The 540,994-nt window shown below is 39.2% G+C and overlaps 17 protein-coding genes, 1 long non-coding RNA gene and 1 other non-coding gene across 32 annotated transcripts; 11 read left to right on the plus strand and 8 right to left on the minus strand.

Annotated features, from left to right (window-relative positions):
* Positions 1 to 1,364: 1,364 nt before the first annotated feature.
* Positions 1,365 to 7,896, plus strand: LOC117963558 (fibroblast growth factor 16). The gene is made up of 3 exons (XM_059001404.1): positions 1,365 to 1,827; positions 3,486 to 3,589; positions 6,999 to 7,896. The coding sequence occupies exons 1-3, from the start codon at positions 1,557 to 1,559 to the stop codon at positions 7,242 to 7,244; spliced, it is 621 nt and encodes a 206-aa protein (XP_058857387.1). The 5' UTR covers positions 1,365 to 1,556; the 3' UTR covers positions 7,245 to 7,896.
* Positions 7,897 to 13,375: 5,479 nt separating this feature from the next.
* LOC117963337 (transcriptional regulator ATRX-like) lies at positions 13,376 to 80,278 on the minus strand. The gene is made up of 35 exons (XM_059001388.1): positions 80,046 to 80,278; positions 68,014 to 68,120; positions 67,651 to 67,706; positions 67,213 to 67,265; positions 66,711 to 66,832; positions 65,109 to 65,225; positions 64,480 to 64,589; positions 61,690 to 61,757; positions 58,725 to 61,081; positions 57,855 to 57,924; positions 48,463 to 48,605; positions 47,833 to 48,000; positions 47,028 to 47,142; positions 46,792 to 46,894; positions 45,874 to 46,077; positions 44,220 to 44,361; positions 43,283 to 43,392; positions 42,876 to 43,022; positions 42,177 to 42,354; positions 40,912 to 41,049; positions 40,459 to 40,634; positions 39,563 to 39,680; positions 36,067 to 36,197; positions 35,318 to 35,409; positions 34,996 to 35,150; positions 34,304 to 34,460; positions 34,078 to 34,178; positions 32,728 to 32,836; positions 31,111 to 31,288; positions 30,380 to 30,574; positions 20,359 to 20,508; positions 17,247 to 17,372; positions 16,635 to 16,730; positions 15,302 to 15,430; positions 13,376 to 14,782 (listed from the first exon to the last, which is right to left on the minus strand). Exons 1-35 carry the CDS (start codon positions 80,063 to 80,065, stop codon positions 14,522 to 14,524), a joined length of 6,702 nt encoding a protein of 2,233 aa, XP_058857371.1. The 5' UTR covers positions 80,066 to 80,278; the 3' UTR covers positions 13,376 to 14,521.
* A 1,845-nt stretch (positions 80,279 to 82,123) lies between these two features.
* On the minus strand, positions 82,124 to 93,037 carry LOC117430396 (magnesium transporter protein 1-like). Its single transcript, XM_059001260.1, has 10 exons — positions 92,882 to 93,037; positions 90,462 to 90,631; positions 89,621 to 89,738; positions 88,460 to 88,600; positions 87,898 to 88,038; positions 87,577 to 87,666; positions 84,995 to 85,058; positions 84,308 to 84,382; positions 83,805 to 83,895; positions 82,124 to 82,936 (listed from the first exon to the last, which is right to left on the minus strand). Exons 1-10 carry the CDS (start codon positions 92,966 to 92,968, stop codon positions 82,921 to 82,923), a joined length of 993 nt encoding a protein of 330 aa, XP_058857243.1. The 5' UTR covers positions 92,969 to 93,037; the 3' UTR covers positions 82,124 to 82,920.
* A 1,616-nt stretch (positions 93,038 to 94,653) lies between these two features.
* Positions 94,654 to 99,462, plus strand: LOC131701634 (membrane-associated progesterone receptor component 1-like). The gene is made up of 3 exons (XM_059000610.1): positions 94,654 to 95,008; positions 96,730 to 96,885; positions 98,310 to 99,462. The coding sequence occupies exons 1-3, from the start codon at positions 94,717 to 94,719 to the stop codon at positions 98,411 to 98,413; spliced, it is 552 nt and encodes a 183-aa protein (XP_058856593.1). The 5' UTR covers positions 94,654 to 94,716; the 3' UTR covers positions 98,414 to 99,462.
* Positions 99,463 to 105,492: 6,030 nt separating this feature from the next.
* Positions 105,493 to 119,057, minus strand: LOC117430264 (A-kinase anchor protein 17B-like). 2 transcript variants are annotated; one of them, XM_059000611.1, is made up of 5 exons: positions 118,852 to 119,057; positions 112,927 to 113,670; positions 111,867 to 112,003; positions 110,027 to 110,177; positions 105,493 to 109,693 (listed from the first exon to the last, which is right to left on the minus strand). In XM_059000611.1, the coding sequence occupies exons 2-5, from the start codon at positions 113,653 to 113,655 to the stop codon at positions 107,954 to 107,956; spliced, it is 2,757 nt and encodes a 918-aa protein (XP_058856594.1). In that variant the 5' UTR covers positions 113,656 to 113,670; positions 118,852 to 119,057; the 3' UTR covers positions 105,493 to 107,953. The 2 variants fall into 2 exon arrangements, with proteins under 2 accessions (XP_058856594.1, XP_033906025.3); XM_034050134.3 differs by having other exon boundaries at positions 109,937 to 110,177.
* A 301-nt stretch (positions 119,058 to 119,358) lies between these two features.
* Positions 119,359 to 119,466, minus strand: trnal-caa (transfer RNA leucine (anticodon CAA)). Its single transcript has 2 exons — positions 119,429 to 119,466; positions 119,359 to 119,404 (listed from the first exon to the last, which is right to left on the minus strand). It is a non-coding gene; the product is annotated as a tRNA-Leu (tRNA).
* Positions 119,467 to 119,974: 508 nt separating this feature from the next.
* On the plus strand, positions 119,975 to 123,126 carry LOC117412647 (cytochrome c oxidase subunit 7B, mitochondrial-like). Its single transcript, XM_034903771.2, has 3 exons — positions 119,975 to 120,090; positions 122,307 to 122,431; positions 122,879 to 123,126. Exons 1-3 carry the CDS (start codon positions 120,054 to 120,056, stop codon positions 122,954 to 122,956), a joined length of 240 nt encoding a protein of 79 aa, XP_034759662.2. The 5' UTR covers positions 119,975 to 120,053; the 3' UTR covers positions 122,957 to 123,126.
* A 2,276-nt stretch (positions 123,127 to 125,402) lies between these two features.
* LOC117963265 (copper-transporting ATPase 1-like) lies at positions 125,403 to 157,065 on the plus strand. Of its 2 annotated transcripts, XM_059001133.1 has the most exons (24): positions 125,403 to 125,888; positions 129,842 to 129,978; positions 132,160 to 132,640; positions 133,145 to 133,873; positions 134,610 to 134,867; positions 135,646 to 135,809; positions 136,648 to 136,809; positions 137,537 to 137,613; positions 138,023 to 138,245; positions 138,484 to 138,717; positions 139,278 to 139,369; positions 140,889 to 141,016; positions 142,060 to 142,214; positions 143,127 to 143,261; positions 145,110 to 145,304; positions 146,372 to 146,554; positions 147,366 to 147,576; positions 147,934 to 148,080; positions 148,170 to 148,312; positions 148,720 to 148,923; positions 149,270 to 149,387; positions 151,327 to 151,429; positions 151,984 to 152,238; positions 156,926 to 157,065. In XM_059001133.1, the coding sequence occupies exons 2-24, from the start codon at positions 129,859 to 129,861 to the stop codon at positions 156,936 to 156,938; spliced, it is 4,530 nt and encodes a 1,509-aa protein (XP_058857116.1). In that variant the 5' UTR covers positions 125,403 to 125,888; positions 129,842 to 129,858; the 3' UTR covers positions 156,939 to 157,065. The 2 variants fall into 2 exon arrangements, with proteins under 2 accessions (XP_058857116.1, XP_058857117.1); XM_059001134.1 differs by lacking the exon at positions 156,926 to 157,065 and having other exon boundaries at positions 125,404 to 125,888; positions 151,984 to 154,558.
* Positions 157,066 to 157,104: 39 nt separating this feature from the next.
* On the plus strand, positions 157,105 to 167,002 carry LOC131701690 (phosphoglycerate kinase 1). Its single transcript, XM_059001135.1, has 11 exons — positions 157,105 to 157,267; positions 159,081 to 159,131; positions 159,755 to 159,910; positions 160,412 to 160,556; positions 161,275 to 161,378; positions 161,755 to 161,874; positions 163,750 to 163,864; positions 164,318 to 164,497; positions 165,241 to 165,418; positions 166,050 to 166,148; positions 166,504 to 167,002. Exons 1-11 carry the CDS (start codon positions 157,203 to 157,205, stop codon positions 166,542 to 166,544), a joined length of 1,254 nt encoding a protein of 417 aa, XP_058857118.1. The 5' UTR covers positions 157,105 to 157,202; the 3' UTR covers positions 166,545 to 167,002.
* Positions 167,003 to 168,531: 1,529 nt separating this feature from the next.
* Positions 168,532 to 217,992, plus strand: LOC117430693 (angiomotin-like). Of its 4 annotated transcripts, XM_059001136.1 has the most exons (16): positions 168,532 to 168,608; positions 171,419 to 171,532; positions 172,695 to 172,834; positions 173,497 to 173,547; positions 193,125 to 193,280; positions 195,203 to 196,274; positions 199,850 to 200,258; positions 202,363 to 202,507; positions 203,352 to 203,444; positions 203,610 to 203,755; positions 207,964 to 208,113; positions 210,377 to 210,573; positions 211,546 to 211,668; positions 211,845 to 212,083; positions 212,969 to 213,211; positions 215,948 to 217,992. In XM_059001136.1, exons 3-16 carry the CDS (start codon positions 172,747 to 172,749, stop codon positions 216,043 to 216,045), a joined length of 3,210 nt encoding a protein of 1,069 aa, XP_058857119.1. In that variant the 5' UTR covers positions 168,532 to 168,608; positions 171,419 to 171,532; positions 172,695 to 172,746; the 3' UTR covers positions 216,046 to 217,992. The 4 variants fall into 4 exon arrangements, with proteins under 4 accessions (XP_058857119.1, XP_058857120.1, XP_058857122.1 ...); XM_059001137.1 differs by lacking the exons at positions 168,532 to 168,608; positions 171,419 to 171,532; positions 172,695 to 172,834; positions 173,497 to 173,547 and adding exons at positions 177,508 to 177,990; positions 193,836 to 193,896; XM_059001139.1 differs by lacking the exons at positions 168,532 to 168,608; positions 171,419 to 171,532; positions 172,695 to 172,834; positions 173,497 to 173,547 and adding exons at positions 179,619 to 179,731; positions 193,836 to 193,896.
* A 1,617-nt stretch (positions 217,993 to 219,609) lies between these two features.
* Positions 219,610 to 223,356, plus strand: LOC131701778 (uncharacterized). The gene is made up of 3 exons (XR_009309001.1): positions 219,610 to 219,812; positions 220,531 to 220,630; positions 220,996 to 223,356. It is a non-coding gene; the product is annotated as an uncharacterized LOC131701778 (long non-coding RNA).
* Positions 223,357 to 229,406: 6,050 nt separating this feature from the next.
* Positions 229,407 to 239,214, minus strand: LOC131701720 (transmembrane protein 47-like). Its single transcript, XM_059001389.1, has 3 exons — positions 238,897 to 239,214; positions 232,552 to 232,692; positions 229,407 to 231,215 (listed from the first exon to the last, which is right to left on the minus strand). The coding sequence occupies exons 1-3, from the start codon at positions 239,090 to 239,092 to the stop codon at positions 231,034 to 231,036; spliced, it is 519 nt and encodes a 172-aa protein (XP_058857372.1). The 5' UTR covers positions 239,093 to 239,214; the 3' UTR covers positions 229,407 to 231,033.
* Positions 239,215 to 260,551: 21,337 nt separating this feature from the next.
* Positions 260,552 to 376,442, plus strand: LOC117430682 (diacylglycerol kinase delta-like). 4 transcript variants are annotated; one of them, XM_059000612.1, is made up of 30 exons: positions 260,552 to 261,024; positions 262,096 to 262,342; positions 342,975 to 343,085; positions 344,404 to 344,484; positions 345,769 to 345,873; positions 346,354 to 346,486; positions 347,308 to 347,414; positions 349,503 to 349,628; positions 350,300 to 350,402; positions 351,962 to 352,121; positions 352,974 to 353,082; positions 353,605 to 353,744; positions 354,535 to 354,619; positions 355,417 to 355,508; positions 356,114 to 356,213; positions 357,391 to 357,622; positions 358,317 to 358,430; positions 358,933 to 359,026; positions 359,439 to 359,546; positions 359,836 to 359,932; positions 360,708 to 360,815; positions 361,514 to 361,627; positions 363,582 to 363,716; positions 364,277 to 364,440; positions 364,824 to 364,938; positions 366,229 to 366,318; positions 366,859 to 366,975; positions 368,181 to 368,289; positions 370,801 to 370,931; positions 373,131 to 376,442. In XM_059000612.1, exons 2-30 carry the CDS (start codon positions 262,157 to 262,159, stop codon positions 373,203 to 373,205), a joined length of 3,441 nt encoding a protein of 1,146 aa, XP_058856595.1. In that variant the 5' UTR covers positions 260,552 to 261,024; positions 262,096 to 262,156; the 3' UTR covers positions 373,206 to 376,442. The 4 variants fall into 4 exon arrangements, 3 of the variants coding, with proteins under 3 accessions (XP_058856595.1, XP_058856597.1, XP_058856596.1); XR_009308926.1 differs by having other exon boundaries at positions 260,553 to 261,024; positions 370,806 to 370,931; positions 373,131 to 373,146; XM_059000614.1 differs by lacking the exon at positions 370,801 to 370,931 and having other exon boundaries at positions 260,555 to 261,024.
* A 1,207-nt stretch (positions 376,443 to 377,649) lies between these two features.
* LOC117430807 (G2/mitotic-specific cyclin-B3-like) lies at positions 377,650 to 386,780 on the minus strand. Its single transcript, XM_059000616.1, has 12 exons — positions 386,516 to 386,780; positions 385,851 to 385,987; positions 384,705 to 384,785; positions 383,864 to 383,973; positions 383,174 to 383,291; positions 382,725 to 382,823; positions 382,346 to 382,438; positions 381,739 to 381,876; positions 380,916 to 381,071; positions 379,668 to 379,817; positions 379,038 to 379,165; positions 377,650 to 378,555 (listed from the first exon to the last, which is right to left on the minus strand). Exons 2-12 carry the CDS (start codon positions 385,938 to 385,940, stop codon positions 378,468 to 378,470), a joined length of 1,251 nt encoding a protein of 416 aa, XP_058856599.1. The 5' UTR covers positions 385,941 to 385,987; positions 386,516 to 386,780; the 3' UTR covers positions 377,650 to 378,467.
* Positions 386,781 to 388,886: 2,106 nt separating this feature from the next.
* Positions 388,887 to 399,406, plus strand: LOC117430163 (uncharacterized). Its single transcript, XM_059001731.1, has 5 exons — positions 388,887 to 389,004; positions 392,385 to 392,494; positions 393,455 to 393,550; positions 396,184 to 398,877; positions 399,263 to 399,406. Exons 3-5 carry the CDS (start codon positions 393,455 to 393,457, stop codon positions 399,404 to 399,406), a joined length of 2,934 nt encoding a protein of 977 aa, XP_058857714.1. The 5' UTR covers positions 388,887 to 389,004; positions 392,385 to 392,494.
* Positions 399,407 to 404,864: 5,458 nt separating this feature from the next.
* LOC117430801 (tumor necrosis factor ligand superfamily member 10-like) lies at positions 404,865 to 423,167 on the plus strand. The gene is made up of 5 exons (XM_059001468.1): positions 404,865 to 405,266; positions 411,251 to 411,406; positions 414,019 to 414,055; positions 416,710 to 416,823; positions 417,754 to 423,167. The coding sequence occupies exons 1-5, from the start codon at positions 405,069 to 405,071 to the stop codon at positions 418,218 to 418,220; spliced, it is 972 nt and encodes a 323-aa protein (XP_058857451.1). The 5' UTR covers positions 404,865 to 405,068; the 3' UTR covers positions 418,221 to 423,167.
* A 136-nt stretch (positions 423,168 to 423,303) lies between these two features.
* Positions 423,304 to 460,644, minus strand: LOC117430669 (H(+)/Cl(-) exchange transporter 5). Of its 5 annotated transcripts, XR_009308978.1 has the most exons (14): positions 460,260 to 460,644; positions 456,476 to 456,637; positions 441,729 to 441,880; positions 439,221 to 439,320; positions 436,504 to 436,691; positions 435,838 to 435,960; positions 434,633 to 434,839; positions 434,190 to 434,270; positions 433,449 to 433,982; positions 432,773 to 432,959; positions 431,728 to 432,126; positions 429,328 to 429,544; positions 424,309 to 424,564; positions 423,314 to 423,801 (listed from the first exon to the last, which is right to left on the minus strand). XR_009308978.1 is itself a non-coding variant. In XM_059001464.1 (13 exons), exons 2-13 carry the CDS (start codon positions 456,618 to 456,620, stop codon positions 424,450 to 424,452), a joined length of 2,448 nt encoding a protein of 815 aa, XP_058857447.1. In that variant the 5' UTR covers positions 456,621 to 456,637; positions 460,260 to 460,644; the 3' UTR covers positions 423,305 to 424,449. The 5 variants fall into 5 exon arrangements, 4 of the variants coding, with proteins under 4 accessions (XP_058857449.1, XP_058857450.1, XP_058857447.1 ...); XM_059001464.1 differs by having other exon boundaries at positions 423,305 to 424,564; XM_059001465.1 differs by lacking the exons at positions 423,314 to 423,801; positions 424,309 to 424,564 and adding an exon at positions 424,838 to 428,267 and having other exon boundaries at positions 460,260 to 460,643.
* A 7,339-nt stretch (positions 460,645 to 467,983) lies between these two features.
* Positions 467,984 to 521,495, minus strand: LOC117430800 (protein Shroom4-like). 2 transcript variants are annotated; one of them, XM_059000880.1, is made up of 10 exons: positions 521,179 to 521,495; positions 499,710 to 499,861; positions 481,084 to 481,215; positions 476,730 to 479,739; positions 473,782 to 473,843; positions 472,497 to 473,228; positions 471,401 to 472,051; positions 469,714 to 469,882; positions 468,926 to 469,198; positions 467,984 to 468,312 (listed from the first exon to the last, which is right to left on the minus strand). In XM_059000880.1, exons 1-10 carry the CDS (start codon positions 521,314 to 521,316, stop codon positions 468,043 to 468,045), a joined length of 5,589 nt encoding a protein of 1,862 aa, XP_058856863.1. In that variant the 5' UTR covers positions 521,317 to 521,495; the 3' UTR covers positions 467,984 to 468,042. The 2 variants fall into 2 exon arrangements, with proteins under 2 accessions (XP_058856863.1, XP_058856864.1); XM_059000881.1 differs by lacking the exons at positions 499,710 to 499,861; positions 521,179 to 521,495 and adding an exon at positions 485,085 to 485,505.
* Positions 521,496 to 537,136: 15,641 nt separating this feature from the next.
* LOC117430234 (bone morphogenetic protein 15) lies at positions 537,137 to 540,558 on the plus strand. Its single transcript, XM_034050073.3, has 2 exons — positions 537,137 to 537,603; positions 539,025 to 540,558. The coding sequence occupies exons 1-2, from the start codon at positions 537,282 to 537,284 to the stop codon at positions 539,885 to 539,887; spliced, it is 1,185 nt and encodes a 394-aa protein (XP_033905964.2). The 5' UTR covers positions 537,137 to 537,281; the 3' UTR covers positions 539,888 to 540,558.
* The last annotated feature ends 436 nt before the right edge of the window (positions 540,559 to 540,994 follow it).

The raw sequence follows: 540,994 nt of genomic DNA on the forward strand, positions 1-540,994 counted from the left end.
AAGCAGAGTGCTAACCAATTGTGTATTTTGGGTTCCCTGTCCAGCTTATTGTGTGTGTGTGTGAATTATGGCTGATAGGAAGGATCAAGTGACTAATACAGATGTTTATTTTTTACAGGTTTGTAATATTTAATTTATTATTATACAACATGCTTCACAAGTCGAGTTTATTCACACCCTAGCGCCCCCTAGTGTCACCGCAAGAACTCCCCAGTGAATTCCTAACCCCTGCCTCCTGGTGTATTTGTCCATCATCAAACACAGATCCACCCAGTCAGATCACGAACTTTTGTTTCTATCACATTGGAAAAACAATCCCCAGCGTCTAACAAAACAGGAATAAGAATGATCAAACTAAATAACATCATAATTATCTCTTTGCCAAGCCCTGCTAAAACAATATTAAAAGATGAACTGACACTGCATGTTGTTTGCATTACTCTCCTCCTCACAGGTGGTTCTTGTAAAAGGGATCAACGGCGCCGCCTACTGGCCGCCCACTAAATAACCTCCCTAAACATCAAACATTTCTCCCAGGATCACAACAGTGACAAAAGACAACAGAGTCTTTAAAAACAACGACAAATACATTAATAATACCACTCTCAATTTATATTCAGTGTTTCTGTATTGGCCTTTTTGTAAATTTGCATCAGTATTTTTTTTTTTAACCCAACAGCTGGATTTCAATCTACAGTAACACCACCGAGGGAAAACACCTGTTTCCAACGAGAGGGTGGTTGGGGCAGTTTTTATTAAACTTCGAACTCAACAAGTATCCCGTGGCTCGTAATATGTTGTAACCCTAATAGTGTGAGAGTGACTGGTCGGTTCTGTTGGCATTCATCATGCAACCCAAGCGAGAGCATGCTGGCCTCCAGCCCGGATTAACATGGACGCTTGTGTGGCAATAATTTGTCAGGTAAACAAAACGAAACCAGAAGGCTGTGCATGCAGTACTACTAGACTTCAGTTCCTACGATAACAGAACTCAAGCAAATGCTTGGGAGTTTCAGTATATTTGCTTGCCTTTATATTCCGAACGCGGTTAATCTGTTTGTTTGTTGCAAAAATTATAATTTTTCTTAATATTGCAGTCCCGAGGCAAGCACATGGCAGAATGGTTTAATCAGCAGCGAACAAATCTCTGCCAAAATGCGACATGCTCCATTGCTTGAGGGCAATCTGTAGCTTTGTCCTGCTTTTTAATAATAATAACAATAATACAAGAGGGAGTATACTTACATTTTTCAGCAAGCAATGGATGTGAGAAAAGGATGGATGCCAGCCAGGCGTGGCTTATTTAAATCTCCAATATGTCAATGCAAGGGGAGTATGTATATAAACGGCAGTATCCATCCGAAGAAGGTTAGTGAAAAAGGGATTCTTACAAAGTATTCAATCAAAACGAAGTCTTTTGTTATTACGCTCCAGAAACGACTCGTGAAATTGTGTTTTCTTTCATTTATTTATTACTACTGTGTTTTGTTTGTTTGCACTCCAAAGCAAGCGTGATTCCTCTTCAAGCGAAGTTTTAATTTTACTTCACCTTTGCGATGGCGGAGGTAGGGGGCTTTCTCGGAGCGCACGATTTGGATTTACACGGATTTTCTGCCTTTGGGAATATTCCTCTGTCCGACTCTCCCGGTGTTTTGAATGAGAGGCTGGGACAGATTGAGGGGAAGTTGCAGAGGGGGTCTCCCACGGATTTCACCCACCTGAAAGGCATTTTGAGGCGAAGGCAGCTCTACTGTAGAACGGGTTTTCACCTTGAGGTTTTTCCCAATGCTACCGTGCACGGAACCCGACAGGACCACAGCAGATTTGGTAAGAACTTGAAGTTGACAGAGAGCACCAACGTTTAAATCGGGATGATAAACTTTAAATAGCTCCCGAGCTGGAGGATACTTCTCACAGCTGCACACGCACTCTAATGCAGGGGTCTCCAGCCCTGGTCCTGGGGAGCTACTGTGGCTGCCGGTTTTTGTTTAAACGAATCTCTCAGTAACTTAATTGAACCAGTTATTCGCTTAATTAGTCAAGATTAACAGGTGTTCCAGATCTTTAGCCACTGATGATGTAAAGACACCTATAAAACCTGCTGGATAGGGGCTCTCCAGGACCAGGGCTGGAGACCCTTGATCTAATGGGTTTCTAAAATCATGCATTACTGTGTTGGATACACAGGCTGCACATGCTCTCTCTTTCTGTGCATAAACCAAGTATATAAAACATTACATACTTTTAAAGTTATTGGTGTGCTTCTGCATACTTCAAATTAAAGAATTTGGATATGCATCTGTTTGTTTCAAACTTGCAAGATCCCTCCCAAAAAACCCCCAAAAAAACTCTTTCATTTGAGTTATATTTCAGTGCTATATAAAAATAGTTAAAGCATCTGGTTCATTTTGTTTCCATATTAACAGTAATGTATTTTCTGATTTCCTTCTATGAGCCTCTTTTTTCTTATTCATATGCCTAGGCTGTAACAGGTGTCTTTTCTCTGTTGCAAACACGCGACCAAAGAGCTGTCTCATTTTTTTTATGTTGTTCAGCAGGGCCGACACGACCACATACCCTGTTAACTATTATAAACCATCCCGCCAGCAGTTATAATTAGAATTATAAACAAATGTGTTCATGCCACAAAAATGTGTGCATTCTCATTTTCAAAGACTGCTCTGGTAAATTATTCTGCAGGTGCAAAAAAAGGGGAAAACCTTGACCGCTAAAAAGAAAGATCAGGAATAATATATATATATATATATATATATATATATATATATATATATATATATATATATATATATATCTATATATATCTTAATTCTCAACTCGCTGCTAATGGGTCGGGTAAGGTCAATGTGACATTCTGTATGTCGGTAGTTCATACGGGATGGTACCGCCGTTGTGCTGCATCAAGTAATGCACAGCTGACATATATGATCAATAGTAGCCACCAAATAGTTATTTTGTTATAGTGTAGTTCTCAAAGGAAATGACAATTTTGTTTCAACCTAAACATATCCAGATACTACATTGTATGAATTGTATTACAATCAATATAGTTTTAAATGGAGTAATAATCAATAAAAACACATCATTATACTGACCTGACAACTTGTGGCGCTTTTTACTGTGAAATCAGTTCATACTAGCACTTAAACGTGTATATTTACACTTTAAATTTAATTTGTGTTTTTTTTATATTCATTAACATTTCGTTTTGTACATAACTTACCTTTATTGTGCTATATTGCAAAAGTAATATCCTGTAACAACCAAGGGGCAATGAAAGACACAACAGGCATATTTAATTAATACAGTGTTTTAAATTGAGGAGTTCCTTCACGTTTCTGCAATTAGATTTTTTTTTTTTTTTTTTTTTTAAACTGGCCTATTGATGTTACACATTTGAACAGCAGTTCATGATTTGTGCAATACGGGCCACCCCAAGCTGATTGTAAATATATTGTATTTTCAAGGAATTCTGGAGTTTATTAGCCTGGCTGTCGGTCTGGTCAGTATCCGAGGGGTTGATGCAGGACTTTACCTGGGGATGAATGAGAGGGGAGAGCTCTATGGGTCGGTAAGTTTGAAACTTATTACCTGAACCGTATTCGAAACGCTTCACAGCACAGGTTGTGTACACAGGTGCAGACAGTTAGTTTTATGACACAATCTGTATTTCCCCTAAGGAATTTGCATAAATTGCTTAATTAACAAAAGAATAGTGGGTGCTAAACCTGGAGTTGTGACTAAACAAATCCTGAGTGTGGACTCTAATTGGTTTTTCTAGAGTGTGAAATTAGTGTTTGCATGTCAGGCACTTTGGCAGACAGTCATGGTCCTTGCAGCCACATTTTGGTATTGTAATTATTTGGCTAAAGGATATGAGGGAGCCGAGTGCAGCAAGATCATGTAAAACAAAAAAGGAGGTCAAACAGAATTTATTCATACGGTTTATTTGAAATGATCAGAACAGAAGCAGAGAGTAGTGCAAACCATTTAAAAAAAACTGCAAATACATTTTCTTGCCTCTTGTTAGCATGACATCATCACTGGTCCCTCTTTTTTATCTTAAGATCTTTTTTATACTTCACTTAAATATTTGGTTCTTCCTGGTACTTAATCACTTCCTGTGTGCTAGGTCACCTTTTAAACAAGGAAGCAGCAGCATCTTTTCAACTACCCAAGTTGTCTTTGACATCTGCATATTACAAATTGAATACAAATTACAAACAATGATTGTTTTGCCAGTGCTAATGAGAGGTTAGAAAATTTGGTTTTAAAACATTGGTCCACGCTCCTTTGATAAAGACAGCTCTATAATAATCTTCCCTGAAACTTCTAAATAACAGGATTATAAATGTTTAGGGTGTCAGTATTAAGACCCACAGCTGTTTCAGTTATTAAAATAGACCCTTAAAGTTTCCATTGAGTTTTTAACCTTCCCATGGTATCGCTGTGTGCTAATGGAGCACCTGCCATCACCACAATGTTAGCCTGTAAGATCTGCTGTATTGGCCATAGTGACTGAAACAGGCTTGCAACAGGGTGATGCAGCTTTGCTAATAACAGAATACACATGAGGGATGCAGAGCACATGAGTCAGACATGTGCTGCAATATGAGAAAGGGGTGTAAAGATCAATATTTGAAACTCTTGCCAGCTTTGGGTTTTGCACCTGGAATTGCCTGAACCTTGGAGACAGAAAACCCTGAGATCCCTTGTGGCAGGTTACACAGAGCCAGGAACATCCATTATCTTTATCACTGTTGCTTTATTATTTTGTACTTTCTAAAAATATAGCGGAACCATAATTAGGGCTCAATTTAGAATGCAGTAAAATAAAGTGTTTTAATTTTCCATATTAACTCTACCCCTGCTATTTGTATTGTTTTCCATTTTAACCCTACCTCTGCTGTTCTTATTGTTTTCCATATTAACCCTACCTCTGCTGTTCTTTTTGTTTTCTTTAAACAACAGTACATATTTGATGGTAATATGCCCAAGATTAGTTGACAGACCCCCAACAACTGATACAAAATGAAGAGACTGAGCTTTGTGCCCTATATTTGTAAATGCCAGTTTTGACTGCCACTAAAAACGTCTTCTGAAATGAAAAAAGGAGACATTATCTTCACACTGCCTAAAACAATAATCACCTTGTGTTGAAAACATGATTCCGTTTTTCTACGTAATATTAACACGCTGCAATACTACTGCAGACTCATGTTGTTAGATATCCCCTTGGCTCCGCACATGGTCTACAGACTACTATGAGCATCTTTAATATGGGTAGCGTAAAAATAAAAAAAATGTAATTCCCATAAACCAAGAAGACACCAAAGTTTTTGTGTGCCTTTTCCCTTGTGCTCCAGTGATTATGTTTCCTAACCAGATTATTCCTCTTTGGGCTTAGTGTTCCCTGTCGCATAAACCACAATGCAGGGATTTTTTCCCATGCTGCTTGTGTTACACAGTGCCTGAACTGCGATTCAACATCACACCTGCTGAACCAGCCAGGGATTGCACAAATTGCAGAGAGAGAGAGAGAGAGAGAGAGAGAAGGGTACAACAAAGCATTGAGAGTCCTCAGGGTTTCTTTTTATAAGTGGTGGTGATGGGAGGCTGTTGTGAAGTGTACCCAGTACAGACTAGCTGTGTCATGGCACAAATAGGAAAGAAAGATGGAAAGGTTAACATGGTGATTGATTTCATTTGAATTGAAAGCAGCCCATAATTACCTTGTGATGAATTTTGTTCCAGGTGCTGCATTGGCAGTGCTGGAGACGTTCAATGGGTGCAGGCAGTAGCAATGTGAACCACCTTTTCTCTTAGGGGTTTAGGAAGTGCCTCAAACCTGCCTGGACTGGAGGGACCACCCTTTGAGGGTGAGGGAGCAGTTCAGTCTCCATGCCGCAGCTCTGTCCTGTACCGGAGAGACCACCCTTCGAGGGTGAGGGAGCAGTTCAATCTCCATGCCTCAGGTCTGTCCTGTACTGGAGGGACCACCCTTTGAGGATGAGGGAGCAGTTCAGTCTCTATGCCTCAGGTCTGTCCTGTACCGGAGGGACCACCCTTCGAGGGTGAGGGTGCAGTTAAAGTCTCCATGCCTCAGGTCTGTCCTGTACTGGAGGGACCACCCTTTCTCTTTATGCATCATGTTTATCTTGTGTAAGGTCCACCTAAATTGTGTCCTGAGAAGTTAGAATTAAGTGATTATTTGTTTCCCCAAACCTAAGTATCAAAGAAAGCATATACTGAGCAAAAAGGAAGGTATTTTATTAAGATGTAAAGCTAGTCTCAGCACCAACACATTGTTAAAATTACAGTCATAATACAGTAGAAAATACAACACACTAGAAGGATATTTACCTCATAACATCTCCCTCTTTGTAGCATCAGCTAAACCTATATAGTAATGTGAACATGGTCTCAGTAGCGCTACAGTTTATGAATGTTCTGCATCTATGAGGCAGCAAAATGCACACTGGCTACAAAGAGACTGCAACACAGGTGTTTCCCAGTACAGTAATATTTCACATTCTGTGCACATACTCTGAACAAGTGAACTATATGTTAACATGTCTTGTTTGCCCGTAACTCAGAATCAATAGCAGTGCAGCGTATACTATTCCAGAATTGATCTGCTCATAAATAAAATGCACATGAAAAGGTCATTTGGTAATAGCAATAGTATTTCAGCTTGTGAGTGACACTGAGTGAACACCCTTGAGTCTTTTGATTCCCATTTTGATATTGCACTAAAACTAAAAGCTGTCTCTTACCAAATACTGTGCTGGTCTTTTCAACATGAGCTACAAAAAGATGTGACATGCGATCTGCCTGAGTGATTGCTTGACCACCTGGTCTTTATGTTGGAGCTGCAGGGGCTGCCTAACTGTTCCTCCCAGGCTAGCACACAAGCTCTTTCATTAACTGCACCACAACGCTTAAGCCACTAATAACTCTGACCCCGTTTTGTCTTGCAGAAGAAGCTAACGGCTGAATGCGTGTTCCGGGAGCAGTTTGAAGAGAACTGGTACAACACCTACGCTTCCACTCTGTTTAAGCATTCTGACACGGGGAAATATTACTATGTGGCCTTGAATAAAGACGGATCACCGAGAGAAGGATACCGGACTAAAAAACATCAAAAATTTACCCATTTTTTACCAAGGCCTGTGGACCCTGATAAAATCCCAGTGGCATATCGAGACCTGTTCCACTACAGGTGACATGTGACATGCCCAGCGATGCATATAGGGGGGTTTTCAGAATTCCAGAATTCCCAGTACTAGATGTTAGAAGACAAGCACTTAAATTCACCACTACCGTTTCATATTTAATAGTTGATGTAGATCTGTGTTGGAGCTCCTCTCAGATTCTTATAAAGGAAAAGTCTAAACTGTTACCCACACTGAGAACCTCCAGTAATGATATCACAATGTGGACAAAATGCTGCTGCAAATAAGCTTAAAGCTATAATATATTTAAAGAAAAAAAAATGTTTTAATAAATTGGATAATGAACTGAGGAAGACGCGTGATGTTCCAGCTCTAGGGAACATTATTAAAAAGATGGTGTACATATGGATGGAACTATTTATAAAATGTACATTATATTTATTTTATATGTATTATATATAAAAGTATATTTATTTATTGCAAAGAATTTATTTTGTAATAAACTATAGATTCTAATGAAATAAGATCTTAAAGAAAAACAAACAGATGAATAATAAGACAATAAAATGGTCCTGTAATATCAGGTGCTCGGGTGTTTTTAATTGGTGTTTTAATGTTTGTGTTGAACAACAGGGTTTGCATTCACACTCAAATGAGGTTTAAAGATTTGCCTCTCATAGCAAAATCTCACAAGTCAAATTAATAAGGCCGCATCAGTTCAAGCTGAACAAAAAAATGTGTGTGTGTGTGTATGTATATATATATATATATATATATATATATATATATATTATACACACATATATAAAACACATTAGCAAAGCAATCACCTGCCACACAACTGTCAATCGGGTGACAGGTCATTCAACATGAAAGTGAGTCTGAAAGATGTTTAAATTGTTCTGATTCATTGATTAATGATTACTGCCTCCAATTCCTGTACAGAAGTTGGAGGAGTCAGCTTTTTTTCAGAGTGTAATTCAGGGAGCATTTATATGGTATACAAAAGCATATCTCACATACCAAGTGATAACAGACCTACAATTGTGTTGGAAATTGTCAATAGCACATATATATGCACACACACACAAGTCATCCAATTTCTTCCTGATCTGAGGACCTGGGTAACCCATTTCAAGTCAGTTTCCAATTCCGTTGCTTGGTAACCATTTACAGAGAGGTCTGATTACCTCAAGCCATATACCATTCTGGATACACAGTAACTATGATGTTTACAATTTGCAGTTAACCTAATAATAAAAAAATAATAATAATTCAGTAAAATATGTCCTTGAAGTGTGCACTGCGTATGGGTGTGGTAATGGAGAGATACTGTAGATGCAGAAATGGGTTTGCTCAGTTCCCTAGTGGCAAATGCAAGATGTCCTATAACACTTTTGACCTGCTAAGTCATAACAGACGTGATTACTGGTCTGCTGTTTATCCTACGACTATCAAGGAGGCCTGTGCAGGGTTCCCAGTGTTCACAAACACAGAAAACACTCAACTGTTTTTTTTTTTTTTTTTTTTTATTTCTTAGCAGACGCCCTTATCCAGGGCGACTTACAATTGTTACAAGATATCACATTATACATTATTTCACATTATACAGATATCACATTATTTTACATACAATTACCCATTTATACAGTTGGGTTTTTACTGGAGCAATCTAGGTAAAGTACCTTGCTCAAGGGTACAACAGCAGTGTCCCCCACTGGGGATTGAACCCACAACCCTCCGGTCAAGAGTCCAGAGCCCTAACCACTACTCCACACTGCTTCAAGATGGTCCGTTTGAAAAGATAAAACTCCCAACGCAATGATCATTACAATACAGCTACCACCAAAAGATTTGCATCACCTAGAACTGTAGGTTTGAGACGTAATACAAATGGAAAAAAAACTACATGAACATCACAAAACCAAAGAAACTACAGAATGATATCGCAAAAAAACATGCCTGAAGATTATTAATAGGGCATTGGATCACCATGGGCAACCAGGAAGGCAAGATGTTTCAGTTGTTCTGAGGGGGTATGTGGCCATTTCTCAATGATAATCACTTGATCAGGGATGTTGCCAGAAAGTATCAGCAGCAAAGTCCAGAGTGGCCCTTTGTCTCACTGCTTTCAAGACTGCTCCTTTTGGAATGTATATCTGCACCTGGATACAGAATGTCCTGCCAGCCCTACTGTCCTGCCTCTGTCAGATCTGCAGTCTTGACCCTGCTCCGATATATGGAATGCAAGATGGAACTTAATAAATGACAAATGTTTCTACTAGAAGTCTTTTTCAATGTCTTCAAAAAGATTGAAAAAGACTTTGTCATTGAATTTATTAACATTCTTTTAGTGTTTGTAAATTGAGCATTATTAAGTGTTTAATAGTTATGGACGAGAACCCTTCTCCAGATGTAGCGATCCTGCCTGTATGTTTACATTCTTCAGAGACTGGGCCCACACTGTTTTAAAGCTGAAATGCAGAACTCTCTCGACTGGCTGAGCCGCTCTCCACCAGCATCGAGGTGCCAAACTGAGCTCCAACATCTAAATAGTTTATTAATAAGTATAGGCTCCTAGCTGTTGTACTGTATTACCCTTTAAATAAAAACAACAAAACAGAGTGCAGATAGCCTTGGCTCTGGCAGGAACTCGCTCTGTGCACTCTGTGAACCTGGCTGGGATTGTAATACTGCGGGACTCGCGGGGTTTGATCTACAGCCTGGCTGGGATTGTGATGCTGCGGGACTCGTGGGGTTTGATCTACAGCCTGGCTGGGATTGTGATGCTGCGGGACTCGTGGGGTTTGATCTACAGGCAGGCTGGGATTGTGATGCTGCGGGACTCGCAGGGTTTGATCTACAGCCTGGCTGGGATTGTGATGCTGCGGGACTCGTGGGGTTTGATCTACAGCCTGGCTGGGATTGAGATGCTGCGGGACTCGTGGGGTTTGATCTACAGCTTGGCTGGGATTGAGATGCTGTGGGACTCGTGGGGTTTGATCTACAGCCTGGCTGGGATTGTGATGCTGCGGGACTCGCGGGGTTTGATCTACAGCCTGGCTGGGATTGTGATGCTGCGGGACTCGCGGGGTTTGATCTACAGCCTGGCTGGGATTGAGATGCTGCGGGTTTCATGGGGTTTGATCTACAGCCTGGCTGGGATTGAGATGCTGCGGGACTCGCGGGGTTTGATCTACAGCCTGGCTGGGATTGTGATGCTGCGGGACTCGTGGGGTTTGATCTACAGGCAGGCTGGGATTGTGATGCTGCGGGACTCGCAGGGTTTGATCTACAGCCTGGCTGGGATTGTGATGCTGCGGGACTCGTGGGGTTTGATCTACAGCCTGGCTGGGATTGAGATGCTGCGGGACTCGTGGGGTTTGATCTACAGTCTGGCTGGGATTGAGATGCTGTGGGACTCGAGGGGTTTGATCTACAGTCTGGCTGGGATTGAGATGCTGCGGGACTCGTGGGGTTAGATCTACACAGCCTGGCTGGGATTGTGATGCTGCGGGACTCGTGGGGTTTGATCTACAGCTTGGCTGGGATTGAGATGCTGTGGGACTCGAGGGGTTTGATCTACAGTCTGGCTGGGATTGAGATGCTGCGGGACTCGTGGGGTTTGATCTACAGGCAGGCTGGGATTGTGATGCTGCGGGACTCGTGGGGTTTGATCTACAGCCTGGCTGGGATTGTGATGCTGCGGGACTCGTGGGGTTTGATCTACAGCCTGGCTGGGATTGTGATGCTGCGGGACTCGTGGGGTTTGATCTACAGCCTGGCTGGGATTGTGATGCTGCGGGACTCGTGGGGTTTGATCTACAGCCTGGCTGGGATTGTGATGCTGCGGGACTCGTGGGGTTTGATCTACAGCTTGGCTGGGATTGAGATGCTGTGGGACTCGAGGGGTTTGATCTACAGTCTGGCTGGGATTGAGATGCTGCGGGACTCGTGGGGTTTGATCTACAGCCTGGCTGGGATTGTGATGCTGCGGGACTCGTGGGGTTTGATCTACAGCCTGGCTGGGATTGTGGTGCAATTCAATGTTAGCATAACATTATTCAGCATCTTTCATTCGACTATGAAGCAAAATGAGTTCATTCTATAGGGTGATGCAAAACCTTTGGCCGTAGCTGTACAGTATAGCTCTGAAGTTGAAAACCCAGATTTATGCTAGAAAGCTTGCTTAAAAGTGAGCAGAAAAATACTGAAAAATGTAGTTGCCAATAATGGATCAGATTTACACAGCTGCTGCACCAAAGAAAAGTTATAAACAAAATAAAGAAAATAACACAAGATACGACAAAATGCAATAAGCCAAATATGCTGAAGTTGGTAGAGCGATGATAAACTCTTCATTGTTAAGGGATGGGATCAAACTCGCAACATCTGCCGAAGTTAGTTTTGCTTCTTTGCTGGCAGATTTCTGGAGCTGTGAACGATAGTTCCCTGGGGAGTGAAATGGAAAGAAAAAAAAAGAACGAAAAACTGGCAGAAGAAATAAAAACAGCTCAGAAAAGAAAAATGTGAAAATGCAAATGACCAACGCAAAAGAAAAAATAAAAAAGCATTTTACTTTTAAAATGTTTTAAAATACAAGGAATGAAGTCCACACAAAAATACATAATGGGGATGGAATTTTATTGAGGCAATCTGGTGGCAATACAATGGTTTATTCATGTCACAAGGGCCCAGAAATACAATTCAAGCTTTAAATGTACAGTAGGGTGGAACTGCTTTTGCTTTTGTAACCATTTGAAAGATTTTTTTTTGTCATTGTTTCAGTATTTTCTTGTTGAATATCATTGTAATCCTCTTCAGGGGTCAGCATTTAAATTATGGAGGTTATTTTGATTTGTATATGTTGCTAGTGAAGAGATTTGTGTTTATTTACTACAGGAGGTATGTGCAGTCCATTATTATTTTGCTGTTGTCACAACAAAGATGTTGAATGTGCGTTATTTTTCTGCAGTGTAGGCCATTATATGATGCGTAGAACTCTTCTAATGCAACGTTCATGGCAATGCTGAATAAATGCATACAAGCATGAAAAACTCAGGTATGGAAGCTTGAACACCAGAACCTAGACTTCTAATATTACAAAAACTAAAGCAGGGCAAACTTCACAATACACCTTAACAGACAAGTCCCCACAGCAGATCAGGAGAATTGAAGGTCAGTGGGCATCCTCTGATCCAATTGCCTCTTTACACCACGGAGCTCGTCAGCAGATATTGTCAAGATACCGGCCCCCACAGGGGTGCCGAGTCCAAAATCAACACTTTATGATGGGTATTAGGCCCAGCCAGGACGTGAACCTGTGCTCCCTTGACTATATGACTCACCTTGCACATCAGTCATGCTTTTACCACCATGCTTGCTTTATAACTATAAGTAAAAAATATAGAATGTGTTCCCAAACCTGTATCGTAAGGTAAAAGAAAGGAAAACTACACTGCTTACCTACAGTATGCCACAGTATGTGTGATCTGCAATATCACATTTGGACAAGGGAAAGGAAGTTTAAAAGCTGCATCTGTAACCTATGCCTGTATGCCAGCCAGATTATTATTTTTTTTTTAACTATACATTAGCAATAGGCAACACCATATAAATAAACATATTTGATTACTGTTGGACTGACTGGGATCATAAAATAAAGCTGATCGCAAAATGTAATACAATAAAAATACAATGATAACAGCATGGGTCTGAAGGAAAAAAATGAAGTATGTAAAAATGTTACGTTTGTTGGAAGCAGAGTGCACCTGTTGATTGAAATGGGATGTCAGTCGGGCTTGGATATGATCGTACCTGCAGTGTAATTTTCTTTAAATAAAGTGATCAGATAAAAATACTTTCAAAGGGACTTTTCATTTTGCACAGTGCAATGTGTAGACCTACTGTAAACTAAATGTTGAAACAATTTATTTTCTCTACTTTGAGCTTTCAGATTTTTATTTTATGTTTGTCTTAATGATTTGTGCAGAATCTCACATTATTACATCAAATGTGCCTGTTTTTAACAGGGCTTTAACATCAAGATTTGAGATATTTTATTTCATAGTATTACGTACTTTCTGGAGGGTTACTTTTATTCTATCGCCTGAAAATGACGACCAGTGAAAATATAAACTTGAAACCAATTTAAACCAAAAGAAGTGAAGAAATAATCCCAGTATAAATACAAGAGAAACACCCTTTTGGTCACTTTTATTAAATGTGATATTAAATACGTAACTAGTAAATAGCAGGTTACCGGTAATAGCAAAACAAATAGGTGAATCTCTAGCATGAAACAACATTCTTGCAAAAAGAATACAATTCAGAACAGCTGTGCCTGTACATTTCTCAAAATACACTTTGGGCAATCAAAAGGAGTTTATCTCCAGAATGAACGCTATTGACCTTATTTATATATTTTTTCTTTTCAAGAAATTAAGTCATCACAGCTGTGCAACTTCAGCATTGGAAGTGAACTGATGTACTGAAACATTACTACACAACTGGGACAAAAAATAACATATACAGGAACACAATATTAAGCAAATAACACTTTACAACCAGAAGTCAGGTTACAAAAAGTCAGAGAATTTAGCAAGCAATTTTGTAACAATACAGGCAATCTTTTTTTGTTTCTTCTTTTTTTTTTTTTTTTTTTTTTACAACTACTACTAAGATAATCACTTCAAAGCATTATACAAAAAATACTTCCTATACTGAACACGACTTTCATTTCTGTAATATTTTTGTATCTCTTCATGTTACAACATATAAGGCCATAACATAACATTTGTCTCAAGTGGTCCGTTTTTTTTTGTTTTTTTCTCCAGCATTAGACCTTTTAACTGTGTCCTCGTGCAATATCATTTTTATTTCCTGCCATCCATAAAAAAAAAAAAAAGGTTAGCGGGCAGGTGCTACAGTAAGCATCAGGATGTTTTCATCAATACCTATGTCAATTAGCAAGGCGGTGGTCCCAGTTTAATGTCCTCTATTGTTATAAAATGAATTTGGATGGGTTTTGGAAATTAGAAAACTGAAAAAAACTAAATGGACCACGAGACAGAAATGCAAAAAAAAAAATTAAGCAAAAGCACTGTTTAGAGTATTAAAAACAGTTAAAACAGGGCTTACAGTAATTAAACTTGAATAAAATTAAGGCTATGTACACAGTTTTTCAATTAAAATAGCAGATCCCTTGTGTGTATTACATTGCCCTTATCTACAAAATAAGCATTTTGTTTTTACTTGAAGGGCGGGCGGGCTTGCATGTTCCTGTTTCAGTGTACAGCAGGGCCTGCTGGCTGGCTGGCCATGCAGCGCTAGTTTCCTTGGGAAGGCCCTGGGTTTTTGCTCTTCATCTGGTTTGCAGGAGATGGTACTCGCTGCAGAGGCGGGGGCTGCATTCCACCGGTCATCTGCTGATACAGTCCCATCAGGTCCAGCTGGCTGAACCCTCCCTGCCCGCCGCCCATGGCTCCTTTGGGCATTGCCATGCGGTTCAACAGCGTAGCTCTCTGCATTGCCATTTGCTGCTCGTGTATTTTTCTGTCTGTTAACACCTTCTGGATATACATGATTAGCTGTGAAGTAAGAAGTTGTTTTAATTTGCTGAAAGAGAGTCCAACGCATTTGCTTTAACCTGGAATTGTCTCTTTTCTTGCATTCAGCTCTTGTTTTGAACTTTCTAATGAATTAATTTTATAAATACAATATGAAAGCATGATTGCTTGTGTTTGGCAAGGGCTTGGCATTTTTCAAAATTTTGTGGCAATACCCCCTAAAAAAACATTGCATAATACAGTGTGCCAATTCATTTGTTGCAGGAAACATGTATTCTTTGACAGAAAGACGGCAACTTGCCATCAAATATTATCTACAATGCTGTTGGCAATAACAGGAATATAAAAAAACAACTGGTTGTGAAAATGATATACACATTGTAAAAATTAGTGAGTAGATCTTAGTCTTCTATTAAGGCTTAAGGAATAATATAAATCTTTAAATTGTCTTTTGAAATGCAATGCCAATTCTGGAACACGCAAAGGGTTTTGGTTAGTAGATAAAAAAAACCAAAAAAAACCCATGCAGTTAATATTTACCGTTTGCTGCTTTGTGAGTACATCTCTGTACACTGCCTCCCTGCGTTTGAGTTCTAGCTCCACGCTAGCCTGCCTTCCCAGTGCCATGGACTGAACCTGAGCCTCATTCAGGTTGGGATTTTCTTTCCACTACAAGAGAAAGAAACCATAAACAGTGCATCAGAGGTTTAGCCAACATTATACAGAGATGACAACTTCTTAAAGGAGAAAATAGTAGCATGAGCTGAGTGTAGCGAGGCAGATTTTTTTTTTTAGGCCAGTGGCTGCTAATGCCTACAAATTAAAAGGTTCTTAGGCTTTGGCAAGCCAATGACCTCATTTTTGCTGTTCAACCTAGAATTTTGGTAATTGTAAACACATAGCATTTAGAAAAAAAAAAACAAAAAAAAACAAAAAAAAAACAACACTTTAAAAATATTTTTTTTCCTTTTTTTAAATTTTGAATTCTATTTATTCTGGATTTAAATATTAGTAATGAAAAGCGTTTTAGGATCTCGTAAGTGCTGTCAAACCTGGACTGAAATATTTTTTTTTAATTTAAATTTGTACTACTCTGCAACTATCAAAAAACACAAAATGCTGTGAAGCATTCAAAAATTAATTACATTATTTAAAGTGAGTTAAACCTCAGACATACAATAATGGGGGGAGATTGTGCGTATTGCTGGTGTTTCTTCGTACCTATGTGAGTGATACATTCGTGACGCTCATCATGTTTCACAGAGAAGTCTGTCCCACAGTATTCGCAGTAGACGTGAGATTCAAACACTCTAGCCTTACTGATAAGCAACCAAGTAAACATGCGATTGATAACGATAGCAAAGCGATATTTGCGCAGCAGTTTCTGAAGGACCCCTAAACTGGTTACTAAGCAACCCTGCTCAGAGCTTTTAGTAAGTTAGTTAAAATGCCATAATAAAAACTGTCAGTGAAATACAGTATTTAGAACAATTAACTAATAAAAAAAATTTAAACAGGAAAGCACACACATGGTATCGAAATAATATTTCATAAATGTTTGGGGAGTATCCATCATTTATTTATTTATAAAAATCGTAGTATTATACTCCTTTGACACAGTGCCGGAGCAGAACCTCAAACAGTAACTGCTACGGCTAAATCGTAGCCGTTGGCATCTCTGCATTATAACAAAAACGCAGAACGTGAAGATGGAAATGCCCTGCACATGTCCACCTGAATCTGCAGAGACTTTATTGGGAGATAAACAAAGATTAATGTAAAAGTCTCATATGCAAGATGATTCGTACGAGGCATGTAACACTTAGCTTTCTGTATAATAAACCTCCAGAATAAATCTACTGCAGCCACTCACCACATTTCCAATGATATCTTCGAGGGGTTCTCGAGTTACTGATGTTATCTGAGTGCTGGCCTCCACAACTTTCTCTCTCCCTTGGTTAATAAGATCCTGAAAGAAAACACCTGGGAAGTCAGATTCGCAGACGCAGAGATAGACATACACTTATAACAGAACAATCCAAGACCATCATACAAGGGATTAAACCGTTCATGCACAACATGACCATTTACATGACTCTGCTTGGGCACATGGGTTGCAGTTAGTGTTAAACACAACCTGATCCGGATATGTAGGTGATCAGTAAGCCTGAGAGCGGGTTTCAAAACAGGAAGGTAAAACGTCATTAGAATTTGTTAACGGATAAAAACAAAATTACATTACACTTTTGAGCAAGACGGTATGCAAACCTGACAGTCAAGCCACAGCTCTCTCAGTTTAGTAAGCCAGTAAGCAAGTCTGAATGAACTGGCTCACGATTCAGCACTTCTCTTGGTTCAAGTTATGTTTGACTAGCTATACATATTTGACTATTAAAAGTATACGATATCAATCAATTACTCACATAGTTACATGTCACAATTAGCTCCCAAAGAAAGTTCCATCCATTTGGCTCTCATTACTTACCTCCAACTGCTGGTTCGACATTGTGCCGAGTGCGGCTACATTGAAGGGGAAATATGTATTGGGAGCTGCCATGTTAAAAGCAGAATAATTGAGGTCATGTTGCACGTTCCCACGGATGGACAGACCCTGCGAAAGAAAAAATAACACAGTATAAAAAGAAAGAATCTCATTATAAAATGGCTAGAACAGAGGGAGCAATCTGATTGGCTAACAAGTGTTCCAACCTGTGCAAATATGTCACCATACCAGTACAGCTCGGAACTTGATAACCAATTCACTTTGGTAGGGGTGCTATTTTAAAAGCGCAAAAACAAACTGTATTTTAATAGTGAATACTTTTATGGTGGATATTAAATCCATCCCCTTTTTAATCTTTAAAGTAGTTAATCTTATTTCTTGAATCAGTCCAGTTCACTGTAATTGCATCTATAAAAGACAACTGTCATTTACATTGCCTTTTTATTTCTTTGCATTTTATTTATTTTATTTTTTTAACCGTCTATGAAAAGTCCAGCTGAAGAGTGGCAGTCTTAGAAGTTGGTTGACCATTACTCGGTGGCTCCCCGTGTCAAGTTTCATTGTTTAGCAGTGAATGTTTTTTCCAGAACTCCAGCCCAAATGACTGTATAAAATCACCATGTATTTGCATTTCCAAGAACACAAAACCACCCCCTCACAACAACACAAATTCAATCAGTCAGCATAAAGATATGGCGCCAAATCATTTGCTATCTGAATAGTTTCCAACAAGTATTGGGACAGATGAATAAATGCAGAACTGGGGCCGATTAGCACTAATCGTGGACAGCTCAAGTAAGGTAAGGTAGTCCATAGTCACTGCGACATTACACACAAGTCAAACATCACCTGTATGTTTATTTTTTTCCGTACAATTTCTAATTCTTAATTATTTCCTCCAATATTTCCCTGACAGGATAATATATTCATATGCTTCATGTTCAGCCAACAGTCGCAGATTTAAAACACGTCTCGCATCCAGTGCGTCAGGGTGAGTAAGAGAGATAGAATTCTGCCAGCCCGCGACGAACTGGGGCTAAAAGAGTTCCACTTGAAATCGATTTGATCTTGATTGCTAATGGAAATAAACAACGCCGGATTTCAAATCACTAAGCTGGTGCCAATAGCAGATGGAAACATGCTGTGGTCTCCCAAATACTATTCATTAATTAGCAATGCTGATTAATCAGGGGGATATTTGTCTGTCATGGCCTTCAGAAATGATTACTGTGAAGAACAGTACTTACTGAAGGGTAGGGTTCTTTCTATTAGTTGGTTTATTTTTTCTGTACTGTAGTAAATAACTGTCCATTGCAAGTTAGTGTTTAAAATGCAGTACAAGACAACCTGAGAGGTTCTACAAGGCTAAAAGCTGAAATAAATGAGCATGTCAGCGATATCAGAGCCATTTTAAAAACACACTGAACAGGGTCTCGTGAATGTTAAGAAAAGAGGACCCATGCTGAAAAGAGTAATTCCTTTTTAAATAAACTCAATTAACTGGCTGATGAAAACTTTGACAGGGTTGCCCAATTCATCAAGGTGATGATACAACTCAACCAGAATGGATACACACTACCTTTTCTAAATCTCAGAAAATCGAGTCTCTCTCAAAACATTTACATAGTATACGGTGACAGAAATATCACACTTTTATAAGTAATATTTAATATTCCTGTGGGAAGTGATTTCATGAGCTGGAAAGCTAAGTATTTACTTTACTTCCCACAAAGTGGCGTTTCTTAAGTAGTCTTTGACAAACAGTTGGCTCAGGTTCTCGCTAAATGTTTAGAGCTGAACATATGTAAAACTAACCCTATAACAAGGGGCTTGTGACCGCACTGTGGCTTGATGGGGAAGGAGCAGTCAATTATTTCCAAGTGCCTAAGTTGTACTCAGGACTGCAATTCAAGTTTTTTTTAAACAAGCTGATGTTGGCTAGCCATAGTAAAAAGGTCAAGAAAAGGTATTGTAATTTTATTTTATTTTTTTAAACTTTGATGGTGTTATAAAAAGATGCTATATTGTCTTCTCACATAAGGATTTAATTAAAAAATAAAATAAAAAGTTCTATTTAAAACATGCTGGGTGTCAGTCATCAGTTTACAAACCTTGCTAAATAAACTTTACATTAAAACAACTGAAGGGGCTTAATGTTTTACTAGATAATGTGTATAAAGTTAAATCTTAAGAAAACCCAAACTGTTCATTAAAACCTAATGTACTGTGAAGTAGTTTACATTTCAGCACACATCATACAACACCTGTTTCCCACGCGGTATGGATTGTTTTGAGGTTGCAGTGTTATGTGGAATGTAATAAATGACAACCAAAACGGCATGTTTTTTCCCCTTCACTTTACTACGCCATTTCCATGTTTGTTTTATTTGAAGTATTTAAAGTTAAGTTTCAGTTTTCGTTTGCTTGTTCAGCTACAAAAAGGCAAACATAAACTTCATGTTATTACTTTACGAAAACGCGTCTATGGCCAATGTTTACTGTGAAGAAACGGCAATGGCAAGGAATGAAAAAAATAAATGCGTTGTCAACTTTATGTACTATTTATTTTGGGAATGAACAAAACAACGTTTAACTTGAGCAGCTATTTGGCATCCTTTGTTTTGTAGTTAGTTCACTGGGGTAAAATAAGTCCTACACAATTTATTCTTTATCCTGGGATATTGTTTTATTTTAATGTGTTGCATACTATAAGGTCTTGCTGTAAATAAAAAGCACACATACAGGGGTCACGGCCATGCCCTCTGACCCTGCTGCTATGCTGTCTCTGCCTGCGTTCAGAGCAATATAACGGCTTTTATTATTTTTTGAAAAATGAACGAATATCCGAACATGAAAATCCTGTGTTCGTCCCAGCACTAGAAAATAAACAAGAAGTTACTTTAGAACAAATTCCTTTACAGAGTCCCTCCCCATTTGCGAAACATTATTCTCATGCACCACTATGGGTAGCAGAAATGTTAACGACTGTGTCAAGATCAAAATCCGCTATATAAAATAACACAAACGAATGCACCGTCACTTGAAAGTGTTGACTGTAAAGTAGCCAGTGATGTGCAGCAGGCCGAGCGCTCACCTTCTTCTCTGCCTCGTACTCTGCCCAAGCTGCTTTGCGGTCCTCCTCACTGAGAGCTTCCTCCTCTTTGTGGTCCAGCAGGGAGTCGTGCTCATGGTAACCCACGATGTGCTCTTTCTGGTTGTGCAGCAATTCTGCCAAAAACAGGTCCTGTGCAGCAAGACAAATAAGCAGAATTTTTAAACAGCCCTGCATCCCTGCACCCCCATGTGCGGTCACTTTTAATAGCACTTTCTTTAGGAGAGGCAGAGTCCCTGAAAAAATGAATGCCGTTTTTAAGATTTGTCAGATCCTTTCTCAAAACAAATGGTGCCGCTAATAGGGAGGTAATCCGACACCACTTCAAACTTCACCTTCTAAATTGCTCGGAGCCCATTTTTATGTTTTTGGTGTGATATCAACTTCCTTCTTCACAAACAAAATAGATATACGCATGGTGTTTTACATGGTCCTGGGAAAATTGTAAATCGGTAGAGTAGGCAACTAGCCTCCTTCCCAACTGCACTTTTCAGATGCTCTATACATTGCACCACATATTTCAGTGATTTCAGATGTCTGTCTGTTATAGTATTTCTGGAGTGATCTAAAGAAAAACAGCAGATGGAAATATGGAAATATTGCCATCAGGGTTTTGGATATATTTTTCCTATAACTGGTTGCATGCTGCCATTTATTCACCCCACTTTCCATAGCCTTAATTACTCCTTATCCAATAGCTCCTGTGTTAACATCTTCATTATTCTTCAAGTGTAACCTTTATTTGCTTGTATGGACAAATAAATAATTTCTCCTTACACCAATCATCATAAATAACCCTTATGTTTTGGTGAAACATGACACTACTCAAACATGTAAATACTGTACTCCAGCTGTGTTCATCTAAAAATGTCCAGTTACCAAATTAAAGTGAGATTATGTCAATGCAATTGGTAATTAATGCACACAGTGAAGCTTGAAACTGTAAATATAAATCAGCGTGCTGGGGGGGGGGGGGGGGGGGGGTCATAAACCTACATGTGACTTCAGTTTCTATGACAACACTATTATTGAAAACAACACTGGAATATAATACTGGCTTCCTCGGCCAACACTGTCACCAAAATGTGGTTTAAATTACACCCAACTGTGTGTGTTTGCTTTTCTTTGTCTAAACTTTACTTTGCATTAAATAGACCTACAATGTGGAAATGGTATCAACAAAGTACAACTTCCAACTTTTGACATTTTATATATTGTGAGCTAGAAGACAAACACAACCCAACAAGATTAAGAATTGATCCAATGTTGCATTACTTTAATTTGTATACAGAACTTTGAAAGACTCACACATATGGTAAAAAAACAAACAAAAAAAAAACTAAAACCTGTAATGGGCAAACCTCTAAAGACAACGTTGTTTCCAATGACTTCCCCTTTTATTTAAAATTTGACTTCATTGTAATTTTACCTATTACAGGCATGCCACTTGGAATATGTTGAGTCTTAAAATAATCTTAAATGCCTTCAGCTATCAAAACAAGATGGCCACATCACCTGCTGCAGTGCAGAGCAGTCACACTATAGAAGAAGCATAAGGGCTCAATTGTTTGCTGCAGTATTAGGGACAGGGGGGTTCAAACTTCTGGGCTACAGACAGATTACAGAAAATCAAAAGGGAGAGGGCAAAAAGTAATTTTGCTGCTATTTGCCTTTGTGTCCATTGAACAGCGTTGTGCAAATTTAAAATCGAAACCCAAAGCTATGCAACATTTTAGGAAAAGCATGCATAAACGCGGTTCTATGACAGATCACCCACAATCACGTCAATCCAACGTGTGTTTTTATACCCAGAAATTCAACCATTAAAAAATAATAATTCTCTGTATCGCATGATACACAACAAAACAAAAAGCAGCTACTTCCAATTTGAAATGAACTGCTAGGCTGTGTGAAACTCCCTGAATAAACACACCCATTCAACAAAATAACATTTACAGTTAGGCAGCATAACACTGTTTATGACAGAGCCATTGTAGCTTCATCTCCACTGTCTGAATATGTTTTTACTGTACTGGCTTTGCTTTCAGCTCCCTCGTTGAGATCGCCCCACAATGAAGTGCTCAACAATCTCACTGTTGCCAAGGAATCATAGCTACTCTGTACTTATCAGCAGCTTCCGTAAAGAAAGACAGACCGTGAGGCTAATCTAATAAAACAAGCACTTTCTATTACAATATTAAATTCATGAAAAAACAAATGAAGCATGAGGCAAGGAAAAATAACTGAACATTTACAAAAAGATCTACACAGGAGGTAAATGTTTAGTTAATTTGCCACTAGAGCTAAAACATGTAGTGGACAAGAAGTGAATGCATCATAGTCAGCACCAAGGTGGTCTCCAGTCTGTCATCGAACCCATTGGAATTTCAGAGTTTGAGGGAGGTAAAATCTGAGGTAGACTCTCAGTAACAGGATAATTTGCTCTTTTGTAGAAGCCCACCAATATCCCCTTACCCACAGACTACAGAGCAAACAATCAAAAGGTACAAAATACCATTGGTCTTTTCATGCAAGAGCGCTCCCCCCCCACAATTCAGGACCAATAGCCTTCACATAAAATAAGATTTACAAGATTTATGTAATCTGCATGTTGATAAAATAATCAGGTAATATACAACCTGTGTCAGGATGCATACTTGCTTCAGGTTCTTTAACAAAAAAAATAAATAAAAAGAACAGCAACTCTAAATTTAATTGTTGAACAATTGTTTATTTGTAGAGCTATGGGGAATGCAGGAATCTGAATCTCTTTTCTACATCTCTCTTCTGTTGTGTTGAGCCCTGATTTGGTTTTAAAACTGTTGTACAAACAATTCAGACAATAATGAAACTCTCAATTACTTGGTTGTTTTAGTTTTACCTGGATTATTATGCTTCAGAGGAGCTTTTTTTTTATAGTAAGCAACTTGGATAACTGTTGGAAATCTTTAACATTAAGTACTGTCCATACCTAGCTTGAAAACCGTAGCAGATTTTAAAATCGAAGCACTCTCAATCATAAACCAAGCAAAATCTCTCTCTCCAGTAACACTACGTTATCCAAGTGCTGAGGTCAAATGAAAGAACTGTGAGTATAGTTATACACAATGCTAACACCTCTTAAACTTGTGACTGCTGCAGGCACACTGTAGGTGGTCTCATCAAACTCCATATTGTGGAGAACTGACTCAAACATTTAACTTGAGATGTACTGTCCATGTAACCCAAATCCTATTCTCATGGCATAAGAAATGTAACCCTTATTAACTCACCAAGAAATGCTACATTCAATTCCTTTGCTGTTAAACTAATGAGGGCTGATTTTTTAAACGAGGGAAAACTTCAGTACCAGTAAATTATTGTTGCCCTGTCTGCACTGATTAAATACATTAGCTCAAAAATCCCAAAGGATTAGAGACATACTCCTTCAAGAAATTAAACAATTATTTGGGGTACATGACACTGACAAAAATGTAATACTACTGGGCATCTTATTGTATGGGGTGTATGGATTAAGTTTGTTTTGCAGTAAATGTCAGCACAATAGATTGAGCCATTTAAAACTCTCCCTGGACTTCTCACATGAAAACAAAGTAAAGACTAATCAAGAAATGAAGGACCTCCAGCTAGCTTCATGAAACCAAGATGTGACAAGCTTGCATTACAGGGGAAGAGCTCCCGACTGGCAGAATGTTCCTTCAGTTTGCATACATCACATCATGCTTTCTTGTTAAAACATCCAAGCAGCAAACACACAAGAGTATTACTTACATTAGTCCTTGAAAGACATCTACACTGGTCATGCCAACACATAGAGGTCAATACATCGTGTGTGGGCTGTCATTGTTATAAGATATGCTATCTTGTGCAGTTTGGGTTCTGGTTGCTCAAACAGAGTGAAATTATTTCTGATTTAATAAGAGACACCCACACAATGTATTAACTTCTTACAAAATCACAAAAATGAAGACTGTACTCAGGAATCACCATTAAACATAAAAGAAGTGCCAACCTTCCCAACTCATAGAAGGCGACCTTAAAGACGGCACCCAACTGTTACTAGTACCAGGTGAGCGGCTAAATTGATTAGCAGTTGATTTTGCTATTTGATTGGTTTCCACACAGTTTAGTTGGTTCTTTTGCCAAGCAGGTGTAACATTTAATCAAGCAGCTTATTTTAGCGCCAGCAAGAAGCGCCAGCAAACAGAAGAGCCTCAACAAAAGAGCCGGGAGTCTAGCTGTGGGAGTCCAGCGAGGGGAGGCCTGCGCCGAGACGCTGTTCGAATAGATCCGAACCTAACAGCGCTCTGGAAGAAGCCATCTACTAGGCAGTCCAACTAACCTCTCCCTGTCAACTCCTGCTCATTGTTCTGTACCGCCCCCCTGGGCCTCTCATTCACTTTCTGGATGAACTCGACTATCTACTCTCCTCCCTCCCCTCTCTGTCTACCCCGACTGTCCTGTTGGGTGACTTCAACATCCATCTCTCCAACCCCAGCCACTCTGCTGGATTCCTCCCTCTCCTTCACTCCTTCGACTTCTGTCTCTCTCCGTCCCCTCCTACCCACAAAGCTGGCCGTCAACTGGACCTCACCTTCTCCAGGGCCTGCTGCCCCTCCACCCTCTCTGTCACCCCCCTGGACCTCTCTGATCACTATTTCATCTCTTTTTCTCTGTCTCTCCCCCCTCTCCCTGCTCCTCCTACCCCCACTGTCACCTCTCGCCGTAACCTCCGCTCTCTCTCCCCCTCTGTCCTTGCCTCCACTGCTCTCTCTCACCTCCCTCCTATCGACTCCTTTTCACAACTCTCCGTAGACTCTGCTACCTCCACCCTCTTCTCCTCCCTCACCTCCTCCCTCGATTCCCTCTGTCCCCTCACCTCCCGACCTGCTCGCCCCTCCCCTCCCCATCCCTGGCTCTCCTCTGTGCTCCGCTCGGCAAGAATCACACTGCGATCTGCTGAAAAGAAATGGAAGAGAACCAAACTCCCTGCTGCCCTAGACCTTTACCGCACTCTCCTCTCCTCCTTCTCCTCTACTCTCTCCTCTGCTAAATGTGCTTATTTCCAATCTGTAATCGAAGCCTCCACTAACAACCCACGTAAACTATTCTCTACCTTCTCCTCCCTCCTAAACCCTCCCCCCCTCCTCCTCCCTCCTATCTCCCCTATCTCCCCTGACGACTTTGCCTCCTTCTTCTCTTCTAAAATCTCAGATATCCGCAAACTCTTTAACACCTCTCCCTCCCCCGCACCCCCTCCTGCTCCAACCCCTACACCCACTACATCCCCTACTAACTCGCCCTCCTTCTCCACCTTCTTGCCCCTCTCAGACTCTGACCTCTCCTCCCTGCTCCAGGGTCACAAACCCACCACGTGTGCCTTGGACCCCCTCCCCACTCACCTCTTTCAAGCTGCTGCTCCTGCTCTACTCCCCTTCATCTCCTCCCTCCTCAACACCTCTCTACTTTCTGGCATCTTTCCCTCTGCCTTCAAAAAAGCCTCCATCACTCCCCTCCTCAAAAAACCTACCCTTGACCCCACCTCCCTCCAGAGCTACCGTCCTGTCTCCCTCCTACCCTTCCTCTCCAAAACCCTCGAGCGGACTGTACACCGCCAGCTCTCTGCTTTCCTGTCCAACCACTCTCTGCTTGACCCTCTCCAATCTGGCTTCCGCTCTGCTCACTCCACTGAAACGGCCCTCCTGTCTGTCACCAACTCACTTAAGTGTGCCCGAGCTGCCTCCCTCTCCTCTGTCCTAATTCTCCTCGACCTCTCTGCTGCCTTTGACACTGTTGATCACTCTATTCTACTATCATCTCTTGCTGACCTGGGGATCTCTGGCACTGCTCTGGCCTGGTTCTCCTCCTACCTCTCCAACCGCACTTACCAGGTAACCTGGCGTGGAGCAACCTCCACACCTCACCCACTCTTAACTGGAGTCCCCCAAGGGTCAGTCTTGGGTCCTCTCCTGTTCTCTCTCTACACCCGCTCCCTGGGCCCCCTCATCGCATCCTATGGTTTCTCATACCATTTCTATGCTGATGATGCTCAGATTTTCCTCTCCTTCCCCACCTCTGACTCCACCATCTCCTCCCGTATCTCTACCTGTCTGTCTGCTATTTCCTCCTGGATGCACTCGCATCACCTCAAACTCAACCTCTCTAAATCTGACCTCCTTTTCTTTCCCTCCTCCTCCCCCTCCTCTGATCTCTCTATCTCTGTTCCTCTGGAATCTACCACACTCTCTCCCTCTTCCTCTGCTAAGAACCTTGGAGTCACCCTGGACCCCTGCCTCTCTTATTCCCAGCACATCTCCACTCTGGCACGCACTTGCCGATTCTTCCTGAGCAACATCCGAAGAATCCGACCCTTCCTCACCAACTATGCTACCCAGCTCCTGGTCCAGGCCCTGGTACTCTCCCGCCTAGACTACTGCAACTCCCTCCTGGCTGGCCTCCCTGCGTCCGCCACCCGTCCGCTCCAGCTCATCCAGAACTCTGCTGCCCGCCTGGTGTTCTCTCTGCATCGCTTCGCCCACGCTACTCCACTACTCCGCTCACTCCACTGGCTCCCGATCACCGCTCGCATCCAGTTCAAGACTCTTGTACTAGCCTACAGATGCCTTGACCAGACTGCACCCAGCTACCTCCAGACCCTCATCTCTCCCTACACCCCCACTCGACCTCTCAGCTCCGCCTGCACTAGAAGACTGGCTCTACCTCCGCTACGCTCCCCTGCCTCCCGAGCACGCTCCTCTCCACCCTTGCTCCGCAGTGGTGGAACGACCTTCCTACAGATGTCAGGACTGCCCAGTCCCTGACCACATTCCGGCGCCTCCTTAAGACTCACCTCTTCAAACAGCACCTGTAGAACTCCTCTGTTTGTATCCTGGGACACTATCACCCTTCATTCAAATGTGCTTTATTTTGCTCTCATCTGCCCCCTATTTTACTGCATTTAATCCTGTACTTCAGAATACTGTAATCTGCCAAGTGTTTAACCTGTAGTACTTTGTATTTAATCATATCCTGATGTAACTATCACTATTATCTGCTGTATTATTGAATTGTGGTTTGTCACACTTGAACAAAAATTATTGTATTTCTTGCTCTTATTGTATTACTTGTATTGTAACACTTGAATGTATTTGTATTTGCTTGCGATTGTAAGTCGCCCTGGATAAGGGCGTCTGCTAAGAAATAAATAATAATAATAATAATAATAACTGTTCTTTTCTGTGATGCGAATATACAGCTATGGCCAAAAGTTTTGCAACACCTGGAATTTTAGGATTGAGACAGATAGATGTAGATATATAAAAACAATATGAACATAATTTAGATATTTTATTTATCATGTAAATTAAAGGAACTACAAAATGATATCACAAAATTCTACTGCAAGCCATAATAGTAGTACAGTATTTCAATTTGTCAGTTTGTTATCAGATATACGGAAAACTACCAAACTCTATGCAATTAAATATGTTAACGTAACATTATTCAGCAAGTTTCATTTGACTTTATGAAGCAAAATGTGTTAATTATATAGGTGATGCTAAACTTTTGGCCATAGCTGTACATTAAAAAAACGTATGAACGAGGTGGCCATTCGGCCCTTCAATGCTCCAGTTGCAAGTAGATGACTGATCACAAAACTCTGTCGAGGTCTTAAAAGGATCCCAATGATCCCTTTCCTTTATGCTGGTCTGCAGGTAGTTGAGGTCCCCCTTTTACACAAGGACGACTGCATACTACCTGGTAGGCAAGGATATAGAGAGCTTGACTTGAATCCTGCCCTGGTGTCACATCAGAATATTTTGTTGTTGCTGGGTCTCTGGGAGATAAAACCGCAAGGTTCAGAGATAAAAGGCAAATGCGTTCATCCACTGTACCACCTTGCCACAAACTTTACTGATGTCTAACAAAAATCACTCATTTAAGGAACATCTGGTGAGCTTGTTAAGAGTCGATCCCTGTATCTAATTATCAATTCTTTTCCTTTTCAAAACGAGACACAGCAGGCGGCAAACGGAAGCACTGGCAAATTATCACATTCCAACCAATTGCCTGCTGGGCTGAGAAATGTGCTCAACCCTCTCCCAAAACACATCTATGTGGAGAGTACTAAAACAGCCCTGATTTTCAGTTCCCCTTCCACCCCCTCAGGGCAGCATATTCTGAAATTAGACTTCATTTCAAGTACATAAAGCTGGAGAGACACCGTGCTGTGAAGCTCCCATGCTTACAGTTTCATCTTTTTTTTTTGTCATTAAAACCTTTAAAGTGTATTATTCCCAGATTCTCAATTCAGCTTGAAGCATTTTCTTTTTTTTTTTTTTTAAACTACAAAAGATATCTATGCATATTTTCTTTCAAATAAAAAATTCTCCCACCAAGATGCAAAAATTGCAGATAATTATAATCTATGTAGATACTTATTTGGTTTAAAAAGCAACTGTCTGAAAATTCTCATTTTCAGGTCACCTCAGTAAACTTTTTCCATCAGTACTCCGCAGAAACACCAGAACATGCTCAAACTCACTTTGTGATGCATCCTAATGCAGCAAACCTGCAGAGATCACATGGGTTGCCAGCACAAACAGCAGAGCTCCTCCACCTGTAATTTATTTTTTATTTTATAATTGTGGTGCTTGTGATTTAAGGGGCAACGAGAGATGAGAGCAATAACATAACCTATAGGTCAGGCACTTCAACCGTGACCTGAAAATGCCATTCCATCCTGGGTCGCCAATGGTTATGAATTGTGTGTTTTTAAATTAACATTACTTTCCACTGGGGGTAAAATGAAGCCACCAAATGTATTCAAACCCAGAACTCCCAAAGTGAAAGCCATGAAAGGCAAGTGAATTGGCCTAGTCATCCACGAACCCTTGGTCCCTTGCCTATGTCAACCCAAAGAGACACAGGGTAGTCCTGAGGAGGCTCTCAATCAAAAACATGTTAGAGTTCTACAGGAATTTTCATTTTACTTTACCTTTAAAAAAAGTGTCCCGTAATTACAACACTGGGCAGCAGTGTGGAGTAGTGGTTAGGGCTCTGGACTCTTGACCGGAGGGTCGTGGGTTCAATCCCCGGTGGGGGACACTGCTGCTGTACCCTTGAGCAAGGTACTTTACCTAGATTGCTCCAGTAAAAAAATCCCAGCTGTATAAATGGGTAATTGTATGTAAAAGTAATGTGATATCTTGTAATAATTGTAAGTTGCCCTGGATAAGGGCATCTGCTAAGAAGTGTAATAATAATAATAATAAAAATACTTGCGAATTTCCTTGCAATAATTATTATTTTCTTTGGAAAAGTTAAGTGACACTTTGCAAGAATTTAACACAGTATGTCTGGAGCTGTTCACGGTTTGACATTTTGAAATTAAAAACAATATCTGCAAAATGTATCTATATTCATTTTATTTTTTAAAAGATGTTTACGAATGGTCTTTCAAATCAAATAAATGTATTTGTGACCTTAAATGTGATATCTTGTAACAATTGTAAGTCGCCCTGGATAAGGGCGTCAGCTAAGAAATAAATAAATAAATAATAAAAATAAAATAATAAAATAAAAGGTTAATATTCAAGTAACCGCCACCTCCTTTTTATTTATTTATTTAAGTCTTGGATTAAGCTTGACATTGGAAACAACTATCATTTTTATAATACAATGGGCTTGTGATGTATTAAGCTAGAGTTGTATTAAATATGGAATAGGGTACCACATTGGGTAATTTACAGTTATAATGTTTTATGCATTTAATTAAATCACTAACATATTAATGCGTTTGCCAGCCTCCCAGTAAAGCTTATTGGAAACTAATAACTAATTTAGTTTACATACCTGCCTCAAACTACAGGATATAACAAGATATTAGAAACTGTAATTGACATGGGAATTCTGAAAACTACAGTTTGTGGAATGCAGAGGCTGTCCATTGAAATGATCACTTGCATGACTGAACTCTGTGAAGCTCTATGAATAGACTGACCTTGGGCAGCATGGGGGTGGCTCTCTTGCTCTTCTTCTCCGAGTTGGGATCATCCAGCTGGTCGGGTTCGAAGGTGTAGAGCTCAGTGAGCTCGTTCATGGTGAAGTGCCGCTCGATCTGCTGCTGATCCACCACTCGGAAAGAGAGGGACTGCTTCGCCACCTGCCGGTCATAGATCTTCTCCTCCATGGTGCCCTGAGACACATCAAGCAATTCAGACTTTAAAACTCGCTGTTTTCCAACTGCTTTTTTTTTATATATGTATATTTTTGCCACAAAACAAAATTGCAGAGCACAATGAAATAAAACCAAATCTTTCTTATAGCCTGGCAAACAGATCCTGCGATTGCCTGACACTGAGGGAAATGCCTGTAGTGATGCCTGCAGCTTACATAATAGTTCCCATTTTTGAATAAAGAAATAAGCCACATTCTTCTTGTGTTTTATATTTTTTCTTTAATTGAAGGCTAAAAATAAAATCTTGTAATAGACATTTCTCTCAAAGGTTACATAAAGGTTAAATAATAATAATAATAATAATAATAATAATAATAATAATAATAATAATTAGCACAGTTAAACTCATTTTATGCAGAAACAAACATACCTTTAATGATAATGTAATTATTTTAACACTCTCTATCTTCTTGTATTAAAATTGAAATTGCCCAACTACAAATATTTAATTCCCTTTAAAAGGTGTATTTAGTTACAGAGATTATTCTTATTACCTGACCCAAAAACCTGTAGACAAAAACAGTTTTCGTCTGCCCAAATCGATACACTCTGAAGATACTCTGAACATCGTAAGACGGGTTCCAAGAAGCGTCAAAAATGATAACTCGGTTGGAAGCTACCAAATTAATCCCAAGAGACCCAGCTCTTGTAGAGATGAGGAACAAGCGACCCCTGCAAGAGGAAAATGCACGGTGGAGGTAAGCACCAGGGATACACAGAAGAAGAAAGAAAAAAACAGCACAACTAATTTTTTCAACAGCAGCAAAAAAGTAGCCAAGTTAAATTAAGTTTTCAAAACCAACCATTACACACTAGAAACATTTATGATTTTTATTACTGATAAAATGTTGGCTTGGTCAGTTTAATAAACCCCAGTGTGACACCGATTATAGCATATTCCCTTTTCTTTACTAATACACCGTACTATATGCCAAGAGTCTGATGCTAAATAACTTTTGACTAAATAACATTTTAGCATAACTGGCTAAGCTAGATGCGTGTAAAACTGTATGAAGCAGGGTCGCCACTTCACTAGATCCCTGTCTCTGGGGGTAAGCATCCTGAGAGGGGGGTGATAAAAGGGAGAGAGTTCTGTTCTGGTTTATAGTCCTTTACCAAACTGCACAAATCTGACTTGAGGCACTCAGAATAACCCAATCGCCAGCACATGTGCAGAAGCTGGTGCAAATGCCACATCAAAGGCAGGGGCATCTAACACAGCCTACCCTTTAATCAAGCAGCTCAATAGGAAACTGCACAAAGACAGAAGGAGCTCTATGAAAAGCACTCAGGTTTCACAGAAACCCACCTTCGCTCGTTAAGAGAACACACAGAGTTAGAGCTGAAATCCAAAACACTGCCCTTTTGTCCTCTGTTTAAACTTTGACGAATGGATTTGGATTAAAAGGAGACAACATAACACTGTTGTTTTCTCTCTTAAATGAGGTTCAATTCGGTTTTTGTTTTTAAAGTATCACCGACTACAAAAAAGTATTTTTATTTATTACTTTGTACATTAGACTGAACATACTTTTCTAAAAAAACAGTTCTGTGCTGGGAAATGAGCTCACTGTTGCCTGTGAAATGTTACATTAAAAAACAAAAACAAATAAATAAAGAGAAAGAATGTTTCCTTTATATAGCCTATGCGTTACTAAACAACGTAACTTTTCTGTTTAAAAAAACAAACAAACATAAATGAATGCTAATGTGTAATGAAACCTTATTCTGTTCAGGCAGAAACAGAAGTAAAGACCATTTGATTTCATCAAAACAATGTAATTACTTTAAATTTAAACATTTAAGATGTACAGTTAAACAGTGTTTTACAGTTACATACATTTGTAAATGTAAGTTCCCTTGTATTCAGAGTGGAAAAGCTCACCACGAACATTTTTATCAAAATATTGCCTTCGCTAGGATCATCAGATATTTGAATATGAAGGGACTTCACTTGCCCAAATCAACCAGAAACCACTGACCCAAACTTTAATACCCAGAAAATGTGTATTAAGGAACGCCCATATCAAGAGTCAAATCCTGTGAGCGATTCAAGATAAAAATGATGTTGCAAAGATTCAAGGTGCAGATGTTTAAACCAAACTATTTACCTGACGTTGCTAATATCATTAAATTCTTCAGCCCATTTCTTTCTTGCGACTGCATTGGTGGAGCCATCAAGACGGTAGTAATCAATATTTCTAAACCACTTCCCCTCTCCTGCAATTTAGAACAAACACATCCGTTACATGAGAAATAATTGACTACATGTTTTCCAGATAATGGCTCAATTTAACTATTTACCATGAAGAAAAAACAAACACTCAACAACAACGCAGGCCAACAATGTGTTTAATATACCAAGATCAAGCAAGTATACAGGCTTCATCATAATTATAAGGTCATATCTGGACTGTAGACATTGTTTCTGGTTCAGCCAGTTTTATTAGGTCATACCTAAACCCGGTGTTTCAAGATTATCAGAACAAATCTGAATTTACACTTTCTTGAACTGCAAACGTGACATGGGAGAAGTACAGTATTTGGTACACAAAATCATGTTATCAACTCCATCCTTAAAAGGGAATAGCATCATAAAAAGCTACTATGTTTAACCCTCATGCCCACTAACCCTAGTTTTTGTTGTTCTTTTGTATTTCGGCATGTTTCCAATTACTGGGCTGCAATCTATCCATTACAAATTGCAAACCTTAAGTAAACGTTTTTAGGCGAATTAGAAAAAAAAAAAAAAAAGTTAAAAAACAAAATTCAAGGTCTAATCATTTTGGAAATGAAAGTCTGGAGCAGCTGGTGTAGTTTAATTAGGTTGTGAGGCAGCACTACCTCATGCCAGATGTTGGAGAAAAAAATATAAGCTTTTGCTAAAGTATAACCCTTAATTTTCTTGGGGGTCAAAGTTTATTTATACAGTACAAGCCCTGTGGTGCATCATTTTCAGTCGTGGAGCAGTGCACGGAAGCAGTGGTGAATTATCACTGGAGTAAAAACCAGCAGGAAACAAGGGGGGGGGGCTGCCAGTGGCTCAGACAACAAGCCTAACTGGGAAAAACTAACAAGAAAAATCAGCAAGTGCTTAAAAGGTATACAAGTAGGAAAAAATTTGATCACAGCTGCAGTTTTAATAGCAGATGTAAAAGGACACGACCCTTTAGCTTAAACAACTTCTATTTATAAGCTGTAAAAATGCAGAAATGTTGCGGTTTTTTTGGAAGCATTTTTAAAAGTGAAAAATGTATTTTTTATTAGAATTTAAGGTTATCCAACTTCTGACTGCATTTCAGGCTCTATTGGTAAGAGATTGTCAGCAAAGAGGGAATTGCTGACAGAATCGATCACAAAGTCATAACTAGTGAATCGCATGGGAATGTCCATATCTAATGTGATGCTATTTATGTTCATTCTACAGAGGAAAATAAATTCTAATAAAACTAATTACAAACCTTTATAAATCTCTGGTTTTCCCTCTTCTTTCGCCCTGCCTGCAAGCTCAAGGAAATCTTCTATTAAGTCCAATGATATCAATGACTGGCTGAACACAAGACTGGAAAAAAGTTTTAGGAAAAAAAAAAAAATCCATTATAATATACACAACTTAAAAAAAAAAAAAAAAAAAAAAGTTACAAATATGGTTCCATTTTAATTTTTTATGACCAATGAAAACCTTACACTTTGTCTCCTACTTCCTCAGCCATCCTGAGGATTTCAAAGAGCAGGACCATCTTCCCAGAGTGCTGCAGGATTTCTGCGTCTGCTTCAGTAACAAACTCCTTGTGCCAGTCTGGGGAGGGGCTGCCAGGGCCTGAACTGGAGGTAGGTTTAGATACTATAGAAAAAATACAAAATAAATAATAAAGCATATTCTACTTCAATAAGACTCTTACGTGATTACTGACAAAGATTTATCAAATCAAACCATCAACGGTATGTCTAGTCAAATCATTTCTACTATATCACTCACACAACTTAAATTACAACTTGCACATTTTTTTTTTATAATAGCAGCTTAATAAAGGTGGTAGGTGTTGTGTTACAAAACTCATTCATGTATTCCTGTTTATTATATTTAAAAACATAAAACACACACACACACACGGGTGCAATTTAATAATATTAGTTTTTTTTGCTGCCTGGGGGAGAGAGGGTCACAGCAGACTCAAGTAACTCGTAAACATTTGAGAACATTAACTACAGCAAAACCAATAGACTTTTTATGGTGTTAATCATTTCCTGTAACCCCCCTTTATTTGCTGTTAAAATGGCTTTAATCACATTGCTGCTAACTCCACTTATACATGAATGAAAAGAGAACCACCATGATATGAACACGGCTGCAGGTTAAAAGGTGAAAGAAGTCTTACCTTCTTCTTGGGCAGGTTCTATTTCCGGTCTCTCTCGCACCCCCTCGCCCCCGCGGGACCGCGAGTTCCACACTTTAATCACCTCCATATCATTGTCACTGCCGCTTTCATTGGAGCTGCTGCCCATCTTCCCTTTGCCTTTCCTTTTCTTCTTACTAAAAAAACACACAAACACCAGTTTACACACTTTCTTTCTTTACTTTTTTCTAAGTCATAAAACAAACACTTGTCTTTATTTCAGTACTGTGCCCCTTCAGTAGTAAGACCATCTCCCTGTTAAGGCCACACTGTGTGGGTTTCTTGACTGTATAGAAATGCATACCTTTTTTTTTCATCTTCAGAAGTTAAACTCATTGAGGACTCATCTGTTTCTGATGCAATGAATTCCTCCATACTGTCCTCATCAAAGTATCCCTGGAAAAGAGAAGCGATACTTTATTATAAAAAAAAAAATCACTACAGCTCTAAAACAAGGAGGTAATTGTCATAAAAAAAAAAAAAAAACTTTCACCAATTAGTCTCAATTGATTAATGTAAACACTATATAAGGTCACAAATACATTTATTTGATTTGAAAAGACCATTCTTAAACATCTTTTAAAAAATAAAATGAATATAGATACATTTTGCAGATATTGTTTTTAATTTCAAAATGTCAAACCGTGAACAGCTCCATACATACTGTGTTAAATTCTTGCAAAGTGTCACTTAACTTTTCCAAAGAAAATAATTATTATTGCAAGGAAATTCCCAAGTATTTTTATTATTATTATTATTACATTTCTTAGCAGACGCCCTTATCCAGGGCAACTTACAATTATTACAAGCTATCACATTATTTTTACATACAATTACCCATTTATACAGCTGGGTTTTTACTGGAGCAATCTAGGTAAAGTACCTTGCTCAAGGGTACAGCAGCAGTGTGCCCCCCCCCCCCCCGGGATTGAACCCACGACCCTCCGGTCAGGAGTCCAGAGCCCTAACCACTACTCCACACTGCTGCCCGTGGCTGGCTTTATTAAGCAGTGGTTTTAAACCCAACCGACGGTGGTTTTAACTCTATTTTACCTTGTTTTCTTTGCTAATATAGTCCAGCTGCAAACACCAGGGATGGGTCCAGATTCTGCTTAACATTTGGAAATCCTGGAATAGTCTGGTCCCTGTTTTGCCTCTCCCACCTTCCACACTGGTGCCCACACCTAATAAGAGATACATTTAATACTTAGGAGGAGCACTTCAAAGCAGTTTCAAACTAACATTATTGTTTAAAGGTCACTACCAATGCTATACAGCTAAAAATATCTGAGATTTTGGGCTACAAAAAATACCAAGGATAGATGGGTTACTGTAGAGGGATGGAGAAAGCTGAGAAACAAGTTTGAGGCGAAAATTAAATATTACATCAAACCCAAATGAATGAATATGAATACATACTATTATTTATTTCTTAGCAGACGCCCTTATCCAGGGCGACTTACAATTGTTATAAGATATCACATTTTTTTTACATACATATTCATCTTTCATACATATGAAATATGAAACATGAATATGAATACATATGAAATTCATATATTAAAAAAATGATTCCGTTGAAGATTACAAAGGCTACATTTAAATGCAACATAAAATACCTTCCCATTGTTTTGTAAAAAAAAACATAATTAAAAAAACCACCTAGTCAGAAGTTCCTGTCCCAATCAATTACAGCAAGGAGGTGCCATATTAAAACAAAAGCAAGAGCCAATAAGACCATTCTTATTAGAGGCATTACAGATGATTACTGCAGGACTTCTCTACGCAAAACTTCTCTTCATAATACGTGAGGATTAACAATGCTGCTGGGAATTGTGTTTTCACCCTGTAATACATCTTCAGAAGACAGCAGTCCCAGCAGCAGATTATCAAGGATGGATATAAATATTATCAGCTTTGAGGTGTAGTACTGTAGGAAGTGGTACACGTAACAGAATTGAAACAAATAAATATTCTAGCTCAAAACATCTTTAGCTTACTTGATCTAAATAACCGAGTTTCAAGAGCCATTATCAGCTTGAGGCATGTTCAGGACCGTATTTGGCTTTTCCTTATGTACCAGTATTTTTAACTTCTATAAGAATCAATGAAATAATATCTCACAGAATCTTACCCATGTGAAACTAATTTGTTTACAAATCATAACTGTGCCTCTGAAAAGTTCAGTTCCTGGACACAAGATGGTATAGGCAGTCACTTGAGCAGAGAACGCACACAATGCACTTGCTTTCATCCAAGCCAAGCATTCAAGACATTGAATATTTTAGAGGAAACAAGTACGTCATGAAATGCATCTCGCTAAACAGCTAAGCATCTTATTTTGAGAGACGCGAGAATGGTCTCAAACACCCTAAAGCACATTGCCAACTTCCACTCACTCTTACATTTTAAAGCTGTTTTCTCAATTACAAAACTAGCATATGTCACAAGCATCACAATAAAACCCTTAAACCAGCTTGCACACTTGACACTTTGCCCTACTTGTACATGTTTTACCATTAGCCCATATTGCAGGTCTCTACAAAATCGCACGTACAAGAAACAAAAATGAATAAAATAAAAGCAGAAAGTTAATAATTTGCAGTCAATCCAAATTCTAAACTGACACCAGGGCAATATGTACTATTTCAAAAGCAGCAATTTAAGAGATCTGTACAAATACAGTGAAGTGAACCAAAAATCAACCCAAATTAGTAAACAGTGCCTCTTTTCATACCCCATTTTCACATCTGCTGCACATTTGCCTTAATTTTGAAGCACAGGCTTCACAAGATCATTCTTTACACAACAGCAACTTGTGGGGTCAATCTGAACAGGCCCCCTCCCCGAGAACATCACAGTTCTGACGTTACCACCATGCTAAACGCAGCTCTGAATGATAAAGTTCATTTGGCTACAGTTTCAAAGGGACAAGTGACCAATTATAATCACGTAGGTAGCTGATGAATCAAATGAAAGAAAGCACAGATCGATTGGCCCTGGGCTATTCGTGCCCAATTAGCTTTAAACTTGCAATTCAGATTGTAATCTAACTTTTTTTTTCTTTCCTCCTAAAACTACTATGCTATATCACTACCATTAATAAGCTAGAAACCAGCAGAATGAATGGTTAGAACTGATTCATGTTAAAGTGAGTCAGTGCTTTAGGAAAACATCCTTCATCTTAGGGATCAAAGAAAAAGCAGTAAAGTGCTTCACCAATATAGGATTACACAGGAAATCTGGAGCTGGTGTTACAACATCCTACAGAAAACAATTTTGGTAATATGCACTAATTACATGACCTTTAATGATGCTTCCAAACACAGAATGAATGGGAATGCATTCATTTAGCACTGTACGAGTATGGAGAGTGTCTATCTGGTCTCACAAACAGTGCATACATCGCCTTTTCTACAAGTATGTTAATAACATACATCTCCTGTCACTGCTGTAAATACAAAACATCACGATCAGAAGTAGCCCACCATGACCTGCAAAACAAACGTTAAACAGACGGCAGGCTTTTCTATATACAGTGAAGTCTGTACAATATGGATTCACTTGGGATCGGAAAATTGTGCCGGATTAGAGTGTGTGCTGGATTATAGTTACTGTAAAGAATCTAATACTGTAACAAAAAAAAAAGGTAACATGACAAAACTATTTGAACACAAAAAAAAAAACAACCTTTAACTCTTCATACACGTGCAACAACACAATAATGCCTCAACAAAATCTACACCCGTTATTAGCACAAGCCTGTTTAAACCATTCCCATTGAAAGACTGGTACCTGTATGCCCGATTTAGGCACTTTCGGCTGGCATTCAGAATGTCAAACGGGTTGCCTTGCTATTTTCAGTTTTGGCTGGTTTTGGTAACGTTCAGGTTTTTGATAAGTTCAAATGTTCTTTCAAGGAGATCGCTCGTTCAACATTTTATTTGCTGTTCAACAGCTACATAAATCAGAATGGCACCGGCAGGTCATGAGTATATATGCCAAGTTGCTTAGAAAAGAAAAATCAAGTGACCCAGTGCCCAACTGCAGAGTCAGATTTACATTGATTTTAAGCAGTAGAGACTTAATCATGCCGGATTCCAGAATAGACAGGTTTCCGATTGCATCACATCATCCATTTCAATAGGGATTTGGTCAGAACACTAAAATCCTGCCAATGTATATAGAATGGATTAGAATACTAGTGTATTCACATTAACCATCAACTAAATAACAATAGTCTTGGCTTTATATATCACCTTTCAGAGACAAAGCTCTTTACAAAAAGAACTAAATGCAGAAAAGGCAATTTGCCAGAAGGCCATTTAAAAAAACCCAACCTGTTTTGTACCCACTGAGCCACCAACAACTTCAAAGTTATTAAAAATACAGTGGTCCCTGCCTTGTGTTTAAGACCCAAACACAGAAGCAACGAGAAATCTATTTCTCGTTGAGACCAAACAAATGATTATAAGCAGACAATGTCTGTCCTTCGATATGTAGTTACTAAGCATATTGGTAGAGCTAAATGAAACCTTTCCAAGCTTACCGGTGAAATGTTCCAAGTAGTAGCGATATAGTGTGCATTGGATTGGAGTCATCCTCACTGCAAGGACATACTCATGTTTTGGAGGCAAGAATTTTGTCAAGGCTGTGTAATCTTTTCTCTGAAAAACAGTTATTTAGGAGTTTTAGAAATCTAATAGAAAGGTGTTTTTGTGAATAAAAACAAAGTATCTTTTGGTATCACAATCTAAGGTGAATTATCATTTCAGATTGAATGGTTTGTAAAAAACAAAATTGAAAAAAAGATCTGAATTCATATGTCCAAGTGGTTTAAACAAATGTGGCAATGAAAAGGTTAATTTCTACCTGACAGAGCTTTATTGAGAGAATTAGATTCATCTCCAGCATTATTATGACTCGATAACTTCCTCCAGCTAGAACATGGTTAAAAAATAATAATTTAAGTCTGAAACATATTAAAATAATGTAATGCATATTTCTTTAAAAATATCTATCTATATATAGAAAAAGCATGGACAAATTGTGCAAGATCACATAGAGCACACCTAATTTGTACTTTCAGACATTTCAGTCTACTTCTGATGTCCAAGTACTGATAAAATCAGCAGCAAATAAAATGGTATGCTTTATATACATTTTTATGACATTAGATCCAGCTGATTTCATAAAAATAACTGGCTCCCTGTACCACAGCTTTGTTGCAAAGCTACAACAGAGTGAGGCAAGACTTGTGCAGGGAGAGAGATTACATTTTACTTTCAGTCATATTGCAGTACAGTCAAATATGTTTGAGAATAAAATAAAAGCAAGAGAGATACCGTGGGGGCTGTACACATCTGATTAGTTCACTGCAATAGTTGAACAGGACTCCACAGACATCCCCACACATGCAATCCCAGTTCCTTCCTGTTTACTTGCCTGCACACATCCCGCGAGCATCTCGTACAGGATGTGGGCTCGCTTCTTCATCACTCGCACGTCCTGCATCGTGGAGTCTGCACACTGGCCGTTCTGAATGGGGTTGATGAATCGGTTCCGGAACTCTTTGACCGAACCCAGAAGGTTTTCTTTGATAAAGTTCACCATGCAATGGTCTAAAAAGGATAGAACGCAGCACATTAACACAGCTTGTCTTTAATTGACAAAATACAATTGGCTTTAAAGTGTAAAGTGTACTGTTGTAGCTGCAGAGCAAAGTTTAGCCACATAATTTCAGAATACTTTTTCATCGTACTTCGACTGTGTATCAGTGAGCTTTCAACTAGAAGTCCCCGGAAATTTGACATAAGATAATTGAAGCACAAGGAGACGAAATGAAAAATGCAAACAATAAAATAAAAACTATTTAGCAGGCGACTGCTGTATACACACATTCAATAAGATTGTTCTGCAATGGGGTTCCTGTGAGGACCACTCTGCGTCTTGTTTTTATAGAGTTCATGGCCTTGGATATAGCAGAGGCTTCGTTCTTCAGAATGTGTCCTTCATCACATATGACAAAGTCTGGACCTGCGGAGACAGACAGAATCTCATCAGTTACAAAAATCAATGTGTGCTGTTCTTAAAGGGAGGGAAAAAAAGGAAATACACTGTAAATGGAAGAGCAAAACCAGGGCCTCTCTTCCAGCTTTGACTTCAGATAGTGTGTGCTGCCACCTACTGAGGCAAATGTTAAATTAGAAACAAATCATTGTAATCTTTTACCATGTACATTTAAAGAAGGGCTGTCAGTTAAGCCTCAAAATAGCAATCGATTAACTGGGCACACAAAATATAATCGTTCTAATAAATATCGATGATTGTTCTGCCCACATACATTTTTGCTCCTTTCCTTCTCCCAGACGTGATTATTTTAATATCATTGCTGTGAAGTAAAAGCTTGTGCACAACAGATGAATGCGAGGTGTAATTATGCCTTGGTAGGGTCAGGAGAGAGGAAAAAAAACAAAAAACAAAAAACAAAACAAAAAAACCCCACAACATTCGCAATAAGCCTAAAGCAAGTTTAACATACTACAGGAATGTTACTAAAATATTAATTCCAAACAGATTACAGTACTTTGGAATGTAATCTATATAAACTAGACACAAGTTTATAAAAACAATGTGAACCTGATGATGACACAGTAGTTTGTTTGTTTTTATAATCATGTTTTTAAATTAATAAAGAGATTTTTTGGAAGAAAATAAAACGGCAGGAGTTAAATAATGAATCCCTTTGAAGCAAGATGACAAGAGTGCGACCATGAATGTCTCTACGGAAATTCTTTTGGTAAGCCATCTAAACTGAAAGTTTGGCTATATATATTTTTTTTATATATATTTTTTTTACTTACTGTTTAAAATGTGATATATAATGGTCAACAAACTCTTCATCGGTCAGGATTCTTTTCCAACCAAATACAAATTTCAGGAACTGAATGATGTGATTGTGTACGACATCATTTGTTTTCCATCATTTCAAGCTGTCAAGGAGGATTGCTTATATGTTGTTCAAAAGGCCAGCAGGTGTAAAAGCCAGTCACTGTACGTGCATCCCTCCAGTAAGCAAGAATCTTCAAATTAAAAACACCCTAGCCCAGGACATCCTGAACGATTAATAAAATAAGTAGTCTGTTTAATTATACGAGTCTTACCCGGGTTAACCAAAGTCTTTTGGAAAGTTTCTTTCAGCTTCTTGCTTTTAACGTTCTTGCCTTGTGTGAGATTGCGATACATTTCATAGCCGATGATAATGACCCCACCATCTTCCTGCCAGCGCTGCAGCATATATGCCCGTTCCTGGGGCCGCTTCACAGTGGCAAGTTCGTTCACCTGGAAAAGAATCGATACTTCAACTACCGCAAAATGCTCTGTATAAACGTAGTATGTATAATGTTTTCCATGTTGTTCTTCCAGTAATGTTATCAATAGCATGACATTATATTTAGGGGGTGTGATTTTCAGGTTTTATTTTTAATACATGTTCAGTATAGATATAGACATAAGCAGCTTTTATGAGGACTGCCTGGTTTGCATCACTCCTCCTCACCCAATGCAAGACTTCAGGGCTCTGACATAGTGAGATTTGTGGTTATACAAAGAGAAGTAGAAATTAAAATAACTTGAGATTAAAACCGGATGTTGTACACTTATTACTCAAGACCATTCATTTAATAATGAAATTAAAAATCCCATTTGCACAACACATTGATCACATTTAATATATAAACAATCTTAAATGTCTTCGAGGATATGCACTTCATTCCACCCAGGAAGGCGACTGGTTCCTTCACTCTTATCAGCTAACCTTGCCTAAAATGGAAATGAGATTATAAACGACTGCCCTACATTACCTCTAAACTCTCTTCATCGGTCATGCCTTCTTGCCACTTCTCAAATTCATTCAGCCAGTTGAGAACAGTGTTGAGTGGACAGACCACCAGGGCGGTTTTGAACTCCATCTTTTCACACAACAGCAAGGTGTGCAGTAACGTCACCACCTGGAACAATGAGATTCACAACTCTACATAAAACATTCCTTTAAAAACAGACTGTATTTAAAAGTAGATAGAGCTCTGAAAATATTTCTATATTTAAAATCACTTTTCAGATCTAAAATCTTGAAACTCTGTGCAAATTCGAAACCGAAAAACAAAAAATGAAAGCGATGCGTGCAATTGCCATCTAAAAAGATACAATATTTGCACCTATTCTGAAGTTGATACACTGTTACTCACATGTTCAATGCATTTTAACTTACTTGTAACGTCTTTCCAAGACCCATACAATGTGCAAGAATACAACCAGATCCAGCTGACTTTTTAGTTTTCTTCAACGACTCACAGCAACAATCCCACATAAACTGCACACCTGTAAAACACACATTGTTTCACCCTCTGGAAAACCAACCAATGTAGGGTTTAGATCTTTGTTAAATCACCTTTAAATTCTACGACAAGATGATATATCAAGTGAACACCCAGGCTTTCACTGCTTTTACATGTAATATACTTTATTATTTAATTTAAACAGAATTGTCTCATGTAAAACATATGCTTTTAAACACATACAGCTATGGCCACCCTATAGAAATAACAAATTTTGCTTCATAAAGTCGAATGAAACCTGCTGAATAATGTTACATTAACATATAGAATTACATAACGCTTTGCAATTTTCTATATACTTAAAAGGAAAACTAACAAAAGTGTAAAAATGTGATCATTCAAAATTTATCATGAAATACTGTACTACTATTATGGCTTCCGGTAGACTTATGATATTATTTTGTAATGTTAAATAAAAAGACCTGAATTATGTTCATTATACATTTTATAATATATATATATATATATATATATTATATATATATATATATATATATATATATATATATATTATAGATAGATAGATAGATAATTTTTTTTTTTTTTTAAATAATGTCTCAATCTTATAATTTAAGGTGACGTAGAACTTTTGGCCATAGCTGTACTCTAGTACGACTGTTTTTTCTAAGGAAAGAAGCAACATCTCCTTTGCAAGCAATTAGGGCTTTTAGCCAAATATCAGTTTTGCCAAAACATGGCAAGAGATGAATCTGAACCCAGAACCCTTCCCTGAGTTTGTCTCTATCTACATCCACAGCCTTGTACAGCCGAAAGGGGACTTTAACTATTGTTGAGAACTGCAATCCATACCATCGACCTGATGAGGTTTCAGTTTGGTGACCAAGCTCCGGTGCACCTGCACGAGGGGTTCCTTGGTCTCTTCATCTTCATCCAATACCAGCTTGGTTGTTATGGGAACCGGGATTTGAGAAGACTCTTCAACGACGACGACCTGCAAAACATTAAATCATCACAGTTTAAAAAAAACGAAAAAAAACACGAAACGTCAATAACTAGAATCTGTAGATTTCCTGTAAAATCAGCGTCAGCGAGTGCCAGCTAAATGGTTAAGCTAAGGAGACTGTACTAAAAGGACTATGCTGTGCAAAACGGAGCACAGCATTAACAATATGTAAGGTACGTGCACAACGATTTCTGTTCAGTTTTCAAGTTGCACATTGGCAAGGGGCTCTTTGCGTTGCTGTCAATCCCATCTGTCGGTGTGGAAGGTTCTTCTCATTACTCATTCTCATAAGACTCATAGGCGGCTGTGTGGTCCAGTGGTTGAAGAAATGGGCTTGTAACCAGGAGGTCCCCGCTTCAAATCCCACCTCAACCACTGACTCATTGTGTGACCCTGATCAAGTCACTTAACCTCCTTGTGCTCCGTCTTTCGGGGGAGACGTAGTTGTAAGTGACTCTGCAGCTGATGCATAGTTCACACACCCTAGTCTCTAAGTCACCTTGGATAAAGTTGTCTGCTAAATAAACAAAATAAAAATAACAATAACAATATAATAACATCCATAACATTTGCTATAGATTTGGCCGAACAGGGCGTGATCAGGTTATCCCCTATGAGGACAGTGCGTGTGAATTGTGAATGCAGCAGTTTTGAAATCTATGTAAGATTATACCAATACTGTGCTGATCCATAAAACAATAACAGCGAGGCTGGAAAAACTTAAAGAAAATCGCGCTGCAGCTGTTCATACAAAACTTTCAAAAGGGAGCAAAAGTTTCAATTGCCACAGACTCGTGGACCCCATTCCCCAATCTTCCCATAGGTGGAAGGCTTTTTTCACTTGAAATTGTTCTGTAAGCTTTTGGACCGAACAGCCATTTATGTTTAGTACAGTTTTTATTTGTATGTTGGAACTACTGCACTAAAGTAAAGGACCCCTGAGACACAGTTCAAACAGGTAGACCAGGCATCTATTTTTACAATTTAATGTAAAGTTGTGTGGATACGTGAATTTGAATACTTTACGTTAATCGTAGCAGCCCTAGTCTATGCGAAGACTTAGAAATGACTTCTCAGATAAAAATAATACGCAAATATTTCTTGGACTTTCTGCAGTGTTGAGTTAAATATATTAAAAAAATGCTGCGGAAAATAGCTAAATGTAAATTACAGAAGTGAAAATATAAACAATAGGGATCCACCTCTATTTTTTTCTCACACTGCACATTTGAAAACCTCTGAGAAATGTCAACTATTCCATGACCTTCAAACCACTTAATCCAAATCCTTCTCAGGGTACAGAAGTCCCACAAAATAGAGCCAGGAAAAGCCATATTGCAAGGTGATTCTGGAGTACATTTCTTGTGAGTTGTACTAAATTCTTAGTAGCCAAGAGAATGACAGCTGCCTGCTGATTTGACTGCCACGAGTTGGGGTTTGAAACCATTTGTGAGTATGAATAGGGTACTTAATTGTTATGTAAGCTCTCGGACTGTGTACCTCTCTTAGCTTTTCCCTTAATTGTTCTCGTTCTGCGATGCGCTTCCTTCTCTCCTCCTCCTCCTTCAAGGCGTTCTGGGTCTCGGATCTCAATTTATCTACTTTGAGAATCTTTCTAATCTTCTTTCGACCCTTTCCGGGAGACACTGAGTCGTCGTCATCGTCTTCATCGTCATCGCTGTCTTCATCGTCCTCCTCATTACTCTGTGTGTGCACAAACATATTAACAACTCGTCAGCCTTCAGGTGGCAAGTCTATGAAAGGTGTGGATATTACAAAAAAACACACACACACACACACACACACACACACACACACACACACACACACACACATTCACAAAAGTACGTCAGTAACATACCATTCCCCACCACGAGACATCAGTACAAATGACCATGCCATACTGTACATCAACAGTATGTACAGAATATCCCATAACCTAATACTCAATAATGTTGATACCAAGCGGTTCTCCAGAGGTACTGTATAAAAAAATGTGATGTACGTAAGGAAGGACGGACAACTGCCTCCGCTACGTACATACCCTTCAGAAGAGGATAAAGGTTGAAATGGGATACAAATTCTGGATCTAGGTAGCCCATTGTGAAAAATGTCCAAGTACCCTGGTACCCGCCGGGTAATTTCAAGCACACGTTAATCACAGAAAGATGACATACTTTTATTGTACAGCGGGACCTGGAGATTAAACAGACACAGTAAGAGTACTAAAACTGCAGCCTATAAATTGTAAACTATGCGCAAACATCTCTCATATCTATGGAATTATATAGCAGAGTAGAAATGGGGTACCGAAGCCAAACATAAATGTAACAACTCCAGGCAGCTTATATATTAGATGCACTATTTTGATGAAAGTGAATAAAGACTGTCAAAGCCTTATATCCGATCAGTTATTACCTTGTCGTTACTAGATGAATCCTCCTGTACTTTTATACGGCGTCTCTTCTTCTTCTGTTCGTAGCTGCGCAGATTTTCTTCAGCCCCAGCTTTCTTGGACGATCTGGAAAGGAAAAGAAACAAGATACTTAATTATTTATTCCAAATAAAAGTAACTTATTGCAGAAAAAGACCACCATACTCCCTTCTAGCCCACTCCAGGACACAAAGCTGAAAACAATAAAACAAAAACAAACCTTGTTCTGGGGCGCTTCTTTTTCTCTTCCTCATCCTCATCATCCTCCTCCTCGCTCATCTCCTCGCTCACACCAGACTCTTCAAAATCAGAATCCGCAGAATCATCACTGCTCACTTTAAACACAATGAAACAAGAAAATTCAACATTGAGTCCCTGATTGTTTTGCAGATTTTGGGTGATTCAGGTGAAGCAGATTTACCATCCCATAGCACTGAAGTCAAAGAAACATCAAATCGTAAAATGTGTGCAAGAATGTGACACATATACAGCCCTATACTGATAATACTGTGTAATGCAAGTGGATGAAAATCTGGTGAAACGATACTTATAAAAATAAATGTTTTTAAATTATTTTTTTTACATGTTTGTTAGTAATTTTAGAGTATGGACTACTTTGGTCTGTCTTTGTATCTGTGCTTGCACTAATGAGATGTACCTATGCTAGCCTTGTTCAATAAACTAAAAAACACAATTCTGTACAAAGTTTTCTAATTTAGTAGATAGCAAGGTTCTAAACAGTGGATTAGGCAGGGTTTTCTTTGTGTTACAGGAAACCCCTTAAGCCCGACCCTCGCATTCTTAATTACCCATAGGAATCTGAGGGGCCAGAAGAGGTTCTATTTAAAAAAAAAAAAAAAGTCACACAGGAACGGAGAAAGTTCTTCCATCAGACTTGATAAACAGTCAGACAATCAGGAATGTGTGAGGATGATAAGAGAAGTTCTAAAGACTTGGCTTTTACTCCTTTCAAATACATGAGTGTGTCCCGGTGCAAAACACATCCTCCCCCTCGTGAGGCACACCTTTCCTCTTGGATCTTCTCTTGCGTTCCCTTTTCTTATTGGACTGGCTCTCCTCCCCCGACTCGCCGTTGCTCATGGACAGCTTGTGTCGTAGAAGGCGGTGTCGATAGCGAGACTTCTTAGTCATCTCAAAATCCGAATCCGAACCAGTTTCAGAACCCTCTTCCTCTACAGGGGGAGAAATCAAAATACATTAAGAGTACGTATAATTTAACTTGAAGAGAAGCACCCTAATAAAATGTCTTATTTTAAAATAGATACATATTAAAATATAGCTTATATAACAGCCCTGAAGCTGCAATATATATTGATTTTCACAGCACACACACATTGTAAGAAATGAGAATATTAAACTTTCAAAAGTGGTATATTTCAGATGTCTGGATAGGACACCAAATATACACCACTTAAGTTAAAACTGCTTGCAGCAGATGTATGGCTTGTGCCATAAACCATATTCACTGCAAAAAAAATATGTTAAAATAACTGTCATTCAGGTTTTCTTTTTGTTATTTTATTTGCTTAAAACAGCAATTATTCAAAGATAACTTACCTAAAACAATATGATTCAATATTTTAAAATATACAGATCTTTATTTCTAGAAAAATCCAGTGAACACTGTCGCTCACCCTCCTCCTCCTCATCCTCCTCCCCAGCTGCTTTCTCAGATTTTTTTTTCTTGTCCTTCTCCGATTCTTCATCATCCGATGAGCCATCCTCCCCAGAGGACATGTTTGCCTTGATTTGAGCCAAGATCATCTTCTTTGCGATTCTGTGAGGGGTGGTAAAAACACAAACGAATGGTCTCTAAAGTTGATCTCCTAAATTGCTTAGAGTTGCAGTAAGCAGCTTCAACACAACTTAAATGTCTGGTGCTGGGACTACATTGTCCCACAAACATTTTTCTTTCGCTACGATTCCCATTTACAATATTCTGCCACAGTCCACTGTTCTGTGCACTCAGATATTGTTGGCTTTCCATTCTGTTTAACAAGTTTGATTTGCAGACACAAGCTGAAGCCTTCTTGCTACTACCTGCAACAGTGGTTAGGAACGTGTATCTGCAAGCTCTACTCCCATTTCATTTGTTTATCATAAAATACATTTGTTAAAAAAATAAAAAATAAAATACAAGACTGAAACTGCTGAACTGGGGCCTAGCAGGCAATTTTTTCTCACAAAGTAGTTGGAAGACAGAGCTGGTGTTTCTGGATGGCAACGTTAATTGCATATTCACGATTAATTTTTTCTTCTTGCGACTCACGGAATTCTAGTACAAAACTGCACCCTTGTCATAATGCTACTTACTGATCATGCAATCAAACGTGGCATTGTTGACTACAAAAATTAAAGAGCACCAGTTGGTAATTATCAAATAAATAAGCATTAAGATGATAATCAATATACATATCAATATAACCCTTTTGAGATGTAGGATTTTGGAATAGGGTTTTTAGAGAATGTATTCTTGAGCTGTGCAACCTCATGAAAGATTTGTCATCTTAAAACATCCAGATCTTCAAATTCAGCCGCTTTCCATCGGTACACAGATATTTGCAGCGTCATTCACTCTAAACAACAACAACATGAGATTTCCTAGTAAGTGTTTCAAGTAAACAAGGTTTGCTAGCATTTGCAAATATGTCGAGTCTGATAAAAGGACAAAATATCCTGAACCCTGGTGAGTGGAAATGATTTTCCCAGACTGTACAAGCAGTTAAGAGGTCTGCAGTGTTGAGAGATAAGCAGCAAAACAAAAAGATAGGGCAGTAAATTAGAAAAGGGTCCTTTCACAGTAAAGTATGTGCATGTACAGTACAATTTTAATGCCAACATTTCTATACCGTGAATAAGGGAATTCATGAGTTATTACTTTGTGTTAAATGTGCCAAGAAACTGGTTAGAGCATGTTTAGCAACATTAGGTGAACCGCAGGTACTTATGTTTTCCTTGACCTGCATATTTGAATATAACTTGAAGTAATTTGAGCACTCCCGGAATCAGCGCCCAATCAGTGGGTAAACAAACTGAGTTCTTAAAAAATGTCTTGGATTTGTCATTTATATTCATGTTTATTACTAATCACTGTGTGTCTGTGTGTGGGGGGGGGGGTAGTCAGGTGATCGGAGATCAATGTCATCTGGTTGCACTGAACACCCAAAATTCAAAACAGCTACACATACAACTTTGTCTTTATAAAATTTCCTGGGAATTTATCAGTGGTAAATAACTAAATAATATTGGGGTACTGACCAAAAAGCAGCTGGCATGCTTCTATTTGTTGTTAATGATGTGTGACTGTGTAAAGCTGAAGGAGTTAACCTGCATCAGTACGAAGGTGAGAAAAACAGGCTATGCATATTGTGCTAAAACACATTCATTATTTACATAAACGTTCAAAGTCATAGATTTTTTTAAACCAAACAAAAAAACACGAAACCAGCCTAGGAATTTTTTGTTCATTATTAAACTGAATATGAAGCGCATTGTTAACTAGATTTTGAACCAGTGCAAGGTCTGTACCATGGCAACTTTTTCTGCTTTAGACTAATGTAGGTGCCTATAAGTGACTACCTTTGTGCTGGGAAGTTTGTCTTGCATATATTTAACATTAACTACAGTTTTGCTATTGATAAAACAGTACGTTCTTATTGATAACGTAAGTGGTCTTTACGAGGACTGTAGCACTTGTCTGGTTGCAGATTCATTGAGAGTTTTGCAGATTTTAAACAAACGTAAAAAAAAAAAAAAAATGTATCACTCTGAATCCACACTAAAATTTTTAAAAATCAATTAAATACATTTTAAATAACTGCATTCACTATCGGTCAGGCAGAACATTTCTATGCTGCGTTTTAGAACGTACTGTGTATTACATTTCTTCATAAGTTTGTATTCGGCGGTCAAGTTAGAAAGGGAATGGCACTTGGTTCACAATAATCAATCCTTCCTGATCAATTAGCATTGCTTTGCAGTAGTACTACAAATCATGCTATTTCTGACCCTCTACACCTGCTGTGGTGGGACAGATAATAACCGGTATTTGATTTACTTGCTGTTATTTGTTAAAATAGGAAGTTCCGTGCAGAGTCTACAGCAAGTTTCATTGCACTTAGCAATTGCTGTGCATCCAAGTTTTATTTATTGTCTTAGTACAACATCTCAGTTTTGCTCTGATATTTTTTTATTGGTCCTGTATGATGTGGATGATGCTTAACAAGGATGAAAGTGAATGGTAAAACTTCCATTCCCTCTAGCATCCTGAGTATTTGGCCCACAGTGCTAGTTAGTTTCTCAAAGGCACCGACACGCATTTACACCGAGTATTTTAAAACATTGCATAAAAGCATTAAGACAAATCCAAGGGGAATTATTAACTTGAGAATTATACTCCTTAATGGTTAACACACTCTGTACTGAGAAAATTCTTCATTATCTTGAACAATAAGTATGAATGTAATACAAGTGCAATGCTTTAATAAGAAACCATTTTATTTTTTAGGTGACCATGTACACAAAAATCATATACATTTCTACTTCTAGAAAAGCTAAACATGAAACAAATTTAGCGAACTGACTTACATCTCTGGCAGAATGTTAAATGCAGAAACTATTTGTGTGTGCACTGTGATTTCCAACTGCACAGACTGCTTTAAACTATGTATCATTATACTAGAATATGAATTGAGTCAGTATAATCATGCACACTGATGTTTCTCTGCACCATTTTATTGGCTACATCCTGTTGTGGTTAAACCACAGGGGTGATATTAGCTAATCCCTCCCCATATCAAGAAATAGGATGCCTAAGCCACACACAACTGGTCCTGGGTCTGTGCTCATGGGCCCTTGACAAGTGCAGACAGGGGCCTATGCTACTTTCTAAAGCCAAACAGCTACTGCCTCTCTCAGGGATGAGCATAATTATTACATTTTCTGAGCTTCAGATAGGATGTCATTTAAAATATTTAAATCAGAAGAATAAAAGGCAAAAGAGTAATCACTTGGATATTGACACTTTCTTCATCTATACACGACCTATTAGGGGCAATTATTGTCTCCCAGGGATTCAAATTACTGTAGACAAATTGTACCAGGATTTAGCGACAGTATTCAGTATTTATCGAAAAACTGAAGACTGAAGTTCACCTAATCATGCTAAGGTCTTAATAAATACATCATTTTATTTTAAGATTTTATAAATCAGACCGGTCAACTCTCCCTTATTTGCCGGGACTCTGCCGTTTTTTGGACTCTTCTCCCAAACAATTTGCTGGGACAGATTTTCTCCTGTATTTTGATCAAAACGCTACTGTTAAACCCCTTCAGATCAGCAAGCCTTTAATTTCTGCAAAAGTCAATTTCTCGCTAACATTTCATGTACTAAAATCATGCATACTGTATTACTGCAATCCCGCCTCATAAGCAGGGTTTAGGACCCTGGGGAGACCCGTGGCAGACATGCATTCAGTGCGTGAGGCAAGCTCACATACTTGACCATCTACGATGGCTGGGCGTGCAATACGCCCCCCTCATTAAGGTGCAGTACCAAACTCAGACTTTAGATTTGTTGTGTGACGAAAGTAACAACGCCAACTGTGTATGCTTTGCTGTCGAGCAAAATCAACTACAGTGGACCTGTTTACAGCAGGGATCTCCCCAGGAATTCTGTACAGCCGGGCGGCAGAACATTATAGCCGGGAGCACTTTTAACAGAAAAATAAACTTACCTTAAATAATACAACAAAGAATTTGAATAATGTGTTGTCTTTCGTTGACTGTATCTGGTTTTTATGTTCTACATTTTCTTTTTCATTACTGTTTTTTATTATGGTAAATTACCGTGCTTATTTAGGCACTCTATGATTTGACTGGGGAAAGATAATGCAGGATTATTGGAGTTAACAAAAAAAAAAAGTAACCTTTTCACTTCCTTTTTTTCTTAATTATTGAGCTTATTTGCTTCATTTAAATGGTTTTCTTTATGTTAAGTTTTCATGGCATTTTGTTAATGCACATCTATGTTTTGCTGTTCTACATTTTTTTAATGCAACTGTTCAGTTTAACCTTTTTTTTTTTTTTTTAGCACAACAGTACTCACACGTATGGTCACCATCATAACTGTTGCATGAAACCAGAGTGTAATAATCCAGCACTTCTGCACTTAAGCATTTGTATGTCAGCTGACAAGTGTTCAGCCGATATCCCATCACGCCTTTCTTCTTAAAGGCGTACAGCCTCTATATATGAACCCCCAATATCTCGCAAGCACCTGGGTACATATTGTTACAATATCACAACAAAAGGAATATGCTTTTTTTTTTTTGGTGCATATGTATAGCTATTACGTACTATATATCACCTTACAGTACAATAATCCAAAAAAAAGGACTGAATAATAATACCTGAAAATAATATTCTTAATAAAGTAGCCGGCGCAAATATAGTATTAGGAGGTGGATTCCGCCGATCGTCGGCTTATTTTGACCCCCTGCATTCACTGTCACTATTTTTGCTTTGAAAATTAGTTATTTTTTTAGCAGTCATTTTTAACGTTTTAGCCTCTCGAAGTACTAAACACAGAAAACCTGCCCCTTCAACTCTCTGATTGGTCAAATGTTGTGTCAAGACACAGCTGTCATGTGGTTCCAAGATTTTTTTTTCACCCAGCAAAGCGCAACTGATCTAGTCTACTAGAAGCGCAATCCATCCTTATTGTTAAAGGCACAGTAGCATCTGCAAGACGGGCGGATCGGGTTTTTTCAGCTGAGCCACTTTGCTGAAAAAGGCCTGGGGAGAACCCTGTACAAAGTATTGGCTGCTGCCAAATCAGCCACCAACAACTACAAGTACAATAAGAACGCCAAGACAGAATTTCAGAATATTTTTCCTTTTTTAAAAGCAATTAGGAGCAGCGTATCACTATCATTCTACCAAGTAAAAAGGTGTAATTGTTACATGCTTTTGGTCTTATGTATGTATTCACTTCAATTCAGGCCACTAAGAGTTCAGTTTACCAAAGCTCCCTTATTTTGAAAACTCATTGTTGACAGGTATGACATATTGTAATGACAATCACCACAACAATGCAACTGAATAAAGAACATATTTTTAGTTTTATTGGAATTATAACTTTCATGCAGAACTGGCTATATAAACTGTGCATGAAAAACAAATCAAACAAAGTTCTGATGTTTTAATCACTTCAGAAGCAAAAGATGCATTTTCTGCACAACAAACACTGTTTCAACTTCCTTTGTACATCATGAAAATAAACCATGAAAATGATATTTTAGTGATCGGGAGATCCTCATTAAATAGAACCAATTAACACTAATTCTCAAGATAGGTACAAAAACATGCACTGGGGACATTTTCAATCATAAAAAAAATGTAAGTGAAATAATTATTTTAAAAAAAAAGAAATCTACCATTGGTTCTTGACGGAGGCTTCATTAACCCTTAACATGCCCAGGTTATTAATCAGCTTTAAAGCCCAGTACAGACCTGCAGAATTTCATGAAACAGTTACACAAAACTAGTTTCTCCTTTTATCCGTTTCACAAAATGGTTTCACGTCTGTATCTTGCTTCTCACAAGGCTTAAGATAACTTCCACAAAACTAGAAAATATTAAGCTTATAGATAGACAGATAGATGGATTCATATGAAAGCATTATTATATAACTGTATCCTTTTCTTCCAAACACTTATAAAATTATAGGAAGATAAAGGGACTTGACTTGGGGGTGGGGGGGATAAATCAAACCTGGATCTTTTTTTAAAGAGCATTTCACACTACCAGAGAATCCACCTGGATTGCATCAACCACATAATATTCCAGGTAGTCCCTGGACAACCACATATAGATGGATGATGCAATCCATGGCGATCCCTTATTGTTGGAAAATCCATGTGGGTCACAGGTTTCATATCAAACCAGTTTTACCCAAGATCATTTGCATCTAGCAGCAATATAAAAGGTGTAAACCAAATCCACCATGGGATTTGCTGGAAAAATGTAGAACCAGCAAACATAACAGGGGTTACATTTCCGTCAAGTCTGCATACTTGAACAAACCTGCACCTTTCCCATGAGTACATTCTTCCAATCACTGTACATATGTACAAAGTATATGCAACAAAATACAATTTTAGTAAAATATATTACATTTACTCATTAAATTTCAAAGACACACATTAAATAAAATGTAGTCGCAAGCAGGGCTCTGCTGGATATCATAAAGATCTTTTTTTTTCTCAGTTACATAAATGTAAACCAACATGTGTTTACATTTTCAAACTCATTGTATATTCTCAGTGATCCCAATGGCACGATATGAGTTAAGGAAAAAAACAAACAAACAAACAAACAGACAGTAAAATGTACCTCCCCATCCAAATGAACCAAGCTGCTACTTTCCCCAGGATGACATCACAACAGTTCAAACAGGTGTATTGAAGATTACTTTTTTTTTTTGGTAAGTCACAGCCATTGACCCCTAATTTTCAGGAAATAAAGCATGGAAGTACTACTGCAAATCTCAACCTGAGTTTGATGTATTGGTACATAACTCAAATGTATGTTACATTGCCAAACTGAATTTTGTGAAAAAAAAAACCAAAACTAATATAGTATCACAATTTTCTCCCAGCTTTTTGAACTAACATTTATTAGTGCTATTGCTTTTTTGGAGGAATGGCCAGAGATTTGCTAAATGATACTACCAATTACATTTACATTCATGGGCAAACTGTTCATAAAGGTTAGAGTCTACTTAACACAACTGAATGGTCAGTTATACAAAAGTGCATTTGAGTTTCAATACTTATTACAACACGTTTATGCATGGCTGAAATTGAAGAAAAAGAAAGGTCAGTCAGCCTGCCTTTGAATCTGAATACTGTTCTGAATATTGACACAGCACAACTCATGTGTCACCTTTGGAGGTGTGTTTTATTTCTGAATCCTGAAAGATTTTACCTTTAATCCACAACTTTTCATGAATTAATCTTACATAAAGACAACTAAATGTAACAGCCGTACTAGGGTTGGGCGATATAACGGTATTTTTTAAATATTGTCACAAATTAAATGTATCGTGCTAGATAGAGACAATATAAAGATATACCCATAACTAGATTCGAGTTTTCCCTTCGGTTCGTAACCCTCCATTTCCTGTTCTCTCCAACTATCTACACGTGACGTTTGTGACGACTCGTGTGTTAGTTACTTTGGATTCTAACCCTATAATGCCAAAACAGAAAAAAAAAATAAAATTCTGCACAATTAAATTGTAAAAAAAATCAATCAGCGATCAGCTCGTTAGTAGATTAAATCACTCCGATTAATCTGTTCAATACTATACATATATTTTTTATTTTTATGCAACTGTTGTGCATAACGCAAACATTAAGCTTTAGACTGATCCATTTCAATTTCTAGGGAGGTCTCAGGTAGTATAAACTTGGGGGTTCAGGTCGTAGTCGGGTATATTCTCTTCAGGATGGCTGCGAGTAACCACAGACTAGGCAAACTTGCACAGAAGTATTTGTGCACACCAGCAACAAGTCAGTACATGGGGTAACACTGTTACATGCAGCGCTCCAGATAAATATGAATGACGTTGTACGATATTTAAATGTACGCGTAAGCAATACACATAGCAATTTTGCTGCACAGCTTGAGTTCGCATGTTATCAAGCTTCTTATACTTTGTTGGTTCCCGGTGTCTTAATGGTTAATTGTGAATATAATGCATGTGGGAGCTAGAGAATGGATCATAGAAATGCCTTTACCTAACCTACCAATTTATTTATCTGTCAGCTAAAATTTTGAAAGGTAAATCTATAAAATAAATACAATATTCTATGTTTGGAGAGAGTGGGGATGCTTGCTGTAGCAAGGCAATCAATAAAGAACGCAATATTATCGTTTCTTTATTTGCACGAGTGCAGCATCGATACAATATAAAATTATTTATTTTAAATTTTTTTGTTTTTACATTTTTAGAGAGCGTATCAGTCGACTAGGAAAGGGAGACACAAGAAACTGAGAAAGTAACATTTACAGAAAACTATAAACACTGTAACAGCCTTGTACTAGTGGACGGAGACTCGGTGAACGCAGTACTAGCGAACTACAAAACAGACAAGACTAAAACTTGATACTCTTGATACTCTCGTGTATTTTGGCAAAATACGCGTTAAAAAAAAAACTTTGATCAGAATGTTAAATATATTGTGATATATATCGTATATTGTCTTGAACATCTAAAATATGATTATTTTTTTTTTTAGGTATATCGCCCACCCCTAAGCCATACTACACAAACGATTTTTGGAAAAGCATTGCATGAGAAAAGGGATTTAATATTGCATCCCTTTTACTAATGAAAAAAAAAAATCTGTACGGACACGGACTGAGTATGGAAATAAATACTGTGAAAGGTACCTGCAAGAATTGGAAGCCATCCTTAAAGCACAAAGCTGATAGTTTCTTTACATTTAAAATACATCCAGAATGCATTGTTATCAAGAAATACAAAATAAAAAAATTGGGTGGACATGTGCCCAAAGCAAATTTTCAGACAGGTCAAGTCAGTAGCTTTTCCTACCTTCTCAAACATTTTGGTTTAAGGATGGCCCATTGTACACATACAAAAAACACACTACAAAGGCTACAGCACTGTCCACTACGTCACAGCTCAGTTTTGGTTAAGTATTGTGCATGAACACATATTCCACCAACACTGGCAGACTTAAATTGGACAGCACTGCAATATATTTATAACACACCCTAAGCAAGGGGTGTTGAAATGTTTCTCTCATACTTTGTCTTTGCTGGGATTGAGGTCTGTTTGGAGGCTGCTTGATCAATGCCACGGGCAGCTTGTGAGCGAGTCTTTACATGGCACGCAGTTCCAGTTTTTGCACCCCGCTTGGAGTTCCGTTGCTTTGCCTTGCTCCCACGCCTAGGGTGTGTTATAATCTTTTTTAAGTCCATTTTCTTGGAACCATACCTATTCTCAGGATCGTCATCGTCATCAGCAACACCTACAGCAAGACCAGATTTAACGTCTGCTTCATCCCCTGAAACAAAGAAGACCCAAAAGTGTCAGGTCATCCCTATACCCTCATCCGCCCTTCACACCAAACCAAACTGCATCCGCACTTCACTAAGAACTTTTATAATTACAAGCAAAACACTGACTGTCACAACAAAACAGATGTGCTCTCTATGAATGATGCATTAACCAATATTGCCTGCTGTAAATCTGGCCTGCAATAGCTCAGCCAAGCAGTTCTGAAGGTATTGCCTCATTCGCCAAACCAATATAGACCTAGATTCTGAAAACATGATTTGTGTGTCAGTTGTCCCTTTCAAAACAGACATCTTCCAATGTCAGTTAAAACAAATGCTGTTTTTCCCCCAAAAATGATGTTAAATCCAGGTTGCCCAACAACGCTTCAGGTTACAATGCTGCAGTAATCACTAAGGGTCAAAAGCCTTTTTATTTTATTTATGTGACCCGTCTCTAGCTCTCTGCTATGGTGTCATTATTTCAGTGTTAATATTTTCAGTGTTGTTATCTAATCCGAAGGCGCTCTTTCTTAAATTAGTGTCATTATGGCTGTGGGAATTTAACAAAGAGGTCCTCAAACATACTTTAGATAGACCTGAATGCAAAGTACACTGGTCAAAAAAGAGTAAGAGGGATTAGATTTCTCATAAAGTTCAGTTTCAATATTTATTTCTAACTTGACATTAGTTCATGCATTGCAGCTGGAGGATTTTAGGGTTGGTGATAACCCAGTCCTAAATGACAATGTATATTTATTGATGAGTATGTTCAATTGTATATTTTAGTATAACGAAAGGGAGACATTACCCGATGACTGGCAAAAACTTTTGCCAATGGGACCAGCGAGAGTTTCTGTGATTGACTGAATCTTCTGCTCATCGCTGCTTCCTGCAGAGTCCTGCTCGCCAGTCTGTTCTGCTGTTTCTGCATCACTTGAAGACAAGTCAGAATTTACAACCTTCTTGGCTTTCGGTCGCTTCTCTTTGGTTTTTAACTTTTTCTTCTCTTGAGGAGTCTCATTGTCATCAGATGAAGAACCCTTCATCTCTTCCTCCTTCGGTTCTTTCTTACTCTTTCGACTGCCCTTCTTGGCAGATTCTAATTTACTAAGACTCTTCATTTCCTTCTCCAAGTCAGAGTCGTAATTAGAAGAGTCAGAGCGATTCTGTTTTTTCTTTTTAACCGTCAACTTCTTCACATCAGGGTCAGATTCAGAGGTGGTTTTAATCTGTTTTCGCTTAGCAGCTTTCTTATCCTGGGACTGTGCAGTGCTTTTCCTGAGGCTAAACAAGCATTTCCTTTGCACGCTTATTGGCGAGTCCTCATTGCTGTCTGCCTCGAGGGAACCGGGACTCTCATCTTCCACTTGTTTTAAGATGTCAGGAATGTCAGAATCAGAGGAATCTACAGCTTTGCTGCTGGAAGCCGCCTGCCTCCCTATGGATTCTTTCTTTGCATTTGCAGAAGATTCATCGGTAGATTTGGGTTTTGCTTTTTGGGAATGTTTGGGTTTGTCATTGTTCATATCACTATCGTCTTCTGGGTGGGAAGACAGTTTTGTGTCAGTATGTCTCCTCAGGGGTGTAGTCTTTACACGTGGAGACCGCCTGCATTGCAGACCCTCCTTTAAGACTTCTGGATCTTCAGACTCCTCTTCACCTGAAATTACCTTCTTCAATTTTTCATCATTGCTTTCTTCGGCCTCTGAAACACTGGTAGAATCTGTTATTGAAACAGGAGTCAACTTCACAACAAGTTCTTTTGTTACTTTGACTGTAGATTTGACTTTGGAGTTGCTGCTATGCTTAGAAGATGTTTTCCGTGAAGTACTGCTCTTTGTCAAGCTATTTTTTGCTGTTTTCCTGTTTTTTACAGGACTATCCTCAGTTACTTCTGCAATGCCAGAAGCATCCACTGAGGAGTCTGCTGCCTCAAAAAGCTCATCAGGAACAGATGATGGAACAGAGACAATTTCTTTATCTAGGGCACACTCGTTGGCCTGTTCAGATTCATCTTCTTGACAATCCGTGCTTCTTCCAGACTCTGCTTTCTTTTCATTCTGCTCACTCTTTGAGTCATCATTTTCCCTGAGCTCCTCAACTTCTCCAGGAGAAACGGCAGGTGTTTCCTTCATTTCAACATCACTCTCCTGGTCAGCGTCTTCCTTCATATCAGAATCTGGGTCAGCGTGTTTGTCAGAATCAGCATTTTCCTCAACTGCATCATCAAAAGCATCAACTTTGTTCTGAATAACATTGTCAGCAGCCTCATCAGCAGCACACCACATTGTCTCCTCTCCACTGTTCTCATCAGGGTTAGCATGGCTCTCATCTCCACTGTTCTCAGCTGGGGTAACACGGCTCCAATCTCCACTGTTCTCAGCTGCGTTAACACGGCTCTCAACTGCACAGTGGGCTTTCTCAACACTATCTTCTAAATTATCTTCAGCCCCATTGTCATCATCACTGTTAGACATGTCAACATTGTCCTCAACTTCACTGACTTCCTTTTCCTGTTGCGATTTTAATCCTCCATTATTTACCTCACAGGTACTTTCTTCACCAATCAAAAGTGCCAATTCCTTGAACTCCTCATCCAAATCTTCCTCCAGTGCAGCATGAGCATTCTTTAGGTCTCCAAGTACAGATTTGAAGGCTTTCAAATGTCTTAATCTAATTAAATTTGTAGGTAGCTTTTCAGTATCCTGCTGGAGAAATTTCACAAAAGTAGCATTCAAGCCAGTTGTTGTTTCTACTAGTTTTTTTGTCTTTTTAATCAATTCTTTTGGCACCTTCAGTGATTTGTAGGAAACTGTTATGGTGCCTGAAGACAAGTTGTCCAAGCTGTTTTCTTTTCCATTACAGGTAGCTTTGACTTTCTGTGAATGTTTGTGCACGTTGCCATCCTGGTTTGTCTTCTCACTTTCAGATTTGGGTTTCTTTCGGTGTTGTTGCCATAACTGCTCCAGGTTCTCCAGCACGCTGTCACAAGCAGTGACCAGGTCCAGCAAAGGTTCAGAGTTACACACATAGCAGTACCACTTGCTGCTTTCATCCATAATACTTGACAGTTCTTTTCTACCCAGGTTGCGTAAAATACATTTTTTGCAGAAGGCGTTGTTACAAAAGTCACAACAAATAAGGTTTCCTCCTTCAGCACACCACCTGAAAGAAAAAAAAAAAAAAAAGGTGTTTTATCACAGCTGGTACAACCAAATTATTAACCCCTATTCCCCACTGATACCACGTCCCGTTGTAGTGCGGAATAGGTTATAAATCGGTAGGGTCGTGGCTCCCATTTGCACCATAATGCCATTACAGTAGCCCTTTTATACTCGTATAAGGCGGAACACAAATAGCACGATCTTGTAACTATGGCTCCCAACTATAACGTTATAAAGGGTGATCACTGTATATAAATTTTAGAAAGTCATTCGTGCACAAAAAGTTTAACGTGACAAGGTGCTTACCACAAAATAATAATTGTCTCTGATACAGCTGGTTGTAGTATCCACTTGTTTCCAGCAACAGAAACTGGTGTGGCAGCACACTCCTGTAGATCTTTTAAATTACCAACAGTTCAATGAGGTGAAGTACTTGGTATCCCATTAAAACATCACTGAACTGTTCGTAATCTAAAAGGCTCTACACGAGTGTGCTGCCACACCGGGTTCTGTTACTGGGGACAAATTACATCCAATATATATATACGCGCAACAGTACATTTTAAGCACTAAGGGGGTTATGTTTTGTAGTGAAATTTGATAGGATACCTGCACTGTTCATCCATCCCATCTGCATCCTTACTTATATCATCACTCATATAATATTTATAACAACTCTGAAAAAAAGACAAAGAATAAGGGTTATTTTCACAGGGGATGATTGTCGCCATGTTACAGACATCAAGAATCTCCCACTGTATAATGACCTTTATGTATTATAGTTTCTTTAGAATAATAATCATTCCTTTGCTTTACATTCTGAAACTCCAAAGAAGCGGCAACTATATACAGTCAGTTTTCTTCAACGTGCACAACCTATTTACAGGCTGTTTGCCAGGAATACAAGCTTGTCGGCCTTCTCTGGATCCAAGGCGGCGCGCTTTTTGTTTTCATCGAATACACAGAGGGCCCGTACTTACAAAGCATTTTCAAAACTGATTCGCTGGTAGTTAGGATGGAACCCGCAAATCAGATGCTAGTTAACACTTAAGCAGGAAAAAGAAGAACACACCCACTGCATGTCTTACATAATTAACTATGCGAGTACCACAAATTAATTATTGAATCGATTATCCAGTATTTCTCTCGATGTATACAGTGAGGAATTTACAAAGCTACAACCTCAATTACACTGTTGTACCGTACAATACTGACTAACCACGGAGGATGTTTATTGTGCTGCGCACTGTATAATACTTATGATGGCGTCTCTCTCGTACACACCCCCCTCACTCAATTACAGCATCACTCATCCTGGCAACAGCAAGTACAACACAACACTCCACGGCATCAGGCAACACGTAACCCAGCACCCACAACAGCACTGAACATTGCTTGGCATGTCAAAAAATATGGGGGTCTGATCAGCATTTCCGATCTGTCCAAGCTGGTGCTGTTTGTTAGAAATGCTGAAACTGTAAACGTTTCTCTTGGAATTCCTCAGGAAGCTTGGTTTGTTTTTTCTCAGCAGTACGTCACGTTGCTGCTTGTTTATTTGGGCAGACGCCTTTGTTCTTTTCTCAGCAGTCAGTCACGTTGCTGTTTGTGTATTCTGGTAGTCACATCTTTTGTTGGCGACTTTAATACACGCATCACTATACTGTACTGTAATTTAAGATGCAGGATATTTTTGAGAAGCAAATAATGGTTAAAAAAGCGCATCTTAAATTCAAAGGAATACAGTAATTAAATAATTAGGCCTACAATTTGTATTATGCAACATGTTGACATTTCCATTGCAGTTGTTTACTGTTGTATCACATGCATATTATTATGCTATAATAACTATGTCAGTTTCAATAATGAATGTTAAATTGCGAGAAAAAAAAAAATCCCTTTAGTTTACACCAGGGTACCTAAGGTAACATTTTTGTTTAACCTTTGTATATTTTATGATTTTACAAAAAAAAAAAAAAGTATTTTTTTCGTTAGGATAAAACTGTAGTAGTGTGTTCTGGCAAAGGTCTGGAAATAAATATAGTTTTCACTGCCTCAAATAAGTTTATAACACTTTAAAAAGACAGTGTGGTAAAAATGGTCATAAAATGCTTGGCTGTGGGGTGACTATATTAAAAACCAAAAACGAAGAACCCTAAAAAGGCAAGAAGCAATGTCAAGATACAGTCAAATCCGCTTAATGTTACTTCTGTTATGTCACACTCTGCTTAACATCATCAAATTGAGAGGTCCTGGCCCGAATATAATGCGATCTCTGGATCTCAGTATAGTGTTCAGTCCTTTAGTACGCTCCAATCCAAGATGTTCCCGAATCCAAAACACCAGACCATGCTGTTTACTCTTTGATTTTTCAAGTTCAGACTTTTAAATGTAAAATGAGGAATACTGCATCAGCTTTGCTTCGTTGCTCTCCATATGTACTGGACTATGCAAAGTCAATGGAAACAAACGCCCGATTAGATCACTTCTGTTATTGTCACATTCTGGTTAATGTCAATCAAAGTTAACAGACACACAATTAATTTCACTCCTACTTTTAATATCACTTTCAACTGCCAATCTATGACCAACCAATTTTGGCACATTTGGTCTACCTTAAGTCTCGAAAGCCTTGTGGTCACGTGATCAATGCGGCTGCATTCTGTAACTGTTACTGTAACAGTTCAGGCCTCAGTACTAATCTCAAATGAAAACTGAGTTTTCGCCAGCAGAACCAGTTTGTTTCTGTAACTTCAAGGACACATACTGTTAAGTGTGCTTTTTTGTTTGTTTCATTTAAATACTGTACAGCGATATCAAGGTTGGCGTGTTTTGGATTGTGCATGCTGTTTGTAAGTAGGCCTACTAATGTTTTTTTTGTTTGTTTTTTAAATGTATTAAATGTATTGAACAGTGCAGTGATAAAATAACTACAACTTTTACGCATGCTTTCCTGTTTAAACATGTTATCGTTTATACTGATATGCCGACGCATTAATATATTAACAGCATTTTCATGGGTTTGGTTTAATAAAGCATATTGGGACTAAATTTTTTTTTTTAAAAAGTGTACAGTATATTAATGCCAAAAAGCGCATGTGGTAGTTTCTGGAGTTTTTCACACGGTAAACTGAAAGAAAGTATTAAAGCTGTTTGGGGTTTTCTTCTATTTACAGAAGCATAATGCATTTATTTTTACTAAGTTATTAGCTAACTTCTGATAATGTCAACTCCGCTTATTGTCTGTTTTTGCTCAGTTCCTTCAATGTGACATTAAGTGGTTTCAACCACATAACTTAATTGGGATGCAACAATACCATGTGTACAATTACATTTATTTAATATATATATATATATATATATATTTTTTTTTTTTTAAATCAAAAGCATCAACTTACATACCTTACAGACGAGAACTTTAAGTGCTGGATGTTGATAAAATGAATCCTTTTGGAAATGGTTCACTTGTTGCCCACAGGAAGTACAGCTGACAATGCCATGCATGCTTTCTTCTGCAAAAATATAAATATATATATATATATATATATATATATAAGGGCATTTCAGAAAAAAAAGCCCTTCAGCTATGTAGAAACAAAGGGTAACACAGTACAGTAAACTTGTTTTTCAAGAATTTTGTGGATGGAAAATTTTACAGCAAAACCCATCTATATCACCTATTTTCAAGACTCCCCCATTGATATATACACACAACTCTATAAAGAAATAGTATACTGCATAATGCATCTGCATATACACACACATCTATAAAAATAAAAATGGGTCATCTATAAGAATTTTTTATTGTAAAAAATTACTCCTACATTCAGGAGATGGCAACTTCTGAAAAACAAAAACACAATAATTTTTTTAACAGTTGGAGAACCGACAGACTGCATCCCACGTGCACTGCATTTAAGGGCAACATTTATTTTAAGATCATAACCCACAGGGTTTAACAGTATCCATTATGGCAGTGCAAAACACAGCACTGGCCATTACGCTCCCCTCACTGGAAAACAATTTCTTACCTCCTCGCTTTTTTGAACTTTCTGCTTTAGGTTTGGCAGTTTTACTTCTGAATTCTGGCCCTCTGAAATCATCTTTTGCTTCATTTGACACTGGCTCGGGCTCAACCACCACTGTTCCTAGAAAAAATATTGTTTCATGATTAACACCATCATCCTCCAAGAAACATTACCTGACAAACAAAAACTGATACATTCAAAACTGTGACATCAGACAGGGCAAACAAGTGGAAAAATGAGGGTGCAATTAGTGTTGGGACGAACACAGGATTTTCATGTTCGGATATTCGCTCAATTTAAATATTCGTTCGTTTTCAAAAAGTAATAAAAGCCATATATTGCTCAGAATGTGGGCTGGGGGCGTGGCCCATGTGTGTGCCTTATTTTACAGCAAGGCGTTACAATATGTAGAAAAATATCCCTGGAGTAAAAAATACGTTGTGTTGGCCTTACTTTACCGGTGAATTAACTACAATACAAAGGATGCAAAATAGCAGTTCAAATTCAACGTTGTTTTGTTCATTCCCGAAATAAATATTACATAAAGTTGAAACCGCATTTTATTTCTTATTTACTTTTTTTATTTTATTTCTTGCCATTTCTTCACAGTAAACAGTGGCCATCGACGCATTTTTATAAAGTAGTACTATGAGGTTTACTTGTGCCATTTTGTAGCTGAACAAGCAAACGGAAACTGAAATTTAACGTTAAACACTTCAAATAAAACAAACGTGGAAATGGCGTTGTAAAACGAAGGGGAAGAAAAACTCACTGTTTTAGTGCTTGTTTATTACATTCCACACAACACAAAGTCGCAACAAAAATATACAGAATACATTAAATCAATATAAAAACCACTACACTATTTCCAGCAAGTTGGGCACTGTTTAAGCGAGGCATTTCAGAATGACGTGCTTGCCTTTTTTTTCTCTCATGAGAGTCTGACTCACTCTAAAGCAGCACAATGCGTTTTTGACCCAGATGGCTTTCCACAGAGATCACTATGCGTGCGCGTGCATGACCTGGTTTGTTTACTTTTAAATAGAGGCTCAGAGCTGCGGGGTTGAGCCTGTCTGTTTTTTTTGTTTTGGTTTTATATTCTCATTTACTACACGGCACTCTTTTTCATTTGCCATTTGTCGCGCAACTTCTGGTGAACTTCTAAATAAGTGCAAAGTATTTCTGTCATTTCTAGCGAATACAAACATCAGATTTTTATATCAAAACATGTAAAAAAAGATTCATTTGAATATTAGGATATTTGTCACAGCACTAGGTGTAACATGTCCTTTTTTTGAGACTACTCTATTTACATGGGCTATAATTCTGTTTTAAAATGCAGAAATCTCTCTTCGTTGACTGTGTTAAGGACACAACCACAATTAACCAATGAAAAGTGGCGACAGGTGCCCCTCAGTTCTCTATGCTGGTGGAAGTACCAACACTATAAATCAGTAACACTACATGTAAAAGCCAGTCCAAAAAGTAGATCACATTCCAAGGGTGTGAATCGTTCAAGCCTTAATTCAGCATTGTTCTTTAAATCTTGGAAGGTCAATTTACCATTTAATAAAAGACCTACTTCAAATACTGTATAATAATTACCCTTTGGCAATCTTTTCACATCCAGTTTATTCTTTGATGTTCTGAACGTCTCCTCATTGCCACTTTCCTGTGAGTGATCCGAATCATCTGAGCCAGTGTACTTGGTTACTACTGAAGGTTTCCTGTAAAAAGGTAAAGAAAATGCTCCATTACTTTATGGTTAAAACTCTAGCAAAATAACATTTGTTGAAAACCCATACAGCAAACAGTAAAACCTATATAAAAACCACCACCTGTCTAGTGACCGCTCTCAGGATTTCTATTGCCCATGTTATCGAAAAAATAAATAAAAACATAGCAATTTTAGTTTGTCCTGGAACCTGATCAGAATCGTCTCAATTTCCTTACGCCCCCAGAAGCTATCCTCCCCATCAAAGAAAATGACAGTTAAGATGGAATGCGAGTTTAAAAGCCTGAGTTGTTCTGCGATATGCTCATCCTACCCGTGCAAGTGAGCTCAATCAAATGGTTAGCGAAACCTTCAATTGAAACCAAAACTAACCTTTTTGAACGGGAAGATGATGGAGACTTCAAACTCTCAGATGAGCTGCCAGGCTGGAAAATAAGATGAAGAGGAGTCAGTAACTGCCATACAGAAACAAGAACTGCCAAAGTAAAACTGGAGTAACATAAAATCAAGAAATAGTAGCCTCATAAAAAATAAAAAAAGGACATGCACCAATTTAGAATGATTTTTGGACAGTGCTTGATTTGTCCAGGTTATTTTATAAAGTGATTTAGCAAAGTAGACAACTAATTTACTTTTAACCCAGATAAAAACACCCTGCCCCAAAGTAATTTTACAACTGGAGGAGTAAGCTTTACCCAGTGTAAGAACACAAACCACTGGCTGATCTGACGTTCAAGTCTAGACTCTAACTCTCTTCCTCCTCAAGACCACAAAACTATGCTGAGAGAAACAGTGTATGACAAAACTCACCTCCTCCATGTTTTGCTCCTTGTTGTGCAATCTACTATCACTCCTGTTATTTTTACCTGGGGGTGAAAGCATTCAGTTTTAAATTTAACAATACATTTAATACTGATGCAAAAATAATAAATGTGTACACAAAACAGGATGGGCATAATAGTCAGTTACAAAAAAGGTAAAGATCTCACTTAAACAATTACACTGGTTTAAAAGTTTTAGAAACTTTAAAAAAAATAACATCTGCTATGGAAAGGTTTGTTAATGTATTCACAAACAAGCACATACGCAAGCAATTCAGTAGGATGAACTTTAGATCACAGCAACAGGCTTTAATGGCAAATACAGGAAATGACACATTTCTTAGGGACTTACCTAATGATCTGTCTGAAGCCGGGGGTGAATTTGTTTCCTCAGATTCTTCTGATGAATGAGCCAAATATTCATGAAGTTTCTCCACCAATGTATTCAACTTGCTCGTACTACAAAGAAAAAGCAAAAAAAAAAAAAGAATATTTTATTTTGTTGTACATATTTTCCTGTAACTACACAATGTGGATTTTGGAGGAAAGCACATTTTCCGTGCCCCAATATTACCAAAAATAGAGTATGTATTTTCCATTTTATACACAATATTTTTTCTAAAGTAAGAAAATCAAAGAATATAGCTGCGTACTAAACATGAAGACATTAGCTAAGATTGCATCGTCTCTATGCAGCTACAGCTTCACAAGGCCACAACCTCAATATGGCAGCCATATTAGGTCAATGTCATGGTCTCCAACACATTAGGCGTGTAGGGTTTACATAATCCTGAAAACACAAAGTCACCATCTCAGATTGTTTAGAGACAGAGGCTTTGAAACTGTGGCGGGGCAGCTTTGCAGAAGAATCACAGAGTATGTAAATTTGTCAGGTATGAAGTCAATATTTCGAAGCGTTGGGTTTTAATCATCCGGAAACCAAAAAAAAGAAAAATCGCGTTATTCTATTATGGGCGGCCATCGTGGGTCACAGGCCAAAGTGAAAGGTGCAGTTAGCTTGTTGTTCCCGGAGTTTCAGCACACGCTCTCTAGTGCTTTCCCAATCAGCATCTCAAAACTGAACAAACACACTTGCTGAATGGCCACCTCTCTCTTAAATTGTCTAATGTACTTATACTCTAAACGTACGGCTCAATTTTTTTGGACTGTTGGTAAATTGTATTGTCATTGTATAATTAGGGCTTCTGATTTTCAGTTTTAAACGAGTTAAAAAAAAATAAATAGATAACACCCCCCTCCAGATACAAAAAAAATTAAAATCGATGGATAGCCAATGAACACCGGAAAAACACTGGAAATGGTTACTCAAGTCATGTTGACTTCACCCCTTTACCCCATTAAAAATAAATAAAAGCCTACTTGGGCAATGCCCCTCCTTACTGACTTGTATCGAGCACTGATTCGTTCTGAATACTTTAAACCCCACCCCAACTAGTGGAGTGGCAGCAAATTCTACATTTCTATTGGAGACTCTGCTTGTGAGATTTAAAACGAGATTACGGTTACAGCAGAAGGCTTGTTCGCGGGATTTAAAGCTCTATTACAGTTAGATAGTGAGAATTTAAAACAAATGCCTAGACACACAAAAACCCCAGAAGAATGTGCCCGTGGTCACAAGGGTTTCGTTGTGGAAGACAAAGGAAAGAAGGTACAACTAAGCGTGCAAGAGCTGGCGAGTTACTACTACTGTGACAGAACGAAAAAAAACAAGCATTTTGGAAAGTAACCAAAAACAAAAAGTAAACAATAAAAAAGGCAGAAACGATGACGAATGGTTTCATAATTAACACATCGTTGATATGCCCAGCGGTTAAAACATAACATTCATCTTTTAATGACTGACAAACAGGATTATGGACAATCAATTACATTGACAATATATTTAAAAATAATAAATCAAGACAAAGCAAACGATCAATAATGTAACAATACTCGTATTGTTACAGACCTAGGTCATAGTCCCCTATCAACCTGTCGAAAATGGGTACAACCTGTATGCTTTGCCACTGTTTGAAAATTAAATCAGTTTGTTTTAAATTTGGTGATTTTGTTTATTTTCAGTAACAAATGCCAGATGTATTAAGATTAGCTTTGCCTTGTGTTTAGACTAAGGGAATGTGAAACAGGAGCATGGGTCTGTACCATGTACCAATGACACGGCAAAATCAATGGTATAGAACACAGCTAACAACTAGCCTATAATCTGCACTGAAGCTTGCTTACTTCAAGACAATAAATGGCCTACAAAATCACATTTACGCCACGGTTGTTTTAAATCAGAGGTTCCATTGAATACAATACATTTATCGTGCTACACACAAACACAGTCATTTGTCTCTCACATTTAAATAAGTTTGTTTGTTTGTTCCAGCACCACTAAGACTGGAACAAATGTAGTCTTAAATCAAGACTCACCCAAAGATCCTTCCACTTCTGTGCTTTTATTTAAAATCACCACAATTTATCTTAAAGACTGCTGTACAAACACTTGTGAATTACGGGGTTACAAAAGAAAGCAAATAGCTTTTATCTTAAAGATTCTTTCAACAATATATAATATCGAAAGAACACCACATCATGAAAACTGACTAAGCAGTGAGTAGTGAATATGAAAGACTTCAGCTCTGACAAAGAAAATAAGACATGAAAGGGTTACAGTCTGCATATCGACCATTTTAGAGAGCTGCTGCATTCACTCCTGTGCTAAAGGTGGCACTGTAGCATCAGTGAACAAAATGGAGGGTGGGTATTTCCTTTTAGTGACAAATTCGTTGTCCTCGAGAATAAAAAACACAAAAACAAAACACATCCTTATCTTGAATCCTATTAGTAAGGATATGGATATTTTTAAAAGATATGACAAATTGCAAATAGGTTCACTGAACATATTCTGCACAATAATGTTATTCAACAAGACTGATACAATTTACTGAATCATAATTAGGTTTTCTGTTCCCTTTGCTCTAAATGTAGATAGTTCACCAACCTACATTTTCTCTCAGAACCTTTAGAAACACAAAAACAGTAATCTCTCACCGAATTACACCATGGAATTCAAATGAAATGCTGTCCGTGTGCCTTGCTAGAAAAGGCAACACGGTATTTTTGAACTACTGTTATGATTCCCTTAAGAGGAGCTGAAGCACCCCCCCCCCCCCCCCACCTTAAGTACAAATGTACACAGCCTAACCCATACGGCAGTACTACCACTATACAGACGTGCTCAAATTTGTTGGTACCCTTACTCATTGAAATAATGCTTCATTCCTCTTGAAAAGTGATGAAATTAAAAGCTATTTTATCATGTATACTTGCATGCCTTTGGTATGTCATAGAATAAAACAAAGAAGCTGTGAAAAGAGATGAATTATTGCTTATTCTACAAAGCTATTCTTAAATGGCCTGGACACATTTGTTGGTACCCCTTAGAAAAGATAATAAATAATTGGATTACAGTGATATTTCAAATTAATTAGTTTCTTTAATTAGTATCACACATGTCTCCAATCTTGTAATCAGTCATTCAGCCTATTTAAATGGAGAAAAGTAGTCACTGTGCTGTTTGGTATCATTGTGTTCACCACACTGAACATGGACCAAAGAAAGCAAAGGAGAGAGTTGTCTGAGGAGATCAGAAAGAAAATAATAGACAAGCATGGTAAAGTTAAAGGCTACAAGACCATCTCCAAGCAGCTTGATGTTCCTGTGACAACAGTTGCAAATATTATTAAGAAGTTTAAGGTCCACGGAACTGTAGCCAACCTCCCTGGGCATGGCCGCAAGAGGAAAATTGACCCCAGATTGAACAGAAGGATAGTGCGAATGGTAGAAAAAGAACCAAGGATAACTGCCAAAGAGATACAAGCTGAACTCCAAGGTGAAGGTACGTCAGTTTCTGATCGCACCATCCGTCGCTTTTTGAGCGAAAGTGGGCTCCATGGAAGAAGACCCAGGAGGACTCCACTTTTGAAAGAAAAACATAAAAAAGCCAGACTGGAATTTGCTAAAATGCATATTGACAAGCCACAATCCTTCTGGGAGAATGTCCTTTGGACAGATGAGTCAAAACTGGAGCTCTATGTTCACAGACGAAAAAATGAAGCTTTCAAAGAAAAGAACACCATACCTACAGTGAAACATGGAGGAGGCTCGGTTATGTTTTGGGGCTGCTTTGCTGCGCCTGGCACAGGGTGCCTTGAATCTGTGCAGGGCACAATTAAATCTCAAGACTATCAAGGCATTCTGGAGCGAAACGTACTGCCCAGTGTCAGAAAGCTCTGTCTCAGTCGCAGGTCATGGGTCCTCCAACAGGATAATGACCCAAAACACACAGCTAAAAGCACCCAAGAATGGATAAGAACAAAACATTGGACTATTCTGAAGTGGCCTTCTATGAGTCCTGATCTGAATCCTATCGAACATCTATGGAAAGAGCTGAAACTTGCAGTCTGGAGAAGGCACCCATCAAGCTGGAGCAGTTTGCTCAGGAAGAGTGGGCCAAACTACCTGTTAACAGGTGCAGAAGTCTCACTGAGAGCTACAGAAAACGTTTGATTGCAGTGATTGCCTCTAAAGGTTGTGCAACAAAATATTAGGTTAGCGGTCCCATCATTTTTGTCCATGCCATTTTCATTTGTTTTATTATTTACAATATTATGTTGAATAAAAAATCAAAAGCAAAGTCTGATTTCTATTAAATATGGAATAAACAATGGTGGATGCCAATTACTTTTGTCAGTTTCAAGTTATTTCAGAGAAAATTATGCATTCTTCGTTTTTTGTGGAGGGGTACCAACAAATTTGAGCACGTCTGTACATGCTATAGTTTATCATCCAAGCTTACTATAATGCATGTATAGTGCCAGTACTGCAGTATTACGTGTGTACTGAAGCCATGGTGTCGAATGTAGAGGACATTCCTTTTCTTCAGATTTACAGTCTCTACACACTTGATGTGATGCAATTTGTCCAGCGATAAAATGGTATTTTCGCTGCGACAATACCTTTTCACACCAGTTGGTGTGTCTGTATGAGACAAAATTAGTTCAAATGTATTCAAATTAGGTTTGTGTTTTTAATATAAAATAACAAATAACCGAGTTACATGTATATGTAAACATGCACACAAGCATATCTAAGGGTTAATTGAGAGAGAGAGAGAGAGAGAGAGAGAGAGAAGTACTGAGACAAATATCCTAACATTCAAACGAATATTTTGACACATATTCGGATACAAAAATCAGAGGTTCGTATTCGCTACAAATGACAAAAATACCTTGCACTTCCTACTGCCTCACCAGAAGTTGCGCCACAGTTTCAAAAATGGCAAATGAAAAAGCACTCCATGTGATGTGAAAAAAAACAAAACAAAAAACAGGATCAAAACAGCAGCTCGAGCCTCTATTTAGAAGTTTTAGACAGTAGAAAGTAAACGAACCAGGTTATGCGCGTGCACACATAGTGATCACTATGGAAAGCCATCTGGGTCAAAAAAGCATTGCGCTGCTTTAGAGCGAGTCAGAATCTCATGAAACAGAAATAAGGCAACCACGTCGTTCTGACATGCCTCGCTTAAACAGTGCTCAACTTCTTGAAAATGTTGTGTAGTGATTTTTATATTGATTGTATATATTATATATTTTTGTTGCAACTTTGTTATGTGGAATGTAATAAATGAGAACCAAAATGGGGAGTTTTTCTCCCCCTTCGTTATATAACACCATTTCCGCGTTTGTTTTATTTGAAGTGTTTAAAGATGAATTTCAGTTGTTTGAAAACTAACGAATATCTGAACGAATATTTAAATTACGAGCGAATATGAAAATCCTGCATACATGGTTACTTTTGAGGAACAGTTTATAATTAAATCAATTACCCAAACAATTCCATAAAAACAAAGTGTATGGTTTTATTTATTTTTTTTACTGCTGGTCATTTGAACGTTTGTGGCACGACTGTAAGCCTGCTGAATACTATCCCCCATTGAACGATGCCATCTATTTATTTCACAAAGCAATTTAAGCACAACAGCATTGTTTATTAAGCAGTTTTAAACAAAAAGTAAAAAAAAAACACTATTCTGCTGTTTACAAAACTGATGCTTTAGTTTAAATCAGCCTTCATCTGTGCAAAACTTGCACGTAAACAACCTCTTGCCATAGTTTTTTTTTTTTTATAAACAATTTACTGTGGTTTATAAAAGTTACTTATTTTTGACTGCGTCAAGCCTTTTTCAGGTTAAACAAATTGATCCGTTCCATCTAGGTAAGCCATTTGTTTTTATCCATTACAATGTCTCCAATTGTCCTTCGATTAACAGTATGCCTCATTTAGGCGAGAAAACATTTGCGATGTCTTGCTTTCTTATTTTCAGATGCATACATGCAGATTTTTTTCTTTTGCTCAGGTGTTAAATATAGGGTCGACTCGTCATTTTGTACTTTCTGTTTTGCTTTGGGATCGGGAGTGTTGATGACATTGGTATGAACGTTCAGTTACTGTAACAACAAATTAGGAGAACGAGTCAAAGGTTAACTGCATAACTTTGTTGTTTTAATTGGCCATGATTATTTCGCTGGCGCTACAATGAGGGAAACTACAGTGCTTATATTTACGTCTGCTTGGTTTGGGAAGTTGGTGGATGACGGACAGTGGGGTGGCGATATAACGGGTAAAAATAGCACTGTTTTTATATTGGTGACATTTGTTTGGAGAGAATAGCTGGCGGTATGCGAGGGTGGCATTATAAAGGGGGGCGGTATAATGCGGGACAACTTTATATTATTTATATATATATATATATTAGTAATTAAACCATATTTTAATATTTTATGTTTTATTTGTTTTACTGTAAAAGTTATGTATTTAATCACACGCAGATCAATGTAATGTAAAGCATTCAGAGATGATAAACAACAAAAGCAAGAAAAGAACATTACAATTAAATACTAATAAAAACACACAAATACATTTTAGTTTTTACTGTTTGATACGATGCGATAGGTGACTCTCCTCCGATTGTATCATCAGCTGGGAAAAAAAATCACAGGTATGTCAGTCAGCGAATAAAAACGTAGAATGCATAATAGCTTTTCAGAATACTTATTTCAGAAAGGTAAACAAATCCTACACACCAGCTATATCCACTTCCCTGGAAATGGACTGCCAGATGTTCTCCCTCATTATTGTGTCTATCATTTTTGTCCTTTATTGTACAGCTCCAGGTTTTGGTACTACAAGAATTATTTTTTTCTTCTGTTTACTGAAGGCTTTATTGGTCAGTTCCCTAGCTGCAGCGCGACAAATCGCACACTTAGAACCCAATCCTATTTGTTCGCATTGCTTCTGTCGCTCGTTGCACGTTTTATTTTTTTTGTTGTTGTGCGCTGACGTAGGACACATTTGCTTGTCGCACCGCGTCATGTGCGTGGAGACCTTTAGTGGAATGGCAGTAGTTATGGCGATATCCTAGTTTTCCATCCTGTATAGTGTTATGGTTGTTGCTCCGCCTATTCTAACTGTGCAAGAATAACTAAGCAAATCAGTTATGATCTTTTTTTTTTTTTTAAAACAACTCTTTCAGCTGTTTGTGACATCCAGTTTTCGGTAAATCCGAACTGAAAGTTTAAAACTTCATTTGTACCATTATTACACACATGCGTGGCAAATAAGCTCAGTAGCTCATCACTCATACAGCAATATACAGTATATCATACAAATATAGACAATACAGAAAGAATAAAATACCTTGAGACGTTTAATTTTATTAATTTTACTGGCACCCCCACCGTCACATGCAAATCACGCATGAATAGAACTGCAGCTCCTGGTTATCGAATTTGCAGTGATATAAATCAACATGGCTTCAAAAGAGACCGAGATGTGTGGCAGCATTTTAGATAGAATGCAGCAACAAAGTAACCAGACAAACGAAACTAACAGCAATACTTGCACAGTAAATGAAACTACTTTGCTCAATGAAAATAAACATACCTCCTCACTGAAGCATCTAATTCCTTATAGTTCTATTAAGATTTTGTGAATGAAAGTTATGGATAAGGTCCATATAATGCAATAATTTTTGCTTAATTATGCATAGCTGGTATAATTTAACCTCTCTAAATCTGACCTCCTTTTCTTTCCCTCCTCCTCCCCCTCCTCTGATCTCTCTATCTCTGTTCCTCTGGAATCTACCACACTCTCTCCCTCTTCCTCAGCTAAAAACCTTGGAGTCACCCTGGACCCCTGCCTCTCTTATTCCCAGCACATCTCCACTCTGGCACGCACTTGCAGATTCTTCCTGAGCAACATCCGAAGAATCCGACCCTTCCTCACCAACTATGCTACCCAGCTCCTGGTCCAGGCCCTGGTACTCTCCCGCCTAGACTACTGCAACTCCCTCCTGGCTGGCCTCCCTGCGTCCGCCACCCGTCCGCTCCAGCTCATCCAGAACTCTGCTGCTCGCCTGGTGTTCTCTCTACCTCGCTTCGCCCACGCTACTCCACTACTCCGCTCGCTCCACTGGCTCCCGATCACCGCTCGCATCCAGTTCAAGACTCTTGTACTAGCCTACAGATGCCTTGATCAGACTGCACCCAGCTACCTCCAGACCCTCATCTCTCCCTACACCCCCACTCGACCTCTCCGCTCCGCCTGCACTAGAAGACTGGCTCTACCTCCGCTACGCTCCCCTGCCTCCCGAGCCCGCTCCTTCTCCACCCTTGCTCCGCAGTGGTGGAACGACCTTCCTACAGATGTCAGGACTGCCCAGTCCCTGACCACATTCCGGCGCCTCCTTAAGACTCACCTCTTCAAACAGCACCTGTAGAACTCCTCTGTTGTATCCTGGGACACTATCACCCTTCATTTAAATATGCTTTATTTTGCTCTTATCTGCCCCCTATTTTACTGCATTTAATCCTGTACCTCAGAATATTGTAATCTCCCAAGTGTTTAATCTGTAGTATTTTGTACTTAATCATATCCTGATGTAACTATCACTACTTAATCATATCCTGATGTAACTTTCACTATTATCTGCTGTATTATTGAATTGTGGTTTGTCACACTTGAGAATTATTGTATTTCTTGTTCTTATTGTATGACTTATATTGTAACACTTGAATGTATTTGTATTTGCTTGCGATTGTAAGTCGCCCTGGATAAGGGCGTCTGCTAAGAAATAAATAATAATAATAATTTGCGACAAATCAATTCACGTTAAATAGGTCAATATAACTTGATTTGTACTGAATTTGAGCATGTTCGGTTTGGAATAAGTTCATAAATATTAATTTATTGCATATGTTCTTAGTTTTCCACGAAAAATGCAAATTGGCTAATCAAATATGCACAATTTTAATGTGTACCTGACAATTTAAATTCTACAGCAAAAAATACATTAGGGACAACATTAGAGATGCTAGCGTTAGTTGGCAGTAGATATTTCTCTGTCCAAGTTAGAGAGTCACTGTAAAGACATTTCAGACCTATGAACATTCTTGGTTCCCGATAATCTGCTTAGAAAACTTTGGGAATCTACTGGAATAATACTCAGTTTTTGCTGCACATCTGCACATAGCACAACCTCAAGCAAATGATTGGGATCTGATTGAATCTCTATAACAGGGGTGTGTGGGGCCAAGGTGCTATAAAACCAGTGCATGCACACACAGAGTTGGTTGGGTTGTCTTTTGGCCCTAATAGCTATAACCAGCTTCCAGGGCAGTTAATTTATTGATAAAGCATCCAAAGCTTGAATGCTAATTTGTGCAGTGCGTTTACACTTCAATGTAGGTTAACACAGCTTTCAAAAGGTCACTCTCTTTGAATTTAGTAATGTGTCAACCAAGCTGTATTACTCCAGTCCCACTGTTCATACTAAAAACCTGGGACTTGAGCCATCAAGTCAAAAAAACCAAAAAATGTTATCAATACTAATCAAGGAAATTAAAAATAGCAGATGTTAGAACAGAAGTCCAAAAAAAAAAAAAAACTGCATGACAGCAATTAATGTATGCTCAACTTGTATTTTATTGTATTACTTTTACCTATATTTTAAATAATATTTTGGTACGGGATACTCTTTGAGTCACACTTAAAAATAAAAAATAAATAAATCCATTTACATGCATTGAAGGCCACATTATGTGGCCTTCAATGCATGTAAATGGATTTATTTATTTATTTTTAAGTGTGACTCAAAGAGTATCCCTTACCAAAATATTATTTACAGTCTTGACTTCTTAAATAAAATGACCTTGAACATAAATGGGATATAGTACTGGAGACATAGACGGGCTTAATTGCACTGGGATATTTTTTGCACACACTACAGTTCGGGTCTATGCACAAGAATACATGGCCAAAACCAGCCTAGGTCTGTGCTCAAGTGTAAACGTGTGGCTCAGACAATAAGAATCTTAACTTGATTGACCCTAAGCCAGCTCAAGTCCGATTTGCAAGTGTAAATGCACCCACTGTACCCCTGACCAGTAGGAGTCACTACAGCACAATGTGATAAAACAATCCCCAGTCAAATTTCCTCGTTAAACTGCTGGAAGGCCAAATCAACCCACCCTGCGATGACTAGCAACACAACAAAAATAGGATTTGAGCCTTGCAAGACTTAGCCCGCACTCCACACAGCAGTGCTTTTACTAGGTCAGTCACTGTGCACCATTGATCGCACATACTTTGCCCTACTCCTTTTCAAGGATTTGTCACTTAAATGAGCCACCATGCTGTATATTAATATTTCCACTGTGCATAACACACTGTGTGCACATGTTAATATTCAAATAGATAAATACTGCTTCCCAACAGTAGAATCAAACAGACAACTTTGTTCAGCTGTACATCTGGTGCAGCACAAAAGTAGAGCATGTTTTTTGTAGCAGGGAGGTGGTAAAACATCGTGTTGGACAGTCTTTCAATATCTTACAATGTTAATTCCAAGGAACAACTTAAATAAGGGCTATGCTTCTAGGTGAGTGAAAACCCCTGCTTGTCAGAAGAATGCTTCACTATATTCCCCAGACCAGCACGCTGTGGCTGCAGCAAAATAATACTTGCAACAAATGCATCTGCTGTTCAATAGCAGGCCATGTTTTAACACAGTGCTGAATTCATTGTAACAAGAGTTTTTTCCCCTGCATTTTTCCACCCAGTTACAGGACGGTATATGTAGAGAGAGTTAAAAACTTTTAACTTTGCAACTGTTCACTGCACCACTGGGGGACTTGCACACACATCCATAAGAAACATCTGTATTTGATACTATATTTGTTTTTACCTTTCAACGGAGCAATATTATCTTGCGACACCACTTATATTTGTACGTGGTACTGTTTTATTATAGTTTAGTATAATAGACAGTTACAGTTTGTCTGCCTGCACCACACAGCAGATAAAACAGTTAAATTCGGAGAAATGTAGCAAACCGATTCTCCATACACAATGAGAATGCATGCAGAACAAATTTAGAACTTCTGTTCAGCCGGCTCAGAAATTGACAGCACATGACATGCACCTATTTTTCTAAATGAAGTTAAGACTCCACACTTTATCAGGACCTTAGCTGCGAAGTTCAACATCTGTCAAGAACAGATCCTGAATTATGATGGTCACCTGTCTAAGAAGAGAACAAGATTTGTTTTTTCACAACGAATAGAACTTTGCTGTCCACAAAATATCATTTCCTTCCTTTTGCAATACTGAATAACACCTACTATAAATCTGCAACTGTGAATTCCACTTGCACTGCAGACAGACCGGTACATCCGATATGTCTATTAAGCGACTCTCCTGTTACAAAAGAACAATGCCCCTAACTTATATAAACACTCATAATATAGAAAGGTGCTAAAAGAGGTACGTTACAATATTGCAAAGTTCTTTAACAAAAATGACCATAGTAATTGAAATATATTAACAAAAGCATCCTCATATGTTCTTCCACATGACCTGCGTCAAGGAACGCGAGTGGACAGCGCTTTTTACTTTCAAATCATGTGTTGGGTGAGAATCAAATATACAGTGATACAATATCGCCAAAATAAACATATTCGTGTGTGGGAGAAACAAAATGGCCTGCTTTTCTGCTGAACCATTAGTACTGTCCAGCCTCCTCTCGAAAGGAGGATGGTTCATATATATTTTCCCCAACCATTGTCTGTTTTGTTTCTTTCACAGTCGACATGCAATGCCATTTTCAAAACCATAAATGCTTGTACCAGAACCGGGTCATGATGCAAAATGCCGGACACGAAATCTCTGGCTTCATCGCTCAGAAAAAAAGGCCCGGTACACAAAATTAAAAAAAAAAAAAAAAGAAAAAACTCGAAGTGTTTTGTTTACTTTTACCTCTTGTGCTCTTCAGTCATCTCTTGTTGATCGAAAACACGAGGTGCGCGCTTTGCCTCTCATTAGTGTTGATATCTCAGTGAAACCAAAACCTGTTTCTCTACAGAATTGCAATTTAACCAGACCCGGTTAGACAAAGCGAGGCAGCCATCTTGCCGGATGGATTGAGACTCGCAGAATTGGCGCGTCCTCCCTCCAACCTCGTCTGTCTTCTGACTGGTTAGCAAACCGAGAACTCTTTTTTTCTCATTGGCCAGTCATAGGCTTGTCGTGCATTGGTTACCAAGATTCTGTATGCGATATACCTGCTTAACAATGATTGGTAGATACTACATCATTCTATTTTATGATTGGTCAGTTCTATTTTACTAACGTTGCGTTTGTTGTTTTGATTAAGGTTTTCTCATGTTTTAAGGGAATTTACAGTATGGTCTGCGTAGTTTAAGCGTTTTTATTAAACAGCTTTTACTTCTACCGTAAATGTGGCACTTTTTATTTTTACTTTTCGCGTATAAAGTTTGTTAAGCATTACAATAGTGCAGTATCTAGGGAAGTTACCGTTATGGTATATAAATAAACTACGTACCGATATTAATTGGAAATGTGTATTGTTGAACAGCGTAATTTCAAATATATGCTGTTTTAGTTAAATATTGATGTATTTAATTTCTTAATGACTCAGATTGTGCAATAAGATTTTAACGTATGAATATTATCTTAGTGACTTGCCGATAGTTAGTTGGTTTAAATTTTGAAGAGAAATGCATAACCCTGATTTTTTGCCAGACCACTGAATCTACAAAATGATACGGATTTTGGAAAACAAAATCTTACAAATTGCAGTAATGTTGCTGTTCAACCTCTATAAATGGGTGATGTTAATGTTAAAATATGGACATTTTGAGGTTCAAGGCAGGGTTACCAGATGTCTTGGGAAAAATTGGATTGTTCCAGTTTTCAGCCTTAATTTTTTGTCCCGGTCAGAAGACAGTAAAATTGTTAAATAGTCCCAGTTTTGCTATTGTATTCACATTTTTATTTTAAAAGTACAAACCTGTAGCAGTGTGGTCAGCATGTAATTTTTTTATGATTGAAATCATACTTTTTTTTCTTTTAATAACTTCCCAATTGTAATGAAATCCTGCAACCATGTAGACTTTCCAGCTCCTGCTTGCGCCACATGATGCGACTTCTTTGGAATCCTGAAGGACTCTAAAAGAGCTGCCAAGACTTCTAAAAAAAGCTTAAAGGAAATGTGAATGAATGAATGAATGAATGAATGAATGAATGAATGAATAAATAAATAAATAAATAAATAAATAAAGAACATTTGGTGCTTTTCACCTTTTAAGAAGTAAATCTATCCAATATCAACCAGTGAGGACATCTGATCAATTGCAAATACAAACATTGCTTCTTTTTCTATACTTGTAATCATGTACTGTAGTTAGAAAAATGAACAGGATTTAACATAACTGCCAATTAATCGGTAACGTTCTGAAAAATGTCAGGAGCTCATTAGTCAAAGCAACTTAGAAATATTTTGCTCCTTCTCATATTATGTAATTGTAATAGCTGTAGAGTACACTGTCACATTTTACTAACAAATAAAAACAGACACCTACCAAATAAGACAGTAAAAAAAGCAATAACCATGCCTTAAAATACATTTTCTTACCTCTTATTGGTGTGAGCAACATTGCCACTAGCCCCTCTTTTTGTGCAGCTTGGTTTTTAGCTTTATTTGAATGCAGACATGCTTACATTTAAACAGACAATTCAAAGATTAACAAAAAAATGCTGGTACATTACTCAGTACAGTGCTCTAGTCTAGATCACGTGACCCACAGCAGGGAAAGTGAATTGGTACCAGGAAACAGAAGTTTAATCTATAGTGTACTATTTGAAACACCTGTGCATTCTAAAAAGAGTTGATGTTGATAATTCTATTAAGTAGAAAACTCGATTAAAAAGACAGTTCTAACTACTTTTATCAGGTAACAAAGGAACACTTCTATAACTGACCTTTACTTGTGTTGTTGCAGTTGTCACGAAAAACCACCCAGCGTATGAAAACGGAGCATTTCAAGTTTTTATTGCAAAATGCGAACACATTGAATGACATCAAGTTGTTGTCACTTTCTGGGCACTGCTGTCTTGAATACAGTATTTTAAAATAGAAGTGTCTAGAAATAAGCCCTTTGAAATGAAAAGCTAAAACTACATTATTAAGGCACTTAACTCCAAAAAATGAAATTAACCACAAGGAGCATTGCATATGTCATTATTTTCAATCATTAAAAATGCAGTTATACAGAGTTTACTCTTTGCCAAAACATTTTTTAATTTAATTTACTTAGTTCAGAACACATAACTTAAAACTGACAATTTAACAAGACCACACAGGGTAGGGAATCCTGCTGCATAGAGCTTAGAGTCATTCCGGGCTTTACAACTAACTGGACATGTCGTCAATTGGTTCAACTAGTAAAACCTGAAATGGCTTGCCACACAATGACTTATGTGCTTTCGTTTTATAATTGAGGACATATTTTATTATTAACCAAAACAGAAATATATAGTCTCCCCCCCATATTAAAACCAAAGAATCTAGAATGCCTCAAAAAAAAAAAAAAAAAAAAAGGGGGGGGGGGTAAAATTGCAGCACTACAAACGATTAAGTAAAAAAAAAAATGCCAGCTAACATATTAAGGCACTGTTCGGTCTTTGGTTTCAGTGTTCCACGGGTCGTATCTCGCATATAATGTTAGAGGTAGCACTGACCACTTCAAATATCCTCCTATCATCACAGCCAAATGCAGGGAATCTCAGCTTTTTCAGTGGGAAGTTAAATGGGCTTGCCACTGGGCTCCATTTAGCTCATAAGAAAACTGAAATAGAAAGTAAAACAATGACTTAGACAACACCACATAAACATTAGAAATAGAAAGAATATAACATTGCATGTTTCAGGTTGTGTCCATATCATGAAAAAAAACAGGTTACTTCATCTGCACCAGTGTATCTAAATTCCACTCAATCAAGTTTGGATATAGCCTTCATTAGGCCAGTGAATCAGAGGGCAGAAAGGCAATTCAAGATAGAACTAAAGGTGTCATGAGTTAAGTATGTAAAGGCTGCCACACACCAAATGTCATGTGACTTCTTGTGGGACAACAAAACTTTCGCTGTGAAATGATCGTGCAGTTGAAGGCGACACTGATGAAATGTCATTTCTAACTGTTTTTGATAAACGGTTATGTACAGCCATTGGCATATTTCATTTGTATTAAAATCACTGTATATACTGCAAGATTACAATAACTTTTTTGTGGAACATGACAGATTTCTATATAACTAATATTCACGCACTAAATAAATTAGATCTATAGAAAAAAATACAAGCAAATCAGCCGAATCTTTTTTTTTTCATAGTAAGTATTTTTTATGACCTTTGTCATATAGCTTGGAGTAGTTTGAAATAAATAAATTAAATAAACCATTTTTTCTTTACTACACTTCAGATTCTATTAATTCATCCGATTTACTCGGCATCACTCTAACATCGCCCCAGCATTGCAGGTCGTGACACCTGGGGTGTGAAATGTTCTTATCAAAAGTATAGGTGCTATTATTTTTGTTGCATCTCAGCACACACTTGCTTGTCACATTGCGTTGGGTCTGTGGCAGACTTGAAGGTGCCCCCACTACACGCCCTTCAGAAGGGATATTCCTCCAGTTTGAGTCAAAGAAACTCACCTGTAAGGATATCCATGATATTTGGCTCTGAAGATTGATAACAACCAGCTGAAGAAGAGCACAACCAATGCAATGCCACCAACACACATAACTGCAGGGAAACAGATCAGTATTAGAGAAGAGATATATAAGATATATACCTATATAGAATTAGATGAAAAATAAAAGTACTGTACGATGTATTAACATTGGACTGACTGAGGCCAGTGCCACTGTACCTCACATTTCACAAATACAGGAATCAATGCAAACACAAATGGTAAAATACAAATCATTCTTTCACTGTTACCTAACAGTAAAAGTATTATTTGTAAAGAACAAAGTTATTCTTCTTTTATAATAGGTCTCAAATACAGCCTAACACTGTAAACAGTTATACACAACTCCCATGTTAAGTGTCTGCTGCACAAAAGCTGACCTTTCTTACAGGAGTCTATCATTTGTTTAGAAATATAGAACGCATGAATCTACACCATTCAAACATAGCATGGCTTGCTACTTACTCTTCCTTTTTCCTATGTCCATGTCAGAAGTTGCAGCTTCATGCAACAGTACCATACCCAACGTAACAGCAGAATCTAAAAAAAAAACTAATTAAGGAATAATTTCCTGCAATACTTTTTTTGGCACAGTCAACTAAAAGATACAACTTAACTACATGATATTATACCATAAATGCATCATTTTAGTATTGCACTGCAATTACCTGATACACCAGAGGAGCTTCACATTCCATTTCATTGCTTTTATTTACTGTCCCTTGCTGTTTTATGATGTTTAGTTTTTTTTACTGTCCCTTTGTCTACTTTTGATCTTTGAAATAATTTTAAGTGGTTTACTGCATTTATTCCTTTGACCTTAGTTTATAAGTTGCTCATCTGTTCTAGTTGGTTGTCGTGGGCATGTGTGGCCCAAGCTAAATCAGCTAGTGTCTTTAAGAAGTAGGAGGCACACCTGCTCACAAGACAGCGCTGGCTCTTAGTCCTATAAAAAAGACACTTCAGCTTTATGATTTTAATCTGCATAAAAAGGGAAGGATCAAAAGATAATAATAATCTGCAGCTATTTACTCTTTACGATTACCTTCATGATGTTTCATTTCCCTTCTGACGGGGAGAGGTGATTTCCACAGGGTAGAGGATGCCCTGTAATTAAATGAGCTCTGTGTGTGTGTTTTATTAAAAGGATACTGAACAAAAGCACAATGTGAGTTTCAGCCACAAATTGGGCCTGACTGCTTCCATGGATATAACTCTGTGGGAGGAGAAAAAGAGAAACACATTTTACATTTTTAGATTAATAAAATAAAAAAAAATCTAACTCTTCCCTATGACTAGTTATAGATTGTATAACAAATGTTAAATATGAAAGTACTGTAACAGTTAAAACCAGTGGAACTATACATATGTATAAAAAGATGGTTAAAGTATGAATATCAGATTAAAAATTAATATTTTTTAAACAAAAGAAAAAATAAATCATGTGCTCCTATATAAATCAACCTCCTAGTACCTCCCCGTCCATCGGACGAGACGTAAAACCGAGATCTCTGTAAGTCGCTTCGGATAAGTGTCTGCTAAATGGAGGAGGAGGAGGAGGAGGAGGAGGAGGAGGAAAAGGAGAAGACGACTACATTATGCACCACTTACACCGTCCAGGGTTATTGTGGGCAGCCGTTTGTATCGGGCAAATGGTGTTTGCCATTTGCCATTCCCATTGATTTCAATATACTGTGTTATGCATGTCGTTTATTTCTGGCAAATTCAATTGTTTGGATCTCGTTATGTGCCATTCACACAGATTTAAATAACAAACGCATTGCTTATAAAGTAGTAATCGCTCTTACTAATCAACCAATCAGCTGTTTGCACCTCGTTACTGAGAAATTACCCCTGTACTGTACCTTGACTATTTAATCCCTGTACGCAGTGTCGAGATTACAGTTTGAAAAAGTTTGACTGCAACAGCAAGCATGGCTGGAAAGAGAAAAGCAATGAGCATCAGCACAAAAATTCAGTGTAACTAAAATGTCTCTGTTAGATGCTGTGCACTTGCTAAAGCATGCTTGGAACTCTGTCAGTCAGCAAACTGCAACGTTGCTTAAAAAAAAGCTGGGTTTTCTGAAGTTGAGGAGAAGAGTGCCAACGAAAATACAACCAAAACTCTGACAACACCAGAGGGGTTGTCAGGGTAAGAATTCTCAGCTGTGTCACCTTGGCGACCAGGACGCTCTGCCTGAAACAGACAACGATGACGTAAGCATGCGTGCTGCACTTTTAACACTGTGGTGTGCTATGGAGCAGCATCCAGACATACAGCCGATTTGGGATTTTTTAGAAAACGCTGACAAAGTCTGCCATCCATACTTGCAAAAAAAAGACCAGATGCGTATCAGAGTTCTTCGCTGGAAACAATTTGCAATAATGTAGCCTACCTGTACTGCACATTTCTACACTTGCATTACTTTTTTGCACTTACTTTTTATTACATTCGTAGGTTTTAATACATTTTTTGTATTCGTGCAATGCGTGTCTTAATAAAGATTTGTAATCTGATTTTTAATGGTGATTGGGGGGCATTTTGAATGTCAGGTTATTGTGTGGGAGTTTATACCGTCCATCACTTACTGCGGGCGAATCATGTTACACAAACACGCCCGTTCTAAACGGTGGTGACTGTATATCTTGTAATGTGTTTTGGTCCCCAAACATCAGCTGACCCAGGTTCTGGCTACCCGGGTCACAATCCCACGTAGTGTGAAACCACGTACCTGGGTCGTACCCATGTTGACCCGGGTCCCGGCGACCCACCTCAGGATGTGGGTCGACACGCTATGACCCGGGTTGAGCGGGACAAAATGCATGACGGCCATTCGTAAGCCGACGAAATAACAAACAGCCACACCTGTGTAGTACCATAAGAGTATTTAAAGGGTTAAACTTTGCTGTAATGATCTAGCGCGAGAAAGAAAGCGAGACATCTGTAACAGTGTAGCTTAGAAAGAACTAGGCCCCTGGTCACCAGAGTAACCTCTGATAAGTATTGGGGGAAGACAGCCCCTTCTGAATTCCTGAGCCTGGAATAGACCTCTGAATAAGTAAGAGACAGCAAGCATGGATGCACCTGGTTCTCAAGGTCAGTTGTTGGAAAAAGGAATAACTCTAAATAAAGGGAAAAGCTGGTCTTTGTTCAAGTGAATTTTACAGTCAGTCTAAGAAAAGGGAGCGTGCCACATCTAGCAAGCAAAGTCAGAGAAAGGAAAGAGCAGCGACAACAGCCTAACCGATTAGCTCTTCCCAATATTCAAAAGGAACACACCAGAATTTGGTTAAAATTGTGAGAAACTTAAATAATGACGCTAGTGGACGCCCACAGAAGACTTAATCATACCCAGCAAGACAAACTGAGTATTCCCAGTTCAACTGAAAGAGATTTAACAGAATCTATATGTGGGAATGCAATACATAAAGAGAGAGTTATAAAGTATAACAGGGTGTGGTTATGAGTCACTGTACGGGTGTTAAGTTTTGGTGCCGAATTAAGGTATATATATATATATATATATATATATATAATTAAACAGATTGGTAACGATTGATTGCGATTTTGTGATATCCTGTTAATTAGAATTTACTGAGTTTGCATCTTGAGCATTTTCCTGACTCATACACATACTAAACAAGAATACTAAACAAGAATACCCCAGGTAACGCTGCTATTCCAGATACTGCACACCCATGCCCAGCTGCTCTCTGTAAGGCAGTTGTCTTACCACTTGTCCTGTGTTAGGATTCTTATGGGCATAGGGAGGCCCTCGTATGTGATTCCACATCTGACCTGAAGTCATGATCAGCACGAAGCACTACAGAGGGGACAGAGAAAAAAGAGACTTCATCAGCTATTCAAGCCTACTGTGAACAGGTCACACATGATCTGAAAGCGAAGATTGCCAATTAACATTCTAACACTGACCTCTGATGGATTAAAGAGAATATTCTCCAGACTTGCAGATGTGGCATAGTAATTTTAAGGTGGTAAAATACAAATCTAGAAACAGGAACCTCCGAGCAGTGTATAATATAAAAACACTTACCAAACCAGCAAATGCCCAGACATTTGTATTATAAAGAAATTCAAGGTTATTCCTTCTCAGGTACACCAGCCCTCCAATTACAGTCAGCAAGAATCCCAGCATCAAAGGTCCAGCATAGTTTGGTGGCCTTATTACTCGAATCTGTAAGAAACAATACATTGAACATTTATCTTATAGTTAAGCTTCATTATTTTGTGCAAAAAGTACCTATTCTCAGATTTTTCTATTACATTATATGCTGAGGGAAAGCCTTTAAAAGCATAGACGTCTTATTTTTTTATTTTTAAATCCACAATTATACATCAGCCTAGAAATAAGACCGGAGGGGCGGTGCATTGAGGTGTTAAATCAGAAGGATAATGCATCATACTGAGACTCAAATACAGAAACAGGGAGAAAATTAGCAGTACACTGGTAGAGCAGAAGCATTATTTCAGACGCTTGTTTAGCGAAAATGGTATTCACTCTTGGGTTAAATCTCAATGTTAAATCCTTGTTTATTCAGTTTCTTAGCCAGTTCTTTCGCAGGGGTGCTGCGCTAAGAGAATAATCTGACACTTACATTGACGTCAGTTCTGTCAGCAATCCATCGAGCTATCTGCTCTGCAGCAAAGCCGCGGACCTGAAGTTCGTACGTGTCAGCTTTTTTAGGCTTCCCTTTGGATGGGAAAATCATGAAGGTTGGAGCAGAATTCATATTCATCTGCACAGATTAAAAAAAAAAGATTAATATCAAGAAATGGCAAGACAATATCTGTATTGTACCTTTGTGTATAAGTTACCGAAACTATTATACCAGATATCCTTGGGTAGGTTTTTTGTAAAATTACTTAAAGTTTAACATTAATTGTTAATCAGCTAATGAATTAAGCATAGACCATCTTTATATTCTGGGAAATGGTTTGACTTGGTCTTTTAAGTAGTTAATAACAGGATCCTTTTTTAATATTTTAGTGCATTTGATGAACCAATTTCTAAATACATTTAAGAGAGAACTACAGGATGTACGGAGTGTATGTGGAGTGGATAAAGACAAAGTCAAGGTTTCTATACTAGTGACACTTGATGTGTCTTCTTGTTATAGCTACAAGACAAGTGTTTCAGTCTGTATTTTAGTATTATTATTTATTATTTATTTCTTAGCAGATGCCCTTATCCAGGGCGACTTACAATTGTTACAAGATATCATTATTTTTACATACACTTACATTATTTACACATTATTTTTACATACAATTACCCATTTATACAGTTGGGTTTTTACTGGAGCAATCTAGGTAAAGTACCTTGCTCAAGGGTACAGCAGCAGTGTCCCCCACTGGGGATTGAACCCACAACCCACGACCATCCAGTCAAGAGTCCAGAGCCCTAACCACTACTCTACACTGCTGTATTTCTATAAGGTAAAAAAGGCAGTTATGTGCTGCTTGGGCTACAATACAAGTCCCATTTTAATTTACTGGATTTTACAGCCTCAATTTTTTTTTTTAATTTATAAGAACATGAAAAAAACAATGACCGTCTCTGCAATATGTGACCTATGTGTTTATCACTTTCAAACCCTTTATTTCCAAATACAAGCTACTGGATCCATTTGTAAAAATCGTAGGCAGTGCTTTGTATGATTTCTGCCCTAGTATGGGATGAGAATTTCTGCTTCCATCGGAATGTAACTCAGATATCACACCCAGATAGCATGAGCAAACAAAACCGGAAAGCTTACCATGTGGAATACATCTGAACCTTCATCAAAGTCAACAGTAGCAAAGAAGACCCTATTGGTGAAGGCATTGGAGTAGCGCCATGAGTTTGCCAGGATTTGGTATTCTTCATCTGCCTGCCTGAAAGACAGAAAAGAATGCTTCATGAAGACGGTTGTGTAAATACAGGCAGAACTGATCAACACCATGAATACCTTAGTGCTTCACTTTCACAAAGCATATGTAGGTACCACAACACACACGTTACAGAATGGAAGTGCACTTACAGTTCTAGCAAATCAGATGCAAGAGATAACAGATCTGCTCAGGTTAAATTAAGTTACAAAACTAGGAACAATGCAGGCACACTATGGAGTCCTTAAATTGAGTTGCTTGTTAATATGTTGTGGTTTTCCTAATTAAACTTGTATAAAACCTGGAGTGGCTCAAACAGCTACACGATGGGAGTCTCATAGCCACCACTGAATACCCTGATCATTTTGGTCCAATGTATCTGGTATTTTTATCATTCGATGAAGCTACTTACTATAACATGAATAATACCAATACTAAAAAAAACTAAAATCCAACGACAAATATTTCGACTAAGTCTTTTTCGGTGTCTTTCAATGTTTGTCAATGAATTTTAGTTTATTTTAGTACTTCTAAATTCTGGACTACTGAGTGGTTAATAGTTATGGATGAAAAATACTAAGAAGCAAAGAACTACTGCATTAATCGCTTTCCAAAATCTTTCAAAGCTGTGTAATTAGTTGCAGTTCATGGTTAATTTAAAATGTTTGTTTTATCGTCTTGTAATATCAGATGGTGCTGTGACTCGATGGCAGTCTGTCACTTCCTTACTTGCACACAGCGCATTGCCTCTGTGGCTGCAGTGCTGTAAACATCACCACAACGGAGTAGTTTCTTGGTGGGGCTTTCACAAACCGCCGAAACTTGTCTCCATTCATACGGATTACTGCCCTTTTATTAGCCCAGTCCATCATCTGTCCAACCTTCTCCGACAAGAGAGTCTGAAAAATAAACACAGACCTATAAGTAGCATGGTATATAACAGGCAACACAATTTACAAAAGCAATACTAGTGCTACAATAGCATGCTTTAGAACACACTAATGTTACTTTCACCAGGGTCATTTTATGAAAATGGTAAAGTTGAGAAGTCATTGATATACGACCTTAGAGGACTGATCCTGTGTAACAAACTTCACATTGAATTGGAGCGGTCACCTTATTGTGCCCTACAGGGAACGCACACACACCCTGCAACTGAGATAGAGTGGAGGTGCTTGTAAAGTATGCAATCCTCGAGAACTGCTTATCCAATTGTGAAACTAGTATTTCAGAATCCGCGGAACGTAGAGGCTCCTGTCCTTCCTTACAATACAGGTCATGGTGATCTCCTTTTTCAAGATAATCACTGCTACAATTTAATATTAACAGCCATGGCAGGGGATGCAGTTTTTAGCTTGTATGTTACCAACACGTATCTATCAATAAGGAGTTACACTGACACTTGCATTACCGAATTGTGAAGTGGAAGTATGAAAACCAAATAGCACATTACTTGCATGGAGCATGACTGCAGTGGATGACAGTTGGTCATCAGGCTGTTTTTTTTTTTTTTTCCACAATCTGCTTTAGAATCAGTGTTGGAACAATTGTTATTTTGTTAGATGTACCCAATCATCTATTGTTATTATTATTTTTTTTGTGGTTCCTAAATATCAGTAAAGTGTTAAAATAAACCTAATAAAAAGCCAGTCAAGAATGTATTTCTTAGCCAACGCCCTTATCCAGGGCGACTTACAATTGTTACAAGATATCACATTATTTTTTACATACAATTACCCATTTATACAGTTGGGTTTTTACTGGAGCAATCTAGGTAAAGTTCCTTGCTCAAGGGTACAGCAACAGTGTCCCCCACCTGGGATTAAACCCACGACCCTCCGGTCAAGAGTCCAGAGCCCTAACCACTACTCCACACTGCTGCTCTACAATACTATTGTAAACTGTACAATACAATAAACTGTACAGTATTGTAAACTGTACAATACAATACAAGGACAATGACCGTTTAAAAAAAAAAAAAAAAAAAACATTTAAAGGTCTGCACCCAGAAATGAAAAACTGTTATATTTAAACTACTTTGAAAAAATAAAATTATCAGGGATATAAATACAACTCCCACTGAATAGCAGTTTGGCCCATTTCTCATTTTACTACAAGTCTAACAAGACACACCCTGAGCGTGTTATCCATCATTGTGGTTAACCGAGCTTGCATTAAAACCTGGAACTGCTATGCAATAGGAGTCTTATCCCTGATATATACCATGTAACTTGTATAGGTCTGCAGTGTTGAAAGAGTATTCTAAGCAATGGTACCAATAATACAGTAATAACTTAAAATCAAGTCTGCCTATAGTCATGTTTGTTTCACGCAAAAACTTTACTCTTCGTCAAAAAATAAGATTTTTATTTCACAGTTTATGTCACAGTTTACCAGCTGTTTGTTGAATTTATATTAGCTTGCATTTGCTTTATCCTTGGGAAAACTATCTTGCTGAGCAATGGGAAATTTTGCTTACACTCACCCCATCATTTGAAATATTACTGTTTGTAATCATATGTCGTTAATATTAGCGTAAACACGGTCGTGTTAAACATGAAATAATTCGTTAGGCCCCTACTTGTCTGATATTGATGGAAGTAAACATTTCTCCAACGTATTATTGTCAATACCTAGAAACACACCTACATTATTTACTGTACTGCAAGCACTTTTTTTTTTATAAAACTGAAGAGATAACATTCCGTTTCAGTGAATATATTTTAAATCTGCTGGAAGTCAAATTAAAGATAGGGTATGTATATAAAATTTGTGTAACAATGTTAACAGTTTCATAATTGTATTATCGACTTTATATTTTCGTAAATTGCATGTCGGTATATATATTAGTTTGATCAAAGTGCACCCAGACAGTAAGTGACATAATTCGCCTAAAAATATATTTTAGCAGCAAAGGTCGATGTTAAATTCCCATATTCATAAGAGCTGAAAAGAATATTAAAATATGTAAGTGTACGTAACGTCAATTATAAATCCACCCTCAAAGGATGGGCCTCGTTCTCCTTTCAATGGAACTTAGCCGTACCGATCACTTCCTCATTAATTTACAACTAATCCTAACAGCACAAGTTTGCCAGTTCGGCCATTGAATTTCTCTTTAAATGCACATCACAGTTATAGTGACCCACCTCTTTCTTCTTTTGTCCATCTGACGGTATTCCATGAAGTATCACAAATATTAAAATAATAGAGAGGACTTTATTACACACAGACATTTCTGCAACATCTACAAAGCCCAAGCAGTTGCTAAACCCTTTGACGTCACATACAACGTGGTTTCAAGAATATTTTCCTATTGGCCAGGCGCCGTTACCAGCGAGCCAATAAGAGATAGTTGTTAGTTTAGATGACGCGAAAGGCCATATACTTATTTTGTGATAGGTTAGATGTTGCGAGCCCTACAACCTACCAGAAAGAGGCAAGCTGTTGCATTTTCATTTGTCAGCACAAGTTCTAAGGTGGAACTATAATATGCCGCAAAGGACCGCAAGCTTTTTTAAGACGGGCACCGTAGTGTTTAAATAATGCGCGTTCGTCTAGGTATATAAAAACTTAGAACAAACATGTGAAATTCTAGTGTGGGTTTTTTTTTGGTTTCCACACATCACGCATTAGAGACCATATGAGATGCATATTTCCGACATGTACAGTGTTTGCATGCCGTACTGTGGATGTATTTTTTATCGTCACAAGCATGACTAATGTCAAGCTTGAACGGGTCAAAAGAAATCATTCTGGAATTATCAACACTTCACAAATTACAGCAGTATCACATTCAGTTGGATCAGAGTACGCCTTGGATCATATAGTGGATTTTGGAGCTAAGAGAAGAATGGAGGATGTGTTATTGTGTTTGTATTATTATTATTTATTTCTTAGCAGACGCCCTTATCCAGGGCGACTTACAATTGTTATAAGATATCACATTATACATTGTTTTACATTATACAGATATCACATTATTTTACATACAATTACCCATTTAAACAGTTGGGTTTTTACTGGAGCAATCTAGGTAAAGTACCTTGCTCAACGGTACAACAGCAGTGTCCCCCACTGGGGATTGAACCCACAACCCTCCGGTCAAGAGTCTAGAGCCCTAACCACTACTCCACACTGCTGCCCGGTATTATTTGTATTCTGCAGAGCTGTGTGCAGGACTGGGTTGCACGACCCAGCTGCTGTTTGCAGTCTCATTCCCCACTCTGCGACTATACATAGCTCTGCACCAGTGCGGGAAAGGCGCCTGGGCATCGCTGGACACAGCTGGGGTGGTGGGCTGGGCTGGCATCCTTTTGATTGGCCGGGCAGTGAAAGAGCTGCTGCTTTGGAAGATGCCTGCTTCATCGCTTCTTTTTTCTTCACTGAGTTATTACATCACTATGTTTGAAACGAGCTGACTCCACTGATTTAAGCTTAAACATTGTCTGAAATAAATTAAGTTTGTTTATTGATGCAACCTTATTACTGGTCCCAGTTTTATTTTGACACATTTTTTCAACAGCAACACCACATATCAAAATAATGGCACGATTGCTTCCTGGTATCTAATGACTTTGCTTAGATCGGCAGGTAAGATGCACCGGGACTTTCGAATTTAAATTGACATACACAGCACAGGAGATGGTAAGGTTACCAAGCAACGGCCACCTTTTATCTAATGCCATTTCCATATCCTATATCCCAAATGAATGGCAAATTAAATGCAAAAACGATCATCAACAAATACATTGTGTGGTTCGATTTAGTTTTATAACGAATGCAAACGTCCTGTCGTCCTTTAATATGGAATAATGTGCATGCTGTCACAGAAATGATGCAAAGTCTAATCTAGTACTTCAGTCGTGTCTATGATATGGGTTCTATCTAGTGGTTCACTGGATATCTGTGTCCATGTGGTAAGGGAACCGCCCCTTTCGTGCCTTCATGCTATTTTTCATTGTTTTTGCAATAGCACGGAACGATGTCTGAGGAGGAAGTCGTGCAAACTTCTGTGGGTATTTTTCAAGAGATTTACACGTCTCCGCTCAACCTGAGCCTGCTATGTTTGTGTCTCTTCTTGTTGTATAAGATCATTCGCGGGGATAAACCCCCGGACATGGGGAAAGAGGAAGAACAGCTTCCCAAATTAAAGAAGAAAGATTTCACCCTGGCCGAGCTGAAGGAATACGATGGAGAGAAAAACCCGAGGATCCTCATAGCTATCAACGGCAAAGTGTTCGACGTGACCAGGGGAAAGAAATTCTACGGGCCAGGTAAAATAATAAGGCTGGGCATACGCAATAAAACATACATATTATGTTGAATGAGAGCGGTTTATCAGTTGCAGGTAGCTTTTTTTTTTAAATCAAATTAATTTATATGAAGCGGATACTTCGTTCTGGAATCAAAACTCTCCACTGCGGATATGATTCGGAACGTTTTAGAATGGTGTGTCAAAACGGCTTGTTGATTCAGACAGTCTAACTGTATGCAATTTAGAGGAATAGTTTGATACATCGCTCCTGTAGACTTACTTGTACGTTTTTGCAACTTTTATTTGCCAAGACAATTAGCCAAGAGAAAAATGACATAGGGGTTGATTTTAGTTACATTTTTACAAGTTGTCAAAGTGTGCAAGCACAGTAAAGTTCAATCATTAATCAGTGAAATTGCGATTGGCACAAACACATTAACGTTAGTATCTGTGTACTTCATGACCAAATGCTGGAGTTGACAAGTCAATTTTATGTGGTGTGACTGGGGCAAGGTTTAACCATAGAGTTTTACAATCGCTGAATGGCCTGTTAACGTTGACATAATTTGCTCAAATTGAGAGGGCCCTTTTCATTCACAAGGCATTAACCCATGAGTTATTTAAAAATGTTTGTATGAACTAAACCCTTTAATATTAAACACTATTGGTGGGACCATTGTCTCATACATATCAAAGCTACTTAAAGGTACAAACAGGGATATCTTGTCACGCAAAAAAAATAAATTAGTGATGCAACCACTTTGTTTTGACATCCTGGGTAAATGGGTGGAAGACCTCCTTATGAACAGGCTTTGAATATTTGAAACCGTTTTGATCCAGCCATATTTCTCACATTGCCACCACAAAAGAACACTGTTCTGATCTATGTCCACAGCCACTGTGAGATTGCTTATGTTACGAAACAAGTCTGTCTCTTGACTTTTGTATTCACAAAATAAAGCTGTCAGTGAGATATATGTAAAAGGCACAGACCCTTGCTATGCAACGCTGGCAAGATTTCACAACACTTACCTTTTACCCAGTATCTGGTGCACAAGTGTGTAGAGTAATCTTAAAGGCATTTATTCTTAAAGGAGTGGAAACTAAACCTCTCTGATCTGTGCTAGAGGTAGTTTCACTCTTGCTAGTGTTGATTATTCAAGCACCGTACTGTTACAAAATAAAGTGCACTGGTATTAATCACTGTGTCCAAGGGGTCAATTTCTATGGTCTGGCCAAAGGGCATTACTTTGATTAACCAGGCAGCCTGTGCAAACAGGCACATTGAAATCAAATTACATTTTCACAATTGCAGTCTGGGTATTATAAGGAGTATGGCATAAACTTGCGTCAAATGTTTTTAACCTCTTAAACTTCTCAACAGCAATAATACCCCAAGTCTCTATTGTTTTGTTGTTTTTATAACTAAAGTTAATCGTATTGTCTTGTCACAATGATACATGTGTACAGCATACACTAATATATTCCACCTACCGTTCCCCAAATTTAGCATACTGGAGCAACTATTCGCAAAGCTTTTTACTGCGGTCTGTAATTTTACACCTTTTAAAACGCCAATTCTAACTAGAACACTGCTGAGTAGTAATTTATGCTTCTTCTGATTTTATAATCATTCATTTTCCTTCTGTCAGAAACTAGAAGTAAATTACAGACCCCTATGGCTTTACAGACAAGCTTGTGAAAGCGCACAGTGATAGTCCCGCCTTTGTTTCCCCGCAGAGGGCCCGTACGGTGTGTTTGCTGGCAGGGATGCTTCCAGAGGCCTCGCTACCTTCTGTCTGGAGAAGGAAGCTCTGAAGGACGAGCATGATGATCTGTCTGACCTCAACGCTATGCAGCAGGAGAGCCTGGGCGAGTGGGAGATGCAGTTCACTGGTAAGTCAAGGCCAGGCTGTTTAATGCTGTGTCACAATCTGACCGCTGTTTGATCCTTAAACCTGTCAAGCCTCATTTTACTGTACTTCTCCCTGGAGAAAAAAAATAATAAAATCTGTATACATGCGTTTGCATGTTTTTTATATACTACAACTGTGGGCAAATGTTTTGCATCACCCAAAAGAATTAACTCATTTTGCTTCATAAAGTTGAAAGAAACCTGCTGAATAATGTTGGTTAACATATTGAATTGCATACCGCTTTGTAGTTTTCCATATACTTCACGAAAAACAGATAAATTGAAAAATGTGAAATTGAACTCTACTGTACTACCATTGTGGCTTCCGGTAGACTTTTGCAATATCATTTTGTAGTTTCTTTGATTACATAATGTTAAATAAAATATCTAAATTGTGTTTTGATTTAATGTGTAGGAAAAAATCTACCAGTAAGTTTCACAGACCCTGATTAGTAAGAATCTTGAACTACCTAATGTGACCTTAGGTAAGGTAGTCCAAGATTAGTGTTAATTGGAGTCTGTGAAACCTACTGTTAATGATAAACTATTATCATTGCTGTACTAAATGCCAGTGTATGAGAGATAACAGGCAAACTTTAGAGAGTGGTATATCTCAGTGAAATGGGCTATTTGCCCAAGTGGTAACATACAATTGCTAATAATAGGTGTGTAGAGACTGTATACATTATACTAGCCTTAATAAAACCTGAACATTTGAATGTCTTCTGCAATCTAGTTTTAGTCACAAATTAACATTGCTACATACAATAAAAATACAGTTGAATGAGTTAAGCAAAATTCTATATGTTGGGAACCGTTGAAAAAACAGTGCATGTGCATTTGTTATGGGATGCTGTTGTGCATGAAGAGGATATAGCGACGCCTGCATTCTGCATTTCACAAATAGTTCAAGGTGGAAATGAAACGCTGAAATAACAAGGGAGCCTGTTGGTGCTTTTCATAGTGGTGAGTCCGCTGTTTGACCTGAAACTGAGCTCCGCTAATGTCAGCACCGGTAGGCTTGGTTTCCAGTTCCTGCTCCGGTATAGGCTACTAATTAGTAACAGCAAAACAAAGCATGGTCCCAATGGCTTTCAAAGGTGTTTTCTTGTCAGTGATGTAATTCTAATGTTAACCCAGTATTGAAGAAGTTAATCACGTTGCACTAAAGGGCCAGTATTTCCAGGGTAGTACTACTCTTTGTTCAAGAATAATTGGTCCAGATTTCACGAGATATAACACTTCCTTCAAAACAAACCATAGCGAATGGAAATCTTGTAGTCTGTGTTTGTTCCTCTGTTTATATTCCTAAAACTGGCAGATGGGGGAGGCTGGTATTATTCAGGAACATGTTGGCTGTTGTGCAGTATCTTGTGTTTCATGGCCCCTGTGTTGTTTTTCACAGTTAAGTACGACTACGTGGGAAAGCTGTTGAAACCTGGCGAGGAGCCGACAGAATACACAGACGACGAGGATTCAAAGGATGCCAAGGAGAAAAAGACGGAATAAAAGTCTGCAGCTTTTTAATACACATTTAGAACAGAACTCGAAGTCTTCATTACCACCCATTGTTAATTTGATTGTTAATGAGGTGTGTTTTTGGGTGCTGTCTATATTTTGTATTTCAAGGTGTTTTTCTTGGAGGGGTGGGAGTAGGGAGTATATTTTGTTGTAGAATTGAAACTATAAGGGGCATGTCTATGGTGGTGATTGCAACTCGGATCACATTATGTGTGAATGATGACCATATAGAAGTAATGCATATAACACTAAACAGATGGGTGTAGTTCATTCTATTATTCTAGGCCATGAATAAGACCAGCAAACTTTTAATATTGTGAATGTTGGTTTTTCTACTGGGTTTTACACTGTTGGAGCTGCATTGCTATAGACCTATTCATCCGAAATAACTTAATATCGAGCTAGTACAGATCATTTGCCTTTTTGTTTTGTGAGTACAAGTTAAAAATCAAAAGAAAATGAAAGTTTGGTTAGACTGGCAGAAAACTGCTTTTATGGTGGGTTTGCTAACCAGGTGTGTGTGTGTGTTGCTGAAATAAAATGTAATCTTCAGGTGCAACTAATAAGCATTAGACCACTGATTCCCAGCCTGTTCCAGAATAGGGACCACACTGGTGTTCACAGGTTTGTCCTGTGAATCAATACCAGCATGGGACTAAAAGCCTTTATGCTACAAACTAACCACTTGCCAGAATTGCATTGTAATTGCATGCGGTTCCTCGTTACATTTTAGCTAGACAAACGTTTCGTGGTGTTTGGAATAGGTGGGTAAATGGCAACTAGAATGTGTTTAGGTGGCCAGAGCTTGTTTGTTGAGGGTGTGTGTTAGGTACAGTATTGCAGAGTGATGGATTGGGAGCGCAGGATGGGGTACATGCTTAGTCTGATTGGGGAAATCGTTCAGGAAGCACCTGGGATTTACTGACGGACCACATCTAAACCTGTGCTTCAGATTGATCTAATTCAAAAGCTCTTGCTTGTTATTTCTTAATTCGATTTGTCCACCAATTTAAATAAAATATCCTGCTTTTGCTTTATTCCCCTCTGATTTGTTTTTATTGGCGGTGTGCGAATTGTTCACATTTGCTGCTTCTCCTTCATAATATGTTTTCTGTAACGGCACATCCACAAATACATCAAATGTGTCTAATAAGGTCTCTACTGTCCAGCTGGCTTATAACAACCACTCTGTAAAAAGTGGTGTTTATGGGTCCCTGAGTGGCTCATCTGGTAAAAGCACAGCTGTGTGGTGTGCAGGGTGAGTCATACAGAGCAGGTTCGGTCATGGGATCGGAGGACGCCCACTGAGCCTTCAGCTCCCCTGAGCTGTGTATTGCTGCGGTGAGAGGGGAAAATAATTGAAAACAGACAGATGCTCCACTTCCCTTTACAGACTGCTAACATATTAAAGAAAAGTAAAGTAGAAACTACTGGTCCATCTACCTTTTAAGCTATAAATTATGCAATCTGGTAAACATACTCTGTAATAAAGTTGATTTTGATAAGAGGACCATTTTGGAAGTCTTGTTTTTTCAGTATTAAACATTTATGAGTAAATCAGAGTCTGAAGTTTGTTCAATTCCTTAAAAGAGAACTGTGGTTGTTTTATATATCAAAATCAGTGTTGGGGAGTATTGCATTACTGTAATTTGATTACATTTTTTAGTAACCTGTAACTGTGATGGTCCTTTTTTCAGACAATAACAAAATGAGGCAACGCATTACATTTTGTGTGATAAAAAAAATCCTAGTTACTTTTAGGTACATTAAAAAAAGGACTATTGCTAATGCATAACATGGAAACCAGAAAGCACTTCAACAGGGCAAGTCAAACCATACATGTCACATGAACGCGCTTTTCATGTCATCAGAGGAGGGAACGAGTGGGTTGCTGGATCATCAGATAATATTTTGGGCTGCTGGATTCTGGTGCGTGAACGGGTTGAAGAGTTGGATTTGAGCCGAAAGTGGAGTGTTTACACAGACAGGACAAAAATACAGGGATTTTTCAAATAAGAAAGAAAAAAAGGAGCTGTTGCAATTCTCCACACCAGAGTGGGGCCATTTTATTGCTGCTTGTTTATTAGAAAGATATAGGGAAGTGGTCCTGGAATATATGCTGATGTGGTAGAACGGAAGACATTACAATATACTGTAAAAACCTTTGTATAAGTCTTATTTCTTAGGTATTTTTAGGGGGTCCTAAAAAGGGGGGGAGCGATTTATACACCGGCATGACCTATAGGCTTTTTCCTGAAATTGTTGTCTGAAAAAGGGGGCGAATTATACACTAGTTTTTACGGTAGTACTCTGTGCTCCCAACTTGTACTTTATACTTTGGTATAAGTAGTTCTACTGTTGCTATGACCCTTGATGAGAAATACCCAGTGGGAAGCATTGCACTGCTACAGGGTATCATATAACAGTGACTTTGAAACTTTATGTTTTAAGGCCACATTCTGCCCTGTGTGAAGGTAGAGAGATAGCGAAGACTTGAAAACAAAACTAAACAATCTTTCTCTCCTAGTTCTCTCTGAAATGCAGCGAAAGAAGGTTCTCTTGACCCTGAAATCAAAAGCCTTGAAAACACAACCTAACAGATGGTCCCGTCTGAAATCAAACACAGATGTTATGCAATTCAGCCATCCACAGGGTCAGATTTTCAAACAGGAACCTTGCTGCTTTAATAATTCCATTTGAACTATTTTTTTTTTTTTTTGTATTTGCTTACTGTATTTTGTGTACATGTTTACAATTTTACAACATGGTACACATTACATAAATTATCATTACAAATACCTTGATACAAATGGAGAATAAAATAAATGCTTTCTCCTCAGTCATGATATTAGATCTGAGAGAGCAGGTCCTATATGTAACAGAAAAGGATCCCAAATCCTATGGAATTGTCCTAATTTTTTTATCCTCAATATAACTTCACCTTTCCAGTGGGAGTACACTGTAAATAGACTTGCATAATTGTAGGTGGTTTGTCCAAAATCCAATTTGTTAGGATAAACTTTCTAGCTATTGCTAGAAGACCTCTTATGAGTTTTTCCATTTCATAGTGTATTTATATAGCGCTTTTTATACAAAAGTATGGCAAAGCTCTGTACAGTGCATAGCAGATTTGTATAACATGTCACACATACAACTGCCACAATCTATCCATTTAAAAAACATTTAAATAACAGTATACACATAATACAAAAGCAGCAATTTTAAAGTTAAAACATTGAGTCATTTTATAAAAGTACATCTTGACTTGAAAAGTGTAACGGTCCCAGCTTCCCTGACAAACGAAGGCAGAGCATTCCATAATTTAGGAGCTCTACAAGAAAAAGCCCTTCCTCCCGTGTTGCTTTTGTTAACCCTAGGAATAACCAGCAGCCCCGCATCCTGTGATCTCAGAGTGCGGTTTGGAAGATACGGGGTCAGTAACTCCTGCAAATAACTGGGTGCTAATCCATTCAGGGCCTTGTAAGTTAACAGCAAAATCTTAAAATCAATTGCACAGGGAGCCAGTGTATTCTGAACAAGCTGCAAGCGGGATACCACACATTTTGGGACACAAGAAAAAAATGCATTACAATAATCAATTCTAGATGAAACAAAGGCATTAGTCTCTCGGCATCAGATACAGAAATAATTGTACACTGTACATTCATAGGAGCACCTAAAATAAACACGGGGGTCAATTTCAAATGGGTTTTCTAATACAGAAGTTAACAGTTGACCTAATCCCCCTGTGTCATGGTACCTTTTAATTTCCTGCCACACCCTGAGTGTATTACCCAGAAAAACACTTCCCCCAATCAGTCCTCTCCATTGTTTTTCTTTCATTGTCAGTAAGCACACCAGGTTAGTAGGTTCCACTGCATCAGATTCTATGTCCAGCCAAGCACAGTCCACATTACGGAAGCTATCCCTGGTTTCAAATGCACAGCCCAGTTATACGGTCTAAAATTAGAAATTGCCAATCCACTCATTTTTATAGGCAGTTGTAGTCTTCTCAACTGATATCTGGGTTTTTTCCATGCCCATAGAAATGCTCTTGTTACCTGATTAATAGCTTTAAGATCCTTACTTAAGAGTGAAACTGATATCATTTGTAGTGCATATAGCATTCTGGGCAACACATTCATTTTAATTATCCCTGCCTTTCCCAAAAAAGAAAGGTCCACCTTTTGATTATAGGGGAAATGTTATCCTTAAACAAGTGCCCCAAGCACGGGGCTACCCGTATTCCCAACTATGTTAGTCCTCGGGGACCACCGAAAAGACGCTGCAGGTAAAGGGTTAACCTGGGAGGGGTTTGTCGGCATAATCACTGATTTGCTCAAATGTATCTTATATCCTGAGAAGGCTCAAGAAGATTTAATCACATCCATTAGCCTCTGCACCGATATATGTGGTTTAGTAAAAAATAACATGATATCATCAGCATATAGTGACAAATGGAGTTGTCTTGTACCAGTCTGAGCACTGGTATGACTATTGGGGTCACGTCTAATAGCCTCTGTCGGCAGCTCAATTACCATAGCAAATGATAGAAGTGACAGTGGACACCCCATTTGTGATCACAGAGGCCCTTGGATCTTGATACAATACTTTAACCCATTTAATATGCTTCTCTCCCAAGCCCATGTGTTGTAATACTTCAAACTGCATATAACCACTCCACTCTATCAAACGACTTCTCAGCGTCCAGACTCACTATGACTGTCTTTGTTCTTGTATTCTGTGAATGCTGTATTATATTCAGTAGCATCTCATATTATCTTACTGTCTTTAGTATAAATCCCGTCTGGTCTAAGTTAATCACATTAGGTAGAAAGGTTTCAAGTCGTCGGCATGCACCTTTGCAAGGAACTTCTAGTAAAGATATAGTCCTCTATGATGCAGTGTCTTCTGGGTTCTTTTCCTTTTTCAGTAATAGTATTATATTGGCTGATCTCAGTGAAGGGGGAAGAGTGCCTTTCTGGAATGCATCATTGAACATAGTAAGTAGGGGCTGCCCAAGGAGAGGAGAGAAGGTATTATAAAACTCTGCTCCAAACCCATCAGGGCCTGGTGTTTTATTACTATTTCGAGATTGTATTGCCTTTGAGATTTCAGTTATGGATAAGGGCTCCTCAAGGCTACATCTCTTATTGTTGGATATGTGTATCATACTAATTCTATCTAGAAAAGCAATCATGTCAGGGGTAGGATTTCTACATGCAGGTGTATATTAATGCTCATGATATTCTCTAAAAATATTAATATCCTTTTGTCGCACCTTCCTATTTTTATGCTTATCTTTAATAGCAGATATATAGTTACTCTCTCTACGCCCCTGGAGAAACTTAGCCAGATATTTCCCTGGTCTGTTACCATATTTATAAAAACACTGTCTTGCATGGAGTAATGCCAAGCCTGCTTCCTGTGTAAACAGGGCATCTAATGATGCTGGAGCAGCAGATAATTCCCTGGCAACATTTTTACTGGGAGATGCTATTATTTTCCTTTCCAGTTCAGTTATTATTTTTTCTAGAGTTGTCTGTTGTACTTTCCATTGTTTTTTTTAGTGGCAGAATATGACATCATTATTCCCCTGGCGTAAGCCTTCAATATTTCCCATAGCAACAAGGGATCCGTACCAGACACATCATTAGTCTCTTGAAATAATTTGAGTTTGTCTTCCATATAGGAAACAAAGGGTCCTTAACTAAATAAGACTTAAAGCGCCAGGAGAACACTTTGCACTCATAATTAGAGTGCTCATATAGTATATAAATGGGTGCATGATTGGATATGATTAGGTTTCCTATAGATGCCCCAGTAATTTTATCTAAAGACTTCTTTGCTGATAAAAAATAGTCTGTTCTTGAGTTAGTCTTATGAACTGTTGAGGAGTATGTAAAACCTCTGTCTCTTGGATTAAGGATTCTCCATACATCTAATAAACCAAATTCTATACAAATCTCTTAGCGTCCCATATACAGTTCATATCTCCACCAAGTATAATATTCGTGCAGGAAAACTCTCTCACTCTAGAAAATACTTCCATGAAAAAAGCTAACATCAACATTATTTGGCGCATATATATTGCCCAGGACAACTGACTCACCATAAAGAGTTTTGAAGAATCTTGGTTTTCCTTCCTGAAAGATTCGGAGGTTGCAGGACACAGGAGAGCGAAGCGTATGTTGTCATCTCGTAGTTGCTTCCGTACTGAATCATGCTGCGCTGTTTCTGAACTGCAAATGAGAAGTCCTTGAAGAACATTCTTGTCTTCCCATTGACTTTCAGGTCGCCCTTCTTCCTTGCAGCTTCAAGTACAGTTTGCCTATCCCTGTAGTTGTGGAATCTCACTATGATGGGTCATGGTCTTCCCCAGGCTTGGGAGCGAGCAATTGATGGGCCCTCTCTATTTTGAGAGTTCCATTCTTGACTGCAATATCCAGCTGTTGTGGTATCCATCTTTCAAAAATGCGTATTGGTAATTTTTCTTTGTTGATTTTGTATTATTCTCAGTAGAATTGGCCCAGTAATCATCTAAAGACATTGTTCTTAATATTGTTGTGCTTTTTATATCAAGATTGAACAGAAGGACAGATGTTGGCAGGTTGAGATCAAAATATCAGGAGTGTGTTTCTCTCACATCCACTCTGCTACGTCATCACATGACCCCCTCCATTTGAACTATTTTTAAAGTTCTTCAAAATAAAAGTGCTGCTCTAATGGGAACATTATGTCTTTTGAATAGAAAGTTATGTCTGTGGTAGATGTTGTGTGGTGCATAATGAAATAATCAATCCCCAGTACAACTGGTACCGTACGCTGTTTTTTCAGTGCTATGGTGTATGAATTTCCCAAAATGGCTGAAGCAACAAGGACATGCATCCCTATGAGTCTATGGAGCCCAATACCTCAACCTTGAAATATTTACTGTCAGTTCTGTTGGGTCTTCATGTCTTTTACGGTATCTAGGAGTCCTGGTTCTGTCTTCAAGTGTTTGGTATGACTCACACAAACTGAAACCCCCTGACCGATGTTAAAGCTTTCATATTACAACACACACAGATAAAACACAGTATGTAATTTATTTCTGAAATACAGACTTAAAAAAATACAGTAAATTCATGTTTTTTACACTGACAGAACACAATTATCTTATCTCTAAATGTATTAAATCATTAAGGGCTCCATCCAGGAAAAATGTTACATTCTGTGAAGAAGCAAGCCGCAGCTCGAGTGCACAATTCAGAAACGTGTCCTTCGGAGTGAAGGAGCCTCTACCCCTGCTTGCTCATTTGAATGCTGCTGTTTCTCTCTTTTTTTAACCCCCCATTTTCTCCCCTATTTAGAATGTCCAATTAGGATCCCTCGTCACTGCAATTCCCCATACAGCTCAGGAGAACATTGGGCGTCCTCCAATCCCATGATCAAGCCAATTTCCTCTTCTACACCCAGGAACTCGAGAGCAGATGTTAGCAAACTACCGGACTCTGGAAGACAAAGGCCAGCCCGTTTGAGCTTACCAGGCACCGTCCAGGAAGGGTTTGCTGTAGCTCGATGAGCAGAAACAGTCCCTGCCCGTTCTGCCTCTAACCCATGGGAGCGCCAGAGCCAATCCGATGCCCCCTCTGCAATCCCCAGTGAAGACAGGCAACTAACTTGCACACCACGCTGCCGTGCTTTTACTTGACCAACCCGTGCTGCCTTTTCTTTACATATGATTTCAATGATTTTTCATTCTTAGTTTGTTAACAACACCCAGCTTTATTCTGTCTGTCTCAAGAGATGCTGAAGTATATTTTATTAATTGCATGCCCAATATAAAAAGTTAACAAAATGTAACTAATTTCATGGTATAATGCACATATATAGCATCTTATGTAGGTGTAGGGAAACATCAGGATGAAATATTCAACTCCTCTGGGAGAATACAGACTCGAGGTTGCATGTAGTGTGGAATTCCCAAAACCCTTCCACAAACTGACCTCAGCCTTCCAGACAGCGGCAATGCAAGACACTTGTACCAGTTGTATTAAATGTTATTTACACAAAAAGGGGTCATACACACCAAACCACAGCACAACATTGCTTTCCTGGACAGTACCCAGACAACTGAAATCACAGTAGAAATAGAACATTGCCATAGACACGAAGGACACTTCAACGTTCACTTTTTTTTTTTTTTCATGTTTTCTAAATTTTAATAAGGTCTATGTTGTCCCTACAATGTTTCTTTACATTCTCACCATGTAGAAAAATAAACTGACAGACACTTCTCTACCAGCGTCTTCAGCTGGTATTGTGTTTGTAGGGCTTCTTAGGGGTTTGGCTCCACCCCCAGGTGATGTGGTGTAAACATCTCTCCTGACGCAGTAATCTGCTTCTCTTCTTATCTCACCTTTCACTCACTCTCACCAAGTATTATTTATCTCTTTTAATCTGTGAGAAGACTATTTCATTTTGAGTTGTGAAGCTGATCATGAAACAGGAATTGTAATTCATTCATTCAATTAAAGTTTTGCTATAAACAACCGATCACAGTACTTTTCATACATATGTGTAACATAAGAGACACGAGATAAGAGGAGCGATAAAATTCTCACTCTGTGGTACCAATAAGGAAATTGTACATAACCTGAGAGCCCATACTTTGTTCATTCCAGATGTCCTCCATTCTCTCTACTGTAATTTAACCAAGCAGAAAACTGCATTCCGGTCCCATCTATAGGTAATACTGCTTGCAATAACTGTTTTGTTGCACTAATTCAACAAACTTAGTTTTGTTATTTCGTATCATCAAAAGTTGTAAATGCTTCCCCATTGTAACTGCCAAGCAGGTACCTCTATGAGTATGAATACCTCCTATTAGCATCAAAATAATTCCATAAATCACTTCCATTAGCTACATAGGTCTCAATAGTGGCGTTTTTAAAGAGAGTGGCAGTAAACATGCATTTTCATTTTAAAACATGATATCTGGTACTACACGAAGATCTCCGTTTGCTTGCCAGGAAGCCTGTTAGTGTTTCACGACGTTATTCATTTCCCCCCCCAGAAGTGTCTTCTGGGTAAGCATGTTACTGGCTAAAAGGATGTATGTCAGTCAATAGGGGAAGCAGCTGATTGGTTATTGACAGGAAAGAAGCCAGTGAAGGGGTGGAAACAATTTCTCACTCCAGGTGAGATGGCCCAGAAGGTGCAAGACAGTCTAAAAGCATGGCTTGCAAACATAGATGTCTTTAACCGAGTGTAGTACCAGTTACCATGTTATAAAATGAAAATACATGTTTGCTAAAACATGCGTTTCTTTCAAAAGAAGGCCTATATAATGAATGGATATACATGGTGGAGAAAATGTATGGAACTATTTTGTTAGCTACAATTTCTTTAAATGGACAAATAATTAAAACAAACAGGTGGAAAAAAAAAAAAAAAAAAACAAAGTTAAGTTTGAACATTGTGAGTTTAAGGCAGACAGGCCCTGTACCTTCATGTATAAACTGAGACTCAGGAAGAGATGTTCAATCAGGAAGTCTCAATCTTTAGCTTGGTTTTTTCTGGATATCCATCCTTTATCCCAGTGCCAGTCTCCTGGTAAAGTTGGTCAAACTGGTTATGAGCATACCGGTCACATTTCTGTGCTGCAGTTTTATCAACGTATTCCTCCAAGCCGTTGTGGCGCTGCCATCCTTTCTTACTGTAATAGTTACAGCCATCAAACTCCTCACTGCAGTCATAAGCATCCCCAAAGCCATTCCCCCAATAGTCAGGCTTGTGGTACTGGTATGCCCATTTCTCTGACTTGCACTGCTCCCTGGACCGTTTGCATTTTTCAGTCTTGTCCCTGGAAGAAAACTCACTTTTGATTTTCTGGTGTCTGTGCTGAAGCTTGTCCTGCTTCACACTCTTGTGTTTTTTTCTGCGTTCTTCGTTTTCGCTGTTGGATCTGCTTGCTGAGCCTTCACACTCTTTCTTTTTGTCCTTCCTCTTCTTTTTTCTTTTCTTACTCACACCTGCCTCACTGCCTCTTCCTTCCCCTTTGGATTTCTTTCGCTTCTTTTTCACCTTCTTTGGATCGCATGCTGTCAATGATTTACTGCTCAAGAAAGAGCCGTCGTCAAGTTGCAAAACGTCATGCTCAGCCATCTCCCCTTGACATTCAGATCCCCCCTCAATCCTGCTTCCATATCCAAAGGTAGCGGCTTTGCCAATTATTTTCTTTGCTTTGGGCCCACTGCTTTGTTCTTTAAAATCCCTGCTTTTCACACGGCCATACTTATTTTCCCATTGGTATTCCTCACCAGTGAACTCAGAAGCACTGTTTATCTCTTCAAAGTCGTCCTTCAGATCAGTAGAAGTTCTTGCTGGATGCAGAGGTTCAGCAGGGAACGAGGCACATTTGAGGTCCTTTGCACTCTCTCTGCGACGTTCGTTCTTGTTTAACCTGGAACCTTTCACTGCAGACTTTTTATACAAGCCCTTATTACAGTTGGATTGCTCCAAGTCTTCCTCCACTGGATGCAGGCTGGACTCGTTCCACTGTACCTGAAATTCCCTGCTGTAACCCTTTAACCTGCTGCCTTTAGTTCCCAAGCCCCTCTGTGGCGGCTCAGTCGCTTTGATGGTAATTTTCCATTTGTAACGATCCTCCCTGTTGCTCCCTGCCAGCCCTTCGTTTTGACTGATACAGACTTCAGTACAATATTTGCCGTCTGTGTTCCTCAGGCTTATTTGGAAGCTGTTTCCATTATTAGATACCATTCTGTCCCACCCTGAGGCCTGATCTGAAGCAGGATGAGGGCTGGGGTAAAATCGGGCATAGCTTGGGTAGGAATAATGGTTTAATAAATAATTCAAAAACTCTTCCGACTCATAAATCTTTTCTTTTCTGCGCCGTTTGGATGGCTTTTCTATGCAAGAGTAGTCCCGGTCAAACAAACAGCCACCCATCCCATCACTGGAAGAGGAAGGTGGCTTGGAGGTTGGGGCAGCATCCCTGGCTTGGTTAATGGTTATTTTTATGGGTCCATAATCAAAACCTTCATCAGTGTGTTCATCAAAAGCAGTGGAATGGTCCCCGTCTAGGACCTCTGAAAGGTGGCCAGACATCACTGTGGCTGGTTGACCCACATGGGATTTGTTTGCTTTTCCATGTTCCCATTTCTCACTGGTGGTTTTTTCTTCTAAGTGTTCCTCTGGGAAACTCTGTGGTAGATCTTCTTCTGGTTCGGTTACTTTGCTTTTGATCTTCAGTTTTTCAAGATGCTGTATAAAGAAAAAGTGTTGACTTTATGAGAATGGAATTTCTCAATGTTCTACCCTCCCCTTGGTTTAAAATTGAACTCCTCCTTAAAAGAGCAAGCGATTAAAAAAACATTTCCTTATAAAAAAAGTTACATTCTTCTTGTAAAATTATATTAAATTGGCAGCCCAGAATTCACGATTACTTCCTCTTTACAGAGCTATATTAATGGTATGTGGCCCCAATGGAAACAGAGGTCTACGTACTTGAGCTTTTTCAAGCAGTGCAGCAAGAAGCCTGATGGACTGTAGCCGCCTCAGTGCCAACACCAGCTTCCTCTCCTCCCAAATATCTACCTCCATCCTCTCTTCCTCCTCCTGGTCTTCTTCAGCTTTGAAAGGCATGCCACTCCTCAGGAGACCTCTCTCCTCCGAGTCTCTCTGTCTCTGCGCTCGCTTTCTCAGCTTCTCCTGCCTTCTCTTTTCACGCTGGGCTTCCTTCCTTCTTCTAGAAAATGTAAATACATGAAAACAAAGGAAGAGCAAGTAAAGATAACTCTGTGTGACACATCATGTAAATGTGTTTGCTGGAGCTTATTGAGCCTGCACCCCAGTCCTGCAGCGTGAGTTCTTCTGCCGTTATCCAACACTCAAATCAGCAATCCAAAATTAGATTATATTAGTGCACAGTGGAAAATGTTAAATTTGGAGAGATTTTATTTTAGAAAAGCAAAACAAGCACATTACAAAAGGGAAGTGTTCAAGGCTTTAAATACATTTGAATCACGTCTCATTAGTATATCATTCTCACAAATGCAGCTGATGTTGCTTTTCCAGGCCTGTGGCGGGTTGCCCCGCCCCTGTGCGTATTTTTGTGTTTTATGTTACATGTGGCGTGTTATTGTTGGTGTATGTATTGGTGCACGGGTGATTTAAAATGTATATTTGTATTTAGGCACGGGGATTGCACATCACTTCACGTGCAGAGTAAAGTGTGTATTTGTATGTGGGCACAGGGATTTCACAAATGAGTTCACGTTCTGGGATTCAAGCAAATAATTAATTAGTAATTGAATCCCAGCACAGCTGTGTATATAGATGCACAAATCACTCACTCGGGGTTGGGTGTTCGTGAGTGGAGAACAGGAGAGAGAAAGAATTAAAAATCTACAGAAACAATTGCTACTGGTGCTAAACCACCTCAGTACAGTACTTGTTTGTTCTGCTTGTTTGTTTTGGCCAACGTGCCCTTTTGTTTTGTGTCAGTGTTTTGTTTTGTTTAAATCACGCCGGTTTTGTTTGTAATAAACCGGCGCATCAGCACATTCATTCAATTCACTTGCAGTATTGACTGTTCTTCCAGGTCACCACCAGTCACCCTGTTCACAAGGCCTTGTTTTCACTTTGATTGGTACATTTTACCTGTAGCATAACTATAACACGCACGACTATAGTGCTGCAACGATTACTCAAGGTATAAAAATTAAAAATTACCATTTTATTGAGGGAATAATTGCTCACAAGTTCTGCTACACGAGGATAAATATGAAATCGATTAAAACCTGAAATGTGTTTTACAAAAGCATGCTCTACAAGCCATGCACGGTGTTACTAGAACACCAAGTTACAAATAAAGCACACCCATGTGTTTACCTGCAGTGTGCTGGTTCATTCCGGATTCAGTAATTCTAGATTATGCCATGTTGACAATACATACAGTAAACCATACTTTACTGGTAGAGACCTCCACTAGTTCACTGATTTCAGTTATGATGGAACACTGATTTGGGAGAAGCCTGATTAAGATCTGGAGAACTAAAAGATCAGAAAAGCAATAAGGGACCTGTGGGTATTGTAACAGGGTTACAGAAGGATGGTATGTTAGCCACCGAATGAATGCTTTATTCCCATTGTCACACTGAAAAGGTGTAATGCTATTGATGTTCACTGGAAGCCGCTAGTATACGGCTATACAGCTCAGAACAGTCACACCAGAGAGACCAGTATGTTAAAGTACATTATGTTAACGAGGCCACAGTGAGTATGTTATGTTAATGAGAGGTGAGACAACCCCTCAAGGAAGTAGCATATTGAAATATGTGTCGCTCCAGCAGTATCCAGTGTATCTCTCTACCTCCTCTTCCCTTAGGGAAGAAGTATATTTAAATACATGTCACACCAGCAGTATCCAGTGTACCTGTCTGCCTCCTCTTGCTCCTTCTCTCTGAGCTTCTCCTGCTGCCTCTGTTCCTCCAGCTTCCTGAGCTGCTGTCTCTCGTACCCGCGCCTCTCCAGCGCTGCCTCGCTCAGGTGGCTTGTCGTGTCAAAGGTCACCTGCACCAACACAGAGCAAACTCTGAGCAGATCTGCACAGCTCTAGCATGGGATTCCTGAACATCAGCAAATCAGCTGCAAGACCTGCATAGAACATGCTTTGCAAACACACACAGTTTACATACTTGGAAAGTGGCACCCAGGCTTTATAAATATCTCCACACTGATGATTCGTGGCTGGTTTCACAGACTACCTTACCCAAGTTAACATTGGGTAGTTCGAGACAAGTACTAAAATCAGGTGCTGTGAAACCAGCCCTTCGTGTTTAAGTTGCCAAGTGTCTGCAACGTACTCTAACAAGGATGTGTTTAATGTGTTGATAGTATGCATTAGTGAAACAAGTATGATATCATTATTAGTATTTAAATAAATGATAATAAAAAAGAGCTGGCCAGCTACAGTTTCCCTTCATAAATCAGGGTGCAAGTTAATTTAACTCATGAATTAAGTAATCCCAACCCTAGAACTAATTCCAATACCAAAGTATTAAAAGGAGAAATACAAAATATATAAAATAAAATAAAATAAAATAAAATAAAATAAAATAAAGCAAAAAGCAGTGAGTTTGTAGGCAGATAGAGCAGTAAAAACTACCAAAAGCAGTATCTGCATTGCACACGTTTGATCATGACTTCACTATAAAACGTTCAGTTTCGGTGTTTATGGTTGCTTTTCAAGTGAATATTACTGAACATTTTTGTGTTCTGTTTTCTCGTACTGGCACATTTTTCCCTCTATATCTGCATCTAGAATATGTTGGATAGTCACCCAGCAAGCATGAGAAATATCTGAAATCTAACTAATATTTTTATAGAATCTGTCCCACCCCACAGCAGATAGCACACAACTCTAGACCCCATGAAGGTTTGAGGGCCCAGTTAGTTCAATCCCGTGTGGACCACAAACAGCATTCTGCTCTTACCTTCATGCTGCATGCCAGTGCCTTTCCATCTTCCCCTTTAAACATCAGCTTCATTCCTCTCAACGCCTCCATGGCTTTGACGAAATCCTCATGTTCTTGAAACTGGATATACATGTCAAAGGTGTGTAGCCCTCCCAAACCGAAAGAGCTGAAGTTCCTACCACTCATCTCCTGTCTGTACATATCAAGCATGGGGATGTCCATGTTGCGGATAGGTCCAAATCGTCCAAAAACCTCCCTGACGGTTTCTTCACTGGGTCTCTCGCCTCTGGCCTCTTTAGGGGTAAACCACTTGCAGGGCAGCCCCTCTAGGTGAATGGTGTCTGGCTTCTCTTCTCCAAAGAAAGACTCCCATTCTTCTTGAGTGGGAAAATCCACTTGGGATTCCACAGCCAGGACCCTCAAGCCATTAGAGAAGCCCTGGATTGCTACTGTCTTCTTGTGTAGCTTGGCCTGCAGTGTGTGGACTAGGTTCTTGGTCTCCAACTCTCCCTCAAACCGAAGAAACTCCATGGTGCTCCTGGACAGCCGGATGGAGTTGAATTGGTGGGGTTGAGCCATCTGCTTGAGCCTGGCTATCACCTCCCAATTAGAGACTGTCTTGCTGGCCTCCCTCGATTCTGGAAGCATCACTGTGATTGCCAGCTTGGCAATGGGCTTCAGATACAGGCACCGGTCCGAGCAGAGATCCACTGCCTCTGAAGAATCATAGACGATTGTGGCTGCCATTTTAATATCACCGTCCTGGTTAATAAAATAACAACAACAATTAGGGACTTGTAGGCAAACCATTCATAAAACTAGAAGAAAGACCCCTTATAAGAGTTTATAGTAAAAGCATAGGAAAGTGTAATAGAGCAAGCGAAAGCATAGATAAACACTGTAAAGCCCAGAGGGGTATGGTAAAGCAAAATAAAAATATAATAATATGGCAAACCATGGTAAATGCAAAGTACAATATAACTAACTGCAAAAATACCACACACATTTACATTGGACACTGTATGGAGATTTTAACATACTGTAAGATTGTAAAAGGGGTGTAGTACAAATCTGCATATCCGCCAAAGAAGTAGAGCCTGATCACAACGAGGGTTTTAGTTAAATGGAATCATATGGTCAATCTGGACTGTAGCAGACCCTGTGGTATCCCACCAATACTGAGGCTGTTGGAGGGAGGTTTATTTACTACAAATGATATACCGAGCATCAAAAAAAAACTTATCACTATTTATTTTCGAAAAAGATAAGGTATATAAATGATTTTCAATCACTGGATCGTTCATTCTTGACCATGACATGCTTCAGTGACTATGACGGAAGCACAAGCACTTAATCACCTAATAGGGAGACACTGGATATGGAGTGATTTCAGCTGTTGAATTGCAAGCTAGAATAAAAGCAATAAAGAAAAATCACAGAAAAAACAACAATATGCCACGTCTGTCAAGAGAGCAGCGCCTTCGTGCAATCGGCACGTTGGAGGCTGGACCAGGGCAGCGTACAGTGGCTCGCCGTCTTGGGTGCTCACAGCCAGCAATTTCAAACCTGGCGAGACGGTATAACCAGACACACTCTGTCAATGACAGGCCACGAACTGGGAGACCAAGAGTCACAACACCTGCTCAAGATCGACAGATCATTTTGCAGCATCTTCGTGTCAATTGCTAATCAGCACAATAAAAAGTCACTGCACCTGCTATGAAACTGAGTTTGTCTCAAAGTTAACTTTGAGAGGACTTATTGGGCAATGGGTTTTTTGGCTTTAATGACTTAGGAGTTCCATAATATTAGCTTATAACATGCCACAACAATGCCCTTAATTATAACTTACAATTGTATTTTATTTTATTTTGTTTGGAAGAAAATTGTTTTAAAAAAAAAAATCATATAGGTTGGATGGTTTCAGTTTATATTTTATGGTTGCAACAGCTTTGTCATGCATGAACACTGGTTACAGATGAGGATGACACCTGAGCTAGGGAGATCAAATACAATCTGCATTTTCCACCTCTCATGCTTATGTAACAGGGCTTATATGAATAGAATGCAATGTGCATTGCTCAGCTACCACAAGATTATAATGACCTCATCACTCACTGCAATCAGACACAGACTTAAAACTTCTACAACAGGAGGTCCCGCTTACACTCTCTTCCTATACAGTCGAGCGGGATTCAAAATCCAGAAACGAATCCTTTCCTGGACAAGAACTAAACAAACTCTGACCCTGGTAAGACGCGGTGATACAGAGTTAAAAATAGAACTGAACAAACTTTGACCCCCCGGTTAGGCAATTTCCTTTTATAGTGAGACACTGTTTCTGCAAGGAGCGACCAATACATTTTCTTAACTGATAGCTTCCAATAAATGATAAATTCACCTTTAGCAAGTGCATTTTCACATAGGAAAATGTGTGATCTACAAAATGATGGCAGTACATATTAGGTAAGATTTACTAGAAGGATTTTGTTCTATACAGTATGTGTACTTTCAGAGCACCGCACCTGGGTAACACACTGCACATCTGCAAAGCAATGAAGCACTGAAAGGATTCCTGAAAGCATGCCACTCCAAACCTGGATATCGCTTGCTATAGTCTGCTACAATCTGGAGTGTCTGCATCTGAAAGTACCTGGGAAAGATTCACCATCCCGTGTCTTATACAGTAGAGTGCCCAGAAGAATTGAACTACAAAGCATGTAGTAATTGGTCCCTGAAGAACTGTACTTAAAATGCTTCAATGCTTAAAAAAAAGTAAATAATTGGTGTCTGGAGTCAAGTGTTAGATTCTATTTTTTGTTCTGTTTTTTAAGTCAAATATTCCAGAATAATCTACGGTGCTGGAAATGTGTGTAAGCAGGATAAGCGTTTTTAATGAATTACAGTACTACAATGTTGTGGTACATAGACCTACATATGTAGGTCTATGTATACACAGAACAGATTCTGAATATAGTTTGAATATTAAAAATGATTAGACTTGCTGTACAGTGTATTACTGTATGAACCATCTGATCTGACCAGCTTTTAGTCACCCCTGGGTTTTACTATAGAGCGCATCCCTTTTTTAGAGCTACACCTCACTACAACTAGGTGGTTGATCCGATCTAGGGCGGGATATTTTATCTTCACAAGAGAGTCGGCTAGCACAGGGGTTCCCAAACTGTGGTCCACGGCCCAAAGGTGGGCCGCAACACAGTCCCGGGTGGGCAGCGGAAGCAATACCATGCTATGTATTTTTTTCTATTAATAGTGAAAAGCAGGCACTGGGGGCAGCTGTAACTGTAGAAAAATAAAGTGTAGCAAGGTAAAGTGAGAGCTCTAACAATAGGGCAGTGTTAAGGTCATGTGATCGCTCTGCTGGCAGATGTAAAAAGTGTGTTCAGTATTTTAATAAAATTACAATATGTTGAATAAGCTACCAAAGAATATGTTTTGCAAAGTATAAAGAACAAAAAAGGCACAAAAGAACATTTTTGCCAGCTATTAACATTAAAAATATTGCGTACTTTGATGTATGTTTCAATATTAACTAAATCAAGTTATTAATCAAACTGATCAATCTTGTTATATACCGGTAATTGATTTATTAAGATGTTTGGGCTTGAAAGTTGTACTTGGTTGTACATAGTAGTTGCGAAAAAAGGAACTTATGAAAAGCTCTTGTTTCCTTCTGTATTGCGTGCATGACCGTTCAGCATGAGAGGTAACGGCTGGGTTACCTCTCATGCTGATTTAAGAGATATGTTTTTGTTATTATTATTATTTATTTCTTAGCTGACGCCCTTACCCAGGGCGACTTACAGTTGTATACAAAAAATACATATCAAGCATTACAGTACAATTAAGAGCAAGATACAAAATACAATGACTTCAGTCCTAAGAGCAAGTTTTACTCAAACGTGATTCCTGTTCAGGTATTTATGAATGGGAATAATAAGAGACATGCACTTCCTTGTTTGATGACCAAGAAAAATAACTAACTGCATTTCTAAAATGTTCAATTATACAAAGGTACCTAATTTAAAGGTTTGATAAAAATGCCTGTTTAGTTTTTGCAATTTATTTACTAAAATTAAAGTGTTTCCCTCAGTACAAAGGCTATTCTATGTGATTTCCATCTTTCACAATATTTATAGAAATGAATAAAAGACAGTTTAGATTAGGTTTTATTTATAATGTTACAGGTTTAAACATATAAAATGTTTTTCATTTTACATTTTCCCAAGGAGTGCTAATACTGGGCCGCAGTGTGCCTAATGCAGCTGAACAGGTGGGCCTCAGGTAAGTTTGGGAACCCCTGGGCTAGCAGTTGGAACACATTAGAATCGTGTATAGAACGGTTATTAAAAACGTCCCAAAAAAGAATATCAGATTTTTTTGTAAATTCTTCAGCGGCACCACATGCTACAATCAGCTCGTCACAAATGCAGATAACTGGGGGTGCTGCTTTGTGGAGCAATACTGGAAACACACGTCCAGTGACATTCTGGACACTGAATGCCCATTCCCTCATGAAAAAAGTATGACACCAGAGCACAAGTCAATCTTTGGAGCCTGTTGACTGTCCTTGTCGACTACTGGATATGAAATACAACTGTAAACATTTCTCAATCGCAGTATTTAAGCGGATCAGAACAGCGTAACTACTTTTCGATTTGATTGCTCTTAACGTCTGCCCAGGGGTTACAGTTTTATTCAATGGCTTTCAGCACCCCCACTATACAGACTGTTCTAGTGCCACAGAGTACAAATAGTCTTTTAAATAGTATCAGAATCCTCTGCGGCACACGAGTCCTATTCTTCCACAAGCACAAGCATGCTTTTCCATCTTGTTGTTAGGAAGGACAACATTTCACAGGAGTCAGAACAGTCAGGAGAAACTACAGGAGCGCTCGTATAATCTGCCCATGCAGTATGTATTCCCTATTGGCTGAAGCTAAGCTGGAAAATGAAGTCAGGCAGTTTCCTGGGAAGGAAGTTTTCTCATGTGACATGCAGTGCAGCAGGGGCTATTAGTGCAGCTACAGTATGTAATACAAAAACAAAACCCAGAGGAAATCTTCTGTTTTGTTTACCAACCTTTGTAATCAATTGGGTGCTGTCAGTGTTCGAGAGCAAGTGATTACTGAATAGAAGAAACTGTATTCTTAAGCGATTACTGCTTGGGATTACTTTTGTTTGAATATAAAAACATGATCATAAGAAAGCAGAGGTGTACTCACATAACCCATGAGAAATGGAGCCTGTGGTGCAACATTTTTTATCTTAATCAAGATCCTCTCTTTATGTAGTCCTTCAACGATCTGCCTCTATAAAGGCAATCTGAAATGGAGCTCTTTTTATTGTATTTTTGTTTTATTTCGACAAGATGCATATTACCAATCTACATGACCATAGTTAACAGTTAAAGGGAGACGCTATCCACCGCGGTTTAAATTATATACTAAACAGACCAGATGGTGTGGTACACCATACAGTACTACTAGTCATTACTACGGAGTTAAACCGTTTTTCAAATCTCACTTTCGCTCTATGTGAACCAAGTTCCACCAAAATAATAACCATGCAGACTGACAAAAGTAGTTGTTTTTTTTTAAAAAAAAATGAGCAAAATCTAACAAAAACAAGTCCACGTGACGGATTTGAAAAAGGAAAATGTAAAAGGAAAGTAAATTAAACCAAGCTGTCTGCTCGGTAAATGTTTTCAACGAATTGGACGACACCTACAAATTGAATACATCAACAGTTTTTTATTTTTTTATTTATTTATTTACGTACGTTCCAAGGCTTCAGGGTTAAAGTTGATCTATCCAGCCTAGTTTATGGCAAGTTTTAAAACAGTGAGCAATACGAAACTAAAGACACAGGCGTTCAAATGGGCGAGCAGAAACTGTCACCCAGTAATTTATAAGCACCTACCTCCTTTTGACGGCTTTTCTTTATTAACCGTGTTTTCTGTACCGATTATTGTTCATTCGCTTGTTCTTTAGCTGTACTGTAATCTACCTTTGGTAAACCGTCGCAGACAAACACTAAACAGCCTCTCGCTGACATTACCCGGTTTGCAGTACAGAGCAAGCGCAACGAGAACACGCTTCCTCCTTCCTGTTGAGAAACTGCTGCTGTAGATCTCACAGGTGAATTTTATTTTATATTTCAACGTCCAAACTTTTATTTCATTCGATTTGTCGTTTGTTTTGTCAATAAACCAGTTCTATCAATATATTTTACATGTCTCTATTGTTGTGATTATCACGTACAAATATGATTTAAAATATGTATTTTATTAGTTAATTATAGCTTACACTCCCTATCCTCATATTTAAATTAAATTAGTTTGACTTGTACTAAATATTTATAATAAATAAATATATATATATATATATAAAAACATGTTATATGTTAAAAATGAATTTAAAAAAGATATGTCAGAAGTGGGATTTGAACCCACGCCTCCATACGGAGACCAGAAACCCCAACGGGAAGGATTTGAGTCCTTGAGTCTGGCGCCTTAGACCACTCGGCCATCCTGACACTGATGTAAATAGGAGTGAATTTATTGATATAATGGTTGAAAAGGCTGACTTACGCATACACTGCAGATGCATGCATACATACATACATACATACATACATACATACATACATACATACATACATACATACATACATACATACATACATAAGTGTGTGTGTGTGTGTGTGTGTGTGTGTGTGTGTGTATTGTATAGGCCTTTAAAAAAAACATTTCATCCACTCAGTGCATCTTGGAATTAATAATAAAACTAAATATCAAATTAATACATTTGCAATTGATTTTTTTTTTTTTCATAAAAGTAAACGCACAGTAAAATTAAAACGACATTTCCCAGAAAGCATTGTTCATGGTTCCCGTCATCGTTATATTTATTTTTGTAAATAACACATTTATAAAAATAAAAAAAATCGGTGATTGTCATTTAAGTATATTTAAGTATTGCCAGATGTATAATTGTAAATAAACATAAGGAGGTATTTTTAATTCTCTTATAATACACTTCCGGTGAAAACGGCCATTTTGTTTTTCACTGTTCAAGGGTATTTCGTGTAGTCCGAGAGCAGCTCCAGGAAGATTAAGAGCGATGTTTCCTTTGGCAAAAACAGCGATGAACTTCACTGGTGAGATTGAATCAAAATTTAATATCCCCATTTCTAACATCCCTGTACCTTAACCATTTCATAATTACTTAAAAAGCCGAATGACCTGTTGTCAAGTTCGCCGGAAAATTACAGTGTGCTGATGTATTTGTATTATTAAATTAGTATATAACGAAAAAAAAAAACATACATGTATCTAATTGCAGCTTTGGATCCAAATTATAATTGCCCTTAAAACATGTTTTTAACTAACACAGTGCATCCTGGCTATAGTGAACATCTTCTGAAACAATCCATTTAGCGTTTTGTTTAAGTAAAGGCTCTGGCAATATGAGTACATTTTGTGAGATGTTACCAATACAAAAAAAAAAAATACCACCTGACCTGGCAAACGCCTTTAAATCAGTCTTTAGTTAATTGTGTGGAGAGCTTATTTAACCGACGTTCAGGTGGGTTGGTGATTGTTAGAATTCTGTTGAACTCAACCTTTCTGGCCATAATAAAATAGGTGCGAAAGTGTATACAAATGGCGTCTTTGGGAAGTTTAAAAAAAAAAAACTGCCCTATGCGATTGGCATTAAATCTATGCCTGTCTATATGTATACAGAGGTCACCAAGTAAGTAAGTAGGCACGACTACTGCTCCCAGTATTGTGGCACAGCAGTTAAGCCAGCGCCTCAGTAAACCACTGGGCTTTGTATGTAACTTTGCATTTAAATGGACTTTACGACGAGTTTACAAATCAACTTCAATTTCAGTCGTCATGTCTATGTTGCACTTTTTCCAGATTAAAAAAACAAACAAACAAAAGAAAACCCTATTTAGCCTAACATGTGAGTCTCAACCCATATAGAAAAGTTGGATTTTGACATTATTTTTGTTTTGTTTGTGCAATCTGGGATTAGACCTAGTTTGGTTGTTTTAAATCATATTATATTCCACATACAAATCTATTTGAAAAACAAACACTGCAACATGCAATTTAAATGTAAAAAGAAATATGTATGTTTTACTTTGATACTATATAATCTCTGTATACTGCCATACACGGTTTGTTTGCTTGAAAACGTTTCATTTTTGTGGTCCACAGAATCCTTTATGGAATTATACTCTGTAAGGAGCACACAATCTTGTGGATTTATCAGTTGAATAGCTGGAAGCCAACTTATCTGGACAGCAGCTTGTTTTAGTCATGACCTTGGTCATCTGATTGCTCCACTAAGCAGTAACAGCGGGTCCAGAGCCCATACTTCCAGAGGAAGTTATCAGTTGGCCTGTTCTGGGTACTTTATTCCTAAACCAACACAAAGTGCTGCTTCTGTTGTCAAATTCCTCATTGTCTATCAATAGTTAGTTAAACTAGATACTTGATTACATTTGTGTAAATTCCAAATCCCAATTTTTGCACCCATACAATATGCATGAGGGGGTCATGTTGGGACAAAAACACATCTTGAATTGTGTGGCAAGCCTGTAACTAAATATTTTGCAGGAGTTCTGGAACGCCGTAGTGCAGAGACACGTCGTTATCTCTGTTTGGGTTTCTGACGTGCATGTTTTCATGTCGGTTTAACACATTTTCCCAGTCGGTTCCCACATTGTATACTCCGGACCTGTAGGTCTCTGTCTGTTGCACTCTGGGAGTTTTCCAGTCTGTGAAAATGTACTGTTGTCCAAAAGGAAACTGGCATCCCAACATTCTGTAATATATAAAAGCAGCATCTCCCTTTTGCAGGTCAGGTTGTCAAAATGGGCAAGAAGCAGGTTTGCCAGATTTCAATAATAAACAGTTTTCAGGTTCTTTATTAGTGATTCATGAAGGTAATGACTGGCTGAGCTATTCTGCAGAACCGAGTTCACTGCCCAACTGTCCTGAATGAAATGGAGAAGTGAGGATATATCACCAAAACTAACAGCAGTAAAACATTTAGAGCTGCTGATAATATACCAAATAGCTACTCAATTATTGAAAACTACTACATCAATTAGATCAGTATGCATAACATGGCTTGTTTACAGTCTGTCCAGCTTTGCTGAAAACCTGATCGCTGGGGACTGACGTTGCTGGCATGCTTAAGATGTTTCTGGCCAAGCAGGCTACTTTTGACCATCGATGGTGATCAAATGATACAGTGAATCAATGCATCACTCCAGCCTTGTGGGCAAGGAGGATTACATTAATATATCAAATATTTAAATATAGTGTATACTAATTGTGTTTGTTTTGTTTTTTTCAGCACGTGGCATCCGCCAAGCTGCAGTGAGACAATGCCACCACGAAGCCGGACCAAATTTTCATCAAAAGTACGGCAACATGCTTCTAGTCTCTGGAATACTCTTCTGTGGGAGTGTCTGGACATACGTAAGTGTATACATATATTTACCTGTCATTACACCAGTAAACTGTAACTAAATGTGTTAAGATCAGTGCCATGAAATTGGGTTTAACCTGGAGCAACTGTAGATTTGTCATGTCATTGATTTATTGTTGGATAATTAGGCAGCCAGCTTTCTGTGCACTTTCCCAGCAAGCTTTAATGTGATCTTGCTCTATATTGCATCTCCAGAATGCTACTGCACAGAAAGAAATAGGCTTCATACAGGGTGGCGAGGACATGTCATAGCAGCAGATGTATTGCTTCTATGAATGTATTACCTGCAGATACATGAAGCCACATCTATTGAAACACTACAATATCTTGTAACATTATCCTTTTTATAATCTTTACAAACAGTATCCTTTATAAACTCCCACATGTTCCTCATTGGTCTCTGAAAGTATATTTACTGCTTGTTTAATATCTTGCAGGTTGCAACACAGACTGGCATTACCTGGAACCTTTCACCGGTCGGCAAGATCACCCCCAAGGAATGGAAAGAGCAGTAAAGAAGCCACAGCTTTGAACTACTGAAGCAAAACCTAAAAACATATTTTGAACTGTTCTGCTGAAATGTATATTGGATGTATAAATACCATCTGCACACTCGCTGGTGATCTAACTAGTTTTGTCATTTGACATAATTGGTGTAATAATAAATGAAGTTAAAATCTCTTAACTGACTCCTTGGTGTATTCCTGCGTCATCTGTAATTGCTCTGAAGAAGACCTATGGCTCGTAACGTGGTAGCTTTGTTTGCTGTGAAGTTTTAAACATATGAAATAAAGAATATTGCTTTTATAGATAACTAACTCTGTGTGGATATGGACTGGATTTTAACTAGTTACTGTCTTTTTGTTCCCCTTTGCTGTGGTTTTCCACAGGAGGAGATTTTTGTATGCAGTTGTCCCAAGACGAAGCACCCCGTGCTTGAAGTTCTTTTTTCAAACGCTTTTGTAGCGCTGGCATTCACACTGTTATGAAAAGTTTATCAGATATCTTAAACTGCAACCACCTGCTTAACATATAAAATCAGAGTTGATGAGTAACTGCTTCAAAGTAGTACATGTAGCTGGGGAATCTGTCCAGAACACATTTGAGAGTTCTCTGGTCTAGGTTTCTTTTTATTTCCCTTAGAAATGTAATTTGTGCTTCATTTAGCTTTTAATACTACCATAAACATCACCCTTTTAAAATAAATATGTATTTCTATGCTAAACTTGTCCAACAAAACAAGCTGTCATAGGATATATACTGAAGAGTGAGACATTTAGAGGACAGTATGTTTGCTACATATTGTCTATACACTGCACCATGTATTCCAATTATGGTTACCCAGACTTTAAAATATATTTTTGTAACTTTTATTGGAACTAGCACCATCTTCAGTGTAACCCACAGTACAAGAATGATTAGATAACAATGGATCATAAAACTGTTTGAAAAATCTTCAGCACAACAGAGGCAGTCATGTTATTTTACGAGGCTGGTAAGAATAGAAAGGATTTCAGATTTTTGACTTTTAATTCTTGTGTCTTTCTGGTGGAGCTTAAAGACCCCTCCACCACTGAGCTTTTATGACAGCAAAAAAAAATAGGTGTCCTTTTTGAATCACATATACAGTATGCTCTGTCAGCAGTCTGTTTTGTCATAAAATAAATGCTGGTCTATGTTTATCAACTGATGCTTTGAATCGGATTGATGTTTTGGTATCCTCAAGAACTGATTACTAACTTGTTTGGAAGCACTCCCAGGTTCCATGACTAAAAGGCTTCAGTTCAATTTAAAATGCTGTTGCATGTGTTCTGAGCAACCTTTTCTCTGCAGAAGTATGAGTCCTGTTTGAAAAGTTGCTGTATTTAATATCTATTGTGTGGCAAAACCATTTATTGTAATAGTAAAATCTATGTCAAGCCTTTATGGACTGAATAATCATAACCCGAAAAGGATGGGTTTAATGTTACAAATGGTGACATTTCAGTTTTGGAAAAATTGGTAGGTAACATCAAACTTTTGCTCTATGGCAAACCGCAATTATTGGCATGAAATGGATGCGATATATTCATTTAGCTTTTTGCCAGATTGAGCCATTTTGACTTTTAAACAAAAACAAGTACTGTCCACTTTTAAGTCTTTGACATTACTGCCAGTGTAGTAGTTGTCCGCAAATCATTGCCACTAGATGGCAGCATTGCTTGGTCTTTAACCACAAGGTTGCTAGATGCAAATGAATCGATCAAGTGAGGTATAGCCCACAAAAAAAAAAAATGTAGAGGGTGTGTGGCATTTAACACATTTCACAAACCGAACCATATCAAAGAGACGCACCCCAACATACCAATATAAGTCCATTTTGAAAATATTATTTCTATTTTTCTTCCTTCGTTTTCACAGAGCTCCCCATGTCAACAAAATATACTTATAATAAACCAGTACAGGGCCCAGGCAGGTAATTAACATTCCTTAAAAGGTGTATTTATTGACTATAACTTAACAAAAACAATTCTTTCCCAAGGTTAAACTGCATTTCCCATAGTTTACCATGATTTGTCATGTTTTTAAATATACTTAACCATACCTCTGGGCTTTACCATGCTTTCCCTATGCTTTATTATACTATGGTAAACCTGTACAATGGAATGATAGCACAGGATTTACCAGGTGCTTTCTGAAATCAGTTACCCGTTTAAATTGCTGCACAACTGGGATCCAATAATCGTGTGTAAACGTGTGTCCTCAACTTATTACTGCAATGTTTTTTTTTTTTTCCAAAAGTGTGTGTAATTATGTATCCCTGTTAGCCTTGCTGCATTTCAATTAGACTTCCTGACTCGACGACTAGACACACAGTTTGGATCATACGAGTTTTAAAGCTGTGTGTAGAAGTTTGTGTTAAATTAATTTGCCATGACAACATGCTTGCTTCTCTTGATTGTCCCGCCTACTTTTTGCTGTCGCATCCTGTTAGATATCGGAAGTGGCGTTTATTTTTTTGTATTTTGCGAGGACTTCTGGTAATCTAGATAAGTGTTAGTAGAGTAGGTCGTGGTAGTTTCTGGCTTTAATTCACAAACAAACAAACAAACAAATAAATAAATACAATTCTAACGTGATTCCACAATCTTTCCTATTACATACGGGATATCCACGTTTCAGAGTTGATTCCCTGGATTATTCATTTGCATTGATAGCTACGTGACAGTAGTACCCGAGTCAATGCACAATACAATTGGAGTAGCCAGCAGCAGCAACCCTTGCTGTGTTAAAATGGTCATTTTGTTAATATCGTTAGAATAATAAGAAGCTGTCTTTACAAATGTGTCAGCCAAAGCAGGAATGTAACATGGAATAACATAACGTGATTTAGAATGGGATACAAAAATGGATATACAAAAAATCACCTTGGAAGTGCCACGTTGAGAGCAAGATAACATTTTTCCGGTAAGTTTTATTTTGTTTGGCAGATTGTGCGTCATTATGATAAATAAATGTTTACATACAGTAAGTACCAGTCTCAATTTTTGATTGTGTGTAGCATATGGAAATACACTACTGTATTTTTATATATATATATATATATATATATATATATATATATATATATCTGTAAATTGGGAAAGATATACTACTGGGGTGTATTTTTTAAATGAATTATACCAGAAAGGGCATACTTCATTTTAGATGTAAGCACAGATTGTTTGAACTTTAAGAACAGATGAAACTGTAAACGCGATTATCGCTTATACTAGAACCGCTTAATCTTGTTGAAATTAACACAAATTAAATTCATTGGCCTGTGTTTGAAAAAGTTTTCCGGGAAACAAGTGTCATTTACTTTTTCAAGAACCTGGCTCGACCCTCCGGTTTCTTTGGTTATATTCTCAAAAATGTTGCTTTAGCTGTTGGGATACAAGCTTCTGTTCAAATTAAAATACAACCTGTGTAAAAAAAAGACCTGCTGTTTTTAAATTGAAGCAGTCAGATGTAACGCCATCCTTGGAATTCAGGTGGTAAAACTGAAACGAAATTTTACAAGCATGTTAAAAATGTACCCAACCCTTTGTGGATTCGGGACCCTACAATGCTGAATCACGAAGTGCTGTATAAACCAGTCACTGGCAGAACAGCGCATACTTTAAATGTGACAGGATATTAATATGAAATACTGTAAGCACACGAATTAAAATGTAATCTGCTGAGTTTTTAACTGCTGCCAATTGAAATTTCCCACAGCTAGAAGTGAAATGAACACAATGAAAGCACTTTTAAACTCGGTGAACCTGCACTGTGAAATCAAAGACATGTTCCTTTTATAGACCGTGATTACACCAGGAAAGTTGCCAGGATTGTGATTGTGTACCGGCAATTCATTTGTGGCTGTGACTTTCCTGGAAAAAATGCATTAGCTACAAAGAACAGTGCATTGTTCCAGGGTCGTAGTTTCACTTCTGCAAGGAGCGTTTCAGTTTATTCTGTTTAGCCACATTTTTGTTGCTTGAGACACAGCATGAGTCAGATTGTAGCAGGGATGTAGAAACATTTGCTCTAATCAAACATGTTATTTTCAAAACTCCACATTTGAGACCTAGTAAATGGACAGACAGGTGAGATTTAGAGAATAATTTTTATGGCATTGCGATAAGACCCAGTGAACTTCACTCTGTGTTTCTGTACAGTGGTCCATTGTTTGTCTGGTAATCCAATAATTGTGACATTGCATTCTCTGACAAACTTTGTTTACTTAATAGCCAATAAAAATAAATTGAATTCAGTACACTGTAAAGTATCAGTTAAACTGTGTAATTTAATAACAATTGACACACATTTTTTTACATACAGAAACAGCTTTTCATCCAGCCTTTTGCATCATGTGTGAAAGTTTTACAGTGGATATTTGTTGATGTGTGAAAAAAAGCATTTGCTGCCTTTTACTGTTACTTTTTGAAGCAGAAATGTGTTGAATTTTTACAAGGTCATCTGCTTTTCCAGGCATGAAACCCTCAGTATCCAGAAACATTTTATCAGCGAAGAACACGCTACAGTATAATGGAAACTTCCTGCCTTTCTTGAAGGGCAAGGAAACTTATGTGCAGAGAATCCAGCAATACAAACATCAATAAGCATGTCTTGCTTAAAGTCACATTAGGAATGGATCCTAAATAAGTTAAACACCTGAAAGTGTATTTTAAAAAAATTGTGCATAAGATATTCCCGATCGTAGATCAATCAAACTGTTTCTTCTTGATTTCTAATCACCTCCTGTATGGTGGCTCACATTGCTTGATTGCCTAGTGCCTAGTGGTAATATTGTTAGTAGATTCAATCTGTCACAGGTGAATTCAAGATTACAGCCATCAGTACCATGTCTTGTCAGACCGGGTGCTTCCGCATACCCCCTGGTACTCTTAAATTGCGCTCAAGGTCGCAAGCGACAAGCGATTCTATAGATACACAGCATGTAAAAATAGATTGACAAGCAGCCTCCATATATCCTCACATTATGAAACAGTACTTGTGCTTAAGAGGTTCTTGTCAAGACAGCCGAAATATAATATTTCATCATTAATTGATAACAGACTACAGTATATGTTTTAAATGAAGGACAAGCTTTGGTTAAATTGCAGTTCATTAGTGCATACCCTTTATCATACACAGCTGAGTAGAAAAGGCCCATTCTTGCAGATTTGGAAGGACACAATGTGAGCTTCCCATACTGACTCCCATGCTTTAACCCTGAAGTGAAACAGTCAAAAACTCCCTGAAAACTCCTGATCTGGAAGTATACAGTGGAGGCTATTCAAGCTTGCAGGCAGCAAATTCAATCTTCTGATTTCACAGCAGGTCATTCCAAAAGTGAAGTGCTGTCATACTGTAGAAATCATATGACTTCCTTAAAATAAAGTGTTAGAGAGAACCTGGATTTTCTACAGAGCCAATGTGTGTCATCGCTTTATTACAGTGAAACAACAATTTTTTCTTGTGCATTGTAATGAACCATTAAAAAAAGATTATTTTTGTCAAGCAGAGATATCTTTACAGTGACATGGCTTTTGAAAACAAACTTGCAGGTTTAACCAGGCATTCATTACTGTCCTGTTATGATTCCCGGGAGAAACACAGCCTGTACTTTATTGTTTTACGTACAGTAAGTGATACATAATATGCAAGTATAAAATACTGTAGCATTTCAGTGAGTGCTGTGGAAGCACTTGTAGGTATGTCTGTACAACAGTAGCTATATCTTCTCTCTGTGGAACCTTGTACACTTCCTCAACTTATTTCTACACAGCTACAGTTTAACCCAGCAACAGCATACAGTATAAGACATCAGTTTCTGTTTATGGTGTAATAAAATAAATCCTACAGCACACAAAGGGTTATCTCATGCCTTATTTACATCAGACCCACACAAACACTCCTGTGAATGTCTTTCGAATCAGTGCATTCACTGTTGTTAGAGTTTGTATTTTAAATTAGCACCTGAGTGACATATTTCACACTATTTTAAGTAATCAAAGTGATCATTTTAATAATACTGCAATTTGATTGATGTGGCACAAAGATGTACTATGATATACTTGTACAGTATGTTGCAATCTGCATGAGAATCATATACTTAATAATATTTACTTATAGACCGACATACAATATAGTAGTATAACAAATACAAATTGATTTATGGTTGTCAAATGCTTTAGAGGTAAAAGTACATATATTTGCATTTAAAAAAAAAAAATTGTATGAACTTATATCATGAATTAAAATGAACCATACTCCCCTTCCCATGAGGGCACTGGAGACTAGAGAAAGTAAGCATAGATAGTTTACTGGTAAGAACTAGATTGAAGGTTGATTGATCAATACATAGATTAAGATGAATAACCAGCACAAGAATGTGATCAGTGTTAACTGTTCTTATTTACTGTAGACGTGCATTTCCAGAATATAAACTGTATTTGGCGCACAATGACTCATGAACGAGTGAATGGGATGTAATTCACTTTCGGAAGTAGACAGATGGTTTTGACTCTTATTGAATTAGGAGGGAGCTAGCCCCAGGACAGGTTCATTTAGTTATCCAGTCTATATAACAGGTACAGAGCGCACAGTGTGTTGCTGCAGCAAGCACTGACCCATCGCTGTTCTCAATCCCACCAGGCAAAGATCTGTTTCCACTGCTGGAGCTACGGACAAGGCATGAGATGAAAACTGCTTTTTAACTACCTACAGATATTTATACTTGGAGTAAAAAGCGGTAGAGAGTTGTTATTTTAATTGCACCGCAGTGTTTGTGGAGATTAAAATGAGTTTTCTTAATATTCTTTGTTCTGTATTTGTTCTTGTCTGCGGACGTGCGTACTGTAACAGGATCCACTCTCTGTTGTGGTTCTTAGGGTTGGGTGCAAGCACTATGGCGCTGAAGTGTGAGGTGCATTCCATCACGGTCTGCGTGGAGGGGATGACCTGTAACTCCTGCGTCCAAACCATTGAACAACAGGTGGGGAATCTGCAAGGCGTGCATGACATACAGGTGAGTGCTTTGTGTAGCCTTGCCGAGCCAGTGCAAGCTCTCTCTGTAGCTTTTCACTTCCATGTGTTATGCAAATTACTGGTACAGATACAGTAGTGTTTAGTTTTGTGTGCAGTTAAAGCTGCAGGCTTCCTATGCTTGCAGAAGACCTCCTGGACCATGGAACCCTTTTCTCCATTGCATGTGGTTTTCTATCATCAGCCTGCAAATGGGGGAAGCACCGCCCCAAGATTATGCTTTTATTTTGAAGCCAGACATCAGCTGTATGCTAATCTTCCATATCAATGTAATTAATTGAATGTTGACATCTCTTCGTAAATAATTTACCTACTGTATAATGGCTGTTGATCTTTGTAAAAATGAGGGTGAGATTGGGTTTTAGAAATCAGAATTCTTTCTTTTGGTGGGTTATTATTAATTGTATATACCGCATGGTCCTGTTAACATTTATATCCATATGAAGGTAATGTTTAGTCTTAATGAGGGTTAATTTTCATAAATGAACGCTTAAAAGTGCAGGTGTCCCACCTGTTATGTTTACCCGGAGGTCAGAAAGCTCCCCTGGATTGGAAGCTGTTTGACAGTGACGTTGCTAAACACTGTTCAAATGGAACACAGTGTGCTGTTGTTAACATAGTGAATGTTTGAAAGCTCTTTAGTTACAGTGATTTGGGTTTGCCCTGTGTAACAACAGCATTACTCCGTGTTCAAAGGTTTGCAGCAGAAACTGCCTGCACTGTAACCTAATTTGCTTGAGCTGTTCCCTGTTGATTCTTTCAAAAGGAAATTAGCCATAGACCAGCAGTTTGAAATCCTTTATTCAATAAACACCACCCTTTCCTGCTAGTTCATACGCCTAAGGACAGGTACAGATTGGGAGATAATATAACAGTGTTTAGGTTAGGTGACACGAGGCTGCCCTTTACACTATTAAAACAATCTGAGTAATTGCTGGCTATTAGCCCCATACTCTGCCCTAGGGATACCCTGACGTGGGGCACATCAATCTGCTGCACAATATGTTATTATTAATGATAAAATTAGGACCAGCACAAAACAGCATTTAGAGCAAACATAATGTATTTAACAGCCAATAAAACTGTTTGGTTCTTGTTAAGGTCATTGATATAAATCCTTCCAGCTGTATTTTAAAGTGTTATCCTGCAGTTTCCAACAATTGTACAGTGGATGTCCTGTGCACAAGAACTAGATTCTCAAAGCTCTTTACTCCTTATTGTCATCAGCACATTGTTACAAGAAAGATGAACCCAATAAGATACCCAACCAGAATCAACAAACATTTCATTGAAGTATGAAGAGTCTTGAGTTGTTTCTTATTCATTTTAGAATTGTAATTGGCGTATTTTCCCTTCAGAATAAAATTGTGCTAATGACTATTTGGATTAAACATCTTTGAGAATGTAGTCCGTACTGTTTTTATATGTATGTTTGCATGTGTATTTCTATGAGAGCTTCTGCTCAGACTTCTGAAAGCCTGGTCTAATAAATTGTATTCGGTTTCATTATTGTGAGGGAACAAACCTGATACAGTTACCGGTTTTAATACCAAACAGTTCCCCCAAAACGCCCTTAAAACACTGCATAGTAACTTGCCAGCGCCATTCACCCAGAGATTGTTTACAGATCCCATTGACGCTTATCTAGCAGCAGATTTCCAGTGAGGGCATCAGGTGACTCAAACACTGCGAGGGACGTGACTAACCACACAGCACTGTGCTCAGTTACTGCCAGATTTAAGAGCACTGTTCCATGCTTACACTGCACTCGCAGGGAAGGTGCTTCCCCATATACTTCCCTGTAAATAATTGACAGAAACAGTAAACCACAGTGGGAACAGGAGCATTCTGGTTTGTTTTTTTTAAAAGAAAAAAATGTTGAGAGTGGGTAAACCCAAAAATAATAAACGAGTGAAGGAAGACACAAGCACAGTGTTGTCAATGCCTTTGCTCAAGAATGCTTTCAGCGGTCAGACGGATTCAGAATGACATTGAATGTGTTGCAAACAGGGCTTCATTGGATCATACACAGAATGGAAGTATTCATAGTGAGTAAAATATGCCCAGGTAACCATCTTGAAAGTATGTCTAAACCTATTATTAAACAGCTGAATTCAGAGAATGACTTCCCTTATTAATATTATTTTTACTTCTCCTTTTCTAGGTGTCTCTAGTAAATAAGGATGCAGTCGTTGTATTTGATCCCAGCCTCCAAACCCCGGAGTCTCTGAGAGAGGCTATCGAAGACATGGGGTTTGAGGCAAGTCTTTCTGATTCAGCCAAGCCAATACCCACTGAAACAGGCCTGTTCAGCATCCCCGGCCTGGTGCCTCAGCCCCAGAGTCAGGTCCACAGCACACTCTCCCAAATGAAGGGAGTTCTGGATGTTCAGATCGCCCCTGAGCCTCAGCATGTCAACGTGACTTTCATCCCCTCGCTTGTCAGCACCAGCCAGATTGGCGGGGTGGTTCAGAGTGTAGACACTTCTCCAGTGGAAAGGAAGTGTGACCCCCCTGAGGAGCCTGGGCGGAGCCAGGCGAGTGAAGCACTGGTAAAAATGAAGATTGAAGGGATGGTGTGCCTCTCTTGTACAACCACCATCCAAGGAAAGATCGGAAAACTCAATGGGGTCCAGAAGATGCAAGGTTAGTAACTGCTCCAAATCTCTGTGCATACACTGCTGTGCAGAGTAGAGTGTAGTACAGTGAAAGAGAGAAAGGCATTAACTGGATATTTAACTTGTTTGCATCTCGCTGTCTGTCACAACAAGGCTTGTGATGGGCTCTTGTGATTGTGTCACAAGTCACTGTGTTATCCTAAGAAAGCACAGTAAGCACTTTGTTGTGACACACCGTTTGCTGTTTTAACAAATACAAGGAGTAAGTGTCTCTATGGCAACCTAATCCTCACAGGTTCAGTAAGGTGTGATAAAACTTGGTATTAATATTATTTAGCATACGTTACTGAGTATTAGATTCTTATGGGGATTCTTATGGTGGTGTCTTTCTCTGTGTGTGTTTGTATCAGTATGTCACACTTTCAATATTGCATATATCAAATTACAGCTGATGCAATTTTCATTATTCATTGCCATTTCTTGTCCAAACTATCCTGTATATACTGTTTTTTTTCTTTTCTTTGTCATTTAGTCTCGTTGGCCAATCAGGAAGCCGCTGTCGTATACCAGCCACACCTCATCACTGCAGAAGAGATTGTGAACCAGATTGGCTTAGTAGGCTTCAAAGCGTCCCTCAAGAACAAACCCAGGCCTTTCAATCTGGGCTCCATCGATGTAGAGCGCCTGACAAACACTCCAGTCCAGAACTCTGCAACAGCACAGCAGAGCCCTGAGACAGACTGCGACCTCACTACCGTCGCCCTGCACGTAGACGGCATGCATTGCAACTCCTGTGTTCTCAATATCCAAAGTAATATATCGGAACTTACTGGCGTGCATGGAGTCGTTGTTTCTTTGGAAAAGAAGACTGCTACTATAAGATGTAACCTGAAACTCATTACAATCAATAACCTCAAGAAAGCCATTCAGGCTCTTCCACCAGGAAACTTTAAGGCAACCGAATGCGAGTCTGTGTTTTGTACGACTCCCCCCATTTCCCCAGTGTCTGTGCCTCTTCTGACTCCAGTGAACTGTACTAGCCAGCCCCCAACAGCGTCGTCTGTGATTACCATTGAGGGAATGACATGCAACTCCTGTGTGCAGAGCATCGAAGGAGTTCTGTCCCAAAGAAAAGGAGTGAAATCCGCGCAAGTGTCTCTAGCTCACCATAGTGGAACTTTTGAGTATGATCCACTGCTCACTAACCCAGAGGAATTAAGGGAAGCTATAGAGGATATGGGATTTGATGCCTTTCTACCTGGTAAATATTCTATTTTGTTGTTTTGTGTTTTTGTAGTTACAGTTCTGTATGTGCCTTTAAAGTACATAGATGTTATTGGTTCACTGGTGTGAGTCTTATTATGTCGATTAACCGAGAATGATTTGCTCAATACAACAATTAGTCAGTTTAATGGGAATGCTTTATTAAACATCAAAATCAGCATGCCAAATGTTTTGCATCACCTAGAATTTTAGGATTGAGACATAATAATTAAACAATATATATAATTTTGATATCTTATGTGACGTCATGTAATCAAAGAAACTACAAAATTATATTGAAAAAGTCTAGCGGAAGTCTTAATAGCAGTACAGTGTTTCAAAATGTTACATTTTTCAATTTTTTTCGTTAAGTATATGGAAAATTACAAAGTGATATGCAATTCAATATGTTAACGTAACATTATTCAGCAGGTTTTATTTGACTTTATGAAGCAGAATTTGTTAATTCTATAGGGTGATGCAAAACTTTTGACCAGAGCTGTACATTAACATTTTCTGATTTTCAAAAACTCTGTAGTAATTTGAAATTCAAGCCTCTTTAAATGAACATTGTTTTAGTATAATGTGGAGCTACAATAAAAAATAATACAATGTTATGCTTGTACTGATCTGCATTTCTTGTTTGATTGTCTTTGGGGTGGGGGTTGAGGGCATTAATAGCGAATTGGCCTTAACTGGTAACAAACACAGCGATTTCTCACTTTCAACTTCAGGTACAAATTCATTAGCAGAAGGCTTTGAATCCTCATTAGCACTGAAGGCACTATTGCCAAAGGGGTCTCCCAGTAACAAACAGAAGAGCCGCAGCCCCTCAGACCGGTGGAAGGACGAGGAGGAGGAGGAGGGCGAGACAGACCCAGCGGCTGCACTGACCGCTCCACACACCCCTATGAAGTGCTTCATCCAGGTGACCGGGATGACCTGTGCCTCCTGTGTGGCCAGCATCGAGAGGAACCTCAAGAGAGAGGACGGTGAGATCGGACTCCAGGGAGTCTGTGGGAGAGTCTTGTCTGTTTTCTGCCTGACCTTCTTTACAGAGATTGACCAATCATTGCATACTGTGTACAGTAGAAACCTGCTAACGCATTTTCACCACACGGTGTTTTTATTTTTATTTTATATTTGCTTTATCATATCTGTAAGCTTTACAGTACTTATGCATGCTTTACCCTGCTTAATTACACTTTGTTATGCTGGTAAACTTGTATAAGGGAATGTCTCATTTCACATTTTTCCACTTCTGAAACTTCTGTGTTTGTCTGTTTCCTAATAAGTTATATCGTTTTTATATAATAATATGTTATGCATCAAGATTTTCTTTTCCTTACACATTATTTTGACTGGCATATTTTGGCCTGTTCTGAGATGTAGATCAACTTCAATGTTTGGTTCATTCACAAGAATTGTTTTAACAGAAAATATTGCTGCAATGTTGACATTACATGAAGTATAGTGGGTGAGCTTGCCATAGGATCTGTACCTCATGCTCAACATGTGAAACTAAATACAAACAATGCTGTGGGGTTGAGTTAATCATACTATACCACATGGGCATAAGTCTCTGCTGTTTTCTTTTAACCGCATTTTGTCGCTGTGGGCAATCACCCTGGATTACGTCAACCACTTCCGCTTGATTATCCCAGGATTGCCCCTGAAATATGTTGTTGCTGCAGTCCAGTCGTATTCCCAGTTGTGACTTCTCCCAGCAGGGTACAGGTGGATTGAATCGGCCTCTCTTGTGGTTTTTAGGTATTTTCTCTGTCCTGGTTGCCCTCATGGCTGGCAAAGCAGAGGTGCGCTACAACCCGGCTATCATAGAACCTGCGGGAGTGGCAGAACTAATCAAAGAGCTGGGGTTTGGAGCCTCAGTCCTCGAGAACTACGACGGGTCTGATGGGAATCTAGAACTCGTTGTAAGTATGGAATGTATATCAAGTGTTACGATGTAATATGTGATATAATAGTATACAGTATCACTCACTGTATATGGTAAATGTGGAGTTTTTTCATCCTGTCTCGCCACCCTGCCATATCTTTGTAATTGAGCACGTAGCTACCTGTTTTCTAAGGTCTTTGTCATTGTGCTTGGTATGCAAGGTAAGTCACACCTATATGTCATGATACTGCATACAAGTCAACATCCCTCAGTATTATGTAAAAGTAGGTCACCATGTGCTAAATGGTAATGTCTGTGCAGTTTTATGAAACCAGGAAATTTGATCCATTGCCTGGCAAATGAACCCTTGTATTGTGACACTCTTTATCATGAGAAGTTAGAATGAGGTCATCTTTAGCTTACATGTGTTAACATACAAAGCTGGTATGGCAAAATACAAAAAAGGTTTTTTAAGATGTGGAAAGGGCTGGCTAAGCAACATAAACTTATTGCACTGGAAAAAAAAAACAAAAAAAAAAAAACACAGGCATTTTTCAGTCAGCTGAGATGACTTGACCTATGAGTCACTTTCTTAGGAAGCTGTAAGGAAGCTGTAAGTTATGCAGCCTAAAATATACTATATAATCATTTATAACTTATAAGAAATACATAAAAAAACACACAGTAGACAATATACAGTGTCTTTACAGATGTGGCCCACTTGCAGTGTTTTAGCCCTCAGCTAGATTTGAGATATTTTGCATTGTATGAGCAAGGACATGCTCTGACATTTTGAGAACTGCAAGCTTTATATTGTAACAGTTTAAACCATGCTAATCAGACACTGCTGTTCTTATCTTCTGCACCCTAAACAGATTAGAGGAATGACCTGTGCCTCCTGTGTTCACAACATAGAATCCAATTTAATGAAGACCAAAGGTATCGTTTACACATCCGTTGCACTTGCAACCAACAAAGCTCATATCAAATATGACCCGGAAGTCATCGGACCTCGTGATGTCATGAAACTAATTGATGTAAGTGCCGGTGTTTTACTTTCTTACAGCAGTATGAATGGCCTGTTACTTCTCTCTTATCATTTTTTAAAAGTAAAAACATGTTTGGAGGACAGATACACTGCCTGGCCATTTTATTTGTACATGTACTGTACTTAATATTGGGTTGGTCCACCATTTGCCGGGATCAGCCTTGATGTTAATCCATTATTTGGTGCAGAGGATTGTGATGAATGTGGTGTTCAAGTTCATTCCAAACATGCTCATTTGGATTGAGATCCAGGGATTGCAGTGGCCATAGAAGATGCCTGAAGTCTCTGTTATGCTTTTCAAACCATCCCCAATTCTGGTGCACTAGAGTGTATTGAGAACACACCCCACACATGTCCTACTGTAGTAAAGTGGCCAGGCAGTTTATATTTGTAAGTTTCTCATGGCCGGTTTGGTGCAAACACCCCATCGGCATGTTCACTTTTCTATTGCCTCCATGCATGCAGTCTTTTTTACACAAGGTAGTATTGTGATGTGTTAACATCTGAAAGACATTCTCCAGGCTCTCTTTAAGCAACCACATGACATCTTTAAGAAATCAGTACATGCACTAGCTAGCATTTAAACAAAACTACAGCGATAAAACATGTGCATTTATTAAAATGAATACCCGATGTTCTTTAAAACTTTAATAATTCATATCTGCAGTGCTTTGTTCACAGTATTTGTTTGTTAATATATTTTTCTCTTCTTGCAGAATCTTGGTTTTGAGGCTTCTTTAGTGAAGAAAGACAGATCTGCAAGTCACTTAGACCACCGAAGAGAAATCAGGCAGTGAGTGTACCAAATGGAGCATATATATTTTAAAATTCATTTTTGAAAAGCATTGCATATAGTTTAGTAATAATACTGCAAGACCCTATTCCCTGTCAGCTAATCCCCAATAACTGGGATGATCATCACATCTGCCTGGAACACACATGGCCTGCCACGATGACACTCTCTGACATCATTAAGTTCTGTTCTATCTTGTATTTTTTTTTTTCTGCCAGTTGTGTTATACTGGTGCCATTTTATAGAAAATAACATAAATTTAATTTTCAATACGGACTTGTAAAAGTAACAACTTTATGAACTGTAGAAGTATTTTTAACCATATAGAATATTTCTTTTGTTTAAAAATACATTGGTGCTGCTGTGTGAAGGACTTCATGTGAGGTTTGAATTCATTTTCTTTTCCTAGATGGAGGCGGTCGTTCTTTGTGAGCCTGTTCTGTTGCGTCCCGGTCATGGGACTGATGATCCACATGATGATAATGGACAGTCACTTCTCCGGGCAGCACCACCACAATGTCAGTGGGGTGGATCTGGACCAGTATCACTCCACCATGTTCCTGGAGCAGCAGGTTCTCCCCGGGCTCTCCATCATGAATTTAATATCCTTCCTGTTTTGCATTACTGTGCAGGTACGAGAGTTTGGAAAACTAGTTTATGGTTAAAACTTTTAAAGTCCACTATTCTTAAAAATGCATCAGACTAGCACAGATTTGAAACTAATATTTTCTCAATTGTTACAATAAATAACATGGTTTTTATATACATATTCAATTGTATTCTCCGAGGTTATTTTTTACTTTAAGTGAAGTTGTTTTTTTTAACCTTTCACCTTTTACATTCTCATGATCCTTCTTGTTCTCTTTCTAGTTTATAGGAGGCTGGTACTTTTACATCCATGCATACAAAGCACTGAAGCACAGAACTGCAAACATGGATGTGCTGATTGTCCTGGCCACCTCCATTGCCTTTGTGTACTCCTGTGTTATCCTGCTGGTCGCAATGATTGAGAAGGCCAAAGTGAATCCCATAACCTTTTTTGACACCCCTCCTATGCTTTTTGTCTTCATCTCATTGGGAAGATGGCTGGAGCACTTAGCAAAGGTAATCGTATTTGTGTATGAATTGATTAAAAAACAGTAACCAGTTGGCCACATAAGTGCTGTAGAGAGCTGTTGGTAGAAGCTATTGCAACGGCACGCTGTGGCTCTCTTTCTTAGTCAGCTGCTGCTTTTCCTATGACTTGCATGTTGACAATATCTTTGTGCATGACCTCAGAAGTGCAGCATTGAATTATAGGAGAGGAGTGATTGATGCATTTCTATTCACAGACAGTTTAAAAAACACCTTTATCATAATGTGTGTTACTTTCATATATGAAACTATTTAAATACAAAAAGATTTATTAAATGTAATGACAAATGTTTCGACAGTGAAGACATTGAAAGACTTGTAGTCATAACATTTGTCACTGACTGTATTAAGCTTCTTTTAGTATTTCTAAATGCAGCACTAGTAAAGGTTTAATAGTTATGGAGGATATATCAAACTATGTGATGGCAATACATATTAGCTAAGATTTACTGGAATTCTTGTGTTAGCTGTATTTCCTTTAAATCTGGAATGCAGAGTCTTCTAAATGTATTTCATTTTTGTTCTTTCAGAGTAAAACTTCAGAAGCCTTGGCCAAGCTGATGTCCCTGCAGGCTACAGAAGCCACTGTTGTAACTCTGCGGCCTGACAAGTCAGTGCAGAGGTATGAAAATAGCATGCTTTGTACTCATCTTGTGTTTGTCAACCTTATTGATACCATGGTGTGACAGGATAGCGTCACGGCTCAAGCTGTTACCGGCAGGAAGAGAGACTCAGAGACAGAAGATGCAGTGAAGCGCTTTGTAGAGACAGAAGCTGCAGTGAAGCGCTGTGTTGAGACTCATAGACAGAAGCTGCAGTGAAGCTCTATATAGAGACTCGGAGACAGAAGCTGCAGTGAAGCGCTGTGTAGAGACAGAAGCTGCAGTGAAGCGCTGTGTAGAGACAGAAGCTGCAGTGAAGCGCTGTGTAGAGACAGAAGCTGCAGTGAAGCACTGTGTAGAGACAGAAGCTGCAGTGAAGTGCTGTGTAGAGACAGAAGCTGCAGTGAAGCGCTGTGTAGAGACAGAAGCTGCAGTGAAGCGCTGTGTAGAGACTCAGACAGAAGCTGCAGTGAAGCTCTATATAGAGACTCGGAGACAGAAGCTGCAGTGAAGCGCTGTATAGAGACTCGGAGACAGAAGCTGCAGTGAAGCTCTATATAGAGACTCGGAGACAGACGCTGCAGTGAAGCACTGTATAGAGACTCGGAGACAGACGCTGCACTGAAGTGCTGTGTAGAGACAGAAGCTGCAGTGAAGCGCTGTATAGAGACAGAAGCTGCAGTGAAGTGCTGTATAGAGACTCGGAGACAGAAGCTGCAGTAAAGCGCTGTATAGAGACAGAAGCTGCAGTGAAGCGCTGTGTAGAGACTCGGAGACAGAAGCTGCAGTGAAGCGCTGTATAGAGACAGAAGCTGCAGTGAAGCGCTCTATAGAGACAGAAGCTGCAGTGAAGCGCTGTATAGAGACTCGGAGACAGAAGCTGCACTGAAGCGCTGTGTAGAGACAGAAGCTGCAGTGAAGCACTGTATAGAGACTCAGAGACATTAGCTCCAGTGAAGCGCTGTATAGAGACTCGGAGGCAGAAGCTGCAGTGAAGCGCTGTATAGTGACTCAGAGACATTAGCTGCAGTGAAGCGCTGTATAGTGACTCAGAGACAGAAGCTGCAGTGAGCGCTGTATAGAGACTCGGAGACAGAAGCTACAGTTAAGCGCTGTTGCACACATTTATTAAACCCAAAAAAGGAACAAAACACAGAGACAAATAAACAGGCACAAGTACTGAAGTTTTAGGGGTTAGTTTTAGTTTAATTTCAAATGCTTCCTTCCAGGTCTGATTTAATTATCTTTATTAAATACCAAATAAAACAAATAAGTGTGCTGTACAGAGGCACGCATATACAGACAGAGAGAAACACCATATAGTCCCAGTTAGTTTGAGGGAGGCAATATCCAAGTCTGTTTAGGTAAATTCAGTGTTCTCCAGTGTCTGTTTTGCAGTGGCTGTGCCAAATGTTTTTATCTGTTAATATACAAGACCCATTTCAGCCAACTTTTATATATATTTTAAGATGCCTTGTGTAACAGAAATGATGCGTAAACCCCAGGAGTGACCCTCTTGTTTCCTGTTTGTCTCTCCAGTGAAGAGCAGGTGGAGGTTGAGCTGGTGCAGCGTGGAGATATCGTTAAAGTGGTCCCTGGAGGGAAATTCCCTGTGGACGGCAGAGTGATTGAAGGGCACTCCATGGCAGACGAATCTCTAATAACAGGTAAGAAGTTACCATGTAGATTGCAAGTGGGGCCTATTTCCTGTAACACAGGAAGTGAATGGGGAGGGAAAAGTGTTGTGGTAGGATATGTTTGGTTTACCTAAATCGCATGGAAAATTAAGTCTGAAAAACCAGTTCAACAGCAAAACAATGTTAATATGATAATGACAGGTTAGAGCATGTTTTTTAAATCCTATGTTACTGCACCTTGTAATGCATGTTTACGATATACAGTCGTTCTTATTGAATGCCCGTGAATTAGGTCGTCTTTAGAAAATGAGATTGTTTCAAACAATAGTGCCCACACAGACAGTTCGCAGTGTAGATATCGACTACTTGAGTAGACATCCCACACTGGTAATTTATTAAAAAACAAAACTTGCATTAGAACAGAACCTAAGAAAATTAACAAATGAGAGGAGGCAATTCGGCCCATGTAAGCTTGTCTGTGATCTCAGTGGGGTTACCATAGCAACATGTCGGTAAGCTGTTAACATTGTTCTGGAAGGAAACTCCTCTCTTTTTGTCTTTGTTTGGTGATGAGAGGTGTTTCTATTTTGTTGTCCCCCTTTATAGATGTTTCGGCTAATGCCTTAATCATTGTTACGAGTTTAACTGTTTCAGTGGTGCCCCCCCAGTGATATTTAGGGGCCAATGCAATCCGTTATGACAATAGTATTGTTTATAACAGTTAGTAATACTTGTAACGGACTGTTAAAGGGGATCACACTGACCTGTATCTACCATATGTACATGGTCCACTATTGGCCCGATTTTCCACTCCGGGTAAATAGTCCATGTATTAAATTTACTATGAAGGGGGAAATGTGCCTGTGATTTGCCCATCGGGGACATATAGACCTATATATCAACAGATACTTTAAATAATTTGCACCAAAGAATGTCCTAAGAAAATGTAATCACAACTGTATAAGCAGTATAAGTAAAAGTATGTATGTGTGTGTATGTTCATAAAGAGAGGCAGCTCCTCACTCCCCACGCCCAGGTCCAGGCCTGACCTCGTTCCATTCCTCTCATTCCAGGGGAGGCCATGCCCGTCACCAAGAAGCCGGGGAGCTCTGTGATTGCGGGCTCCATCAACCAGCACGGCTCGCTGCTCGTCACCGCCACACACGTGGGAGCCGACACCACCCTGTCTCAGATCGTCAAACTCGTGGAGGAGGCGCAGACCTCAAAGGTCACTTTTGGTTTTATTTTTTTTTTAATTTTGTATTGTGTAAATTCAGCTGTTGACGTAGGCAACAGCACATTCTATCATGTTTCCAGAGCCAGTAGCAGTTACAGGAATCAGGTAACAAATATGACAAGAATTATAAGAACAAATAACATTATTCATGGGTGTGTGCATATGCTGGATCTACCTATTGCCTAAATAGTGCTAACATTTTACTGATAATACAAATACTGATAATACAGAGCTTACATTTTCAGCAAAGGCTTGTATAGTTTGAACAAACATGTTTTATCAGATAATAGTAACGTTATAAAGCAAAAATGGTCAAACTAAAGTAACTAGGGCTGTGTTCAAAGGTTCATTCTTTTCACTTGACAAGCGTAAGTTTACAGGAGGCTGTGTGGTCCAGTGGTTTAGGAAACGGGCTTGTAACCAGGAGGTCCCTGGTTCAAATCCAGGCTCAGCCATTGTTGTAGTAAGTGACTCTGCAGCTGATGCATAGTTCACGCACCTTAGTCTCTGTAAGTCGCCTTGGATAAAGGCGTCTGCTAAATCAACTAATAATAATAATAATATTATTATTAATATTTTTTGTAGTAGTAGTAGTAAAATGTGAGTGATAACCTGCTTGGAACAGTGTTAAATAAAGCTTTGTCATCTTCAGGGTTTACAAAATTATCCCTCATGCCATTACCAAGTCTGCTTCTTAAAGGCTCACAGTTTGAAATTTGGTTTACCTTAAGTACACATAGATCATTTTTCATTGTATATGACTGTGGCTCTACAGGAATCAGCTCTCTTTTAATTGAATGCCCCCTCCCCTGGGATTGGTAAATGGTAGAATGTTAATCTTGTGATTTATACAGTGCTGTATGTCTATAATTATATAACCCTCTTAATCTTCATCTCCCCCAGGCTCCAATCCAACAGTTTGCAGACAAGCTCAGTGGATATTTTGTCCCTTTCATTGTTGGGGTTTCAGCCATTACACTTATTGCTTGGATCGTGATTGGATTTGTGGACTTTGAACTAGTGGAGAAATATTTCCAAGTAAGTTATGCTGCTCTCCCATTCTCTCCTAATGGAAATGCTATTCCCCACTCTAGAATTACAACCCTGTTTCTGTCTCACAAGAGCCATACAGCATGCCCTGTGGTGGGACACTATATTAGTCAAATAATATCATGGTGTTTTTGTTACTGATCAAAACTGTTCGAATCCTAGAATAGACCCCCATGTAGGACAGCACTGATTCGAAGTGACGAGTCTGCCAAGTGTAAATTGTTCTGGAGAGATACGTGACCATTCCACAATTATTACTGCCTCACCTGTCTCAGAGGAGGTCTAACTTATTTAAGAAAATAGATTAAGTTTTCAGTGCGGCACTAAATTAAATCTAGTAATCCAGAAGAATGACCTAAAACTGCTTCATTTTAGACAGTTGTTATAGAGGTGAGTACGAGAGTGATAAAATCATTATTTCAGTACTATACTATACCATAGGGCTGTCAATTAATTGCAGTTAACTTCTGTGATCCTCTGTCTTGACCCTGTTAGCATACCGTAACTCATTCCATGCATCACCATTTTAATATACTCAAGCACATGCAATGCAAGTTAATCACAGAACTGCATTATGGAGTACTAAAATTGAAGGACTTCTGAATGGGAAGTTTATTTAAAAAAAAAAAAAAAACTCTGTCGTATCTACTGTCAAATTGATTTTCAGTATCACAAACAAAGACTACATTTAATCTGAAGCAGCACCTGCGTGCTAAACACGCTTTCACTTCTCAAAATACACTTTCTAGCAACAACACAAAAAAAAAGTGAAACCCGTCAGTTTCACTTTTAGAAATTCGGATCGCTGCAAGACAATTTTAAGTTATTAATAAAAGAGAATCCTTTTTTTATTTGAAACGACAATGAAAAACATCAATAAAGGATACCCTTTTAAAGGAAACTGATAAGAATATATACAGTATCATTTAAAATGCATTAAGGTGAGTAATAAACTGACTCCATTGTGATTTAGCAGTTGGTTCAAACAATTTAACAACAATGCTGGAATGTTTGTGTATAATTCTGTGTAAATAAATATAAAACTATATGTTTTTTGGAAGATGATGATGATGATAATAATAATAATACCATACAAATTTAATTTCATATAGCGCTCTTCATGCTAGCATTCCAGGGCGCTTTACAAAAGAAATATAAAATAGCCTGTGTCTAATATATAATCCAGCTGCAAATAAACAGACCCAAACAAATACGTTTTCAAACAGGATTTAAAAGATTCAATTGTGCTAGCATTCCTTATATGAATCGGGCGCAAGTTCCAAAGACGAGAGGCATTATAACTGAATGCCCGGGCTCCTAGAGAGTTCAAACGAACTTTAGGGACTGTCAGAAGATTAACATTTTCCGATCTCAGGGAACGACCAGGAACATATGGGGTCAGCAGATCTTGAAGATAAGAAGGTCCAAGACCATATAAGGCCTTATAGGTAATAAGAAGAAGAACTTTAAAGTAATAATAATAATAATAATAATAATAATAATAATAATAATAATAATAATAAATAATAATAATAGCATCAGTAAGAAAACAAACTTGAATGAGATGGGTGCAGTAATTGTATCAATTAAATATGCGATTTAATACTATTTATTCAATTACTTTCTAAAGCAGTTGGCAGCTGTGCTGTTTGCATTAAGGTGGATGTATTTCTGTAGTCCTGCACAAATCATGATAGCAGTAATCTTGGACTACCTAATGTTACTTTAGGATATGGTATTCCAAGAGTAGTGTTAATCGGGGTCTGTGAAGCCAGCTCATTATATAGCATGATTAAGGTGACGCTGTGAGATTTGACCTGCTTGTATTTTCCTCAGGGATATAACAAGAGCATCTCCCGCACAGAGGTGGTGATTCGCTTTGCCTTCCAAGCCTCCATCACAGTGCTGTGCATCGCCTGCCCCTGCTCCCTGGGGCTGGCTACCCCCACTGCTGTGATGGTAGGCACGGGGGTGGGAGCTCAGAACGGCATCCTCATTAAGGGAGGGGAGCCACTGGAGATGGCACACAAGGTAAGCACCCAAGGGAACTCGCTGAACCAACCTGTTACCACCTCCAGGAGGACTGGATGGGATTGCCCTGACCTGATGGAGGGTTTGTGCTGTTACAGGGCAAGGAACTAACTTATAATGTAATGCTGTTAGCGGTGTGTGGTCTTCAAATGAAACTGGTGACAGTGAAAGAGTTTACTGTATCTTGAGAAGTCATTTCCCCTGTAAGATAACAGTAGGGATGACTTTCAAAGCTTTTTATTCCAAAGTGTAAGTTAGTAAAAATTTTTTAAATGAGAAAAGCCCCCTGTTAAAGTTACAAAACTAGAAAAAAATAATCTTTTTTTATTATTATTATTTTATTTTAATGTATTTTAAGCACAGTTTGGCTGTTTAATGAAAGGGGTTCTTACTTCGGATTAAAAATATTTGAAAGTTCTTGTATATTATCAGAAAATGAAAGTGCAAGCAACATACGTTTAGGGAAACATGCTTTGGATTATAAAGTTAGAACCTTTTTGTGGGCATTGGAATATAATTCTCTATTTTCATTCTGATGGTAAACAGCATCCTCTGCTGGAGAAATCATGAAAAAAGTTTTCCTCTGTTATGGTTATGGTTTATATCCTGTTGATTTTTTATTGTTGATCATATTTTTGGAATTAAAAAATCTATAGCTTTTTCATGATCAGTTGTTTATGCACAAGCTGTTTTATCAACTTCCAATTTTTATTGTTTTAATTTAATAATCCAGATGTTCCCACATCTTGTTTGGTGAAAAGTGCAGGCAATTAGCCAGAGTGTAGTAACAGTTGATTTTATTTGAGATAGGACATGTGATTCCCCTTCGCTAGCGCCACTCAAAAGGTGAGGTTGGTGTCATATCTGGGGTACAAAAGCTGATACAAAGATATAAACCTATTACAACTGGAGGTATAAAAGGTGAAAACTCACAGGAAAACATATATGCTAAAAGGGACAAGCATGTTGTATTCCTGTACCTATAGCATTGCAATGCTGTCGCTGTTAATAAACTGTTCATTCATTCACGGCATCATTCTGTTCTTTGATTGGAAACGATCCTGCAGATAAACACGGTGGTGTTTGATAAAACAGGAACAGTGACCCATGGCACACCGAAAGTGGTCCAAGCCAAGCTCCTGGTGGAGAGGAACCGAATGCCACGCGACAAACTGCTGGTGATCGTGGGGACAGCGGAGAACAACAGCGAGCATCCTCTGGGAGCAGCAGTCACCAAGTACTGCAAACAGGTGAGCTGCATGTTCCAAACAGATACAGCAGGGATGGAAACATCGCTCCCATTGCAGAGCAGTTTGAAAAGTTCCTAGATCAGGCTCATATTAAAACCTGGAATGAGGGATACTGCCATGCAGTAGGAGTCTTATTACCGTCTCTGATACAGTCAACCCAGTATTGGCCCATGAGCAGGAATAACACACATGGAAATGTCGACCTCAGCCTCTTAACTTACTGGTGTTATAAATCACCCAAATAAAAGATTGTACTCTTGACTACTACTCTTGGTAACACAGGTTGTGTATACTGTGTGTTCTGTGCACAGGGTGACGTCTGTACCAGTATTGTATGTACTGTTGTGAATACACACACTGCAGCAAGGAGTTTGTCTGCCATCATACACATTTCAGTGTGAAATGAAAATAAACAACAAGGCATTTCCCTATGGTGCCTGACTGGGACATTTACTGTAAACCCAGTGAATCGAAAAGTACATTATACCTAATTTGTGGACACAGCAGAGCAATTCACAAGCATTCTCTTTTCTTCCTTTTTTTGCCTGTGGTCATTGCAGTAAATTGTGTCATTCAAACATTAGCGGTATAATTAATGGGTGACTCTTTGGTTTGGTATCCGTTATGAGTGATTATAAACAGTAGCAAAAGAATCAATGGGAAAGTTGTATAATAACTATTGCAAAAGCAAAGCAGCCCCATGCCGCTAGTGAGACAGACAGACTATCTGTTATAACTGAATGTTCTAATCACATTCTAGAATGGTTAATAGTATCATTAATATAATGTATCATTGTGCTTGTCTCTCAAGGAGCTGGGCACTGAGTCGCTGGGATCCTGCACAGAGTTTCAGACAGTGTCTGGCTGTGGAGTCAGCTGCAAGGTCAGCCACACAGAGTCCCTGCTGTGCAACAGAGAAAACGAGTCTGAGGAGAGGGACTCCAGGAATGCTGTGTTAGTCCAGATTGAGGACAGGACAGCCGACCACACGCATCCTTTGATTATTGAGCCGGAGCCTTCAAGTAAGTAAACGGGAAGACTGTTTACAGTACCATCGCATACTGTTAATATCTTTTTAAGTGTAATATAATGTTCTATTGATCCTATTCACAAAGATGAACTTTGTTTGGTGTCCTCATTATGTGCTGATCTGCTCGTCTCACTACATGGTAAACGCAATAACTGCCATCCATTCCTAGCCTCCTGTAGATGTCAGTAGGCTACCTAGTCATCTTGTTGAGGCAGAAACACTTGGATCCTTTAAGACCCAACTTGACAAAGTTCTGAGATCAATCAGCTGCTAGGAACTAGATGAGCTTAGATGGGCTGAATGTCCTCTTGTTCGTAAAGATTGTTATGCTATGCTTTCTCTTGCCTAGCCTCTGTGATATCCCAGACCTACACAGTGCTGATAGGAAACCGCGAGTGGATGAAAAGAAATGGCCTTGAAATTAAAAGTGACGTTGATGATGCCATGATCGAGCACGAGCGCAAAGGACGCACTGCTATCCTCGTAGCCATTGATGGTAAGGGCACACTCAGTCTCAAGAAACGAGGTCGCCGGAGGGTACTTAGGAGCCAACTTCAATTCAGCAGATAACTTTGTGTTTTGTAGGCCTCCTGTGTGCAATGATCGCGATTGCAGACACAGTAAAACCTGAAGCGGCGCTTGCTGTCTACACTTTGAAATCCATGGGGCTGGAGGTGATTTTGATGACCGGTGACAACAGTAAAACTGCTAGAGCCATAGCCGCACAGGTAGGTTTTGATTCCTGGGCTGGGTTTTACTAACTACCTAACAGAAACTCTGTTGAGCTTCTATAACTGGAATCAATCTCCACCCCTGTAGCATATTGTGTTTACAATCCAGCCTCAAAAGCCAACATCTTCATATGCTATATACAGTGCTTCTCTTTTATAACACTGTAGTCCAGAGTTATAAGACCATGCTATTTGTGTTCCGCCTTATGAGAATGAAAATGCCGTTGAATTGCATTGTGGGGCAAACAGGAGCCATGCCTTGTTATAGCTGGTTTTGTGGTATAAAGGGCCGCCTTTTAAAGGGATTGTAAACTGTTGTGTTGTCTGTCATTTTGTGTTTGATACAAAAAACATAAAGTAGTGTCTTTTCTCGGTCATCTCTTACTGTTTGACTTGTTTTGCAGGTTGGCATCACCAAAGTGTTTGCAGAGGTCCTCCCCTCCCACAAGGTGGCGAAGGTGGAGCAGCTCCAGAAGGAGGGGAAGCACGTGGCGATGGTTGGGGACGGGGTCAACGACTCGCCAGCTCTCGCCATGGCAGATGTGGGAATCGCCATCGGCACAGGGACCGACGTGGCCATTGAAGCAGCAGGCGTTGTGTTAATCAGGGTACGTGCTATAGTACTGTAACACCAGCCATCGCGTGTTGAAAGAAGACGTTTGTGCGTATCCCAACAGTGGGGATGTGGCGGAGAACCGCTTCTCCAGTTGTGTTGAAACCTTGATATTAATATTCTTTACCACAAGAATCTGTGAATTTAAAGAGACACTTGTCCATATGTGCCACACTTGCATTTTCCACTTCCATACCGGGGATGTAGTTCATGGGGATCTGTTATCTCTTGATACTCATGTTGTATTCACAGCAGTGGCAGGTATATGCTTGTTACTGACTCATGTATGAGTTGGTATTAAATATAAACTGCAATTCAAGTGGTGATATTTTTTCTTCCAGAATGATCTGTTGGATGTGGTGGGGAGTATTGACTTATCTAAGAAGACTGTGCGAAGGATTCGGATTAATTTTGTTTTTGCTTTAATTTATAACATTGTCGGAATTCCAATAGCAGCTGGTAAGCAGTGCTCAGTATGCTTTTCTCTCTGTTGTTTTAACACTAAATTGAATATATAAAAAATCTAACATTAAAATACTATACTACTATTATGGCTTCTGGTAGACTTTTGCAATATCATTTTGTAGTTTCTTTGATTACGTGATGCTAAATAAAAGATCTAATTATGTTCATAAATATATACAGTACTGTGCAAAAGTTTTAGGCAGGTGTGAAAAAATGCTGTAAAGTAAGAATGCTTTCAAAAATAGACATGTTAATAGTTTATATTTATCAATTAACAAAATGCAAAGTGAGTGAACAGAAGAAAAATCTACATCAAATCCATATTTGGTGTGACCACCCTTTGCCTTCAAAACAGCATCAATTCTTCTAGGTACACTTGCACAAAGTCAGGGATTTTGTAGGCATATAGTCAGGTGTATGATTAAACAATTATACCAAACAGGTGCTAATGATCATCAATTCAATATGTAGGTTGAAACACAATCATTAACTGAAACAGAAACAGCTGTGTAGGAGGAATAAAACTGGTTGAGGAACAGCCAAACTCAGCTAACAAGGTGAGGTTGCTGAAGACAGTTTACTGTCAAAAGTCATACACCATGGCAAGACTGAGCACAGCAACAAGACACAAGGCAGTTACACTGCATCAGCAAGGTCTCTCCCAGGCAGAAATTTCAAGGCAGACAGGGGTTTCCAGATGTGCTGTCCAAGCTCTTTTGAAGAAGCACAAAGAAACGGGCAACGTTGAGGACCGTAGACGCAGTGGTCGGCCAAGGAAACTTACTGCAGCAGATGAAAGACACATCATGCTTACTTCCCTTCGCAATCGGAATATGTCCAGCAGTGCCATCAGCTCAGAATTGGCAGAAAACAGTGGGACCCTGGTACACCCATCTACTGTCCGGAGAAGTCTGGTGAGAAGTGGCCTTCATGGAAGACTTGCGGCCAAAAAGCCATACCTCCGACGTGGAAACAAGGCCAAGCGACTCAACTATGCACGAAAACACAGGAACTGGGGTGCAGAAAAATGGCAGCAGGTGCTCTGGACTGATGAGTCAAAATTTGAAATATTTGGCTGTAGCAGAAGGCAGTTTGTTCGCCGAAGGGCTGGAGAGCGGTACACAAATGAGTGTCTGCAGGCAACAGTGAAGCATGGTGGAGGTTCCTTGCAAGTTTGGGGCTGCATTTCTGCAAATGGAGTTGGGGATTTGGTCAGAATTAATGGTCTCCTCAATGCTGAGAAGTACAGGCAGATACTTATCCATCATGCAATACCATCAGGGAGGCATCTGATTGGCCCCAAATTTATTCTGCAGCATGACAACAACCCCAAACATACAGCGAAAGTCATTAAGAACTATCTTCAGCGTAAAGAAGAACAAGGAGTCCTGGAAGTGATGGTATGGCCCCCACAGAGCCCTGATCTCAACATCATCGAGTCTGTCTGGGATTACATGAAGAGAGAGAAGCAACTGAGGCTGCCTAAATCCACAGAAGAACTGTGGTTAGTTCTCCAAGATGTTTGGGCCAACCTACCTGCCGAGTTCCTTCAAAAACTGTGTGCAAGTGTACCTAGAAGAATTGATGCTGTTTTGAAGGCAAAGGGTGGTCACACCAAATATTGATTTGATGTAGATTTTTCTTCTGTTCACTCACTTTGCATTTTGTTAATTGATAAATATAAACTATTAACATGTCTATTTTTGAAAGCATTCTTACTTTACAGCATTTTTTCACACCTGCCTAAAACTTTTGCACAGTACTGTATATTTTTTAATTATGTCTTAATCCTACAATTCTCGGTGATGCAAAACTTTTGACCATAGCTGTAGGCAGTGCCATTGTCCCTCTTCTTCCATAAGCACTACGTCTGTGTTTAAAACAAGCAGCAGACAAGTCTACAGCATGTGACTGATGTGTGCTGTTCTCCTAGGGGTGTTTCTCCCCATCGGCCTGGTGTTGCAGCCCTGGATGGCATCTGCTGCAATGGCTGCATCCTCTGTTTCAGTGGTGCTGTCTTCATTATTACTCAGACTGTAAGTACTGTGAATAAGGGTTCTGTTAAAGGTTAATGCAATTCTATCATTAGAAAATGAGCAGAACATGTCATACAGCGCCAGACAGGAGACACATAGCATTGCCATTGCTGTACCCTGTGCTGTTCACATCACAGCAATATATAACATAATCCTGGTTTTAATGATCAGGGATCACAGATCAACTGGGCAATGCATTTGGTGCAGGAAGGAGCTTAATGTTGATACACTGCGAGAATGATTCTCCTGTTTCTCACCCATGATATGTGTGTGTGTGTGAAATAAACTGTTTTATATAATTAGTAAGAAACGACTCAAACCGATAATTTAACTAAGATAATCAGCATATTTAGTTGTTTCTTGCTTTTTATAATATCAGTGTTGTTTCTTCAAAGTCAAACTCAGTGAATCAGGAGCCTCTGTTGTAATCCAGAGAAGTACTTGATGTGGAGTATTTAACTCACTTTAGCAAAAAACAAATCTCCATGGTGTGGCTGATTTGAAAAGGGTGTCCAGACTGAGCTTTTTGAACCCCTTTTTTCTTTCTCATTTAGTTACACTAAACCAAGTGCTGAGAAGCTGGAGGCACGAGCCCGAGGCCGGATCAGACAGAAGAGCCTTTCTGACATCAGCGTCCACATTGGAATCGACAACACCAGGCACCAGTCTCCAAAACTCAGCTTGCTGGACAGGATCTTCAACTACAGCAGAGCCTCCATTAACTCCCTGAGGTCAGACAAGCGATCCCTGAACAGCATGGCTCTGACAGAGCCAGACAAGCACTCTCTCCTGGTGGGAGAGGAGATTGTGTGAGTCCTGAATACCTTTCTGCATTCACACACGCTCCTACCGCTCCCAGAGTCACCTCGTCAGCTGTGAAACTGATATAGAAACATGCTGCTAAATTACATGGGATTCTCGATCAGTTTCAAACCCTGATACAGGAACAATACGATATTTCAGCGATTCTTTTAATAAGGCGTGGTTTTTTTTACAAATGTTAACCCCTTCCTTCCCAGTCTGTGCAATCACAGTTGAACTCTTGTTGCATCCAGTTTGATTAGATCATTGCAAATTCCAGTCCTGGTCATGGAAACATTGCATCATTGTTACAGCTGGTGTTTGGAGAATTCCAGCAGGGATGTGGAACAGTGGAATTTAGTTTGCAGGGTACCTGAGGACACATGAAAAACACGAATGGACTAATTGTACAATACAATACAGTGATCATTGCAGAGGGTTTGGGCCTAGCGCACTGAACCCAGAAGATCTTCAGTTGGCACAAAGCTAAAGCTGTAATGGGGCATTTCATATTGGTGCTTTCTAATTTGAAGAGTTTAGCTGTTAAGTGATTTTAATATGATTGAGTGTATTTAGAAGTAGAAAAAAAGATGTTTTAAGTTATGGGTTTTAGTTCAGTATTAAAAATGCTGGTGATCAGTGTAGATTTTATTGTTAAAATCCATTTTGTTTACGGATATATTTTTCAATTTAACGCCTTGCTTTCGCAGCTCGAGCAAAAGCTTTCATGTTTTTTTATGAAATGGCCATGCAGTGTACTTATGATGCTGTTAGAAGTGAATGGAAGTGAGTAATTACGAAGTGGTAATAGTAATTTTTTCTGAGTTTAAGAAGTGCCCAATCAATAAATATTGTTAATTAGTTATTGAAAAATATAATTAAACATCAATAGGAATTGCATCAGTCCGTGGAGCAGCCCGGTAGTTATATTGAGCTCTAAAGTGTTCCTTATAATATATCAGAATCCTCCTGATATCCAGAATCCTCCTCCTTTATTCATGCAGGTCCTGATCATCAAAGCACTATCATACCATTCACTGCACTTAAAACATACAAAGAAAGCATTCATCCATTACAATATATATATATAATATATTTTAGAGACCATTCTGTTTGTATGTGTTGTTCCAATATTCTGTAGATAATGCAGTGCCAAGATACTGATAGGAAAATTATAATTAAGATTGCAGACATCTGGGCTTATGTAATGTCAAAATGCCCTTTAAAATGCTCAGTGGAAAATACAAAACTCTAGAATATTTCTTGAATGACATATATGAAGAACAGGACTTTCACAAAGCATAACCCTACATGTGGGGCTGCACATTCAAGCAAGTGCTTGCTTGCTGGGGTTATTGTATTTGTTCTTGTTACTGAGAGGAGCAACACAGATTATTAGATATATGCAGCCTCAAGCCAATATTTACTGTAAAGTTAAAATTATTTTGCATGACTAGACGTCCGTTTCAGATACTACAAACGCTCCTTGTTATATAGAGCAATGTTGTTCTATAACTGGGCTCTTTCACTGTATTTTATTGTGTTTAGTGAAGATAATAAGTAGGTCAATAAATGGATCACTCGCGGGTGTAAATACCAGCAGGATTACTATAAAGAGTTAAAGAGCGGTCACGTTGAAGGTCCCCGAGTGGCTCACCTGGTGAAAGGGCAGCAGTGTGAGTCATGCAGTCAGGGGAGCACAGGTTCACGTCCTGGCTGTGCAAAGTCGCCGGTCTTTGATTCCACAGGATTGCCTCTGGCGCTCCTGTGGGTTAGGGAGGCAAAACTGGCAGGGGCTGTTCTCATCGTGATGCAGCGAACCCTGCTGGCCAGGCCCCTGGTGAGCTCAAGCGGACACCTGCAGTGCTGGCCTTTGTCCTCCAGAGGTCAGTCACTAGCTGGGTTGTCGTGGTATCAGAGGTTGCCCGCTATACTTCACTTCTCCTGAGCTGCTCTGGGGACTTTCCACTTTCTCACCAATGACACCACTTTTATTTGACTTTTTTTTTCTCCCAAATCTTTAAAACTACTTGGGGTTCAAAATGATATACAATAAACATATTTTTTTTATATAATCTCAAGGAATAAAGTTTAATTAAAAACCTGTTTCTCAATATGTTTGTAGGTTGTTTAAAAACAGAGCGATTGTGTTTTCTCACTTGTGCTTTTTATATGAAAAACAAGACAAAAGTGATGGCATGCTTTACAGTAAACGAATGTACTGTTCTGCAAATACATTGATTTGCATCTCTGCTCGTGTCAGTCCATATATAGTTCAAATATACTGTATTGCACTTAAATAAAGTAAATGATGTGCCTTCTTCCAAATGCCTTGTTTAATACTCTTTTAATATCTCACTGAGGAATCTCTTGTTCAAAATGTCACCTTCAAGTGTTTGATGTAAAAGTATTGTATTAGAGACACCAAAAATGATCACTTTGATTTACATTTTAGTTTTGTTTCCCTGAGCTATGGCGTAACCTGCAGATTACACCAATAGCCACCTTCTGCTGCAGGTCGTTTCAGAGTGACACAGTGGCTATGGGACATCAAGGAGGGAGCAAGCCTGTGCACCTGCAGCTGAAATACACGGTATAATGTAGACAGCACAGTCACATGTCAAATGGAGCACCATGCAAACGGGCTGAAAGTTTGTGAATGTTGCTGAGCTGGGATTGGAACCCTAAGCTCCTGATTCACTAGGTTAATTTGCTCATGCATTTGGGATGTGCCGAGTCACACGCGCAGGTAAAAGATTACTGAGACCCAAATGAATGCAGGAAGCTTGTCTAAGGATCTGCCATTGCTGATGACACAGCATCAGGAATGGAAAATGTGCATTAACTCTATGCCAGCCTGCAGTACACAGTGACGAATTGGCATGCATTCTGTGAGTGTCGCAGATTCATTCATATTATTATCATACTTCACATGCAATCAAAAGAGCCTCCTGGTTCTTTAGCTGTTCTGTTCCAGTGATCAGCTGGACCTGTATCAATGAGAACAGTGTATTATCTGTTTGCGATGACATCATCGTTTATAATGTACTGTATACAGAACATAGTTCTATTTTAAGCTTACTATCCCATATATATTTATGGAATGTATTGCAAATGTGTTTGATTTTAAATCTTTATTGCAGATATAGTTACAATATATTTTTGGTCTGTATGAAAAGAGATTCTAGAATATGCAGTATTTTTTTTAATATATATATATATATTTTAATTTATTTAAAATGGATTTTAATGATTTTTTATTACATGCAATTGATATAGATTTTTGTCTGAATATATTAGTTTTTATGTCTTGATATCTTAAAGACATGCTTTTAATGTTTATTATTATTTTATTATAGCTATATGGGTAATGCATTTGCAATACACTGTATGTATTTTTTAAAACCATTACCTGACAGCCAGTAGTTCAGTCATGTTCCCACTAGAGGGTACTGTGTGTGACTCATGCTGCTGTCAGCATCCCCACCTCTGCCAAGAATCATGAGGAACGTGCAGAGCTGCCTGTGCTCAGAGACTCAACCACGCCACGTTGTTCTGTATCGTGATTGTCAACAGCCTTGACCAATGAAAGCTAGCATTATCGGTGGGTGGGTGTTTAAACAGCTAACTGTTTTCCTGCTAAAGTTGCATTTCGCTGCAATATTACATCCGGTTTATATGCACTTTAAACATGCTGTAGCAGTGGTTAAGCGTGTAATCACCAATCGAGATTCTCTAATTTCTTTGAACGAGGTTACTTTAAGGTCAAATAAGGGAAAACAACTTCTCAACTCTGTTAGAAAGTGTTTAAGACTGTAGTATGGTGGTTATAGTGCCACACACCTGAGTGACATTCATGTTAAACCCTACTTAATTTGTATTCCGACTGGAGCACTTTATACTGGATTCTTATAAATCAGACCTATTGTTTTCTCACACAGCCTGCTGTTCATTTGAGGTCATTTCAACTTCATTCGTTAATGGCGAATACTGTATACTCTGCAATACAACAGTAAAACTGCATCTCAGGCAGGGGGTAGGGAACTAAGATCCTGAAGGGCCTTGCCAGTGAAGGTGTTACTGGTATAATGAATAGGTGTACTTTAATTTGGTTTAATGTATTAATCAAGGACATGGCTGGAGCAAAGACAGGGACAGGAGGGCCAAGGCTGTCTGCCTAGGATATTAGAGCCATCATGGGCAGCTCAGGCTGATTTGGTGTGACAGGTCTGGAGGGACTTCGCAACTGCTCAATGATTCCTGCCTCAAAACGCCTGCAATTGGTAAACTGGGTTGTAAATCTGCACAGAAGCCTACAGAATGGCCAACAGTCATCACTTTTGGCAAGGCCCCTAACGTTGTGCAAACTTGAAAAAGGAAGCGCCAGCTAATTGAAAACCTACTGCCATTCCTGTGCTGAGTGAATACCAAAAATAACAGTGTGCTGACGGGTAACAATGATGCAGTGAGAAATTATTGAAAATACATTTAATTGTTTTTGGTACTGTACATTGCTTTTCTTGTTTTAAAGTTGTTCTTAAAAAACTAAGGGTCTTGCATAAGAGTAGAAATGTAAAAAACAGACACAAGGATTTCGTTTTTTATTGTAAATAATGAGAAACTGCAAAACTCTTTCTACATAACTATCGGTATTTATACATGCTATACAATAACATTATTTCACTTTTGACGCAGGTCTCCGTGCTGAACGTGAACTGACAAGCTCTAACGTCACGTACTGTAGGCGGACACCTTTTACACTGACAGACAGCTTTGCTGACCAACAACAAACCCAAAACGCTGTCTCCCGACGACAATGCGACCAATAAGCTGATAGCGAGGCGTGGCCAGTCGAGAGCCTCTGGCCGTCTTTTTCGCAGTTAAGGTGACCCGCACTCAAGCCCAGCAGCCGCAGGAACAACTATCCGGAGGAAGCGCAGTAAAGCAAGTCCTCTCAAACGCAACTGCCAAAATGTCTCTGTCTAACAAGTTAACGCTGGATAAAGTGGATGTTAAGGGGAAAAGGGTAATAATGAGGTAAAGCGTTATATTATTATTATTATTATTATGTGTAGTGCTAATTCTGTACGGGGCTGGATCCTTCCATGTTCTGTTACTTATACCACTCTGGCATCTGTTGTATTAATCTGATATACAAGATGTGCTAGCATAGATTCGAATAGATCCGTTTTAGTCATGACAGCGTTACAATAATTGTACGAATGTTTTTGTTTTTTTTACCATCAGACTTCAGACTGTCCGACTCGGTTAAATTGCAAACAGGAAGTGTTAATTACTCATGTCACGTACATCGTTAAATCAATAAAGACGCTAATTAAATTATTCGTTTTATTTATTTTGAATGTATATTAGGGAATAACCCGAGCATGTCCGAACAGTTCAGTTAAATATTATTTGTAATAACTACCTGGACACTGAGAACTGCACATAGCATTTCAGTGATATATGAGAAATGTCATAGTTTGGTGGGTGGGTGGATTAAGCAGATGAAATGGGTTTGAAATCTCATGCGCAGTAATGTAATGGGAGTTGTGTTCGCTTGCACTAGTGCGCGTGCCGGTTCGCGCCCAGCCTCAGCTCTGTTACGTTGGTGCCCTGAGAGAATCGGATCTCCTTGATTGGCTGCAGCGGATGGCCAAGGTTAAAGGGAGTGGAACTATTTTATGTATTGCTAATTGTCAGAAAGAGTGACTGAAATGAATTGATGAAACCAAAAGAGACTTGCAATAGGAAGGTCTGTGGGAATGATTTGTAGCTGCTTATCACCTGTGGTGGACAGAGGTGGAAGGATTCCTGCTGGAGTCTTCATGGCACACCATGACCTAGTTCCTAGGCAAGCAGGTTAATCAATAGCAGTGTGCAGAGATGAAGGGAGGTTCTTCTGCAGGAAGGATTCTATTGGCTTGTGCCAGCAAAATGAAGACTGTGTTTACTACATATGGATTGAACTGTGCTCCCCTTTATTTCAGTGTCTCTTTTAAATGAATCCTGCAACTCTCTGTGTTGATTAGTTAAGTCACTGGAAATGAATACAGGCATTTTTGACCAAATCATGGGGAAGAGAGTGGGTAGAAATGGCTGTTACATAATTTCCTTTTCATTGAAGTTGTGAAAGCATGACTAATGCAACAATGGACATTTTCTGGCACAGAAATAGCTTGGAACTTAATATATGTGTAAGTTAAATAAATTAGTAGTGTCTTGCATACTGGAGACTAGGAAGCAGTTACCAATGAAGTAACTTGCTGCATCACTTGAATGTGGAGGTGGCCCATCATTTAGTTTAGTAGCCTACCATTTGGATGGTGCTTTGCCTACACTGGCATATAACATTGTCTGTTTAAAAACTGCCTTGAGTTTCCTGCATATGAACATGTAATTATGTTTTAAACAGCAGCTCATAATCATAAAACCTTAACTGTTTCTAGTATAGCAGTATGTTCTTTTTTCTTTTCAATAAGGCAGACCCTTCTATGCTGGTTTCAGACACTGTTTCGTAGGCCTACTCTAGTCTAGCACAGCTAATCTGGGGTGTCCTGAGTTTCAGCATCACAGTGGCAACATGTCTATGGGCTTGGTCACAAGTGGAATACATTTGGTAGTCTTAGCTTGGCAGTACTCATATTAATGTACTGTACAGGCTAACTGTTAAAGCGATTAATTCAATTGAATGGCCTTGATGTCCAGTCTTCAGGTTCATGACACTGAATTATGAACAGTTAACACAAGCTATATGGGTCTGTGGAAACATTTAAAATTGTCATTTACTAATGGATTTGGTTAATTTCATACAACGGTAGCTTCTTAACAATGTCGTTTTCTTTTGCAGGGTTGATTTCAATGTCCCTATGAAGAACAATGAAATTACTAACAACCAGAGGTAAGAAACTGCAGATATTTTTTACTGCATGATAGATTCAGTAGATTCTTCCCTCATTGAAACCAGGTTCATGTGCAGATACAGAACTGCTCCTTTGCAAAGCTGCAGTAATAGTCACACAGGAGCCTCCGACATACCTTGTTTCCTGGGAGATTGTTTCAAAAACTCAAAGCTGCATGCCTGGTCTTGAACAGTGTTGTGTTTGTTTTCAGTGCAATACTGGTTTAATAATACTTGTAGGATAGTGCATGCTTACTTTTAGATGTGGTACCTAAATATTTAGCATATTATCCAATACAGGTTTAGCAGTTTGCCATGTACCGTGTACTGTATTAAATACATTTTTAGGGATAATACCAAGATTTCCACACAGTTTGATTCCCAGTGCTGTTAAAAACTGTCCAGCTGTGGCTCATCTTGGCAGGGTATAGATTGCTCAAATCAAATGCTTTTTTTAGTTTCTTATCTTTTGTTTCTGTTTCTGTTGATACCAATTTCAATACCAGTAGTTGGCACAATGTAATACATTTGATGAAGTATTAGATGTCAACTTCATTATAAAAACAAATCTGAAATTTAACTAGTGACTTGACCCTTTACCTGTTATTTATTTGTTCCTTTAGGATTAAGGCTGCTGTCCCAACTATCAAGCACTGTTTAGACCATGGTGCCAAGTCTGTGGTTCTCATGAGCCACTTGGGACGACCTGACGGGAGCCCCATGCCTGACAAGTACTCCCTAAAACCAGTGGCTGCCGAGCTGAAAAGCCTTCTGGGCAGGTAGGAGCTCCAGGGGCTTCAGTGTGCAAGAGCACTAGACAAGAGAGATGAGGGCTTGTTATAGACCTCCCTCCTCAACCCCTCCAACAGCTTGGCTGACATTTTGTAATATAATAGATATACACAGGTATTCCCTTGTTTGTTATTGGGAAAGTTTTGTTTACAAAGGGGTGGTGGGGGTGTTCTGAAAAGGTTATCCTTCGAATATAACTGAGAGGTCAGTATATGTCCCATTTGACATGTATCTAGAGAATTGCAAACTACGGATGACACTTTAAGGACAATCTTTAGCACATGTAATGAGTATCATAAATTGGGGATAATGTGGAGCAGCTCTCTGTCTGTCCCTATGTCATAGTTACATTCTTACATATATCTAGAGACCCACATATCCAATTGAGATGAAACTTGGTTTGAACATCCTTCAGCATGTGTTAGTGAGTATTCGAATTGTGTCTGTGGGGTGTGTTTCTGACCGGCTTGTCTTTGTTTGCTGCACAGGGAGGTTGTGTTCCTGACGGACTGTGTGGGTGCAGAGGTTGAGAAGGCATGTGCTGACCCTGCTGCCGGGACGGTCTTCCTTCTGGAGAACCTGCGCTTCCACGTGGAGGAGGAGGGCAAGGGCAAGGATGCAGCCGGGAACAAGGTCAGGGAGCTGGGCAGGGCAGGGCAGATGGGCACATAGTAAACCTTGTACTTTGCTATTATGTTGACAGCGGAGATCAGGACAGGGTTTGAAATCAGGGCTAATATGTATTATAATAAACAAGTACATTACGAAGAATAAAAAATCAAATAGTTATTTTTTTTTTTTAAATTTATTTCAAAGCCTACTAATGTGTTAATGCTGTACTGTATGTTCTGAACCAGTTAAAGAAGTCGCAGCAGTGATACCTTGACATTTGCATGAAGGTCAGTGGGTCACAGTATCTAGATGGAGTTGCTTTTCTTGTCCTCTGAGCCCTGTTTGGTATGCAGTGCTTGAAAGTGAAGTGATACAGTAAGGGCAGCTGCTGCACATTTACAGTAGTGTGACCTTTTCCAGACAGAGGGCAAGAGCCCTGCATTGGGTTCTCGTAGTGTTTGGGGAAGCCAGCCAACATTGCCTGAGACAAAACTGATTTAAGTTTCTTTTTTATTTGACTGTTCAAAACCCTCAATCCTAGGGGTAACTGGTAAAGGCATGGCCATGTGGTGTACAGGTGAGTCATACTGTCTGGGGAGTGCAGGCGTACATCCTGGTGGCTATGCGAAGTCGTCTTTCTTTGGTGCACACAGGATTAAATATGAGTGCTCAATACAGTGTAATCCAATGAGCGTATGGTGTAATGTTTGCAGATGTCTTGAAACCTTTTCTATTTTAGACCAAAGCCACCCCCGAGCAGGTGGAGGCGTTCCGAGCCTCTCTGTCCAAACTGGGAGACGTTTACATCAACGATGCTTTCGGGACCGCACACCGAGCCCACAGGTACTTCCTGGACAGACTGGAACACTTTCCTCATATAGAACATGTACAACTGCTTTGATTTCTTAAACGGGGGGAGGGGGGAGTTGTTATCTTCTCTGTAATCTCATCCAGCCCCATAATTTGCTTTGATAATGTATTAGATAAGGTAAGGGTATTTTTTTATACATTGAATGTAGCTTGTACAGTTATCACCGCACACTATTGACACTCTTGTTTTCGTTATCGGTTAAATAGCACAAATAGAATTTAATCATGTTATAAATAAGTTTAACTAATGGACACTCCTTCACAACACTGCACTACAGCTGAGGTTTTGTTTTCAAGTTTATTATCCAATTATCCTCCTGACCACTATTATGTATTGTCCCCTCCCCAGCTCTATGGTTGGAGTGCAGCTGCCCCAGAGAGCAGCTGGATTCCTCATGAAGAAGGAGCTGGATTACTTTGCCAAGGCCCTGGAGAGCCCAGAGAGACCCTTCCTGGCCATCCTGGGAGGGTAAGAACTCAAACCAAGCAGCAGGGAATGAACAATGGCTCTCTTCTTTTTGTCCTGCCTGGGGGAAGCTGGGGTTTTCTGCTTGCAGTATTTCTGACTGAGAAATACTGGGTATGGCTGTACACTGCAAGTGTAGCACTCCGCTTCCCTGTCAAGTAGACTATAAAAACCTAGAAGTAGATTTAATATATGTTAAGGTCCATTTAATTTGATCTAAACTGAAGCGGATCTAAATATTGAAACCCAACCCCTCTACTATGTGACTTGTATGTTGTATTGTCTTTAAAAGGCAGTGAAATGCCAGGGTTGTTCTACTTGAATAATTAAACGGTGCGGCTAATTAAATCTGCCACTGTTTAGAATTTAGACCCTCTGGTATCTTAACTGTTAGTGAAGTGAATTTTTTTTTTAATCTATGTGATTTCTGAAAAAAAACTATCTAGCTACGAAATTGAAGCCATCAGTAAATCTGAAACACTACATTTGTTTTTGGAAATAACAGGTTTGTGTTCTGATTTACATACCAACAATATGGCTGGTATACTTGTTTGATCATTTTACTTCAGTTGTATGCTAACTGTTTAAAAGACTTTTAGAAGTTGAGATGACCCATGCATGGCTTCAATTTATTTGAACAAGGACTCCAGTCAAGTCCAGCTACTGTGTAGAAGCCTGGATATATAGCTTACGTTCATTTCCAGCATTTTCATTATTAAACACCATTCTGATACATTCCTGCATTCAGTTTGCTCCACTGCAATGAACTGTTTATCCTAGCATAATTAATCCCAGTCAGTCGGTACCCTTTTCACTATTGTTTATGGCATTATCAAAGTGCCAACTCTGCAGTCTTGTAAACTGAAACTGTCTGCATATTATGCAATATTCATTTTATAGCTTGTCTGCATTGGAGTGTCTAGTATTAAACATTAATGCACAAACACAAGGAAAACATGATACTTACTGGGTTTTTTTCCAGTCATAAAGTTCAAGTTTCTTCTAACTATTAACATACTGTGGAAGAGATGGGGGCTAGGTGGTACAGCAAATTAGCTTCACATGCCTTTTGTTTTCTGGAGTCATTAAGTCTTATGCTTGATGAGACACTGGTGTAATTCACTTCACAGAACCACCACATAAGTGTGAGGGGACCCAGGATTCAGTGGTAGACAGTGGGGTGTTCAAGTCAGGAACGAGGTGCACTTGTGGGGGGAAGATCTGCCTGTAGCCAGTACTAACATTTACAACAATGTATTGTTTACAACAGCTTTATGCAACCAAAGTATTTTGATGTCACTGCACTATACTTTACTTTTTTAGGTTTTGGAAGTGCACATTCCAATTATGGAATGCAAGGAGGGGGTAGGCCAGTGCCAATTTAGTATGATTGGCATCATTCCATGGCTCATAATGCGAACAATTCAACAGACAAATTAAAAAACGATTGTTAGAGACAGACATATCCTTATATATTGTTGCTGGTCTCATATTAAGTAATGCTTAACACACAACTTCCAAAGAAATAACGAAATGGCCAATAAAGAATGGCCTCGTCAAGAAAAAAAAAAAAAAGTATGCCATGCAGGGGAAGGGCACAGAGTTACATCATTGCTTCCCCGCGATTGTCAAAAGTACATTTTGAGGAATTTCACAACGTTCTTCTCTGAATGTTCTCAAAAGAGGTTAATCTGTTTTATACTGTACATTTTTTAAAATACATTTGTGTTGTAAACATAGCTATTGGTAGAAAAAGTCCCTATATAGGTAGAAAAATATGTAGAAGCCATGGATGGTTCTTCCTTCAAAAAAAAAATAAATAAATAAATGGTTCTCAGGATGTTGATCCCTACTTCTGTTTTTGATTTGTGTTGCCAGTGCTAAAGTCCAGGATAAGATCCAGCTGATCAACAACATGTTGGATAAGGTCAACGAGATGATCATTGGAGGGGGCATGGCCTTCACGTTCCTTAAAATGATCAACAACATGGAGGTACAACCACACTAGGGACTAAACCAGGGCCAAAGTCAGCAAATGCAAATGGGGCCGATTTAGGTCCTGCTGCACAGAAAATAATCTTCTGCCAAAAAGGGCTTTAGAGAGTTATTCTAATTCGATAATGATAATGGGTGAAGGAATGCATTGTTGTATTATGCTTGTCCTACTCGGGATTGGTTTGTAATTCTAGTCTAGTGAACTAAAACATTAATTAAACCAACTTTTGATAGTCTATTTTAAACAAGTGGACTTGTTCCAACTGCTATGTCATTTTTTTCCTCTAAAAATGTGCACGTGGTGATGGAAATGATTAGTCAATATAAGGATTGCACTCCCTCTAGTGGGAAATACATGAACAGCAGAACACAGTAAATCATGTGAGTAGTGCAGGCTGCAATGATTGAAATTCCCTTGGTTCAAGCCATGTTGATTTAATCCCTCGTTCAGATTGGCACTTCCCTGTTTGACGAGGAGGGTTCCAAGATTGTGAAGGACTTAATGGCCAAGGCGGAGAAGAATGGCGTGAAGATCACTTTGCCTGTCGATTTCATCACCGCAGATAAATTTGATGAGAATGCAAAAACTGGAACAGCTACTGTAGCATCTGGAATCCCTGCTGGCTGGATGGTGGGTTACAGTAATTACTTTTTTTTTTTTTTTTTTTGCTTGTCTTTTCAGTGGTTGTTTTTGAAGTTTTTATTCCATCATTGAAAACTACTCCACACTTTAAAGATAAATATCAAACGTTGCTTGTCCAAGACATTCACCCAAGGACAGCGGGCAGTTAATGTCTGGTGGTAATATTTGAAAATGACTGCTTGCAATACTCTGTCCAGCTTCTAATCTGCAGCCAGACGTGGTCCTTACCAGACAGTAAAGCCATCTTCTGTTTCTATTTCTTAATCTTTTCTTTAGCTCTTGAATTGAATATTCACTGCAGGTTACTTGCGTTGTTTGACTGCACAAAGTTCATGTTGCATTGCCCAAAGATACCTTTTAGCTGCAGGGACTCGAGCTTTCTTCCCTTTTTAATACTTGCATGGCACTTTGTCACTATCCAGCTACACTGCCCTCCAACAATAGGCCCCGGGATGGCTGGAAGATTGGGTTTAGACACGCTCCTGCTACCACCAGAAGCAGTTTCTAAATGACTTGTTCAAACTATTGTTGCTCAAAATGCCATGACGTGAACAAATGGTGTCTTTTTCACTAAGAATGTACTGAAAAGCTGAAGTTTTTTAAGGCAAAAATGTATGTGGGACACTACAGCTTTTAAAGAGTGAAAGTTATTAGCAGTTGAATATAATCTCTATGTGATGCCAACCTGAAAGTTTGTTGATCGTGGTGCTGACTGTGAACTCTTGCCCCAGGGTCTGGACTGCGGCCCGGAGAGCACCAAGATGTTTGCTGAGGCTGTAGGCCGGGCCAAGCAGATTGTGTGGAACGGACCAGTGGGTGTGTTTGAGTGGGACAAGTATGCCAATGGAACCAAGAACATGATGGATAGGGTGGTGGAGGCCACACAGAAGGGCTGCATCACCATTATCGGTAAGCTACAGCTGGAGCCAGACATGCTTTTCAGTTCATCTTGATACCAGCACCATTCGTCTTGATTCATCAGACCGCACAGGGTGTTAATGACTTTTTCTATAGTCTGCAGCTTAATGCATCACATTACATTTTTACTGATAAGGAGAGGGAGCTTGCAGACTGACACTGCTTTGTGGTATTGAATCTGCCTACCTAATTTATATAATGTAAAAAACACGTTACAAAGATATTCAACATTATTACAGTATAAAACCTCTAGTTATAAAAATTGATGAATGCTGCATTTTATTGTTCACTGTACATTTGTCCAGATGCTGCCTTCAATATGTTTGTTTTTTTATATATGTTTTTATAAAACCAATACTTGAAAATAGCAGTCCAGACCGCTATCATACCAATAAATTGAAAATGCAAAAAATGCATTGTTCAATACACTGTTGATATTATATACAGTAGGTTTGCTTGTGAGGCGGTCCTTTCACAGTTGTGGTTTCCAGAACCCCTGGACTATGGAATGACTATTTACTTTTGTTGGATGTCTTCCATCATTCAATTATCTAGGCAATATCTGCATAGAAGCATCACATATCCTGTATAGCATGTTTAAATGGCTGTGGTCCTGTTCCAGGTGGTGGAGACACGGCCACTTGCTGTGCCAAGTGGGACACCGAGGACAAGGTCAGCCATGTCAGCACTGGAGGCGGAGCCAGCCTGGAGCTACTAGAAGGTACATTTAATCAACTATTGGGAGTTGTATCATTAGGGGTTTTAAAGGTTGTGTCTGTTCTAAGTATATACCTGTTCATTATAATGGAAAAACAATGTATACAAATTTAAAGTTGCTTTAACTTATTAGCTAAAACATAAAACACCAAGTCGCTTACCATGAGAATTCTTTTAATTTTCTGTTTTACACTAAACAAAACAGCAGTGGATGTAAACTTTGATTTGTGTGACTGGGATGCCTTCGCAATTCCCTGAAACTTTCTTTTCCCAATGAGTTGTTTAAAGATGGCACCAAAACTTTTACACAATGATATATAAAACCAATTGGCTAGAATTATTTTTGTTCATTTTAACAGGCAAAGTTCTTCCTGGTGTGGATGCCTTGAGCAATAACTAAACCCTTGGAGATCCTGAAGACGTTAGCAAGGGGTTTCAATGCAGAGCCCCTGAGAACCACGCCACACCGCTTGTCTAGCTCCTCAGTAGCACAGATGATGAATTCCTCTCTTTGCACTATACCTTTGCTGCGGCTCCCGAGGAAAGGTCTTTTCTGAGTTCAAATAAGATACTTTACAGTTTGGAATTGGTCGTTTGTGGTAGCGTGTGTGTGTCGCTTGTTTTTGTTCATGTGTTTGAGAGAAAGAGTTTGTTTGTTCTGTGTTGACTATAGAGTATATATTTTGCCTTTACCAATGGTTAAATCTGTATTTAAACACCTACGGCCCCTATTTTACAAGCTGGTGTTTTTTAGCAGCTTGTACTGTTGTTGGTAAAGTAGGTTTACCAGGTGTATTATGTCTGAACAACTTACGCCAAACTGCTAATGGAATAAAAACAAACATTGGTGTAAAAACAGATTGACTTTGTGGTGATTTATGGTACAACAAAGAGAAATGCCTGTGAAAGTGCTTGGACATACTTGGTATACCATTGCTTCCTATTACATGAACAATTAGTACCCAGCCATGGCTGTAAATTCAGTGTTAAAACTATCTGTATGATAAAGTTGATGACCATGACATAAATCATTTGTATATACAGAGTAGTATAGAGTAAGGATTCACAGTTAAATGTTTATTTACAATTTGATAAGAGATTCTCCGGATGTATGTTTGACATCAGATGGATCGATTTACAGACAGATTAACACCTCCCTATATCCCCATTATCTCATATTTTCAATAATTTATGCTAAATAATGTTAATTCCAAGTTTTATGAGTATTTGCTAAACGGTTCTCCAGGTGTATTCTAAAATGTGCGAAGCGGGACATACCGCCTCAACAGATTTGTGAAATACTACCATTTTCATGCACAGGATGCTTTATGAAAGTAGTAACTTCAAAACTAAATTCCTTTGAAACTATCACAAGCAAAACTGTTGCCTTGAGGTATAAAGGTATAAACATGCTTGAGCAAGAGCCTCATTTTAAAAAAAAAAAACTTTTCAATGGAACCATATAAATATCAACTGCCTCTGCACTCCTGATCATACTGGTGAGAGAGTGCCTGAGCTACAGCCCATACCAGCTGAAATGGAAATATAGGAACTACCAATAGATCTGCATCTGCCAATCGAATACCAGGACACAGGGTAAGAAGCTAGCTGAAATAAACAGGTTCAAGGCTGTGAATTGACTATTTAAAAAAAAAATAAATAAAAAAAAAATAACTTGAATCTTGACTGGCAGCCAATGCATGGACCCAAGAACTGGAGTGATGTGGTGAGTTTTAGTATTTACTGTTTCAGCTGTGATGTACTGGACTGAGGCTAGTCCAGCAAACAATTACTAAAATCTACTAATGAGGTTGCATTACCATTGGAGAAATGGGCTGCTAGTTTCACTATATGGCAACTTTTAAATAATAGTAATGCACAAGGGAAATGTAATGAATCTGTGGGCTCTTGACGATGGTCAGCTAGGAAGGTATTATTTAATTATTTGAATGCCTGCAATGGTTTTTTGTGTGGTGTTTGTATTTCCTTGTTGATTTTTCTTCTCTTCAGTTAAGCATCTTTCAGTTGGTTTTCTTTTTCCGTCATTTTGTTTGCAGTTTATATGTTTTTTTAAAAAAAGGTTGTGTTATAGGTTATAATGTTATAATGTTCACAAATCTCAAATGTGACCTCACTTCCATCTGATACAAGAGCCAAACTATCAGATATAAAGAAATTCAGGGTGTGTACATTAGAAAAAAAACTGAACTTCTGAAAAAGTGATAGAAATGTGTAGATTTTAACAATGTAGCAAGTTAAAAAAAAACAGAATTACAGTTTGGGAAACTGCAAAATTTACCTTAGTCATTATTTCCATGGCTATAATTGGCTACATCAAAGCTGTTTGTAGGAAACAGTCTTAAAACTACAGTTCCCACAATGCACCAGAACCACTCCTTTACCTGCAAGCTCACATGTTGTTGGAGACACACCTGGACGGTTGATAGAGAAGTTTTGGAAGCAGGTAAATGTTTTCCTCTGTATTATTTGAAAAATACAGAATTATTGTACAATATTTTATAAACCATATTGTTGATCCAGCCTAACCCAGTGGTTTTCAAGGAGAGGCTGCCTACAGGCAAACCAGCTGGTAAGACGGATGTGTGCTTCTGTACAGTCTGTGGTTACAGGCCTGTTCAGTTCGAATTTCAAATAAACTATTGTCCTGTTCAGTTATTGCTGGTTCCAAGTTCAAAGTGCTTGCCAGATTTTGATTGTTGTTTTAAAGGGCTGTGTCATTCACAGTCTACTTTGAATTTAAGCTTCTTAGGTAAATGGAGAACAACAAAAGGCAAGGTGTTGGTACGTACAGTACTTTGTGTAATGTGAGACAAATCCTGTGCTGTGGCTCTGTGTATTATATAGAGTTAATATAAAAGTGTTTTTCTATTTGTTTTACAGTATTCAATTCCGCAGTCAGTTTTCATATCATTTAAAAAGCACTGTTTTGAAGCAAATTCAAAAGCATAAAGATATATACAATTGCAGTAAAAACATTGCAAGACACAGTAACAATTTCAATGCAATTCACTTACATCCTGATAGTTTAAGTTTAATCTCCTTACATTTGTTGTATTCTTCCTCCTTTTGCACTTCTGTTTAGACATACTGTAGACTGTCATTGTTTGTAGGATGTGATTGAAACAAATAAAGGAAGATGAAAGACATTCCAGCTACATTTCAAGAGAGAGAAATCTTTAATGCTTTCATGTTGACATTTTTACATGTGCCTGCATGGGCAGACATTCCTGAAAATTCCCCTTTTGATTTTGCGTTTTATACATTGGCTTCAGATTACAGAACATTAATCCTCTATACAAAAGCCTCCATGAGAGCTGGAGTAAAAAAGCATGTGTTCCACAACATGAATTCATGAAACGTTGTCGGCACTCTGTGTTATAATCACACAACGACATTAGCTGGCTCTCTGCATCTTGCCAAGACAAACTGATTGATGGAACTTCAAAAGCATTGTACTGTTTAGATTCGGTTCACTGTACTTTGTCAGAAATAAGACAACAGCCAGACACTGCTCTCCCATTCTGCTATTCCACGACAGCAAATAAAGCACAGCTTACTGATAAAGCGCTTCACATGGACGCTTGAACCTTACTCTTAAACTCTCTGTGAGCTCTGGCCTTGAGCTTTAGCGAATAGTTTCATTATTACCTCGTTACATGCTACAGCAATGCCATTATCCCTGAAGTACACCATGCTGACTGTCCATTTTGTTTTCATTATAGGAGCCAGCTTTCTTTCTATGTTACAAGTCTTTAATAAATCCATACAGGGAACTTCAATTTTAAGTCTAATTCTCAATTTAGATAAAGGATTTGTTTTGAAAAAATGTAATCTTGGCCCATGATGTGTCACGCATCTACTAATTAGAGTGCCTGAAGATATGAAGAATTTGAAATCTGTGATTTAGAAAATGGAAAACTCAATTCATTCGCTGGCCTTTGTCTCCTGCTTGAATAAGTTAAATGCTACCCAGACATACAATAGCAAGACAGGAATACTAGTCAGTTTCAACAAGACATTCCTTCCAGCAGCATTTCTGTCACCCTTGGCTTGCCCATATGTTGATTTCGATGTCAAGCAGGGCCACCTCTTGTGCTTATAACAAAGGATTAAACACTGTTTTATTCCAAGTGTTTAAAAAATGTTTCCACTTACATGTTATGACGTTTTATCCTCGCTAAAAGAAACACTGAAAAAAAACTATTCTATACATTGCAGTCCTAAACTTCTGTTTCTAAGTGTGAGTGAGGCACACTTTGTGTCGATTGTGTATAATGCTTTAGTTTTAAGCTTTGCAATAATCAGAAAGAAGCCCTAGAAATCCACAGTAGCAGGGTTTGCTAACTAAAAGACCATTGATTTCAATACTTTCAATTTAAAATGTTGTAAGGGGCATAGACAATAATAATAATAATAATAATAATAATAATAATAATTACACACATTAAAAAATGTAAATTCAGGTAGCCAGTAACCTTTTACAAAGGACTGTACTTTGTTAAACAAAGGACAATTTAAAAATGTGAATTAAAATGGCCTACCTTTCTTGCCAGCTTTTGAAATTGGAATCAGGTTACAAGGAAACATTTTCAAGGATGTACTGAAAACAATAAAGACATTGATAAAGACTTCTCATAGAACCAATTGACTCCTTTTTATTATTCAAGACGTCAACCAATTCTCAATTAGGACAGGGTTTTCTAGTTTCAGTGCTATAATGATATAACCAAGTTCATTACAAATTACAAATGAGCATTGGGTTAAAGGAATGTAGATTTGTCTTATTATCACAGTCTACATTAACCTATTGGATACATAGTTTACAGCATGTGTACAATCAACAGATATGCAGTTACACTGAAAAGCAACCAGAAAGCCCTCGTTAAGATGAGAATGGCCCTTCATTTAAGTTTATTATCCCAGTAAAAAGAACATTATGCAAATAAAAAATATCTAAGAGCGTAAAAGGACAACATGAAACAGGTGTCATTAAAGAAAGTGGGACTATAGCATTGCTTCTGATCTTTTCATTACAGCACAATGGTAAATAGGGTCTATGATAAAAGTTTGGATTAGATTGAAGGCAGGTATTGTGTTCACCATGTTGAATGTAACTGACAGATGGTCTATTGCATGTCGGACACCTGACTGTGCCTTCCCTGCTGGTGCCAGAAAGTCAAGTCCACAACATCCCTTCTTATAACAGCACCTCTGCTCTTCAGACTCACCTTGTAACTGTCTGTTTCTATTCAGAATCTGAGTCAGCTTGATTCCTGCGTGCTCCTGAACCGAATGTGCTGCTTCGTTTGAAATGCAAAGCTGATCAAGAATGCGTCTTACTACCAGCACCTCAGCGCTCACGAGCAGGTAGGGTATTGTCTCAGCTGATGCAATAGCAAGACTGATTCCCCTTGGGAGAAATAGAGCCCTGTCTGGTGCTAAGATCTCATTCAGGCAGCTTTGTGATGTGCACTCAGGTGTGCTTCAACTCACAGCGCAAGAAAGACCTTTTCTAAATGGGAAATATTGAGTCAATAATACCCTGCACAGAGGGGGGGGGGGGGGGGATGTTAAATAATGCCATTTTAAATATTTAAGTGTTTTAATGACCACTTTTATTATTAATTAACCGTAAATGGTAAATTTAAGGGTTTAAAAAATGTGTTATTGTTTTACTCTGGCGTCATTCATGTTATTTGATTTCAAATCCTTTTCTTGTTTCTGTTTCATCAAATAGTCAAAGTTTAAGCATAACCAGTTGATGAAGACCTTTACTAGCCCTAGTTCAGCATCCCACAATGGATGCGAGTGTCACAAATGTGAGACTGCAGGCTAGAGATTAAGACTAATTTGATTATCAGTCTCACCTTCAACACCAGTGTGAATATCCCTGATGACAGCTGTGTTGGTAATGAGAGACATTGAGTCTGGTGTTCTTTTAAATGTTGTTTTTATTTCAATATTTAATGACTAAAGGCACATTAATATGAACCAACAGTTCAGTAATTGCCTTTCTAGGGTCAAATGCAAAACATGGGGATCCTTATGCACTGATCATGTCTGTCCATCGGTCTGTCTTTTAGTCGCACTCTGCACAGTGAAAACGATACTGCCATGAGTTTGCACCAGTCTTCAATCTTTTCTCATACACTCTGAGCAAATAGACGATTCAGATTGCATTTGGCAATATTTACAATACTGAGAACCCTCTGTATCAGCGTGCACTGCTTGTCCCTTTCTTCTCCTTGTTTTGTGTATTAATCAATTAACCAATCAACTGGATACTGAAGCAGCTGCCAACAGCCTATCCACACACTATCAGTCTGTCAGACCTGCCGTCTTGCTCATTGTGGTTGAAACTGACATGTTACAGGGAGATGCAGCTTTTATATATTACAGAATCTATGGCATTGAATCCATTTGCATGATAAATTCATCAGTCATGTGAAGGCGGCCCATTACTCTAAAGTGTATTTGAATGCTGTTGTCCAGGCTGTGCAGGTGAATGTGTATTCCTTCACTGTCCCAGGAGGACTGGAGTATGAACTGGGATTGCAGGAGGCAGATCACAGGCAGCAGCGATGGCCGCAGTGGAGGACTGGAGCCCAGAGGACGTGGCAAACTGGCTCAGTCACATTGGCTTCCGGGACCATGCCATTACCTTCTGGGGTATAAGGATTTTTTTACAGCCTCCTGTCTTTGTATGACCTTCTACCTGATGATTGATAAGTCACACTTGATAAATACCTCCAAGTTAACTTTATTACAGTTGGGTCTGAGCCACCACTTTTATTCCACTTGCCAGGAATGAGCCTAATAAACCATATGCACACACGTTTTCAAAGGGTGGGGTATCATTTAGGAGTGCACAGGGTATTAGAAATGTGTAAATGTTTCACTTCTTTGTTTTCTTATATCTAATTAGCACTTGCAACATTATCACTGGCTCATGTTCTTGTGCTTAGGATCACTTGTGTGTGTCTGTCTGTTTTTCACCTAAACTTGTATTTCATTTTATCTTGATTTTCGTTGTCTAATATGTCAGCAGAGGGCACTCTATGGACAAGAAAAAATATGCTTGCACTGTCAACTGTTTTGAAATACAACTTTATTGATTGCAGTACTGTAACAAGCTGCTGTTTTAATAAAGAACTGGATTGCCATGAATTACAACTCTGGAAAGCAGCATCTATTAGAAGTTTAAATGTCCTTGTAGTTAATGGAGAAATTAGGAAACTGGGAGATCTATTTGGTGTAAACCGCTCGTGAAGCATCGCTGTCAAGCCAGTAAAGAAAGGGGGCTTCTGATTTTAAATATTTCTATTTTTCAGAAAATTATGTCCGTGGTCAAGATCTTCTGGAAATCACTGATTCATCTTTAGGTAAGATACATATTTCAGTACATGTATGTGCATGTAAGTGATAAATTGCACATATACATTATATTTGTCCCCTTTCTATATAAGGTACAGCAGTGTGCAAATGTATTAGAACAAGTCAAGATGTGTTATTTATATCCATTTATACCTACCTGCATGATAACCTCTGGGTGTGAGAATTTCAATTTCCACTCAGTAATCAGTGATATAAAAACAATAGGCACTCGTGCATGAAAATGTTATTTGATTAGGCAACAACTTCTAAAAAGTCTCATGCATTTGACCATTTGTGGCTGTGTTCCTTTTCTCTTACTATTTTAAATGAACTCCATGTGTGGCCTATTAAAGCCATGAATTAGACTATTTTCCAGGATTTAGTTACAGTGCTTTGATTTCATATGCACAACAAATCAAAACAACAGAAGCAATGGGATGGGGTGTTCTAATACATGTGCACACTGCTGTATAAGTGATGTTTTACATGAAACATTTACAACATGTCTAAGTGTACTTTGTTAGCTGATCTCTTTGCACTGCTTTCATTTACTTTGCAGTGTACTTGAATTTAGTGGTTGCAGCCCTGGATTTGGGTTTTAAAACAGAACATAACTTTTTTCAAATGAGAGGAGGACTTTCAGCCCTTCTATACTCATCTGGTTCCTCTTGATCTGAAGCTACCCCAATTATTTGCATCAACTTGGCTAGGTAACAACCCATACTCTCACAATACACGGTTAATGATGCTACCCATGGCTTTAAAAAATGTGTCAGTAACACATAAGATGTTCTGGAATCTGACATTCTGATCGGCTGAGAGTGGCTTCATGATTTATTATATCTCAATGGTCCATGAAGAGATTTCACACCAGACAGCACCTGTGGTATCAGAATGTGATCTAAAACTAATTTCAACATTGAAGACATTGAGAAAGATGCCGTGTGTTTGTACATGTTTGTCATATCTGTGTATTGTAAGGAAATGAATGAATACATTTAGAAGCTCTGTTACGAAGGACAATAGCACAGAGGGCAGCAGTGTGGAAACAGCTGATAAATGTAAGAATGTGACTGTTTTGAAGAACACAATGGTTGACTAAGTGGCGTAATGGCCTTTCACCTCCGGAGGCCTGGGTACAGAACCAGCTTAGGATAAGAGACAGGCATTCAGTGGTCTGAGTCCCCACTGGGGAGTATCCCACATAACCACGACAACCACTCCGGAAATGGAATTCAGCACAGGAAAAACTTTTGAATTCAATTACCTCTTGGGAATGCAGTGAGACCTTTTTGTGTGTCTGTCAGTATTAATTTATTATCTACACAGGTCTTTCTAAAGAACCTGGGAGGCATATTAAATATCAGCATCGTCTTAACTAATGAATTCTTCTCATTGTTTACTTTCACTTAGCACATCATTTTCTGTTTCCGTCGTCACATCCTGGTGACTTCTTAAAACTCAGAAATTAAGAGCACCGCTGTGGCCTCTATAGAGCTCTGAGAAACATGTCTCATTTCTATTAGGTACACCAGAGTGTAACCATACCCATAGTAGATATTAGAAATACTACAGTTGTTCAAAGTGGCATTAGTTGCTGGCATTCTTACATCCACTAGGGGCAGAGTGTTGCAAGGCGGCAGATTAATTACTCACTGGTGTATTTGCATATTATACTGAGAACTTTACTGCGGCCATTTTAAACTTCTGAGTTATAAAGAAGCTACCAGGACGTGATGACTAAACATGATATACAAAGTGAATCTAAACAAAAGATTCCATTAGATTACTCTGCTGTCTCATATCCATACCAAGTTGGTCTTTCAGACACCCGATTCAAACACAGATCATAATCTCCACTTTCTCAGCCCCACCATCCGAGTACAATACTGACCAGGTGCGACTGTGCTTAGATTCTCTGATCTGAAGAGTTCACAACCCACAGTGGTACAGTGTTATGTACAAGACATCTCCGCAGGCTTGGAATTCTCTCATTGTTCTGCACATCTAAGAAGCTCCAAGCCACAGTGTTGTGCTTCTCATTGTATGTGGAGCTGGGTGTTATCTGAGCTCCCCCTGCTTTGATGTGATCAACATTCCTCAGAGAGAGCGGTCGTGTGAGGAGAACTGATCAGTCACTACAATGCCTGCAATTAAATGAACATTTTAGCAGGCATATCAATTCATGCTACTTTATGAATGCACTATATTCATCGGACCAAAACATTTTACGAAAAAAAAAAAAAAAAGTTGGCTGAAGCTGTGATATCTTTATCATGGACATTTTTATATTGTGTCTTTATTTAGCTACATTTTTATTTACTTGATCAGACTGCTTAGATCTGTTTGCCATAAATACTTCTCTTGAGTCACAGCAGTTCTGTCTCCATCTGTTCTTACTTGGCTGGAGTTTCGGATAGGATGAACAGCAGTGTTCAACATGGGCTAATCTGGAAACAAAAACATTTTAATGACTAACCAAATGCATACATTTCTCCTGTGTCAAGCTGGGAGAGTTGCAAGCTGGACTAATGAATTCTTCAATGGTCTTGCGGCACAACCAGTAAGATCCTTTAAGACTCAACCTGACAAAGTTCTGAGATCAATCAGCTACCAGCAGCCAAACGGACTCCACTTGTTTTTCTCTGATAAAAGAGCGATGTTGAGATCCGATCCTGGATCTGTAGCACGACCCTGCTTCACCGTTCTCCCCTATGAAGAGTTCAGAAGCAATGCAGGGATCGGAATCTGCATGCCCGTATCGGTTAGATTGTGTTTGAAGTGCTCTTTATCAGTGCGCCTTCCATTCTCTGGATTCCCAGTCGCTTTCTCTTGTGTGCAGCCCCAGCCCTTTGCTTCTTATCTGCATTCTTGGAATCTCTGTTACAAAGGGAGAATCAAGAGGCGGCAGTGTTTCCCAGCCCTGAGTTATGAACATCTCGTTTCAGGCATTTGAATCATGCTTAGTGCACAACACTGGCCTCGAGATCTATCCCAGTGCAGATCTTTATTCCAAGTGAGTCCTCAACTAGTTATTTGAACCTGCTTGGGGTCAGCTAACTAAATTAAGACTTAACTGGAACAAAAACACACCACTGGCATGATGCATAAAGGGACCTAACTATCTGTCTACTGCATGAAAGCTTGGACAGAACATGGGAAACACTACATACTTTAATGTGCATGGTTGTGTCTACATTTCAGATTCATCTGTAATGCGAGTGATTCCCTGATGTGTGTTCTGTATATATAAAAGCTGCATCTCCCTGTTGCACGTTCGTTTCAGTCACAATGGGCAAGATGGCAGACTTTGACAAAGGGCAGATACCAGCAGGATAGCAGACGCTTGAAATAAACGTGTTCGTTTGAATTAGAAATCCTTGTTGACCATTAAATAATGAATTACACCTGAAACGGCTGCAACCCCCCCCCCCCCCAAAAAAAAAAAAAACCAGCAACAAAAAAAAACTTTATATGTTTTAAAGTTGCTTTGCGTGTCAAGAATGTGGCCAAGCTATTCAGTATAGACTACCATATATATATGTGTGTGTGTGTGTGTATTGGTCTTTGTTGTTTACCAGATACCCAAGGGGCATACAGAAGCGTCTCAGCCCATGAGTTATTGATTTAAAGATGTGTAACTTTTAAGTTTTGTTTTTGGAATTTAAAAAGTAAAAGTGCGTCGTGAATTCGCCCAACAGTTGGATGCTTTTGGTGCTGGTTCTCTTTTGGGATAGATTACTACTCTTGCAAGGAATTCTTTAGTACTCGGGGAGATTAAAGCTGGTAGAGAACTAGCAGCAATTAAACGTTAGAGAGAGGCGCTGTTTCTTTAAAGAAAATTGTCAAAGTTCAGTACAAAAGCCTTTTGTCATATTGTGGAATGCCAGACTGACATTTCACAAAGCCAACCCAAACCCCAGTTTCTCTGGCTCAGCTCCAATCGCACTTTCAGAAGGAGGGATTTCCCATCCTCAACTTTTGGATTTCTTCAGCATTGCATAGAAAACCAAAAGGGGAGTTTATATATATATATTTTTTTTTCCCAACTCCTGAGAAGTGGTTTGATTAAGTTGTTGGAACACAGTTAGGGGATTTTGCTGTTTTTAAAGGAAGAGGGAGTCTTTCTTGCATTATTTTCATAGCGCTACAAAAAGGAGATTATTGAATTGTATGGCATCAGCGGATAGGATATTTTTAGGGGAAAGAAAAAACGTGAAGCAGCATTCTGATTCCTAATTTAGCGATTCTTGGTAACTTTTTTTTATCTGAGGATCAGCCATATTTTCAAGCCTTCCAGTACCAATAACCCGTGGGATTACCAGAAAAAAAACTGAAGATGTCTGTTAATGAGTTTTATGAATGCACTGTAAATGTATGATTTGATTACGCTGTGCTTCAAAGTTCTGTTTTACATTCCACGCGTTGAATCTGGAGCTAGAAACTACAAGGTAAACTAAAATGAATATATTGATCATTTAATTTACAGTAGATTATGCTGTTATCTTTACCACCATTTAGGTATATTTTGTTTTTTTGTTGTTGTAAAAGTTTAAAACCATACTGATGCGCTTCATATTAAGTCTAAACCTATATCATTTGTATCATGTTAATGTACTTTTATTGGTGTATTTTATGTTTTAAATCACGCATTTATGTTTAAAGAAATATTATTCTCATTGGCAGAAGAGAATAATTAGATGCTCGTGCACGTTCAGCCGACTTTGGCAATCGCTGCCAATACGTGGCTATATTAGTTCTGTTCTTGGGATATTAGCGTGAACATTTTAGGGGGTGTAAAATCCTTGTTGCAAGAGGATTCGCAGTATTGTTCTGATCGTTTTCTGATACGTCATATGTTATGTATAAGATGTTAGCATCTATACTGCAGTCCAAAAACGCCAGTTTGCGGTTTGAGCAGGAGAGAGCGCCTTTTCTACAGAATGCGCACGAACATTGAGTTGTATTGTTACCAAGGAGATTCCAAAGCTTGGACCACAATTGTCCCAACCAGTCAGTCTATATTGTTAAAGCTGAACATATGATGTAGTGTGTGTGTGTGTGTACCTGTATATATTAAATGATCAAAATTCAATCAGACCATAATTAAATGCAATGCAATTGTATGCCCGTTTAGTACAGTACAGTGTGTGTATCTATCTATCTATCTATCTATCTATCTATCTATCTATCTATCTATCTATCTATCTATCTATCTATCTATTAACTTCTGTCTATGGATGATGTAATAATTATGTTGTATTACATGGAATACATTCCTTATTAGATTTAAATACTCAAGTCCTTGTTTACAGAGGTAGCTAGAGGTCAACTAACAGTACAAGCTAACCTGAATTAAACATAATGTCCCCGTGAGAAAAAACATTATGGGTTGGACAAACACTTAGAACTGCTGTTGCCCATTCCAATCTGAATGTTAAGCCTTATTCATGGAACCTGTGAACCATAGATATATCACCTCCCAGAGAACTGTCACAATCATAGTTTTTAACTACCTTGGACTTGAAATTATATATTCCTTGGTAGACAGCTGCACCCATTCTAGGGGTTTTTCCTCAGGCAGTACTCGAGGCATTTTTCAGACAAGACAGAACTTGGTTTAATCGTTGCCATGTTCTCTGTTGAATTGAGTGCACACCGGTCCCAAGGAAGCATCTCCTCACAGCTCTGTGAGGGCCTCTTTAGTCCTGTTCTCAACACCCTCTGCCATTCAGTCCTGACTTGACAGTCCCCTTTGTTTCCACTGGCAGCAGATCAAGATCAAACCTGTTTCAATTGGGGCTCTGTCAGCCTCAGTTAGGATTGCAGGCGGGTAGAAGTCGATCTCTCTAGCTCACGCTGACGGGGGAGGTTACCGAGTGAGCTTCCAATGCAGAGGACAGGAGACTTGTAGGAAGAATGGAGGGCTGTGAATCAATTCTATTATCAGGGCAATATTGGAGGTAGAAGAATTCATTTCTAAATGGCATTTACACAAAACCTGCTTCATATAGTGTAGGCGATCTACAGTACATGTCCAGTTGCATATTGGATTTCAGACAGCAGATTGGAACGATGTGAGATTCAGATAAAAGGTTGAGAGAGAGACCCTAGATGAAAAGCTAGTACACTAACCATAATCTTTTGTCTTCCAAGCTCACATATGGATCTGTTAACTTACCTGAATCAGAGGTGAGTAGCTGATTCCTAATTGCTTAATTTCAGGTCTTTTTCAGCAAAAAACTTGAATGCATAACTTGAACGCAATTGGAACAGGCTGTTCTTCCATAAGAGCCCTCATGTGAATAACACTTAAGCAAAAAATTCACTTTTCAGCAAAAAATTCTAGTATGATATTAATACTGTTCTGCAAAATGGGTGGTTTTGTTGCAATTAGTTCACTGTCCTAGATAGCTGGAAAGTATGTGTTTTTGTTGGAATGGCAGTTTTTCTGGAAAGGATGGCTGTGGGATTTTGAATTGTAGTAATTGAAGCGTTTTGTACTTCCTATGTGGCCCATGACTCTGAAAACAGAGATTGTTGGCAGGTTAGCTGTACCGTACAGCTAAATGTATTTTGTTGGCGAGAGCCATGTTTTAAACTGGACTTTAGTGGATACATTCAGTATATGATATATCATGTATTGTTTGTATTGTGACACAAGAACAAAAGCATAACGTAGTTCATTCCAGTCACCAGAAGATTCTCAAATGAAGAAGTATTATCAGGGGTTACCGTTGCCCTGTGCCTCTCAATCCCCACCTAAAACTAATTTCACTTGTGAATTGAGCTGGGTTCAAACCAAGGGCTCTAGAGGTGGAGGCATGAGAGGCTAGTGAATTAGCCTGCTGCTCCACCTCACCCTTTGTGTGGCTCATTTGTTGCTCTCCAGTCCTTGTTCCTAGGGACAACTGGGTAGAAGCCTGGAAGGAGCTGGATGGTGACTCAACTGATCAAGTTGATCAAATCAACTCATGAATGCTGAAAGAGTTGCAGTAATATACTGTAACTAAAAAATAAAAACTTACTATTGCCCTGACAGTGGTTAGACATGCCAGCTGCCCAGACACATACTGCTGGGGAGAGCCCCCAAAATATCTATTTTAGAGTATTCCTAATTGAGAACCCAGCATTTCAGTGTCCCTGATGTGAACTTGGCTTACTTTGTAGGGCTTTGGGTCGGCTGTACTAATCCTGTATCACACACATGTCTGTGTGGATTAGTAAAGAGATTTGATCAAACTATTAGCTTGTTTGGCCCGGAAACTCAATTAATGGCTGTAAACAGTTGCTACCCGGTTCAGTTGGGAAATAACAGCTAATTGTCTTTGAGCATGGCTCTGGGGTGATCAAGGGGGGCATTCTGTTATATATATATATATATATATATATATATATATATATATATATATATATATATATATATATATATAATGTAATATACACACACACAACTGTAGGGAGAGGAAATGAAAGGGGAGGGGTGTTAGTTTTAAGTTGGCATCCTTAGCAGCCTTCCAGTTTGAGTTGATCTTTCAGATTTCTTGGAATGAATTGTGTTTGGAGTGAGTACAGATTTTCCATTTCAAACCTGGTTTTGCTTGTTTAGCTGTGGGTTTCAAGACCTAATACATGTTTAACAGAAATATTTACATCTGTGATGTGAAATTCATTCTAATCGAAGTTTTGGCCAAAGATTACAAGTGAGGTGGGTTTTTACTGTAGTTGTGTTCCCATCTTATTTTCGAAATACGTGGAAAAGCCAGGCCTGTGTAAACAATGAGAATCCAGTTTTAGTTTGTGGGAGGGAAGTTCTTGACAGGATGTGACTTTGTGATAAAGTTGTGGCTTGTTTTGCTTGGCACTTCATCTTGCTGATCATTTGTGAATGGCTGGTGTTTGAGTGAGACAAGCTCCCCTTAACACACAAAAGTAATGAGCATCTCACTGGAAAGAGTAAGTAATGAACTCTTACTACTTACTATATGACAACAAAATTATCCATACAGTATCTATGAACTTGGAGGAGTTCCAGTTTTACCGTCGCAACACTGAAGACAGTTCTATGGAGTACGCATTATGGTTTCTTATAAGAAGGACTGTAAATGGCTTATTTCACAGTCTAAAAATAGGTATTACAAGATATTTCACAATTTAAAAATATTTATTAAAGCAGAAAAAATAGTGTTGCCACATTCAAAAAGTATCAATGTCGCTATAGAAATATTCTACAATAAATGTGCCTAAATATTTATTTGCTTACCTGAAAAACAGTAAATGCTAAATTGTAGAATATTTCATTTTTGTTTGTTCACTTTCTAAAGACATTCTGTTTTCACCATCAGTGAATTATCAAACAAAATAAAAACATAAATACATGTAAAAATAACAACAGACATGTGAAATGTCCCCTTCTTGTACTGGACAGAGCGATCTTTAGCAGAAATATTTCTGATCTTTGATGCAGCTGGTGTCTTTCGTTGAAGACATTAAAAAAAAAAAAAAATCAGGCAGCTTAGTTGGAGCTACAACAAATTATATTGATAACTAAAGATTTATTTTATCAACATGTACCCTCCTGGGATAAGCAACTGGCAGACTTTTTAGAGCATTTTACAGCACCAGCAAATCCACCTGTATTGCATCAGATGGTTTATTTTAGGTGTAATCCTTGAATAGTCACAGATAGATGTGTTGCAATCCAGGTGATTCACCGGCTGTAAAATGCTCTAAAACACTAGCTTTGGCTTATCCCAGTGGCGTATAGAATGATTAACTCAACGCCCAAGTAGGGGAAGGCAATGTGTAAAACTTATTTTAAAAACTATACCTCTAGGCACCAGGGTTGACGTTTCCCTAATTTGAAAGGGTTGGATTGGCCAGTCAGATGTCCAGTTGTCCGTTTTCTGTTGTAGTCATGCCATTGAGTGGAAACATGTCTTTGTTGGTTGGATCTCCGTGTTGTGTCCTTCGCCCTGCTCCTGAAAAATGTTTCCCTGTGCACCTGGAAAGGAAGAGCAATACGCGCCATGTCTGTGGAATACTGCCTTTACCAGGAATGAGAATTTTACTTAAAATGTATTAACACCAGACTCAGGAATCCAAAATTTAGGTAACCTTTTTACACCTTCTGTAGGCAACTGCTGCTTCTAACAGATATGAACGTGGCAAATCCTTCTGGCTTTGTAGGGCTGCTTGTTCAGTGTCCTGAAGGGCTATATTATGCATAATAAGATCAAATGATGATTTAATGACTGCAAATATTGTTCCATAACTCCAAATTGATTAGTTATGGAGAGTATGTATTCATACCACCGATAAAACACATATTCTTCTTTCCATGACCGCTGGGTGAGCTGTGTTGTGCTTTTGGTGTTGTTTATCTGTCTTTGTCAGACTTGCAGTGGATAAGGGTTAAGTGTTTACAGTGACTGTGGCTCTTATATGAGCCATGCTGAATGTCACAGATATGCTTGCGTTGTTTTTCGTGGATGTTAAATTTAAGGCTGTATGTTGACTAGTAGATTTACATTTAAAACTTATGTAAATTGTCATTTACGGTTTAAATTATCATACTTTTTTTTTAAAAATATGGAATCTGCAATTTTCGGCAGGGGAATAGCCTGGACCCGAACCTGCGATCTCCATGCTATAGGGCGCATCCTGCACTCCACGTGGAGTGCCTTTACTGGATGCGTCACCCAAGAGCCCCCTAAAAACAAAAAAAAAAACACTTTTAGCATTAATTTTAAAAGTTTAGCAAAATTAGAGATCCTCAATAATGTCTGTACCAAGTTTCATCATAATCCGAGAAGCTGTTATCAGGCTATAACTAATACAAATGTAAAGTACAATGTATGGGCTAACATACAGTGACCTGCATTTCAAGCATTTACCTAGTGACATCTAGGTCTTCAATTCCCTATTCGATTTCCATTAAGCTAATCCTTGCCGATTCTTATTCTATACTATTGTGGTGTATTCTGGATGCACTGTATGCCATGAATTTCATCATACAGACAGCCATGGGGGCAGATGTATGTTACTGACCTACTTATTACTACATATTTAAAATCTAAGTGTTACAAATGTACTACACATGTGGCTATACACACAATACAAGGGCCTCCTGTATAAATCTCCACAGGGGAAAATAACTATTCTGTAGAATACAGAGTGAAACTGGAGATGTTAAAATATCCGAATCCATGTCTACTCTAGCTTAATCACACACATTTATTCTGTAAAGTATGCTGTGCTTTAGTGTGTGTGATATATGTTTCAATTCCCTGCGCAGTCAGTGCTGCGGGAGGGGGGGTGTAGTCCCTGGAATCGGAGAGAAAGTTTGTGAGCAAGCTGCCAAAGCATCCTGCTGTATAAAATCCAGCTGAGGCCTCTATGAAAGTGTGTGTATCATATCCCTTTTCAAGATAAGCAGCTGCGCCCATTTCAAGTCTTGTAATAAGTTAATTACACAATAAATTCGTAAGTGGGAAAAGCTGAAAAAATTAATAAATAAAAATTGCAATTGGAGGGAAAAAGTATTTTAGTGCCAGAGATTGAAGTTGTGTTTCATTTTAGCAGCACATGCTTTTCATTAGAGTGGGGGAGTTTGGACGTCATTGAGCGGGGAAACCACATAATACAGAGCCCTGAAGATGGAAAATGCTTAAAATGCCTGTGGAGGGCTTCAGAATGCTGACAGCAGGCAAACACGCCAGCTAGTTTAGTTACCAGGCGCCACCTTGCTTGAAACCCCTCTAAAACACCAGGACTGTGCTTAAACACAAGGGGCAGGGGCAGCTGAAGCGCTCTTTCCTGGAAATCTTTTGTTCCATGACTAACAATAACTATAGTGCGGTAAAATCGTGGGAAATCACACCATACATGGGTTTCTCAGAAGAAATGTACTTTTACAGGGGAAAAGTTTGCTCCAATTGTTTTTCTGGTTTTTCTCATGTTTATTTGAATATTTTTCATGTCCGTGCCTTGTAGGCTGCGATTACTGAAATAGTTTTACTGGAAAATTTAAAAATAATACATTGTAAAAACAAAATGTTATTTATTCAACAGATACTGGGCACATGAAGTGTGCAAGCAGATAGCATTCTTACAGTTTGATAAAATCCGAGATGGAGTCAAGGCTATTACACTAGCCAGGGAGATGGTTGGCTCCAAGCACCCACAACGTGTTATAGCTATTATATCTGGGTATAGCTATTTTGTTTAACGTCCTGGATTTTAATGAAACAAAAGTGAGATGTGCTGTCACCCAGCGGCAGGCTTTTCATTGTGATTTGGCATTCCAGTGAAAGTGAATTACAGTGACATTCCATTTATTGTCCTATGATACTGGATCATTCTATGGACACATTGAGCACCTTTTAGACCAGCGAAGATGGTGCCCTCACTGAAGTAGACATCTACAATCCTTTTCCATGTTCTCTTGATGCTGCCTGCTAAGGTTCATTGCTCTACACTGCATACTTTTACCTTGACATATTGATGGGCAAGTCATGTCAAGAGACTACTTCATTACCTATAATAATAATGTCACATCTCCATTGGAATCTATTAGCAGCAACTACAGTACACTATATTGAGAGTTCAGAGCTCACACTCAGAATGACGTTTAATCCACAACAGGATCTATATAAACAGATTAAGTGCATTAATATCAGGGTTTTTGTTATTGAGATTTAATAACTTGTAATGTGTTTGTAAGTGTAATCAAGCTGAGAGTTTTCTTTTGAACTCTTTGTACTTGCTGTATTACAGATCCGACTTGCTTCGCTCATGGGCCTGACAAGCAAAGAGTGTGTGAGAATGAAATACACACTCAACTTGATTAGAGGCAGCCACCGAACACTTAGAAACATACATAAGAAAATGGAGGCAGCTGTGCCGCCTTCTGTATTTCCAAGCTGTATTACACGCCTGAATTTGTACGTGTGAAGATTTTGATCATGGGGCACTGGTGAAGGCAGTAGCATACAAGTTTGCTTTGCTTTCTCCTTGTTTTAATTTAGAATTAGTGTTTTAAGTTCTGGATGATTGTCACTTTTTCCTGGAGCAGGAATGTTGTATTTCCTGTTGCTCAGTTCTCACATGCATCTCTCTCTCTCTCTCTCTCTCTCTCTCTCTCTCTCTCTCTCTCTCTCTCTCTCTCTCTCTCTCTCTCTCTCTAACCGCATATGCAACAGCTTGAGTTCTTGAACATTGGTGGTCAAAACTTGGGGACCAAACGGTTGTATCCAGACTTTCATAATGTCAAACAAGCGAGCAGAAGACCGTCCCACTACCCTTATAGATTTAGATTCCTATCCACTGCTTTTGTTTGTGTTCATGAAATTTAAACTATACTTAGCAGAAACATGACTTTAAAACATTGTGAACATGTGTGTAAGTCGTCAACATACAGTAGTTTCTTCGAAAAACTGCAGCGGTACCCAAACGGTAAATGATTGGGGTAGGACATTGTTTACCCTTTAACCACACTTAGACCCATTGTTTACTCAATATCTTGGCATCCATGAATAGATACTCGTTCACTCAAAATTGTAAAAATGATTAATAAATGGGATGTGTATGCTACCAGTGCAGAACGGCTGTGTGAGTCCCCACGGGGTTTCAAGACTGATATAGTGTGCAATGTCAGATCTGTCTTGTCAATCACCATTGCAGTTCAACCAGCTTTTGAAGTAACATGAAGAATAAATACCCCAACCTATAAGAGCCACAATGCATTTGTGGGTCTCTGGATCATTTGCCTATTAAGGGCAAACAATGATCTATACAGGGATTACAAGGTACTGAGTGTAGTTAAAGGGGAATTCACCACATGCTGTAGATGAATCCTGGTTGTGTTACTGCATTGCTAGGAGGGTTCCTTCATCGAGAGTGAATGAATTAAAGCAGCATTTTCACAGGGACACACAGCTTCTCTCGTTTTATTCTGTTTTGAATTCAATCATCTACAGCAACACAAAGAGATCAGGTGACTTCCTCACCACGATGTACCTTGACGTCTGCAATGTGTGGCACTGTTTGGAATGTGCTCAGTTGTGTGGTGTGGCACTAAGGTGGCGGTTGTTGCTTGGGGCCCAAGTGCAGTGTAGAGTTGAAGCAGGTGTGACAAACAACTAGCGAAACTACCAGCAAAGTGAAAATAAAATAGTGTGGGGAGGGAATCAAGAAACTCAGACTAGTTTTGTACTGTTTTGTGTTTTAAAATGTAACATGATCATAAAATGCCACCAATATTTCTTCTTCTGTATTTCTCTTCTACAAGTAAATCCAATTTATATCAGATAAAAAAACATTTGATCATACACAAAGAACAGTAGTTTCTAGTTACACTAAATACAAATATTGTGGAAGATGACTACAGGGTATTGGAAAGCATGTGAAGAATGATGTGGGCTTACTGTAAACATTTCATAACATGGTTTATATAACTGTGTAATTGTGTCAGGTTTTTTTAACTTTAAAAACATGCAGTGCTGACACTATAACAGAGTTATAGGCACAGTATTATAGTATTGTACAGCAAGCGTTGAGATATCTACTGTCAAATGACGTTTTTTCATATTCGGTGGTCCCGAGTGAGTATTTTTCTTCCCGGATCTCATTTTCGGGTGAATCGCACTTTTCCAAATTACAGCTACAGCTTGATCTAAGGAATGTAATTATCTGAATGGTTAACTATAGATTTGATCATACTTTCTTTCCAAACATGATACTTGTTATAAAAACAGAACACTCCAGAACATTCTTTTCCTCGAGGATAAACAACTCACTCGACTGTTTTGGGTGTTACACAGCTCATTCGTGGAGTAACTAAAGACTTTCTTTATCGTTTTTTAATCATCATGAAGCCTTCAATAAAAGAAACATATTTTATTAATTGGGTCATTCCAGTTTAGCTGGATGTCTCCCTGTATGTCAATGAGTCATGTACATTCATTATTTTTAACAAGCTTTAAAATTATATTAACATTATTACATTCCCCAAGTGGAGAAACATTTGATCAAAGATCATCAAAATGTGTATTTTTACAAATTTCAGACCTATTGGCCCTGAATATCAAAAGTGTCTTCCGACTGTCTGAAACTCGCTGTCTCCGTCTGTTTTGAACGTTGTGTCCGTCATAAAATGAAACACTTTACTGCTGTTTTCCGACAGGTGAAATGGGTGCAATTTACATAAATGTGGCGGGATAATTATTCAGTATTTAAATGAGAAACCTATGTTAATGACGCAAATGACAGTTTTTACATCATTTCAGGGTTTCAATCAATGGACAGGTGGGGTTGAAAGGTAGTAAAGGCGGAGAAAAACAAAACAGACGTGTGTTTCAGGAGATATGGAGAAACAAGAGCAGATACATTTAATAGAACATAATAATAAAGCAAGTATGTCAGGACAGAGAGAAAAAAAGAGAAGTTAGAGAGCTCATTTTTAATGTAGCCTCATTTTGTAAATGTATGTTCTGTGTTAATTAAATTATAGTTTCATGTACCTGGTTGTGGCGGATATTTTATGCCAAAATGAAAAATAAATGAACAAATAAATGAATACATAAATAAATACAGACATTTATTTATTTATTTATTCTTGTATTTAAGTATTTATTTTTCATTTTGGCATAAAATATCTTCCATACCCGGTTGCACTTTATGAAAATGAATAACACGTAAGTGTATAATAGGATATCATACAAACAACCGGTGACAAAGAATGACAGGGCTGTGAGTGATACTGGAAATGCATGACCCCTCAGGGTGCTTAACTCCACAATATCGTAGCTTTATCCATTCGATATCTGTAGCACTTGCTGTTCTGTAAGAACCAAACAGGTGGCCCTGTGACGATACACCGGTGGGGTACACTTTCGTCTGCGATTCCATATTGAGGGGGCAGCTTCATTATCCCTTTCATCCTCTAAAATCGCAGTAATCCCTAGCAGCACACTGGGCACCATTACCACTATTATAGTCAAAAAGTCACTCCACCTACAGAAGACCCTTTTTATTTAAGCAGAGAGCCTGTTTGAAATAGGTTCCCTCTCCATTAGGACTCTTTGAAACAGGTGAACCACTTGAGACGGATGATACTCAATCCGACCACATCAACCCTTTTGATTTTTGCACGCGGGTATGTTAATCAGGTACCCACTTCATTTCCATAACATTCCTCATACTGTCAGAATTGGCGTTTTGTGACTGTTCTTATCCTTCCTGGCCATTTTTTTTTTTTTGCTCGGAACAAGAAAAACAGTCAAAGTTAAAACACGGCCACAAAAGCCCTCCCCAGCGGTCAGAAAAGCTTTGATATTCAGGACCATGGTGAGATGAGAGTTCCACAGATCTTCCATTAAACACACACCTACAACCCTTCCCATCATCAGCCGCAAATGAAAGAAACACTTTGCAGGACTTGGTTCACTTGAGTCGGGACCCAATAATAACAACCAACACATTTTATTTTAAAGAAAAAACTAAACATACATTTCATACATTGTTCCAGTTTCCTGCTGAGTCCCTTTCTCTCAGGTTTAAAAAACTAGAATACAATATTAAGTCCACCTCCACGATGTATACTGTTTAGGTCAGTAAGTATTTCCTGTAACATGTTATCGGTATAACAGAACGCTATTTGGAACAAAGATCTTTCTATTTTGTTTCCTGAACTATATATTGCTGTGAGGAGATGCAAGAGTCTTGCTGTCTGGCTCAGGGGAACGCAGGGAAAAGCATGTTTCTAGAGGACAGGAAGCCTGTGTGTCGCTTCTGCTAAAATACCTTTCGGTTCTGTAAACACACTGAAGTCTAATCAATGGGATTTTGGGAAACTGAAGACTTAGAGGTGTAAGAACCTAGAGTAAAGTAAAGTGGAAATTAGTTGGGTTTAAATTAGTTTTTTTTTGTGTACAGTGAAAGTAGGGAATGCCACAAACTGTGTACAGTCCATGAATCACATTTTAGCAGGTGACAGCAGTGGAAAGAAACCATTTTTGTGGAAAGAAACCATGTTTATGGTGATTTGTGCTGCACAAGCAGCTTTCTGAATTCTTGTTTAACTAGTGATGTATTTTAATAAACAGGGAAGCTGCGCCCTTGGCACTGTTAACAGTCACTTCATTGCTTTGGTATGAGGGTGTGAAGACAAGCTGGCAGGCTTCCCACCCACCTGTCCACAAACCACACCTGAAGGAATTTCTAAACCTGGCTAGTTAACCCACAACAGCTTCTTAGGAACAGGCTCTTCATGCAGACACCTGCTCTATAGCGGGGGAAAAGATATGTAAGTAAGGATCTCTACACTCTGCTATAGATTTGAGCGCAGGATTGAGAAGTTTCATAGTAAAGGAGCATTTACAAGAAACAAAATATTCAGAACAGGCGAGTGCTGTCGTATTATAGTATTGCATTACTATTACTTTTCAATGGGAACATGCTGGACATGGTAAAATTGAACTAAAAAAACGTGGATATAATTGGTAAAAGATTTAGACTGAGATTTTATAATCCTCCATTGTAAACTGGATATGCTTTTGAAGACTTATGGACACATGTTTTCTGGTCGCGCTTGTGATTTATTTGAACCTGGTAACAATGAACAGGAATTACTGCTATTCTCTGTTTTCCAGTAGCATCTGGTAATATTGATTAGGTAAAGACAAGCGTAATAAAATGAAATACAGAGTTGTGTTCCATTGTAATTACTTTTAATCAATCAACCAGATACCTTTACAAGAATGGATTGTTTTCATTTTTCTATTTCACATTTTCAAATGAATGCAGAAATGTACAGTATCACATTCTGAAAAAGTACCTAGATACATTTAGAAATAAATATCATTTTTTGTAGTCTCCCTTATAAAAGTTTCCCACTGTAAATGTTGCAGTTTTCCAATGGCTTTACTGTGCATTTCCCCCACCCAGTCTACTTACTTGTTATCTCAGTACCATGAATAGATAACACCGTGTAACAAATTTTTTTATTTTTTTGGTTCCTGGGTAGTAAGTGTTATTTCCTAATTACTTATGCCTCAAAAGTATAGAAAATGGCTATTATTCCCCACAAACTTTGCTTTTGTGACCAGGACAGTGATATTTTGAAATTTACCTATTTTCCAGAACATTCCAGATAGATTCAGTGCTGAGTAAACTTGGAGTAACTTCTAGGACTTTCTAGAACTTTCCAGTAATATAAATAGTAGTATAAATACAGGGGCCTTAAGCCCACCAGTTCAGTTTAGTTCCAGCTGCCTAAGTGGATACATATCTGCATTTTTCTGAGATGGCATCAAGGTCATAGGAGACTTCAAAATGGTGGCATTCCTGATGGGTCTCCAAGGCGGTTTTACCAAGCTTCCCTGCTATCTTTGCCTTTGGGACAGCAGGGACACCAAGGCGCACTACCACAGGCGGGACTGGCCACAGCGGACCGAGTTCTCTGTGGGGAGGAACAACGTCAAGTGGGAGCCACTGGTGGACCCCCGGAAGGTGCTGATGCCACCACTGCACATCAAATTGGGCCTTATGAAACAATTTGTCAGAGCTCTAGATAAGGAGTCGGCAGCCTTCAAGTACCTTCAAGACTTCTTCCCTAAGCTGTCTGAGGCAAAGGTCAAAGCTGGTGTCTTCGTCGGACCACAGATAAAGAAGATCCTGGAGTGCAATGAATTCCCCAAGAAGCTCACTAGTAAAGAGAAAGCGGCTTGGAACAGCTTTGTCGCAGTGGTTCAGGGCTTCCTGGGCAATCACAAGGCCGAAAACTATGTGGAGCTGGTTGAGACTCTGGTGAAGAACTACGGCACAATGGGCTGTAGGATGTCCCTCAAAGTCCATATCCTTGATGCTCATCTTGATAAATTCAAAGGAGAACATGGGAGCGTACTCGGAGGAGCAAGGCGAGCGCTTCCACCAGGATATACTGGACTTTGAACGCCGCTACCAAGGACAGTATAACAAGAACATGATGGGAGACTACATTTGGGGGCTGATTCGTGAAGGTGATTTACAGTATAATCGTAAATCTCGAAAAACTACTCACTTCTAAATCTTTTGTAGTCATTTTTGTATTACTTTAGTATAAATGTATGTTAATTTGGATTCATATGTTGTTTTTTTCTGACTTTATTTGAACGAAAAGACACAAATTCGCCCGTTTTCTCATTGGAAATAGGTAAATTTCAAAATATCACTGTCCTGGTCACAAAAGCAAAGTTTGTGGGGAATAATAGCCATTTTCTATACATTTGAGGCATAAGCAATTAGGAAATAACACTTACTACCCAGGAACAACAAAAAAAAAAAATTGTTACATGGTGTAATCATCCCCTCTTCAAAAATAGGCAAAACATTTTTAGTAAAATGTATCTATATGCTACCAGTGCAGAATGGCTGTGTGAGTCCCCATGGGGTTTCAAGACTGGTACAGTGTGCAGTGTCAGATCTGTCTTGGGGTATTTTGTTGCTCATACCCACAACTGTTTAACATGTATTTTTTAAACTCAGTTATAATATCATAGGTGCAACACAGATTCAGCTTAAAAAAAAAAAAAAAAAAGCACAGAGCCTGTCATGTAAGAAATCCCATTTGAAAGAGTATTGTAAAGCCATGTATATCATTTTCTTGCAGTTTTTTCACTGTGGTATTGTGTTGTACATAGTACAGAGTAGCATCTAAGTTAGATATTAAAGAGGCATATTGAAACTAGCTAAAATCTAAAACAAGCTGAAAACTGAATTTGTCAAAGAGAACACAGCCACCGAATCCATAGCAGTGGATTGCTTGATCTCCTATTTCAAAGTGGATTCAGTTTTTCATACTAACATAGTTTAATTGCTAAAAGAGGTGGACAATCAATGACATTTAGGATAAACACCTTACAGTGGGCTGAATGTGTGTTCAAATGATCTAATGTGGATTATTTTCACAGACACTTATAACTGTTTCCTTTCTGAATAAAACAATACACGAGTTGACAGCGTTCTTCCCCAGAGCGGATCCAGTTTTCATTTTGGCAGGTAGTTGCGTGAACTATTTTTTTTGTTCTGTTTCGTTGCTATTTGGATTTTTGTCAAATGTCACGTTTTAAAGTTTCCCACACTCTGGTTACAAAGTTACCATACGCTGTTGTTAGCTTGAGGCGGTCCATACCTGCTGCTCTTTATCTGATAATGTTCCTGAGCAGCTTTCCTTCCAACCCCTTCATTTACGATACCGTTGCGTGACCTCACTGTATTTAATGCTGCAAATACTAAATGATCACTCTTTGCAATTCATTGTGAATAGTGTAGCTCTTACTCTGTTTTCCTGTCAGATGCCATTCCAGGAACACAGCTGCAAAATGAAAATTCTTTGGGAGGAACGGGAAGAAACTTACTGGTATTTCCCTCATTATCTTTTTACTCCCGGCGTCTGAAGTTGTACTGTGGCGACATTACCTCTTCCTAACCAAGCTTTTAGTTCAGCCCATCCTTGTGTTAACCCCAGCACTGAGGGCTGGCACGACACCCCACCCCCTAGGAAAACTCCATTGTTCTAGCCTGTATGTGTGGCTTCCTGTTGCAGAGTCCCTGGGTGTGAAGGATATCGCAGAGCGGCTGTGCATTGTGGAGCGGGTCGAGGAGGCTCTGAGGCAGCAGGACTGTGAGGAGTCTGGGTATCTCCGGCATGAGCTCTCCATTATAACCGAGGAAGAGGCTGAGCGCACCTGGGCAGAGGCAGGTAGGTGACAGGTGGGAGGCAGTGAGGCACAGGCAAGCAGGAAGCAAGGTTTAAAGGCAGGTAAACACGGGAAAGGGTTGGAAGAAAAGTCTACTGTAATGCTATGTGATACAGTGTTTTTAAATAACAATATAACATAAGAATTTTGAAAAGTAAATTCTCATGAAAAATATTATTATTTTTATTTATTTTTTTGGCACTGAACTGAACACTCACAGAATTATTATTATTTTGTTTGCCTGACTTAATCTCGCCAGCCTGGTTTTGGAAGGTAGTTGCTGTAACATCACAATTGTCCAAGATTTTCAGTTCCTGTGGTTCATATGCACAACACATCAGAACTACAGAAGCAATGGGGTGTTCTAATACATTTGCACATGACATTATATAGATGTATATTCTACGGTCCAGTGTTATTGTTTTTTGTGAGGGGAGTGAGATGTAAACAGGAAAGGGTCAGTTGAGGTTGATAGGAGACAGACATAGGCAATGAAATATAAGCTGCTGTAATGAAACCAGCACATGATTTGTGACATTAATATTTATTCACCACAGATGTTTCGGACAAGCACTTCCTCCTCCTTCAGAATGAGAAGAATTACAGAACACAATAGATGTAATATTTCCCATTCATTATTTGTTGATACAGCATTTGCCGTAAGGCTGCTCGCCATGTACATATATGTTCACCCTAGAGTGCTGTATAATGTGTGTGTGCATACAGTACTATTGCTGATCCAAAAGCATATTTTAAATTGTTTTACATTAAAAGGATTTTGCAGTTACTTTACAGGAGGCACAGGTAAATGTATATGGAAAATGGCAGCAGTCTTAAACTTAATGTAGCATTGTTTTAAAATGACTTTCTTTTGACTTCTCTTTAGGAATACACACCAGTCTGTTCCTGCAGGCCAGTATTATGAAGTGTGTATTTTATATCCTGCCAAGCTATGCTTGGGTCTATCTAAGGCCCCAACATGTGTATTTAAATTAGTGTTGAAACACTTACTTTACTGGACTTTATCCCCCAGGCCTGTTAAGAGGCGGAGGCGGGGGTTTTCCTGAGCTCCATGGTGTCTCCAGACGCTACTTGAGTTCAGAAGTGGTCTGGGTTAGCCATGACTCATAAGCTGTTCAGGGGTTTACAATACATTCCAACACCATCAGGAGAACACACAGACACACACACACACCGCGCAGACGTGCAGATTAGTGTCTCCAAAGTGAAACGGCTCCCCATTTTCTAGCACCATGCTGGGACAGTTAATGAGCTGTTGAATATTACTTACAGTATCATTTGCCCTGGCAAATGCATATTTAGAGATATAGTTAGAATAAATATCCACTCAGTTGTACTGTACGTGGCATCAAAACAAAGCAAATTCCCTTTATATAATTCCCTGTGGATCTCGGAGAATAATTGCTGGAAACGGCTAGTGTGAGCACCCAGACTGAGCTCTAAAACTCATTTGTAAATCCTATTCAGCCATTGGAAAAAAGCCTGTTTTTTTTTTTTGTTTTTTTTAACATGACGAACAAGTCAAGATTATTGTAAAGAACATCTAACTTTTCTAAGTCATTTTGAAACGATACAGCAAACATTACTATTGAAATTGAAGCACTTCCTGCAAAAACATGTTTTCAATGTATCCTGGTCTTGCTGTATCAAGGGTGCCCTGTATTCTTTGATACCAGAAGCTATTTATCCAAAAAACCATTTACCTTGCACGAGCATTGTCAAAATGCTAAGCTTCACCTTCAACTAATACAGCAAAGGACTTCCCACGTCAAAAAAACCACTTGGTATGATTCTGCATGAAATGCTTCAGTTGTGACACAGCTAGCTGAAAGATCAGCACCCAGTTTGGGTTCTTGTGCCTGAACACTTTGGAGTAACATGTTTCCAAACTGTTCCCCTTTAGGGCACGTGGAACGCGGCAGAAGCTCTTCCTTCCATGAAGTCCACGGTTTCCGGGAGTTTGACATGAGGACCGCGGAGGAAGCTTCCGGCAACAATAACAATACTGTCTTACAGCGCCTCCTGCAGGAGCAGCTCCGCTATGGCAATCCCAGCGAGAATAGAAACTTCCTGGCTCTCCACCACCACCACCAGCAGCAGCAGCAGCAGCAGGGCCCGGTGAGCGGGATCGGATACGCGGGAGTGGGCCCCCCAGGAGAGGACCACCAGATGGTCCCCCACTTGGCCCGTCAGGAGCCCCAGGGCCAGGAGCTACAGGTGGACAACAACGTGATGGAGAAACAGTTGACCTTGCGGGGCGGCCAGGGTCCCAACTCCGAGGATCTGCCCACCTACGAGGAGGCCAAGGTGCAGTCTCAGTACTTCAGGGGCCAGCAACAGATGCCGCCAACCGTAGGTGCCGCCTTTTATGTGACCGGGGTGACCAACCAGAAGCTGAGGACGGAAGGGCGACCAGCTGTGCAGAGGGTGAGCCCTGGGAAGGTGCACCAGGACGACGGGCTGAAGGACCTGAAGCAGGGCCATGTCCGCTCTCTCAGTGAGAGACTCATGCAGCTCTCTCTGGCCACCAGCGGGGTGAAAGCCCACTCACCAGTCACCAGTGCCCCTCTTTCCCCTCAAGCCCAGACCTCCTCGGACCTGTACCAAAACACGCCACCAGGAGCTGACTTCTATAAGCAAGGGGGCCAGGGCGGGCAGCACCCCCAGCAGCCCCAGCACTCTCAACACTCTCAGCACTCTCAGCAATCTCAACACTCTGTACACTCTCAGCAATCTCAACACTCTGTACACTCTCAGCACTCTCAACACTCTCAGCAATCTCAACACTCTCTGAAAGGGATGGAGCACAGGGGCCCGCCCCCGGATTACCCCTTCAAGAACATGTCCACCTTGCCCATGGCGTCCAAGCCTCAGGAACACGGGCATTACTACACCGAGCACCGCGTGAGCCAGCAAGCCAGGGCTGACATGCCAGTCATGAGGTACCAGCCTCCACCAGAGTACGGGGCCCCCAGGTAAGTCTGCATTTTAATAAGAACGTCGTCTTGATTCAGTGCCTTTTTTTTATACCATGTAGGATATGTGACACGATATTGCTAGACTGAACCAACGATTCTTTTGTATGAATGGCCCAGGTAGACGGGCATAAAAAATACACCCCCTCTCGCCCTTGTATAGCTACCATTATACAGCCCAATAACCCTTCACCGAGCCTTTATAGTAATCTAGTTCTGTGTGTAGGTTCAACTGTTGCTTCCATTCGCTGCTCCAAGAGTCACAGCCTTTTGCTTTAATTCTTCCTTACCCAGAGTTTTTATGCCACTTGAATCTGAAATTCTTTACAATTGGTTTGCCAGTCGATCAATCAAATGGGAACTTCTATAGATTCTGTTTTCTTGCCTTTGGGCCAGCATTAAAGAGCCAATCAAAACAAAATGAAAGCAAATACAAATGTCAGGGAAGTCCCCGGGGATTGTCATTGTTCTCCAGTTTGTTTGATAAGACCGATCAGCAGGAGATAAAAAGGCAGTTATTTAAATGAACGTTCCGGTTGTGGGTTTCTCACCACACACTATTGTTTGAGCTTTTGTGAGGTTGACCAAATACAGAAGTATGGAAACGTAGGACACCTGAAAGACACCTGTAAAAGGGCGTTGGCAATAGAAAATATGAAGATGCATACTCTCCCCAAGCCCAGGACGAACAATTCAAGGGACGCGTCCTGGAAAAACAAGTAATGAGTCATCAGGTATGACATTCCTGTGGTGGTGGTTTGAAATGAGACACAGCAAACACACCTGTACAACCTACAGGTACCTCAAGGGTCAGCAACATTCTAGCATTTGAATAACAATAGTAACCAGAGCTAGACTGGAGCTGAATAACTGATCTGTGTCAGGACCACACTTCACATACCGTCAAGTAATCGCATGTCTCCAATACGCACCCGCTCTGCTGGCAAATATTGTAAATAAACGCCAGATCTCTGTCATTGCCATTGAAGCTGAGCAAGATGAGAAGGAGCTTGAGTGTAATGAACTGCTAATAAGTGACAGCGATGAAAGTGACTCTCATAAATAATAACAATAGAAAACGTAATTTAAGGTAGGCCTACATGTAATGCATAGTTGTTTAATGCAGTTATTACGTTATTAAAAGTTTTGATAATTTTAAGCGTGCTGAAAGTAGGCTTGATACAGATCTCTTGGTGTAGTTTAACATGTTTTGTTGTATTAACAATGTACAAGTTTGAGATTTAAACAATACATTATTTTTGATAATGATACTTACTGCTATTATAGTCCATTTCAAAAAAACATTTTAGAAGTTGCACATAAAAAGACTGTAATACTTTCGCTTTATACTTGATGGTGTACCTACAATACAATGTGATATTGTTATAAAACAAAACTGTTACTTGGTTCCCTTGACACACAACCTTTTAACAAAGTTGCTGGAATGTTTAAATTGAGTTAAGATGTTGCTACAAGGTTGTGTGTTTCTTCTCAATGACGGCATGAAGCACATGAAGCTAGTGATCTAATATAAACGCCTCCAATACGCGACGGGTCTGCTGGCAAATATTGTAAATAAACATCTGAGGCATTTTAATTGAAGTTTTACGGTATACCAGGTAGTAACTTTTTGTTTTGAGATTAAAAAAATATTAAGAGTTTTTATTTAGTTTCACTGTGTTTTACTCGGCATGTCTCAAAATCTCAGAAGGAGTTGACATGGCTAACCTGAAAAAATACTTTAGCACAGCACAGAAACCAGGACCTGAGGACAGTGCTTGACATTAAGTGAAGATAGACTTAGGACAGAGGCAAGGAGACACTTCTTCACACAGAGTAGTGAGCGTATGGATGGGTTACTTGAGGCTACTTGAGGCTGAATCACTTGGATCCTTTAAGACCCAACTTGACAAAGTTCTGAGATCAACCATACTAGGAACCAGGCAAGCATACATGGGACGAAATGGCCTCCTCTCGTTTGTACATTTTCTTATGTTCTTATGTAGTATTTAAACTAACTAAAATATAAAATATTTCAATAAATCCAATTGGATAAAACTTTATTATTCCACATAGTGTGAATGTAGCTTAAAATTCTATATATTGCGTCATAATAGAGGTGTGTACCGCTTGTATTGTGATACAAGATCAAAAGCACAACACATTTCGTTGTAGTTCAACAAATGCTTCTTGACTGTGAAATCTCGCTAGTATGAATACATACTCTTCCCACATCATTGCATTTGTGATAATCCATCATTATTCATTTGATCTTAAAGCACATTGCACAAAGAAGACCACCAGGGCCGTCGCATGTATCGTCATACAGGCATGTATCGCACCACGATCGGGATACATATTATATAGTAACATTAGGGTATCCTGTTGTTAATTGTTGTCACATCATTTACAGTGACTTTTTCACAATAATGACACCTAATTGATCTCAGCGACCACTAGTCTGGCTCTCATAAAGCTGTGCCTAGACATGTGTGATAATTATATGATTCTACATTTTGTGAATGAAGTTCATAGTTGCCTGGAGGATACTGTAATTGCCCAGCGAGCTGGCTTACCACTTTCTGGAAATGTATACTGTCCTACTGCAGCCCTTAGCTTATATCTGTCTCCCACATTACAGATGAGAGACCCGGAATGCAGGGCTAGGTGCACACAGCTGGGGATTCATATATAGTCATCACTGCACAAAACTGCCTCCAGCCATTCTCGGGACGAACCTCAAAACTAGCACATTACACATTGCAGAAGAATGCTGCACTCGTTTGATTTTCATCATACCAAGCATGTTAATACTTGCAAGTGTTGCAACTAAGCAAGAAGATGACTCTGATTAAATTAATTCACTGTTTGGAATGTATTGAGTCTTTCCAAAGTGTGTTTTGTTGCCAGGTAACAACAGGAACTGACAATAATAATGAATCTGAACCAAATTATGTATCATATCCTAATGCATTCTTTAGTTCTTTGCCATTTCTGGATGGATATTTTGGATTCAAAGTAGATTTGCATATATTATATACTTGTTTACATTTTTTTTTAGCAGCCTGAAGGTGATGAATCCCTTCAAACATTCATTCAAACAAATCTGCACATTTTGATTCTCTGGAATGCATTTGGAATCTCTTGGAATAGTAATTGTTTATTGTGATATTAGCAATAATATGTTTAATCTTTGTTATTTATTTACATGTAAATGTATTATTGGCTAAAAGTGTGTTTCTGACAGTCATCTAAAACTAAACAGGATCAGTGGCACTGCTACTGAGATAGTCCTGTCTCTTCCTGTCCAACAGGAGATGCTGAGGGATTGGGATAGGGATGGGGGTTTAAAGGGCCATGTAATTGGACAGTTACTTCACAGTCTCCCCAGTGGGAGGCAACAGTGGTGTGTCTTTATTTCAAAAAGCCAGCACGGGAAGAGCAGACAGGAAAAAAAGAAAGTGTGTGTGAGAGAGAAAGAACTACTAACAAGGACGATTCTCCCATTTAATAAGAGTTCAAACTCGTGGCTCGTTTCCCCTACACTCACCCTCGCTGCTGCTTTCTCTCTGCAGGCAAAACCAGGAGAGCTCGGGGCACCAGCAGCGGCTGGGCCACCATCACAGCCCCACGTCCTCCATGACCTCCCTGAGCTCCCTCTCACTGGGACAGTCCCCAATCACGAGTGCCCATCCCCAGAACCAGCACCCAGGGGACCCCTACTCGCCAGGCCCTCGCCAGCAGCACCAGGGAGACCCCTACGGCCTGGCCTCCCCTCCTCCCCGGGGCCAGCAGTTTCAGGGGGACCCCTACCCGGGGCCCCCCAGAGCCCAGCAGAATTTCCCCCCCAGCCACTGCTTCCAGGGCGACCCGTATGCCATCGTGGCCAGGGCTCAGCAGATGGTGGAGATTCTCTCAGACGAGAACCGAGTTCTCAAGCAGGACCTGGACGTGTACAGCGACAAAGTGGTCAAACTGCAGAAGGTAAGCGCTGTTGTGATTGGGATGGATTGATAAATGTAGAACGATCGAGTGATCGGGTGCAATGGAGACTGGCAAGACTGGTACATATATCAATGTGGATCCATTTCAGAAATCCGTATCTTTGGGTTGGGATGATGACTTGTTAAATGTAAAGTAAAACCTTGATTATCCAAGCTTGGATTATTCAAACACCTTTGTTATCCAAAGAGCCCTTGGTTGTATCCTGTTGTGTGCTGTGCTCTTTGCTCTTTTGTCTTAGAAAGTTTGCTAACCAGCTCCCTGTCCCTAGTATTTACAGTACAGTGTACCATTGTATTTTATATTTTTAAAAGGGGTTGTATTATAACTTTTTTTTTAGAAGATTTCTTGATTATGAAAGTCACATTAACAATGTTACTGTTTTTTAATTTGATTAGCCAAACCATTCAATTTTCCAAACACCCCCTGATCCCAATTAGTTTGGAGGTTTTAATATTCTGTATTTAAGATCGTGTGATTATTCAGCAAAGATGTTTAGTAAGAAAGGATGGATATGACTGGTATATTTAAGAAAACGTACTTTGTTTTATTTTACTTTTATTTTCTTGCAAGGTTTACCTACATTATATCCACACACTCTTGTTTTACACATTGTGCACTCACCTTGCAAATACAGTTTAAGACAAGCATGCTGCAGGGTGTGGCCACATTATTAGAAAATATTAGAAAAGTCCTTGCATCACAAAACTGACTCTCTCTCTTTGATATGTGTAGCCACAGCCAGCCCCCTCCCAAGAAATCAGCCTGTCCTGTTTCTTTGTATGTTGTCCATCTGTGTCTTCCGGCATTTTCAACTTCCAATGAACCTCATGTTAATATTATGCTCATCCATCCTGGATTCCAAACAAACATCTCGGAACGGAAGAAATAAACCTTGTGTCCTGTTGCAAGCTTTCTTTGTTCTTTTAATAACCAGATACATGATGAATGATAAGCAACTTAAAAACATAACCCTCTCGGCTCCACTGCGCTCAAGAGGGGGTTGAGAAAGCCTTGCTGAATATCACAGTTACAGCTAACTCACATATTCCTCTTGTTGTTTAGAATGACTTTATATGTCATTTTCCGTTTCATTCATCACATCCTGGTGACTTTTTAAAACTCAGAAGTTCAAAGCACCCTTTCAGCCTCTATACAGCTCTCAAACATGTCTGGTACACCAGAGTGTAACCATTAACTTGTCCCCCTGAAACACTGCCCCAGCTGGATGTATGAAATAAGAACATAAGAAAATGTACAAAATAAAGGAAGTCATTAGGCCCATCAGTGCTCGTTCTCCAGTCCTGGTTTCTGTCCTGCACTTGACGTATTGGTAATGGCTAATTTTGTCAGCTTCTTTTAAGATTTTAAAGACTTCATTGTTCTAGGATACATAAATTCAGTTCTCCTAACCTATCTTCATAGCTCATTTCTTTAGGCCCTGGGATTAGTCTGGTTGTTCTTTGTTGGACTATCTAAGCCACAATGTCCTTTTGGCAATTTAGTGATCAGGAATCAGTAATCTAAGTGTGGTCTCACCAGTACGTTCTACAGTCTCATAATAACCTCCCTGGATTTGTACTCTGCGCTTTTGACTGTATACCCAAGCATTCTGTTTGCATTTCTAATTGCTTCCCCATACTTTCTGCTTCCTAAATAAATCCATTCACTGTTAGATACAATTCAAACATGCCGTGCTACTGCTGGACATTAAAAGTGCATTTATTCTTTGCCTGAAAGAACTAGAATATTTAATTGTATGCTGCATTGTGTCAACCTATTTGTTCTGTGTGCTATTTCTTTCTGATGTATTTCTTACATCAACTAGGTGTTGCAGGGGCTAAGTGGTTATTAGAAAATATACTGTCTTAATATGTTGTCTCATTACTTACACCAGACTGGTATACATGCACTCATACCAACCTAAAAACACATTTCATTTCATTTCATTTCATAGTCCCCCAAATCACATTTAGTTTCAGTACAGTTGTTCTTAGTCTATGCGGAAGTTAAATGTACTGCAGGAGTCTTTGTGTAATAACCCCCCCCCCCCCCCCCCTCTCCTGCTCCCGTTTTGTCTTCCTAGCTGGAGATGGAGATCCAGCACGTGTCAGAGGATTATGAGAACCTGGCCAAATCGTCAACCAAGCGGGAGGCTCTGGAGAAAGCCATGAGGAACAAGCTGGAGGGGGAGATCCGGAGGCTGCACGACTTCAACAGGGACCTCCGAGGTGAGGCAAGGGGAGAGCTCTGTCTCTTTAACCTCTCCGCTGTCAGGGTTGGAGCAGACTGTCATGGACAGAGTGACTGAAATCTTGAGAGATTCTGTACTACTAGACAGCAACAAGTCTAAAGACAGATTTCAGTTGCGCAAATAAGATTCTGGAGTTTTGAAAAAACCTTAGAGGACATTTTTTTAAAATTATTATTTAGTTAATCTGTCAGGAGGCCAAGTAGATTTCAGTATTTGATGCATACCAGGAAAAGGGTAAGCTATGGCGTACTTGAAAAGAAGCCTGCTGCAAAAAGGAGTATTATTTTGACATACTCTGACATTTTGGACAAAAGCTTCATAGTGTTAATTGCACTTGCCAGAATCGTTGGCGTGTATCAGAATAATACCTCTTTTGTGCAGCGAGTTTGATTTTCTGTAACTCTCTTTTCCAACACTGCCCACTTGGAGACACTTTCTTGAAGGTGGAGAATAAGGATGTAGCACCAAGTATATATTCGTTACAACCGCGGCTTATTTGTTTAAGGTATTAAACTGATGTAATACAATCTAGGGGGCTGGATCATTTTAAGTGAAGACGAAATCCAATAAACACTTGTTGAATCATACTGAAACACTTCTCTCAAACAGCTGGGGCTTGGTGGCACAACAAGTTCATTCACTAGCCTCTCGTGCCTTTCACCGCCAGAGGCCTGGGTTCGAATCCAGCCTAAATCACAAGTGAAATGAGTTTGATGGTGTAAACCCACATCACAAAACTCTTAACTGTACACCAGATTGTGTTGCACAACCTTGTTATATGTAGTTCTATTATAATCAATGCATTTTCCTCTGAACTGTAGAGCGAATGGAGACGGCTAACAAACAGCTGGCAGCTAAAGAATATGAAGGCTCTGAGGATAACCGCAAGACCATCTCTCAGCTCATTGCACAGAGTGAGTGTCTACCACCGGTCAAGCATACAGAACCCTGAATGCTATAAAACCTGCTTTGGACATTCTGTTGAACAAGCTATTGAGAGTATCCGAAACCGTGGATATAATGAATGAGAATCCGCTCCATACGTACATTTGTATGTCATTTTCTGTTTGTTCTCGTAGACAAAGAAAATCTGAGAGAAAAGGAGAAACTGGAGATTGAGCTGAAATCCCTCCGTTCTGCCAATGAGGACCAGCGGAGACACATTGAAATCCGGGACCAGGCTTTGAACAACGCACAGGCCAAAGTGGTCAAGCTGGAGGAGGAGGTAGGAAAAATGTTGCGGTCAGTGTGCTGGGAATGGCTGGACTTTGTTTCTCTCCTAGGAGAGAGCAAGGAATGCGGAAATATTATTTTAATGATTTATTTACCAACGTTTTGGGATTTTTTTCAGTCAGTCTAGAGTTTTTTGTTTATTTTTTGTTGTTGTTTGATTTCTCAGTGCTACCATTTCCACATACAATATGAATGCTTTTTCATGCATTTGCATCATTAGAACTGCTCATTGGAACCTGGGGCTGTACTGCTGTACCTATATTGTCCAGTAATAAAAACACATTTTAATGCCAAAACAAAACATGTATTGTCACTGGGGCCTTGTTCTTATATGAGAACTGTGTATCATCAACTGCTTAAGGGGATGAAGTATTTTTAATGTGAAACAAACCATAAAAAAGTGAATCTGCAACAAAGAGCCAGGGCCTCTTTTGGAGCCAGCATTTCTGCTCAGTAGAACCCGCTTCACCTCCCCCACCACAGCACACAGACTGGGCCTCTGTGGAATGGAGCATGGCAGCTTGAAGGGAGACCCTTGCAAAGTCTCTTCATTTATTTATTTCAAATTGTTGACACAGGAGCGTTTTACTGCGATCTCAATCACAGGAACCCTTGGTCTGTACATACAAGTTGCATGTTGAAAACATTAAAATACAATTACAGTAAACATAGAAATTAAATAATGTTGCATTATTTAATCAAAATGTATTAAATCAAGCCAGGGAGGTTTCCTAGTGAATACAGATACTGTATAGGACCATAATCATTCAAGTTTCTCTCATTAGCAGTGTGCTAGATTGCTGTTTTTATGGACTTCCTTACCTAAAGTAACATCAGGCTGGCCAAGATTAGTACTAATCAGAGTCTTTTGAAACCAGCCATGAAGATGAAATGTTGTAAAAAGTGTAGTTTGCATCAATATTTTCTGGAGAAAATATTGAAATACAAAACTAGAAATAACTTTGGATTGGCTTTCAAAGAACAACTTGGTACTGATCTGAAATAACAGGTACCTTAATGTGTCCTTTTTGTTCCATAACAGTGATATTTTAGAGCTATAGCAAGTGTATAAAGCTTGAAGATCACACATAACTGAAACAATCAGATATTAAATTCAATTCAAACATGAAGGCTGTGGCTGGATCTCGATTAGATTGAAGACACGCTGGTCTGCAGTATATATTTCTGTATTTTTCTGGACACAGTAAAAGCTGGAAATCCCCCACGCAGCACTGTTTCTTCGTCGCTGCCGCAGTGCTGTCTTGCGTTCCCAGGACTTGCAGAGGTCCACCCTTCCTGTGGAGAGGGAGACAGGCCGGCACAGGGCTAGGTGGGATCACCACCGGTCTCGCATTCCATTCTCTGGAATTCCCGGCAAAGGACTTCCCGAACTCACAGTCCACACCTGCCGCTGGTTTATATTTCACTCTGTGCATGCAGAGCCACCCCTCACTAAACTGTGACATATTCAATCACCTTGAGCAACCAAGTGGTGTTTATTAATACAGTTTTATAATTGAAGACTGTATGCAAGAATATATAATATTCTGATAGGCCAAAATACTGTGACCCCAGGTTTGAATGCTCAAACAGAGCTGTTGGTTATTACATGTGTTATGTGTAACCAACGCCCTGTGAGTAACTGTACTAAGCCCTGTGCTGTAATTAAGGGATAAAACACCCAGAGCTTCAGTTTGGTAGCTGATCATTTTCCCATGGGTTCACAGAGATCCTATGAGTGTTTAATAGGGCTATACGCCTTGTCAAGGAATGTGTTTTACAGCAGTGATGAAAACTGCAAGCATGTCAGTGACAGTCATCGTCTGCCTCTGCAGATCACTGGGCTGGCCTATATCCACTGTGTGCAAGTGTTAAAATGGAAATTTGGTATACAGACAACACAGACAGACACCCCAACCCTAATATCTTGTACCAGGTTTAACCACAATTGAATGCGCTTCTCCAGATGTATGTAATACTTAATGACGTATTGGGAGACAAACAGGGCTTCCATATAGCCCCAGTATTGCTACTCGTAATACCTTGTGTTAAAGAATTGTCTATCATAACTGGAAAAACACTTCTCTAGATATCATTGTAAAGATAGACAGAAAGACAACCTATTTCACTGCAATGTTCTGACAGACAGACAGACAGACAGCCAGCCTCCATGCCATCCAGGATTATGGTACACAGTTAGTGCTTAAAAATGCCATTATAGGACAAGAAGGGATATGCACCCCTGGAGGAGAGGATAATACTGTCAATCTTATTATATAGTAATTCTATCATATTTGACTTAAACCCTCAGTAAAACTTGAAATCTCTGTAAAACTGCAAAGTGAAGCATGAAGCCGGTACAGTACAGTTGTCACATTTGTGCCAGGTAATGACAGGCTTGAGTCACAGATGTGCAGAATATGAATTTACAGGATTGTGGCTAATTTCACATTCCCTTTAAGGCTTTCCTGTACAATTCCAATGAGTTGTTTTGCTTGAATGGTTGCCAGGTATTACATAACTTTGGATAATTAGATTGAAAGGATCCTTTTTCAGTCAGTGACTGTGACCTCAGTTGCTTTCATTGAAGCTGATGTTGTTTAGATGTGATGGTCTCCAGTGATGGAGGCCGATGATACACTGTGCAGCGCTGACCCTGCTTAATCCAGGCCAAGAATGCATAACCCGACTTCCAGCCAAAAGCCATTAGTTCTGCTGGAGGTAACCCAAGATTGGATTGCAGCCAGACCAGTTCAGTTTAGGAGTCACATAAAATTATTATTTTGAAAGACCCATTCCTCCTGAATATGCACGTACTGCACAGATACAAATGTGTAGAATTTACAAAAGTGGTATGCGTTGTGCCAATATAACCATTTGATATCTATTTTGTGGACCCTCCTCTTGCTACTTGGATAAAAACTATCTTATTTATTTCTATTTTTTTGTCTTTCAAAATATCAATACGATAATGGCTTTTTTTGAGTTTTTAATATCTGAAAAAGGAATTGGTGCTTAATCCCAGCCTCACATTTACACAACTCTCATCTTTTGCAACAATTTAGGATAATTTATTTACATTTTTAACTCACTGACGTTGTCTAAAATTACGTTTTATAAAGCAGACATTTTAGACAAATCCCGGTTTGCTTTGCACTAGGTCTGCTTACTCCCTCTAGTGGTAATATTTGATTACAGCAACTGAAATTCTCCTTACAAAACAATCTTACCATTATTATTATTATTATTATTATTATTATTTATTTCTTAGCAGACGCCCTTATCCAGGGCGACTTACAATTGTTACAAGATATCACATTATACATTATTTCACATTATACAGATATCACATTATTTTACATACAATTACCCATTTATACAGTTGGGTTTTTACTGGAGCAATCTAGGTAAAGTACCTTGCTCAAGGGTACAACAGCAGTGTCCCCCACTGGGGATTGAACCCACAACCCTCCGGTCAAGAGTCCAGAGCCCTAACCACTACTCCACACTGCTGCCCTAGACATAAGGGTTTGATCCTTGCATGATGTATTAGAAATGTACCTTCATGGCTTGTTTTGTAGTGTCTTACAAGCACATATTTTAAGCCATCAGTGCCTTCTGTAAGTTTGTGTGTCACACTTCAGAAAATTACAAATATGTAGAGAACCACATATCCAATTGCGATGAAGCTTGCAAAGGACATTCTTTTGCACATATTGCAATATCACATTGACAGTATGTACACTCTCCATGTGAAAACGCCGTAAGCACCCTGTCAGGGGGGATTTCTGATAATTCACATTTAACTAACCGTGCAAGTACATGTTATCTTCTATTGTAAGTGGCTAAATCGTAGGCAAAAAGTAGATTTTATGCATGTTCCACCACACTCCAAACAAGTGGACTGAACTGCACTGTTGTTCCAAGTCACACTGCACGCTCAGCATGATCTATTTCTCAGTTATTTAAACAGAATACGCGTTCATGGAGTGCTGTGGTCGTTTCACTCATAATGGTGGCTGATACAGTAATAATCCCTTCAGGGGCTCCACGGTTATCTGTCCTTCGCCACTCCTGGAATATCTACAGTGCTCCATGAAAGTTCATGGGATATCCTCTACATCCCACTTTGGAGGTGCTTCTTACACGTGAATGCAATAACACAACCCCTTCCCTGTGCTGTGCTGTGTGTGTCTGCAGCTGAAGAAGAAGCAGGTGTACGTGGAGAAGGTGGAGCGGATGCAGCAGGCCCTGGTGCAGCTGCAGGCAGCCTGTGAGAAGCGAGAGCAGCTGGAGCACAGGCTGCGGACCCGGCTGGAGAGGGAGCTCGAGGCCCTCCGCATGCAGCAGGTAGGAGGAGTGAGAGGGAGGGGCTGGAGTCTGTGCAATCAGCTCTGTTCACCTCATAGTTTGTGAGGATGCTCCCATGTGATCGGCAGGGGTGGCTGCATGTTTGTTGTTGCTAAACGATTGTGTGTTTTGTAAAGCTCTTCCCGTATAGATGAAAGAAATATGGCAGCAGATTTCGAAAGAACCATTCCAGTCAGTAATTTATTCCTCTTGAAGAAAGGCCCAAGCCAAAACGTTTGTCGACTTGTGTAAAGCAATGAGTCTGTGCTTGGTTACCTCATTCACAGGGTGCTGTCTGCTTTGGGTTTTTGACTGTTTTCTGAAGAGTTTTGCACAAAAATGACAGCCAGAGGACAGCTGAAGTCCAGATCAAAGGTCACCTGGCAACCTTAATGTTTCCCCACAGTGATTTCCATGTTATCTGTGCTGTCTGTTCAGACACGGATCAGTATGAAAAGGTTTAGGCCTTGCCAAAGCTTCCGTTGATCAAAAAACAATGTTTTTTTTTTTTTTTGTGCGACTGTGCAACTTTCCTCAAACGGGAATATTGCTGAAAGGTAAGAGGGCAGTCGAATGCGTTTCAGCGCTTGAAGTATGAGAGGAAGTGGTTGTCAGGATCTGAGTCACTTGGCCCGGGTCAGCTGTGTAATAGCAGATGGTGTGTTCTGGGAGTTCACCGGCCTGTCACATCAGACCGAATAACTATCATCATCCTCTCACATACATTCAGCACTGTACTCGCGAAGAAAGAAAAATAATTCACAGACAACGGTACACAGTAGCGATAACTAAAAGGATCTCAAATAAAGCAATAAGCTATGGGCTGGAATTTTAGTGGAGAGCTTGATGGTTTAGTAAGCAAAGGATAAACTGGGAAAGACCAAAGTCAAGTCAAGAGGCTGCATAAAGTGGATCCGTCCATTGTCATAAGGCAGAAGAGATTATGCGGAGAGTGACCATTTCAACATGTATATGTCTAAACTAAGCAGTAGTATCCTCTTGACAGTAAAAGGAAGCTAAGAGTGCTGGCTAATACATGGTTAACGTACTTCATTTATTAAACTATTAAAGCTTTCCAAATTAATATGATATGCAATAATGTCTGAAAAGAGTCAACACTGAAAGGTCCCCTCAGATGTATCTGCTAGGAAAAGGTTGAATTATAAGGCTTTTAAAAATATGCTGTGAATTTTTCATTTGACCCAGGTCAAAGATAATCATGCACATTTTTAAATACAATGGATTAAGATTGACAGCAAGGAGATGTTCTATTCTTAGTTAAGGATGGAAGGTCGCTACTCATAAACAGCTGTGTCCTGTTTATATTTCACATTCCATGGTTCAAAGTTTATAGATGCTGTCGTAATTTGGGTGCTGAAAAACCTATTGTTCCTTGGTGCATTCCAAACCTGACAGCTGAATGTGAAAGTGTCAGGTTTTTTTTTCAGTTTCTACAGTATTTGTTTAAATACAGTTTAAGGATGAAATTGGCATTTTTGGACAGAAGATAATTCCTTCCACACCACAGATGCTCTTGCATTGTTTGTTGGCAGTAAAGAATCAAACAGAAATACAAACTGTAAATCAAGGGTTGTGGTGTAACATACAGGAAGCACACATCCTACTTCTCCACCTGCACTCCATTGCCTGCATTCTTTAGCAGGTGCATCAATTGAAATGACTGTTGATTGACCAACCAATCAGGGTGCTGGTTACCTCTGTTCCAGACACAATTTTAACCCTATCCCTGCCAACCCACTACCTAATCACAGAATGTACGCTAATGACAAGAGCCACCTTGCCCTGCCCCACACTCATTTCATGATCTGTATTCATCGTTTCACTGCCAAGCTTTAAGTTATTGATCTAATCAAAGAGAAAACACTTTAACATAGACTTAAGGTGGGAAATCTAAAACCTATGGCAGAGGTTAATGACTGTGTGTATTGTTAGTTTCATATAGAGTGCTGTGAAATACCAGTAGCTGACAAACGTATATGTTATTGTAAGAAATACATATGGATGTTTTCTGAACTAGGGTGCTTTTTAACATAATGAAAACAGGAGATGACCAAAAAGAGGTCTATATTAAAGCTATACATTTTTTTACAACCTATTTTTATAAAAAGACCTGTTGTGACTCAGGAGGGACAGTACAATGACATAGCTATTTTCAAAGACACTTGAGAGGTGACGGGAAAGTTTCGTCACAGCTGCGGTGCTGTCAGGTGTAACCCCGCCCCCTCTCCCCTGTCCCTCACAGCGCCAGGGCGGGGCTCAGAGCAGCAGCGGCGCCCCCCCCGAGTTCAACGCCACGGTTCTGATGGAGCACCTGCGTGAGAAGGAGGAGCGCATCCTGGCTCTGGAGGCCGACATGACAAAGTGGGAGCAAAAGTACCTGGAGGAGAGTGTCATGAGGCAGTTCACTCTGGACGCGGCCGCCGACGCCACCACTCAGAGGTAGGAGGGCTGAGCCAGAGGGGCGCCTCCCTCTCAGCACATACTCTCCACTTGTTTGTACCTCTTTGTTTCTGTCAACACTTGCTGTATTAAAAACCACCCTAGGATTACTAATTAAAATGTTTTAGGGCATTGTTCACAAACTGGACTGTAGCCCTTTCCTGCATGGCGACCTCATATGGGGAAGGATAAAAAAAAATATATATATATATATACTGTATGTATGTATGTGTGTATATATATATATATATATATATATACACTGTATGTATGTGTGTGTATGTATATATATATATATATATATATATATATATATATATATATATATATATACACTGTATGTATGTGTGTATGTATGTGTGTGTGTATATATATATATATATATATATATATATATATATATATATATATATATATATATATATATATATATATATAAAATATATAATATATATTCTAGTCTTTATATGGGGGACATATTTAAGACACAAATGCATGATGACCTTGTATGAGCAATATAAAGCAATGGCACTTTTTTATTTTTATTTCAATAAAAAATATGTTTATTGTGGCCAAAACTACTACAGGACTGTTTTTTAAAGCCAGTTTCGATACATTAAAAGTTTACAGTGACAAAATCTCCCATTTCATACTATTAACCTAAGAGAATGTTTTATAAGCACTTTTTAAATTAACCTTCCTTAAAACATTTTTTACATTTGTGTAAAGGGCCCTTGGTGTCCTGTACTGACAAAAATAAATACAAACGGACATGGATATACACATTAGATCAGGTTACTGGTCTCTTGAGTAGAGTTATCTTTCCTGTACTACTAAAGCAGTCTGCAGCTTTGAGTGTAGTGATCTTTCTTAGACCTGTATGCAGGCCTGGAGTGTTTTAAGAAGGAAACACATATAGAATTCAAAACTGCTGCCTCCCTCCCCTGCTGACAGTGGTTTTGTTGAAACTAGGGACACCCCCAGGATCAGCCACTCCCCCAGCAGCAGCTACGACACATCGGTGGAGGCGAGAATTCAGAGGGAGGAGGAGGAGATCCTGATGACCAACCGCAGGTGCCTAGACATGGAGAGCAGGTGAGAGACCGGGTTATACAGCAGGAAGAGCAAGACAGTGCAGCAAAACATCTGGGCAGGTCTTAGAGGCCTCATCTGGTCAAGCCATGGCAGTGTGGTGTGCAGGGGGGAGTCATGGAGTCACTTAGTCTTGTGAAAGCTGCTCACAAGTCAGTCCCTTTGTCCATCTCTCCCAGGATAAAGAACCTGCACGCCCAGATCATTGAGAAAGATGCCATGATCAAGGTGCTCCAAGTACGGTCTCGAAAGGAGCCCAACAAGACGGATCAGTCCTCCCCCATGAGGCCCTCCAAGTCCTTGATGTCCATCGCAAACCCCAGCCCCGTCTCCGGCCTGCTGTCACACTCCCTGGGCCTGAGCAGCAGCCCCATCGCAGAGGAGAGGAAGGAGGAGCGGAGCTGGAAAGGGAGTCTGGGTAAGAGTCCACTACTGAACCCCTGCCGTTCTGTATTGTGAGCAAGTCGCTTCAAAGGTCAAAGGTCAGCTACATGCTGAACTAGAATTGTGGTATAGTTTTGAAACACAAGCACAATACAGTAATCATTTAAACTGATAATATTAGGTGGAATTGATTAATCAATTAAAAAAACAGTGACAGTATTTGATTAACATAAATGAACTGTTTGTTCTTGGTAAATACCTTTTCACTGACCCCTTGACTTCTTATGATGTTTGCAAGGTGTGTGTGTGTATATATATATATATAATTTTTTTTTTTTTGCTGCTGCTCTTCATTTGTAGTTGCCTGCCATATACACATGTAGCTTAGGAAACATCAGTCAAGGTGTCTTTATAGACATCAGCCAGCGCCATCTAGTGATGCCACTTCGACTCTTGTTTTGCTGGCAGTACACAGCAGTGCAGTAGATGGGGCCGGCACTCCCTCCTCTGAAGACACTGGTTGGATCTCATCTAGCCTATGTAACACATGTATAGGGCAGGCAACTGAAACTGAAGAGCAGCTCCCAGACTTATCAAAAAAAAGAAGGATCACAGTAATTGAGTTTCAATAAGAACCACTCGGAATTGACTTCCTTAGTAAAAACCTTCAGTAAAAAATACTGATTGAGATATCAGATCACCAAAATGTGAGCTTCTTTTTATGAAAATGTGAAACATACAAAAGGAAAGTAATACATATCGGGTAAGATTTACTGGAATTACTTTGTTAAGTCAATGAACTTTAATTGAAAATAATGTATCAACTGTTTTTAACATTTGTATTTTCAAAGCTGTATGGCACAGGCCTACTTTTTCGCTGGTGTTTTCCTAAACCAAGCCTGTATTGAAACTCTTGCAGGTGTTCTGCTGGGAACGGACTTTCGCACAGAGTCCCTGCGCACTGAATCTATCTCCTCCTCCCCCTCCCCGGTCCTCCCGTCCACCCCCATGATGTCAGCCCATTCCAAGACTGGCAGCCGAGACAGCTGCACCCAGACAGACAAGGGCAGTGAACAGAGCAAGCCTACGTCCAGCCTTGCACTGCTGCCGGTTCAGTCTCGACTGGCCAGCCCCAGCCCAGTCTACATCCCAGACAGGATAGGTAATAATGAGCACCACTCTATTCTCGTTGCCCGCAGTGAGGCCAGGCTGAATATAGAGGTGCTGTTTCTAAACTATCAAATTATTAATGCTAGATTTTTAGTATTTTCCTGTATGGTTTCTTTCAGCCTGTTTGATAGACTTGTCTGTGTTTCTTGTTTCCAGTGAAATCATGGAGTGTTCTAAACTCCATACTATAGAGCAGGGTTTTCAAGCTTTTTTTGAAACTGTACCCCTTCTGTCGAGAGGTTTCAGCTAAAGTACCCTTTACAATTTTCGCTCAATGAATGGTACCACAGTTGCAATAAAAGGCAGAATAATCTGGTTAACGTATTTCTTTTTTCTCCTGTTTATTTAATATATAATTTTACACAGCAGTCTGGGACTGACAAATTGTTGAGCCAGAAAACCAAACAGTAGGCTTCATTCTTAAAACTTAATTACATGTCTTTGGATGCAAATAATTAAAAGGTAATATTTAGGAATCTTTGGAAAGACTTGTATTCGCTTTCTATTGGGAAAAGTCATTATAAATAACACAAAATAGTCTGCACTGTAATTGTTTATCACGTTACTATTTACTTCCCACCTCAGCATAATTGTGTGCTGTTTAAAATGTTTACAGCATCAAAAACATTAACCTCAAGATAAAACTATAATTACTAACTTCAAATGATCCAAAGGGACTCTGTATAACTTTGTCACTTTGCACTTTCTGACTTTTGTGTTTTCTTCGTTTTTCTATTGCAAGTAAGAAATGTATCAAACACCGAACACATACTCAACCAGCCGCTATTACTGTTAATAAAATGCAGCCACGGTAACAAACAAAAAACATCCAAGTATAAGTATTGTGATGACTATTTATGTTTACCGGTGCATTTATACTTAAAAAAAAAAACAACAACGCTGAAACACTGTGCTTCACTGATACAACAAGTGTGCTCTCCAGGCACAATCGCCAGAAGCTTGCTTCACCTATATATCAGAGTGGAAATCCATGCAATCGAAATCACACGTGCATACAGGTGGAAAATGTGGACGTGATAGATTCTGTTTTTTTTTTTTTTTCATTAGCCGTTAACTTGGAGCTGCTAAACAAAGATTAGAGAATATATAATACCGTTAAAATGATTCAAGATCATTATTTTCTTTCACTTTCATTTTTGTTTGTGCATTTCTGAGTCGTCGTGCCCTATGACCCTTAGAAGTACCCCCAGGGGTACGTGTACCCCCAGTTGAAAACCCCTGCTATAGAGCATGAGGGGCCGCTGGAGTTCAAAGGTCACAGATTTGCATGATTTCTGAGGACAAGAACATTGTGCAAATTTCACTGTGGTGTAAAAACACAGCCCTTAGTGTCGAACACTGTTTTAAGAAAAGTGCAGAGTATCGCTTATACAAGCTTACTGTAGTAAGTGCACTGCATAACAAAGTGGAATAAAGCATAGTGGAAGCACGGCAAAGCAAAGGTAAGCATTGTTAAGCCTGGAGACGTTTGGTAAACAAGTTAAAAAAACATGACAAACCACAGTAAACTGTGGTCAATATTAATGATAATAGTCCTGAATGCGTGTGTACATTGTGTGACAAGTAGTTGCAAGAAAAAGGTATCTGGAAGAATGACTGAAATTAAACAAAATGGATTCAAGCTGAGGAGACTGTGTTGTGTATGGATTTCAGTTTCCTCATATACTTTACAGCACTTCAGAGAAAGTCATGAGGATATGGGAAAAAGAAAAGAGATTCAGGCAGTAGTGCTTTTCAGTTTTTCTCTTCATGTATTCTCAAAGATGATTTCATTCATTCAAAGTAGCTTTCCACACTCAGAAATAACCCCCTTTTTTGTTTAAGGATGAATGCATAGTTTAAAACAATCTGTGTTTCTCAGTAAATGTAGAGACAGTGTTGCTAGGTGTCCTATGATTGCTTGCTAGCTGGTAAAGGATCAGAGTGAATAAGGCATTTTTTGCCTTGCGTCTAGCTTTAAATGATCTCAGTTGAATGCAAATATGGACTGGAGATGAGGCCTGTAGTGGAAAACTATTGTTACTGCCAGGGGATTATATTGCCCAAAACCAGTATTGTTCCCTGGACAACATCAAAGCCTGACATATCCAGTCCCTGAATGTTTTATTAAACCTTGAGAGACAAAGTGCATCTGCAAATGTATATGTACTGCTGCTTTGAATAGTTGCTATGTATATGTACCTGTGGCAGGATGGCTTGGTGGTCATGTCAAACCAGGAAGAGACAGACTCAAGTACTGAGAGCGTATTTATTAAATTATAAATCAAATATTTAAACACAAAACAAAAACACTGATCCAGAAAACAAACGTCACGATGGCCAAAATAAACAGCTGCAATAGGGCAAACAAAACAAGTACCGTGCTGGTTGAAATCCAGCACGAGTAGCAGTTGCATTTTATATTTTCGGTTCTCACTTTTCAGCTCCACCTCCTGAACAACCCTCAACCCCGGTCAGCAAAAGCTGCTGGTTTTTATGTCGTGGTAGAGGGGTTAACTGGCTATCAATAACCTAGTTTATCCCTCAACCACATATTTGAAAATACGCCCTTCATGGAAAATAGTGTTTTCCAGAGATGCCATTTTTCAAATCAGCCGTGAGCCAAAAAATGCCTAATTGAGCCAAAAAGGGCCTAATTACCACTCTTCCTTTGTGACCCCGGCAGTATTTGTACTTCCTGGTACTAACATGAACCTTCTCTTTCCAGATGGGCCATCGTTCCACAGCGGGACCTTGGATAGGAGAGCCCCAGTCTCACCACTGGGACATGACATCGACAACGAGATGGTGGAGATTCTCATTTAAACCAGGAGATGTGTGAGGCCTAGTGACCTCAGGAAGATGAAAAAGACTTCTCTTTTAAAATATACATTTTCAGTAGGATTATTCAGTATAAGAACTAGCTGCTGAAGGCTGGGTTGACATGAGGGTATGCTTAAATGCACTCATTTTAAGCACCATTTTCATGAAATCCTTATAAGAATGTAGAGCTAGTGAGTTTCTGAATTCTCCTATGTGGAACCATCTCTGTTGTACAGTATTTTGTCGGTGTTCTCTGTACCAACTGGACCAAATGTGTTTGCTACCCCTTGGTTTCACTTATTGCACTACCATACTCTCATTTCTTTCTCATTGTTAAATTTCGGAAGTAATTAAACAGCAAGGATAATATATATATATATATATATTTACATTTCCCTTTCTAGTTTACAGTGTTTGCAATTATTCCGAGTGGCTGTGGGTTCTGTGGATCCAATATTGAGTTATTATTTCTCTAAATCTTTACATTTCTATAGACACAGTTAAAAAGGTCACAATGTCACATGATTTGAATGGAATGAGCAAATCTGTTTAGTTCAGGCACAGGATTCTCCAGAAAAGCCAGGTAAAATTATATTTGAAATCAGTATTGGAACAACAAAACCTAGAGCCACTCAGCATGATAGCAAATAGTAAGAGATATAAAAACTACAATAAAGTGACATCTGAAGGTACTTGCTCCTTTAAAACAATTGATGCAAATTGCATTTAGCACTTGGATAGCAACTTATGATTTTTCCAATTGTATATAAAATGTTTGCTGTTAAACTTGTAAATATCTATATAACGAAGGACAGGTCTCATGTTATTGTGTTGTATTTGTATGTTTTATTTTATACCGTAATGCTTGTTTCCTTTGTGTGTGTGTGTGTGTTGTCATGTTTGGGGCTGTTGCTACCTAGCAGTGAATGGACATGAGATTCCTGGAGGCTGGCGCTGCTCTCTGTGCTGTCAGGAATGTGATTGGTCAGTGCCTGCCCTGCATTCTAGTCTCAGAGATCCACCCAGTAAAGGAAATGACTTCCGCTGTCATTTATGTGTTTTTATGATGTTCGATTCCTCCCAATAATATTTCAATCCCTGCAGTCTCTAGCTGCCTACACTTTGTTTACTCTCTGCACTAAAACAAACCCTAGTTATTTTGTATTTTTTTTTCTCATGTAGTGTATAGCACTAGCATTGTATACCAGTAAGTAACTCCTGTTTTTTTCTTTGGTCAGCCTGTTTTTTTTGTTTTTGTAATTCTCTACAGAAGAAGGTGTGTTTCTGATCTGAACCTGTTCCGATACCTTTTAAAAGACAGGGCTGTGCCTCTGCAGCAGGTATGATAGGTGACTGAACTGCTCACAAATTCTGTGAGTTTTCAAGGGCGATTTTTATGTATTTAAGTGACCCTTACAAAACTGATTTGCCCAAGGAACACTGCCAGATGCATGGGCACACACTTCAGTTCAGCTGCATTGTTAACTTTTTCATTGCCAGTGTAAAAAGAGTGCAAGTGTGCCACAATAAAAATGGCAATTTCCATTTGTCTTGGGTATGATCCTTGTGTTTTAAATTTTGTAAACATTTTTTTTGTTGTTGTTTTGGTGTGTGATGTGTGGCCTTGGTTCCTTATTCAACACTATCGGCTGGTTTCACAGACTTGATTAGATCTTGTATTATTGTACCTTACCTAAGTTAACATAAGGTAGTCTGTGAAACCAGCCATATGTATGTTTTGTTGTAAACCACACTTTGTAAAATAAAGGCAGCTGACAAACATTGAAACAGCAAGCTACAAAATACTGCAATTCAAATTCCTTAAAGTGCTGTACAGAACTTCATGTATTTTTTACGAGTTGACTGTATTTCACACACAGTTCATACGGATTGTAATTGCACTCTTCTCCTGTTGTGCTTTATAACTGGAATATAAATTCTTGTTTTAAAAGAAAAGGTTTGTTTGTGATTTATTATGTACAGCATGCTGGCATGTGCAGGCACAGCTCCCAATAACTACTGCTAAATAATGCAACTGCTTTATCAAAATGTTTCATCAAAATTAGTAATTCGCCCTTCTCCAGATGTACAAACATGTAAGTGCGACATACAGGTGGAAAAATGTACAGTAATACAGACACATTAACTAAATCAAGTTAATACCACGTTTCATTTTGGAGAAGTGGTTCTCCAGATATTTGGAAAAATATAAAGTCTGGCATATTTAAAATGACCTGCAACTAGCAGAGTGTGTTGTAACCTAGGCTGTCCCAAAGATAGTGATGTTCATGGGGCAGGGTTGCCAACCTTGCAGTGGCCTTTCTGCAATACTTGTGCGGCAAAGCCAACACATTAATGACAAACTTAGCAAGTGTAGGAAATCGTGGCGCTCAGCTAGGTGTAGACAAGAATGCAATTTTCTGACAGTAGTCATCAGCCATCAGATCCCGTCTAAGATCCGTACTCCTTCACTTGGTAGTGCATAAATTCAATTTCTAGTCTAACCTACACATTTCCAAGAACAATCTGTGGGAAAAGCATTGCAAGCTGGACGATGTCTCCCGAGCTCACTGTCCTCTGGCTACTTGGTTGAAGAATACGCACTAATTTCAGCAAAGTATTGTTAAGTGGCATTCTTGTTCCTTTGGTACTTTTTACTGTCATCACATAAGGTAGAGGTGCCTGTCATTCATTTGGAAACGAGAAAAATCCATTCTGCCCATCAAGGCTCGTCCCTTGGTATCTCCCGTACTGGGTGGGGGGGAAACTAATTTAAAAGAACAGAATCTAGTCATTCTTAAAAATGTTTTCAGTGTTTTAGATCCTATTACTTAAATTCACTTATAACTATAAAAAAAAGTGTTTCCTACCTGTTCTAAACTTACTTTTACGCAGCTTCCATTTATGATCGCTCGTTCTCTCTGTGCTAATTTCAAGTAGTGTCTTGGGTTTACTTTATCTAGAGCATTTCTGATTTTAATATCCAGTTGCACTTTTGTCTTCTGTTGCTACTACGTGGTTTTGACGCATTTTGTTTATAGCCAAAAATAATGTAAATACAGTTAATCCATAACTACTCTTTCATTGCTGATTCTTATTCTACACTACTCTAATACTGTTGATATGTCACCGTAATCAGATTTTTCATCATGATGACTGCTGATAGCTCTATTTTTTTATATTTTACAGTTGTGGCAGTGTGGCTGTATGTTACTAACCTAGTAAGTTACAAAAAAATGCTATAAAACCACACTTTCTGTAAATAGCCTACTCCTGTTTAATTTCATAATCCATGCCCCATTGAATTGGCCTATATCAATTAAATGAGGTTTGGGAAAATCCAGAACATTGTGTAAATCCTGTCTGAATTCTGTATTATTATTATTATTATTATTATTATTATTATTATTATTATTATTATTATTATTATTATTATTATTATTATTTATAAAACTCATTTTCTTGCGTGGAGCTGTGGCGCTAGTGATTAATCTGCGAGCAGCCGGCTGGGTATAAATCCGTGTACGGTCTCGTTGTTCTGCAGAGAGCCTGCTGTGGTGTCTGAGACACGCTTGCCTGATTTGACGCGTCACTCGCCCTGTCTGCTGTGCCATGCAGTCCTTGGTTTCACCTGTCACCAAAGCCATCTTCATCGCCTTATTTCTGTTCACTATTCTCCTCATTCTCTATGTAATCCTGTGGTACATTTGCAGAGATGCTGATAACGATTACATTTAACATTGGAGAATGGCGATACAAGAGGTGACAAGGTAAGTACAAATAAATACGTTTGGGACATGTTTTAAACACATTAGTTAGACTGATATGAGAAAAAAAAATAGTGTCATATTATTACAGTAATTCATTAGCTGACTTGGCACTCCTAGCGGGAATCTATTTTGTCGATATAAATTGCTTGCAGTTTTAACCTGTTGAACAGTGTAGTTGGTTTGAATGTATTCCTACTGAGTTTAAACTGTTATAATTTTTGTGTTTATTTGTGTGTTTGCTGTCCATGACAATTTATCAATGCAGTAGAACCTACAACTTGCGACAACAGACATTCAGGTATTCAGGTAGTTGTGAAAGGCGCTGTAAACTATCTATGTTATTAAGTAAACACCCCATTACATATTTTTTGTTTGTTTCTTATTGTGTAGTTCGATGTGGGCTATGTTAAAGTAAACAAATAAAGTGCAAAAAATAAATAAATATATTCACTTACACACGGCACAAATACAACATTCATTTTGTCTAAACAGTCATTTACAATAAATAGATATTAAAAGTTATGATACTGCCATATAACTGCATTGAACCTCATTAATTATGCCTATTTATTTATTTAATGTAAGGGTTGAACTGAATATGGAACAGAGATTTCGACACAGAGTGCACGAAAGCATCCAGCCCCCTGCGCGCTTTTTTAAACAGCGGGCGAGGTGTTTTCCTTCCTTATTCACTCAATATGAACATTGTATTGATCAGGTGCCATTTCTGATGTGCACGCTTGGATGGAAGGTGATGTTTGGCTCTGATAAGAAGTGGGCAGAAATCAAGGGAGACTTGAAATAAACAGTTTAGACAGGTAAGGTTCATGCTGTATTTCCACTTGACTCTTTCTATTAACCTTTCAAAGCCCACAGTGTGCAGAGTCGCTCCCAACACATTGCTTTAGTAGAAATACGTGTGTCTTGTTGACGCCTTGTAGTTCAGTAATTCCAATAAGAAGCATTCAGAATAATTGAAAACATCATAGAAAGGTGAGGCGGCAGTAAAAAAAACTATGACCGTGTAATCTAAAGCTACAGACTCTGGTGGTAAATGCTATGAACACTAATATTATGTTAATATACATTCATTCAACGATTCCTTCACTGTGTCATGCTTTGCTATAATGAAGAACCCTCAACTCATTTACGACTGTCAGTAATCCTTCTTTGTCAATTCTAGATGAAGATCCAACTGAACTTCCCACAGCTCACCAGATATCTGGAAGAGGATTTGCTTTTTTGAAAATATTTGGGGCCTAAATGATTTGGCATTTCAGCAGTTGGGACTCTTGCTCGGTGACATTTTGTTCAAGAAGTTTGAAATATATCCCTGGCTGGTGCGGTAATCATTTCATTTCGATGGAATTAAAAATGGCACTGTCTGTTCAAAATGTCTTTCACAAGGACAGCCTTTTGATCCTCCGCGCGTTGTGTGCCACTGTGAAATGTGTTTAATGAGATTGTCATTGGTCTGTTTTTGTGTATTTGAACTGCTTTCAAATGCAGTGTGGCTTTCTAGATCCATTGTATCCATGATATAATGATCCTGTATGCTTAATTGTTAAGAGTCATTGAGGTATTCAGGTTTTCCTTTTATTGAATAGTAAAGAAGGATTTGCACTGTGAAGTAGCATTTGCACTATATACTGTATATTTCTATTCTATTCTATATATTATTAGAATTAGGAAGAGTGTATTCTAGGTTTAGCACTAATCTTGTTTATGTTATTCAAATTCTAGGTCCTGGTTTTGTCCTGTCCATACAGTTTAATTGGAAGTGTGGTCAATGTGAATTTAGTGTGTATTAATGTTGAGAGACAATGGCACTGTCTACAGTCAGGTGTGCTGCTTTCTTCTCTCCAAGCCAAGTATATCGAGCAAAGACTCTAAGGACACTTTGCCTTATTGACAAAAAGCAGCACCATACAGTTGTTTGGTGTTATTCATTTTAAAACCATGTAAAATTCCATATTTGCTTCCTGTCTGCTTGTGTTGTTTACAGTGACGTAAGCAGTGATCTGACTGGCTATGGGTGAGTGCATGCTGCATAATGTATGCACCTGGCAGCTCCCTGCTTTGTGATTGGCTGTGCTCCCAGTCTCAATGTTGAGCCATGGGTGTGTAAAGTAAGTGTCCTCACAGCTCTGAGGTGATCCTGACCTGAGAACCCCCTGCCTGGGCCTCTCTTAAGCAGAGGCTGCTGAGTCGTGTGGTGGTTTCATATGTGGAGCGGAGACCGTCAAATGCATTATATATAAGTGGCCTGAGCTAGTTCAAAACAGCCTGCTGCAGCATCTACCCCCTTTTTTAATGGAAAATGATTTGCTCCTAAAATAAAAGCCGCATACAAATCAGAGCATGACCTGATATTGTTGCATAGAATTGTGTTTTATATTGTAAAAAAGAAAGAGGGCTGTGACACCCCTCCACCCCATGCATTCATTTCTGATTTCAATTCCAATCTACAGCACAGGGAGGGTTCAGTCAGTTCTTGTAATGAGAGAGGTAAATCGGGCTGAGTCAAGCCTGTTTCGTGGGCTCTCTCATGGATTTAGAATTTGCCAGTGCGGTTGGTTCGTACTAACCAGTTAGTGTCTGTTTTAATGGGGCTGATGGCTTGAAAAAGAATAATGCAGTCATCTGTCAAAGTTTCTCACTGAAATAAACGATTATGTATTATAATTTAGTGAATAAAGAACCAAACAAGCAAGATGGGCCGAATGGCCTCCTCTCGTTTGCAAACTTTCTTATGTTTTTATAATTTAATACAAAATGTAGAAATAGTAATTCTAATAAATCGAAACTATCCCCCAAAATAAAAGGGGTTCTTTTATCTAAAGAATAATTTAAATAAATCTTACATGTCATGAACTTCAGTTTACTATGCAGATCTCAGTTTTGAAGACATTGAAAAAGACTTGTAGTCAAAACACTTGTCATTGAATTTAAGGTTCTTTTAGTATTTCTAAACTGAAAGACACGCACCAGCAAACATGTGTTTTAATTTCAAACTGTATAACCGGTAGCTTCTTAATTACCCTATTGAGAACAGGAAAGATGATTGACAGAGCTTAATTATCCTAACATTGTCAGCTCTGTCAATCTACATGCCTGCTCTCAACAAACAAGGCGGTGAAGCCAAGGATCCTGCCCACAATGCACCTGCACTGTGGGCACCAGGACACCTCCTAGGAACCCCATGGTCCTAAAGCTCTATAGGTACTGCAGCTCATTTACATGCCATCACAAAGGCATACTAGTGGCAGACTATAACATGTTTCTTTCAAAACTGCACATTTGAGGTCTACATAGTAAATGGAAGTGCATGCTTTTCCCATTGTTATACTATAGTTTACCATGGTTTAACATGTTTTTAACATGCTCTACCATACCTCTTTGGGCTTTACAATGTTATTTATTGATGCTGTGTGTACATTGTTGTATGTTTCTTTTGTACTGTGCCGTGCTGTAAGCTGAAGACAAATTTCCATTTTATGCTCTATTTATTGGACAATAAAGCTTTTTTGAATTTGAATTTGAATTACCTACTGTATGGTTTACCATGTTTTCAATGTGGTTTATTACATTTTTCTATGGGAAACATTGCTGGCAGATCTAAATACTGTTTAAATTATTAAAAGAGGGGTACTTTGTGAAAAGCAGCATCTCTAACAGTGTGAGTCTCTTTAGAGTATTTTTGTCTTTCAAAGCAAGTAATATGCCAGGTTTATTGTTTTAATATTTAAAAAACTGGTGGTGTTGAATAGACCCTTCATTTGTAAAACATTGATGTGTGTGTGTGTGGAAAAGTATTTGAATAAATAAATAATGCTATCGTGGTTCTGTTATAAATATATTTTATCACTGAATTTATTGACACAAGGCACACATTAAATACCATCTGGTAACAGTTGAGGAAAAGTTCAATGGCACGGCTAGCAGCTAGAGCCTTAACTTGATGTTGAAAGTGGCTGTAATGTTAAATCAAAGGTTCTGAAGATAACTGTCACACTTTAATCCGCTTAGATTGAGAGTCCATTCTGGTTGGCTCTTTCTCTGCTCTAAATAATTCCTTCTTCTATATATGTCTCCTGTTTCCACTTCCGCTCTCTCTAGCGTTTGTTTGTTTTCGTACCCAACCTCCTTCCCTCCTCCTTTCCGATTCAGCAGCCCTGCACCGGTCCCCTCTGGGTGGTTAGTGAAGCTCACTTTCCCCGGCCTCCCTAAGCTACGCCCTTCGAGCTGGAGGTTCTGCGTGGGGCCAGAGGGGACCCCCGGCCACACTCTCTATCCTGTCGCAGCTCGTGCGCTTTCCCTATTCTAATTTCTAGAGACTCCCTCCTTCTCAGCTGTCAATGCGAAGTCTGTCTCGCAGTCCTTTGATCTCTTACTAATCTCTCTACTTCTTTCTTTCTAGCTCCAGGACTCCTGTAAGCTCTGTTCCACGATCCCAAGTCCCTCTAATGTTTTCCTTTTAAGGCTCTCCTTCTGAGGTCCGTTCAGTCCCAGTGGGTAGCTCCGGTAGTTGCTCAGCTGCAGCGGTTCTCCGAGAGTCGGGTCCTCTGCCCCCTCAGTCCCTTATGGGTAGCTCCGTTCCCAAGCTGCCATGTAAGCGGCTCTCCGCAGAGTGGGGGATTCTCTCTGTGTTTTTGGGTCTTGGGTCGTCGGACCAGCCTTTGGCTATAAGGTTCTCATCACTGATAGCAAGACTCCTGTTCTATCCCTTTATTTCCCTTCAAGTATCCTGGCGCTCTCTGAGCTGTCATGAAGCACTACACTTGCTACTCACCATCGCCCCGTGAAACACTTGTAAATTATTAAAAATAGCTTTTCCAAATCCACAGCACACAGCACTGTTGGAACAAGAAAGTGTTCTCCCTGCAGCAGATAGCAAGGAATTTACATTTCCAATGCTGATGTGAAAAGGAGAAGGTATCAATGTTTGAGATTCCAGGGGACAGTCACCATTAAAACAAGGAGGCATGGCTCCATCTATCATCCAGGCTAGTCACTGGCATGTACTCCAACAGTTTGATCTACTGCTATTGGCCACCAGAGACATTAATCAGTATTACAGCCAGTCATTAGCCTGCCACACACAGCCCAGGTACTGGGCATTTTCTGTACTTTCATCCAAAGCTATTAGTTCTCTTTAGAGACTGCTATTAATAAACAGGAAGGGAACCAGACACATCCTATCTGGTGCTACACTTGGTTAAAACAATCTCTCTTTGCAAGCCATGCTTTCAGTTGGTGTTGCACTGTTGTCATTTCACCTGGTGGGTGAAACAGTCTCCACCCCTTCAGTGGCTTCTTCCCTGTTTTTAACCAACCAGCTGCTTCCCCAGAAGACACTGCTGAGCAGAATGACAACATTCATGGAACAGATACCCTTACAATAAGGCATAGAAACGGTTCACTTTCTTTAACTAAAAATAACACCGGATATGTCTTAAAATGAAAACAGCTGTTTATAATAAAAAGTGCTTTTTTCAGAACTGCACATTTGAGACAGTGTAGCAAATGGAAGTGCAAATCCGGTAATATTTCTGGAATTATTTTGTAAACTGTAATTACTTGAATGTGTACAGCACATTACAACACGCTGGCTAGTCTAGCAGGTTAGACAGCTGGGATCGCTGTTAATCTATACATTACAGTTATGAATAACCAAATGTATTTCTTTTTTTAAGGTTAGGATTAGAAAAAGGTTTGTGGAATCGTTTTTTTGCAAATAAACAAGTGTCTGAAACCCTGAAATCTATTTTAGAAGTGTTTTAAGTTGAATAAAATTGATTTTTCAAACTGATTTGACAGAAACTCACTACGAAGGCCTCAGCCTCGTAATGGAGAATTCATTTCTGAATGGTAGTTGGAAGATCAATATTTTTATACAGCAGCCCACTGGCATGTGATTAATATTTGGAACGCTGTGTGCTGGCGTGATGTCAACAATATGTTTTTTCCCCCCACGCCTGCTAATGAATTGGCATCACAGCCCATTGAATTCAATATAAAGACAGGGGCTGGATACAAACAGCAAACGTCACTATTCAAAGATAAACGTCTTACCATTCAAATAAAGAGCCACTCTGAGGTCAGGAGGTGTCTGAATTACTAACTCATCAGCTTCTAGGAGGGGGTCCATTACAGAGTTTCAGAAAACCGGAGCAAGCTTTACACTATGGCCTCTGATATATTGTCTATTCACATATTTCTAGTCATTTGTTATATAATGCAAAAACACAGTGGGAAAAAAAGTATTTAGGTCGCAGGTGGTCTGTTCTCACTGCTCGGAAAGCAATCACTCTTACCTCTCAGTAAAACCTGATGAACCAGCAGGGGCAAGGCTGCACAATGGATAGTGTTCACAGGTGCTGGCAGCACTGCCATGATACACAAGTGAGGTAGACATTGTATTTTCACAGAGGCTACATTTCGAAAACTGAAAGGGTTGCTGTCATACCTCACTGTAACCACTGACCTCACTGGAGAACTGAACTGAAAACCACTCAAATGTGTAAAGAAAAACAGAGGGTTGTTAATAACGTTTTTTATTTTTGTGTGGGGGAGGGGGGGGGGGGGTGGTTGTTGATCATGCCCAGAACTGCACACTATGTGCAAGTTAATTTTTAACACCATCAAGGTGCCTCTGTCTAGGTTGACCTTGCCTGGTCCAGATTCTTACTCTCCAACGGAAAGCTGACTGTTCATTCCACAAAGAGGCAAGAGGAGTACAGACAGAGACGAAACTGCAGAGCAGACCTCCACATTAACTCTCCACACTGGTGATGTATTGGGATTTCTAAATAAGATTTTAGTTTCTGGGTTCGAGAAGACCGAATATGGGGTGTTTGTTTCACTTTCCCTTTCCATTATGCTGGTTTGAAAACACCTGTTCCTTTGAAATAAATATTCCAATATAATAGAGTAAAAGGCACAGTTCAGATGGTCTAACAATGGTGTTTAAGGTAATGGCTGTAGGTACCAAACCACACAATTCCAGCTGCAGATAGCTGTTTTTTTAACTGGTATAGTTTGATTGCTGCTGTCTTCTAAGACATGGCTAGGAATAAGATGGTTTCTGATGCTGCTTAAATAAGAAAGAATTGAATTGAATGGAATTGAAAAGGTCAAAACCAGGCATTCTATAGTATTGAGGAGTAAATATACAGCCAGTGTCTATAGCAGTGCCTGGTGTCAATGGGATGCCTATCGGGGTGGAGTGAACCTCCAAAATGACAAGTATCTATTTGGGCTTGAAACTTTTTCCATGTCTCATTATCTGTCATTGAAACTACAGCCGCCTCTAATTCCACTGAAATCTTCAATACATCCAATTGATATTTCTTATGTTGGAATCGACTGAACACTGGGAGTCTGTTGGCTGCTGTCAGTAACTGGAATCTGTCCCTGTGGGGTTACAGAATCCAGGGACGATCCCATTACTGTGCACTGGTAATGGAATGAACATCGGACACCCACTCCAAACAACAAGCACGTGGGGTATATATCTAAGTAAGATTTAGACGGGAATTGTGCGTCAAGATTCTCAGATGCTTGAAATGATTTTGGGGTTAATTCATAACTTTAGATTCTCAGTCATAAAGTATGTAAAACAGGGCTTCCCAACCCTAGTCCTGGGTCTAGTTCAGTAACTGAGAGCTCAGTTGAAATGAAACCCTGAAGACACATGGGGTCCCCAGGACCAGGGTTGGGAAGCCCTGATGTAGACGAAAAGGAAACTAGACACATGTTTAATGGAGATGCCTTGACCAATGTCTTTCCATTTATCCCATGTATTTGTATTTGTCCTTTATTGTTTTCCAGGACCCGCTTGTAAACGAGGCCTTGGTCTCAATGGTAAATCCCTGGGTTAAATATACAAACAAATACCAATAAAAGTATCTAAATGTATTGCTAAATGTAAGCCTGTTTAAGACCAGGCAACCTTCTGTCAACTTTTCAACAGCAATTTTCACTCAGATCAAGAAACACATTTCAAATAGTGACAATTGCTTAAAAATATCACCTATAACAAGTTGCAACGATTTTAGATTTTTCCTCTGTTGTTTCTTGACAATACCACTAGGTGGCAGAAGAGAGTTACAATTCTCAGAAGAGAGTTACAATTATTGTACTTTTCGGTAACATTCAATATATCTATACTTCTACATTTTGATTAATATACTCCATTGTTTAATTTGTAGCACCATCACAGGGCAGAATATGGTTTCTAGCAGCTTGTATTTAGCAGTGTATTGTATCATTTTTATAACTTTTCAGAACTTTGTCAAGTTGGGTCTTAAAGTATGAAAGTGATTCTCTTACACAACATGGGCATGTAGCCTGTTCCATACCCTCACCACTCCCTGTGTGTAGAAAAGTCTCTTTCACTCTGTCTTAAGTCTATCTTCACTTGATTTCCAACTGTGTCCCCTGGTCCTGGTTTCTGTACTGCAAGCAGTGGTTAACTATGTAAACTATGTAAACTTTTTTTCCATGCTTAACATAAATTCACTAGAGAACACTTAGCATTTATTTGAATCTCAGCAATGCCCATACAAGGCCAATAATGTAAAATAGACATGTGCTGGAGTGGCTCAGGCTGCAACAAGAGCCCTCTGCATTTCACACACAATACATGGACCCTAGTACACTGGATACAGTTTGAAGAGAGATATAAAAAAAAAAACCCTGGACAAGAACACATAGGATTTTACTAAAAACACCACTAGACATTTTTAATAAGAATATTGAATTGATCCTCTAACTGTTTTACCCACAGTTAAACTTTGTTTTAAAGTCAATACAAAGCACATCTCTCAGCTTTAAGGGCACTATTTTATAGTCCCATTTGCTGCTTTTGACCTCATTGAGTATTAAGCCCAAAATGTATAAACCCTTTGTTAAACACCCCTCCCCTCTCCTCACCCCCCGCTCCTGCTGTAAACTACCAAACGTGAAAACTATACCACACAATCCTTAGGAGGGTTAAACTGTTCAAAAGTGTTAACCAACACACGTTGGCTAACTTAAGGACTTTCTAGATCACAATCCTAGGGTATTCTCTGGACCTTCAGAAGGGCCTTTGGTAATGACACAATTTGAGTCCTTGACTGGCCTTAAATCAAGAGGTTTCACTGGATGTGAAATTGAATGCACAAAGTGAAAATTAGTTCCAACATTTTGTTTAGTTTTCCACTCACTCCCTCCACTCTGAGTTATAAAGCTTGAAAAATACACATTGCAGTACAGCTTTGTTTCAATGCAGAAGATCTTGAAGTTGATGTGTGTGTGTGTGTATCTTTAAGAGAAAGGTAGAGATGGAGATTGTGCAGCCACCCCCACCCACACAGTGTTCCATTGATTATGCAGCACACACAATAACAGCAAGTGAATGACATCACAAGGGGCCCCCGGGCCATTTACTGTGTTAGTCTAACACAGTGGAAACATTATGCTATGGGTTAAATCAACCGGTCATTTCAAAACAAGCACCTTTGAAACAGACTTGTCTCCTTAACATCTTAGTGTGATTCCCAAACATCAATAATAATAAATATATATTTGGTGCAATTGCTTCTACAATATAAATTGGCCAAAAAAGGACCATGTTTATCTAATACCTCAAGCTTAAAATTCTGTTATAAATACAAAAAAACTGCCTTAAACAGATAGGAAAATATTTTCTTTCTTCTTCCAACATAATACTTTGTCACAAAGGAATGCCATTGAAACAAAGGAACTGTTAGCCATTTCAAAATAGGAAAATACAAATCCGAAACAAACAAAACAAAAAAAACTAGTTAATCTGTATTCATTTGCTGTCAGAAAACCAATATTTTACTTTTTGAGCCCTTTGTTTCTGAAGAAACATGGCTGATATTAAGTATATGCTGCTCAGGATCTTTCAGCCAATCGGATCGCATGTTTCACCTTCTGTATTCCACGAGACATCACGGATTCTCCATATCAGCGCGGTTGAGGTCACCTGCTTTAAAAGTAAAATCATACCCGAGGCACCTCTTGGAATTCCATTCAACAGCAAAGACCATTCAAAACGGTGACATCACAATCGGCCGCGTACCTCAGCCACTTAACAGTGTTCTCTTCATCAACCTTTTCAATGAAACAGAAAACATGAAATGGACTAAATAAAGGATGGTAAGGATTAGAAAACACAGAGCTGGATTCCTAACTTGTGTATTAATAATAAAGCAGCATATGAAAGTTATAGGACAGTGAATGTCTGTGTATGGGTTACACAGACACTCAAAGTTCTTCAACAGACTTCGGCTTTCAGCCTCTCTACCAGTGCAGATATTCCTTCATACATAGACGTTCTGTGTCCTATAACTACATAATATCGTAGGTGTTCATATAAACACACACAGCTGCTCTGAAAGACCTGGTGTTCTGTACAGGGGTGCATCTGTTGACCAATTGAGCCAGTTCCAAGCCAGCACTGCTCTGCGCACACATCAGCAATGCAAACCCTCTGGACTGGATTTCATTTCCTCTGTATGCCAACTTGTTCACGTCACACAAGGTAAAGCTGAATTCAGTGTACATGTAACTGGACTTTTCTGCTAAAACCAAACCAAAGTTGAGCTTTCAACCAAGTAAAATCTTTTATCCTGTCATAATATTTTTATTAAAAAAAAAAAAACAACACACACACACTTGGTTATGAATTCAGAGGTAAAACTGATCAAAGCATTAAAAGGAAATGTCTACTTGACCAAGTTTCAAATCGTTTCACCCCTACCTGACAACCCTGGCTAAAATAGACAAGCAGTTTATTGCAGCTTTAAAAGACATGCACATTTTATACACAGTGTGAATAGAAGGGGGTGGGGGAAGGCACTGAACCTGTGGAATAGTGAGGAAAACAGGGATGAGATTAGGTTACATGATTTAATAAAACACATTTCATGTTATCTCCTGCTATAGCAAAGAAAACAAATATATATATATGTATTTTTTTAACACATGGAAATCCGCATGGAGTCAGCAGCTGAAGTTGTTACATGGGGATTGATTGCATCTGTCCTTGAGTTCCACCTCTAACAGCTCTCACCCTCATCTCTGCATGGCCTGAGAATACAAGCCTCTTCATACAGCAGTTACCAAGTCTATCTTTCCAACAAGCCCAGTCTAATAATAGTCCCACTTACTGGTCTAATAATAACAAGAAGAAGAATCTTGTCTTGGCCTAGTAATAGGGGTCCTCGTACAAGTCCGTCCGGAGGCAGAAAAGGATCCCCCCTCCCAGCATGAAGATGGTAGCCCCCCAGCCCAGTCCATAGCCCCAGTTGAACTCGTGGTACGTCTGCAGCACTGCCCCGTCGATGAACTTGATTGGGTAGAGGACCAGTGCGCAGGCCTGCAGAACCACTGCAAGGGAAAAGGAAGGCACAACAGCCTGTCAAGTATGGGAAGTGGCTGACTGGAATGTCTAATTAGAGATAGAGAACACAGGGCAGGATTTTCCATGTTGCCTTATTAGGTTGTGATACAAACTGCACTTGACATGGGTCATATATCCAAGTATCCCAACAAAGGAAATATGAAACAGGGTTAAATACAGAAAGTGTTAGAACTGCATTATTGTTAGAACTCAGTTTCTTGTGAACACCCAGCATAATGACTGCCCATTTCTCATACCATATTCCTTCGAATTTAAAACGCGCTTTAACCATTTTTTGCTTCTCAAATAGCCTGTGTCTTAAATTAGAGTACAGTATAGTGATGCGTGTATTAAAATCGGTGACAAAAGACGTGACTACCCGAGTACACAAACAGCAACGTGACCGCTTGTTGAGAAAAGACAAAGGCGTCTGCCCAAATGCACAAACAGCAACATGACAACTGCTGACAAAAAACAAACCAAGGTTCCTGAGGAATTCCAAGAGAAACGTTTACAATTTCAGTACAAGCGTGGACAGATCGGAAATGCTGATCAGACCCCCATATGTTTCGACATGCCAAGCAATGTTCAATGCTGTTGTGGTTGCTGGGTTACATGTTGCCTGATGCCATGGCATGTTGTGTCATGCTTGCTGTTGCCAGGATGTGTGATGCTGTAAGTGAGTGGTGGTGTGTGTACGACAGAGACACCATCATAAGTATTATACAGCACAATAAAACAAACTCCATGGTTAATCTACAACAACACTGTTTTGTGTCAGTTTTGTACAATACAACAGCTTAATTGAGGTTGTATCTTTGTAAATGCATATTTTTTTAAAGTTTTATTTTTTTCCTCAAATTGAAGGTGGTAAGATTGGGCTGCGTCTTAAATTCGAAGGAATACGGTAATTTATACAGTATATACTGTATGCAAGTTCAGATAACAGTGGTGGCAATACCCTGGGTATCAGGTGCAGTTCAGTATAGTCACAGTAGTTTTTTACTACTCCATAAAAATGTAATTCTGTGCTGAACAGCCACATTTTGTTAGTAAAACTAATTTAGAGCAATAATAATAGGATGCAATGTTTGAATTGACAAAACAAAGGCACCTCAACTTTATTTGTTGACCCGGTTTAATGTTTCTTTACATTTCACTCGGTTACTAATTCTACTGTACTTATCTTCTTTCTTTCTCCTTTTCACACCTGCTGCACTTGATCACCCACCATTCAAGTACCTATCAACTCATTACACTGATAGAGGCATTAGCCAAGGCTTTGAGAGTTTGAGAGGCTGGTGAGAGATGAGAAAGACATACCTGCGGTGAAGAGGAAGATGGCCACAGTGCGGTAGTGTTTCTTCTGAGTGCCCCAGCACAGCGAGATGAGGCTGATCATGAACGCCACCAGAGTGACCGCTGCTCCAGCCAGCAGCAACACCAGTGTGGCCACCTGCCAGTCTGACAGAGCAAAGAGAGATGCAGCCAGAGTCACAACACTGCACCTGTTGCAATGGCTGTGCAATGGCATGGACATATACACTATCTGCTATACTTGCAGGCCATTAGGAACAAATAAAAAACATTTTGGTAACATAACACCAAAAAATAGTTTTAAAAAATGCTGTTTTACACTCATTTTATAGAGAAGCTCATAGGGAACGTTGTTACAATGGAGGACTATATTGTGCAGAACGTCCATTTTAGAGTGCTTATGAGGAAGGATACAAGAATGAAACTAAACAAATACAATTAATACATTCAAATGATAATTAATTGTGCTGTAACATTGAAATATACTTTCTCGGGCCACATTGCTCAAACGTTGCCTTTGCCTGATAATGCCCTCTGTGTCAGCTTATTGCTTACTTATAAACTGTATATAAAACATCTTACAAACACACACAAAAGAATTAATACAGCTTTCAGCACACTGACAACCATACTGTAACTTGTTAAATGAATTAATACACGGTACCACATACATGCATTGCAACCATTTGAGATATTCCTGTCTATACAGTGCTTGAAGCAAAGTTCCGTTACATTTCTCAAATGAAACCTTCTGCAGGTTAGCATCAGTTATCCCCAAACTGCAGGAGATTACACATGGACTGCTCAACGATTCAAACAGCTTCAGTGTCTTACACAGAAAGGATATAGGGGCATACCCATGAACAGGGGCGTTTGACTGCTCTGTGATGTTGGGATATGTTTCCTAGACTGCACTAGAAGTCTGGCGGTTTGAGTGGAGTTATTTTTCCCTTTCCTGCAGTATTGAAAATGTAATTCTCACATCAAATACTGCTCCCGTATTAGTACAGGGTTGGAATACAATTCCGGTGCAATTCTAAATCGAATCTGTTTTCTTAACAGTCACTGACTAATAACAATAACCAATTTGTGGTAACCTCTGGCTAGACCTCAAAAACCACTTGATATTTATTCTTTGTGTTTATTAAATTACACGCATACCTCAGGCAAATCAGGGCAGTGGTCTTAACCTTCTGACCCAGTTTAAAGATATTTCAATTGTGCAGGGACAAGGCTGAGAACCCTGAAAACATTCAGGTCCACATTTAAGGACCTTGCAAAGCCAAGGCAATCTCCTTTTTGCTTTTCCATCAAATGGTGGCATTTGTGAATACAATTGGTCAACTCAGGTGAAGCCTTTATCCTGCCACAGCAGAACCCTACCTCAGCCTGTGTGTTATACAGTTACAGTAACATGGGCTTACTTTGATAAAGACAATAGAAGCATACAAACAGGTGGCCTAATGCTGCATTGTATATAGTGAAGGTAAAACCCCCTGTGTCAGAATAACTTTTGAATCAGTAAACCACCAACTCTGTTACCTCAACACAGCGATATTAAAATACACTGTCATCCTGTAAATAAAAAAAAAAGACACCCAACTAAATTTGCATTGTATCTACCCCTGCAGCCCCATTCCAACCCAAACAACGGAATCCTAAATTATATATACCATCTGCCATCCTGGTAACCAGGACCCTGCATAATGGAGGACCCCCACCCCCCTGCTTGGCTTCATCGCCCCCAGCCCTGCAAGAATGCTCACCCATTGTTCCCAGCCCTGCCCCTTCCTTTGGTTCCAGCCCAATTCCTTCACTGCCTGATTTGCTGTTAAAAAAGGCTGGACTTCCCTCAGAGTTAATTAACCTCAGTACCCACTGCCTAAGCCCAGCAGCCCTACTGTCCACCACACTGCCTTCACAGCGTTAACCCTTCACTCCCTCATAATAAGACCTGACCGGGCTACCGTTAAACTGCAGAGGGGACAGGTTTGTTACATCCCAATGTCAGGAAGTTCCGGCCAATGAAACAGCAAAGATCCAAATAGCTCCAGAGAAAAATGTAGTCAATTATCATTAATTTTAAACCTGAAACAGGGGACCTTAAATTACACGTGTGTGTGTGTAGGTAGGCCCACTCATGCAAGACAAAGACAAGGCTTTTCCTAGCTTCAGCTAAAAGACCTGCCCATACTCTTAATTTAACCACAAATTAGCCCAATTCACAGCAATTATAGTGCAGGTGTCAGCACTTTATGCTATCAGAACCTGTGAAAGACTTGACCATTTGGGCATCCATTGGAACCCTGTTGGTTTGAAAGCAAAACTGTTGTAAATGTCTTGCTTCAGCAAAAGCTTAGTTGAGCAAATCTTTCAAATATAGTTTAAACTGAATTCTGCAATAGTCAGATCAAGGAGTCATTGCTACAGGAAATAGTATTTTTTTATGCCTACTAATATTTATGCCTAATTCAGAGGGTTCGAATTAACTGCCCGTATTTAGTGAAGGACCCCTTTGTTGTGAGGTTGGAAGTTTGTTTCCTGATCGGGAGAGATAGATCTTGATAAATCAGAGGCAGATTGACCACAAGGTAGATAACGCTTTGTAGTAAGGAAATAAATTGCAATGCATTGACCTGCTACTGTAAAGAATAACCAGCTGTATAGCTGTGTAAGGCCAGTTCAATCTCAAGGGCCTAGACCATAACTTCTAGATGTAGCCCTGGAGACTTGTGTTTAAATTCAACTTGAGTCACTGTGGCAGCGTGGGGGTCTCAATTTCCCCCAGTCGACATGCCACAGGTGCAGCAATCTATAATTAGATTTTGTATTATTTTCTCCAGTAAGCAATAATTTGTCTGGTTTGAAGACATGTTCCTGCCCAGGCTGGTTCCACCTCAGAGTGTTAGTCTAAACATCCCCATCATCCTGTGGATTCACGCTGCCTCTGCAGTAGATGTGGAGGGACTTCCAGACAACACACAGCTCAGCTAATGATCCACTGCTGTTTAAGGAGTGCTTTAGAAAACAAATGTCACCCAGCAGGGCCAGGAAGATGCGTTCAACATAACTTTCACTAACTGGCAAGCAGGGTGTTCATATTAGCCACGTGTCACATTTTTACCATTTTGCTTAAACATTTAAATGTGTTAGTCAAAGATAAACGCAAGCCTTTGTGTTTCTACAGTACCATGCGTACAGAGAAATAGTTAATATCTTTTTCTGTTTGATTGATTACAAAGATTAAAAATAGGTTTACCTTACTGCCAGGCTTTAAAAGGTATTGAACTGAACTTTTGAAATATTTTTTTTTGTCTGGATAAATGAATGAGTATCTAAGAACATATGAAAATTGAAGAATAAGAGGAGACCATTTGGCCCATCAATGCTTGCCCAGGTCTTCAATACAGAAAATGTCAGCAAATAAACAGCATCTCAACACATTTTAGAACTGCAAATACTGTACAAAAGAAACTAACCAAGTGTTGCTTTTAAGACTCATAGAGAGATATTTTCAAAGTGTTTTCTCCATTCTTTAATTCACTTCTGTGATATGGAAGTAAAAGTAAAATTATATTAAATGTTACAAAATTTAAAACAAAAGTGTTTATGTGAACTTGGAGATATATATAACTTGGCCGTTTGCTTCTAGTTTTGTAAAATTAACAGGCGTTTCACCTCTTTAAAAACAGGAGTTCAAGACATAAACACTTTGCAAACATATGTCATACTGCCTTCTTTACAGTGTAACATGCCTAAAACTTCAATATAAAGAGCCCTGTCAGCCATTCCTCACTCGCTAGGTCTCATGAGGAAACATGAACCTATAAAACATCTATCTACCTTCTTCTCAGTTCATCTTGTACTGCAAGATAAAAGTTTTTGTTTTTGTGAATTTATGGCTCCAGTCAGGCTCAGGTTCATGAGTGCTTCCCCTCACAGTTGCTTGTGATTGCACCACAGTCCTGACCCCTGAACCCTCAGTCCTCTCTGAAGCAGCTGCTGTCAGCTGTGCAGGGCAAGACCAGCTTGAAGCAATGTGAAAGCAGAAAGACTTGCTCCTGCTTCCCACTGGCGGACCTTTGGCTCTCTCTCCTTGTCTTGTTTTGACTGAACCCTCTTGGTGGTTCTTTAAACATTACTTACAGGGATGGAAATAAGACTCCCATTGCATAGCGGTTTGATCCGTTCCTGGTTTTAAAATGAGTTTAAGACGACACACTGAGCTTGTTACCTATACACTGCGGCTAATCAAGCTTGCACCTAAACCTGGAATGGGTGACACTGCTATGCAATCGGAGTCTTACTTCCATCCCTGATTTAACACATTGTGTGTGGATATTTCCTTTGAAATCATTGCAGTAAGTGATGCTGAGATCACCACAAGACCCTGCAGTGTTTACTAAATACACTTTGCCTTCCCTTATAAAAGTTTACCATAGCATATACCGCTCTGCTTCACCATACCTCTACGCTCTACCATGCTTCGGCTATACTTTAAAAATTGTACACTTTTATAAGGGTTATTGTACACATTATGATTACAGCAATATATTTCTAACTTAGTGTTGCAGCAGAAATAATTAGGTCTGGAAAACAAATGGCTCAATGAAAAAATAAAGGATTTGTTAGAAATGAATAGTTACTCTAAATAAGAGTATTTGCCTAAGACTTGGTTATTACACCTTGAATGGTCTCTACCTGTCTGTACAAATGTTTTTCTAATTCATCTGACAAGTGTATCCTATTGCATTCACACTGATTTAAGACATCACTTTGACATCACATTAGAGAAGTGTGCATGCAGCTGCATTGTCCTCAGAAGTGATGGCACAAGGCTTGTGCACTCAGACTAAATCCCTCTGTTAATGAGATGCTATGCTAGCAATGTGAAAAAGCTAAATCACATTGCTGCTGGATTGAAGCTCTGAGTGCCTGGCTAATTTTATCCCAGTTTTTCACTGAAATACCTCCCACACGTTCTGGAGCTTACTGAGGCTTCCCATTACTGGCTTGGGAGGCAACCTGCTTTACAAGGACAGGAACAGAAACCTGTACAACTCCTGAGAATACTTTAGCTAAAGAAAAAGAGGGCAATTCATTTTACATAGTGATGCGTTTCTGTTGAGAATGAGAAGCTTACTTTTAAACTTGCCTTAAGTGTAATACCAAAAACACCTTTGAAAAAGAGTATGTATTTGAATATATTTAGCTATAGATATACATGACAGAACACTCTCAGCATGATATATGCAAGCATTGTTTTTACAAAACTATCACAAACTAAGTCAAGTAGACAAACGTTTTGGTTAGTTCTTCAGTGCACTTCAAAAATACATCAAAACAGCCTAGGAGATAGATAGATAGATAGATAGATAGATAGATAGATAGATAGATAGATAGATAGATAATTCCTGAGAAGTATTTGTATACAGGAGATATTTATCTGATGGATGCCAAGGGGAGTGCTTGTCATGCTAGACGGATCACACAATAGGGCTCCCTAATAATGAGATTCTTCTATTCACATTGAGGGCAGTGTTCCAACACACTTCCATGCTCTGAATCAAACAAACCCCATTCACAGGACAAGGGGGCACTTCAATAGAGTACCCAGCTGGGACATTTCACGTTATTAATCACATCACCCCCTAACAGCGGGAGATCTTCTTTCACACGAAACAGCAAATGGCAGCTTCGTCCTTACAGCAGAACAATAACAAAACACACCTCTTTGTCAAACTGGCTGGCTAGTTTTCAAAATGGGTCAGCAACGATGTACAAAGATGTTTAGTAACTTTATCTACAGCCTTGCTTAGTTAGAGCATCAGGTGTCTTTGCTTCCCTATCGGTCCGTCTATAAACATGCAATACCTAAATCGAAACGGTACCATGTAAAATGAAAGAAAACATACATTTAAAAAGGTAATTGATCTACAACAGCCAACACCAATAAGAGCAAGGGTTTAACCCGTTGTTCTCCTGCAGAACCGTGTCGGATCTTTTTCAGACAGCCTGAAATGTGCGCAATCCATTTTACTGGACAAACCTACGGCATTAAAAGATAACGCGTTGACTAGGCAGGTGGTTGAACTTTTCTGATTTTTTTTTTTTGCAAACTCAGTAACAGTGTGTTACCGAGATGGTACGCTAGCAATAGGGAGAGCGAGATTACATTCCTAGAATTCTCGGTAACAATATACCGATATAGATTACAAATAAAAGATTATTGATATCATACATCTACAATACAGTTTAGGTACACATTCTGAAAACATCAGTACGGTTCAATCAAACAGACAAACATGACTGTTAACTAAAACAAACTTTGGTTCACAAACTGGTTCTTACCTGTTCTAAACGTAGGGGTGCACTGCCAAAAGTCCCCGTTTTTGTTACAGGACTCCCAAAGCGAAAGAGAGTATTGTTCAGCGGTGACCCAAGCCGGACTGAGCAGTGCTACCACGTCTAGACAAAGTGCCAGAAACACGCAGAACAGAGCGATCAGTTTAAAGGGACGGAACACGTACGTTTCATTGATCGACATCTTCTCTTCAGAAACTATACGAATCCCTAATTCAGAAGTTTCAAGTATGAGAGACGAAAAAACTCGCGTGGCCGCAACAGAGAAACTACTGGAGACGCACGTCAGCTGCGGTTCAAATGAATGAGGCGGCTCGTAGCGGGTCCTAAACTCCACCTGGTATCTGCAACGTGGAAAGCACTTTATTCAAAATACAGCTTTCAGATTCCAAAATAACTATCATAGACATTTCTGTAAACTAACACGCCTTAACACTGGAGGTACGTCACTATCAGCCAAAACGCCTGACAAGCGCTTTCAATAACCCACAATGAAGTGTATACATCAATATCAACAATTCAGAATGGATGTTAATTAGTATGCATTTTTTATATAAAAAATTCATACAGGATGTTCATTAGTATGCATTTTTTTAATATAAAAAATAGAACTGTTGAGATCAACAATTGTAATTTTGATATCAACAATTGTATTTTCGACATCATCAATTGTATTTTCGATATCATCAATTAAATTTCTGATATCAACATTCTATGTCTGATATCAACAATTCTATTCTAAAATGCATACTAATGAACAGGCCGGTCGGAATTTTTGATATAAAAATGCATAGATTACCACTTCCGGTCTGTACTTCCCTTGTGTAAACTTCTTTGGGTGTAATTTGAAAGCGCTTGGCAGACGTTTTGGCTGATAGTGCACCTCCAGTGTTAACGTTAAGGCGTGTTTTTTGTTGTCTGTGGAAAAGCCAAGGGCTAGAATAACAGAAGCTTCAGAATTACTGATATTAACACGCAGGGATCTCGGATGTTCATTTCGAGTCTAGTTTTGTTAACAACAGATCTGGATTCCTTGCAATTAAAACGAGGAACACTTCAAATTATATATTTTCTACTACAATAAAGAGCAATAAACACCACACTGTATTACAAAATACGATTACAAATAGGCATGTGATAAAAATATTGATATGGTATCTTTACATACGGTATTGCATGTAGGTGGTGACTTTACACTTATGAGTATCTATCTGCTTAGCACTCTTGCAACAGTGATGGATTAATAATACTAATTTATTCAACAGAGCTGTCTCCTGCAGAACACTGACTGTGCTTTGGCACTATAAAGAACCATATGCAGCGTTCTACAGGTGCTTGCAAACAGACCCATCAGGCCTATAGGCTACCGTCGGTTACATTTAGAAGTGCTTGGTTTTTTATTTGTCTAGTTGGTCTAACAGCCTTAATCCCTGCCTGTCACACTGCATGCTTGTTACTGTGAGGCACACAGACACGCTCCCGGTGCCATTGTTTAGCAGCAGCAGTAATACCTTGTACTGGCCATCTTAAACCTGTTATACAACTCAGGAAGCCAAACAGAAACAAAGACATATTTCCAAACGTTTTGCAAGCAACTGTGGAGCTGATATGGGAGATACAAAGAAACACATTGATATCTCTGTAATTTCTTTTAATGATCTAATATTCACTTTATTATAATACGTGTTTTAGATGCTACTCTTAATAATATAGCGCTAGAGTATCATCCTGGTGACTATGATGCATAATGATATTATTCTTGATATTTTATAAGGATCTACCAAGTCTCATTTATCTGAAGTAAAGTCAATTTAGAGAGGTTTTCGTCAGTCACACAGATACAAAATAAAAGCGCAATGCATTTCAATGGCGTATTTGCAGTATAATCTCATGTACAATAAAACACTCAAGGGTGATATGTGTAGTAAAACTAAAATAAATTATATGACAAACAAATCTAATGCTCTGGCCTTTGCATATATGGGTACCAAGTCTGTACAGACCATACTGTGTGTATCATTTTGTACATTACATTTTATATAAAGTAATGTTTGCAATAGCAGTTTCCAGACAGGTGTAGAAGAGGAATGGCATTTTGTTTGTATCTTAAAGATGAATTTATTTTCAAATAAAACATTATTCCTTAAAATATCTTTATAAACGTTTTGTTTCTCCATTATGGGTCCATTATGTTACTTATATTATGTTTATACATTGTCAAAAAAGAAATAATTCACAATATACAAATTACAAAGTAGCAGTAAACATGAAGAATCCACCACCATATTCTAAAACTAAAACACTAGAAACTTTAAGTCCTATTGGCCTATTTATCAACATTACCTTAGGTTAAACAGTGCTTTGAAAAATGAGAATGAACCTGTTAAGAAATCACAAAGAGTCTTTATAGCAGTAAGATCCATCGCTGTCTGGTGCTCAGCTATTTTATTGCTGGCATTCCCAGTATTGGTCTGCTAGTCCCAGTATTGGTCTGCTATTCCCAGTATTGGTCTGCTGGTGGAATTTGGATAGAAGGATGATGACCTCCTGAAGAAGAGAGGTAGTTGGCATTTCCTCTGAAACCCAAGAATCTGTGGAACTCAAGCTTGTGTTAAAAACAACCAAACTGAGGGCAGTCACTCAGCCTGAACTGCACGGAGCCTGAAATAAACAAACAGCACGCCTTCTTCAGATAGCTGAACAACCTAAAAAGGACAGAGCTGTTTCAATCCAGGGCAGACAGTACTCCTACTGCCTGTGTCGAGAAACTAAAGTCAGACATAGGATTAAACAAACATAACCACATACAATAAAAATAGCACAGCATTACAAACACAGCCCTGGAAGAATACAGTGTATGTTATGAATCAACCTCAGATAGAATCCATAGCAGACCATAACATTGCCTGCAAGAGTAACATAGTGGATTTGAGTATTGCACAGTGGTGCTGGTATTGAACTTCAATGAATTGTCTGTGTGCATGGGTTCATATCATTATGGTAATATCATGGGCTCAGCATTGTGATCTTTAACATGGTCAGTCTAGATCTGATCACTGGTTACCTTTGCTTGGTCCACAGTCTATGAGTAGGGAATTTTGGCTATATGCAATACACAAAAATGAAATATTTATAATGGAAGCTGGTTTCACTACCATATACTTGCAGAAAAATAACTTGTCTATTGCCACACTCCATGGTCCCAAATGTATATTGAATCCTATGTAGGCTCACTTGTGCATTTGTGTTAATTTTAATGCCATATTTCTTTGAAACCAAAATAATCTTTTAATATTCATCAAATCCTTTTTATTGTCAGACCCTGGATTTTCAGAAAACGATCATCCCCCACAAGCAGTCACTGTTATCCCATGGGTCAACAATGTTGGTCAACAATGGTACCTTGGTTCAGCCAATGGCTTATTCTACTTTGTAAAAAAGCACGTGTTGCCATTGTCTGATAGAAGATCATTTGTAAGAGACGGTCCAATGGATTAGCTCATGCACTTCTCTTCAGAAAACCTGTTTCCATTCACCAAAGCAGTTTTAGCTTCAGGGGGCATGAGCTTTCTTCCCCCCCCTTGAATATCTTCAGGCCCTCAATATTTCCTGTGAGAGGGTTAGCCCAATTCCTGTGGACTGAGACATGGTAGGTATTTTGCATGGGTAGCAGAGGCAGATGATCCTTTGATCCCAACTCTCTGACAGTCCAATCAGTGCTGGGAAGGGAACAGAGGCATTTCAGTATTCTGGTGAGTGGAGACAGGTGGGTAGAGGCCTCTTCATGCAACAACCTTGACCCCCAATGCATCATAGCTCAACACACAGCCATCTTCGGGAGATTTACAATGCCTGAGGGTAATCATCCCTATTTAAAACATTGTGTCACTAATTCAAATGTTAGTATGTATGAAGTAACACATCATTCCCTAATGAGTTGATGTGAACGAGTCCCGTACTCACGACACATTACACAGACACTCATAATAAACAATGAAACAATAACAGACGCCGGCCAGAATGACAACCTGATATTTTGTAAGCTGAGTAAAAGTAATCCCATTTGTGACAGCACAATTTATTCATGTGAATCACAACAGTGACTCTTTCACTTGGTATTGCATTATCATAGAGCACAACAAGGCCAGTGCATACCAGCTTTAAAATTCCTCATCAAATGATGGCACGAAACTTTACACTGATCAGCCCCTTCGGCCTGTTCTGTCTTCCTGGAAATGTGCTTGATAATCAGGCTTCAGCGCAAGGCCCAGATCACATTACAAGCTGGGGACTGGAGGAATGTGCTGAGGATTTGCTCTCCCATTCTCGCCCACTTGCTAACCTAGAGTGTTAGGGTCAGATTCCAGTGTCTCTGCAGCCTGACACAATCACAGCACCTGCTGCCGTGGTCTGAGGCCAGCAGAGGAGAGTATGCAAGGCAGGAAGTTAAATACCAGCCATTCTCAAGGCTGGCTTCAGTCACTGCTCTGGAAAACCAAGCCAGGTCTATTTTTACATTATTATTATTATTATTATTATTATTATTATTATTATTATTATTAAATGAGTACTGACCAAGGTTTTACCATTTCCTTATCAGCACTGTTTGGAATAGGTTCATATTTCAAAGACTATGCTGTGGACTGAATGATGCTGCTGCTTCCTGGTACCTAATCACTTCCTGTGTTGCAGTTGAAATTCACTCCAATAGGCTGGCTGCAATCAGACCATGTGACCTACAGCGCAGGTTCCAGGATGCTGCAGTTTATCTATAGCGTTGTTAAGTATTTGAACTATTTCCTGAATTAACCTAAAGATTCTCAGTTACATTTAATGCAGAAAGGGTTAAAACGGGCAGCAAATGCAACCTCCAGTTTTAATGTACAGTGGAAAGTATCTAACAATCTAGTGCAAGTATTCATCTTTAGCGTTTAATGAGCCTGCAAGGACACTGAGAAGAAAAAGCCAATAATACTGGCTATATTAAACAAGGAAAGAGACTGGAATTATCAGTGACAATGTACAGTATATTATAACAGATGGAATCTCTCTGGGTCCCTGATACAAAACATAGCTGAAGCTGCATGTTTCATATTAACAAATCCCCTGCACACGCCAAGGTCATTAGCCGACACGATTCAGCCTTCCTGCTGCACGCTGTACGGATCAGGCAGACTGTGTTATTAACTACATCTTATACTTACTGAAACATTGCATAGTCTCAGCTTCTTTCAAAAACAATATACTCTAATACAGTGACATTTTTATAGCACAGTTCACAAGAAAACATTTCAAAGGGATTTACAATCAGTCCGACCAATCACAACCCAGGTCAATCCAGACATATTTAATAGAATTGAGTCATGCTTTCTTGAGTAACGTTTAATTCACTTTTAAAAACTAGCTTACTTAAAACTTAACAAATATTTCAAGTTTTTTTTTTGTTCATGACTTGTTATCATGTAGTAAACTAGTTTTAAAAAGATCAGATAAAACTGTACAGCAAACATGAGATCCATGCTTGGAAATAACTCCAAGTTGATCATTGAAATGGAGTTCAATTTGTTTAAAAGCAATTTACTATAATAATGTTTAGCAAATGAGATCATCTTCCTAGTTTACAAATAAGTTAATACAATCAACTATTAAAATGTACACGTTTGTAAGTCAGTTGTTACTAGTTAATAAACTAAATTGACACTTAAAGTGCGACCTACACTTTATTACACTTTATTTCTTGTCATAGCCCACTTTAAACAAAACCCAGTTAATGGTGTAGACAAGAGTACATCTAGTAAGGCTTTCCATTGAAAGACGAATGTAAACAAAAGAGAGGAGCTCACTGAAATGAACTATAAGCAATGTCATGGCTTTGGCTGTGACCAAAATGTGAACAAGGGGCCTGGTGGAAAGCAGCCAGCTCTACCTTCTGTTCTGAACTTTTACTCAGCTTTCATGTGTTGTTTGTCCTGCTCTCTGAGTGTGACTCAGCATGTCTACCATATACCAATATGGTAGACATGCTGAAAGGTATGATTTTCGTAGTTGCATTGAAAAAACAAGTCAGCACACTGCTTATAAATATGCTGTTCACACCCAAAAATATGCTGATGTTTTGAGCGCATGTGTTTTATTTATAAACCACAGTATTATTCGGTATGTACTGAGGTAATGGTGGGGCTCCAGCTGGCGTGCTTTAGGAATGGGTGGAGCTCATTCACAGCATCACAAAAGACTGCCCGGGTTTTTTTAGAATTGTCTTGTGACACTTTAAGTGTCTCAAAATCAGCATGAAAACAGAGGTGGGACAATAAACAGAATGGCACCCCCTCCCCCTTCTCTGTGGGAAGCATGTTCACTGGAGGCTGCCAGGGGCGACATGTTTGTCTTTTGAGTGTCCTGCCCATTGATCAGGAGGCTTTTGTTCAGTGCAAATGGTTTGTTTTTTCTCAAGCCATTGGTACAAGTGTGCCCACCTAATCACACCACACCTTCCTCAGAGGACCTATCCCCCCTCCCCCTCACACTTCAGGACTGGAAGACCTACAACACTGTGGTGTTTTGTGTTTATTAAGCAGGAATAATGAATTCAAACACTACTTTTTGATTCTCACCTGGTTTAAGTAACACTACAGGATAGGGTCTCATATCAGCTGCTAATCTTTGTTTTTACATTTAAAAAAAAAATCTTGTTACAGTTTTTGTGGTATGTGAGAATTGCACATTTTTGTAAATGAAGGACAGATATCTCAAGCATCCATTCTGCATTGGTGGTACACGGATAACATTTTTTACTTTTGAAAATATTTTAGTATTTAATTGAATTTGTTCTTATATTGCATACACTGCTTAGAAATATGCTGTTCATGCAAAAAAAATATGGTGAGGTTTTGTGTGTGTGTGTTTTATTTATAAACCAAATGAGTGTTCGCACTCAGAAATTGCAGCAGCATTGTGAAAGCACTCGAGAGTTCTTTCTGAATGTGCTTGATTATCTGGGAATGGTATTGTAGCGTTTCCCCGCAGTGCGCAGGATAGAAAACACAACACGCCGTTTTCAAGTTCAAAGCTTTATTCATGAACCTCTTTCAGAGCCCACTGCTCTAGCCACTTGCTCTACACCAGGGTTGCACAATTCCAGTCCTCGAGGGCCGGTGTCCCTCCTGGCTTTTGTTCCAACCTTGCCCTAAATTACTTAATTGGACCAATTATTACCAATTATTGGTCTAATTAAGTAATTTAGAACACAGTTGGAACAAAAGCCAGGAGGGATCCGGCCCTCCAGGACCGGAATTGTGCACCCCTGCTCTACACCGACCCCCAATGAGCGTGCAACGCCCCGTTTTATAGCTAAGCCCCGCCCCTTTATGTTAATCGGGTGCCAGAGCGAACAGCTATCCCATTGGTCCCCAGCCGCAAACCAGGACCAATGGGCACACACAACAAACAGCCTGACAGGGACAGCTCACACAGCCAGAGACAGAGCAAGCCCGCAGCTACAGGTAATACAGACAGGGGGGAGAGGAACACAATACAGCGGCATTAACAGACAGTAGAAACAAGAGGGAATACAGTACACAAACACAATACACGGATCGTTACACTATTATACTTTAAAAGGCCTATAGAGGTCCAAAAAGGAAGCCACATTTATAATCATGTTCTGTATTGCAAACACGCAATACAAATGCATTCAAATATATTTCTTACATAACTCTTAATCTAATATATAACTAAACAAACACATTTCTGTTTTTCTCCCTACTGTTTAATACACCTATTCTGTCGTCAATGATGCCAGCGTCGTCTGCTGAATAATAAAAATGCATTTTTGTTAAACAGTTATCAGCTATCTTTCTACAGACTGACAGCACTTCCAAAAAAGAATAAAAGTCTTTGTGATCACTTTGACACGTGTGTCCCGTTATTTAGCGTGACCAAGCCGGATCTCATGCACTGGCTGCTGCTGGTCGTTGAGGTTCAGCGAGACGAGTGTCACGGGAGCTGTTGTGTGATGCCCTGCTGTTACAGATTCTGCCCCCTGTCGGTGAGATGAGGTTATACGCTCTATAGAGGACAGCTCTTTTGCATTGTGGTTAAGATGTTGGCTTGCAGAGTGTGAGGTCGCCAGTTCTTGTCCAGCCCTGTTACTATATGTTTATATTTATACTGGACAACCCTTCTGGTCTGTAACCTCAAATATTAAAGAAGACCAAGTATTATCTGAGAGAGAGAGAGAACATGCAACAGTAGTTTTCAAGAGGACCCACCCTGGCTGCCCATCATCACTGCCCCCACATGAACAGCGGTCCAGCTACCAGTCCCTGAGGCTATTCATTATAAAAAGTGGAGCTCCATTTAGAGTGAACTCGTGGAACGGTGACACAGTGTAAAGATTCTATTGAACAAAGGCCAGGCCTGTGTTCTGGAATTGTGTTTTTTTTATTTATCAGAGAAGCCTGGTAAACAACACATTTTTTGACCCACAATCCCATGCAGCAGTATTGACTGGCTGACAATAGAATCAGTGAGGGTCTGTCAGTCTGGCTACGATTTCCTGAATGTAAACAAGCTGCAATTTTGTGAAATGGGTTTGTTTAATTGCTGACAAACAATTCACACTTTCAGATCTTTCTGTTTTAAATAAGCAGTACAGACTGTATTCTCAAACAAATTATGTCCCTTATAATATTTTAGCATAGTAATTTTGCATGGTATTTGCTGACAGTGGAAAGGCTGACTGTAAGGAAGCCATGGGCAGGGGGGCAGGATAGCTTCAATTTATAGTTGTTGCATGAAAAACGCTTGGAAAATAAAAACACTGTCTGGACAAACTGTGCAAGAAACTGCAAGAAAAGGAGAAGATAGACAATTTAAAGATGTATACTGCCCTCTGGTGAGGGAATATGGAACTACAGTACAAAAGCATTACCCTACTTGCAGAGGTAATTAGAAGTTAGATTAATGTTCTTCAAACATGTTTTACAAAGATATTTATGAATTGTTATAACTTTTTGGATTTGATTTTGGTTACGTAAATATACCAGGTAGCTTATTGCGGTATTTCTAAATTGAATATGTTTTTGCAATTTTTATTTGAACCAGTTGCCGTGCCTGTGAATGTGTTACTGCTGATACATCATCATTGGACAGCATCATGACCGCCCCCCCGCGATCATATAACACTTTCCAGGTGCAGACAACAGAGGGAGACATACATAAAGAAAGATATAAACGATTTTACTAAATGTCCACAAGGGGGTGCTGCCAATTAGCCAAAGCATAACCATGGGTATTGCACACTCACACACACACACACACACACACACACACACGCATAGACAGCATGAAATCTCCTAAACTGTGGTTAAAGTGAGTAATGATATATTACAGATCCTTGTGTCAGTCCTGCACCCTGCATGATCTTGGGTCTGCTGAAATCCAAGGTCATTCTTCTTGTTAACATCAGCCAGGATTTACAAGATTTGATTAGTTATTGCTGAGAAAACAGTGCTTAAATAATATGGCATGTGAAGTCATACAATCCACAAGCAGAACACATTAGTGTGTAGCACCAACACGATCACTGGAGATGCTGTCGCTTCTATTTATATCTTCTAAATTATTTAATTCTAACATTTTAGTCTAAGAGAAATCGTGTGACACTGCGGCATTGCAACCTTTTTTCAAACTTCTCTGTGGTGCAGTATAATATAGAAGCAGATCAGGTAAACGGAGTTGAAAGGTTAACGTGACACATGATATCTTAAGCCAGGAGTCGTAGACAGCTGACCAGACAACACAGCCTGCAGCTTCTAAAGAGCTTTAGAATGAAGGGTGACACAATTTGAAACTGGTCTTTTTTTCCATGTAAAGCAGAAACACCATCTTTATTAGCAATATTCACGAGGACATTTTTTATTTCATCCAGAGTTTACTTGTAGCAATACACTGTTCCTTCAACAGATGTTAAGAATGCCTTCGTCCTGGTCTGAGGTACAGGGAATCAGACAATGAGTATTTCCAGCCAATTTATCATGAAAAATCTGTAGTCAGTCCTTTTGTATCTGGGCTTTTATTTTTTTACAGTACAAAAAGTTGCCCAAAAGCACTCTTCTGTAGTTTGGAAGTGTTGAGGCATCCTGAGAATTGCTTTAACAAGAGTGCAGATGGGAATGCCGGTGTGAGCTGCACCCCCAGTACTGGAAAAAGCCAGGTCTGTGTGACACGTATCATTTCAATTTCGAAGCACACAGACCAAACCACAGCAAACTGCACGAGTGTACAGTAAGTGAACACAAAAAAAAAGTTTCCGGTCCACTTTTTGTGTTTATTGCGTGTTTATTTGTGTTTATTTATTTTATTTTTGTTTGCGTTTAAAACCTAACCCCTAAACCTTACTCTTGAGTTTTGTGAACAGGATGAAATCGCATTGTTATTTCAATAGCCGTCTGATTTTCTGCCTTTTTTGAATGATTGCTTTTGCCACCCTTGTACAGCCCTGAGAACCTCATCAGACTCATAAGGCGCTATATAAAATAAATATTGATTGATTGATTTGTGTGGAGACACTTGGTACAGACACTGAAATCTGAAAAGCCTAGAGTGGGTATGGATGTGTCTTTGAATGCTCTCGTACAGCATGTCTGTAGGTGCTCCATGTGACCACAATGACACTCAATAGAGATCTGACCTTAGTGCCCTGGTCAGAGAAGGTCCATCTCCTGCACCCACACAGGCAGGCATGCGCAGCAGTCAGAGATCTCACAGTAAACCAGAGCTGCACACTCTGACCCTATCTTGATTAAGCTCCATGTCATATTGTCACTGTTTACTTAAAAGCTGCCTTAGCACCTTGGCTTCCTTCTGTATCAAATCCCACTGAAACCTCTTCCTCACATCTGCTTCTTCATTAGCCGAGGGGAGTTTTTTGAATAGAGAAGCTGAGCCTGAGGCTGTGTGTGCCTGAGGCATGAGGAGATGCACTGTGCTGTCACTGGGGGTTTGTAGGAACAGCGTTGGCTTTCTCGGAAACAGTCACAAAGGATTACTGTATAAATCATTAAGTCCCAGCCTGCCTGTAAAAATGCCAGAATTCAGCATTGGAACTTGCTGGTTGGTTAATGACAGCAAAGAAGGCATTGACGGGGTTGGGGACAATTTCACCTTCCACCGTCCAAGCAAGTGTAGCACTAACTAAAAGCATGGCATACAAACTGTGGTTTCTTTAACCAAGTGTAGTACCATATATAATGATTTCAAATAAAAATACAAGTTTACTATGATGTGTGTTTTTTCAAAACTGACGTGGGATTTATCCTTTCATTTATAATGAATGGAAGAGCACAGCCCCTTAGTCTTATGAAATAGTTTTATTGGCTACAATTCCTTTAATTAAAGCTTAGGGGACATATTACACCGTCTTGCCAAATTTCAGACACCCCTGCACACATTAAAAATACATGGTGTAACATGTATTCAAATTTAAAGAAATTTCTTTCAGGGAAAATAAATTCTCAAAAGACACCAGGCTATTCACCAGAACATTATTGGAAGTGTTGCCAAATTCCTGGGGCCTGGTTTTTCAGGATAAATACAGGATTTCCACCGTTAAAATAAGCACCAGTGTATAACAAGCGATGTTGTAATAAAGATTATTCTTAAATGGGTTTAACACATTTAAAACGGTTGTTCTACCTCTCATCAATGTCTTCTGAAGCAGGCCCCTGAAAAACTCTCAGAGATTCATAACTGAAACCAATCTCATCACCTCTTTAAACCTTAGAACTGGATAACACGTTGCCAAGGAGAGGAAAACACGTCTGTGCTTTTGGAATGCACCTCTGGCCTTTAAAAAAAAATGTATATGTTGTTCTATTGAGGAAAACTATTTCAAAACTGAAATAGGTCGAACACTTTTTAAAATGTATTTATTTTGTATTTCCTCCTCCTCAATCTGTTCCGGATATTGCACATTCTTGTGACACGGCTCTTAGGAAAGTGTAACAGTTTGTTCATACTTCTGTGGTACATGACCCTCACAGAAAGAAAACTCAATCTCCAGTACACCCTATCCGTGTGGTTTGGAACTCTGTGTGGTGAAGGCGTCAATACTGGGCAAATAAGATAATTCATGATAAAAAGAGGAAGTAGTTTCACTTACCGAACCCTTTTTATAATGTTTGCAACCATTCTGAGTGCTTCCTTTGTTAATATTATCCCTGCTGGGGATGAAAACCCCTGTGAAGGGGGGATAGTGGAGACCGTCGTAGGTACTGTATCCACATTATTTAGCGGAAGTTATTGATAATATTGGAGTCTGGGCATAAAGGGGGGTGTCTGTCTGTCCGTACATCCGTCCATCATATATCACACTTATAATTGTACATATATACATAAAATCACTTATCCAGTTGTTATAAGACTTGGTATTAACATGATTTAGTTAAAGTTATTGTGAGTATTGGATTCTGGGGTTATAGGGGGGTGTCTGTCTGTCCGTTCATCCAGTTGGCTGTATGCCGCACTTACATTTTTGCATATCTGGATAATCGCTTATTAAATTGTCATGAAACTTTGTAATTCCTAGTCCATACTATTCAGTACATAATGTTTATATAAGTCATGATCTTACTGATGCAGCACCTCTCATTTTAACATCGTGGTGGGGTCTGTATGTTACTGACATACTTGTTCATATATGTCTGGACTGAAGGATGTCAGGACTGACACAGAAAATGATACAAAGTGCATCTCAACAACAAAAAGAATATATTAAATAACACACCCCTACCAAGTTAAGTAATCTCAAACAACACACCTTACCACTTCAAGAGTTAAAAATGTACATTAAATCACCACCAGTGATAATGATGGAAAACACTCAGCCGTGCAAGCTGGTCTCAAGTTTTTATGAATGAACAAATTGCATTTACCTGTACTTCTAAGACAGACCAGCCCCATTACAAAATGTTCTGAAGGCGCAGGATATCGATGCACTCTCAGAAAAGAGAGATCATTCCCATCCTCCAGCCCACGTTAGAATATCACAGCGCTCACACAACAACACTTGAGGAGGAATAATGTGGAATTCATTACAAACTACTGTCTGGACTGAGTCATGTTTTCAGCATGCAGAGTAGCTGTGCATCGATTTGCATTTATTAAGTTGAGTATTTATTCCCTTTTAAGATAAGTGTTTCATAATTTAACTCTTTCCCTCCTGCGCACTTCAAAGAGCTTTGTGCTGTTCTTTGGGTAGTTATAAGGATATTAAGCATGCATTAACAAACTACAAACTATTGAACAGCTTGTTATTGTCTTGTCATTAGAGCGTTAGATTTCAAGCTTTTTATTTGTTTTACTCATGCTAAAACTTTGTAGAAAATGTGTTGTACTTTACTGTAACATATACACAGTGGAATCCTTTTAACAAATAAAACAGTGCCAGAGGTTGACATTATAACTGTATTTCCATCTACTGTAGTGTAAAAACATTGTTTACAAATAAAAATCATTGTACAGTACAATAATAGCTTCAAAATATTATTGAAGTATCATTTTGGGTAATAACATTTTGACTGCCTTTTCGGTTATAATCAAGTTAAACCCAAATTTAAAAAATTCCGTTTGCTGGGTAGGCATTTAATCAGTGTCAGGTAAAAAAAAAAACAAAACTCAAATCTGACTCCCTACAGTTCTGTGTTTCCTGTTCCTTAGGCATATGATTTATAAAAAGGTTATAGCTAACTAAATACTTCCATAAATCATATCTGCCATGCACTCCCTTTGCTATATAAGACTCTGAGGTGCAGTTTTGAAAGCAACACATGCATTTTTTATTTTGATAGGCTGGGTTAAGTAAAATCCTGTTTGTATTCATTACTTACAGGTAGTCGTGCACTTCCTTGACCATTTCATCACCTGGAGAGTGAAACTGTCCTCACCCCTTTTGCCCTTTTATTAATCTACCAGCTGCTTCTCCTAACAACAGACATGCTTTGACCTTGAAGACACTGCTGAGGTGAAATGACACAGGAAGTAAAACAGTACCACGCTACCTGAAAGTAAACAGGGACTTTCTTTGACCTACTATGTGTTATTTTTCAAATGTGAGACCCAGTAAGATTTATAAAGCTACTGTATATTACTTTGAATACCGGTAATGCATGCTGTTATCCACATTGCATTGTAACAGGGTTTCCTTATATAAATGTATCTAATACACCATGATAAAAGCATGCCAATGCTTGAATCCATTGGAAAAGCAAAAGTAAGTATGGAAAAGCCTTCTAAAAAGTAAATTTGGTAGAACTGGGTACATTTATAGGATAAGCGTAAAAGGCATGGAATGCTGACTCATTGACCCTTTATAAGGGTTCCATCTAAAATAGGTTGGCACTTTCACTGGAGTTTAAATACAGCTGGTTTTCATATGAGAAAGACTAAGACGTGACTGAATATTCTTTCCCTTTGGGCTTTAAGAAAACAAACTTTACAGAATTTCCTGTTCTGCAAAAAATGAGGAAGACAGTAATAAAAAGGAACTTCCCCATAAGGACATTGTGCCACATACACCGAGTATGATGAACTACAGTACAGGAAGCTTGGAGGTATTGCTAAACTTACAGTATCATACCAAAGACAACAGAGCTGTGTATCTAAATGGTACTTATGATTTAAAGTGAAATGAAATCCTGTAACATTACAAATAATGGTGTCTTTCATGAATTGACCATCCAATACAGATGTGTGCTGGGCGTAAAAGAATGGTTCAAAATAAACTTAAATAATCAATACAATTCATATAGTTACAGTAAAGTGCCTAGAAAATTCATTTTGATTCTAAAAGGATTCCAGAAGACTGCAAAAGGAATGCATTAGAAATGCAAAACAGGCTGCAGTTTGCTTGTGGAAGTCACTGTATATGTTGTTTATTTCTGTCACCTGGAATTTATGAATTGTCCAGCAGGTGGAGTGCATGTATGTACTTATAGTTACTTTTGGGGCTAAGCAAAAAGGGAGAGGGTTTAACCAAGAGAAAATGATTAAGAATCAGGAGGTTACTTGGGTTTCAGCAGATTGCAAATGATCCAAATTCCAACAAAAAACAATGATCCCAAATCAAGATTTGCTTTTGAACAGTCAGCTAGAATTGAATCGGGGTGTAATGATATGCTACTATCATGATAAAATGTGTATCACGATATGCAGGTCACAATATGAGATGTATCACGATACATGTGATGGTCCTGATCGCATAATAGGATCATTTAATGATGGACTATTTTGTTCAAAGACAAAAATGACTTGAGATAGGGAGAGTATATATCCCAGCTATAAAACACACCTATTCTTCATTCAAAAAGCATTTGGTGAACTACAATGAGCTATGTGGTGCTTTTGGTCCTACATCACAAAACCAGCGATGCCTGCCTCTATCATGATACGATATATCATGTAAAGAAAGTTTCACGATTCATTGGTACACGCATCATTACTCCCCTAGAACTGAACGCATGGTCTTTCTTTCTTGGATTTATCACGTGTAAACTGACTTTCTGTACAGCAGAGATATAGGAAACTTAAAATGTACAATTATTCTTGCAGTGGCCAAAGAGGTTATAAAAAGCTCAATTTAAAAGAAAGCTAAAGTTAAACATTGATGGAAGTATACAGTTTCGTCACCCCATTTACTTCTATGAGTGTTAACTATGGTCAGAAGGCCAAATATAGACCCTAACCTTGGTGTTTACAAGTGTACCGAGTAAGACAGCTTATTTCATATTTAAAATGTCTTCTGGTCCACATACAATGAAATGCTGTACACAAATGCATTACGCAGTAATATATACAATATTGATGGAGGGCTGCTTAAGATTGATGGCTAACATTCCCAATATATCAACGTTGAAATGCTTAGCAAATGAAAAGGTCACTAACACCCCTATCTACTTCCTCTCTGCGTTGCAGGTAATCAGTCGTCATCTTACCCACGCACTTTCCTTTTGGCAGTATAAAACGTGAAGGTTTCAGTGTTGCTGGAAAATAAATAAACAGGTCAGTAGCAGTACAATGAGGGACCAAAATGTTGCTATTCTTAAATTGCATTAGTTCAGGACAAACCCCAAGACACAATGATTAGATAAACAAAACAATTTGGCATAACACCTACTTGGATCGAAGATCCCCTCCCTGGCCATTGGACGAGGCAGTAGCCTCTCGCTCCCCCCCAAATAGAGCTAATTTAAAGTAGGAGACGGGGGCGGGTGTAGGTTGCGAAAGAACGAATGTGAAAGGAAGGGCGAGTAACAGTTTATTGATGCTAGCGGCAATTATTCAGTTTGGATTCATTACATTATATGATTCAATTAGATGACCTGATAAAGGGGGGGGTAGGGGGTTTGTCCATCCTCCAGAAACCAAGTTGTAAACTTAATGTTACGAAACTATCAGCTGTTTTTGTCAGCCTCCTCCTTCTCTATCTCGCTTTTTTTGGAAGTGCAACCATGCGCAGTAAATGCATGCTTTATTTTGATGTTAAATGTCATGGATGGATTGCCCTTTATGTGTGTTTTTAACCTGGTGTCTGTAATCCGGCTGTGTCCTCCTGGACGACACTGTAAATGAGATGCTCCTACTCTGCAGTCCACCTTGGTTAGCACACGTAATAACCATGCTGTAATTAATGGCAGAAGCAGGGCAACATGCTACATTGATTTATGGAGCAAAGGGGAAAGGGCAGGGCAAGAGCGTGGCAGCAGGAAGTGATTCCCACTGTGCAAGGTCAGAGATCACTTTTATTTCTGTGACAATATTTGTGGTTTAAGAAAACCGGACGCACAATGTATTTTTTTCTATTTGTTTTATTTGTTCTGAGATTAATACACAACATTGTTATTTTTTTCCTTTTTTTGATAGTGAAATATGATTAAGTACTGTATTTTCTTATCAACATAAGTAGGTTAATCATATACGTGAATATACTGTATGTTTATGATTTGAATTATTGAAAATATTTTTGTTCTGTAGTTCCTACAGAACTTAATCTCCATCAATTTTTTGAATAGGCGGGACAATGAGAAAACATGCTGGTGCTGATCTCAAAGCATGACTTGGAATAGCCCGAAAGCAGCCTGGGTTTTTGTTTCATTGGCTGGTCATTAAGATGTTCTGTATAAACACAGATGGGTATGCAGAAAGCTTGGACTTGTCTTTCTCTTTCATGTTAGCTGAAATTACATTTGACCAGTAGGGGGCACTGTGTGCTAAATTAATATTCCATTCAAATTGGCAGTTACAGCAAGTCTATAGAGGGCACTGTGTGCTGTACAAAAATCCCATTTCAATGTGTAAAAACACCCCCCAGCTGATGTCTGGCTTGATTGTCAAACATTCTGTAATAACCCGATAGAGTTTCCTTCAGTAAATAAAACAATGTGATTGGAAAGAGCCCGGAAATACCTTTGAAACGAGTTACTGCTTTAACCAGTTGAAAAGGTAAAGTAAAAACCGAGTTTCATTTCAGCTAGAAGATTAAATTAGATTAAACACTCAATAATGATGAATTTAGAAACTTAATGAATTCAATGACAACCATTTCATCAACATGAAGACATTGACATCTAGTTGAAAACATTTGTCGTTGAAATGATTACGTTTCTTTTAGTATTTCTAGTTCAGCACTATTGTGTGTTCAATAGTTCTAGCTAACATTAAACTACCTTTTCTCCTGATTAAGCTCGACAATAAATAAGCTAAATTGTATTTTCTGTGGTATCCATCCGCATTGTATTGAGGTGATGTAATAAAAGTTATTTAGAAGGACTCAAAAGAAAACGAGTCACCCTGAATAAATGCCTTTCTCCTGTGGTGTGATCTGTATCTTCAAAAGGGCACCGTAACAAAAATCAGTTGAATAAAATTCAGACAAACAGTCAAAGCTACTGCCTTCAAGTTAACCAAAACCATTACTTTAATCGCAGTACAGAAACCAGGACCGAGGACACAGCTGGAAATTAAGTGGAGATAGGCACAGGACAGAGGAAAGGAGACACTCATCACACAGAAAGTGGTGAGGGTATGGAATGGGCTACCTAGGCATGTTGTTGAGGCAGAATCAATTGGAGCCTTTAAGACCCAACTTGACGAAGTTTTGAGATGAATCAGCTACTAAGACCTTGACGCTCATGGGTGGGTCAAATGGCCTCCTCGTTTGTAAATGTTCTTATGTTCTTATTTTATTATTACTTATTACTTTCTGTCCATTTAGAGATATCTAGAAATGAACACAAAGGAACAGAAAGTTATTTCAAGATATCCTAAAATATTTAGAGATATGTATAAATTAATTTGAGATTTGACTTCATGTAAATTATGACTTGTACAGCATATTTGGCATTATACTTTTCTGTCATTTTTCAACAGCACCAAAACGGATCAATAAGAAACAACAGAGCGACCTTCCGAGAAATAGAATTGCGTTTGAAGACCACATCCTGAATAACATGGTGGCTACTGAGAACAAATGCATTAAAATGTGTAAAAAACACCTACAAATAGGTTGTGCCAAATTACGTAATCAAATCATACCATGTGACCCCTTACACAAATTTCCCATAGTAAAAGCAAAGCAAAATGTAATAAAGCACAGTGAAAGCACTATAAAGCATAGGAAAGCCTTGAAAAGCCCAAAGACGTACGGTAAAGCATATTGAAAAACAAACCATTGTAAAGAAAAAATGTGATAAGCACAAAGAATAACCATGAGAAAAGTGAAAAATGACTGCGGTAACTTTTATAAGGGACATCCTTTTATTAGACTGTGTGCCTTTCTTCGGCTGCTTATACTTGTTTTACTATTAACCACACTTCTTCACCACATGTTAATTCCTGTCTGTTTCAGCCTCTGCTGTACTACTTATTGTTGCAAATGTCATTTTAAACATAATATTGTTATACAGAGTTATATAGCTACATAGTGTACAATGCAAATAATTTCCACATAGTCCTGGATCATAAATCTGTAGAAAACTTCTACCAATGTTATTAACCCGCCCCACCACTTAAAAAGACTGCTGTGTTTACACTTGGGTTGTATGAGAATATTGGTAAATTTAAACTAGCTTGCCTAGTTATGGCACCACTGCGTGGTGTGCATGGTGAGTCATGCAGTCAGGGGAGTGCATCTTTGCATCCTGGCTGCATGAAGTTGCGTTTCTTTACATGACATTCCATAAGAAGTGTTGCATTGGCTACTGACCAGGTGTCCATTGAGCTGAAGTGCATACCTGCAGGAATTGCCTGTTCTTTCAGGGGTTGGTAGCTCACCGGCATATGGTCTGGAGTTCCAGGGTGTAAAGGATGATCGGATGACACCCACTGTCCTTCACTTCTCCTGAGTTGTTATGAAGAGTTGTTGTGGTGAGGGAACATAATTGGGGAGTAAAAAGGGTAAAAAAAATCAAATAAACAGTATTTACAGAAGCAGGGTGTCTTATTTAAATATGCCACAACACAACATTTCATTACCTGGGTACAGATGATAAGACCTGAGTAGAGAAGACAGGTCACCATGAATTAGATTCTGAGGGCATGAGCCACGCAGGGCCCCATGATCTACAACACAGTATGGATGTACTTATAAGCACCCAAAGAGAGACCAACTACAGAGGACATGTGTTTTGGTTGTCCAGTGCTTCAGACCATAGCCTAGTTCCACAGCTCCATTCTATAATATCCAGGTACTTTAATAAAGCCTTATCACTAGAGATTGAATTAAATGGATTTTCTGCTTGCCAATTAGATTACATTGATCTTATTACTACACACCCCCGTAGAATCTCATTATAGACAGATCTGGGACAAGAAGGTTTAACAGAGGAAGAGAGCGACAAAACACTAGCAACATGTGCTTATTCTTTTTAGATTTTGATGGCTGTAATGTAATGTTATTAAATTACCTAGGAACTGAAAGATATTGATAATACTGATTACATTTCCAACTCTACAATGTATAAAATCAGACGATTTTTAAAACATGTATTTACTATACCTTGGCAAGCTGAAATTTCCTGGGGCTTCATTTTGAAGTAACTCACAATACAAGTACTGCAGGATATTTATTCTGTAAAAAAAGACTGGCCACAAATTCCTATCCATTTCAATGCATTTTGGTAGTATCACGTAGCCGTTTGAGAGCTGCAATACAAATTGCTACAGTCTACATTTTCCCATAATTCTCTATCATAATAATTTTACTTGCTACTAGATAAACACAGCACTTTGCAGTACAAAAAAAAAAAAAAACTGGAGCAAACTTTTCAATTAATTTCACCAACATTAATGCAAAAATGATACACAATTTGTGGATATTATAAATCTTATGTAGTTTTCAATTGAAACACATGTTTCACAAACATTTTCATTTTAAAACATGATGTCTGTCACCACGTTACAGAAACCTCAGTTTGGAACACCTTCTTTTCTGTCATAAACCAATCAGCTGCTTCCCCTGCAGACTGACATGCTTTAAACCATTAACATGCTTTGACCCAGAAGACACTGCTGAGGTTAATCACCCAGGGAGTACAAAACAGATAACCCAAGAATAAGGAACAGGAACTGAGAGCTTCCTTTAATCTAAAGCAGGGGGTTCCAATCCTGGTCCTGAAGGGCCGCTGTCCTGGTTTTTGTTCTAACTGTACACTAAATTGATTAAATGGACCAATTACACATCTAATAAGCACTTAATTGGTCCAATTAAGTAATTTAGGGTACAGTTGGAACAAAAACCTTGGGCTGGTGGGGTATCTGTCTGTCTGTACATGTGTGTCCAATTGCATATACTGTAAGTGGAAAGCTGCTTATTATATTGTGGTGAAACATTATTTAACATGATTTAAGTCATGGGGAGAATCAGATTGTGGGCATATATGGAGGTGTCCCTGTCTGTACATCTGTCTGTCTGTATGTCACACTCACATTTTCACATGCATCATTAAATTAAGAAGTTAGTCCACCTACTGTAAATCAGTCATTGTAATATACTGTATTGTGATACAAACACCACATTTGCTTAAATATCCCGTTTCCAATGTTCTTTACACTGTTCATTGTTCTAATTCTGTACATTCGTTCAGTTGATATACGTCATGGGCACTGGGCAGCACTGAACGTGAGACTTGTGTGATCAAATGACCTGTTACACAGGAATTGCAATAACAGCTGATTCAGAGTGAAAAGAAATCCTGTTATTCCAACAACAAACCAATTAGGTATTTGTGATTAAAATAAATAAATAAATAAAAAAACTGTAATTGACCTTTTACAAGCTTTATTGGTAAATGTTTTCAGTATAACAAAAGCAAAATGTAAAAAGAGCTTGTCTGTTTGTCATGTGAAGCAAATTAAAAATCGTCATTAATAAATTATGTTTTTATTACATTGCTAACATTTCACAGAAGCTATCCAAGTCTTATAATAATTTCAAGATTCAGTCGAATAAAGTAATAACGGTCTGTATGTGACAATATATCCTTGCATATCTCTGAGAGATCTACAGGTTACGTGTTCCTCGGTGCTAAACAGACCTGCACTCGACTGCGACAGATCATGTGCGTGCATCATAAATGCTGTGATAATGCTACCACATCGGCATCTATCCATGCATTGTGACCATATAATATTTTTTATATAACTTTCCTTTCCGGTCCTTTCGTTTTCTATTCTACCGCCCTGTGGACTCAAGGACATGCATGCGTCTGTCTCTATGTATATATATATTTATTTGTCCAGCCTTTTCCCCACATCCTACCGTGTGCTTGTGAGGTGAATAATCCAAAACCGACTGTGACAGTTCAATGCAACACAGAGAGAGGAGCAGCACTGCAGAGGTAAACAGAACAGCATGTGCAGGTTTTAACGAGGAGGTTCAAACGGGACAGAAACCAGAAGGACGTGCAATTCTAGAGTAAAAGTGTTGGAATTCTGAATGGATGTGTGAAATCTATTATCAAGAGATGAAAAAGCACATTCCCACCTCAGACTATTCTATCTGGTACGTGTCAACGAAGCTTCCAGCCTTCAGCGCATAACCCTCTCGCCTGTTGCCTCAAGGTACGTTTGATAAAGTAAACGGTGTTATCTTGTAGCTTAGGGGAACATTCTACAATGCTTGCATTTTAAACCAATTAAGACATCACGTTGATTTGTATTATAACAATTATCTATAGTACATTTAAAAAAAACAAAACAAAAAAAAAACAAAAAAACGTTGTAACAGAAATGGGTTGACCAGGAAACTGAATCAGGAACGAAGGGGGTCGTTGAATAAACCGGGCATCATAGATGACATTATCAACACTACGGTGTAGGGTACAATAGTAGTTGCCCTATCATAACAGGTTGCTGCCCAAGGTGCCTCTTGAAGAAAAAAAAAAAAAAAAATCAGTGTAACTGGACGTTTCCGACGAATGCAGTAAATGCTTAAATAGGTAGGACAAATCTGTATTTTGAAACCTTTGAAATCTTCGGCTGAATAAGAAAACGAACCTTTTCGTTGGTAACTGGACAGGAATATTGATGGAGTCATCATGCTGCTATAAGCTTGTATAGCTCAATAAAACGAAACAGAAAAAAAAAAACCGGTAGTAAAAAAAAAAACCCAAACCCCCCCAAAAACAGTTACTTACTAATAGCATGTAAACCAACCGTTTTGTTTCATTAGTTCTCGGAAACGCTTTTTCTGTCAGTGTAAAACCTGTGCTGTAATTAGTGGCATGGTGTCTATATTTAAAACACAGACACAGTACTTCAAAGGGGAATGTACAGTTCAGAAACCGGGAGATACACAGAAGCAAAAAGCTATTTTGAAACAGATCAAATGCTTTCCCTTGTAGTTGTTTAGGCAGTCGCGGGGCTGATTACAAGAAAAGGGAGTCGCAATTAAACTCGTACAGAGATAGCAAGGAATCAATCGCTTAACCGTTACTTCATGTTACATAAAATCTAAAGACACAGTTGTGCTTCCTGTTTGAGTTGTTTAAAAATAAAACTAGAAAAACAAAACGTTTATAAGAACCTAACAATGACAACAAGAAAACCGTAGTCGCTGAAGGAAACGGGAAGTTAATATTGTTGGCTAAATAACCAGATTTTAACTCTTTCTGTACATAACTAAACCCACAGGGCATTGGAACCTGTCAGTCAGACGTGCGGACCTGTTGTTTCCTTTGCCATACACCCGAAGATGGCAGAGAAGCTGAACCCCAATGTGCTCTATGTGAGGGAGCCGCGCGAGTCGGTCTCTTCACTGGATTCTGACCGCCTGACCCAGCCCGACGCCGGTGAAGAATCCTCGGACAGTGACGGGGAGCAGGAGATCTCGCACAAACTCATTCGGAAAGTCTCGACATCAGGACAGATCAGGGCTAAGGTAGGAACCACCTTATTGTTTGTTTTATTGAATATCTTGGTGCATATTGCATACAATTGAAGGTGATTGTGCATACCGGTTTTGCTTACACAATTTAAACGTGTATCTGACCAACACACTTAATATGCTTTTTAGTTTGCTGTATACTGTGCTATTGGGGTAATGATAGGATGCTAAAAGACGCATGGTCATTAAAATGTACAAATGTAATAAAGTACTGGTGCGGATACGTTTTTGTACCGTTAGGGATTCGTATAGTTGCTACTGCACTCTTTCCACACCCAATTTCCATGTCGTAATCTGTGATTACCAGCAATGTTGCCATATAATAAACCACTGCAGGTCCCTATAATGTCAGTGTAGTTCTGTAACCAGCTGAACTGCCGCTACAGTGAAAAGGCCACGCTGCATTACACCCCATGGTTGCCAATCAATATCATGTGTGAGTTTTATATAATTATCACGGAATATTTGGCTCTCAGTAAAACGATGAACCTTGTAGTAGTTCTAATAGAAAATCATATAGGAAACATACTTTATTTATTTTGTATTTTGCTGTTATAACTGCCATAGTATTCATACCTTTAAATAGAGAGTCCCATGATAAATGCTACACAGTTATGCAGAAGAGAATACTGTAGATAATGCCTATCTTAAAGGATCATTTTGTAAGTGTGACATTTATTTAATGTCTTAAGCAGTCTAAGTACAATTTTTTATATTCAACATATGGACCCTTTTAATAAACACAATCTAAGACATCCTGTTAAAGAGCCAGCACATGACGATACAGTTTCTCATTTTTTTTGGTTGTATTTCACCGTTAACACTAAGATTATCACTAAGATTATGATTTAAAAGATACATTGGTCTTGTCAATGAGTTAATGGGTTGAGTTAATGGGTTGAGTTAATGGGTTGTTCTCAATTCCTGGGATTACAGAAGAGTTCATTAAACAGCCGTGAGCCCTGAATTTAGTGGTAGCAGGCCCTTCAAATAGGTGCTTAGCTTAAGACATCACATTTTGTTGTAAGGCGTTTCCTTTGCTTTAATATTTACTGTACATGGAATTAGCTTTGTAGGAATCGTATACACCAAGGTGTGCAGTCCATCCCTTTAGCTCCACCATCTTTAAGACAGCTGTCTGTCCTGAACAAAGCAACAATGAACAGGTTAATGAAGATTTATAGTGCAAGATCCCATTGTTCCTGATACTGGGGAGATGTGTGTTTATCATGTTTAATGAAAACTATTCAGAGGCAATTGAGAGCCCCCCCCCCCCCCCCCCCCCCCCCCCACCTGTTTACCTCTCTGATTTCTGTGTGATTTTCACTGGGCTATCACTGCATGCATTCCTCTTGCAGATATAGTAAAGGCAGCATTGGTTATACGTACAATCATAATAACCTATTCATGTAAAATGATATGTAAATTAAATAAGGGCCATGTTTACGCCGTTGTTCGTTTGTATTTCCCCACTGTTGTCGTCTCTTAGATTTGTGTTGACCTTTTGCAAGTTGCCACATGAATACCACATTCGATCTTTTAAACTCACATGCCACGTATTCTGTTCAATACCTTTTGAAAAAAGGGCAAAAAAAGCCATTTTGACCCTTTCTGATAATGTTTATTTCACCAAGAAATTGGAAATCAAATAGTCAGCTAATTATCAAATGTATCTATGTTTATATGGTATTTCTAGAGGCTTTGATGTCATGTTGACTGCTGACAGCATTCTTGTGAATCATCAGAGCTCCTTTTGGCTTTCCTTTGTTTGCATTCCCCAGAGGCAATGTTAACAGGAGACACACAAGCTTCCCCTTGGTTTTTGAAGACATATACTATGGCAAGCCAAATCTCAAATTGCATTTAAAGATCTTGAAATAATTAGATCTCTATAAAGCATTTGCAGATATCTTTAAATGAATATGAGATACTTTAAATAAACCCTTTTGAAGATATCTTAATTTCATTTTGAGATGTCTAAAAATGAAATAAAGATATCTCGAATTGATTTACAGGTATCTTTAAATAATGTTTTGTTAGCATGGTACGCCAAACTGTCATTTAGAGATATCTTGAAATAACTTCACATTCATTTAAAGATAGCTCTAAATTATTTAAAGATATCTTGAAATAACTTCCCGTTCATTTAGAGATATCTCTAAATCATTTAAAGATATCTTGAAATAACTTCCTGTTCATTTAGAGATATCTCAATCATTTAAAGATATCTCGAAATAACTTCCTGTTCATTTAGAGATATCTCGAAATTAACAGGAAGTCATTTTAAGATATCTCTAAATGATTTCCTTTGAAAATGCTCTATTTTTTATGTGGACTTCCTGTCCATTTAGATATACAGCTCTGGAAATAATTAAGAGACCACTGCAAAATTATCAGTTTCTCTGGTTTTACTATTTATAGGTATGTGTTTGGGTAAAATGAACATTTTTGTTTTATTCTATAAACTACTGACAACATTTCTCCCAAATTCCAAATAGAAATATTGTCATTTGGAGCATTTATTTGCAGAAAATGACAACTGGTCAAAATAACAAAAAAGATGCAGTGTTGTCAGACCTCGAATAATGCAAAGAAAATAAGTTCATATTCATTTTAAACAATACAATACTAATGTTTTAACTTAGGAAGAGTTCAGAAATCAATATTTGGTGGAATAACCCTGATTTTCAAGCACAGCTTTCATGCGTCTTGGCATACTCTCCACCAGTCTTTCACATTGATGTTGGGTGACTTTATGCCACTCCTGGCGCATAAATTCAAGCAGCTCGGCTTTGTTTGATGGCTTGTGACCATCCATCTTCCTCTCGATCACATTACAGAGGTTTTCAATGGGGTTCAGGTCTGGAGATTGGGCTGGCCATGACAGGGTCTTGATCTGGTGGTCCTTTATCCACACCTTGATTGACCCGGCTGTGTGGCATGGAGCATTGTCCTGCTGGAAAAAACAATCCTCAGAGTTGGGGAACATTGTCAGAGCAGAAGGAAGCAAGTTTTCTTCCAGGACAACCTTGTACTTGGCTTGATTCATGCGTCCTTCACAAAGACAAATCTGCCCGATTCCAGCTTTGCTGAAGCACCCCCAGATGAGTCCAATTTTCAGCTTTGCCCAACACCTGGCCGTCTAATGGTTAGACGGAGACCTGGAGAGGCCTACAAGCCACAGTGTCTCGCACCCACTGTGAAATGTGGTGGAGGATCGGTGATGATCTGGGGGTGCTTCAGCAAGGCTGGAATCGGGTAGCTTTGGCATGAATCAAGCCAAGTACAAGGTTGTCCTGGAAGAAAACTTGCTTCCTTCTGCTCTGACAATGTTCCCCAACTCTGAGGATTGGTTTTTCCAGCAGGACAATGCTCCATGCCACACAGCCAGGTCAATCAAGGTGTGGATGGAGGACCACCAGATCAAGACCCTGTTAAACTATGGTGGATGCATATTATAACCATAGGGAAACTGAAGAACTACCATGCAGATTTACAGTGGCAAATTTGTAAAAGGGCAAACCCTTCAGATAGCTCTGCTGATGCTTTTGCAAGCAAAATAAACATGAAAAGAAAGAAAGTGAACTATTTGTTTTTTAATAATTGGTGTTTCTGTTAAACACTTTACAGGAAGCACAGCAGAGATGATTTTTCCTGTACTGTACTCTTGTATTGGCCGGGGGAACCACACCATGAATGTTTTGACACGTATCACCCAACAAGATCTCTCAAATAAGGCAGTAGGACATGTTGCTATAGAAACACATCATGTTAGCTCAAGAAGTTGTGAAAATGATAATCTAGGAGCATATGAAGGCAACGGCCCATCTATGTTTGTGAATGTCAAACTTTCATTTCTAAGCATCCCTGTGAAGGGAACTTGTATGAATTTGCAAATCATAAACCATTCAAGCTGGCAAATTCAAACGCCTTTAATGACACCCTTCACTTTGACCTGTGACCTACGATGGCTGCCATATTGGGGTCATATGGCATTTTGCTTTCTGGATGATAAAGGCCTAACACTTTGAGATATTAGTTTCATACTTGGTAAAGAATCGTATTCTATGATGCTGCCTGTCAAGTTCAATAGTGGGTATCATGCAAGAAAAATTAACCCTTTCATAACAGTTATGTTATATTGTTGCTGCCGCAACAGTGTTAGAGCCTCTTATCTCAGAAACCATTTCAGGCAGTGACTTCATTTACAGGGTTACATATTCACTCCACACTAAAGGGCCGATGTAAGGATACGTGCAAAGTGATTTGCGGCTGCCAAAACCCATGTTTAGCTGGGTTAAAGTGGGACTTTAGCGGTCACTAAAAATGCGGCATATTTAGAGGTGCAAACCATTGTAGAAGCGAGTAATGAAGAGCTGTATAAAACCACACACCTTCAGAGACCTGTCATGGGCCTCAGCATGGCTGCTGTGGTACACTTCCTGATGTGGCGACGCTTGGCTGTTGTTGAGGACAGGCAGGAAAACCTTCGGAGGAGAAGGACAAGACGGAGAAGACCCTGCATATTCAAACCCAGGGTCACTTTGTTTGTGGTGTGAATGGCGGCCCACTTCCTGTTCCTGCTGCATGCCTGTGCTGTATTGCGAGTTTCACTTTTGTTCACCGTCGCAGGTCCTGCCACCTTTTCATTACCTGGTTGACTGTCCTCCAGGTAACACTGACAGCATTGACTTTCTCCACTATAGAGAACCATATGGGCTCTTTGGTAGCATAACTGATGTTGGCTGAGGCTTTTCCAAATAACACAATTTCATGCTGAATGACCTCAGCCTTAAGGACTCTCAGCTCCTCCTCAGAAAACCTTGCTTTTCCATGCACTGAATACTTTGCTGCCCTTCCTCTGACATATTTTTTTGTTTGGTTTGATTTTCGTGCTCCACAAATCACATACAGTACCTACTGCTCTCTGTACTCCTAACTCACCTCACCTCTAGGCTGTAAGTGCGGCCGCTAAATAGCCCGATGCACAGGCGACACTTATTGAGACCCTCATTATCATGATTGCAGCTCATTGTTTGTGCATGTTGAGTAATTTGCATTGCTCTTAAGCTTACACGGGCCGCAGTGCAAAATAATTGCCTGGCCGCAATGCAATTTGGATTTTGCAGCCGCAATTGTTTGCACTGCGCCTATCCTTACATCAGAACCTAAATGTATTGGTGACCATGCCATTGACCCAATTTGCTGTATGGCAGCTTTGATTCTATATTTTAGAGATGGGACTTTATCCTGTTCTATACTGAAGTTTCAATTAAATGACGCCTAAAACTCTGTCAGCAATAATTTGCTGCAGATTATTACATCAAATTAATGATGATATTGGCATTGATTCAGATAGTAAGTATATCTGGACTTTTGATCATGGACATGTAACTAAAGAGGTGAAGATATATATATATATATATACAGTACTGTGCAAAAGTTTTAGGCAGGTGTGAAAAAATGCTGTAAAGTAAGAATGCTTTCAAAAATAGACATGTTAATAGTTTATATTTATCAATTAACAAAATGCAAAGTGAGTGAACAGAAGAAAAATCTACATCAAATCAATATTTGGTGTGACCACCCTTTTCCTTCAAAACAGCATCAATTCTTCTAGGTACACTTGCACACAGTTTTTGAAGGAACTCGGCAGGTAGGTTGGCCCAAACATCTTGGAGAACTAACCACAGTTCTTCTGTGGATTTAGGCAGCCTCAGTTGCTTCTCTCTCTTCATGTAATCCCAGACAGACTCGATGATGTTGAGATCAGGGCTCTGTGGGGGCCATACCATCACTTCCAGGACTCCTTGTTCTTCTTTACGCTGAAGATAGTTCTTAATGACTTGCACTGTATGTTTGGGGTCGTTGTCATGCTGCAGAATAAATTTGGGGCCAATCAGATGCCTCCCTGATGGTATTGCATGATGGATAAGTATCTGCCTGTACTTCTCAGGATTGAGGAGACCATTAATTCTGACCAAATCCCCGACTCCATTTGCAGAAATGCAGCCCCAAACTTGCAAAGAACCTCCACCATGCTTCACTGTTGCCTGCAGACACTCATTCGTGTACTGCTCTCCAGCCCTTCGGCAAACAAATTGCCTTCTGCTACAGCCAAATATTTCAAAATGGAGCACCTGCTGCCATTTTTCTGCACCCCAGTTCCTGTGTTTTCGTGCATAGTTGAGTCGCTTGGCCTTGTTTCCACGTCGGAGGTATGGCTTTTTGGCCGCAAGTCTTCCATGAAGGCCACTTCTGACCAGACTTCTCCGGACAGTAGATGGGTGTACCAGGGTCCCACTGTTTTCTGCCAATTCTGAGCTGATGGCACTGCTGGACATCTTCCGATTGCGAAGGGAAGTAAGCATGATGTGTCTTTCATCTGCTGCAGTAAGTTTTCTTGGCCGACCACTGCGTCTACGGTCCTCAACGTTGCCCGTTTCTTTGTGCTTCTTCAAAAGAGCTTGGACATCACATCTGGAAACCCCTGTCTGCCTTGAAATTTCTGCCTGGGAGAGACCTTGCTGATGCAGTATAACTACCTTGTGTCTTGTTGCTGTGCTCAGTCTTGCCATGGTGTATGACTTTTGACAGTAAACTGTCTTCAGCAACCTCACCTTGTTAGCTGAGTTTGGCTGTTCCTCACCCAGTTTTATTCCTCCTACACAGCTGTTTCTGTTTCAGTTAATGATTGTGTTTCAACCTACATATTGAATTGATGATCATTAGCACCTGTTTGGTATAATTGTTTAATCATACACCTGACTATATGCCTACAAAATCCCTGACTTTGTGCAAGTGTACCTAGAAGAACTGATGCTGTTTTGAAGGCAAAGGGTGGTCACACCAAATATGGATTTGATTTAGCTTTTTCTTCTGTTCACTCACTTTGCATTTAGTTAATTGATAAATATAATCTATTAACATGTCTATTTTTGAAAGCATTCTTACTTTACAGCATTTTTCCACACCTGCCTAAAACTTTTGCACAGTACTGTATATATATATATATATTAATTACTATCAACACATTCAGTAAAGTTTAACCAAGATTTTGAATTTAATTTTACATAAGATCAATACAGTCAGCACTCGGATATCTGTTACCCAGATACACGTCAGGTAAGAATAAAATCAATCCCCATTGTATACAGTATATATGTAGCACATTAATGCACTTCCCCGTCACACGCGATTTCCGACTCCACTTTTGTGATACAAAGCCCGTCTCTTCAACGTTACAATGTACTTGTTTTACCGTCACAGTCCGTGCTTTATTTATTTATTTTCTGGCATGGCAAATCAGTCTCTTTATTATTGTGCAGTTACACAGCGCTTCCTCCAAAAACAAAGAGAACAAGACAAGGCACGTGTGACAGGATGACAGAGGTTTGAGACTCAGAGACAGTATAAAGTTCAAAATAAAGCTTTTTAATAAACAAAAAATAATCAAATAAACAGGCACAAGGGCCAAACAAAAAGATTTCAATCACTAAATAAACACAAAACAAAACTTACAAAATAAAGGTTTCCAGGCTGGGAGATGCCTTAACTGGATGAGAAAATCCATAAAAACCAAAAACCAGCAAACACAACCACCAACTTGCTTCCTCAGCTCCCTCCCCCTCATGGGAAGCTGAGGCCTTTTATGTCAGGTGGCTGGGTGCTGATTGATCGTTAATTACTCTAATTAACTAATCAACCCCAGCCACCTGAACACAATAAACCCAGGCAGGTAGGGGAATTTAACCCCATAACTGCCAATTCCTAAAGGGCAGAGCTCTGCTCTGCCACAGCACGGTAATGTAGACCTTAATCATTAAACAGTTTTAGATACTGTGATAGATTTTTTTTTAAATCTGTGATATTTAGTTATTTTGTGCATTTTCATTTGCAAGTGAACTGTGACATTAGAGCATTATCAAGCTCTATATTCTGCAATTTGGAATACTGACTTTGAATACTGTTTTAATTTTGGAAACTCATATCAATCTGAATTAAAATACTACTTCTGTTGAAAATATAATACTGTACCAACAAAACCAACTACAGTACATCTAAATGGAAGCCTACTTATTTTAAAACACAGTCCTTTCAGGTATGTATGTTCTGACATTGTATCTTTTTTGTATTCCCTGAAAAAACTGACACGTGTTTGTCTTTTACTGCTGTGTTATTTCCCCAACTCGTGCGCTACAAATTTCAATGAAAGAATCAATGAAAGAACCCTCTGGATGAAAAACGAAACTATCAGGAGGACCGTCTTCAGATAGTTAAACATTCAAGACAGATTGCTGTAAATATCCTGCCTTGACACTGCTGAATCAAATCTTCCATGAACGATCTACCATCATCATGATCCATCTCTTGTGATTTGTCAGATATAAGAAAAAAATAAGAAATAAAACGACAACAGTGCCAAAGAAAAGAAAAATATGAGCGACAATATACGTTTCCCCGTACAGTTCCTCAAACCCAAGTCATATTTTTTCTTTCCATATGAAATGTGCGTGTGTGTGTGTGTGCACACGTGTGTGTACGTGTGTGTGTGTGTGTATGTGTGTGTGTGTGTGTGTGTGTGTGCAGGGCAGGGGGTTGTTTGGGTGGTAGGGGGTAGTCTACAACGTGCTCACCTACATACATGTCAAAGCAGATGAAATAATCAGATATGCGTCACACTCGTTTAACCGTCACTGAAGTCAAAATGTTATAGGGTTGGATATGTGAGTGCTGACTGTATTTTCAAGTCCCCCCCCACTTCTGCACTTATATTTTATACTTCAGTTTGGAATGTGTAGATATTTCAAAGACAACACTATAAAAGTAAACTTTTCTGCTCTTTCTGGTAGGAGATCACTTCCACTGTGGTAGCTCCGTTTACAGGGCAAATTTGTAGCAGATATATCTATCCTACAGTACTTCAGTGTCAGTATCATTTTCAATTGCAATTAAACCATTGAAGTGAACACTCAGCACAGTTGCTGTACATGCTGTATAGTGACTGTGCCTCCTACCAGGGCTGGGAGAAAATACTCTTCAGTTGATCGATGGGGTGAGTGGGTGAGACAGGTAGATGAGTAACTTACACTAACTACCTGTAAAGGTGAAAAGTGGGGTCTTCTTATATCTGTGTTTAACAATGCATTTGGTAATTTGTATTTTGCATTCGAAAATAGATTTTAAAACCTTGGTTAGCTTTCCTTTAAAATTATATTTTCATTTTTTCTTTGTTTCTTAATATAAGTTTGACATGTCTGTGCGTAACGTACTTGAGTTCACTCTGTTCTAGTTGCTAGTCAGTGACAAACTGTACTGAATATTAAATACAGTTGGCTAGATTGTGTCTTTATGTTAGGAAACGCCTAGTAAACATCAACTGTTGTCTTTTGTATTGCTGGCAATACAGAATTGGTGTTCACTAGATAGCGCATACTAACATAAAAAACTTTTGGCTAATCTAGTTTATAAAAACAGATTTATCAAAAAATGACAAAAGTCATTACAATAATAATCAATCAGATGATTTCAAACATTATAAAAGGGAATAATGAAAAAAGATATATGAAAATGTAATTTGAAGCTACTAGTAAGTATCTGTGTTGGGGAGGAAGGCATTATATGTAATGCGTTAGTGTAATCTGATTTCATTTTTAACTTGTAACTGTAATGCTGACTTTTTCAGACAGGTACTGAAATGAGGTAATGCATTACATTTTATGTGAAAAAATACTTTTAGTTAATACTTTTAAAAAAACTTCTAACTCTAACAGATTGCTTTTTAAAAGTAACACTGGTAAGAATAGAATGGAAAACAGTCAATTCTGCAACAATAACACATACATACCAGCGAACATGTCACCCCGCATTCCTTGATTCATACATACAGTCATGTGTACAAGTGACGTAAAACACAGCAATCACATGCTAATCATTCTCTCAAAGCAAATGACGGACTTGACCAGGCTATAACCTTGCTGGCAAATTCTAATTTTCTATAGGCTAGTTATGTGCTTGATGAAATGTTACGGCTTTGAGTACATTTCTGTGATGTACCTCAGAATATTTCTGTTATGTCTTCTTGAAACCAGAAAACTAAGATTTCCAAAAGCTATGAAAACCATTCAGTGGATTACATGCGCTGAATGACTGTAACTCACTGGCTTACAGCTAAATTATGACTTAATGTAATTAAGTTAAATCTTAGTTAATCACATGACGTACAGATGCCTATAACCCCAATGATTCATGCTCTTACTAGGTAACTGCTATGCAATTACATGGTAATGGCCTTGTGAACAACATTCTGTTAGCCCTGCTCAGGGATATACATCCCCATAATCTGCTGTATTTACTAGGAGCAGAGTAATTCATTGTGTATCAGTGAATCGTGATACTTTACATGATATATTGTATCGTAATAGAAGACCAAAAGCACAACATAGCTCTGTGTTGTTCACCAAGTGGTTCTTAAATGAAAACTACATGTGTTTTATATTTGGTATAATCATCTCCCTAACTCTTTTTTTTTTGTCTTTTAACAAAACAGTCATTAAATGGCATTTGATCTTATTGTGCATCACACAAGTAGCTCACCCTGACCATCACATGTATGGTGATACATATTGTATTGCAACCTGCGGTGTGAGATGAGTAACCAGGCTGTTTGAGTCTCAGAGGACTTTTGGGCAATACTGGAAAGATCTTTTTGGTGGTATTAAAAAAAAAAAAAAAAAAAAAGAACCATTTTTGGCCAGATACAAAGAAAAAGCCTTTGCTCGGAATAAACACAGGAAAAGGAAACCAGAGAACAGGTCCTTAATGTAGTTTAATACGCTCCAGGGATGCAGTGTGTTGTAATATTTCACATACCTCAAGCAAGTGCTTGGTGTTTGATATTTATAGAACTAGTTATCTGGGAGATACCTATTCATGTGGGCAGCAATCAGATATTGTTTTTTTAAAACCAGACACATAGCTCAGATTAGCCCTTGAAATGGCTGGATAAATCGATTGCCAGTAGATTGCATCTCACTTTCATAGAAAAGGTTCACCCTAAAAGGAATTTGGTACTGAAATGTATCAACTATTGTTTAAATATTAAAGGAGTGGACATATCATAGCTACACAGTCATGCAACTGACAGGTTTGGAAAAGCTTGGAAAAAGATGTACTTGTTTTTTTTTTTCAAATCTAAATCCACTCACCATTTACAATATTTTACAATAAATCTACACTCTCAAGCGAGATTAGAAGTGTAGTTGCTGCTAATAGGTTCCAATAATAATATATTTATTTTTTTAAGCCAGCATTTAAGTGGTGTCCTAATGTTTCAGAACTCCTGTTCTACTTGGTTTTGTCCTGTGTAAATTGTATACCTTTCATCTCTTGATTAACACCTACTTTCTCATCTCCATTTTGACTCCCCAACGCAGAGTTCTCCAACATCTATGACCGTGTGAGCCACTCCTGCATTACTGAGAGCCACTAATAAAACATTATTAAGCAAATGGTTCGTTTGCTGATTTTTAGGCAACCGAAGAGATTGCTCTCCTTCAGTTATTGAAGGAGCTGCTTTTTTCATTATATAACTAATGCGCTGCTTTATTTTAGTCTATTTTCCCCACTTAGAAATGCTGTAACAGAAACACTTATATATATCAATATGCAGTAAACCCCCCTTTGTGACCAGCTGCATCTATTAGCTAGCTTACCATTATACCACGCTCTGTCTCTCTCTATTGTAATGAATTCTCTGTGGTGCAGTAGTAATATAAAGTTGTGTCAGTCAGCTCTGGAAATAGGGGCTTGTGTAACACCAGAGTTTGATACATGCACATTATAATGTTTTCAGTATAAGTGTATATATATATATATATATATATATATATATATAGACACGCTGAGTATCCAGACCACTGTTTATTATGCAGTTTTCACATGTAGTTTCAACAACTCGTCAGTGCAAACAAAATGAGATTCCAGAACATAAAATGAGATTCCAGAACACAAAATGAGATTCCAGAACACAAAATACAGTGCACCATAGCAATCCAGGAAACACAAGTCCAGGCTGTTCACATTACTATATAACAAGATCGCCCCATGCAGCTTAATTAGACCTTTTTACTTGTTTTCAGCTCTTAAGCAGTTGCAGATTTCAAGTTATTTATAACATTTTATAATTAACTTGAACTCTGCAACTGTTTAAGAGCTGAATACAAGTAAAAAGGTCTAATTAAGCAAATTAGCAGTTCAATTAAAGGTCTAGTTAAGTAATTGAGAGCTCAGTTGGAATGGAAACCAGCAGACACAGGTGGTCCCCAGGACCAGGGTTGGGAACCACTGTAATAGTGCATAGTGAAAGCACGGTAAAGCATAGGTAAGCATTGTAAAGAATTGCAAGGTATGGTGAAGCATATTAATAAACATCGCAAAACACAGTAAATGATGGTAAATGCAAAGTATAACCATGGGTACAGCATGATAAAACTGCAAACACACTGTGGTAAACTTTTATACAGCAGAGACTACATTTATTTTACTTGTGACCTGAGCCAGATTTAAACCTATAGTATGCCTCCGAAGTGGAGGCTAGCCCACCTCAAACATTATTTTAAGAGCTTTTAAGAGAAAATGGTGAAGACGTTACATGTGAAATTGGTGGTAGGTTCATATAGATAAGGCTTCGCAAATGTATGGCACATCATTTGCATAACTAATAGATATCCCTCAGCTTTGTTTTGTCCGCAGAGTGTGCTTTTAATTCATAAATCCTTAAACTGCATTATTGATGATAAGAAATGTCTCTGACCAGGAATCAATATGGGGTTAGTTTAGCATTGGTAAAGTCAACCTGGGTCATTTAAAGACCAATCCGTACTTAGAAGTCTTTTCAAATAAATCTCTTATTATGGTCTGAAATATAATGAAACGTTGATAGCAACAGTACATACAGTCAATTTGCACTAATACATATTTCAAGGGACCAGCAAAAAAAAGTGTTTTATCAATAATTCTTACTATCAGAAGTCTAAGCCAAATGCATACTGTCAGTTTTTATTGAAGTTACAGTAACACTGAAATCAAATTTGAATTACAGTACAACGAAAAATGTTTCAAATTTAAAAGTACTTTGCATTTTATTGAAAATACAGTTGTATTAAAAGTATATATTACAATTGAACTGCACTTGAAATATGCAATGTTTCCTCAAGTATTGAGCAAATCAGAAAAGCAGATGAATTGCATCCACAGTTTGCTTCATAGGCCTGTATTATTGTATCCCGTTTTTTTCTAAATGGTTGACAAAGTGTTTGTGGGAATGTTGAAATCTGCAGCAATAGCTTTCTTTTTCTTGTACTGTAGTGCATTATTCATCGTTTTCAGCCTCCTCTTTCGTCTGCAAGGATAATGCACATTTTTTAAACTGCTTCATGGAAATGTCATTGATGCATGAGCACTATGGCAACTCAAACTGTGTCTATGGCAACTCGAAATGCATCATAGGATGAGTAGTCCCAAAACAGCACTACAGTACAGAACAGAGGTGCTAATGTGGATGCAAGCTAATACATTTCCAAATATCCTTTACACGCAGTTGTTCGAATGAGGGTGATTTGTTTCATTCTAATTTTACAATTAGCGACTGCTAAATGTGTGCGGGACCATGTATAAAATCAGGAAATGAGTTTAAGCTGAGTTTGTATCATTGAGAATTGACTGTAGCTAAATATCAAGGTTCATAGCTACAAACGTTGCGCTGAAGATTATTTCTGATGTAAAAGGCCCTGAATTCTATTTGAAATGGTCTTCAGCAGAAAGGCTTGTGGCTACAAACCTTTTTAAAAATAAGATTCCATAATACATGGAAAAACAAAAAGAAGACAAGTCCTGGAAACCAAATAATGTGAATGACATGTTGGGAAGAAAATAATCAGTTTTTTAAAGCTCTTTTCATTCTACATTTATGGTCATTGGCACATTAAAGGAGTCTTTAAAACTTGCTGATATGAAGTCTTTATCTCAACTGGTTTTTAAGAGTGGCATCTTCACTAAAACAAAAGTTGGTGCTTTCAATACACACGTTACTATGGGAGGATATACAAGATTTTGGGAGTGAGTACAAGAATTGTTCAGGGATGTCTTCTTTCTCAATGCCAGAAGCAGGAGAAGGGCTTCAGCTAATGCGGCACATGCGTGACGTCCATGCAAACGTCATTATGACGTGTATGTTCATGCTGATCAAAGATACCGCTAAAACTACAAGCCTCAATCCATTATAAACACATCATTGTTTTGGCTGTGGTACAAGAGTCCAGATAGCCAGAATAAATTTAGTCAGCTGAGTTTATATTATCAAGTTAAGTCAGTGAAAGCCTTTAAGAAAAATGACATAAGGTTGCCAAATGTGTAAATATTTTGTTATTTAAAAAGTAAATGCATGTTGGCTTGCCAGGGTATGGTGTAATTGCAACACAGTTAGTATTGTTCTGATACATACACCCGTGTTACAGATTGGTCCATTTGTTTGTGCAGCACTTGACATAATACATGTTTGAGTGGTTTTGCTTTCATTAACCTTGTCATTGCCCAAATTGAATTGATGTTGAAACCAAGGCAACGGGAAATTCCCATTGACATCGTACCACAGATCAAAGTATGCGTGTGCCCTATCAGGAATAACAGAAAAAGGCATGCAATTGTTACAAAGGGATATAGCAACTTGGAATGTTAACGATACAACAGATAAAGTTCTAGTTACCATGCAAAGTAAAGTCGTGATATAATACACTTTCACCCCTTCATTGTATTTAACAATATATATGTCTCTATCTATCTCTCTCTCTCTCTCTCTCTCTCTCTCTCTCTCTCTATATATATATATATATATATATATATATATATATATACAGTACTGTGCAAAAGTTTTAGGCAGGTGTAAAAAAATGCTGTAAAGTAAGAATGCTTTCAAAAATAGACATGTTAATAGTTTATATTTATCAATTAACAAAATGCAAAGTGAGTGAACAGAAGAAAAATCTACATCAAATCAATATTTGGTGTGACCACCCTTTGCCTTCAAAACAGCATCAATTCTTCTAGGTACACTTGCACACAGTTTTTGAAGGAACTCGGCAGGTAGGTTGGCCCAAACATCTTGGAGAACTAACCACAGTTCTTCTGTGGATTTAGGCAGCCTCAGTTGCTTCTCTCTCTTCATGTAATCCCAGACAGACTCGATGATGTTGAGATCAGGGCTCTGTGGGGGCCATACCATCACTTCCAGGACTCCTTGTTCTTCTTTACGCTGAAGATAGTTCTTAATGACTTTCGCTGTATGTTTGGGGTCGTTGTCATGCTGCAGAATAAATTTGGGGCCAATCAGATGCCTCCCTGATGGTATTGCATGATGGATAAGTATCTGCCTGTACTTCTCAGCATTGACCATTAATTCTGACCAAATCCCCAACTCCATTTGCAGAAATGCAGCCCCAAACTTGCAAGGAACCTCCACCATGCTTCACTGTTGCCTGCAGACACTCATTCATGTACCGCTCTCCAGCCCTTTGGCGAACAAACTGCCTTCTGCTACAGCCAAATATTTCAAATTTTGACTCATCAGTCCAGAGCACCTGCTGCCATTTTTCTGCACCCCAGTTCCTGTGTTTTCGTGCATAGTTGAGTCGCTTGGCCTTGTTTCCACGTCGGAGGTATGGCTTTTTGGCCGCAAGTCTTCCATGAAGGCCACTTCTGACCAGACTTCTCCGGACAGTAGATGGGTGTACCAGGGTCCCACTGTTTTCTGCCAATTCTGAGCTGATGGCACTGCTGGACATCTTCCGATTGCGAAGGGAAGTAAGCATGATGTGTCTTTCATCTGCTGCAGTAAGTTTCCTTGGCCGACCACTGCGTCTACGGTCCTCAACGTTGCCCGTTTCTTTGTGCTTCTTCAAAAGAGCTTGGACAGCACATCTGGAAACCCCTGTCTGCCTTGAAATTTCTGCTTGGGAGAGACCTTGCTGATGCAGTATAATTACCTTCTGTCTTGTTGCTGTGCTCAGTCTTGCCATGGTGTATGACTTTTGACAGTAAACTGTCTTCAGCAACCTCACCTTGTTAGCTGTTCCTCACCCAGTTTTATTCCTCCTACACAGCTGTTTCTGTTTCAGTTAATGATTGTGTTTCAACCTACATATTGAATTGATGATCATTAGCACCTGTTTGGTATAATTGTTTAATCATACACCTGACTATATGCCTACAAAATCCCTGACTTTGTGCAAGTGTACCTAGAAGAATTGATGCTGTTTTGAAGGCAAAGGGTGGTCACACCAAATATGGATTTGATTTAGATTTTTCTTCTGTTCACTCACTTTGCATTTAGTTAATTGATAAATATAATCTATTAACATGTCTATTTTTGAAAGCATTCTTACTTTACAGCATTTTTTCACACCTGCCTAAAACTTTTGCACAGTACTATATATATATATATATATATATATATATATATATATATATATATATATATATATATATATATATATATATATATATATTGCTCAGGAACATTAGCAAGGCCAGATGTGTTATCTGTCAAGCAAGTGAATTTAGAGATTAGTTTGCTGATAAATACAATTTGTTGTGGAATAGGTCATGACGTTTATAACATCTGCAATCGTTGGCAGAATCGGGACTACAAAAGGGCCAGCTTTCATCAAGACGTTAATCAGTCCCTCATTGAACTGGCTCAACAAAACATATGAGAACAGCAACCCAGGAGGTTTGCTAAAAGAATGACCGCATATTGCATTGCACTAGAGCTGGCTGCACTGAAGCATACTTGTTCAATCCGTAAGCATCATCTTACTGAGAAGTTACCCTAGGGTTACCATTACATTATTGGCCCGAAGGATCATTTGGAGAACACAAGCAGCAGTGGTAAGACAAGAGATTTGGAATAACTTGTATCGAAGATAAGCCACAGCATGTATGGATATACTCCATTGTGACCTATGCCAGCCCTGTGTTAATGTACATGTATTTTTGTGTAGACAAGTACTGTAATTGCAGTTTCTTTTTATACCACTGTGTTACATCTAGTGGACAATAGTGGCGAGGATGTTGAGTATTATTAAATATTACTTTTAGTTTTTAAACCCCAAGGTCTTTTTGCTGGGATCATGGTCCTCTTAGGTTTGGACAGATTCATATACCATTAATAGAAACAATGCAAAAACATTGCAGTCGTGTACGTTGGCTAGTTTCCTATACATCTTCTTTAAAGCAATACCATCTTCTAAAATAGCGATTTTGTAATTATCATTAATGGCAGAGTAAACCACTTCTAAACCTTTCAGCCTTCTTCACCCCTCCGTGTGCAAAACACAGTGGAAATAGAAACCTCAAGTGCCAGTGCTGTACTCACGTTAGGGAGCATGTGTGCTTTGAGACTCTGTTGGGAGTGGTTTGAAATAGCCAGAGACATCTGGGTCTATTCAGTTGATCTAATTAGTGGTGTATCAAAATACCAACACTTGTTTAAAAAATACAAACCATCCCACTTAAGGACTCTACCTACACTACAGAGAGTACAGACCAGGTCTTTGTTGCATAGCAATTAGGACTTGAGTGTTCGGTGGGGGCATTGTCAAGAACAAAACAAGAATGACGGCAGCAGATTTTAAAGTGGTCATTACACAGAGTACTATATCTGATATTTTATACACAGTACAGTGTTTGTATCAACACTTCTTTTGTGTTTTATTTTACTATTTTACAGCCAGAAATGATTATTTAGCCTGTTTTTTTCTCAGCAATTTTAAAAGGGTTTATTAATCACAATTAATGTGATTAATCTGAGTCCCTCTGGGGTCGTCTGCCCAATCCGGATGGAAGCGTCTTGCTACTCAGACGGGGGGCTCGGAGTGTGTGTTGAGTGGTAAGCCGCTGAGACCCACCCTGCACGAAAAATATTATTAAGCCCATAGGCTACTGCATCATGGAGGTCAACGTCTGCTTTTGTGAAGGCAGCAATGGGCTGTTAACTGCTGAGAAAGCTCTCATTCCTTTGCAGGGCCAGGGATTCTAGTAATGTGCTGCAATACATGAGATTAATGGTATTAGTGGTAGTCTGCTCTCGTAGGTCTGAGATATTGATAAAAAAAAACAAAAGGTTGAGAGGTGTCAGTGCATTGCAATTGAGCCCCCCCCCCCCCCCCCCCGTGAACTGAACAAAACTCAGCCATACCCATCACTCCAGAAATAAGACCTCACAAAAAAAAGTCATTGCTTGCACAATTCCATAGCCCATAAAACTGCAAAATTTTACAACAGCACTACGATAGTTCCTGTTTGCTCATAATAAGGGATGTGCAAACAAATAAAATATTGCTTTTTTAAATGATAGGTTAATCCTCCTTGTAATTACAATTTTAATCAACGCTAAGGATCTGTTACCTACCAAATCAATTTCTGACGGTCTGTTTCCCCTGTCACATTATGAATGTGACAGAGGAAATGAATTGCATGTTTTGTTTTGGCTCTCCCGTGCAAGAATGTGACTGAAATGGAGGAAACTGGGATCCTGATTGGTTTGTCACAGCTTCAAATACATTACCATTAAAAAATCAATTACACCATAATCTGTGCGTTTTTTTCATATGCAGGTAGACCTACGAAACTTTGTCAATGTGCTGTCTATTAGATAAGATTGAAATGCTTTTGTTAGCACCATGTACTTTAAGCCCAACAGGTGTGGTTAATGAAGTATTCTTTGTTTAATATTGGTTATTCTTATACATTAAACAATGGTGTCCTTTTAATGAATATATAGAAGATGTAGCATACCGTTACCAAGGCCTATGTGTCTAGTGCAAACGGGTTTAGGTGTGTGCAGTCCATTCTTCATGCTGTCTGTGAGCCATAGATTGGGGAGGAGATGAGAGCTAAGCACGTGGTGGCTCGGATGATCCGGTTCAATATCTAGATGGTCAAAGGAACAAGAGAGATGCTCTCTTGAACAGGAAGGCTCTCATAGGAAACATGAGGCATCCACCTCAGTCACAGCACACAAGCTGGCCCCAACCTGACAGCCATTACCCAGGCTGCTTCTGTTATATGCCTCCTCCACCTGCTGTATTAGAAAGATTCAACTGCAGCAAACAGTCATTGCAAAGCAACAGGAGAAGCTTTGCAGGTCCCTCTGTGAATAATGAAGCTGCTTTCCAGCCTTCCTTCAAACGCTTATTGAGACTGCTATATAGCATGTCTGTCCCCTGATTTTCTCTCTCTCTCTCTCTCTCTCTCTCTCTCTCGTTCTCACACTTACTCTCTGGCTCTGACTCTTTGTCTCTCTCTCTCACAATTTCACTTTCTCACTACCTCACACTCTTTCATTCCCCCTTTCTTACTGTTTTATTATCTCTCACTCACTCTGTCACTCTCTCACTGTCTCTCGCTCTCGTTCTCACACTTACTCTCTTGCTCTCACTCTGTCTCTCTCACCATTTCACTTTCTCACTACCTCTCACACTCTTTCACTCTTCCTCTCTCTTACTGTTTCATTATCTCTCACTCACTCTGTCACTCTCTCTCTCTCACTCTCACTCTCTTGCTCTTGCTCTCCCCCAGGAATGTGCTGTCCTTGGTTATTGCAAGTGTAATGCTGTAAGAAGAAGAAAATCTATCTACATAGAGTATCTAATTATGTATCTATCAGTCCATCTGTCTGTCCATCTAGATATCTTTCTATCTTGGCTGAGAGTATATGTTTTCTGTAATAAATGAATACAATATACAGGTTCGTTCTCATTCTTTGTGCACTACAGCTGTAATGTATGACTGTCACTGCTGGTCCCTGCAGCTCTGTTGGGCAGAGGAGATTCAGAGCACAGTCCCTGCAGAGCTCCTGCTGCTGCTCATCTCCTCCACAGCCCTGGGGTGACAAACTGTGCCCAAGCAAGGAGGAAGCATGCTGTGATCCTGCCAGAGAATGCTTCACTGCAGGAAGCTGTTTTTATATGGACTGCAAGGTCACGCTGCCTAAAACTAGTGCTATTAAGTCTGCATTACTGTTCAGCCTCAATCCATCCTTGATTACAGATTACATTGCTGGTCTATTTTGGGATGGTTACCATTATTATTATTGCAATTTTTCTATTCTGCACTTGGCAACTTTTATAGTGGCAATGAAACAGAAATAAATACTAGTACTGGGAGACAGAGGATCCATATGATAAATACGTTTTTATACCTATAATGACTTATTAATGACTTACGCTATATAAACTATTAGATATAAACCTTTTAATAAAGTACAGCTTCCCTACCCAATTATTCAACAGAAAGAGTGGATTTCACATCTCCCTACTCTCTAATTAAATAAGATTAAGCCATGGGTGGCACTGGAACGTAACCCCTTTCAGTGATAGAAGCTCTACAGCGACCCCTGCAGGCAAGCCTCTTTTGCACAGTGGTTAAGTCGCTTGTGGTGTGCATGGTTGCTGGTTCGCACCCAGCCTCCGCCCTGTTACATTAGCAACGCATTCCATTCCAGCTGAGGTATCTCAACAGTGTAATCTCTGAAATGCCCTTTCTGTTTTTCCTGCTTTATTGTGCTGTTAACATTCTTTGCTACTTTATTGGATTCGGATCAAAGAAAACAACACAGAACGCAACTCACAGCGTCTTTCATCATATACGAAGGAATTCAGACACACTGACTAGTTCATTAGCATTGAGGAGATGTCACATAAATAAACGTGGAACTGAACTACAAGCATTCAGTTGCACAGTGTTGTCAAAATGTAAGCATGGGGACTCTCAAGAGCTTTTAAGGAAACGTTTAAAGAAAACATTTTGCGTTAGATATTTAACACTGTGAAAACTATTCTGAGAAATGTACTTTGTTTGTGCATACCTCAGGAGAAAAACATTTATATTCCACAGCGACAGGGATATACATTGGAGGTGACAATGTATATACAGAACTGTTCATCCAGTTGTGATGAAACTTAGTAATGACATTCTTTAGCATCCTTGAGAGTGATCAACATCTGGGGGTATGTTGAAGACCCTTCTGTCTGTTCTGTGTGTTCTGTCTGTACATGTCAGTCTGTCTGTCTGCTGTCTGTGTGTCGGGTCATGGTGATTTCCTTTTTCATTATACTGTTGGCTCTAATTTAGTACAGCCCTGGTGGTGTATGTAAAGTATTGGTTAGGGTTAACTATGTCAGTTGATTTTAAGATTTTAAAGACTTCAATCAAATCCCCCCTAATTCTTTCTAGATTCAGTTCTTTCAGCTGGCTGTATCTTCAGTGCATTCCTTTAAAGACCTGGGATTAATCTGTTTGCTGTTTGTTGGACTCTCTTCTTGGCCACACTGTCCCTTCAGTACTGTTGTGACCAGAGTGCAGACTCACCAGAGCATTATCCAACCAAGCACCTACAATCAGCCGTCTAATAAAAGCCTGTCAGATTGCCTGTTCTAAATGATACTGACTTGCAACTGGCATACAGCCCCATTTTACATAAAAGTGTGTGCTACCCCTTATAAAGGTTTACCATAGTGAAAGCATAGCAAAGTGCATTCAATTCCAATAAGCATTGTAAAACCCAGAGGTGGGTGGTGAAGCATGTTAAAAAAACATGGAAACGATGGTAAAATATGGTAAATGTATAGTATAGCCAATAACTGTGCAAATGTACCATGGTCAACTTTTATAACAGACACATTGTATGTTTTACAGTCTGTTCACACCTTGCATGCACTGGAGGCTAACATCCATATGTCACATTTTGACATGTAGGGCCTGCTTTTTCACGATACAGCTTTGCATTTATATTTTGGGCTATGGCAGGGAGCTGGCAGGGCTGTGTTCGTTTTAAAGAGTAAAAGTTCATGTTGGAGAACAAAGGAGAACGAGGGAGGCAGTGCATTTTCAGTGAAGCATTCAATGGAAATGAAATCAGAAATCTGGCCTGCATGTAATATGCAGTAGGACGGCAGAGGTTAGCTGCTGTGCAGCATTGTGCTCACAATTCAGAGTGCCTTCCAGCAGGGTAATGAAGTGAAACTCTCTGAAACAACTTCATGGGGAAGAAAGGAAAGAGAGAGAAATCAATTGAGAAGTGCTTTGCCCTGCTTTTGAGTAGCTGGGCAGTAATGCAGTAGTGCTGGCCAACTGTCATAACAGTCTTGGCAGTCATCATGCTGAAAACATTGTAGGGAGAAACAGATCAAAAGACCCAGCCCCAGACACTCTGCAGACCCAGATTGTGTGTTTCTTAATCTAACTCTTAGAGAGTAGCGTCCAGTCTTAAAGTGTTACAGAGCACCCTATATTTCGAAACATTGCCAGCTCTTTAAAAAAATTTTTAATCATGGTTCAATCAACTGGGTAATACATTTCTCAACATTTACTCAGGAGTGCTCACCCAGATCGCAGTGTATCCAGATCACGCTCCCTCCTGCAATAATGCTAGTTTTCTGTTCCCCCACTACGCCACACATTTTAATCACCAGCATTGCTGCAGGAGGGGGCACCAACTGGATACACTGCAACAGTTCAGAAGAAAAAGGATCCTTCTCCACGTGTCCATAAAAGTTTATGTCTGCTTTTGCGTCCAGGCTGTGTGAAGTCGCCTGTCTTCTGCTGGGCATTGCATTGGCTTAGGTGCTTCTCTGGGTTAGGGAGGCAAAACTGGCAGGGACTGTTTCTCCTCATAATGCTACAGTGGACCCTACTAGCCAGGCGCCTGGTGAGCTCAAGCGGACACCAGCAGAGCTGATCAGATGCCAGTAACTCATTGATATCCACTCGCAAGATCCTGAGTGTAAAGAGGCAGTTGACTTGGTCATGGGATCGGAGAATGCCCACTAAACGTTCAGTTCTTCTGAAATCGCTGCAGTGAGGAAATGTCATTGAACATTCTAAATTTTGGAGAAAATTAAGCTAGAATGATTAGACGCTAAATAAAAAAAAAAAAAAAAAAACAACATAGTAAACTGTGGTAAATTGTGTGCTAAATGTATTGTATAACCATGGGAAAAGCATGAGAAAAGCAAATAAAAATAAAATATTAGAAGGTGTACATGTAAGTTGTTTTAATTTTCTAACTGTTCCAATCTATAAAGTTTGAAAGCACAACATAGCATACAGAACAGTGCAGTGTGTGTTTACTGTATCTTAAATAGAATTTGTATTAATGAACATCACTGTAATCAATGCAATGCCTGCAGCACTGTATTTCAAGTTTCACAGCCATCAAGGCGTTAAAGATCTGTTACCATTTTTGCTCAGTCCCTTTGAAATGCTGTTAAAAGTGTTTTACTGTACAACTATGGAGGACTGCCACATAGAGAGAGGACAGTTGAGTGGGGTGTCACAGTACTGTATTACACTGGAACATTCTGTGATATTAATGCAGTATATATCTCTCACTCAAGACCATTAACCGCAGTGCTAGCCCTGAAGTGTATGCAGGACTCTTTTTAGATCTGCAGCATATATAGCTAAATTAACTAAATTTCCCACTTCACACTTTTCTGAATGTATCTGGAGAGCCTCTTGTCCAATTGTCATTAATCCATCTGCAAGTATGTTTTTGCATATGTATCTAGAGAACTGCTTATTAAACTGTGATTAAATATCGCATTACTAATTCTCTTTCCATGCTATTCAGTACATACTGTTGATAGATGTCAGTAACTTTTTCATCATACTCACAGCTTTTGAATTTACAGCCGTAGCTGAGTTACTGACATACAAGTTTTAGATGACTGTCAGAAATGATCAATAATCATTTAGAAGAAGAATAAATAAATAAAACAATTGATAGAATCTTGCTTATCAATTCTCGTTTCAACCCTATTTTTCATCCTCACATAGTCAGTTTACAGGGAGCTCTTGAAATGCATGAGAAATTGATAAGCAGAACATACATTGGGAAGGCTGCTTTCAAACCACCCAAGAGGAGCTACATTGGTGGAGGCTAAATGGATTGACAAGCGGGTCAATGCGTCTGGCATCATACCTCTAGATGGATTGTGGATAGAGGGAGCAGACCTGCCTCTCTCGCTATAGAGGGGTTTCACACGGAGCAGGAGAAGAAGAAGCAGAGAGAAGCAGCCCTTTCTCCTCTGCAGCATGCTGACTAGAGATGGGATGCACAGCAGGAGAAAAACCATAAAAACCATAAATCTGCCACCTCGGGCCACAGAGAAAGATAAAACACACTGCTGAAACCTGAACTCTGCAGCAGCAGGTGTGTCCGAACTCACTTTGACAACTCTATTTATTTAGTATCAGTTGTTCTGCTGCATACAATAGCTATGCCTACATGTATTTATTATGCTTTATTAAGTAGGTAAGCCAACCAGTTCTTGTTGTGAAATACATACTTTGAACAACACTTTTTAGTTAATTATTAACAAAGGCATACGGAAATAAAATACACAGGACTACATTATCTTTTTAGAAGTACCTGGGGGTCTATATGACAAATACTGCACAATAGTTACCAGAAATGTTGTGCACTATTAAATGTTGAAGCAGAATAACATGCTATTAATAGCTGTGCTATTTCATACAGTAGAGCCCTCAAACCCCTTAAGATACACAAGGAACTGAGCGGTTGTTCAAACGGTTTCTTCTTAAAATACATTTGAGAGTGACTGAGCAGATACAACCTGTCAGTACATTGTAAACCCTGTTTCGTGCACCGCATTGCAAAAATAAGAAAGCCAGCATAATGTTTGTTTGTGGGACACATGTGTTCCTTGTACCTTAAAGGGTTAATCATAACACAGTACCTGAGAGGTTAAAAATATGTTTTTCGGATTGAGGCCAAATACAATCTCTATAGGAGGCTAGGAGTGTGTGATCAAAGTTTAGTGTAGACTGGTGCAAAGTCACCTGCAGTGTGACAGACAGGCAGATGGACAGACGGACACAATCAACATCAGGGTCCCCGTTTTTTTTTAATGAGGACCCTAAAAACACTGCTGTTTTATAATATTGCCTGAAAATTTAATTTTCCACACAATACCCGAATTATTACAAACACAGATTATTAATATGTTGTGCTACATAACAATTAGTCTTGTGAACATATCACATTAAATTATCTTCAAGTGTTGAAATAGCACCCATTTCTATACACTACCACTACCATGTCTTTTTCAAATATAATCCAGCTATCAAGATTTAATATGTTTTTGGCCAATTTTGGACTGTTGAAACATGTTCTAGTGTAAGGGGAAAACCAGTTCAGTGAATATAGGCAATCTTTTCTAAGCATTCACTCAAGTCTTTTGAAAGAGGTAAAACACCTGTTAATTTTACAAAACTGGAGCCAAACAGCTAAGTAATATATTTCAAGTCAAATTCAGCACTTGGAGGTCTTTTGCTTTTCATTAACATTACCTTTTTTTAAAAAAAAAACAATATGAGTGAAGAATGGAGAAAACTCTGAAAATAGAGACATATCTTACTGCAGCATTGCAGGCTTCTGAAATGTGAACCCTTATGCACTGAATTTCCATGAATCTTTTCCACACTTTTAATATAGACTCCTAGCCTCCAGTAAACATTTCAGATTGCATGTGGGTATAATTGAACAAACTGTTGGTTTTATACAAATTCTTAATCTATAGATAAATGTAGTCTGTGATTATCACTCCCTATGTGTATTCACTTGAGAACATATTTTGTTGCAATATGATTTGTTAACAGCTGGCAGGAAAAGTACTTCAAAGTGAGGCAATTTACAAAGTGCAGTTATTTCATAAGACCTTACAAGGATGAGTTGCGTTTCCAGTTTACTGCTTTTACAAAAGACAGAAGTCAATAGCTATTTTGACATTATCTTTCTGTTTGCTTACATCCAAAAACAAAATACAGAATCATTTATAAGACGGCTACCCAAATAGGATGCTTGTGAAAATATGTCTACATACACGACAGTGTTAATAATATTCTATTACCAAACTTATACCAAAAAGTGTTTGTAGTTCTCTGAGAAAAGACTTTGTTTTATAGTCATGGTCAAACACTGAAAAAAAAAAAAAAAACCCTTAACTAAAAGTGGTCGAGCTCTGCTTTCACTGTAAGAAAGGTTCAGCTCCAGTAAACCTCTGCACTGACACACCTCTCACTTACTGGTGTGGGAAAAATACTAAACCTGGGTCGTCCAATCACGGTCCTGAAGAGCCATTCCACTACCTCAGGGTCTGGATTGAGGTTCAGTTAAACAATTTAGAACAGGGTCAGAATGAAGACCAGGAGTATAACTAAATCTATACTTGAAGGTTTCAGTTATCCTGGTCTACACACAGTCATAATGCAAACCAAAAGTTTCCTTTCACATTTTGCACACCTTCGCTAAACACACTGCCATGTGTGTTTTCAAACAGGTGATTTCAGGTGGTCATCAAGCCAAAAAACACTGATTTGGTTTGTTTTTAGTCATTTAAGATTCAATAACATTTAATATAGACATTTTTTATGCTGTGCTTTCTGTTATTTTGTGCTGTGCCAATATTGCCACCTAGACTTTCTCATGAGAAATCAGAACAAGGTGCTTTCTCCTAACATGAAAAATGTATACTGAAGAATATGACCAAGAAGGAGTTTTGTTGAAGATTAGCACTGGGAAACATACAATACCAAAACACTGTAAAAATCTAAATAAAATAGTCCCAGTGGAAGATACTTGGAAGGTGTATGCGTGGTGTATTGCACTGGCAGTGAGGCTACTGAATCCTGCGTGTAAGACCATGTTCTGCTATACTGGGGCCACAGGCATTGCCAAGTCAATTTTGAAGCAATTTCCTATTGGTTTAGCAGAACCCAGGTCCTTACAGTATATCCCCTGGCTGGTTGTTGCAGCCGATCCTCAGGCAATCCCATGGGCAGTGCTGCTCAAGAGCAGTCTAGTCCCAGTGAGGAAGCGTGACCTTTCTTTTAATGAAGAGCACTGGCACAGAATCTTTATACCCATTAATACACAGACCGGCTGGCTCCCTGGGACTCAGAGAGTGCATAGGGAGCTCAAAGCTAACCCCACACAGGGATAGTCTTCACAAACAGAGTTTATTGAGACAGTTCCCATAAATCCAGCCTCTTAATTGTACAGTTTGGAGACTGACTCCCTGTCACATACTATTTTTACTTTAACGGTAGCTCTTAATGTGTCTTATTTTTATTTACCTTATCTCATATTGTATACGCTTTTTTGGCAGGGCATCAAGTGGCATCTTACCTTTACTTCAGTGTTGTGTAGGGAAAAAGTGGCTTTGCTTGAGTCAAAGTGAAAATAAAGATTTACAGCAAAACAAACTTTCTTGTAAAAATGTTGCTCTGTCTATGAGAGCTATTACAAGTGGCTTTGGTAAGATTTCAGTAAGAATATATTTTGATTAGATTTTTATAATAGTATTCTGTAGCTGCCTCGTTTGAAGATGCTGTACAGATGAGCTGGATGTAGAGAAGTGCAGTCTTCAGACCCAGTGTTTAGTCAAGTTCTGTACAAATATACCAAGTCTGAATTTAGACCAAAGTTTACTGCAATTTGAGAATATCAAAGTTTTGTAATAGCGTTTGTTTTAAATGATGCACAGCATGCTTAGCAATAGTATGTAAGTGTTAAGTCCCAACGGAAAATAAATAGATCCGGCCACTTTTCAGGAAAATAATTCAAGGAAATTTAGCCACATGAGTGGTATACATTTTTTAAAGCCTTGGCTATTTTGATAAGCCTCTGCAAATTCCACTGCTGTTTCCCAATCAAATAATTTTAACTTCAGGACATAAAACAATGTTTTGTCTAAGCTCTCAGATGTCTCTCCATTGAGGGCAGCTGATAAACGGATGACTCAGTGTTTATTTTTATATGCTTGTGATGTGGGAATTGAAAACTAATTTAATAAAGGCATTTATCATTGTACTGTGTCATCTTTCTTCATGTACTGCCTTTACAGGCATTCAGATTGCACTGTTTCATTTTCCCAAGCCTACTGGCAGACTTATGCCTAATTTTGGGGTTGTTTTGTGTAGATTGATTTAATTAGTGTCCTTAACTGGATTTGACTCCTGAGATATAACATCAAATGAATTAGCCTGCTGTGCCAGCTACCCTCTTGAGAGGGTCCTTTTTACCTCAGTTACTGTACAATGTAATTCATCTTCCAAATACAATTCACACTCTTCCACATTCTGGGAGAGTATCTGTGTGTTGTAGTTGGGTTATAGCACAGTGTTTGATTGGGCTTTGTGTTATACAAGATATTTAAGCCAGTCTTGTGCATTGTGCTCAGGGTTAGGGGTAGAAGTCAGAGACCAAACTCACCTAGGTGGGGCTGAGGCAAAGGCTGGGATCACAAGGCCAAACAGGCAGAGATGTCAAGACCTTTCATAAATCTGACATGCATTTCTTTGTATTAGGGGAAGCTGAAAATGTAAACGTTTTCTATTAGAGTAGAATATGTATTTTTTTTTTTCAGAAACAAGAAAATGAACAAACATAACTACAATATACCATGTGGTGTCCTAGCAGTATGTTTTCAAAGATCTGCTGTGGAGAACCAACACTTCAACCCTAAACTAAGATCGAAGCGGCCTGTCCTTGAGGTCTTTGGACTGGGGACAGCCAAGAACAGACACCCAAGGCCAAGGCTGAGACCAGAGAAACCATCCTTGAGCACTCCAGACTGGGGCTATAGTCCAAAAAGGATAGTATGATGTCAGGTTGTAGTTACAATGCAGTTACCGTACAGATTAGCTAATCTGCAGTCTTAATACAACACAAACAATAATAGATAATACAATTCCACTAAGGGGTTCCTTGATATTATAAAACACGAGAGGGAAGCAACCCATAGAATACATTTTATAATACACTTAAAATATGTAAATTAAATAAGAAAAAACAGTTGTTTTGGTTATAATCCATAACTTTTAAACACTGAATAGGGGTGAATTTAGTATTGCTAAAAGAAACTTAATAAAGTCAATGACAATTTCTTAAAAATGTGTTGTGGTTATTAACGATACATTCATTTTATAAATTAGTTTAAACCGTAAGTATTATATTAAACAAACATGCTGTTGAGGGTATGGGCTACTACTATGACGTTTTACCTTAAGCAAGAGTGCAGTTATAGTCACTCTCTGTGTAATATAAAACAATTACCATGCATTCTCTGTTCCCATCAGTTACACTGGCTGGATTAGCTGAGTGGGTCTCCATTCGTTGTCATGGTTTGTGCTTTCAAGTTTGCTGCTCAGAATAAAGTTTGCCTTTAAATAAATGTCACTTCCCCATTTCACTGACCACAGCTTACCTTTCCTGTACTCATCCCTCTATGAAAGGACTTCACTGAATACGACTGTAGCTTCCTCATCCATTCTCTGTTTAAACAGACGAGCTTGATATTGTGTGCCACTGCATGATTACTAAAAAGCATATTGTTTAAATATAATAGTATCTGAACAGGGTCTTGTGATTTCTAAAATACAGTTAAATACATATTTTCCTCCTACAGTAGTTCATCATAGATTCTAGTGCAGTTGTGGTTGATCGATTTCCTAGTTTGTTTTTGGATATAATCTATGCAAATCACTTTGAGTGATTAAACTCCTATTAAAAAAAGTCCCTTGAACAATGTACACCTTTAAAGTACACACCGCTGGACTTGTGACCTGCTGGTATTACAAAGCACAGGCCTGTCTGTTGTTTTTTCGTCTGAGAGCTTCACTATCTTTGTTGAGGTTAGATGTGTAATCTGCTCGTTCTATTTCTGGGTTTACTGGAAGTCGTACTGCATTGTGTTCACATGTTTATGTATCAGGATGTCGAGTGGTATAGAAATAACTGTTACAAACAGCACTGAATTAGAACTAAAGGAAGTGGTTTGTGCTCAGCGCATTCAGTACATGTGGCTCTTGTCAGGTTTAGGACAAATGATATATTTTTAGCACTAGTATATTTCGAAGTTTGATGTGTGCTTGCATAAAATGGCTGTTATTTAGAGCAAAGCTGGTAATGTGAAAATGTGGTTTGTATATCATTGTAGTGTCTCCCTGCAGGGGTACATACTGTATCCCTGGTACAAGGATAGAGCGGGAGCATGTGTGCGGCTGTCCACATGTCACACTTACTTTGTTTAGATTTATAAGGGGAAACGATAATCAAATTGCAAGTAAAGGTATTGAGAGCATTCGAATTTAGGACAGCATTCTAACTTGGTATGGGTTGGGCTACTAGTCTATCTTGTAAGAACCAGTCACCTACATTTTAGGAAACTCAGTATCGTTAAAGAAACATGAATACAACATACAGCACTTTGAATGTAGCTTGTGGCACAACTGTCCTATCTGGATGTCATACTGTACAGTACTTACATAGTTATGTTACTTATAAATGAATCATTGAACTCTATTTTCACAGTAACTCGATCATGATCACGCTATACTGAGGCTATATCTGGGGAACCTTAAATGATTATGATCCAACTGCATAGATTTGCATTGCCATAAGACACTGAACTTGATCTCAAAGCACTTCAGATAGCATTGTAGGTTTCAGATGGGTTATATATTGGCTATGCAAGTTATTACTGTATATCCTTTTTGGGACACCTGTGGTATTTAAAGTATAAGCAGTAAATATCCATTACTGATGTATGCTACACTCCTTTACCCTGAGAATGTGCAACATATCAATGAAAATGCTGGCTAACTTAGGTTGGTATTGTTTATATTGCTTTCTCGTGGAATTTTAGCAGTAGCATGTTTACCATTATAATAAGGATGAAGGCAGCATGCCGATTTGGCTCAAACAAGCAAAAAAAACCATAGTGAGCTAACCAGTGGGCTAACCTATGATAGAATGCAGTAAACAAATGCCAACAAATGATATTTTATTGACAAATTGAGCGATAATCTAGCTAGAATGAAGTCCCATTGACTGTAGTTGCTTTTTATGTTGGGTAACACTAGAAATCTTGCAAAAAACACACTTCCATCAGAGTACATGAAAATATTTTCTTATGTTGAGCTTTTACGATCTTAACTAACACAATCCATTAATCTGTACATTTGCTGGGCTTGAAAGAGAGGCCGGCTGCAATCTGAAGCCAAGGAGAGGTGGCCTCTCATTGATGTCTATATTGAGTTATTGCTGTAGCTGAGAGATGGGTTCTACAAAGCAGGAAGCAAATTTGCCTCTTTGTGCAGTATGTACACAGTAGGGCTCGCCCATTATGAAAAATGAAATTTGAGCAATCAATACTGCTTCAAGAGAGATTCATTCTAAAAAGCAAAGAGAAGTGCAGAAAGAGATGCCTGAGTGATGTGTGATGTAGAGAGGAGGTTGAAATGTGTAAATAAGTACATTTTATTGTACACTTGCGAACTTGAAAAGATAAATTGGTTCAACAGCTTTTTGAAAAAAATCAGACAAGTCAAGTCAGGAACAGTGTCTTCCCTAATTTATGAAGCAGTATGCAACAGTAATTATTTCTGTTGTTTCTGCCATTTACACCCTTGCTTGTACTAGTTCAGGAACAGTTTATGAAACTGGGATTTAAAAAAAAGCATGATGCTAATATCAAATGGGTGGGACAGAAATAAAATAGACCTTCCACGAGAAAGACCTGACATTGTAGGAGCCTGTCGGCCAGGCAGTTTGGGGACACTGTTAATAGGAAAACAGAATGCTTGGTTACATAGTCAAAAGTGTAGAGTACTGTGGCAATGTGCCCCGCCCCTGTGTGCATTTGTGTGTTATATGTTGTATGCTGCGTGTGTAAATGTTGGTGTATAGTCATTGGTACACGGGATATAAACGGGTCTGTGTTTCACGTGTATTTAAAAATGTAGATTTGTATTTAGGCACGAGGATGGCACAAATCACTTCACGTGCATTTAAAGTATGTAATATGTGAGCACGGGGTTGCACGTAATTAATTCACGTGCTGGGATTCAAGTGAATAATTAATTAGTAATTGAATCCCAGCACAACAGTATATATAGATGCACGTTTGACTCACTCGGGGTTGGGTGTTCGTGAGTGGAGAACGGGAGAGAGAGAGAGAGGAGAAAAAAAGTAAGAAAGAAAGAAAGAAAGAAAGAAAGAAAGAAAAAAACGTTTGTTTTGCTTCACTCACCGTTTGTCTGTCTGTTTACTGTTTTAGTCCGTTTTTGTTCGTCTATTTATTTTGGCCTCAAGTGCCGTGTCCTGTTTTTGTGTTCTGTTTAAACCTTTTATTTTGTTAATAAACGCTGAGTACTACCATTTGCACTCAGCTTCTCATCACCACCGTATGTCTGTGTATTCTTTTCTGGTCTGACGCCACCCACTCCAGTCGTCTTTGTGACAAGTACACATAAAGACAGGGTATGATGTGGCTGAATAATGCCCTGGTGAGACATCTCCAGCTCTGCATTCAATTCAGAGCCCCATATTACAAAAAGGACATTGAGGCTCTGGAGAGAGTCCAGCGAGTAATGGTGATTGCTCTTAAGAATTTGTGACACCTGCCAGTTTCTGCTGTAGCTGTTTGTTCTGCATTCACATGAAGCAGTGCAGAAAATGATGGGAGGTGAGCTCAGATCCTGCTCGGCAGCTTCCGTCCTTATCTCTCATTGTTTGGCTGTCAGAAGCAGCTGCTGCAGGTTATTGCAGGTTAATCAGCTACGCCGAGACCCACAAAGCCATTCATTGAACATCTTTCCTCAGGATAATTCACTCAGCGCAATCAATCAGCTGGAGCTGCCAAGTGAGGTTTAGGTTTGGTGCTGACAGTGTCTTTGAATTCTCTCACCAGTATAGTCTTGATCATGTTTAGATGATTATGAATTGGTAGATGAACAGGAGACGTCCATAAGCTGTCAGAAGTTCTTTAGGCGCACTACCTAAAGGTCTAAGTGTTTTCTTATTAGCACAAGACCCTCTAACCTTCCCACAAAGAACATACAAATGTTTACGAACCAGAAGCGGCCATTTGGCCCATCAATACTCGTCTGGTTCCTAGTAGCTGATTGATCTCAAAAGTTTGTTAAGTCGGGTCTTAAAGGATCCCAGTCATTCAGCATCAACAACATTAACCCATTCCATAATCTCAGCACTCTGTGTAAAGAAGTGTCTCCTACCCTCTGACCTAATTCTATCTCTGCTTCATCTCCAGCTGTGTCCTCTGGTCATGCTTTCTGCGCTTAAAGTGTTGGGTTGGGGTTAACTTTGTCAAATCTTTGCAAGCCTTCTTTGTTCAAGGCTAAATAAATTCAGTTCCCTCCACCTGAATTCAGAGCTCATTCCTTTAAGCCCTGGGATGAGTCGTTGAAGTCTCTCCAGAGCCACAACATCCTCTTGGTAATTTGGTGACCAGAACTGAACACAATATTCTGAGTGGATTCTTCCCAGTACTGTACTCCTTTGGATGCAGATTGAGCATATCACCAGAATCAGGGATAAATTTGAAATTACTTTCGTAAAATCCGGTCCTGGAATGCCCTGAAACATTTATCAGGTCTCTTTCACACACATTTTTGTGTGTGAAAATTCGTTAATGCTTTTGACAAATACAGCATGCATTCCAAAATATTCACCAACCAACTCTGAAGCGTGGCCTCAAAGATTAGCATGATATTTTGCTTCAATGCAACTATAATTAGCTAATTACAATGTTATTTAGTGTTATTATCTTGTAAATTGCCAATGTTTTAGAAAATAAGTGTAACACAATCTTGAGAGTAACAAAATCTGGAGATTGAGAATCCTAGATCTCTAAGCAAAACATTCCTTAAAATATATTAATATTTATTACAGCATTCCTTAAAACAGTCACTCTTACATGCTTGGCTGCCAAGTAGACAAATGTCTGGGCTAGTGCCTTCATCAGACTACTGATAACGTTGTAATATATTATGGTATTACAATATTATGATATGTCAGTAAGGAAGGGTGAGACTCTCCCTGAATAAAGAGCACTTATGCTCATTATGATTAGGGCATTACTACATGCTGTGGATACAGATCATACTGAACCACTCTTGAATGATACTCGAAGATTTGAATAACATGTTTACAGTAGAGGTGTGGGGATGTATGCAAGACCATTAAATAACGCACGCACGCACACGCACACACACACACACACACACACACACGTGCACACACACACACACACACACACACACACACACACACACACACACAAATGACTGCAGGACTTCTTGGTTGAAGAAGATAATCCATAATTTTCATTAAGCAAAAAATGATTTGACTTAAGTACAGCACACACCTTAATATCCTCTCTCAGTTGACATTAAGAGGGTATGACTATGTAAAACGACATGGGTTTCTACACTTGTAAATATGTAAAATATTTACGAAACTTTTCCCAAAAATTGGCCGGAATTTGCATTTAAAAAGAGTGACGTGACATAGTAGTGAAACATTTTTTCTTTGTTAAAAATGAATTTAATGATGTGTTCTTCTGTAGGCATGAGGTAAGTGTGCTTTTTATAAGAGTGTCAGTCTGCCCAGATTTTGACATTATTGCACCTGAGTGATTTTTGGTTTGAATGTAGGAGGCTGTAGATATGTGGTGAAAGGGAAAGCCCCTCCTACAGTAATACAGCAGTTCTGTTTTCTACCTGGGGATCCCCAGCCAACCTCTCTGTGACATGGTGAAACTGCAGAGGCTGAAGGTTCTCCATGGACTGAGCTACAAAGGTCTTTGTACTTCTGGTGCAGTTTTTAACAGATCTCTAGTACAAACTACAGCCCTCATAATGTGCAAAAATAGTGTATATACTGGATGTACAGCTATGGCCAAAAGTTCTGCATCACCTAGAATTTTAGGACTCAGACATATTTAAAAAATAAACAAAAATCTATTACTAATAGTACGGTATTTCATGTTAGATTTCGAAATATCACATTTTTCAGTCAGTTTTTCGTGAAGCATCTGGAAAACTACAAAACAGCATGTAATTCAATAAGTCAGTGTAACATTATTCAGCAGGTTTCATTTTGTAGCAAAATTAGTTAATTCTACAGGGTGAATTTTGGTCATAGCTGTAAACCAGGGGGAGATCAGCAAGGGACGCTTTCTGATTTAGTTGAGTGCTAATCTTTAAAAACAGAAATGAAACATAATGTGGGGTTTTCATGAAATGGAAATTGACAAATATTGAAATGGAAAAATCACTTGTTTACTCCAGTATCATTAGCACCATTTTTTTTAAAAGGAAAAAAAAAACCCCAAGCTGCAAAACTTGAAATAAGCAACTATAGAAATTGAATTAATTCTTAAATGGTTTAAATCTAGTTTTGTAAAACCAAGCGTTCTTTCTCTTTTCAGTAAAGGAATGTTGACAGTATAGTTAATTTCCACTGTGTATTCTGAAAGTCTTTTAATAGTGGCTGCTTTATTATATAAAAAAAACAATGAAAACATGATTTTTATTTTAGTGATATAGAAGTATAGATCTAAAAATAGATCTAAAAATAATGTGTTGAGTAGATTTGGCTCCATTTTCTCTTGCAAAGGAAACCCAGCCATGTGTCTCTGAGGTTGTCTTCTGTCGAGAGGGAAGAATGGCGTGACACATTGCCGAGCTCTGATGCGTGTCTTTGGGGAATGTTGCCAGTGTTAAAGAACCCCGCTCTGCACCTTGTGTAAACCACAGGCACTCGCATCAGCCACTCTCTGCTGGGGTTTGGTAAGAAGATTACAGGAGGACGTGTGTTTGTGAAACTCCTTTGTAGAGAGCGATGGGTGAACACGGTAAAAAGTTGACTTGCCGAGAACAAAAGAACAAAGTAAAGCAGGGAGGAAACCCAGAGATGGTGTTGATAAGATTGTAGCAGTTTGTTGTTTTAGAGAGAAAGGCATGGTTTTGCATTGTCAAATGAACATGAAGCGGCCCATGCTGCCGTACATTTTAGCCCCCTTTCAAGAAGAATTTTCATACGAACTAATTTTATATTTTCAGATAAAAGTGCAATAAAAGGATATAACATTTTGAAATTACACAACACATTATTACAAGTTTTTGCAAAACTGCCTATATCTTCTGCTGGGGAGTGGGGACAGGGATAGAGTGGGGATGTAGGCCTACTGTGTGTATGTGTCACAAAGACGGCCGGAGTGGGTGGCGTCAGACCAGAGCCAGGAAATAAACAACGGAGACTTGGGGTTTTGGTGAGGCTGAGCGCGTGATCGCGCTCAGCATTTAATAAACAGAACATAAAATAAAAGGTTTGAAACACAAAAACACTGGACACGGCACTACACGCCAAAATAAAGAGACAAACAAAACGGACTACACAGACAAAACACAGTGAGTGAAAACACTTAACTATTATTCTTCTTCTTCTTCTTATTATTATTATTACCTCCGTCTCCAATCCCGTTCTCCACTCACTGAACACCTAACCCCGACTGAATGAAATGTGCGTCTATATATACTATTGTGCTGGGATTCAATTACCAATTAATTATTCACTTGAATCCCAGCACGTGAATTAATTCTGTGCAACCCCGTGCTCACATATTACATTTAACCAGCACGTGAAGTGATTTGTGCCCTCCTCGTGCCTAAATACAAATCTACCTTTTTAAATCACACGTGAAACACAGACCCGTTTATATCCCGTGTACCAATCTATTCAGAATTTTCTAATACAGAAGAGATCCTCGCTAAGGATTCAGTTGCCTCATGTTCTCAAATGAAAGGTCAAAAAAGGGAATTTCATATCCTGAACTGGTTTCACAGCTTTTTTTTTTATTCAAATCCCTCTGAATTCCTTTTCATATTTCGGAGTTTAGGAGACACAGGGCTAGGGAATAATACATCCACCCCAGTTACATCTTTTAGTATAAAACTGATTGCTGGATATTAATAGATGTGTAAATTGAATGTTCTGTAATCATTATTCTTTTCAACAAAAAATAAAGTGTTTGATATATTAGATTTGCAAATTCAATAAGTACTATTACAACATGTTCATTCATTTGCATGCACAGCACTCACCATTGTGTCCATATTATTACACTGTAATATAAAGAACTTCCTGTCTTAAGAGACAATATTGAAGAACGCTACACTTCTGTGCTAATTGAATAAACATGATCATGATTCTCATACCGTAGTTGAAATTACTGAAGTGTTTTTTAATGTCAGTTTGCTATTTGAATAGACGACGAGAACGAATCACACAGCAGCACCCACTTCTCTGATCGGTTTTCATGTATTATTCTTTTATTGGGTGTGATGAGTCCACACACATTCAATCTGTCCCAGTCTCTATATAGCTTCAGTACTGATCTTTCCACTTTGACTATCACCCAGTGTCCTCACCCCACAAGAAGCCTTTTTCATTCACTGATTCCAGTATAATGGTGTTTATCGTTTACAGTGTTGGATGTACAGTGGACAAAAAAATGGAAACAGCAATGTAAAGTCACTTAATAAGGCGTTGGGCCACTATGGTATCCTGCTCTGTGGAGTTCTCGGCAGACTGTTTTTGATGAAACTGGCTGCTCGCGCCCCAGGTTGAAATTTGCAGTCACTTGATCTGCAGTTGCTCGCCTGTTTTGCCTTGCACTTCGAATTAATGCACGGATATCACGATCCTGGAGTATGCGCTTCCGCCCACTGTTGCCCTTTGCTGATGATGTCTTTCCCTTGGAGTTCCATGCCGACATCACCTTAGACACCGTTGCTCGTGAAATATGCTTTACCATACTTTCATACATGCTGCTATTCTTTTACAATGGGAAACTTTTAGAAGGGATCTCTTAAACACACAATGTTTTTTAAAACAGTAACATTTTCTGTATGTTAAAATATAGTTTTTATCTTTAAATTACAGACAGTAGGCTTGTAACCTAAGAGGCGTTGTGTTTGTGACTGCATGTGTTCTTAAAGCAGCAGCATAAAGCATCTAGAAAACCACAAGCATCCTTTTGTTTACGCATAATCTGGAGACACAAAGCTGTTTCGAGCAATCTGCTTTATCAGACCTATACTATGCTTTAAGAAGTGCATCCTACATATACTGCTCATTAAACACAAAACCACATTTCACCAGAAAATCGATACGGGGTGATTTCGGAGAGAAGTAAAAAAAGGTCAAATAAATCTCTTCAAAAATGTAACATAGTGGCGCAGACACTTTTCACCCCATGGGTTAGTTACAGAGTAATAAACACTTAAAAAAAACAAAAAAACCTTAAAAAACAGTCATTGTGAATAGGGCTCTGTGTATGAATTCTATAAGATATCATGTGTATTAGTCTGCATTTTAATGATCAACAGCATGTCTAAATGTACCCGCTTTCAATCCAGCAGTGTTTCATGGAACTCCTTATTCATTAACTAAATACCAGTACAATAAAACCTACAGTGGAAAATTGTCAATGTTAGAGCGGATTACTAGTGGCACATTTTCTTAAAGGAAATGTGTGGCGGAGTGTCCCGCCCCTATTTATTATTATTTGTATTTTTGTTTGCGGCGCGGGTAAAAGCGCCGCGTCTTTTATTATTATTTAAAAACCCCGTGAGGATGCATGGCTGATCAGCTACTGATTACTTAAATAGCTGACAGTCATGCATCCTTACCAAACGCGTGCAGACTCTGGCCGGGGGATAATAAGATAATTACCAACTAGTTAAATCCCTCGGCCAGAGTATATAAACCTGCAGCTCTCTGCATTTGGGGTTGAGAGTGTAGAGGAGAGTACGGGAGAGCGGAGAGAGGAGAGAAAGCCACATTTGGAAAACAATTGCTAAAACGTGCTGGATTACCCAGCACGTCACTTACTTGTTTGTTTGTTCATTCGTTTGGCCCTCGTGCCCTTTTGTTTTGTGTTTTGTTGGTTTGTTTAATATTTTGTTTGTTAATAAATACGCTGAGTGCTACTGCACTCAGCTTCACCCGCCCATCCACTGTTTGTGATTCAGTTACTTCCTGGTCCGTGACGTCATCACCCTCACCACTGCGAGCCAGACTGCCACATATGGTGTCCAGCGTGGGACAAACAACGCCTCCAACAGCCGGACCAGGACAGAAAAGTGCGTTTTTTTTGTTTGTTCGTTTTTTTTTTTTTTCCCAAACTAAATAATGGGAAGAAGGAGGAAACAGCAGCAGCAGGTGCAACAGCGCGGGGCTGGTCGCAAGTCCCGCCGGGTCTCTGCTGTGCTGGACGTCTGCCTCACCTGTCTGAGGGGTGAGGAATGGTGCTTTGCCATTGGTGAGGTTGGGCATGTAGCACCCGACCAACCCCCTCCATGGCAGGTGAGGGAGGAGTCTGAATCCTGCGCACATCCTGCGCACATATGGGAGGAGGATGGCCCAGAGCAGGAACCGGAGGATGAGGGGTCGGTCCGTCCACAGCCCAAGAGGGGGGAGGCCGAGTGTCCACAGCCAATGGCTCCACTAGCAGGGGAAGAATACCTGCTGGTTTCACCTCCACCACCACCGTCCGAGGGAAAGGAGCAGGAGCTGCCTCTGCATCCTCTGAGGCGGACTGGTCCACTCTCCTCAGAGGGGATCTGGGACTGGCTGGCGGAGCCTGAGAGGGATATCGTGGACGCCCTCCCTGCTGTGATCAACCTCCTGTGGGCAAGAGATGGGGAGCGCTGGGAGGCCTGGGAACAGCAACACCACCCAGCTTCCCTCCCAGACATCGCAGCCATGGTGTTCAACTACCTGGCTGCGGATATGGGAGAGACCCTGCTGCTGCCATCTCCAGCACAAAAGGGAGAGGAGCCATCGCTACCGTCTCCACCAGCAGAGGGAGAGGAGCCATCGCTGCCGTCTCCAGCGCCAGAGGGAGAGGAGCCATCGCTGCCGTCTCCAGCGCCAGAGGGAGAGGAGCCATCGCTGCCGTCTCCAGCGCCAGAGGGAGAGGAGCCATCGCTGCCGTCTCCAGCGCCAGAGGGAGAGGAGCCATCGCTGCCGTCTCCAGCATCAGAGGGAGAGGAGCCATCGCTACCGTCTCCAGCATCAGAGGGAGAGGAGCCATCGCTACCGTCTCCAGCATCAGAGGGAGAGGAGCCATCGCTGCCATCTCCAGCATCAGAGGGAGAGGAGCCATCGCTACCGTCTCCAGCATCAGAGGGAGAGGAGCCATCGCTACCGTCTCCACCAGCAGAGGGAGAATGCCTGCTGGTTTCGCCTCCACAGCCTGGGGAGGAGCCCGAACGTCCTACGCCCGAGTGGGAGGAGCCCGAACGTCCTACGCCCGAGTGGGAGGAGCCCGAACGTCCTACGCCCGAGTGGGAGGAGCCAGAACGTCCTACGCCCGAGTGGGAGGAGTCGGTGCGTCCACAGCCCAAGAGGGAGGAGTCGGTGCGTCCACAGCCCAAGAGGGAGGAGTCGGTGCGTCCACAGCCCAAAGAGGGGGGAGTCGGTGTGTCCATAGCCCAAGAGGTGGAAGTCTGCGCTTCCACAGCCTTAGGACCCAAGCTGCAGTCCCAAGAGCCAGAAGGGGAGGAGTTACAGGCTCAACCCCCTGAATTTTTCTGGGGGGGAGAAGGGCAGGATGCTGATGTTCCCCAGCAGCCTCTATTTATGCTGCTGAAGGGAGCACGGCACACACCAGCCCAGCCGCCACAGCAGAGGGAGCCAGAACCGCCACAGCCTCCCTCTGAGTGGCCAGCATCCGCCCCATCGCCTCTGCCTCCACCACCACCAGGAGCAGAGCAGCAGGAGCTGCCTCTGTCTCCACCACCACCAGGAGCAGAGCAGCAGGAGCTGCTTCTGTCTCCACCATCACCAGGAGCAGAGCAGCAAGAGCTGCCTCTGCCTCCGCCACCTCCACCAGCAGAGGGTGAATGCCTGCTGGTTCCACATCCACCGTCGTGGGAGGACTGCTTGCCCCTCCCACCTCCACCAGCAGAGGGTGAATGCCTGCTGGTTCCGCCTCCACCGTCGTGGGAGGACTGCTTGCCCCTCCCACCTCCACCAGCAGAGGGTGAATGCCTGCTGGTTCTGCCTCAACCGTCGTGGGAGGACTGCTTGCCCCTCCCACCTCCACCAGCAGAGGGTGAATACCTGCTGGTTCCGCCTCAGCCGCCGTGGGAGGACTGCTTGCCACTCCCAGCTCCACCAGCAGAGGGTAAATACCTGCTGGTTCCGTCTCAGCCGCTGTGGGAGGACTGCTTTCCCCTCCCACCATTGCCATTGCCTGGGGATGGCTGTTCTGCATCGCCTGGGGCTGCCTTTTGTTCTCTACAGGACACAGGGTACGAGGGAGAAGTGGAGCTCCCGCTGCCGCCTCCATGGCCAGGGGCTCCCCTCCCGAGTTCGCCTTCCGAGGGTCCGCTGCCGTCGCCTTCCGAGGGTCCGCTGCTGCTGCCGTCGCCTTCCGAGGGTCCGCTGCTGCTGCCGTCGCCTCCCGAGGGTCCGCTGCTGCTGCCGTCGCCTCCCGAGGGTCCGCTGCTGCTGCCGTCGCCTTCCGAGGGTCCGCTGCCGTCGCCTTCCGAGGGTCCGCTGCTGCTGCCGTCGCCTTCCGAGGGTCCGCCGCTGCTGCCGTCGCCTTCCGAGGGTCCGCCGCTGCTGCCGTCGCCTTCCGAGGGTCCGCCGCTGCTGCCGTCGCCTTCCGAGGGTCCGCTGCTGCTGCCGTCGCCTGGGGTCGCCAGGGATCCTGCTTCGCCTGGGGTCGTCGAGGGTCCGGCTTCGCCTAGGGTCGCCGGGGATCCTGCTTTGCCTGGGGTCGCCAGGGATCCTGCTTCGCCTGGGGTCGTCGAGGGTCCGGCTTCACCTGGGGTCGCCAGGGATCCTGCTTCGCCTGGGGTCGCTACACGATGGCCGGAGCTCCATGAAAGGGAGCTGCCAGAAATGAAGAAAGGGGGGGAGGTCAGGAGACCAGCTCCCCCAGCCGCACTTTCGCGGCTGGAGATCATGTGGTCGGAGCCCCACGGAGGGGAACTGCCGGCCATGAAGAAGGGGGGAGAGGTCAGGAGACCAGCTCCCCCAGCCGCACTTTCGCGGCAGGATAGAGTGTGGCGGGAGCCCCGGAAGAGGGAGCTGCCGGCCACGAAGAATGGGGGGGTGCCAGAGATTCCACCATGGCCACCCCCCAGAAGTAACTTGCTTCCCCCTCTTCCGGGACTTTAAGACTGAGGGGGGAGGTGGCCGTTGGGGCCATGTGTGCTGCGCACAAGGGGGGGCATGTGTGGCGGAGTGTCCCGCCCCTATTTATTATTATTTGTATTTTTGTTTGCGGCGCGGGTAAAAGCGCCGCGTCTTTTATTATTATTTAAAAACCCCGTGAGGATGCATGGCTGATCAGCTACTGATTACTTAAATAGCTGACAGTCATGCATCCTTACCAAACGCGTGCAGACTCTGGCCGGGGGATAATAAGATAATTACCAACTAGTTAAATCCCTCGGCCAGAGTATATAAACCTGCAGCTCTCTGCATTTGGGGTTGAGAGTGTAGAGGAGAGTACGGGAGAGCGGAGAGAGGAGAGAAGGCCACATTTGGAAAACAATTGCTAAAACGTGCTGGATTACCCAGCACGTCACTTACTTGTTTGTTTGTTCATTCGTTTGGCCCTCGTGCCCTTTTGTTTTGTGTTTTGTTGGTTTGTTTAATATTTTGTTTGTTAATAAATACGCTGAGTGCTACTGCACTCAGCTTCACCCGCCCATCCACTGTTTGTGATTCAGTTACTTCCTGGTCCGTGACGTCATCACCCTCACCACTGCGAGCCAGACTGCCACAAAATGAAACCATTTTAATAATGTATAATACAAGCCACGCAGCTTTGTTGCAGGTAGGTGCAGTTCTGAATAGTTGTTTTCTTGCTTCAAGAAAATGTGCCTTTTCACTGGGCAGTATCAATCCGTTCCATCTGCAATCTACAATCCAGCCTGCTGTCAAAGGTTAAACAAAGGTCAAAGATTGCCCATGCATGTAGAAATAAATATGCCTTCTTTCCGACCCAGTCATCATTAAGACTGTGCATAATTTTCATATGGGTAGCTTCCTTCTTCAGAGCTATTTACAGAAATGTATTTCTGACAGCCCCTAAACCTCGCTGGGGCTGACAATCTAAACTACTCTGATTGATGAAAACAGACATTTTAAGTTCAACCCCAGTGGCGTATAGCAACGGCCAAATATGGCCATTTTGTAAGCTATTGCAGATCATTCCTAAGCATGCGAGAAAACCACAGCTCTTTCCCCATGCAGCCCTTCCTTTCAGGGACTCCTGCTGGTTATGATACTGCTTAGCAGCCTGGCCAGACCGCTGGCCTGTACTGAGCTGACTGTACTGTGAGGGCAGGTCGGGACGAGCCCAATGCGCACAGTGAGGTAGAATCTGGCAAGACAGGCCGTTGCAACTTCAGAGACGTCAATCTGGTGGTTTCTTGTTATTCTCCACTGACTTCCTCCTGCAGGGCAGAGGGGTCGAATGCTAGAGAGAGCTTGTTAACCTTTACAGTATTGCGCTTGGCAATATAGTAATCTAGCTGAGGCACCCATACGTACGTGCAGTATGTAAGACTGTGCGTGTGTGAGGTTCTTTAGTAACAAACCCTATTTTTTGTTGTGGTCACCCTGAGCAGGGGTGCGCGACCTGTAGATCCCCAAAGGTCAATGTACGGCCCGAAGATATACAAGATGTAATGTTTATTTCAAGGGGCATCCTCTATTAAGTATGTCAGTTCAGTCATTTTTTTTCATCCTGAACCTGAGCAACATAGATTAAATGCAAAATGAATGGGGGTTGGGCATGTGTTGCCTGTTGTGGCCGTTAACCTCCTTCTTCAATATAGATAAAATAATCTAATGACGAAACTGACACACAAGCACACTGGCGAAATTGAGAAAGTCTCATCCAGACTACAGGCTGTGTGCAATAAACTGTTTATTGGCAAGTTTGCTGCTGTAAGGTGTAGTTTTCACCAAATGAATTAAATTAGAAGGCTGCTACACAGATGAAACAGGGAACAGGGGAAACTTGAATTAATAATGTTTTATATTCACTTAAAATAATAATAATAATAATAATAATAATAATAATAATAATAATAATAATAATAATACATTTTTTAAATTCCTGCCATTTGTAATACTGGATTTAAGCTGTTTGGAGCTTGTTGTGCAGTAGGTACTAATATAAAAATAAAATGAAATGTACTGTTGCTGTAAACCTGCTATGGTTATTTTTTGTCATAAACCAGGTGGGCAAACAGCAAGAAATCTGTAAATAGGTGTTTGAATTCACAAGTCTTTTGCCAGCAGAGTAGCAGCTGGTGAAATTTCCATCTGTGTTAATTGGGTGTGGAGTAGAAACAGTCCCTCCTTTTCCCACCCCAGTGTGTTTTTGTCCTGCACAACAGAGCCGTTTCTCAACACTGAGTCCTGCCTGATCTGCATAACCAATGGGAGAAAAGCAGCGAAAGCCAGCAGTGTGCTGGTCCTTTTATTTGTGCTGTTTATGGAAGAGCATTGAAATGCAAATGATGTTTTGACTGCAAGGTGAAGGTGTGAGGGGCTGCTGTCTCCATCGCCTTTGTTTCATAACTTCAAATACAGAAAGGAAACCGAGTAACATCGGCACACAACTTCAACCTGGTTAAATTGTACATCATGCATGTGGGTGGAGGGTTGATGCTAATTACAGCACATGTTATTCATTATCAATATTATGGAGCACCGCAGTACATTTTGCCAGTAGGTGGTTCTTATTTGTATTTTTTTTTTAAAACAGCTTTAAAAATAGTCTCTTATACATTATTCCTGTAATTGTATGTAAAAATAATGTGTAAAAAATAATGTAATTGTATGTAAAATAATGTGATATCTTGTAACAACTGTAAGTTATCCAGGGCGTCTGCTAAGAAATAAATAATAATAATAGAAGTTAAAAGCATGTGTAATACACAGTAAAAGCATATCAGAGCATATTAAAACACACAGCGGTAAACTATGGTAAATGCATGGGAAAATTTAATTAAATAGGATTTAGTAATACAAAGTCTATTTAAGGCTTTAGTAATACAACATAGGTAGTTCCACCTAGTAAGATGACTTCAATTTAAATACCGGTAAGTAAGTAACACTTCATCTTACACTCAAAAGTCAAATCAAGTTAAACACTTTAGAAGTCAGCTGATAATAACTGTTAAATCGTACTGCAAGCAAGAAAAGTCCCACAGCCAGATGTACTACAATAAAAATAATCAGATTGACGCAACCCAAAGCACAGCCACATTTGAGTGAGAGAAAATGCTGCAGAATAGAAAAAAAAATAATAATTCAGCCCTTGATTGTGACTTGTGGTTTCTGAGAGGTTTCTATTGAAAAACAGAACCTTTCTCCTGGTGGATTTCCTATAAAAAGAAAATGAAAAAAAGAAAAACCCAGGGCCTTTCACTCAAACTGGGCCCTTCTTTAAAAAGAGCCACTTCACTATGCTGGAGCCGGACAGGCCTGTCTGCTTCTCCCATGGGGCAGCGTTTAAAATATTTTCAACGTCACTTTAGCAGGCAGGGTCATTTCTTTGGTGCCTCTGTGTAGACAGTCAGATTCTTTGCTTGTGGAATAGGAGAAACAGTTGTTCTTCCAGTAGTGACCCTTATAAAAGCTGACCATAGTAAAAGCATGGCAAAGTGTTATAAAGCATGCTAAAGCACAGGTAGTCATTGTAATGCCCGGAGAGGTACGGTAAGGTATAGAAATAAAATGACAAATGAGAAAAATACAGTGCAAATTTACAGTGGTAAACTTTTAAAGGGAAAAGGCAAGTTTAAACCTTCTGTTACAGTGTTGGGCATTTGAACAGATATCATCGTGGTCTATGTGTTCATAAATGTCTATTTTAAGCTTCTTCATACTGTGTCAGTTTTGCTGCTGTTGTCTGATAACCCTCCCTCTGACCAGGCGGATATCGCTGTGGTTTTTATCTGGATCTGCAGTCAAAAGTTTCCATTATGTAAGCAAGACCCCTTTTTATTAAAAATAAAAGAAAAAGAAACTCATTGAAGGGTTGAAGGGTTTATTTTCTTGCTGAATTTTTTTCATATTTCATTTTTTTTTGTTTGTTTTTGTATTTTTTTTTTTCAATTTCACGTACGACCGCTTGGTAAAGATTTTTGTACAAATATTTTTTTTTTTAACCTTTTGCTGAACAATGATGCATGATATCTGATGAGGCCTGCCATAATAACGATAAGCATTAGCTTGGCTTTATACACTTCAGCTGGATTGCATAAGAGAATAACCAGCCCTAGATCACTAACAGTTTGCCAAACCTAATTTAGGGTAGCTGACAGCGTGATATTGTGAAAGTTATCTCTTTTCGAAACGTCTACGGTACACACAGGGCAATATGTTCACAGTATTTACACTAGTCTTTAATTAACTCCTGTTTTTTGTACACTATTTTTCAAAAATAGTGCACAAAAATGTGAAACAAACAACTGGAGAGTGCTTATGAAGCCTTAAGTTGCATGATGTTTGATACTAGTTTTGTAAAGTTAAAAGGGGATTTTCTCCTTTCAAAAAATAGGAGTTAATAGAAGGCTGCAGGAAACGTTTTGAAAATATGTCCTACTGTAAGTTAGTAATTACACACTTGGACAGTCTGGCCCTTACATTATTTACAGTCTCTGTAACACTTCCTAAAGTCCATAACAGCAAATGCTTCTGTCCACATCATGGGGTGTATTCAGCTATTTTAAACAGTAGTCGAAATACTGCAGCCCTTTAAATAACTAAATAGCACCCTCTGGATTGTTCATATCTTTACAGAAACACACACACTGTAAGATGCTGAATGTTCAGAGCCATGGTTCTCAGATGTTAATGATCTCAGTGGCAGTGTTTAGATCCTGAATGTAAATATCCACCACAATCCTTTCTGAGAATTAAAAAAGTCCCAAGTCTGGTGTGTTTTGTGCACAAAGTATGGCAGCTCAGGTTAAGCGGGGAGATTTTATTGGTAACAGTTTTGCAAGTTCAGAAGCACATGTGTAAATAAACCATGTTCTAGTTTGGAGCTCCTCCAAATTGCAATATATTGCAATGTATTAACCAGGAATGTATTGGAGGGATGCAGGCCTGTGGATGGATACCTTGAATACTTTGGGAGATATGGACTATAAAAGCTTGGTACCCTCTGCTCACAATGTGAAAATGTGAACGCTAGGCCAGCTTTGACCATCATGGTGTGTTTCTACTAAAGCACCTGAAAGGTTGGCTGATACAGCTTGCTTACAGCCTCCATTCAGTGCTTGGGTTATTGTGTGTATCGATTTCAGACACAGTCCTCTGCAGCCATTGTCTTCGAGTCACGTCAGTCAATAGTTATCTTTTGAGCGTTAAAGATGAATGACACTGCAGTATCTTTTATAGCAGTGGTGGCTAGTGGCCAGAAAAACTGGGGAGGCAGAAAAAAGGCCCCAGCAACAGTAGAATCTTATTATTGTATTTGGACTGACAACACTCTTCTTCTTCTTCTTCTTCTTCTTCTTCTTCTTCTTCTTCTTATTTATTTGGCATACGCCTTAATCCAAGACGACTTACAGTTGTGCTATTATTAAAGATGACGGGAGTCAGAGTATAAACTGAACAAAACCTTGTTTTATTAAGGCGCCTCTTTTACCGTTCCCCCTTTCATCCCTTAGATGGCGGTGTTGTAACCTAACACAGTAATCCTATGTTAACTCAAAACATCCTAACACTACAACCCCCTTTCTTGGATTTGTTTTAAAAGTTTCCAGTTCAATCTATATTTTCTTTCTTCTTTCTTTTTCATATGTTCAGTCTCTTTGGTGGGACTGAAAGTCTACCACTTCTGGTTCTCACAGCAGACTCCACACTTGACGAACTGGTATCCTCAGATGTAGGAGGTGCCGCTTGTTCTGGTGAGAATTCTGTGAAGTTATCAGCAGCTTGCTCCTGTCTCATTGGGCAAGCCGGTGTGACCACCAGCTGGCGTCGATTTCTCTGGACCACTCCCTTGTTTGTTTCAACCACATAGGAACGTGGGGTGTCTGCTTGTTCCATGACAGTCCCCTTTGATAGAGGTTGCTTTATCCAGACATGGTCTCCAATATATAATTCTGGTAACTCTTTTACTCCATGCCGACGATTAAAGTCACTTACCTGTCGATTCTTGATTTTTTCATCTTTGTCTCTGAATTCTTTAAGGTTTGGCCACTGTGGTTCCAACTGGGCTGAAGACATTGGTAGTGTAGATCTTATTTTTCTGCCCATAAGAAGCTCTGCTGGGCTATATCCCTGTCCAAGGGGTGTTGACCTATATGCTAACAGTGCTAAATAGGGGTCTTTCGTCTTTTTAAGCATGTTTTTGATTGTTCTGACTGTACGCTCAGCTTCCCCATTGCTTTGAGGGTATCTTGGGCTGCTTGTATTGTGCCTAAAGCCATACTCCCTAGCAAACAAGGAGAAAGTTTCGGCTGAGTACTGGGGTCCATTATCCGACATAACTTCCTCTGGAATTCCATGTCTCGCGAAAATGGATTTGAAATGTTGTATCACTTCTGGAGAAGTTGCATTGGTCAGTTTTGCTATTTCCACATATCGTGAATAGTAGTCCACTACTAAGAGATAGGTGTGGTTCTTCCATTCAAACAGGTCTGTGGCAACTTTTTGCCATGGCCTTTTGGGAAGTTTTGAGGCAATCATTGGCTCTGGACGGTTATCTCTCTCTCTACAACAAATGTCACATCCCTTCACTAAGTCTTGTAGCTGTCGACTAACCCCCGGCCACCAAACAGACTGTTTTGCACGCTCTCTGCACTTGGAAATCCCCTGGTGTCCTTCGTGGATCTTATCCAGTATCTCCTGTCTAAGAGAGGGTGGAATTACGATTCCGCCCCTCTTCATAAGCAGCTCTTCACTTACCGACAGTTCGCCTCTCTCTGCCCAATAGGGTTTTAAGAAAGCAGGTGTTTTATGTTTTTCAGGCCATCCTTTTATGCAGTAATCAGTAACCTGTTAGCAAACTACATCTTTGGCTTGTTGAGTTTTGATTTGCTCCAAGCGGTCTGTGCTGGCCGGAAGGGCTCCTATTAACATATCAACATAGATATCGATTTCCTCCTCCTGTGTATTCTATTCAGGGGACAGTGGCTGTCTCAGGGGTGCCCGTGACAAAGTATCTGCGGTGATTAAGTCTTTTCCAGGAACGTGCGCAATCGTATACATGAATTTGAACATTCTCATTTGGAATCTCTGGATCCGGGGTGGGAGCTCGTCCAGATTCTTTGAACCAAGCAACGCAATTAAAGGCTTATGGTCTGTTTGTATGTGAAATTCCATCCCCACTATATATTCGCTTAGTCTCTCACATGCCCAGGTCACTGCCAGGGCTTCCTTTTCTACTTGAGCATACCGCTGCTCTGTGTTTGTGAGAGCTCTGGATACATAGGCAATGCGTCTCCAATATCCATCTGGCTGTTTTTGTGTTAAAACAGCTCCAAGCCCATATGACGACGCGTCAGCTGCCACTGTTGTTTCTCTGTTGGGGTCATATTGTGCAAAGACAGCAGGTGAGCTCAGGTCTTTTTTGATCTCCTCGAATGCTTGCTGTTATAAATGGTTCCAAGTCCAGGTATTCTTTTTGCTTAGCAAATCTCTAAGTGGTTTTGTCTTTCCGGCCAGGTGAGGCAGAAATTTTCCAAGATAGTTGGCCATTCCAAGGAAACGTCGTAAGTCTCCTGTATTGTTGGGTTGTGGCATCTCTTGGATAGCACGCACTTTCTCTCTGTCCGGTTCAATTCCTTTTGAACTTATTCTGTGGCCCACAAATAGAAGAGTCTCTTTGGCAAACTCACATTTTTCATTGAGAGTGAGACCTGCCTCCTGCAGTCTCTGAAGTGCGTTGTTCAAATGTACATCATGTTCTTCTCGACTCCTCCCATGAATTAGGATGTCATCCGCATGGCAGAGTACTCCCTCCAGGCCCTCTAATATTTGAGAAATACGTTTCTGGAAGTGCTCAGGAGCTGAAGATATACCGAAGGGAAGTTTCTTAAAACAAAATCTCCCCGATGGAGTAATGAAAGTTGTCAGTAATGCTGATTCTTTAGCGAATTTAATCTGCCAAAACCCAGAATTAGCATCCAACTTTGAAAATATTTTTGCTCCTGACAGCTGAGCGATGGTCTGGTCCACTGACGGAAGAATGTGTCTTTCTCTACGAACATTCTCGTTCAGGCGTGTGAGGTCCACGCAGATGCGGATCTTCCCATTAGGTTTGGGAACTACCACCATTCCTGCGCACCAGTTTGTAGGTTCATCAACGCGGGCTATAACTCCCATCGCCTCCATTCTTGACAGCTCTTCTTTCACTTTATGTCTCAACGGCAAAGGAACTCTTCTTGGTGTTGTAAGTGCAAATGGTTCCGCATCAGGTTTGAGTTCTATTTTGTATTCCCCTTGCAGCATTCCCAATCCAGTGAATATTTGTGGGAATTTCTTCTTGTAGTATTCCTTGGGGTCTTCTATTGCTTCCATTCTTTTTATTAGGCCTAGTGCTTCTATATCTGGCAGTCCTAATAGAGGTCTAAGCCCTTTTACAACAAATATCTTTTGCTGCACTGAAGTTTCTCCCTTGGTCAATGTGCCAGTGAATTGACACATACTTTAAGCTGGTTATTGCCAGGGCCATATAGCTTCCTATCAGTTCTTTTTAGAAGCCCACCTCGCTGCTGGTTATACTCTATCTCAGGTATTGCAGTTACATCCGTGCCAGTGTCAATCTTAAGCTCTAATTCTGTGCCATTTAAGAGAAGTTCAGCTGTCCAGGTTGTGCTCTGAGTTTTGTCATTTATCAGTCCAAGGAATGTAATATCCTCCTCTTCCGATGGCATTTCCTCTTGGATTATACTGATATTTTTGGTTGATTTGCAAACTGTTGCATAGTGTCCAATTCTTAAGAATTTTCGACATTCTGCCTCCCTGGCAGGACATTGTTGTCTGCTATGTACAGGAAATCTGCCACATCTACCGCACGTTTGCTGTTGTTTTTCTTTTATTGTCGTTGTAAACTTATAGTTTTGTTTTGGCTTGCTGTTGAAAGTCTGCATTTTTCTACGTGCAGTGACAGCGTCTACATTAGGATTAGCTTCTTCCCCTTGAAAATTACATCTGAGTGCAACTTGTTGTTTTTTTACTATTTCGTTTTGTCTCGCTTGGTTAACTGCTTTTGCCAGGGTGAGATCGGGGTCCAGCTGCAATCTTTCAGATAGTTTACCATCAAACAGACCCACTACTAGCCTATCTCGTATTAACTCCTCGTAAAGATTCCCGTATTCACAGTGTTCAGCTAAACCATGTAGAGCAGTAATGAAGTTATCAACAGTTTCCCCTTGCTCCTGCCGTCTCTGGTTAAACTTGGCTCTTTCAAAAATTGTGTTGCGCCTTACAACAAAGTGTGTTTCTAGCGCACTTTTAACCTTGTCGTAGTCTTTCTTATTGTCTTCTGATAAATGCAGTGAGCCCAAGATATCGTCTGCTTCATCTCCCATGGCGTAAATTAATGTGTTTACTTGAATCTGTGAATCTTTTTCACGTAAACCCGAAGCTTCTCTAAATCGCTCAAATCGGCAAATCCATTTCGGCCATTCTTCACTTTTATTGAAAGGAAACTTTTCCGGTGGCACTATCTGAAAAAGCGCCGCCATTTTAGCTGTGCGTCTACTGCAAGCCTGTGTGTTTACTTAATATGAAAGTCTCTTTTCAGGACTCACCCAGCAGTTTCTTCTCTCTCTCTCTCTCTCAGTTTATTTTTTTCAAGCTGGAATCGCTTTTCTGTTCTTTTCCGCCCACTTCTGTCACCATGTGCTATTATTAAAGACGACGGGAGTCAGAGTATAAACTGAACAAAACCTTGTTTTACTAAGGCGCCTCTTTTACCGTTCCCCCTTCCATCCCCTAGATGGCGGTGTTGTAACCTAACACAGTAATCCTATGTTAACTCAAAACATCCTAACACTACAACAGTGTTACAGAGCAGTACAGGGTTACAATACAAGATTCATATTTAAATACAGTATAGTTTACAGTATTTAAATACAGTATAGTTTACAGTAAGTGCAAATAATGCTACTAAAATACAATATGAACTAGGATGCAACAAGTTAGTATTACAGCAAGTTTTATCTACAATGACATAATAGTAGTGCAATAGTGCATTAGCTGAGGGTCCAGTAACGTGGTGCTGAGGTCTGGGAAGTCCAGTGCATAGTGAGGTTGATCAAGAGATCTACAAGTGCAGTCTAAACAGGTTTTACCCCAATTTGGCTGTTAAACACATTTTCTCCAATAGCCAACAGAGAAAAGAAAACAGTAGTCCATCATAGTTTATTATAATATACTTAACTGTTACACACTGCCAGCGCGTGCTTAAAAATGCACTGTATACAACATGAATATAGCATTTTGATTTCAAAACCACTGCCTCCCTTGCCTCCTCTGAGGAGCCTCCACAGCTTTATAGTATTTGCTGGTTGCAGCTGTAATCTGAACTCCCTTAATTTCTGATAAATCTTTGCTTCTACTGACTAAATAACAAACTGCTGTAGGCCGTATACTGTATAATGCACAATTGATCACTTGGCAATGGCATATCATCTGGTTCTTAACATTGCTTGAAGTTCTTCCTACCAATAAAAGTGGCCAAACAATTATAGTGAGTCATTATATTGTTATATTACCTTACAGCATTGCTTTATTTGTAGGTGGTGTAAAACAATGATCTGCTTGATGTCATCTTGAGATCGGATATTGATTCTAATCTTGCAGAGAACTGATTTGGGGGGGTGGGGGGGGGGGAATCCACACTCTGGAGTCTAAAATGACTGGACCCACAGTAACAGCAGGGGCTGTATGACTGGTATTGTGTTCAATTCATTCTGCTACATGGGGGCAGGATTCTGATCGGAAACAAGCAATCTTTCTGATGTTTTTACAGTGCAGGGTTGTTGTTTTTTTGTGAATTTAGTGCTTATAAAAGATAAGGGACAGTGGCACTGGATATAGTCTGACATGGTTCAGAAGACTCTATCAGAGCATGCCTTTGGTTTTCATTGCTGTCAGCAAACGAGCACTGTGGGCAAGCACTTAAAAAGGCAAATAGAATGCTTGACGATATAGTTAGAAGCGTTCAGAACAAAAGGTCGTGATGAGGTTACTGAGAACCCTGTGTTCAACTCGGGTCCCCACAAAACAAAAAGAACTCTGCAGCTTTGGAGAGAATCCATCGACCAAACAGACTAATCCCAATCCATAGAGAACAGAATTTCCTGATTTAAATCTTTAAAAGCTTAAAAGGAGTCAACCCTATGAAATACTTTATGCTTTGTACAGACACCAGGACCACAGTTTGAAATTAAGTGGAGGCATACTTAGAGGGTAAGAGACAGCTCTTCACACAGAGAGCTCTGAGGGTATGGAATTGGTTACCTAGCCATGGTGTGGTTGCTGAAATGGGATCCTTTAAGACTTGACTTGACGTTTTGAGATCAACCAGCTACTTGGAACCGGACGAACACTGAAAGGCCGAATGACTGCCTCTTGTACGTATATTTTCTGATGTTCTTATATTCTGTCCAGGGTCCTTCCCAAGCAGATACTGACAACTGTGAAACTCCACTAGGGACTACTGTAAGTAGGCCTCTCAGCCTGCCCCTCAAATGAAAGAATCTTGAATCTATTGAAGAGAGGCCTCTTTTAACCTCCAGGATAGCTGGGATTTCCCAGCAAGCTATTTTCATTAAAGCTGTTTGTTTGAGGGAAAAAACATTTCACTGGGGGATAGAAACGTGACCTTTTCATCAATACAGAGTACTTGAGCTCTGTACACTGTGCTCTGGAAGAATGTGCAGGCATCTGGCATGGTGTCTCGAGTACAGTACCGCACAATATGTGCAAGCTATTCCCTTTCTTAAGGCAGTGTTACTACAGTGCATGTTCATGTAATTTGGTCTGGCAGCTTCTGCTTGAAAGTCACACTGAGAAGGCCTGTAACAAATTCAATTTAAATGGAAACAAGCTTTCAAACACCGGTGTAGATTTAGCTAGGGACGGTAGGGACATGTCCCAACCAATGTCAAGGGACCGTTGAATTGTCCCTACCAATAATTTTGATAAATCTGAAACGTCTTTTGTCAAGTCATTTTATCCGCTCCACAAAGGGTTAACTCTCTCAAGATCCCCTCGTTGCTCCTCCCTCCTCCAAAAAAAAAAAAACAATGCTAATTTGATTGGCTTAGGCCCTAGGTTCTCAACCAGGGGGGCCGTGAAACTTTCCAGTGGGGGCGGTGAACGTTTGAATAATAACGTACTAGTAATAATAACAGTGACGTGCCAAACGATACTACCGATTTCGCCCTTTGAGTGCAGCGAGTTATTAAAGAGAGAAAAAGAGATACAGATATAAAAAGTAATTCCAGTGGGGCGTGAGTAAAACAAGGTTGGGAATCGCTAGCTTAGGCTGGAATGACGCTCATCTGAAGTTGCCGCTTGCCGGTCAGTCTGATATGAGTGTGAGCCACTGACTGAATGAAAGCCAGGTGCCGGTTTGTCAGGTCGTGAGCAACATAGTTTGAGAGAATAAACCTACCTACCTACCTAATGGGTAGGTAAGTAGGTTTATTACGTTAGCGACCCATTGCTAGCTGCTAACCCCACGTCCTTGGTGGCTAGCTAGCTTGTTTTACAGCTAAATCATTGTGTGTATGTGTGTGTGAGAGAGAGAGAGAGAGAGAGAGAGAGAGAGAGAGAGAGAGAGAGAGAGAGAGAGAGAGAGAATGAGCATGTTTTGATATCGTCAACCAACTAAGGTTATCTAATCACTTCAATTTGGCTTTAGGTGACTAAAGCATAATGGCAGCCAAAAAAAGAAAGATGGACGTAAGGAAGTTTTTTTTTTTTTTTTTTTTACAAAAAGTCAAAGTGTAAGTAGGAAGATGTCGTTAAAGTAATAAACACAGTTGATAATGATTCTCATAGCAAAGTAAAAATAATTTACTAATGAAGTTAGCAGAGTCATACTTTCTCTCTAAACAGCATGCATCAATTTATCATTTTATCAGGCAAATGAAGCAGTGCAGCCTGGTAAAAGCAGTACAGAGGCAGGTGGAGCAACAGGGTCGCAGGTGAGGTCTGTAATGGCTTAGTGATATAACAGTGAAAGTGTTAGACTCAGTTTTGAGACATGTTATTGTTTGAGGCACATTGTGATATGATAGTAGGCTAATGCTGTATAGTAATACTCAGCAAATAAAGTTAGCATAGCCATATATTTTCTCTCTATATGGCATGCATTAATTTATTATTTTATCAGGTGAATGAAGCAATGCACCCAGGTACGAGCAGCAGCACAGACATAGGAGAGGCAGGCAGAGCACGTGAGCGTGCATGTGCTCATGCTTGTAGTGGCAGGGGTATTGGTAGCTTACAGTAAGGCTGGGATAGGTTATAATTCAGGTTATTAGTAATTCTATAGCAGGGATGTCAAACCAGCTTCCAGGACGGACACTTTATCATAGTGTTTTAAGTGTATACCAGCCAACTTCATGTCAATCAGATTGTCCTCCATTTATGTCCAGCATTCATTTCAAGTGACCATTTAACAGCTGTCTCCTAAAAAAAATTTTCCCGGGTGAGCATGCCCCCGAACCCCACTAGCAACCGTGGCTCCGCCCCCCTAAATAATTGTGTCCCCACCAATGTTCAAACCAAACCTACGCCCTTGCTTTCAAAGCACTCACATCTCAAATGACCTGTTTCCTCAGTTGTGGGTATTAACCAGTTTCATTGAGTAACCTCTGAAAAAGAAATTCATGAATACATTTTTTGAAAGAGTTTACAGTCTAAAAAAAAACATGCGGCCATTGTCTTCACTGTGACTGATATATAGTCGTCATTTTGGGCGCTAGACATTTCTTAAAGGCAATTGACTGTAATGTGCCAACTAAGCCAAATAACAAACTGCTCTAGGTCGTATATACTGAATAGTTATACACTGCATAGTTTGAAATATTGAGATTATTTTTCTGAATGCTTTGTTATATATGTATTAGCTCAAAGAGATATATATTTTTTTTTTCTGAAGAAGAAAAAAAAAACTAAACATGTATTTCCTTTTCAAGAATCTCAGAATCTTCAGATTGCCTTACCAGAAATCAGTTGCTTCTTTTCTGACTGACTCTGTTTGTGGCGTTCGCTGTGTGCCACCTCTTGAAGTACAAGGCTGGAATCTGTGAGTGTAGCATAGAAATATCCAAAAGGAGCAATTAATCAATTTTCATCACTAATAACAATTGCCATTTAGTATTTGCCCTGGGTGACCTTCTCAATTGCCACAACCTCTCAAAATGTATGTCTATTCACAGCCATTATGGACGCAGTGTCCAAACAGTAACATGACGATGTGATTTGTGTGGTTAAGTAGCATCAAACAACAATGAACACGACCCTTTCAAGCACATGGATTTCTACCATGTGTAGTAATGCCATCTCAGAAAAGAGCCCAGAAAGAAAAGTAGAAAGCCTTGCACAATCTGTTAAAAAAAACAATTGCAAAACTTGATCATTTTTTCAGGTCAGTAGTTTAGAAATGTTTATGATACTTACAAGTGGTTTTCTTTGAGGTTTAAAAATAATATTTTCTGGAACTAGTGTAATGTTGGGGTTTGGGTGTGGTGAAGAAATAACTAGTATCAATGATTCAGCTGGATGCAGGCAGATTCCACTCTCTCAGTGTTTTTACTGCAGCTCACACATTGTACACACTGTTTCAACCGCTCAGCTCAACTCACTTCATGGTTTTCAAATAAAGCTTATTGAATACAAGACCATTCAATAACTTTATACAAACAATTGGAAGGCAAACACAAATACATGACTGTGAAGCAAGCTTAATGCTAACAGGAGTTTAACCAATTGACTTATTAGTCTTTTAGCAGTAAGGATTTTTCATGTATTATTATTATTATTATTATTATTATTATTATTATTATTATTATTATTATTATTATTATTATTAATAATACTGATGTTGTTTTATTCATTTTTAATATTTTACATGAATTATTAGTTTTGTAAATATTGGTGTTAACCGAACTTTGAAATGCTTACTGGTCCTGAATTGTCCTAAACAATAACAAAAGTAATCTTACACTAACTTGAATATGTTTCAATTGTCATTATCCCCTTATTCTAATTTCCTTATTTTTACCACAACAAATCCAAAATGGTAGGAAATACTATTCTACTTGTTTATTATAATTATTTGTACATCTTAAGATGAAGATAAGTTTTGTTTTTTCAGTTCATCCATAAATGCGACTCTTGTACGTTACACGCGGGAACGAGATTTCAGAGTTTAGTTTATTTTAAACTCAGTAGAATATAGGCAATTAAAAACAATCCCATGGGTTAGTGATGAAAGCCAATGCCTGGCTTCAGCACAGGGAGCTGTGTCCTCGCAGGCTCCAATCGCTAGGCTGTTGGTTGACAAAAAAAAACAAACAAACATAATTTTCTGAATAAATAAATAGTTATTATTAAGTTGTTTCTTTCTGTGGCCAATAATTAGCTTTACATATAAATCTGAAGCAAAATTACACATCGTACACTTTGGCCTTGACTTAAGTTTAGTGACCTTGGTGCTCTCTACAAATTTATTGAAGGCCATTTTGGCCTTGCCCTTTTTGTTGCCAATTTAGAGCCCTGTAATAACTAGAACAAAATACATATATTTGATTACAATCAAATACACGTTTAAAATCATTGGTCTTTTACATAGTAAAATGTAAGACCTACGAATTTATGGTAATACATATTAGCATAGATTTATTGGACTTATTTTGGTAGCTCTATGTCAAGTCTTTTTGGAAGTATTTTAGCTTTTTGCATCTCATTGATATTAACCGATGCATAGTCTCAGTTCCTGGAAGAGACAGAAAATGAGTTATTTGTATCTGTTTGCGGAAGTCCTCTACATTCCACATAGGAAGAGGATTACAGTCTCTTCTGAAGTGTAAATGATTCACTATTGCAAAAATCAAAGCAGATTTCTAACTGGATGAGTTCAGTTCTAGTGACGTTTTCATGCACCAATCTGGGAGCTGCCTCTTTGGCAACCTGGGTCTTGCATTCCCATGTTGTTTGCACACAAAGCACACACACACACGCTTACAAAACATCATCTGGCTATTTTAGCACAGAACCCCCCCCCCCCCCCCCGCCCTTGGTGGCTTCCTCCTCATTGGACCTTCCTGAGCGATTGCCGTGGAGACCGTGTCCCAATCAGCATGCAGGGCACGGATTTGTGAATGAAGGACTCTCCAGCTCAGCATGCCTCTATCCACCACTGAGTAGTTCACAGATATGGGCAAAGCGGATTATTTTGCAATCAGTTTTCTGATTTTCTGATCTCTCGGAATCACACAAGATTGTGTTTAAATAGCTAGCAAAGTCAGTGAAGAGTGTAGCAGGTACAAACAGTGGAACACATGTGTGATTGAAGAAAACAAGACCATGTATTGGGAACATGCATGTGCAGTCTGTTGGAATGTATAGAAACATGAAAAGGTTGTGTTGATAAAGGGCACATTCCAGCCTCCAGTGACATTTTAAAGTAGAGCTAAACAAAATAAAATCGTACCTGATATATTATTGCCATCGCTTCCTCAATCTCACATTTTCCAATACGGAAAGATGCACACGATAGAGTATATATGTATTTGATTGATTTTTTTTTTTTTTTTTCATTCAAATTAGTGGACAAAAAATAGCCAACCTCCTTTGCACATACAGTATATGAGGGCTGCATTTCCAGTCATGAAGACAGTGAGTCATGGGGTAAGCAATGACTAAGCACTGACGGAGCACAGAGAAGTTGTTTATGGGAGTCCTTGTAAAGGGCAATTTAATTGAGAATGTATATTTCTCAAGTAAAATCTCCAGTTTCTCACATGTATTTACAGTAGCATTGAAATACAGCCAACTGTCACCCTGCTCTTCTAATGTCAATCCACCATTTTAAGGTCCAGTCTCCACCATGCACATACATTCATGATACTGCATAGGTCTAAAATGTGCAGTTTTGAAAGAAACACATGTTTTAGCAATGATATCTGGTACTACACAAGGATTAATAAATCTCTTTGCAAGCCATGCTTTTAGACTGTCTTGCACTTCCTGGGTCATTTCACCTGGAAGTAAGTAAAAGTAAAACGGTAACAGACTTCCTAGAAAGCAAACTGAAGACTTTCTTTAACTTGATGTAGTAAAATGAAAGTACATGTTTGCTAAGCCATGTGTTTCTTTCAAAGCTGCACATTTGACATATACTGTATGCAGCTGATGGAAGTGCAAATTGGGTAAGATTGATGGAATTATTTTGTTTGCTACAATTTCTTTAAATGTATCCACAAATGTCTTTTTTAAAAGCTTTCCCTGATATTCAGTCTTGTTTAAGAAAAATTCAGTGAAGAGCAGATATTCACAGGTAAACTGTGACTTCACTGTGATACCACTGCTCTGCTCTGTACATCTCTGGATCACCAAGGGTTAAACGTACAGAACAATTTTGCACAAGGCTGCAGAATCGTGGCACAGGCACAATGCACCTTGTCATGACCACTCATGGCCGAAGCAGCAAGCCTGAGCACTGTAAGAAAAGGACTGATTATGAATAGGTTTGATTCTGTCTTTCATATAAACACTGTAAAAGAAATGAATGCAGCGAGCAATTCTGAACATTATTAACAGGCAACTAATGACATATTATCGGCTATACTAGGGCCTTTATAAGATCAGTTATTCCACAGATTTCCAGAGAAAAGGCATATTTGAGTAGCTAAATCAGGTTGTTTGTTACAATTGCTTTAAGTGAAAGCAATCAGCATATTGAGCATACAGTACTCAGCATGCCCAATACAGGTATTATATTGTTTCTATATGCAGCCTGTGCTTTATTAATAGAATATATATATATATATATATATATATATATATATATATATATATATATATATATATATATGTATATTCTATTAATAAAACACACAGCTTTCAGAAGGGATGTGGTTTTCCGATTAACTCTACCTACGCATTTCAGAGCATCTTTTTTTTTTTTTTTTTTGATCTGCTTGTCCTCAAAGCCCAAGTTGTTTATCAACAGCTCTTATCGTCAGAAGGTGCTAGAGCATTGACTGTAATGTCATAAAGACCATACTGCTTTGTTCATGCATTTGTTTCTGTGAAACTCCAACACACCCTCAGCAACCCATTTTGAATGGTAAAGCATTGGCACTGTGATGGCAATGCAAGGTGCTGTAGTGTGCTGCAATGGTACCTGCTACTGGGGTACAATAAGGAACTGTGGTAACATTCTCATAGCTGCATTTATATACTGCATTATGAACCAATGCACTGGTAATCAATGGCAGTTAATACCATACCAGTGCAACTGAATCACAGAGCAATAGTTGACATCCGTTGGGGTGCAATTTGTGGTAATGCTGTGGTCTTTAATCTGGTACCTGTCTAATTATTTTAGCCCCAATTTTCCCCCAAATTTAGAGTTTACAATTACGTTTCCAACCACAGCAATTCCCCACAACAGCTCAGGAGAACTGAAGGTCAGTGGTCATCCTCCCATGACCAAGCCAACTGCCTCTTTACACCCAGGAGGACAATAGTCTGTATCCGTATTCTGTATCTGTGTTCGCAGCTGTGCAAGATCTTCACTGGGGTTTCCACAGGGACTGAATAATTTCACCTTACTACAGTGACCCCTACTGGCCAGGCACCTGCAGTGCTGTTCTACAGTTTGAGAGCTTGCTGACAGAGGAGCTCCTGGGTGTAAAAAGGCCATAGGCTTGGCAGTGACGCCTGCTGACTGTCAGTTCTCCTGAGCTGTTGTGAGAACATAACTGGACACTACATTGTGGAGAGAAACAGGAGTTATTTGGGGGTGAAATAGTATAAAAATGAACAAAAACAACTTGAGGACAGACATGTGTGGCTGCTCATGCTAACTCTGCATATGATTTACTGTGTTATGGCAGGTGTTTTTATACAGCCTCTGTAAATCACCACAATATTCACCTTTCTTCAACCGATGCTTAACTGAATACCTTAATGCCAGCTTGCTCCCTATAGGGATGTTGTAACGTTCAATGTTGCCATAGCAACCCATAATGACGTTTGACAAACCACACATCAGACAGCCGGTAGAACTAGGAAAATCCCTTCAGACAGCCATCAAGGATGTCTCTGGATTGCCGTTAGCTCCAGTGCAGTAAACAGCTGTTATTTTGGAGGTTTTTATTTTGGTGAAGCGCTAAAGGTAGCGGAGGTTTCGACCATCTCCTTTCAAGACAGAGACATCTGCAATCTAAGCAGTTTACTCTAGTCTCCTTTAAAAAGATGATCAATTAATGCAAATACAATTGAATTAATACAGTCAGCTCTCATTAATACAGATCTCATGTCTTACTTTGGTGTCCATTACAGCAGGCAATATACCACGGTATAGTGAAAACATAGCAAACAGACAAGCAATGTGAAGCTCAGTTATAGCTGTGGAATGACAGGGGAGAGCTGAGGAATCACCATGCAAAGTGGCATGGTTAAGTAGCTACTGATTGAGGCAGAGACTTATCCCCAGGGTTACAGTTTAATTGCAGTTTTCAATTAAGAAATTATATGATATACAACCAGACATTGGGGCAAACATGTCACCTTTTTTACATTGAAAAAAATACCTGTTTTAAAAATAGCATCCACTTCCTAATTCATGTAGGCAGACACTTGTCTAGATTACAAAGCCTCTAACAATAGTCCTACAACTACTACTACTACTACTAATAATAATAATTCATCATTATTACAAATACAAATGCTATGGTACTTTGATAACCCCTTCGTTTAGGATTTTCTAATTTAATATTTAGACTTTTTAAAACAGTTTGTGTGAACAAGTTGCACTGCCGTAACTTTGAAAAACAGTTCTGGCATTTGAAAATAGATACATAGATAGAAAACTGAACATGGTACAATTGTGCTGAAGGGAAACGGGAATGTCAGTGGCTGATGAAAAGAAGGGATAGACAATTTTTGTTAACGAACAGGAATATAACGTATATATGAAAATAAGAAAATGATAGTCATAATAATATTCATAAAACATTAGCATCTCAGATAGTTTAAAAGCCCTGCATAGCCCCTTATAAAAGGCTACCACAGTAAAAGCACAACCAAGTGCAGTAAAGTGTTGTGAAAAAAAGTATAACCATGGTAAAAGCGTGGGAAAACTGCAAAAATACAGTTGTAAAATGTTATAAGGAGCTGCAGATCTATACCCACGGCGCAGTGAATTGGTTTCTCAAGCCATTAAACTGAATGGAAAGGCAAGGGCTGGGCAGAACCGCAAGCTCTCTAGTCGAGAGGCTTTATGAAGTGTATACCAAAGCTCTGAATCAATTCAGTCCTCAGCATTTGAGTTTTAGTTGAAGCAAGTGATGCGAGGGTGGACCTGGCACATATCCTTCCAGTCACGTCTTCAGCAATGTATGAGTGGTGTGTATCAGAGCTCTGTGACCCTGTATGTGTCTGGATATTCAGATCAGCGCAGGCAGGGCCTGTGCCACCTGTGTGAAAATAGTTTCCATTCTCCTATCTTTAGCCTGCATGCGCTAGCACCCCCGGAAATAGCAGGCACTGGTCTGAATTCCCACTTTTGTATATCAGCTGTGCAGTTTTATCATTGTGGTGAGTGTTGCACCTTAAATAACATCATTGTCTGAAGTAGGGTTACAATGCATTACCTCTGATTGCACAATGAACTTACTGTGGTTCACCATGCTTATGCTTCTGTCCTTTCATCCATAACTATGAAACAGTCAATAGGGTTACATTTGTTAAGTTTATTTTGTGCTTCTATCTTAGTACTATATACCACACGACAGATGGACCCTCAACCAATAACTAACTAGTGTGCTTTTCATTCTCTTATAGAAAATGACCATAGTAAAAGCATAGAAAGTGTTGTAAAATATAGCATGCTAATGCATTTGTAAGCGTTATAAAGCCCAGAGAGGTATGATAAAGCATATTAAAAACCGTGTTTAATGCATCATAAACTGAAAGCTCTGAAGAGCCATGTACATTTACTGCTGTAAGGGTTATAATGGAAAGGCACCCTTTTTATTTGATGTTGAGATGTTTACATGCTGCACCAATGATATATGTAAAATACTTCAAAGAATAAAACATTTTCCAATGAGAATCTTGTTTGTTTGTTGGCTTCTCTGAGTTGGTTTAATGCAGACCGACATGGTAAAAGAGTTTCAGTAAGTGAAATGTACAGTGGATTGCAGCAGTGTGGAGTAGTGGTTACGGCTCTGGACTCTTGACCGGAGGGTTGTGGGTTCAATCCCTGGTTGGGGACACTGCTGTTGTACCCTTGAGCAAGGTACTTTACCTAGATTGCTCCAGTAAAAACCCAACTGTATAAATGGGTAATTGTATGTAAAAATAACGTAACAATTGTAAGTCGCCCTGGATAAGGGCGTCTGCTAAGAAATAAATAATATTAATAATAATAATTGCCAGCAGGGGGGGCAGAGTTTGTCCGGGGGAGGGGGGGTGGTGGTTAGATTCTTCTTGGCATGTGGTATGTTTTTTAAAGAGCTACAAAAAAACAGCTCTCCGCTAAGACAATTCATTTGACATATTACACAGTATGTTTTTTGATATATTTTTATATACTGCATATACAGAATATGTATACAAAACCAGTTTTACTCGCTAATATTGATTCAGTCTGAATGTGGTGCTTATATTTAAGAATTGCCATTTTTATTATCCTGTTGAAAGGCTTGCTGAAGATATGTTGCACAATTTGTGAAATATGAATAGACAATTTTGTAATTATAGCACAACACATTGTGTAAAGTATATTTATGCAATGAGCCATTTTGGTTCCAAATAAAAAGTTCATCTGTGTCTTTCTCCAGATAGACTTTTATGTTTCACTGTGTCTCAAAGGACCAGACAGCATGGGGCAGTAAAGGATTCTGGCAGGAGGGCTGGATAATACAAATGACTGCACCACTGGCAGTGTCATCTCAGTGCTGCTGTCGCCCCCTTGTGGACTCACAGAGTACTACTACCTCTAACCTGTTTTAATTTATATAGAAAATCAGTGACACCTCAAATAATGGCAGTAAAGTGCTATGAATTCCAATGCTTTAGCTGCTATTTCTATGGTGTCCGACTTGAATTGTTTATGAATTTGTGGCCATTATTTCTTAAATTCTCTACAGGACTAGACAAATCATAACAAAATAATAACAGAATTTGAGACATTAATCTATGCACAATTGTTCATGGACTCACCAGTTTTAATAAACTCATATTATTTCTTACGTGCCACCTGTGCAATTCAAAGCAGATCCTAGTGCATTTACATAACAAAGAGTTTTGACAACCAAATGTATACGTTTCTGGGATTCCCTGTCGAAGCCTGATTTCAGCCACTGTGATCTGAAATACCGGGATACACAATCCCTTTATATAGCCTGCAGTTAATAAGCTGATGCCAGTTTATACTGGCAACACTTGCCAGCTTTTATTCTGACAATTATTTGCCTGCAACCTTTCTATTGTACAGCTTTTGAAAGCAATATTGCTGGCAGTATTGCCAGCAGTTAAATGTAAATTGTACCGGGAGAGAGAAAGAGGATCCAAACCAGGTGTGTTCAGACCCAGAGATTGCTATTAACCTTCAAGATCATTAGAATGTCATTCCGGAATGATGCAGAGGATTACATCACTGCTGCTTCAGGCTGGATACGAGATGTTCCATTGTTCCGCGTGAGAATGCAAGACTGCCTCTGCAAACGATTATATATGAATGGAGTGGCATTTCCGTAAAGACGTTGCCAGCTGTTTTATTTGAGCTCATTTAAATAACAGCTCCTCCTTTGCCCTTGATTTGCATGGTGATGTAACAGAAATGGGCCTTTCTGGGAAATTTTAAGGCATGGCAACGCAGAAAGGTGCTGTATGGGGTAAATCGTTCTTTGTGCCAAAAACTGGATACACCTTTTGGGAGTTTCTTGCATTACTTAAGCCTGCAATGCAGTTTATGTAGGGTGATAATGATAGAGGACGGAGGTAGGTGGAATAATAGTAGCCAATGTGTATTTGTGGTAATAGTAAGGTTACCTAGGCAACCCCAGTCAGTATATGATGCTGTATAACCTACTGCTTTTTTGTTTCCCAGAGTCAGTTCAAAAGGACTGCTGGAGTATTCCTGGCAACACAGTAGCCAGAGATTTGATATGCAGCACACACTGTTGTGTAAATGGACCCGGCTAAAAGAATCCTATAATCCTAGATCAGTTCCACTCGTGATAGGCAAGGCAGCAGATCTCGTAGACTTTACTAGAGGGCTGATAGTAGTTTGATATTGGAATGAGATGAGATTGAGTGTCGACGTGGCTCTGGAATTAAAATCCAGTTTCCCGCCTCTTCATTAATACAACACATGCCCAGGTGTTAAACAGCCATATTTGAACACCCTGGAGTGTGTGACTGCGTTTATAAAATGGCACCACCACTCTACCCCACTCTTCATTAAACTACTGCTTGCCATTTCTCATTCTGTACTTTTCAACATGCTGTTGATACACTTCATGGACCTCCGTTTTTTTCTTCATACTGAAATGCTCTAATTTTGCGTTTATAGCCGTGACAGGAGATATGTGTTGGTTTTTTTATTGTCTCGTGCATACTAATATATTCATGACAAGAGATTTGCTGTGTTGCCACGCCTCACCCTGTTTGCATCAATTCCAGGTATACCCTCCAGCACTTTCCAGATTCCCTTAATAATGTAGTCTTTAAAACGGGCACTAACTTCCCTGTTACAGGTTCCACAGGCTTTAGAATAGCAGAATCAGTGAACATTCACCTTTCTATATTTTTAGAACTCCACAAAAAACCCTAGTGATTTAACAGCTGCCACCTGATTGTGTCTGGCAGCCTCCGAGGATCTTGAGTTTTGATTGATATTGATAGCATGCCACACTAAATCATAGCCAGCTTCTGTTTTATTACTTGGTCTCTACCAAGTCACCTGGAACATTGGGTGTCTTCAGGACTCTTAATGTTAATGAGATATGAAACCAGAGATAGGCTGCAGATGTAATAGATTAATAGTTTCGGATTATTAGCTCAGGGTACAGTTCTTACCTCTAAGCCTCATTGAAAATACACTATTGATCTCTCTCCTTGGCACTGACAACTTTGAGTTCTGCAGAACGGTATCTATTGAGTGTCACAGGGCTTATCCTGCAGGGAGTGAGAAGGGTTAATGCACAGAGCAGCTAACTTTATTCAGCATTGTTTACAAGAAGGATTCTTCTTTGAGTCAACCTAGGTCTAGACAGTTCACTGGTCCCATGGTTCAGGACCGGAAACATTATCATAGCTGAGTATACAAACTTTGTCATTAATATCCCCCGCTGGAGATGAAACGCTCTGCGAAGTGGATATAGTGGAGACACTGGTACACCCGTATGTCACACATGGTGGTCGTATGTACAGCACTTACATTTGATCATATATCTGGATAATCACATAACAAATTGTCATGACACTTAGTAATTCTTATTGTATTAGGTACATGTTGATAAATGGCATGGTCATGAACCAGTGATAAGGACTTACGAATCCACTACGTCTGCAATGATGAGGGCTGTTCAGAGCTGGTATCTGTGCTGGTTTTTAGACATTTTTATTCAGCAATGAACTGATTTATGGATCATAAATCAAATAAAATGATATGGCTACAAAATAATTTCATAGGCATTTTATGGCATGTGTTTTCCTCCAGCAAGCAAAAAACTATCTTGAACAACTTTACAGTTCTTACAACACTTCAAAACCTTGGTCAGAGACCCAAAGTGCTCAAAGCCCAGTGATAGAGTGCTCTTTCGCTATTGCATTTTCAACGTGTTCATAGCACTGCTTTCTTTGACCTTGTTTTCCAAGTAGGCCAAGTCTCTTGATGGCAATACAATCAGCTGCTGACAGTGGATATGTAATCATCCTGCATTGTGCATGTGTCCCTGCAAATCACAATCGCAGAGCTATCTTCCAATAATAGACACTTTTACAGTAGTGGAGTAGTGCACCAGTCCCACCTAAACACTTAGAAGCATTCCTCTGGACCCCTCAGACCAGATCTAACCCAACCAGTTCTGTAGTCAGTTTTTTAGAAATTGTACTATTATAGACAAAAACAATGCAGTGTTTGGTTAGAGGATGTTTTGGACAGCATAGGCTGAATCATCATTCTGTAATGCTGCAGCATAGCCTGAATCATCATTCTGTAATGCTGATTAGTAATGTATAAAAGCATCTTTTAAGTGTTAATGTTGTCTGACCCTGTAAAAGTTGGTCACTTCGACCACAAGCTTGAAAATCCTGGAACAAACCCTGGTTCAAGTTGGATAGCAGTTCAAAGTTTTGATTGGTTGTTCGTGGCCGTCATCTTTGCCAGGATTCTGCTCTGGTTATCATACTTTTTATGCCATAAAATACACAACTTTCCAATGGATATATGGTTGTAATACAGTATATATTTGATCATTCAAGTTTCATATCACATATTTTAGCACAGGTTATTGAGTAAATTCACACTTTAGGAATTGACTTCTGTTTTCGTTTGATTGATTCCACAGAGTCTGAATTCTGTAATTCCTTTTAATCTAGGCTTAATACCTACTTTTTTGACATCACTCTGTGTTGCCTACAGAAGAACTATAGAACGTTTGTATTGTATTATTCTAGGAATCAATTCTCCGGCTGTAGCATTTCTTACATTCAAGTTTGTGTTAATAACACTGTAACAAAGATGTTGTCTTGGGAACAGGTATCCTGCATTTGATCACCCTTTGCATTGACATTGGCAGTTTGTTATTTAAATCATTTGGGATATGCTTTGAGTCATATTCAGAGTATAAAAGATGGTTTAGACTCCAGTGTATGCATTGTGAAAAAATGGAATTGTCCTATTTAAGCATATCTTCTTCTTGCACTCTTCTAAAAATAGCCCAGTACCTATTTTTATCAAGTCCCTAAAGGTATGCAAAGTGTCCCATTACTTCAGCCTTCTGCCTCTCCTTGCAATTGCTTTTGTGCTTCCTCTGGTTTTCTGGCTCAGCGGGTTACCCAAGTCCACCCCCTGTTCTATTTATAACTGCAGCCCCGCCCTCAGAGCTTATCTGGCTCATTTCCTTGACCTGTATCTTTTGAAAGAATGGAAGAGGAGGGAGTTTATTTGCATTGGTAGTTCTATTGGCAGACTAGCTATCACGGTATCTATTGCACACCTGTGGGCTTAGTGTGAGATATTACGCGAAAGCCTCGCATCAGTAATGTAGTGTCATGCCTTTAAACTACACACCAAACAACTACAGAGTTTCTCAATTAAACATTTCACAAGGATCTCGAGACGGAGCCGGGATGAGGCTAAGAAGACACGACAGTTTGGAGTTTCTGGAGGCCTACACCAGTGTGCCTGAGAAAGAGGTTTGGAAATGAGTTTTGTTTCTTTAGCTGGGGTAAGGACTGCTGATGTTTCTTTGATAACAAAAGATGGGCTGGGATGGACAGGGTTCTTTCAGCTTGCTCCATGCTGTCATGTAGTAAAATATTTTCTTTTGTCGAATATGTTTTACAGTAAGGCAGTTGATATGACCCAAAGTTGAAATAAGGCTTTTGATAGTTTTGCTTTTGATTTGGTTTGTTTTAGAACCTACTCTAAATGATATAGCATTTGTGTATAATGTATTGTTCTTTAATTCTGTCCATATAATACAATTTATTACCTAACTATGAAAATACTGTAAGGTTTAGGGATAGGGTTACGGTACGGGTCAGAGTTAGGGTTAGGGTCAAGGTCAGGTTTGATGAAGGGGTTTCTTATGGAAATGTGTAGTCCCACAAGAGTGGCTACGGCTACTTAACATTTGATGGGTTTAGGTTTTTTCTGCATTGAAAGGTAACTAACACAGTATAGGCCTGTATGTTTTCATTTGAGTTTTTAAGCCTTTTTTATTATTATTATTTGGTACTTGCACATTCTGTGTCAATGAAATGTGTGGATCAATGGAACTGGCTACAAGCATCCCATGAGCTTCCCCTCACAGCTCTGCAAGCTCAGCCCAATCCTGACCTGTCTGTGCTGGCATCACCTGATGCCCACTTGGCCACCAGGTTGAACCCAGGCCACCAGGAGTGAGAAACATGAGAAACACAGGCTTGCCCCACATTGTCTAGCTTTAGCATGGGCATTTACACTGTGCTATAATAAAAGAAATACCTGACCAAATAGTCATACAAATGCACCATTCCAGCACTCTATCAACATATCAACACACAGAATGAAAAACGCTTGAAAATACGTCAGTTGTTTCCCAGTTGATTTACGAGACCTGGGCAAGCTAAATGAGGCATGGAAGAGTATAGGCGGGTCTGGACTTGAATGCAGCGATACGCTCATCATTGTCAATTGCACTGTGAACAATGTGGGCTAGAATTCAGAAATAAGACACATTCATGTCTGCTTTTTCTGTGTCTCTGTGCAAATGCATCTTTAAGTATGCTTACTCTGTAACCTAGCCAGCATTGAAACAGAAATATCCTGCTTCTGAGGTAAAAAAACCCCAAAAAACTAAGGTTTGCTAACATGCCTCAGTATAAGTCCCTCCTGTGGGAGCCGCTTTGCAGTCTTCTGTTCCAGTTGAAATGGTCACTTAAAACAACACTGAGAACAGCTTTCACTTATATAGTACAGCAATTGTGTTGAAGCATCCTAGAGCGTGTACAATTAAAACAAGCTCAGGGCTGGGTAAAGCAAACTAAACAAGAGCAGCTTCAAACAAGTACAGTGGGGCTGAAATATTGACTGTGGTGGAATTCCTCACAATGGTTCCCCAGCATGTGTTGTTTTGTACTTATTTATAGTGCGTTACAAGTCTGACCTGAGCCGCCTTGCAGTCAATTGGATTTAAAGATTCGTATCAGTTGGGCCACCTGTTTACACTTGCGATGGGATCTAAGCCGCCTTAGGACCTGTATGCATAATCCCGAACTAAAGTGTGTGACCTCAGACATCATATCTCCATGGCTACCTCACTACAAACAGGAAGAACAGTAAATAGATTGTGCACTGCAGGCTTACAAATGATTAAAACAGCCCTTGTTCGTTTTATGGGATACCCTTTTGAATAGTTTGGGATTGTCAAAAGGGTATAGTTTTAGTATAAAATTGAAAAGGAGAGTGTGAAACCTGCCGATATCTGCTGAGCAAAAGGACCGTTTGTTTTTATTTAACAGTCTGGGCTATGCAAACACATTATATTCAATTGAGGGGTGCCCCTGTAATGAACAAAACCCTTTTCTAGCTGGTTGACACGTAGCTGTTGATTGTTTGCCTGTCTAGAATGCTAAAGACCAATTCAATCAACGTTTAGCTGGAAAAAACATGTCTTGGAAATACAGTTTCTGCCAAAATTTTTTGCATCACCCTATAGAATGAACTAATTTAGCTTCATTCATAAAGTCAAATGAAACCTGCTGAATAATGTCATGTTAACATATTGAATTACATACTGCTTCGTAGTTTCCATATACTTAACATAAATTGAAAAATGTGACATTTCGAAATCTAACATGAAACACTGTACTACTATTATGGCTTCCGGTAGACTTTTGCAATATCATTTGGTAGTTGATTTGATTACATGATGTTAAACAAAAGATCTAAATTATGTTCATATATTTTGTTTTTTTTATTCTGTCTCAATCCTAAAATTATAGGTGATGCAAAACCTTTGGCTGTAGTTGTATAATTGAGACTTAATGACACAGTGGCCATTACCCACCAGAAAACTGACCCCAGCAACATTTAGGTGTCCATAGCTGAAGATAAGTTATCTACAGGTAGAGAACACCGTGGACAGTATTAATGCTATTATAAACATAATACATATGTTTGTGGTATGTTTTGAGCCAGATCTCTAATGTGGATCAGTTTCGATTATGATTTGTTATGACAGTATTTGAGAGTTGCATTTCAGAACATTTGCCTCTGAGCTTGCCTCCAATAGGCCCCTATGTGAAACTGAGCAGTCAATGTGTTCATTTAGTTGAGTTACCATCCAGGTTGTCTTTTGTTTGTTAGTTTGTTAAATGCTTCTGTTGCCACCTGGGCGTGACTGAACAGTTTAAAATCCCAGAGATCCTTTCTGGGTAATCATTTGAACCTGTCGCTTATACAAACAGCTGAAACCTGGTGGCACTGTTTGGTCTCTTGTAAAAGTTTACTGTGGTTAACGTGGTAAAAGTGCAGTAATGTGAATTAGAAGTGCAGTAATGTGAATTAAAACACAGCATTTACTTTAAAGTGAGTTTAGGACAGAAGGTAGGAAGCACTTGTTTACACAGAGAGTTATAAATGCATGGAATAGCCTACCATGTGAAGTAGTAGGATCTAGAACACTGGGAACATTTAAAAAAAAAGACTAGATTTTAAACTCGTTTGCTCCAGTAGGGGAGAATGGTGTGCTGACAAGGGATGAGCCTTGATGGGCTGAATGGCCTTTTCATGTTCTTGAAACTTTCTTATGTTCTTCTTATCACCGGAAGGTTACAAAATGTACTGTAATAGTGCTTTGACTTACAGGCTTTAGTTTTTCTTTTTATATGAAACATTTTTAAAAAATGTCAGTGATATTCATCCCCTGCCACGGTTGTAAATTAAAAATTCGAGCTCCTGTACCAGCAACAAGAGAACAAGTTTTTTTGTTTCTAGACCTAATGTACTGACCTTAATTTACAGTAGTTTCCATATATGCTTCATGTTTTTATCTCATTGGTGTATCAGGGTTTCGTGCCTTACTGTTGGTGTCAGTAGCTGCATGCTGACCTTTGCCTAGCCATGTTTTAACATAATCTCCAGGTTTGAACAATACCAATGGTGGGCCAACTAATCTAATGAACAGGAGCAATGACAGTGTTGTTGTTAAGAGTGCTAATGTTTTGGCGCTTCACTGTTTCATTTGTACATTTTCTTACTCATAGATGTCGCATCCTAAAACATATTGTTAAAGTACACTTTTGTCATTCAATTCACAGAACAGGAAAGCATTTTTAGTGCACATGTATATAAAGTTAATTTGCAAACTATATGGGGTCCGCTGCGATCCGACACAAATTAACCCCTGTCCATAAATTTATAAATGTAAAAAATTGAGTTTGACATACTGACAGATGCTTTCATATGCCTCTCAATAGCTTGTGCTGAAGAATATTTGCAAGTTACAACTTAATTGGACAAGCAGTTCCCTAAATATGTGGTACAATGTAGATGTGACAGACTGACAGTTCATTAGACATACAAACTATGCCCCCTGGTGGGAATATGCGTTAACCAGACAATCAAAAAGTCAAAGAGAATGCTTGGGTACATAGCCAAATCAGAGGAGGCTCTGACGAGCTTGTAAAATGCACGGGTGAGATCACACTTACAGGTACACTACTGTGTTCAATTCCAGTCACTACATGACCAAAAGGACATGTGCCCCTGGAGACAGCAACCAGTCTAATCCGAGGACCTAAAGTAATAAGCTATGAACTGAATCTTTAGCCTAGAAAGATAATGTTTGTCTGCAAGTCAGCCATCTTGCAAGAGGTCAAAAGATAAAACGCCTTCTAAATAAAAACTCACCCTGTTTTGTTTACTGCCCCTTAGCTGTCATGGCATGGAAGTGTACCACTACACACCCTCCTTATTGTACTGTGATATTAAGGTGTTTTTTTATAGCAAGGCTGTTGTTTAAGACAATGTTTGAGGAATCCAGGTAAACCTGACTGAGATTCAGATCTTTTACTGAAAATGATAACTCCTTCCTTGTGAGATAGAAATCAGTGTCTGTGTTAACATATCTAATGCATTCCTTGCAGATGGTCAATCCAGGAACATGTGGCTTTAAGGAGTATTTTCATAATGATGAACTACTATATACGTTTCGTATTTTCAGATACAATTACATAACGTGTTGTTCCAGTTTTTATTGCTCAAAGATTTGCCAAGACAATTAACGTTGTATTGTGGAGCGCTCGTGTTTATCTGCAGGAATTAGTTAATGCTCGTGTTTATCTACAGGAATTAGTTAATGCAAGGAAGAAAAGGCTGTTTAGTTCTTTGTAATGACGCTTTCAGTAGGATATCATCTCAAATAATTTATTAGTGTTCTGCATTAAATGCAGAGATGTGAATAAGGAGCAGAATGTATTCGGGATTATCACTGTAAACACTCAACGATGAGATATACGCAAAATCGAATCGTATCTTTACTGAACTCAGCCCAGGCCTTCTTCTGGGCCCTCCAGTTAGTATCAGATACAGTTTGTTTAATACATGCTATCACCTTAGTGACCAGCAATAATGTATTATAATAGCCACAACTGTATTCCTCCAAGCCTATTTAATGTAAGCGAAACATACATTAGCAATGCATATAAGAAGAACATAATTGCATGTTAGGTTACATTGCCAAAAGTGTAGAATACAGAAGTCATGCCAAGAGCTGAGGGCAAAAGAAAGGAGGAAACACACTTTTAGTGTTAGATGTGTGGAATAAACCAGGGGAAGTAGTAACAGTTAATATTATAGGAACAATAACTAAATAATGGTTTTATCCTAGCTGCAGAGCAAAAGCAGCTAGGCCTGCAACAGTAACAAAGGACAGCCTGGGTCTCAAAGTGTTTTTCAAATGAGGAAAAAATATGTAAATGAAGTCTTGATACCCTGATCCACTTCCCAGCACTTCAAGCTAACAACATAGTTTAAGGTTTTAGTTTTATCTTAAATACACGGGATAAACCGATCGCTTTTTATTTCCGTTGCCAGCACTTTGTGTCCTTTCTGCCGTGTTGTTTCCATCGTAGTGCTCAGTGATACGATTGGGTAGGAATTGGACCCATCTGGTGGATGCTGCCTCACAGCTGAACCACAGAGCTGGCTGGGGGCTCTCCGGTTCTGAAGTATTGGGTGTCAGTAAAGGTATTCAACCTTGGGCACACAATGGTGCACTGGCAAGGCACGAGCTTGTTCCAAATCTCCACTATATAAAAATTGTTTCACATGAACGTGAATTCATCAGTACAGACAAGATGATGTTTGAAATAAGTATTTTATTCAGCAAATGCAGGACATTTGGAGACTCCTTGCATTGTTGATATAAGAAGTCACACAGTGTCTTCTGGCTGCTGGCCCTACTGACGTGTAATTAACCTAATAGCTTTTCACTCAATGAGACGATTATGCGTTAGCGTTCTTAAGATAGTAAAAAGCAGCAATAAATGCCTCCACATTGCTCTGCTTCCAAAGGGCAAAGCTGTATAGTTTTATTACTATTCGCACTGCCTGTACTTTACTGCACAGAGACACAGGAAAGGTGTGACACAAAACTGCAAGTAATCAGTGTTGTTCTGACGCTAATGGATAAGAAATTGTTTTAGAAAAGCTTGCAGTATAACAAAAGGAGCCGAGTATATTTGTTAAAAGTTTTTAATCTTTTTAAGTATTTTTTCACAGTATTTGAAAAAAAAAAATCGTCTTTTTAAAATATGTCTTTTTAAAATATAAAACCAATGCTGCAAAATTGTACTTTTTCTAAAATTGTAATATTTTGGAAGTTTTTAGATATCAGCATGGAACACACTTTTTGTTTCCAACATATGCATTATTTATGAAACTGAATATTGTATGTGATCTATGTTTATGCTTCATTTGTATGCAGATAAAGTGATCATTAAATGAATGTAGTGACATTTGCAAACAAATGAGATTTGCAATTGGAGAATAAAAAGTGCAATCCTTTGTTTCTGTTGCTGCTTGTCAACTTATCAAATATAAAGCCTGTCATGACAAAGGTTCATGCATTGCACATATACAAATGTTGTATCTTTAACCTCGGGGCATCATGAAAACCTGTTGTATACTAACAAACGCAACAATGTCATTTAGTCACAAATTCAATTCAAATTCCAAATGGGAGGTACTTATAATTAAAATACTGTGTTCAGTTCTGGTTCCTTCACTACAGCATTGCTTGGGAGAGAGTCTAGCGAACAGCAACTACACTAACCCCAGAGATACAGTACAAGGTACGAGTTATGAAGTCACAGAGAGTGCTGAGGGTTTGGAATAGGTTATCAAGCCATGTTGCTGCTGCTACTGAATCACTGGGATGAGTGCAAACCAGACAAGTAGGAACCGGACACGCACTGATGGGTTAAATGGCCTCCTCTCTTTTGTATCTGTTCTTGTGTTATAAGGGAAATACTATATTGAGAATGCTGTCTAACTGAATTTATCATGACTGCAAATTGCACTTCATTAGAATAATAGTAGGCTTTTTTTTAAATGCATTACAATGTAAGGTAGGGCTGATCGGGGGGCGGTTTGGGGGGTAATCATTTTGGACTAGATTATTGTATACATTATTCATAGTACAAATAGTAACCAATTGTGTAGTATTTAAAGTCTTATTTATTTATTACATCATGTATGTAATGGTAAATAAATCTGCCATTTTAGAAACATAGCACATAAGCTATGTTCATGTTAAGGTAAGCTTTGTAATAGATTTCAAATGCATAGTTGTTCTATATAGGCAGGAATTAAATAAATGACAATGTGCAACATGTCCTGTGTGGAGATGGTGTTGCTCTGCTGAGCTGAAATAACATGGCCAGCAATAATAACGATTCCCCAAGTGTGGCTCTGCTTGATGGCCTGAATGACAAACTGCTGCGCTATCCAAACACTCCAGCACAGTTTGATGCGGCTTTACTGAAATGGTAAGTGAAGCTTAGCAGAAGCAGTAGATAGATTCTCAGCAGGGATTTATAAATCTGCTTGCAAAATGTAGGCAAGCTGTCTTCAGGCACATCTCCATTAACCTCCAGAGGAAGCACTGCAGCACAGAAAGAGAGAGGGCAAGATTCTTTAGCACTGAGGTACTTCAGTCGCATTGCAAATTAGAACTCACATTTACTGGTTCTTACTGGTTAACATATTGGAATGTAAAATACCAGGACGCCTGTTTCCTTACCTTTCTATCAGAGCACCCTTAACCAGAAACCACACTTTATTGACCGTCCAATTTGTTTACATTCTCTAAATGTAGTTTTGTCTGCAGATTGACAAGTTTCAACTGAGCTACAGTAAAGCACTGCACCTTTAAGTGTAGAACACAATAACTATACTGCAGGGCTCCAAGTTAACGCCGGAATGCCCCTCAAAATGTATGTCTATTCACGGCTATTATGGCCGCAGTGTCCTTTCAGCTACAGCAGCTAGAGACGCCTGTATTAGGAAGTGTTTGCATCCAAACAGTAACATGATGATGTGATTTGCGTGGTTAAGTAGCATCAGCGGGGAAAAAAACAACAACAAACAACGAACGAACATGACCGTAATAATGCTATCTCAGAAAAGAGTCCAGTAAAAAAGAGAAAAAAAGCTTTGCACAATTTCAGGTCAGTAGTTTAGAAATGTTTACGATACTTGCAAGTGGTTTTCTTTTCAGGTTTTAAAAAAACATTATTATCATTATTTGTGCATCTTATGATAACTGTACGTTTTTGTTTCAGTTCATCCATAAATGCAACACAGCGACTATGCCTTCGAAGCGAGGCTTTCTGCTATGTAAACATGCAAATGTACCAAAATAACTCATTGAAAGAACTGAGGACCTAGGCTGTGTTTGGTTTGGCTGGTTCTCTGGTGCTTATGACGCTAGCTCACAGGTAGCTTATTCAGTGAGCTGAACATTCAGTTGGAAATAGAGAATGCATTATATTGTATTGGAAGGTTGTTTCCTTGATAGACAACTAGCTTGGTGGCACACAGCAAGCCCTCATTGGAGGAATCCCTCCAGCCTGCCTTCTGATGCGGAAGGCCACTGGAAACCAGTCAGGGTTTGGTATGCAGTCTGCTTTTTGTTCTGGATACAGTATTTAATGACAATAATAAAAATGCCACACTCAAGCAACAGTGTTCTTAGAATGAGTTGGCTTGGTGAGGTGATCTGTCTTAACTACATGTATGATGTAAATTCTTGGATTTAAGTCAAGACTTAGCTATTATGTGGTTTAGTGTAACATGACGCCTCTTCAGAAGCTGCCACTAAAAGATATATTTAACCTTTAGCGTTATTTTGACGTCACCTGATGATATTACCTCATATGAGTGACTGCAGACCGAAGTCCTCAGTTTATCTACAGGCGAGTTGTGTGCTGTGCCATGAACAACAGTACAAGCTTCCCTACACTCCAAACATACAGTGTTGCTTCATAACCACTCCCTGTTTTCTGACACTAATCAAGCCAATGTAGGTCATGCAATATCAAATAAACAGGGTGCACAGCATGAAACAGCTCTCTCACCTACGTATAATACATGTTATTTGGTTTTCAATTCTTATTTTGTTTGCATTTTTCTTTACGTTTGTATTTTTAAGTAGTCTAGGTTCAGCACAGTCAATAAAAGGTGTGTTTTTAGTCTGTTCTCTAGAAGAGCTTTAGACTAAATGTAAGAGAGTGAGACTATATAGTGTATTTATTGAGCTGTAGAACAAGGACAGAGATTTAAAGATACGTGATCTGTTGATAAAGTGATGAGAAGTGGTTATTATCTTCTTTTTTTCCAGTTTTTCTATTTATATCACCAGTGATGTAACAGCATTTTAGTCACATTTGAATTGCTTTAATTACATGCTGTACAGTAGCTGTCATTTAAAAGAAATCCTTTGCAGCTGTAATTACAGTAATCTATGCTTTACAGTGAGCTTGAATAAATGTGTTTCCCTTTAAATGATATATTTATTTTAAACATTTCACACGAATAGGTAATGACACTGAGGGATATACTGGTGGTGCCTGTATGTCTGTACATTTGTCCAATAGGGATTTGGTCGAAAGCTAAAATCAATGACAAATGATACAGGTGTGTAGAAGGGCTGGCCCTTGTAAAAGTTGGCCATGGTACTTCTGCATGTTATTTTTGCAGTTTTGCCATTCCATTCCCATGGTTATAGTATGCATTTACCATAGATGTTTATTAACATGCTTTACTATACCTCACTATTCTTTACAATGTTTACCTATTCTTTACCATGCATTCACTGTGCTTTACACTTTGCTATGCTTTTGCTATGGCACATTTAATGCTGATTAGACATATTGTACTCCACTCACTGTTTAAATGTGTATAACAGCAGTTTCCATAAAGCTGTCTCTATAAACTCGGATTGTTTAAGTTATGCCTGCATTGGTGTGTCTCACTCACTGTGAACCAGAGAACCAGAAACTCACCCCCTCCAGCATACTGATGCAACGTGAAATCCGTGTACCTGCATTGCTCCCGCTAGCCAGGCACATTTCCACTGGCTTTGGTGTGAAGTGTCTCAACAGGCTTCACCTTGCAGGGTATATGTGCGTTCACAAGTGCTTCCACTCAGGATAAAAAGACTAAAAAAAGCAAACAACAAGCATTGTTATTATATTATTAGATGTACAACCACCTTTCTTCCAGCTCCAACATGGAAGTACCCTGTGTCTTTGTACAGACATCTCTGTAAGTCAGCACACCTGACACATCCACATGACATGCTGTAGCCGACAGTAAGTGAGGTCTTTAGTCTACATTAGATTCCACAATACAAATTTACATTTACATACGGTTATTCCATCCATCTGGGTTTCCATTGCTTGCCCCTATTCTGTTTTAACCCACTGCCACCCCCCCACCCAACCCTAACACATGAGATATGATATGAGTGTGCACAGATAAACCATTTTATATTACACTTGTATCATCCCAGCCCACTATTTAAAATAGAGAATGTTTATGTCTAGTAAGTAAATGTATCCAGTCTTTTTCTATCAGTGACAGTTTGATACTATTAAAACATTGATTTAATATTCAGGATGGCCAGTGGGAAGAATATTTTCCGAGATACATTTCCTTATGCAAACTCCCCCCCCCCCCCCACCCTCCAACCCCCCCCCCGAGTTCTGTTTCTAAACTCTTGTGTTTGTATGTTCCTGTCAGCTCCTCTGCCATAGTGTTTGAAGTGTATAGTTATAAAGCAAGCTCAGTTCCTATCTCATAGCAACCCACCGCACACTCATCAGCGGTGTGCACAGTGTTATCAGTTCTGAACAGTAATGACAGCCCCCGCTGGGGAGATGGAAATTGAAAGACGGTTCTATAATTAGTAACCTGCTACTCTATATTTAACCAAAACAGGAAGTTATCACTAGCAGTGTGTAGATCTACTATAAATATTATGAAGGACATGCACTCCATTTCACTTTTTTATTCAATAGTACAGCAGTCAAGCCTGTTTGTTTTGGTCACAGTATTTTGTTCCTATTTATTTTACCATACAGTAAAATATAATTGTAATAATTGCTCAAATGAGATATCATCTGTTAGTTAATAGCTGAGACTGCAGAGTCATAGTTTAATTATATGCAGGGGGGAATAAGAGAAACACCTGCAATATGTTGCACACACTTTAAAGTAATTCCTGGTCATTTCCCATGGAGGATGAAATTGTCCCCAGCCCACCCCAGATAACCAATCACCTGCTTCCCCTGTTAGTGTAGTACCAGATTTCTGTTGTAAAATGAAAAAGTGCGCATTTCAAACCTATGTAACTAATGGAAGTGCAAAATTGAGAAGTCATCAAAGTTGTTCTTATCTCAAAATTCCACGTATATAAATAGAAAATGGTGGGTTTGCAACCAAAAAAGCTAAATATGTAGGCCAATCACAGGTTAACATTGAGGGATATTTCAGACCTGTATGAGGCAGTCTTTATTTTGAAGGCTGTTTGTATTCGCTGTAAACTACTTATTTGTGAATATTCTTTTTTACATATGATAGTAACACAGTAAGACTTTGACGATATTAACTTACGACCGAAACCAGAGAAAAAAAGAACTGTGGGGAAAGGTTTCTTCAGTGTAATACAGGGATATTGTAATGGTTTCGGTTGATCTTTGTTGTGAGGGTAGCTGTTTACCTAGAGGTTCTGTAAGCTATCATTGTTGAGCGCGATTCTCATGGTATAACATACACTCCAATACAGGCTCTATTAAGGACTAGCCCTGCCCACCCTCTGTGTACCAGGATTCAGTACATGTTTGTAGTCATTGCATCCCTTTCTTTGGATATAACAGTGTCCCAGCTCTCCGGTTACAGCTGCCACTGTTCTATATATCCCTTCATTTACCACAGTATTTTTTCACTGTATTTTTGTAGTTTTCCCACGTTTTTCCCATAGTTATACTATGCATTTACCATAGTTTAGCCTGGTTTGCCATGTTATGCTTTAGCATATCTTGCTGTGTTAACAGTATTGTCATTGCAGACTGGACTTTGTTCCAAACCCCGATCGATGTAAGAATTGTGTTTCTAATAGTCCCTCTTTTTTTACCTTTCAGAAAAGTGTGAAGGAAGGCCTGCTCCTGAAGCAAACCAGCTCGTTTCAGCGATGGAAGAGAAGGTACTTCAAACTGCGAGGGAGGACTCTCTATTATGCCAAGGATTCCAAGGTAACGACTTGCATCAGAACACCAAAGAAATGTGTTAGAAAGGAAAAAGTTTTAACCCTAACCTTAACCCTAAAATTCCCAACATGGTAAAGCATGTAATCCTAAAGTTTAAACATAAGAAACAATAACATTTACGAACGAGAGAAGACCATTCCTCCTATCCATGTTCATCCGGTTCTTCGTAGCTGATTGATCTCAGAACTTCGTCAAGTTGGGCTGTAGCAGGGTGGAAGCCCTGCAGGGGTAAATAAGTGTAAGGTTGGCAGGGATGGGGTTGAGTCTGTCCCTGCCAGCAATCACAGGTGTGACCATTCCCCAATTAGGTAATTGAGTGCTAACTGGGGATGGCCACTTGTATATAAGAGAGACAGAATCCTTTGTTAGGTGAAGGGTACCTGTGAAAAGATTGTGAGCGATTGTGAGAGATTGTGAGAGATTGTACTAGTATTGTAGCTTTGTAGTGAAGGCTAATGCCCTGCCTACAAGTGTTTTGTCATTTTATTTTGAACCTTCATTTTGGCCCTCGTACTTTGTTTTTGTTAATTTTCTTTAAATAAATACGCACTTCAGTGCTTTAAATGCAGCTTTCTGTGTTTGAGTCTCTCCTGCCGGTAACCAGCCATGCCAGTGACGTTACCCTTTCACATTTTTCACATAACATGACTAGGTAGCCCATTCCATACCCTTCTGTGTAAAGTATTGGTTTAGGAAATTAAATGGAATCTGTCATGAGCACATTTTTTTCTGAAAGGGAAAAAATCACCAAGCACAATCCTAAAGCAAATAAGAAGCAACTGCAGACTATATACGAGCTCTTAAATTAAATTCCCAAACTTTATTTTTATTACTGATTTGGTGCGTTTTACCTATCTGGAAAAAAATATATTTATCCAACGATAATTTACAATAAATAGCCTAGTGTCTTTTGTATTATATTACAAAAAACAAACATGAAAAGTATTAAAAAATACAAAAAAAAAAAAAAACATGAAGTCTATTTATAGGTGTGACACACAAAATAAAGCCTATGCACAGTGTTTGTTTCCAGCGATTCCTTTATCTCAGATTCAAGCTAATCAAACACAAGCAGGATATAAACTGTGTGTGTCTTGAAAGCGAAACAGAATAGCATGAAGAAGAGTCGTTTGTACCGGTGACTCCAGCATAACAAAGTCCATTTTAGAGAACCGCACTGCACAGACAAACCAAGCAGGACTATGAAAAAAGAAGTGCTTGGATCTAGAACTGATACAGTTTAACACCAAGTGTACGGACAGGAATAATTTTAATGATTTTGTCTTCCTATTACTGTTTTCAGTCTTTGATATTCGATGAAGTGGATCTGTCAGATGCCAGTGTTGCAGAGACAAGCACAAAGAACATTAACAACAGTTTCACAGTAAGTAACAACTTGAATACATTGAGAAAGAACCCTGTGTGTGTATGTATATATATATATATATATATATATATATATATATATATATATATATATATATATATATATATAATGATCTGAGATCATTATATCTTTTAAAATTAATTTATATGTGTTTACTCTACGGTTTACTTTCATGTTTTATACAGCAGTGTGCACATTTATCAGAAAACCTCAAGATGTGCCATTTATGTCCTGTATATACCTATCTGCATGAAAACCTCAGGGTGTGATTTTCGGTCAGTAATCAGTGATATAGAAGTAATAGGTGTGAAAATATTATACCACTTTGTGCTTAAATTAGACATCTTAAACAACTTCTAAAAAGTCTCATGCATTTTACCATTGTGGCTATGTGTTCTCTTTCTCTTACTGTTTTAAATGAATGTGTGGCCGATTAAAGTCATTAATTGAATTAGACAATCACTAATTTGCCCATTCTGACAATCTTCCAAGATTTCCAGTTCCAGTGGTTTGATTTCATATGCACAGCAAAAGCAAAACTACAGAAGCAATGGGGTGTTTTAATACATGTGCACACGACTGTATATATTTGGATACAGTCAGTGTGAAGGTATTTTAATAAAGGTATATGATTTGTAATACAGTAACACATTGTTAAATGTATGTTGTCTGCATGGAATTCCATATGTGCAATCCCAGTATAGTGTGCTCAGTGTATGTAATAAATATCTCGAAATGGGAACTGCAATGTAACTGCACGTGGTTAATGTGCCTGTATTTTGAAGTGGATTCATAGGCTTAATAAAATATTCACCTGTTGGCCAGTGTCTTTTGTGACAGTGCTACTTTTAATATGTCCTATATTTTACCTGAGAAAGTGTATTCTTTCAAGCTCACAAAGTAGAAACCTCAAACTCACCTCAGATTAAAAACCAGGAACAATCCAATTAAGTTCTTCTTTTTTATTTGTAGACTTGCCTGCTTCACACTAAAAAGAAGCCTTTGGTATAAACCCTAGAGCTGTTCTTTTTCAGTTTAGCAAGATAGTTATGTAAGCAGGCTCTTTTGGAGAAGGGTCGATAAGAAGGGCTGCGTGTCTGAAACAGATTCCCTCCTTGTAACTCTCTCTCTCTCTCTCTCTCTCTCTCTCTCTCTCTCTCTCTCTATCTCTCTCTCTTTCTCTCTCTCTCTGTCTTCCCCCCTTTCTCTCTTTCTCTCTCTCTCTCTCTCTCTCTCTCTCTCTCTCTGTCTGCCCCCCCCCCCCCCCCCCCTCTCTCTCAGGTGATTACTCCATTTCGGAAGTTGATCCTCTGTGCAGAAAACAGAAAAGAAATGGAAGACTGGATCAGCACACTGAAATCTGTCCAGAAATGGGAGATTTATGAGGTAGGCACATTTAGACTGTATTCGTAATGAAACAAAGTGGATAATAAAATGTGGGATGGAATAGAGAGTGTTTACCTGTTTAAAGAAAGCTGTGGGTCCACCACTGTTAAGATCCTTATTATAAATGATGGATGACAAATCAATACTTGCTAAGGATCTTTCCAAGACAGCTTATCCTTTGCATAGATGTCATCCTTTACATAGAACATACAGCAAAAGTTTAAAAGTGTAAAAAACAACAACTAGTTCATATTCTTTGTTTTTGTGATTTAAAATAAGTTACTACATCATGTGTAGGGTGCCTCTTATTATACCAGAAATCACTTCAAACAGTTTGAGCTGCTCTGCCCTCTTAACTGCACACGTTTATTTTCAAGACATCTTTCTTAACAGAGACACCCTACACATGATGTATTGAAAATGAGACCATGCGCGTGTCTGTTCTCTAGTGCTAAAGCAGAGACATGTTTTCTCTTGCAGGCCAGCCAGTTTAACATGGAGCATTTCTCTGGGATGCATAACTGGTACGCCTGCTCTCACGCGCGCCCCACCTTCTGCAATGTCTGCCGGGAGGTTCTTTCTGGGGTCACCTCGCACGGACTCTCCTGTGAAGGTGCAGTATAGCAGCGTTCATTTTACTGTTTGTTTTTTTAACTAGCCTATCAGAGCAATATACACAGACTGCTAGCTTACTCCACTATTGCGTTTCGTTCATTCCCATCCCTCCGCCTCCCCCAGCTCCAGCCTTGTAGCTACCCCTTGGTCTGTTATGGGGCTTCGACCAGCAGGCCAGGTGGTGAACCCTCAAACCAAGCAGGTTTCAATTGTCCATTTCTCGATGTCATATAATCATCAATATATTCACGTTTGGTACACAGCTGTATTCTATAACTCTCTATAACTTTGTCTTATCTCAGAAACCATTTGAAATTTAAACTTCATATAAAAACATAAGAAAATGTACGAACAAGAAGAGACCATTTGGCCCATCTATGTTCATCTGGCTCTTAGTAGCTGATTGATCTTAGAACTTTGCCAAGTTGGAGCTTAAAGGATCCAAGTGATTCTGCATCAACAACATGACTAGGTAGCCCCTTCCCTACCCTCACCACTCTCTGTGTGAAGAAGTCTCCTTCCCTCTGTTCTAAGTCTAACTCCACTTAATTTCCACTTGTGTCCTCTGGTCCTGGTTTCTGTGCTGCGATTGAAGTATTGGTTAGAGTTAACTAGGTCTATTCCTTTTAAGAAATCATATCACTGACCTTGAAGTGTGGCAGTGATCTTAAACTTGTGTGGTTGCTATATCTATATCTATATATATATAGATATAGATATAGTTATGTCACATTTTTCCATTTATAGATGAGAAACACCACTTACATATTGTCCCCTCAATAAAATTACTAATATCTCTTTTAACGGATGTGTTTATAGTGTGCAAGTTTAAAGCCCACAAACGCTGTGCTGTGCGATCCACCAACAACTGCAAATGGACTACGCTGGCTTCCATAGGAAATGACATAATTGAAGATGAGGATGGAGTAAGTACAAGCCAGGTCATTTATGTTTTTCATGGATGACAAAATGATGAAACTACTCATCAAGTGAAATTAAAAGGCCCTCAATGCTCACCCAATGATCAATGGTGGTTGACGTCCAACTACAGTATCATCTTCTTGGAACCAGCAACAGTGAAAACTTTTTAAACAGGCCAGTCATTTATTTGAGTTTTCTTCTGTCCAAACTGCTCTGATTTACTCTGATTTAGTTCTTAATACTTATTGTTTTAAATCTAAATCAGATGTGCAAATGAGTGGAATCCAAACTTTCAGAGGGTTTAATAATTTACAGCACGTTGGTGGTTTAACAGTGGTTTGAGACGTTATTTAATATTGAAGATGGCCTTATATTGACATCAATAAGAGAATATCAGGATTGTAATAAAAGCCTCTATTTATGAGGTGGACAGGTTCAAAACCAGGTTTTACTGTTTTTGTTTTGAATGTAAATTGTTTCTCCAGTGCACATAAGAAAGCACACTGAATTCACAGTTTTGTTTTAATTATGGCTTCTGTTTTAAGTTTTTTATAATTTCATTTTTCAGTGCTTATTCTTAGCTATTTTCGAGATCCCCGAAATCTTTTTTTTTTTTTTTTCCAGGCTATTGCTTTTTATATACTGTATGAAATTATTGTTTTCGGTTACTTTCCAAAATGCTTGGTCAGTTTTTTCTGTCACCATATGTATTGTAACTCGACAGTACTTGCACACTTAAGTTGTACCTTCTTTCCTTTGCTGTCTTCCTCAACAAAATCCTTATGGTCACAGACACATTCTTCTGGGGGGTTTTGGATGTCTAGGCATTTTTTTTACATTTCGCCACAATTTTTCAATTTTGTTTTAATTGTAATATAGCTTTAAATCCCGCAACCAAGTTCCTAATTGTAATCTCGTTTTAAATCTCGCAAGCGGAGTCTCCAATAGAAATGTAGGAATTTGCTGCTACTCAGTTATGAATCCACACACCACCAAGAGTGAATCGTGCAGGTCACTTGGGGCCTTAAAATTAAATCTTGAACTACTAAAATACCTTACTAAAATACCCTCAGAGGAGTAATGAATCCCTTTTCAATGAGGAGACATCTTTCTTCATCCTAGATAATACCTCAATAAAAGACTTCTTCAAGCCTCTTTTTGACCAGCGCATCCAGCCAGATTTAGAAACGTCTCTGAAGAAGGATGTCAGTCGAGTTTGCTATGCAGCATTCCAACAGAGAGATGCAATCTGCTGGTCTAGAAGGAGTTGTTTCAGCTCATTATTTCTTGTTTTCATTTAATGCATTTAATAGCATTTTGGGCGAGGCACCAAAAACAGAAGACAAGTGATTCACCAGAAATATGTACTCTCTCTTGTCTACTAAACAGTGTCTGTTGTGGTTCAGATGAAAGCATAAGAACAGCTGGGTCAAGCATAATGTAACGGCATTGCGTAACTTTATTATTTCACCACGGTGCTTCAGTTATCAAACAAAATGCCCTGAACTTGTTTGCAATTCATGTCGGCACTCGCAGGCTAGTTGTTTCATCAATAAAGTGTTTTTTCACAACTGAGGATTTGGTAATAGCCAAACCCATTTCGCTTGTGGCATAAGCTAGAATCTCACTGTTAAAACACTGCACAACGTAGAGAGCCCTTAAAGAAACATTTTACTAGAAAATAGAACGAAAGATCAAGAAACACACATTTAAAAATGGAATGACTAATTACTATTAAAAGGGGTGAAAACAGTAAGAAATTACAATGATCCAACCCTGTGTGTTTCATGGATACTCAAAGCAGCACCACAGGATCACCTCATGCCATTTGATGCAGTGTACAGGGATCCTGTGAGACTCACTGTGGAAACATAAGAAAGCTTTAAAAGGGGGCAACCTCACCTATCCCCCGAATGGTTTATTGATTTATTGATTTATTTCTTTCTAATTCAGCCATTCAAACATTCAAGACATAAAGAGGTTAAAATATCAGAAACTAAAGCTGACAACCGCTCCAGCGAATGTCTTCAGTCGTGTTGTTTTGCTGGATGAGCTGCCCTTGCTGATTGGGGTTTGTGGTCATTTCTGTGCAGGTGGCCATGCCTCACCAGTGGCTTGAAGGGAATCTGCCGGTCAGTGCCAAGTGTGCCGTGTGTGACAAGACGTGTGGGAGCGTGAGGAGGCTGCAGGACTGCCGCTGTCTGTGGTGCAAAGCCATTGTGAGTACCCTAGAACAACCTTCAAATACACAAGGACATGGACAGAACGGTTGGGGGAGGGCTACATGTAGCCCATTCTACCATACTCAGAACCTCTGCTCATTACATGTTGTTGATATCCCTACATAGAAATGTACAAATACATGTGATCGATTTGTAATCCTGCCCACAGTGGTACCCCCAAATATTATCAATTTTCTACCAATGCTGATGTATAGGGATGTTAGGATTGAGACATCTTTTTTTCTTTTTAAACCGACATGAACATAACGTAGATCTTTTTATTTAACATCCTGTAATCAAAGAAACTACAAAAGGATATCGCAAAAGTCTACCGGAAGCCATAATAGTAGTACAGTATTTTATGTTAGATTTCGAAATGTCAAATTTTTCAATTTTTGTAAGTTTTTCGTTAAGTATATGCAAAACTACAAAGCGGTAGGTAATTCAATATGTTAACATAACATTATTCAGCAGGTTTCATTCGACTTTATGAAGCAAACTTTTGGCCATAGCTGTACATGTTATTGCTTGTCGTGACAGTTGAGGATGTGACAAAACAATCCAATCCAAAATAACATTTCACAACATCTACAACCATTTAGCTTCACCCCTTTAGCACTCATGGTGAATATTTTGATAACTAAAGTGTTGCTGGCATGTTGCTGCAGGTACACAGTGCCTGCAAGGAGCAGTTTGGAAAAAAGTGTCCCCTGGGCCCCTTCCGTGTGTCGATCATTCCTCCCACCGCCCTCAACAGCATCGACTCCGACGGTGAGTTATCGACATCGCAGCCTGCCTTTTTCAATCACACAGAGTGGGGAGGAAAAGCTTTCGCCTGTAATTAATCTCTGGTCTTTTTTTATTACAGAGATGGCCTTTTGCTAGCTCAGCTCCGGAAAGTCATTTCTCATCCCTTACATACTTTATGTTCTGAAAAGCTCAGTGGCATAGCAAGTACGAGAGAGAGAGAGAGAGAGAGAGAGAGAGAGAGAGAGAGAGAGAGAGAGAGAGAGAGAGAGAGAGAGAGAGAGAGAGCGAGAGAGAGAGAGAGAGAGAGGGAGAGGGATTGGATTGTAGAAAATAATTATCGCTGAGGAATCCTGATGGATGACCCCACATGTCAAAGCTGAGCTGGTTTCTAGCATTGGGAAGCAGCTTTAACAAGGCACTTCTATGTCCCTTTACATACATCTAAAGCCGCATACTGACAAAACTTTAGGTCAGGACATTCTTTAACTCAAATTATTGAGAGTTACAATCAGGGGACATAAGGAGATGCTAGTGTTTATATGTCACACATTGTTACATGTAGAGAGAACTGCTTAGCAAATCATGATAGAACTTGGTTATGGCATTCTTTAGCACAAACTACTGAGGAATCAGAATCTGGGGAGGAGCCAGCCTTACCTACATGATTCTACTTGAACATTCATTGGATTGAGGTCATGGTGATCATCTTTTTCATATTGCTGGCACTAATTGTGTTATTTACAGTGGTGGCAGAGTATGTCATGGCTTGAGTAATAATACTTCAGTCTGATTTAAAGCCATTTCCTAATGTCAGAAAGCTATCTGATGCATTCAATTTCTACTAAGTCTGCAAGACTAATGAATGGTACACAATCGCTGGCATTTCATTTAAAATTGAGTGACATCACTCTGGCAAGCTTAGAGGCTGCCTACTCAAATGGACAGAGGCATCTGCTGCACATTGCTTGTGTCGAATCCGAGGCATGAGGCAGCTGTCTGAATAACGAAACTGGACCTTTCTGCTAACGCAAGCGGATGCTTTCAAACGTGGCTGTGGCTACTGACATTAACACAAGTTGATAATCAAATTCCATCAGTATCGTACTGTTAATTCTCATGAGCAGATAGGGAAATATAATTGCCGTTCTAAGTTTGGGAATATGGCAAAGCCCTGCTGGTGTAAATGGCGTGTGTGTGGAAATGTAAGGTTGGCAGGGATGGGGTTAAATCTGTCTCTGCCAGCAATCACAGGTGTGTCCATTCCCCAATTAGGTAATTGGTGCTAATTGGGGAGTGGGCACATGTATAAGAAGGAAGCAGAATCTTTTGTTTAAGGGAGGAGTTTGGGGTGAGGGTGAGGGTGAGGGTGAGGGTGAGGGTGAGGGTGAGGGTGAGGGTGAGGGTGAGGGTGAGGGTGAGGGTGAGGGTGAGGGACATTTGTGCTTCATTTTACCCTTTAAAATGAGTTTCAGCAAACTGCCAAGACCGCAGATGAAATTAAGGACACAACTGATGTCGCCAACAGATGTCCCCAACATGTCTTTGTCTTTTCTGCTTTATAAGTCGTGTTTTCTTGTCAGGTTTCTGGAAGGCCACTTCCCCCTCTTGTTCCAGCCCCCTGCTCGTGTTAGTCAACTCTAAGAGTGGGGACAACCAGGGAGTGAAGTTTCTACGCAAGTTCAAGCAGCTTCTGAACCCGGCCCAGGTCTTTGACTTGATGAATGGAGGACCCCATCTCGGGTGAGCTGGGAATACCACGGCTTCTCCTTGTGAAATGTGTTGAAGCTTTAAAGAGGGGTCATCCACCATGGCTAGAAGGAATGGGTCAACCTGGAAAGGAAACCATAGACACACACAGGGCCTAGCCAGACAAACAGATGTTTGGTATTTATTTAGACAGCATGCAGTGTGTCTCGCATCTAATTACAGATTACAGAGTTTGCATTTAAACAGTGTTTAACTTCCTGGGTATACTGTTTAAAGATTCAAACGGTTGTTTGTTTTTTGGTTGTCACATGAACATTGCCCCTGTGTACAGGCTCTGCCAAGCTGTTCTAAATTCGGTAGAAAATGGGTGCATAAGACTGCAGAGGTTTAAATGTTTAAACGGTAAATAATTATACAAATCTTAAACAGCACAGTGTTTTAATAATCGTTTAACCGAAAATGTCCTGTTTTATCAGTATTTTCAGTATGTTGATCCATTCTTAACAATTGTATTTGAGTACAGTATGTAAAAATGGCAAATTTGAAATAGATACATAAAGATGGCAAAAAATACTAAATCAGATAGTTTAACCCTGTAATGTCCAAGCATTTTTTTAAAAAGAAAAGCTGTTTTATTTATGTAACTAGATTCCGTTTCTTGTACAAAACACACGTCCGACAACACATAATGTACTGCATATGAAAAACTCTGGCTTGTGAGGCTGGATTTAAAAAATGATAATATAAAAGGGTGGCTAAGCATTGAGATAAGAAATGGGCATTACAGGGTTTTAATGTGAACAATCGTTTACACAGAAGGTTTAAACAATATATCTGTTAAATGTAGATTTACAGCCTTATAGCTAGGGTTTCCCTGTTTTACAGTTTAAGGCTGTTCCAGAAATTTGCTACCTTCCGAATCTTGGTCTGCGGAGGGGATGGAAGTGTGGGCTGGGTGCTGTCTGAACTTGACAAACTAGGACTGCATAAGCAGGTAAGGCAGGGAACAAACCAGAACCTTACTTAACCGGTACTTAAACTGTCTTGAAAATAATTGTTAGATCACACTATGTATTACGAACACCTTAGAATGTGATGATTATAACAGTTCAACCATAGTCATCTGATTCACAAACATTCAGTTACATCTTATTCTGAAGTGTCGTCTCCTGCATGGAAACTGACCAAATATGTGGGTCATGTATGACAAAAATGATTATATAAATTATTGAATGTATATTTTCTGCTTTTCTTTATGTAGCTTACACTGTGTCTTATGGTATAAATGATGGTATAAAGTATCATTCAAATCATTGCTTTGGTATTTCATTTCAGCTTTGTCCAGACAAGTCGTGTGGTTAAAGTAATTCCACACAAAATATTAAACAACTTTTAGTTTTAGAATTTTATGAAGAATGATTAACTCAATAAAAGCGACCAAGCTTTGAAAATCACCCCCAAAACATGGACGTGCCCTCAGTGTGACTCTTGTAACGCCCTTGTGTCTCCACCGCAGTGCCAGCTGGGAGTGTTGCCACTTGGCACAGGAAATGACCTCGCCCGGGTGCTGGGCTGGGGGGGCCTGTGTGATGACGATACCCAGCTGCTACAGATCCTGGAGAAACTGGAACGCGCCACCACAAAAATGCTGGACAGGTAACTGTCTGTCACTGCACAACACAAGCCTGCACACACTTACCACTGTGTTTATATACAATGACTAGCCACCACAAGTACTGGGGCAAATTAATTTAGTTGTTATTTGTTACTTGTTTTTCACCACTCAGATCCTTTGCTTGTTAAATATCTTGGTATCCCTGAAAGATAATCTTGTTCTCTTTAAACATATGCATAACATTTTAGTGAGTAAGCTGTAAAGAAACATAAAGTCTTATTCATAACTTTATTTTGTAGGGACAAGAATGAAACCAAAACAGATATTGTTACATGAAAACACCTAAGTAACTTTATACATAGCAGGAAAAAAAGATATGAAACCCTGTATATAACTGCTGACAGAAAACATCAGGTTTACACACAGGTCTGGAAATAGTATAACAAGAACAGTGAAACACGTTGCAAAAGGTCTGTTTAAAATTTATGTTATGAACTATACCAGAGCTTAGAGGTTTGATGCAATTGGAAATGTCACACAAACAAAAATATATATAAAAAAAAAACAATAATATTGGTGGTATACTCATTCCTGCAGTTCAATGCAAGGGGATGAAATAGAAGACCGTTTATACAGCAGATAATGCTGTTTGGAGGATATCATTGCTTTAATGAAATCAGAGGTTTAAGATGGCTTTTTTGGATCATATTATGTGCTTTAAACCAATTTGCCATCACAATGTGAGCTTAGTGGACTGGTGGGATGATGAGCGGTGAAGCCTTCTTGGCTGACATTAGAATGTGTTTTCCTTCTTTTATCCCTGCGATACAGGTGGAGTATCCTGACATACGAGCTGCCATCAAAGCAGCCCCCTCCAGCCATTAAACAGGAGGAGAATGGAGACTCTGTTCTACAGGTACCTAGAGTACACAAGTAGAGAATCCAATTCAATGAGTGAACATGTCTTCTCAAAACAAAGAGCTTGGGACAATACCCAAGGGGTTGCTGGGGTTTGTGGTCAGGGGGTACCAGAAAGGAAAGCGCTGCTGACCTAATGAGTGATAGCAAGGCTTTGGCCAAAGAGAACAAGGGGTGGGTTAGTGTTTATGACAGATGGCAATGCAGTGAGCTTCATTATTATCAATGGGAATTTGGGGTTTGCTTATAGAGGAACTGTGTTGTTTGTAGCTCAGGGAGGACTGTGGGAGTTTGGGAAAGGACAAGTCTGCCCACTGGGGTGAGGGTGGGTTTGATATTTGTTTCTGTTGATAACTGCAAGTTCATGGTTCTAACATAGTGGAGATCCCTGGATGTATTGAGCAAGTTCTAAGACCTACCATGTACATCCAGTGATCCTTTTATAAAGTATATTATAGTTCTGAAGTATATTATAGTTATTTTGTTATAACTCATTATACAGTTCTCCCCCTTTATACTGCTGTAGTCTCAAACCATAGTTATAAGCTTGTTCATTTTGTGTTCTGCCTTATAATGAGAAAGTGCTAGTGTGGCATTATGGGGCAAATGTGAGCCATGACTATACAGCCTTACAACCTGTTTAGCTGTATAAAGGGCTGGCTTATAATGAGGGAGCACAGTGTAGTTTAAGAAATGATTTCAGCAGTGAACGCAGACCTTCAGTATAATGTTTTTTCAGGAATGCAGTTCTGTTCTGTACCAGCTCTACCAGTCCTCTTATTGGTCTCTCTTCAGGTTCAGATGACCCAGTACTCTGATTCCGTTGCTTTCCACCTGGCTAAGATTCTGGATTCGGACAAACACGCGGATGTCATTTCATCAGCCAAGTAAGACTTCTGTCATTCACTGCCTTTACAGTCAAGCAGATACTGGATGGTACTAGGCAGACTACAATGTTGATTTGAATGCTGTTTTGTCATTCTCATATGGATTTCCATGTAATATCCCTGTAATCAATGCAGTGCAGATGTAGAGCCGAATGGATACCATGTATTTCTAAATTTGCTTTAGTAGCAAATGCACAGTTAAGAAGAAATGTACATAATATGTACTGTTATATTTGCACTTCCAAACCAATATGTACTTACATAGGGGGGCTATTTTAATGATCTAACAATGGCAGATCTTAATACCCCCGCACATTTTACTCTTTATTAAACCTAAGCTGTTTTTGGCTGGGCTTATTGATCCATTTATTACCATCACTAAAAAACTATAAAAATACAACAAAATGAGGTCTTTGAAGAACCAGATTTAGAAATGTTAGGGGGACGGTATTTAGATTCACTACTGCTTAGATTATTAAAATATACCCCAGTATGTGGCTGAGATTCTTTTCAAAGATGCTGTTAGTAATAACCCTGAAGGGTTTGCCTTGTCGGTTATGTATACTCCTGTTAATTCCTGGTTTGTTTATGCTCCTGCCCCCCAGGTTCCTGTGCGGCACAGTCAATGAATTTGTGGCTGAGGTGGGGAAGGCTTATGAACGGGCCACAGAGAACAAGGAAGAGGCTGATACAATGGCCAAAAAGGCATGTACCACCAGGTCCATCCGAGCACCTGTAGACTGTAGTGGCTTATGTAATGACTCAACATACAGTACACTCACTTGTTAAGAATGTTGATAAGGGGTCTAATGTGGTTTAATTGTTTAAATATGTCATAAGAACATTTACAAACGAGAGGAGGCCATTCGGCCCACCTAAGTCAATTTCCAAGTTGCTGACTGATCTCAAGTTCGGTCTGAAAGGATCCAAGTGATTCTTCCTCAACAATGAGGTAACCCAATCCATACCCTCTTCACCCTGTGTGTAAAGAAGTGTCTCCTCCCTCTGTCCAAAGTCTATCTCCACTTAAAGTTCAACTGTGTCCTCTGGTCCTGGTTTCTAGATTTCCTGAATATGAATTCAACAGGGCATGTAATTACTTCATTGTGCCAGGGTGAATTGCATCAGAATTAACTAGCCACTCTGGGGGTTCCTGCCTAAACGGTTGAGACATGTCAAAGCTTTGCATTACTTTACTGGTGCTGTACCTGCTCTGTTGATAACAGAAAACTCCTCAGTTGACCCCAAACCTGAACGGCAGGAGGAGTGCCGGTCAGGATGTGAGGGGAATTTGCTCACAGTGGCTCATCAGGAAGGGTCCTGAGCGCAGCCTGTGTGCTGTCTCTCGCACTAAATATTCATTTATTTATTGAAGAAAGAAGTTCAAACTGCAGTCGCTAGTGCTGTAAGGGGAAGTGAGGTTAATGTATAGTGAAGCAATGTATTTCCTTAAGACACAATTGAGTATCACTGATTTAGCACATTGCTAACCCACACTATTGTTATAGCAGCTGTTGCAAACAGCAACTGGGATAAAGAGAAGGTTTTATGGCATTTGATACAGTTTTAGCATTCCATAATTTCACAATGATCATGTTATGTGGTGTTTTCTAAAAGCATAAAGGTAGCAGCACCATAATGTAAATACAAGTAAGAGGTGGACTCAATCCAAAAATGCAGCATCACTGTTCTACACCGATATTCAAACAGGCATGTCTTCTTAGACAAAAGCTTTCTGACTGTGTGCCACGTCTGGATCTCCTGAGTCTGGGAGCTGAACAGAGCCATTTACAAGGGCAGCTGTGTGTTTGGGTTGAATCCCTTCTATGAAGGGCCCCAGAGAAGCCATCCTGTAACCGTGCTGGTGTGTGTCCCTGTGCAGTGCGCATTGCTGAACGAGAAGCTGGACTCCCTAGTGAAAACCCTGAGTGAGGAGGCAGACGCAGTGCTGGTGCCCGCTGGCTCTCCGGTGACGCCCCCCACAGAGACCAGCCAGGGGGGCAATAAGGAGGAAGACACCCTGCCCAGGGTCTTCAAATCCAAGGACCAGCTCATGCTGAGAGCCAACAGCCTGAAGAAAGCCCTGAGGCAAATCATTGAACAAGCAGAGAAGGGTGAGTCTTATATCTTGTATGAGAAGGTTTAAGCATTGAAGCACTAAACAAATATCAAAATCTTAAATGATTTTGCTAAAGGGTTCAACCAAAAACTGTTTTATGGGGATTTTCACATTTATTAAACATTTCATCATTGTTAACTACTGTAATTGAATACTGTACAGTATGTGAAGGATTGTGCTTTTAGAGCTGTTAATAGCCAGGGGTGGGTTTTTGGGGTGTTTGGCGCATCAGGTATTAATCTGTAATTGTGCCGTTTCATTCCTCCACCATTATGAACTCCTACATACAATCTCAGATCAATCCAACAAGCCGTTCACAAGGATCACAAGCTCTCATACAGTAGAAACATCCAACGATCAAGAAAACGTATGAAATGAGACCGGGTAATGCCCAACAGTTCTCACACATCGGTAAAATGATGACTATGAACACTAATCAAGTCTACTTTTCAAAATGTGTGATTGTTTAAAAAGTGACTACTTTTACACAGAAGGTTTAACCATTTAATCTATGAAACAGAGGTACAGTACATCCTTATACAGGCATATAGCTGCAGTCCACTCAACATTACCTGGGAATCAAAACTGAAGTAACCAGATCCATCAGTTATTTGAAGAACGTCTTGCTGCCGTCCCACAAACAGTTGACCAGCAGCCTCTTCATGCTCTGACCTTGTGTTCTCTCTCAGTGGTTGATGAACAGAACAAACACACTCAGGTCTACCGGATGTCTTCCTCTTCCTCGATGTCGTTGAAGAAAGACAACAGCGAGGAGTTCAAAGAAAAGGAAGCCGATACTCTGCGTGAGTGCTGTATCCCTATTTTCTGCCTAAAAGAAATGTCTGACAGAAGTCTGTTAGTCTTGCCTAGCTTGCAACACAGAGGTTTTTATTTTTATTTTATTTCAAGTTTACCTGGCAGTTATTTTTCTTGAACTGATTTTTAGGAAGGATTGCGGCAAAAGACAGCATCCTAAAACAAAGTTCAGAAAACACGCAATTTACAAATCCCCTTTAGTCCAGTGATTGCATTTTAAAAGTGCCGTTTAAAAGTCAAACAAGCTATCACCATAAATCAGATGCAGCTTTTACATATTCCAGAACGCCTGACAGGGGTACCATTTGAACAAACAAATGAATTAGTTATGTCAGACTGTCCATTTAGTCAAAAGTATAGCTTCTCTTTTATTTCTCAATCGTCATTAACAATGAACATGATTTTAAACAGTCTGAAAGCAAAGGAGAAAGTATCAATGTGCTAATATTGTCTTAATCGAGCCAGCTTGGTCTTGTCTCGTCTCCACAGGTCGAGGGACAGTGAGCTCAACCACATCCTCAATCTTCTTGGAGAAGTCAGACAGCTTCAGCTCTGTTCACTTCACTGAGGATCCCAACTCCATGTAAGTCTCAATCTGAGGGAACACAAAGTAACTGTTTCAGGAACAGCAAAGGTCCAAACCGTAAAGTGGCTTCATGTTCTCTCAGCTTTAGAACGTGCATTTCTAAAGAGATGCAATAGCTGTGTTATATACTGATGTATTGCACAGGAAATGTTAGGTCACCAGGAAGCAGTTTTTTTTCTCTAACTGTACAGAAAGATTCCTTAGGATAACTAATGAAAATTCTTATTCCAAAAAACAGAAATAAATACAAACGGGCATTAGTAGATTTATCATAAGTTGTTTTTCCTAGGCTTGTATGCAGGTCCTCTGTATTGAAAGAAATTCAAGAAACACAAGTAGATGCACATCTCTTCAGTGATAATGCTTGTAACATACAGAATGACTAAATGATTTCTGAATCTGTTCCCAGACAATACACTGAGAAGTGTGTCATGAACAACTACTTTGGGATTGGACTGGATGCCAAAATCTCTTTGGAATTCAACAACAAGCGGGATGAGCACCCAAAGAAATGCAGGTATGGATTGACCCCGTGTTCCAGTTGTTCAGTTTTCCTGGTGTGGGATTCCCTGCTAAATATGGTGCCTCGCCGTTGCTAATGGTTTCTTCCTACCCTCTGTTTACTAATCGCTGATATTGACAAACAAACACATAAGTAAACTTTGATCTAAATTTTACAAAACACAGGTCTAAAGACTGCACTTCTCTACATTATCACTGAGCCCCAAGACAAATACCATATGCCATGGGTTTGTATCACCTATCCTGGGTTTAATATTATCGTGTCCCTGTTTTTGTCACCACAGCAGTCGTACGAAGAACATGATGTGGTACGGAGTGCTGGGGACCAAGGAGCTGCTTCAGAAAACATACAAGAACCTAGAGCAGCGTGTGCAGCTGGAGGTACATCATTCTCACCAGAGGGGGAGGGGTGGTGTGGGGATGCAGAAGCGAGCCATTGCATCTGAAATGAAAGGGTTGATTTGATCGACCTATAACCAAAGCCAAAGCTGCAGCCACCTGCATTGCATCAGCCACTTTCATTTATAGGTGATTCTGGGATAACCACATGTAGTTGGTTGATGCAATCCAAGGTGACCCCCAGTACAGGGTATAGGTTAATCAAATCAGTCCCTTACCCCTTACTCAATGCCTTCATCAGTGACGGTTTTTTACTCGACTTTATTTCTTATAGGTTTTATCTATGTCCTTAATTAAAAAAACCTGAGCTGCACTATCACCATCTGCATCTTATTTCCACCCAGTGTACAAGCTAATGCTGTAGCCACAGCACAGGTTGCAAGAATAAGGGCTTCAGTTTAAACCATATAGGAGAGTGCAGTTGTTGTATTGCTCAGAATAATGTAGTTTTTTAATGATGAGTGTCAAAGTTTATAGGTTTGACCAGCAAATGAATGATGCCTCCAGAGGTTAAAAACCTGCTGTGGTAACTGTTTTCAGACTACAGTGATTAGCAACAAATATTAAAAACAACCACAAGAGGAACACGCACTTCCGTGACATGTCTAAGTATAACCCTGAGGTTTGGGTAATGTTTATTTTTAGTAACTTGGCTAGCTGTTTTTCACGAAAGCTGTGAAGATGTTTGTCTGTTGTGTGTTGCTGTGCCAGCCCTCTCTGCTGTGGGGCTTATGCTTTGTGTGTGCTTGTGTTGCAGTGTGACGGTGTGCCCATGTCCTTGCCCAGTCTACAGGGACTGGCAGTACTCAACATTCCCAGCTATGCCGGGGGAATCAACTTCTGGGGAGGGACCAAAGAGGACAACGTGAGTTATTGTGCATTAGCTTTCAGAATGGTCTGATCCACTGTGAGGTTCAGCTGTGACTTAGGTACAGTGGCCTTATACTAGATCTTTAGAAATGAAAGGTACAACAACTACTTATTTGCCAGAGTCGACTAGTCGACCACAACTGCACTTCCCTCCCCATCTGAAACCCCACACGTCACAATTCATTTCCGTTTCAGTTCAAACAATGCAGTTCAAATATTGACATTGCTACATCGCTACTAGTACACACATTAAACACACAAACACATTGCTGTGTTGCTGCTGCTGCTTTGAAACTACAGTGAGTGATTAGACAGCTACTAGTTTCTGAGGTCCACTGTCACTTTTCTAGTTGACTATTCAGTGCTACTCCTGTTATAAAGGTCTCTCTTACATACCCTAGCAAAAACATAAACAACCTAAAGATAGTAGACATTGCAGAGTATAGTCAAGCTTGGTAATAATGTAATCAAGTGCATTGCTCTGCATTATGGTTACTAACCCTAGTTAAGAGACAAGGTAATGGCTGATGAGCTTGTTTAAAAACAAAGAGGTACAGTTCACCATGAGCGCTCAAGGTTTATGGCTATCCTCATAAAAGAGATTGGGTTAAAAAAAACAATATTTACTCTGTAGCTTTGAGTACAAAAAGTTTTTAAATGCCCTGTTCAATAAAGACTCTTCCCCCCCTCTAGTTTTTTGGCGCACCCTCGTTTGATGATAAGAAGCTGGAAGTGGTGGCGGTGTTTGGGAGTATGCAGATGGCAATGTCCAGGGTTATAAACCTGCAGCATCACAGAATAGCTCAGGTAAGAACGTGTGAAAGAAAGCGGAACTCAAGAAATAGAACGTATCCATGGTTGTAATTTATAACACAATATGTTGGGCTAGATTATCAAAGATATATAGATACTTCAAATCATCATTAGCACCATGTTATGAAGCAAAAAACAGCAATAAATAACTCACACATTTAATTTAGTGTCTTGTAAGACTTTTTTTTTATTAGTTTATGAATTAGGAATTAGAAATAAAGTGGGACTAATGACAATTGGGAGTAAATGCTTTTGAGAATCTAGACCGTCGTCTTGTAATGTTCACAAAAGGTAATTTGAACGAATGAGCTGGCAGTTCAATCTGTATTTCAAAACCTTAGTATCCCTTCAGCACTGAAATGGCTGTACAAAATCCTCCTGTTCTGGTGCTTGAATATGTGCCTTTGTAACCTTAGTTTGTGTGAAGACTGTGGGTGGAAGGCAGAGCCCTGAATAAGGGAGTTCTCTAAGACTATCCTGAATTTGAGCCTGTACAGCACATCTTGTTTAGATACAGCTTTTGAACTGTTTTATACATTAGCTTGTTCTGTATTGCTGGGATGGCTCTTGAGCAATATATGTAAAATAAAGTGTATATTTTTGATGTAGAAACATCACAGTTTATGGTTTTGACTACAGGGGTAATCGGTAGTCTTTTTAGCAACGGTCAAAATGTGACAAAATTGATATTATGTTAAACAAGCAATCTGTTTAATGAGTGCAAAATATACTGAAGCAGTGTCATATTCAGAAGTAACTTAAGGTGGCACTTAAACGAGCACTGACACCGAAGGGCTGTTTTGTTCCTGAATAAGCCTATAAGAGTTTGGTTAAACCTTATCTTTAATTATTAAGATAGCGAGTTATCGGTTTATCAATTATGTTTCTTCTTCATGAAGTATTTCCAGTGATTGATGCCTGTTGGATCCTGATTCTCCTTGGATATAGAGCTGTTTGATTTTGAATTCTCTGTTCTCTTTATAAACCATACAACTGTCTGAAATAATTTAAAGAAATAAAAAAAGGTTATTAATCTTAATGTTTTTCCTACGCTTGCACTTTTATGAAAGAGACTTTTAGCCATGACTCCTTGTTTACCTTTGACTGTCATTCATCTCATTCAGTTGGGGTGTAATCCTATTTGGGCTGCTAGTACAAGGCTATTACCTTTTCAGTTTAGTCAGGTAACTATATGGCTGAGCATATGCAACCTAATACTGTATTTACATAGCTGACCTGAATCTGTGCCATCACTGGTTGAACAGCTGTTTGTGCTGTGAATGGCTGAAATGACCTTGAGTACTGTCTGAACTATGTTATTTGTAATGAATATTGGCTTGGTATTCAGTCCATCTCTCCTGCACAAGCTTGTGAATTCATATGCAAACCTGGGTGTATTACTGCAAGTTGAATTGTAAGTTCATTCAAATAACATTTTCTTTGTTTATTTACTGGCCCCTTTACCTTTCTGAGTGATTCTTATTGGAGTTACTCAAACACTGTTTTTTGTCAAGTCTGTGTAATATAAAGACACGCTGGCTGATCTAGCCTACATTACATATGTCTATGGCAGATAACTAGAACAGAAGAGACACTCCGGAACTCTGTTAAAAGCACCAAACACAGATACCAGCGCACGCACATGTACTCTATGCTACAGTACATTAAAGGGTTGTATAAAATGAACAGGATAATATGCCAAATGCAGTCCAAAAGGTCTAGGTGGCTGTGAGTCTAGGATAGCTAAAGTGTTCACCAGGTAGACAGAGCCATGTGCAGAAGGGTCTACATTTGAATCCTAATGATCCATTCACTGCACTCATACACACACAGCAGTAAATTAGCATGGTCACCTCAAGTGACTCAAGCCTTACCATGGAGTAGAGGAGGCAAAGGCAGATCTGAAGGGGTGTTTTGCTCAGCGGTCGTGTGTGTGCTTGGTTTGCAGTGCCGGTCAGTAAAGATCACCATCCTGGGAGACGAGGGGGTGCCCGTGCAGGTGGATGGAGAAGCCTGGGTCCAGCCCCCCGGAATCCTCAAGATCGTGCACAAGAACCGAGCCCAGATGTTAACCAGGGACCGGGTAGGACTAAGGAGCTCTGATCCATTGTAATCCACTGCTGTCTGCTGTGCTGCAGTCTGGATATAGCTGAAGAAATCTACCATTTGCTACCAATACTGACCTAATGAGAAATATACAAATGTACTGTAATAGGCTTACGTTTATTGAATTTCTAGTTATCAACATGTAAATAGTACAGCACAAACTGGGGTACTGCACTGTGACAGATACTGTTATTTGCTGATATAAAACAAATCTAAAGTAATACTGTAAGCAAATAGGTTATTCTATTTAAATTGTTTACCAACATAATGCATAGCACCACCTGGAGGGCAAATGTTGCAACTGTAGTTGGTTTAAATCGGATATCCTGCAACGAAAACATGGCACTTTTTTTTTATTATAGTTTTTAAAGTTTCAAACTGAAATAAAAAAATCGTAACTGGTTGCACATCCCTGTTTGTAAATTGAATTCGGTAGCTTACAAACGGTTCACATTTCTATATATCTTAATGTTTCCGATTTGTTTTTTCAAGACCTATAATGAATCTAACACTAATTGTTTTCTTCCCTGTTTCCAGGCGTTTGAGAGCACTCTGAAATCATGGGAGGACAAGCGCAAGTGTGATAACTACCGGGGCTCACGGCCACGCCTCAACTCCCAGCAATCCATGGAGTACCTGACTGAGGAGGAGTATTCACAACTGCAGCAGTTCGGACAGGCCGGGGACACGCTCATCAACAAGTGAGCATAACACCCAGCCTGCACACCACAGTACAAGGAGGAAGTCATACACAAATAGCAATGTACAGTACAGTCGCTCCTGTCACACTCCTCCCTGATACTGCGTCACATGCATTCCTTTTCCAGCAGAGTGCGCCAGAGAGCTTTCACATATCTGCTGTACTTCTGTCCGGCTTAGCTTGGAAAGGAACGACAAATATTTTAACAGTCGAATAGTTTGCAGTAGTTGAGGTAACCGATCTAAAACCGTTTAGTTTCGTGACTACTTTGCAAATCATGTGACACGATAATTTATTTCAGTGATATAACATTTTGTATTTTGTAATATAGGCTGTCACAAACTTTAAATTGCCCAGTAATTAAAAACATTTAATTTTCCCTAGAATCCGCGAAGCAGCAAAGACCCAAAAGGCGATTGAGCAGGAACTGGCCCACCCAGTCAATGCCAGCGCTCTCATACTGAATGAATCCTTCTCAAACAAGGCCAGCACTCCAGAGGTAAGGGGGCACCAAACTCCTTTTACTTGTATACCAAAACCCGCCCTCCAGAGGTGAAGGGTTTGGAAAGTCTCATTTACCCAGGAAGTAAAGTCGTTTTATAAAGAGAGCCAACCTCAGCAATGTTAGGGCCTCCACACAGAAAGTGCAATGCAGGTCATTAACAAACTGAAATTCGATGAACTGTGAAATGAAAACAGTGGTTTGTAAAACCCTACACTACACATACTGTGAGTAAGCGGATTGTGGGGGTTGACTTTATTTAAGATTACGACGTGACTCAGCGCTCCAGACCAGACCAGATCGAAATTCTAATCTCATCTGGTTAATTAATGCTGTAAAGGCGGAGTGACTGATTGCAGCATGTACATTATAAGATGCGGCAGTGTATGATTCATATCCTCATTTCTTTTTAGTCATTCTTAACAGGTTTTACCATCAAAGTATGCTTGATCTTTTCCAAGTACTGTAGTATGTGTTCTCTTGAGTTATCTGATTAAGTCAGAGGGTTGATGGGATCGTAGCTAACAAAATAATCCTGTCACTTTTACAGCTTGTGTACGTACCTCTGATGTAAGTCTCGAATGTCTAGTTTTAAAAAAACGCATATTATAGTTAACTTGTCATTTATATTTTAAAACATGATATGTGGTACTACTTTAGGTTAAAGAAATCTCTGTTTGCAAGCCATGCTTTCAGTTTGTGTTGCACTTGCTTGGTCACCTGGAGGGCGAAATTGTCTGCAGCCCTTCAATGGGTTCTTTCCTGCCATTAACCAATCAGCTGCTTCCCCAATTGACTGACCTGCTTTCATCCAGTAACATGCTTTGACCCAGACGCCACTGCTGAGGTGAAGTGACCTGGAAGTGCAAGTGAAACAGATAACGCAAGAATAAGGCATAGTAACTGAGAGCTTCCTTTAACTTAAAGCAGTACCAGATATCATGTTTGAAAATGAAAATATATGTATGCTATGTGTGTTTCTTTCAAAACTGCACATTGGAGACCTATGTAGATCATGGATGTGCAAAACAGCTATGATTCAGGAAATTATTCTGTTAGCTAACATGCATAGAACTGTCAGAAACATGCTGTAGGTTACATGGTCAGATTACAGCTAGACAGTGAGTTTGAAGCAGCACAAATGAAGTTATTAGGTTCCAGAAAATAGGCAGTGATAAAACAGCTTGCAGTTGCCAGCTTGCCTTACCATTTGTGAACACAGTTGTAAAACATGCAGTGTTTCCCGGCCGCAGTGTGAGGTGCTAAAGCACATTGATTTACTTGCAGTATCTCAGTCGGAATGCAGCAGTGGATATTGTGAACTCTGTCAAGGTTCTACAGCTGGAAACAAAGATGCTGCTGGAAGGGAAGCTACTGGTGAGTGCAACACAGGACAACACATGCATGTAGCACAGCTGGGGAATCCACTGTATTATATGGACATGAGTGCTTGCTGGGAGCCTGCCTTTATAAGAGTTCACTAGAGTACATTTTGCATGGTCCTTTTGCAGTTAGTCTATTCATTCCCATGGCTGTATTCAGCATTTACCACAGTTAACCATGCTTTACCATACCTCTCTGTGCTTTACAGTGCTCACCTATGCTTTCGCTATGCTTTATCACTGTGCTGCGGTTTTTCTACAGTACATTTTTATAAGGGAGAATAGAACTTACACTAATTTGTACTATAAATCTAGGTGTTCTGCAAACAAACTTACAGATTGTGAAAAAGATGTATGTTTGGCCCCTGGACTATCATTGAAAAGAAGTCACATGGCTATCCCAGTAAGCAAAATTCCAAACAAACATTTGGGGTATTGGATTGGGTCTCCTGGTTTGAGAGTAGAAGCTGGCCATTATAAGATCAGTTCTTTTCTCTGTATATGTCATCACTGGTCTATGTTTCTTGTATTGCAGCAGCTGGAATCTCCCCAGGAAGAGGGGCTGCACTCTGCACTGAATAACCTCAGCAATGAGCTGCAGAAAGTAGCAGAGATCCACTGGATTGCTCATATCATCAACTGCACTGAAGAGGTTAGTCGGGAACACTCCTTATTAAGATACTTCTTTCAATCTTCCATTGAAGAGGTGACTTCCATGACCAGAACAAGTATCCTTCTCGTTTATTTAAAATTGAATATTTTTGCCGAAGTACGGCATACATTAAATGCCATAGACAAACATATATATTTTTCGATTTTGCTAGTCATATTTGGTCAGTTTGCCTGAAAGAATCACAATGCATTGTCTGGTTTTGACAATCACCTCTTAAAAAATATGTGTTTAAGAGGGGAAAATCATGTTCTGTTTTATTTGAAAAAAAAAATTATATATATATATGTGTCCAATTTGAATTATACTTCCATTTCTAAAGCATAGCCAAGTGTGGTAAAGCATTGTGAAAGCACAGATCTATGCTTTAGTTTAGTTTATGCTCTGTTAATGATCTACTGTGTTTCAAAACCTTTGGAAACAGTGTCACCTAGTGGTGAGAAACTATAATTTTAAATTGGAATGTTTGCAAAAATACATTTAAGAAATACATTGAGGCTTTAACACTAAGAGTTCCTCCTGTGTCTAGTAAAATATATACTAGACAGTGTCTTATTTAAGCAGATAACATTAGACTATTAGAATGATGAATGGTGTTTACTGTATCTGAAAAAACAATTTCTTAAGGGTAGATATTGAATTATTCCAGTTTTAACTGTGGTATGTAAGGTAGTGGTGTTATTTTGAGCAGATACTGTGACCAAATAATTAGACAAAAGAGAGCCCCATCAAGTTTACATTGACGTGATAGGGTTTAAAACTACGAAGTGAGCATTCACCATCCAAGGAAGTTTCCATTGATATAAATGAAAAAGCAAGTTACACATAAAGTAATTGCAGTATCTAAAATTATAACACTAATGGGGAAGAAACAGAATGCTACTCCTAGAAGCACAGAAGATTCCCAAAACCAAAAAGGTTGAGAGAAGAGTCCTTTACTCTCAACTAGATATGGACAATAGTTGTTCATGGTTAGGATTTTGAACTAAACCTTATGGTCTTCTAAGAAGGTCAAAAAATAGTATGTGTCAGTTTCTTAAAAGCATCTCCATATTCACTGACGCTTGTGGATTTTTGGCCCTATACTGATTTGATTTAGAAAGAGCCCATAAGGGTGAATGAGCGAGCTTACTTCTGTTGTCTCACAGCAGGAGTTCAGTTTTTGTTCCTTCTTTCCCATCACTCAGGAGGGCCCCAAGAGCAGTAGCAAGAGCAGCATGAAGCTGAAGATCATGCCTAAAGCCAAGAGGGAAAGAGAGAAGCTGCAGAAACAGAGATCCAACAGCTCCCTGCCCGGTAAGGGAACTGGAACTAGGGGGCACTTTCACTGTCATAGCACAGCAAAACGTTAGCAACACTTTAATGTGTCATAACTTAAACATCTCTCAGAAATTATGATTTTTAACAAACTTGTGAACATAACGACAGTTACATTCGGTCAAAGTTAAAATCAAGTAAAACCACCTGTATCTGATAAAGTGGTGGAGGCAATAGATTCAGGGTTTGTATATACAATTTCATTCAAAAGGAATACAAAGACACATTATTATCTTCACTCGTTTGCTGCTGCTTCTTCCTGTTGCAACATTTTTTATTTTTCTTTTAAACACAGCTCTGATTGTTTTGATATCTGTATCCATGTCAAAGTCATGGCCAAAGTCATTTTACTCCCCACGGATCGTATCAGACAACAGCTCTATTTAGTGGCATTCTCATGAACATTGTGTTGTATTGTATGCGCAAACAAAAGTCCCATTTTGCTAAGCAGAAGAAATGTGTTTGAGTGAGTTGCAGGTCCTCAGCAACAGGGATATAGTGAAGAAGGACGTCCTTTACAAACATACAGGGGAGACCTTAAGAAAGACTTCGAGTAAACATTTATACAGGGACATAGTGAAAAAGGACATCCTTTACAAACATACAGGGGAGACGTTAAGAAAGAATATCAGAGGCATGATAACTCATATTTAAAGAATGGCAAACCATGGTAAACTATTGTAAATATATAGTGTAATCATGGGAAAAAATGCAAAATGCTAAGGACATTTTTTATATTCTGGGTATATACCGAGGCGTCTGTATTTCAGATCTACGTGTGCATACGGTAGACATAGGTCATGGCGAGCTGCTTTTTATGTTTCAGATTTCTCAAATTTTGCATTTTCAGTGAGGATGTATGTCACTGGCATACACGTTTATACAGAAGCACTGTTAAATATGATGCTAAGGATATATACAGAAGCACTGTTAAATATGATGCTAAGTAGACACGTACGAGTGGCGGGGAGTGAAATGGTGGCGCTGCCCAGCTGACTTGTGGATATAAATATCTAAATCATCACTCCTGTGATTAAAAAGAATATTGCAACAATACGCAGTACACTGGAGGGAGCAGCAGGGTGTTTTGTATTGCTTTAAGACATCCCATTTCAGATGTACTGAGCATGTGCTGTAATATAGCAAGACTGAAAATGCATGAGTTGCTGCAGTGCAGTTCAATAATAGCATCACATCATTAATAGCTACGAAATCGGGACCAAGAAGGTTGATCCTCATTTTAATAATCATGCATCATTTATAGCACTGTAGGATTCCCCAGCTGTAACATGCTCTTAAAAACTCCAGTTGTGGGCTTATCCCAGCATGGTATTCGTTAATCAAATGAACTAGTTCACTATAGTACAAGACCTTCCAGTTTGTATGGGGACTTATACAGTACCAAAAACTGTCATCATGCTGTAGCCTCTTAATGAAGGGATTGTGAATGAACAAGGGAACAAAGTGTACAGTTTTTGTGTTGATCAACAGATAGATCACCATTTTAATTATAACTCTATTCATTATATGGGAAGGCAGAAGTTTAGATGTGAAAAAACAGAAAGCCCTCTAAACTCAGACTGGACTGTGATGCCCCATTGCAACAATGTAACTCCTTCCCAGAGGTCTGATCTAAACCAGCAAACACAACACAGGATGAGCCCCACACGAGGGGATGAGAATAAACGAGATACAAAACTGTTCTGTAAGTGATTTTGTGAATGACACATCCCTACTTTGTGACATTGTGATCTTTTTAAATACCCTCCGCAGACAGCAGGCTCATCCAGGGGGGGCACATTAATTTAATAATGGAATAACCCCCAGTTTAGGAGGTCCCATCCTCTCTCCTTTTAATTAACAAGACAGGACAGTCTAACTGTGCCTTCATTCCTTCCAGGGTACTGATAAACTGATTTTCATTTGTTTGGGTTTCATGTTATAGTAACCGGGAAACCAATTGTTTTAGTGTGTTTTTTAATTATTGTGCAGGTCACCGGTTGTTCAAACTATAGTTAAAGGAGACTGAAAGGAAATGAGGAGATTAAATTGCTTATGAGAGGATTACCTGTAATAAAACTCCCATTTTTCCATAGTTAAAAAAATATATAAACTTTCTACAAATCCGTATTTATCCTGGGCAGGCATACAGTAGTTTCCACACATACTGTGGCTTAGTTAGTCAAGGTAGATAATTTCGGTATTATAAAAAATACCAAACGCCCAGATAGGGCACCGTGAAGCCCATATTACATGGGCTTCAATGGTGCCCACAAGAAAGATGTTGTGAGTGCTTTTAATTCTAGTAGCTTCAGACCTCTGAGGGAGCTTGTACTGTTGCAAGCCCCGTCATAGAAAGCTGTGCCCTGTGTCATCTGCTCCACTCCGCTTTGTGTCTCTGTTAGTCTGTGTCTTTGCCTGTCGATTCTTGGTTTGTATGTGTGCCTTGTGTTTTTTTTGTTTTTCCGTTTTCTGCCTTTCCTTTGCAAGTGAAGAAATGGGGCACTGAGGAAGTGGCAGCTTGGTTGGATTCTGTGGGTTTAGGGGAATACAAAGACATATTTATTCGACATGACATCCAGGGGTCCGAGTTGGTTCTTTTGGAAAGACGGGACCTCAAGGTAATAAGGGGCAATTTTTATTTTAAATTTTGAATTGATGTATTAGTATTTTTCATTTTGAATACATTGTCTGTTGGCTGTTCTTTCATTGCATCATGCTGTCTTGGATATCACTGCTTTGTTTGTATGGTTTGGAAATAATAATCCATTTGTTTCATTTCTTTGTTAAAGGAATGCTTTTTATGTAATTTACATAATCTTTATTGTTTATTAACTCATATGTTTTGTTAATCATAATGCATTTCTGTCTCAGAAAGGATATTTGGAATGTTAAATAATAAATACATAGTTGATCTCTAAGCAAGCCTGATCATGGTGGAATTTATTTAATAAAGCCATAAAAATGACCTGGTAATCCGTTGCCCCGAAACCCTTGAGCTTGCAAATCACTACAGAAATACCACCATGTTCAGGCTTGCTCAGAGACAACCCAAAAGGTAAAATATGCCAGTGATTATAAAAAGTGCCAAATATCCATGCATGCAGAAACAGCAATAAAAAGATATAGAACACATATGATGGGATAATTAACAGATACAAAATTCTATATTATGCAAATTCAGAAGGTATAAAGTACAGTCACATTGGCACCCTGCACTTAATATAAGGTCATTCAAGAAAACATGTTAAATACAAGCATGTAGTTAGCATTAGCCACTGATTCATTTATGTATTTTACCTTTTTTGTGCTTCATGAAAGAACGTCTCCATTCTAGTATACGCCATCTGGATGTTGTCTGTCATTGTAGACTAAGTCTGCTTTCATGCTGCCCTGCGTTCAATCTATCTATTTTAAATTTAGTAAAGAAACAGTTACCACAACAATAGCAACTAGTCTCTGGTTTCAATGACAAATTAGAAATCAAACAACTGGATGCTTTCTACAACTTTATTTCTTTTTCAGCACATCATAACAACAACACAGTCACAGTGCTCTTTTCTCTTACCGCATTACTCATGGAATATTGAGAAAAACATTTGTATTCATCAGCAACAAACTAGTGCTGCATAAAATCACAGAAAAACATCCTCATAAGAGGGCTTTACCCTTCTTGTTATGTTAAATGCCCCTCACTTTGGGCATTTAACGGCACGATGCAGGGCTTACCAGATGGTAAAGCCCTTTTTGGGTTCTATTGAGTAAATAAACGTAGGGTACCAATACTTTTGTCTGTGACTGTATTTATTGAGTATGTGCTGTCATTAGAGTTTGTTTCTGAGGTTCTGGTAAACTGGAAATATTCGGTGTGCTATTTCTGACAGTCTAAGTGCTTTGATCCAACTGGATCCAGAATTTAAACTGGAATCATCTGGATTTAGAACATGAATGCATCTGTTCTGTTCTGTTTAACAATCTTCAGCCTATCCACATGTTATCCGTTGCATCTGTGCCCTGTGAAATCTACATTTTAGACATTCAAGAGACAGATGGGGAAACCCACGTTCAGCTAAGTAGAAGAACATTTTGGCAAGTGCCTTCACAGTTTGGATGTTTTACTTAAAGATCATCACCTCTAAGTGGATTTATTCAGTGAAAAGAAGCCAAATGCAAACTGGTCATAATTTTAGTGACAGAAAAGTGAACCTGGGTTCTGCTATTCTTGCGTACAGCATTGGGACCCAGGTATTATACTTCATCTTATCATATTTCTGCATGTGCTAGATACCGTGTGGATGGGGTGAAATCTTAGTAAGAAACTGAATTGAATTAAGAAAATGTAAATCACCTTAATGTTTTGAGGATCAGATAAGACAGACTTGGAGGCCCCATGTCAAGTACAGCTAATATCAAAACCAGCAGGTTCTGTTTTACCTCAACGCATTACAGCAGACCCTACTGGAACATAATCGGGATTGGGTGAAATAATTGGGCACTCTAAATTTGTGTGCCAAGTTTTTCTCGTTGAGAGATTACTCTTACATGAACATTAACACTCTTGTGCTGTTTCTGAATATGGCTCTATTCTGTTTTTCATATTGTTTTTAACAAGCCTTTTTCCATTTATGCATTATGTACATTTGAGAAAATGTACATCACAATATTGAAGCACTTGCTTTAATGAGTTGGTTGAACCATCCCTCAGGTTTAAACGTTTTAAGCTAAACCCAACACCCCTAACACCAATTTGTAGGAGATCATTAAAGCGGGTGGTTCTTAATAATATACGAAGATTTACATATTTTGTTTCTTATTTTTAGGATCTTGGGATTAAAAAAGTGGGTCATATGAAGCGGATTCTCCAGGGCATTAAAGAAATGAGCAGCCACATCTGACAAGAGACAGCGGTGCCGCAGAGCCTTCCTGGAAGGGGCCACGTTTGCTTCAAGACCCCTCTGCTAGGCCCGTCTTCTGGGAGGGCTGCTGTTGCGTGCACAAGCCTATCCATTTCTTTGTCTTGGGAGGAAGATGGCAAAACAAGGGCATGGTCACACATTTTTCTTTGCAAGCATGTAGTCTCATAACCATACAAAGAAGTTTGGGTGGAACTAGGCCAAAGGGCTTCCAGCTCCTCCGATTCCTGTCCTGTCCTGCAGCGAGGACTCCTTGAAACCCTTCGTTAGGGTCAAACAACGTGACGGCAGCCACAAACCTGACACAGTCTGTCACTGGCCGTAAGAAAACAAACTGGTACTGCTGCTGAAGATCTGAGCGACTTTCAGGAATCCCGAGGTGAAAATATCTGGACTTTTGTTTCTCCTCCGTGGAGGGATACTATATAAGCATCTTGAAGAATGTATGTGTCGCTGCTGCTGTTTTTGACTGTCTGCTTTGGAACTTGTGTGGAGTTTCAGTAATGCTAGTGCTGCTGCTGCCCCAGTGTGTCTTGTGTCTCCTGCATGGCTTCTCCTAGTGATCGGAATGATAAATGGTGCAATCTTCTAGTGACCTCCCAGATTTTTTCTCGGTGTACATTGTGACCCTATGGTAATGTTGTTTTAAAGCTTAGGCTGAATTCAGGATCTTGATAGTAAACCTGAGCCTCATTGACAATGGTACTCCAAAGTCTAGGGCAACTTACCCTGTTAAACATGTCTTTTGTTTGCACTTTAAAACCAAACAGAGAAGTGGTGTCACATGTATGGGTAAAACATAATAGCTAGTGATGGGCACCAATGTTGATATTTTGATATGATATCGATATTGTTCACTATCGATAATAATATCCATATCGCAATATCTAAAAAATAATTCACGTACGCTCACAGAGGCATACTTTTTATTGCTAATACTGCTAGACATACAAACACAGTATAATCAAGTTTATGTTATATTAAGATACAACAAACCCTATACATACCAATCACAACTCCTCTGACGCAGTCCTGTGTTCCTGTATGTAAAATATCCAGTAGATGGTGCTTTACTCCTTTTTAGGTATAAGGTTAAGACAGAACACCCACACACTAAAGTATTATTTAACCATTTTATTCCATTGATTGGCGTTTAGGTACCAAACGCTATTTGCATGCTGGATTAAGCACTATTGGTCATCTGATTGCAATTATTTTGAGATATGCGCATGCGTCAGCGGTTCATTGCATTTTTTCCGTGTGATTTACTTACTTACTTACGCTATTGTTAATTTATTTTGAAAATATGAGCTTTCGGTATTATAAGTGAGATGTACTTTTAAAACATAAAAATAATGCAAAATCTGGCATGACACTGTACTTAATACTTTTAGAGGTTTGGTGAGTCCGCATTTATATGCAGAGCAGCTGAAGATTCAATTACTTCTGGATTGGCTATGCGCAGTGAAGTATAAAAATATTTCGGTTTTGAGCTGGCTGATGACGGAATAGTAAAACAATATAACAAGACCTTGTTTTTCTCCATGGATAGTGTGAAGCAAAGCACCACTAAGTTAAAATAAGTCATTGCTTTTCATATGTAAATATCTGTTAATGTCTATATATGTATATATGTTTGATATTGCAATTGTGTTATTATATTTGAGTTTTGGAAGACTTTGATTTTATCAATATCAATGTACAATTTCCAGATGGTTGCTCACCACTAATAATAGCGTTATTGTTTGGGGCGTAACCCTTGGAAAAGCAGTTGACCTGGGTTCACAGTATATCATTGTCTTTGGTATAGATTTAATTGTTCACCTCCGATCATTGATCTCCAGTAGACTACATCCCTCATCTCCAAACAAATAAGAAGACCATACCTGCAATCCTCAACTGAATGTTACTGTAGTCCTTCCATTGAGTAATCAACCTTATATTACACAAATCTTGATACAAAATTAATTAAACTATTGCAAAAAATATAAAACTAATAAGATATTTACCTCAATATTACAAGATACAATACTGTGTTTACAAGCAAGCCTTAATTGTCAGCATCTTCATATGCAATATATCAGGTGTTTGGCACAAGGAAACAGGGTCTAGTTTGATGTGGTAGTTTATCTTGGGAATGACAGGGCTTATTTTCAGTTTGTTTACCCTGGAACACTTTGCAGTCCCAATAAAAGAATCTGGAAAAACCGAATACATGTATTTATCCACCACCAATGAAGATTGGTTGTAACATGTAGTACTGGCCTTCATAGCTGATTAATCCAGTGAAAACGCTGGATTTCAATCAGCTAAACGCTTCCAGCTATAGCCAGAACATGCACTTTTTTTCCTCAGCAGCACCTGGTGTTAAGATGTCTATTATTCCTCACAGTCATTTGCAAAGAGAATGAGTTTTCTTGAGTTTTGCAAGTTGGTGGGTTTGCTGAAGCTGCAAACCAGTACAGTAGTAAAATAAAATAAAGTAAACATCAAATTGTAATAAGAATATTTAAACTGCAAAGGAATGTATTAGAGCATATTTAATATAGAATATATTATAGACCAACACGATCCATGGGGTTTATAATACAGCTAGGTAACACAGGATATAAAAACAAGCTGCTACAAAAAAAACATGGCTCGTTTTCTCCACCAACAAACCCATTTGTCTCAGAAAAAAACAAGCTGTTTGGAAGTGTTGCAGGAAAACAAATAACATTTACTTAATACATTATATCAAAAATGTGACTGATGACCAATAAAATGATAGCAGAATCATACCCGAACTGTAAAATGTGTCTGTGTGATACCTTAAACAGATGTATTTTTCTTTTGTTGCAGTTTTTAAACCATGTTTCTGTGTGTGTATTGGGTGGGTTATATTAGGTAATGTATTTAAAAATAGGCTGAGCTACTGTAGCTTCATTTGGCTTAATTGTAATTGTGTTTATTGCCAATGAGATATAACTTCTCTGAGCCAAAAGCAATGAAATATGTACAGTGCACTGATGACATATTTAAATGATCTGCTGTTGCTGTTTCTATATTAATGATCTTCTTATTTATTTTTTTTAAATGGTCTTATTGAATTCCATTGTGTATATACCTCCAAGATGGCACATTTACTGTACTTGATCGTTTACATGTCTACCAACATTTTTGCTGAAGAGTTGATGGATTGAGGAAAAACAAGTATTAAAGTTGTACTGGTACTGGAAACAGTTTCTATTGTGTTTAATTGATGGAGCCAGCGTTTTATGTGCAAGTGTATGGTTAGGGGTTCCCCGGTGTCTCGCCCGATAAAAGCAAGGCCACTTGGTGGGCGAGTCGCACAGTCAGGAGAATGCAGGTCAGGGTCACCCACCTTGCAATTTAGTTTTTACTGACATATAGTGGCTTTGTTTTATCAACACTTTTTTTTTTACTGACAAAAAAAAAAATGAAATATGTTATAAAATAGGGTATTTGTATGTACTTACATTTCTTTAGGTCGTATTTACTTCGTATGGTCATACATGGACACATTTGCAGACTGGCTCATTTGCGTCGTTGTTCTGAAGTCGATAGTCAAAATTTCATCCAGAATGGCTGTAAACAGTTTCTTTACGTCTGTTTTTACAAGGTTCATCTGAGAAAAAACATGGTCTAATTTTTGCTGTACTATGTGGCAAAGCCAACATATTAATGGCAAACTTAGCAAGTGTAGGAAAGCATGGCTGTCCACTAGGTGTAGACAAGAGCACAATTTTGTGCCAGTCTTCAGCAGCCACCAGATCGTGTCTAAGATCTGTCGAGTCAGTCACTTGGTATTGCATAAATACCATTTCCAGGCTATCCAGCATATTTCCAAGAACAATCTGGTAAAAAGCATTAAAGCTGGTCTCCCGATCTCGCTGTGCTTTGGCTACTTGGTTGAATGCGCCCGCAGGTTAGAGGCACAACCAGCAGGGACTGTTACTCCCCACCACACTACAGCACATCCTACTCAGCTTAATTGGACACCTGCGGGGCTGGCCTTTGTCATCCACTGTAGTTTTTGTAGATTTCACATCTTTATATGGCTGGTCCCTTTATTTTAACATGGCTGTTTTTGGACATCTTCCCAAAAACAATGAACTGCACCTGACCACTTGGAATTGCACAGCAACACAAGGGGAGGAAACAATAAACAATTAACTGCACCTGACCACTTGGAATTGCACAGCAACACAAGGGGAGGACACAATAAACAATGAACTGCACCTGACCACTTGGAATTGCACAGCAACACAAGGGGAGGAAACAATAAACAATTAACTGCACCTGACCACTTGGAATTGCACAGCAACACAAGGGGAGGACACAATAAACAATGAACTGCACCTGACCACTTGGAATTGCACAGCCAACACAAGGGGAGGAAACAATAAACAGCAGCAGCACAAACTCAGATACAACTTATTTAATATGGAAGCTTGTTTATATATTTTTTTCACAAAATGTCATCTTTATAAAACAAACATACATTTGATTATAAAACAAACCCACTAAATATTTTTGCTAATAGCTGACAGTGTCTCTGGCTGAGGACAAGACATTATAACTACTTGTCATTATAATTGGTGAACTAATTTGGAAAATCAACAGTATAATGCTGCTGCCCATTTACTAGATACGGTCAGAGAGAAGGAAACATTTAGTGCACACATATATACACAAACTCCACTCACTTACACAAAACGTTCGCAAACATACTCCACTGACCCAGAATAGCACACCATTAATAGTCACAGTTTTACATAAAATGAATTGACTTTTACTATAGCAACCAGGGAACTAAAAAATAATAAAATTACTGTGGCAAGACCAATATTATCAGAATAAAATGCAAGCCTGTGGCCTGTCCTGTTGAAAAACAGGCTTCCGCCTGTTAACAGCTTGGCTATTTAGAATCATTGACAGCTTCATTATTTCTTAAGCATTGAAGAAGCATTCTTCATAACAAACCCTAGTAAGAATGCACCTGGTATTAAACCAGTACCAACCTGAAGTTCTTACTAGAACATGCATTAGTGCTGCACAGTAAGCATGATCCTAGCAACAAGAGTTTGAGTCACAACAGCCAGATACTGTATTTTCACATCAACAAAAAGCATTACATTTTTTTTAAAAACATCAATAACAGTACATACCATATAAATAGTTACAAATTATATACATTTACATTCCTTGCATAATATACATATGTTTTCTTTTTTTTTGTTGCTATGGCAACTTCTCCACGTATTCACTTATTATTTGTTGTAGTTTCAGCATGTCGAGGGGCTTCAGTTTTGCCACTTCAAAAAACACCCTGCAGGAAACAAACACCAAATACACAGCATCAACACAGGTTTCTCCACAGGGGGGGGTGGCACAGTCTGCATTAAAACAGGATTTCTTGGGTACCAATGGGGATACATTGTGTCCACACACTGAAAATAAACGTGTCAATTCTAAAAGACATCACATCCCATTGTTCTTGCTGAATAGTTGCACACATCTCTCACGCAATTTTTTGGCCAGTCAGTATGTGTGTGTATCTATCTATCTATATCCATCTATCTTAAATGCAGCAGGCTAGTTAGTATTGTGCTTCAACAACTGACTGGTGGGTGGGTTGCATTACACCAAAAAGCTGCAAGATTTCATATGGAATAGCCCTGTGACTTGAATCCTAACATCATGGTTTAGTTGTGTTGCACTTCTAGTCATAAAAAAAATCAACTGCAGAGCTTGGGAGCCAGCATTAGGTTTATATAAACAAACATAAAAAATAAGCGATCAGTAGCTTACTTGTGAGAGTATTTGTTTCTGACAGCCTTCAACTTGTCATCTGGGTAGGTGATGAGGAAGTTTAACCTCTTGACCAGGCCCACCAGCTCTTCAGCAGTGTATCCTGTGTAATACTCCAGTGTGGGGGTCTGAAACAGGGGCAAGAAGCACACTCAGTCAGCCACTTCACTGAAGTATGCATTTCTCGACCCAGGGAAGCCCAATTGTGTTATGCTAAATAAATTCTTAATTAAAAAAAACAAAAAATAACAAAAACACACACAATTGTGTGCTTTCTAAACAGTCATGTTAAACAAAGGGTTCCTTTCTCAGAAATTGTTTCAGGTCAAAATGATAGTCCTCTCTTTATATTCATGTAATAAATATATACAAATAAATAGTAAAATCATACGACCTAGTTTTGTACACAGTAATGTTACAGTGCCTCAAAACAGCTGCAGCACTATAGCGGGTTTCTACTACAAAAATCCCCAGTATGTTAAAGTTTAAAGGCATTTAACCCTGAAGTTTAAACATTCAGGGTATTAAACTGAATCTAACACCCCTAGTATGGAGGGGTTCACATCACTCAAATACCATACGTTTTAACGCTAGGCTTTTTTTAGGCCCAGACAGCAGCAGCAGACTCACCCAGCCTCCAAGCCCCTTCATGGACACCGCGAGGAGCAGGCAGGCAGCAGCAAGATGGGAAGCTCTCTCAGGAACGAAGTCCAGCTCTTGCAGGGTCAACTCACAGATATAACGGGCCAGGGTCAGCGTCTCCATGGAGACCCGAGCACACTGGAGAGACAACAAAACCCAGAGCGGAAATAATTAACCAAGAAAAGAAGGATTTACAAAACCTGGGAACACCGGTTCTTAACATGGTTACAGACAGACCTGAATTGCTTCAGGTGCAACAGTTTCAAGGGAATAAAAATATATTTATTCAAAACCAAATGCACATCCCGCTACACAAAGAGCATACAACTCAGAGTAAGCCACAAATGAGGCACCCTATGAACAGACTGACACAATAATTCAATGTAGTGAGCTAAAGTGAGGCCAAGAACAAGCTTTTAGCTGTATCTGCAAAATGTCTTCCCATTCACACCTATTAATACCAGTTACAAAAGGGGAAGCATGCAAACCAGAATGCTTGCAGCAATAATACATTCTCCAAGGATATTACAGACTAGCTCAGTACAGTCCACACTGGTTTGTCCGACCCCTCCTGCCACAGGTTTCACTGGTGGATAAATGAGGTTCGTTTTACTGAAAACGCCCGCTAGACCAAGACACTGAACCAAATTTTTTTTTTAATAATCTAATGCCATTATACCAGAAATAAATCACAAAGTACGCAAGTTCTGTATAAAAACGTAATTTCCAAACATTACATTTACAATACAGTTTATACTACAATTTAAGCTACAGTACTGGAAAACAACATTCACAGTACAGTTCTGTCCAGTGCTGTATTTAAATGGTATTTCAAACAGTGAAACACCACATTAAATCAAAAACCTACAGGATTAAAAAATATAATGTGTGAATGCACTTATGAAACAATGGATGGCACTTGCTTTTACTGCAATATCAAAAACACTACTGTAACTTAACTTTGTTCCAGTACGAATGGCTTTTAACAGCTAAAACCAGCATAATAAAGCAACAAACAGAAATACAAGTAGGCTACACAGTTCAGTATTACTGACCTGTGCATTCATTCCTGCAGCTTCTTGTTTTTAACCCAGGTGTATCTTGGGGAGGATATACGAGAGTTAATAACAAGCAAACGCAGAAAACGCGTGAGACAGTTATATGTTGTATGTTGCTGACGAAGCTAAAGCATTGGAAGGGCTTAACTGACCAACCAAGGGTCCAGTGCTTTCCTACCTTGGCATATCTCCTCAGGAAGCGGTAGGCTATGGGAATGCTGATATCAAAGTTAAGGGTTTTCAGAATGTTCATTTCCATGGCGATTAGCTCCTCCCTTTTGTACGCATCGTCACAGATGTACATGAAGTCATCCACGCAGGGCGGGCAGCGCTCCTGCAAGACAAACAGCACAGCAATGAATTTACTGATAACTACAATTTACTACATTGAGCAACTGCTGGGAGCGGTCTGAACCTGCACTGCAATGTTTGTTTGTTTCAAATGTTTTTGTCCATAATTACTGTTTGTTTTCAGGAAAGCAGATTCTCGCTTCACCAGAATTCAGACTTCACCAGTCTTATCACAATAAGCACAAGTGAAATGAAGCCAGTGGAGCAAAGGGGGGAACCTAATAAGGAGGCGAAGATATTGGCAAGTCAAGTTTAGCGTTTAACCATTCCTCAGCAGCAATGGCGCGCACACAGAAGGCGGTGAGGGATATAAAAAGCACCCTACATACATACATGCAGTTAACTTATAATACAAAGCAAAAGAACACAAAACTGGTTTGTATTATTTAAACTGTTCCTGTTTTGAATAAGCGTGGTTTTGAAGCGCTAAGCATTTATATACAGTATTTTAATTATTTAAAACAAAAAATAATGATAAAAATCTAAACCGTGCCATCAATAGTAAATGCCTTTAAAATGCCACATACAAATAGAAAACCAATAAATATGATGCTGTATTTGGAAAAAAAAGTACACAAAGAGAACGTGCATACATAAAAGAAAAGAAAAACGCTGCTGAAGGGTTAACCAGACAGCCGGAAGTCTCTTACCTCGAATTTGGAGGAAATGAGCATCGCGGAGGAGCCAATCAGTTGTAGGGTTTCTCTCATGCACACTGTTTCTGTCAGAAAGTGATCCACCAGCTTCACAGCAAGGTACAGGGTCTCGTGATTCAATTCAAAATTCTCCTGGAAAAAATAATAATTCACAGGGGACAAAGACAGACAGGTCAGGAAAGGAATCACGAATAAACATATGTTATAAAACAGTGTGAATTTCATGCCCTGGGCCTCACTATACACCCGAGGCGTGGTTTGTATCAGTGTGTAATTGCAACGCCTCTATAGATGTATGCGAAAGTAAACTATATACTTTATTTTTGTATTTTGGTCACGCTTAAAAGTAAAGAATTTTTTTTTTTTTATTTAAATGTAACAAGCCTATTTTATACCTAACAACTTATGTTAGAATTACAGGTGAAAAACAGTGCTTGCCTGAGCCTTGCTCACACAACGCTATGAAAACCATCTGCACCCAAATGTTTAACAGTCACCTGCACTGAAGTTCCCTATGACAGCATTAACACATTCACTTGTGAACCAGATGCACAGTCCTTGAAGTAACCATGAAGAAAAACACAGAAGAAAGGAAGATCACCTGAACTTCGATCATCCAATCCACTAAGATGGCTCTCATCTCCCTGTTCAGGTCAGACTGCTTGTCCATGTAATTTGGGATGACAAATTTCTCCTGTTGAAAACACACACAGACCAGTAATTACAACACAGAACACCTTCAACCCAACATTTCTAGAGCTATGCTTTGAAGGACAAGTACAGTCAACAAAAATAGTATTCACACTTTCTAGAAGGACCAGTCCAGTCAAACAGGAGCAAAATGTGGCCTAACTGAAGGTACATAGAATTTCTAATTACCACCATAGGATTGCTTTAATATGGATTACAGGGGTAGCCTTAATAATAAAGATGACTATATGTTGTCATCAATATGACCAAATCATGAAAAAGTAGTTCACCTCTCTTTTCTTGAGATAATCAAATATATCTTTGGCATATTCTGCACTCAAACACGGATCATCAAGGTTTTCTTTATCAACGTCATCAATTGCAGGAATCTGCAGGGAGAAAGTCAGACTGATAAAGACATCTTCGTAAAACCTGTGTCAAGTAAAATTGCTAGTTTAACACGTCTACATAAATTTAGGATTACACTACACCAAAATAATTTTACACAGCCATCTACAAAATGTCTAAACATGCAGTACGTCGCAATGAAAATAAATCTGGTCACTAACTTTTTATAATATAACAAAAGAACTCCTGGACATTTTGCCACTTGAGTGATGTAAAAGTTACACTAATCACAGCATGAATACAAGCACTTTTAGTGACACCAGCAGGTTAAGTGATTTTCAGGTGCACACATGTATGAGAATTTGGTCTAGGTGAAAAATCAATTTTATACCTCAACTGGTTTCTCTTCAGACAGCAAGTTGGTCTGTTTTTCTTCTGATTTCTGGAACACCTCCTTCTGCTCCAGCTCAGCAGGGGGGCTCTCTTTAGTTGGGATTTTATCCACTGACCTGAAAGACCAACAGGTTACTGAACAGGCAGCAGCCAGCGAGATAGGATTGCCAGTAACCTACAGGATTACCAGCTGTAGTTTGACAGATCAAGAGTACATCAAAAGATTCTGGCACAAGAAATGTTTTAATGAAACTGGGAAATGTGAAATCAGATAAGATTACCTGGATCATTAAGCTGATTAAATAAGTACAATAGACTAATTAGAACCAGGTGGGACTGATCCTGTTCAGAATAGTGCTTAGATGTAGTACTGATCCCAATCAGAATCATACTTCAAATGTCTCGTCTTTGCTCTTAGATATGATACTTTTTTTGCACATTTTAGAATTATTGCAAATGAGCTGCACTGTGATATATATGTGGAAGTCAATATGCCAGTAACATTCCAATTTATTACTGTGTTCAGCATGCATTTCAATATAATGGCATGGATTATTTCAGACTTGGTTCGGTAATGTATGTCAGTTATATACACAAGACTAGAGCACTGTAAATTGAATAAATGAACCACTGTGAATAAAATATATGTGTGATTTATGTATGTAGAGGGGTGGAGTCAGTAACTTACTTCTTTAGATTGGTTTGATTGTTTGTGGTGACATCAGTACTTTTTTGTGTCTTCTTCAAAGTTTTGCCAGCTTCCTTCTGCTTTGGCTGCACTGTTTGTATTTTGCTGGCCTATTTAAAGAAAAGACACGGAAACTGCATACAGAACTCCATCTCCCATGATTGTATTCAGCTCTAGGACACAACTCAGTTTCCTCCACCCACATTCAAGTTTTATATAGTAGAGCAGGGTTAGAAACTCACACTACCCTCAACGAAGTCTATTATTATGATCAAGTTTGAAATGATCTGGAGCCAGGAGTTTGCGCAGGGTTAAAAACTCATGCTAGCCCTGCACCCAGTCCTGGGTTTCAGAACTACCATCACTTATGTAAGTATATTATTTAAAAGATTCAGTAGCCAGGAGTTTGAGCAACCCTTGTTAAACATATTGTTCCTTCCCTTATAGCTGCATGAGTCAACCTACAGACGCAGACGAGGCTTACTGAAGTGTGATCACTTCAGAGCAGATTTAGCAGGGGCCTGATTGTTTAAACCCCTGACACCTATTCATTTCAATACCTAAATGAGGAGATTGTGAAACCCAGGACTGAGTGCAGGACTAGTGGAATGTCTAACTCTGGTAGAGGAGGTTAAGAAATTGATGTTGGGCTCAGAGTCTGCATCATGTAGAACACATTGAAGCTGGAGCCAATGCGAAAAACAAATATCAGCCACTTCACACAAGTTTTGTCTTACAGCAGGGAATTCTTGTTAAAGTAGCTGTCTACTCCCAGAATACCTGGTCTTGATCTGTTTTTTTAAACACACACACTGTATGTGAAACACATAGCAGTACTTACATTAGTAATGTCTCCAAATGCAGATCTCTTCTTTGGGGCTCCTTGAGGAGAGGATGGAGATCGCTTTGTCTGGCTGCTCTCCTACAAAGGTGAAAGCACATCACTCCAATTAAAAACCTAGGGTATTAGCATCATTCAAAGATCAAAGCTCAGCATTGTAAGATGTAAAGTGTAGTGTGGGATCATTGACTGTTTGCCCAGGATCTCGCTTCCTGGACCGATAGGAGCTACCCTCGCTTGAGGTGCGACCTCCGATGTCAGTCAAAGGTCACCAAGGCCAGGTGATGGAGGACCACCGACCCCCAGATACAGAAGCAGTTGCAAAGGAGGCGGTGGGGAGGTGGAAGAGAAAGGTTTGCAGAACAAGTATTGGAACCAATATTATTAATATTTATTATTATTTATTAGCTGACGCACTTATCCAGGGCGACTTACAATTGTTACAAGATATCACATTATTTTTACATACAATTACCCATTTATACAGTTGGGTTTTTACTGGAGCAATCTAGGTAAAGTACCTTGCTCAAGGGTACAGCAGCAGTGTCCCCACCGGGATTTGAACCCACGACCCTCCGGTCAAGAGTCCAGAGCCCTAACCACTACTCCACACTGCTGCCCAATAGGATTAGCGTAGCGAGCTGAGCCCCTAGAAATACGGCAAGCCTCTATTTACAGGATTGTATGAAATCTTTCGAAAATACCCAGCTACTTGCTTACAAACACAGGTGAAGCTAATGACATTTAGAAATGTTTTTATTGATCAACAAATCTAGCTGCCAGCTTTAAACTGACTTTTTGGCCCACTGTTTGTTTGAAAAATTAAATACCCACAAAATTCTAACTGTCAATTGACAGTTGACAATATGCCCATCTACAACACTGAACTTGAAATGTGGCTCAGAAACCTAGTTTAACATTAGTTCTTATGGGAAAAACATCAAAGAACAATATATTTGTAGAGGACATGATCCCATATAGAACACATTTTAAAGCCAGGTTGTCTAGCTTACAGAAAAGCAGAGAATACATTTAAACAGGAAGGGCATGGTTTTACAATAGGTTTTTGTTATGCATATTTCTACACACATTTAAGTCAGAAATGCGTGCAGAATTGAGGACTACTAGAGATATTAAATGGTCTACCTTTTCAGACCGGACATTCTCCGTGCTTCCAGGCTTATTGCTCAGCTTGGGGATTTTGCTGGTCTGTTTTGTACCCCGCGAGACAGGCATTTTTGATTGCGTCCTTCCCCAACTTAAGAATAAAGGATGTCAAAACGCTGTGGGGATAAATAGGAACCATGTTATTTTGAAAGATGTTGTAGGAAAAGCTACAGCAATGGGATAAATTGCATTGATAACATATAAAATACTAAAAACAATGGTGTCAAACCACGGTCCTGGGGAGACATTACTTTATTACTAGTTTACTGCGCGTGATGCGTGGTCTGACCAAAGCATCGCTGCCATGTTGTGACAATCAACACCCTGGATGTATAACAAAATACAGTGCTTTGTGAAACTGGCCCCTGGCTGACAAAGCTACAAATATGTTTATTCTTCATGTAACAAAGCGTCTACTGTATTGTACAGAAAACATTATCACTACTAAAAATGTAACAAAATCGCAAATTAGCAGCACGTTGAATACAGCAATACATTAATAACAGCATCATTTGTTCCAGACAGATTTCGGAAGAAAAAAAAAAATATCCCCCGACTTTCGAATTCAGTGAACAACAGATAGCTCAAAACCAAACGCGGGTGTGTATCTATATTTTATAGAAACAATTCATACAAAATCTCACCTTATTCGTTTTGGAATTGTTGATAAGATGGGAGTACTCCTTCAATGCATTCAATAATATTCAGCTTAATCAAACTAAAACCTTGTTTTTAAGAATATCAGAGGCTGCTGCGCACTGTTGATAATCTCTGTGCTGCTGTAGATTTTTTGAAAAGTGCAACAAGAAAACGCAATTCCTTTTGCCGTCCTCTGATTGGCCGACGGTCGTTTCTCACCATCCTATGAGCGTATCGCTAGGATGCCGTTGTTAAGGGGCGATGCTCTTAGAATTTTCAAACTCGGGGACAGCCTATGGAAGAGACGCAATGCATTAACGTCACAGAACACTTTTTAAAGGTCCAGCTCCCAATGGTGGTATTGAGCCGTTAGCTCCAGCCTTTAATTCTGAAAGGAGAAAAAAACACCTTGAGATGCAGTAAACAATTTGTAAATATGGCGCATTTAGTTTATAGTGTGTTTTTTTTTTACTAGGTGGCATTTATATGATAAAATAAGAATGTATTTTTGTTCTTCTATTGCTCTTGCTCGCTCTCTCTCTCTCCCTACAGACACACACACACACACATATATATCAATGAAAAGGTGTTTTTTTGGATGAACACGAAAGGTTTAAATGATAAAGACGTCTCAATCAAATGCCCTTCTTCAGCTGTGTAGAATAATTTTTAGTAATATAATTAACAATTAAAAACGTTTTTATTATCATTTTATTATAACATCCAACTACCTTGGGATGAGCTACTTTTTATGACAAATAAACAGAAAAAAACCCATATTGTAACAAAGGGCTGGCGCTGGTACCTTGTGTCATTGTGTGTGTGTGTGTCTGCTTGAACTGTGTTTGTATTGAACTGTGCCGCTTTGCAGAGCTAAGCTGCACGGCTTTTCAACCGTGCTTCCTGCACGCTGGAGTGCGTACCCTGCTGCAGATACTGTTCCCTTATACTGGACTATTGGTGCAACCTCCTTGCATCAGCACCGATAGCTGATAGCAGCCACTGATTGGTCGGAGTTAACCTACAATGTGACAATAGTGTAAGGGCTGTGGGGTATAAGCGTGCTAGCGGGTGTGGAGAGTTGGAGAAGTAACCAGTGTAACCTGTCGTGTTGAGAAGTATTGCTGACCTGATTCTCCTGTGCTTTTATGCAAAATAACAGTGATTGCTGCTTTTGAAGAACTCCTGTTTCACTCTTCCGTTCTTACCAAGTCACTATAATAAGTAGAAATGCATTTATAAACTGCATGACAAAAACACTTACACCTTCACAACCTACGCGTTCACAGCCTCCTATAGAGAGACTAGACTGGCTGTGTGTCTCACCACTGCATCTCTCACTGGCCATTGGGCTAGAAGTATCTGATAGCTTCTGTGGATTTCAGAAGGACTGTTTCTTTGGTGTGAATTGCTTTAGCATTTACCTACTGTAGTTTACCCTTAATCTTACCTTGAGCTAATCTTGCGAACTTACTTTCTATCCCATGATCATGAATCCCCAGAACATCCCTGCCTCGCACTCCGAAAGCAGAAAACAAACACTATTGTGAAGAGGTGACACCAGGGGCGCTGGAACTAGGGGTGCTGGTGGTGTGGCAGCACCCCCTGGCTTTGCATGGCTTCCATCATATGCAGGGGTTACACTTTTGTTCAATGGCTTTCAGCACCCACGCTTTAAAAACTGTTCCAGCGCCACTGGGTGACACCCTATCAATGTTGGAGAGAAATAATAACTATATTACTATAATCTGATTACATTGTTCAGTAATTTGTAACTGTAATGTGATAATGGATTACATTTTATGTGACATATTTAGGGATTTGTGTCAGAGGAGGGAACAAGTGGGTTTGATAGCTGGATCTTCAAAGCATGTTTCTGTAACTAGCTGTTTAAGTCATTTGTAACTTTTTAAAAATGCAAACTTTTTTGATTATTAGGTGCATAGAAAAACACAAAAATACAGACAAATAAAATAAAAATCAGAACACAAAAACAGAAATATATGACAATAATATACACATTAGTTTACACACAGTAAAAGGGGAAATACAGTTGTCAGTCAACAATGCTCTCATAACTGAGAAGATTCTTCAATGAGAAAGCTTGATCAGTCTCTACAATGGAATGCATGCACCGACAGTAACTTTTAACTGTAGAGGATTACACAAAGCAAACAAGGAATAATATTTCTACTGAATTATCATTGATTAGAATCAAATCAGTATTGCTTCCCATTCAATCTGTTTGCAGTTAGAAAGTTCACTGAACTGGGTGAAGGGAGTCACAGTCGAGGACCAGAACAAGGTCCCTCTTATCAACAACAGCAGCCTCATCAGCTTGCATGTGCTGCAGATTCTGAGGGTGCTGAAGAGGAAGTCACCGCCAACACAAAACCACTAGAGCACCGGCGCTCAGTTCCTTCTCAGTCAGCTAGACCCTGCGACCATTTGTTCAGAAGCTTTTCTTTACAAATCAACCTCTCCGTTTTCAGAGGTAAGTGCAAATTTGAATTTCACATTGTAGATTTGTTGTGCTGGCCTCGCCTGTATTGTGTGTGAAATTGTGGATTAACAATTGGGTGTTTCAATTTGTCAGATTACAAAGTTAAAATATGTTCTCATTTTAATACAACAAATAATCTGAGAACAAAACAAATGGTTATTAAAATAATATGCATTATTAATAATAACCAGTGCCGTACTGCATAGAGCAATTGGGCACAGACAAGTGACAGACAATACTTGAGAATAAATAACAAATGTTATTTAAATATCTGGCAAAATCACAAGTAGTGCAACTTTTAACCAGCCTTTGAAAACTCCCTAGTGAATTCCAAACATGCCAGTACTGTAAATGATACACTTTATTGTAGTTTTAAGAATGTCAGTAACAGACCCCACCACGGCTGTGAGAGCTAGCAATGTAACTAAAAAGCCATCTCACAAGTAGAACGGTCCCCTGAAATGTTCTCTTTTTTCTAGGAAAGCAGTACAACTGGGGGTGGGGGAGTATGTTGCCTGATAACCTTGCTTGGGCTACTTGCTCTCTAAATATCTCGGTATCCCTGAATAGAGAATTGTTTCTTCTTTAGAAATATGCTTAATATTTGTATGAGTGGTCTGTCCCACAAGTGCCTCAAATATGCTCCTCTTTCTACCAATGCGGATTGACTGGGTAGTTATTCCTCTTACCCTCAAAAATAGTTTTTTTTGCCAGTGACTCCATGTAATAGTATACCAGTCTTGGCAGTAGTCATTTAGGAAACTCATTGGGTAAAACATATGTCTTTCAGCATTTGTCGTAAATTAATTTTATTTAGAATTCCACTGTACGGAGAAGTTGCTCATTAAAATTCTTAACACATTTTTAAAGAGGAGACCATTATTTATGCGGGGACACCAAAAAATGTAGCAAGCAAGCAGTTGAGATGAAGTTATCAGGCAACAAATGCAAATTTGCAGACCCAGAGAAACCTTTACAAGGGTAAATAATCATTTTTAAAAAATACAATAAAAAATACAGCACCTCTTACTGTCCCACTTTATCTCGCTCTCTTATGGCACTATTCAATCAACCCTCAGAACACTGCATTCGGCAAAAGTCAGGATTTGAGAAAACATTTCAAAAGCCCTTACATTAAAGTGAAAATACATTTTCTTCATTTCTTACTGTCCCTTACATTTTGATGATAGTTGCAAGCCAGTTGTTCTTATTCAATTCAATTGATTCCTATGATAATACGCTATAAAAAGGTTGAATCAATACTGCGGCTGGGTCTGTACGATCAAAGGTGAATCACAAATGCTTGAACAAAGGGTGCTCCAGCCTCTCACTGGCCAGATCACTTAATTAGAAACAGGCTGAGCAAAACAAAGCTACAAAGCAGTCCTATTAAATATGAAATATATACGATCAAGTGGGGAAAACCAGAAAACAGCTACCAGGCCTTACTGAGGAAAGTTGTGTGGGGAGACCAGAGCATGCTGTTGATGTTATCTGGGTAGAGGGGGGTGGAACCAAACCTGCTGACAGACAACATGAGGTGGATAACCATGCCTCAGCCTCAGTTCTAGCTGCCTGTCACAGTAATATGTACAACAGGCCAAATCAGCCAGTATCTTAATAGAAGAGCCAGTGGCATCTAATGATCTGCCAAGTTTCCTTTTGTTTTGCTGGCATGCAATACACTGCTGTGTACGAGAAGGGTCTGCTGCTTACTAATATAAAGACTTAGGCTGACCTAGCCTAAGTATGTCTATAGCATTGAAGAGCTGCTTGTGAACTCAGTCACAGAGTTAGCAAAAAACTAAGGATTTCACATTCAGAGCTACTTGGTCTTTAATTAATTCTGTAAAACACAAAAGAAAAAGCTTTTGGATGTTAGTCAAGTTGTTTTATTTTCTGTAACACTGTAATCACCCTTCTAAAAGTTCCCCATAGTAAAAGCATAGCAAAGTGTAATAAAAGCACAGTGAAAGCACTGCATCATAAGCACTGCAAAGCACAGAGAGCTATGGTAAAGTATATTAAAAAAATAAAAAAGGAAAATCATGGTAAATGCATAGCATAACCATGGGAAAAGCACAGGAGAACTGCAAAATAACTGTGCAGATTTACTGTGTTAAACCTTTATAAGGGCACATAGCTGAGTGTGTAATTATCCCAGTAGTCTAGCTAATCAAGATGTAAATGTTTTACTTACTTCTCGTAGAATTCTGATATTGAGGTCTGGTTTCTAGCAGCCTGCATTTGATTATCTAGATCAAATTGGATTACCAGGGTTCGGATTAGCGACAGTCTACTGTATGAAGTTACTATGTACCCACCAAATATGCCTTTGTTAAGAGTGATATTTAAGTAGTGCAATGTTGCAACATAACCTCAGCATTAAATGTGAACTATGATGCTGCTTTCCTTAAAAACATATCTGTGTAATAAAGCATAGTGAAAGCATTATTAAACATAGGTAAGCATTGTAAAGCCCAGAGAGGTATGGTAAAGCACATTAAAAAGCATGTTACAATACAATAGTGTGCATGGTATTGCAAATTTACTGTGGTAAACTTGTATCCCCTTAAAAAGTAAAAAAACAAACAAAAAAAAAACACAGTTGTGAACTCATTTTTGTCGCTTTATGTAGTGTCAGCATGGCATTACTGCATGCAGTTAACATTGTTGTAGTTATTTTGGTACCATACAGCAATTAAGATTTGAGACCAAGGTTAGAGTTATTCATTCATTTGGCAATACAAAAAAAATAATGTAAATTAACCACTAATATAGTACAAAAGTTAAGTGTAGCTTTAGCGAACTCCATCTTAAAAACTGTGTTCAAGACGTAAGCCAATTTGCACACTGTCCACTCAAACACTTTCAAAAGCAATGCCTGCCGTGTCTAAACAATCTATTCTCTGCAACGTCTTCTCAAAAACTAGCCGTCCTTCCTTCCTGTCTGCCACGTGACTATGTTCCTGTAACCCCCCCTTAGGGTGCAGAAACGTGCTTTCAATTAGAGTTTACTCAAAATGGTTCATGGCTGAGGTTGAAAGGCTTAATTCTTTGAAAAGAAAGCACTCTCTGGTTTTCGATTCTGCCCAGGGAAAACTCTTAATGATTAAGTGTCTATATACTCTAACAGCCAGTGCTGGTAAACAAGAGAAAGGGGAGCTCATACAGTTATTAACAGTCTTCCTTAGCTCTGAGCTGCTCAGGCAGAGGAAATACGACTCTTGAAGATGCTTGCCAACCTTGGTTGTTGACAATGAAAAGCTGTCAAACCTAGATATGGCACAACTTCCTTAGTTCTCACAGTCAGACAGACAAACAGATAATGGTAGCTAGTTAAGAATGTGACTTACTGTGTTGTTTGACAGATATAGAAGAAGGATATCTGGAGCAGGAGCGACAGAGAGAAACAGAAATACTGTACAGACACAGATACCAACTAAAACTACCTACGTGAACAAACTGAACTGCCAACAAGGTGTGCATTTTAAATCACTAGAAATATTTCACCTGTAAAAAGTATGACATTCCATAGAGGTGTTATTCGACGATTTTTAAAAAAATAGTTGTACCTTTTTACCCAATCAGTATTGAATTACACAGTGATGTTAATGGATTATGAATTATGCAAATATGGCAAACATTTAATTTGCAAGGGTGTCTATGATGTGAAGTGCATCTACATATATATTTGAATTGCATATATATTTTAAGTCCATATATCTCATTTTTAAAAGTACAAATATAAAGTTCTATGTTGGGTGTAGGGTGTATAAGACTTACAGCCCCCTCTTCTCACAGGGCTTCATTACAAGAGATATATAATAATGCCTCAAATGAAACCCAACTGAACTGTGAGAGATGGTTCCTCAAAAGTCTCCAAAATAAGCACACATGTTCAGAATCTTTCTGAGAAAGGGAGCCAAGTCAGCAAACAATTAACCAGGGACCTGAACATGAAGAGTCACAGTACACTGTTTTCAATAGACTTTGCAAATGTTGTAATAAAAGCTGTAAACAACAAAGAGGTTTAATTAAAGTAAATGTCAAAAATGTATTGTTTCTTAATACGAGTTGCACGGATACAAATGCAAAGAAAATATGTCACAAAAGGGATTCTTTTAAACAGGATTTTATCATTTTAAAATACTCAAATTCCATGACTAACATCTGAGAAAGACTTCTAGTCAAAACATGTATAATTTCATTTTAGTTTATTTTAGTATTTATAAATTCGCCACTATTGAGCAGTTATGGAAGATAAATCCGATTTTTTATTTTCACTTTAAAAGTAAGTTAATTTATCTCAGTTAAGTGATTCTGTTTAAATATACACAAAATAACAACATTTAAAAAAAAATTTAAAAATGTTTTTTTAAATACATTAATTTACATATTTATTTTTAAGAAGTAACAGCGTCCTTTTAATACCTGGCAGATGTCTCTTGAAAGTGAGTGGCTGAGCAGTAGACTGAAGCTGTGTCTTCTAACCAGCTCCTCAGATGAAGATCAGAGGGCTCCAGGAGATCGACAGGTGAGAATGCAACGTTCATTACCTGGAGAATTGTGCTGCATTAATACAGGATCACCACAAGGGGGAGACAGGGTTCCAGGCCTATTTTCACAATCAATATACAGTAAATATTGCTGGTTTGCCATTTGCATTTCTAGTCATTGTACACTAGTCATTGTCTTTTTTTTTTCTTCCCCTAACACATTTATACTTATTCTTATTTATATTAGGGCACTAATATAAAATAAGATGCCTTTAAAACAACTTTTTTCTTCATTCTCAATTCTTAGCAACTGTGATCTTTCTAAGCCTTTTAGTCTGTGAAAGATATGTATTTATTATCCCCCTCTGGGAGAGGATATAAGGACTGAAGAACATTATTAATTAGCAAGCTACTGAGAATATCAGATTCTGTAGATATTTGGGGGTGTACAGATGTCCCTCTGTAACCCACACTTACTTTTTCATAAATCTGGAGAACCGCTTATCCAATCATCATGAAACTTGGTCTGGAAAACCATAAAATAATGAAATCCTAATTGCTCTGCTGTATTTTGTCCAATACACACAGTAGTAATATATTTCAAGTTCAAACAATCGTTCCAAAAGTCCTGCATCCTGGAAAAAGGTCACAATAGAATAACAGTGTTATTCGTGTACTCTGCTAAACTTAAGAAAACTTAATTAAAACAAGATCAGACTTGTCCAGGCATCACTCCTGCCAGAAAATGAATCTGTAGCAGGAATTTCCTCAAAACAGTAAAAGTAAATATGAAATGGATATTGTCTGTATCACAGGGCTTAGAAAAGTCATACAGACAAGCAAACTGACTGTTACCATCTTTACAAAAAACTTGAAATAAATGGTTTCAAATGTATCTAGAACAATTCTAATTAGATTGGTGGTATACAGTATTTATACACACATGTTTACCTACGTCAGCTGAATGTCTCTGCTCAGTGTTTACGTCTGGAGGAAGTGACCTGACCCTGCACTTTCAGAACCACCCCACAGTCACGCAAAGGACTGGACTGCTCTGGCAAGCAAGCACATTCAGATAAGAGCAGGGCAGTCAATTACACTAGCCACTGCAATATCCCAGCATTCACAGACACTTCATTACATGATAGTGTACCTGCAAGATATGGCCCTGAAACGGAGGCTGGATTTGATTCACCCTGATGCCTGGGGACTAATTTTTATTAAACAAATACAACAATTAGAGCTGAAAAACAGACAGACCCCTTTATTGCAGCCTGTATACTGGGTTATAGAATATTAATGTGGTTGTGCAAACACCATTCACCACAGAGCGGAGAACCTGGCCAGTGAACTCTAGGCCACAGCATGCTAGGACCCTCCTAAAGGTTTACCACAGTAAAGGTAGTGGTTGCCATGCTTTTCCCCTGGGTATACTAAACATTTACCATGGTGGAGGAATACAGTACTTTGCTGGTCTTTACAATGCTTACCTATGCTTTATTACACTTTGCTAGGCTGTCACTATGGGGAACTTTACTAAGGAGACTATTGGTATGGGTCACAGAGGGCCCTGCAGCTGACACTTATAAGCTATATTGTTTAAGCGATTATCGTAGGCTGCATTTGTCAAGAGAATGCAGCATTTACACATCTTTCCGATCACTTTCCCCCCACAACACTAATGTATCCTACTGAGTTTATAAGCACCTTGGAATAATAATATTAGTAGTAGTAGTAGTAGTAGTAGTAGTAGTAGTAGTTGTAGTAGTAAATGTAGAGTATATAGTATATTAGTATAGTATTGATTAGGTACATCACACTCGTGAATAATAAGATTTAAGATGCTGCCTGTAATGCTGCAATCGTTCATTTGTCTGTCAAAATAAATGGCACCTAATCAATCCTAACAGTGCTTAAGGAGTTGGCAAGGGTACAATATTGCAGTTTCTGTCACTTTTTGTTTCATTGTTTACATTGTGAGAAGAACACTTTCATGTTTTAGATGCGTTGAGGCTTATTAAAGGGCTGTGCAACAGGCCTTTGTCCTGTATGATCTTTAGTCTGAGGACAGGCCTTCCACTAAGTTCTGTGCAAGCAGCTTAAAGACCCCCTGGGGCCACATTCTTTAAACACAGACCTTTTTCCAAAAAGCAAATGCAAATTTGAAACAATGATCTTGCAGCGGATATCCAGGGGGAACTAGAATGTGTTGTTTCCTGCAACTCACAGTGTCACTTTCAATTGGAAAAAATAATTTAATTCAAAGTTTACATAAAAAAGTTTAAGTTTAAAACCCACAGCCCTAAATATCAAAGTGAATGCTGCAACAGAGTCCAAAAAATCTGACCACAATGTCTCTGTGTATCTTCCAAGCTACTGGAAGGAATGACCTTGTACAAAAAACAAAACAAAAACACAGGCTTGTTCCAAAGACCTTTGTAAAGATTTAGTAACTTTTTTTTTACCTTTTGAAAAAATAATTGGCATATTACTTAGGCTTCTAGTTCAGTAAAATACCAGAGTTTTTTCTCTTTCAACAAAGTAGTAATTAATCAAAGATTGGACTTTAAAAATATACTCCAACGTCAAACAGAAAAATAGAAAGTTTGTGCTAATAGCAGGTGACTATTTAGTTCCAGGGCTGTAATTGTATTTCCTTTTCCCTTTTCAGAATTCAGGAGCTGTGTATCTTACCACACAGCCAGGTGTGACTCCCACCTACAACAGAACATCTGTTCTCAACGCACTCAATGCATATACCCAAGGATTGAGCCAGGCCCTAGGCATGGCTTCTGAGGAGCAGGGAGTGGAGACTGATAACATTCCCCAGCAGTCCGCAGAACCTGGGCACAGTTTGATTTCCAGCTATGCAGACTACATGACGAGTGATATTATGAGTGTCATTAAAAGGCAATTGGAACCAACTGCGAGCAGGAATGCTGCATTCGACTTGAGCCAACCCCTACCTGACTGCCAGTCTGCATCCATTGGTGGAACAGGTGTCATGCACAAAGAAGGTGATTTGCATGTGTCTCCAATGGAATTAGATGCAGGCACTACTCCCAGCACTGATGATAATGGCTTCCTGGGTTTGGCTACTAAACTTTCCTCTATTATTATTCAGGAAGCACATGAAGAGATTAATAAGGGGCTAACTGTGAGCCAAGGCTCTTCCTCCCAGTGCACCATTAGCACCTTATCAGAAGGGAGGAAGATTAGCGGCATTCAATCTGTTGCAGAGGAATTTGCATCAAAACTGATACAGGAACTGGACTCTATATGCATGGAGGAATTAAGAGACACAATAATGACATTGACCTCGAGGGGTCTTTTGGAAATGGATGGAAGTACAATGAATCATGAATCATTTACCAGTGGGAGGTTCTCTGAAGAAGCTGGATATATAAACTCAGTCAGATCACCAGACACACCAATGCCTTGCTGCACCAAGAACTGTTGCGGGAGAGATCAGCATTATCAGTTTCCCAGCCCAGTGGTCTGCGATCCCTCTTTAAGTGAGGTGGAAAATCAGTACAGGTTTTTCAATTCATTTTTAAGAGAGTACGGGACAGGGGGCTCCATCACAACAAGACAACACCAAGAGCCATCCTGTTTTTCAGCTCCAGCAAAATCTGTATTCTCCAGCAAGAGTTCGCTGGACTATCCTGATGCTCCTCCGCCCACCCCCCTCGTGCCAGAGAAAGGTAAGAGCCGGAGCAGCTTCTCCAGGAAACTGAAAGGTGGCCTCGCCAAGGAGTTCCTCCCATCTCCCCCTCCGCCAACCCCCAAGGAAGACTCTACTAGTTCTCCTAGGAAAGAGCAAGACACTGGGGATAAGGCAGAGTTCATGGCCAAACTCATGAGATCACTGTCTCTGGAGTATTCAGAAAGAGAAAGGGAAGCAGAGCAAAGTATTGGCCAGGCCAAGGAGGATGGAAGGTCTCGGAGGCATTCAAGTGAGAATCAAGGATTTCAACAGATTTCAGTCTATGCTAACCAGTTAGCTTTATCTATAATGGGCTGGAGCGCAAATGAAAAACTTTTAAAAGACCCGAATGTGGAGACTGGGGACAGCTGTGTGGACAGCACTTCAACAAAAGGTAATCTAGAAAACATCCAGGAGCAGTCTCAGATGCAGAGTGTGGCTCCCATAAGAATGACTCACAGCCCACTCAGCCCTGTGTCTGTCTACGCAGAGAGGATAAGTCAAGAAATAAGAGGGGAGGTTTTGGCAATTCAAAGAGAAATGTTGCTGGAAACCAAAGTCCCCCGAAAAGTCAAGGCAGCAGCAACAACAACTAATGGGATCCAGCCACATTGTGAAGCGAATCTCAGCCACATGGCAGAAAGGCTTGCTGAAGAACTCATTCAGGCCTCGTTTCAGATGCTTGTGATGCCCACAAAGGCTGGTCGGTGTCGGGTATCAGGACAGGCAGAGGCAGGGGAACAGCTGTCCAGAACTGTCCCTCATCCAGACCGACATGTGATGTTCAGCCAACAGTCGGTTGTTGTTGACGGGGGAGATAAAGAAATGCCAGACTCATCAGTGGAGAATGTATCAACTAACCCACCTGCATCAGGCAAATGCTGTGTGCCATACACTTGGGAGACCAATATTAACTTTGGTGCTTTCCAAAATGCAGACCTGACCCAATTTGCAGGGTTATTGATTAAAGATGTCCTGCAGGAAGCTGTCAAACAACTCAAGGAAACCCCTTTTGACAATGTAAAAGATCAGTGCCCATTCAGACCAACCATGGTAGAGGAAATAACAGAGAAGCTGAGTAGGAAGATCTTGGCCTGTACCATTCCTTCAGTGGTGGAACAAGAACACCACCAACTCCATAGGAACCTCTATGAAAGAGAGGGCACATCTGCAGTTACCATTTCTCAGCACACTGGAAGGACAGTCAATGGAGGTTGTACACAGTCACAACAGCCAGAAGTGATTGACTTCGAAATGATGAATTGGCATGGGTCATATGCCGAGGATTTAGCTAAAGCTGTGCTGAAAGCTTCATTGGATGAAGCTGGCAAATACTGTAGTGATTTTTTTAATAGCCCTATTTTAAAGCCTGCCACTGGCACAAAAAAACCCACAACCTTCAGGTTCACACATGTGAACTCAGGAGAAGAAAGTGGATTCCCAAATGGAAGGGCCTTAAAGGCAAACCAGCACACTGACCCTGAAGGAGCCTTCTCTGCATCCGGGAAGCCAGGCCTCAGGCCAGTGGTGGCACAGCTGGATGCTCACTGTGACATTACCACACAGCAGCTGCAGGGAGTGCTCCAATGGGCAGTAGCCTCTCAGTTAAACATACCTGTGTTCCAGTGTAGGACCCCAGCAGAGGATCTAAGAACACAGGTACGTAGTCACATGCTGTACATACTCTTAGTAGCAACATTATCACGGGCAACCTTATCGTTGTGGTGTGCAGATTTCCTTCAGGTACAACACTGTTAGTCTGAGAATGTTTCATGCATACCACACATAAGAGTAATACAATACCGTAGATACTTAGTACAGTATGCTCAGCAGATACATAGTATAAATGGCTCTTTAACCTAAGCAGAAGGGCCCTTTTAGTAAACAAACTCTTTTTTAGACATACAAGTTTAACTGTGCACATAAATATTATTATTAATATTTATGTGCACAGTTAAGAGTCAAGGGTCAGAGTCCAGAGCCCTAACCACTACTCCACACTGCTGCTGTTTAGTTAATCTATTATTATTTTGTTTCCTGTCAGTTTTCTGGCCTGGCGAGGAGGGCGGTGGAGGGGGGCTGGACGGTGGGGGATCTGGTGACGGCTCTGCTTCGCTACTGTGACCTGACAGAGCAGGCCGCAGCCAGGGGGCACAGTACACAGAGCTCTCTCCTGGACTGGCTGTGACTGCATGGATCTCCTTCACAGACACTTCCCTTAGCAACAGTTCTCCACCCTGAACCAGTCCCAGTTTTCTTTCAATCCGTTCCTATAAAAGTGATTTTAAAGGATGTCATCTGTCAGGAGGTGTTTTGTGCCACTGTGAAAATGCAGCATTGGAGGTTTAATGATGATCTCAAAGTTTAATCCAAAATGTCACAAGCATGATTTTTACATGTACTAATAAACGCACCCAATAAAGTTACCAAATCTGAAATAAGCAGCTCAGACGTTTAATTTAGAGCACTGTGAGCGGTCTGAAGATTCCTATTGGTTTTAGATACAGTGCCAGTTCAGTTCATGGCAAGCCCTCTCAAAACACTTCACAATCAAATAAAATAAAAAGACCTATCAAACATGACCAAACAATAAAATAATACAAGTAAAATGAAAAAAAAAAAAAACAACAAATGTAATCACACTCCAAAGGCTTGAGAGAACAAATAGGCCTAACACTTTGCCAGGGAATCAGCATTTCTGATGGTCCTTGTCAAAGTAAATAGCTTTGTCAGTCTAGCCCATATTAAGCACTGCAATGATATTTAGCCTCAAGGCATCTTATCATCATAAGAAAGTTTTAAATTTTTTTTATAAAGGAATCTATTTACTAACGATTTAAAATCTCATAGGCGGTCTGTGAATCTTAATGTACTGGGAATACATTTTCAGACAGAATTCCCTTCAACAAAAATCCTGGATTAGGGTTGAGAAGAACAACCTTATATAATTTGGAGCTGCAACTTGGAATAGCTAATTTTATAAACTGAAGAACTAATACTGACCTAGGTTTCCATGGAAAAAGAACAATGACTAAATGTAAACTTGTGTGTTTTTAAAAAACTTGAGTGTTTTTCAATTTTTTCTTTAATTAATTGTTTTGTTTTTCTTACATCTTTGTTTATTGATTGATGGCATGTCTATTTAATTTTGTTGTACCATTTCTCTTTCTCTCCTTTCATGGTTGTTCTTGTATTTCTTGCAGTGCAGGAAATTGTGTTTTAAAGATTATTGCAGGGAAATTGACCTTGTATTGCGTCTGCTAAATAAACAAATAATAAACAAATAATAATAATTACGTGCATTCCTAACATACTTGTGTGTTGTCAGACAATCCTAATAAACAGTACATACAAAAGTGACTGGATGTATGGCCTAGAAAGGTTTTGTACTGGCTGCAGCTGTAACATCTTAGAGCCTGGTCTTGTGAAATCTCAGAAGCTATGCGTTCTAGAATGTACTTGTGAACCTGGGTTACGAAGGGTACTACAGCCCTGGATGAAACCTGCATCGCAATTCAATTAGATGCAATTCATGTGTCGTGGTTCAGTTCAAACACATCCTGGTTTCATTACTTGAGTTCCATTTCCAACCACGATGCCACTTCCTTCAACCTGAGTAGGCAACTGTACCTGCGCTGGACTGAACCGATACTGAGCTCACAATATTGAAGGTAGAAGGAACTGTAATCGTAAATATCCAAAGCTTATACATACATGAAATCATCATATTATATCTATTCAACACATCCTTTTGCAAAACATATGTTTAACTATACAACAAAGAGACTTTGTTTTCAAAGGGATGAAAGCTCTTTAAAATGTTTTTTTTGTGCCTGTTACACACCTATTGCTGTTGAACCAGTTTATTTAAAGGTTATAAACCTCCATGTTATGCTGTCCCATTCCATCCTAAAATAGCTTCTGCATACAGCTGTTGCATCATTATTCTGCAAAGACCATTACAACAGCACCAAAACCAAACGTTCTGTAAACTTGTGTAGGCCTCTGTTATTTATTATTTGTATAGCTTTGGATTTTATGCTCCAGAAAGGGGCTGATAGACACACAAAACTTCATGCAGACACATTAACTCTGACCTGAAGAACCTGTCTGCTTTTCAGCATGGGTCAGAAAGCCTATGGTGGAGTCGACTACAGCTGTGGACAAAGGTTTTGCATCACCAAGAATTTTAGGATTGAGGCATAAAAAAAATTATAACATAATTTAGATATTTAATTTAACATAATATTATTCAGCAGGTTTCATTCAAAGCTAAATGAGTTAATTCCATAGGGTGAAGCAAAACTTTTGACCACAGCTGTACATGCTTATCATGCTATTGTTGCTTTTCATCCTATAGTTTAGTTAATTCTTTATCCCAAAAGATCTTGAAGTAAATCCTTTGGCAATGCATTCTTTTTGCATGCTGTTGTACGCTGGGGCAGATGTTATTGTTTCAGCTGATCTCCCTGACAAGTAGAAGTCCTGCCTCCTCCCTCTGGGTCAGCTGCGTTGTGGAGGTGGGATGTCTGTGTTACTTCCAAGTCTCAAACACAGCATGTCTGTTGAACAACAGCATTCGGTATGCATACATCTGCCATGCCTTGGTTTCAATTTTTTCACTCGGGGCTAATCAAGCCCACTCACATTAATATAAGAGCTCCACTGTTCAGATCTCAGTGAAAAATGTCGCTGTTCCAGAGTGAAATATTAAGTTGTCTCAATTTGTAGCAATGTGTTACATATGCTCGAACCATATGGTGCACCAAGCTGGTGTCTAACTGAACCTTTTATAGTAATCAAGGAAAGTTACTAGTATGGATTATCACGCTATTTTGTAATACTAAAAGACCATAGAGCTAATCTGTCTCACAGGAAGGTATTGGGAAGCTACAGTTGCTAAATTTAGAAATACTAAAAGAAACTTAACAAATGCAATGACTAACGTTTCAGCTAGATGTCTTTTCCAATGTCTTTAATGCTAAAGTGAATTTGGATTAACATACAGCAGTTACATTACTGGATGGTGAGGGGGTGAGAGATGTATGTGAATCTAAATTATTTTGAGCATGGAAGATAATGCGAAAGACTTCTAATCAAAGTGTTTGTCATTGAATTATGATTTAGTATTTCTAAAATCAGTACTGAGTGTTTAATGGTTACAGATGAAGTACCACACTATACATTTATTATTTCTTTATTTAGCAGATGCCTTTATCCAAGGCAACTTACAGAGACTAGGGTGTTTGAACTATGCATCAGCTGCAGAGTCACTTACAATTACGGAGCACAAGGAGGTAAAGTGACTTGCTCAGGGTCACACAATGAGTCAGTGGCTGAGATGGGATTTGAACCGAGGACCTCCAGGTTACAAGCCCTTTTCTTTAACCACTGGACCACACAGCCTTCCTAATATCTTATCACTTCCTTTGCTGCAGGTTAGCTCTATGGTCTAGCCTCACTTCCTTGAGTATCACTGTAATAAATGGGGCAGTCATACAAGCACCAAAGGCCTGCAGGAATAAGCTTTTGGGGAAGTAATAATGGGAGTGTCAATCCTATTGGCACCACTGTAATTTTACAGCTGCACTCATCGTCGAGATGAGATTAAAAGCTTTATAAATGTCTCCTTTGTGCAGTGGTCAAGACGCTGCAGTATGTGTGGTCACTGGTTCCTAAATAACAATCAAACACTCAATAGCTAGAAATACTACACTTTTAAATTCAATCACTAGAAGTCTCTCTCAGGGTCTTCAATGCTTAATGTGTTTGTGCTAATGATTCACAAACAGTACATTAACCTTGCAAGTAGTGGACAATTAAGAAGGAAAAATAAGCCTATGAATGGAGAGAAGGGATCCATTTGTGAAGTATCCCATCATCATTTCCCTTTCAGTCTTAGCTTGGTTATAATTCAAACTATAGTTATCCAATTCATGTGCTACTGTATGTACAGTAATGCTGTATTAATCTCTCCCTCACAAAGACGGATGTCTGTACCACATGCAAGATTGAATCATTTTGTAAGGGAAAAACTTTGTCAGTATACTAACTCTGAAATCTCTTCTTTTAAAAGTTCTCTGTAGAAATAGAATGGGCTTCAGCAGCTCACTGCATGATGGATTTTGCTAATGCCATGAAAAGATCAGTGGGTTTTCTGACTGGTGCAAACAAAGACATCACAGAAATGCAAAGCTAAGGTCTAGATTTCACTCTCTAGTTGACTTCATTTGTGCCAGTTGGTTTTCCAGGAATACAACTTATGTTTATTTTAAATTACTTCACACCTTTCATCAGCTCAGTAGCATGCTTCTACTGTTTTACCACTAAGATGCTGTATTCTTGTAACCCAAAACTAAACCTTACACACGTTTGTAAAAGGAAAGCTCAATGATTGGATAACATTCACTTTCATTTACTCCAGAGCAGAGACGAGATCCTGAACACTCTCTTCAATAAACATACCTTACCGAAGTGGGGGATTAAAGCGATACACTACTAGACCCTTGCTAATCTGAACCCTGATAATCGGAATTATAATCTGAACCACGGCTTCATAATGAAATACAAACTGTCTTGCTGATAACAGCTGTAGAAAAAGGAATTTCCATTAAATTGCACATTAGTATGGCATAGTTTCCGGTCACTACATCCTTCAATAGTTTAACCTTTCGTTCAAGGTACTGTCTGTGTTTTAAAGAAAGGATACATTTCTGACTGTGGGAATCTACTGTACAAAATGGCCCAAAAATGAAGCAAAGTCAGACTCATGTAATTATATTAAAATGTTCAAATCTCAAAATATGTTTTGTTAGTTGTTCATGTTCTTCCTCTCAGCCAGCAAACACCTTAACAGTAAAAGGTAACATACATCCCCCTGCCATGTCTGTAAATTATAAATTAGAGCGATCAGATTGATGAAAAGGTACCATGATGTATATCAACAAAATGTACAAAAAAGTATTGAATACGGAATAGCATTGTTTAATAAGTTTTAAAACTTTACAATAAATCACATATGTGTATATCTTTAGTGTTCCCTTGTGAGAGAGCATACACACAGCTTGACAATGCTGCCATCAGCTTCATTGTGTGGGTGCTGCGCTGGGTGTTCCCAGTGCCGGTAAATCATTTTCTTAATAAGGCCAAATGGGAATAAGAAGCCAGGAGGGAACGAGTTAACCCTTTACTGTCTGAGGTATGTTCTGAACCTGTTAACCTAATCATGGGCTTTACTATGCTGTTATTTATTTTTTAGTGTCTTACAGTATAAACATTCACTTAGATTAAAACACTTAGATTAACAGTCTTTGAAAACATTCACTTAAACCTCTTTTGCGACAGGGCCCTATATTTAAATTTCATATGAATTTGCTTTTTTACTGAAAAAAAACAAACAAACAATAAAACAATTGAGTTCAGGTGTTGTCTGTGTAGGGATAGAGGCTGGTATACCTCATTTTATATTTCTATAGAATTCTACAATGAACATTACTCTATATATTTCTATTGTGGACATATAGATGTATACCTATATAGACAGATCATTATTTATATGTATTTTTAAAATATTTATTTCTTTATTTTAATAGTTGTGTATAAATACCTGAAGACTTTTCGAAGCACAATGTGTGAACCTAGCCTTGGTGCTGTAAAGGGTTAACTTTATCTCACGAATTTGAAACCTGCTCGCTTGCCAGCAGTAGTGCTGTGTGAGCTTGTCTGGGGTACAAAACGGCTGAGTCGTCCCTCGAAAAGCACTCGGGCAAAACTTTTTTGAAGGCAACTGCTTCCTTCAGTGGGTAAACCAGGGTCAAACGGGACTGGATGTTTGTAGTACCAGGAATGCCATGGCTAACCAGAACAACGAGGATTACTTTAGATTCAACAGCAACGACTCAAAAACGTATATGGTGATCCCGGCGGCCAAGCGAGGGGATGGTACATCTTCAAAGCTATGGGTCGCCATGGTGGTCACTGTAGTAATTGTGCTACAGATTGCGTCTACCACGGGGCTGTTCGTTTATTTCAACATGTCGATTTCACAGGTAAGCTATTGACATCTTTACTTAATATGCAAGTGCAACAGCACACAGCTCTGCTCTGGAAACAATGTAATAGGCAGACAGACTGCGGATTCTTTCCAAAACACCGCTGACTGGGAAAGACTGCAGGAATTCGCACAGGTTCATCACCGTCGTGTTTTTCCAAACTGTGATTTATTTTTTTAGCCGTTCCTTACAACAACAAAACAAAGTCAAGTAGGCTAATGCGGTAGGACGCAGACTACTGCAAAAACAACTGCGTTAAAAAAGTGCACTATACTGTACAGTATTATAAATGAATTACTGGAGTTTACCTTGATTGAAATCGTATTGGTAATTAACATCTAATTTAATGGTATTTTGAAAAGCATAATAATAATAATAATAATAATAATAATAATAATACTTAGTTATTATTGGCAAACAAAACGGGGGCGCTTGTTCTAGGAATGCACTAACTGCGTTGATGTCAGTTTCTATGTTTTCAGTATATTCTGAAAATAATAATTGATTACAGGGCAGTAAACAGAAAGGGTTGAGATTGACAGCTAGTAGAACTAAAGTGATGCCAGGAATACAGTGTCCTTGTAAACCAGGGTAAATAGGAATAAACTACACAATTCTGTAAAGCCCAAATAGCATGTTTAAAAGGTAAGAGAGGGCACTATTACTTTCCAAAGACACACTGTCAATTTACATCTTGGTGTACCTCCAGTCCCTCGTGTCTCCCTACACGCCCTCTTTGCGCCGACTGTTTTTCTTTTTTTTTGTAATTAAGTTTTTATTGAAAAATTATATACAAAGTGAACAGAAAGACATTGGAAAAATTTATTAGGTACTATTTTTATTTTAAAATATTTTATTTAGAAATCACACACCAAATACCAAAACATTCCTAAACTAAAAAACAAAGCTATAATGAAACACAAATGTCTATACATTATCTATGTTGTCATACCTCAAGAGAAGGCATTTAGACTGGGTGCAGGACAGGAGTTTTCCCCACCCAGCTGTGACAGGCCTTTCTCAGAAGAGTAAGAGACACAGTAACTTCACCACAACAATTTATTTTCAATGTATTTATATAACACCTGAATCATAAGTATCAGCTCAAGACTTTGAACTGTGAGTCCTGCACAGCAGCAGTAACTTTGTTTGGTGTGCAGTCTGGTTCAGAGTTCATTCACCGGTGCAGTTTAAACAGTCAAATAACTGTGAGAACAAGTTATAATTTGAGCTATATCAGAGAACTGATTATTCATATGTGTTGAAACATGGTATGTAGGCATTAAGTATCAGGGTCATGGGGCTCTCTTCACACATCTTTGAGGACTGTTTTTACAAATTGATTACATCACATTTCGAGCAACATTTTCAGCTATGGTGGCTTACATTTTTATTCTTGTATTCAAAACACAGATTAACCGAAATGTGTATACACTTCAAAAAACATAGGTAATATGAGGACCTACTTTATTCATACGTTCTGGCTTGTGATTGGGCTACTGAAGGGTATATCTTAGGAACTGATCCTGTGAATGTCTGTAGTTTACAATTGTTTTCTATATCCACTCATGCAATTATGATGGATGCAACGTGGTATACGGTACCACATAAGAATCTAGCTGTGATCACTGTATTTAAGCATGGTAGAGCTAATAAAGGGTATCATTTGGGTTCAAACTTTAAATTCATTTTTGTTTTTGTTCTTTACAATAAGTTCTTCTGCAGAAGTTCAAACGTGTAGATCAACCGTCCAGTTCTGTGAGCGCCTTGATGTGTTTAGCTTGGGTCCAAGTGAATCATTTTAGATGTTATTATAAAATGCAGAACTGCAATTAAAACAGCCAGTAGGGCATTCTTGTATAATGACATCTTTTTATTGGTCTCAGATGTAATTGAAAGGCTGGCCAAAGCATTCGAAAGCTAGTTTATCCCTGAGGTGAAATCAGATGCTTTTCAGTTTTGTTAACAATTGTATGTATTTCTAACCTTTGCACACAGTAAGTGACTCAAACTGACTGCAGTAAAGTTTGTCTAAACCTGCCAGTTAGAAATATTGCTTTGCACTATTCATTCGAGTCAACAGCAGTGTTATATCTATATTATAAAGAAAGAGAAGCACTGACTGCAGTTACACTGAGCTCAGGCACCATGGGAGCGCACCTCAGTCCTGGGCCTCTCGCAAGCAGACTGCCAACATTGTGTCAAACTCTGCGGGTGTGCAGCAGATTAACAACCCATTTCACATCATGGATTTAACCCAAGAGTGAGCCTGCTGCAAAACCCAACCTCCTCCACCCCTACACACAGCAAGGAGAGCCTGAGTGAATCCAGTTCAGGTTACAAGTTAAATGAGCTTGGTGGTCTTTATGTAATCCTCAGTGAATAGTGCAGTCGACTCCACCATCTGCTTTCTGACCTAGAGGCCCATGCTGAAAAGCAGGACAGGACCTTCAGGTCAGAGATGAGGTGCGTTTCATGAAGTTTTGTGTGTCTGTTAGTTCTTTCTGGAGCATAAAATCCAAAGCTATACAAATAATAATAAGAGGCCTTCCATAGTAAGTTAATATCATTTTTTGGTGCTGCTGTAATGGTCTTTGCAGAATAATGATGCAGCTGGGTTAAAATGAATAGTAAGTGTCTGTGATGATTCCAGGGTTTTAGATTTTCCACTGCAGGTGCTGTGAAGTCATTTTCACAATAGTGTGGAATGTTTCATTAAGTCCAGCACCCCCTGTATCCACTGAGACAGTCTAGGAGGGAAGGAAGGCTCGGGACAAAAGATATCTAAATGTTATTGGGTTTGCTTCCAGTAAGCATTGTTTTACTTATTAATATTCATATACAGGTTCCTAAAACATTATTAAAATAACTGTTAAGCAACTATTGAATACTTCTTGCAACTCTGAGATGAAAAAATAAACATTCTGTATATATCTATTCTCCTGGACATAGTAACATGCTACGATAGTAAATACATCACTTTCCACACTATTGTTTTGCTATGCCCCTTTGTTGTGTACTTTGGCTTTGTGTGTCACCTTTAGATAACTTTCATTTTATAAGAAACAGAACAGCAGGTAACAAAATGAAAGCTATAACTTTTTATTTCTCCTGTCTTATCTTGCTCTTTTGCCCCTAGTAGATATCTTGGAAAGACGTGATAAACTAAATCCCTGCTCAAAGCATTAACTCCTACAGGAAGTAAAACACTTTGTCTGTAGAACATTGTAGGGCTGATTTTCACACAAACGTCCATTTCAATCCTGGCTGTGATATGATTTTAATTATACAAACCTATACTTGTTACCTCTGAGGTGTATCCAGTTTGGTTCGGATGTGACTCTGCTCAGATTGAAACCTGGATCAGCCCAAATAGCTGATACCATGCACTACCACCTACTGACTACATTTTTCAATGCCGCCCTATATGATAATGATTTGAGTAAGTCTGTGACCCTCACTTATAAAAGTTACCATAGTTAAAGCGTATCAAAGTGGAATAAATCACAGTGAGCATGTGGTAAAGAATAGGAAAGCATTGTAAAGCCCAGACAGGTATGGAACAGTATGTTAAAAACATGTCAAACCATGGTAAACTATGGTAAATGTAACTAAATAGTATATAACCACAGGAAAACTATAAAATGACATTGCAAATGAACTGTTATAAGGGCTGCCCCTGCAGCTATCACACCCAAAGTGATCGAAGTCCAGTCATGTTCATGAGTCACCTACTAAGACTAAGAAGGACTAGACAATAACAGTACTTAGCAACTGCTGACTGCTATTTGAATGAGACCTATTGAACTATTAGCCTTGTGTTCATAATATTGGAAGAATAAAAACTTTGACAATCGGTATCAAAAATATTGCTTAATATTAACAACAACATTGTTTTATTAATGAAATAGCAGTATTGATTATCTAAATATGATGTCTGAAGCATGACAGTACATTCATTCCATTTCAGTACAATTCAAACATTAAAAGAGAAATTCTATTACAGCCAAAATTACTCTGCTAAAAAAGGGACGCAGTTCAGCTCCACTGTACAGAAACTGCTGTGCATTGTGGGTTATAGGACGATGAACATCTGTGTATGAGTAGAAGTGTTTTCTAATTATTCCCATCCTTTATTTAGTCCATTGTCAATTTCATTGAAAAGAGGGAAAAGGTTGATGAAGACAATACAGTTAAGTGGCTGAGCTACGTGTCCGATTGTGATGTCACCGTTTTGAATGGCCTTTGCAGTTGAATGGAAATCCGAGAGGTGCCTCGGGTATGACTTTTTAAAGCAGGTGTATTCGCCATATCAACACGGTAAAAACTGAGAGTGGCACAGTTGATGTAATGAATTCAGTTTTTCTGTGATATGTTGTGGAATACAGAAGGCGAAATGTGCGTCCTGATTGATTGAAAGATCCTGAGCAATCTATAATCTGAGGTAACAACGCCTTTTTGTAAAAGATATAAATTACATAACCATTTAAAAATTGTTTTCAGACTGGAATGGGTTTCTGTTACATTTTTTCATTGACTTAAACATGCTGTTAATTCCACTTGTGCATGTCTTATTTACTCACCTACAGTATGTAGCCTATGTGGTAGTCTCCATATTTCATGGCCTGTTACCAATGTATTACAGACTTACATTTTTTTTAACAATTTGAACATCAGTAAAATAGTAAATAAAACAACAGTTAATGTTTTACTTAAAACAAAAATAATAATAATAAAAAAAAATCATATTTTCATACTTTGGACAACTACAAATCTGAAAACACTTGAGAGATCATGAATTCGGAAGATCAGCTTACATACTGGCAGCCTAAAACAAGACAAATGTTTTTGATTTAGATTTTTTTATACATAACACGAAGCAAAGCAATCTTACAACAAATAAGATTTCCAGAAGCCATCTTGCTTAGTTTTACGATTGTGACCAAAACTGTAAGACAAACAAACCCTCAGTAAAACAGCAAACACATTTATTTTTTAACAAAGTCATAGCTTAAGTGCAGCACCGCCTTCCACAAATGTCTTCTCTTTCAGTTTCCAGTTGCTGCGTGCGTTTCCACTAAACTGCAGAACGCTGCCAACCTTTAAGAGCTGTTTTGGCACCGTGGATGACTGTTGCCGTCGTTTGTGCTTGTCTTGACTAAAGTTATAATCACATTCATGAACATGCATGTAAATACATTGGGTCGCCCACTTATCCTTTCTCTGAATCCACAGAAAGTTAATATTCAGCCTACGTCTGCTAAGAAATAAATAATACAAGGAGTCTGCACTGAAAGGAATTTAAACTCAAAGTCTTGCACACACTAGGCATTTTGTTTCATACATTTTAAAGGAATTTAATAAAGAAATAGATCATATTTTTTCATTTACTTATTTTTTTAATAGCGTGCCCAGTTATTTTCCCCCCACTTTTTCTCCCCAATTTAGCATGTCCAATTATGTTCCCTCAACCCACAACAGCTCAGGAGAACTGGAGGTCAGTGGGGTCCTCGGATCCCATGACCAGGTTCATGATCTCTTTACACTCAGGAGCTGGCCGGGAGCCTGGTCAGTATGGTCTGCTGTAAGGAGAAACAGTGCCTGACTATGACTCGCCCTGCACACATCATAGCGATCTTGTTGCCTTTTTTTACTTTGCAACGTGGCAGGCTTCTTTTAAATTACTGATGTTTCCTCTCTGGCAAAAGCTTTCCTTTTACTGTCACCGATAGATTACACACTGGAATAGACTCTTGTGATGCTGTAGGTAGTTCATGCATATCTATAAATAGTTTTCTCATCAAAAGTTTGTCTACATTTATAAAAAGTTTTTTTATTCCTGCTATGGGATCTAAAAAGTCCTAAATAACAAAAACTGTATATATTTTTTAAATATAAAAAGTTCATCTTTAAGTAGGAATGAAACTGCACTTTTATAGTTCAAAATAAGAGACTTAAACAAATACATGTTTTCTTTGCAGACAAAAAACCAAGGTGTGACTGAGGAGCTTAAATGCCTGAAACTCCTGAACAAGCTAGAAGATACAATCGCTGGAGGACAGATCCCAGAGGAAGTGAGGGTGTTCATGGAGCCCTGCATGAAAGTGGCAGACAGCATCAAGTCCTACATATCCAAGGTTAGTAAAAGGGATTTTCTATATTTTATAGACTTTATGGTGAAGCTGCTTTTTCAAGTTTCACTTCCTTTAGGTCGTACACTCATGTTCTATGCTCCATAAAGGAAATGTTGCAGTGGGGTCCTATTACCTGTAACACAGACTGGGGAGAGGTACTGCCATTAGAGGTGAAATAAAAAAAAAAAAAAAAGACCAGCAAGACAAAAAGAGGAGTAATGAGAGAAGAACATGTTATAAAACTTTGGTTTTTATACCAGGTGCTTTGCCCCCAAGACCCATAGACATCAGGTTTGTTTGCTCGCTTCATTGTTGTGAAGCGTATGTTACAGTGGTTAGCCTGGTGTGGTAGTTCCTGCCTTTGATCCCTGGCCAGTATTGGTTTAGGGCGGATGCAGGTTATAACAGAACTGGAGGGCTAGTCGCTTTCCTGTACAGAGGGTAGTTGCATTCACTTGATTGGAGCCAGGGGTATGAGAGAGAGGTCTGCTTGGTTCCATCAGCCCTAGTGGAGAGGATACAGACATCCCAGCAGGCTGTGACTCAACATACGAGAGTAGCTGAATGGAACATCAGTCTTTTTATTAGATTGTTTTATAAAAGTCAGATTTGTACAAACTAGTGTCTGTAAAATTCTCAAATCTTCTGCAATCGGTTGATTGGCGCGTTGGTGATTTTTTTTCTTGGTGTTTCAGTATTATTATTATTTTTCAATGTTCAATGTTGGGGTGTAACACATGACATGTAACACTTCACTATAATCTGATTCCATGTCTCAGTAACTGTAATGGTTCTTTTTTCAGACAGGTAGCGAACCGTGGTAACGAGTGACATTTTATGTGGTTACAGTTAGTTTCATTAAAAGAAATGCATACCGTGGAAATCTGAAAGTGATTCAACAGTGCAAGTGAAACCTTACATGTCACACAAACACATTGTTCACATCATCATGCTCAGTGGAGAGAACGAGTGTGTTTAATAAGTGGCTCTTCAAAGAATATTTCAAGCAGCAGCCTGACCAAACTGAAAAAAAAAAATCTACATAAACTGTGCCTGAGAAGTAGCTATTTGTAACTGTAACTAACTAGTTACATTTTTCATAGTAATAAGTCATTGTAAATAGTTACAAGTTTAAGTAACTTGTAACTGTAATAGCTTTTTAAAAGTACTGGTTTGACGTGAGGAGTCAGCAAGGGGTTTTAACTGTTAAGAATTTGATTTTGCCTTTTCTTCAATCATTGGAAATCTTCTCTCCAGACTGAGTCAGCAAGTAGGGGTGCTGTTTTCATAACAAATTAATGTAAGGGTGAGCTGAGTTACATAAACGTGTGCATATTGTAGAGACATATTTCACATGTGTCTATTGTTTGTTCTTTTCTTATAAATGATAATTAGCATTTTCTCAGTCAGTCTAAGGATAATGGTCTGAATTGTGTGGGGCAGGTTTGGAGGGGGTGTGTGTTCCTGTAGGCCCTGCTATGTGAATAAACAGAGACTCTAGCCCTTGTTATCTGGAACAAAAATATTTATATCTTTGTAGGTCAACATAGCTTGCTGTCCTGTATTCTTGCATTTCGAATTGATTGTTTCAACAATCCATTCTTTGTTTGGGATTGATCGCATTAAAAACCTCTGAGATTTCTTGGACACAATTTTAGTTTTCCATTATGTAGTCCAATCAGCCTCAAGAACTAATACAAATATTTATAGGAGGTCAAAGACACATTTTTCATGCTAACTTCCTTGTATCCTGCACGTATGATTGGAATTTAAACTCCTGTAAAAGGAAGATCACCTGTGTTTTATATATATTTAGATGAAAAAAGTATGCATAGAACCATATAGATAACACTACTGTAGGTATCATTATGCTACATTTGGGGTGGTGCAATTACATTGTAATTGAGAAATACATACATTGGAGAGCTTGTACTCCCTTATAAAAGTTTACTGTATTCTACTGTGGTAAAGTCCTAGGAAAGTAGTAAAGCAAAGTGAAATGATGGCACAGGTAAGCATTTCTCTCAGGTAAATGTGGTAAAAACACAGAGTGCAGAATTACTTTGACATTGGCTCGTTCAAGGAATACTTCATACTCTCTGAATATGATTCATATTGTTTTTTGATCTGTTGTCTCATTTATTACAGTTCTGCACTCCTTGATGTTTGGTATGTTTAATAAAATCACCAGCATAGTTCAATGCTGCGTCTGTCTGAACATGCCTGGGTAGCAGAACAAAAGAATACAAACGACACGATGAGTTTGTCTGAGATTTCCCATTGCAAATCTTTATTAAACTTACTGTTTCTGGAGGGCAGTAAATTACTGGTGCACACCCCTAGTGGTCACTTTATACTGGCCTCATTACAGAAATCCTACCTCGTTCACTATAAACGCCAAATATCCAACAGTAATAAATTATGTTTAAATATTATGAGATAATAGATTAAAAAATGTTTTGCAAATTCCAAGGGTATAAGGTACTCATTTAAGAGCACTCGTTTCCTTGAATGTGTTTTTTCTTATTTCTGATAAGGTATCTCCCGTAATACTCACAGTTATATAGCTTGTGTGTAAAGATAACGTGTAAGTAAAGGTTACTGTTGTCTTTCAGGTTACTGAAAATGCCATCAGGAGACATGTACTTCAAGGTAAGCACTCTTTAGCATGCGGGTCATTCTGACCTCTAGTAAGCTCTATTGGATGTAGGTGTAGGGGTTGTGCCTAGGTGCTACACTATTCTGAAACAGTCACTTTATTGTGAGGGACAATGGCACTCGCTACATTCAGGAAAGGTGCCGACAGGCATCATGGGAGTTTCACAGCTCTGTGTGCGCACCTCCGTACTGTCCTGAACACCCCCTGACATTCAGTCCTGGGCATCCCATGAGCAGACAGTTGTACTGAATTTTGCCGGATAGTGGCCACTGGGGGCAAGGTTAAAGAGCAACTTGGATTGGAATCTTTTGGATTCACCTTGTATATCATTGTCTGTTTCAGTCGTCACATCCCAGTGACATTTTGGTACACTGGAGTGTAACTGTTAACCTGCCCCCCCTGCAAAACTATGCCCCAATTGGATGTAAGAAATACTACATATAATTGATGTGGTACCAATATCCACTAGAGGCAGAGTGTCGCAGGGGACAGGTTAATGGTTACACTTCAGTGTACCAGCTTTACTTATAGAGACGTTATTGCAGGACACAGGGCTGTTTTTAACTTTGAGTTTTAAAAAGTCCCCAGGATGTGAAGACTGAAACAAATTGATTCTAAACAGTAAGGAGAATACATTAGTAAAGATAACTCTGATATTTCAGACTTGGATCAACTTGCTCTTCAGGACTACCAATCTCATTAGTGTTGTGACCTTAGCCAGATTTGAACCCAGGCCTCCTGAAATTACAGGCATAACATAGCCCACGGCACCACCTAGCATCTAACTTCTATAAAACATTTGATAAGGGGGATTGATAGGGAACCTGAGGCAAATGAAAAAGGCTCTGCTGTAAATGTTTTATCTACCCTCCGAAGAATACAATAGCCTGTAATCAATCGGTGGAAAACTGTCAAATATAAGTATGTCAACAAACTTGTAAAATGAAACTAGGAATCCAGCTTTGGTTGGAAAATAAGTGTCACTGCTCAGTTTTGGCTCGTGTTGTGCGCTTGGCATGAACACAGTTCGGTTTTATAATGCTTTGACAAACTGTACAAACCATCCCTAGAAGAGGAAAGCCAGAACTGGAGATAACATTCTCAATGCTTGAGATAATGTTTCAGAACTAGTTCAACATGTAGCTTGATATGTTCATTCCAGGGCTCCTCTGTGTACACATCATTTGATTGAAAATAATGAAAAAAGCATGCTTTTGTGTTTTGCAATTAGGCCGTTAACAGGGTTTCTTTCTCTTTGAATTAATACCTTAATTAAACATGTCAAAGGGAATTACTTGGAGACTCAGAGTATTTGCACAGCCCTATCATTAATAATTAAACTGCTCCTACTAGGGGTGCTAGATTCTGTTTAATTTAATAAACGTTAAAACTTATATGTTAAAATTAAAAACATTTTGTAAAGTGCTGCGTAAAGGGGGGTAGTATGCATCCCCCTCTGTGCGGTCTCGACAGTAGGAGAAAACCGGAAGTCGGCCATCTTGGGGGAAGCACGTAGCTGCAAGGGCTCTGAGCATTTTAAAATAAATAGCTTTCTATAAATCACTGCATAAAGATTTTAGCACTGTTTAGCAAACAGTGCTAAAATCCAAATCGCTAATTTATCCTACTTACTGTATATAAGAGACAAGAACTAGTTATGTTCACACCAAACTGACTTTATTCCAAGTACAGTATCACGTTAATTCAAAGAATCAATATTCTGATTAATAATAATAATAATAATAATAATAATAATAATAATAATAATAATAATAATAATTTACTAATAGCAATAGTTTGTACTTATCTGACTGGCAGACGGTATAACCAGACACACACTGTCAATGACCGGCCACGAACTGGGTGACCAAGAGTCACAACACTTGCCCAAGATCGACAGATCATTTTGCAGCATCTTCGTGATGTCAGTTGTTAATCAGCACAATAAAAAGTCACTGCACCTGCTCTAAAACAGAGTTTGTCATTTTTCGATCACATCTAGTGAATTTTATCCAATTTTAAGTGATAATTTTCTTTTGATGCTCAAAGATAAGTGATATGTTTCTTTTGATGCTCAAATATAAGTGATAGGTTTCTTTTGATGCTCAGTATATTATGTACATGCAGTAAAAAGACCAGTGATGAAGGCGTAGACCACCGAAATCAATTTTGAATAGGGACCCGAACTGAAAACTGAGGAAAAGGCAAGTTGCACAAAACAGTTTGAGGGGGACACTAAAGTACTGTACTGTTATACAGTAGTTATTAAGTAGCCTGCTTGATATTTAACACATTACAGCTCTACTCTTGCTCTCGTTATGATTGGCTTTAAAATTGGGGCCAATTGGAGGGGAGCTTCAGTGGTTACCCTATAAAAGTTTACCAAGTTTACAAAGTGTAATTATGCATAGTGACAGCATAGTAAAACATAGGCAGGTATTGTAAAGCCCAAAAAGGTATGGTAAAGCATACCTGTTTGGGCTTTGGGGGGGAATCCCCCAGTTGCTAATGCAGCCTTGAGATTCCAAGAGGGTTTAGTAATGAGGCAGGGCTGTTTGAGAAGTCCCACCTTAAGGAAGTGAAAAATTCTGATGGTGTTTCTATGGAGGTATTTCCTTATTGGAGTTTTGTCTGTCCTGTTTTCTAGAAGCAAGAAATATTCCAAGGAGTTTCAACACATCGGATGTTCAGTTTGTGAGCGAAGTCACCCAAAGACCTTCCGCACACCTTTCTCTGAGGGATGCCAGCCATCAACCACACGGTGAGACCATCTGAAACTGCAGAACGCACAACAGAGGGTCCAATTTCACTAAGCTTTAGCTAGGAAAAACATTTAGGAAAATGAGTTGAAATTCTGATAACCTGTGATTTATGATTTAATGCGAAGAAGATTCTAAAGTCTTATCTCTTATTTAACTGTTGATCTGTAAGTCAAATCCAAATAAATATTGTCCCAGTCAGTTCCCCTTCTTTTCCTGATGAAAAAGTTAACTGAAATGGCTTCACAGTCAACACAAACCAGAAAGCCACTATTAGTTTGCACCCTATCTGTATTAAAACTCAAAATAACACACTTTTTCTGACTTAATGCCTTCATCGTCAAAGGACGTTTGGATGAGGTTGAACGTACTGGTAAGACCATTCTGGTCACCACGTTGGCCTTGGAGAGGAGTCCAACAGAAACCAGACTAATACAAGGGATAAAACAAATGAGCACAGAATAAAGAAGGATTAGGGGAAACTTGGGAGTTGACAAAGTTTATCCTAGCAGACCCAAAACCAGGACCAGAGAACACAGTTGGAAATTAAGTGGAAATAGACTTAGAACAGAGGGAAGGAGACACTTCATCACACAGAGGGTGGTGAGGTATGGAATGGGTTACTTTGTCATGCTGTTGATGCTGAATCATCAGGGATCCTTAAGACCCAACACGTTTTGAGATCAGTCATCGATGTTCTTATTCTAACACTAATGAAGGAATTGGCAAAAGATTTGGCTGCTTGACTTTATTTCTTATAGTTTTACCTCCTACTTTAATAATTTTCTCCTCAATACCCTCCCTTCTCCCTTTGTTCCTCTCCTGAGCACTATTGAGAAATACTAAAAGAAACATATTAAATTCAATAACAAATGTCTTCTCTTACTCGTGCCCCCAACTCGGCTTACCTTTCCTCCTCTCATTTTACCCAGATGAATCCCAGAGCAACGACTTGCACCAGTCTTGCCGTCACCCCATCAGAAACTGGGACACCGGCAGCTTCGGGTCGCACATCCACAACATGAGCCTGAGCGAGGGGTGGCTGAAAGTGCCCCGGGACGGCCGCTACTACCTGTACTCTCAGGTCTACTTCCGCTACCCCTCGGACTCCTCCCTGGACCCCCACAACGCAGCCCCGGAGAGCCACAGTAGCAGCAGCCACCAGCTCGTCCAGTGTGTCTACAAGAAGACGTCCTACCTGAAGCCCATTCTGCTGCTGAAAGGTGTGGGCACCAAGTGCTGGGCGGAAGACGCAGAGTACGCCCTTCACTCTGTCTACCAGGGAGGGCTGTTTGAGCTGAGATCAGGCGACGAGGTCTTTGTGTCGGTGTCGTCCATGCCCATGGTCTACGCCGACGAAACCTCCAGCTATTTCGGGGCCTTCCGACTTGATCTGTGAGCGTGACGGATCGTAAAATTAATATTGCAGATGCATGGATCCTGTGCAGGTTGTTAATGTGAAGGGAAGAGGGGGAGAACCATTCTTATGAATTTGTCTTTATTTTTCTGAATCTTGCATGTATTCAGAAGAAACTTTAAATCTTGTCCTGTTTACTCTTTGGACATTAAACATGCCACTGCCATCTTTTGAAGAAAAGCAAATCTTGTTGATAACTCTGGCCTGGATAAGAAAACAAGTCAATAATTCTTACCATTCCCTGAGGTCACCACTATAAATGAGAACCTCTTTGCCCAACCTGATTCAAACAGTACACATTTGGTGGAACATGCCCCACAGTTACTGCTGCTTCTTATATCCAAATACGTTTTGACTGTTCCATTTTAAAATGGTAAATGGGATCTAATGATTCCTGGTCGCCTGAGCTTGAATGTAGCTTTCTTCACATAGTCAAGCGATTTGAAAAATCTTCAATGGATTATCAGGCAAGGTAAAAATGCACTACACAGTTTGGCACGGTAGTTACAAAGCAAAGGACAAACTATCAGAAGATACTAGTTTGGAAGCTCTTGCATCACAACTGACCCACTCACTGAACCAGATTCTGATTGGCTCCCACCCCAACCATCAAGTGGAGCAGAAACAGGATCTTGACTGGGACCGAGACAGGACCATCCTTTCAATTCTGTATGTTGGCACAGCAGTTTATCCGAAACCTCTTTCGTGATGGCAGACACCTGGAATGTGGACCCTTCACCTTTCCATAAATCCTAGAATAATCCGAGTACTGACAAGAAAAAAGGGTTGGTTCAGCAGGTTGGTTGGGAATGTGGGAGAATACTATGCCTTCACCCTTTTGATTTTACTATGGCCTAAGGCCTCACTGTATAAAATACATACATTGAAAATGTATTGATTTATATTTCAGATATAGTTTATTTGGCCTGACATTAAATATATAGTAATTATATTCTGGAATATTTTCATATCCATAGTTTGTTTTGAAAAATGAATTTTAGTGATCAGCAAATGTGTTTTAGATATATTTCATAGGTTTGATATTTTTTTTTTTTTTCAAAGAAGCTTAAGACCATATTTTAAAGAAATGAGTGACGATAAATCCATTACAGCCCTATGCATTTATCAGGGAGCTAATGCTTGTTATTACGACCTGCAACTAAAGTTTGAAAACTTGATATCAAAAGACATTAAGACCTTGCTGCAGGGCTATAGAATAGTTGTGCACACGCACACAATGTGTACCAACGGATTTGGTCGGGACTTGAAGATTTTCTTCCAGCTATAATTTTCTGTGAGCAGACAGGAACATTCTCATGTCAGCATCAGCAGCCGTCAGAAACCCCCTTCTGAGTTATTTTTTGCACGGCGAAATTAATCTCTTCTCAGATTCGAAGTGAAATATAAATATTAAGCCTAACCTAAAACTTTTGTCTTTTGTTAATTTTATAAATGTATAATGATTTGGTTCTAGATGGTTTGGAGTTTCTGGCAGGGTTAGGCTGTACCTTGCCTTGCTGGTGCTACTATTGACATTTAAAATCCTCTGTTATATTTGTGACAGTACTTCACTGCAGTTATAGTCATTCTACAGTTACAGTTACAGTGATAGGGGACAATGCATCACTCCTGTGGAAAATCTGATTACTGTAACAAAATTAGTTTAGTAAATCAGATTTAATGTTCCAGTTGCACCCAGAAAAGAAACAAAGTAAAAGTGATATAAATTGGATGAAGTCTTGTGCGTATCCCCAAAAACACACCGCTTATGATGTTTGTTAAAATCGATTTGCTTTATTAAGTTTTAGAGAAGAAAAATGTTGTTGTTTTTTTCCTTAAAAGAAGAGAACACAAATACATTTTCAGTTGTACTTTTGTATATAAACTTAGGACTGCTGTCCCGTAAGGTAACTCCAGTTGATTTTTTTGGATGCTGAAAATCTTACACCGTACATATTTTTTTTCCCGATTTATATATTATACTTTTTTGTTTTGCACATCAATGGCATTTTTGCCATCTCATATACTTCTGTGCATACTATATCACAGGAAATAGTGTTTTTTTTAAATAGGTTAACAAGTGTAATCTATCCCAGAGAAAGAATATAAAGTTTAGAATAGAACGCGTGAAAGTGTGCTGGATGCAAAGGCCATTGAAGGCCCCGCTGGTGAAGCTGTTTCAATGCTTTTGTTTCTACAGCATTTGAATCCTGAAACTGTAAAAGGATAGAAACAGGGGCTGGATTGATACGACGACGAACCGCAAATGGCATTGGTATACATGTTTTGTCTAACAGACAGATTGTGATAATACTATGCAAACACATTTTACTAGTGAAAAACAGTAGGTTGTTTTAGTTGAAATTCGGTCCAAGATCATCAGCCCTTCTTGTAGCGACTCATGTTGTAAACTGCACACTGCTTGGTAAGAAGACTAAAGTATTTTAATATCTGTATCATTTCTAAAAAATGTATTGTTTAAAAATGCTGTTTAGAACTGCTAAGATGAATATTTGTGAAATCACAGCATTTTAGGATGAACTCTGTTACAGATGCATGGTTATACTTGTTGATGTTTTAAAATATATGGAACAGGATCCCTCCTGCATTTAGCTTGGAAAATTGTGTGCAATATCAACAGGTATATTTTATTTGAAAACTTAAAAAAAAAGTTAATCTCTCAATTTTAGAAATACTAAAAAGAAGCATAATACATTCAAATGACAAACGTTTCGACCAGAAGCCCTTTTTATTGTCTTTAAAATGGAAATGTTTGTCACTGTATTAATTACATTTTAGTTTGTATTTCTAAATCCAGCACTGTTGAGTATTTTATAGTTCTGGATGAGTTCATCTTCAAAACCACTGGTGCACAGTGTGGCTGTCATTATTTTGAATAGGTGTGAGTGGGAATCATTGTTTTGGGGTTGGGTTGTCATTAGTACCAGTGCTTACCGGGTAGCTCTGTTACTGAAATACTGTGGTAAAGTGTATTATATTCTTGTTTTAACTGTAAATAGTATGACGCTCCTTATACTTTCATACAGTTGTATCGATGTGGAAACCTTTGCACGCCTTAAGGGTCTCTCACAAATGTGAACTGAACCAGTTTTTAAAAAATGCATTGTTGCCATGTAGCTGCGGATGGTTTTATAAATTTGTATGAAAAGATGAAAGCAAGCACCTTCAAAGCCTATTGAACAAAGCAAGCAGAAGTCTGTAGATAATACGTGTTTAGAAAAACCCAAATAACATTGTAACATGCAACTGCCATCTCTGAAATGCAGACTGCTCAACTTCCAGGGTGTACTGTACCTGTAAGAAGTGTCGGCTGTCAGAAGAGGCTCTTTGGCCCTTTCTAGCACACCATTTGCCCCGGTGCATTACATCGAATGAGCCCCAATGTTTTAGCTTTAGCTAAAATGTATGCAATAACACTCACAGTATGAATTACTGCAGAGAAAAAAAAAACAGATTCAAATAAGTAGGCATACCAGTTCCTGATGTAAACAAGTTGCTCATTGGGAAGTTGCGAATTCGAGTCAGACTGGTAGGACAGCATAAGGTGACACGCAGAGACAGCTTGAATGTAATGGGGACTTATTTTTTTAAAGAATACTACAAATGTGGAAATGTGACCCCATTTGCTGGGGGTTCACAGTAGATAATTAAAAAGGCCTAACCCTTATGCAAAAAGATGTTATTTCAGCTTGAGATGTGAACATAATGTATGCATTTTTTCAGTGTAGCATCCACACCACTATGTCAATGGATTTGCACTGTGACAATATGAAGGAGAAGCATCGCGTTAGTATTAACAATTGAACCACTAAGTTGTTGGGATCACAGGCTGTCACTATCTGTCCTCATCAGCTTTCTTATTGGTCTTCTGTACAGCTTGATTAAGCACTTGTATTATTATGTGTATATTTAGCAGACGCCTTTATCCAAGGCGACTTACAGAGACTAGGGTGTGTGAACTATGCATCAGCTGCAGAGTCACTTACATCTACGTCTCACCTGATAGATGGAGCACAAGGAGGTTAAGTGACTTGCTCAAGGTCACACAATGAGTCAGTGGCTGAGATGGGATTTGAACCGGGGACCTCCTGGTTACAAGCCCTTTTCTTTAACCACTGGACCACACAGCCTCCTATATACTTGTAAAAATAACACTCCTTTATTGATGACTAACCCTGGATTAAAAGACATGATTGAGGAATTTATTTTATTTTATTATTGTTCTATAACTTGTAAGATAGCAATTCTGTGTTTTTGTCTGGTGTTGGGGGAGTTTTACAGTTTTCTGTTATAGTGAAACCTGAATTAACAGGTTGCCAAAATTACTGAACATGTGTGGTTGTTTATTCAAGGTGCCTCTATCATTAACAAAATGTTTTCTTGGCTTTACCAACTAGTGAGAACAGATCAGATTAGTTCAGAGTTTTTACATATATATAATTTTTTTTTTTTTTAATTAAAATGAGTAATTTCTTTAAAAAAGCTAGTTTTTGAACCCATTGTAATATTACAAATCAGTGATTAAAATTAAACATGATATTGTGTCAGTCTAAAATGGTATACATGCGGTGTACACATCTTAACAACTTGCCGGAGGAAATGCTAGGCATTTAGTGAAACGAGCCTCTACTGAATCATTTCATAGCCTGACTTTCAGGATATGCAACTGTAGCACTTACTTTTTCATAAATGTGAGGACCAAATGAAGTTCTCAGCAGTCTTATATTAATCTCAATTATAATTTACACGGGGTGCTTTTAATGTTTCATTGGTCTTTTACTGTGTTTTTATGTAGAAATGTACAATGTTTAGGGACCACTTACTGATTGTAAATGTATGTGTCTGTGATATGGCACTTTTTCACTTGTATTTTTTCTGTAAAATAAAACCATGATTCCTTTGATGAAATGTCTTGTTTATTTAGAACATCTTCAAAGCTCTTCATTATGTAGCAAGCATCCAGTGACGCTGTTATTAAGACCTGATCTTGAATCTCTATATTTTTTTTTCTTTTAAACAAACTGAACCAACTTGTTTAACACCAAAACACTAGGGACAAAAAAAGGTCAAGTGTGGGTTACTGTTTATTACCTGTAATTATGGGAACAATGAAGAAACGCATGCAGTCTCTGTGTGGATTTTGAATGATCTGATACAATAGTTCAAGTTTCATCAAAATGTGACTAGCGTTGTTAAGGTATGTAGTAAACCTTCAATATGTCTTTTTTTTGTTGTTTTAATGGGAATCATTACTTGTTGGGGAAATCAAATGTAATTGGTATAGAACAGCAGTCTTTAAACTAAGAAAGAGTTTCATTTTCCTAGAAAGTGCACACGTTGGCAGGACACCATCATTTCCTGCTCAGTTATGTTAATGTGGCTTGTTCTGCCTCAGAGACTCCTATGCACCTCTTGATGAAGTTCAACTCCCTGTCTCAGAGGAAGAGCTGGAAGCTGGGTGTATCCAGCCACTTTGCTGTTGGTGATTGTTAGCTTTTCCTGAATGCATAAACACTTATTTTTCCCACTGAACTTAACGAACCTTAAAAAAAAAAAACACACAACAATGACAAGTATTTCTTCCCACAGTGGCTTGAAGACTGCATGCAGAGAATTACATGCAATGTCCATTTCCAAACCAGTTTACTTTATTACTGGGTTAAAGAGTGAGGGATATTTTGTGTTTATGAATATTCTTACTGAAACAAAGTTCATCACAATCGATTAAGTAGTTCTCTTGAAAAGTAAACGTGTGGCATACCTACAGACATGTGCCTCCATATATATCCCAGATTCTCAAATAATTTAAGCTAAATAATGTCCTTTCCCAGTTTCGTCACAGTTGCAAGTGTCCACAAGTATTGACACCCTCAAATAATTTCAATGTGATTCCCCGGAGGAGCATGCAATATTCACTGCGGTTAAATATTATAAAACTTGGGTGAAAACATCAAAGTTCTTGTTCAATAGCCCAGACTGTCTCCAGTTACCCAATCAACAATAATTGGGTGTAATCATCAAGACTTTACTTGGTCCCCAAGTGGCTCACCTGGTAAAAGCCTGGTCACATGGTGTGCAGGGCAAGTCATAGTCAAGGGAGAGCAGGTTTGCATCCTGGCTATGCAAAAGGTCACGGTCTGTGCTGGGGATTCCATAAGGAGTGTTGCAATTGTTCTGTTGCTCCTGTGGATTAAGGATGCAAAACTGGCATCGTGCTACAGCGGACCATAAAAGGCCAGGCGCCTGGTGAGCTTGCCTTTTGTCCTTGAGGTGCCAGTAGATTGCTGAAATCTGCTGTCGAGCTCCTGGGTGTAAAGAGACAATTGGCTTGGTCAAGGGATCGGAGGACGGCCACTAACGTTCAGTTCTCCTGAGCTGTTGAATTGACTTTATTTAACATATCAATCTAAATTTAAAATTGGTATGAACAGTAATAAAAGATATGTAACGTCAAAGGTATGTCACTGAAACACAGTTATTTAGTTCATTTTATTAATACTGCAACTTTCTATTTCTGTAGTGTTTCAGATTTTAACTACCTGTAATAGAAAATAAGAAAGCAAAGCAAGTCTGAAATAGTTACTGCAAGTTTTTTTTTTTTACTACATTAAAAAGGTGATTAGGTTATGGTCTTTAATTATGCCTTCTTATTCACATTCATGCACAGAGGATGCAATACTGTATATTACAATGGAATGTTACAACACACATTTGCATTGGATTTTTAACATACACAAAAAAATCAATCTCTCAACACAAATTAGGTTTAGAAGTGTTACATTATACTTGGACATAGATAATAAACAGAAACATAAAATTAGAGAGTACTTCCAGAATGCCACTTTCTGTCCCTCGACAGACATGATTAAATATAGGATGAACTGGCCTCAAACCTGAACTCAGCGGTCTTGCTGGCACATCCGAGTTAAATAAGAAGAACATAAGAAAATGTACAAATGACAGGAATCAGTTACTGATTCATCTCAGAACTTTGTCAAGTTGGATGTTAAAGGATCTAAAGCCAATTCACCCTCAAATATGGTGGAACTTGGCACTTTAACAAAGATGAACATGGAATTAAGAAAGATTTTTTTCTTTTACATATCTGTCAAAAGGAATCGAAATGTTACTATTTAATAGCTTGTTTTGGTAACACTTAGATGTTCCAACAGATACTTTGTATTATCAAAGTTTTATGGGTCCTGTAGACTTATAACTTACCGTTGCTGTAAAAAAAAAAAAAAAAGGGCAAAAAGAACAAAATCTTTCAAATAGCATTTCATTGTTTTGTTGGTTTTATCTTTTTCATGAGGTTTTCTATTGCTTCGGAGTTTATTAGGTTTTTCCTTTAGGGATACACAAATGTAAACAACAAAGGCTCTGAGTGGATTGTCCAACTCCCAGATGTACATAATCCCTTAAAAATGGATAACATTTAAGGACTGGACTGTTCTTGTGAGAAGACCTTTCATTAAAATCATTTACATTCATTTGAACAGCTGAAGGTTTTCGATTTTGTTGAATGGTGTTCAGAATATGCCTTCCCAACCAACCAGTCAGAGACCAAAACTCATGAAAAAATATGAAAATATGTCACTCTGCTCTATACACTCATGAACTCATGTTAGAATCACAAGTTTTATAACATGATAAGTGGTTCTCAAAATAGAGCTTCAGTGTGATACGTACTGGAGCACTATATTCCCATCACCAATGCTTATCACAATCATAGAGGGATAATACAACTCTTCATTGGAGCACCAAAAACACCACTCAGAACCATTAGAACAGGGTCAAGAAAGGACAAAATAAAATACAGCATCTTCTCAGTTAGCACAGGTATTCATTTAATTTTTAAGGATTCATCCAGGCCATTCAGTCTTGACTAATGGAATGATTCAGCATAAAGATTGTGATATAGCCCTAATATTTTAAAATATGTTTATGCGCCATCCTGGGGGAAAAAAAACTAACTGCAGAGTGGTAATTGAACCTGGTTACCTACAGGTTCATGGCAAGACTTGCTCAACTGTACAAGAAAAACACACATTGCACCTGTAGTTAAGACAAATGTAAAGTGATACAAATATATTGGTCTGACATAACGTTGAGTTGTGCACCATAAACAATGTCCCTGAATGAATGAAAATGACTCCGGCAGTAGCATTGATTTCCTATGGTGTATAACTCACTTTAATGCAAACCCTTTTTTTTATGGCTAAAAAAAAACTAAAATCACTGCACATACAAAAACCAAGGACCACATCTCTTTCTCCCTCTGTGTCGTTATGGACTTCCTTATTGGTTTTGAAGGAAAGTGTTTAAAGTCCTCATTGTCACTACACATTACCAAACATACTCTGCCAGGAAGTTGGAGGTTTGAACTTACTATAACATCTCAATATACACCTGAAAAGTGCAATACATATGTAGGGGATAATGCAATCCTGGGAATGATCTGCACATTTAGATTATCTCTGATATTCCTCTGACTGTATCCTTGCTGACTATGACTTAATAAATTGAAGTCAACATCCCTGCAAATAATAATGTGTACGGATACTCCTGCTGAGAGTGTTGTTGTGATTGTGTATATTCTCACCAGATGGAGAGCTCCTTAACAAGGGAATTAACAGAAGATAAAAAGGTTCTACGGAGAGTTAGGAAAGAGCTTTTTACAGTGTAGTGACATGCAACAGATCCATGCAGCTGGCTCTGACTGCAGTTATAAACTCACGCAGGCTCTGCCTTTGTTCTGGCAGTGGGGGCGTTCTGGATCACATCTCTCACTTTCATTTGTTTAGATTGTGCCTTTGCCAGAAATCCCCCAGCGTGAAGTGAAAATATGCTTCATTATAATAACAATACAGTAGAACCCTTTTAAGACAATGCCCCCAGTCCCAAGCGCAGCTTGGTTTTTAGACAGGTATTTACTGTTACCACTAATAACACATCTTTGCCCCTGGATCTGGGCTCAAGTTTAAAGCCTTTAAAAGACATTTCTCATTAATATGTCATCATTCTCTCAAGCCCCTTATAATCTTACATTTTGTAGACTTTGACTCTGGTGATAATTAATTGTGCCACCAGCACAGTACCTGCTTGTGCAACTGTTATTAGGACAGCAGCGCTACACTCACAGTCTCGGAGAGAATCAGACTATTTCACCAGTGCATGTGCAGTGATTTTGGACTAATACATTAGTTTATTCTGCTTCTCAAAACCATTGTATAATTAGTTTTCCTTCTTCACTGTCAAATAATATTACTGATGGAGGGATCACAGTTTAGTTTCTTGATTTATGAAACTGCTCTGCACTGTGCAGCTTGTGCAAGACTAATGGTGAATGCTGATGCACTCTCAGAAATTGCAGAGTATTCAGACAAAACCAACCTGTGCCAGTGCATGCCTCCAACAAACCAGGTCTAACAGATGAAACACAAACACTTTCACACCCGGGAATTTACCAGCACGGTCCTGGGAAGTTTAACCAGAGATGCCTTTCCTTGTCAGTATCGAGTCCCAGAATCATCCTGCCGCTGTCAATGCCACGTTAGATACCGGATTTGTATTGTCCCTTCATTGTTTACATACATTAGAGTAAATCAGCAGTGCCCAACCCTGATTTACTGTACAGCTCCGACCTCTTCAAGTTGATATGTTAAGGACAGGACAGAGATCACGCAGCAATGAATATCATGTCCAGTCATGTTTCTATTCAGGATCGGCTGCACCACAGTGGCTAGTGTGGGTCCCCTGTACAGGTGATGCTGCGTTCGATTCGACACAAAGGAACCCAGGTGAAAAGACACTCCCACAGATAAAGTAGTGCAATTAATCTGACCAGTCTGTGTGAAAAGAAGCTAGCGGGAGTATCCCGTCATCCTGGGTGCAGTCACAGTGAAGGGGAGGCTACTTCAGTTGAAAAGAATGGAGTCTGGGTCCTGATTTACTACCTGGGCCATGTGTTTTAATATGTCCTTTTTTGTGATAATTCCCAGAAGGCGGCTGAAAGGAAGCAGACATTTTTTTAAATTAAAAACAAGGTCTATATACATACGTTCTTGCAAAATTGAAGCGCATGAAGGTCACCATGGCCTTAATCTACAGTATGTACAATAACAGCTCATGACAAATGGACAAGCAGTTTACTAAAGAATACAACAAGCTGATCCCAAGAGAACTTCACTAGAGTAGCTAATGAGCCCTGAAACTTTCACAGTACAGCATGTGGCATGATTACTAAAGACCATGCAAAGTTTAATCAAATTCAGAATCGATATTAGCCCCTCTTCCTGGTATTCAAGTGTTAATTCCCTTAATCTGTCCCAGTCACTACAAACTGTATACTGTGCTATTAAGTGTACCTATGTATGAAGAGGTTCTTAAGATGCGAGTAGCAATGTCAAATTTGAAAATTAAAGATAATTAGTCCAGCAGATAAACCGTTTGTCAGCATTGAAAGATTTGTCTAAACGTATGTCTACTGGTCTATTTCATACTCCATAAAAAAACAAGCATAAATAAATCAGTGTTAAATTGGTGAAAATAATCCACTGCAGATTACTTTAGACACAGATTCACCACTTGAGTTATTTATCCCAAAATATTTGCAATTCAACTGATATTCATTCAAAACGTGATTGTCGAATATCACTGAAAACATAAAAAATGTACGTCACAGATCTCAGGAATTAATTACAAAATAAGTGTTGACAGCTACCAGTCACGCAAATGAACTCGAAACACTGACATTTCGATGACATAAAATACTGATTTTCAAAGTGATTGACTTTCAGAGAGGAAAACAAGCAATTGACTAACAAATCCACAGTTAAGACAAATTCACATTTCTTTGTGTGCTCAACTTTATTTGCTCGCTTACCCCAAAGACTTAGAGTAGAAGAGGTTGTGAAACAGACAACATTGTGGATCTCAACATTGTACAGTAAACTACAGAGCAATCAGAGCCCATGTAGGAATGCAGTTTCATAGACGTCTCTACCTTGTAAAGCTTGATGATCACCCCACCCCACCCCACTCACTGAGCCCCTGGGCTGCCTCTTACCCATTGTGAGTGACCAGACACTGGCGCAGGCCCAGCTTGCGGAAGATGTCCACCACAATCTCCATGGCCGTGTGGTCGGTGACAGTGAAGGGACTCAGGTCCATGACTTTGCGCAGTTTGAGCGTCGCTGGGCTGCTGGGAGGCTGTGGTGGAATGTGCTCTGTGAAGTAAATATCTGAAGAGCTAACAATACCATCCTGCCTCTTTCGTGCATTTTCTGTAAAGAGAAAGATAGAGGAAAAGCTCACTTTATATACAGTACTGTAAACAAAACCGCATTGTGATGGCACTTGCTGAGATCAATGGACTGGCTCTGTACAATTTTCTGTAAAACATCTTTTAGTCTCTCGTGCCTGAAACAAATTTCCTGCTTGCTTGAGACTTTTACTAACAAGATCAATTTAAACTTGACTGGAATTCTGGAGAAATGTTAGCGTTGTGCTATAAAATGTGGCTATGTTAGTAAGGTTCTGTAGCAATAGCCGGATTGAAACACTTAGTTCCCTTTGGCTCTCTTTTAGCTGTCTGCGGACTACCCAGTGGAAGTTATGCAGAAACCAACAAGTTCACATTTCGCACTTGCAAATGTATAAAGATCCATCAACATATTTTTTATTTTAAACTACAAAGATAAAACAAAGAAAATAATAGTAATAATTATTTTATAAAACAAACACAAATGCCCTGAAAGCTAAAGTTGTACTCACAATCATTGCAAAAGCCATTAACTAATTTTGTTAATTTTAAACATGATAAATGTGAATCTCTCTTACTCCACTCATTTTATAAAAGGAACAATCAATACTGAGTCTGTGTACAGCTATGCTAACAGAGGTATAAGAGCCTGCCTCAGCCTACTTGCTCAGCTCACAGCTCAGAGACAGTACTTGACCCAAATCAGAGATTTATTAAATAATTTAAAAATTAAAACTAGAAATGGGAGTTTTTGAACTGGGGTCACAATGAAAGGGGACTGGCATATCATATTGAATGGATACGTGAAAAATCGATATGTAATGGTTAAAACAATGTGAAATTAGCAACGAGTTTAGCTTCACTGGTGCATAACTACATAGTTTCAGTCTTTTTTTCAGCAGGGACAATGTTGTTTCTGCAACCCACCTACTCAGGCCCCACAGGCCAGTTTTCAAATCATTATTTGTCAAACATCAATACGCTTAAGAGGCTAACTTGCATGCTAGATGTTTCATTTTTAAAACTAAGCAAATAGCCCTTTTTATTGTAAACAGTGGCTTTACTACGTATGTGGTAAGGCATCTTTAAAATACCGGTATATATACACTGCTAATGGACTGCAGATCATTTATATTTAACATACCGATGAACAAAATGCAGATCATCTGGTTTCAAAGCCTTATGGCAATAAAGGTTTTAATGTTTTCTGGCAGCAGCAAACAAAAAGGTTTAAGACACCACCTCAGTCATGTGAACAACAAGCAGGAATGTGTGGAAGACAGGGCACAGGAAGGGGGTGAATACCAAGCTGGTGGTGCATGGCGTGGAAAGGGCCAGTTCTGTGCAGCTCTTATCTAAATAACTGTGATGGGGCCAGACTGAGCTTCAATGGATAAGAAGATTGAACTGGAACACGGTGTATAGAACCACACCTTTTTGTTTAGGCAGAAGCCTTACTTGATCTTCAAAAAAAGCCTTTTACCAGACAAAGCTAATGTATCGCCTTTATGCACATATTGCCCTCAGGCTTTCTCTTTTTAAATTTAGATGAGTCATAATAAACTGGATTTAGACTGTATAAAAAGAACACAGAAACACTGCAGTGTTTAAAAAAAAAAAAAAAGACTATGACTTTACCTTTACCCGTGTTGTCCATATCGCAGCAATATATTTAATTGTTTTGATATTTGTAGTCATCATAGATAAATAAACTAGGGAATTAGTTTTTTTTCACTTTTCCACTGTTTTGTAAACTTAACCAAGTGGTATTTAAAAAATAAATTACATGTATTACAGTTTTTAGATGTAACTTATGCGAGCCATCTTGCTAGTGTCAAATTAGAAATAATACACAGTTTTGTTTTCCTCCCAATCACCAAATGTCTCCCCAAAACATTCACAGATACACTGTAGAAAGTTGTATTTCCCTCAGTTATGTCTGAGGACAATTTCACTTCCCACTGTACAGTATACAAGTAAAGGGAAGCAGGGACATACAGAACTGGGAAATAAGCAGAACAAGGGTAGCCCACATCCTAAGACCACCCCTCTGTATACAGAAAGGTTTTGGATGACAGTCAGGATTTTTACTGGATTTTGTGTTTAATCTGTCAGGTGGAACATCCATATATACAGCTCTTCTTTGCACATGCTCCCTACCTTGGAACTCTATGATGCAGCACACCTGAAGAATTAGACTCTTACCTATTGATATAACAAGATCTCTTTTCAGAACGAAGCCAACCAGCCTCTGGGACTCTCTCGACACTACCACGGGGAAGCCACTGTACGTGGTCTCACTGATGAGAGTCTCCACGTCCTCCACCTTCAGGCCGTCCTGTGTGAGCACGGTCAGCGGCGGGTCATTCCTGCGCGGCCGCATCACATCCATGGCCAGGGTCTTGTGTGTAAACTCCTCCTTGGCCTCCAGGAAGGGGTATCCATTCAGACGTATGTGGGCGTCATAGATCCCCTCTCTGCCAATCGCGTCTGCCACCCACTTGCTGGTCATGGCCGCAGCCATCAGAGGCACAATGTATTCCAGCCCGCCGGTCAGCTCGAACATGATGACCACCAGGGACACGGTCATCCTGGTCACCCCACCTGGGAAACAAGATACCGTCAACTACAGTCTTAAATGAACTATATCAACATTGATAGAGGGGAAAAAAGGATAGTATACAGTCTGACCGATTTTTGCAGATCCCCCACTTCCCATTTCTTCCAATTGTCTCACTCACAGCCCACTTCTGTTCATTTCTGAACTGAGCTTCCTCTAAACCGGCAGCTCTACCATAGTAAAAACACTAAATGCAAGAGAAAGTTGTGTAAGGCTGATCTGATTAAATAATGGCTTTAGACAGCAAAAGGTCAAACCATCAGTGGATATTCTGAATTTAAGCATTACTGTATATACAGTAAAAGTCAAATCTACTAGACCTTTGTCTTAAATCTGACATAATAACTTTGTTTAGTAAATGCACGATGTGGAAAGTTACACAAACGCAACTTCCTTCAAAAGTATTTAAGTGGTAAAAGGGCTACAGGAACAGAATATAAGGAAATACAAACCCCTTCAGCAGTAATACAACTTCAACAGCTGGCACTCCATTCCTTTTTGGAGGGGAATAGCAGAGTTAGCAGAGTGAACTGTAATTTAAAGATCATTCCCAAGAGCTGGATCTGTTAATGAAGATATTAGCACCTGGGGCCAGGGAGGGAGAAGACACTGAATAGACTGGGTACTTACCAAGGCATGCTGCTGCTCCCACCATGGCATAGAGCCCTGGTGTGATGCAGTCTGCCCCCGGGCTGCACCAGCCTTTGAAGATGACCCAGTCGTGGTGGTAATAGGCCAGCTGTTCCATTCCAATTCCCAGCAGCCTGCCCGCTATTGCACCCACAGCCAGGCTCGGGATGAAAAGTCCTGATGGGACCTAAATGCACAAAACAGAAGAGACATATTTAAACCAGATCTATGACAACTGCAAACCCACCCTTTCTATGTAAATATATACAGGGGTTAGACAGGGGTTGGGTAAATAAACATGTACCCCCTGTAGGTCACTACTAAAGCATTTAAACTAAACAGGTGTGGCCCTGCTACTACATGCAACAGCAGGATGTTATAAACAAAAACTGCAGGCTGCATTCCAGATATTGCTTGTATATTAACAATATAAGAACATTTACAAACAATGAGACCATTCCACCCATCTATGCTTGTCCAGTTCCTGGTCTTAAAGTATCCAAGTGATTCTGCATCTACAACAGCCCATTCAATACCCTGACCCTCTGTCTGAAGAAGTGTTAATTTCCCTCTATCTATCTGTCTATCTGCACTTAATTTCCCACCGTGTCCTCTGGTCCTGGTTTCTGCGCTTTCCTTCCAGTACTGGTCAGCGTTAACTTTGTCAAGTGCTCACCTTCATGCCAAAGGTGATGATTGTGATGAAGATCTTGAAGATGAGCGCCAGTGCGAGCTGCCACATGGCAGTGTAGACGTTGGGGCCGGCGGCGCGGTCGTCGGTGGTCTTGGTGGTGTTGTCGTTGATGTAGTCGCAGAGCTTGGAAGAGTCCAGCAGGCCGCAGTCATTGAAGAGCTCTGATATGAGCTCACTGGTGCTGATGCGCGTGTAGTCGTTGGGGAAGGCGATGATGGCTGTGATGGCTGTCACCACCAGCACCTCCAGCACGGGGTAGCGGCCCAGCTTGGTGGTCTTGCGGCGGCGACACCAGGCTATGTTGGTGCGGATGAAGAAAGCCCCCCACAGGCCCCCGAAGATACCTAGCATGATGAAGGGGATGAGCTCCAGTAGGTGCCAGGGGGCGTGGAACTCGACATAGAACAGCACCAGCCGGCTGTTCCCAAACGGGTTGATGGAGCGCAGGGTAAAAGCTGCCACCAGGGCGGCGAAGAAGGACCTCCACAGGGTCTTCAGGGGGAAATAGTAGCTGACCTGGAAACAGGGAAAAGAAATCAGCTGCACATAATGGGCTCAATTTTAATGATCTAAACACTTGCAAATCTAAAAATACATCCCCCTTTGAACTCTATGAACCCTGCTGATGTGTTGTTGTTCCCCTCCCCCACCGTGACATTTTCTTTCCCATTTTTTAACCCAGTATAATGCCACATTAAGTTGAAAACATTACAAACACCCTACCTCCTCCAGGCTGAACAGGACTCCTCCGATAGGGGCACCGAAAGCCACTGAGACTCCAGCCGCTGCTGCTGCAGACAATACCTGAAATAAAGCAATTGAATACATTTTACACATTTTGCAGAAGCCGGGATTTGTAAATAGACATAATAATTTGAGCCATCCCTTCATTATTGCAGCAAAAAGATGTGTATCTGTATAAAAGTAGGAATAATAATATATCAGCTACCAAACTCCTGATCATTTTGAAGCCTGACCTACAATTCCATAGCTTTTTAAAGCATATTGATTATTATTGTTGATTATAATTTGGTTTATTGCAATGCTTCTCATAGAACAGGAAAATAAAGTACATCATACAGAGGTGCTGAACTTTTGCATTGAATCTACACCTAAATAACTAAAGAAGTCAGTCCAAGCCTCCCAGAGTGCCCCCCTGCCCTCACCTCTCTCCGCTTGGCCTCATTCTTACTATACTTGGTGAAGAGGTGGCAGAGAATGTTGCCACAGCAGCAGGCCACGTGCACCAGCGGTCCCTCCTTGCCCAGACTGAGCCCCGACGACACAGCCAAAACCAGGGTGATGGTCTTGATCACCAGAGTCCACTTCCCAAGATACCCCCGGATGATGAAGCCACTCAGAATGGTCTTAATCTGAAGAGCAAGGTGAGCAACAAGGCTCTGTAACAAACATTCTGCTAACTCTCAAACCGTTTGCACGTTAGATACCATCATGCACGGATGGCTTGAAATGACATTATTAAATTCAAACTGTACAACACAATACTATATATTATCTAATGCTGGGACGACCACAGATTTCTCATGTTTGAATGCTTAAATTGCTACAGTAAAGAAATACAGTATAGCAGGAGTAAAATGAACCCTGTCTATTTCTTTACCAGCGATGGAGAGAAATACTTTTCTGTACAGTAGATAGTAGAACTTATTTATTTCAGACATCAGGTAATACATTATGAATAAATCTGACTACTCGGATGGAAGGTTTTCAGTACACTAATGTCAACAAATTATGTCTGATCGATTATATGTTGCAGCAATAGTACTAGATATAAAACAGGACAGCAATACAACATCATTGTAACATCAGCAGGTTATTCCCCCCACCCCACTCCTGCACCGAGAAAGACCTCAATGGAAATACAGGGCCCACTTGATAGTTTTACAAGTAATACATCGAGCAAGAAACCTAACTAAAATCTGGTCTGTTCAGAGCAGATGACTGTTTTTATAAATCTCTACAGGTCTGTGTTTTGAACTGACATTGTAAACACATTAGAACAGCGCCACCTACTGGCAGTTGTAGGTGCATTCTGTTAACATCTCAGTCCAACATTTTACTGTAAGTTCACTAAATAAAGAACTGCATATTTAGCCCTTGGCTCTCTACCCTGTGTTACAGGTGAAAAGACCCCACGTGGTCTTACTTGTTTTCTATGGGCAGCCTAGGGCTCAGGTGGGGTTCTATTACATGCAACACAGGAAGTGAACTATTGTGTGCTGACACAAATTGGCTTCACCAGAATCATAGTCCGGAAAATGTATGCAACATGACAGCAGATTTGTGACCATGACGTATTGCTTTGGTTATTCCACCTTTGCAGTAACAGTGCGCAGGTACCAGGTCTTACCTCTGGGATTCCAGACCCACATGCATAAGGAGCAAAAGACCTGACGAGGGACACAGCCAGGAATGAGAACAGCAGGGCCCAGATGACGTACATCAGGTAGTTGACTATGTAGGCAAACGCTCCCTGTAAGACGGAAAGAAAATATTTAAGCTTCTGAGATTTTGTCACAAAAAACAAAGCAGCCAGGAGCACAATCAAAGGTAAATGTTGTGCAAGTTTGAACAGTTTGTAAATTTATTTGCAATAATGTGGAATGTTTTAAGTCCTGTTTATAAACATTCCCAATAAAATTGATTAAAAAAAAAAAAATTTGAGATATTTTCATTTACCTGGCTGTTTAGTGGAAACAAATGCTATATTAGAAAAGAAAAACTAGAGCCTGACACCAAATGAAAGATGTCCACAATTACTTTGTGTACATGAAAATGTAAACAACAATATGCTATATTAAAATAAAATGTACAAATGGCTGAACTTTGGAAGAATGTACTAAATAGGTAAAAAAAAACAAACAAAAAAAAAACACAAAAACAGCAGATGGCGCTATATGTAAATAAAATAAGTTTGGAAGTTGAAAGCACCTTGGCTGCACATTGGGGAATCCCAGCCAGCCTATGACACTGTATGATTCTCTTATGATATGCTTGTATTCTGAAAGGCACTCACGTCCGGCTGTCCGACAATGAGCTCGGCCCAGCTCCTCCACTGAGGGCACTTGTCTCTCTCGATGAACGTGGTCTCATTGGAGGTCCAGCAGCAGTGCTCGTGATTGAACCAGAACCCAGAGAGACACACCCCCTCTTTCAGATCCGTCATCCAGTGAGCAGAGATATCGATCAGACCAGCAAGGGAACCTTGAAAAGCACCACGCAGTAACATGAAAAATAGACACTCCTGCATTAGCTTGATGAATACATTTGAATGTGCATCACGCATTTCATTGGGATGGAATTATTTTTACTGTTTTATACCCATTTAAAATAAACTGTGGTCAATCACAATAATATCTATATTATGAGAGGGAGAGAAACAGATTTTTATTCCTGTTGATATTTCTCATAGTTTTTGTAAATCAGATTTTGTAATACCGTGAATTAATTACTTATACTGTAAATAAAGTTTAGGCGTCCCTGACAATTCCTACCTGTTATAAGGTGGACATATTTCAAGTCATAATACAATAATTATATTTTTTATTATTTAGTGTGCCCAATTATTTGACCCCCTGATTTTCTACCCAATTTAAAATGTCCAATCATTTTTCCCCTCACTGTAGCAATTCCCCACACAGCTCAGGAGAACTGAAGGTTCAGTGGGCGTCCTCCGATCCCACGACTGAGACAGTTTCTTCTTTTACACCCAGGAACTCGAGAGCGGATGTCAGCGAGCTACAGGCCCCTGGAGAACAAAGACCAGCCCTGCAGGTGTCTGCTTTTGAGCTCACAGGGCGCTTGGCCAGCAGGGTTCGGCTGTAGCATGATGAGGAGAAACAGTCCCTGCTGGTTTTGAGTGCGAGAGCCAATGCGACGCTCCCTTCAGAAGCCCCAGTGAAGACTTGCGACTTCGCACAGCCAGAACGTGAACTTGCGCTGTACAACTCTTCCAGATTTATTATTTACCGGATTCTGCCGAGTCAACGCCCCGGTTTGAACAATTGCACTCCCCCTTTCCCCAAACTGTTAGCTGATTTTCACCATTAATTTCACGTCTTTAATAACCATGCGCATATAATGCCCGAGGGGAAATATCACGGCTCACGTGAAAAACTGCCCAGAAGTAGTTGCTCTGAGCATTAATGATTCAGACAACTACTTGTATAATCAATGATGAAGGTTCAGATGACAGACGTGGAGTTTGGTGGTTTCGGATCAGATGATACAGACTCGGCAGTCTGATTGATTACACTTTCCTGTTACGCTACAATGCATATTTTAGATTATTACATATTTTTTTAGTTTAGACACTCCAAGAGCTTGTAACAGGCATTTTTTTGTAGTGAACATTTCAATGCTATAGTGCTACTTTGGATGTTAATTTATCACGTTGTGTTGTTTTTTCACACTGGACACTGCAATTTCTTAATTATAGAGATTATGTAAATCCCTTTATTTTAGTGGACTGGAAATTTCACGTGTTTATATATATTTTTAAATGTAGCGTATTTTATTCTATCGTTTTTCACCTACGTATGTGGCTTTTCATTATGTGCTTTTGCATTGCACACTGTAGCTTTAAAGTTTAATGTTTGCTTTGTGAAAATATTTGAATGACAAACCATGGACATAGTGCAGTCTCTTTGAATTGTATTACACCAGTCAATAAATATGTTGGTACTGTTTTGTACTGCGCAGCTAATACTACTGTAGCTTTAACTGGAAGACTTTACGTACTGCGATGTGGCTCCTGAACTGTTTTGAGTTTGGTTGTGTCTTGGAACTAGGGAGAGAGATCGTTACCTTGAGGTATGTTGAGCAAGTGTCTTTGAGCTCTGTATTCTAATGCTGTAACCAATAGCAATAAACCTGTGCCAAGGAAATAAAGAATATTGAACAGAGAAATCTTGTTTATATACTTCATGACCATGGCAGGCTCCTCTGAAGAGAGCACATAAAATTTAGCGGCCTACACCTGTAATTCAGCCCTTGTCTGAGTCAACGCCCCCCCATCCCCACATTATTAACCTGGCATTTGGGCTCTGTAGTGGGGAGGGGGGGGGGTCTAGAATGGCTCCTGTGCGATTCCTTTTAGTCATATTGACATTGGGGTTTCTTTAGCCTGTAGAATAATGTCACCCTTTGGGTGCGGAAGGCTCAAGCCAGTATTTATTGAATATGGAACAGGAACTGGAAGCAAATAAAAGACTAAGACAGATAATGAACACGGTGATTCGTAAACCCCCGGCGGCACTCTCCAGCAGGTACTCTGAGACGCAGTCAATAGCAATAGACACATGAGACACGAGCTGCGGCCCTGCTTGGAATTTAATCTGCATGGTCCCGCCCCCACTCAACATGAGCTGCCACTCCACATTCGTGCTACTCACACTCCCCAGATAACCCCCACAATCACACTCGGGCTCTCGACACCCAGCCATTCAGCATTCACTCCCCCCCCCCCCCACCCGATCATAACTAACATCTACCCCCCTCTTTCACCCTAAAAATCAACAATACCCTCAACACACACCACATTTGAATGTAATCTTTGGAAACTAAGAATTTCCACAGGAATATAAAGCTGTGTATTTCATCTGAAAAAAAAAAAAATCACACAATAAGGCAGTTAAATAGGATGCCAGGCAAAAAGGAAACAACTCTGATGTTTTCTTGTTCTACAGGGTGAAACTTTGAATACAGGAAACAGAAATGACATGGTGTTTGTACCTGCCATAAGACCAATTAGGAGCATCAGCAGCCAGCCAGAGAAAGCATCGCTCACACTCTGTAGAAGTGCCCATGTTGACTCTTTGCTTTTATTTGCAATCTGAAAAAATAAGCAAATAAGGCAGATGAACTCAATTATTTAGGTACAGTACTCACTGCACATTACCTCTACTGAACAAACACTATCGTGCTTCACAATGCTGGCGATGCTGTGCAGGTACAGTGACCATTCCTGACCTGCTCTCTGAATCAACAATAACAGCTTTTATTATGTTATTGAAAAGTGACACTTTCAGCACTGCAAATACTGAGCAAAGTGTAGCCATAGAGAACATACAGTTCTAAGAAACCCAGAGCTACCCATACTCTCAGTAACTGTACTAAAGAATGTCCTAAGAAAGTTTCATCACTTTTGGAAAAGCAATTATATTTGTAAAACCCTAAAGTGCAAGTCTTATGTATGCATGTACCTATGAATGGGTGCCTCAGTGGGGGTTTAAAACTCATATGTACTAACTATAGAATCTCCATATTTTAAACTACGAAGCTATGTGGGTGCTTAAAGAATCCACTAATCTATACCGTAATTTAAGCTCCTGGTTACACATTGAGAACATTTAATGTTTAACAAGAGAATATAAAAGTTCAGTGCCATGATTAAGATGGACCTTTGGGTTCTGATAAGGATTACATTGCACTGAAAAGACTACTTTATTGTTTTACATTAGATGCAAGAAAAATGGAATGATTAGGAGAAAGGGTGAGAATATATTTGTACAGCAGTAAACGAGTAAGTTAATAACATACATTCACCCCCACGGCTGCTTCAAAATTAGAGCTGAATGAATAAGCTGATGACCATGATATACAGGTGATTAGAAAGCAAGTTTACCACATCAATAATACTCAAAAACTTAAGCTAAATATTATTATTTTTTTTATTTTTTTTTTTATTTATTTATTTTTTTAAATTTAGTCGTCGCCAATTATTTTTACCTAATAATTGAGTTTTTCACCCTAATTTAGCATGCCCAATTATTATCTGTATCCCCGGCTCACCGCTCGCAACCCCCCCGCCGACTCAGGAAACGGAGGCTGGAACACGCGTCCTCCGAAACGTGCTCCTTCCAAGCCGTCATTTTTCGCACTGCAGATCCACAGCAATGCTACCAGACCTATAGTGCCGGAGGACAACACAGATCTGGCAGCTCCGCTGCAGAGCCACAAGCGCCCTATCGGCCACAGGGGTCGCTGATGCGCGGTGAGCCGTGGATTCCCCTGCTGACCTAAGCCCTCCCTACCCCGGGCAGCGCTCAGCCAATTGTGCGCCGCCCCCTAGGAACTCTTGGTCACGGTCAGCTGTGACATAGCCTGGATTCGAACCAGCGATCTCCAGGCTATAGGGCACATCCTGCGAGGAGCGCCTTTACTGGATGCGCCAATCGGGAGCCCCTAAGCTAAATATTATTAATACCAAGTTCAATGATAATTGGATAAGCGGTTTTCCAGACACATGGCGAATGTGAATGTGTAAGACCCGTAAGTACACACAATCTGTCACCTCCACTATATCCCCTCATCCACAGAGCAGATAACAACATCAGAGTATATTGAAATACGTGTTTATTAGGAGGACTTCTTTCTGCATGCTTCCATTAAAAACTAAAACATTTTTCACTTCAATTGGTCTAAAGGGAAAGCGTCAAAATGGTACAAGTATTTCAGTAAGACACTTTTCTCGCCACGACTATTAATGTAACATTAAAACCATTGGTTGATCACCATGACCTACTGAATATCCATCGTATGCACATGTCAAAATGTACGTGTGCCACCGTGACCACACCATACACCCCCAGATTCTGATCCTCACAATAACCTGTTGTAACAACGTGTTTTCATAGTTGGAAAAGCAGTGTAAATGTAGGTGTGACATTCAACCCTATTGTATTGTATCCATAAGCATCTCCATAATCTCCAGATTCATACTCTTACTGAAAGTACGACCTGCTGATGTGCCGATGACATGGTTAATACAGTAAAAGTAAGAGTTCTTTGTTGGACCTAACAATCAGGTTTAATTGAGATTGATTATTAATTTGATGTGTACTGATTATCAATTGTGATTGATTTCAAGTCAGCATATCATTAGATTTATGATTAATAAATCACCTCACCAGTGTTGTTTTAAAGAATAACAATGTCATCAACTGAATCTTTTGGTCGATACCCCTGGGTTACTGGGAGTGCAGGTAAGAGATAGTGGAAGATGCTAAAGACCTCATAAAGACTGCAGTGGGTGAAAGGACAAAATCTTTACATTGACATTGGTGGTATTTTGAACAGGGCTAATAAGTGTTGAAGCTACCAGGTAGCATAACTTAAAGCTATTTACCCTCCACCTCCCAAGCCATTGAATTGTTTGCTTCCCTATATTTCTTTGCAAGTCATCCTTGTGCCCCCATTGCAGCAGGCAGGTATATGTTGTGGCCAATGTCTATTACTCACCTCTCTGTGCCTGTCTCTGTCCTTCGACTTCTCCCTCACCCAGTCGATAGTATTGAAATCTTCATACGTCCCCACCCCTGGGATAGGCTCCTCTAGGAAATCCATCATCTTACTGGCACCATTCAAGCCTTCTCCATTAAAAGTGGAGTGTCCTGCAAGAGAGAGAGAGAGAGAGAGAGACAGAGAGAGGAGAGAGAGAGAGATGAGTCTAGATCCCTGCTACTCAATACTGTAGATGTGGCCTACAATGACTTATGAGTGGCTGTGGCAGGGCACAAGCCTCGGATTACATTGAAGAACCTCCATTATGTTAAAAACCATTCAGTACTACAGTAAAAAAAAAAAATCGAATCCAGCCCCTCTACAAGCTGGCATTCTGAATAATTTGTCATTGTTTTGGGGTCTCGACCAAATCCCTATTGAAATTAATAGTGTGACTCTACATAATCTGGAGCCTGTCTATTCTGGAATTCGACATTATTTGTAAATCTTGTCAGCCTAAAATCACTGTACAGTCCAGCACCAAGTCATGTGATTTTTCTTTTCTAAATTTATAATTCAGTATATTTTTAAAGTGTTAAAATAGTAACTTGTACCTCCCTAATCCGGCACAGGTTTCCAGCCCCAAGTGATACTGGAATAACAGGTTTTACTGTATTAATAGCATAACCTTTCTCATAGAAAATAAACACATCCAGAAATGAGAACAAATTCTAGTTGAAATGCCTGTAATTGAATTGAAGTTTATTTTAGCATTTCTGCATAAAAATAATAAATCAACACACACATTTAACATTATAAAGAACTAAATAAAAGGATCATGAAAACTACCTAAATGGTCAAATGTAAAACTTTAAACTAAATTAACTTGAAGTTGGATTGTAAAAAGTTGTTATAAAAACAAGTTAATGATCCCCATAATCATTGCATGACTAAAATAATGCTTGTAAGGTTGTATCTGTTTAAGGATATGCTACAGTATTACCTCCGATACAATATGTTTTATTGTTTTATATGGATTGCACAATGTTTTCAGCATGCACAAATTTGTTTTGTTTTTTTAAAGGTACATGATTTGTATGGCCGGGTAGGTTTTACTATGCACACACTATAAAATGTATTTTTCAGTCCTGCAGTATATTTCACAAGCTCATATCCCCATGCAGTGTGTTTGTCCCGGAGGTTCAGATCATTTACATTGCAGCATATTGCAGTGATGCAAGGCAATCAATACAGATTGGAGGGCAATATTATTGAGGGAAGGATGCACTGTTATTATTAATGTAAGCCGTGAAGCAGGCACATTTGAGATAACAGATGGTAAGCATGTGTGCAAGCTATGTGCTGGCTAAACTGTAGTATTGCCAGAATGTTGCCTCTACTGTTCCCTGCAAAAACAACCTGATAGAAAGCACACTTTATATTCCTCAGCTCAGTGGGCATCCTCGTAGCCCCTGAGTGCCAGCCCAGCAGCTGTCCGCTCAAGAGCATTGGGTGCAGTCATGCTTTTAGCAGGTGAGCCATTCAGGAAACACACATGAACTCCTGGAATTGACTGTGAAATGCTTCTCCTGCACACTACTATATTGGAGAGTAAAGTAATATTGCGGTGATGCTCTTTGTACATGCTTTAATGCGTCCCAGTTGTTATATCAAGCCTAGTATACTGTATATGGGCGGGCGGTGTTTGAAGCTACAGTGTACAGTTCCTAGAAGCTGTATTGAGACAACTTTAAAGCTCCAAGGCTTGAATTTCATTTTTGTGGGCTTGGGGGGGGGGATTCCCCCCCTAAGCTGCAGCCAATGGGGGGAGATTCCAAAATTTTAGAGACAAAATGGTGTTGCTTTAAAAAAAGCTGCTTTCAGGAGACTTCACAGCTGTTCATCACTGTGAGACAGAGCACTCTCCACTGCTTTTGCCATTGCCTGACATGAAGTTTTTGCATGCAGCAGAAGAAAAAGGTGCTTTTCTTTTAAACCAGAGCTCCATTTCCTTTTTTTTACTCTTTACACTCAGCCCTATGTCCACCTGTTTTTCACGGTTTAACTACTGGATAGTTTGTACTGCATGCATGTAACATATCAAACAAAAGGCCACAAAATCTGATTTCATATTATGTATGTTGCAACATGATCAGGCATAGTATATGTGGTAGAGTTAAGAATATATGTTTTAAAAAAAAAACGCTTTTCCAAAAAAAGAATCATGTTTGGTAAATGCTATATATATTGTAATCATAGATGGCTAAAAAAAAAACAAAAAAAAACATTGCACCATTGAACCTCAATATGAAATGAACATGGGGGGATGCTGAGTTTCTAAACTTTCCAGCGATACTGCCCCTTTCAGCCTAGCTGCTACAATGACGGAGCAGTAGACTCAAAATGAAACCTCAGCTGTGAACTCTGTCACACGATGAGATGCTTAACTTCAGGCAGTCGTAGTTCCGGCTAGGAGTACCGCATACACACACTGAATACGTCTTTGGAAAGCCCCGAGTCTGTACTTTTAAACAAGTTAGGTGGCTAAACAAACCAAACCAGTTACGTGGCTTTTGGGTGCCTGAGTAATATGTGCGTAACCTTTGGTGTGCTGGCACCCCAAAATGAGTTTTTTTTTTTTCAAAACTGCTTACTTATACTGCAGTGTACAGTGTTTCTATAATGCTTAAAGGCAGCGGCCGAGAATCCATACAAGAGAATAAAGTCTTGCGGCACTTAAAATATCCAGCACTACTTTTATTTATTTATTTATTTATTTATTTTTAACCAGAACTACTCTGAAAGTGGCCCATAGTGCTTTCGTCACTGACACCCACTACTTTAGAGATTGTTGTAGCGTTTCAGGCATTCTAAATTGGGTGAAAAATACAGTAGCTTGGTGTCTTAAACTATCTCTGCGGGATTTTCCTGCACTGAAAGTTGCAGATATGCGGAAGCAACTTGGAAAATGCGCGATCCCGCGCTGAAATTCAAGCCCTGAGCCCTTTTCTGAAAAGCACAGCATAAAAACATAGTCCAAACTGTGATAAAGATCTAGCCAAATATATTTCACATTCACAAAACGAGCCAAGACATAAAATAAAAAGGGACCACATGTATAAGATGTGACACAAGAGCTAAAGTAGGTTTTTAAACTGAAGTACTAAAGTTTTTCATGAAGTAATTATCATTACAAACAGTGCTTTTGTTACAGTAAGATACTGTACAGGAATGTTATTGCTTTTAGTGTACATTTAGCTTTTGAACTTTGGTATACAGAAAAAAAACAGGAGGAAAATTAATCAATTTGTTAATGAGTCTCTAAGATCTGTTTCAACAAATGGTATGCGCCGGTAAATTCAGTCACAGAGGCATCAAGGAATAAAATACATCCCAGTCTTGTATCATCAGCAGAAGAGATAGCAACGGCATTAACATTAATGGCATTGTGTCAGGCTCGCCAGTTCCTTTTAAGATGTCAATATGGTACCATTTGGCTAAAGTGGTTAATAAATAAACAATGACATGGCTTCAACATTGCTTCTTAATGCTGCTTCACATCTGCCATCCAGCATTCATCCTTACTGCTTGAGGTCTTCCTGGCCAGCATCAGTGATGGGCAGTGAAAGGAAAGATTAGAAGTCATTAGCATAGAAGAGCTGGCACTGCCGTTTCTTTTCTGAAGTCATCGAAAAATTAAGTCAGGGCTCAACGCTTTTTTAGTTGCTATTAAATCATTACAAATCCACCTCTTCAGGTAGACTGCAAAAAAATAAAATAAAGCACACCTTGATTTAAGGGCACTGTTCTCCATGGACTTATTTACAGGTAAAGATTTTGCTACTGAAGGTCTGGAAGGGGATTACTTTATCTATATAGCATAAAACAGAAAAAGGCAATTTCTTTCTTTTTTAATAACTAAATGATTTACCCAGCTTCTAGGGAACATCTTGCTTCCTCATGTACTAATTAAAGCCAGCAATGCAAGTGCTCAAGAATACACCTTTATGACAATGAGAAAACACAAGTTGTGATTGTAAAGCACTGCACAGACTCAACATTCGAATCCTCACTTACAGGCAAGGCTGTAAATCTATGTTGTGTACTGAAATGTTTCAAGCTTTCATTTACTCCCTAAATTCTTACTATAGACATATTTATATTTAAACCTTCATATTTATTTCAAATTAATTTAATTTCCAGATACAGTATTTAATTAGAGTGGTTTACAATGCATCAATGTTATAAATTGATATGTGTATAAAAAAAAAAAAAAAATCCATGCAAGATCATGCCAAAACAGGCCATTTCTCAATTAAATGTTTCGTTAAATACTATACCATTTAGGATTTGTATTGTTGAAAACCTTTATAGCCTTTAAAAGGTACTATGCTGTCCATTGTTTTTTGCCCTGTTTATTGGAGTGAGCCACTTAAGCACTCCTGGCTATCCCAAGAACCTAATTAAAGTGCTGCAGTGCAGCTCTCATGTGCCATTCCTCTGTAATTCAATACAATGTTCTATCTGGAGCACAGCAAATATGTTTAAGTACAGAAAACACAAGCATTAGCTTAGATAGCAGTCTAGACATTTGTTGATTTGTTACCTTATAAAGCTCAAAGGGATGCTTGTTCATGAAATCGGTATTGTATGATATAATACAATATGTTAATAGGAGTATCTGGTCTGGTAACAAAAAGATCCGAGTAGAGCTTTTTACTAAAGTGAACCTGATTTTAATACTGGGGAGGGATCTATCGTGGAGCTCAGCCAATACAAAGGTTACACACAGTGGAATTCAATCCGAAATCTTGTCACATGCACTACACCACATTTCCTGTTTCTTTTAAGTGGTTCTTAAAGGAATCCTGAAACCCAATACAATAGTTTTAACCAATTAATGCCCACTTACTGTGCCCAGTAAATTCACATTAGGAGGTGTCTGTGACTCCTGCACATGGGACAGGTGCCTTTATTTAAAGGATTAAAACTCTGGCTAAGTCAATGGGGATCTGAAGAATTTGCCAGGGCTGATATGAACAGGGTACAATATTGGCTGAGGTGCAACACACTACATAGAAACGTAGGTTACTTGGGCTATAGAATACAATGTAAGCTTTCATTCTAAACAAGCTGTTTTTGCTTTAACAACGCCTAACATACCATACTGTATTGTTGTCTCCTTCCTGCGCTTTCATTTAAAAGCATTAGTCTCTATGTATTGTTAGAAAATACTTTGGCACTCAAAGGACTTACCCCACATCATGGTAGTGTCTTATTCATAGATAACTGTTACACCATGGTTAAAACCATTAACTATTAACATGGTTAGTCCTGAGTTATTCCCAGACCATGCTTACTATACGGCACCACAGACAAATCATGTTCAACAGCAGCAATAAAACTAATGTAAGCATTTGCAGCAATGGAGCAAGCAATATTTGCTAATTTTGCAAAACAACAACTTTTGCAGAAGATGCATCTACCAGGTTATATTCAAGATTGCCGATACTGCAACAAATAATTTGATTTAGCTTTTAGGGCTGTGTACTCCAGTGTGGGCAGCACTGTCTGTGTCCTATTTGAAAGTCACAGTCAAAATAAATCTAGAACGATAACAGACATTTCTAGCTGTCTGAGTGCACCTCATTCTTCAGCACCCTCTGCCCTTCAGTACTCTCAAAAGCAGAGACTGGCAATTTGACGAAATGGGTCAAACTATGCTGTTTCAGCAGTGCTTGCACTTGAAATAGTTAATGGCTTTATATCGTACACAATGGTTTGCACTGTTTTGTACAGCAGTGTCCAACGACGTGGTTCAACTGAACACAAATATAAAATCAATGTAACCACATTATCACACTGTTTAATAATCAACACACTGTTACAAAACCAATATTGTTGACTGCTTTGCAAAATTGTTACTACTTACAATAGAAGGTTAAAGAACATTTTAAGCACTGGCAGTGTTTTTTGAAATTACACAAAAATCCTAATTGCGTCCGACCTCGTCTCTCTAAACTTTCAGCAAAACAAACAAAAAAATACTCTTTTTCATCTATCCACACTGACAATGGAAACAATCACACACACACACACATCTGGCTTCAGTGTTTCTCAGTCCCCTTGCTGACTAAAGCACAATTCACAGGAAACCTAAAATGTTCAACGTCACTGAAACGGTGCTTTTTTTTTTCAAGTTACATCAGTTAAATGACCAAGTTAAAAACAAGGAAGCCATCTGATTGGCTGGCCTGTAATAATCTTCTGTCTATGAGCTGTCAGCATATAAATAGATTTAAGACAACAGTTGATCAGACCACAAGGCAATGAGTGAATGCATGTGGTGATTTTGCTCTGCCTGTTACTACCGTGTATTTTTCTGGTCTTGTTAAATTTTAGGTGATTATTTTACGTATCAAATGGTTTAACCCTCAAATGATTATCAATAATCACTTTAAATCAGTGTTGGTAGTGTCAGGTGACATGTACAGCTAAAAAGGATAAAGCCACACTACTCAGACCCTTTGTTCTGCTCTTCCTGTATGTACCCTACCATGCACCCTAATTTGTCCATATCGTGATGATGGGAACAAGGGGAAATTACATTAACTATCCCCCTTTATTGTGACAGAGAGCAGTGGTATGGCCATATTTAAAAGCCACAAGTGAAAAGCTGGCAGGGTAAAAATAAAAATTATTTTAAGAGCGTTGACAAAAAGGAGAAAGTTAAATTAAATGAAAAGTGAAGCACTGAGTCCATAGCATTAGAATTTCCTCGAGCAGATAAAACTATAGTCAGTCCGTGCAACACCAAGTTAAACTATGTTCAAAGGTAACAAGCAAAAATCTTTAAGAACAACCCTGTTGGCACCAGACTTTGAAAGTAACTTTGAACTGACATTTACCAGGGACTGAACAGTGTTTCTTTGACATGAAGAACAATTTCGTCATACATAATCCAGCATTCACATTCGCAAGCACACTAGCTCTTACTGATTAGTGCAAAGCACACACACACACACACACACACACACACACACACACCCCTCCCCCGTTTCTTACCTTGTTATTTCTCCCCTTTCCATCACATATTTTCTCCTACGTTTAAGGACACAGTCCCTAAGTTAAAGCATTCTGTTGAAATGCATGGCTGAGGAAAGCTGCACGGTGCCGTGTATTCCAGTGTGGACAGCCTTGTCTGTGGCCTATTTGAAATCGACAGCCTTGAGATCCCTCTCCCTTCAACACTAAACGCTCTCTCTGACCCTCCCTCCATGCACAGCATTCCAATTCACCTGCACTCTGCTCATGATGTCATCGGCTGCAGGCATGGCCCTTGCTACATAGAGGGAGCAGAGAATATAGCTGCATCATGGTTCATTTCCTGGGGGGCTGGATTTGTTGCCGTCTCCCAGGTTTTTTTTTCTAATTTGATTTTTATTGGGTACTTGATTAAATGGGTCACATTGCCCCTAATATTATTTTTATAGGGAAATAAACCACTAATAAGACAGAAGTGTGTGTGTGTGTGTGTGTGTGTGTGTGTGTGTGTATATATATATAAACATACATATACATATACATATATATATATATATATATATATATATATATATATATATACACACACACACATACACACACATGCGTGTCTGCAGATAGGTGCTAGGAATCTGAATTTCAAAGAACAATAGTTGTACAGTGTTTATAAGGAAAACGAAGAGACTGATCTATAGGTCTGTGTTGCATTTTTTAAAAAACCTTTATTCAGTTAAGTTTTTTTTTTTTAAATAAACAAATAAAAACAGACTATCTCTAATTTTCTCCAGAAGACATCATCCCTCTCTTGTGTCGAGACGAGCTACACACACGCACGCACGCGGGCTTCTGGCTTTCGGTGTTTTATTTCGACTTTTCACCTCTCCTTTACGAATTAATTTCACAATTAACAGTTTCTCTGTTTTAAGTCAGAAACGAAAACACATTAAACAGTGCTCAGGGAGTTGCAGTTAAACACGACAAAAACACAGATGCTGGAGAGTAAATGACTCCTGAGATTAATATTGTGTTAAATTAAGGTAGGGCTAAGGAAAGGTCACGTGTGTGTGACAAAACGTTATCATTTTGGTAATTTGCATTTTGCGTCGGGCTTTGTATCATTTATGGCAGTTCTGACAGCGCGTGTGAAGAATATGCCAGCGCCCAGACTGAAAGGAAAGTTTGCTTTCAAATGTTTTTAAACATTAGAAAAACGTCCTCGATCACACATGTACCAGCAGAGGAAGTCGAATTGATCACAACGCGCGATCATATCCTGTATATGCCAAAAAAGACACGCTGAAGTCCTGCTACGATGTCAACACGAAATGTGCTGCATGTAAGTGTGAAAAGTGGTCAAAAATGATGGTCTGAACGGGCTAACACTGCTTCTAAAACACAGAGTTACTATGAGGCACTCACATGAGACCATTTCTGAATTCCTAAAAACTGATTTATTGTAGGAAATCCATATACTGACTGACCCTTACTCACCAGTGCTTTTTACTGCCAGAAGACATGCATTTTTTTGTTTTGTTTCAAAGAATAGATGTAAAGAAATGTTTTAAAGCTATAACAGTGAAAGGTCACCATATTACTTTTTTGTTCTGTATGCCATAGAAGGCTAAGGAAAGCAGACAAATTTATATATTTAAAAACATTTTTCTAAGATTTTTTATGCAAAAATCAATGAGGTATGTCTTTGCTAAAGTTCACAAAACAAAATGCAATGTACAGTTATCTTTTTCAGACAAAAAAAATTGGTTAAGAACAAATATGTAAATAGATATTGGTCTTGTTAAAATTCATTACATTGAAATTTGACCTTTGACATTTTTTTTTTCTCAGAATGCATATAAAATGACCCAATCTTAATTGTTAGTAATTTGCACATCTTAAATAATAAATCGTGAAAAAACAAAAAAAAATCTATCTGCGTTATTTTTAAACCTTAACTGTCTCAGTTAGTGGTACGCAGTGATACAGAGTCATCTATTCGGGTGATGATATTGAAAGCTATAGGAAAGCACACTAAGCTGATCTAAAGGATAACAAGCTAACTGTCCAGAGATTCTTGGGCAGGACCTTTCTTGTTTTATTTTTTTTTGCTGGTGGGAAATAACTTGTGCGTTCAGTGTGCAGACTACAGTTAGAGAAAGGCAGCACAATGTTAAAGAACTCACACATTCAGACAACCAAGTGCGCAAAGAAACCTGGACCAGTAAGGTACCTTATTACTAATTAGATTAAATAACGTTAGTCTGTATTTCTTGACGTTCGTTAGTCTGAATTTGATCATCAGAGTCAATATGGAGGCTAGAGTTACCTCTGTTCATTGACGTTTGGGTATGAGCTACTCTCTCAAAGCTTCACTGTGCATTTTTTTTTTTGTAATTTACTCCTTCGCAGGATATGATTTCTGACTCATCACAAGCCATTGATCAAAATTGCATGGTGTAAGCCTTTAAAAGGCACACATTGTTGATTTAGTATGATCGGTAAAACGTCTTTGGTTCTGTTCCAGAGAATTGTCTTTTAGTACATGCCAACTTTCCTTTATACAAAAGTGTGCACTAGAGAAAAACTGGTTCTGAATGTTAACGATGTCAAGGTCTTTATTCAAACAGCCAAAGCTCCTTCAGTTCCAAGACAGATTAAAAAAAAAATGTATGTAACTTGTGGGGAGAAGGAGATGGCAAGTTTTTTTTAAAAAAAGATGAATTCACTGCAATCCCCAATCTGCTTGCCTCCAGACAATCTCGACAACATATTTGCCTCTTCGCATTCTCGTAAAGCGTCATTCAAGCTTGAAAACAGTTCAACAAAAAACGAACAGATCCCACAGCGACACTTGTGCCGATTTGATACGAAAAGCTGTAACATACGTCAGGGTGTCCAAATATCTGAACCAGCACCAGGCAAAGGCATACGTTAAACAGCCTAGGTCTGATGTTCTGGGCCATATTTGAATACCCTGGATTGTGTTCCTGCACTTATAAAATGGCACCCCCACTCTACCGCACCACTCCAATGGTGAATTGGTTGTCAAGGGAACACTTGTTACCATCAGCTGCTAAAATCCAACCTGTTCAATCATTAACATTTCATTGCTTTCTGACTCCTCTCCCAAAGTTCAGCATTTTGTCTCATGTTTCCTACCTGCTTGCTCTGGCACAGGTTTATGAATATGCATGACAAGCCCTGTATAATCACAACACCTGTTTTACAGACCCCCACCCGGTTTGAGTGAATATGCAAGATGTACAGGGCGTGTACCTCCAGCCATATGAATATTTGTGTTTCTACTCGAAAGACCTGAAGCATAACTAATGTGAAACAAAACTAGTAATAAAACCCGATTTATGACCAGCAATACGTTCATAAAAATATTAAAACAATCGCAATTATGCTGAAAAAGATATTGCAAAAATATGTACAAAGCAGCAGAAATTGAGGGAAAGTAATGCATTGGGTTTTAACCGTACAGCCTGTTCAGTAACACTTTAATGTATGCATTTGAATTGTGTGTTTTGTACTGTACACTACAATATTTTTTATCCTAAATGTTTTAAGTTTTTTCTTAAGCCTTTACATTTTTGAAAAGGTCAATCCACGGTTCATCGTTCATCGCGCACCAGCGACCCCTGTGGCTGATAGGGCACCTGCGGGTCTGCAGCGGAGCCATTCAGATCTGTGTTGTCCTCCGGCACTATAGGTCTGATGGCTTCTCTGTGGATCCGCAGTGCGAAAAATTACGGATTGGCAGGGACGTGTTTCGAAGGCTGTTTTCGCCAGGGGGTTGCAATGGTGAACCGGGATTAATAATAACACAATTGGCAATTCCAAATTGGGGAGAAAAATGGGGTAAAATCATGGGCAACGGCTAAATAAAAAAAAAAAAAAATAAAAAAAAAAATTGATTCGGTTTGATCTCGTGTTTATTTTGGATCAACTCTGTCTCCTGGACATTTGCCTTCTCACACGCTATGCACATTTACATAATACGGTCTGTGATAAACTGAACTGTACAATAAGCCAGTCAAGCATCAGAAAGAAGAACCACTGCACAGATGAAGCATTGTCCTTTCTAACAGAAGGTACAGCAATCTACTTTAAAAACAACAATGGCTAGATATGAAATGTATTCAGTTCCCTGACATTAAGAAGATGATGCAAGATCATTTTAGATTAGTACTCATACTGTATCTAAGGTCTGATTCAAACATTCAAAATCCTAAAAGGTATAGACAATATCAACCCAGGGGACTTCTTTGACCTGAAAAAAGAAACAAGGACCAGAGGTCACAAATGGAGATTAGTTAAAGGGGCATTCAGAACAGAAAATAGGAGGCACTTTTTTACACAGAGAATTGTCTGGAACCAACTCCCCAGTAATGTTGTTGAAGCTGACACCCTGGGATCCTTCAAGAAGCTGCTTGATAAGATTCTGGGATCAATAAGCTACTAACAACCAAACGAGCAAGATGGGCTGAATGGCCTCCTCTCGTTTGTAAACTTTCTTATGTTCTTATGTTCTTAAGGAAAATCTATTCAAGTAGAAATGTTAGCTTCATTCACAACGGCTGCTAATTTGATGAAGTCGAGCGCCTGAACTAGAAAAAGTCAACTATGTTGACTAGTTATACCACTTAAAACTTCAGAGCATCTGACCAAATGGATTTCTTCCTCGTAATGAAATCTGGCAGGTTAAAAGAAGCTAAAGTTAATAGATATTAATTTACTGAGCATATACTCAGCTGCAGAGAAAACATAACATGTATGGTTTGTGGAGTACCGGTTTTGGGGGCTGACTATCAATGTTACTGTCAATGAGTCTGTGCTATAGATTTATATAGCTGAACACTGCAGATTATAAATGCAACCCAATAGCAGGATCCTGCTTGTGAGAACTAGAATACCCTAAAATCAGCAGCAACCAATACTGTGACCATGGTAACAGCTCATTAGTGTGATGTGATGGTTACTCAGTGTTTATATGTAAAGGTTAAAATGAACACCTTTCAACAGAAATAGGAACGTTTATCACAACTGTGGTTAGGTTAGGGGTCCTGGCAGAGTGTACATCTGCTGTAGTAGCAGAACACTGTTAAATGATGTCTGTATTTGAAAAAAGACTTTCATCCTGTCTCAAGAGCACCTAAAATAAAAGATTAACAGAATTGTACTTTGCTTAGTTGAGACCGGCTGGTGACAGCAGTCTTAACAGCCAGATAGTCCTTAATCTCTGCTGCAGTGGCTGCCAGCGCTATGAGCTGTTCTAACTAGAGCGCAGAGCTCTGCTTGATTGAAGTATAGGAAATGACAAAAGAGCAGTGAAAAGGGAACCGGGACAATGATTCCCACAGCGCTTTGAGGGACAGCCCCTTCTCTCCCACCTTGTTAATGTTGGCTCTCCTAAACTATTTAAGCCACAGTTGATCAATTAGCTCAAATCAAAGCTACCAAAGAGTAGAATTCATACATTTATACCAGGTGTGTGCAATTTAAAAAAACACGAAATAACTTCTTGTCCAAGTAACAAAATGCTAGAAAAATCTACTTGCCCCTCCCAGTCACACAAAAAAGTAGTTTTGGTTTTTACTTAACACAATCAATCAATCAATCAATTAGTGATTAACAGGGGCGGATCTAGCCTTGTTGCTTGACTGGTTCACTAAGTTCTTCAAGATACACAAAAGGTTCCCTGTGACCCCACCTCACCTCACCTCAACAAATGTATAACATGCTTTTAGGAAATGTTCCTTTCAGTGCAGTTTGGAACAAATTTAAGTAACATACCAAGATAAAAATAGCTTCTGCCTGTTTTTTCCCCCACTCTCTATATAAGCTGAATTTAACTCCTGATGTACAGGTGTTTTAGTTTGTTGCATCACAGAAATGAAATCATTGCCAACTGTTACTGCTGCTTTGTGGAATTCTGATTTTTCTTGACGTTCTTTCAGTTTTGTAACTGCTGAACCCCAGATTTTTAAAGGACGTGTGTAACCTGTCAAGTTTCTCTGCATTTTTTTTTACTGTTTTTCTACCAAAATGCACACAACATTTACAGTAGGCTCCATTAAAATTCTGCAAAGACAATACATTTTTTCTTGTTTATTTCTATTATATACTTTTTTTTTGTACAACTAACACTGCTGCAGCAGGGTAATCCTGGTGGCTTTTTTTTTTTTGGGGGGGGGGGGGGGGGGGCAACATTCTTTCCCTGCACTACTCACTGAAAAATAAAAATATTAATGAATTAATACATAAACACACTGCCATGAGATTTACATTACAGATATTTTATTTTAAAATAATAATACAATATTGTACAGATAATCTCATATATAAGCATTTCATTTCTACCATTATAAACATATTTGTCAATCTTCATGTTTTAATAGTTTCACAAATCGATGGATTGTAAAGAACTAATATTGCTTCTGTTCAAAATATATAGTAGTAACAAAAAAAAAAAAGTGTGTACTTGTTGGGATGTTTTTTTTTTTTTTTTTTTAAAGTACCGTTTACTGTTTAGAAGCATTTCAAGATAAACTTTCCCTGGCAAAAAATGCAATTTTTTTCTGTAGATTTTAGTGTTGCTAACCTAGGTTGCTATTTACCATATTTACATCTTTTTTTAGATTTAAATGCTATATTTAAAAAAAATAAATAAATGTTTTACTAGATTTGAACAGAAGCTGTTTGAAACTATTAAAAACATGAAGATTGGCAAATATGTTTATAATGATAGAACTGAAATGCTTATATATGGGATTCTGTACATTAGTTTATTATTTTTAAAAAATAACACACTGTAAATCTCATGGCAATGTGTTTGTGTATTAATTCATTCATGTATTTATTTTTCAGTGAGAGAAGTGCAGGGAATGAATGTTGCCGTCCCAAAATACAGAACAAAAAATAAAAGCCATCAGGGTATGAAACCAGGATCACCCTGCAGAATTTGATGGAGCCTACTGTAAGTATTGTGTGCATTTTGATAGAAAAACAGTAAACAATGCAGAGAAAGTTGACAGGTTACACACGTCCTTTAAAAATCTGGGGTTCAGCAGTTACAAAACTGAAAGAACTTCAAGAAAAATCAGAATTCCACAAAGCAGCAGCAATAGTTGACAATGATTTCGTATCTGTGATGCAACAAACTAAAACACCTGTACATCAGGAGTTGAATTCATTTCTGCACTTCCAAACTGCACTGAAAGAAACATTTCCAAAGTATGTTATAAATTTGTTGAGGAGAGGTAGGGTCAGAGGGAACCTTTTGTGTATCTTGAAGAATTTAGTGAACCCGTCAAGCTACAAGGCTAGATCAGTCCCTGTTAATCACTAATTGATTAATTGTGTTCACTGTTAACTAAAACCAAAATCCTACCAGTTATATTCTGCTTTTTGTTTGTGTGTGTTTTGTGCGATGAGGAGGGAGCAAGTAGATTTTTCTAGCATTTTGTCCCTTGGACAACAAGTTTTTTTCCCCAAAATGTCACACCCCCGCTTGTAAATAATGATCACTTTGCATGAATCCTAATTCAGCAGGTAGGCAGAGAACAGTTTTGCATTAATTAATTCAAACAACATTTTTTGGCTGTTACACAAATCAGCAGGTGAGATTTGTTTGCTGTCTGCTTAAACATCATGAACCCAAACATGAGAGATGCACGACTCTAATGTTTAGTATGGGAAGGTAATGATTGAAAACATACCCCTGGAAACATCCCTGTCCAATGGCAGCACATCGTCTGTCACTGAGGAATCCAATGTGGCTCCAGCTATCTCAACCATGTCCTCATCACTGGTGCCGCTCTGCATGCTGTTAAAGCTTCCTCTGCGGTACCCAGGGTTGTCCATGTCTTACCAGCAAAGACCTGAAAGAAACCACATCACTTTTATTGTTACATGGTATTACATCTTATTAAAAGTGCTCCTCTGTTTGCCTTACAAAATGCCTCAGGTTTCCCATGCTGTTTCCATGCCTTACCATTGTGTTCCATGCTTTACATGCTTAAATCTGGGTTTTCAATTACTGTAGTTTTGGGCTCCAGAGTGGCGCATTGGGGAAAGGCAATCTGCCCGGAGTGCAGGATGCTCCCTTTAGCTTGGAGATCGCCGGTTCGAATCCAGGCTATGCCACTGCCGACCATGACAGTTCTTTTTACTGCAGTCAAATAAGCTGCAGTACATTTCATTTTCACTTCCCTAAATATTTTGTTTCTTTTCTCAGCAGTACACTTCCTAATTACAGTCACAAGTATTTCTATGGTGACCCTGACCCTGCTCAGGTACAAAACTTAAATTACCACGCTGGCTTCTTTGGCTGAAGAGATATTATCAGCTCATCATCTAACTAGGGAATGTCCTGTGCAATTGAATCGTCCTTAAACTCCTGATGGTAAAAATGTTGAGGCTGTTAAAGAAGATGCAAGAGACATAAAAAATCTGTTTGTGGGACTCAAAACTTTCTTTAGGCACTCTGTGATTTGACTGGCGAAAGATAATGTTGGTTGATTGGAGTTCACAAAAAAGCTTGGTCCAATAACCTTTTCACTTCCTTTTTCGTTTAATTATGGTGCTGCAATACAGTCCTTCAATAAAATGATTTGTGTTAATGGCAAGTGTGCAACACACAAACCTTAAGTGTATTTCTATTTTAGTTTTTTGCTGTTCTAAATTTCTTGAATGCAACTGTTCATTTTAACTAATTTTTTTATTTTTTACACACAGTACTTACACACGTTTGGTCACCATCACAACTGTTACAGGAAACTGGGGTTACCGTATACTGCAGCACCTCTCTGCACTGAAGCATTTGTATATCAGCCAAGGGCTCAGCTGATATCCCATTATGCCTTTTTTCTTAAAGGTGTACAGTCAAAGAACCCCCAATATCTCTGACAAGCACCAGGGTACACATTTTTATGACATATCACAACAAAAGCTATTTTTGCTATTTCAAGATTTTCTCAAGGGTCAGACAACTGACCCAAGAAGCTGGGTTACACAGGTTTTTTTTCTTCCTCTGTGTTTATAGCACACTGCTCTCTCACCTCGTCCCCATCCAGAACACCACTTTCAGCCTGTTTAATCTAGGTTAGGACTAACTGATCTGACAAGAGTTGGATCCAACAGCTCGAGTACAGGTGCTTCAGGCAGACTTCCGTCCCTGTTCTTCCCTTCTCTACTGCATTGTACGCCAACACCTTTTGTTCTTTGTTCCTCTGTACTTAACCACCTCTGGCTGGGTAGTTTAATTTGTCCTTGCTTTCTAACACTTTACCAACTATCCTTTGGAAACCCGGCCAATTTCTGCCAAGTACGACTGAAAAAATCAGCCGTGGTGCCACATCTACATGCATTTAAAACAAGTTTTACCATTTTTGACCTCCACCATAGGAGTGGGATAAGATTTAATATCCCCCAATGTACAGTTAATCCCTAGCTTATTGTGGAAATGCAATTCCTCAGTAGTTGATCCAGCACCTCGACTGCACCCTGAATCTAGTAATTTGGTGCCATTTAACCACAACTCTTATATATTTTTCCTAGTCTTTGGATAGCGGAACAAAGTTGGGAATAAGAACAGTTAATTCTAAGCCAATTCCTGCTGATATGCGAATATTGGAAAGTTTTCATAAGGATCTCCACTCCATCCTGAGGCCCCAGTTTTGCCAGGATGCCTGGATGTGATGTGGCTGGCACTGTCATGGGATTCAACACCCTTTCTGTCGGACGTGTTGCAACTCCCGGAGTGCTGCTACAGTAATTCTACAGCCTTCTGCTGGAGCTCTGCTACTTGCATTTATTGCTGCTGCAATGCCACAAGTGGGTCAAGATTTACTCCATTGTTTTTTTGTTCCTGTAGCAGGCAGTGCCAACCCCTCTCTGGTACCAAATAGAGAAGGGTCCTGGTGTGACGCACACAAATATACTTCAAATTCTTTTAAGGACATTCTATTTACACAAATAAACACAATAAAAGATTTCCTCAAGGATCAGGCAAATGTCCCAAGAAGCTAGCTTACATAGATATGTTCTTTCTCTGTGCTTATAGCACACAGCTTTCTCACACTCTGTCTCCATGCAGGACAGCACTTTCAGCCTGTTGAATCTAGTTTAAATAGAGCCCCATAGAGACTCAAAGAACTCCTCACATGAAGATAAAGTGGTGTGGTAACCGCACTAGTAGTATTTACACGGTACTGTTAAAATGTTAGCAGAATTTAGCAGAATCCTATACCCTGCTATGGGATGATATACAAAATCCAGGAAAAGGAAAAGAAAAAGATTGTAGTTTTAAACACTGTAGAAAACCTATTAAATCAAAGTACACTGTAATAAAGGTTCCAGAAGGATTACCATTTATTATACTGTCTATTACAGAAATGTGTTTGAGTTCATCCAGTCAGGTGGGAAAACTAATGCACAACTAACTAGCATTGTGTCTCTGTATTTTCTTGGAGGTGGATGCCTTGGAAGTTTCATAAGTTTAATGCAGTGTTTTGCATATTGAAATCCCAGATCTGGAAAGGTAGCTAGTTCAGTCCCTTTGGTGACAGGTCATTCAGGTTTAACCAGCCTACATACCACGAACAAGTCTCAGATTAAGCAGGTGCACTTTTTGTGAATAGCCCATTGAAACCCATTGTGTATCGATGGGCTGTATTCATAAAGCAATATCAGGCTTGAAGGTGAAGTTTTCTAGATATTCATTGAATTAAAAAATGTGCAAATTAACAGTTTAATACTTAATGGCAAAACTAGCATTTACAATACATGTCATCTCACATGATGCCTGCAGAGCTGTTTAATCACAAGCCTTCATTAACTAATGTAATATCGTCAGTGGAAATATGGGCCTGCAGTACATATAGGTGCTGTACTGAAGCAAGCATATTGCACTCTAAACATTGTTATGTACAGTACCATCCATTTCTGACAGGTTAACTAGAAGAATGCAAACCGTATCATTGTCTGTTGTGATTCTCATAAAGAACAATGTACGTAAACACATCATTATCCACACAGTAAAAAAGAAAAAAAAAAAAAAAAACTCCCAGTACTGAAAATCACCATTCTGAGATTCGAAATCACCGATTCCCGATTCTAATCTCCATGCAATGAACTATGTGAACTACATATGACCCTGCCGAACCAAAAATATACACATATTCATTAAAACCGAATGCTTACTTAAAATGCACGACCCTCAAAGCACCAGTGAATATGTAAACTAACTGACGGGGTAAACAAAACGCATAAACATGAATCAGTAATAACATTTTAAAAAAGTACAATTACACTTTATTTATAAATTTAAAAAGTACAATTACATTTGAATATAGACGTCTTATTCATGGTGTCCAGTACAGTATTATCTCAATTTCAGCGTTGCATTTTCATCCACATTCTCAGCGCATTACCGTTCGTTCAGTAGCCTTTAGTGTATATTTTTCGTAACCTATGTCTATATGGAATAAAATGATTACCTACCTTTTTGGCCAGTGTGGTTTCTTGAGAAACTACTCGGTCTGATTCCCGTGTCTTGTGACACAGCTTTTAAAATGCAAGTCTACCGTCCACAAGTAAAGTCTTTGAAGCTTGCCTGTCCAAACGCTGCTCTACGTGTTCATGTTCCTTTGAGAAAGACATTTCCCGTGTTCCTCATAATAGTCTTGGCGATAATAGTTATAAGCACGTTGACATGTTTTCCTAATAATATGCGCGTAATATTTAGAAGTTATATTGAAAACCCAATCACTATGACAGCTACAGCGACTCTCAATCCCAGTTCATGCCAGTTTCCTGTTTGGGCATTAAATCGATCTCAGAGATGACGATGGAAACGTTCAGTGGAATCGGTGATCAACTATACAGGCTGCTGTCATGCCCAGCAGGATTAAGGTTAACTATGAGAGTGTATAGGGCAGACAATGTGTAAAAATCAGTCAACTACATAACATGTAAACTGCATAATATATATTTTTTAGTTATTGCACGACTTCTCTATAACTGATTTTTCTTCCTTGTATGTTTTATACATATTGTATTTATTTAATGTTTTGTCTCTGTGTGTATCATAGCATCTGTATTGGTATAGAAATAGCAACAAGACTCACGAATTTGCTCGCGGGTGTTTGCAGATAAACATGACGTGCGTGCGGTGCAACGTTATATAGGTGTGACTGGTAGAGTCATCATTCCTCCTGGTTTCTCAGAATCCCTAAAGTAAAGTGACGTTTTTCACAGAGCTGCACACTTGATTAGTCATTTCCCACTGCAGTCTGAACCAGAACAGAATACCATCCAGGTGACCCGCAAATTGACGTTAAAACCCGGCCCACAGACCAGACTGTACACAACCCGCTAAATAAAACGTAGGTCACTGTTTGGGTGATGCAAAAAAACGGAACTTTGTCATTATCAACATATGATTGTATGTAGACCCCATTCATAGAAGTGTTCTTAATTCCCACTCTTCCGCAGCAAAGTCTGGACCAGCATTTCTGTTGAGGAAACTTGGGACCTATGCAGAATTATTATACTCCCAAAACATCATTTACGGAGTTCAGATGCTGTCTACCATTTTAATCATTTTCTTATAAAAGCGACATCTTGTATCACATGCTTACTAGCCCATAGAAGCAGATTTGCATGATTTCGTTTGAACAGGCTATGGTCTCGACAAATTATATATAAGGTGTGTGCTGGGCCACAATAGTTACAGCTATGGCAAAGCAAACAGTTGAAATGATGAGCAAAGTAGATTTACTTACACACATGTTGGATTTGGATATCCAGATAAACATCGACTACACTGACAGCAATACAACATACAGCAAAAACATTATGCTCCATATAATACTTTACAGTACTTTTGCTTCTGTGGTACAATGTGGACATATGTTAAACAATGGGAACTGACAGCAAAATGCAGGTGCAGACTGAAATAATTCAGGGGGTTTCCAGCGTGTTTCAAAAAGGGAACTTGGGAAAAGCTACCAAACTGTTGCCATCTGTTGGATGTAGGCAGTAGACTGTTACCATGAAACTAAGTTAGTTTGCTGTACTATATCATATATCCAGTGTTACCCTGGCCTCCAGTGACAGGGATGTAGTTCACGTGCTCATACATTTTTATTGATCATATCTTGAGATGCATGTATTAGGAGTTGAGACTGTGACCTGCATGTGTCATTTGTCAAAGCAGAGGTAATCAATGATTCATCTAATGGGGTCTTTGATGAGCATGTTATTGACAGAGAATATACCTCATTAGTCAAGCCACTGTGTGTAGAGCACAAGATGAAAATTCTGCCTAAAAGTGACGGCCAAAGATGAAATATTTACACTAAAACTTCTCTAATTCGTCCCCTCTACAAACCTGTATAATTCAGCATAATGGCCTAAACCCCTATTGAAATAGTGGTGCGGTTCCCACTACAATCCGGAACCTGTCTATACTTGAATCCAGCAAGTGTTGTCTGCCTAAAACCAATGTAAATCTGACTGCAGTCCTGCACCACGTCATGTATGTTGTGTAAATACACAGTAAAATCTTTATTTACAAAATAGAGACCATAAATAAAAATGAATATAAACCTTGACTTCCAGGTTATACCTGGACACGACTACTGTATGTACTGCAATGTACTGTAAAGCAGTTATTAAAGTGTTCAAATAGTTAGTCATCATATATATATATATATATATATATATATATATATATATATATATATATATATATATCTTTTGGTACAGCATTAGATTTTGCAATACCTGTGTAATCCAGCAAGTGATGCCGGATTAGACAGGTTTTATTGCAATATTGGAATTAGCATAGGTTATATTAATTAGTCTTTTGCCACATTTTTTATTTTTGAATCCTATGTAGGCCACTTGTGCTCTCTTGCTTGTTTTAACGTAAGTTTTCTCACTTTGCATACATTTATTAATGCAAGTGCCATCTTTAAAATTGCATAACTGTACAAGTCGGCCTACATAGGATTTGATACACACACACACACACACACACACACACACACACACAAAAGAGATTGTAACAATAAACAACTTACTTTCTGCAAAATAACCTTCATAGAAAATATTTCATTTCTGGCCGTCACTTGTAGGAAAAATCTCCATTATATAGATGCCATGTCCTTTCAGCTTTGTATTATCTTACATTCTGTAATATATAAAAACTGCATCTCTATGGGCAAAACAGCAGAACTGACTTTGACATGGGGTTTATAGGTGCTCAACGTTTACTGATGTTGCACTAGGAACAATGTTAAAAATGCAAACGCTATTCTGGAGAACAGATTCGGTTCAACTACCCCCCTAGCTTCCTTGACTGTAATTGATGTGGTAATCTTTGAGGAATTGAGTTATCCCTTCATAATAATTCAGAAACTTCTGGCTTATCACATCTCAACTAGGAGTAAACCCTAGTCGACCTCAGAAACTGACAGTCAACCAATCGCACGCTTCAATTTCAAAGCAGCAGCAGAAACATGGTTCTGTTTTGTGAGTTTAAAGTGTATTCTAGTAACGAACCAGCTATGTAAATATATTCATTGTATTCATCTGTTTGAATTAAACAGAAAGTAATTGTGAAGCACGCAGTTTCAAATGGGTGGAAGTGTGGTTGCGGTTGCAAACCATTACATGAAAATTATATTTCATAACATTAATAAATATTTCAGTTTTATAGCAGTTTTAAAATATAGTGCTCAAATAGCAAAGTGGTACAAATCTGTACACACAGAGAACCAGTTTATTAATATTTTATTTTAAAGTGATAACTAGTCAACTCTGGTAAATAAGTAGTCATTCTACCATTAGGCTTTAGTGGCAGTGCTGTGTTCAGACTGCACATACCTGTTAACATTTTAAATAGATATGTTCTTTAGCAGGAAGTAACTATGTAAGAAACTGAAGCTGAAATATTAACTAAAAAAAAAACTCCACCCGACATCCAGAGAAGCTGTGGGTGTTGCTTCCAAGCACAGTCCGTTCTGAGAGATAAGGGCTAATGAGTCACTTCAACAGAGCCAGAAACATTTTCCAGCTAAGTTTCATCACACAGACTGTGAAGACCAGTTTAATACTGCATGTGAAACCGAATTCTTGATGTCTTGTTTTTTGTTTTGTTTTTCACCTCAATGATTGCTTGTCATCATTTTAATTTCTATGAAAGTATTTAGCCAATTCAGTGCAGAAGTTCATTTCAAACACAGCATCTACTACATACAAGGGATCTATGGCAAGAATCCCTCTTAACAGCTGTAGTAATTTTATTAAAGTTAAGGATAGAGGGAAATATTATGTATGTTTAAAATGCATTTGTTTGAATATATTATTGGCTGGTAGTGAGCTTCTCTGAAAGAGACTCATTACCAGCCAATAAATCAGTTTTTATATAATCTGTTGTGGATTAAACATTTAGAATGCTTTGTCATTGACATTCAAAGTATGAGATCTAGTCTCAGTGATATTATAAGTGTGGTTGTGGCTAATAGGTTCTAAGGGGGGCATAACTTTGGAGGCTTGGTGGTCCAGTGGTTAAAGAAAGGTGCTTGTCACCAGGAGGTTCCATGTTCACCCCAGCTCAGCCACTGACTCGCTGTGTGCGACCCTGATCAAGTCACTTCTGCTCCATCCTTTGGGTGAGACGTAAAACCAAGGTCCTATTGCAAGTGACTCTGCAGCAGCAGTTGTGATACATAGTTCACTCTCAAGTCTCTGTAAGTCGCTTTGGATAAAAGCTTCTGCTAAATGACTAAATAATAAATAATAATGTTTGTCTCAACAGCAGCAGCTGAACAGAGTTTAAAATTACCCTGAACAACCCAGAAGCATGACCAAAAATGTAAAAAGCAAGCAACACCAAAACATTTGTTAGCATCATTTATATGGCAGGAGATTACAGGTTACAAAAAAATGCAAAATACAGTATTCAAATGAACTGTCAAATTTACACACTCTGCAAATTTCTTTATTAAAAAAAGGATATAGTTATAACTGAAGTATTGTTTAAATACAACTTTGGCATTATCATATATAAAGACAACGAAGGAAACTACTGTACAGCACTGTTAAGTTAGAACCATATAAACTTAACATTTAGCACACACATATAAACATGGTTATACCGATAACTTTGTGATCCCTCACTCCCTCCATCTCCAGTTTGATTGTCACTAGCACGGATGGTTTCATTGAATGACTAGTGTCTCAACAATATTAGTGTTATAATGACAGGCACATAGAAATTACTCAAACTGTGTAATGTCTCCAACAGCATGTCAACAGGTTACTTTAGTCTGCCCATTTCAATTGTGCATTACAACGAGGGCGGTGTCTTTACACAACTTCACAATAACCCTATTTTTGCACCTTATCAAACTAAATAGCTTTCTGATAAATCTACATGATGAATAATGTGAACTTTCTGACCTCACACATAAACCGTTGCCCCCGGTAACTCAAGTCAGCCATAAGCTTGTAAAGGCACATTATTAAAGGGTACATAAGGACCTTTTTATTTTATTGTGTTACATGTTCCCATGTGTTGCTACAACTGTTTACGTGAGGTGTGTGTATTGTTTTAATTATTATTATTTATTTTTTTTACATTTTGACCACTTATTTTAAACTTTTAAATTCTATCATCCTCCTGCTCACATATGTAACTGAGATGGATTCACCAGTGAGCAGGAGGATGATGGGGAATGTAGTTCTGAGAGGTCCATGCGGGTACATGGGAAGCCATCTTGAGGCAGGGAATGCAATTTAAAAGTTTAAAAAAGTGGTCAAAATGTAAAAAAAAAAAAAAAGAATTAAACAATACACGCACCTTATGTAAACAGTTGTAGCAACACATGGGAACATGTACCACAATAAAATAAAAAGGTCCTTATGTACCCTTTAAGTTAGCTGCTCCCTCATTCAGGAACGCTCTACCATCTAGTATTATAGAAATTATAAATTGAATTTAGTATGTTAAATAGGGAGAGAGATAGTTACAGTGAAATTAAACTCTGTAGTAGTGTTTTAATTAAGGCTAGATGTGTATTGTGTGTACAATTCAATATCAAATAGGGTTCTAACTGTATAACCCAAACCTGAACAGTGAATGAATGGCACATTTAGCTTTTAATCTCATCTCGACGATGAGTGCAGCTGTAAAATTACAGTGGTGCCAATAGGATTGACACTCCCATTATTACTTCCCCAAAAGCGTATTCCTGCAGGCCTTTGGTGCTTGTATGACTGCCCCATGTTACAGTGATACTCAAGGAAGTGAGGCTAGACCATAGAGCTAACCTGCAGCAAAGGAAGTGATAAGATATTAGGAAGGCTGTGTGGTCCAGTGGTTAAAGAAAAGGGCTTGTAACTAGGAGGTCCTCGGTTCAAATCCCAGCTCAGCCACTGACTCATTGTGTGACCCTGAGCAAGTCACTTAACCTCCTTGTGCTCCGTCTTTCGGGTGAGACGTAGTTGTAAGTGACTCTGCAGCTGATGCATAGTTCACACACCCTAGTCTCTGTAAGTCGCCTTGGATAAAGGCGTCTGCCAAATAAACAAATAATATTAGGTGATTAACAGTTTAATTGCTCACCAGTCCAGATTAAGCCCTTGAATCAATAATCCTTTTTGTTTTGTTAAAGCACCGTATAGGTTAATGGATACATATTAAGTACATTTACAAATAACAGAAAACGCTCTTCATCAGCCTCCCCTCCCCCCAACAAAAACACTTTGATATAAAGCAAACAGTTTGACTGCTTGCAAGATAAACCAACACATTGATATGGTATATGATATGGCTCAATACTGTTATTGGCAGAATATTATATGGGTTTAATTTAGGAGGGTATAAAAACCAAAAGGACACCAGCCTTTAAGCTTGACACAGGGTAGCGGAAATATATATATATATATATATATATATATATATATATATATATATATATATATATATATATATATATATATATATATTTTTTTTTTTTTTTTCAGATTATTATACAGATCACCCACAGACAAAGACCTTCAAAGCATGTCATTAACTCATCTTGGGCAATCTGTACAGTTTCAAATAAATTACGTATTCACAGTTATACATACGTTTGACAGTTTATAAAATCAAATTTAAAAAGTCCATTAAAAAAAAAAAAAATTAAATGAAAACAAAACCAAAAGATATTTGGCAAGCTAAGTCAAAAACTTTTTTGAAAAAAATGCAAAAAGAAATGTGTATGTGCTCATTACAGAGACGCGATACACTAGTATTTTCATAATATTATTATATATGGTACTGTGTTATATTTTACACAATTATTTTGCAAAAACCTTTCGTCCTCTAATTGCAGGTGAACTGAAGGCCTGGCAGGATGAAGCCTATATATCTATAGAAACACATATAGATACAATGCATATATACATATATTGAAATATGAATAAAGGATCCCTGTACTCCAGTAGGATTGTCCGTAATATTTTGCTTCCATGCGGACTCCTGAGTGTTTCATTATATTTGACGAGGTCCCGAGATTAAAGTACAAAACGATTTACTTAATTTAAATAAAACTGAATTGCAGCAAACCACAAATTAATTAAACTGAAAGATTTTAGTTTTTTTTTTTTTTTACAAAATGTACCTAACAATCTCCTGCAGTAAATATTTCACAAGAATTTCCAGTTTTCCATTCTCAGTTACTTTCACGGTATACGGTATATAGGTTTCAGGAAGCCTTTACAGCTATATACTAGTAAGAAAGATTAATAATTTGCAAATGCTTTACCATTGCTTAGAAAAGGTCCAGTACTGTAACTGTTTGGTCTGGCTCTCCAATGACTTCAGAAGTACGATACTGCTCGGTTTGTCATTGCTGATTGCCTAAAAATAAAATAAAATATTTAAAATCGCCTTTGCAAGACAATAAGAATTTGTTTTAGAGATATTTCTTTGGCATTAAAAAAAAGGTACTTTTTGCATAATTTCAGATTTTCGCAACTGTCAGAAGCCTTACAAATCCTACTCAAGGTCCACTAGTTCACTAGGATTCACACATAAATTGATATGTTGCTGCAAAGATATTTTATTTTATTTATGTGTACGTAGGACTTCTATAATACTGGTCACTGCACTGCACTGCACGGCATTAAAAAAAAAAAAGACTGGGTTCATTCTAGACCAGTATAACTAGGCTCCTGGTAGTTTGTTCAGCAGTGTGCGAGGCCCATGCTCAGGTTCTAGTTAGTTTGTTCAGCAGTGTGCAAGGCCCATGCCCAGGCTCTCACGCAGGCACCGCAGCTGCTCCTCCCCCAGCCGGATCTTTTCCTCCAGCTGTCTTTGCTCGATGATGAGCCCAGACTTCATCTTGACAAAGTGCCGGTAGTCCTGGAGCTGCTCCTCAGTGAGGTATCGGGACAGCACCTCCAGCACCACGCGCTCCCGCCTGTCCACGTGCTCCTTCAGCTCCCGAGCCTCCCCGAGCTGCTCCGACAGCTGCTTCTTCTTTTCAGTCAGGGCCAGCTGGGAAGAAACCATGACAATTTGGAATTATTTTGCTTGCTACAATCACTTTAAATAAATGGATCTTCCATTAGAGCTGCATGAACAGCTAGCTATTAGTAGACCTACAGACTCAAGTGAGACTTCTTCATTCTATACCCAAAAAAGGGGAATTTGGAAAACCAGGACTGGCTGCATTACTAGTGTTTCTAATGAGGATTAAAAACAACCAAATTTAAAGAGAGACTGTTCAAGCCATGCCACATACAACGAACTAAGCTAAAAAAAAATAGCAATACATTACATTTTTTACATTTAAAAATGAGATACAAGTCTAAATAAATAAATAAATACAAAAATAAATAAAAACAAGATAAACAGGTCAAAAGTCTGGTTTTGAAAAGGGACACCAGGTTAGAATCACTGATTGAAACGACCTGGAAATTCCAGAGGAGCTAGGCTCCTGAAATCATTGAAATATTCAGGAGAGAAAGACCGGGGATCAATCCCGAAAACACACTGGCAGCAAGTGACTGGAAGTGAGGACAGGTGTTATGAGCCCAAAGACCAGGGATCTCCTGGTTCTTACTTGATCTTTCCCCAGCCTGTCCCCTACTCTACGAGCTCTTCTTACCCTCTCATCATGGCTGGCCTCGAGGCCTAGGCCGCTCAGAGCGTTCTCCACCCTGGCCAGGCGGCCGGACAGGGACAGCAGCAGGCTCACCACCTTCTCCAGGTCTCCAATGAACATGCAGAACTTGTCCAGCTCGTTGGGCTTGCAGACGGTTTGCACCAGGCTCTCCACCTCCTCCCCCAGGGTGCAGTTTGCACCAATGTCCTCCAGGAGGCTCTGCTGGGCTTCGCGGAGCACCGACAGCTTCCTGCTCAAACTGTCAATCAGCTGTTGCTGTGGAAACGGACACACCAATGTTAGGAACAGTTTTAAGAGGTGAGCAAATTCAAACAATTCGATGTGATTTAAAACCAAGCCCCATGCCTGCACTCTCAAGTCTGCCAAATACAAACCCTTCTTTCTGTGTTTATACTACACATTTACCATAGATTACCCTGGCTTACCATGTTTTATAATTCATTTTACCATACCTGTCTGGGCTTTACCGTGCTTTCACTATTGTAAACTTTTATAAGAGTCTTAGAAAAAGCACACCACCAAAATGAATGTTTAAACTTTAAATGTTTTCCACGTGTTAAACATGTATCAAGCTTACAAGCTCTTAAATAAATTAGATTTAATTTTTAGTAACACTATTGGGTACATTTTACCTTTTGGAAAACACGATAACGAACGATAATTTTGAGTAAATAGTTTTGAGAATCGAGCCCAAATGTCTTTAGCGTTATACTGCAGAGCATTAAACAGAATTTAACATTGCTGCTCTGTAAACATCTTGTGGGCTGTACCTTCTTGAAGGCGAGCTCATCATCCTCTTCCTCCTCCTCCTCCATGCCTGGCAGCTCCTTCACCCTGTTGAGCAGCTCTGCCTTGCCCGCGGAGATGCTGTAGTAGGAGGAGCAGGAGGTAGGGCTCACCGAGGGGCCAGGTGTCGGGGAGGGGGCCAGCGGGGAGCACCTGACAACAGGCAAGAGAGTTCACTGAATAAAGCCGGACAGCAGCTCCTTATCAATACAGAGTAGAAAGGATGCATTAAAACACGAGAGTACACTGAATAAAGCAGGGACATCAGCTCCTTATCAATACAGAGTAGATAGGATGATTTACATTAACACAAGAGAGTTCACTGAATAAATCAGGACAGCAGATCCTTATCAATACAGAGTAGATAGGATGCATTAAAACACAAGACTTCACTGAATAAAGCAGGGACATCAGCTCCTTATCAATACAGAGTAGATAGGATGATTTACATTAACACAAGAGAGTTTACAAAATGAGAGGCCATTCGGCCCACCAGTGTTCGTTGGCTTCCTAGTAGCTGATTGATCTCAGAACTTTGTCAAGTTGAGTCTTAAAGGACTCCCAGCGATTCTGCCTTCACAACATGACTAGGTAGCCTGTTCCATACCCTGACCACTCTCTGTGTGAAGAAGTGTCTCTTACCCTCTGTCCTAAGTCTATCTTCACTTAATGTCCAACTTTGTCCTCTGGTCCTGGTTTCTGTGCTGCGCTTGAAGTAGTGGTTTGGGTTAACGATGTCAACTCCTTTTTAGATTTTAAAGACTTCAATCCCCCCCCCCCCCCCCCCCCCACTCTTTTTTGTTTCAGGCTAAATAGATTCAGTTATTTGTAGCTCAGTTCTTTAAATTCTGGGATTAGTCTGGCTGACATGTTTAAGAACGTTATGTACACTGCTGAATTGGAGACATTAAAAAAGACTTCTAAATAAAGTCATTGAATTGAGTTTTTCTAACAACATCCAGGCAGGTCAGGGAAAACTGGTTCAAAATCATAGAACTCTAGAGAAGATGTTACATCTAAAATATTGTGGGATTTTCCCGTCTTTCCTGTCGATTTATGCCATTAGGCCACTTGATGGCAGTATATACATTTATTTCAGACCACTTGGGGAAAGGCAAAGGATTACCTTGCAATTTCAAAATATTGCCACCAGATGGCACTCAGTGTAACAGAAAGAATCAGAGAGCGGTAACTGAAGTCTTTCCAGGCAGGTTGCCCTTTATAGCACACACTTATATGGCCAAATGACCAAATACAAATATTTTCCTTGACATGTATTCCATAATAAATAAAAGCTTTTAGAAGTTTAAAGGTGGAGATCATTGAAGGTTGGTCACATATCCCTAAAGAGCCTTGTGGACACGTTGAATGCCCACGGTGGCCAAACCACTATTTTGACAGTGGTATGGCCGGTATTTATATATAACATATAGTAGACCATGATATGTGATGCAGCTGTCTAAAACCTCTTTGTATCAGATGGAACTGATGTCACATAACTGACTATGCTGTTAAATGTATCTTTTTTAACTACTATAAAAAGAATAGCACAGTAGTGTGCTGGAAATTAGGATATTTTCACCCACTCAAGGTCAGAGCGGTGGAGTTAATATCAGCTTGTAATATGAAGTCTTAAACAACAAAACCAGCTCAACTAAAACAGTGACTCACCTCTCTGGCTGAATGTCCACGTTCAGTTGCAGGACGTTTCGATTGCTCCTCCTCTTTTCAGCTGGCCTATTCTCCTCGCTTCTGGGGAAGATCTCCTCTATGAGGTCTGCGGCTGTCACTCTGGAGCACGGGTCCAGGATGCCTGCGAGGGAGCTGTCTGTGCTCACAATGTCCCTGAGGAGCTCCTCTGGAGTCAGGTTGACCAGAGCTGCCTTCACCACTTCCAGCTGGGGAGGCTCTTCCCCCTCCTCAGGAACGGTATCAATATCAGTCTCTAGAACACTCACAGCAAGGTGTGTTGGAGTCTCCTGGGGGCTTTGATAGCAGGCCGGGAGATCTTCACTTAAGGTATCTTCCTGTCTATATTCGTCTATGTTAGTTTCTAAAATATTTTCTTCAGGTTGAATGAGAATGCTTCGAGTAGTTGTTGGAGCTGCCTTTTTAAGCTCCTCTGGTCTCCTACAGAGGTCTCCGTTTTGTTCGTAATTCATGGCAAAATAGGACTCAGCCAGTCCTTCAGAGCCCTTCTCAGGCTTGATGCTGAAGCAGAGCAGGTTACCATAGACAGACCTCTTCTCATGGCACATGACCTTCTGGTGTGTGTACATTGGCACCCCGATTGCTTCTTTGTCCACTGATGTTTCTGATCTCCTACAAGACAAATGGAAAGTTAGCAAGCAAATATTTAAGAATCAGAAAGGCATGAAATTATTTCTGTCGAACTCTATGGACATTGCAAATGTAGTTTCCGTCTTTTGAACTGATAACAGATAAACTTTTTTTATGACTTGTTTTGGTCTATAATGCACAGTATATAAAATTACATTTAATACTAATGGCATACACAAAAAATTTGGATTCAAGCAATGTTCAAACATTTAAAATTCCCCGGCTCTTTAATAAAATATTATATGTAAAACCTTTCAACTGCTGTTGCCTGTGATAATGAAATACTGCTGTAATCCAGTTAAGAAGTGGCCAGGGTCCAAGCAATGACCTAACTGTAATTTAAACTGGGCAGACTAATGCTAGGAGTTGTGTTCTTTCTCTGGAATAAGGAGACTACAGGGACCCAACGCCCCCGACAAACACCCACCTCGACCGCAAGCCAGCCGCTGCTGGCACAGCGAGTGCGTCTGGAATCCTGGGTGGCACAGGGTCACCATGAAGCTCGCAGCTGCTGTCTTGCCTGCTTGCGCCACAGAGTTGGTTGCAGGTTTTGGGCACAAGGGCAGACCTGTGATTGGCTGGGAGCAGCCCATGTGGCTCGTGGAAGCACCTCAGGTAGTTCTCTGGCGGATCTCTCAGAGGGAGGCTTCTCGAGCGCTGTCTGGATGTCTCAAGGTTGCAGGGTGGAGGAGAGGAATCCGAAGGGCTGCTGTTATACCCGAGTGGCGGTGCGCGCTGGGAAGTCGGCAAGCTGCAGAGGGCACTATGGGATGCTCTCCTGTGCTTGTATTTCTCCCAGTTTGGGGGTGGCGGCCTGGGAGGTGGTGGTCCCTTCTTCTTGCCAGCCTCCTCCTCCCTAGGCCTAGGCTCCTCCAGCTCGCACAGCGCCGGTGGCCCTCCAAACTCCCTCATGTGCAGCCGTTGCAGCCGCTGCAGGTCCACCCGGATGTTGCTCTCGGACAAGGCCCTTCCTCTTTGGGGGTACTTGACAAAGCCTTCTGAGTGTCCTTCCAGGGGAGTGGTGGTCCAGCTGGTGCTGTGCTGGTCTTGGGAGAGGTCATAAGATGATGCGGCCCGGTGGTGAATCCACCTGCTCTCAAAGTTGTCCTGAGGCTGTCGAGCAGCAAGCTGGCAACTGTTCCTGCAGCACTGGAAGTCTCTGAAAACACGGAAACACAATACCATACCATACAATACAATACTGTACAAGACATTTTCTTAACTGCTGCAGAGAAAAAAGCTTTGTCAAATAATAAGGCGGCTGCCTTTGTAACCCCTTATCTTGGCGGTTTCAGTTATAGATTAACTATAGTTTTTTTTTTTTTTTTTTTTAAATCATGTAATTGTCATAAATAAACAGATGTTACTATAACATGCTCCTAAATAGGGTTTTAAAATGATGCAAACCTTTCTACATTTGTTTAATCTAGAATATTGAGATATTAAATGGGTGTTAAGTGTTCTATATAATTCCCCATCAACGGAAACAGTTGTTTTTTTATAAATATATGGACATAGGTCCAGATTCATAGGAATCAAGTATACTTCAGAAAGAAAGATGAAAAATAAAACCGCAAAAGAGAAATTTCTCTGGACTTTCCAGATCAAGTTGTTGTTATTTTTATTTTTTTTCTTGCATGACAAACAATCTTCCCATCAAGTGACTACTAGTCATGCGTTACTGAGACCCACAAACAAGGGAAGTGCCTTACCTCTCTGTCAGACTCGCCTTCCTGTTGATTTTTGTTTGCTCCTGTTCCTCCACAGGAAATGTCTGCAAGAGAGGATTGCCAATTTAAATGAAGTGAAAACGCAGCTGCCACAATTACTGCAAGGTAACTAAAATAAGAACAACAAAAAGGTCATGAACAGCATTGTTCACATTTTTGGAGGCTGCGAATTGCCAAATAATCAAACATGCTTAATAAATAGCAATCGGGGGAGGGGAATTCAGCACGGGAATTTTTAATCCAAATGGTGCCTAGGTTAGTTAGCCTTTGCTATTTATAAATGGGAAAGGGCAAGATGATGCTTAGATTCTTAGGAATGGTAGGAGAGGGTCCTTCACTCTGGAGAGCAAGGCTCCAGGAGAGGAGGCTAGTGGAGGAACATTATTTATAAAAAAACAAAAAAAAAACACACTATTAATTTCCTTAGGGGACGATCAAAGTAATGGTGTAGAATATACAGTAGCACTGTATCCAAATGTGTATTGGCACATTTTAAATAGTCAGTACTATAGGTTAGACTTCTTTGTATAAAGTGGTTAAATTAATCCAGTAGTTTAACAGTATGGTTTAGGCAGAACTTCAGTGTTCATTGCTTGCTTTTCAAAAATATTAAAACCAGAAAAACTGACCATTAGAGAGGATTAGAGTCACAAAACCTGTGCAACACATATACACCAAAACACAAGCTAACCAGGAACCCAACAGGACCATCTAAAGCATTGCATTATTATAATTCAAATTTCTTACAGATTCAATATCTATGCCAACCCCAACCGCTGTCTTTATTCTGACAGAGAAATTGACAGGCTGACATAAAATATAAAAATAAACTGCTTTTACCGGATGCGCCACTTAAGAGCCCCCCCCCCCCCCCCCTGTTTTTTGTTTTGTTTCTTTTTAGTTTAAATTGGGAGGTAGTTGCTTTAAAAAAAAGGTTCTTGTAATTCACGCATTCCCTGGTCCCGGACCGCACGCACCCTCACAGCACACAGCTTTCACAGCCTAATGCTGTACTTGGATCACAATGTAGTGTTTGGAAGCTCTAAGGGGAATGTAGTGAATTGTTTTATCCGACAACATCCTATTGTTTTCACTGCCAAAGCACTCTGGCCTAGGCCAGTGGTCAACATTTCTCACGGTGTCAGCTGGGCCTGCCTACACACAGCCGGGACGATGGAATCTAAAAAACAAGGCCTGGACTTTCATTTTACAGGCCTTTGTTTTCAGTAAGTTTTTATAGAAGAAGAAACCAATTCAGTAACAAAAAGAAATAAAAAAACAACTCGTGATTGTGTTTAAAAATAAAATCTGTACCATCAGTAGCATACAGGAGGCAGAAACAGGAAGCAGTGAGTGTTGAAGAAGAGGTGCTCACACGCCCACACACAAACATAACATATTTATATTTTTGAATTACAGCAGCTTATAGAAATCTGCTTAACACAAAGTGGATGTGTAAGGTTATAGTGTGCACTTGGTCGATGGCCCATAATAATTCTGCATTCCAGACAGAAAGTGGGATCTGGTAAAACAGTGATGTTGTTGCTTGGCCGGCCCCTGCTGCTGGGCCTGTGGTGCCCCACAGGAATTCAGTAGGGCGGTGCGGCCACAAGGACAAAGGGCTTGTTTTTCTGGACTGATATGTATCTAAACAAATACAGCTATTAAAGCAAAACATTTCCAAGATTTTTCAGAGCCCCCTGTCTGAAGCAGCTCTGTTCCAATTTTTTTTTTTTTTTTTTTTTTAAATAAAATGAAGATATTTACTTAAAGCTATTTTTGGAGGGCTGGATTTTTAAAAGTACACATTTTATTATTTTCAGCTTGGTAAACTTGTGAAGAAGATGGTGGTCCACTATGAAAGGTGCTATATAAAATAAATATTGATTGATTGATTGATTGATTGATTAATATCCTCTGCCATGCTCATCTATTCATTATATACTGTAGGTCCCAACAGTTTGGATCTGTTTTCATTTAATTCATGATATCTGGTATGACACAAGGTTAAAGAAATGTGTTTCAAGCCTTGCTTTCACATTGCCTGACACTTTCTTGGTTATTTCACCTTCACTTAATGACTGATAGTTTGCAGCCAGTAAGATGCTATAACTCCGAAGACCCTGATGAGGTGAAATGACCTGGGAAGGAAAGAAGCAAAATACTTTCTGGAAAGCAAGACAAGCAAACTGAGAACTTTCTTTACCCACGTGTAGTACCAGATGGCATGTTTTTAAATAAAAATACATTTACTAGAACATAACTGCATATTTGATACCTACATAGTGACCTAAAGGTACAATAAAAAAAAAATATGATGTTCCCTACAATGACTTTAAAATGGGAGCCTTTGGGAGGCTCCCGAGTGGCGCATCCAGTAAAAGCACTCGCTAGAGTGCAGGATGCACTCTATAGCCTGGACGTCGCCGGTTCGAGTCCAGGCTATTCCACAGCCGACTGTGGACGGGAGCTCCCAGGGGGCGGTGCTCAATTGGCCGAGCGTCGACCGGGGGGAGGGAGGGTTAGGTCGGCCAGGGTGTCCTCGGCTCACCGCGCACCAGCGACCCCTGTAGTCTGGCCGGGTACCTGCGGGCTTGCCTGTAAGCTGCCCAGAGCTGCGTTGTCCTCCGACGCTGTAGCTCTGAGGCGGCTGCACGGTGAATCTGCAGAGTGTAAAGAAGCGGGCGGCTGACGGCACACGCTTCGGAGGACAGCGTGTGTTCATCTTCGCCCCTCCCGAGTCAGCGCAGGGGTGGTAGCGGTGAACTGAGCCTAAAAATAATTGGGCATTTCAAATTGGGGAAAAAATAATAAAAAAAGCTAATTGGCAACAACTAAATTTAAAATAAATAAATAAATAAATAAAATGGGATCCTTCTTCCCTCACAGAAGGCAGCTGGAAATATCTCACTATGACATGTTTAACTTACCTCAAACAAAGGCTTCCTTGCCGGGTTGTAGACATGATGGGAGGCACATTCCTCATAAACTGCAACAGGCGTGGGATAAAAATCCGAGTTTCTAGGGTGTAAACAGTGATCACAAGGCTGCCTATGTCTGTGGGGCAACGTCCTGCAGTCTTCACTTACAAAATAGGCCTTGGGTTTGTGTGCCACTGTCTCAGAAGCCCTGATCCTGTAACAGCAGCTGTGGTCCAGATCTGCTTCATCCTTATCTTGGTTGCAGCATATTTGTTGTTCCACAGGTCTGAGCTCTGTGGGATGAAAGGCACTTAATACTTCATGACTGTGGTAGGTTTGTCCTGTGGAGTATTTCCTTTCTCCTGGACAATATGAGTGGTTAGGATTGCAGTTAGGTTTTTCCAGGTATTTCCCACTGAGATCAGACTTATTGTGCCTGACCGGAAGGTTTGGTAGATAAGACGAAGAAAGGCTCTTGCTTGTCTCCTCAAAGAACTTCCTTCTGTCTGCAAAGGGCAGGATATCGCTCTCTTTGGAAGCCAGGGTTGGAGCTGGCTTGGAAGGTCTCACCATGTCTGAGGTCCTACTGTGGTTTTCCTTCTCTGGTTTCACCTGAGGTTGTAGCTTGTGCTCAGGTGTCCACTTCCATCTTCCACCTCTACCGTGGGTCTGGTCTTCTTTCTTCTCTGAAATTTCTGGGGAAGGAGTACGATGTGTGGTTTCTCTAAACCTGCTGCCAAAGTTCTGTGGACCTGTCTGTTGTAGGGGAGGACTCCTGCATCTGCTATTCTGTGGTAATTTCAGCTGTGGAGGACTTCTGCATCTAACATTCTGTGGACCTGTCTGCTGTGGAGAAGGACTTCTGCAGCTGATATTCTGTGGACCTTTCTGCTGTGGAGAAGAACTTCTGCATCTGATATTCTGTGGACCTGTCTGCTGTGGAGAAGGACTTCTGCATCTGATATTCTGTGGACCTGTCTGCTGTGGAGAAGGACTTCTGCATCTAACATTCTGTGGACCTGTCTGCTGTGGAGAAGGACTTCTGCAGCTGATATTCTGTGGACCTTTCTGCTGTGGAGAAGGACTTCTGCAGCTGGTATTCTGTGGTAATTTCAACTGTGGAGAAGTACCTCTGCAGCTGATATTCTGTGGACCTATTTGCTGTGGAGAAGGACTTCTGCAGCTGGTATTCTGTGGTAATTTCAACTGTGGAGAAGGACCTCTGCAGCTGATATTCTGTGGACCGGTCTGCTGTGGAGAAGGACTTCTGCAGCTGATATTCTGAGGACCTTTCTGCTGTGGAGAAGGACTTCTGCAGCTGGTATTCTGATGTACTTTCTGATGCCGAGGAGAGCTCCTGGTCTCATGTAAAATAGCCTCTTGGCTTCTGGCATCAGGTCGGCTAATGTGCACCTCAGCAGGGCTAGTGGTTTTATTTAATTTCGATTCCCTCCCTTGTGAAGAGGGTGAGCTGTCACTACAAGGTGAATCATATTCCGGTTGCTCGTTCACCTCCTCCACTGTTTCTTCTCCATACAGAAGGGTCGAGGAGCCTCTGCTTTTCTGCAGTTGTGCCTTCTGTCGCTGGATCTCGTTGCGCAAGTTGGTGGCAAACCGTTCACTTCTACGCCTGGCTTTGGAAGACCTGTGCTGCCGAGAAGCTGCAGGCTTAGCAGCGACCTCAGGCTTGCTTTTCTCATATGTCCTGGCTTCCCCCAGTAGAGTGTCTACACTGGAAGCTGAAGTCAAGCCTGTGTTTTTGAGGTCAAGGGTTTCTGGCACAGGCTTTGGCATCTCACCAGGAACACTAAAACACCTTCCCCAGGTTCGATTGTTGCAGCTTCCAACATCCAAATGACCATCTATGGTGTCAGCTTCTGCTCTGGGCTTCACAATTTCTGAAGCTGTGACTGATCCAGGTGTGGAGCACCGGCTTTCTGCCCACTTGGCATTATAGCCTTTGGTTGCAGGGTGAGAGAATTCTTTGCTTGTCAGGTTCTCTGCTTCTTGGGGATGCAAAGGGGACCCTTTCCACACGTATGGATCATGAGGAGCTGGCTTTTCTAAACTATCGTCTCGACGGCTTGAGAGGTTAAGAGATTGCATCTGTGATGACACGAGCTTTTCAGGTGCACTGTGTCTGTGCCCATGATGTCCCATCAAATGCTCTTTCTTAAGACACGTAGACACAAGAGGACCATCTGAGGACAGCTCCTTTCCCAGAGCCTCACTCTTTCCGCCAAGGCACCCAAACTCTTCAGGCACACAGGGGCTACAGTTCTTTTGCCTTGAGGCATCTGTGCTATGCTGATTAAGGTAACCTTCATTTGGAATGGCCTCTGGGCTGCAGCTCTTGCACTGCTCCAGTTGTGAGCTCAGCATGTAGTACTGGTCAACAGCGCTGTTTTGTTGGAGATTTCTAGCATCTTTTGAACAGCCTGGATTGCAGTTTGGCTTGTTGGACAGCAGGGTATCGGAGGTCCAATTACCGGACTGACTCAACATGTGCACAGGATCAGAGGCTCTACGCTTGTCCGCAGATCCAGGTCCAGTTCTGGTGGCTTTAAAACTCTCCTTGCGGATAGGAGGTGGAGGAGGACCTTTTGAAGCACTGCTGCTGCTGTCTTCACCGTAACTGTAAGAGGACGGACGCCCCTTTACCTCCGAGTGCTGGCTTAAGCAACAGGGCTTACTGTCTTCTGATAGTCCACCAGACTCAACGACACCGGGAACGCACCTCCCTTCAGCGTACCTGCAAGGCCCCAGCCCATGCAGGTTGTCCATGGAGCTGGCCTCATCAGGCTTCAGAGAGACAGTGTAGTCTGAGGTGTTGGAGCTGGCAGAAAAGGAGCTGTAGGCAGAGTCCCTCTTGTTGTGGAAGACGGACTGGTCGACAGGAGAAAGTTGGCCCTCGTAGTAGCCCTGGCTGGGAGGGTCCAGGCTTTCCATACTGCCGATGGAGCTGCTTTGGTCTGTACTGCAATGTCGAGAAAGCTGGTTCCACTGCATTGAAAGATCACTGGAAAAGAAGACAGAGTATTTGCTTTATTTACCAGCCCACTTGAGAAACTTTATAAATAATTACAGTCAAACTTCTTTTTTTTACATCAGAATAGCCCAACAAAACTGAATTCAGAACAAACTAAATGTAAATTACTACTGATATAGTATGACCTTGTGTTTTTCAAGGCGGTTTTAAGGGCACAATACTTACAGTACATGGCTAACAAGCAAAATTATTATAAAGAACAACAACTGACCGAACCACATAAGTCTGTTTCATTTTTTCAGACTCAAACTCCCAAAATAAAACATGCAAGCTGTACATGTTGAAATTCAACTAAACTTCCTCATAACAGAGTCTCATTGGGAACATGTTACTGACGGAAATAGAAATGTCCCTTTTTCAATATAAACAGAATCGTACAGGCACAGTACTGTATGTACAGCTTTAAACCTTACCTGTGCAAACACACCTCTTGTACATTTGTATGGCAGCATTTCCATGCTTTTAACAATGTGAACAAAGAAAGTACATTGTTTCCTATTAAGACTTCTCTTATTGTTATGTATTTGACTTGTTTTTCAGGTTTATTTTTTATTTATTTGATCCCAGAACTGGCCCTTCATATCTTAATCTGATACTGTTGCGAGGGGAGGGGCGAGGAGTGAATTGATAACAATTTTTTTAAAAGAAGGTATAATAATATCGTGCACTTTGTGTATGAGATCAAATACATGAAAACACAAAACACTCCCAAATCACACTCTTACTGCTCCACCACTGGGTTTAAACTTTGACCTGGAAGTTATAGTCAATAGCAATTAAGTGAAACCAGCCCCCCCCCCAATTTGCCTCAGAGACAAACTGTACAAGCAGACTTTGTAAGACAGTGCATGTCCTTAAAAGCTGGAGGATTTGATCAATTACCAATGAGTTATTGCGAGTTCTGCATTAAACTGTGATTTATCACTTTTTGGTCATGTGATACTTATTAATATGTACAGTTATTGAAACTAACAATAATTCATACTATTTTTAGAACTATTTAAAAAATTGACCCTGCCATGCTAAGGATTCTCAATATTCATTAATTACAAAAATAATCTTGTAATAAGTAAACGTTTCATTTTATATTTAAAATGACCAAATGTAACCAAAGTGCAGGATAAAGTTTTGCAGTATATTACAAATACAAGTAAAAGTGAAACAAGAAGTCCAAAGTTTAACAAGAAGGTAATTAGTTCTTGGCTCTCGGTTGTTAAAAGCTTTCGTTACAGCTCACTGCAGAAGTACACTTTACCACACTGGGCCCCAGTTTGGTTTGCAGTCTTCACAAGATATAAAACAGAGCCCACTCACCTAGATTCACACCCAGAGTGCCAGGACAAGCTGAAGGAGCCCGGGTGAAACTGCATGGCAGGGCTGTCAGGCTGATGTTCGGAGAGCTTGGCCAGGTGCCATGAGTGAGGCCTGATCACTGGAACGTTCCTCCTGTAACAAGGGGCAGCAGTGAGCCAGTAAACCAGCTAACATTTCACAACTTGCTGAGATAAGACTGATTTAATTCAGTGTTCTGCACTGACTCCATACCAATGAAGCAATACACTCCACTACTACCTGGTGTGGCTGTTAAAAGTACAGTATACTCTGGTTGGAACGCCACAGTCTGACGGTATATAGATTTCTAAAGTAAAAGCCAGTACCTCGTTTAATTAGTTTTTAAAGAAAGGAGAGAACACTCTGTTGTACTCTAGAATGTGTGTTACTTAGTTCATAATATGCCATTTATGTTTTTCTTTGCATGATATCTTTATATTATATGAACAAAAGCCACACACTACACTACCCCCCCCCCCCCCCCCACCTCCAAATATATTGTATAAACAGTTATTGCCCTGCTTTGATTAACTAGTGATAAAAACCCCTACATTGCGAACAGAACATGTAAAGGTAGTACAATGAGTGGTTTGTGGTGGGGGAGTGGGATGTGGGAGAGACAGTTGCCTGATGGAATGGTAAGGGAAGACCAGAGGGCAGATTATTTCAGTTAACCAGAAGTACAGTGTCTTGGGTGATCTACAGCCTGTGTTTGAAATGAGGTAGCTCACATGCCTCTGGGTCGGAGGAGCCAGTGCGGGAGTCTAAACAGCAGCAGGGTGCTATAAAATCACTGTCTGTCTTTCTTAGGCTCAGCATCAATTTCCCTTCAGACTCAGACAAAGTACAAATACAGGCCGGAGTGATAGGAGTGAGAGAAAGCAAGCGTGTGCCTGTGGGGGGATGCATTTCATTCCGCACTGTGTAAAAATCTGAGCCGTTTACCAAGATGAAATGTTATTTTCCCCAAAGTTCTTCCAGACGATACATTCTTAGAGAGTAAGACATTTTTCATCAGTTAAATGGCAAATTCCATCCCATGTTCTAGCCATATGAAATGTAATTTTGGTTTGAAGGCAAATATGTTAATATCACAAATTAACATATCTATTACTGTACTTTATGATTTTGATGTACAAAGGGGGGGGGGGGGGCATCATTGTGGATCAAACTATTTTGTACCATGGTATTCTGTTGAATGTGAGTGAGTGTGTGAGCTGGTGGGTCCCTGGCTGGTAGTTGGTTCAAAATGGCTGCCACAAAAACTCTTTCAAACCTCCCGTTCCTATGGGCCTTGCGCTCAGCAATCATGTACCGGCAGAGACATTCATTCCAATGAGGCTTGACTTGTAATCCTGTTTCTACTTGACACATGCTATACACCCCCAATGAATAATCTTCAGAAACAAGGAGCAGTGGGTATTCACCGTTTCTTTCTTCATTTCTCTACTTTTACTGTTACCTTCAAGACCAGTCCAATTCAAACAAGACTGCAGCTCACTGCACAGCCCATTTTTCTTTTTTTTTTTTTCGGCTTGACAGCTGTAAAAATACACCGTGCTTTTTTTTTCTCAGAGGCAGCTTTTCATCACAAAAGGAATGCAACACTCATGTATGTAGGGGCGAGACAACTTGGGATTACATTTGATTTATTTATTCTTTCATTCCTTATAATATGTCTTTCTGAAAGCATGGGTTGCACTTTCGAATAATGTTATGGTTTTAATCTGCTATTCCGTTTTTAGAAATGTAACTTTTGTTATCCATAATTTACCTTTTGCTCACTATCCCTCACCTTTCATGAAAACAGAATTCACAAACATCAAACATATTTAAAAGAACTGTTTATATTTACACATTCAGTAACCAAAGCTGCATGTTCACAAAGGTTCTCGAAAAACCCGATTGGATTGATATTGTAGCCCATGTGCTATACTACCCATGCCTAGGGGTGTAACGATTCACTGTGTATCAATGAATCGTGATACTCGCTGTAGACCACCTCATGTATTGTGATGCATACTGTGTCATGGCCTGCATATAGTGATGCGTATCGTATTGTGACATTAGTATACCTCTACTCCCGACAGGAATCCCATTTCTTCTTGAGGAGTTGCAGGTAGTTATTTTTAATAAATGGGGGTGGGCTCTCTTGGGACAATAGTTTCTACAACAACCCTCCAGGTGTTGGCCAGCATTCACCGCTAACACACCTTTGGCAAATACAATGTGAAAGACGCAATGAAGCCCTGTTTGGACAGTGCTTACTATAATGGGAAGATGAATGCAAAGGACTTAACCACGAATGGAGCACTGGAGAAAAAAAAAAAATTTAGAATAAGCACATCTTTTTTGGCTTGCTCGTTTCTATTTGCTGCAATGTTAAAAAGTACTTTTTAATTGGTTGTTCCAGGAAACCAGCAATTATCTTATCATCAGAAGTTTTATTTACAGATGCAGTACTCAGTGGACGGAAAATGAGAGTCGGACTTGGACAACTATCAGAGTATGATACAATTTATTACATTGTGTGGTTTTGACGCAAACTGGGGACAAGCTTTTAAGTCGTTGCAGTGCACAGGAGTGAACACCGATCTCTGCAGTGCAAAACTTCGTATTTATTATAAAGCTGTGACGAGTTCCATACATATTTAATAAGCAAGGTTCTAAAACGGTATTGTTTAAATTGTAAATAGTTCAAATCTTTTACTGCAAGTACAATTATAGACCATCTGCTATTCTAATAATGTATCCTAATTCCGGTTTATTATAGATCCAGCTGATTTGTTACTGAGCAGGATGAACTTCTTTTCTAAAACTTTTCCATGGTAAATCTGCACAGTCATTTTGCAGTTTTCCCATTCTTTGCCATGGTTATACTATGCATTTACCATAGTTTACCCTGGTTTGCCATGCTTTTCAAAATGCTTAACCATATCCCCCAGGGTTTTACAAAGCTAACCTGCAGTACGCCTAGTCTGTTCTTTCACTGTGCTTTATTACACTTTGCTATTAAGGGTTGCAATGCAGTTGTAAGAAACTGTTTGTTTTTCAACAGAAGGAGAGGTTCTTTTCAGTGGCACGGCATATGCACCAAAATGTCTATTACTGAGCATCGATGCATTTTGTAAGAATGTGATTACTTTCACATTCTTAAAATATTTTTGGAAATGCAAATATGTAGTATGCAAAAAGTGTACAAAAACACAATTATATTTCTATGTAAATTAGAAGAGTTTCATGGCTGCCACTTTCGTGATTTAAGCCATTCATTTTTTCATTTTATTTTGTGTCCAAACAAAACGTCTCACTGGAAAATGTTGTACTTCCCTGTCATCCCCTTTACAGCTGAATGGGGCTGCAACCTCTACAGACAGACTGACAGACGTACAGATAGATGCAGTCAGCTCGTCCAGTTCATACACAGACAATCATCTTGATTCCACATGAAGGGCATCTACAAATATCAGCTCAAAGTTACAGAAATAGCTGTAGAGACTCATATCGTGGCACATTATCTAAGAGCGGAAGCCATCGGTGTCACTGTGAGTTACAATCAAGTGGCTTAAATTATAGCATAATACTGAAGTTTAAGCTGTCCAGCCCACTCTGAGCAGTACTACCCATTCACAGCAAGAAAAAATTCAATTGGCTTTTTTTATTTGAATGTTTTTTTTATTTATAGTTTATATTTCTGAACAGCTGTCCAAACATTAATTTTAGTCTTTCATTCATTTTTTTTATTTTTGTAACAGTTATGAGTTTAAAATGATATTATACTGACCTATTATATACTGACCTCAATAGTACAAGCAGGATTTGGGAGATATAGTGTATAGACTACACACCTCAAGGCACTCACACTTCAATGCAATGACACTTAAGACATAAAGTTAAAATAAATGTGCAATACAGTTCACACTGAGCCTTGAAAAACAGATACAGTCACACAGCAGATAGACCTTTAAATATTTAATACTTACAGTGCTCCTCATGCATCAAGATTCAGCTAACATTTTAAACAAGCCGTGCAGGGACCGAATGGCAGTCAATTATCAAATCCATTTCCTGGACAGACTCTTAATCCATTTATGAATATTTTCTTTTATCCGTGTAAATCCACAACAGGCATTTTAAGGCAGTCTCAGAACAGAAATAGCATGCCACTTCAGTAGCATAGCATTCCCAAGTCTTACCAAGTACAGACAGACAGAAGCACTATTGAGTCACTATATATGTTAACCCAACCTGTTGCAGTAAAGTTAGTCACATGACCTTGATGAACCAAGACGTCACAGAGCACAAAATGTATTAAAAAAGGAAGAAGACAGAACAATCAAGTAGGCTTTGGGACCTGCCCTCATGCAAGGGCCAGTCTCTATGCCCTTGGTTTTGTATCTGCTGCATTGAGCTTTCTTTCATCACTGCTCCAAAGCCAGCCCAGACTCCAATCAGATATGCCCCCCCCTCTCCCTCTTATTCTCCTCTCCCCACAACACACCACAATATTATAAGGCAGGAAACCTGGCACGACTAGTGAGGAAACAATGCTCGGAAAAGATAAAGCTGTCGCAAAAATAAAACTGAGGTCTTTTAAAAAGCAAGCCCATCCTGTCATCTAGAAACTGATTCGTGTTTGACTGCTGGAGCACAAGCAGAAGCTGGAGGAAGCAAGAAAAGAGAGCTAAATGCTTTGGTGGACAGTTGCCAAGACAAATGCTTTTTTTTGTCTGTTTTCTTTAAGGGCTTTTGGAGATGCTGATAAGTTGTTACAGAACACATCTAAATCAGCTCTGTTGAAGGCTGCCTCTACAACTCTACAAATCCCCACCACCTAAAAACGCAATTAATTAACTTAATGGTGTTGCAATAGCTATACTTTAAAAATGATGGTGCAGCCAAGCAATTTTAATCTTAACCAGAGCCCCAATCTTCCTGCCCTGTACACAATGCTACAGGAGGGGTGTTTGTTGTGCACCAAAAGTGTTTGAGTCAGTAGGTGACAATATTGAAGGTCTGGTGATCGATGCACGATGTGGGTGCCATCCTATGGAAGAAATGCAAACCGGACCTTATTAAAATTCCTCTAGTCCGTCTTGTAAAAACAATTGCATGACACGGCAGTAACAACTAGAGGTTCATAACTCAACACAGTTATAATGGTTTAATTGGGAATCAGTTGGGGTAATATGGCCACGTAATGGGGTAAGGTAATACCTCTGCAAGTCCCAAACCCACAATTCTACGAGCAAACCAGAATTTTCATGTGGCATGGTGACATGCGACCAATTTCAGCAACCCTTATGAAAGGCAGGTGCATTACATGATAAATCAGGAGTCTCTGTTTGAGAGAGGTCCAGGACTGAATGGCAGGCAGGGGGTTGACACAAACCACAAACCATACTGTTCAAAGAGGAACGTGTTACCATTCAACTGAAGAACAAGCTCAGCAGACGAGAGGTAAGCCCCTGTCTTGTGCTGATGTCAGTATTACTGACTGATCAACTGCTAGGAGGAGATTCATTACATTCATTACAAAGCTCGTCCTTGAAAACACAAGTGTGAGTCCACCTCGGCTCAGGGAGTTTCAACGTTGGGCTCATAACCGTGACCATTCGCCGTCCCCCAGGCTTCAGAGGGACTTTACAGAATCACATACCTCGCAAGCCAGCATACATGCTATAGTGTACAATAATGCAAAGAACACAGACATGAAATTACCTGGCCACTTTGACTGGAGTGAAAATCAGTTTGTAAAAATACTTAATTCATTAGCAACAGCATAGCTAAAATGAATGGGGCATAATTTATTTCAGATGGCTGTTTCACATCAATATAAATGTGTACAAAATAATAATAATACTAATAATAATAACTTGGAGCCAGATTGCTAAAAATGTAAATAAAAGTTCATGACAACACTAAGGATTGCTGAAAACCTGTGGCACCAGATGACTTATTCAATTACAAATTGGATTTGACTAATCCAGCCCACGGGAACAGGCTAGCTTACCAGACCATTGCAGTGGTCTACACCTGAGTTCTTTCAGGACTTTTCTTTAAAAAGCCTCAATTCTCCTGTCCTTGACCTCCCTCCTACCCTCCGTTTGCTTCGTTTCCACCATTAACTTTAATGGCTTCTTTATTTTATTTTATTAGCAACAGGGAGTCTGAATAACAACGAGGCTCCGCTCTGCACAGGTTTATAGGATGAGGTCAGTGTGTGCATTAGTCACTATCCCTGCTGATGTCATGGGAAGGAAGATACAGCAATAGGACTGATATGCCTTGAAACGCTCATGTTTCCACGTGTCTATGGAAATACAGTAGGCTGCTTTATGAGCAGTAAGGAATGGCAGTAAGAAAACCTAGCAATCAGCACTCTGCAGCAGTGGGCAGATTTCTAAAAGACATTCAAGCACAGAGGAAACAGCTTTAAAACAAAAGACTTTTATAAGTGCAGGACAATGAAACAGACTTTAAAAATGACACTATCCTGACCAAAGAAACATGTGGGCAGCAGTGTGGAGTAGTGGTTAGGGCTCTGGACTCCTGACCGGCGGGTTGTGGGTTCAATCCCCAGTGGGGGACACTGCTGTTGTACCCTTGAGCAAGGTACTTTACCTAGATTGCTCCAGTAAAAACCCAGCTGTATAAATGGGTAATTATATGTAAAATAATGTGATATCTGTATAATGTATGTAAAATAATGTGAATCTGTATAATGTGAAATAATGTAAAATGTGATATCTTGTAACAATTGTAAGTCGCCCTGGATAAGGGCGTCTGCTAAGAAATAAATAATAATAATAATAATGAATACAGCCCACGCTTTCAAAACATTCCAGTAGACTTTTAATTTGTTTGTACTTTAAAAAGACTGATGATATATAGGATATTATTCCTTTTTTCTTCTGTGAACTGATCGCAAATCAACAGGTCGGCTGAACAGTACCTGTACTACTGCTAATGACTTGTTTTAGGGCCCTGGTCTTTCCTCTAAAATCAGTGTCTAGATATTCAAAACCGTTATCAACACACAAAAGTTTGTTGGATTTAGGATTGGACGCTAATGAAATGATCAGTTATCGGATAACCACAAATTACGTTTTAACTCCCATTAATTGAGACTGTATCCATAGTTAGTAGTTCTTCCTCTCTCACACACTAAACACCCCTCCAAGCATCTCTTTATGGAAAAACAAGCTGTCTACAGGAGAGGAACCAAACATAATCAAGATTATACTAATTGAAGGAAGATACTTTTTTTTTTTTCTTCACAATACCACAACCAAAAGTAACACTAGTTTTAGCGATTTTTTTTTCATTAGGTCTAGAATATACATGCTGGAAATCAAGGGAGTCACATGATCAGACAGTGACTGGAAGAGGGTTCTAAATGCTGCTGGGAAATTTGCACTCCAGTCTCTATGGAAGTACTAGTTAGAGGGCTTTTGAATAAATGAAAAGTGGTCAGAGTTAATGAACTCATTCGATACATTACATCGTTTGTGCTCATTCATTCATTCGCTATAGAGGTCTCACATGTGTAGTTTTGAAAGAAGCACATATTGTTGCAAACATTAATTCATGTATTTATTTATTTATTTAAAATAAAGGCGTGATGATGCAGCTCCCATGATTCCTAGCAACAGAGCACATCATGGGGCAATCTCATAACACACTTTAAGGGAAGTTGCTGCTTGTTTCTGCTGGATGTTCGTGACGTGCTTGTTTATCAACGGCTTACGGCCTTTAAGGTGAACAATACCCTAAAAATACCCTCATCCAAAATGGACCAAACCTGTTTGCAGACTCTAGTAATTAATGCTTAACTTATAAAGAAAACTGGAAGTAAATAACTAGCAAGGCCTGGGTTGCAGAAATGATTAAACACAGCACTTCAATGCATTTCTGGAAGCTGCTGACCTTTCCAAAAGGGACAGTCGCATGATTTGGAGGAGAGGTTAAAATTCCTCAAATTCTTGGAGAATGGGTTAATTCCAATTTCCCCTCACCGGTCCCTGATTACAATTAAGTTTATTTGTGTTGAACACCAGCTTTCCAAAATAACACACAGATATGCATTCCATTGAATGAGCTGCGCAGGACATGGCCGTGACTCGGTCCACACAGGAAGGGCGCTGCAGGGGCTTTCTCAACACAATGCCCTGTTTGTTATTTTAAAATATACAGGAATGAGTTCTGTTAAGAAACATCATTGTGAATGAATGGAAGTCCCTCTCCTTATACATTAAAGGTTGCTTGATTACAAAAACGGACCAGACTGCTTTTATAACACAACACTTGTATTCCAAAACACTGTTCAGTACCATATATGCGTTTGTATACCATATAGTGTGTGTTTTGTGACATCATATTTAAGGGCTAATGGCATTGCTGTGGAGTGTTACAAGGTAATAATGGAACTCCCAAGTCAATAAAGCCAGAAACTGGAGGAATGCCATTATCACTATTCTGTGTCTGAAATAATCATTGTAGTCCACTGAAAGAGTTCACTTTGAGAGTGTCTGTGTGAAGCATTTCATCAGTAAGCAATGGTTTTAGAACAGGTGTCAATTAGTGTCATCTCAGCTGTGCTTTATTTGCCATTCTGTCATGGAGTTATAACATAATATAAAACAATGGGAAGGAAGTGTCTGATTGTTGTTCAATACAGTACACCCTCGCTATAATGAACCCACTGGGGTGCCGTCATATAATATACCCATATTCTATACTCTCAAGAACTGCATCAACAGAGATGAAACCAACAGCAATAGGTCAAACAAGGAGACTGACATCAACATACAACCAATATAAAAACTAGACCAAGACCACATTCCACACACCAGCCCACCCTCCCACCCCTGCCAGCCTTACAAGGCCCCTTGGTATGATAATTGCTCATTACCTAAATGGACTAAATTGACCAGATTCAGGATAAATTACCCATTTAAATAAGCATGATTGCAATCTCTGGAATAACACCCCCCAGGGGATTAAGTCTCGTGTCTATGAATAAAGCAAACTTGACGTTCTAACTGAAGCAACGACAACAGACTAGTAGTGTCTGTCTATGGTTGATACAGTAAATATGTACTACTCTTCACTTGGAGCCACATATATGTTGGTTTTCAATAGTATTACATATTTAACTTCTTGGATGCATTTCATTTCCTCTTTAGATTTTGTGACGCTGCTTGTCTGTACCCAAGAAGTGGTAACCTCTATGTTAGTATGCTGTTAAACAGTCCTCCATGTAACACTGGCTTTGAGTTAGAAGCATGTACAAAGTCACAAAAGACAGCTAGGCTAGGGATGAGATCCATTAAGAAGGAGATATAGTGGAGGCGTCCATCTGTATGTCACTGTGACACTGTGTGCAGCTGGGATGCGGAACAGGAGATGCGTTGCCACCCTGTGCCCCCCCACCCTCCCCCACGCCATCCCCACCCTGTGCCAACCCCCCACCCCACCCACCCCCCCAACCACCCACCCACCCCCCGCACCCTGCGCCCCCCCCCAATCACCCACCCACCCCCCACACCCTGCGCCCCCCCAACCACCCACCCCCCACCAATCACCCACCCACCCCCCACACCCTGCGCCCCCCCCAACCACCCACCCACCCACCAACCACTCTCTCTTATTGTTCTCTCTTATTGTTTCACGGCCCTCTTACCTTTTCATGAGGTTTACAATGATTCAAAGGTGTTCTTGTAAAAATTCATTTAATATTGTGAGTTTTAAGTCTGTATTACAGTGAATTCTGAGCAACCCGCATTACTCATGGAGGAGTGAGGAAAAAGTTTTTATTCATTAGCAACAAAAACTAGTGCTGCATAAAAACTTGAAATGATATATTTTTAAATGTATTTATTGATTTATTTATTACATAGTCTCGTTACTTAAATGCCCTCGCCTTTGGCGCAAGGATTTAATGACACGGCAAAGCCCTCTATTGCTTAGTTCATTCATGACTCTCTAGAAGCAAGCCCACTACAGTGAGAGTGACCTACAGCCCAGGAAATAATTTGGTACCAGGAAGCTACAGCAACTTAATTGATGGTGTTGTTTTAATAAAAAATCTGTGATAATGTTTATACTGCTAATAAGAGGTAAGATTATTAGCTATCACTTTAAGCAAGGCAACATTTCTCCAATAAATAATAATTCTACTTGGAACAGTTTAAAAAGATCGGAAAGACAACATTTTGTGTTTAATCACCTTGTTAAGTCCCGTCCCCCTACAGAATAACACACTGACACGCCACACCAACTTTTTCTCTCGCTTCACTTTGTTGCAAGTTAACACAGTATGAAACACGGCCCAAGGATGTTTTTGCTTTGATGCTCTTGGACCTAATCAAACGGTGCAAAGTGGGAAAGACCAAGGCAGGAGGAGTGGAGGCTTCTCCAAGCTCCAGTTACACTGGCAGTAATAAATCACTGCAGAATGGGATCAGGGCGCCCAACAGCATGCAAGGAATTTTCATTATTTTCAGAGGGACGGCTCCATTTCCTCCCGTCCCGAATCAAAGAAGAATACACTCCTCTGTGGATCAGCTCCAGTGTCCTTATGGGGAAACAAAACGTTTCCTGATGTTTTAAAGCTTTCTAAATGCTACACTCTGCCTTTCCCAATCCAAAATAAAAAATTGCAGCTGATCTCAGCTGGCCCAATTCTTATCCTGTTTTGGCACGCTGCTTTCGCCACTATGAAAAATCTGAACAGTACCTGGTCATCATTATTACTAACCCTAGCCGTCTCCAAATTGCTCTTGAACGGCACTCATTTTGTGCAGATCTCAAAACCAGACACTCTCTGTTGTGACCCTGTGCGCTCATAATGGGGTCTATTTAAAGTTGCAAAACAATCAGATGCAATTCAGCATAAAATTAGAAGACACAATGTCTTACATCCTGTTGCATGTTGGCATTACTAGGGACAGAACTTCTGCATACAGTTCAGGTAATACTACTGTAGATATTGGCTTCTATTCATCTTCATATATATACTAATCCAGTATGTTGAGGCCTGTCCCTACAGGAAAGTGTCTGCCAAAAGCTCTCATGGAAAAGCAGTGCAATACACAAAGCCAAACCCCCTATTTTAGACATACTCCATTCTCTACAACACTCAGTATTCACCTGACCCCAACTTGTAGCCCTGTTTACTTTAACACTGCAAACATATTAAAACATAACTGGTTTTATTGCATTGCCAGTGGTTTAGAGCAGGCAGGAGGGATGACTCCTGCTATTATCACCCATTTAAAAACAGATTTCTTGGATACAGGTGGTTGAGCAGGGATTTCCTGGACTGCTTTGGTCCAGGGAATGCTACCTCAACAGTAAACCTCCACTGTAGCTCTTGGCGACAGTTAGGTGTCTTGACAAGAATTGCTGCAGAGGGTATTGGCTCGCAGGATGCAATATCAGCCAATATCCCCTACTCTGTATTTTCACTTGATAGATAGATATGTATGCTGTAGGTAGTATTGGCTGTGATATGTAGAATATACCCTTTTTCCCTCAGTTCTGACTATTCCAGGATTTTCAGTCTTATTCATTACTTGGTTTGGTTTTAGGTGCTTTAAATTGTCTGAACCTAATCACTAATTCTGTTTAGCTGAGACAGTAGACTGCATTAATTGGCTCCACTACTACATTGTGACGTGTGGTCCAGTCTCATAGCAGTGAGGATACTTACTAAAACGTCTGCACTTAAAACTGCCTTGTACTGAACTTTTAGTTTACAAATATGTTTTTGCATGAATAGTTTTTTGGACTTTTTTCTCCAGCGTTAGAGCGCGAGTCTATTACTAATGCTTTTCATCTATTTTTTTTGTATATTTACACACCTGTACCATACATGTGTTGGATGTATTAAGGTAAGGCACAGTAACTTTTAGTTTACTAATGATGTTGTTTATCAAATTTTCAAATTTGTCCTTCTTATAACAGTACAACCATAATACAGTCTCTTGAACCAGCATGACCAGTTAAAAACCAGCATAACTACCACTGCTGGCCTGAATTTCTACCAAGGAGGGAACTTTCATCATAACAAAAACAAAGAAAAACAAACTGCTCCTATTTCTTTCACAGGTTTGAGCTATTTGTCCCCATTTTCTAAACAGCCTTCTTTCTAATTTCAATACAATGTTTGTGCATACAGTGGCCCATTCCAGGCCCCTCTTTTTCGCTGTTTCCACAGCTGCTTTTGATTCTCAATAAAAACAGTTTAGTCTTCACTGAAAACCCTTGTCAGTCAGAGCTGCCCCCCACCCCTTCTGGCCCGCTAGTTGTCAAGCCTGGGGCTCCCACAGGAAGTGGAGAGGAAAACAGCAGGGGCCGAACAGGAAGTGTGATGTCATGCCCAAAGAATTCCTAAACCGCCCGCCTCAGACTGTGAGAAAACCCAACGGCCTGACATGGAAAAAAAATATAATGTTAAGAATTTTCCCTTCATAAAATAGGACTCACTTAATTAAGAGTACAGGCTGCCACCCTCAAATATATTTTAATAAAAATACTTGCATGTTGTATAATGAAACTGCTGCCTGTGTTTAGTAAGTCATATAACATGAAGAGCTAGTGTTTGTGATAAGCCCTTTGTATCACTTAATTCAACAGACAACCCCTCTATTTAATATACAGTATTCAAATTATAAATTCCTATTGATTAAGAAAGAATAAAACGTCTGTGCGTTCCGATAAATGTTTAAACCTGACTTTTCAAGCTTCGCTATTTGGGCAAGGTGGCAGTTGTTATGAAGTGATAATTCTAAAAAGGACCAAGAAGCTGAAATTGAGTCTGCAATAACAGACCTTAGTTACTGATTGATGTTCTCATGGAAGGGAATTTTTTTTGGCAATGAAAAACCAAACAAACATCGCCTGGTTTTGCTACAATTGTAAAAAATCTTTCTGTGTGTTCCAACGGTAAATATTCTACTTAAAAACAGCAACCAAGGTTAGGCTACTATTAGATATTACAGCCCAAACTGAGTGACTATTATTGAGAAATGAAAATGACTTTCTTTTTAATTGCACAGTACACACATACTGTACCTATCATTTAGCTACAGCAGATACTGTAATGGCAATTACTGGTATATTGTAAATTGTCTACAAATTCTAGTTACTGTCAACTGCAATTATTAGCTTTACTCACATCACAAACGTATGTGGGAATACTATAGGTAAGAACTAATATTGCGTTGTCTTTTGGTATCCAAGTAAGATTAAGCCAACTTGGGAGGGGGGGGGGGGGTGGGAATGCAGGTGAATAGATATAGTAATTTTTACCAAATGACAATTTTGTATTTGTCTCACACCAGAATCCAGTTTTCAATTGGAGACAGCAGGCAAAGTACATATTACAGTGTTGTCTTTAAGTACTGTAAGTGGTTCAGAACTGAAGGGCCATATTTAATCCCGTCTGTCATTAACTATTTTTTGAAAGTCAGAGCAATTTATAAAACAATGTCAGCTTGTCAAGATTTATCAAGCAATCATCATCACAACTACTTGTGCAACGTATACGTTTGTCAAAAACAAAAAAAAATCAAGCTCTTGCCAAATGCTTCATAATGTCACAGAGATTACATACTGACATTTTATGCTGTGGAGCCAATTGAAAAGGAAAGCAAACAACACTACTTGCTAGAACACACTGTATCAAGACCACTGTTAGAAGGGATGTTTTTTGGTGAAAAACCCTGTTTAATATTAATGGCATAACCCAATACCTCAATACAAAGGTTACCACTGTATCAGTGCACCTATGCCTTTAAAAATCTGAACTTAGCTGTCACTTGCCTTCCCAACCTGCAAACCCCAGAACAGATTTTATTTTCAATACAAATGAATGAGAGATGCACCTCAAGTAAGCAGCCACCAATGTACAGTCCCATTGGTGGCCAGCTAAGCGTCTGTGTTTGGTCTCATATTAAGATGGCAGGCATTCAAGGAACATGGGTGTTTTGGGCAGGGTTTTGGAAGTGACTGGATACTGTGTTTTGTTTTCCATTGCAAGCCAACCGGTCTAAATAAAACACTGCATGCGTCCTTCCTTCATATTAAACAGGAAAACCAAACAGGTTGAATAGAGGTCTATGGGAAGAGAACATCATGAATGATGGAGCTTTATTCAATTACCATCATCTGACTAATAAAGACCATGATGTAATGAGTACTCCACCTCTGGAATTACAGGAACTGACTCGTTGATATTCTGAGGTTGTCTTGGCAATCTTTAAAATACACTGTAAAATAATTTAATAAAGTGTGATTTACACTAGTCCCAATTACATTGTAGTTGTAGTTTCTTTTCCAGACCTTGTGGTGCATATCCAGTGAAGGATAGAGAGGTGGTTTGAAGACTATTGCCATCAACTAGTCTCACCAGTGCACAGTAGGAAGAGGAGCTCTTTATAACCACATGTAGCTGCATACTTCTATGAGCCAAGGACAAAATAGGCTGTAATCTTAATAAGAGACTACATTTAACTCATCAGTGGTCTGGAACAGAGTCAAAACAGCACAGCAGGCAGATAAATGAATCTATAAAACACTGAAGCTTAGACTATCTGGTTAAGTGTGCAAGCGGAAGTTACTCTCAATTTCAATATGGCAGTCAATTTACTTGACGTTCAATGGAAGGTAAAGCATCAAGAAAGATGCAACAATTTCCACATGCCTGTTTTGAGCTCTGTAAATAATTAACACAATGGGAATTGAAAACCTCCAGCCCAAAAAAAAAAAATTCCCCCCGCCCCCATCATCACTCATCTAAATGGGGCTAAAGGAATGTTTGTATTTTGCGCTTGTTAGCTCAGATAATAGTAGGCTTCAGGAAAGAGCCATGGAATCCTGTTGAGATGGGAGTTCAGAATTAAATTACAGCAGTTTATTGGGTTCAATGTGGGGCCGCCTGCTTGCTTATCTAACCTTCAGCAGCAACAAGAAGCTAAAGGTAAATAAACATGTCCAAATGGTCTGCAACACTGATGAAGACGGTGGGTCTAAATGTTTGTTTACCCAAGTGTGTTTCTGTATCAGACAGTATCTTATGAATCACTCCTGACCAGCGTGCTTACTAAAGCAATGTTCTTATTTGTTTATTTTCAGGAGGCCTTTCAGTGGCATGCTCCTGTATTTGTTATTGTATTTCTTTGTTTATATGCAGCATTCAATTTGGCCTGAGGCTGTTTTTCAGCCAGGGCTATTTTGATACAGATTATATTCTTACAATGTAAACAGGTTGATTCAACAGTAACTGACTCCTATCCCAGCAGACCCAGCTTCAGCATGAAGATCAGCATCTCTTAAGTAAAGTGTGGTTATGAAGAGCCTTGTGGACTTGGCAGCAATTGAAAAAGGTATTAGGCTACTCGTGATGTTATAGGTGATGCACTCCATAGAAAGTAGTAAGAAGTCAGTAACAAATCCCTCACCACAGCCACAAATTCAAATTAAAGCTGATGACTACGACATACATCAACTGTACGTACAGGAGAAGATAGGATAAGAAGTGAAGTGTTTAAATCTCCAGATATAGGCAAAAATGTAAGTGTGACATACAGATGAATGGATGAACGGACAGACAGACATTCCTACATGCACAGAATCGAATACTCTCAGTCACTAAATTATATTAATACCAAGTTCATGACAATTAGATAAGCGGTTCAACAATGTGAACTGTGACATACAATACGTACTGTACATACGCCTTCACTATTTCATCAGCAGCTGGGGGTAATAATTTAATGATTGGATAGCCAACCTGGCTTTAACTGGCTAAAAACATGTCATCCACGGCTAACACAGATAATATCTTGCGTGTTTGTTAGAACTGCTTCCTGCAACATTGCTTTTTAGCCCCCAAGATGTCTTTATCACCACGGTGTAGAAAAGTTCAAACTGTGTGAATAAACTGTATTCAGAACTCTGGAACAGTTTCTCTCAAAAACAATAAAATAAAATTAAAAAATGAAAGTATTTGCCACATAAATAAAATGAACACTTGCAGGCTGAAAAGATTTTGCTATTTTTTTTTTTTTTTTTTTTAAACAAACCAAAACATACATTTTAAATACAGAGTCTGATAATCCCGGAACCTGTACTTTAAGATTTTCTAAAGATAAATATAAATAAAACTTAAGCTTAAACATACAAACATTATATCCCTGTTATTCTACTAGACGGGGGATTAAAACAGGAAAGACAGTGGCTTATATAATTGATTGTGGTATTTAGGAAAATGAAACAGCTAAAATGCTAATTCTTCAGCTAACCATACTGGTGCATATTTAAAAAAAAAACCCTGAACAGATAATAGGCACATGCATTATTATGCTGCGACACACCCATATTTGTTTAATTGAATTGTCACTTTCAACATGTATGCCGACAAAGCATCAGGAATGATGTGGTGGACACGGTAAGTGAGAGATACATTGAGATCCCAGGACAGTGAAGTAAGAACTTTCAGATAAAATGATCACCTTACAGTATAAACCTGGATCTGGATAATAATAATAATAATAATAATAATAATAATAATAATAATAATAATAATAATAATAATAATGTGACATCACTAGCTTTCTGCCCTTTCTTTGTTCAGGTTTATTTTAACAGCCCTCTGAAACGTTCCCAGAACTGCACCACACTCACTGCAGCACTAATCTGCACCAGAAGTCTCCACCTCACTGCTGCGGTTCCCATTCCTACCACAAGGGGTCCCCGCTACACACTTTTAAGAGATAAAAAAAGGACATCTCTCTGGCTCAAAACTGATTGAAATTGAAAACTAACAGGGACAGCCAGCCCGGTAGTGTGCTGCTGACTGCCTCCTCCAAATGTTTTATATCCTCAGGCTTCTCATTTCAAGAAACTAACAGATTCCAGAACAAGGAATGTGGGAGATGTTAGCCGACAGAAACCACTGTGACAGCCAGCGCAGTGTTAGCTTTGAATCTCAGTTGTAGCCTTTCGTGAGGTCTGAGGTGTACTGGTATGATTTAGACCAGTCACAATGTGAACTGCCAAATCTTTATGTACTGTAGTTTAGATAAGAGAGCTAAGAAAAATAAATCATCAGGAGTTACAAAGGCAACATGTATGTTAATAACTTATGTCCACACATTTTGATACTCTCAAGCTAAAAAAAAAAAAATTCCCAATCCAGTTTCATTACTTGATTACGACTTTTATAGATTTAAATATGAATTTACAAGCTGAAATGATTCGTGAGAGATTAACAGTTGTAAGTGCTAAGGTTAAGGCTTGCAAACTGATGCAATCTCCTCTCCCTGGGATGCTTAATTGCAGCTGCTGGGGGAGGGGTGGGGGGGCAGTTTGCAGAATTTCAATAGTGTCTCTGACCAATTCATATAAATGCTACAAGATGCTCCAGTTCATTAGTGAGCATGTAAAAACCTGCTGGTTGTAGTTGGAGCATTAGGATTCCGGAGATGTTCACGTGTTGCCCTAGTGTGAGTGGTAACCAACCTGCCAACCTGAACCCCACAGCAGTGCAGGGACAGGGGAACCTGGTACAGAGAGCCCCCAGGCAGCTACAAACGCCAGCCCTAAGCATTGGAAAGTCAGAGAGACTCTGGGTGCGAGTGTGCCCTTCCAAATTACAGACAAAAGTGCAACAGCTACTTGAAAGCGGAAAGAAAAACCTTCCGTCCAAGTAAAAACAACATCTGATAAACGTCTAATGAAAAGGAAAAATGTTGTAATCCTTTAAAATACTCGGCTACTACAAGCTGAAATCTGGACATCTGAACAGATTGTACACTGTACGGACAGGGACATGACAAAGTTGTTCATTTAAAGTGCGAGTGCTAGACTTTGTTTAATTTTCTAACCATTAAAACTTTAACATTAAATGTTGGTGACCACTCAGATAACTCATATTTAGAAGCACTTTCAAATAAATGACTACAATATTAATGAGCATAAGACTACTTGTGTCTGCTGAGCATATGGAATATGAATACATACTGCATATTATTAACCTTACTACTGTATGAACTCCAAGAGCATTATCTAGATTTCAGAGTGATGTTTCTAATAACCGTTAAACACTTGTTAAAAATGCTGACTGTGTAATCTTTGAATAACGTTTCAATGATTAAACCCTTAACTTTAAGACCCCCTAATAAAGTGTTGTTTTCACTCTCAACACAGTATGGTGTAACTTCTGTCTGTTCCTGTGTGATGATCACCTCAGGTGTGTGGTATGAAGAGAGTTTAAACTTGAAATATTTTCAAATAAAAAATTTAAAAAAACTGTTCCTATCCTAGAATTATAAATGACTGTAGATGAGGCTGTTTAAATCAGGAGTTATTAGCAGTTGTAAGTATTAGGATTAGGCTAAATTACTGAAACTAAATAAAAAAAAAGAATTACAAATGACTATCAAACTGATATCATGCAAAGGAAAGCAATACACAAAGAACATCTGAAATGAATAACACACGTTCAGCTATGCAGAAAAGTGTTCATTTGACAAGATTTTACAAGTATTTTACTCCAGAGATATTTCTTTATCATCACTGTCTCCCACATTGCCTCTTACCTGCGGACCACCATCTTGAGAATCCTGTAGGATCCCTTGATGAGAACGAGGGCTTCCTGTCTCGAGCCGTACAGTGCAGAGCTGTTGATGCTCACCAGCTCGTCCCCGACTCCCAGCTTCTTTGACAAGGCAGCCTTCCCTCCATCCTCAATCTGAAAGGCAGGTACCAGACATTACAAAGCACACAGAAAGACACACACGTTTGCGTTCCTATATTTGAATTTACTATTTCTAACTCCAGTCAGACAAAACTCCACACCGGGTGAAAGTCGACAACAAAATAAATATTTTGGCTTTTTTTAATTTTTAAAGGCATATTTAGTTCTTAAAAAAGGTGTTTTACAAAGTGGGGGTGTCCCCACAATGTCGTATTTTCAGGAATTACTATCTTTGTGGGGACATTTTCTCAAATTTTGTCCGCACATTGATAGTAATACCTGCCCACACACATAGTGTGTGTTTCGAATTATTACATTTAAATGTACTCACTTGACATATTTATGATAAGTAGCAGGCCAAACTGTAAATCACAAATTGGGCTAATATCTAGAATACTGTCTGAAGCAGTGAAATACAGTAAGAAACAAAATACTATATAGTAATTGTTACTGCACTAAAATATTCAATAGAGCAGATTTAGAAACACTAAAAAAGAAACCTAATACATTCAAAGATAAACGTTTCAACTGGAAGTCTCTCAATGTCTTCCTCTTAGTATTTCTAAAATATTCAACAGTATAGGCTTTTTTCTGTGGCAGTTCCATTTGAAAGTCAGTCTTCAAGGAGATCAAAGTGCCTACTCTTTACACAAGGAGATCACATTATGGCATGGATGGAATTTCCCCAGGGTGAAAACAACAAGAACACTATTTTTTCTATTAAGCAATGTTCCCAGTCGAGTTAGCATGTAACATTTACAATCAAACGCAGCCCTCTGCCATTGAAGTCAATGTCTGAGGTTTCCACACTAATCTTGGGGCCAATATGTTTCCCATCTGTGCTCCTTGTCCTACATGAGTAATGACTAACGTTTGCGAAAGCTTTATAGTTCTGTATGTTATGCTTGAAGCAAACTGATTCAGAAACTTGGAAAAAAAACATTGTTTTCTGATAAAAAATAAATGGAACAGTCCCCAAATCCAGAAATGACCCTCTCAGAATAAAGAAGGAATACAGGTTTGCTTCCTTGGTTCTCCTTTAAGTACTTTGTTTGGTACGCTATCAGCTGGTGTCATCGACCTTGATTAACACTAATCTTGAACAACTTCAACATTACAAAATTAGTGCTAAAGCTGTCTGCGAAATGTATGTGCAATTTATACAGAGCTCTAGGTCATTTCAGCCAATCGGTGCACACATTGCCATTCCTTGAGCACAGAACCAACCCTAACCATGTAGTTCTACTGCTAAAGGGGTCATTATTAGTTAGAGGAATTCAGGAATTTTTGCCAGCAGCCTTGTCCAATGTCAGCAAAGTGGCACCTGTGAGGGCGCTGTGTAAAGGGAACAGAGTGCCCTGGACTGGATGGCCAGACAATTCATTCCCAGGGTTAGGCGGAAGTTGGCCATCTAGAAAGGGGGCGGAGCTAAGGTACACTAAATAATCGACCCGGAAGGTAAACGATGTGGCAGACGCAGACTGGAGGAGCGGTTGCAATCGTTAACCAAGGGGTAATTATTGACGTTATACAAGGGGACGTAGCGAAGTGATCTGTTCCTTTGTTATGGTTAACGCTAAACTGGAAGGAGATCCATATTGTAATCGTGAGTGTTTTGTTTCTTTTTCATGTCTAAAAACTGTTTGTTTGTTGTTATTAGATGGCCAACACGATCCGGAGCTGTCGCTAAAGGCCAGCACCAAACCCGGACAACATTGCACTTATGTCACGATTAACTGTATTTGCACCACGAGCACTACAGCACTCACTGTGGACTTGTGATCGTGTTTGTGTTACATGTGGGCGTTTAAAGATCGGGACTATTATTTCGGGGCCAACCCATGGATTACAACAGAGCAATACGCAAACCATTGTGTATTGTCTGTTCTCATTACTGTTTGTCACCAGACTTTGGATTGCAAAAATAAAAACACCATTGCACCTGCATTACCGTTGTCTGACTGTTTATTGTTCACCGGAGCACTCCTGCACCTGCACACTGTTAACCACTTTGCCACAATCCTCCATAGAGGAGAATCCATGTATGTAGTGCTGTAGTTATTCCATGAATGAGAATAGTTGAATAACCCACAAGCCCCCAAAGGGTAGAGTGGGTTGGTAACGGCTCTCCTCATGAGTGAAATAACCACAGCCCTGCATCAACATTCCTGGACTATTACTGTTGCATAACAAGAACAATGTGTAGAAAATTAGGTATGCTTAAACTTCAAATAAAAAACAGAACTGTAAGTTTTCTTTTCTAAGATCAAGCTCTGCATCTGCTTGGCAACTCGTAATTTGGAACAGTACAATTCAACCAGTCGTGGGATTGGAATGAACTAATTATTCCAAAATGAGAAATACGATATGTATTTCACCCAGCTCCACCAAAAGTTATTCGATGCTGGCAGTTATCCTCTCCTCCATGTGAAGAGCCCTGAAACTGAACTGCTGATACAGCTATCACACACAGGATTAATCTACCAAGCGTCAGCCCGCCCCACAAAGCTCAGTTTTTGCTTGTAAACTTTTTGTAACACTGCGTTAAATGGGTCACTCGTGGATAAGAGCAAGGAAGAAAAAGAAAAAGAAAAAGTTCCGTTCACAGTAGCCCAGTGAGAATAATCAGCTATTTCACAAAGCAAAAAAGAAAATCCTGTAGCTTCTAATCCACACACAGTCTCAGAGGTATTAGGCGACCCCCCGTGTGTTAACCACATTCAGAAGATTTTCCTCCATCAAACGAAAACAAGGTATTTATTTATTTAAGCAGCATGGGTGAAGAGCCTTCAATTGGCAACGAATCCAACTGCGCAGCGGTTGGTTAGTGAGACGTTTTGGACTTGGAAGTTGCAAATGAGTCTTAGTCTGGACAGCCCTCACAAATCACCAGAAGATACGCACAGGCTGTCTCAGTTTCTAAACAATTTATTCTTGTAGCCTGGTTGATCTCAAGTGTTTCCTTACCTCTGTCCTACATCTATCTCCACTTAGTTTCCAACTGTGTCCTCTGGTCCTGCTTTCTGTGCTGCACTTAAAGGATTGGCTAGGGTTAACTTGGTCAGCTCCTTTTAGGCTTTTGTAGACTTCAATTAAGCCTCCCTTAATTCTTGTTTGCTCTAGGCCAATGACATTCAGTTCCCTTGTAGCTCATTCCTTTATGCCCTGGGATTAGTTTGGTTGTCTTTGTTGGACTTTCTCCAAGGCCGCACTCTCTTTTGTGGTAACGTGATGACCAGAACTGAGCACAGGTGTGGTCTCAGCAGTGTGTTACACTGTACAACCTCACCTTGAAACCTTTAATCTGTACTCACTTTTAACAACACAGGCCTACTTTCTTTTGGTGTCATTTTTAACTTGAGTCACGGGGCCGCACTGAAAATTAGCAGTTGTGTTGAGTGTGTTTTGTCCAGGCAGGCCAGCCCTGGCACTGTATATTTATATGAATGGAAAAAACAAGAGATGCAGAACAGAAAATAGCCTGCAATTTCCTTACAGTGCGACCAATGTTAAATTGGGATCCAGCTGAACATAGCAACTCTTGTGTTTTTTTAGCACTCTCAAACTGAGGCACACCCTGTTCCAAGCATTTCACAGCTTCTGTCCCTTCCTGGCATCACTGCGTCACCCAGCAGGATACAGAAACACTGTGCTTTCTGTCTAGTGTAAGCTGAGTCTCCCACTCCCTGACCCCAAATTATAAAACAACAACAACAGCTTAAAATGCAGTTTATGGCTTTTATTTGAAATAAACACCACTTCACCTCTCCGTACACCATGATAAAAATATGTTGGTTTGCTGTAGCACTGCCCATCATTTTCACACCTACCCAAATATCTTTTCACGTACATATGAAAACAGAAATCCGAGGTTACAGTGAACACACAGTATGTTAGGGGTGGCTCGAATTGTTTCTGCAAAGTTGACTGTCAAGATGAAGTCAAACTGGAAACAGATTCACAATACCCTTCCGCAAGTATTCAGCTGTCCCAATTGCTGTTTAAGGACAGTGTATAAAAAAGTGGCAACCATTATACTGTTAGGCTTCAAAAAAAAAAACAACAAAAAAAAAAAAAACACAACAACGCAACTTTTACAATAGTGGCAGGAGTGACTGTGACAGTACTGGGTAGATGGAATGCATTGGAAGTTTTCTCTCTAGAGCCAAAGTCGTTGGCCACTGTCTTTAGTTCAGTTCTGTGCAGTAAAGATTCTCCCAGTCTGGAGATCGCAGACCACAGATATCAAATTACACCACGGGTGCTGTTTACAGTGCAGACATTATTCAATCCACCAGCAGTGTGCTACAACAGACATTCCCCTGATCTTTGGCAGTTAATAAGGATGATTCAATAAGTGGAACAGTTGCTTTTCGCTCCACTTCAGAGTTCGCCAATTGTTTTGAGCCAAGAAGCACTATATATGACGTATATATATGTAGAACCTTCTAAGTGTTTCCTTAGCTGTATGTCCCCCCTAACATGTGGTAAAACTTTACACTCAAGTAAAAGTTTAGAACACTGTCTAGTCACAAAGGTGCTTGAATTCAGATACATAGCACAACCAATCTGATGGATAAACACCAGGTAAAGTGTCTGATAACATTTCCACAACGCAAAGGGAAACCATTTTACTCCGGCGGAGGCATTGAGACCAATGTCACTGCACTCAGAATCTTTGTAAACCATGTTTTATTGCTGCTGATCCAGCAAGTAGACAAATTGCAACATTTTTCTCCCTATTTGATGGATGTTTTACTGTAATTAAGAATGGCTTTGTAATGTGCTGCAATTATGTGGGTTTGACGAGAGATCTGACATTTGAAATCCTGATGCAGCCAATGCTTTTAAACAGAGATGGCAACAAACAAAAACAAATGCAAATAACTCAAAAACAACAACACAGGCTCCCTGGCCTAGCACAATACTCATTGTAATTCTGTAAGTACTGCTGATTAGGACATTCAGAACACAACACGTTAACTAATCTAATCTCTATATGGTAAATAAAAAGTTCATTAGACAATTAAAATGTGCATCAACATACTGGAGTCAGTCTGTCAAAGTATTGTATGTATTAGAAAGAAGGCATCCACTCACTCATTTAATACGAAACTCATTAACAGCAACTGAAAGAAAACAGTTGGTAGGAACACAACCAAGCCTTGCTTGCTTTAAACAGAAAGTAGAATGGTACAATGTTATTTTCTGCTTGTTTTCAAACACTGACTGCGACACTAGCTGAAATACAGAGTACAAATCAAATGTGGTTATGTACTGTGTCCAATCTGGTCACCACAGTACCAAAAGGACATTGTGGCCATGGAGAGAGTCCAAAGATGGGCAACTAGATGAATCCCAGGACTTCAAGGAATGCTCTATGAAGACAGACTGAAAGGACAGAATGTTTTTAGCCCGTAATAAAAGATGAATTAGGGGAAGTTCACTGAAGTCTTTAAAATCTTAAAAGTATTTGACAAAGTTAAGCCGAACCAATATTTTAAGTGAAGCACAGAAATTAAGACCGGAGGACAGAGTTGGAAATTAAGCGGAAATAGACTTGGGTCCTTTAAGCCCCGACTTGACAAGCTTTTGAGATCAATCAGCTACTTGGAACCGGATAAACACATAGGTGTATTTTACAAAGGGGACACGCCCCCTCACTGTTTCAGTGATGGGGAAATGTCCTGCTCACACTGTAGCAGTACTAACACTTTACAGTACTAGCATCATTTTAATAGCAAAACTGTATTTATCTGACTTATTTCAATTGTGGGGAAACCTCAATGTAGTTCAGGGGCAATTCTCATCCCTCTCATTAAATCTGCCACACTCGCTCTAGCGCTCAACGCTGCCTCAGGGGCTGGTTGTACTAAAGGGATCTGATTCTGGATCCAGGTTCTGATCCGAGCGGGGCTTCCGTGCTCTTCGAAGACTAAAGTCATGGCTTCATAATTCCATGACTCAGAAACGACTGAATAATATAGCTATTTGCCACACTCATCAAAACAAGAATACTGCCGAGGCAAACATATTACTTGCACATAGGGATAACACATACTTACAAATGTTGTAGAACAAACATATTTTTTTGATCATATTCTTAAAAATGTTGTGAAATAAAATATATTTTGAAAACATGCAATAAGGTTCATAGGAAAAGCAGCAAATGATTACAGCACTGAGGACAGTCAAAGCCTGAGGCGTCTAGGAGTCCCAGAAGTAGCCAATCACTCCTTGCCCATGACTCGTGTCTTCATTGTCCAAGCACTCTTTATTTGACCTCTTGCAGAACCTCTTGCAGCACTGAGATAACTGCAAAGAGCAATCACATGTTGGTCTTAATAGCTTGGCAAAAAAATACCATTGAAAATACAAATACACGTTTACCGAATGCGTTTGTCTTTAGTAAATGTGAAATTTACTAAATGATGGCCTTCCATATCAGGTAAGATATACAGGAACTACAATCACATCAAAACGATTCCTGTATTTAAAGTTAAGACAGCAGTGACATGTTCTAATCTCACTGGAATCACCCGGTGGGTGATTTATTACTGCAGAGGCTAATCAACACTTCCCCTGAGCAGCAGAGTGCAATCACGTTGGGACAATAGGTATGTCAAGGAGATAGTCTGATGTGCTCCCAGTGCGGTCTACAATTACTCATTTCTTGGCAGGAGAGAGATTTCCTTCCCTTTCCTCCAGATTTAGATCCCCAGTCTCAATCTCCAGCTGACATGCTTTGTGCAAGATAAGTACCACTTGGACAAATCCCAGCCTAGAATTTATTGCTCTTCTAAACTCACCATTTTCTTTTTCAGAGTTTGTAGCAACTATTGCTGAAAAAATGCACCACACACAGAGACTAGTTGGCCAAGTAGACAATGGCTATCACACAAACCCAGCACGGACTACCTGAATCTCATCTGCATTTAATAACTCAGCGGAATGCAGGAATGACCCATGAGTCCTATACTACTGTCATATTAAATCCCAGCATGAAATTGAAGCCTTGCAGATCTACAGTAGATGAACACGTTTCCTCATTTCTTTGACAATTGGTTCTTGTTGCTGTAAATCCCACCTCGTCAATCACTCAACACACCATTCAGCCTGGCACAGCTCTGACACACCTACACAAAAACTGTATTACGAAGCTCCCCTCGGAAAGGGCAGGCCGGGCACTCTTGCAAAGTTTCCATGAAGAGGGATACACACATTAACACAGGGCTTATCTAGTACCAGGACCCATCTATTTGTACTGTTTTAGTCTGGGGTTTTATTCTTAAAAGGACAAGGTGACACAGTGGGTTAGTTTACAAGGTCACATATGAAATGCATTAGGCAGTCAGTGGACAGCAGTAAACATTAAAAAGCACAATTGGAGGTCCGACAGGGAGTAGCAATGAGAAATGTATAGGGGTGAATTGTGAATCTTTACAGTATACATTGTATCATAATAGATGTAGTGTTTATATCATGATACAAGCCCAAAAGCACCTCATAGCTCAGTAGGTCACCAAACTGTTTATAGCTGGTATCTCCCTATTTATTTTTGTCTTTTAACAAAATGATCCATCTTTTAATAATCTTATTATTCATCACACAAATAGCCCATCACATATATCGGGATACATTCTGTATTGTGACCTGATCGTGATACGGATCATATCGTGACATTTGTATCATTACAAGTGGAGTCCCCAAATGATGAGAAGCATGATTCTCACCGCTATGGTTTTGAAAGAGACTGATCAACGACAATACACAATGCAAGATCCAATAAAACAGGGCATTTCCTGTAAAATGTTTAGTTTAGGATTTTCATTTTCGTTTAACATTTTAAACTTTTACAGCCTTGGGATTAAGTCTAAAAAATATAGTTTAAATACCTGTGCTAAGGTTGGGAAAAAGGCTGTGCATTACATCACATACAATAAGATGATCCAGTCATTAATTTACCAGGGGGAAATAAATCTGGAAACTATAAACAGAATACAGACAAGTTAAACCAGGCACTAACTCGTTCCTTACTGGGAGTAAAAACAGAGAGCGGTAAATAAACACTTCCAAACAGAAATGACCATTTGCAGAATCGAGCTCCACTACGTACTGTAGTGATGAATGTTCTGCTGATAAAGTGGTTTACACTGGTCCCAGAGGAAAGTACCACAGATTAGGTATCAGCAATCGCAAGCTCACAGCCAAACTCCCACACTCAGGTCAGGACAGAAATAGGCCGAATGAGAGAAGCCTTGGCACACCTAATATCTCAACTAGAAATGAGTGCTTTAACAAAAACAAGTATGTCAGTAGCATCCAATCCCAGCCACTGCTGTGAAATCAGAATTCAGAGCTTTCAGTACGATGAAAACGTTGATGGCCATGACATATCTTAAAAGTATGTACAGAACTGGATCATATGAAAAGCACCTCTCCAGATGTATGCAACAATGTAAATGCGACATACAGAACAGACGTACGGACAAACAGATACAGCAGGCGTTAATAAGGCAGTCTCCATCCATCTGTGATTAAGTCATTTATGTAGCTGTTTAATTCCTTATGGAGATACTCAAATGTTACAATGTGTGATGCCAAACCTAATATTAAAACAAGTGTGTGAGCAATATACACCCTCTTCCATGGCTATCAATTCTAAATTAGATCTATCAGTGTAATGAGAAGTTCAGGATAGTGATGTATACAACAGTATGTACAGAATAATATAGAATAAAAATGGCAATAAATAAATAGACAATTTAATGTATGGTATTGATTATATATATTCATTCAAATGACTGATTTACAGTATGTGGAAGATGCATGTAAAAATGGGTGTTTGCAGGGGGATAAGGTTCATAAAACTACCTTAGATAGAGGAAGGGTCTGCATGCACATGTATTTTAAAGTTCCTAGGTTTAATTTAAGTGCTGCAATAAACAATGTGGCCACTACTCCATAGTTCCCAAGATTAAACCAGCTTTTCTGTGATTATTAGTGGGTGTACCAAACCTACGACACAGCCCCTTAGCTGGGACTGTAACAGTGCTGGGAAGCAGCTTTATGCTCTTTCATGAGGGAGGTTTTGTGGCTAATTCAAAAGAAAAAAATACATTGAAAAGAAAAAAAAAAAAAAGATGTGCATGGAAAGAAATCACAGAATTTCATACAAAACCGAGTCACGAACAACACATAATGAGGAACATATGCGCTACAGTATGTATTATATAGCATATATAATTTGATGATTCATTTAGGTCCACAAAAGATGCCAGGAGGCCTCTCTTCCTGTCTCGAAGGAATCAGCAGAGATGCCAGCTGGGAGGATGGCCTCGTCTTCAAGTAATTGTAGCTAACAAAACAGTTCCATGGATTTTCTCTGCTGTACACAACTATTCAGTATACAGGTCTTAAAATGTGCAGTTTTGAAAGAAACACGTTTTTTGCAAACTTGACTTATTTTGAAACATGACATCTGGTTGTATCTCTGTTCGCAAGCCACGCTTTTAGATGGTCCAATCAGCTTCCCCTACCGACTGACATGCTTTCAACGAGTAACATGGTTTGACCCCGAAGACACTGCTGGGGTGAAATTACCAAAGAAGTAAAGTAGTAACAGACTTCCTGGAAGTCAATGCAAGGCAAGGGAAGGGAAGGGAAGCAAACCAAGACCTTCTTTAATCTAGTGTAGTACCAGATGTCTGTTTTAAAATGAACATGTTTGCTAGAACATGTGTTTCTTTCAAAACTGCACATTTGAGACTTTTGTAGCCAATGAAAGTGCACATTGGGTACTGTAAGATTGTGGATATTATTTGGTTAGCTACAATTCATTTCAGAACTAGGGTGAGACCACAACAACGTTTCATTCAATTACAACAGACTTGAATTGGAATACCATTAAGAGACAATAATGGAGAAGTTTCCCAATATTTACTTGTGCTTGGTGAGCAAAATGAGTCGTCCTATAGCCAAGCTGGGACACGGCTTCAGTGACGTGGGGAAAGCCTTGGGAATCCAAAAAACAAATGGCTGCAACCAACATAGAAAAACCTTTCTGTATGCTGATTACATAAAATGATCACCCCCTTGTTTGGCAGACTGAATTCCGTGCAACATAAACCTCAGCCATAAAAAAAAAGCAATTCATGCCTTATTCATTCATTCACTGAAATGTGTTTACGAATTATAGTCTACAAAGCCAGCCTTGCACGAAGCACATAGATATTGCATGAACACAAGCTACTCTACGGAAGAGAAGGACTTCTTGTTTGAGGGCAATCGAAGATAAAACAAGCCAGAAATTACTCCAACCACAGTGCCTTGTCCCGTCATGAGAGTGCATTTTCTGTACAGTAAAGGCACAGAAGTCTCTGTCCAGGTCGGTGTTTCTATGCAGTTGTTTGGTCTGTAGTAAGGCTGAGCTGTGTTCAGTCCTTTCACGTTGAATGGCCATAGTCTACAAAATCCCCCAATGTTTGAAGGTTACAAGTTTTGTACAAAGATATTGGGACTTATTGGCTCCTATCGGACATTATTATGAATCTTACCAAATACAAAAGGAAAAATGGTTCAGCAGGGTTTTTCTAAATTCTTAGAATTAGAAACATGTATGCAATGGGAGTTTTATTTCTAACCCTGGAAGACATGAATGCTACAAAACGTTGTTGAGACGACGCACCTAATACCCTTCCTGAATATCCTCCTCAAAGACACCGACAAAAAGACGCTTCTAGTCAAAATAACTTATCAGAGAGTTTTCATATCCAAGGCGCACACACTTCACAAGATATTGCAGAACAGGAAAAAAAACAAGAACTTAAAACTACTTTTGAATATACCTTACAACATGATAATAAATACTGCATGTAACACTGAGCATCGTGCACCTTGTTGTGGAAGTATCCACCACGGGTATGGTTGTTTACAAAGTGGCATTTGTGGCACAAGCCTCTCCCAGAGGTAGAAGCTGTGGCAGCAAACAGCATGCACTGGCATTAAATACATTGCTGGGTAGCTGTTAGCATAAAATAGACGTGTTAGCTGACCTTGATAGAGAACTCTACTGAGGCGTTTGAGCTTTGCAAAAATAAGAGCATTCACTTTTTAAAAGACAATGGTTTTAAACAACTAAAAAAAAAACAATGAATAAAAGCAGTCCCATAAATTAATATTTGGCATGAGGCAACAGTTGCCCTTTTAATAGATTGAAGCCACCTTGCTATAAGTCTTGCTCACATTAACATTTTGTAGAAACACAGCACAGCACTGTATTGTCCAGCCAAGCGCAACATTGCAAAGCGTATCTGAAGACTTGATTGCTGTTAGGAAAGTGTTTAACTGTAATGATGTAATGGAGAAAAATTCTCATTAATTCTGCAGTGTGTTAATAATTTAAAGAACTCATTTACAATTAGAGAACTGTTTAACCTTTAAAAGAAAACACAAGCATCCTAGCGCGTTACTGCTGAGCGCTCAATCACCTGACAAAACAAATATGTAATTCTCTCCCAGAGCAGAGAATGAAATAGCAGCTCTGTGCTGTGTCTCATCTGAACCACACCTAATGTTTCCAGCAGGGTATTTAGTTTGTTTAGGCACTTTGTTTTAGGTGACAGTGCATTGACTTACAATGGAGACTTTGTATGAGCTGAAACTAATCACTCATTGGTCTCTGAAGACCGGCTGAGGAAAAATTGGTCATTAAGGCTCATAAAAATAATTTGTTCTCCTAATTATTTCACATAAAACTGGGGAGGTCAGGAGGGGTCCATTTACAGCATTATTTTTAGATGTCATGAGAAATTTGTCATTAGCCCTCATAAAAAATATTTCCTTTTAATTTATAAAATAAAAAAGAAAACTGTATTTTTTTTTTTTTTACTTGGTCATAAAATTTGCCACACCTTATATTATAAAGGCGCATTTGGCACTTTCTTCAGTATTAGTAGTTTTACATGTATCATGGTGCGGTGCTTGATACAGACGATGCTGGGGACACCCTGAAGGTATCTGACAATGTCAGTAGTAAAGGGGTTTGATTAAGTTTTATTTGGGGGTCCTGCAGCAGGGGCGTATTTATGTTTGAATGGCTCAGATGAATGTCCCTCCTCACTCTGATTTTATCCTGTACCGCCTTAACTACATACTTCAGATCAGCCCTCTGTTCACCAATGACTTCAGCCCCACACGCTTATAGAAAGCATGAACGCCTGTGTACTGGACACATGCAGTCAGACTCCCTTCACACACGTACTGGGACATATGAAGAATTGCAGAATGGGATTGTTGCTCATTTTCCCTACCGGAACCCTTTTTTTTCAAAATTCCTGAATAGATGATTTTCTGCTCATAAAATATGTCCTAAAAAGTAATCCTGTAGTTCTAAACAGATTATAAAGAGATTATTCTAAAACAGCAACTGCTTGGATGATGCTGTACTTTGGACATTGATTTTCTCTAGTTAGTACCAGACCACTCATTCAACAGCTTAAACTGTGCTGCATCCCACTTCAATCATAAAAGGGGCAACAGTAGCACCTGGCAAACACCAATTTCCCCATTCAACTAGCATGAGGTAGCAAGGAACTAGCTTGCAATAAAGCCTAAACTATTGATTAGCCAAGAGTTACTGAATTATTGACAGAGAGTGTATCATTGTGAGAATGTCACTGGCCTGTCCTTTCTCTAGATGGAACTGCTTATGTACACTCATTAGCATTAATACTCCAGCATCAAACAGGTCCCAATGAGATCAATGATTCCACCATTCAGCCAGTCAGTCAATTGGAATGCCCACCAGCAGTAATGCGTTGTGTTGTTCCTCACGCACCATCTAGCAATTAAACAGGCTAATTCATCCGAGCGGGGAGATGACCACAGTGTACACAGAGAGAAGCTAAAACAGATTAAACACATTAGAAACCACTTCAGTCTTTAAAAAGCAATCAGTCTCTGCGAGCAAATAATGTAAGCAAAGCAAAAACAAGAGATGTTAGCAGTTAAATTTGTTATTTGACTAGAAATAAATTTAGCATTGCACAATTTTTGTTTTCAAAAATAAGACACATATATTGGAAGGTTTATGTAAATTAAAGTGCAATTACTCCATATTCAACAAATATTTGTATGTTGTTTTCATATTCTAGGTCGTTGACTTTAGAAGCACTTACTCAGCACAGATTTCCAGTAATAAACGCGTAGGTTTGTTTTGGGTGTTTACTTTTGAGGAGTGCGCAAACTACAGTAATAACTTTTATTTTGAACAGACTGGATTCTGAATTTAAACATCATGAAACATCTGGATTGTACAACAGGTTTTGCCACGCAATGCGATATGATCAAGGAAACAATAGGAAAGTGAATGGGTTGGATGGAAAACATGGATTTGGTACTTAAGTGTCACTCACTCAAGCCCAATGTTTAAAGCAGCTGTTCAAAAACAAATTGAAAGTTACTGCATTGCAATCCAAGTTAGAATCCACTGCAATCTGTTCCACAATTAACACGTTTCAAAGCATTAATAGATCTACTTGTGGAATTGCAACCTCAAATTTACAGCAGCAGTTTCCGAGAACGATGACAAGTTTCTAGCAACACCTCAGTACAAGGGTTAAGACTGACAAGATTATCTCGTAACAGCTTGTTTCTGTAATAAAAAAAAAAAAGAATTTCCTTCCGCCAATATAACCTTACAGCTTTGTTGCCTGCCTGCTGACTCAAGTTCATCAGGCGACGACAATGTCAAGCCAACACCAGTCTGGCTAACACGCTCCCAGCTCTCCCACTGGGCGACGGGTTAATGTCAAATTCCTACCAGATAAACTAAACATAAAAGACCACACAGCCTCATACTCTATTACAAAATACATTTGAAATAAACAGGTTTAACCCACAGTCACAATCTGTCCAAGAAATAACGTGGGGTGTCCCTAAATCTGTTTAGCATAGGCCACCAGCAGTCACTGAATCTCAGTAGAAGCAGCGTTTTTTCAGTTAACTAAAACTAAAATGAAAATGGCCAAAAACAAAAAAATAAACATTTTCCTTCACAAAATAGTGGAAGATGTAGTAAAAACTAGAACAAAACTGAAACAAAAAAAATAAATAAAAATGTAAAAACAACATTCTGAGTTGTACTGTATTACTACAGTTTCATGAAAATGCTATATAAATAGCACAGCCAAGCTGCAATGACTTCCTGCTTTGTGGCTAAATTGTGTATTACTGTTATCAATATGAACCTTGATCAAACACAAGACTAAACTCACAGCTCTGGGTCCCTCCCCAATACTGATAACAGGTCGTGGTATGATTTCGTGCTCAAGTATCTGGTTTATGTGCAGTTAAAAATGTCTGCAAAATCAACAAGCGGCAGACTAAGAGAATGCTCTATGTGGGAGCATTTTGAGTGCCTGGTGAGTATATAGGCTATATATTTTGTATTATCTATTTTTATGACGTAATACGCATTAATTGATTAGCCTCCTAACTTTAGCGCTGTGCAATTAGGCATTTATTGTAAGCCCAGTTGGAATTATGTTTTCTTATATTACTGTGATAGTTGGCGCCGCCTAATTGGGATACTGATAATTGGGATTTCTGCTTACATAGGATACAATGGGATATGGTTCTTCCCAATGCTATTTATGTCATTTAATTGGGATACAGTATTTTCAAATAATGAATGGAGATCGCTTTTCAGAGCAAGACAGGTTCACGTAGCACTGTGCAGCCAGTACGTGACTATACAGTTGATAACATAGAAAAATTGTACCATTGTTTAGGCCTCGCTGAGTTGGGCCCAGTGGTAGTGTGCGAGAGGCGAGACCGCTGCTGTTTATAGCGTTCAAACAGGATTTACATTAAATATTTGTCCGTCTTTAAATCGCCCTACTCATCAAATCGTTACAATGTGGATGAATCTGTTTGCACTGTCAAAAAAGTTATCTGGAACTAAGTGATTCATAATTTATTTTTTTATTTATTTATTTTTTTGCAGTAACTCAGCATGAACCTAAAAAAAGTCTCTTAAAATGAAGATGCTGAAACTCTTTTTCTAAAACCGAAATATATATATTTCTGAATTTAGTTAAACTAAAACTAACACTGAATAATAATTTAAAATGAAAACTAAGTAGAAGCAAAATAATAATCTTACCAACTAAATAAAAACTGAAACTGAATTGAAATGCCAAAACTGAAAAAACACTGAGTAGGAGAAAACAATAATGAAAATACAGGACCACGGAGTTGTTTTCCCTTTCCCTGGGTCCTGCTTCACATTGATATGGTGTGATGTCACTGACTAGACATCCTTTATTGACATGCCTCACGCCAAGTCTCTCTCTGAATGTTTGCCATTGTGCTCAGGTAGTTACTCAGCAGTCATGTGACGATGTCAGCATTAATCCTGTGTTTCTGCACAAATCTCCAGGGGACCGTTGTATTATTGTCAAATACCACTTGGTTTAGATGACCACAGATTACGTGACAGAAAACTTTTACAGATGGGGAAAAGGTGCTCCTGGATTAAGACTTTAGCCAAATAACCATGAGTAACCTTTAGCCATATACATATTATCAGCTTTTACTTTTTTGAGAAATGACTAATGGAAGGCAGAACAGCACAACTCTATTAACCCTTTCGCTCAGAGAGCAAATATAGATTTCAAGAAGTACTACTTTTTTGGCAATATATTTTAATAGGATCAGCTGAATTTATGTACATGTTTAAAAATGCACTAGCTTTCAAGACCTCAAAGGTCTCTTATTCAGATGGAAGCTGAAGGTAAAGAAGGTTCCTCTTACAGGTCAATTCCACCTCAGTTATTTTTAATTCAGCTTTGTAGTGTCGAAAGCTAGTGTGCCTTTGTCATACTTCTATTACTGGATGTGGCCCAGCACAGCTATCCAATCCTACAGAAGGAATTTCAGAAACTGTAGCTGAAACGAGGAAGGCCTGAATTTCAGAACCTATTTCAGCCATAGCAAGCTTTAATATTGCAGGGCACAGGCTACTTCAGACTGAGCTCATATAGACACCTAGCTGAAACTGCTATGTAATGGGAGCATTGTGGCTCATATCTCATGAATATCACCATCAATAATAATTAACTGAAAAATGGGTATTTCTGCATAATACCCATTTAATGTTGGACTATACTTTTAAGCAGCTTTAGATGGCCTTGAAAACAGATTTACATATCAGTGTTCTCAGGACAATAACCCTTTAAGACACTGCACTATTTCAAAACATGGGAAAGAGGTATTAGCAGTGGAGAGGTGTGGGGAGGCCTGGCACTGAACTAACCCCAAGAATAGACTGGAATGATTACCTGCGCTCCATGAACCTCACAGCTACATCACTTCCTTAGAGTATGACATTCCAACAATGCTATCTTTTAAATGTGACCTATGCTGTGCCACAGTTTATTCTCAAACTAGTTTCATCAATGTTCCAATGAATAAACTCACAACTCTTCCTAGTCACAAGTACAACTCCAGCACACTGAAAGGACCCAACTCCAAACTCCAGCACACTGCAAGGACCAACTCCAAACTCCAGCACACTGCAAGGACCAACTCCAAACTCCAGCACACTGCAAGCACCAAATCCAAACTCCAGCACACTGCAAGGACCAACTCCAAACCCCAGCACACTGCAAGGACCAACTCCAAACTCCAGCACACTGCAAGGACCAACTCCAAACCCCAGCACACTGCAAGGACCAACTCCAAACTCCAGCACACTGCAAGGACCAACTCCAAACCCCAGCACACTGCAAGGACCAACTCCAAACCCCAGCACACTGCAAGGACCAACTCCAAACTCCAGCACACTGCAAGGACCAACTCCAAACTCCAGCACACTGCAAGGACCAACTCCAAACTCCAGCACACTGCAAGGACCAACTCCAAACCCCAGCACACTGTAAGGGCCAACTCCAAACTCCAGCACACTGCAAGGACCAACTCCAAACTCCAGCACACTGCAAGGACCAACTCCAAACTCCAGCACACTGCAAGGACCAACTCCAAACCCCAGCACACTGCAAGGACCAAACATGTTACATACTGCATGAACAAATGGAGACCCTTACAGTATTATTCAGAACTTATACTGTTAGAACCATGAAATGCACAGCTATGCATCCAGCCTGTCAAAGACAGAGAGCAAAGGATTACAACCCATCAAACCCTGTGCATAACTACACAGTTTGCCACAGCGACACCATTGCCCAGTTTTGTACATAAGAGCAAAGGACAAACTGGCTGATCAAGCAGTCCTTTGAAGCTGCTCATATGTTCCCAATTTGAATTTAAATCCAGCCCTGTAAACAGTGCCCTGTCTGGTAATGAGCTTAGACGTGTTGGTATGAACAAGAACCAGTTCCAGCTGCTTGCAAGTCATATGCTGGGATATCAACTATTTCTGTTCAGAACTGTGGGTACTGTGTGGAAAAGGGACAGTTTGGAACACCAAGTTGAGCAAGGGGCACTCCAGGAGATAAACCCTGGCTTGGTATTGGAGGAGACTTCCTTCAGAGGGACCAGGGAAACCAAGGATGGAAACACTCACTAGTGTGGTATGGCTTTGGCCTGCAAACACAACAAGGTGCTTGTGAATCTGTGCTCACGAAAGGTGAGGGACAATGAGAATGGAATTATAATCTCTCTCAGCTCTGCAAATAAATCTAGGGCCTCTCTCAGGACTGCCAATCCTGTAGTGGTTTTGTGATGTGAACTGATACCCTCTTGCCACCCAACTCATTGTCGTATTGGTCTCCAGAAATGAAAGGCTGCTGCGCCACCTAGCTGGACTCATTTCTGACGGAGAAAAGGTCACATGCAAGCAATAAAATCAATAGCAAGCTAGGCAGAAAAGTTTATTTGCATTAGGCTGGGGGAGCCCGCTGAAGAGTCTGAAACTGTCCCGTGAGGCCTGGTGTGTATGCTGAAGTGTGATTCAAGTGACCATGGGGGTGTTCAAGAGGATAGTTAATGATTTACAATAGCAAGAAGCCTAGCCATAAATACAATCGTTACACCCCCCCAGCACACTGAAACTCACACCTTGAAAAACATACCTGGCAAAACTTTCCATTCCAACAGGGCCAAGTAAAATATTAGAGAAATGGCCACACACTGTTGACTTTCTAAATGATATTCTTACTTGAGAACCTACACTGTGAAGTGGATGAGGTACATGAATATACATTTCAGAGCTTGTAGGAAAAAGCATAAGCACACATACTGCATACTGTACACTGCACCAATGTTATAGAAAGAGAAAAGGAGCAATGCTTTGGTATACTAAGGTTTTGTACACAAAGACATTCATGAATTTTACTTTAGTCAAATTAAAAACAAGTTCTAAAAATAGGTTCTGCAGAGAACAAAAAACTGGTCAAATTTTAAGAGTGTATCTTAATGACCATCAAGTGTCCCACAATTAGTGCACAGTTTACCCTTCTGTGCATTCTGTGAAACCCGAGCTGGTTGGCTCATTAGTTTATTTCCATTCTGTAAGGTAGTTTCAGCTGCAGACATGCTCCCTCTGCTTGAAGTCTTCTTGTCACGGAGAACTGACATGCAGGAGGTAATGAATGACATCTGCAAGCTCTGCTGTAGCTCAATGAAGCAAAAGAAAAATAAAATAAACAAAGGAAGCACCAGAGACCCCAAAGGGTGTTTTTTTTTATACTCCAGTTGATATTTTCAACATGGGCTTACAAGCTATATTTCAATAAGCTAAACTCTCATGAAATTCTTCATTTTATTATTTAAAGATAAATTCTTAGGAAGAGTACTCCTTGTGCTAAAGCCAAATTTGTCATGGCTGTATTCACACCAACATGTGGAGTCAGCAGAACTTTTCAAATAGTGTCAAAGCACATTCAGTGGCCAGATGCAAGCAGGGTATTTATTGTTATATGGATCAAGACATTCCATTTACAATGGGGGGGCTTACTTTCCAAGGTCACTGAAGGTCAGATGGTTCAAGTCATAAAGACGATATGTGTTGTAACTTCATACTGCAGTCAATGTAAGGATTTCAGAATGCTTGTCAGTCTCCAGAGACACTTCATCATGATGGTATTTTGTCCATTTGTCTGTTAGAACCGTAGTCAATGCCATTTCTTGGATTTTTGTAGTGGGTGGTCATGAACTTCACCACCCCACTCTACAATTGCCTTTAGGACTCTGAAGCATTTTTATGAGTTTATTTTAATACTGAGATGACTGAGATCTCTAGAACGGTACTTCACAGAGTGTCCTCAGCACTTTATTAAACTGGCTACCATGAAGAGGTTAAAAGCCACTGCTAGCCTCCTCCTGCCATCCAGTGATTCATTTATCCTACAGGATGTGTGTCCAAGACCCCCATGCATACTAAAAATAACATCCAATTATAGGAGAATGTGGGGGGGGGGGCAAGCAGGGCCACGGCCCTTCCAATAATCATCTCCAGAATATTGATTTCTGCTTATCAATGTATTTCTGTCACTGACACTCAGCAACTGAACGTATTTCCTCATAACGTGCAGTTATGCATGGGCGTGTACTCCGTTTGCACACGTTCCGCCATAACGTGCAGTTAATGACTGGCGCGTGTGTTAAAAAGCTCCACAGCGTATGGGCTTTCATTGAAATGCCGAGTGTAACGCTATTTATTTATGTAACCATATCAACACACGCACACACACATATAGATATTGTATAATGTGGCTTTAGAACACTGTTTCGTGTACCTTGGTATTAAAAATAGATTTCAAATAAATATTTAGGCAAGGCTGTTAGTGTTGCCTGGAAAACAGATTTGAGAACTTCTGTCCTTAACCATCTGTAATGAAACTCGAAAGCATGCAACCTGAACGGAACCCGGACATCCTTTAGGACACTTAACACTCACCAGCGAAGAGCCCCTGCCCTGGAAATCCCAGGAGCAAAACAATACAAACCAACAATATGCTATTCTGCATCTGAAAACAAAGAACTTGTATGAGTATCCAAATACAAAAAAAACAACAGCTGCTGTTAAAACAGCCTCCCCACCAAGTAGCGTTTAGAAATGCATACCGCAAACGTGAAACTTGGTCCCCTATGCATCCCACAGAGGGCACCCTACTACCTATTACCTAACATGACATAATGGAATGCAATGGTAAGGTTTTAAATAACTATGATTTGATACAGAAAGACGTGTAAACGTGGATAGCATAAATATTTAAATGGGGCAAATAAAAAAATGTCTTCCCCTACTTAGTTTAGATTATACAGGTACCAGGAATGACGCCATTGAAAACGCTTACATATTAACCTCGTCCTGCTTCCACTGATGAACTGTCATCCACAACTCTTCTGGAATGTTAAGTCTCTCCAGTATTCCCCAGTATTCGAACACCTAACTAACTAACCTGCATTTCACAGTAGGCTACGATGAAATGGGTTTTATTGTTTCCTAGTGCCAATCCATATACAGACAACAGTAACAGCGACTGAGGGGCATTCTTGTTTGTGGCGTGTCCATTTAATTAAACATGAGAATATGTGACCTGAAACATGAAAAAAATGCACGCGAACCTGAAGCACCAAAATCTGCAAGCTTGTCACTCACTGTGCGTGGCAAGCCTATTAAAAAACTAAAAAACTGTACTTTCGTGTTTAAACTCATTCTTTCATTACATGCGACATGCTTTACTTGTTTAAACATTTGTATGACTGGGTAAAAGCCAAACATACAGATTATAGATCATCAATAATATATTCCAGATCAATAATTGCCTAATGCAGTACTGTTTCTCATATGTTACATCTGTAATAATTCTGTACCGATGCCCTCTTAGTTTAGCACTCTTGAGTAATTTCCCTGCAATACTGTAGTAATAATTCATGTTGATCTGTGAAGCTTCCAAAAACAAAAGCGAATCACAATATAATCTCCGTTACCCATTAAAATCTAATCATTAATCTATCTTTGTGTATTTACTTTTTTAGTGCTAACTAAAGTAATTCTACACATGTGTTCAATGACAACAAATAAGTTAAGAGTTAATTTTTTATGTGATCTATAAAAAGTTTGAAAAACAGACCGGGATTTAAGCATCCAAAAACTTAAAGATATCATTGTTCTCTGCTCCGCTTTGATGCTGTTACACAGGGCAACTCCAGGAACTCCGTTACAGAGTAGTCGTCTGTTACCAAGATTTCAACAAAATGTAACCTATAACCGCTGTGGCAACTAACGCTTTCTTCCCTTACTGAAATGCACAGCCGTATACAAGATTGCACTTAAAACGTACCTTCGATACGATGAGCGGTTCCCCATGCTCCAGACCCCCTTTCAAAGTGAACCCCCAAGGAGCCCCTCCTTGTAACTGGACCTGGATATGCTGGAAAGATACCAATTGATCAATAGTCTCCGCGCTCTGATCCATCATTGATCATGTGTGTCCCCCAGCATCTCCTACCGTGCTCGCTAGAAACCCCCCATCTCCAGCATCACTGGCATCTACTCTGTTTCATTGTAACTAACAAAAAACTCAACAGGAGGAAGTGACACGACTGCTAGAGCCCGGTGACTGACAAGGAGAAAGACCGGTAAGCAGAAAGGATTTAATTCAGCAGTTCCAGTGCAATGTCCATGGGGGAGGGTTTATGCATCAATTGTTTCATTGTTTTTTTTTTTTGTTTGTTTGTCTTTTATTATTCTGGAGAATTGATGGATGTTACAAAGAAACCGTGTGTATCAACTGTGGTATCTGGCGTGAAAGACGGAAGTTTAATAAGAATTAAAACGTGCAAACACATTTAAAAAATGCTTTCTAGCTCACTTTCAAAGTTGCGGTGTCGAACGATTAAGTTACATTTCATACAACAAAATATGATTCCTTGATGATTTTTTCTTTTTTAAAAAAATTATGTGTACACTTTATATTTACAAATTGCTGTTCCAATGTGTTTACATTCCCTCAATTTACTGTTGCAGCTGTAGGCGCACACGTGTCCGCCCCCCCCTGGACGCCTCTGTCAATGAACGGAACAGCAGGAGTCTAGATGCGTTCTGCGAACTATGCAGTAATCCGGGGAAGCAAAACAAACAGGTGAATCAAAGTGCGGTATCCTGAAAAAAACAATATAACTATAAATGAGTTTGGAATGGAGACCAGTAGTGAAACGGTAAACTTGTCCACACAAAGAAGATGAACTGGGTATGGAGACGAGCTGCACTCTCCTCTTCCCCTGTGTTTTGTGTACTGGTTCATTTGTTATGCAAATTGCCATTTGGTATTTATTCTCTAACTATACGAGCTGCACCTCCCCGTTGTAAGACAGCATCACTCGTGGACTTTGAGAGAGTTCTGAAAATAGTCTTATCAGTTGTCGGGCGCCTCCAATGCTGCCCGAATGATCAATTTCAGTCTCAGATATTCTACCAACAACTTATTTTAAGGAATTAAGCGGGCAATCATTGAGGAATGGTCACCTATCGATCCAGAACATGTAAAATCAGAATAATAAATATATATTTTAAATGCACTTCTTTGCTGCAAGAAAATTAGAGCACCCAATATTATTGTTTACAAAAAATATATATTTTTATTTCACATTTTATCAGTTTGTGATGAAACTTCCTAAGAATCTTCTTTAGCACAAGTTATTGTGGGAATAATACCAATATGTGCTTAAAAATAGTCATAAACAAAACATTCCTTAAAACAGTCTTTAAAGTTGTGCAAATTGGCCCCCATAATGCAAATGTAATGTGTCCCTACTAAAAGTAACTGAGCAGCATTTACCTTCCCAGCTTGAAGTCCAATATATCCATGATTTGGGGTTAAAGTTGCTCACACTAATAAGTAAGAACATGGACGGTAAGCCTTGATTAGCACTCTTATTAGGTATGGTACACTCTGCCAGCTTGTGTTGATTTAATAGGTGGGAAATGTCTTCTAAACAAATTCAATTCTATAATTGATACTGAACATTGAACAGCTGTTATCTATTAACAAAAGTCATATCGTTTTGTACACAGTGATAATGTTGGCAGGATATTGTAAGGACACCATGGTCCCAGTCAATTACATTACACTTTGAACAGAAGGAAGGAGACATTCTTCACACAGAGAATAGTGAAGGTATGGAATGGGTTACCTAGCCATGCTGTTGATGCTGAATCATTGAGATCCTTTAAGAGCCTACTTGAAAAAGTATCGCGATCAACCAGCTACTAGGAATTAGAAGAGCAGTGATGGACAGAATCGTCTCCTCTTGCTCTTACATTTTCTTGGGTTCTTATTTGCTGGGATTTTATATACTTGCTGGGTACACACTAAGAGGCCAGCATATATTTATTCCAATTTATTGCTGGAGTTTACAACAGGAACAACTCATAACTGTGGTCCCCTATTCATGCTTTTTGTAATTTATTTGTGAATAACTTATTCTAAACCAATGAACGTGAAAGCTAAATTATTTTTAGAATAAAAATGAACATAACATTTACACACAGCTTAAACTTGCTTCTAAAAGGCATCTTTGTATGTTGGTGTTTTTTTTAACATACTTTCATAATGATATTCTGTATAGTAAAGCCAGGCCTGTCCTGTTCACAGGATAATCAGATTAGGTGTTGTATGAAACAGTAAGCTTTAGTAGCTTAATTAGAATGCATCACTTCCCACCACTATGTTAAAACCCTTAGGCAGAAACCACAATATAAACAGGTGTTAACAAAGGCATCACACTAAACCAGGACACCTGCTGTACAGGCCTGGAATAGCTTGCTGTTTTGCTTTTATAAAATTGTTCTTACAGTAGGAATATTATGTTGTTGTTTTTATTATTTAATAGATCTTTGTCTACACGATCTGGCAAATTGTATAATGAATACAAAGGTGAGAACATTTTAATTTTAACAATTGCAATAAGCTATGAAATCATGTGGCTTACCGAGGCTTTCACTTATACGTGGTTTACCATATTTGCATGCGTTTTCTATGCTTTCGTTATGCTTTCCTGTGCTCTTCTATATTTGCTATGCTTTTATCATTCTGCTGTACAATCTTCATAAAAAGAGCTCCCACTTCATCAAGATAATAAGTATTGTATTACTTAGAACCTGAAGCATTGAACAAAAAGTATGTTAGTGACACTCATCCCCTGCCACAACTGTAAATTCAAAATGAAAGCCATCAGTAACATGAAAAAGAATCCTCCAGGATCCACCTGCTGTTTGAACATATAAGAATGAATTTCTGACATACAGGGTATTTTAATTATTTAAACAATGGCAAATCCTAATAATGCCACTCTTTAACGCTATACTAAAATATATGCAATAAACTAGTGTTACATATGGATGGGGAGACAGACAGGTTTTGTGTTTCTATACACATCAACCCCAGATCATATTACATTCTGTATGCCAAAGAATGTTCTTAGCAAGTTTCATCAGAAATTCACAAGGGGCTGCTCTTAGATCACCCAAAGTGTCTCTACATCAGTAAGCGCCAGTGCCATCTAGTGCACAGCAGAGTACTGCCAGCAAAGCAAGAAGAGACTTGGTCCAAAGTGGCAGATCACTAGATTAATGTTATGAAATATAATTTTCATGTAATGGATTGCAACCGCAACCACACTTTCACCCATCTGAAACTGCGTGCTTCACAATTACTTTCTGTTTAATTCAAACAGATGAATACAATGAATATATTTACATTGCTGGTTCGTTACTAGAATACACTTTAAACTCACAAAACAGAACCATGTTTCTGCTGCTGCTTTGAAATTGAAGCGTGCGATTGGTTGACTGTCAGTTTCTGAGGTCGACTGGCACTTTTCTAGTTGGCTGTTTGGTTCTACCCTTAATACACAGTGCATTTATTTTTGCTATTATGTGACAACTGTAGTAGGCAGGGGTACCCAATAGCTAAAGTAACCATCCTTTGTAAAAGTACCCAAACCCATCCTGCAGCTCTTTTTCCTGCCAGGATATACAGTAATGTGCAACATTTTTTTAGAGCACCCCATTGCTTCTGTTGTTCTGATTTGTTGTGTATATGAAATCAAACCACTGGCACATCAAAATAAGCAAATTAGTGATTGCCTAATTTAATTGATGACTTTAATAGGCCACACATGCAATTCATTTAAAGCAGTAAGAGAAAAGGAACACATAGCCACAAATGGTAAATTGTTGTTTAAGAAGTGGTCTAATTAAAGCACAAAGTGGTCTAACATTTTCACACATGAGAGCCTAATGTTTCTATATCACTGATTTCTGACTGGAAATTGAAATTCTCATGCAGGTAGGTATGTAAAAAATATAAATGACCGTTCTTGAGGTGTTCCAATACATTTGTACACTACTGTAAATGTATACTATTTGACCAGCAGTTATACCAGAATTTGTTTGCCCTCATTACAATTTAGTTTCTTACAGTTTCCAGTGCTGTCCTTTTAAGTTACACTAAATGTACACAGTGATTCTGCAGTTTTCACATGCTTTCCCTATGATTATACTAGGAACTAACCGTGACCTTGTTTTCACTATGCTTTATTAGACTTTGCTATGCTTTTACTGCCTTTTTTATTAACTTGCATTAAAAAGGCTCAATATCACATTGTGTTTGACAGGAACTTATCTCTGGATAAACATGACAGCTTATATCAAATATGTTGTTATCAAATTCCTTGTCTGGTGTTTTTAATTTAAGCCATTGAGGTCTTGAAATCACACGTCAAAACATGGACAGAGGGCAAAGTCTTTCCCGGGGCATATCTGTGTAAACTAAAACAACCGCACAGTGGTCAGAGTTAGTCAGAAGCACTTTGCCAATCAAATGTGATGGAAAAACTGTCAGCATGCAGGTGTAACATGAATCATGAAAACCATGGGTTACATTACCATGCTAAGTGTGTTATACATTTAATTGCACGTTTGTTTTAGAAAAGGGAAGTCAGTAGTTTTTTTTCTTTAGTGTATCATTTTAATTCTGAGATATATGAGCCAATTAATTCTGTATTATATACTGAATCGCACACAACAACAATAGCTAAATTCCTTTTGTTTTGTGCCAACTGATCGTGCCAGAAAGACCATGTTGTTTAATATGAGCATCTCCTGCATACTGTAGATTGGAGAGCCACTATATATACAGACACCTACGATTCGTACACGTTTTGTGTAAAAGGGCAGCTATACTTCCTCCTGTAATATATAAAAGCGGCATCTTCCTGGAGCCATTTTCAGTTAGGGTGGGAAGGACAGCAGATCCGACAGACTTTGGCAGAGGGCTGACAGGGTTTTATTATCCAACAGTCCACAAATTACTGATGCTTGACAAGGAACAGTGTCAAAACTGATGGCTCTGTATCAATTCTGGAGTGTCGCGTGTCCCTCCAGGACAATTAACCTGCATCTGATACTCATTGAAACAGTGCCATCCTGGCTGTCCAGTGTGACCCAACCCCTGCTCCAAAGAGCTGCACATTCTTAGCAACTGTTTCCCATATGATTACGTTTATGAGGAAAGCAGTCTGGTTTAGAAAACTAATAACACACTTTAAACCATTGTAACACTTCCCTATCGGATAGTTAAATCTCCCTGGACCCCCAAACCAATCATTTTATTAGGTATTAACTGACAGATTTTGCCCTTAGCTAGAGACTCAATTAAAAACAGTATGTTCCCTTCAAGTTTAAAAGTTTTACAAGCGTATATATTTTCTGTGTTGGTTTAACCATTCAACAATGTTGGGTGCGACTCCTGGTTTGATCAGGGGTCTGCTGCCGGTGGAGATGGACTGGACTGTTTAAAGATTTAGACTGTTGAAACAAGGTCTTGGACTGGAATGGATTGAAAGTGGAATGGTTTGATCAACCGAATTCCCTTTGAGCCAGAACACCTAAATCCATGATTTATATGTAGTTAAATGTTGTCAAAGGACAAGATGGGACTGTTGCCTACAAGTGGTGGCCAAATATGAAATATTTACCATGGAAATTGGTTCACTTTTAACGAAGCTACCATAGGATATATTTGCAAAAATATGCTTGTCTATTGCCACAGTCTTATTTTTTCCACATGCTATCATATGTAGGTCCACTTGTGTAATACATATTAAAAGATGATATTGTTTAAAATTGGCGCTCATATTAAAAATTGGATGCAAAGTAGGAAAAAGGATTTGATTCATGTGGAAAAAATAAGACAAGCTCATGTGGATAAAATGTGGATAAAATAAGTAATAGATAAGTTCCGCAAATATAGCCTATGGTCGTTCCATCAAAGGTGAGACAGCTTCCATAGTAAATATTTCATTTCTGGCTGTCACTTGGAGGCAAAATTCCAATTATATAGACCCCTTTCTTTTCCCTTATATCAGTCAATTCTAACGATGTTGTTTTAATAAAATAATAAACCTACCAAGAATAACACTGTCCAGGTCAGGAACCTGGACAGTGAGCCGCAGACACACTTCATTGTCGGGTTTCACTCATTTTGACTGCTATTACTTCATGCAGCATAAAAAATGTGGTAGAAATAAATAAATAAATAAATAAATAAATATGAACTCCACAGAGTTCATACAAAATACATTCCTTAGTTCGTAGCTCATGGAAATATTTTTTCCAGTTTTTGACAGACAATTTTTCTTGACACATGACAAGACAGATATTGCAATGCTGTGCAGATCTGTCCAGAAACATACAAATATTGGCATGCCAGGAATAATGAATTTATCATAAGGTGATGTCCAATATACAGAGCAACAATACCATTACTCCACCCAAATGTATCTCCAATTTGTACGCATGTACTTCAGATTCTAACTTTTTAAATCATATTTTAAGCACTTTTGTTTTAGAGAATATGCCTGCTGTTCTGTGGACCCTTACAATACTTTACCATAGTAAATAAATAGCAAAGTCCAATAAAGCATAGTGAAAGCATAGCAAAGCATAGGTAAGCATTGTAAAACCCAGACAGATACAGTAAAGCATGTTTAAAAACATGGCAATCCATAATAAACTATAGTAAAGTAAACTATGGGAAAAGCCAGGGAAGACTGCAAAATTACCATGCAAATATGCCATGTTATACTTTTATAAGTGAGCACTTTGTCACACAATGGAGTGCTTCTATATATAACCATGTGTGCATGTAACTGCTGCACAGATTGAAGTTCAGACTGGAATCCATTGATCCATTGACAGTAATGCATTGCATGTAATGGATTACTGTAATCTGATTACATTTTTCAGTAACTTCCCTTATAATAGTTTACCACGGTCATTTTTGCATGGTATATTTGCAATTTTACCATTCTTTTCCCATGTGTTTGCTATGCATTTAGCATCATTTACCCTGGTTTGCCATGTTTAATTATATCCTTTACCATATCTTGCTATTCTTTACAATGCTTACCTCATCTTTACCATGCTTTCACTATGCATTATTACACTTTGCTATGCTTATACTATGGTCAACTTTTTATAAGGGTTGTAACTGTAATGGTTCCTTTTTTAGACAGGTAACAAAATGCGCTAATGCATTACATTTTATGTGAAAAAATGTATTTAGTTACATTTAAAAAAAAGACTACAGCTAATGCATAATGTAGAAGTCAGAAAGAGTTTTAACAGTGTGAGTCAAACCTTACACGTCACATGAAGGCACTTTTTATATCATCTTGCTAGAAAACAGTGTCAGAGGAGGGAATGAGTGGGTCCAATAGCTGAATCTTCAAAGAATATTTTGAGCTGCAGCCTGACCAAACCAGTATAACTGTAACAGATTTATTTTAGCATTGAGAATGGGTGTGACTCTCTCTTCTCCTTCATGCAGTATAACCCCTATTTATTGTAGAAACCAGACCTGGGTCTACATCAAAATATCAATACACTTTAGAGCAGGTAAGAAAGCTGCATGTTGAGGCATCTTCAAATTATAACCCTGAGCACACAGTTATTCAATAGCAGCATCACAACAAGGAGTGAGAGAAGAGTGCTCTTGCTGTTTTTATAACAAATTCAGATAAAGGGCGAGAGGTTAAGCACCCACCATGGACTGATAGGCGTCCTTGGCTATAACTCAAGCCCCTCAAAACTGTGTAAAGTTAAGCCCCTTTTCTAAATGTTGTGCCAGCACCAAATAACAAGACTTTCCTCTAAAAGAGTAAGTAGCAGGGTTCTGAAAAATATAGCGTCACACATCCCCACATGTTGCTACAACTGTTTAAATAACATACCTGTAAGTTTTCTTTTCATTGTTAACATCCTGACAACTTCTTACACTTACAGCTTTAAAGTCTGTTTCAAACCTCTTTTCCAAATGTCCGTTCTATGAATCAGTTATGAAATCAATCCTCCCCCAAATCTATCCAGCACATCTTTGAACAGCTGATTTGAAGATTTCATTGCCAAGACCTGCAGGTTGTCAGGCTGTCAATGGCGAAACACCCCAATACATTTCCCAAGGGTGTATATTCTATCTGCAGTGTTTCTGTAGATTTGAGCAATGGTAGACAATGGCAGCCTTGGTAACAGGAGCAATGCTGGAGAGATTCTTAAATTGGCATCTCCTGAAAAATATTATGAGTAAAACAAAAACACAACTGGCAAAAATGGAAAAAAAAACCTTTTTCCATTGTTTACATCTTTGTTTTGCTTCCATCCCATTCCAAACCTCCTGCTGTTGCCGGTAGTAACAAGAGCCAGCCAGCACGTCAAGATGAAAACCAGCAAACTTCCTGCTCTCATCACCAAACATGAAAATATGTCCTAATATGTTTGTGAAGTTACGTATATTTTTATGTGTGACATGTATTGTATACAGATGTTATGTTTTGCTGCTACAAAATAAAGTGTATTTTATGTAGCTGTGATCTGCCTTTCCTTTCCTTTCATTCTCTATTTCAGATAGCCTTGCTATTCTAAAGTATCTGGAGAATTTTTTGTTTGCAGGTTCCATATTTCCATTGGGATACCATTCAGGAAAGAATTCCTTGGATTCCCATTATTTCACGAGACAACACTCTTAGAAGTGCAGTTGATACTAATTGGTCAAAACGGGGTCAATACTAATAAACAATAAGGTGACCATTATTTTAAAAGTGTGAGGCACATCATGACTTGGCCCACATATACAGTAAACATACTATAGTGCCAGAATGAGATTATTATTTATTTATTTATTCATTCAAAGAAGCTTTTCTGTAGATGGTGCTGGCTCTTACTGATAATCCAAAAGTTGAAATCAGCAGGAATTAAACAAAGTATTTGGAAGTAGACACATAACTGGTTAAAACACAGGAAACAGAGAGTACTTGTAAAGAAAGAAACATCTAGCTGGGACCGTGTACTTACTCAGTGGGGAGCAGTGCTAGGACCCCTGCTGTTGCTTCTCTGCATCAACATTTGACTTAGCCAAAGTTGTCAAAACAATGTTGAGCAACATGGGCTATGACACTCAATTCAGAGGTATAGATAGTGGAAACAGGTGACAGACAGGGCCTCAGGAAGGAGAGAAGACAAAACTACCCAGTAAGTAACTTTTCGGATTGTAGTTGGACAGATATTACAGGTTTGATTGAGGCATGAGTGTGTGGGTGTGTACAAAAGTCATAAATCTAAGATATTCTTTATCCTTCATCACTCAGAATAAGAAAGTAAAATAACTAGGTAGTAATTGTAATAACATCTTCCTAATTGATCGGTGCAGCATTTAATGACCGGTTTGAGAACATTAATTGCCTGAATCTTCGCCATAGGATTTTAACTACCAAACCCATCATTAGCTGCAGGTAATAACAGTTTTTTTTTAGCTATTATTGCATTAGTGCAACCCCACCTTGCCATCAGCGGCAAGTTTAATGCTTCAGCAGATCATGAAAAGGGATCTAAAAATAAATGACAAATGTTTGTAAAGAAATTATTGACGAATAATCTTTTTATATAACTGCGTGCAGCATGAATTGCTGTGTATATGTGTATATCTTTAATTTAAGGGAAAGCATTATGAGGGAGCTGATTTGACCAGTGTACTGTATATGTATACCCCACAGGGATATGTCATAGCTGGATTTTATCATTTTACAGCACTAGAGACTCACCCTCCATAGCATCACCTATCTGTGCTTATCCCAGGAATGTCTCAAAAATGAGGTGATTGATGCAATTTGGGTGATTCTCCAGTGCTGTAAAATGATCTAATAAAACCCAGCTAAGACATATCCCTGGCTTTTCCTTAAAAAATTATATATACATGTACACAGAAATTCGTGGTGCTGTGCAGCCTACAAGAATGATTATAAACACTCTTCTAAAAACAGTTCTTAAAAAAAATCTTTAAAGTCAGATTGCAGTTAGACCACTGGAGTGAATCTGTTCGACAGCAGGTGATATCAACTTTCAAATCAATTACGCCACAAATCTGTAATGAAAAAAAGCATTTCTTAGGGAATAAAATTGTTATACCTACTAAATTTAAAAGGTTACATTATAAACAACAGATCTATAGGTGTTTCTGATAAAAATGGTATCAGTAAAAATAAAGAAACCATTTATGATGAAGCCGCTTAAGGTTTTTGTGAATAGAGGCCAATAAGAAGTAAGAACATATTTTTAAACCGTGGTTGGAACCTCTTTAACTTGACATAGTTTTGATTAAAACTATATACTAAACATTACTGCTTGTTTAAGAAATTCACCTGGCTTCAGCAAGACTGCATGCTGCCAGTGTACAGCTGTAAACCTTTTTATAAAAATACAGACTCTTCATTCATTGTAAGCCTAGGTAGGTTTTACGATTGTCACAGCAGCATGTTTAAATAGATGTTACACAGCAAGCGTGCCACAGCATGACTCTGTTGCTTATTATTATTTTTAGGATTACTACTTATTTTATACTTCATAAAAAAGCAGACAAGATAAGTCTGGAAACCACGTGGCTTAAACCACAGTTTGCAGACCATATCAACAGCAGTAAAAGAAATAATGGGCTTAAACGGATAACAACCAAGGCTTAACATTATAGCAGCATTATCACTGGTCCTGTGTTGTATCAAATATCTTTTGGTTCTTGGCTTGTTTTTTTTCCTATGTACGTTTTTCAAATACAGTGATTGATATGTCATTGTTTTATTGCTTCCTGTGCATTAGGTTACATGGTACTACTGCTGTTAGACCACTGGAGTGAATCTGTCGCATAGCAAGTTATATCAACTTTAGAATGAATCAGTTCACCAATTTGAAACGTGAATGGAGAAGAGCCTGGAATTGTTTTTTAATCATAAAAACAATCTCAAATAGTTTTTAAAAGGTGACATGAGGACATTTTGTTTTCACTGTAGATGAACTAGTGTTTCTCCGAATGGCTCACCTGGTAAAGACCACGGACGCGTGGTGTGCAGGGGGAGTCATACAGTCAAGGCAATGAAGGTTCACTTCCTAGCTGTGCAAAGTTGCCAGTCTTCTCTGAGGATTTTGCAGAGAGCATTGCATTGGCTCTAGTGCTCCCACTGGTTAAAGCTCCTATTGGCCAGGCCTATATAAGTCTATTTTCTTGTCTGGGACTAGGCTCGCCGTGAGCTCCCCCTGCAGGGCTGGTCTTTGTCCCGGGTGTATAGAGGTGATTGGCTTGGCTGTGGGATCGTCGTACGTTCACAGACCTTCAGTTCCCCTGAACTGTTGATAGGAGTAGCTGTGACGAGGAAGCCTAATTGAACATTCCAAATTGGTGAGAAAAATGTGGGTAAAATAATTAGGGCCTCAGAGAAAATAGACTGTCAGGGCTGCTTTCTGATAAAGTGAATGGGGACATGATTACTATATTTTTCAGAAGCTCGCTACTTACTCTTTAACTGCTTCATTCTTATTTTTAAATAAAAATACACATTTTTATTCCTATTAAAAATACTCAAAGCTTACAAAGATGTAATTTCAGTATCAGAAAGCATCTGAGCCAATGAGAAAGCTCAATTACACTGTGCAGCCATTCAGTGATAATAAAAGGAAAGTGCCAGAGAATGTCTATTCAAAAAAGGCAACACAATGAAATACATCTTCTTATTAAAAAAATGTGTTCCTAAATATATTGGAGGCCTGGTGTAAGGAACCGTAACCATATCTCTCAAATATCAGTCACAGTCGTTTATTTATTTCAACCAGATGAAAGCTAGGTATTTCAGGCCTATATTCCCTTACAGATCCTGGAGCCTGGGTCAGTTGCAGACTTGGGAGCACAGCCCTTCAGCAGCTGCAATTAATTCATCTGGTGTCTGGAGCTCAAACAGTTCAGCAACAGGGTTACTGTACTTGTGTGGCACCTTGATTCTTACTCTGGAGGGCCTCAGAACTAAAATCTCTCTTGTCTCCAAGACGTCAGTATGCTATCCTGAAGCAGAAATAATTACAGTCTGGTAACTGCCACAAATCACTAGAGAAGAGTCATCAACAAACCCTATCATTCCCTTTATGCTGTGGGCTTAGGTGGGACGCTAGGCATTGCCGATGGCTTACCAGCAATTAGCAGGAGGTGTGCACAGTCAGCGATTACCGTTCCTGTCTGAGACTGCTTTCACCAATATGGAAGCTAAGTTCACCCTATCTGTACCATGTTGTGGAGTAACACATTACTGTAATCTGATTACATTTTTCAATAACTGAAGGTTTCTTTTTTCACATGTGCAAATGGATTACAATTAATGTTAAAAAAAATAGCAGTTACTTCTAGTTACATGAAAATCAGAACACACTTCAATAGTGCTAGTCAAACCTTACATGTCACATGAACACGCTTTTCATGTCATCTTGCTAGAAAGTAGCGTTAGAGGAGGGTATTCAAATTGTGTCATTATCACTCTACTGTCAATGGAAACAAGTTGCCAAGTCAGGAGCTCACTTGCCAAAATAAGCATTGGAAAATAAGTCTGGATGCAACGAACACGCCTGCAGTGCTGTGGAACTCGAGATATAGTCCTGGATAATGCATCGATTACAATGGTGTCCAGTAATATTCAGCAAAATATACTATACTGCGTACAACACATAAATACACACATTACAGAATTCTGAAGGTGATATTAACAGGAATGACATTAAGCGGGTTTAACTGCATTAAAAAAAAATGGGGAAGTAGCAATAATAACACCAAAGTGATTAATTTATAATTCATAATTTATAAACATGTCTGCCAAAACCACCCCTCCAAACAGTTACTGTTGCTGTACAGTAGTTATCCTGAACCTTCCACTTAATTCCATTCTATCAGTCTGTTTCTCTTCCGCTGTAATTCCTTAGTTACCCCTGGCAATGCCCATTACTCCTACTCAACCGGAATTCTACTTCCTTCCAGTGAAACTGAATCACGAACAAAGCGGTGCTTTTTATTGTGGTGTGGGCTAATAAAAAACTAACTGTCTGCATAACCAGACAGATACCAGACTGATACCTGCATAGCCATTATACTGTGCATAGAAACAGCCTTGCTAGACACCTCAGTGTAACAGTTACTCCCCAGGTAACTGTATCCATCTACTTGCTTTTAAATGCTGTTGAATGGTGCTGGAATACTGTAAGAAATGCAGCTCCCAGACATGTAGTTTCAACACTTGCAACACTCATAAACACAACCGCTTCGTGTACCAGCAACATATTCACCATGCACACTAGCACCTGAACTTACTCTGTCATTCAGAGAGTTTGGTAAAAAGGACTTCAAGGTGTGTTCCCTAAAGTACCATCAATGAACTAAAACACTTTCTTCCCTGTCTGAAGGTACAACACTATAGCTGTGTGCCAATGAGTATAAATCAAGATTATATCGATTAGGTGGGTCATTTGATATCTGCAAAATACTACTGCAGCATGTGCTATGCTCTATAGCTAAAAGATGCATTTTGGTTTTATCTTTTGTACTTTCCTATACCTGACATAAACAAACACCGATTCTGCTGTTTGATACACAGATATTAAAATCAAAAGCAATATCAAACATTTTGTTTTTATACTTCAGCATTTCATTTCCTATAGTATTTTATAGAAGTGCAAAAAATATTATTGTATTTATAACACATATATGCCTAGCATGACTGATGGCAATAAGTGGCTACATTGATTTTTAATCTTTCTAAAAATGTCAGCGTGTTTTTTAATTATTGAAAAATATATATGGGTAGTTTGACATGACATGTGTTTTTGCTGCAATGTGAGTTAGGGTTTAGCCCTTAGTGGACATGGACTCTGAACATCCCCTTTCCCACTGGTGAAGTGTGCTACATTGCTGTCTTTGCTGTGGCCTGCAAATAAACTGACTTCACTCCAGTGCTATCAATCTTTCATCAGCACCAAAAAAATCCAATGAATAAATATATATATCATTTTGCACACAGGCTTCATTTTCCACAACACATCTTTATTAGAAATCTGAGTATTAAAGAATGGTTTTGTTTCCTGTACCCTCCTGCTCTTCGCAGGACCTTTGCTTCCTGTGAAGTTAAGTGGTTCCTCCATTTCCTCTTGATATCATTAGAGACGGACAGTAATTTGCAATCCAGGGGTTTTGTTTTAATAACGTTTCTTGAGAATGAGTAAACTTGCCTGCAGACAGACTTCAGCTTTATGTGCAAACTTGGTGGGGGGTGTATAAAGTAAATTATGTTTCCCACAGTATCCTCAATGAAATAATTCAGTCGTTAGTTGCCCACACACATTGGGGGACTAAACCAGAGAACCATGCTGTTGCAACCACATCCTTACCTCATTATCTGGAGGAAATGGAAGGAAGGTATTGGGGAAAATGTCAAAAGGGTTAGGGAATACCCCCCACTCTGTATCTCCAAATGCCAAGGGGACCTCAGATTTACAGTGAGAGATGGCCTTTTGTGCAATCATTCTTTATGTCAAATGTATCATTCTTAATGTGACAGACTTTCAGCACACAACTCTCGGCTAGATGCAAGCTTCAGATTTTTCTATTTGACTGAAAAGAAGATAAAAATTGTTTGTGACTTGGTCATTTCACTACCCCTCATGAAACCTCTCCTTGACACCCTAGTTTTCCTTGGTCTAATAGAATAATGGAAACACAATTTTTATGTTATCAGAACACATAACTTCCTGTGCTGTCTGTCACATGGTCAGAATGCATCTAGACCAACTGAGTGAAAGTACAGTGCAGGTAGAAATAGACAGCAGCGTATTCTATATGCTTGTATTTGAAATGTCTTTATTAGTTCAAATATAACTTGAGATAGCGACCTCCAGAACATCTTTTTTTGTTTGTTTTTAATAATACTGCCCAATTATTTTGACCCCAGTTTCTTCCCCAATTTAGAATGTCCAATTATGTTCCCTCACCACAGCAATTTCCCAGACAGCTGAAGAGACTAAGCAAATTTTCTCTTTTCCACCCATGAACTGGAGAGTGGATGTCAGAGAGCTCCCACCCCCCAGAGGACAAAGGCCGGTCCTGCAGGTTTTGTCTCCCTAACCCAGGGGAGCACTCTCTGGGATTCCCAGCCAAGACCAGCGACTTCGCTATTCTATACATGCTGCTGATATATGTCATGCATACATGCCAACAGTCCATATATGGTCGGGACAGTCCCGATTTCTTAGTAAATGTCCCGCGTCCCGATGCATAGGAAGAAAGTCCCGATATTTAACCATAGAAAAAAAAAAATATTCTAACACATCTGCTGATCACTATACAAAGGTAAGAAAGCTTCATTATGTCTATTTTTACTGTCATGATGGTCGTGTGGTGTTGAGTTGGGGGAGTACGTTTATTATATGATAATGAGTGTTTTTTTGCATATGACCCCTATCGTGTATAATGCATATATAACATTATATATTTACATATAATGTTACGAGCCTCAATCCCGAGCATACAGTATGCAGCGCCCTCTGGTGTAAAATATAAACCCTGCACCCTAAGCCACTCACATATCCAGACACAGACATGATGTTCCATCTGTCATAAATTGATAGGGTTTTGGTTTGACACTGGTGATGATACTACGCAACATATGCAACAAACATACAAGCTACAGGAGGAGCTGTTTTGTATATGCATGCATAATACCTCAGCAGGATTTTAACAGTATATTGCAGATTCGTAGTACTGTATAGATTTGTTTTACATACAGCCTACCTATGGCTTAAAAATAAATACTTCTGAGATATAACTTACCGGTACGGTAAATTAAACCACTGGTGAAAGAACAAGGTCACCTGATCTGACAAGGGGTTAATTGGGGTCACAGTAAACGCCGAATTGAAACACTCCATCAACAACACAGGTCCGCAAAATCACTGCCAGGGTCAGTACCTATTTGCTTTGGGTGTAATGGTAGCCTTCTGACCTGCAGACATACTCATACCAGAAGACTTAACATGAAGGCTACCCACCATTGCAACGTGTTCAATATTTTAACTTTCATGGTTTTACTGAAGTCTGCAGCTTTAACCCGAGAAGAGAATGCTATGGAAAGGCCCTCGTCTCTGCTCAATCACGTTTTACCTGAATGGATGAATCAACCGCAAAGAACTATGATCAAGAGGCAGGCGAATGATCCAAACCTACAGTACATGATGAGTCTGTATTCTAGAGCTGCGGATCTGGACGGGAGGCCCAGGGAGAACAGAACCGTGGGAGCAAACACGGTGAGACTGGTCAAGTCATCTACAACAGATACGCGGTACAGAGCAGGCACAGGTAAGTGTCACACAGTTTGACTAGCAATACAGAACAATGCCGCCCGCCCTATTTAAAAGTAACGAAGTACGCATATTGATCACGACCGATTAACACATGACACTTTAGTGAATGCGTAAGAAAAGAATAATGATATTTCGTGTCAGTAAAAAACACAATCAGGTCACTAAACCATGCAGACATGCACGTTTACAGCCTTGTTATATTTCTAAAATATCCTGCAACTTTTATGATAGCGTGCAGTTTGTTTAGCGTAGGCCTTTTGAAAACACAAACACACAATTGTGTTCTATTAGTACCCACAGCAAATCGGGTAGTTCTGGTATATGTTTGTATTTACCAGTTCAGATTCTCCGAAACGTTTGTGTACATATAGACACTTTACATGTAGTTTATTTTTTAAATGGCATGGATATATAACGGGTAACATGGTTTGTTCAGTTTAATTGTTTTATCTATTGATTTTTTAAATCTATTGTAGTTACTAAAGTAATATTGTTAAAGCCTGTCGCAAAATCATAGTCTCTATTGGGAGCCTTTGTTGCTCAGTAACAAAGTTTTTAAATGTAAATGTTAGATCTTGCTGTATGCAGTATTTTTTAAATACGGTATAAGCGGTAACGTGACGTTGATAGAGTGATGGATTTCTTGTAGCTAAAACAAATTTGGTAGAACCTGACGAGTTTAGGGCCCAATGAATTCCTCTCGTTAGTTTTGTATATTCTTGCGATTGAGATTTGATGTAGAACTGTTCTATTTATAAATGTATTTAAATATTGATTTGCATAAATTTACTCGTGTCTTAATAAATGAATCGTTTTTTGTACCTGGTTGCTTTGAAATTTTTATGGAGTAATCATTTTAAACAATGCAACATGTTGGTATTACTTTTTAAAATGAGGTGAGCAGATTATATTAATGTCTTCTGTGCACTGCACACAGACCATTTATTTGTTTTGAATTAATGTTGATTTATTTTGGTCAGGCCAATTACTAATATGCAGTAAATTAGGGGCCATTTGAACATTTTGGTGATGGTACAAACCGTCCTTAATTATATTGCTTATGGCTGCACTGAGACACAAGAACACTTCATAACTTTCTATTGCAGCATCAGTCTGGTGGCTGTCTGCAGATAGACTTTAATAGTTTTTTGTTCATAGCATCCTCACCATGGGGTGGGTTGGTTCCATATGTATGTCACCTACAGTATGGGGTTTCACTTCCCGTGTTGTCCTTATTGTATCCTGTAACCTATACATTCATATAAGTAACGTATTTGCTTCTAAACCATGTCAAGTGACCAGCAAAGCTTGTCATTCAGAGTTTTTACACAATCACGTGAGCTTTATGAAAACCTGAGGCTTGTTACAGAATGTACCATTATTAAAGACAAACACTTTCTTTTAATTTATTTTTAGATCCCTGGTGTATGCATACTGTTGAATACAAGCTGAAAATCCTTCCAACAGAGAAACTGGTGAAGGCAGCCATTGTCCATTCCCGACCGCAGTCTCCTCTCCACCGCCAGGTTACCTGCCAGCTCAAGTTACTGTCTGAAGATCCGCCCGTTAAGGACGAGCCTACCACAGCTCAGAAAGACGGATGGGTCGTCTTGTTCAAGCCTGAAGACAAGTGGGTGGAGACGGACATCACCTCCCACATAGCTGTGCCCGGTGACTGTCTCGGAGGAAGACTGTCTCTGTGTATACAGTACTCTTGTACCGAAGCAGGGAGAACGAGACGCGCTTCCAGGGTTAAGAAGCAGCTCCGATCATCTTGCCTGCAGGTTCCGGCCTTGCTGCTTTACCTTAACGACAGTCAAAAGACTAACGGGCAGAGTCTCACCAGCAACCAGAAGGAGGTGCTTCACCAGGAGAAAGATCACCTGCTCTCCAGGAGAACCAGACAGCTGAGCAACATCGGCTCGGACATCCCCAATTACCTGCACAAGAACAACATAAAGAGAAATGAATGCAAGCTCCATATGTTCAGGGTGAGCTTTCACCAGTTAGGGTGGGAACACTGGATCATAGCCCCCCACAACTACAACCCGAAGTACTGCAAGGGCGACTGCCCCCGGATCCTTCAGTATGGTTACAACTCGCCCAACCACGCCATCGTCCAGAACTTTATTAACGAACTGGTGGACAGTGGAGTCCCCCGGCCCTCCTGCGTCCCCTACAAGTACAAGCCCATCAGTGTGCTGATGATGGAGCAGAATGGCAGCATCGTCTACAAAGAGTATGAAGACATGATTGCAGAGTCCTGCACTTGCAGATAATGGGACACTAGGAATGAAGGCTAAAACTATGATTCTTCGAAACGGCATCCCGCTTCCCTTTCCTTCTCCACTCACAATGAAATCTGTCTTTTTAAACAATGTACTTGAATCCTTTGCTTCCCCAAGTTTGTCGTGTTTAGATCTGCACTCAATCAAAGTTACAGCACCGTTGTAGCCATACTAGTAGTACAGCAGTGCTGCAGGTACAGTGGCTGACCGTTTTTGCTGTAATCCAGGCTTAAACAGTGCTTGCATTTATGAAGGAGACCATTCTTGATCATTTTTAATTAATCCAGGTGTTGAGGGGGAATCCGAGAGGGATGCCGTTTTTTTTTTTTTTCTTCCAAATAGCATTTCTTGCACATTCTCTCTATCAAGGGACTGTCTCTTTGAGAAAGCCTGTGACAGTTTGAAAGGTGGAAAAGTTTTCTGGGAAAAAGTGCAATACTTTGTGTATAAAGTTATTTTTGCACAGCTTTTACTGGCTTCTTGTTCTACTTTGCACAAATTGTATGTCTTCAAAAGTCTTTAGGAATAGACTAAATTTAAATAAAGGGATTTTTTTTCTGAAGGCTTTAGCAATAGCAGTTCTGTGAGTCTTGGTCTGTATGACTGACATTGATGTAGAAAGATTCTATTTATAAATGTATTAAAATATTGATTTGTATTTACACTTGTCATAAATCAACTTCTTCAAAAGTGTTTTTTTTTTTTTGGCAACTTTGATTTCTTCAGTGTTGACAGTGTGACTTTTACAGTGAAACACATTCCCTTTTAAATTTGGGGAGAAGGTTATGTGAATATCGCCTGTGCTGTGATTTATTTTTGATGTTGGCCAGTTAATATTTTTAAAGCTCTGAATATTATAGCTCTTAAACCGAGACCTTTGCACTGGATTGAAGTATTCTGTATGTTAGTCTCATCAACTCCTATTGCCTGGTGGTCACGTCATTCAGCCTGTTACTGTAAATTGAAATTTCCAATCCAAGTAGTCTGCTCCAAATTCAAGAGGATAATCAGCTTTATAATTGAGACAAAAATCAATACTGACCCCCCTGCCAATGTTCTTTCATTTTTTTGTATTGATTTATTCATTTATGATTTATA

Source organism: Acipenser ruthenus, chromosome 26 (genome assembly GCF_902713425.1).
Source record: "Acipenser ruthenus chromosome 26, fAciRut3.2 maternal haplotype, whole genome shotgun sequence".
Lineage (NCBI taxonomy): Eukaryota > Metazoa > Chordata > Actinopteri > Acipenseriformes > Acipenseridae > Acipenser > Acipenser ruthenus.

Excerpts from the sequence above, each read along its gene's own strand:
- LOC117963558 (XM_059001404.1), top strand. The coding sequence starts at position 1,557 with ATGGCGGAGGTAGGGGGCTTTCTCGGAGCGCACGATTTGGATTTACAC. Across the intron at positions 1,828-3,485 it reads ACAGGACCACAGCAGATTTG|GAATTCTGGAGTTTATTAGC; the intron begins GTAAGAACTTGA and ends TGTATTTTCAAG. Across the intron at positions 3,590-6,998 it reads GGGGAGAGCTCTATGGGTCG|AAGAAGCTAACGGCTGAATG; the intron begins GTAAGTTTGAAA and ends TTTGTCTTGCAG.
- LOC117963337 (XM_059001388.1), bottom strand. The coding sequence starts at position 80,065 with ATGACTGAAGAGCACAAGAG. Across the intron at positions 43,023-43,282 it reads GTCTTGGAAAGACGTTACAA|GTGGTGACGTTACTGCACAC; the intron begins GTAAGTTAAAAT and ends TCATTGTTCCAG. Across the intron at positions 32,837-34,077 it reads AAAACCAGAGATTTATAAAG|GAGAGGGGAAGTGGTTTAGA; the intron begins GTTTGTAATTAG and ends TCTAAATTGCAG.
- LOC117430396 (XM_059001260.1), bottom strand. The coding sequence starts at position 92,968 with ATGTCTGTGTGTAATAAAGTCCTCTCTATTATTTTAATATTTGTGATA. Across the intron at positions 90,632-92,881 it reads ATGGACAAAAGAAGAAAGAG|ACTCTCTTGTCGGAGAAGGT; the intron begins GTGGGTCACTAT and ends TTTATTTTTCAG. Across the intron at positions 88,039-88,459 it reads CTGACAGAACTGACGTCAAT|ATTCGAGTAATAAGGCCACC; the intron begins GTAAGTGTCAGA and ends TGTTTCTTACAG.
- LOC131701634 (XM_059000610.1), top strand. The coding sequence starts at position 94,717 with ATGTCTGAGGAGGAAGTCGTGCAAACTTCTGTGGGTATTTTTCAAGAG. Across the intron at positions 95,009-96,729 it reads AAAGAAATTCTACGGGCCAG|AGGGCCCGTACGGTGTGTTT; the intron begins GTAAAATAATAA and ends GTTTCCCCGCAG. Across the intron at positions 96,886-98,309 it reads GTGGGAGATGCAGTTCACTG|TTAAGTACGACTACGTGGGA; the intron begins GTAAGTCAAGGC and ends TGTTTTTCACAG.
- LOC117430264 (XM_034050134.3), bottom strand. The coding sequence starts at position 113,655 with ATGGCAGCCACAATCGTCTATGATTCTTCAGAGGCAGTGGATCTCTGC. Across the intron at positions 110,178-111,866 it reads GAGCAAGAGGAGGCAGACAG|AAGAAGGAAGGAAGCCCAGC; the intron begins GTACACTGGATA and ends TACATTTTCTAG. Across the intron at positions 109,694-109,936 it reads CACTGCTTGAAAAAGCTCAA|CATCTTGAAAAACTGAAGAT; the intron begins GTACGTAGACCT and ends TTCTTTATACAG.
- LOC117412647 (XM_034903771.2), top strand. The coding sequence starts at position 120,054 with ATGTTTCCTTTGGCAAAAACAGCGATGAACTTCACTG. Across the intron at positions 120,091-122,306 it reads AACAGCGATGAACTTCACTG|CACGTGGCATCCGCCAAGCT; the intron begins GTGAGATTGAAT and ends TGTTTTTTTCAG. Across the intron at positions 122,432-122,878 it reads GTGGGAGTGTCTGGACATAC|GTTGCAACACAGACTGGCAT; the intron begins GTAAGTGTATAC and ends AATATCTTGCAG.
- LOC117963265 (XM_059001133.1), top strand. The coding sequence starts at position 129,859 with ATGGCGCTGAAGTGTGAGGTGCATTCCATCACGGTCTGCGTGGAGGGG. Across the intron at positions 135,810-136,647 it reads ATGGGAATCTAGAACTCGTT|ATTAGAGGAATGACCTGTGC; the intron begins GTAAGTATGGAA and ends CACCCTAAACAG. Across the intron at positions 146,555-147,365 it reads TCACCAAGTACTGCAAACAG|GAGCTGGGCACTGAGTCGCT; the intron begins GTGAGCTGCATG and ends TTGTCTCTCAAG.
- LOC131701690 (XM_059001135.1), top strand. The coding sequence starts at position 157,203 with ATGTCTCTGTCTAACAAGTTAACGCTGGATAAAGTGGATGTTAAGGGG. Across the intron at positions 159,132-159,754 it reads GAAATTACTAACAACCAGAG|GATTAAGGCTGCTGTCCCAA; the intron begins GTAAGAAACTGC and ends TTGTTCCTTTAG. Across the intron at positions 165,419-166,049 it reads GGGCTGCATCACCATTATCG|GTGGTGGAGACACGGCCACT; the intron begins GTAAGCTACAGC and ends GTCCTGTTCCAG.
- LOC117430693 (XM_059001136.1), top strand. The coding sequence starts at position 172,747 with ATGGCCGCAGTGGAGGACTGGAGCCCAGAGGACGTGGCAAACTGGCTC. Across the intron at positions 172,835-173,496 it reads CCATGCCATTACCTTCTGGG|AAAATTATGTCCGTGGTCAA; the intron begins GTATAAGGATTT and ends TCTATTTTTCAG. Across the intron at positions 203,445-203,609 it reads CTCTCAGCTCATTGCACAGA|ACAAAGAAAATCTGAGAGAA; the intron begins GTGAGTGTCTAC and ends TTGTTCTCGTAG.
- LOC131701720 (XM_059001389.1), bottom strand. The coding sequence starts at position 239,092 with ATGTCGATCAATGAAACGTACGTGTTCCGTCCCTTTAAACTGATCGCT. Across the intron at positions 232,693-238,896 it reads CACCCCTACGTTTAGAACAG|ACTGGCAGGTGGCCACACTG; the intron begins GTAAGAACCAGT and ends TTGCTCTGTCAG. Across the intron at positions 231,216-232,551 it reads CATCTTCCTCTTCACCGCAG|TGGTTCTGCAGGCCTGCGCA; the intron begins GTATGTCTTTCT and ends TTTCCCTTGCAG.
- LOC117430682 (XM_059000612.1), top strand. The coding sequence starts at position 262,157 with ATGGCAGAGAAGCTGAACCCCAATGTGCTCTATGTGAGGGAGCCGCGC. Across the intron at positions 357,623-358,316 it reads CATTGAACAAGCAGAGAAGG|TGGTTGATGAACAGAACAAA; the intron begins GTGAGTCTTATA and ends GTTCTCTCTCAG. Across the intron at positions 359,933-360,707 it reads AGCAGCGTGTGCAGCTGGAG|TGTGACGGTGTGCCCATGTC; the intron begins GTACATCATTCT and ends CTTGTGTTGCAG.
- LOC117430807 (XM_059000616.1), bottom strand. The coding sequence starts at position 385,940 with ATGCCTGTCTCGCGGGGTACAAAACAGACCAGCAAAATCCCCAAGCTG. Across the intron at positions 383,292-383,863 it reads AATCAAACCAATCTAAAGAA|GTCAGTGGATAAAATCCCAA; the intron begins GTAAGTTACTGA and ends TTGGTCTTTCAG. Across the intron at positions 381,072-381,738 it reads TCATTTCCTCCAAATTCGAG|GAGCGCTGCCCGCCCTGCGT; the intron begins GTAAGAGACTTC and ends TTTGTCTTGCAG.
- LOC117430163 (XM_059001731.1), top strand. The coding sequence starts at position 393,455 with ATGTCTCTTGAAAGTGAGTGGCTGAGCAGTAGACTGAAGCTGTGTCTT. Across the intron at positions 393,551-396,183 it reads GGGCTCCAGGAGATCGACAG|AATTCAGGAGCTGTGTATCT; the intron begins GTGAGAATGCAA and ends TTCCCTTTTCAG. Across the intron at positions 398,878-399,262 it reads CAGAGGATCTAAGAACACAG|TTTTCTGGCCTGGCGAGGAG; the intron begins GTACGTAGTCAC and ends GTTTCCTGTCAG.
- LOC117430801 (XM_059001468.1), top strand. The coding sequence starts at position 405,069 with ATGGCTAACCAGAACAACGAGGATTACTTTAGATTCAACAGCAACGAC. Across the intron at positions 405,267-411,250 it reads TCAACATGTCGATTTCACAG|ACAAAAAACCAAGGTGTGAC; the intron begins GTAAGCTATTGA and ends TTTTCTTTGCAG. Across the intron at positions 416,824-417,753 it reads TGCCAGCCATCAACCACACG|ATGAATCCCAGAGCAACGAC; the intron begins GTGAGACCATCT and ends CATTTTACCCAG.
- LOC117430669 (XM_059001464.1), bottom strand. The coding sequence starts at position 456,620 with ATGGACAACCCTGGGTACCGCAGAGGAAGCTTTAACAGCATGCAGAGC. Across the intron at positions 436,692-439,220 it reads CCTAATTGGTCTTATGGCAG|GTTCCCTTGCTGGTCTGATC; the intron begins GTACAAACACCA and ends GTGCTTTTCAAG. Across the intron at positions 433,983-434,189 it reads TCCTGTTCAGCCTGGAGGAG|GTCAGCTACTATTTCCCCCT; the intron begins GTAGGGTGTTTG and ends CCCTGTTTCCAG.
- LOC117430800 (XM_059000880.1), bottom strand. The coding sequence starts at position 521,316 with ATGATGGATCAGAGCGCGGAGACTATTGATCAATTGGTATCTTTCCAG. Across the intron at positions 469,883-471,400 it reads GTGGACATTCAGCCAGAGAG|GTGCTCCCCGCTGGCCCCCT; the intron begins GTGAGTCACTGT and ends GCCTGTTGTCAG. Across the intron at positions 468,313-468,925 it reads AGGCCAGCCATGATGAGAGG|CTGGCCCTGACTGAAAAGAA; the intron begins GTAAGAAGAGCT and ends GTTTCTTCCCAG.
- LOC117430234 (XM_034050073.3), top strand. The coding sequence starts at position 537,282 with ATGAAGGCTACCCACCATTGCAACGTGTTCAATATTTTAACTTTCATG. Across the intron at positions 537,604-539,024 it reads GCGGTACAGAGCAGGCACAG|ATCCCTGGTGTATGCATACT; the intron begins GTAAGTGTCACA and ends ATTTATTTTTAG.